Source organism: Canis lupus, chromosome 9, assembly GCF_003254725.2.
Source record: "Canis lupus dingo isolate Sandy chromosome 9, ASM325472v2, whole genome shotgun sequence".
NCBI lineage: Eukaryota > Metazoa > Chordata > Mammalia > Carnivora > Canidae > Canis > Canis lupus.
Window position 1 is genome coordinate 109042 of NC_064251.1, and position 553343 is coordinate 662384.

The window sequence follows — 553343 nt, forward strand, 5'->3', positions numbered from 1 at the left end:
CCATCGGGAGCAGGCCGACCCCGGGGTGCTGCACACAGCGAGGGGGGGTCAGTTCCAAACCCCGGGGTCTCAACGCTGCCCTGGGACCACCCCAAGTACAACCACACGCAGCAGCTGGAGACGCAGCAGCATGAATGACCTCATGGGCGAACGGGGTTCCCAGTCATGTGACGCCTAGAATTTTACCCCAGATTTTACCCTGACGGGCTGGCCGGGCCAGTTCTCACCGCTCAGGCCTGAACCGAACAGTGTAATCGATTAGTGAGGTGGATGCCTCGTGCCAACTGTGGTTCCTGAGGGCCCCAGCCCCCCCTGCCATGGGACACACCGGTCTTCTTCCCAGGGCTGTCACCAGGGCCAGACTCGCCCTCAGCCCCAGCTGGGCTCTGCCATGTGGTGCCAGGCCCTCCCTGCAGCCAGCTTTCCCTCCAGAACCCAAGTGCCTACAGCCGAGGCCAGAGGCTTTACGCCACCGTCTCTGCTTGTGGACAAAGACGCCGTGCTCCTGAGGACACTGGACGTGACCTGGCAGGAGCGAGGTCACAGGGACCCTGGGTCGGCGAGCCAGGACTTGCTCCCCTTGCACACACAGGCACACCCACGTGCACATACAGGCCCCACCCTTCGGTGTCTGTCTGGGGTGGGCACGGGTGTTCACTCCCGAAGCACTGGCACAGCCCCTAGGGCCAAGGCCTGTTCTGCAGAGACCATGTCCAGGTGGAGGGTCAGCACCAGGGTCAGTGTGGGCGCCTGTGTACGTGTGTTCAAGCATGTGTGTGTGCAAGCACCAGTGCAGGGGTGAGAGCGCATGTGCAAGCACATGTACGGGGAGGGTGCATGTGGGGGGGGGGAGCACTGTGAATGTGTGTGCAAGCATGTGTGTGAGCGCGTGCATGTGTGGGGCGTGCATGTGTGTGAGCGTATGTGCATGCATGAGAGCATTGTGAGCATGTGCGCACATGTGTGAGCGTGCGGGTCCAAGGACACGTATTTGTGTGTGTGCATGAGCACATGCAGGTGTACGAGCGTGTGAACACATGTATGGGAACGTACATATGTGAGAGCGTGTGTGCAGGTGTGTGTATGTGGGGCCAACACATGTCCAAGCATAGCGCGTGTGTCTGTGTTCCACCGTCCGCCTCCACGGCCCCGTCTCCGTGTGAGGACCCGTGTGCCTTGAGCGCTGCCGGCCTGCCGGGGACCGAGGCCCTTCCCCACAGCGTGAGGGGACCGTCCCCGAGGATGCCCGCCCAGGGAGCCCGCCAGCACAGGGCGACCCCCGACCGGTGGGCAGACCCACAGCGCACTGGGTCCGCGAGGGACGGGACTCAGGAGAGGCCGCTGGACGGGGCCTGCAGAGGCTCTGGGGGGGGTACGTGAGCTCCGGGCTCACACCCCACACACGGCCCTTTATCCATGAAGGGGATGTCCAGGCCACGGGACGGTGGCCCCAACTAGGGGTCCAGGACACGTCCGCCTCGTCCTCAAGCACTGAGGGCCATGGGGGCAGGGGGTGGGCTACCCTCAGCCCACCGGGGCCCTGGGTCCTGAGCCCAGCAGCCAGGAGGGCCGGGGGGCCGCCTCTCCCTCCCAGGGGTGGGATGAAGGCCCTGCCCGGTAAGTCACGCCAGCCCTTGGTGCGGGTCGGGGAGCGGGATGGTCCTTCTGAGCTGAGCTTTTGGGGAGCCCCAGTGTCCTGGTCTCGCAGTGGGGGGAGCACCGCAGGGGCCGCGCCAGCTCGGACCACAGCAGGGGCCCCCGTTTGTGGGAGGGTCCCTCATGGGCAGCGAGGACCTGGGGAGCCCAGGCCTGGCTCCTCACCACCTCACATCGGGGGCTGCTCCGGCCAGGCCCCCTCCGCCGGACACCTTCTGCACATGTGGGAGCAGAGCCTGGCAGCCAGGCGTGGCCCAACGCTGACCACCCCTGGCGACGAGGACCTGGGGCGTGCCCTGCAGATCAGTGAGAGGAGCGGGGGTGCCCGGAGCCACGGCGGGGTGCCCAGGGGTCGGGGGGTGTCACCGAGGCTGGGGACCCGAAGTGCCCGAGCACGCCGCCTTGTATCTGGTGGAGGACGTGACCTCAGACAGGGGCACCCAGGGCCACAGGATGATGGACCGAGACCGACAGACCTAGAGGGAAAGACGGGGAGACGGGCGCGGGGGTGAGGAAGGTGCACAGTCCCGGAGGCCCGCCAGGGAAGAGGTCTCGAGACAGGTCCCGAGCGTATTTCGAGCACCGGGTAGGAAGGTCCCGGCCACCCTTTCCCACTTTTAAGGGTTAGGGTCACCCCTGGTGACCTCGGGGCCCACAGACGACCCAGAACAACCTCCATTGCTGTCTCATCAGCAATGTTACCTCCAGGACCGAGTCCTCGTCGCCCACAGGGAGCACAGGGCAGGGCACAGCACGAGGATGAGGACGTCTTTGGGGCCACAGTTCTGCCAACCACCTGGCGCAAAGGACGCCGTCAGATGGCAGACAAGACGCGCAAACTGCGACCCAGGACCCTGTTCCTCAGTGTCCCCAGCCAAGCAGCAGGAAGCAGGAAGCAAGAGGGACTTGCTGAAAACCTGGTAAGCGTCGTCTGGTGCCCCGGCCCTTCCGCTGGCCCCCTGGCCTCCTCCCCGGGCCTCTGCGCACCCCGGCCTTCCCGAGGCCCTGACGCCACCAGAGTGGAGCACGCATTTCAGCCCCCCCAGCTCCCCGCCAGGGGCCAGGGTCTTGGGCTGGAGCGGATAGGGTGGCTGGCCGGGATTTTCTATGGGGGGGCCCTTGCCCGCAGGTCCGGCTCCCCACCAGGGGTCGGGCCAGCAGACACACACAGGGCGGTGCTGAAGTTCCCCGGGCAGCGGAGGGCCGCAGCTGGTCCCCGACGGAGCACGAGGCCCCACAGCCAGTCTGTTGCATCCCAGCCCTCAGGACAGGCCCCAAAACTAGGCCCAGGGTGTGACCAGAGCCCCCCAGCTGGAGGCCACAGGGTCAGCCTGATGGGGGGGGGCCTGTGCATTGGGGTGCCAGGGCCTGAGCCCTGGGGAGCCCGAGCCAGCAGGGGCAGCGGCCTGAGGCCCCGTGTGTCCCATCTGGGACGGCAGGGCAGTCTGTGAACGGAAGAGCGCACCGACCACGGCCCAGAAAGCGACTGTTCTCCCGACCCGTGTCATCAGGCCCAGACCCAGATCCTGCTAGCGGCGCTTGAGAAACGTGCCAAGAAGGGCTGTCCAGGGCCGCCGAGGTCAAGAGATGAAGGTGTCCCTGGGGCCCGCTGGGGGACGAGGCACCTCCAGGGCCATGCGGGGTCCTGGCTGACCCCTGCGAGGGGTCCGGGTGTTGTCGTACTGGGACGGCCTCTCCGCTTCCTTAGAACCAGACCGTGCAACGGCCGGGAGACTCGGGGATTAGAGGAGGCAGGAGGAGGCCAGCCGGGTCACGCGTCCCCTTCAACCCCTAGACGGAGCCGGTAGCCGGCAGCAGGGCGCCCACGGCTCCGTCCACGCACTGAGCAGGACTGACGGCAGCTGAGACAGGGACACTAGGCCGGGCCGGCGGGCAGAGCCACCAGCCACAGGAGGACCGTCCAGAGACCCTCCAAGCGCCTGGCCTGGCCGCGCAGGGCTCCACGGTGCGGGGACTTTCCCAAGGACGGACCTGGGAGGTGCAACCCTGGTGACGCGGAGCAGGCTGGGGTCTGCAGTGGCCTCGGAGGCCGCGGGACGGCATGGCTCTCGGCAACGGGGCCCCGGGGTGTGCCGGCACCAGGCACCCACCTGCAGCAGTGCCAGCCTCGGAACAGAGGGGCCCTGGGGAGGGCGCTTCCGCACCTGCTGGCCCTGCTCCTCCTCCACCTGGCCCCTAGGCCAGCTCCCCCGCGCCCACGGCACTTTGTAAAAAGCTTGAGCCTCACTCGGAATGGAAGCTTCTGCCCACGACACAGCACAGGGGTCAGGTCCCCGGCTCCTCCCAGGTCCCTGTACTGACCTAGGGCAGAATGCCGGCCCTGAAACCGAAACCCAAACCCGACATTCTGGTTCTGCAGGACCTGCGTGCCCCGCAGCGCCTCCAGAGTCAGATCAACACCCAGCAAACCTAAGCACCAACCCAGCAGCCGAGTCGCTGTGCCCGTCCTCCTGGCACATCCCCCGGCCGCGGTAGGACCTGTTCCCATCACCAGCCTGCTGCTTCAGGACATCACCCTGCTTCTTGCCGTGCAGGTATGAAGCACCTGCTTCTTGCTGTGACCTGCAGGAGCCCACAGACCTGAGCCAGCACGCGCCTGAGCCAGGGCACACCTGAGCCAGCCCACACCCACCTGAAGCACTGTACACCTGATGCAAGGTAGACCTGAGCCAGGGCACACCTACCTGAGCCAGAGCACACCTACCTGAGCCAGGGCCACCTACCTGAGCCAAACACCTACCTGAGCCAGCCCACACCTGAGCCAGGGCACACGTGAGCCAGCACACACCTACCTGAGCCAGGGCACACCTACCTGAGCCAGCCCACACCCACCTGAAGCACTGTACACCTGATGCAAGGTAGACCTGAGCCAGCGCACACCTACCTGAGCCACGGCATAGCACCCACCTGCAGCCACACAGTGTACCAGAGTTTAGGGCTCACTGACCAGTGTCCTCTCCCAGAGCCCCCTTGTGCCTCAGCAGGTTCTTGGGGGAAACCACCTGACTCACAGGTATGGATGCAGGCTTAGGTCTGATGACTGGACACCCCACTGACCCCGTAGTGGGGTGAATAGCGTCCTCCCCAATTCCCATGTACCCAGAACCTACGACTGTGAACCTATTTGGAGACAGGGTATTTGCAGATGTAACGAACTTAGAGGAGGCTGCACTGGACTGGGGTGAGCACTAATCCCGTAACTGGTGTCCTTGTAAGAGGAGGGGTTGGAACCCAAACACGCGGAGGGGAGAAGGAGGCAGAGCCTAGAATGACGCCTCTGGGGGCCAAGGCACCCCGAGGACGCTCGGCAGCCCCCAGAGGCTGCAGGAGACGGACCGCGTCCTGCCCTACAGCCTCCAGGGGAGCCCGGCCTGCCCACACCTCGATTTTGCACGCAGGATCCGGAAAGGCGGGAAGGTGTGCTGCTCATGCCCTGCCTGTGCCCGGCTCGTCCTGGGTGCAGCAGTGGGCTCCGGGCACGCAGACCTGCTGTGGCCGAGGCACTTGGGGGACGGGACGCTGGAGTCAGGGCAGGGCCTGGGCCGACGGGAAGTGGACAGGGTGGAAGGAGGAGGCGCCACCTGGCGCGGCCCAGGGGCTCTCTGAAGCTCGAGCGCAACAGCCTTGCCGAGAGCTGGGCCCTGGTGGAAGGCCCAGAGCGCCGCGGCCGTGGGGCCCCTGCAGGGGTGCGGAGCGCGGGAGAGGCCGGGATGCGGCCCGCGAGGTGCCCCACGCCCCCCACGGGGCTGCGGACGGCCGCCCACTCTTCCTGCAGCTGCTGGTCTTTATTCTCTGGAACGGAAACAGTGTAGCCCCTGAGAGATCATGGGTCGCAAAGCCCATTCTTTGAAACACAAAACAGAAACTAAGTATTTGGCTCCGTGAATTTCTGTCGTAGGGAACAGCTCGGAATGGCCCTGGCTCCAGGCGTCCTGTGCAGCCACGGCCTGGGTGGCCCCCGACGCTGCGCCCAACGTGATGACCTCAGGGGCTTGTGGGAAATAGCACTAAACGGCTCACGAGGCATTTTAAGACACCAGAGTTTGTTTCCTATGGACGTTTCTTTTTAAAAAAACAAAAAATATAATAACTTAGTTTGCATTTTACAACATTTCCCACCAGCCGGGGAGTCCTTGGCCGGGCCCGGGCCCCACCCGCCGGGGCGGCCCCTCAGTCCTTGCCCATCTCGCAGGGGTTCAGGCCCCTCTCCTCGGCGTCCTGGTACATCCTCTGGAAGTCCTTGAAGCGTGGGGCGCAGCCAAGGCGGGCCTCCCCAAAGTGCATGTGGCCGGTGAAGAGGAACTCGCCGCGCCCGGGCCTCACGCCGCACTCCAGCAGCGTGGCCACCCGCCCCCGCCAGCCGCCGCCCTCCGGGGCCGGCCGGAACACCCTGCTCTTCTGCCGGTAGAGGCGGCTCACGCGCAGGTGGATGGCCGACTCCTGCTGCTCCGGCACGTGCGTGACGTTCTGGATGGAGCCTCGGACGACTGCGGGGCAAGGAGACGGGGTCAGTGGGTCGCCAGGGGCAAGTGCGCCAGGGCTGGCCCTGACCCCGCACTCCAGGACCCTGGTACGGGGAATAGCCCACGCGCGTGAGGCCGCCTGGGGACTGTCCCTGGCTCGGTCCGGGTTACAGCCCTGGGACGGGGGCAACGAGGGAAGGGACCATGCCCTGCGCCGGTTCCAGTCAGGACGGGACAAGTAACCGCGGCAAATGCACGACACCTGGGGCAGCTCCACGTCCAGTGGGGCCGGAGCAGAGGGGGCAGGAGCTGCTGAGCAGGCCCGGGACACACGCAGGCCCACAGCCAGGACCCGGCTGGTGCCCGGAACGGCCCTCGGGGCTGGGGGCGCTCAGCGCCGGTCCAGCCCCAGCGTCGTGAGCCCCTGCCCCCCCAGGCCAGGGCCCCCGCTGTACTGCCCACGGGGACCCGATGAGGACGGGCTCGGGTGCGGCGAGCGTCAGTGCCTGGAGGGCAGTGCTCCGCGGCTGCCCCAGCAGGATGCCCACCCTCTCCGAGCTTCCATTCGCGTCCCCCCCACCCCGGTAGACAAACGTCACTCGGCTGCGGTTTCCTGTAACTATGACAACGGGGAGCAGAGCGCCCCCAAGGGTCCTCGGCAGGCTCCTCCCCCAGCTCCCCGCCCCCCGGAAGGTCTCCCAGGCCACGTGAGGACTCACCGAAGTCGCTGGTGCAGACGGCCAGCAGCACCTCCGCGTCACTGCAAGGGCGGCAGGGGGCTGCCGGGAGAGAGGAGGGGGAGGGGGTGTGAGCAGAGACCCCATCCACGATCGCCGGTCCCGCGGGAGCCATGACCTGGGGAGTGGCACGGGCAGGGTGGCCCCGAGGAAGAGCGGCTCGCGGGCGCAGCGGGCGGGGGACCCTCGCGTAAACCACTCCTGCGCTGTCACCAGCGGGAAAGCAGCCCCGCGGGTCCCGACCCCAGCCCGGCAGATGCCGCCTTTGCTCCTTCTACACGCGACACCCCAAGTGCGGAGCCCGCCCAGGCCACAGCTGCCGTGTGGGGGAGCAGGGCCGCTGAAGCCGCGGGCGCCCAGGGAGGGCACACCTGCCCGCAGAGGCTGTGGGCTCCTGCAGACCTGCCTGCAAATAGCGTCCCGGGCAAGGCCGCCGCCCAGTGAGGCCGGCTTCCTCCTCTCCCGCCTGTGACCTGCTGCCCCGGCCTGGCCCTCACCCCACCCTTCACCCCCACTTCCTCCAGAGGCTGCGGGGAGGCGGAGCCCAGGCCCCGGCCACTCTGCCCCCAGACCAGGCGCCTCTGACCCAGCCAGCCTGCGCTTGGGACACCACTGTATGTGGCCTTCAAGGCCTCTGACTCCGGACGCGGCGGCCACAGGGCCTGGCACCGGGGCAGGTGAGCTGAAGCCTCGCGGGAGCGCGGCCGTTCGCTCTCGATGCCCGTGGCTTCGGCGCTCGCCGGGCCCAGCTGACCCTGTCCACACGCTGACCGGTTGCCCGCATGAGCCCTGACCGGGCGAGCCGTCCAGGGGCCCAGAGAGGCCTCCCGACGCCCGGGTCCCGGGGGGTGGACGGGACTTTCTGAGCGCTTGTTGTCCTGCCCCCGGCGGGGTGGATGTGGCTCGGGAGGGCCCGGCTCGCCGGCCGCCCACCACAGCTGCTCCCACCGGGTGGTCGGGAACTGGGGGACGCTGCAGCACGAGCATGACCCGTGGGACGCGTCCAGCCCGCCCACAGGCCCGGGCACCCGCCCGCCCAGCCCCAAATCCCGAGGACTGCTGCCCACCTGGGCACTATGGCTCTGTGCTCCCAGCCTCAGGCCTCTTCAAAAAGAGGGTGACCCACGGGGCATCCCCTAGGCCACACGGTGGGGAGTGAGGAGGCCGCGCACGCAGCCCCGCAGGGGGCAGAGGTGCCCAGCTCCGCTCAGAGGCAGCAGGGCCAGGGACACGCAGCAGACGTGAGACCTCCCAGCGTCACCGGTGCTCCTGGCGTCCCACGAGCCCTCGCCCGGGATGAGGAGCCACGGCAGGCCCTGGGGCCGGGCCACGCAGCGCCCCAAGGGGTGTCAGCACACCACTGCACCCTCTCCGTGGACACAGGCCCCGGGACCTCGGCCGACCGCCAAGGGCAAAGTAGCCGGTCGCGGGCGCCGCAGGGTGGCGGCCGGGGTTCTGTGGCCCCCAGAACCTCTGCCAGGAGCTCCACGAGCCACCACGGCCGAGCTAACAAGGTGCCGCCCTGGGGTCTCCCCTCGTCGTTGTGGGTTTTACAAAGCGCAGGTCGCCTCCTTGGAAAATCCAAGAGAAGCAATCTGGAAACGATTATCAATCAGAGCTGGGCTCGTAAAGGCTGTGGAATGTGCTGGTTTCGGGCGCTTCGAATCTCATTCCCTGGCGGGGGAAGACGCGGAGGGGGTGGCCAATGGGCCGGCTGGGACCCCGCTTCCTCCGGAGGAGGGGGCTGAGGTGTGGACGTCTCAGGAGGGTCCCCCTGGAATGCGCACGGAATGAGCTTAAGAAAATAGGTCATGGCGGTGACCAGGGGTTGCTGTGGGGACCAGGGAGGCCGGCAGTGCCAGGGAAGGGGGCGTGCAGCACCCCTCGCGTCCGGCCCTGGCAGGGGAGAGGCTGGGCTGGCGGCGGGGCTGCCCGGGTCCGGATGCCCGGTGGACACAGTTTCCAAGGGGAACGTGCATGGGGACGCCTGCCAGGGCAGCCGGTGACAGGTGGCGGGCGCAGCGCTGCTGGGGGACGCGGGGAACACCCCCAGACCGGGCCGGGGCGAGCTGAGGCACCCGCTGGTGTGGCCCCAGGATGGCCCCATGGCCCGGCCGCTGCCCCAGGGAGGACGCAGGGGGAGGCCACTCCCTTCCACCCCAAAACGCCCCTAGCTGCGCCAGATGACAAATAATCACCCAGTAATTACGGGGCCAGAGAACCCAGGGCAGGACACGAAGTGATCCGTAGAAAAAAAAAATTTCAGTTCTCCCTCCTTTTCTGTCTCCGGGACATAATGGGGCTTCTTTCACTGGTGAACGTGGCTGCTCACCCCCCGCCCTCCAGACCCACCCCCAAACCTAGCCGGGGGCCCCCACCTGCCCACCCCGTGGGCATCCCTGCCCCTGCTCATCCAACGCAGCTGTAAGGGAGGGGCCCGTCCTCCACCTCACGGGCTCCAGGAACCTGCGTAGACCCCAGACCCCAAACCGTGGATGTGGCTGCCCCAGGCGACCCAGGGAGCAGGAGGCCGGTCTGCGCCCCTACAACCAGGCAGGGCCCCCCGGCCATCCGCCCCTGGCCCCTGGACAGCGCAGGCTCCTGGTGGTGCGGGGACCCAGGGGGTCCTGGGGTGCGGGTCCCACCGCCCGCGGTGTGATGGCTACACCCCGAGCCCCGGCCCCCCGCCCCTGGCCTGCGCCCGGGGAGCGGCTGCCTCTCCCAGGCAAGTGCACGAAGGTGACAGCCCTCACGACAGTCCCGGCGGCAGCGCCCGGGCTCACACGCGTCCCCCCCGGGGAGCGTCTCCGTCCTCAGCACAAACTAGATGCTATGAGTCAGCGGGAGGCAGGCGGCCCCTCCACCCGGGGCCCGACGCCCGACGTCCCAGCCCCGGCCCATCCCGGGCGCTCCCCCCGCGGGCACCACAGCCGCCAGATGGCTGGTGCGGACATTCCACATTACGTGCCCATTCCTCGGGCATTAAGGGCTTAGGGGCCGCCCCCGATGAAAGCAGGCAGCCCGGGGCACCGGTGGCCGCAGGCCCTGCCCCCCTCGGAGGAACGTCCCTCCCGTCCCCCCTCGGCCGGCTGCCCCTACTCAGAGACACCGAATGTGGTGACTCAGTTTCTCAGGTTTTGTTGTTATTGTGACTTTATCTCTAGGAGCCCCCCCCCCGGCTCTCCCACCCACCCCGTAGCTGGGGACCAACAGAAAGACTCTCCAGGTGAGAATTTCATTCAGATCCTGACAAATACAGCAGCTTTCATGCCACCGTCCTGAGCAGGGGTCCTGGCCGGGCCCCTGGCCTGGGGGAGCGGGGGGGCAGCTGGCACATGGGGGGGTCAGGGTCCCACCTGGACAGTCAGGCAGGTGGGGGATCAGGGTCCCACCTGGACAGTCAGGCACGTGGGGGGGGGTCAAGGTCCCACCTGGACAGTCAGGTGTGGGGGGGTCACGGTTCAGCCTAGACAACCCCGCAGCCAAGTTCTCTAACAGACCAGTTTACTCAGAGACTAAAAGTCGTGAAGACAGATCGGAGCCATGAGCAATAAAACGTGGACTCACTTTCAGGGGGAGAGTCTGCATTTCAAATCCTAGCAGATTGTTTTGCTCCAATCAGATCTCTAATTTACTGAAAGGTGGAGATGAGAGCGCACTTGGGGACCCCGGGGGTCTCTGCGGTGGCGCCCTCACCCGCGAGGCCGGCTCAGCTTCGTACTGGGGCCACCCCAGGCTCTGTGGGGTGTCGGCAAGGCCCCGCCTGCCCATCCCCCCTGGGTCACCTGGGCAGTGGCCTTCCTGGAGCCAAGCTCACCCCGCCCCCCTGCTTCCAGCCAGCTTCGGAGTTGACACGGATGGTGTCCCCGCACACCCGGGCCTGTGAGGTCGTTTGTGCCTGGGAGCGAGAGCAGGATGCCTGGCCTGGCGTCTGACGACAAGGACTTCTGCCTGCGCAGGTCTGCGGCACGGGGGGCAGGACCGATGCCACGTGAGGGCTGAGGCCACCCCTCCTCCTCCATCCCTGCCTCTGGTGCTGCTCAGTGAGCAACACCACGCTCCGCACAGGGCCCTGCAAAGCCTGCCTCCAAACAAAACCTGACGGACCATCTACAGCCGACCCACAGCCCCAGGCGCACACGGCCCCTCCAGCACGGGACCCCCGGGGGGCCCTGCAGAGGAGGAGGCTCCCCAAGGGCCACTCACGGGGCCCACAGCCCCGCTCCCGGCAGCTTGCTGGTGTCTCTGCTCCACGTGGGGTCGCCCTGATGACACGCACCCACAAAACGCCTCCGGAACCCAGGACCCGCGCTCCCAGCACAGGAGCACCAGGAGCCGGGACGGTAGCCAGTCCAGGGTGTGCTTGTCCCTGCCGACCACTGGGCGCATCCGAACCCCACGGTGCCCACAGCCGCCCCCACCCCGGGGTGCGCCACCCACCTGACAGGGTGTGCAGGTCCGACTCCGCGTGCCGGCTGGTCAGCTCGTACTGGAAGCCCGTGGTCCTCCTGCTGATGTCCTGCTGGGGCGCGGCCTCCACGAAGAGGCCGCCCTGCTCGAAGCCGAAGCAGCGCACCTGGCCCGGCCCGCGGTCCCCGTCCCGCACCAGCAGCTTCAGTTCTCCAGTTTTTTCCAAATAAATATTGGCCCCCGAGGAGTCCTTGAGGGGCTTGATGCACAGAGTCAGGTGCCGAGAAGGCGGGAAGGTGTTGGGCCGCACGTTGACGATGAGAGCCCCCGTCGGGTACATCCACTCCACGGAGCCCGCGGAGCAGCGCAGGTACACCTGCTCCACCTCCTTCCTGTGGGCCTCGTGCGTCAGCCCGCTGCAGAGGGGACACGCGTCAGCCAGGGCCACCGCCCCACCTGAGGTCAGCCCCCGCCCCCCCGGTGGCCTAGGTCCCCGCACCACCCCTCACCCGCCTGCAGGCTGCGGCCCCCTCTGCCAGCCCCCTGCCCGGTCCCCGCACCCGGACCCCGCACCTGGACCCTGCGCCCAGCCCCCTGCGCCCGGATGCCATGGCCAGACCCCACCGGCGGGCCCATCCCAGGAGGTCATGGGGAGATGGCTGTGAGCGCGTCGGCAAGTGGGCCTCAGCCCCTCTCAACACCTGCTGGCCTGCAGCTCGGGGGGCGCCCGGGTGCCTGAGCGCCCTGCATCACGGAGCCAAGGACCCCGGAAGGGGGATCTTCTAGAATGGGAACGAGGGCACCGATCCCGGTTCCAGGAGCGAGGGCAGATGCCCTTGGCCCAGAGAGTAGCTTTTAAACCAATTATGGGGCAGCCCGGGTGGCTCAGCGGTTTAGCACCGCCTTCGGCCCAGGGTGTGACCCTGGGGTCCCGGAATCGAGTCCAGCGTCGGGCTCCCTGCGTGGAGCCTGCTTCTCCCTCTGCCTGTCTCTGCCTCTCTCTGTGTGTCTCTCATGAATAAATAAATAAAATCTCAAAAAAATAAATAAACAAACCAATTATGAACGAAAGCAATTTGAGGGGCGGTGCATTGCTGGCGAGTGTTGCCCTCAGCACCTCACAGACTAGCGTGTTTGTGTTTTCCCTGAAATGATGACCGGATGGCTTTTTCATTCATTTGCAAACCTTGAGGCACCGGGGAGGCTCAGCCGGTGAAGCATCCGCCTCCTGCTCTCTCCCACTCTCTCGCTCTCAAGTAAATAAAGTCTTAGAGAAAAAATAAATTTAATTAATTAATTTATTTGAGAGAGACAGAGCACAGCAGGGGGAGGAGCAGAGAGAGAGGGAGAAGCAGACGCCCCGGGGAGCAGGGGGCCAGATGCGGGGCTCTGTCCCAGGCCCCTGCGATCATGACCTGAGCCGAAGGCAGACCCTCCACCGACTGAGCCCCCCAGGTGCTCTCAGATAAATAAAAAATTTTAAATCCCCGAAGACCCTGCCATTGCCCGTTATTTTAAAAAATAAACTTGAATATCATCAAAATACAAGAGCAGGGCCGAGGCCCCGCACGGGAGAGACACACAGAGGACGCAGGGAGAAGCCACAGGAGAGACAAGCAGTGGACAGACAGCCCCGCTTCCCAAGGCGAGGCTTCGGAGGCCCAAGTCCATCTCCCTCCCAATAAAGGCCAAATAGGAAAAAGTGAGGCGTGCTACGCTCTGGGTGAAACAGGTCTGCAGTCAAGTCATTACGTGGTGTTTTCAAGACGTTGAAACCATCAAAAGCGTGAAAGATTCCCCAGCCCCCAGTCTGAACGTGAGTGTCCACCCGGGCAAACGGTGGCGTCATGCCCACCGGGTCGCCTGGCACCGCACCGGTGACTTCCACCCAGAGTTCTATTACATGAAATTTGGTTCTGATCAGATCTCGGACAGGTTCACCCACATTCTTGGGATTTTTATGTGCAATAAACAATGCTATACTCAGCGCCCTGGCCTGAGCGAGTTACCAGAAACCCTTTCTACGGAGGAGAAAACACGTAACATATGGTTTGCATTTACTGTTGGTGACTCATGCTCTGGGCTCTTAAAAACCTCACTTTTCATACGAGGGCCAGCTGCAGGCTGGGGCTGCACAGTCATCCTGCAGACCACATCAGAGGGAGGTGTCAAGGAGGTGACTCCCCTCCTAACCCCACTCCCCGCCCCCGCCCCCACGAGGCCCTGGGTCACTAGCAGCCAGCCCAGCCTCAGACGCCCACCAGGGCCGCACACGCAGGACACTTACAAATTACAGTCAAATAAAACTCACATAAGCTCATCTGACACATATGTGTGGATGAGCATAATTACAGTGTTGTGTGAAAAAATTAGACTAAATGGTGAGTGGTTGGCACAGATGACTATAATCAGCTCTGCTCTTAGGCAGCCAAAACAAACTTTATCATAGTGTCCCTCCTCTCCTGTCTCCAGCCTCCAGGGGCAGCTGGACACTTGCCCCGTGCCCAGACACCAACCCTCAATGCTGTCTCCCATAAAAACCATCCTGTCCGAGGCTCCACTTCCCTCTCTGGGGGAGGTGGGGGGAGGCCCCGGGGGCTCCAGGGGAAGGAAAGCTCATTCAGGAGGCTTTGGGTCCCTCTCACCAAGTCACCCTAATCCAAGCAGTGCGGGGGGGGGCTGGGGAGGTCGTGGGCAAGGGCAGAGGGAATGCTGGCGGGGACAGGTGGCCAAGCCATGGCTGCCCAGGGGGAAGCAGACCTGCGTCTGCGGGCTGGGCTGCTGCCCCCACCCGCACGTACCGCCCCGCACATCTTGCGGGGTACGCCTGGCTCCATTTATTCATAAGTCCTCGACTAAAAGAGGACCAGGAACAACATGGAGGTGGACGTACAAGAAATAAGGTGCCCGTTACGTCGCCCTTTCCCCAGTGTCCTCGCTGGCCCCCGGAGGAAGGTGTACGCCCGTCCCAGGGGCCACGGCCAGCCTGCGCTCCGCTCAGTCTCCCCTTGTGTTCCCCCGAAGCACTGAGACCAAGAGACCAGCGAGGCACTCGACACAGAGTGTTGGCGTGAAGGCCAGCAGCGTGTGCTGTGCAAGAGTGGGGTCAGCCTGGGGTCCCACCCACGGGGTCTTTATCGAAGTCGAGGACTCAGTCTGTCTAGTTCTTACCAGAAAATCTGGTCAAATCTCTCGCTTCGGTGTTCCAGCGCCACAGCAAACCCGAAAAAACTTCTGTTTGTGCAAAACTGCTGGCGGTGCAAAAATGTGCACATCTGTGACATCACTGAGGGTGGCATTTATGATTTTCACACAGCATGCAAGCAAGGGACACGCTTATCGGACAAAAATAAAAGAACTGCTTTCTGATGTGATGAAGCTGAAGAGAACAGAAAAATCTGCGGTTCTAGGCAGCCTCAGGGAGCTGAGAACACGGATTGCTCTCAGGTTATTTAAACTGGGTTCTGCGTTATTCAAAAAAAAAAAAAGAGTTTGCAAGTGTCACTGCCCAGGTGGCCACACTGGGGGGGCCTTCACGGAAAGGACAGCAAATTCCAAATTGACACAGGACTCTCTGCAGGCTCACCTGCAGCAGCAGGAGGAAAGGATGAGCGCTTGTGCTCTAAAGTCAGGATTCCTGGGGAGTCTCCTGGGGGATCAAGAGAGACCCCGGAGGCTGCGGTAACTGGGTCAGTGTTCATTTCCCCGCCGAGCAGGAGGGCTGGCCCGGGTGTGATGGAGCCATGAGCCCTGCCCACGGCGGTGGGAAAGTTCATGGTCCATCTTTACAACCGCAGCCTCGTAAAGATCAGGGCGCTGTCCTGCCCCGGCACACAGGACACGGATTGCAAAACCTCCTGCTTCACTGCTTGGAAACACCCAGAAACGCATTTCGGCCTGTCGAGTGTGAGTAGACGGTGTCATAAAGAGCGACTCCCTTCCTATCGGGGGAGCAGAACCCGCCCAGCGTATCAGGACGCGCACCACCCTGTGCTGTCTTTAGAACAGCTCATAAAGAGTCATAAATGTTCTGGGGGTCAGCCGGCAAATCTGTGCACCCAGGCTCCTGCAGCAAGGACCTGTCGGCGGAGCTGCGAGGCGCATTGACAGCTGCCACAGCGGCAGCGAGTACGACGAAAGGGGGGCCCTGTCTTCCCTACGGATCCCATAGATCCCACAGCGGCAGCCTCTGCGGCCACTGTCTGCCCGCCTCTGGCTGTGGGCTGAGTGGGGACAGCCGGAGCAAGTCCAGGATCAGGGGTGTGCTGGCAACGGTGGAGAGAGAAGGGAGGCAGTCAGGCAAGCAGCTCCGCTTCTCCAGGTAGAAAAATGGATGCAGACACCCGCTTGCTCCAGGAGCTGGTGCCCTGCTCGAGCCCCGGGAGACGCATCCCGTCCGGGTGTATAGGCCTCCGAGGGCCTGGAAGGATGTCAGCTCCTGCTCTGGAAACTCGGGCTCCCTGTGTGGGGCTGGGCTTGTTTCCGACCCACTGAAGCAGGATGCCCTAGACCTCAGTTTGGGGGTGCACTGATTCATCCAGCAGAAGCTGCAAAGCACGGAGTTTAATTACTAGCGCGGGTGGGGGGGGGGGGGGAAGGGCAGCCCTGAAAGAGTGTGTCAGAGTCAGAGGCTCCTAGCCAGCGCTGTGCTGGCGCCAGGCTTCTCCGGGCCAGCCCTCCCCCAGAGCTCCGGCTCATGGCCCCAAGCTCCCTCCACCGCCGGGCTCCGCTGCCTGCAGGGAGGAGGAAGGCCACCGCGGCCGCCCGGGGCGCAGCACCCACGAGGAGGGGTGGAGGGTGCGGAGCGGTGAGCAGGGGAGCCGCGGGGCGGCCCCCACCTTCTCGGAAAGGCTGTCCTGGCTCCAAAGCGCCCCGTGATGGCCCAGCACGAGGAGCTGGGGGCCGGGCGGGCAGATGGGCAGCTCCCGCTGCAAACTCCCGGGCGCGAGCTGCCCGCGCGGGGCAGGGGGGAGGGGAGGGGGCGGCTCCCACCCGAGCTGAGCCTGCGCGCCCCGCGCCGCCCCCTGGTGACCTGCACCCCCTTCAGCTCGTGGCGCCTGAGCGGGTGCCCGCTGCGCGCGGGAGGGGGCGTGGGGGGGTCGCGGGCGGCGCGCGCTGCCAAGGGCGCCCTGACCTTCAGGCGGCCCGCGCGCAGCGGCCCCGCGCAGGTGTCCCCGGCCCCGCGCAGGTGTCCCCGGCCGCACGGCGGGGTGGGCGCACCTCCCCCGGGGTTCCTCGACGGGGCGCCCGGACGCCGCGGGCCCTTTTGTTCTAGGCCCGGGGGCGGGGCGGGGGCGGCCGGAGCCCCGGGACCGGGCGGGGGGGGGCGCGGACTCACCTCCCCTTCCAGCTGCACAGGTCGCTCGAGTACTGCGCGCCCGCGCCGCCCAGCAGCACCGCCAGCAGCGCGGCCAGCAGCAGCGGGGCCGCCGGGGCCGCCGGGGGCGCCGGGGGCGGCGGGGGGCCGGGGCCCGGGGCGGGGGGCCGCGCCCGCAGCTGCCCCGCGAGCCCCCGGGCCGCCCGCGCCGCGCCCCGCATGTCCGGCTCCGGCCTGGCCGCCGACCCCGCGTCCGCGCGCCGAGCAGACCCTGCGGGCGGGGCTCCCAGCCCGAGTCACGTCGTGCGCCCCCCGCGCGCCCCGCGCGGCCGCCCGCCCATCCCGCCCATCCCGGCCGCGCCGCTGCAGCCGCCGGACCCGCGCCCGGAGCTCCGCACGCGCCGCCGCCGCCCGAGCGTCTGAACCGGGCGAGCCCCGGGGCCGGGTCCCGGCTCAGCTGGGGGGCGGGGCCGCCTCTGGCCCCGCCCCGCCCCCGCCCCCGCCGGAGCCCCGCCCCCAGCGCGCGCTCCGAGCCCCGCGCCCTGCGTCCCTAAGGGGGCGGGGCCGGGGCGGGGCCGGGGCGGGGCCGGGGCGGGGCCGGCGCGGGGCGGGAGGGGAAGAGGCCCGCGGCCGCAGCAAGGCCGTGACCCCAGCGCGCAGACGGACCGGGAACGGCCACGGGGCCGCTGAGGGACCAGCCGGATTCCATCAGGGGTGCCCTGGGCATCGGGCCTCGCAGCGTCTGAGTGCGCCCTGCAGAGGCTCCGACTCCTGCGCGTCTGCGGGCCGCGTGGGCGGGGAGGCCCAGCTGCAGGTGCGGGCGCGGCTGCCTCACTGGTGAGCGCACCGTGGGCTCTGAGCACCCGCCCCTCGCTCCTGAGCCTCCCGAGCTCGCTGCCCCAGGTCATGAGTGTCGCTGGGCCACAGGTCCTGAGCATCCCAAGGGTCGCTGGGCCCAGATCCCAAGCACCACTGGGACCCCAGGTCCTGAGCCTCCCGAGTGTCACTGGCCCCAGGTCATGAGCATCCCAAGGGTCGCTGCCCCAGGTCATGAGTGTCACTGGGCCCCAGGTCCTGAGCATCCCAAGGGTCGCTGCCCCAGGTCATGAGTGTCGCTGGGCCCCAGGTCATGAGTGTCGCTGGGCCACAGGTCCTGAGCATCCCAAGGGTCGCTGGGCCCAGATCCCAAGCATCACTGGGACCCCAGGTCCTGAGCCTCCCGAGTGTCACTGGCCCCAGGTCGTGAGCATCCCAAGGGTCGCTGCCCCAGGTCATGAGTGTCACTGGGCCACAGGTCCTGAGCATCCCAAGGGTCGCTGCCCCAGGTCATGAGTGTCGCTGGGTCCCAGGTCATGAGCATTCCAAGGGTCGCTGCCCCAGGTCATGAGTGTCGCTGGGCCACAGGTCCTGAGCATCCCAACGGTCGCTGGGCCCAGATCCCAAGCATCACTGGGACCCCAGGTCCTGAGCCTCCCGAGCGTCACTGGCCCCAGGTCGTGAGCATTGCTGCCCCAGGTCGTGAGCATCGCTGCCGACCTCTGCTTGCTCGTCCCTGCAGTTTGGTCTCCTACCTGCTTCACTAACTTCTTGCTTGATTCTTCCTGGGGACCCTCTCGCACACTGTAGGATTTTAGCAGCATCCTGGCCCCTAGACTCTAGATGTCACTACCCCAGCCCCACCACCTCACAGGTTTGGCAACCCATACCATCTCCAGATATTGCCAAATGCCCCCTGCGTGCAAAACCTCCCACGGAGACCCTTGTTCTAGAAGGACCTCGCATGGTAAGTTGGTGAGCATAGTGTGCTGAGCATGCCTTCCTTCACCAGCGAGTCACTGGGGCCACCATGGGCCTAACATCCAGCAGGGGAGACAGGAGGAGCACAGGCGGCCCCAGCCCCTGGGGGAAGGTGTCCTCCTGGGGCTTGGGGCCGACACCGGGGCCGGGGCTGGGCCTGGCTGGAGGGTGGATGGCAGTCTCTCAGGTGTGCCATCCCACCTGCTCCTCATCCTGGAAGGGCCAAGGGGCTCTACCGGCAGAATGAGGGGCCATAGCGCTCTGTGTAGCCACCTCTGTGCTCACAAAAGCAGGCTTTCCTGCTGCCTAAAGCTCTCTGGTGTGGAGCTGAGCTCCGGAGCCCCGAACAGCATCAGGTGGTGGAGAACACTGACCTATCGTCGCATTTCTTCTCCAGCCGGGACACGTTTCAGGAGGAATGTCAAGTGACTGTGGGGAGGGGAGTGACCTCTTCCGCCTGTTGCTTTGCACATTGCACTCTTTGGTCAGAGAGTTAGAAATGTCACTGGTTGTAGGGATGGAATTGTCACCTCTGGTGAGGTCTCATCTGCAGGCGCCCACACAGCTGGAACTGAGAGCGGCCTGGTGAACCCGCAGGGCGGGCGGGGGCCCCGACCCCTTGAACGTGCTGACAGCCGAGGGATCCATTTGGAGAAGCCCTGGACTGGGTAGGTTCCGCCCCCCCGGGGTCCAGCCCAGTCGTGGAAGGGATGTCGCCCTGTGGCCCAGGGGCAGCTTGGAGGCTGAGGACTCCTGTACCCCTCCCCACAGCCGCTTTGCAGTGCCTGCCCCTTCCCTGCAGGTCCCCGGGTGCAGAAGTGCTATGAGAAGTGGGTGAAGTGAAACCACCACCCAGGGCCCCGGGGAGAGGAACCTGCAACCACCTCCTACCCACAGCCGTGTCCACGCGGCTCTGCAGCAACTCACACCCGAGTGCTGCCTGTGGTAAAGAGGCTGCCCCTTAAGGTCGTCGGGATCTGGGGAAGAGCAGGGGCTGCTCTAGGACCCCGTCATGTCACAAATGCCAAGACTGAGTGCTACCGGCCGGAGCGATGATTCACAAGGTTTCAGAAGCCCCTGGTGACCACGGGGCCAACGGGCAGAGGCCATCTCTGGTTCCGTCCTAGGTTCAAGCCCCCGCAACCTGGAGGACTGCCAAGCACCTGTGCCCAGGTCCGCTTCCCTAAAACTGGGCCACTGCAGCGGTGCATGCAGGACGCGCAGCTGTCAAGAGCCACAGAACTCATACAGGACTGGACAGTCACAGCCTCCCGTTGGAAGACTGCTGCATGAGCTCACCGATTGAGCAGCCGCGCAGCCAACGCGGTCTACTTGGTTTTTCTCATGAGCCTAAAACAGTAAGTCCACTCATTAAAAACAAGGGCTGAGGGACCCATTCTCACCTGGTGGTGTTCTTGGACGAGTCCAGCAGGATCCTGGGCAGGGCCTGGCCTTGCTGCTGTCAGACCTAAGGCGCTGTGACAGGCCCTCCCTCCTGGGGACACAGGTACCTCTGGATTCCTGAAGGTCTCTGAAGCAGGAATTTCCAGATTTCCCTCCTCCTGATGAGCCACCAGCCAGCCATGGGGTGAGGCCACAGCAGCAGAACAGGTTCCTAGGCCTTTGCCCAGCTCCTGGGGAGGTCTGTGCTTCAGCGAAGCTCAAGGCCTGCTGGGCACCTGTGTGCCTGGCACAGTGGGGCTGCTGACCCTCCTGACCCGGCAGTGAAATGTCCCCATAAATGGGTCCTCGGTGCCTGTGGTGTCAGGCTCTGAGGGGGCTTGTTAGGTTTGGGCCTGGGGTGGGCATGGCTGTCTGAGGCTGCCCAGTGACCAGCTGCCACACGCCACCTGCTAGGGCCTGGTCAAGGGCAAAGCAACCCCCATGGGATCGATTTTGAACCAGAAGGGTCCTTGCCAGCAGGCATGTGGGGTCTTCCTGGCAGTAAGGGCATCTTGGAATGTGCCCATCCTCAGATGGCTGGGGTCACGTCCCAGTGAGCATTTCTCCAGTTAAAACCAGCAGGAGGCCACAGCGGTACTGCCCCCCACGCACAGCTGGAAGGAGCTGGGCATCCTGGCATCCGGAGCAACACTTGGGGACTTCCCACACGCACTGTCCTCCAACAGCAGAGGGGGTGCGGAAGGTGCAGGACCCGGACCTGCTGGAGTCACAAAGACGAGGAGGGACTTTGCGGAGGGACACTGCCTGCCCCCCGCCACCCCCAGGTGACAGCAGCCAAGGGGCCAGGTGCCTTCCACGGGCTCTGTCATGGGAGCAGCGGTGCCAGCAGCCCCAGCACAACTCAGCAGGTGGACACTGTGGGGAGGGCAGGATGCTCGCCCAGGGGGCCACCCGCCCCACCCCATGGTCCACGCCGGAGAGTGTGGGGAGGGACAAGGCTGTGGCCCAAGGTCAGGCCAGCATCAAGCTTCACTGGTCACGTGTCTTCATCAAAAAACGTCTACCAGGTGCCACCTGGCCTCGTTTGTACGATGCGTTCCCGGGCTGCAGCCCCTGCGCAGGGCGGGCCTCGGGAGGCAGACCCACGGCACCGGGCAGCGGCCGTCAGGGCACCCGCATGTCCTGGGACGGGCGCAGGACACGGCCCCGCCCGCTCGGGGTCACACGGGCCGTGGGGCCAGGTCTGTTTCGGTTGAGTCTGGGTGACTAGGAAAGTGGCTGGTGCCTCGATTCTCAGGGCAACCTCAGCTTCGAGCCTCATCCCTGGTGGGTGACCGAAGCCTGGCCCCGCAGGCCCGACTCAGGCCGCGTGGGGCCTGTCTCCCCAGCGTGCTCCCCGAGGACGAGCCCGCGTAGGCGCTTTTATTCCCTGCCCAGGCCTAAGGTTATCGGGCATGCATTGGCGGTCGCTCCTGTCATCTGAACCTGCTCACCCAAGAGTCAGCCGCCCCCGGAACCAGACACTCCCGGAAAATGTCAGGACCCGGCCCATCCCCCTCCGCGCCTTGCCCCCTGTCACCCGGTAAGAAGTGCAGGCGCCCCTGCCCGGGGAGGCTCCCGCGTGGGCCCATGCCTTCCCGCTCGGCGCCCTGGCCTCGGAGTCACTGCTGTCACACTGCTTCCCCTCCGAGGTCATTTTTGCTGACCTTCTCATAGGGACGTAATTACCGTAATTGTGGTCAAATGCTTGTGATTTATGTTTAGCAACTGCGGCAGCCACATGTAATTAGACGTGAACCGAGCGAGCCAGCTCCACCCGGTAACCGGCACCTGAACGCCTCCCTACCCTAACTTCCCGTGGGGGGGGGGGGGGGCGTGGGCGGCCGTTAGGAACCGAGGGGCTCCCCACCCTGGCCCCCGGGGCCACGCTCGAGTCCAGGCTGACCCGGGCTGTGTGGCGGCGGGGGTGCGCGCCCTGGGCCGGCCCCATGTGATCATCCCCGCACCCCCACCGCTGGGGGTGACAGCAGCCACTCTGGGCCGTCAGACCTTGGCAGCACCTCAGTCTGCTGGCCCTGAGCAGACCATGGGCCCCTGCGGGCGTCCCACAGCCGTCGCGCGAGTAGGAAGGCCCCGCGGGCACATTCCCTCAGGGCGGCACCACACGGGGAAGGAGGGCCCCCTGACCGCCACAGGGTGGCCTCAGGAGGGACCATGTATGAGACACGATGTCACGAGGACCTGACATCCCCGGGGACGCTCCCACCTAAGTGGCTGGCGGATGTGTGCCTCGGCTAGACCCGGGAGTGACGGGGTAGAGCCAGGCCGGGCCGGGTGGCCCCCAGGCGGCCCTGGAGCCGGGGGCCAGGAGGAGGGGTGGGGGCCAGCCGTGCACAGGGGGCACGGAGGAGGGGGAGGTGTCCAGCCAGCAGGGACCTGGGCACAGTCACCGGCCTCTGCTCCCGGCTCTGCCCGACGGAGGGGGTGGAGGGGTGGGAGGGGGTGGGAGGGACCCCGTGCACCTGCTGTGTGCCAGCCCCGCCACGCCCTCCCAGCCCTGCGTGGGCAGCCCCACCCTCCTCGGAGCCAGATCCCGGGGAGGAGGAGGGGCAGCCCTGGGCTCCGGGCTGGGCTCCGACCGTGGGGCACGCCGGTCAGCACGCACACAGCTGTCTCAGCCGAGGCCTCGCACCCCCAGCGCGGGCAGGGCTGCGGTTGGCCGTCTGTGCACTTGCAGGCTCCACGGTGTCACCAGCCAGAGCGCAGGGCCCTGCCGCCCGGGGCGGGGGGGGGGCGCCTCACCCCAGACCCAGCTTAGAGGCAGCAAGGCCCCATTCAGCCTCCGCATCCTCACCCTGCACCTGCTTGTAGGACATGGTCCCGTGTGCTCCGAGTGGATACTCCCAGATGCTCCCTCTAGGTGCTCCCTGGGCCCCCAGGTGGTGCTCCCCGGGCCCCCAGGACGTGCTCTCCGTGCCCCCAGCAGGTGCTCCCCGTGCCCCAGTACATCCTCCCTGTGGCCCCAGCAGGTGCTCCCCGTGCCCCCAGGACGTGCTCCGCATCCCCTCAAGCACATCCTCCCTGTGCCCCCAGCAGATGCTCCTCGTGCCCCCAGCAGGTGCTCCCCATGCCCCAGTACATGCTTCCCGTGCCCCAATACATGCTCCCTGTGCCCCCAGCAGGTGCTCCTCGTGGGCTGCTCCCAGCTCAGGCACCTGCTTGGACCAACCACCGGGTTCAGGGCAGGGAGGTGTCCGACGCACACACTGTCCTGTGTCCCAGCGTGCGAGTGGAAAGTATTGACTGCGTGCCTCCCGCCGTCCACCCGGCTCTGCAGACCCCCCGACTCAGCAGCTGGTGGTGTGGTGCGCCTTCCCGCGTTCCGCGTGCCCATATCTGTACATTGTCTTTTGTTAAATAATTTTTTGAAAGATTGTTTTGGAGAGAGAGCACACACAAGTCAGGGAGGGTGGGCAGAGGGAGAGAATCAGACCCCACGCGGGGCTCAGTGCCGCGACCCTGAGACTGTGACCTGAGCGGAAATCAAGATTTGGCCACGTAACCAAGGGAGCCACCCAGCGCCCACATGCGGACCTCTCCTACCCGACCGTGGGAAGTTGCCAAGGTCGTGAGCCTTTGGCCCTACACACCCGAGGGGCCACCAGCTGCCAGGACCGCGCTCACCGTGAGACACCGTCGTGGGGCCTCACAGGGACATGGCGTCCCTCAGCTCGCTGGCCGGAGTCTGCTTTCCTCCGCTGCCCCCAAACCATGCAGAGTGGGGAACAGGGCCCACGGGGGCCGCCCTGGTGGTGCCCAGACCACCCCCCAGGCAGGTGGGCCTGGAGGGCACTGAGCTGGCCGCCCACTTGCATTTCCAGCAGCGTCCCCGCCACGCGGCCGTGGGAGGATGCTGTCCGGCCCGTCTGCGCCCACACACCGCGGCCTGCAAGCGCATGAGGTGTGAAAGCCTTTCCCTGCCCCGACAGGAGAGAAGGGTCCTGCTGTGGCCCTGGGGACTGTGCGGCCAGGCCCTCCCACGCTGTCCCCTCGCAGGCCCCTCGGCCCCGGAGAGCTGCGCATGCCAGGGACAGGGCAGGAGATGGGCGGACGGGGCACAGTGTGGGCGCTGCCCCGGAACTGCCCGGCTGGGAGCCCCAGGGACAGGTCCTCCTGGGTCAGTGCTGAGCCACGCCTCGGTGACTCAGCCCAGGTGTGCAGGCGGGGACACCTGCAGGAAACCCCGTTCGGGGCCAGGCAGGTGTGGCCTGCTTCACTCCAGTACAGTCGGCCTGCCTCCCACACACGGCTCTGGAGGCAGGCCACAGTGGGCCAGGCGGCTCCGGGCTGCCGCCTGCTGGTGGGCTGAGACAGGCCCAGGCCACTGTCCCTCGCGGTGGGGGCTCCATACGGATGGGCAGTGCCACCCAGAAGCAGGTAAAGCCGGCTCTGGACGGCAGGTGTCCTCCTGTCGCCTCATGGGGTCTGCAGGCCATCCGGACATGACAGCCGTCCTCACCTTCCCTGGGCCTGAGGTTCACGGGCTGGACAGGGAAGGACGCCCAGAGCCCCACACGGGATGGATGAAGAGTGGGGGCCCTGGGGGGCTGGGGAGGGTGCAGCGGGTGATCACGTGGGCTTGGGAAACCACAGAGACAGTGGTGAGGGTCCCCCAGGGCGGGGCAGGTGCTGGGACCTGTGCCGGCGAACGTGGGGGAGGGTCAGGGCATAGGGGTAGCTTCCAGACCTTCGCACCCAAGGTCGCAAACGCCATCGGCAAGGTCAACCAGGTGGCTTGGTTTCTTCAGACTCATTCTTCTGGGTTGAGATGTCATCGTGTGATTTGTGCACGATGACCTAGGAGGCCTTTATTCAAGAGCCCCTAGCGGTGGGCTCTGGGAGCAGGGCCAGCGTGATGAGGGTGACGCTGGGGAGGAGTCCTGACCCTCACACAGCTCCCACCCCGCAGAGCACCCCATCCCTGCACCGCCTGGGGGCCACATGGCACCTCAGCGGCAGCCAGCCTACAGGACGACGTTCAGGACCCTAACCCTACTGCCCCTCTGCTTCTAGACCTGTGACCAGAAGCCTCGGGCCTGAAGGTGGGTGCCGAGTGTGACCCATGAGGAAGTGGGCTCTGTTCCTCAAGAGCTACTCGAGTTTTCTACTTTATACGCAGAAATGTGTGGGGATGGATGTGGAGGCTGTGGGAGAAGAGCGGCAGGAAGCTAACGCTGGACCAGGCAGACCCAAGACAGCCGACGTGGGCTCATCAAGCAGCCATCCATGTTCAGGTCGCAACCTGGGGTGAGGGTCAGCGTCAGGGTCAGGGTCGGGGTCAGGGTTAGGGTCAGCGTCGGGGTCAGGGTCTGGGTTAGGGTCAGGGTCAGGATCAGGGTTGGGGTCAGCGTTGGGGTTGGGGTTGGGGTTGGGGTCAGGGTTAGGGTCAGCGTCGGGGTCAGGGTCTGAGAGGGTCAGGGTCTGCGTCGGCATCGGCATCAGCATTGGCGTTGGCGTCAGGGTCAGGGTCAGGATCGGGGTCAGGGTCGGGGTCAGGGTTAGGGTCAGGGTCAGGATCGGGTCGGGGTCGGAGTCAGGGTCGGGGTCGGATTCAGGGTCAGGGTCAGCGTCGGGGTCAGGGTCGGGGTCAGCGTCGGGGTCAGGGTTAAGGTCAGCATCGGGGTCAGGGTCGGGGTCAGCTCTGAGAGCCTGGGTGGCTGAAACATGGACTGGAAGGTGGCCCACAGTGAGCGGGTTAGAAATGTCCAATGTAGAAAAGGGATTCAAAGGGTTGGGGATATGGAGGTGACTCTGCCATTTAAGGCCGTTCACCTACATGGAGAGGATCCAACAGAGGCCCCTCCCACTGAGACAGTGGGGATCCCGGCACCCCTGAAGAGCCCTGAGGCCCCTCCCTAGAAGGGACCATGTAACTCAACTGGAAAACTGAAACTCAGTGGAGTGCTGAGGTCCCAGGGTGGCAGAGGCCCAGTGGGGGCACCCACCTGCAGAAAGGAGGGGGTGTGGTCGCACGGGTGGATGCGGGCGGAGCCACGTCAGAATCCTCTGACTCACAGGCCTGGGGGGCCCCGGGGTGGGTCGCTTGGCGGCGCCCTGCTGCTCGGGAACCCCAGGAAGCACGGGGACTCTCACTTGACCTGCACCCGCAGGGATGTTCGAGGTCAAGGGAGGAAAAGTCTGGCCCGAATCATAGAAACGGGCTCACGGCCCCTCCACCGGCTCCCAGACCTGAGCGCGTCATGGACCCAGAACACCTTGAAGCAGGGGGGTGGGGGGGTGGGCAGTGTCCCCCGGGGAGGCCGCGACAACTGCTGAGAACACACCGGTCCATCTCTGTCCCCGGCTTCCCCAGAGGCTCCTGTGGGCTTTCCCGGGGTAACCGTGCCCCCGGGAGAAGGTGTGATCGCAGCCTCCGGGGAGCACCCGTTACTGGTTTTGCACAGACGCTGAGTCCAAGGGACGCAAACCTTGGTGGTGGCCCGTCAGGGCAAGGACCCGTGGGGGCCCTTGCCTTCGTCTCCACAGGTCCCGCGTGGCCCGGACCCATCCTGTCTCCCTCCCGAGTTCCAGAACGCTTGGTGAGGGTGGACACAGGCTCAGCTGGCAGACCCCACGGCGCCAGGGCTGCGGGGGAGGGGGGCTCCCTGGGCAGCGAGGCCCAGCGCGGAGGCCCGAACCGCCCGCCTGGGAAAGCGGCAGGCGCGAGGCGGCGGGATCAGCTCCCCTGGATGGTGCCCGGTGGGGCTCCCGCCACCTCCCGTCGGGCTCGCCTGCTTGGCCGGGGCGGCTGGGCCGTGGAGAGTGGCTGCGGGCCACGTTGCAGTCACCAGGGGCTCCAGCGGCCCTGCGGCGACGTCCCTGCTGGAGCGGCCCCTGTTGCGCAGCCTCTGGCCCAGAGGAGGCCTGCTTCTGCGCCCGCCTGCTGGGCCCCACGGCCAGGCCATGCGGCCTCGGGGCGACGCCGACGCTCCCCCCGGCCTCAGACTTCGTCTCTCGGGGACCTTGACCTCCAGCCCTCCCACAGGATTGCACGCTTGTCCGTCACATGGACGACGGTGCTCGTGGCTCCTCGAGACCTACTGGCAAGACATCTGCGGTCAGAGGCAGGAGTCAATCCAACAGTAACTCAGAGGCTTCCGTCCTCGGCAACATTTCTGGGCCCCATGGCGTGGGGAGCGCGGAGCCAGGTCTTCGGGGGTGAGCGCTTAGCTGGACGTCCCGCAACCCAGGAAGAGGCCGCCACCTAATGGGTCTCTCCGGGTCTCTCCGACTGCTGGAGACGACCGTTCCTCCCCAGAGCGTAGTACTTCGGCCACTTTACCGAACGACCTAAAGGGCTGGGGGTTTGAGTGGGGTGAGTGGGGCCCAGGACAGGAGGAGGCGCTAGGACGGGTGCGGGCTGCGGTGTGAGCTGCGCTATCTCATGGGCCATGTGGTGCCTGGAGCGCCAGAGCCAGACGGAGATGCAGTGTCCTCCACAACCCCCAGCGCGTTCTCTGTGTGGTGTTTGAGGACGACCATCCCTACTTCGATCCTCCTGTTCCCACCTGTACATGGACTTGAGGAAGTCACGGTGAGGACCACGTGGGGCGCGGGAGGCCCTGGCCTGGCCTTGTCCCCCATAAGCGGCCGTGGCAGCCACAGGCGCTCAGAGTGGGGGAGATGCCTGTGGGCGTCACCCTCCTCCCGCCCCCTTGACCTGAGCAGCCACCTGCCTGCCAGCCTCGGAATGTCATTGAGAAAGTGACGTGGGAACGCCCAGAGAGCCTGTGAAAACATTGTCAGTCAAATTCCTTGAACAGGAGAGTGAGTACACTTGCTGGGAGAAAGTCAATTGTGCCAGAGGAACTGAGGGAAGAAAGAGTGGTTTCCCTTCACTCTACGGCTGCCGTGCAAGGATGCATCTCCCCATTCTCCCACTGGGTTGCAGGTGCATGTGTGTGTGAGCGTTTGAGTGTCTGAGTGTGTGCACGTGTGTATGTGCATGAGCATTGTGTGTGTGCACAAATGGACGTGTGTGTGCAAGTGCATATGCACGTGAGCATTGTGTTTACGTGTGAGTATGCATGTGTGCATGTGTGTATGTACATCAGCATTGTGTGTGTGCATGAATGCACGTGTGCATGCGTGTGTGCACGTGCGTATGCACATGAGCATTGTGTTTATGTGTGTGCATGTCTATGCATGTGAGCATTGTGTGTGTGAATGTACACGATTGGACATGTGTGTGAGTGTGCAAAATGTGTGCATGTGCATGTATGTGTATGCATGTGTGTGTGCATGTGAGCATTGTGTGTGTGCGTGAGCGTGCATGACTGCACATGCGTGCAGGTGAGCACTGTGCGTGGTGCACGTTGAGCACGAGCGTGTGCATGGAGTTCTCCGTGGACCCAGGCCCCCAGTCAGGGCACGCACAACACAAGTCTGCAGGTGCCTGCAGGGCCCTCTAGGCCGACGCTGGTGCCTGTGAGGCAGGATCTGGATTTCAAACCCACTTTTTCAGACAACACAGGGTGGGGGTTGGGGTGGGGGTGGGGGTCGGGGTGGGGGCCGGGGGTCCACTTTGCTTCCGCGGCCCGCTTGTCGGCTAGGGTGCAGCGCCCCGAGGCGCCAGCACGGGGGGCGCGGAGGAGAAGGGGGCGAGGTCCTGCTGTCGCCAGGAAGCCCTTTTGTGGGCATCTTTGAATTCCGTCTGTTCTCACTCCTTTCAGGTCCAGCTGAGGGCGGCGAGCGGCTGCCATCTCCCTGGGTGACCAGCTCTGAATGTCCACAGTCTCCCGGCCTGGTAACCGCCCAGCCTGCCCACCCACGGTCCTTCCTGACCCTGGTGAGGGCTCAGGCCCCCAGAGTGCCGCCGCCGTGCGCAGGGCGCAGGCAGGGATGGGAGCGGCTCCGGGGCGGGCAGGACCTGCCAGGCACCCCCTCCTCCCCCTGCGGAGGCTCCCCTCCATCCCGCGCACCCCACGAGGAAGGCTGCACTGCCATCCCCAGCCGGTGGTCAGGGAGGCCCTGGCGGGCTGGGGCAGGGGCGCCAGGGAGCATGGGCCCCAGGCGTCTTGCTCGTCTTGGGCCCCGGGACGCCCTATGACACCTGCACGTGGTCGGCGTCCAGCAGGGCGTTAGCTGGGGCGGACAGCTCCGTGGGAGTCCCGGGGGGTGTGCCGTCCCCGTGGCCGCTGGGCGTGTGCCCCTCACAGCGCGTGCCGGCCACGTCCCGCAGGTCACCTGTCCGGGAGAGTCGCCTCCAGCCCCTGTGGGTTCCCAGACCGGAGGGGGAGCCACTGTCCTGGCCGCAGATACCCGCAAGCCAGGGCTGGGAGGCGGGATGGGGGACGGGCCTTCGGGGCCCCGCTCGTGTCCCAGGGCCCGGGTGTGAGTCAGCACCCACGGGAGTCGTTCAGGAGGGAGACGCGGCACAGCCACCACGGGCCATTTCCAGCACCTTCCGAGGAAAAGCCTTCTCGGGTCCTCACCGCGGGCAACGAGGCCCCGCCCCCCGTCACCCAGACACACCCATGGATGAGGTCTGCAGGCACTCGGCTTTCTTTACTTAAAACCATGTGTTTCCTGTGCTTCCCAAAATGTCCAAGCAGGAAGCACAAAACCTCAAAAGGCAAAATTAACTGTCCCCCAGATGGCCCTGGGGGACCATGGGTCACCGCCTGTGTCGCCCACACTCCCAGGTCTTGGGTCTGGTCCTTGTCGTTTTAAATCTGAGCGAAGCCGACCTACCCTCACCCCGCCCGACCCCAGAAGGACCGAAGAGACGCTCTTCCAGGCGGGCTCGAGACCCGCGTCCAGGCCGCCTTCCGTGAGGAGCCAGCCGGGGCGTGAACACCTGCAGGGCCACGGGACACACACGAGCCGACGTGCGTGGAACGGGCGCCCAGGCGCCCAACGCTTACTCCTGGCTCAGGCGGATCCGATCCCAGGGAGCTGAGTTCAGGCAGCGGCGCCCTGGAGTTCCCACGCCCTGGGGCCCCCTCGCTGTCGCTCGCCCGCTCTGAGAACGGAGTCCTCCACGACCATGCGGCACCAGGGCCTGGGCGGGGGCGGGCCTGGGCTCTGAGGAGCCTGTTCCAGGAGCGGCCAGTGTGGCCGGCGCACTCACCACGTCCGCGGGGGAACACGGCCGAGGGTGCCCCTGCCAGGGCCCGTGTCGGGACCTCCAGACGCCCGCAATCCCAGCCCGGCAGATGATGCGCCTGCCACGCTCTGCTCAGCCTTTCTCCAGTGCGTCGCCCAGGGAGGGACGGCGGATGACCGCCCCACAGCCGGGCCTCGGCCACCCCGGGGTCTGTGCCCTCACCGGTGCCTCCGGCCACGGCCCTGGTGCTTCCGTCCCTGCGTCTCCCGAGGCAGCAGGAGGGCGGCCCGGTGACAGCTGCCCTGCTCGGTCAGTGACGCCCTCACTCGAGGACAGCGCTTCTAGGTCCAGATTCACAGATAACACGGGAGGAAATCCCCCAGCCACAGGAAGGAGCAGCGTGGTGACAGCTTCTGCGTGTCCTCCCCAGGCTGTGGGGCTGCCGTGACCCTGGGGGCCCCAGTCGTGCCTGGACCAGGACGTGCCCCGAGCAGCGCAGCCGGGCCCTTCGGGACGGAGACGGCCTTCGTCCCTGCCACTGTGCTCAGGGGCCACAGGCGCCCCAGGCAGGACGTGGAGCCTCATGACCCCCATGGTCACCGCAGGTGCCCGAGCCAGCAAACAGCCAGGGGAGCCGACCAGAGGGGCCAGGGTGCCCCTGCACCCCGGGTGTCAGGTGTTCTCCTCCCCGCCTGCAGGGGGCCCGGGCCCCTCCCTCCCCGCGGGGCCATGAGACAGTCACACGTCCGCCTCCCCCAAGCCCTGGCCACCGGTCCTTGCAGGGGCTCAGTGACCAGTGGTTGCAGGTTTCAGGTCTCCGGGCCGCCAGGGCTGAGACCGGGAACATTCTGGGTGCAGCTCGGGGAATGGGGTGAGCAGGTTCCCCTGGGCTGGACAGAGGAGGCCTGGGCCTTGGCCCTGCCACTGGCCCCACGGTCAGGCCTGCAGGGTGGAGACGGGGCCTTGTTCCCCTACAACACCCACAAGGCCACAGGCACCTCAACCACCTGCGCCCCAACAAATACATAAATCTTAGAAACATAAAATACTCATTATTTTGAGTGTTCGCTGTTAAGAAAAATTAAACTCGTTCCCACTTGCTCAGGGCTGCGTCCACTTTAATAGAAATACATTCACAAGTGTGGCCAAGCTCCTCACGGGAAGACGGCGGGGGAGCTCTGCCCACAGCGGGCGTCGCAGCACAGGCAAGTGCTGGTGACAATGGTGGTGGCCACGTGTGGGCGCAGGCTCGGGGGGGCCCCTCTGGGGAGCTGGCCAAGCTGCAGCTTCAGTCCGACGGCACTCGTTGTGGAGGGGACGGCGGGGCTGGGCGGGCCGCCCGCGGGGTCCCCAGAGGGCGCGGTGTGAGCTCGGTCACTGCTGGGCCCTTAATGGGATCCCCGTGGGACGCATGTAATGATCAACTGACTGAGGGTGGTGGGCTGGGGGCCCCAGGCCGCCCTGAACCCCCAGGCTGGGCTCAGCACTGGCTCACGCGCGCACGGACTCTGCCGGCCGCAGGGAGTTGGCAGCGGACAGAGGACCGTGTCCCTGCCCCACGGACACGGCAACGTTGGGGGAGGCAGTGCTGGGGGCAGAGCAGCGGGGCTGGGTGGGGCGAACGCGGCAGGAGCCTGAGTCTCCTCAAGCTCCCGGTCCGGAGGGAGGCGTCAGTGGAGCCAGGCCAGTGGCGCTGAGCGCAGGCCCGACCCGTGGGGCGTGCGGGACGCTGTGCGGGACGCTGTGCGGGACACTGTGCGGGACTCTGGGCGGGACTCTGGGTGGGTGGGACTCTGGGTGGGACACTGCGGGACACCCAGGGGCGCGGCCGTCCAGGGGCTCCTGGGTGGAGACAAGGGAGTCGGTTTGTCGCAGCAGCAGCCGTGGGCAGCGGGTCAGCGTGGATGCAGGGCTCCCGGGCGTCCCGGGGCCGTGTGGGGAGGCGGGGGACACGTGGGTGGCAGGGGTCCGGGCCAGCTGCCACCTGCCCCACAGCAGCCACAGGCGCTCGGCTCTCCCTCCCCGCGGCGACATCCCCTCAGTCTCACCCGGGGAGCAGCGCCCAGGGCTGTCTCCGCGCAGCCCTGGGGGCCAGGTGACAGCCGTGACCCTCGGTGGCGCGGCCCGAGGGCTGGACGCGGGGGGTGCGGACAGAGAGGCTCCCTACTGGGCCGAGAGGGAAGAGCATTGTGCGGGGCCGCTGAGGTCGTGCATGTCTGTGCGGAGCCCTTGTGGGGACAGCTGGCTCCACGGGGTCAGCGTGCGACCTCACGGGGCGGGGGGCGACCTAACAACTCCCTGCGCCGAGAAAGAACGGGACCCTGTCCACAGAGCCACGCGTGGGCCCCACGCAGGGGCAGCTCACGGCAAACCCAGCCCGGGCTGCGGGCGCCTCCCCACCCCCATTCCTCATTGTCTCTGCCCCGTGGCCTGTCACCCAGAGGTCAGGTCTCACTGGTTCCCCATGAACCGACGCGGTAAAATCTGTGACGCGGGTTCATTTCTGTTTGGACGAGTCATGGTTTTACTCCCTTGAAATGTGTCTTTTCATACTTTTCTGCGGCAGAGCAGCCCTCAAGGTTAAAAGTTGAGGAGACCCTGTGTGAAGGCCCGTCCTTGCCCTTGGGCGTCCTGGGGAACGTGGGTCCTCCAGTATTTAGGGGCGTCTGCCGGCCGTGGGCACAGGATGCACCACATCCCCTTTGCCAGGAGCCGGAGGAGGGCTCTGGACGTATTCTGTTCGGGGGCCTCAGGGCACCTGGGGGGTGACACCCAGCTCATGCAGTGCAGGAGGGGGCCCGTGGGGAGGGGCAGGAAGAGGAGCCCCCCGGAGGCTGTGCCCCACAGCCCAGAGAGCTGGACTGGAAGAGGGTGAGGGCGGGCAGCAGCGGGTGCGCGGTAGGCACACTGCCTGGTAGGAGGGGTGCTGCGGGGGGCAGGTGGAGGCCCGCAGGTGGAGGCTGGGAGGCAGGGGCCCACAGGTGGAGGCTGGCAGGCTGAGGCCGGCAGGTGGGCGCCTGCAGGTGGAGGCTGGCAGGTGGAGGCTGGGAGGTGGGGGCCCACAGGCAGAGGCCCACAGGTGGAGGCTGGCTGGTGGGGGCCCGCAGGTGGAGGCCCACAGGTAAGAGCCCTCAGGTAGAGACCCGCAGGTGGAGGCTGGCAGGTGGAGGCCCACAGGAAGAGACCCACAGGTGGGGGCCCGCAGGTAGAGGCTCGCAGGTGGGGGCCCATAGGTGGGGGCCCACAGGCGGAGGCCCACAGGGAGAGGCCCACAGGTGGAGGCTCGCAGGTGGAGCTGGGAGGCCCTGGGGGTCCCCGCAGCAGGTGCGGGGAGCCACTGGCGGTTAGCCACTCGGAGCCTGAGACCCCAGCCTGACTGGAAGAAGGCACGAGAGGCGAACGCTTGCACGGGCACAGGGGCTGAGATGCACCAGGGCCACTGGGCCAGGAGGCAGCAAAGCCAGAACCAGTCCCGGCGGGGCCTCACCCCACGTGCCCGGCTACCCTGTGACCACGTCTTCTCCCTCTGCCCACGTGGCCACAGAGAAAAGGACGTGGGGAGGACCTGATGGACCACACAGCCCCCCCGACCCCGTGAACGATGGGAGACCCCGGAGCTGAGGCAGGCGGAGGGCAAGGCCCTGCCCTGTCAGCGGGTCGGCAGCTTTCCACAGGCCTCGCGCGAAGGGCTACAGTCACCCCGAAACCTCTGGCTTCCCCGCCTCCCGGAGTTCTGCGAAAGTTCGGGAACCCTGTCTCCACAGATGGCACCTTCCTATGGAGACGCAGGAGGAAGACGCCTAACTGGCCTCTCCCGGCCGGTTGCCGGGCACCTCGGTGCTCAAGTACCCGCTGTGTACGCACCCCGGGAGCACCGGCCACCTGCTCGAGGTATCCAGAGCCTGGACGGCACACGGCTGGGATCACTCAGCCTCGGCTGTGGCAGGCGGAGGCCCTATTCGAAGCCTCCCCAACCTGGGCTGGCTTCCTCTCCCTCCTGCCCAGCCCTTACCACCCCGGTCCTGACCCTGGTTCCTGCCAGGCCCACCGCACACAGTTGTGGGCAGGCCTCCCCTGGCCCACGGTGTGCTGCGCACCTCAGGGACACCTGTGGGACCCTGCACCACTGCCCAGAGAGGCAGGTCAGTCAATGGCCCAGGGGCCAACCCCACAGGACAGGGCCAAGGGCGCGCCCCCACTGACGCTTCTCCAGAGCCCCCAGCTGCCCACAGAGCACGCCGGTCCTGGCTCCCTTTCCTCCCCTGCCTCGCCGTCCCACTCCCAGGAACGAAATCCCTCACTGCAAAGGCCCGACTCAGGCTCGGGTCTCTGGGCCGCGAGGCCAAGACAAACACTGTGTGATCCTCGGATGCTTGCGTCAAATCCACTCCAAATGTTTGCTCAGCTGCTAATTGAATGCACCCTCTAATGGGAACCTCATTACTTCCTCCAGCCCGTCCAGGGAGCAGTCCAGACTCGGGCTTCGGGTTAACCGTGTTCGCCAGGCTTTCATGACACCCTAGTCCTAAAGCGCCCGGGGCTTGGGAAACACTCAGCGAGGGGGCCTCTCCTCCCTGTGCAGGGTTAGCCCGGGCCGGAGAGCACGACGTGTGGGCTAGCACCATGGCTTCTGCCCATCAGGCGCTCGTCAGGAGACACTCGTCATGTCCTGGGTGGGCAGGGGGCTGCGTGGGTGTTGGCTCTCGGCGTGGGCCACAGAGGGCTGCCCAGCCCCTCCTCCACAGGACGTGACTTCAGGTGTCTGGCCCACGGAGTCCAGCCCAGTTCCACCGGCCATCCTCCTCTGACAGCACTTGGCAAACCCTGGACCCAGCAGGGGCGGGGTCGGCCCAGAGAGGAGCTGAGCCGGGTCCGTGTCCCCCGATGGCTGAGAGCCCCTGGGGGAGAAGACAAAGGTGGTGCTCCCAGGCCGCCCCATGGACACTGCTCCGGATTTCACACCCACCGGCCCACCCCTGCCCGGGCTGTGGGGCTCAGCGACGGGCCTGGGGCTCCCTGCCCCCGTGCGCAGTGGCCGACCCGGTGGAGGGGATGAGAGAACGACTCAGAGTCGCTGCTGTGGCCACGGAAGCTCAGCGGGTCTGACTTCCAGGGACTGAGGCTGCTGCCGTGGAGTTGATGTGATCATGTCCCACCAGGTCTAGGTCCTGTAGGACCTTAAAATGTCACCTGGCCGCCCCCCCGGATGAGCTGTCAGGCCGGCCCAGTGAGGCCCCGGGTGCGAACAACGTGGAAGAGCCTGTACAGCCCTCGCCACGCTTGGGCCGGCGGCTGGCTGCTCCCGCGAACACGTCCCACGGCTGGGCCCTGGGCCGCCTGGCTGCCGCGTCCCGCAGGCTGAGCGCAGGCCTTCCATCCGGCTGGACACCTGGGGCTCCCGGCCACCCCCGCCGCCCTCGGGGCAGGCTCCCTGCGAGCTGCGGCCCAGCGCCCGGGCCTCTCCGCGTCTGTCCCCACGGCAGCGCCTCGCGGGGCTGCCGGGCTGTGTCCACATGTGAACCGGCACCAGGCCTAGGAACGCAGCCAGCACCGGCTCGTCGGCACACGCGGCGGCTGCGTGGAGGGGTCACCCGGAGAGCCAGCTTCCCTCGGCCCAGCTCCAGTGCCCCCAGTGCCCCCCGGTCCCCGGACTTGGGGCTCACGCAGCCTCTGCTCGGCCTTCCTCCAGTGCCACTTGGCGCTCGGCATGTTTGCAAAAGGCAGGCGACAGCCAACTGTTATCAGGGAAAAGGCGGTGAAAAGCAAATTTCTGGCAGCAAGACGCGAACAGGAAGCGAGGCAGGGCAGCCAAGGCCCGTTCTGACCCCGCGGGCGTGGGGGCGCAGGCACCGCGTGGGCCCCTCGCCTCTTGCTCCTGCCGCTTGCGAGGAGGTGCGGGGCCCCAAGGCTGCGGGGGCGCTGGCGGCTCAGGGTGCTCAGCTGGCGGAGAGCAAACTGCGTCCAACGGGCCGAGCTGGGGAGCACCGGGGCCGGCAGTGACCCCCCAGGCTGCCCCGATCCCACGGCCGGAGCGCGGCACCGCTCATGGGGCCCAGGAGCTTCGCCCGGCGACAGGCTTGGCAAGTGCTGACACAGGGTCCGCAGAGGTCACACTTGAAGTGATGCTTCAAAAACCCAAGGGGCGCGCGGGGGGGGGGGGGGGGGGTGTGTGTGTGTGCAGGGCGTGACCCGGGGTCCCGGGGTCCGGGGATCGAGTCCCGCGTCGGGCTCCCTGCGTGGGGCCTGCTTCTCCCTCGGCCTGGCTCTCTCCCTCTCTCTCTGGGTCTCTCAGGAATAAATAAATACAATCTTTAAAAAGAAAGAAAAGAAAAATCTAAAGCAGATACAATGTATCGAACGGTTTGCATTTGATCTTCGATTCGGGCAGGACTGCTGTAAAGCGGGTCACGGGCTCGCGTGTTGGGAGGACCGCGGGGGTCACGGCCGCAGGTCACGCCCCGGAGGCCCGCGGGGCAGAGCAGCGGGCGGCCGTGGGGGGCGGGGGCGGGGCGGGGGCGGGGCTCCGGGGCGCCCCCTCCCCCCTCCCCCCTCCCCGGGCTTCCGGCCGCCCAGGCCGCGCCCCTCCACCCGGCGACCGACGGCTCCGCGAGCCAATGGGACGCGCCGGCTTCGGGCCGCCCCGCGAGCCGCACGCGCAGTAGCCCGGGGGGGAGGGGCGGCCGGAGGAGCGAGCGGTCATGCGGCCCCGGGGGGACCCCGCCGCCGCGCCCCACGTGGTAGGTGCCGGGCCGAGGGCGCGGGGCCGCCCCCTCCCTCCCCCCTCCCCCCCTCCATCCTCCAGCCCTCCTCCCCCCGGCTCTCTTTCTCTCCCCCCTCCTCTCCTCCCTCCAGCCCTCTTGCCCTCTTCCTCCCCCTTCAGCCCCGCCCTCTGCCCTCTAGACTTCCTCCCTCCATCCTCTTCCCTCCTCCCTCCTCCCTCTGCCCTCCTCCCTCTAGTCCAATTCCCTTCACCCTCTCGCTCCTCCCTCCAGCCCTCCTTCCTCCAACCCTCCATCCTCCTCCCTCCACCCTCCAGCCCTCCTCCCTCCAATCCTCTTCCCCCAGCCCTCCTCCCTCTAGCCCTCTTCCCTCCAGCCCTCCTCCCTGTTCTTCCTCCCTCCTTCCTCCAGCCCTCCTCCCTCCACCCTCCAGCCCTCCTTCCTTCAGCCCCCCTTCTTCCATCCTTCCTCTGCCCTCCTCCCTCCAGCCCTCCTCCCTCTCCCCTCAGGGCTGCATTCCCCAGGGTGCACTCCCCGGGGGCTCACCTGGGAGGGTCTTCGCCCCCAAGCAACCTGCAGCCCAGGAATTTAATCAGGGTCCACCCTGGACGGGAATTCACATTAGGTTTTGTGTTGTAGATCTTGAGAACAGTAAAAATGTTCTTTCCTGTTTTCTTTAAAGAATCATGTTTCCTCTAAAAATAGGTCTGTAAGTAAATTAGGTGACCACTTTTTTGGAAAGATGAATTCCAGAAGGGTTATCACTGTTCAGTCAGATCCTCAGAGTAAAGAACTTGACGGGACTGTGCTCGGTCCACGGGTTTTTCTAAGCCATCTTCGGAGCTGGTGTTTTTATCGAGCTGTTTGCTGTGTGGATGTCGAACACCCATGTGCACACGTCCGTAGGTGTGTGCCCGTGAGCTGTGCGAGCCTGGACGGCCCGAGTCTCCGTGTCCCGTTCAGGAATGGCTCCCCTTCTCAGTGGGGTATACACTCCAGGCTGGGGGACACGAGTCTCTAACTCTGGGCACCCTGTACTCGCTTCACGTGCTAACATGCAAAGTTAAGGCGGTTCCTGTCTTCTGTTCTTTGGTGGCAGTCGGTTCCTCTGGTTTTACTCCATACACTTTGGGCGTTTTTGTTTCATCTGCTGTAGGAGAGGACGTGCCAAACTGTCCTAAGCTAAGTAGAGCAGAAGGACAGAGGCCCCCATGTCCCCAGCACCCACCCATTTCTGTTAAAGCGGGTGTCCAGGGACCTCAAGACTTCTTTGTTGCAGCTTCTCTAGCATCATGGCTTCGGAAAATGCTTACTCCACTGAGAAAAGGCCAACAGGTTCTTTTCATGAGTGGGCTGGAGAAGAGATGCTTGTTTCAACCAAAATGATGTTTCCGACCAGTGATTAGAAAACACATGAATTTGCCATTGAATTGGGAAAGACTTGGGTGCCTTTCAGATTTTTGTTTCCTTTTCAAAAACATCCAAAAGACCAGCTCAGGGCAATCTAAGACAGCATAAATCTTACGGAGTAAAAGAACGCTAAGAGCCTGGCGGGAAGGAACGGGCACCTTCTGTCTGGGGAGCAGTGTTTCCCTGGAAGCCTTACTCTGGGCCGCCTGTGACCCTGGCCTCCGAGCTCGGTGCTGGTGCTCGGTGCTGGCGTGGTCCCGGTGAACGGTGCGGATGCTGGTGCGGGTGCCCATTGCACAGGGCGGGTGCTGGTGCACGGTGTTGGTGCACAGTGTTGGTGCGAGGTGCTGGTGTGCAGTGTCAGTGCTGGTGCATGGTCTGGTGCTGGTGTGCTATGCTCGGTGCTGGTGCTGGTGAGTGGTATTTGTGGGCTTGCTGGTGCGCAGTGCTCGGTGCTGGTGCGCGTGTTGGTGCGTGGTGTCGGTGCTGCTGTGCATGCTGGTACTCGTGAGAGGTACTCGTACGCTTGCTGGTGCAAGGTGCTGGTGTGCGTGCTGGTGCGCTGTGCTCGGTGCTGGTGTGCATGCTGGTACTGGTGCACAGGGTGGGTGCTGGTGCGGGGTGCTGGGTGCTCGGTGCTGATGCACGGTGCTGGTGCGTGCCGGTGACGAGTTAGAAAGTCTGGGCACCGGCACAGGCACCGTCACGAGCTCCGGCCCGTGCTGCGCCGACCGGCTCGCTCGGGGTTGCAGTCCATCATCCTCCCGGTGCACAACGCCGAGCGCTGGCTGCACGAGTGCCTGAGGTCGGTTCTGCAGCAGGACTTCGCAGGCCCCATGGAGCTGTCGGTTTTCAACGATGCCAGTAAGGTAGGTGCGGACTCCGCCCGCGGGAGCCCCATCTGTGCGCAGGGAAGGCTCCCGAGCCGCCCATGTCCTCCTGCTTTCAGGACCAGTCTTTGAGGATCCTGGAGGAGTGGAAGGCGAAGCTGGAAGGTTCTGGCATCCCCGTGGTCATTGGCGGGCACGAGTCTCCTTATCCGCGCGGAGGTCAGTGACCCTGTTTGCTTTACTATCCGGCCCTGTGGGGTGGCTTCTTAGGACTCCTGTCCTTACACACACTGAGCCCCGCCAGCCGTTCCGCCACCTGGGGAGGGGGCTCGGGGGTCAGCGGAGGACCTCCCTCCCCCAGGGACGTGCAGGCTCCGCCCCAACCACAGGCAGGGCAGCAAGCAGAGGAGCCTCTTTTTTTTTTTTTTTTTTTAATTTTTATTTATGATAGTCACACACACAGAGAGAGAGAGAGAGAGAGAGAGAGAGAGAGAGAGGGGCAGAGACACAGGCCGAGGGAGAAGCAGGCTCCATGCACCGGGAGCCCGACTTGGGATTCGATCCCGGGTCTCCAGGATCGTGCCCTGGGCCAAAGGCAGGCGCCAAACTGCTGCGCCACCCAGGGATCCCAGAGGAGCCTCTTCTTATAGGAGGGGGTGGGCGGGGCTCTTGTAAACAGAAAAACCATTGGAGTAAACCGGGAGCTGGATGTATAGTGTCTTCCCATTGGCTGGGCTGTGGCTGTCTCCTATTGGCTGGGCCGTGGCTGCCTCCCATTGGCTGAGCCATGGCTGTCTCCTATTGGCTGGGCTGTTGCCGGGGCAGCAGAAAACCTTCCGTCCTGGACCTGGTTGCTAAAGTAGTTACCACCTGTGAAGAGTCTTTCTCCCTATGGGGTCTGTAAGTGGTAACGGTGCTGGGCACCCAGCGCCCCTGTTGGGCCCCTGACTGTGCTTTTCATAAGCTTTTCTTTTATTAACTTTCCTAATTATTTCATATTCGAATCCTGGTGTAAAGTATTCCGAATAATAAATTTATCATGTATTAAGAACCCAGTGCACCTAAATTTCTTATTCTTTGGTGAAGGTTTGTATGAGACCACCACACATACTTCATACTTGCTCAGCTTAACAAAAAGCTGTGGGGTGTTTTTATTTTTAGTGTGATTGATCATATTATTGGTCACCTCTACTTAAAACTCTTTTCTTGTGACATTAGATTTGTTTGTGCCCAGTGTTTTGAAAACCTTAAAGAACTAGCTTTTAATTTTGCTACTTTTCTGTATTTTCTTTCATCTGTTTTGCCTGTTTTCTGTTTCCACTCTGATCAGTATTTGCTTTTTTCTGCTTGCTTTTGGCTTAAAGTGTTCTTTTCCTAATTTTAAAAAAATTATTTATTTATTTTAGAGGGAGGGACAGCAGACTTGAGTGAGTGCCCTGGAGTGGGGGTGGGGTAGGAGCAGGGGGGAGGGGCGGAGGATAGAGAGTCAGGGGGACTCCCCACCCCAGCAGAGCCCCAAGCACCTGAGCTCAGGACCTGAGCTAAAACCAAGTGAATCTGCCCAGCCTCAGGGGACTGAGCCAGCCAGGCACCCCCCTTTTTTTCCCTAATTTTTAAAGTGGAAGTTGAAGTCATTGATTTGACACCTTCTATAGGCATTTTATGATATAAATTCTCCTCTTAATGCTTTAGCAACATCAATACGTTCTTTTCATTTTTGTTCAGTTTCAAAACACCTAATTTTCTTTTGAGTTTTTTGATTTATGGGTTATTTAGAAGTATGTTGCTTGGTTTCCAAATATTTGAGAGGTTTTCCAGTAATTTTTTGTTACTGATTTCTCATGGAACTCCTCCGTAGTAAGAGAACATGGTTTGGCGTGACCGTGTGGCTGTCCTTGCAGATGTTCTGTGTGCACTTGAGAAGGTTGTGTAGCTGAAGGTGTTGTAAATTGAATCAAGTCAAGCTGAGGTCGGTCATTTAAATCTACTGGAGTCTTGCTGAGGTGTCCTGTCAGTTACTGAGAAGGGGCATTGAAGTCTCCAACTCTGTACACTTTGCTGTCCGTCTCTGGAGTTTTGTCAATTTGGGTTAACAGTATTTTGAAACTGTTAACTTTTAGGGTTGTTATGAAGAATTGACCCTTCATCATCATGAAATACGCCTCTTGATCTTGCTAATTTTCTTTGCTCTGAAATCTACATTTAGATATTAATTTAATTGCCTTGTTTTTGACTAGTATTAACATAATATAGGTTTTCCTTCTCTGAACATTTGTTGAAGTGCACCTCCCTGTAGATTCTCATAAACAGCAAATCCAATCTGACGATTTTCACCTTTTAACGTTTATTTACATTAGTTACACTTAGTGTGATTATTGATATCTTAGGTTTGAGTCTATTTTCTTGCTATTGGTTCTATACTACTTCCATTTCTTTGTTTCCCGTTTTCTTCCTTTTCTGCCTTCCTTTGAATTAATCAAATATTTTTTATAACGGGTTTATTCATATGCCACACACAGTTCACCTAAAGTACACAGTCAGATGGTTTTTAGTGCATTCACAGAACTGCGCACCCCCAGTCAGTCTGAGGATGTTTTCATCACTTCAGACAGGCACCTGCTGTCCTGTAGCCATCACTGATCCCCATACCCTGCTCCCGCCAGCCCTGCACCACCACTAATCTACGTTTCCTGTACAGATTTGCCTGTTGTGGAGATTTCTGCATATATATCTGTAAGAGATGTTGGTGTATGGTTTTCCTTTCCTGTGATGTCTTTGGCTGTGGTATCAGAGTGATACTGGCCTCATAGAACAAGTGTTCTTTTTTTGTTTGTTTGTTTGTTTTGTTTTTTAAGAGTGGAAGCGATTGGTGTTATTCTCTATATGTTTGGTAGAATTCATCAGTGACATCATCTGGTCCCGGCCTTTTCTTTATTGGAAGGTTTTTGTTTTGTTTTGTTTTGTTTTAAAAGTTTTATTTATTTGAGGGAAGGGAGGGAGAGCATGAGTAGGAGGAGCAGCAAGGGAGAGGGTGAGGCAGGCTCCCCCCTGAGCGGGGAGCCCAACGTGGGGCTCAACCCCAGGACCCCGAGATCATGACCCGAGCTGAAGGCAGATGCTTCACCAACTGAGCCACGCAGGTGCCCCTTTTGTTGGAAGCCTTTTATTACTGATTCAGTCTATTTATTTGTTATAGGTCTGTTCATATTTTTTATTTCTTCTTGAATCAGGTTTGGTAGTTTGTATATTTATACAAATTTGTCCCTTAGGACAAAAACCTTTGTAGGTTATCTAATTGATTGGCACACAGTTTGTAGTATTTTCTTAGAACCCTCTTAAATTTTTGCTAAAGTCAGTAGTAAGGCACCCACTTTCACTTTGGATTTCAGTAATTTTGAGTTTTCTCTTTTCCAGCTGAAAGTTGCCAATTTTATTGATCTTTTCAAAGGACCAACATTTGGTTTCATTGATTTCTCTCGTTTGTTTTTTTTCGCTTTCAATTTCATTTATTTCTGCTCTGATTTTTATTAATTTCTTCCTTTGCTAGCTGTGTATTTAGCTCTTCTTTTTTAGCTTCTTAACATATAAAGTTAGGTTAGTGATTTGAGATCCCTGTTACATAGGCATTTATAGCTGTAAATTTCTCTCTGAGCGCTGCTCTTATTGCACCCCATAAATTTTGGTGTATTGTGCTTTCATTTCCACTTATCTCTAGGGATATGTCTCCAAAAATATATAAGCATCTCCTAGGAATATGTCTAAGGATATTCCACTGTCATATAGAGCATCTGTTAGGCAGACAATCCAGTATTCTTGGGTTATTAGTTGAGTGGAATATATTTTTCCATCCTTTCACTTTTAACTCCTCTGTGCCTTTGGATGATGTGCCTAAGGTGAATCTCTTATAGACAGCATTTAAATGGACCGTGTGTTTTTGAAATCCATTCTCCCAATCTTTACCTTTTAATTGGAGCATTTAATCCATTTACGTTTAAAGTAATTAGTGACAAAGAAGGCCTTTTACCACCTTGTTGTGCATCTGTACACCTTACATCGTTTTGTTCAATAGCCCTCTGTTACTGCTTTCTTGTGTGTGATTACTTCTTTCTAGTGTGCCATTGTGATTCCCTTCTCATTTCCTATCGTGTGTACTTGTAAGGTATTTTCTTAGTGCTTATTGGGGAGATTACAATTAATGTATTAAATTTATAACAGCCTAGTTTGAATTAACACTAATTTAGCTTCAGTAGCATATAGAGCACCATTCCCACTTGATGTTGTCACAGTTTACATCAATATCGTGCACCCACTGACATAGATTTATAATCATTGCCCAATGTATTTGTCTTTTAAGTCAGAGAGGAAAAAATTCAAAGTAAAAATAGAACAATACTGCCTTTTATGTTTATCCATGTTTTAAACTTTATTAATGTCTTTGACTCCTTTGCATGGTTTCAGGTTCTGTCTAATATGCTTCTGTGACACCCTGAAGGATGCCTGTCGGCGTTTCTGGTGAGGGCAGGCCTACGGGTGAAGAGCCCCCTCAGCACTTGTTTATCTAGCAATGTCTTAATTTCTCCATCATATTTGAAGTGTTTTTTTTGCCAGGTGAAGAATTTCTGCATGTTATAGACCTGAGATACATAACTTACATACTGTCTTACTGTCAGTAGGTGGGTGGATGCCCGGTTTGTTGGTTCACCATTGTACCCAACTCAGTTTCTTATGTTATCTCTGATTTTGTAATTAGGCAGTCTGACCCTGCAGAAACGTTATTGCTTTGCTTCTTTTTTTCTGATTTATACTTTACTTTTCATATTTTTTAATTGGGATAAGAAGTCTAGAAGAACAATGTGGAATCATATTACTGAATCCTTGTACTGTTGCTGACTTAGGGAAGGTTCCTGGGGTTTCATTGTTAAGTTTGTTTACTGTTGCTTTCTGATGATACTTTTCTTGAGTTAACTTGGGATTCCTAACTTAGCCTTCAGAAAATGAGAGGTCAGTATAAACTTTTATTAAATATCTCGGGATCCCTGGGTGGCGCAGCGGTTTAGCGCCTGCCTTTGGCCCAGGGCGCGATCCTGGAGACCCGGGATCGAATCCCACTCGGGCTCCCGGTGCATGGAGCCTGCTTCTCCCTCTGCCTGCGTCTCTGCCTCTCTCTCTCTCTCTCTCTCTCTCTCTCTCTCTGTGACTATCATAAATAAATAAATTAAAAAAATAAAAAATAAAATACTGCCTTCTATGCAGTCCATAAGTTTAAAAAAAAATAAAATATAAAAAATAAATATCTCTTAGGTATCTGTTAAGGTGATTGCATATTTTTTTCTCCTAACGCTTCATTTAGCAATTATGTTAGTATTTTTTGGTAACAATGAACAATGTTAGAATTATCAGCAATGACTTGATGGTATTTTTGTACAATTATTTAGTTTCCTTTAGGATTTTTGTGTCTATGGGCATATGGAAAATTGATCTGTAGCTTTTTGGTGCTTGTTTTGGTGTCTAGCTTAGAAATAAGAGCAGATGGCCTTGGGCTTGCTGATAGAGTGTTTTTGCAAGCAGTAATTGCGTGTAGCAGCTCCGCAACCTTTGTCTCAACCTCCTGCACAAACTAGCCCTACAGCCTGTGTACATTATGGGGAAAAAAAGCACTTACCTTGTTCTCAGAAATGTCTGCTTTGGCTAATCACAAATATTTGAATACCAGCATGTGATAAAAATAAATTCACACATACAGAAGGGTCTACAGTGACACTCAGAAGCCCCACACCTTAGAAGCACCGGCGTGTTTTGCTTCTCACTTGACTTCATTCACACAGTGTCAGTCAGTACTCACTGTGAAAGAGGACGCGGTTAGCCACTGGAGTGCCCCATGCTGCTCTTCTCATTTCCCCCCTCAAGGGTTTGGTTTGTTATGATAGAATCATGTTGTCAGGGTGCATGATCTTCAACTCTGTTCTGTAACTTGTTTTATGTGCTTTACTAATAAATTGATTCTGGCAATTGAAATCTCGTAGAAACAGCACTCGCAGCATCACCAGTGAGTGACTGCTCGCCGCCAACCACAAGGTGGTGGGTGAGGCTTGTGCTGTGCTTGGGGGCTCCCAAGTGTCTGAATCTGTGGGGCCTGTAAACACCTATGCCTTATTCTCTTTTACTGTCTACGCACCTGCTACTTTTTGGGGTTTTCCCCTTTTCTTTTTCTTTTATTTAGTCTTTATGTGTTTTCTCGTTGTGTTGCTGGACTACTCCTTAAAGCACGTTTTCTGTATCTGGTCTGTTGATGGTAAAATATTTGGGGTTTTTAAGTGTCTGAAAATGTCTTCATTTTGTACTTAGGCTCAGTTGACAGTTTGGCTGGGTATAGAATTCTAGGTTCAAAGCAGTTTCCCTTAGAATTTTGAAGGGTTGCCTCATTATCTTCTGGTGTCCTCTAGAGTCTGGCTCTTCAAAGTTTTCTTTTCTGAACGTGTTTCAGATTTTTCTCTTTGTGTTTTAAAATTTTGTAATGCTGGGTCAAGGTGTAGGTGCTTTCATGCACCCTCTGTTTTTATCCTGAATGATTACCTTTGTATTCTTAGCTTTAATTGTGATATATTGGGCTTCCTTTAGCTTTACTTTTAAGTTTTTGTGTAAGACTTGAAATTAGCACTTGTGCATATACTGCTGAGTTGGAGGAGGAGGTAGGCTAGATGATGAGGCTGGAGCTGGTGGTCGAGTCTGTCCCCTAAATTGCAGACCTCAACTTCGGTTGCACATTAGCAGTGCCTGTGAAGCTTTGGGAGCCCTGGTGCCAGAGCGTGAGTCCCCTCTAAGATAGTCTCGAGTAACTGGTTTGCATGCAGTGTCTGCACTGGGATTGTGGATGCTTTCTATGCTGGGTTGCATTTGCAGCTGAGAATCTGCTTTAAAATGACCTCAGAAAAATAAAATAAAATAAAATGACCTCAGGAGTGGTGTGGTGTCAGCCTCACGCCCTTGTGGCTTTGGACTTCAGGGAATCCTGTAGGTCTCCTCATTTCAAGGGTGGGCAGGGGGTGGGTCAAGGTATGGGGTAGGGTCGGGAGAGGTATGAGTGGGAGAGACGTTCACTTCTCAGATGCTGCTTGCCCTCAAAGCCCCTTCCCATCCTGTTTTCTCTCTGCACTTGTCTGCCAGTTTTGGTGGTCGGGTGGCTCTCCTGGTGTCACTTCCAACCCCCCCCCCCCCCCCACCTCTCTGGGCCTGTTTCCTTTGCGGGCAGCAGGTGCTCATGGCCTTTGTTGAGAAGGCTTAGCTGCTGGAGCCACTCAGGAGCTGCCCTATTCCTGTCATCCTCATCTGCACCATTATCTCATGCATCTGGAAGACTTTTTTTCCCCAAGTTATTTTTTGTTTTCATTGTTTGAAATAGAAAACTTTAAAGAAATCGGTTATTGTAGAACATCTATTTCAACTTGTTTCTGAGATATGTGCCAACAAATCATGGTTTCTGAAACTAGCTTGAAGATTGTTTTAAAATATTGTTTAATTAAGATATTTTGCCTCTTCCATAGTTGATGAAGGAAGTTGAAGGCATTTTGGTGACTGGTGTGTCTTGGCTTATCTAATCTCCATTTTATTTTTTTATTTTATTGTTTGTCTTTTTTTAATATTTTGTTTATTCAAGAGAGACACAGAGAGAGAGGCAGAGACACAGGCAGAGGGAGAAGCAGGCTCCTTGCAGGGAGCCCGATGCAGGACTCATTCCCAGAATCCCAGGATCATGTCCTGGGGTGCAGGCAGGCGCTCAATCGCTGAGGCACCCAGGCACCCCCTATTTTATTGTTTATTAGAGAGCATGTGTGTGCACATGTGCCTGAGCGGGGGAGGCAGGGGCAGAGGGAGAAGCAGATGCCCCGCTGAGCAGGAAGCCTCCAGCTTGGGGCTTGACCCCAGGACCCCAGGATCATGACCTGAGCCCACTGAGCCACCCAGGAGCCCCATAAAATACTTGCCATAGATTAGATGTAACTCATGTCACGTTCATGTGTATTTTGTCAATGACGAGAAGATTGAGTTGTCATAGCGTGAAGCAATGAAGCCATCGTGTTGTCGTTTTGAAGGCAGCAAGGTGAATTCAGGGGGGCCCCGCATCATGATTATGGAATGGGGTTGATGTGAGACATCTGAACGAGCATATCTCCCTACACTGGTATTTTCTGAAGTAGAAGTTATGTCAACTATTGGATAACAGAAATCCCCGGTGCTTCCTTTTTCAGGAGTGCTGAATTATTTAAATTGGATTAAGACTCATTTACTGTTATATTATGATACGAAATAACATAACAGAGCAAAACGTTTCTTAAAGACGCGGTGAGTTGCTAAATGAAACACCGCAATTCCGCCCTCTTCTCTCCAAGAGTGAGGACGGCGGCGTGTTTCCCGCTGTGACCATGACAACTGGCTCCATCACGAAGGGACGGCCTCCCAGACATCAGGCCCTGGTGCAAACATTTGACTTTCTCCGAGGCAGTGATATTAAAGCAAATTCCTTGTCTTTGCCAAACATACCTCGTCGCGAGGACCTTCCAGCTTCTTAGTGAGGCGCGTTTTCCCTCATCATCCAAGTTCTGCTTCCATCTTTCCTGTTCTGAAACCTGACTCCACTAAGCAGCTTTTTAAACAGAACTCCTGCCAGTTGATTTTATTTTTTATAAAGATTTTATTTATTCATGAGAGAGAGAGAGAGAGAGAGAGAGAGAGGCAGAGACCCAGGCAGAGGGAGAGGCAGGCCCCTGTGGGGGCCCCGATGTGGGACTCGGTCCCGGGAACCTGGGGTCACGTCCTGGGCCAAAGGCAGATGCTCTACCGCTGAGCCCCCGGGGGACCCCTAACCTCTGCTAATTTAAATGTGACTGTGGACCGTCTCTTCCCGTTGTGTTGCCCGCATGCAGCTCTTCGGGCGACGTCCTGTGAGGTCCTGAGGCTTCACCACAGCTGTGTCTGGCGGCTGCTAATCACCCCCCGGCCCCCCGAACCTTCCCTGCGTGATACACCTGTGGGTCCTGGAGATCCGGGCCACTCCGCTGAGCCGCTACCTTGAGTGAAGACAGCCTGCCTGGCTGAGGCGCTGGGTCATGGCCTGGGCGACCTGGCACTGGCGTGTCCCTCCTGCTCTGGCCTGTGGGACTGGCTAGCACCCGAGTCTGCTCGGAGCTGCTGGCTGTGGCGCTGCCTTCCCTCCCTGCCCCAGGGCTGGAAAACTGGGGTGTGGCTATGGCTGTGGCCCCCGCGGGACGTCCTTCGGGGAGTGGAGCGCGAGCCCAGGGGGCCGCGTGTGCCTTGTGGCCATGGCCGCGGATGGGTGACGGGCCGGATGGGTGACGGGCCGGTGCTGGCCGCGTCCCGGGCGGGTGTGTGCCCCGCAGGCCCTGAGCCTGGAGGCCCCTTGGCGCGCCCGGGCCGCTCACCCCCGTCCCCGCGGGCCTCCTGGCTTGTTCCAGCCCCTTCCGTCGGGCGCGTAGCCGGAGGTCGTCATCTAACGTTTTCCGACTCACTTGTACCCTCTTGGAAGGCGGAGAGTGTTCTAGACATTTGTTGCAACATGAGGCCCACACGGCAAGTGCACTCACCCACCGTCCCGGGTGTTTTCTCAAGCTGAGCACAGCATGTCCCCAGCGCCCGCGAGGGCCGTCGCCCGCCCGAGGCCCCTGCCCGCGGCCTGGCCCCTCCCGAGGCGGCCGCCTGGCTCCGGGTGAAGGCGCTGCGTGGAGCCACGTGAACAGCACCCGCGTGTGCACAGGCCAGAGTGTTCACGCGCATCCGTCCCCCCTGCGGCAGCGCCGGGCCGGTCACACCTCGGTGGGTGTGGGGGGCCTGCTGCTCGCGGGGCCGCGAGGTCATGGGCCGTGTGCAGGCGTGGCGGCCCCGGGACACGTGTGCAGGTGCCACTGGCGGCCGCATCTCGGCTTGGAGCCACGCACACTTTGCAAAGAGCGTTCCCGCCAGCGTCTGCTCGGGCGCTTCCATTCGGGGATTTTGTTATTTTTCATTTTTTCAACCCCGCCCGCGGCGTAGCGTAGCATCACAGTGGCTGCTGGGTCCCCGCAGCGGGCACCCCTCCCTCCGCGCTGCCCTCCGCGCTGCTGTCCTTTTGCTTCCCTCTCACTCGGCCACAACTGAGCTGGCTTTGTCCCTCACAGGTCCCGTGTAGCACACATACCCCAAGGTCCAGGAAAGAGGAGGCCACGGAAAAGTGAATTATAAAAGAACTTCTCTCTCTCTCTCTTTTTTTGAACAGTTGGATATTCTAAAAATCAAGCAATAGCACAGAGCTCGGGGTCTTACCTTTGCTTTTTGGATTCGGTAAGTAACTCTTGTTTTATTTAAGATGCGTGTTTGTGCAGTGGCTGAATGATCACATGACCTGACGCTTTAGCGTGATTCTTGAAAATCATCATTCTCTTATGTAACGATGAGACCTAAGGTTCATGGGCTCTCGCCATAGCACTTAATGAGTTAATTTTTAATAAATGGAATTACCTAGAAATGCTGAATTGCACAGCAAAATCACATAAACCGGGAAGGCAGCCTCGGGTAGAACGGATCCACGCACGTGCTGAGAAACGTAGAGGAGGGTCAGTGGTGGTCCCACTGGGGAGGACGGGGAGGGGCGGACCCCGAACGGCAGGTGCACTGTGACCAAGGAAACTGAAGTGACACGAGAGACGAGTTTTTATTTATTTATTTATTTATTTATTTATGTATGTATGTATGTATGTATGTATGTATGTATGTATGTATTGGAGTTCAATTTGCCAACATATAGCATAACACCCAGTGCTCATCTCGCCAAGTGCCCCCCTCAGTGCCCGTCACACATTCACCCCCACCGCCCACCCCCCTGCCTTCTGCTACCCTTGTTTGTTTCCCAGAGTTAGGAGTCTTCATGTTCTGTCTCCCTCCCTGATATTTTCACTCATTTTCTCTCCTTTCCCCTTTATTCCCTTTCACTAATGTTTATATTCCCCGTATGAGTGAGACCATATAATGTTTGTCCTCCGATTGACTTACTTCACTCAGCATCATGCCCTCCAGTTCCATCCACATCGAAGCACATGGTGGGTATTTGTCGTGTCTAACAGCTGAGGAATATCCCACTGTACACACAGACCACAGCTTCTCTATCCATCACCTGTCGATGGACACCGAGTCTCCTCCCACGGTGTGTCTATTGTGGACATTGCTGCTAGAAACATCAGGGTGCAGGTGTCCTGCCGTTTCCCTGCATCTGTATCTTTGGGGTAAATCCCCAGCAGTGCAATTGCTGGGTCGTAGGGCAGGTCTATTTTTAACTCTTTGAGGAACCTCCACACAGTTTTCCAGAGTGGCTGCACCAGTTCACATTCCCACCAACAGTGCAGGAGGGTTCCCCTTTCTCCGCAGCCTCTCCAACATGTGTTGTTTCCTGCCTTGTTAATGTTCACCATTGAGAGACGAGTTTTTAAAATCCACGTCAGCAGGGATCCCTGGGTGGCGCAGCGGTTTAGCGCCTGCCTTTGGCCCAGGGCGCGATCCTGGAGACCCAGGATCGAATCCCACGTCGGGCTCCCAGTGCATAGAGCCTGCTTCTCCCTCTGCCTGTGTCTCTGCCTCTCTCTCTCTCTCTCTCTCTCTCTCTCTCTCTCTCTGTGACTATCATAAATAAATAAATAATTAAAAAAAAAAAATCCACGTCAGCAGCGTTTCCCCAAGTGCAGATGCTGCATCTTTGGAAGGTGTGAAGTGAGGGTGTTGCCAGCGTAATCGTGCATTTTGTACCAAGAACTGAGAAAATGCTCCCGCCCTCGACTCTTAGCCGTCACTTGTAGGGACCTCGGAAACTCTGACCACGACTTATGTGCAGTGTGTTTACGGGAACTGCTGTTTATAAAGCAGAGTCACATGATGAAGCATCGTGACAGGTGACAGAGAAGCATAACTACATGGAAAGCATGTGTGGACCTTCTCACTTACTTGAAAACGTGTTTTTTTTTTTTAATTTTTATTTATTTATGATAGTCTCACAGAGAGAGAGAGAGAGGCAGAGACACAGGCAGAGGGAGAAGCAGGCCCCATGCACCGGGAGCCCGACGTGGGATTCGATCCCGCATCTCCAGGATCGCGCCCTGGGCCAAAGGCAGGCGCCAAACCTCTGCGCCACCCAGGGATCCCTTTTTTTTTTTTTTTTTTAAGATTCTTATTTATTTATTCATGAGAGATGGAGAGAGAGGCAGGCTCCCTGCGGGGAGCCCGATGCAGGACTCGATCCCGGGACCCCGGGGTCACACCGTGAGCCCAAGGCAGACACTCAACCGCTGAGCCACCAGGTGCCCCTAAAATACGCTTTAAGACGGCCTGTCTGTGCTCGGGCTCCGCGCGGGCCCCTCTGGGTCTGGGGGACCAGACACCACATCTTCTGGACGCTCCTTGGCGGCTGCTCTTGGCCTTCGTGAGGTCGCCGTGGCTCGCAGTTGCTGCTTGTGTTGCATGGACGCACCTACCACCCTTCGTGTCGTCTCAGGCTCAGCCTTTTTCTCGATTACCAGGAGCTTCTGTGCAAGGGCCAGGTCCGCAGGGAGGTCTGAGGACCTCATCCTGCCCCTGAGGACAAGCCCTGGGGCCTCAGCTCTGTCCTGTGGCTTCGCTGCCTCCTGCCTCCTCTTCTGCGCTTTTCGGTCCTGTCCCTCATCTCCTTGCAGACCTGGCTCCAGGGCCTGTTTTCACTCTCAATAGGTCCCTCCAACATTTCCCTAAACAAAGACGTGTTTGCAGCAGACACAGCCAAGCCCGCATGGTAACCCGGGGGAGGGAGAAGGCGATTCTCTGTTCCTGCTTTAGGGCCGCTCTCTCTGGACCGCCCGTGTGCTCCTCGCAGGTGGACCCGGGCCGCCACAGGGGTGAGGGAGAGGGGAGGGCTGCAGGTACCCGCTCCTCGCTGGCTGCCGTCCTCCGCGCCTCTCTCCGTGTTCACCGGCGGGCAGGAAACAAGACGCAGCACCAGGAGCCGGGTTGGGGGGCGAGCACCGCAGCCCAGGGAGGCCCCAGTAAGGCCGCCGCTGGCGTCAGCACAGCCTCCAGCGGGCCGCAGGGGGCGGGGGGGCATTAGGCCCTGAGGTGTCCTAACGTGGTGGTGGTGGCAGGGGGAGGAGGAGCGGGGCGGACACCTGGCGCGCTCCGTCCTGGCAGGTGGGCAGGGAGGTGGATGGGCTCAGAGCCACAGGGTCAGTGCTGCCAGGTTGGCCCCCCCGCGCCTCCACTCTGGGCCTGGGCGTCAGACACAGATGGCGTTGCCGAAGTCTGGGCAGGAGGACTTGCCCTCGCTCGAGAAACGTGGATTACTCTTGGGGTTTCGTTGAAATAAATCAGCGAGGTGAGCATGGCCGTGGGGTTTGCACGACCGCCTGGCCGTACTAACCAGGGCGGGGCGGCACCACCATCTGCCTGCCTGCGAGGGGCTGGGCGCACCGACGGGCAGGTGCGTCTGGCTCACTGAGGACACAGCCGTTCCTGGCCGTGGGTGGAGTAGGAGAAGCGAACAAGAAGTCTGGCCTCTAAACAGGGGTCCTTACTCTGTGCGTCAGGTCAGGGGCCCGAGCTCCTGGCCCCGTGAGCTGAACAGCCGCGGCGTCTGTGGGAGCGCGGCACAGACGGGCCTGGTCCGTGGGCCCTGCTCTTCTGAGAGAGTCGCTTCCTTCCGAGGGGCACCCCCACCACCGTCACTTGCCGCCCCAGCACAGAACGTCTGTCTGCCTGTTGGGACCCTGGCAGCATGGCCTCCACGTGGGGAGCCACGTTAGCCACCACGGAACAGTCTGTCCTGATGGGCCACAGCAGCTGGCAGGGGCTGCAAGGCCCAAGGGAACGGCCCGGAGGGAGACAGGGCCCACGGCCATGCGGGGACGGCCAGGGGGGCGGCCAGGAGGACACGCCGCTTCCAGGAGGTGGGTTGGCGTCCCTAGGGACGGGCAGAGACGTCGGGTGTCCGACCGCTGCCCACGGCGCCTTTTCTCTATGCACCTTCCTTTAGTTTGTTTAGTTTCTGATCTTTGTGGGTTCGGTTCACTTCTGATGCTCACTCGCCACCTTTCAGCCTTTGCTTTTGATTTATTTTATTTTATTTTATTTTATTTTTATTTATTTATTTATGATAGTCACACAGAGAGAGAGAGAGAGGCAGAGACACAGGCAGAGGAAGAAGCAGGCTCCATGCACCGGGAGCCCGACGTGGGATTCGATCCTGGGTCTCCAGGATCGCGCCCCGGGCCAAAGGCAGGCACTAAACCACTGCGCCACCCAGGGATCCCTGCTTTTGATTTATTGTGTGAGGTTTAAGACGATTCCTTCTCTTCTAGGGACCGCATGGGTGTCCCGAAGTCCTGAATACAGTGACTCAGGTATTGTCACCTTTGCCAGCTTCCAACCCAATTTCTTCATCTTCTTTTTAAACGTAGACCCCAGGATCTCCGGATCTCCAGAGCAGAGAACCGAGTCATCACGAGCCTCGGCTCAGGACACTTGCTCATGTGTCGAGTGGGGTCTGTCTGGTTTGTTCTGTGGTCACAGTTCCCCGGGCCCTGGCGGCGGCACTGGTGTGAGTGCCCGTGAACCTGCCACCCAGGACTAGAGCCAGCCCGGCCCTCTGCCCACCTCCCCACCTCCCCGCTTGGTCTGCCACCTGCCAGGTCGTAATCCTTGCGGAACTCTGGCATTTATACAGATCTGAAAAAGTTAATTGAAAATTTCAGGGTTTTTTTTTTTTTTATCTTTATCTAAAGAGCATCAAGCTATATAATTTTTAAAACGTGTGTTGTTAAGATCTATCCATATCGTTGCTATATATCTTTATAGATCATTTTGTTTTTATTTTATTTATTTTATTTATTTTTTATAAGATTTCCTTTTTTTTTTTTTTTATTCATAGAGATGCAGAGAGAGAGAGAGAGAGAGGCAGAGACACAGGCAGAGGGAGAAGCAGGCTCCATGCAGAGAGCCTGACGTGGGACTCGATCCAGGGTCTCCAGGATCATGCCCTAGGCTGCAGGCAGCACTAAACCACTGTGCCACTGGGGCTGCCCTAGATCATTTTGTTTTTAAAAACAGAGGTAAAGCTTACATATGGTGAAATGCAAGATTTCAGTGTGAAAATTACACACAAAGTGAACAATCTGGTGAGTTTTGACAACTGTGTACACCCGTGCACTTAATCCCCCGGTCAAGATACAGAGCGTTTCCACACTCGGGACTCCGCTGAGCTTCTAGACAGCGTTCTCGGGTCTCGAGTCGACACAGGTGAAGTCATACAGGTGCCCTCTTCTGTGCAGCTTCTCACTCAGCGGTTCTCTGTGGTATTTTGCATGTCAGTGGCTTATTCTTTTTTATTATCAATCGTGCGAACAAATACGAGCGATCTGTTTTTACACTGTATTGTCTGTTGACACGTGGGCAGTTTCCTGTCTGGGTTACTTTAGTGAAAGTGCCACGAACATTCCCCTGTAAGACCTTTTGTGGGTGTGTATTTCCATTTCTCTTGGAAAAGAGCAAAGTGTGGAGTTGACTTGTCGTCGGTAAAGGCTTGCTCACGTGGGGGAGAACCTCAGACACAGGGGCGGCTCTGTGTCCGGGTGGGGCCCGCGGCTGCTCCGCCTTCCGCCAGCCGGTCCTGTTGGTCTTAACCGTTCAGCGGATGTGAAGTGTTGTTGCAGCTCCAATTTCCATTTCTCTGGCGCCTGTGGTGCTGGGCACCTTTTCACAGGTTAATGGCCGTTCATTTCTTCTGTGAGATGTCTGTTCGGATCGTCTGCCTGTTTTTTGGGGGTTGTTGTGTTGTTACTGAGTTACGAGAGTTCTGTGTCTCGGGTGCACGTCTGTTGTCAGATACTGTGAATACTTTCTCCCACCTGTGACTTGCCTTCATACTTAATGGTGTGTTTCAATGAACAGAAGTTCTGAATTTTGTTGAACTCCAGTGTATTTTTGTCTTTTTATAGTTGACTTTTTTTCCCTGAGAAATCTCCACTTGCCCCAAACGAGAAGCTGTTCTCAGATTTTCTTCTAGTGGTTTAGGGATTTTACTCTCATATTCAGACCGTCATCCATCTTGTATGGACTCTGGCTGAGGCAGGGCTCGTGTGGCCTAGGTCTGTGTGGCTCAGTCCCCGCACCCTGTGTTGAGGACGCCGTCTTGTCTCCGTTGAGGCGCCGCGACGCCCCTGGTGAGAGTCCGTTGGCAGGTCCGTGGGGGTCCGTCCGAGGCCCCGGTCCGTCCTGTTTCTCTGTGGTCTGTGCTGGTTTTGCCAGCTGTGCGGCCCCGGGCCCACAGGCATCGTGCGTGACTGAGCATCTCGCCTGGGCCCCCGCTGGCTCCAGCTTCTGCTCTGGTGCATGATGCTGCTTCACTACACCGTGTGCTACGTGGCGTCACAGGAGTGAGAGCTCCTCTTGGGTGGGATCCTGGCCCAGGGGTGCGCAGCCATCGGAGGGAGGGACGCCATGCCCCCGGTGGCTGCAGTCCCGGAGCTGGCCGTGGCCTCCAGAGCTTCCTCACCCTTGGCGCCGACGGCCTTCTCCTTTGTGCCGATGCCTCTTGGTGTGTCGACCTGCGCTTGCCGATTGTGAATTGTGAACCAGCTCACCGTTTGGCCCGTTTTTCTTCTTCAAACTTAGAGAATTGTTGCAAGGACGCGACAGGCCCCACACGCCACCCAGGAGTGGACTCTGAGGGTCTGGAGAGCGAGGCCCCAAGCAGGGTGTGGGGTCGCTGAGGCTACAGATGGTGCAGATGCTGCACGGCCGTGGCCTGTGGCCAGAGCTGGTTAAACGCACCTGTAGCTGCAGGTAAGGAAGGTTTGGGTTTTTCTCTCTGTGTCACATGCCTGCTGGTTTTGACCTGTGACCTGTGGGTGGAGCGTGGGGTCGTCTGGAATCGCTGCGACTCTAGGACACAGCCGAGCAAAGGCCCGGGTTCAGGTCTGCAGCAGGCGGGTCCGCTGGGAGCACGGCTGTGGCGGCTTCCCCGCTTGAACATCAGCTAGAAACTGGGGGCACAGGCGGGGGGTAGGGGGGCAGCTCAGGGGGCAGTCCGGGTGGGGGGCAGCCCCGGGGAGCCCACCCAGCTTCCTGTGGGCCTGCACCCCGATGAGCCACAGCCGCTGGCAGCCAGAGGGCCTCGAGCCTGCACTGGGCCCGGCTCCCGCGTCCTCAGCAGCGTGTCCTGGTAAATAAACACCCGGTCTGTTAAAATAAACAACGGACAGAAAACCCCAAGTTTTGTTTAGAGATCCTTTTGCAGACGTTCTGAACTCTGTGTCGAGGCCCCTGCGGCACCGCGCGGGGGAGCCCGCAGGGACCCGGGTCACCGCCCGCGGTGCTGTCTGGGGGCGCCCGGGGGGCGGGGGTCCACGCTGGGGGGCTGCCTTTGGGGGGGTGAGGGGGCGGGGCTGTGCTGGGGGCGGGGCGGGGTTTGGGGCGCCCCCACCTCTGCTCTGCAGACACCCTGCCCGGGCCTCTGGGCTCCGCCTCTCCCGGAGAGTAAACCATGGGGCCGCGTCGGCCAGGAGGGAGGGAGGCCCCGGGACCTCAGCGGAGGCCGCTCCCTACGAGACCGAGCAGGTCTCCCAGGTCCGGGGAGGTGGAGGTGGGCCGCCCCAAATCAGGGGCGGGGGGGCCGGGCGGAGGGGCAGGGCCTGTGTCCCCGGAGGCGCTGGGCCGCCTCAGGCGCCGCTGTCCTTGGTTTCTGGAGGGTGAAGGCCCAGGGGGCGCCCAGCCTTCGGGGGGGTGACCTGTGCGTGCGGCGGCCTCGGGCCCGGCCGGGGTGAGGGCTGGTCCCCGAGCCCGCGGCCCCCGCCGCTGCTGCAGACGCGCCCCCGGGCCCCAGGCCGGCTGCGCCCCGCCCTCCCGTGACCCGCCGGGGACCCCGCGGGCACCTGCTCCCCGCCCGCCCCCTGCTGCCCCCCGTGACCCCGCCCCGGGGACCCCGCGCCCAGGGAGCTCTCTTCTCCGCGGTGGAGGGTTTCCCTACCCGAGGAGCCGGGAGCCGGCGTGGGCCCGTCCGCGGGGCGTGTTCCGTGGGGCCCACGGTGGGCCCCGAGGCGGCTGCGCTGGGCTGTAACTGCGGCCCCGGGAACTCGGCGGCCCGGGCCCTGCCGCCACCCCGACCCGGTGGTGTTCTTAGGCGGCATCACGGGCTGAAGTCAGGTTAGACTCTGGCCGGACTCTCGGCTTTCCTGGAGGCACATTAAGAATCCACCTGCGGGACCTCAGCGTCCCGGTAACAGGGCCTCGGGCGCTGGGCCGCAGGCCGGGCCAAGAAGCAGGCGCGGGTGCCACTGGCCGGCGGCCTTGCTCCTGGTCGCCGTGCAGGGGCGGGGCCGCAGGGACGGGGCCGCAGGGGCGGGGCCCGCAGGGGTGAGGCCGCAGGGAAGGGGCCGCAGGGAAGGGGCCGCAGGAGTTGGGCCGCAGGGACGGGGCCGCAGGGGCTGGGCCGCAGGGAAGGGGCCGCAGGGGCGGGGCTGCAGGGGCGGGGCCCGCAGGGACAGGGCCGCAGGGAAGGGGCTGCAGGAGCTGGGCCGCAGGGAAGGGGCCGCAGGGACGGGGCTGCAGGGACAGAGCTGAGTGGTGGCACCGACCCGCGCCTTCGCCCCCGCAGGGGCTTGGGAGCTGCTGTCCACAAGGACGAGCCACTTTGCGGGCCTGGCGACTGAGAGCCTGGTCGTTCTGGGGTCGGATGGAGAGCTGAGCCGGCGGCCTGCCTGGGTCCTGCCCCCTGTGGGCTGGGGTCGTGTTTCCCTGGGGACTAACAACCCCAAGTGTTTCCTTGAGCCCTCGCTGCTCATGTGCGGGTCTTCCCATGTGAAATGTCTTTCAAGTCTTCCAGTTTTTTCATTTTTAAAGATTTTATTTATTCACGAGAGACACAGAGAGAGGCAGAGACACAGGCAGCAGGAGAAGCAGGCTCCCTGCAGGGATCCCAATGCAGGACTCAATCCCAGGACCCTGGGTAGCGCCCTGAGCTGGGGGCAGCCGCTCAGGCAGCCACCCAGGTGCCCCAGTTTTGTCTTATTTTGACCTTGATGTAATTCCTCACACATCCTTATCTTGCCCAACATTACGTTTTGGAGGTTGGTGCTGATTTTCGTGTAACAGCGTCTCACTAACTTTCTCTCTGTGTGAGGGTCCAGTGAACAGAGACACCCAGCTCCACCCTGCAGTGCTTACACATCGGGTGTTTGAGCATCGCTGCCAGGAGGTGCTTGAACATTTCTCTCCACACACATGCAGCCGTGGGTCTGCTTGTCACGTACGTGAGGAGGGACCGGTGTCCCCGCAGTGCTGTGCTCACCGCAGCAGGTGCTTGTCCTGCACTGTGGAGGCGAGCTAGCCGCTGTCTCCTCCTGGCCCCTCCTGTGTCTGGTCTTCGCGTGACTCATCTGGTCATTTCCGAGATGTCTGATGAGATTGCAGGGGGACGGTGAGGTATTTTCTTTCCGTACCGCCTGCTCATGTCTCTTGCCCATTTTTAGTAATGTTGCCTCTTTTTCTTCAGTAGGGAGTTAATCTGATGTGTTAGATACAAGTCCTTCGTTGAATGTATGAATTACAAAGAGCTCCTCCCACTGTGGCTTTGGTTTTTATTCTTTTTTAAAAATTTGTTTATTATTTCTTATTTATTTATCTGATAATCTCTACACCTGATGTGGGGCTCAGGCTCAGGACCCTGAGATCAGGAGTCTCATGTTCTTTTTTATTCTTTTAATAGAATTTTGGATGAGCAGAAGTTTCTAATTTACTATAGTCTAATTTATCTATCTTTTTCTTACTGTTAGTGCCCTTTCTCTCTGGTGAAATTTGTTTACCTCACTCTTAGGAAAATGTCTTTCTGTGTCATTCTCGGGAAGCTTTGTTTTTACTTTTTACATGCAGATCTATGAGTCTAGGAGTCACTTCCATCGCCCATGGGGAAGCGGTCCCGAAGGAGTCCTCATAGGGATTTCCAGGGGGCATAGCATCGTTGATTGAAAGGAAGGCCCTTGCTCGCCACTTTAGTCCAGTGTTGACGTGGACAGGGCCTGTTTCTGACCTCTGCGTCCTGTCCATACAGGCTGTTGGTCTGTCCCTCATTCGCCACGTTGTAGCTTTACAAACACAGTGTAGTTTGATTCTGTAAGTCCCCTTCTTCATCTGTTACAATATTTTTGGCTATTTTTTTTAAATCCTTTTTATATTGAGGCACCTGGGTGGCTCAGTCAGTTAAAGTGTCCAAACTCAGGTCGTATTTATTTATTTATTAAAATTTTATTTATTTATTCATGAGAGACACAAAGAGAAAGTGAGAGGCAGAGACACAGGCAGAGGGAGAAGCAGGCTCCATACAGGGAGCCTGATGTGGGACTCGATCCCGGGTCTCCAGGATCACACCCTGGGCTGCAGGCGGCGCTAAACCGCTGCACCACCGGGGCTGCCCTTAAGTGGATTATTTGGCTTTTGGGTGTTGAGTTGAATAGATTGTGGATCCTAACCCTTTTTCAGATTTGTCATTTGCGAACACCTTCTCCCATTCTGTAGCTGCCTTTTAATTTTGTTGATTGTTTCCTTCGCTGTGCAGCTTTTCATCTGGGTGAGGTCCTAGTAGTTCATTTTTGCTGTTGTTCCCCTTGCCCCTGGCCCCGCGTCGAGTGAGCCACTGCTGTGGCTGACATCACGGAAGTGGCTGCCTGTGTTCTCTAGGATTTGACAGATTCCTGTCTCACATTTAGATCTTTCATCCATTTTGAGTTTATCTTTGTGTTTGGTGTAAGAGAATGGCCCAGTTTCATTCTCCCGCGTGGGGCTGCCCAGTTTCCCCAGCACCATTTGTTGAAGAGACTGTCTTTTTTCCAGGGGATAGTCTTTCCTGCTTTGTCAGAGACTAGCTGCCCACACAGTTGAGGGCCCATTTCTGGGTTCTGGGTTCTGTTCCGTTGATCTGTGTGTCTGTTTCTGTGCCGGGGTCACCGTCTTGATGATCACAGCTTTGTAGTTTGGCCTGAAGTCTAGAATCAGGATGTCTCCAGCTTTGCTTTTTTTTTTTTTTTTTCCAGGATTTGGGGTCTTTTGTGGTTTCATACAAATTTTAGGGGTTTTTGTTCTAGCTCTAGCTGGTGTTATTTTGATAGGGATTGCATTCAATGTGTAGATTGCTTTGGGTAATTTGGACATTTTGACAATGTTTTCTCTTCTAATCCATAAGCATGGAATATTTTTCCATTTCTTCATGTCCTCTTCGATTTCTTTCGTAAGTATGACATAGTTTTTAGAGTAAAGATCTTTTACCTCTTTGGTTAGGTTTGTTCTTAGGTATCTTATGGCTTTTGGTGCAATTTGCAAATGGGATCAAGTCTTTGTTTGTCTCTTGCTTTGTTATTGGTGTATAGAAATGCAACGGATTTCTGTTCGTTGATTTTTATATCCTGCATGTATTAATTCTGGCAAATTTTTAGTAGATTCTTTTGGGTTTTCTACATAGAGTATCACGTCATCTATAAATAGTGAAAGTTTGACTTCTTCCTTGCTGATTTGGTTGCCTTTTATTTCTTTTTGTTGTCGGAGTGCTGAGGCTAGGACTTCTAGTACTACGTTAAATAGTAACAGTGAGAGTGGGGACATCCCTGTCGTGTTCCTGACCATAGGAGAAAAGCCCTGTTTTTCCCCATTGAGGATGATAATTAGCTGTGGGTCTTTGCTATGTAGTTTTTATGATGCCGAGCTGGGTTGCCTCTGTCCCTAATTCTTGAGGGTTTTTATCAAGAATGGAGGCCGTATTTTGTCAAATGCTTTTTTCTGTATCTGTTGAGAGGATCATATGGTTCTTATCCTTTCTTTTTTAATGCAGTGCATCACATTGATTTGCAGATGTTGTACCACCCCAGTAGCCCAGGAATAAATCCCACTTGGTCATAGTGGATAATTCTTTTAATGTACTGTTGAATTTGATTTGCTAGGATTTTATTTTATTTTTATTTTTATTTTTTTAATTTTTTTTTTAAATTATAGTCACAGAGAGAGAGAGAGAGAGGCAGAGACACAGGCAGAGGGAGAAGCAGGCTCCATGCACTGGGAGCCTGACATGGGATTCGATCCCGGGTCTCCAGGATCGCGCCCTGGGCCAAAGGCAGGCACCAAACCGCTGTGCCACCCAGGGATCCCATTTGCTAGGATTTTATTGAGAATTTCTGCATCCATGTTCATCAAGGATATTGGTGCATAAGTCTTTTTAGTAGAATCTTTGTCTGGTTTTGGTACCGGGGCAATGCTGGCCTCATAGAAAGAGTTTGGGTATTTTCTTTCCATTTCTATTTGGGACAGTTTGAGAAGAACAGGTATTAAATGTCTAGCAGAATTCCACTGGGAAGCCATCTGGCCTGGATTTTTGTTTGTTGGGAGATTTATTTTTTATTATTGTTTCAGTTTCTTTGCTGGTTATGAGTCTCTAAATTCTCCATTTCTTACTATTTCGGTTTAGGTCGTTTATATGTTTCTAGGGATGCATCCGTTTCTTCCAGCTTGCTCATTTTGTTGGGATATGCTTGCTTATAATATTCTCTTATAATTTCATTTCTGCAACGTAGATTGTGATCTCTCCTCTTTCGTTCATGATTTCATTTATTCGAGGCCTTTCTCTTTTCTTTTTAATGAGTCTGGCCTGGGGTTTATCAATTTCGTTAATTCTTTCAAAGAACCAGCCCTTAGTTTCGATGATCTGTTCTCCAGTTCTATTTTATTTCAATATCGTTTGAGCTCTGATCATTATTATTTCCCTTCTTCTGCTGGCCTTAGGCTTTATTTGCTATTTATTTTCTAGCTCCTTTAGGTATAAAGTTAGGTTGTGTGTTTGAGATTGTCCTTGCTTCTTGAAAGGGGCTTGTTTTAGCGCCTGCCTTTGGCCCAGGGCGCAATCCTGGAGACCCGGGATAGAGTCCCACGTCAGGCTCCCTGCATGGAGCCTGCTTCTCCCTCTGCCTGTGTCTCTGCCTCTCTCTCTCTCTCTCTCTCTCTCTCTCTGTGTGACTATCATAAATAAATAAAAATTAAAAAAAAAAAAAAAGAAAGGGGCTTGTATTGCTGTATGTTTCCTCTTAGGGATGCCTTGCTGCATCCCAGAGGTTTTGAACCTTCAAGCTTTCATTTTTCTTTGTTTCCATGTACTTTTTAATTTCTTCTTTTATTTCTTGGTTGACCCATTCATTCTTTTGTAGGATGTTCTTTAACCTCCACGTCTTTGTGGTCTTCCCAAATTTTTTCTTGTGGTTGACTTCAAGTTTCATAGTATTGTGGTCTGAAAAATATGCCTGGTACGATCTCAGTCTTTTTGTACTTATCGAGGGCTGATGTGTGACCCAGTATGTGATCTCCTCTGGAGAATGGTCCATGTGCACTCGAGAAGGATATGTATCCTGCTGCTTTAGGATAAAATGTTATAAAATATGTGTTAAGTCCCTCTGGTCCAGTGAGTCAATCAAAGTCATTGTTTCCTTGTTGATCTTCTGCTTAGATGATCGGTCCACTGATGTGAGTTGGGTGTTAAATCTCCTACTCTTACTGTGTAGGGGCATAAATATTTACAATTGTTAGATCTTCTTGATGGATAGGCCCCTTGATGTGAGATAATGTCTTCTTTCATCTCTTGTTATAATCTGTGGTTTAAAATCTAGTTTGTCTGATAAAAGGATGGCTACCCCAGCTTTCTTTTGATGTCCATTAGCAGGATAGAAGGTTCTCCATGCCCTCACTTTGAATATGAAGGTATCTTTAGGTCTAAAATGAGTCTCTTGTGGGCAACATATAGATTAGTCTTGGTGTTTTTCAGCTCAGGCCTTGAGCTCAGGGTCATGAGTTCAGGCCCTGCATTGGGCTGCGCACTGGGCATGGAGCCTACATTTAAAAAAGGATGTCAGAGACATTTGTTAGTTTTCACAGAATCTCCCATGAAACTTTTGACTGGAATCATGTTGAATCCACATATCAGTTACAGGAAGACTGACTTTTTTTATGGTATTCAGTTTTCCTAACAGTGAACATAGAAAGAAACATTCGTTTCTTTATCTCGGTAGCCACGCATGGTTTTCATACTAGGGGGCTTGCAATCCTTCAGTAAATTAATACCTTGGCATTTGGTTTCCAAAAGGCATCTTTTTATCAGCCTTACTAAGATATAATTCACATAAAATCCACCCATTTAAAAAAAAAATCCACCTACTTAAGGTGTACAGCTCAGTGATTTTTATTTTATTTTATTTTTTTTCAGCTCAGTGATTTTTAGTACGTTCACACTGTTGTGCAGTTACCACCACTGTCTAATTCGGGGACGTTGCCATCGCCACAAGGTGATGAGCTCTCGTTCCTGATCCTGCAGCTCCCAGCCAGGCCCACGGGCCCCCTTTCTGTCTCTGGGGCTTGTTCGTTCTGGACCCTCCTGTGAGTGGTACCGACGTGGTTTGGTCTCTGTGACTGACCGGTGTCCTTTCCTTTCCCGTCACGTTGCAGCCTGTGTCAGAGCTTAGTTTCTTCCTGTTGTGGCGACACGGTCCACTGTGTGCATGGACCACATTTTGTGTATCCATTTACCGTTTGATGAGCTCTTGGGTGGTTTCTGCCTTTGGTTGTTATGCAGAAGGTGGCCACAAACATCCCTGTGCAAGTTCCTGTGTGGACAGACGTGTTCAGTGCTCGTGGGTGTTGACCCAGGAGTGGCATTGCCGGGCCACAGGGTTACGCTGTGTTTAGCATCTGCGGGAATTGCCAGACCATTTCCCAAAGTAGCTGAACCACTTTATATTCTCACCAATGATACAGGAGAATAATCTGATGTGTTTTGATATAATGGTGACGTCACATAAACTATTTTGTAGGTTTAAAGAAATTAATTTTATTATTTTTTAAATATTTTATTTATTCATGAGAGACACAGAGAGAGAGAGGCAGAGACACAGGCAGAGGGCCCGATCCTGGGTCTCCAGGATCACGCCCTGGGCCGAAGGCAGGTGCCAAACCACTGAGCCCCGCAGGGATTCCCTGTCATTGTAGTTTTGATTTGTATTTCCCTGACCCCAGTGATGTCACGCACTTTTTCATGTGTCTGTTGGCCATCGGGATGTCTCTTTAGAAGAATGTCTTATTCATGTCTTCTGGTCCGGCGCCCGGCCCGTGTGCGGCACGGTGTCGCCCCATAGCTTCCGCTCGGCGTCCTTGTCTAGTGTGGGTACCGGCGGATGCTGGCCGCCTCCCTCTCCAGAGACTGCGAAGGCAACAGCATACCATTTCTTCTTTTTCTTTAAGATTTTATTTTTAATGATCTCTATACCCAAGGTGGGGCTCGAGCTTACCAGCCTGAGATCAAGAGTCGCATGTGCTACCAACTGAGTCTGCCAGGCTCTTTTCTTCTTTAAACGTTGGCAGCACTCACTCCTCGTGCCATCTGAACTTGGGCTTTCTTGTGGAGAGAGAGTTTTGGTTACTAATTAAATATATGTAATTTTATACTTTCATGGGTCTATTGAGATTTTGTTTCTTCTTCAATTACAGAAACCCACGTCTTTTTAGGGATTGTCTGCGTCACCCCAAGTGTCTGGTTGGCAGCATGCAGTTGATATGGGCTCCCTGGGAGCCCCCCACCTTTCCCGGGAGCCCTCCACCTTCCCTGGGAGCCCCCCCACCTTTCCTGGGAGCCCTGCACCTTCCCCGGGAGCCCCCCACCTTCTCTGCTGTCTTCCTTTTCATTCCGGCCTTTACTTGCTTGTGTCTTCTCTTCTCTGTCAAGCTCAGGAGTCAACAGATGACAGCTCACGGGCCAAACCCACAGGCAGCTTTTTTTTTTTATGGTCTCTGAGCTAAAAATGGTCGTTTTTTTTTTTTTTTTAAGTATTGTAAAAACAAAATAAAAGAATAAAACACAAGAATATTGGCAGAAAGCACATGTGGCCACAAAGACGGAAATATTTAGCATCTGGCCCTTTGTGCAAGTTCGCTGGTCTCCAGTGTAGCTAAAGGTTGAATTTCCTGTGGTTTTCGAAGTATCGATCATTGTCTCCCCTGATTTGCTCTGGAGTTTTCCTTCTTTCTCTTTCTGCTCAAATCTTTATTATTTTCTTCTGTTTACCTTTGGTTTAGTTTGTTCTTTTTCGTTGTTTCCTGAGAAACCCATGGTTGGCGGCACAGGTGCGGCTGCGTCTGTGCAGCTCCGAGTCTGCCCTGACCGCGCCTTCTCCTCGCCACCGTCCAGCCCCGTCGCTCGTGTCTGCCTGAGGCTGGTGGATGTGCACGTCCCCCCCGTCGCACGTCCCCGCCTGAGGCTGGTGGGTGGTGCACGCGAGTGGGAGCAGGAGTGCCCGGCTCTCACCGCTGCCCCTTCCGCCCGTGCTGGTCCCCCTCCTGTTGCTGCGTCCCGGGCACTCCCGTCCCGGAGTCTCCTGTCGCCCGGGCCTGCCAACCCCCAGCCTGTGTCCGAGGCACAGCCTGCTTGTGTTACTAACGTGCGGCCTGACTTCGGGCCGGAGAATCGAGTTTATTGCCACCTGTCGCTGTACTTGGCTGCACGCCGGGCTGGGGCCTGAGTGTTTGCTCTGTGGGCGCCTCCGGGGGCTCGGCTGCTGCGGGTGCGGGTGCGGGCGCAGGTGCGGGCGCAGGTGCAGGTGCAGGTGTGCAGGTGCGGGCCAGGCGTGGGTGCCAGCGCGGGCACAGGCACGGGCTCGTGCTGTGGGCCTCCGATGCCGCGGCTGTCCTGCCTCAGGAGGTGGTGGGCGCTCGCCCTGGAATGTTCTGGGAGCTCGGGGTTCTGGGCATCTTTGCTGTTGGCCTTGATGGTCTCTCGGTTAACCCGTGCTCAGGCCGACCCAGAGCTAACTGCTGTAGGATCGTGGGGAAGCACACCCCATTCCTTCGGCTGCACGACAGGGGTGGTGGCGTTGGCTCCGTGTGTCCAGGGGCAGAAGGTCCCGATGAGCATCCAAGGACGAGTGTGTGACGTCTGTGAATGGAGTCATCGAAAACGGCCTGGAGTGGACACGTCGTCGTCCCACGCGTCTTCCGGGGGCCAAGCGCACGGGCCTGAGCCGGCCCCGCTCCTGCACGACGCGCATGGTGCCCCTTCCCACGCCGTGGGGCCAGTGCTCAGTGGGGAGGTTGGGACGGGGTCTGGCGCCCGGGGTGTAGGCCACGCGGGGTCCGGGCCGGTGCAGCCACGGGGAGACCAGCTGTCCTTGCTGGAAACACCGTGTGGCCGGGTGCTGGCAGCTTCCGCTCCCCACGTGGAGCCCGGCGCAGACGGCTGGAGGAGGTCGGCACCCGCGTGGACGTCTCCGTGAGGCCCCGGACACGGGAGCCACACTTCCCTTCCAGGGAGATTGGCCCGTGTCCCCGCCCCGCTGCCTTGCCCTTCCCGTTCTGCAGGGGGACCGGGCTGACCTTGGGTGTGACCTCCGTGCCCCCCGCTCTGCCGCAGCCCCCAGCTCCCCTGCGTCCCCCCCAGGGCCCCAGGCTAGCCGACCAGGCCCTGAGATCGGGACCCCAGAAGCCCCGCGCTTTACGTCAGCTCCCGTTCCCACACCTTCGTCCCCTCCCGTGCGTTTCCTTCCTGCCGGTGGGGGGGTGGGCTCCCCGCAGTCCGCAGCCCCGTCCGGCTGACCTTGCTCCACCTCAGGAATGTGGTTTCTGGCTCCCCCGGCGTTGGCATCGCGCGTGCTGCTGAGACGGTCCGGGCACCGCAGCTGGGTCGCACTGGTGACCGGCGCCGACCGTGAGGCGCAGGCGGCGTCCTGGCGTCCCACTCGCTGGCTCCCCCGGGGGCGTTTCCGGCGTCTCCGGACGACCCGCGCCCGACCCTTTGCCCCAGTGGGTGAAGGTGCCGTGTCTTGGGAGGCGTGTCCTCGGCTGAGCGCGCTGCTGGAGCCGATGGCAGAGCACGAGCCCTGGTGGGGACGGCCAGCGTCTCCCCGCCCACAGATGGCTCCTGTCACGTCTCTGCCCACTTCACTGTTGGGTTTTCTGTCTTTTTCTTTCTAATTTGTGGGATTTGCTCTTTATGAGTTTAAATTGTGTCTTTTGCTGCAGGACGATGTGATGATGCCCCAGAGGGTGAGGCTGCAACTGGACGCTGCTACCCGGCACCCGACAAGCGTGAGTCCTGCGCCCGTCCCCACCCCGTCCCCACACGGTCCCCGCGTTCCCCAGGCCGCCCCCAGTGTGTCCCGGGCCGGGGCGGGCTCGGCAGGTGACCCCGGCCCTCGGGAGAGCTGCTCCGGGGAGGCCAACGTGCACCGGGCACGATTTGCAGGGAGCGCGTGGGACCCAGCGGAGGGCGGGCTCGGCGCCGCTTCTGGAGCCGGGTTGGGCCCGGAGCACCGACTTCCCGCTGCGTCCTCGGCGGCCGCTGCCCGCACGCACCCCCGCACGCACCCCGGGTCTGCCCTCGGGCCCCGAAGGCCCAGGGTCCTGAACCGCAGCCACTTGGGCCGCTGAACGTTACATGTTTTCAGGGAAGCGTGTCCTTGAAATAAGAATAAGTCCGATCAGGTCGGGCCCTCAGCTGTGTCTTGAGAAGCGACTACTCTGCTCCTTGGTCTGGAAGCTTCCGGAAGGGGGCCGTGTGGGAGGCTCACAAGGGCCCCTCGGCCCAGGTCGTGTCCTGGGGACCTGGTGTCGGGGCCGAGGGCAGCGGCCACTAGAGCCCCCCCGACGGCGGGCAGCCCGGCCCCAGTGTCCCCGCAAGCGCCCCCATCGGCCCGGACTCGGGGGGCCGGCTCACACAGCAGCGCCCTTCCCGCCACACCACCCGAGACGCTCCGCGTGAGCCAGGCCGAGCGACACGGGAAGGCAGCCCGTGGCCAGGAGCTACGGCCCCACGGGTGGACCCAGAGGCAGAGGGTGCGGGTCGTCCCGTGAGGAGGGTGTGCAGCCCTGGGCCCGCCCCGCCCGCCGCCCACCTGCGGGGTGTCGTCCGTGCTGTGTCCTTGTTGGGGAGAGAAAAAATGAAAGTATGTCTGGGGGGACTTGGGTTTACATCTGAAAGGAGGACGGAGAGACTGGGCTTCCAGAAGCTTCCTTCCCTGGGCCCGGCAGCTGCAACGGCAGCATCGCAGACAGCACCCCGCTGGCCCCAGGGTGGCCCCGCCAGCTGTCCTTGCTCAGGACCCGGGACCCTGAGCAGCTGTGTGCCTGCGGTGGCCGGGCCCAAGGTGCTGCACTTTGCGGCGGGCGGTGAAGCGCATGACCCCGGGTCGTCAGCGCGGAGACACAGGGCTCAGGTGTGTGCTGGACGGTCCTCTGCGCGCAGGTGCGCCGGCCGCCAAGTTGAGGGGCATAAGGAAGTTGGGAAAACGCCAACTGTCGTCGTGTCTTAATTGTAATGAAAACAACATCGGCTCACACTTTTCTGTATGAAGTCGTAGGTTAGTTTGTCTTGTGGGCCCCGTGATTACATCCCCTGGGGCTCCGTCCCCGCGCTCGGGGGGCCCTGGCTCGCGCGGTGTCCCCACCCCGTCCCCGCACACACGGCCTGGCTCCTGCGTCCGTCTCACTGGCCCAGAGCAAAGGCAGCAGGTTGCCGCGTGGGCCGGGCTCGTGTCCCCGTGAGGCCTGACCTACAGACGTCTTAGCTTGCAGCTGGCGGCTGGCTGCGTCCGCTGCTGATTGTTTGGAAAGAAGGAGATGATGCTGGATGCACGCTTGTCCGCGGCCGTTTACAGGGAGGCCACATGATCTGGAGTGAAGGCCGCGGGTGACACGGTGACGCTTCCACAAGCCCCCCCCCGTTGCCGGCCGACCGCAGAAGTCCCGGGTGTCTCGTGCCGGGGCTCTGGGACGGGCGCGGGATGGGACCCTGGGGGGCTCCTGGTGGGTGCGCAGCTGGGCGTGGGAGGGCAGGGGCTGCCCCGCAGGACCAGCGGGAGCACCATACAGTCGCATGCCTCCCATCACGGCTCCTCCACCGTGGCCCTGGCAGCACTGTGGGGGGGGCGGGGTTTGGTGGTGACCTGGCCATGCCCTGTGAACACCCTTCCTGGGGGGCACCGAGTCCCCATGGGAAGGTGGGTGCTCCTGGCAGGTGCTGCCTCTTCCAGGAGAGGGGCCGAGGGGGCCTGGGGTCTCCGTCTGCACACACAGACTGTGCTCAGTGCACCCACGTCCCACCCGGGGGTAACCGCCACTGTGGGACCCTCTGCCCACAGTAGCCCAGGGCGAGGGCTCGCGGCAGGGCCAACCCACCGGGTTCTGGGTGCGTGTGTCCCAGGTGGCCGCTGTTGGGGAAGAGCACGCGTCCCTCGGCGCCCCCGCACGTGTGAGCGTCGCACCTGCCCAGTGAGCACGGCCTGCTCACGCGTGTCCGTGTCCAGCCTGGGGCCGGCGTGTGCTCAGTGTGTCTGACTCCCCGGTTTCCCAGCGCTGGGTGTGGGCGCGGTGGGAGCTGCTGTGCGACCCTGCGGTGAGCGAGCGCCCGGGGAAGCGGGCTCCCACACACAGTGGGCAGGCCTCCCGTGACCCGTGTCCTGGGCGGTTGCCCTCAGCCTTCAGGAAGGCCGTCACCCCGTGACCCCGGGGCGCCACCTGGGCTGTGGTTCTGCCCCCAGCCGCCTGCGGCGGGAGAACACGACGGCCTAAGATCCTAGTTTCCGTGGCTTCCTGCGACTCTCAGCCCCCGGGACAGTCAGCGAATGCAGGCCGCGTCCCCGTGCATCCTCCGTGCACCCCCATGCAGTCCCCGTGCGTCCCCCATGTGCCTCCGTGCATCCCCGTGCAGCCCCCATAGGTTCCCATGTGATCCCTGTGCACCCCCGTGCACCCCCATGCAGTCTCCGTGCGTCCCCCATGTGCCTCCGTGCATCCCTGTGCGGCCCCGTGCGGCTGGGGGGCAGCGGGAAGGGCCGCGTCTGTCCCCCTGACGGAGCAGGTCAGGTCACGTGCGCCCTCCGATGGCCACGGTGCAGGTTGCACGGACCCCGTGGCAGTGGCCCCCGTGGCAGTGGCCCGGCCGTGTCGCCCTTGGACCAGTCAGCCGTGGTGCCGGGTGTTGGCACGCAGCTTCACAGGGTGTACGCGGCCTGATTCTCCTCCAGTGGCCCTGGGAACTCCCGGGGACCGTCCTGCCTGGGCGACTCCGGGCCACGCAGGAGAACCCGCTGTTCCGTGACGTGTGATCTGCTGGAAAGACGATGCTGGTGGAAACTGAGGGCGGGCACATTGTTACCTGGAGGTGGACCGCGTCACCCCTTACGTGGGAAGAGACGGGACCAAGGACTCGCCGCAGGTGGGACCCGCAGCACCGCCCCCCAAGGTCACTGCCCGCAAGGGCCACGTTGGCCCCGAGGCTGAGCCCGCGCAGTGCCCTCCCCGCCTCACGTCGTCGGGGACGCCCGTTCCACCGGCGGCCTCGCAGGAAGTGGTCCGGGCGCCCGGGCGGCCCACGTGGGGCTCCGTGTGGGACTCTGTGCCCACACTCATGTCCACCGGCAACACCCGGATGAGTGACCTTGCGGGCGGTGACCTTCGGGGTGTCCTCCATGACAGCTCCAGGCCCAGGGCAGTTCCAGGGTGCTGCTCGGCCTGGCACCCTCGTGTCCCCTGCGCCCAGTGGGTGTCCCGGGCTGATCCGATGCGGCGCTGGCGGGTGCGCGTGCACAGGTGTGGGAGCCGCCGCTGACCTTCGGGCTTGTGGTTCCGCAGATCATCGGTTGTCAGGTGAGGAGGGAGCCCCCCGACTCCACGGAGCGGTACACGCGGTGGATTAACCAGCTGGCGCCGGAGCAGCTCCTCACCCAGGTACCCTGCTGGGGGGTCGGGGGCCCTGACGCCTGGGCCTGGGGGGAGGCGGTGTCGGCGGGGGCTGGGGGCCATCCCGGGGCCTGCAGGAGGGAGCCCCCCGGGAGGCACTGCCCCCACCCACGCGGAGGCCCCCACGCAGCAGGTGCGTCTGCATTGGGGTTAACTCGTCACAGTTGGGGACGATGAAGGGAGATCCCATGAACGGCCTTTTATAGGGTCCGGTGGCCGAGGAGCAGAGAAGCTGATTTGCCTTCCTGCTGCTGTAACACTGGTCGGAAGGGGCCGGCGTGTGGCCCGCGCGCCCCTCACGTGGACATCCGCAGGCTTGGGCCGTGGGGCGGGGGGCCATGCCGCTCCCTCCTGCCCCTGGCGGCTTCCCCTCAGTAGAGGACGTCCTTCCGTGTGGGGCAGGGGCGCCTCCTGAGCCCGGCCCCGCGCCGCCTCCTCCCCTGCAGCAGGTGAAGCTGCCCAAGGGCGCAGGCAGCCTCGAGGCGTCACACCTCGTGATCCGGGGCCGCGGACGGGCTGCTGCACACTCGCCTGTGGATGCGTGAGTGTGGCCACAGCCGCAGCAGCCCGCGAGGCCTACGGTCCCTGCTGCCACGCCCTGGTCCTTCCCTGTCGGGGCCCAGCCCGTGGGTTCCACGCGTCAGGGACGTGCTGCCCTTTCACGGACACTGTGTCAGGATACACACGTGTGCGCCTGTCAGGTTTCTCTTAAGATCCCAGCACACTCGGCGGAGAGTTGGAAAGTGCGCTCACGTTCCCAACTGGGGACTTAAAGTCCCTCTTCGGCATGGAAGTTCCCAGCCTCCCGTCGGCCTGCGGGTCCCCCGACCTGGGCCCCGAGGCTCCTGCGACGCGGCTAGGCGCCACCCAGTGCCGCGAGGCCTTGGAAACTGCTCAGCGCCAAGCATCAGAGCGTGGGCTGCGGGGCGGCCCGGCCTGCGTGTCTGGTGCGCGGGGGCCGCGTAAGCCGACGCCGAGGGCGCGGTGGAGATGCAGGGGGCACGTTTTCAGCCCGAGATTCGAGTCCTGATTGCTAACGAGACCTAACAAGTAAGCGTCATCGAAATAATTAAGGCAGGGCCCTCTTACATAGGTTGTCCTTTGTCACGTGCTTGGTCAGCCGAAGGAAGCCGTGTTGCTGGAGCCACTTGTCCGCCGCCGCCGGTGTGGACAGAGCACCGCCCGGGCTTGGGGCTGCCAAGGACTGCGGGGCCGGTGCCGCCGGGGTGACTGGAGACCGTGGAGCCCCCTCCCCGATTCTGACCCGCCCTCGACGCTCACAGACGTACGCGGCTGGAACACACTGGGCTGCACTATTTTTCCACGTTTTCTCATTGAAAGGGAGCGTCGTGCCGCACGTCCATGGGCCGCAGCCGCCCGTGGGGAAGTGGTTCTGAGCAGGTTCCTAAGACGCACCCGGGACAGGAAACCTCCTAACGGCTGCTTCTCCGTCAAACCCAGAAGCCGCGGAGTTTGGATTGAACATCAAAGCTGCTTCTTGTTGCCACGTGGGTGTTAAAATGTCAGGATCCTGGAACGTCTGTTATCTGCCTAGAGAGAGTCTTCCAGCAAATTAGAAATAAGGATAATAAACCACAGGAATCTGGAAGTGAGTCACACAGACTCCACTCTTCTGCATGGAGAAGCGTCCCCGGCGCTTCCTGGTGAGAGGCCGAGGCCTGCGAGCGTCGTTGGATCCTTCCTCCTTTAGCTCCGAGGCTTCTCCCCTGAATAAAACTGAGCTCGTTGTGCCAAGGCTCATCCTGGCTTCGTCGAGGGGCCGCAGCGTCTGCCGGGATCCACTGACGCCTGTGCACCTCCTGCGCCTTCCGGAGGGCGGGCTGGGTGCGCGACCCCGAGCCTCCCGGGAGCCACCTCCTCCCGATGAGGTCTAAGGAACTCGATTATCTGATTTGTAGGGGACACAGCAGAACCAGGAGGACACAAAGTCAAAAGGGAATCGGGGTGAGACCAGGAACTCCTGGGACTTGTCACCGCAGACACCTGCCAGGTGTGCCGCTCTCCCTCAGGTGCACCCAGCCCTGCCTCTGCCCCGGGCACACCTGCGTGCGCGGCCACGCAGGAATGTGGAACCGGGAGAGCTCGGAGGCCCCTGAACCCTGCCCGCCCGTCGCTGGGGAGCCACTGGCCGGTCCAGGCCTGAGTCACGGAGACGCGACCTTGTTTCGGCCGAAGCCTCCCTGGCGAGACCGGGATGGGCACACCGGCTCCCGGCCAGTCCCGTCAGCGGCGTCCTCTGCGGGTGAAGTTTCGTTGTCCGCCGCCACCGGAGTGTTCACGGTCGCCGCCGTTTTGCACATGGTGGCCGCACCGAGCAGCTGTGGCCCGAGAGACCTGAAACCTTAGTATGTGGCTCTTTGGAGAAAAGCCTGCGTCCCGGGCGCCCCTGCAGCGGCCACCGGCAGGTGGGGGGCTGAGCACCTGGAGCCCCTGAGGGCCGCGCGGGAGCAGGTGGGAGTTTTCCCTCGGGAGGCCCTGCCCCTGGACGGCTCGGGAGGGCGCTACCCGCTCCCCCGCCCGCCCTTTCAGGAAGAGCACGTTGATCCTCAGTTCCCAGCTCCACGTACCTTGCGTGGCGACGTGGCGGCCAGGACCTGCCCCAGCTGTGGGTGGTGCCAGGGCGGGGCACCCAGGTGGTCACAGAGCTCCCGGGGCAGCAAGAGGCTGGAGCAGGTGTCCCCGAGTCGCCCGCAGCCGGAGGGAGACGGGTCCACGAGGGCACGGCCTTCGCTCCACGAGGACGTGCACCTGCAGACACCCTGCCTGGCCCCCGCTGCGGTCCTCGTCTGGGGATTCGGGGACCCGCGGGTGTCGCCATCCCCGGGCTCCAGGGCGAACGTGAACCATTTGCCGGGGACTCAGGTGTGGAGTCCGGAGAGGATGGCATGTGGGCCCTCGGGAGAATCAGGGAGATGTCCTCGTCACTCACGTGCAGTCACGCGGTCAGGGCGCTGGCACCTGGAGGGCAGCCGGCATCCTCCGTGCTCAGGTGTGTGACACCTTCAGAGTCTAGAAGCCAAGAAACGGTGCGTCTCAGGTGAGGGGATCCCGGGCCTTGGATGAGGAAGGAATAGACATCGGGGGCAAGACCAAGGGCCATGGGCCGTGTGGCCTGGATTTGGGGACAACTGGCTGCTTCTGACGGGACCGAAGGAGACGCGCCTTCCTCACTCGCTTCACTCCGTCGTCACGTCGGGGAACTGTGGCCCCTGGACCCGGGGCCCCTCCCAGGCCCCGGCCCCCTGCTCGCTGCGCCCGGGGTGTGGACCAGGCGGGGTCGTCGTGAGCGTCCCAGCCCTGCTGTGCAAAACCCCAAATATTTCTTTTTCCCAGAACTAGCTTAAGGAGGGTCATTGTTCTTATTTCCTTAAAAGAAAAGCACCTCCTGATTTAGGGAAAACGGAGGGGACCTCGTTAAAGCGGCGTCTTCCCCACGCACCCGTGTTAGCTGAAAGCCCTTCCTACGAGGCTTTTAGGGCGTTAGGAGGGGGCTAGGCGGTGCCAAGGCCAAGCCCGTCCCCCAAGGGCACAACCCAGCCACGCGGGGAGCACCCGAGACGTCCCCACACGCACTCCACACCCAACTCGGACTGAGCAGGTTCGGCAGGACACCAGCTCCCGGGGCGGGACGGAGGGGTGCGGCCCCAGACCCAGGAGCCCCCGGCCACCTGCGCCCCGCAGCTGTAGGGCACACAGGCTGGGGTGAAGGGCGTCTCGGGCCCTCGGACCAACGTAAGCATGGCCAGACACCCCCGAGGCCTCTGCCTGGTGCCCGCGGGGTCGGGTGGGGGGCCGAGAAGGCAGACCAGCCTGACGCTGTAAGGAGTCCCTGGAAGGGGCACCTGCCCTCGGCCCAGGTCATGACCCCGGGTCCTGGACGGAGCCTGCCTCTCGCTCGGCCGCTCACAAAGAAGCAGAATCTTAAAAAAGAAGAAATCAAGAGAAACCTGCTGGAGTTGTGCGGAGTCTCGTGTCCCAGGAGTCCGCGGACTCGGCTGTCACCTCCAGGCCTCCCTCTGGCCTCCTACCCGCAGGGTCGTGCCCTGGGCACCGTGAACCCGTTGTCCCTGTTCGCCCCGACCTGGAACAAGGTGCCCTTTGGCCCCAGCTCCGGGTCTGCCTAGCGCGGCGTCGGTTGGGGCGCAGAGGGCGCAGCGGGAAGGCGTTGCCTCCACCCGGTGGGGCCCTCGGGGCCTCGGTGGGCTCGTGCGCTCACGGAGAGCTGTGGGCTTTTGTCGGCCGTGTGGGGCCCGTCCTTGTCCTGTGAATGCGGCCTCCGGCGACCGGTGCCGTGTCCCTCACGACCCTGTGGTCCCTGGTCGCGGCGTGGGCCCCAGGATGACGGGCTCCGTTCACAGGGTTTCTGCACTACTTTCACAAGGGCCCTTGGTGTGTGGTTTTGTGACGGGACAGGCTGTGGGGTCGGGGTGTGTTGCCCGCGGGATGACTCTGAGGGTCTGACATCCCGGGGCTTTGCCGGCGTGCGCTCCACCCGGGCGCTCCTTCCTGGCGGGCCGTGGGTTTGAGTTTTTCTGTCTAAACCATCATTTTGGCCTCGGAGAGATCCGTCGCGTCGGTTTCTTCGGTCACTTCACAGCTCGCGTCCTTCGAGGGCCCCGTCCCTCGCATCTGCGCTTTTCACGTCGGGTCCGTTTCTCTGGTCTTGATGCGAAGCTGCGTGTGTGTCTGTTCCCACGTGGACGTGACCGGCACGTGGGCAGGGCCCCCGCGGGCAGCGGGCTGCAGGCCGACCTTGCCCGTCTCTCTTGCTCCTAGGTGTTCACTTCCCACGGCCCCACTGTCGTCATGCCCACCTGGTTCTGCTCTCGCGCTTGGTTCTCCCATGTGGGCCCATTTGACGAGGGCGGGCAGGTAAGCGTGGGCCCTCGTGGTCCTGTCCTCCGGGGTTGGGGCTCCGGGGGGGGGAGGGCCGTCTGAGGAGCCTCCCGGCGCCTGTCCTGCTGGCGGGACGGGGCGCCCACCCGCGGCCTGCGACCCCGGCACAGCCCGGGATTTCCGCGTGGGACTGCCAGTGCCCGGGGCATCCCCGCCTGACTCACACGGGCCCTCTGTCCACACGGGGCCGGCTCGTCATCCGGGCCCCGTCCTGCCCGTGGCCCCACCTGGGGGGTCTGCCCCAACGTGGGGACCTGGCCTCACCCCTCTCCCTGCCCCTGCAGCCGGACTGTGAAAGCGCCTACAGTCAAGTAATAAAAGGGAATCTTCGGGTTGGCTTGTTTTCCCTTAAACTTCCCTCAAGTTTGGCTTTGGGGACGTGGGGTCTGGTCCCTGTGACGGGAGCCGGTGCCATCAGACTTCCCTGTTGACCGTGGATGCGCCCCCCGCTGCCAGCCCGAGGGCAGGGCGAGCGGACACGGCTGCCAGGGGGTCTGGGCCGCAGGCTCTTGGGGGCCCGGGGACCCCACTGCCGCCCTGGGGGCTCATCTGCGCGGGACCAGCCCCGGCCCAGCCCCCCACGCTGGCCCATGTCCCCCGCGGCCACCCACGCAGCCTCTGGGCCCAGGGCCATTCTCACATGGGCGCCCAAGGGCCCAGCCGGCGGCGTCTGCACCGGGACACAAATGGGGGCTGCTCCACAGGGTCCCCGCAGCCCTGCTGCCCGCCCTTGTGTCCCCAGGGTTGGCCCGGGCCGGGAGCATGTGTGGCACCGTGTGTGGCTGCAGCTCGTGGACGGGCGCTCGCCCCTGCTCGTGGGAGCCCGGGCACCCTGTCACGGAGGGGCGCTGCCGCCTGATTCTAGGGGTTGGGCAGCCGCTCTGCTCCTGTTCCTGCCCCTCATTCCTAAGTGGAGAGAACTTGACCTCGTGGGCCCGACCTCAGCTCCCTGGGGGCAGTAGCACAGAGGCAGGAGCGACGGGGGCGGGCCCAGGCGCCCCAGCACATCCCTCCACAGCTGCCGCACACGTGCTCTGTTGCTGCTGCTGCTGAGCCCAGCACCTTCCCCAGAACGAGCCCAGAAATGGTCGTGAGGTCCCGAGGTCCTGAGGTCCTGGGACAGAAAGGCCTGACCCGACCTAGGTCACAGCTGAGCCTCAGCGCCCGAACATCAGGCCTCGTAGCTCAGAGTGATTCTTCCTGGAGAGGCGGCACCTGCCGCAGGGAACCTCGTCCGTCCCCTCGTGGGTCAGGGACCCCCTGGGACCCCAGGACCACCCCAGGGATGGGAAGTGCTCCCTGGTCCTTGGTGCCATCCCCAGGAAATGGGGAGCTGACGACACTCGGGGGCTGTGCTCTGAGGGGACGCTGACACCCGACGGCTGGGCACGGGCTGGGGGCCTGGTCCCCGGGGATTGTCCGTGGGCCCCCGTGAGAAGGAAAGTGCCCCCAGGGTCGGGAGTGGAGGGTAGGTGACCCGAGGTGGGGGGGCAGAGGAGGTGGGGAGGTCTAGGAGGTGGGGGGGGCAGGGGAGGTCGGGGCGGGGTGCAGGGGAGCACCAGTGCCCCAGGAGCTGGGGGGTGCGGACCACACAGATGCTCCCACGGGCGGTTCCCTCTCCCACCGGGGAGGCCACCCCCCAGCAGCCAAGCTCCCCGTGTCTGTGGTCTGCCGTGGCCGAGAGTTTGCATGCTTTGTGCTGATGGGCTGGTGTCTCGAGGGCCCGGGTGCTTTGTCCCCATCCAGGGCTGGGTGAGTGGAGCTCAGGGTGTCGCCGCTCCGTCAGGGGCCGCGCAGGCGCCTCGTCCCCTCCCCTTGCCGGGTCCCCTCTCCTGAGGACGGGCAGGGCCTGCGGCCTCCGACCCGGTCCATCCGCGTTGCCCGCCGCACTGCGAGCCGCACCCACCCCCGGGATGGAAGGTTCTGGATTTCTCCCCTTAAACACCCTCCCCCCCCCGTGGCTCTTCGGACTCCTGCTCCCAGGGCCGCGTGCAGCGGCACCCTCCCTCGCTTCCCCCATGTGCCCTCCTGGTTTCCACTGCCGTGGGGAGGACACGCGCCCAGGTCCCTGGCCCTGGGCTCCTGGTCTCGGCCTGAGCATCCCGAACACCCTCCTGCCTCGGGGCCGGGTGCGCGGTCCCTCGGCCGGCGGCTCCGGGGACTTGTCTCTGTTGGGAGAACCGAACCGGCCCACGGGGTCGCTCGCCGCTGGGCAGCTCAGGGCGTGGGGTCCACCTGCGTGACTCTGGGACACGGACGCGGCGGCTGGTGCGCCCCGACCTGGGCTCAGCGTTCTCTCCGGCTTTTACGGTTCTCAGTATAGGATTTCCGTTTTTTGCTCATTTTATTGCATTTTTTTTCCATGTCTTTTATCAAGTTTTTATTCAAACGCATGCTCCCTTGAGGACCTGGTAATAGGATCCTCGCTTCTCGCGTGATTTATCTCGTCCTCCTGGGTCTTCCCTTCTACGGACTGGACTGGCTCGGGAGCAGGTCCCGAGGTCCTGGGGCGGGGAGCCGGCCCGCCCGGCAGCCGGACGTGCAGGCAGCGGGGCCGCGAGCACCGCCCTGACACCTCCGCTCACTGGCGCTAGGAGCGTCGAGGCAGCAGACCCCGTGTCTGGCTGCCACCCCGACTGGTGGCGGGGGCGGGCCCCACCCAGGGACCCAGGGACCCAGGAGAAGGCGGGCACCCCGCGGGCAGGGAGCACCGTGTCTCGGGTTGGAGGGCGATGCTGGGGGCTGTCGCCCGCCACCCGCCTGTGCGTCACCCTGGGACACCCACACGTGCGCTGGAAGCTTGCGCGAGGCCGGCCATGGCGCCCACGTCCAGGCCTGGGTCAGCGCACGCGGGGAGCGGGACTCGGCAACTTGGGCTGTGAGCGAAGTCGCCGGCGCGGCTGACGCTGCTGCTGTCCCTGCCGCTGTCCCTGCAGGGTGTGCCCGAGGACCTGCTGCTCTTCTACAACCACCTGCGAAAGGGCGGCGGGGTCGTGCGTGTGGACCAGAGCCTCGTCCTCTACCGCTACCACCCGGACGCTGCCACGCACTCCGTCCTCGAGTACGTAGCCCCAGGGCTCCAGACACGTGCGGGGGCGGCGAGGCGCAGGGCCCGGGACCCGGGGTTGGTGGGGCAGGTCCCACCTCGGGGCAGGACGTCTGGGAGCGTCACGGGGCCGGTGGCCTTCGTGGGAGGAGGCGTCTCGGGGCCTGTGGACAGGGGTCTCCGGGGTGACCTCGCCTCCCGCGCCCCTCTGGGTTCGTGGCCTGCCCGCTGCCTCTGCTCCTCTCCACCTGCGCGCCCCGTGTCCCCGCAGCCCACCTGCCCCGGGCGCCGCTGGCTGACGTGGGAGCCGCAGGAAGGGCTGGTTGACGGTCACCGGTGCAGCCGCGCGTCCCGTGCTGCGCTGAGCGCGGAGGGCCCTGAAGCCACAGCCCCACGCAGGGGCTCCCGCGTCGGAGGCGGCGCTCGCTGGGCCTCCCTGGAGGGTGGGCTCCTGGGGGCGGCCCGTGCGCCGGGGGCAGGGATCTGTGCCGCGCGTGGGGCCCGACTGACAGGAGGCCCGTGGACGTCTGCGTGGGTCTTGTCGAGTGTTGAAGTTCAACTTCGTTCCCAGCTTCCAGCGCAGGAACTTGGTTTTGGGTTTTTCCGCTGAATCTGAACTTTTCCATGACAGCTTGAGTGCAGCATCGTGGTTTGGGGCTGGACTCGGGGTGGTTTGCGCCGTGGGGTCAGGGTCATGTCCAGGAGGCGGCCACGGCCGCGTGCGTGTATCTCACGGGTGTCTGGGCACGACCAGAACTGCACGGACGGGGACAGACGGACACCACATGGGAGGGTCCCAGGGGGAGGCCTGGAGCCGCCTGCCACCCGGGACCGCGCGTGTAGTCCACTCGCCTGTGGGATGCGTCCTGGTGCGAGACGAACCAACTCCAGGTACGTTTCCAAGGACTGGAATCCTCCACGGTGTGTTTTCTAACCACGTGGGATTAAAACAGAAATCATTAACACGTCGCAAAAATGCAAAATATTTGGAAAATAAGCAATCCGGGGAAAAAAATCACAAAGGAAATCAGGAAAAAAATGTATTTTAATGAAATTGTCAAAATTAGTGGAATTCACTGAAGCCCCCAGTCGACACACTTGAACAACTGGGAAACACAGAACCACGTATGATGGCATCAAAAATAAAACACGGGGGTGTGTGTGTCCTCTGCAAAGTACAAGAAATTCAAGGAAACCCGTCACGGGGATGGAGGGACGCCACCGTCCTGGGCCGAGGCCTCGGCGACCTGAGATCGCTCTCCCCAAAGCGCTGGGCGTTGGTCTCGGTACACGACCCACCGGCATTTTTGCGGAAACTACCGGATTCTAAGATTCACATGGAAAATTAGAGGAGCCAGGATGGACCCAAGAACCTTGACAGGAGCAAAAGGCCAGGTGTGGCCACGAGCCCGGCGACCGGGAGGCCAGGGACACGCGGGACGTGGTGCGGGAGGCAGATTTTTAACAAAGTTGGTGAAGGCCGCCGATGGAAGGAGGAGCCTGGGGGCGGCTGGGGGCGACGCTCCTACGGGGACCCCGTGACCTCACAGCCCCACTCGAGCGCGGGACACCCCTGACCGTTGGTGAACGGAGGCGGCGGCTTCACCAGGACCCGAAGCCTCGACTCAGAAACGCCGGGAGGCCCGGGAGGCACACGCGGACAAGGGGGGTGCTGGCGGCCGCGTGAACGGGAACCGTGGGCCGCACACGCCGGGCAGGCGCCCAGGACCCAGGATGGCGTCCCCACGGCAGGGAAGGGCGTCAACAGCAACCTCACACGACGACGTGGGCCCGAAGTACTGCAGCCGCCCGTAAGTAAGCTGGCCCGTGACCCCCTCGGTGACCCGGCAGCTCACGAGTGGCGGCGGTGACGGAGCGCCTGGGCCCCAAGGGGGTCCCTGCTGCCCACGGGCTGCGGCCTGCGGGGCTCCTGTGCCCCCGGCCGGCACTGGGTGAGGGGCTGTGACCCGCAGGGACCAGCCCGCGGGCTCCCGTCACACGGCTTCCGCAGCAGGGGTGACTGCGCCACAAGGATGGGCCTACCCGTGCGCCCAGACTCCTGCTCCGACCCCACGGCCCTCAGCACGGTGGCGCCCGCAATGGGCCACCCCAGCCACGCGGACGGAGGCCCCCTCCTTGCCCTGACCTGGTTCTTGGTGCCTCCACCGCGGGCGGCACCTGCCTGAGGCCTGGCATCCCGACACCTCCTCCCTGGACGCCGCGCCTCTGCTGCGCCTCTCGGTGGCCCTGCCTGTGCGACCTCAGGTGGTGCGTCTCTGGAGCGTCGCCACAGCCACCCCCGTCCTGGCCCGGGAGCCCCCATGGAGGCCGCTGCTGCCCCAGCGCATGAGATGTGGGGGGACGCCTCCCGCTGGAGGAGCGCAGGGGGCGCGGCAGGACGCAGGCAGGACGCAGGCAGGACGGCGGGAGCACCCTGGGGCCGCTTCTAAACTGCAGGGGTGTCCAGAGCAGAGGCCATGTCAGCGACTCGGGCGCAGCCTGCGTGGGCCCGGCGGCACCCTGGGCTCCTGGGGTTGGGCCGTCCATGCAGCAGGCGGTGGCCACGCCCTCGGGTCTGTGTCTCACCGCGAGGAGCCCTGGCTGCTGGAGGAGGGGGGACGCGCTGGCGGAGCTGCAGGGGGACAGGAGGCCATGGCGGGAGCACCTGTGCCCCGCCAGCCATGGCCCCACGCACACTCAAGGCCCTTGCGCCCTTCGCGTGCCCTCCAGTGCCCCGTGCCCTCCTGCGCACCCTCCCGCATCCCCTGCCTTGTCCCCTGTCGTGGACGTTGCCTGGCTGCATGGGCCTGGCCGCGAGGACTGGGAGCACAGGCCCCCCACTGGGCAGCGCTCCTCGGCAGCCCCGACGTGCTCAGACCGCCTGCGCCCCGCGTCCACGGAGCTCGGGTGCCCTGCCAGGCCCGAGCCCCGGAGGCTCCCCGACACCCCAAGAAAGGCCCGCCTGGCAGCGGCTGGGAGCGGGGACGATGGTGCCACCCTGACAGGTTCCACGCAGCCACGTGGGGCCTGACTCCCACCCTGTGTGCGCGGGAGCGGGGCCCCGAGGCAGCTCAGCGAGCCCCCGACACCAGCAGCTGCGTCTCCCCAGGTCCCTTGGTCTGCGTCAGGCGTGGGAACATCCCCGGGGCGGGTGAGGCCGTATGACCCGGCCGGGTCGTGCCCCGCGGTGCCCGGGGCTGGGGGGGCCCCCGTGTGCAGCCGACAGAGGCCCCCACCCCCGCTGCTCCCCCAGGACGACCATCTGGACGCACCGAGTCCGGTTCCTGGAGGAGCGTGTCCTGCCGCGCTGGGCCGCCTTCACCATCTGGAACGCGGGCCGCCAGGGGCGCCGGCTGTACCGCAACCTCTCGGCGGGGGCGCGGCGCAAGGTGGGTCCCCCCGTCCCCCCACCCTCTGCCCTGGCCCCCCACCCTGTCCCCCTGCCCCCTCCCCCCCAGCTCCCGCCCTCCGCTCCTCCCCCAGGTGGTGGCCTTCTGTGACGTGGACGAGAACAAGATCAGGAAGGGCTTCTACTGCTACGAGGACTCCGAGGTGTGCGCCCGCCCGGTGGCCTCGGCCCCACAGGGTCGCCCGGAGCCCCCCCTCCCTCCGGGATGGACCCTGCCTGGCAGGGGTGACCCCGGGCCCCTGGGAGCTGGGGGCCGTCGGCGCAGGCCCGCACCCAGCGCCCCTCTCCCCTCAGGAGGCGCCTAAGCCACGGGTCCCGATCCTGCACTTCCGAGCCGCCCGGCCGCCCTTCGTCATCTGCGTGAAGCTGGTACGTGCCCGCGCGCCCGGGGTCAACGTCGCTGCCCAGGCCCCGCCCGGGGTGCGGCCTCCTGAGTGCTGGGCTGGAGGGGAGGGGCCGTGGCCTCACGGGGCGCCTGGGATGTTGGGGCGTGCGGTGCCTGCAGACAGAGGCTGCGTTTCCATAAAAACGCTTTTCGGGAACTTACGACGTGCAGCCCGGCAGAGGCTGCAGCCGAGCCAAGGGGCTGCTGTGAGGAGCCCCCGACCGAGCCCCGGGCTGCCCCCCATCCCCCCCCCCCCGGCTTCCCCCTTCCCTTGGGGTCACGGGGCCCAGGCGCTGGGCTGCACGCAGCTCCGTCGGGCTCACACGAGCTCGGGAACCCCGGGGCCTGCCTGCACCCAGCTGACGTCCTTGGTGGCGACCACTGGCCGTGGCCCCGGTGACAGGGAGCCGCGTGCGGGTCCACATGCACGTTTGCCCAGCACGGGAGGTGGTGCCGGGGTAACCGGCCCATTCCCACGACGGCTGCAGCGTCTCGTGCTCCTCCCCGTTGTCACGGCCACCCCGTGCACCACGGGCCCTCGCGGCCAGGCTCTGCGTGTGCCCGACCTCTGGTGGCGCGGGGTCTCCGTGTGCAGACGTGGCCACGCGTGTCCGTTCTGCGCGAGTCCTGGACGCGGCCCCGTCGGGTGGGTGTGCACGCGTGTCCACCCGCGGCTTCCCTCTGCTGCGCTTGGACGCACACAAGTGCCATGATCACCCGTGCGCCCGGCTCAGCTGGGTTCTGGTGCCGCCGCTGGGCCCCGAGGGTGGGGGGAGGAGGCTGCGCCCCCAGCTGCCTCCCCCTCCGTGGTGGCTGCCCCATGACCCCACAGATGCCCCCCCGCCCTGGACCCCCCTGAGGTTCGGTTCTGCGGGGGCTGACCCCGTGTCAGCACGGCCTCGTGATACGCGCCGCACACCCCCGCGCACGCCGTTGTTTTAGATTTTTAAATCTCCTTGGAGGGAAATGGCGGCCGCAGGCCCCTCCCCCCAGCAGGGAGCCCGACCCCCCGACCCCACGACCCCGGGGCACCACCGCCTGAGCCACCGCGCACCCTCAGTGTCTGGCTCGGGCGCTGCCCGAATCGCTGCCGGCCGCGTGTCCTCACACATGCAGGGTCCCGCTGGCTACCCCCGGGCCTCCCCGCGTGCGCCGGCAGCCTCCGGGGTTTCTGGAAGGAGCAGCCTGAAGCCGCGGTGAGCAGGGCTCGGCCGGGGAAGGCGCCGCTGCTCTAGGAGGAGCCTCACCCCTGCACCAGCGACCCACAGCGGTTGGGGCGACGCGCTCTGCGGGGGGAGCCCCTACCCCAGGCCCCCACGCAGCACAGGCCTGCGTCCCCACCCCCGTGTCCCCGCAGAGGCACCCCGCACCGGTTTCTGGCATATTATGCTGCAGTGAACCCAGGCGTGCGCGGGTTTGGGGCCAACGACAGCGTGTCACACGTACCCTCCCCGTGTCCTGCGGCTTTTACACAACATGCCTCACGGCGTATTCCACATACGCCCTGGGCCACGGGACCCCGCCGTCGTCTTTTAATTGAGCAAGAAGCCGAGCAGCGGCATGCCCCCGGCCTGTGTCCCCCTATGTCCTGTGTCCCCGTGCGGCCACCCTGGGTCCATGTCCCCGTCCCCGTATCCCGTCCCCATGTGGTGTCCCCACCTGTGTCCGTGTTCCCATCTCCATGCCCCATGTCCCTCTCATTTCTGTCCTTATCTGTCCCCGTGTCATGTCCATGACACGTCCCCTTCCCCGTGTGGCAGGTCCCCATTTGTCTCCATGCTCCATGTCCACGTGTCCCCATCTCCATTTGTGCTCCTGTGTCCTTGTCCCCATCTGTCGCCGTTCTCACACAGCATGTTCTCATCCCTATGTCTGTGTCCCCATGCGGTGTGTCCCCATCCCTGTGGGGCATGTCCCTGGAGCACAAATGGGCCAAGGAAGAGGAGGGCGGGGTCCGTGGACATCTCTGAGTCGGGGTCAGGCCCCTGCAGAGGGGACAGGGTGTCATGGGGACCCTAGGATGAGGCACGGGCAGGAAGCCAGTGTGCCCTGGACAAAGGGGTGACGCAGAGCTGCCAGTGGGGACGCTTCCTCCCCTTAGCTCCTGAGGGAGGGGAGGGTCAGCTGCCTTCTGCAGGGAGGGATCTGGTGGGGGTGGGGGGTAGTGTCTGTCTCAGAGGCCCCCCTCACCGTGGAGGCCTCCGGCCACGTCCCCTGCCTGTCTCAGCCCCTCCCCTCAGCAGGGAGGTCCTGCCACACCCAGCTGACGTGCTGTTCCCCCCACAGGACCTCACCAGGGGCGAGTTCGAGGCCAACCTGCGGTCGCTACACCTGCAGGAGGGCCGGGACTTCCTTCACTTCAGCTGACGGCTGCGGGCAGCAGCTCCCAGGTGCATGGGTCGCCCGGGTGGGGGGGGGGGGGGGGGTCCTGTGGCCTGAGGGCACGTGCAGCCCCGCCTCCTCGTGGGGCTGGCCCTTCCCCCGGGGGTGGGTCCATGTCTCACTGGGAAGTGGTCCCCGTGCGCCAGTGTGACCGCACAGTGGCGACCACCCCGGCGTCCCCGGCAGGTTGTGCCTGTCACACCAGGAGCCGTCTGCCCGCGCTGCTGAGGGACACGTGTGCCGCGAGGCTGCGGCCCCCCTGGGGGTGTTGGACCCTGTGGGTCTCGGCCGCCCGCGGTTCCTGGGTGCGCTCGCTGCATGAGCGCTTGGTTTCCTGCAGCCAAGGCCCAGGTGCTGCCCCGCGGGCGCCATCTCCCCACCATCTCCCGCCTGCCGTCCCGTGGGACCCCGCCACCCGAGGCTCTCTGGCTGGCCTCCATCTAAAACGAGAGCTCCCTACTCCTTTTTGGGAGGGAAGCAAGTTTGAATGCTTGAACGGAATGAAAGTCGTTAATCCACGGCGCCCTCAGTCCGAGGAGCCGGGCAGCAGGCGACCCCACGGGGGGTCAGTGCTCCCACCAGGGCGGCCAGGCCCCAGCAGCCCCCCCCCGCCCCCGCGGTCACACACACCAGTGTCAGACACGGAGACACAGAACTGCTCGGGACATGGTTTTATGGACGGGGTTCCCACGGACGTGAAGACAAAGCACCAACACCCCAGACACGGGAAGAAGAGCTGCTGCTCAGGTGGGGCCACCTCCGGGCCCGGGGCCACCTCCAGTGGTCAGGTGTGCTGACCAGCGTCGGTCTCCTCCGCCCCCTGGGCAGCAGGGGCTCAGCCGGTGCCAGGCTGTGGGTGACACAGCACAGGGTCAGGCCACGGGTGCCCAGGACCCCGTGGCTGCCACAGTCCCGTCCTCAGCTCCCCACCTTCATCCCCCCGTGCGGGACTGACAACAGGTTAGCAGCATGCTCACCTGGAGCCATCACTGCCCTTGGCCCACCAACCCCCGTGTCACCCGTGGGCCCGAGAGAAAGGTGGACGTGGCTGCCACCCCGGAGCAGAAGCAGGGAAACCACCGCGGCCTCAGCTGCAGTTGCAGTGCACGCAGCAATGCCATGGAAGGGTGATCTCACCGGGCACCTGGGACCCTGGGGCGACCGTCCAGGGAGACGGTGACGGTGGAAACCAGGTCAGGTGGGAGGAGCGAGCTCGGCCGCCGCCAGCTCCACTGAGGGCCGGCAGCGCGGGATGGCCACCCCCCCAGGCAGAGGGCCTGTCCTGGCTGTTGTGCCCACGGGACACCGGGTGCTGCCTGCTGCACGAGGGATGTGGGAGCCCAAGCAGCCCGCGAGGGGCCCGCGAGGACCACAGCGCCCCAGACGCCAGCTCAGGATGAGCGCCCGTGGGAGCCGCGCAAGGGGGGCCCCGGAGTCCTGGCGTGGCCGAGGCCTGTGGTTACCTTAGGGACCAGCTGCGGTCGGGGCACGCCGAGGAGGTCACATAGGTGGTTCCGCTGGGCTCTCACGACTGGGAGCTCCGCGTCCCTGGGGGGGGGGGGGGGGGGGGAGGAGCAGCTTCAGCCGCGGGGCGCTCGGTGTGTGTGTCCAGCCTCCTGCAAGCCCCGCGCTCAGGCTGCCGGGGTGCAGACCCCAGGAGCCCAGCTTAGGAGTCCAGGGGGAGAGCACGGGGCGAGCCCCCGCGGTGGGTGCTGCAGGCCCTGCTCCTCCTCAGGAAACTGGAGGCGGGCGACCCATGGAGGTGGGCCGGGCAGGTTTTAAAGTTTTACTGTACTTGGAAAGCTGTTTATCATTTTCACTAAAAATAAAGATTAAATTTCATTTTAGAATAAAAAAAAAAATACCAGCATCTTAAAATCATCCGGAACTTTTTTCAACAGAAGAACAAGGTGGGGAGGAGCAGGGCCGCAGCGCCGGGTGCCCGTGTGTCTGTGACACTGAGCTCGGGGCCGCGCTGTCCAGGCCCTGGGGACGTGGCCAGTCCCAGCCTTGAGGGACCCCCAAGACGGGAGGGAGCCGGGTCTCCGGGTCGGGGACACCTCGTCCACTTTGACGCGTGGATGCGGCCACGCGGGCCTTTCCACCACAGCCGAGCCGAGGCCCACGGGCCGCCTCCCAGAGCCCAGTGCCTGGCACCTGCAGGGGGTCCAGTGCTACACACCCTCTGCTCTTGGAGGCCAGGGCGCCAGGTGCACCCCCGCAGAGGCTCAACCACCTCCCAGGCCGCGACCCCACGACCCCACAGCTCCCAGAGCCCCCGGCGCGGAGTCCACCGAAGTGAACCAGTAGTGGCCAGGACACCGCCCCTGCGCGTCTCCCCAGCCAGACGGGTACAAGCGGGCACCTGTGGGCGGACGCTGCAGGTCCTCAGGCGGGGGCGGGCTCAGGCAGGGGTGGGGCTCGGGCGGGGGCGGGGTTCTGCAATCCTGGGGAAGGCGGGAAGGGCCCTCGCACTCACCAGGCCGTGGCGCCCAGCACAGCCATGACCTCCTCCAGGACGCCGTCAGCCAGGAAGTCCCCGTAGGTGAGCAGCATCTCGTACACCTGGCTCGCCGTGCTCTTCCGGATCTGGGCAGGGCAGGGCAGGGCGGGTCAGTGGCGGGGCCTGGCTGGGGCGGGGCCAGGAGGGGCACCTGACGCTGCTCACACCCACCGCGCAAGCTGCTCGGGGAGCGGGCCTGGGGTCCGACCCCACCTGGCCGGGCGCCACACGGCCGCCTCACGGGGAGAAGCCAAGCCACCCCACGCTGCCCGCACAGCTGCCCGCCGAGCTCCGGGCCCCAGCGCAGAGTGCGGTCAGCAGGCAGGGCAGCCTGAGCCAGAGGACGCCCTCAGCCAGCAGAACCCGGCCTCTGGGCGGCTCAGGCACCTGCCCGGCCTGGCGTGCCCACCCCACCCCCCACCTGGGGCGGCCACACACTCACCACAGGGAACGGGTGGCACAGCAGGAGGCACAACTGCAGGAGGACCTTCCTCCTCACGTCCCCCGGGAACTGTACCATCCCACAGAACCTGCGGGTGACAGGCGGGGAGCGGCTGGCCGTCAGCACCCACCCTGGCTGCCCGACGCTGCGGCCCAGGTCCCCCCAACAGGCCCGGCTGCCGACCAGTGAGCCCCAGTGTGTCCCGCCTGAACTTACACAGCAATGCCCGACCGCAGCTTCTGCACATCCTTGGATTTCCTGGTCTCCTCCTTACAGAGCGCCAGTAGCTTCACGCCGAACGGGTGGCTGCAAGGGAAGCACATGGTGCCGGCGGCGAGCCTGCTGCGAGCTCGAGCGCCCACGGACCTGCACACCTTCCCCAACCAGCGGGAGGGCCCTGAGGACCAGAGCCGGGCGCACCCCGACCCCCGCCCGCGGCGGGCACAGCGAGGGCAGGCTCCACCCAGATCCAAGGAAGGACTCGGCTTGGAATCAGGCGCAGCCCCTGGACACACGTGGACGCACGTCCCCCTCCATGCCGCACCGCCAGGGACAGCAGGGGGCCAACCAGCAAGGGTCCCCACGACACAGGCTCCTGCATGCCACTGTTGCCCCGAGGGCCCCGCCGCCCATGACCTCTTCCTTGTTCTCAGGGAGAGTGGCACCCCCACCCACCCCGTCCAGGTCCCTGTCACCCACAGGGGTCCAGCCCCCTCCCCCCGCAGGCTTCTCCCCACAGCTCCCTGCCTGTTCGGGACCAAGTGACCACCGTGTCCTCCACCCACATGACCCCTTGGCTCACACCACCCAGGCCCTGTGTCCCCTCTGCTCCCTGTCCTAAAGGAGGGACCCCCCACAGCTCCACCAGGGGCCCCTTCTTGTCCACAGCCACTCCCATGCTGGCCTCCAGGGTTCACACACCACCCTCTGGGGCTTCCCTGGGGTTCCAGCCTCTAGGTCCATCTCCTCTGGGATCTAATGAGCATCTCAGGCCAAGCGTTTATGCTCCAGGCTGAACCCCTGTGCCCCCGACTCCACACAAAGCCCACTGAATACCCCACGTGAAGGTATTACCAAGTGGGACCTCAGAAGCACGTAGGCCATGAGACTGAGACTGAGTCCCCACGATGCCCTGAGTGCCTTCAGGGCAACAGACGCATGAGGTGGCCGCCCTCTGCTGTGCGAACAGTGGAAGGTCCCTCAGCAAACCAGGCCTGGGTCGCTGGCACCCTGACCTCCTGCCTCCAGGACCTGCTGCGCAAGCCGCTCTGTGCCATTCCTCGCGGAGCCTGAGCTGCCCGCGTCCGCCCCTCCCTCCCGGCCGCCCTCCCGGCCTGGGGACAACCCCACCCTCCCGCCGCCATCTGGAACACAGTGGCTGACAGCTACTTGCACTGGGAGCCACGCGCCCCATTTCTCCGCTGCCACCTCTCCGGCGGCAGCACCTCCCCACCTGGACCCCAAGGCCCTTCTGCATGCGGCAGGTGGGATGCCCACTGCCTCCACTCCCAGGGGGGAGTCCAGCACCAGGCGTGCACCGCCTCAGCACCAGGGCGGACCGACCACCAGAGGACCTGAGCATGCTGTCCCCAGAATCCAGCCGCCACAAGACCCGAAGCTTGGTCCCGATGAGGGCTTGCGCCTGACAAGCCCGGAAGGCTCCCCCAGGTGGAGGGTGCACCTGCTGCGGGCAGGCCAGAGCCCCCGGGGCGGATGTGGGTCAGGGTGGCTCCGGATCGCTACCACCCGCCCGCAGAGCCCTGCAGCCAAGCTCATCTACTGCCGCAGTCACTTGTACACACGACGTCTCAAATGCGGCGTCCAGACAACGAATAAGCAAACGAGAAGGCCCACCTGTGGGCTTAGAAACCAGACACCCCACGAGGAGACCAGAAGTGTGCGGGAAGATCGCAGCACCGTACCCAGAAGGGCAAGGAGCTGGCAGCTGCACGACACACCAAATAGAAAGCTGCATCTGAAAAAAATACGAAAACCGAAAATACGAACCCCAGCTGTGATTTTGGCAGAAACAGGCTAGGAGGAAGTCGGCAAGTGGAGGACAAGTCAGAACCACTGAGGCACGGAGAAACGTGGGACGCGGCCGGCCTTCGGGGAGGGCAGCCAAGAATTTTTCAGAACAAATGAAAACAAAGCTATATCTTCAAGTTTAACAAATTCCTGGTAGGACAGAGACGAGTATGTGACCCACTGGACCTACAACGGGTAGAAATGTTGAGACTCCTTGGAGACGATCCTCAAAGGAGGCAGTGAAAACCCGACTGCCTCGGACTCCAGATTCACAGGCCACGTCTCAACAGGAACAGAAGTCGGAGGATCTTTAGGTCCCGAAGTAAAACGTCTGCCTAGAACCCCATATCCTCGAAAGTAACTTGCAAATAAAACCAGAAAACGTTCACTGCCAGCGGGCATCACGAGAGGAGCTGCAGACGGGGGTTCTTGAGGCAGAAACACAGGACGCAGGCTGGGGCAGGCCCAGCGAGGCAGGTAGGAGGCAGAGGCAAACGTGGACAAGCTCAGCATTAACTGCACAAAACAGCAGCAAGTGAACACGTGCGTGTAACACCACGCAGCGAGCTCACGTCACCCGAGAAAAGACACGGAACACGTAAACACCCCTGGTTTTCCAGGAAGAGGAAAAGTGCAGGAAATTGGCCTCTGGGCGGCCAGTGAAAGAGCAGGAGAGTGGGACGTCCCGCTGGAATAACAGACGTCCCTGAATTCATCAGAGAGAACAGGATGGAGGGGACACGGCAGCCGGACCAATGGACAGAGAGACGCAGGCAGGGGGCCGAGCGGGTTGCTTGCAAATGAGATGAACGAGCCCATGAGCGGTCGGAGGCTGTCGGGGGCCGCAGCCCCGTGAGTGACACACCAGGCCAGCAGCACGTACAGCCCCGGGGCAGAGTCTGGGTCACACCAAGGGGCTGCAGCCTGACCCACAGGGAGCAAACGGTAATAAAGCGCGTCGTGCAGTAAACAGACTCTGCCCCGAACGTGCGTGCGCCAAAGCAGAAGACCTCATGGTTCGTCAACAGAAACTGGCAAAATTAAAGAGAAATAAAAAGAGCCGTTTACAGCAGGACACTCTGTCCCACCGTTTTATTTTGAAATTTTCAAAGGAGGAAAATACGTTTAGGCCTCCAAACAGTAGGTCGGCGAGCCGGGCGACACAATCTGCGTTAAGGATGCCACCCCCCAGCGGGTGGCCGTGACCGGGGAGTGCGGACGGCGCCCTGACGCCGGAAGGTCAGCGACGCAGCAGAGACGGGGGAACAAGCTCTGGACTCCCCTCCACCCGACACCAAACAAAACCCACAGGACAGGAGGCCACGGAGGGGACTCGGGTGGGCGGGGGTGAGCACCCCCAGAAATGGCAGAAAGACCCCCGCCCACAAAGAGGACTCCAGGTGTGAGCACACACCTCGGGGGGGCCCACCCGGTGCAGCTCCTTCACAGGCCCCGAGATGTGCCCACGCGCGAGACACAAGGCGCCAGAGGCAGACCCCTCAAGCCTGGGACGCGGGGAAGGTCGTGAGGCTCTTAACAAGGCAGCCTGGAGCTCAGTGCGGGAGCTGCCCCCGCTCTTGGGTGTTGGGGCCCACGCCCAGCCCCACATGCAAGCACCAGCCCCGCCACCGTGACAGTCAAGACGCTCCACGCTGCCCACGACCGCCCTGACTGCCAGGCCCCGGCCCAGGTGGGGTCGGGGGCTCGGGGGGCGGGGGGGCACCTCAGCTGCTTGGGTCTTTTCCCACCTGGGCAGCAGGTGCCACAGAAGGAGCCTGGCCAGAGGCACAGCCCAACCTCACTGGGGCAGCCGAAGCGTCCTGATGGCACGGGCTGCCCTGAATGTGCCAGAAATCGCCTCCTGGAGTCGCGGCTCGGCCTCCCCTGGCTCGGTCGGTCGGCATGAGGGGGCAGCAAGCGGGGCACTTACTCCTGCTCCGCAGTGAAGAGGTCGAAGCACCCATTGGCCAGCATCTGGTCCAGCATCTTCAGCAGCGGCACAGACACCCTGAGGGGAGAGGGCGAGTGCTGAGGCCCCAGGCGCCCACCCCGGACCTGCTAACGTGGGGCGCTCCCTGGGGCCACACCATCCCAATCCGGATCCGGGCAACACCTTCTGCAGAAAACGACAATCTTACTGTAAAATTCACATGGAAACGTTAGGATCAAGAAAGGCCCTAACGACCAGGGGAGTGCGGCCAGAAGGCCGGCAGCACGCGTCTCAGCCGTGAAGCTCGAGGGAGACGACAGCACAGACTGAGGAGAGGAAAGTCCAGAAATGGGCTTCTGTGTCCCCGATGGATACAGCGGAAAAGCAACCCCGTGGAAGGGTCAGTCCCTCAACCCCTGGCCACACGCGGCAGAAACACGGTCTGCCACTCGCGTCACACACAGGCCATAACCCAGAACAGACCTTGGGTCTCAACATAAAACCTAAAGCCACACATCTGCTAGGAAACGTTAAGAGAAAACCTTCGTGACCTTGAGTCAGGCCAAGAACGCACAAGCCTGTAAGAACCAAGGGGGCAGCCGAGCGTGCGGGGCGGCGGCACCTGCTCAGGGTCCCGGGCTGTGAAGGCCAAGGGCCGCCTGGACGGGGGTACCCGCGGGCCGCTGTGTGACCAGGGCTTGCACAGCTCACCGGACCCCCGAAGCTCAGCAGGAAGGGAGGAAACCACAACCACCAAGTAAGACGCAGGCAGGAGGCCGGACACCCCTCCCTGGGGGGATCACAGGGCAGGACCGGCGCCCGGACGGAGACGCCCCACGGGGTGTAACATGGTGTGACCGCTTTGGAAAACGTGGCAGTTTTTTAAAAGTTGAGCATCCACCTGCCCCGTGACCCAGCAAGCCTGCTCTCAGCATGGACCCAGGGGCAAGGTGGGCAGCAGTCCACACAGACGTGCGCAAACGTTCCTGCCGCCAGAACTCCAGCCACAAGCAACCCTGGTGACCGTCAACAGGAACCGAACGCGGTGTGACCACACAATGGAAGCCGGACACGCCGCAGATTCCAGGGAAATACACTCGTAGAAAATGCCACTGGAGCCTCCGTGACAGACCAACAGTTGCCTCAGGCTGGGGGCGGGGGGAGGGGGTCGCGGGAAGCTTCCGGGCTGACAGGTGTGGCCCGTGTCCTGAACGTGGGGACAGTGTCGGGGATGCCAGAGTCAACATCTACCAGACGGCAGCCGTCGTGCTCACGTCCGGAGACCTCACTCATGCTCGGTGCTATTCAGGCGGAGCAGACCACAGGCTGAGCTCCGCTGCCTCCCACGGACACGGTGCGCCCACGGGGCCTGCGTCTGTGCTGCGTGACCAGGGCCCGCCTGCCCAGGACAGTGGAGAGCGGAGTCCAGGATCAACTCTCAGAGGACTTTGGGGAACACCCCGAATCCCGAGGTCAAGACCCATGGGATCCACAGGCCGCCTTCGTGGAAACGCAGTTGGGCAAAGACGATGCAGCCAAGATGCCTCAGAGAACAAGCGCTGCTCCTCACCGCGACGTTCTGGTCCTGCCTGCAGAGACCGTGACCACACCGTGGGTGTGTCCGGGCGCAGACTGGGGACACACTGCCTCAGAGAAGAGCCACACGGACCCTCCAGGGCTCACAGCCTCGGCCCCGTGGATGCCCGACGGGTACCAGAGTCGTGCCCCGGCTGGCCCACGCCGCAGGCTGCAGGGCCCTGCAGTGGCACCCCCTGCAGCCACGTCCCCTCCGGGCCCTCCTCACTGCCCGCTTGAGACCAAATCCTGGTGAGAACACGGGAGACCCCAGAGGTCTGAGAACTGTGACAAAAGCGCCACCTCTTACCTGTCATTCAGAAGGTTGTCCTCAAAGAGTTGCAGAAGGGTCCCCCCAAAGCCCTCTAGGGCCTGCGGGTCGTTCTGAATCCCCTTCATGTACTCGAAGAGGCTCTGCGTCGAGTACCTGACCTGCAACACAGAGATGCGCTCTGCTAACAGGGACGGCCCCCGCCGGGGCCACCTGGGTGGTCACACGTGCCCAATGGAGCAGAGATGGCGACACAGTCCCACCAGATGGGGCACAAGCAGGGACGAGGAAGGAGGAAGGAGCCGGGACAAGGAATCGCTTCTCTGGGCAGCAGCACAGACTGAGCGCCGGATCCACCACAATGACCCTTGAGGAACCTCAGCAGAGGCTGCAGCGTCTCCAGGGAAGCAGGTCTGGGGAGCCAGTGCCCTGGCACTTCCGTTCCAAGCTCAGCCGTAGCCCCCGAGGCGCTGGCGGCTCAGAGACCCCCCCTCACGGACCCCAGAGGAGGAGCGCAAGGAAAGGCCGTGGGGCCACCCTGTGTGGTGACCCCGAAGACGTGGGCACAGCTGGGACCCGGGGGCCCTGGAGCTGGCGCCAAAGAAGCCCTGCAGTCACCTGCCCCTGCGCCACAGTCCACGCGAGGAAGTAAGGGGACGTAGATCCCTGGGGGCACAGGAGAGCCGCAGGTTAATCCTCAGGGAAAATGTGCAATTACAAAACGAGCCTGCGGGGCACTAGGGTGGCTGGGGGGTAGAGCATCCGACTCCTGGGACTCCTGGGTTCGGCTGGGGTCGTGATCTCAGGGCTGCGCTCTGCCCTCGGGGGGAGTCTGCCTGGGATCCCCCCTCCCCACACACACACTCTTTAAAAAACAGCAAAAACAGAATAAAACAAAACAAAAAAACTACCAAAATGAGCATGTGATGAAAAAGTAGAAGAAAGATTTCAAAACAAAGTGAGTGTTTGCTAATAAATAGAATCACAGAAACCAGAAATCCGGGAGGAGGAGGGATAAACAGCAGATTGTACAAAAGCACAAAAGCAAGCAGTATCTGGGAAAGGGAGTCTGAAAACCGGGGAGGACAGAGCACGGGGGTGCCTGTAGGGAGCATACGGGGTGTTCGGGAGGAGGAGATGCCCAACGACAATGAGGAGGGCAGAGAAGCTTCCAGGGACACGGACCACGGATGCACGGATCACAGGCTGCAGCGTCACGGGGAAGCTGCAGAGGCCAAGCTGGGGACCTGGGGCCTCCCCGCGGCCGAAGCAGGAGCGCGGCACCACCAGACGGGTTCCTGGCACCCAGAGCACGGGCAGGGGAGGGAAATGCAGGCACCGTCCCCAGGAGAACCCACAGGCGCCCGCGTGGGCAACAGGACCTGCAGCTTCGGGGCCCAGGGAAGAGCACATGGGAGGAACGCGTGCCCGCCACCCGCAGGAAGGACACGAGAGAACGGAACACACACAACAAACTAATCCAGAAAACACAACACAAGGGACGAAGTCCAGAATGCGGGTCAAGCAGCAGCTAGCGGTGACGCCCAAAGGGCACTGCGCCCCACGAACACGAGTGCCGGGCTGCTCCATGCTGCGTGCGATGGGACACCACGCTCACAGCCCACCGTGACCAGGACTTTCCTACACAGAGTCCCACCACCAGGCTGCGCACCGGGAGCGCCACCCCGACTCATGAGAAGTACCGCTGCCCGTAGGGGTCCTGCCCCAGGACCCAAGCCAGGGTGGGGGCCGGACCCTGACCCCACTTTGACGCCCCAGAGCACAACAGGGAGACGGCTGCCCTCAGGCATATGCCCACGCCAACCTCCCACGACCATGGCCCGGGAGGCGCCTCCTCACCGTGGACTCTGTCAAGCCACCCACGGACACAGCCAGGCCCAGCAGAACGTGGTAGCGGTAGGCGGGCAGCCCCAGAAGCCGGGTGATGCGAGGGAAGGCCTGGGACGGCGCATTCCAGTTCACAGAGGCCACGTCAGACCTGCGGAGAGGAAGCCAGCAAGCTGGGGGGGGCCCGTGCCCACGGCAGCTGGGGCGAGGACCCTGGGCTCTGTCCCTGGGGAGCAGCTCCTCCAGCTGGGGGACCCGGGGAGCACCTGGGAGGAGCTCCTCCAGCTGGGGGACCCGGGAGTACCTGGGGAAGAGCTCCTCCAGCTGTCCTCGGTGGGGCACGTGAGGGAGGGGGGCGCCTTCGCAGTGCAGCAGCGTCATGAACACCCGCGCAGCGTGGGCACGGACCCGGTCGATCTTCTCACTCGCCTGCTGGGCCACACAACACATAACCTGCTGACAGCTGGGAACCAAGAGCCAGGGTTAGGCCGGCGTACCCGGGGCCGCGGGCACAGGGCCCCCCGGGCACAGCAGCCCCCCAGCCCGGGGCCGGGACTCTGCCCAGGGCCTCCCACCACAGAGCCTGAGCACGGGGTCCCGGGTGGCAGCAAGCGGGTGAGCCGCAGGGGGAGGCCAAGTCACAAGGATGCAGGAAGGGGGCGGCAACGACAGCAGCCTGGCACCGACACAGCAGCCTGGCACCGACGCCCGCGGAGGCACTCACATGCTGGCCTCCAGCAGCTCAGGCTGCTCCCTCCCCAGCAGGAGCGTCAGGTCCCTCAGGCTGGTCATGGCGGCCTCGCGGACCCTGCGGGGACAAGGGGGTGCCGTGGGGCCCCAGGCCACAGGACTCGACACCCACAGGGGGCTGAGATGCCCCCAATCAGGGGAGTTCCAGAGATGAGCGTCACTCCAGTAGGAAACGTTCAGCCAGCGCGGGACACGCAGCCGGCGAGGGGCCCTCTCCTGTGCCCGTCAGCAAGGACACGCACCCCACGGCAGGTGCAGGTCCATGGCACCCACCAGGACCAGAGACGTGCCCAGCGGAACCTTCAGATGCAGCGCAGCCCGGGCAGCTCATGCTCCCACTGCCACCACCCTCTAGACCAGGACGCTGCTCCATGGTCGCCACCCCGGAGGCAATGAAGCTTCCTCAGCGTGAAAACCCGAGGCCGCCCCGTTACTGGCCAACCTGGGGTGGGGGCAGCAGGGCCACAGACCCACCCACCCCACCCAGGCCAGCAGGTCCCACAGGCTGGGCATCAGCCCTCCACCGGCAGACAGAGGGCAGCCCCAGCCCCGAAGGAGCCCGGTGGGCGGAGCACAGGTGTGGGCGAGCTCAACGCACGAGACCAACACAGCTGCATTCAGGGGAGCAGGACAGGCCGCCCCCGGGGCCCGATGCAGCTGCCTGCCCGTTCACAGGCACCAGGGTGGGGAGAGCACCGGAGCCGGGAGGGGCCCGGGGAGTGCGGGCTCGGCACTCACAGGACGACCCCAGACGTGCACGTGCCCCCGAGGCCTCATCGGCTCCAGACGGCAAACACAGGCCAGGGTCCCACACGCAGGAAGGGCTGTGGGTGCAGGGGTGCATGGCCCGACCCCGCACTGAAGGCAGCAGGTGGCCGCACCCACAGGCCTAAAGCTTCGTGCTCCCCACAGGCACACGCACACCCGGAGCCTTGCAATTCTGAACGTAGCATCTCACTAGCACTGCGAGGAACGGTTACGCTGGGGGTGGGGGGCCCGGGGGCCTGGGATCAAGTCCCGTGTCGGGCTCCCTGCCCACCCCCCCGCCCACGCTCTCACTCATCACCTCTCCCTCTCAAATAGGATCTCATTAAAAAAAAAAAAACAAAAAAAACAAGTATTAAAGTATTGGAGTGGGGGGTCAGCAGCAGACACGGGGTGGCCACAGATCCCAGAATGAACAGGCCAAGTCTTTAAACAACCGTGAGAAACGTGCCGACAGAAAACAGGTAGAAAAAGAAATAACCGGAGACCTTGTGCAGCGTGAGAACCTCTGAGAAAGGACCGCATGTCGCTGGGCTCCACACCCGCAGCGGCAGGCCCTCGGGATGGACCCCAGCAGCGCCACCCCCCCCCCCCCCCGGCCTCTTCCTCACGGGCCTCAGCGTCCGCTGCCGAGGGACTGCAGAGAAACCAAAGGCCTTCTGGGCCCTGAGCCCCGCCGGCTGCCGTGAGCCAGGCCTGCGGGTGTGCTGCTGCCCGAGGGCACGGAGACACGGAGACGTGGAGACGCGGAGATGCGAGACCACCGCCGCCTTACCAGGCACCCACGTCCCCTCGGCTATCGGTGGTGTAGTCGCGCAGACAGCCCAGCAGCGTGCGGTAAATCTGGGAGACGTTCTCCTCACACACAACCTCGTCTGGGGCTCCTCCTGCTCTCACGCCGACCGTCTGGCAAACCCTGAAATTATGAAAAGTGTGTGAAATGTGGCGAGTGACCGTGGACTCCATCCACCCTGTCCTCCCAGCCTGACGGGATACATTCGCGATCCAGAATACACAGCTCTTCCCCACATCTCCTGGTGTCGGCGGCAGCAGAGGTGTCAAGGGGGCCACCTGTGCCAGCCCTTCCCGTCGCCACACAGCAGAGGGGCGCAGGTGGGGGACGGGATGGGAAAGTGAGTCCTGGCGTGTGCGCCGGGGGGGTGAGCACACACACCAGCGGCCGCCCCACACGGCACCTGCACACGAGCTGAGGCTCACGCCCCCGCGTCCAAGGTCGGCTGCTGTTCCTAAAGCAAGGAAACCTCATACCCGCTGCAGCGACCGTGACCAGAGTCAATGAGCCTCTGGGTGGGAAATACTCTGACGACCGTCCAAAAAGAGAAGAAATGAGAAATCAGGAAGTTACAGCGTCACTTCAGGGTAGAGCTGCTGCGTGGGACTGGGCTCCGGCCACACGGCAGGGACCACCCTCTGCATGCGGCCACCCTGGGACAGCAAGGACGGGGAACGGCCCGGGGACCCACCTCGAGATCGCCTTCAAGGCATCCCGCCTGGACTCGGCAAAGCTCACGTCCTTGGGACAGATGGTGGTCACGGCTCCCAAGCCAGCCAGCACCTGAAAGGCAGTAATGTGTGGTCCACAGGCCGAGCACCTGCCAGGCCACCTGCTGTACTGGGAGGACAAGTGGCCGGGTCGCCCACTGCCCCAGGTCATCTCTGCTGGCATCTCTCCCAATGCCAGCTGCCCCCTTTCTGTCCTGCGGCCCAGAGCCGGAAACCATGACCAGTGACGGGCCGGCCCCCGATGGCGCAGCGCTGTCCACGTGTTCCCGAGGAGTAAGCCCGGGGCCCCGGAGTGGTCTTCGGCAGTCTGTCCAGTGCCTCTGACCCCAGCTGTCCAGGCAGGAGAAGGGGCCACAGCACGACCACCCGACGGCACAGCCACGTCCCTCGGCCACACCTGGACACAGCCCCTGCAAACCCTCCCATCCCAAGAGCGTGCGCTGGGCGCCCCGGAGAGCACCCGGTTCCCCTCCCCACGGCCACACACCCAGTGGCCCGGGGCCCTCACCTGCTGCAGCCTGCCCTGGAGGAGGACGCGAGGCAGGGTGCCCAGGGCCAGCGAGAAGCCGCAGCGAGCCATCTCCTCGGGGCTCTGCAGGTCGGCCAGGTACTGCTGCAGCAGCTCCTCTGAAAGGAAGCGAAGAGGCCACTGGCTTCCCCCCACACGGCACACACCCGGACACCTCGGGAGCGCGAGCCGGCGGCAAGACAGAGGCTGCACGCCGCTCCGAGGCAGGCGTATCTCGGGAGCGGCTCAGCGCAACATACACAAGGGTTTCAATGGGGCCGTCCTGAGGTGGTCCCAGGCCATCTCGGCAGGATTTCACCCTCCAGGAGGGGCTGAGCACGCACGACGCAGCCGCTTCACCCCAACGCCGGCTTGCGGTGGCTGCAGTGCCCTCCCCGGGCCGAGAGCACACCAGCCGTCGTCAGGGATGGAAGGAGTCCGGGCAGCGGGCGGTCCCCAGGCAGCGCAGCTCGGGAGGGGCCGGGAGGCGACACACGACGACCCGACTGCCGCGACCCCTCGTCGTCTCTGCTTAGGTCTCAACAGAGCACGACCGTGGCGTCACATGCACGGAAACCTCAGGGCAGCAAAGGGACACGGCGAGGCCTGCGCGCCCTGGTGCGCTGCCTCCGTAGCACTGACCGGGGTCTCTGCGCCTGAAGGCCGTCACTGCAGAGCGGCGCCCACTCTGCCCGCGAGCACGGACGCCACGGTCTTCTCAAGGGAAGGGTGACCGTGTCATCCCAAGGTGTAAGGACTGACCAAATACACAGTAACGTCACTACCTCCCTGGGTGACGCCGCCCGAGGTGGACGGAAACGTCATGACCTTGGAAAGTCCGTCAGAAGACGTTACAGAATATTTTCTTATTTTTGAAAAAAAAATCATAAAAAGTAGATTAAAGCCATTGCACGTGTGATTTTTTATATTTACAATAATTTAAGTCTGCGTCATACACGCCTGAAGGCGACGGGCACCTCAGGGCTCAACACGAAGCTTCTCCACGCAGACCCGTCCTGGGCCAGACGCACCTCCCCGAGCAGCTTCTGGAAAACCCAACTGGGGCAAGGCTGTGCAGGGGGAGGGCGTGGGCCTGCGTGGTGAGCACGAGACGCTTGCTCCCGCCGCCGGGACGCACGGTCCGCAGCCCAAGGGGGACCAACTGGTGGCGGCTGCGCACACCTGGGGGATGACCCAGAGCAGCAGGCCCCACGGCCCGGCCCGTGCCCCACCCCCACCCCCACTGTCCCCCCGCCCCCACGCAAGCCCAGCTCTGCTCCCCGTTCGCCGCTCCTCCTCCCCCCTGCCCCCCTGCCCCCCCACCCAGGCCCAGCTCCCGGCCCTCCCCCGCACCCACTCACCCTGCTTGACGGGATCGGCCTGCCCGCCATCCAGGACGTAGTACTCGCAGCAGAGCGCAGCCAGGGCCGAGACCGCCGCCTCCTGAAACAGAGTGGCCGTGAGTGCGCAGCCGGGCCAGGCGCCCCACGCCGGGCGCTCCCACTGTCAGGTCAGGGTCCCACGGGCGACCAGCAGAACCCGAATCGCACACTCCTTTCCAGCAGGTGCGCTGACCACCGTCACACGGTTATCACTTCGATATTCTCTGCAAATAATAACCTGAGTGGATAATGTGGTTCCTACCGTTCTGTGGAAACACCTTCTAATACGGTTAATAATAAAAGGAGGCATTTTTTCTTTCCCAGCAGAACAAGCGAAGGACCAAGTGTGTGACACGGTGGCGTTCAGAGAGGGGCTGGGACCCGGGTGCAGGGGCGGTGGGCAGGAGCGCAGGGGACAACAGGATACCCCAGGCACCGAGAGGAGGAGCCCGAGCTCCAGGGAAGCCCCTCAGGGTCAGACAGACGGCAGAGGGCAAATGCTGGGTTCCGATGTTCTTCCCACTGCGTCCCCCAGGCACCCCACCGAGCAGCCCTGGAGAGGGGGGCCGCCCAGGGCCGCGTCGCACCCCTGACAGACCGCCACAGTCCCTGCTGAATCGACTACGGGAATGCTGCTCAAAGGACACCTTGAGGCCCTGACAATGAAACATGCAGGTTCATCTAGTAAAACTACATGGATGCAACAGAATAATAACGTGAATTTTTTTTCTTTAAGATTTATTTATTTGTCATAGAGAGAGAGAGAGAGAGGCAGAGACACAGGAGGAGGAAGAAGCAGGTTCCATGCCGGGAGCCTGACCATGGGACTCGGTCCCGGGACTCTAGGATCGTGCCCTGGGCCAAAGGCAGGCGCTAAACCGCTGAGCCACCCAGGGATCCCCCAATAACGTGACTTTTAAAAAGAAAAAAAAAAAAAAGAAAAGCAAACACAGGAGGATGGAGAATTAACATACGGGAAACCAACACAGACTTCATCTGTCCACCGTCGATACCAGTGCCTGAGACCCGCAACAGGACTTCCGTCCCGGCTCCACGAGGCCCAAGGGCCCTCCCAGGACAAGTCAGCAGCACATGAGCCACCAGACTCGCACACTGTCCTCACCCAACGCAGCCAGCCTGCAGGCAAGGACCCTGGACCGTGGCTCCCGCCTACACGGGAGCGCCACAGCGGTCTCCAAGCCCGCCTTCTGTGGCTCAGCACGGCCCAGAGCCCAACTGAATAATCACTGTGGACACACAGGAGAGGCGCCCACAAACCGTACCTACTTACACCAGAAACTGTCAGAGAAACAGATACTCTGGTCGTCGTTGGCTGCTTTAGTTTTCCTGGTTATAAGTTATACGGAGAACATCAACTAGAATTCCAAATAGAATTATGGCATTTGGGGCTCCTGGGTGGCTCAGCGGTTGAGCATCTACCTTCGGCCCAGGGCGCGACCCTGGGGTCCTGGGATCGAGTCCCGCATTGGGCTACCTGCACGGAGCCTGCTTCTCCCTCTGCCTGGGTCTCTGCCTCTCTCTCTGTGTGTCTCATGAATAAATAAATAAAATACAAAAAAATTATGACAGCATTTATCAATGATTATATTAATATATAAAAGAGACTCAATGCACACAGTCCTTTAAAACAAACACCAAAAAAAAGGATTATGGTCTTTTTTTTAGATCATTTCTTATTTCAGAGAGAGCACGTGCAAGCACATGCATGAGAGGGGAAGGGGCAGAATCTCGAGCAGACTCCGTGCTGAGCACAGAGCCCGACGTGAGGACTGATCCCAGGGCCCTGACACCACGACTGAGCCCAAATCAGGAGTCAGATGCTGAGCCGACGGCGCTGCCCAGGCGCTCCCAAACGTCACTCTCTGCACAAGGCAACAGCCAGGAAGGCCTGCCGACCATACCTTGACCTGTTGTCTAGAGTGACTTGAAATAAGATGGAGATTCCTCAACGTGTCATCTATCAGCCACTGCCAACCATCTGTCAAAGGAACAAAAGACATTCACTACCCAGCTAAGAATACGCAGGTGAACTTAAAAGCAACAGATCCTCTACGTCGAAGGGGCAACCTTCGAGATAACCTGGAGGAAATCTGAACATCACGCAGGTTGCACAGAAGTCCCAGGGCCCCTCCACTCTTTCAGCCGCTGAGATGTTGAAACTTGCTCTTCTAACACGGAAGGCTTCAGGGGGCCCGCTCCCTCCAACAATGCCCCCAGGGCCCCACCAATAAAACCCTAAGCATTCAACTCCATTAGATCCCAACTGAGCAAGGAACGCTAAATTTATTCAATTTCCTTTATTTCCCTCCTGGTCACAGAACTCCTGAGGCTGCGCATGGAAAGCATAACGTCAGCTGGGGGAGGACGGTGACTCCGAGGCCAAGCGCCACAGACCGTGCCGGGCTCCGGGCCCGCACCGTGCGCCCATCTGGGCGGGGACAGCCCGGACTGCCTGGCACTGGGGGAAGGCGCCCTGGGCGACGTCGCAGCCAGGAGCCCGCGGGGAGGAGGCTGACCTCTCAGCAGGCGATGGACGGGCTCTCGGTCCTCTGAGGGCAGCGGGGCGCTGCTCGTTATTTACAACAGGTTCTTAGAGCAACTTCAAAACCAGGTGCCCTGATTCACGGACTCTACCGTCCGTCCTAGCCGGTTCACCTTTATTTTTTAATCTGAAATAACTCTGGGAGGAAATGCTACAGCGAGTCTACAATGAAGAAGAAAAGCACTTACCAATGACGACGTCACCTCTAAAAGGCATTTTGGAAAGGGACAAGTTTTCTATTAAAACGCACACTGGGAAGAAAAAGGATAATTGCAGGTCATTTCTCCAGAAGGGCCCCGTCCGCATGCTCAGCTGCCGCGCCAAGCCCGCCCACCACGCTGGGCACCTCAGTGCTGGGTGAGGCCCACCGGGGCAGCTCTCAGCGGGGCAGCCCCGGGGCCACACGCACTCCAGAACCCGCCCCCAGCTCGGGTGACCCCACACAGTCCCCGGGGATGGCTCTCGAGTCCGAGGGCGCCTACGAGTGTCCAGGAGCTGGGACAGCTGCCTGCCGGAGGACCAGGAGGAGGAGGGGGTCTCCGAAGATGGGAAACACTCCTGTCACAGGTGAGCGCCCAGAGCCCCGAGGGGGGAGGCGGCCGGGGGTCCCTGAGGGGCCCCAGGAGGTCACCAACAGCTCTGGGCTGCAGCTACTGACAGGACGGCTCCTGGAGAAGCCGTGGGGTTGAGATCCTGGGTAAATTCCTGACCCTGAATAATCAGCGTCAGTTTTTTAAATAAAGGTACGACTACCACCCCGTGGGCAGATCTGGTCCAATCTGGTGAACGGGGTCAGAGACGCCCACCACGGGGACGCCACGGGATGGGGCCCCGAGCTGTGCGCGCCCAGCGGGCCCTTCTCCATGCACTGCCTGCCCGCCTGGGACGGGCCCACCCCCGGCTCGCCACCTGCGCCAGCATGGCCCCGTGGGGACCTCTCCCTGTCGCCCCCATGGCGGGGTACCCCCACCACTTTTGCACAGGCCTAGTGGGTTTTTTCTTGATGGTGTAAATAACCTGTATTTGCTGAAAACACTAACACTAGAGAAAAAACAACAGAAAAAGCTGCCGCTGGCATTTTGGAGGCTGCCCCTGGGCGCCCGGCACGATGGTGCAGCTTCATCACGGACACACCCTTGTTAGGGCGACTCCCCTCCCCCCATCCCTGCCCTGATCCCAGAAATCAGGCCTAGCTGGAGTGTGACAGCGGTCACCCTGCTGCACACAGGACAGCGGTCCCTCGCCTGGAGGTCGTGGCTGTGGGCGCTGGCGGCCATCACGCAGGGACCCCAGGCCCGACGGCTGTGCCGAGCGACAGCACCACCGTGCCACCCGCACGCTTGGGAGGGCGGTCCCCCCTCGCAGCTCCCGACTCCCAACTCCCATTAGCTGTGGCCAGAAACAAGGTCCTGCTGACGCTGGCAGCGGCTCCAGCCACCACCCTGCCCTTCTAACAGCGGAAGTGACGGCAGGAGACCTCATGCCACACACTGCGGCCAGAAAAAGACCCGTTCTTTTGTCCTGATGGGCTGGATGTTCCTTCCAGCTGTCACCGCAGCGATGGCGGCCACACGCGTCTGCCTGCCCTCGTACCCGGCAGCACTCAGGACAGCACCCAGCAGCACCCAGGACGGCACCCAGGACAGTGGGCGCACTGGAAGGCCCGTGACAGCTCCGCCCTGGAGCCGGCACCGGGGCCACTGAGCTGACCGCAGCCCACCTGGGCGAGTGCTGCGCGTTCCCTCTGGTCTCTGGGGAGGCTGCGCCCTCCCATAGGGCACCTGGGATCTGCTCTGGCCACGGTCAGGCACTGCCACCTCCACGTGGCCTGCTGACGTCACACGTGGCTGTTCTCACATCCAACGTTCTCAGTACTCAGACACTCGCTGCTTTCTCCTGCAACAGCAGGAGGAGTCGGGTTGGCAGCTTCCACTAGTCCTGCTGGGTGGTTACGTGCCAGAAACAAAACCCAAACTGTCCAGAACCGTGGTCCTCCCAGGAGGAAAGACGCCTCCAGGGCCTGGACCCGCCCCACGACCCAGGCACACACACCTGTGGGAGCGGCAGCACCGCCAACATGGGCTCCACGGGCTATTTCTCCGCGTTCTCGTGTACATTTGAAGTTTTCTAAATGAACACTTTTTAAGGGATCGATGCTATCTTACGTCTCCTGAAATTTCTTTGAAGCTTTTTAAATTATAGTTTTCGTAGCTGAGTTTTTAATTAATCACAAATTTAGTTCTGGAAATGTAGGAGGCGGGGCCCCTGGTGACACCACCTCTCCACCAAGGATGGAAGTACTTTCCGTGTCACGTGGCGCATCTCATATGCGTCATCACATCGGCGATTTTCTTGGCGATCTGCCCTGCACGTCATCTTTAAATGCATTCCATCAAGTAAAACTAGAAGGGAGGGTGCGCCTGGCTGGCTCAGTGGGAGGGACATGTGACTCGATCTCAGGGTTGTGAGTTCAAGCCCCATGTTGGGCGTAGAGATTATCTAAGAATAAAATCTTTAAAAAACAAAAAAGACCGAGGTTTTATAATTCCCAGTGAGTCTACAATTATTTCAAAATAAGAAGTCTGGGCAGCCCGAGTGGCTCAGTGGTTTAGCGCCTGCCTTCAGCCCAGGATGTGACCCCAGGGTCCTGGGATCGAGTCCCGCGTTGGGCTCCCTGCACGGAGCCTGCTTCTCCCTCTGCCTGGGTCTCTGCCTCTCTCTGTGCCTCTCATGAATAAATAAATAAAAATCTTTAAAAAATAAAAAGTCAAAAAAAGTTACAGACGAGGTCATTCAGATCCACCCACCGGCTAAGATAACATTTTTTAAAAGCTGGAGGAAAGTCAACCGTGTTTAAGTCCCTGGGAGCGGCTGCAGCCCTGAGCCAGGCCACTCCTGCCAAGCAGCGGCTCCAGGGGCGGCGCACACGCCAGAACCCGCAGGAGGGCTGGAGTGGCCGCGGGCCTCTCGGAGCCTCTCGGGGCCACTGGGACAGAACGTGGATCCCACGGTGCCTGAGGGGAACCAGGACACCCACGTGGGCCTCGCACCCAAGGGAGCCCGTGCTAGACATGTGCACGTCCGAGAGCCCTGACAGGGACGCGGCGCCCCCGGCTCCAGCCAGAGGCCGACACATGCCCAGGGGGGAAGCAAGCCGGAGCCTCCAGGTCCTTCTCTGACCCTTCACGCCTGGGTCCAGGCCGACACAAGCACAACCACACAGGCGCTGGACAATGGCATCAGACACACATTTTTAATATGTTTTTTTGTTCAAAAAGGTAAATGAAATCATTAAAAACTATGACAGTAATATAGAAACTATTAAAAAATAGATTCTGAAACACAAAACCCCAAGAATCGAGGGGTGCCCTAGGGGTTCAGTCAGTTGAGCGTCCAACTCTGGATCTCAGGCTCTGCTCGATCTAGGATCAGAGGCCAGCCCTGCGTCGGGCACGGAGCTCACTCAGAAATAGGTAAACAAACAATCCCAAGAATTAGGAGCTCCGCGGATGGGCTCAACGACAAGACACAGCTGAGGAGAGAGCCCAGGACAGGGACCCCCCCACACACACCCGAAACGGGGGAGGACGAGGGGGCAGGGGTGCGAGGGTGCAGACAAGGCCCACGCTGTGCAGCCTGGGCCCCAGACGCGGTGGCAGAAAGACGCACAGAAGACGGGGATCTGGAGAGACGGTGGCTGAGCGGCTCCCCCAGGGACCCAACCACCTGCCGACCCACGACCTTGGGGCCCGTCACCCCCTCCCACCCCGGGCGCCGTGTGAGTCAGGAGACCAGACACCAGGGGCCAAGCCAACGACGACTGAGTAACTGCGGAGCCTGCGGCCACCCACGCAAGCCAGGCCTCGAAGCCCAGGAGTGGGCCAGGTGGTGTGCAGGGCAGCGACCGAGGCCTCATCCGGGGCTGCCACTCTGGACGAGCAGTCCTGAGGACGTCGCCCGGGGCCTCGCCCGCCTGCCAGGTGGGCTGCTGGTGACGGAGCTCCTGGAGCGCGGAGTGGCTCGCGGGCAGGGCTGCCGAGGCCTGTGTGGTGGACGCAGGGACGGCCTGAGTCCCTTCTGGGTTTCTGTCCGTGCTTCCTGCACAGCCTGCAGGGGCCCCTCCGCCTCAGCTCCCACATTCCCGGAGGCAACTGGTGTCCCCAGAGAAGGGACTCCAGACACAGGTCTCCCCAACATGCGGCCACGGTTTACTCTGCTCCCCTCGGCCACTGCCACTCCCTCGCGGTGACGCGGCCCCTGCCCGCCATGCTGGCTGGCGTGGGTGGGTGGGTGCCGCCCCCAGGATGCACGGGGTGACACTGGGTCCCTTCAGACAGACCCCTGGGCCTGCGACCCCCCCTCACAGGCCAGGCAAGTGCAGGCGCGTCTGGTCTGCCTCGGAGGAGAGGGGTGATCCCGGGAGCCGAGCGAGTCAAGGCCTTTGGTGAGACCAGCTGTGGCCCCGCCGTCCTGCCTGCGCGCCCTCACCGTGCCATCCGCTCCTCGGGACCCCCGGGCCCAACCCCACACACTCCCTGCTCACTGCCCAGAGGGGCTGCTTCGTCCTGCTGACCCGAGCCCCCGGTGCCCCTCCCTCGCCACACTGCTGCTCCTGCAACACAGGGAGACACACCTGTCCTGCCTCATGTCCCTGCTGCCACCGGGGGCTGCCCCGGAGGTCAGAGCAGCACAGATGCCACGCACAGCGCAGCGGGTCGGAGTACGGGGCGTGTGGGAAGCTTCGAGACCCTCTGTGCAGCTGCTCAGGGATGTGCTCATGACCACTGCTGCCTCATACACCAGATCCCACACGGGGACCCAAGTAGGAAGCCGGCAATTCTCTGTGAAGCGGAGGCCTTGGGGCAAACGAGAGCAAAAGGCACGTGCCACCCCCGTGCTGCGCTGGGACGGACAGGGACGGTCCGGGGTGTCAAGCAGGCAGACGGGGAGCATGGGAGGAGCCGTGAGAACCAGTGCAGCGGCTGTCCCAGAACCAAGAGGACAGACTGCCAGGAAGGGAAGGAACCACCACGCACACCGAGGGGCGGAACCTGGTCGTCCCTGACCTGCCCCCACCTCGCGCTCGCCCCGTGGGGTCCTGCCTCAGGGCCTGCGGGCCCTCCCCGACCTCTCCAACCTCGCGGCCCTGCACACAACCAGGCGCCTGACAAACGAGCTGCGGGACAAGAGGAGGAGGGCTGGGGCTCCCAGCAGGTTCAGCTGGGCGGGCTCCGGGAACGCTGGGTATCCGCTTGCTGGCATCATCTGACTTCCTGGGAACATGTACACACACTCTGAAAAGCTGCCCCTCGCTGTACGGCTACGCGCCACATGCCGGAGAAGGACAGACGGTGACGCTCACTGCGAACGACAACCACAGCTGCGTCCACTGCCCAAGCCCGTGAGACGCCAGGGAGCTGAAAGCCTGCAGTGAACGCACGGAGCCGCCGGGGCAGGCGACCAGCGGCCCCAGGAGCCACGGTGAGCAGCCGCACGGAGCCCGAGGGCCCCGGTCACCACGAGGACCACAGAGTAAGGGAGAGGGGAGCAGGCCCCCCTGACGCTCACAGGCAAGACACCCCCGACGCCCCTGTGGCCCGGACCTACCTGCTTGTCTCATGAGTTCTCCTCCTAGACCCCTGAAAGTGAATGGAAACATTCAGAGTTAAAATCTTTTATTTGTAACGACCTAAACCATCCCAAGTGACACACGGAGCTTTGGGTTCCAAACAGGGAGACACTGCTTAGGTTCAGCCCGACTGCCGAGACCCTCCTCCAGAGGAGGCCGCCCTGGTCCCCGGGTTTTACGGGCACGACGACCCGTCGGGCATAAACCCCGGCGCAGCCACACAGCACAGATTCCAAGTACTGCTCAGTTCCTGCCGCGGAGGAACGGACACCGGAAGTGACCACCGTCCAGCCCGAGGACGCAGCCCAGCAGCGTGTGTCAGGGAAGAGGCGCTACCGCTCTGGACACCTGACCCCTGACGCTGAGCAGCGTACGGCATGCAAGTGCACTGCACGGAACACCGAGGTGCGTCTACAAGGCCACGGCGTCCGGCCCAGACAGTAACGTGTCGCTCCCCCTCCTGCCTGAACCAGTTTGGAAACTGGGACCCCCGGGGGGCTCAGCGGTTTAGCACCGCCTTCAGGGCGTGACCCCAGGGTCCTGGGATCGAGTCCTGCGTCAGGCTCCCTGCATGGAGCCTGCTCCTCCCTCTGCCTCTGTGTCTCTGCCTCGCTCTGTGTCCCTCAGGAATAAGTAAATAAATAAAATCTTAAAAAAAAAAAAAACAGTTTGGAAACTGGATGAAATCTTGGAAACGGGTCTGGGCAGGGGGGTCTGGCAGGGGAGGACCCGGCGAGTCAAGGGCCCTTCCAGGTTCAGTGTGGGCAGCCAAGCCCAGGAGAGATTTAGAACAAATTTAAAAACAGCAGAGAAAAAAAAAACTAATAAAATAAACAAAACAAAACAAAATAAATAAAATAAATAAGTAAAATAATAAAATAATAATAAAATAATAAAATAAAAATAAAATAAGATAAAATGAAAAATAAATAAAAAAATAAAATAAAATAAAATAAAAAAATAAAAAAATAGAAACAGCAGAGACGTACATGCAGACTCTGTAAACGCCAGCGCACAGCAGCCGAAGCCGTGGGGCAGCAGACAAAGCCGCGCAACGTGGGTGCCCTGTGGCTCCCTCCACAGCTCCCTCTGGGCCACGGAACCAGTCTGGGGGCTGAGGCGTCTCGCCAGAAAGCAACAAGCACATTCCCTACTCGATGGGGAGTCGCTCCTCTGCCGTTGGAGCAGCTGCAGCAGCAGCAGAGCCGTGGGGAGGCCCAGGGGAGCTGCCCGGGTGCTGAGCCTCCGTCAGCGGCCATCAGGGTCAATGTGTGAGGCCGGAGCGCCGACGTCCGTGCCAGAAGGCACAGCCTCGCTACCCTCCTGCCGGGGTCCAGACGCGCTGCCCATAACCCACAGCGGGGAGGAGAGCATGCCGTGAGAGCCCCCGGGGGTGTGCATCGTCTACGGGGCACACGGGGTGGGGGGGTGGGGAGGGGGGACAGCACTAGGGGGGCATCCTGAGACCGCAGACACACCCCTGCAGTGACCACGCGGCCCCGACACAGACCCGCTGTGCCCCACGGGGCTCACGGGCTGGGGGGAGCCCCCCTCACACTCACACTCTGGCTCCAGCACAGGCCTGGGGGGGGGGCAGTGTCTGTTAAGGGGAACAGAGGTGTGCCTGCCTTCGAGCCAGAGGTGTCCAGAAAAGGGATTCTGAAATAAGGCAGGATGCACGGGATCAATGTAAATCTGTGTGGAACAGCTGCCGCGTTGGCACTGGGCAGTGCCAGCCAGCCAGGCCTGGCCAGGAGCACGGCCGCTCAGCCCCTCTCCCGGGCCTCCCTGTGCTGAGCCTCCACAACCACTCAGGGGAGCGGAGGACGTCTGAGCCCCGGCCGCTCCGTGACAAGACGGCCACAAAGTCTTATGAATAAGCCAAAGATCTGAAAAGTCACTTCACCGACGGCAGAAGACGGCCAGTCACATGCAGAAGATGCCAAGGGCACCAGTCCCCGGGCCGTGCCGGGTGGCTCCCCGCGGAGACGTCCCGCCGTGTGCGGAGCCCGGGGAGTGCTCCCAGCCACCACGGGGGGACGCCAAGCGGCACAGCCCTTTGGACGAGCTGCTGGGGCCTTAAACACCCCCAGGTGTTCACCCAAGCAAAGTGCAAGCACACGTCCACACCAGGACTTGACCACCAACTGCACAGCAACACAAAGGCGACTCTGAGGTCCGCACATGACGTGCACGACCTCTGCGGCTTCACCTGCACGGAAGTTGGAAAAGTCAGGTCTCCTGAGGAGCACAGCCGGGCCAGTGGGCTGGGGGGCAGAAGCACGGGGCCGGGTGCCAGCAGACGCCCGGCCTCACGCCCGCCAGGCCACAGCCCTACACAAGCCGACTCTGCCGCAGGACACGGAGACCTCGGTGAAGCTTAGGACACCCGTGATGCTCGTGGACCTTCACACCCTCTGACCGGGACACACACCCCTTCAAACGAGTAGCCGGGCCGGGGTGCCCGTGCGCGTGGCGTCCGTGCGGGTGACCCCCGAACACAGGGTCGTGGGGCTGGGACGCTTACCTGTATAACTGGCGGTCGTAGAGCTGAAACGAAAAAGTGAAAGTTATTTAGTTATAATTAGTTTTAAATGACACAGCGGGTATGTGACATCAGTGAGTCACAAGGACACGACAAACGTTTCTCAGGCTGGGTGTCCGCATGATGGAGCCCACTCGACTCCCAGGAAGCCCCTGTGCCCTCACGTGGAAGGGAAACCAAGGCACAGAGAATGGAGCCAGGACCGACCTGCGTCCTAGTTCCAGGGTTGCCAGGCAGCCTCTCGGGCGGCCGGGACCACACCCCTGACCCCAACTGGGCAGTGAGCAGGGCAAGGCCTTCCCCGTGCCCCACAGACACCCAAGGGGCGGCCCTGCAGCTTCCTTCCCCCCACAGGCCAAGGATGCCCCCCAGCCACCCTGCGCCACCGCGCGGTGCCCCCCAACATGCCCCGACCCCACCGCCGCGCGGCACCACAGCACCCACTGGACGGCACAGGCCAGATGATCTGGTATCAAAATGGTGCATCGTACGTGAGAGATGAATCTCACAGGATACAACTAACCCCAACCCACCCACGTCCCCACGAGAGACTCTGACGTCACCTGGTAACGCGAGTGGTTCACCCGGCACCTCTCCTGAGCCACAGAGCTCGGGGAAATCTCCGGAACCCACAGAAATGGACACACTTTCTCCCCCCAAGATGTGTGAACCCAGATCCTGGGGGTCAGTTCAGACCCTGGTCCCGCCGTGGAGGCACAGGCGGGAATCCAAGCCTCCGCAAGAACAGGCCCATGTCTGGACAGCGGTGGGAACGCAGCCGGGTCGCTGGGCGCCTGGGCAGCAGGGAGGTGCAAGCAGCATGCAGGAAACGCCCAGTTGGTGGGAGGGGCAGGCGTGCTCGGGGCCACCCCCAGGACGCAGAGCCCCAGGTGCCAGCCACCCGCGGGGCAGAGGACCTCCCCGTGAGCGGTGGGCCCAGACGAAGCTCAGCGGAACCTGTGGGGCCATCAGACTCTGCGGCCCGGACCAGGGCTGAGGGAGAGCGTGCAAGGGCAGGGGCCATGGTGGCCGCACACCAACCTGCTGGTGGATCTGCTTCAGGCCGCGCACCGCCGCATCATCCAGGTAGTCTGCGACGGGCCTGCGTGGGGCAAACACAGCAGCTTACACCCTGAGGACGAGCAGAGGGGAGCGCTCAGGGGCCTCCAGCTCCCCCGGCACCCGAGGGCCCTGCGACCAGACGCTGCGGCTCCTGGATCCCGGGAGGCTTCCTGCCTGCCCCCGCCGCCGAGGGGGCTCCCTGTGCCCACCTCTCGGTACCGACCAGGTTCCCGACACTGAAACCTTTCCTTCTGGTAGCCTGGGATACGTGTCCACACCAGGCAGGGGCCGCTCACACCCCAGCGCCCGGGCTGGTGGCCACCTCACCAGGCTGTCGCGCCCAGGCCTGCCCTGGGCAGCTGCACTGGGCACACTGCAGCTGATGCCAAGCCCTCAGCCCGCCCCAGGTGCCACATCACCCCGTGCAGACGTCCTCAAAGCTGCCTGACGGTGTGCGTCCAGCCCGGGGGAGGCAAGGGGCTGAACGGGTCCAAAGCCCCAGGCTGTGGCCAGCGCCCTGCCTCACGTGGCCCCAGGGTCCTTCAGAGGGACGGGTGGCGATTAAGACCGTGGTCCTCAGACTCAGTGCAGGGCCCAGGTTACAGACACTGCAGGGTGTTGTGAGCTTTTCCTTTCGTGGAAAAGTTGGTGGGAAAGAAAAGTAGAAATCTAAGCAGTCCCACAAACTCACAGACGGCCCGCGAGGAGCTGCTCCACGACCCATACCACACTCCCGCGTCGTTAGGACTCTGCCCGCTAGAGGGTCCTTACTGGAAATGTAACCACTTATGGCCTCTGATGCTTTAAATTACGAAGAGTAACAGTCCGCCCAGCACGCGGAGCACAGGGCCCGCTCAGCACCCTCTCTGAAAACACATCCTGCTTTTCTGAGCTAACTCAATCCCCAGAAAGACAAGAGGTCAGGAAACAGCTACTCGGCGCCTCGGGCCCTCAGGGCCCCGGTGGCCAGCAGCCCGTGGACACGGCCACCAGGGAGGGAGAACCCCAATGGATGCGGGGACCCCGGCTCGCGGCCACAGGAGTCACACAGACCGTGGGCACGTCTCCCACCTGTCCTCTTGCACGGCGAGTCGGTACAAGCCGCGGGCGAGCTCCGCACAGGCGAGCACAGCCCCGTGCCGCGTGTGCAGGTCCAGGCTCTGCGTCTTCGACAGCAGGCAGGGGAGAACTGCGAACGACAGGGGCCACGGGACACGTGAGCGAGCGCAGGGACCGTGCGTCAGACTCAGGAGCAACAGGAGGCTTACGGGGAGAGCTCCCTCCGCGAGGGCCGCTAGTGCAACGCCCAGAGTTAACGCACGTCAACACACCAGACCCTCCTCGGCGCCCAGAGGCGTGAGCAGGACGGCAGGTGGGGGCGCAGAGCTCGTCGATCCCGGGTCCCCCGGACACGGGGCAGGGATCCGGAGTGGAGGCGGAGACCCGGGGCTCTGCTGTAGCTACGTGGGCGGAGGGGCCGCAGCCTGCCTCCCCGGCTCGGAGCAAAGGAAGCTGCAGGACTCTGGTGCCCTGGGGACACCCCAGGAGCGAGCGGAGGGCAGACGAGAACCTCGCCACACTCCTCTGCCCACTGACCTGGGAACCACAGCCCTCGGAGCCTCCGCATCCCCGAGCACACACACGCACTGCTGCGGTGGCTGTCAGGGCGCACGGCGTCCACGCAAAAGCACCCGCACAGGCGTTTGCCCATGCAGGCAGCCGGCAGCGGTCCATGCTCAGGGACCAGGGAGGCTCCTTATCTATTCACGCTCTTCGACGGGAGGAAAAGACAGGGCTGAGCCCCCGTCCTCCAGGCCGTGAAGATGTCCTGGAGTCATTGCTCTGGGGCTGCGGCAACGAGCAGGCCCCAAGGCCTCCCCTGGAGGGCCCGGGCTATGAGAGGCTCACGGGAGTAACATCGCGGACTCCAGATGAAGAGCCGCGACGCGACCACCAGCTAATTATCAAAGCATGATTTACACAGGTTTGACGAGGGCTCCCCACCTGAAACCAGATGCTTACTTATCCTGGAATACGGGTCCTTCCTGTCATAAGGTGTCAACACTCTGGGCCTGGCCGCTCTCCTCTCCCACCGAGGTGGGCAAATGGGACAGCAGGCCATTCCCCCAGCCCGGGGTGGCCAGGAAGACGCTTGTGTTTTAATTTATTACATTGTGAATCACTTCACTTAAAAAGATAATAATGTAGCTACTTCTGAAACACGCAAGATGCAGAACACGGTCCCTCAGGTCCGTGCACCCAAGGCTTGCTGGCCCCAGGTCAGGGCGTCTGTCCGCGGAGAGGCCACGGCTGAGTTCCGTCCCCCGACCAGGCGCAGACCAGCTCTTCATCCACACACGTCCCGGGGAGGAGGAAACATGGCAGGGCTCCCAGCCCTCAGGCCTGGACGCCAGCACGGTGCCCGCCCGGCACACACAGGTGCACACGTGGGTGCGCGGCACAGCACGGCCGGGCACACCTACCGTGAGTGGCGCTGTACTCCGGCGCTCGCTGGGCCAGGTTGTGCAGAGCCTTCGCGGACAGCTCCCTGATGACCCTGGCGGAAGGACGCAGAGAAAGTTAGCTCCTTCCTCCTCACGACTCCAGCTGCTCCATCTCGCAGACAGAGGACAGACGGGAGGGTCGACCGGCCACTTACTCAGAGCCACCAATGAAAACAAACATGAAGGAACAAACAAGTAAGAACTTGTGATAACAAATGGGGACAAATTCACCAAGCGACGGGCAGGAGCCAAGCCTGCGGTGGTCACAGCCGCCTTCTCCGGGCGCCAGGGGCAACGTGTCTCCCAGCCTCCCACACCCGAGGAATTCGGAGTAGGAGCAGCGGGCAGAGGCATGTGACCTCTCGCTGTGAGGACCAGAGGCTCACGGGGCGGATGTCGTCCGGCTCAAGCTGCGACGTGGGAGGCGGGTATCACGTCAGTACAGATATTTCCAAACACATCGACGTGCTCTCAATGCGTCGAGCGACAGAGGAAGCCCCCAGAGGTGGTGACCGAGGCCTCCTGCGTCCACGGGGCCCAGACGGCGTCAGACCAAACTCTGAGAAGCTCCCCCACCAGCTTCCCCGCCCCCTCCCACCCCCAGGCACCGGACGCCAGGACGGAACAGTGTCACCGCAGAAGCAACAGGACAACACAGAAACACGATAAAAACATTAAGGTGGAAACACATGCATACGAGGGCAAACGAGGACAAATGAGGGCTCCCTGTATGTGGACAACTGAATATCTGACACACGTCAGCTCAGAATGAGCACCTGAAAGAGGGATGAGCCCCATACCCCGGCAGGACCATGTCCCACCCCTCCTGGCCCCCAGGTCCTGCTTAGGGGTCCACTTCCAACAGCAAACATGAGTGCTTCGAGGCAGGAGTGTCTCGGGCACCAAGCAGCTCAGCACCACGCACCCACGACCACCACACCCAATGCCAACCATTCGGTGACACGCCAGCCACAACCAACGCTGCACCCCGCAGCCTCCGTGAATGGTCAGGGCTCAGGAAGCCAGTTCTGAAGAGTGAGTGATAAATGGGTCTGAGAGCAGAGAACCATTTATTTCAGCAGCAAAAGGTCCCGAGGAGGCAAAGGGGGCAGCCACTCCGACACCAGTTACACGCATCTTTCCCAATTGGTGCCAGGTTGAGCATAAGCGTTCTCTACTTAAAACAGTTATATTTACCATGTAAACGTAAGACCTAAAACTACAAAACTCCTAGAAGAAAAGAGGAAAAAAGCTTCATGATGTTAGACCTGGTGAGGACTTCAAAAGCACAGACAAGAAAGTAAAGATGGGTAAAGTCTGCATTACGAAAATTTTTAAAGATTTTATTTATCTATTCCTGAGAGAGAGAGAGAGAGAGAGGCAGAGACACAGGAGGAGGGAGAAGCAGGCCCCCTGCGGGGAGCCCAACGTGGGACTCGATCCCGGGTCTCCTGGATCACACCCCGGGCCAAAGGCAGGTGCTCAACTGCTGAGCCACCAGGGTGTCCCTGTTTTAAAATTTATAACTTCTGTCAATCGAAGGAAATAGTCAAGAGAGTGATAAGGCAAGCTACAAGATGGGAGAAAATAGCTGATTAATATAGAATATATGAAAAACCTCTACAACTCTACAACTCAACAAAAAACAAGTAGCTGGATTTAAAAACAGGCAAAGGACTTGAGACGCTTCTCCGCAGACAATACACACAGAGCCAACTAACCCGAGAGAAGATGCTCAATATCAATGATCCTGGGAAATGCAAGTCAAAATCACAAGATGCTACCTCACACGGGCTAGGATCGCCGTCAGGAAAATGCAAGGCAAGGAATGATGAGGACACAGAGAAGCTGGAATCCCTGTGCAGGGCGGGTGGGAACGTAAGGAAGTGCAGCCATTAGGGAAACCAGTATGGTTCTAGGGGCTCCCTAAAACATTAAAAATAGAATTACGCCATATGATCCTAATTCCACTTCTGGGTATTTCACGCAAAGGAGCTGAATCCGGGGTCCAGAAGAGAGATTTGCACACCTACATTCACGGCAGCATTTTTCACAACAGCCAGGAGATGGGAGCAACCCCACGGCCACTGACAAACGAGTGGGCGAAGAAAATGTGCTCTACACACACAATGGAGTGTTGGCCTTACAACAGAAGGAAATCCTATCGCTGCTACGACATGGGTGCACATGAAGGAGAGCAAGCTCGGTGAACTCAACCGGTCCCAAAGTACTGTATGATTCCACTTACATCAGGACCCTGGAGGAATCAAATTTTTAGGGACAAAAAGCAGGATGGTGGGTGCCAGGGGCCACGGGAGAGGTGAGGACAATGAGTCCCTGTCAACGGCGACAGGGTTTCACTTTGGAAGATAAAAAGTTCTAGAGGTGGATGGGGAACATACGCAATGCTATTGCATTGTACACGAAAAGTGGTTAAGGTAATATTACGTTATGTACATCCTACCACAATCCAAAAAATTAAGTCATATTTATCTTTCTAAAATATTTTATTTGGGCAGCCCGAGTGGCTCAGCGGTTTAGCGCCGCCTTCAGCCCAGGGCCTGATCCTGGAGATCCGGGATCGAGTCCCGCGTCGGGCTCCCTGCATGGAGCCTGCTTCTCCCTCTGCCTGTGTCTCTGCCTCTCTCTCTCTCTCTCTCTCTGTATCTCTCATGAATGAATAAATAAAATATTTTTAAAAATAATAATAAAATATTTTATTTATGTGACAAAGAGAGAGAACGCGTGCACGTGCACGAGTGCAGGGAGGGGCGGGGGGCGGGGGGAGAAGCACCCTCGATGCCGGTTCCGGTCCAGGACTCCAGGATCACACGCTGAGCTGAAGGCAGATGCTTAACCAGGCGTCAGAAAACTTTCCAAAAGAAACCCAAGACAGGGGAGCAGCACCTCATAAAAGTGGTACTACTTAAGGTAAAACAGAACAGATGCACCAGTCAAGGGTGCCATGCGTCAGCATCTGTGAAGAATTCTGCAAGGGGCGCCACATGTTCCAGGGCAAGCTGTGAGCCGACCGGAGAACCGGCAAGTCTGTTAGCGAACTTCTAGCTGCCGTCTCCTCACTGGCATAACCCAGCCGAAGACAGATGCAGAAAGGGCTCCACCTCTGAAGAATCATAGAGTAACAAGGCGACATGATGCCTTATAAAGCCCAATGTTCGGGGGATCCCCAGGGGGCTCAGCGGTTGAGCGCCTGCCTTCGGCCCAGGGCGTTATCCCGGGGTCCCGGGATCGAGTCCCGCGTCGGGCTCCCTGCATGGAGCCTGCTTCTCCCTCTGCCTGGGTCTCTGCCTCTCTCTGTGTGTCTCTCATGAATAAATAAATAAAATCTTTAAAAAATGTTTTTTTTTTAAAAAGCCCAATGTTCTGGAAAGTGTTAGCCGATGTGGTTCTGAGCATCTTCAAACCTGAAAGAACTAGGACCAGACAACATTCCCTCCACGGCCCGGCTCACACACCCTGAACACTTCCAGGTTTTCAGAGCTTATTCTAAAAGTATCTTCTTAACGAAATTGATAACAAGACCGAAGCCATGAGAAAAAAATAGAAAATAGCCACAGACGGGCAGAAAGTGAACCCTGGTGACGATGTCCTGAGCTCTGTGCAGACCAAAGGCCTCACACAAAGGGCAGACTCCGTGAGAAGGGACAGAAAAGCAAGACCCTACAAGACTCACCCCGGCTGAGGGCAAAGGGCATAGGCCGCAGCGGCTACGAGGGCTCCAGCCGGGCTTCTCTGCAGGGCCCTAAGCCAAGGACAGTTTCTACATCGTAAAAGGTCAGATAAAGAAAAAACTACAAATACACGGAACAGTGACCTGAAGTATTTACTGCCTGGCCCTTCAAAGAAAGCACGCGAGCCCCCACACCACGACCCCTCAGATCATACTCCAAGACCAGGAATTTACCATAAAACAGAGGGAAACGTCATAATGATAAAGAGTCAATCCAATGGGAAGACATACAAATTATAACTGTAAACGCACCTAACAAACAGGCCGACCCAAAATGCACGGAACATGGAGATGGAGAAGGGAACGCTCTGACATCAGCTGGAGATTTTAACGGCTTCAGAGCTTAGCCCAACACCACGGGTGACACACGCACCGTTCTGGTCTTAAGTGTCCTACTGACTCACTAGTTCCTCGCAGGGTTGGTGCATGGGATCTTTGTCCCAATTATGAGAGATTGTGCAGTGACGCCTCAAGTGTCAGAAACCAGCACAAGTCTCAGAAGATCCCCGGCAAGGAAACCGAGGAAGAGGTCTGCTGGTGGGTGGGCTGCACCCACGTAGGTGGCACAGGGGTGCCCCACTCCCAGGAGAGCCCTGCCCTCCTGCACACACGGCAGCCCCGCCAACGCCCCACCGTGCAGGGTGCTGGTCCTGGCAGGTCAGAAGGAACGCCCCGCAGGTGACGCCCTACAGCCAGGCCCTCGACGTAGGGCTGTGAGCAGCCCCTACCTTCAGGCAGTCCTCTCCTCCAGCCCTGCTGCCTGCACCAGCAGCCACGCCAAGCCCTCCTAGACGAGGTGGTCTCGCCTTCCCAGGGGCAGTCACGGCGGCCGGCAGCGCAGACACCCCTCTGGGTTCTGGATCACAGGGGCCCCCAGCTAACTCGCGCAACACTCAGGGCCCTGGGGCTGCTACAGAAGGAGGAAAAGCTGCCGGCTTCCAGGAGACAACGGAGAAGACCGCCGGCCAGGGCGGCCACACAGGACAGCACGGGGGAAGGGGCCCCTGAGGGAGCGCCCAGGGGGCTGCTCCTGCGCTCCGGCACACCCCAACACGACCGCATCCACGCGGCAACACCGCACACCTGGCACACCTAAGGTCTCCAGAGGTAACACTAGAGTCAGACCCTTAACCAGCACATCAGGCACGAAGACTGGAACGCCTATCACTTCGCAAAAGTCATCTTAACAGACAAAATCTATAAGAAGACACACTCAAGGCTTCGCTCTATTTAACCGCTCCTCTGGAAAAAAAATAAGAATTGTTATTTGACAGCTACATTTTTTTTTTAAAGATTTCATTTATTTACTCCTGAGAGACACAGAGAGGGAGAGAGAGAGAGAGAGAGAGAGGAGAGAGAGATGCAGGCAGAGGGAGAAGCAGGCTCCATGCAGGGAGCCCGACGCGGGACTCGATCCCAGGACTCCGGGGTCACGCCCTGGGCCGAAGGCAGGTGCTAAACCGCTGAGCCCCTCGGGCTGCCCTTTGACAGATATTCTGATAAAACACATTAGTAATGAGACAAACACAAAACTTACCCATCCCAGTGGTTGATCTTCATGGCCACCAGGTGGTCTATCATCGGCTGTGTGTACTCAGGAAAGCCGGCGATAAACATGCTGAAAAAGACCGTATTGAGAGGCGGTGAGGACGTGAAGGAGCAGGAACTCCCGCCAATGCTTGTGGCGCGTACAGCCACGTTCGGTTTGGCAGTTCCTTATAAAGTTAAGGACACAGAAATCCCCCTGGAAGTATTTACCCAGAAACAACCAAAGCTAAGCACCCACATGGAGACGTACGGCTCCGAGCAGGGTACTCCTCCGAGCCACACCCTCCAAACAGCCTGACCGTCTGGGACGGGTGAGCTCAGAGGGACGCTGTGGCACGCCACCAGCCACCAGCAACAGACAGGAGCGAGCTCCGGGCGCACACGCTGCAGGTGTAACGCTCGGAACAACGTTCTGAGCTGAGAAGCCAGATGCAGAAGTACATCCTTCCTGATTCCGCCATGAGATGTTCTACAAAAGGCACCAGCGGTCCACAGCGATGGGCTGAGGCTGCTCGCCGCCGCGTGTCATGCAGGTGCCGGTCACCCAGGGGAGACCTTGCTGACACCAGGTGACACCAGGTGTCCACTCTTGCTCAACCGTGCGCTTCACTCAAGGACAGCTGATGGAATGTAAATCCTGCCTCAGAGATAAAAGGTACAGGGCACCTGGGGGGCTCAATCGCTGAAGTGTCGGCTCAGGTCGTGACCCCGGGGTCCTGGCACCGAGCTCCGCATCAGGCTCCCTGCTCAGCGGGGCGTCTGCTTCCCCCTCTCCCTCTGCCCCTCCCCCTGCTGTGTGGTCGCTCGCTCTCTCTGTCAAATAATTAAATCTTTAAAAATAAATAAAAATAAAAGTTACATCTAGTAAAAATACTGTAGGAGAATTAAGAAAAAAATCTCTAAGTAGGACAGGCGCACTCTACCTACGACTCAAAACCCAGAGGCCGTACGGCCATACCACCCTGAGTGCACCCGATCTTGCCAAAACTCAGAGGCCATCAAGGAAGATCGGTCGGTACATTCAAACACGTGACCAAAAAAAAAAACGTCTGCCAGGAAAAACACATCATGAAGTCAAAAGATAAAAACAAACTCAGAAAAAAATACCAGCAACTGTTACCACAAATAAGACACCTCTTTAAAATAAAATTGTTCCAAATCCATAAGAAAATACTATCACCTCAGAGGAAAAGCCTCAGTTTACAGAGAAGAACAGGACAGGACACAGCTGGCGCCCAGCCTCCTCCTCGGAGGAGACAGACAGGAAGCCTCCATCTACCCACCAGACAGCCAAACCTGGGGGTGCGGGTGCAGCCATCGTGGGCAGGACCTAGAGGCATCTAGAAACACTGCTGGGAGCACCTCTGTGGAGCAGCCTCTGTGGACGGTGAATGGCATCGCCCAAGGAATGTAAAACGTAAAGATCCAGCCATCCCACTGCAGTCAATTCATTCAGATAAAACCCCACAGGTGGGAAATCCTGCGTGCAAACACGTTCACATCACATCACATCACATCAAGCAGCCGAGACTAGGCCGGAGGGGAGGGACGCAGGGTGCGCAGTACGTCCACCCGGAGGACAGGAGGAGGGAGGCGCCGCGTGCACGTTCGGCTGGTTCTGCTGCGCGGGCACCACACCCAAGCCACCTGCCGACCTGCCGTCCCCCGCGGATGAGCACGCAAGCCGTGCCCACCTGTGCACCTGCTGCCAGCGCTCGGCGAGCACGGGAGGAAGTCAGCACCGCGGCCTGTGTGACACGAACCTGGCCTCTCCAGAAGACGAGCCAAGGACCCCCGGGAGGGAACTGGCCACCAGAGCATCAGCTGCACCTTGGGAACCGTACACCACACCCTTATGTCACCTCCTCCAAAAACACACACTCGTATGCGTCATTGCTCAAGAACACCCAACTGCTCCCACATATTGCCCAAGCCTGTGCGCCATCCACACCCCCCGTCACGGGCTCAGCCATCGGCCACGTGTGCTACCTGGAGGCTGAGAGACACATTGGACGGCACGGAGGGCCGAGAAGGGGGAAACACTTGGAATTACCCGAATCCTGGGTGGGCACGTGTGTGCATGTGCACGGGGTGAACACAGTGCTGTGTGAACATGTGTGTGCTACAAGGTGCTGGACTGGGGGGACGGGCACAAAAGTGTGTGTTCTGGATGTGAAAGAAAGCAGAGACTTCTCCAGAGATGAGGGAGACGGAGAGACCCTCCAACGGTGACAAAAGAGGTAAAGTCAGAAGGAAAAACAGAAGAACCAGGACAGTGGATAAGTGGTCAGAGAGGAACCCAGATGTGACCCCTGGGAGGACCCCATCACCGAAGGGCCCCTGGGACTGCCAGCATCCACGACCAATGGCCGCACAGGAAGAGACGGACAGACGCCAGCCACCTGAGCTCTCGTCGAGCTTGGGACCCAGCGACAGCTGACCAAGGGGGAGACACACGTCCGGAACCAGCGCCCGGTGCACAGCGTTCCCCGAGCAGCAGAGTCTGCACAGAGGCCACGTGCAGAGCCCCCCCCGGGGGGGGGGCGGTCAGCAGACGGCGGCAGGCCAGTGGGAGCCGGGCCACGCGGCAGCTGAGGGGATCGGCAGCAGGAGGAGCCCTTGAGGGCTATTAGGGACACAAGTGACAGAACTAGGTCACCAAGCAGACGCAGACAAGGAGGCAGTAGGAGAAGCAAAACGGAGCTGACTGTGTGGGTGGCAGCCGTTCACGGAGCTAGGAGGCAGCGAGGAGGCAGTTTGCTCTGAGGGCTCCTAAGTTAGAAGAGGTCATATGGCAGGAACGTGCAAATTACTGGAAAGCAAAATACGACAAATGGGGTTTCGAGAAGGGTGCACAGGACCGCAGATGTCAGAAACCCACCAAGGAAACTTCCAGCAGCAAGACAGGCCAACAGAGCCAGCGACCACGGGTCGTGTCCCAACAGAAGCAGCCCCGTGTTCACACACTGACGTCAAAGGGGCTTCAGCAACCAGCCACCGGCGGACAAGGGACAGGCCAGGTGACAGCAGAACTCAGGAACGCGGGACGCCAGGACGCAAAGCAAAGGCTCCACGTGACTCTGTCCACACCGGTTCCAGAAAAGGCAGACTCCGGGCCCGGGAGGCGAGTCCAGGTGCCAGGGCCAGGGCACGCGGGGCTGTCGGGGCCAGGGGGCGCGTCCTGCGTGACCATACGGTGCTGCCCACTCATGGCCAAAACTCACATTTTAAGTTGGGGATGGACTCTTCCTATATAGAAATTACGTGTAAAATAGTCGTATAAAATAACAATTGGACAAAAATAAACGTGACTTTTTTTAAAGGTTTACTCTCAGGAATACACAGGTGACTGTAAGCAAAAGACAAGAGACAAAAAGAAAACATTTGCAGACCGTTTATCTGAAAAGGGGCTCATATCCAGAATAGGTAGAGAATTCTGAAATTCTCAATAGGAAGAAAACTAACCCAATAAACAGGCAAAAAATTTATCAAAGGAACCCCTGAAAGACGCTCCAAGTCCTCAGTCGTGAGGAAAACAGCAGCGAGCCTCCTGCCCGCCCGCCAGAACGGCTGTGACAGGAGCACGGGGAACGGGAGCACGGGTCGCCGGGAGCACGGGTAACAGGAGCACAGGGAACGGGAGCACGGGCCGCCGGGAGCATGGGGAACGGGAGCACCGTCCTGGAAATCTGCCTGCGGGCTCTTAACAGCTGGGCTCCGGCTATTCCAGGCCCAGGCGCCCGGCAAGCGGAGCACTTGTCCTCAGACAGGCGTGTACGTGGCGTCAGTGTCACGCCCTGTGGAGCGGCCCAACCCGGAGGCACCCAGCGGCCCCTGCCCGGGCGGACGGGCCGATGCGCCGTATCCGCAGCAGAGCCCTGGGCCGCAGAACAAATCCTCAACACGCAGCAAGTGACAGGAGCAGCACAGAGCGCGTTCTGTGGGGCCCACGCACCACCTAGGAAGGCAAAGCACCCCAGCGGCCGGCAGGCCGGGGCCACTGGGGGAGGCCGGGACCTGGGTGCCCCGCCCCGGCGTGCTGACACATCAGAACGTGACACGGGCAGGGTCCCCGCGCCCAGGACAGTAACGAAGCTGCCCAAGTGAACACGAAGGCGGCGGGCCTGCGGGCACGGCCCACCAACAGCCTCCGCGGGCCGCTGGTCCAGCCTGTGCAGAGCTGTCATCTCCAGAGGAACCCCGGCTGACCCCCACCCCCGGGGAACCCGACCCCCGCTTCCAGCTGCCGAAGTGCAGGCCCATCCAACCACGTCCCACGACGCAGGACGATGCAAACCCTCACGTTGGCTCTGAGGCTCCGCACGACGCCCAAGCTGGGCCCTGCTGGCCCTGGACCGTCTCCCGGGCTGCCCCCCTCAGCACAGTCCCCTCCCTCTGCATCCCTCCCCCAGTCCAGGCGGACAGCAGGACCCTGGGTGTGCGCCCTGCCCTGGCCCCAGGAGCCCCACCCCACGACCACTGGACTGTGTCCTCACCGACCGCCCCTTGTCCACACTAAGACGCCAAAGGTGCCGTCAGAACACACCCGGCGCAAGATTATGTTTTGCCAAACATCTCTATGCCACGCAGACAACTGTGACATCGAAGTCTTAGATCAGCTTAGAAACCCTAGCGACAGGGAAAACACAGCAAGGCTAAAAACTGGGCATTAATGTTACCCAAGAAGCTCCAGGAAAAGGGGTAAATTCTCCACATTAAAATATATGTTCAACTACTAACAAAGAAAACAGGATGACGGCAGGAAAGAACTGGTTAAGGCCCAGGAGGCCACTAGACGTCCAGACGAGACAGAAAGGACGCTAAAAACAGGGTGTTTAGTCAAAGCGTCTTTGAGAAAGAGGGCAAACGCTACATTTTTTAAAAACTCTGTGCGTGCTGGTCATGGAGAAACATAATTTCTGCACGGTCTGCCCGGGTGCGCAGAGAATCTCTCCCGAGGACGGAGAGTGGTTCACACGTGTCCGAGGCGACAAAGCAGAGCAGCACGCCATTCCCGCGTGGGCACCGCCGCGAGGACTCAGGCAGTGAGGCCACGAAGCCCACAGGACCAGTGGGACGCGGGGCCCACGGCGCTGGGGGCGACACTACGTATTAACCCAGGACCTGGTTTCTCTAACTCTTCTTACTCGCGTCTCAGAAACAACCCAGAGACCTTCAACTTGGGAAACATGATTTTACTGAAAAGAAAAAAACAGGACAGACACACGGTCCCTTCTAAGCCGCGTCGGCCTGGCTGGCGGCTGCAGGAAGCAGGGAGCGCGGAGGCAGCGCCCACACAGCAGGATGGGCTGGGAGGAGGGGAGGAGCAGACACAGCTCATCCCAGAGCTGCGGCCTTGACACGCACCCTCCCCCACCAGAAGGCCGCCGAGACCTGCCCACGCCCCTTGTCCCTTTGGATTAGTTTGCGTTTTCTAGGGTTTTACATAAAAAGAATCCCGCACTAGGCACCCGGCCTCATCAGCAGGAAACACAAATTTCGGTCACATAAATTATATTTACTCTTAGTGGACTTTCCAAGGGGAAGAGAGAAAATTATGGAGGCTTTTCTGACATCGGCATCACAGGGAAATATTACATTTTTTGACAAACATTAGAAACTTACCTTATAACCAGGAAACAGTTAGCTCTGTTGCCAACAGCAAAGTAGTCCGCTGCGGTCAAAATGTCAATTCCATGGGGGAAAGTGCCCTAATCACAGAGTCAAGAGGAAGAAGAGCACAGAAATGACACAAGTAAGGGGAGGCCTTTCTAGGGGAACCACCGCCACACCCACACCCACACCCGCCCACGCCCACACCAGGCACGCTGGGGACCAACAGCACACAGCTCCCTGGCGGCCCATCTCATGCTGGACACTGCACTACTATAACGTGAACCACTCAAAAATATTTAATTTTTTTTTTCAAGCAACTCAAACGTTTTCAACTTTAAAATGTTTTAATAGACTCTCTTTACACCCACACCGTAAAAAATAAAAATAAAAAATCAGGTTTCAACAGTGAGGCCCATCTCGTTCGATGGGCATCCCAGACACTGCGTCTCTTTCAAGCAGGTTTGCAGGACCCTACGCGCAGGTGCGTCGGCGCCGCGTGTGCACTTCAAGTCTGCGTGTGACATTCTGGGAATTCTCACCAACACGCCAACACCACCCATCCCGTCGGGGAGCTTGCGTGCCCTCCCGAGTGTCCCTCTTTGCTTCGGTGGGTTCCCATCCTTCCTCTGCAACGTTCCCCCCGAGCCGCAGGACACTGCCACGGGCAGGGCTGGCACCCTGGCCCCCACCAGGCTCCACCTCCTTCAAAGTCCATGTCTCTTAGCCAGCTGCCCGGCTCCCCCACGCCCGTGCTGCATGCACGCTGCTCACAGGAAACATCGTGCAGGGGGGTGGGGAGGCTGAAGGGACACCCCCTGGAACACTGGCTCCTGGCTGGTCCTCCAAACCTAGACCGTGGTTAGAGGCCTTTCCTCTCCCTGATGGTCCATCCAACCTGAGTGTCCCCCCACCAAATGGGACACGGGAATGGCCCAGAGCCCCGAGCACTCTGCGCCTGGGACAGGCCTGGCTCTCCCCCAGCAGGCTGGAAGCCAGGGGTGGGGAGACGCCTCCTTCCCCTGGGCTCTGGGCTCTGACGCTGGGGTGTCCGGAGCCCCTCGGCTCAGCTTCCAGCGGGTTCCCTGGCTACGACGCCTGCCCACCTACCCCCTATGCTTCCAAGTTCCTTCCCGTCCAGCGCCCTCCTTGGCCCGAGCTGCACTCCTTCGGGAGCTCTCCACACTGGCGGCCCCAACACCCCAAAGCTTGTTCTCTTCGGAGGTGAGCCGTCTCTTCCTAGGGAGCCTCTATCATCTATGTGTCCAGGGGCCCCCCAGGTGGCACCAAGGACACTGGTCTCAGCCACCTTCGAGCCAGGGAAGAAAGGGAGAGACCCTGAGGAGACAGGTGCTGGAGGACAACGAAACAATCGCCACCCTGCAGGGAGCTGGGGAAGCCAGCCTGGACGGCCGCCCGGGGCCCATTCTGGGAGCACCTCCCACCAAGAACCACATGTCGTCTCCCCTGCAGAAGCAGGTCAGCCCTCACCCTGGCCCCTGGGAGCACAACAATGGAACCAGGAGACCGTGGACCCGCGTGCAGAAGGACCCTCACGGTGGGCACAGGGGGAACCTGCAGGCAGGCATTCTCCTCCCAAACACCCCAACGTCAAGTCTTCCTTCGCGGAGGCCTGCCCTTCCTCAAGGGGCTCCCCTTGGGGCCTGTAGCCTGACTTCTGACCCCCAAGTCCCAGACGCCTGTCACCATCTCCCCTTGTCCCCCACCCAGCCCCGTCTGCTGATGGCCTTGCCCACAGTGCACATCCCTCCACCCCAGTGCTTCTTCCTGGGGCTTTGACCAGAGCTCAGCTCAGTGTTCCCCCAACATGACCTGCTCCTGTCTACTCTTCCCCAGGCCAGCCACACGTCCCAGCGTGGCCACCGGCATACACGGTGTGAATGACCCAGTGACAAGGGCCACACCACCCAGCCAAGGCTGACCAGCCGGGAGAGGCTGGGGCCTGGGGGCACGACGGTGCTGGGGGGCAGAGAGAGGCCACAGGATCAGCGGCTTCCGGAAGCTGGCTCCGACACAACACAGCATGGGCAGGATCATGCCTCCGTCCCTCAGAAGCCGGGCTCCTCCTCCCACATCCCTCCTGCCCCACAGGCAACTGCTAAAATCGGGTGGCAACGCATAAGGCGCTGACCTGACATGGGTGTGCGTGAAATCACTTACACGTTTGGGTTTCCCATAAAACACAGCACTGTTTAAAACCTGTGTCAACTCTCCCCTGGATAACATCCCGAGTGGGTCTGTGACCAGACGGCACCGAGTCAACACAAGCTCATCCTAGGTAAATTCCATACCCACATCCGACAGTGCGAGGAGATACCAAGTCTGTAGCTTTCAGTATTTCTACTGCTAAAGTGACGGGAAGTTTTAGGAATGAAGATTTCAAGAAGTAGCCATACCTGTCTTCCCACATTCTCCTGGAAAGCGGCCTAAGGAGAAGAAGAACAAACAGAGCAGGTGAGTTAGGTTTGCACTTTGCTAAACATCAGGAGAGAAATTCAAAACAAATGCCATGCAGCACAAATGACCCATGGCTTTATTTTTTTAGATAAAAGTCTGCATTGATAGCCGATCAGAGCACCAAGGGTAGCTGTCATTCTGTCTCTAGGTCCTGGTGCTTTTTCAAACCACTAATCAAGTTTATAAAATCAGACACATCCTGAAAAGTGCCCTTTGGAAGTGGACGCTGAGCTGCTCGCAGAAGCCGAATCCAAGGCTCCAGACAGAGGCGTGAGAACAGAGTCCAACATGGAACCCTTGTCCTGGGAACTTGGAGCAGCAGCTCGCAACCCCACCCCACCCCCGGGGCCTGCCCCAGGGCCGTCACGGACAAGCCCCGCCGACACAGGCCCAGAGCTTGAAATATTCACTTAAACCCAATAAAGTGTCTTTAGGCGCTTACTGGACAAAACCCGTTGACTTCCCCAGTAGTTCCCGTCCCATGTCTCCGCCTGCCCTGGGACGTGTGACAGCCAGGCCAGGCCGTCTGAGTGGTGACAACAGGCAGCACCTCCTTCCCGTCCACCACCCAGCCGGTGCCCAGAGCCGGGCTCAGAAACCGGGGCGGCCCCGGGGGAGCAACCTGCCGGTGGACGCGGCCCCTTCCCCGGAGCCGAGCCTCTGGGGCCGGTTCCCGCTGCACGCACAGGGTGCCGCCAGGGAGCACACGCAGGGATGCGGAACGGACTGGAGAACCAGAGATCGCGGGCAGGTCCCACGGAGGATCAGAACCAGGGTCGTCCCCAGGCACCAGCAGAACGGGCTCCTCACCCACGGCCCTCCCGCGGCTTTCAAACCAGGAGAGAGACCCGATTTTCACTTGGTAGCATATTGGGCCTTTTGCAACAAATTTATTAAAGAAATTAAGAAACCAACCAAAAGGCAACGGAAATAAGATATAACGTCGATTTACGTAACAAGCAATATTTAGGAACACATTTACCAGTTTGATGACATCAAAAAGGCAAAAAATAAAAAATATTTTTTAAATTTAAAAAGCAAAAAATAATACAAGATTTATGTGGAAACACAGAGCCCTGGAACAGATGCAGCAGCCCTGAAGAAGAGGGGAAGGACCGCGGGCCCCAGCACGGGTGAGGTCAGCACGTGGGCGCAGAAGACAGGCACCACAGGGTGCAGCACGACAGAAAAGCAGAGAACCTCACCTCTAGGACGGAGGCCAGGCCCTGAATTCTGAGAGGGGGCACCAAACCACGACCCGTTTAAGAAAGAACTGACAAACGGGTCACACCAAACGTTAAGACTCCTGCTCTGGGGATCCCGGGGTGGCTCAGCGGTTTAGCCTCTGCCTTTGGCCCAGGGCGTGATCCTGGAGACCCGGGATCGAGTCCCACGTCGGGCTCCCTGCATGGAGCCTGCTTCTCCCTCTGCCTGTGTCTCTGCCTGTCTCTCTGTGTGGGACTATCATGAATAAATAAAATCTAAAAAAAAAAAAAAAAAAAAAAAAGACTCCTGCTCTGTGCAGCACCTTGTCCTGGGGACAGAAGCCACAGCCCGGGAGCAGGGCCCGCGGGCCACGCGCCAGCAAGGGCAGCACCTCGCTTCGGGAGCAGAACCACCCACAGTCAGCCCTGCACAGGCCAGCCAGTGAGGAAACAGGCCGAAGGCTCCAAGAGACGGTGCGCGGAAGTGAGGCACAGAACCATGGAGAGGTGCTCGCCACCAGAGGAAGGCAACAGGACGGCGCAGGAGGCGTCGCCGCACCCTGATAGGACCACGCAGCGACCCCACAGAGGCTGGCAGGGCCGCGGGGGACGGGATCCCCGACAGGCGGTGGGAAGGTGCAGCGGCGAGCCTCCACACGGGGCTACACGGGCACCCACCGTCCACCTGCCACGCCACTCCCGGCGTTAGGCCAAGAGAAAGAAATTATGTCCACGCAAAAGCCTGGACACGACTGTTCACGGCAACTTAAATTTTTTTTTTTTAAGATTTTATTTATTTACTCACGAGAGACCCAGAGAGAGGCAGAGACACAGGCAGAGGGAGAAGCAGGCTCCACCCTGGGAGCCCGATGAGGGACTCGATCCTGGGACCTCGGGGTCACGCCCTGAGCTGCCACCCCAGCTAGAGCCCAGGTGGACCCACGGGGAACCGCCAGCCCGAAGGGTCACTTGTGGCAGGACTTCCTCCTTGCAACATGGAGCGGAAAGGCAGCCAGTAGGACCACAGGGCCTGAGGGGCCGCACACCGTTCAGCTAACTGGGCTTCAAGGAGATTCCGTGTAACTGCGATGAACCAGGCCCCCGGCCCCCCCCCGGCCGCCGGCCCCCCAGCCCACCAGCCCCCCAGCCACTGGCTCCGCTCCAACAGAGCAGCAAGTACTGAACAGCTCCGTAAGGGTGAGCGGTTGCAGATTCGCTAATGTGCTGGTTACCCCGTAGGCCCCCTCCCGGCCTGCATGAGGACAGCAGCTCGAGGCCTGGTGGGGGCAGGGGGCCCCGGGTGGCTGGCAGTGCACAGGCCCAGGCCCTCCTGACCTCGGCCAGGAGCGCCCCTCACACCCCGGCACTGAGGGCATGAAACCTGAGCACAAATAAGCGCCGGAGGGGGCACAGCAAGCCTTGGTCTGAGCTCCACAGTAAGAGAACTCCACGTTGTCACCTCCTCGGTCCCAGGTGTCCAAGCGCGCTTCCAACACGTGCCTCTCTGACCCACAGCTTTCATTCAGAACCTGCTGGGTCGCCCGGCGTACCAGGATGACGCCCAACACAGAGAATCCCCTGCAAATTTTGAAGGATTATAGTCCTAACTTGAAAAACAAGAGGACTTCTGGGTTTTCTCACCTCTTTCTCGGGGTTTATAAAGGCAGCACTGCTTTAATTTTACCACTGCTTCCCATTAAAATGCTGGCTTTACAGTAAACAAAAAAAGAAAATGTAAAAGCTACTTTCTAACTCCAGATTTCACAAAAAATCATCATCGTGTTTGAAAGCATGAATATGTTCCTGGGTGACCATCAGGGCAGAGACGTGAAGGCCCCTCACGGAGTCACGGGACTCCTACTGACGCTCCAGAAACAGAACTGCATCAACACAGAGGAAACTAGCTCCGCTGGCAAACTTCCTCTGGAGAGAAAATTCTGAAGGGCCAGAGCCCAGGACCTCCTGTGTTACACTGTCTCAGGGTGCAGAGGGCAGGCAGGCACGTCCAGGGGCAGCGGACGCTCCGCCCGAGCTCCCGCACACGAGGCAGGGCCCGCGGCCAGGCACCTGTGCTGCCGGGGACACAGGACAGCGCACGGGGGAGCACCCGCGGCTGCACCTGACAACTCCCGACAGATAAGTCCCTTCACTAGAAAACACGCAGGCTACGGGAAGTGAGTTAGGAACGTGCTTGCAAAGAAACAAAACAGGCCCAGATGGGTTCACCAGTGATTCCCAGCAAACATTTGAAGTAGAAACAAAGTAAGAGCCAGCTTTATTTTTAGAGACTTTATTCATTTAAGAGAGCAAGTAGGGCAGCCCAGGGGGCGCTCAGCGGTTCAGCGCTGCCTTCAGCCCGGGGCGTGATCCTGGGGTCCTGGGATAGAGTCCCACGTCAGGCTCCCTGCATGGAGCCTGCTTCTCCCTCTGCCTGTGTGTCTCTGCCCCTCTCTCTCTCTCTGTCTCTCATGAATAAATAAAATCTTAAAAAAAAAAAAAAAAGAGAGAGAGAGAGAGAGAGAGAGAGCAAGCAAGAGCAAAAGCAAGAGCCCAGGAGCAGAGGGAGAGGGAGAAGCCCGACGACACGGGCTCCATCCCGGGACCCCAGGGTCATGATCTGAGCCACCCAGAACAATCTTTTAAGACTTCTTCTACAAAATACAAGAGGTAGAAACACTCGCAATTACCTCCGTGGGGCCAGATTACCCTGATTCCAAAGCCACACAGAAAGGTCCCTTACAAACAGACTGAAAACTCCGGCAAACTATGTGCAGCAGCACGTGAAAGAGGACAGGACAAGTGGGATTTCTCCTGGGAATGCAAGGTTGGCTCAATACCTGCAAAACTGATGAGCAGGACACAACATATTGACAGAAAAAAAGCACAAAATCACACAAGCATCTCACAATCAAACATCCACTCAGGATGTAATCAAACAACACAAAACCCTTCACAACAAGCCAGCAGAACCTCTCGACCTGCTAGAGCCTATTTACAAAGGCTTTCCAGTTGATAGTGAAAGCCGGCACATCCCCGGACGGACGCCAAGGCGGCCCCCACGGCCCCCACGTCGGCTCAGCACGGTGCCTGCCCCCCTGCACCAGCACACTTAGGCAAGAAAAATAAATAAAAGGCATCGAGACTGGAAAGGAAACAGTAAACTCTTCTTCAACTTTTCTTTTCCTCACAGATGACAAGATCCTGCACGTGGAGCCGTAAGGAGCCCACACGCACCAGGAGTGAGGTGAGGGCCCTGCCGTGCCCCACTGACCACCCCGCCTCAGAGCCGCCAGCCCCACAGGAACCGCAAGGAAACACCCAGGAACTGGGTCCCCCAGGCCCGCAGGTGGTGCCAGGGGCCCTGGGAAGCATGGCCTTGAAAACAGAACCCCAGGCGTGGGAACGGAAGACACAGCCGCGGCCGAGTTCCCCTCTCAGGGACTGGGCATGTGGGTCCCTCGCCTGGGTGGCCCCACCCCTGCCCCCACCTGCGCCAGGTACTTCCCTGGCTCCCAGCCACTCCAGCCTGCACCGTCCCAGCTTGAGTGTGACACGAACAATCCCCAAAGGTCTCCCCAGAGCAAGCGGGAGCAAGCCCAGCACGACACGGATCCTCCAAATCCCACATTCCCAGCAGACCCTCACCTGCCGAAGGCCGTCTGAGCGCACCTAAGTGTCCCGGCATCGAGTGGTAGCTGTCACCTCTGACCCAGCCTGACCCAAGGGGAGCTGCTGGCCTGCGCCCTCTCTCACCAGTCAGTCTCCTCCGCTGCCACACAGGGTGCTTGCTCTCAGTCCTTCTAGCAGACACCCCCTGCTCCTCCTCTGTCTCACCAACTCCCACGGGCTCCAGCTGGACCAGGCCGAGGGGCACAGATGCCTCGTCCGCCCTCCCTCCAGCACCTGAAGTGTGGCTGCTGCCCGTGGGGGACCTAGAATCAGCTTCAGCCCCCAAGTGTGTGGGCAGAGCCGTCTGGAGCAAGGCCCTCCTAGGCTCACCATCCTGTCCCACCTCTGGGCCGGGAAGACCTGGCTCCCCGTGGTACGGCGGGGGCCCCCAGGGCAAGGCAGGCAGCTCTCCCCACACCCCAGCTCAGGGCCGCCAATCCACCCAGAGGACACACTCAGGTCCCCTACGACACAGGGCTCACAGAATCCCTCCCAGGCCCCCGCGCCTCTCGGGCCAGACCCTCCTCCTGCAAAGACCAGAGCTCAGCCAGGACCAGGGCCCTCCTGGCTTCATCCCCTGGTCTCCCCCATCGTCCTCAGAGCACAGCCTTTCTGCCCATGTCCATCCCGCGCTTCCTGACACAGAGGCCCCTCCGCCACCAGGCTCGGCAGCTGAAGGCACGCCTGGTCCCTCAGCACCCACAGCAGCCCACGTGTGAGTCTGACCTACGCAACTGACCAAGAGCAACACAGCCCTGTGTGCGGCCGGGACACGGCCTGGCAGCCGTCGTGTCTGCCAGCATCTGCAGGAACCCCCGAAGCAGAGCTCGGGGCCACATCCCAGCTCCAGGGAGGAGCAGCGGGATGTCGTGTAGACTCCCGGTCAGTGCCCCTCGAAGCAACGGTGCAGTCTCCTGAAAGCTCTTCGCACACAGAATCTGCCCCGAGCATGACCAGGCCCAGGGGAGACACTGGCGTTTGAACGCAGAAAGGCCCGCTGGGGCCGCCAGGCACGTCGGTGAGGCCCCAGGCCCAGCACGCCCGCGTGGGGCTGAGCGGACCTCTGCTTGGCAACACGCCTCCTGAAGCTCTGAGGCACCTGCCCCACTGTCACGTTCGGGTCACACAGCTGGAACCCACGGTCTTCTCCTTGAGCCTGGTCGTCAGGCACTGTCTCGTCACCCACGAAGCTCAGATGGCGGCACTTCTCAGCCGGCGGTGCCGCATGTAATCCCGACCCGCCTCACAGGTTAAAGGGCAGCCCCTTCTCCCGGAAACTGGGAGGAGGCGTGCACTGGCGCTGCGCCCGTGGCTGCCCGGGCACCGCACCCGGCAGCGAGCAGGAGTGCGCGGCCTGCTGAGCAGAGAAGGGCACGGTCCGGACCCGCCCACACCATCAAGCAAAGGAACAAAACAGGAAAACTCACAGAGGCTGCTCTCCTGCAGTTTATGTTTCGGTCAAACACCGTGGCAATCACCAGGGCGCTGTGAAAAAGAGAGGAAAATAGTTAAAAGGAAGTCTGTAAAAGGACACAGACCCTGCCACATGACTGGGGAGCCAGTGTCTGCTCAGCGTCCCTGCACGGCGAGCTCCCAGCACTCCGGGGCCTGCCCCCCAGTCACCTGAGTGCCAGCAAGGTCACAGGGAGGACACCCGCCATACACAGGGGCCTCAGAGAGAACGTGCTCAGCCTGGGGGGGGTGGGCAACAGGCAGGGCTGGCATGGACATGGACACAGACCTCGGCACCCAGACCCCAAGATGCACGGTGACACGGGGCGTGCGCGGGCAGCCGGGGACACCTAGGCCCTCCCCCTTCTCGGAAACCCAACCAAGTGCAAAACACAGCTATCGGGGGGACGCCAAGTCCTCCAGATGCCATGCCCACCCCACCAACCACAACCACCTCGGCGAGAAGGAAGCCTCTCCAAGCTCATAACATTCATCAGACTTCGCTTAAACCCCTCTTCGTGAGATCATCGCGCTTAATTATCACTGATGAAGCAGAAAGCACTCATTTGACTCTGTGTGGCTTTATTAACAGAAAACAAAGGATTTGGGCAGAGGAGAGACGGCGCTGTTTCTAAGGATGACTCGAGAACCTGCAGCTCCCATCGGCCCAGAGAAAATGCCCTTAGAAAGGGGTATTTCGGACACACGGAGGCCACCTCCCAGCGACACGGCCCGTCAGCTGGGGCCTGACGCGACCCACTCCTATTTCTACATCTCCTCTTCCTCCTCCAAATATGTGGGTCGTCCCATCGGCACATCCACAGTTCCCGCTCGCCAGGCTGGACAGCAACCCGTGGGCCCGACAATCCCTCCAGCTGCCCCACGTCCGTCGGTGTCCCCCGCGCAGCTGTCGGGGTGCTGGGCCCTGCACCGTGCACCTGCCCCCCCGGCCAGCAGCAAGCAGTGCAGGAGGCAGGTGCCGCCGGGGGGGGCTGCCCCTCGTCACAGGGGCCCGAGGGACAGCCGCAGGCCCGGGCAGCCTCCAGAAGCCGGCGGGGGCCACGTTCTCCCGGAGCCTCCGGGGGACCCGCCCGGCCCACTCCCCGGTCCTAGCCCACCGAGGCCCGCATCCGACGAGCGCCCCTCCACCCTGTACCGAGAAACGCCCCCGCTAGGACGGCCCAGTGGGCAGCACCAATCACGGGGACCGGGTGAAGCTACCCACAGTCTGCCACACGGAAGGAGCGCGTCGGGTGTGTCTCAGAATCGGCAACACCAGGGCCCGGAACCAGTCTGGTGGTGGCCAGGGGTCGGGGCGGCTGACGACCAAGGGTAGGATGGGGGACTCGGGAAGACGCAGCCACGGTTTGGGACTCTACCTGTCTCAGCCAACTCGGAGTCTGCCAAACCCCGAACGGTACATGGCGGGAGGGAACCTGAGTGCCGCCACGGAAACGAGCCACTAGAAGGGGGGACCCCGACGGCCACGGGAACACGCCTGCCTTACACAGCAGCACGCAGAGGGCCAGCCCGGGGCCCTGGACGGGGCAGTGCTCCTCCCAGGCTGGGGTCTAGCAGCTCGCGGCCCCGCACACGGCGGAGGACTCGCGCGAGGAGCCCAAGAGCCGGGGGGCAGCCAGGTGGGCGGGGGGGGGGGGGGGGGGCAGCCGGCATCGCAGCGTCCACACGGACACGGGCACTTCGGCCAGAGGCGCCTGGGCTGGTGCCTCTGTACTGGATGGACTGAGAGCAGGGTCCAGGGCTCTGATCTCAGCACAAACCCCAGAAGCAGCTGACCTCAGGGCTGGGGCAAAGGAACAAAATACCAGTCTGGAGAATCTCGTCACCCTAGAAAACGGAAAAATATTCAAAGAAATAAAATTCTGAGTCCCGCTGAAAGGACACAGCAGCCAACATGAAACCACTGCCACGGCCAAAGGCAGAGCCATCTGAGCGGCACAACCAGCAAGCGTCAGACGACAGGCCCGAGGATAAATGATCCTGCCTGCGTCCAGACATCAGCAGACGATGCACGGGTAGAAAGGGGACAGGGAACCCCCTTTCCTTACAGGAGGAGAGCTGAGAGAGCCACTGCTGGCCACCGCGCGCCTCCGCAGGCAAGACCCACAGACGGGCAGACAGGTGCCCTCGGCGGCGGCCAGAGCGGGGACAGACGGGGACACACAGCAGCACAGAGGGAGGCCAGGGACCGAAGGCAGCCTCCCCGACGCGGGGTCTGGGGTCTGGGGTGGGCCCTGTGACCCTTTCCCGCGGCGGGCGGCTGGGGAAGGGCCCACGGGAGCCTCTCCTACTCTTCTAAAAACTCTAAGTCTCAAGTTGCTTCAGAATTAAAATTGTGAAAAGTAACTACACCTCCGAAGATTTCAGTGTCTGGGGTCCTTTCACGGGTGAAGCTAAAAATAAATTCGCCAAAACTCTTACCAGAGCTTATTCCCTTTCTCCTCTATACTCCTGACCACAAACTACACCCGAAATGAGATTTAAATAATACTGAGCTTAAAAGTGAAGAAAAGTCACCTCCTCCTTCACCTACTGGCTTCTGTTAATATTAGAAATATAAAAGTGATGGCCATGTGTTCATGTCATGTCTCAGTAACTAAAAATTACACAACTAACATTCTTTGGTTTAAGATTTTTTTTTTAAATCTTTATTTTTTTTTAATTTTTATTTATTTATGATAGTCACACAGAGAGAGAGAGAGAGGCAGAGACACAGGCAGAGGGAGAAGCAGGCTCCATGCACCGGGAGCCCGACGTGGGATTTGATCCCGGGTCTCCAGGATCGCGCCCTGGGCCAAAGGCAGGCGCCAAACCGCTGCGCCACCCAGGGATCCCTGGTTTAAGATTTTATTTATTCATGAGAGACACAGAGGGAGAGAGAGAGGCAGAGACACAGGCAGAGCGAGAATTAGGCTCCGTGCAGGGAGCCCGACGCGGGACTCGATCTCGGGACCCCGGATCACACCCTGGGCCAAAGGCGGCACCCAGCCGCTGAGCCCCCCGGGCCACCCTACATGACCGCCACACGTGCGGTATGCATCCTCAACATATTCTCAGAATTAACAGAAATTTCGCCACCACGTGTATGTTCAACAAGAGCTGCTTGTCGTAATCCGTAAGATTGTAAGCATTCTAGGAAAAGATATTGACCAAGAATTTCCGCTTTAAAAAATCTGACCCAATAAAAATGCAGACTTCCAACTGCACCAGCTCTGGGTCCAGCCGACACTACCAAAAGTCTGTATTTTATATTGAGTTCTTGAAATTTCCTGTCAATCTATTTGTCCTAAATCGTAACTTTTAAGTTCTGGAAGACTGAGCAGAGAAACGGACAAATGTAGAGAAATTGCAGGAAACCGCCCGGGAGCTGCCCAGGACACCCTGGGAGGGGCTACACGTCATGGGTCCATCTCACCCACTCGGGCTGCCACCAGGTGCGGGCGTGCTGGCCGTGGCGGGCTGAGTCCACTTCCAGCCAGGCACCCTGGTGTGGCCGAGGCCACTAAGACACCTCGCGGGTTTCTCTTCGTGGCCGCCCAGTGTGGCCGCCAAGTGGTGAGCGTCCTCCCGAGGCCAGCCCGGTGGAGAACCTGCTCTACGGGGCCGGCGGGGAAGGGCCCACGCGAGGACGGCTTAGCTTCGAGTCTTTGAGCTCCTGCTGCGACCAAGCCCAAGTACTCACAGTGAGCGAAGGTGCTTCTAGTTTTGCCACGTGTGTCAGCTGCTTCCTTTCCTCCCAGCCACCCCCTAAAAGCACAGCGGGCAGCCACTCGGGGGGTGGGGGTCCCACACAGTTACCGAGGGCCCCTTGCCTCACAGGAGCCCAGAAGGTTCTATCTCTAAGTAACCCCAGGCAGAACTGTGTGTGGCACATGGTGCCCAGCTTGAGGCATGAGGTCCCCCGTGTCCAGGAGGGAGGAAGGAAGGATGGATGAAAGGAAGGGAGAGAGGGGGGAGGGAGGGAGGGAGGGAGGGAGGGGGGAGAGAGGGGGCCTCCCCCAAGCCGGCCTCCGCGGGGCTGTGTTGGCTGCAGCCCGGGACCCTGACCGCAGGGCCTTGCGCACGGCCTCGGCCCCAGGCCTTCTGCACTCACAGGTAAATGGCTGAAAATACTGTTTCATCAATATTTTACCAAACTTAACAAAGTAGGACACGCACAGCTTGCCACGTGTGTCAGCTGCTTCCTTTCCTCTTGAAAACACAGCGTTTAGCCAAGCACAGACTCCGGGGTGAGTTCAAGAAGTCAACTGTGCGGGTACCTGTGTACGTAACCAGTTCCTAAATCTGTTCAGATTGAATTTCTAAACTGCTCTAATTTCACATTTTCAGAATGAAACTGGCTTATCTGAAATATTAGTGTGTTTCAAGCAAACACAGGTCTGATAACAGCGGCCCAACATAGTGATGGAAGCTCCCGCAGGCCCGAGGCCCCTTCTCCCGAGCGGGACGCGGCCGAGCGCCTGAGTCACCAGACCTCCATCCACGCGGAGAGGGGAGAAGGTGGCCCCAGGCCAGCCGCACACGCTGCCCGCGGGCCCCGGTCAGGCTGGAACGCGTCTCTGGTGTCTTCACCTGTTTGCTTTCGCTGCAGGAGCTTATGCGATACTTCACCAGGATTTCCCAACACGGAGAAATGGTCCGTGTCAAACAGAAAGGGACTTTCTTTCTCGTCCGCACCAGGGGGAAGCTGCACGCCTCTACCTGCCCTGAGCCCCAGGCACCTGGTTTCCAGCAGGCACAGCAAGGAGCAGATCTCATCCCAAACTCAATTCTGTTCGCCTGTAGAAGGTTTAGCTCACCCACTCACCCACTCACCCACACACACACACACACACACACACACACACACACAAATGGGCAAAATACACTGGTTTTACCCTAAGTAGCATTCACCCCACCGTGAAGTAAAGGAACTTCTTAGAGAAGCAGCAGGCGATCGTCTGCTATCCATCCACGCAGTTTTAAAGGGCAAACCACATCGCCGTTTTTGAGTGAAACACAGGACCTGCCCGTGACTCAGTCTTTGTCCCCCGCGTCCTAAGAAGCGAAGCTCCCCCCATTTAACACGGTGGCAAAACACCCGAGACTCCTCAGGCGCCTTCATGTCCCAGCAGAGCCGGAGCGGAGGCCGAGTGAGGTTACCAGACGGGGACAGGGGAGCGACAGGGGTGCGCTCTGGTCACCAACCACCATTTAACTACTTCTTGAAGAACAAAAGGGTTATCTTCCCTCTGGAAGTCTGCCATTAAGAAACGCTGAGTGAGAACAAGACGTAGCTTTGAGCAATGCTTGCCATTTCCTGATTTTTCAGGACAATCTTGCCCTCGAGGAAGAGATCTGGGACTCTCCATCCCCAGGCCCAGCCCACGCTGCAAGCTGCCGGCTGGGCTGGCTCCACAGGCTGAGTGGGCGCTGCCCAGCGCGGGAGGGCCCTGCGGTGCTGATGTCAACAGGGGCTTGGCTTACAAAAGAGTTTCAGGTGAGGAAATCACCGCAAGGTGACAACAACACGCAGGCTGGCAACAGCCGGCTCCTTTTTCTTTTTCTTCTTGCAAATTAGCTTTTGATTACTGGTGAGAAGGTATCCCATGGCCGGCGCACGACCATCCGGGGCCACTTTAACCTTGTGTTTCAGTGTTCTTAAATTACAAGCGGCTTTCCAGGTAGGCCTGTTTACTTTTCCACAAAATAATTATTTGGCCTCTTAATCAGTGTGTAATGCTTAATAGGAGTTTTTAAAGCTAACCAATTTCAAAGCACGATTGAATCTAGCTAGACCCCTGGTTTCTGGCATTTGTGAGACAGGGAGGGTGAGTGCACGCCCACCAGGAGGCTCAGCTCCTCCGCCCTCCCCAGGGTCCCTCTCCCGAGCACCTGCCAGGCCCCCCTCCTGTGACCACCACCCTGTTCCCCTCACCGGGCGTCTCTACTTCACGCCACAATGACATTCTCCTCTCATCCACTTCTGCAGGATCCACTGGAGAGTTTGTGAAAGTACAATTAAAGATAGCACGGTTTTATCGTGAGCCAGGATTAATGGGTTTAAAAGCCGACAATTAAAATGTGGTCACTTATTACACACCGAGGGAGGCAGGTCTCGAAGCACACACCCCAACCGATACTCCTGGGGCAGGGAGGCGCGCACCCGCAGCGTCCGCCAGGCTCCCCGGCATCATGACTCACCTCCCAGCCCGCCCACCCGCCCCCGGATGCCCGCAGCCCAGATGGACGGGAAGAGCTGGAGCACAGGTTCCCTCAGAACCTGCCAAACTGGCCCGAAACCTGCTGGGCACGGCTCCCAAGGGCACTGGGTGATCCCACCCTGGGACAGGCGCTGGACAGGGGACAAGAGGGGCCTTTCCACACAGACTCCCAGGTAACTCAGGAGAAATCCGGAGTCTCCAGACCCCCCTGCTAGTTACTGGCCCCCGCGTGTGCGATCCCAGGGACGAGAACCCACCCTCCCCGAGATGGAAGGGAGCCAGGGAGCCAGGGAGCTGGGGAGTTTCTGCGGACACTGGACTCTGTCCGTCACTGCCGTCTGGTCCCTCATGCTCGGTCACTTGCTCACAACCAGTCCCAGCTCAGGAAGGCCAGGGTTCCAATACCCCCTTGATGCCCTCCCAACACGTCCCAGACACACGGTGGGGCCTGCAAGACCCCCCAGGACCCCCACAGAACGGGCTCGGCTGTACCTCCTCTGCAACAACCGCTGCAAAGACAAGTTCGGTCCACCGCCGGCAGTCGGGTCCAGGCAGACTGCGCGGTGCGCCCGCTGGTCCCTTCCAAGCCCTCCCACCAAGTGCCACCGACCAGGAGGGGAGTCGAGAGACTGGGACCCTCTCAGGTGCAGAGCCAGCTCACCGGGCCCCAAGCCGCTCTTTCCTTTCCTGAGTAACAGATGGTGACCCTGGCGTCAGATGTGCCAGTGCCCCTCAGCCCCCAAAGCTCGGCTCCCCTTCGTGTGGGACGCACACGCTGCAGAGAAGAGCTCACGACGGCTGCGTAGGCCGCCAGCAGGCCGGTCCAAGTGTCCAGGGGCCTGCGACCTGCCCAGGCCTGGGACCCACAGACTCAGCTGACCCCCGACCTCCACACCCACGCCACGCGGAGGCCAGGCTTAACGTTCATCAACATCTTTCTGTTCACTGATACTTCGCTTTATAAAACCAGGGACCAGTGAGCAACAATAAGCTCTGAAGTCGCAGAAAGCAGACCTGCCTGTGGCTAAACGAGCCCCCCTTCCCAGAGCCAGAGGCCTGGGCCCGCACACATCAGCGGGAGCGTCAGGGTTAGGGCCCCGTGGTGCTGGAAGCAGCTTTCCCCAGGAACAGAACAGTGTGCGTGACGGTCCCTGCCCTTCTGTGTGGCTCTGGACACGCAGGCTCCTGCCCTCCAGGGGAGCACACCCCCACTCCGGTCCCTCTTCCTTGGCGACCATTCAACCCTGGGCCCTGCTTCTCCCATCTGGAGAAAGGAGAGACACGGATTCCTATGAAGCTTACAGCTCTCAGATGCATTAAACTGCAAAACGAATGTGTCAGGACCGTCGCTCCGAGGCGGGAGCGACCCTGTAAGGAGCCGGAGCCCAGAAGCGGTCGGTGCGCGTGGGCTGCAGGCAGCCGGGACCTCCCAGCAGAGGCAGGCCATGCCGGCTGCCGAGCAGGGCCTGGGTGTCTGCCTGCGGCACGGGCCTGACCCGGCGCCCACCTGCCGCACACTTGGGCAAGCGTCCTGAGCACCGTCCCTTGCTCGTCCTCAAGGGAACGGGGAGAGCCACAGCCCCTACGGACAGCTCACGGCGCGAGACACACCAACCCAACGAGTCTGACTGTCCTGGGACTGATGTCAACAGTAAGTACGTCTTCTGCTTTTATTCTCTAGTTACAGAAGCAACTTCCAAAAAGTTGAGGGGCAGGACAGAAAAGCAGCCGGCAGTGCCCCCCCTCAAGCCGGCTGACGGTGCAGCGGGGACAAGACACGGCAGGACCAGGGACCTGGGGGAGGGCGCTCAGGAGCCTTGGCTCCGGGCAAGGGAGGCTGCAGCCCTCCTCCGCCCCCTGGGCCTGCGTGGCTGAGGGCCACCCTGCACAGCACTGTGCCTCGGCAGACCACGGCCCTCCTGCTCCGCCCGCACCTCCTCAGGTGGGGCGGCTGGGAGGAGCCAGGCCTCTTTACGACTTCCTCCGAAGCACTCTATCTCCTTCCACGGGGATCAGAATCCTCAGACTCCTCTGGAGGCTTTGCTTTGATGTGGGAGTCAAGATGGAGCGATACAGGCCCTGGCCACACGTCACAGGCCGTAACCAGGCCCGAGGCCCCTCTCCCGGCCCTCAAATCCTGGGGATGTGGAGCACCTGGGACAACAGAGCGATGCTCCAGGCCCCAAGCCCTGCGCCCACAGGGAGGGGCACAGCAGCCAACACCCTGGCTGTGCTGGGCCAGGAACTCCTGCAGGTGTCAGGGAACACCGGAGGCAGAGGGCCCGGCTTCCAGGCGTGACACAGGCAGGGTCTCAGGCAGACCACAGGGCGGCATGTCCTCAGAGCTGTGGGAGGCAGCTGCCACGGCCTGAACACCATTCTGAAATCCGCTCCCTAGTAAAAGTTGTCAGGTAAGTATGACTAACCAGACAGCGTGCTCAGGGCCCCGCCCCTGGTGACTTAAACCACAAGAAGTAGAGACCCGACATTCTTCAAATCAAGGAAACTTACTTTAGTCCAAAGACAGAGCAACAAATCACAGGACTAAAATTAACTTAAAAATCCAGTCTAGGGGATCCCTGGGTGGCTCAGCGGTTTGGCGCCTGCCTTTGGCCCAGGGCGCGATCCTGGAGTCCCGGGATCGAGTCCCGCATCGGGCTCCTGGTGCATGGAGCCTGCTTCTCCCTCTGCCTCTCTCTCTCTCTCTCTGTGTCTATCATAAATAAATAAAAAAATAAATCTTTAAAAAAAAAAAAATCCAGTCTACTGGTAACATGTTTCTCTTGCACTTTTCTCAAGCAAAAAACTATCAGACCCTAAAAGTGGGGCATGACGTCACAGGAGTGCAGGCACCTTCGGGAGGTTCAGCTGGATACACACAGCAGACGCCCAAGGGCCAGGGGCCTGGACGTGCGGTAGGAGCCCGGCGGGCTGCAGTCCACACAGGGTCCTGGTGGGGTCGCGAGCCTGCCAGTTTCAGTTCTTGGACCAGAAAACCAGAGATATTCTATTGTTCCTGCCTCACAAACCTGTTCCCCAGAGTGTGGACTTTGGTTTCAAGGGCTCTGATGATGAAGCACGGTAAGAAACGTGGCCTTGAGTAAATTCCGGGGGCAAGCCCATAACAATTAGAACATTAAGGCTGGACAAAACGCAGCCCCCTCAAGAAAAGCAGCTTCGTTCTCCTGCACCCCCGAGCCGTCCCCAGGAGCTCCTTCCACGGTGGAGGCCGTGACTGTGAAGCCCCAGGTTCTCTCTCAGCACAATACACACGCACACTCAGAAGCACACCTCACCTGAGTCACAAGCTCCCCGCCTGTGCACCCTCCACACCACCCCAAATGCCGACCTTCACCTGCGGATCTGCAAGCCACAGGCCAGCCAGAGCCTCCAGAACATTCCTCCTAGACACTCTGGCTTGAGTGCTCGCTTCGGCAGCACATATACTAAAATTGGAACGATACAGAGAAGACACTCTGGCTTGAACTGCTTACCCACAAAAGAAGAACTCCATTCTTGAGCTGCTTCATTTCTAGAGCTCACCCTTAAAATTATATTATTAGCACATTAATACCTCCTACTTATGGGAAAGGCACCACACCAACTGCTGCCCATGCACACTGTCGTCAGGAGGACGTGACCTCAGGGACAACCGCAGGGACACACCCGATCCCGCCAAGACTCTGGTGGACTTTACCTGGAAATGGCGGCCACGAAGGGCTGCAGCTCCCGGGGCTCGTAGGCACGTGCAAAGGCCCAGCACACATAGCAGGCGGCGTCTCTAACATTGGTGCCCACGCTGCAGGAGCCCCGCTTCTCCTCATAGGTCAGCGCCTTCAGGATCACGGGAACAACTGGGCACAAGAGACAAAGACTGTGAGTTCGGGGCAGCAGCATGCCTGCTGCCTCCCTGGCGCCAGAGGCAGGTGCAGTCCACCCCAAAGCCACCCGGTCAGAAAGCAAGCACCTGGAAGGAAAAGAGGAGTCGGCCGGCTTGAATCAGGTGGAGACTTTTTTAAGAAGCTGCCCCCAAATCACACAAACAAGTGAAAATGGGTTCAGAATGGCCTGGAGATGCCTGGGTTCTGCTGGCCACGGGGACCGCAGAAGGGAGCCCACTTCTCCTTCTGGCCAGAAGCCAGCCGCCGGTGAGCAACCTTGAGGAGGACCCCGAGGTGCAGGGGCCTTCCAGCGCTCAGTTTCAGAATCAAGGACCCGGATGATGAAGCAAATCAAGCCCAAGGCTACTTCTATGTTAACTTTAGGAATAACCAAGATAATTACCTAAAATATCTGTAATATATGAATTTAGGTCCATTAACAGATTATCCTCCTGGTTCCATTTGCAAATGTAATTTAATACTGGACATGTGATTTCTGATGTAAAGATATTACAGAATTTTAAGATCCATGGTAAGGATACTGGAACGTTTCAAGGAGCTAAAATGTTAGCGTATTTATTTGCCGTTTGTTAGATTCATGTATTTCAAGTACTTGGGAAGAGTTTGCTTATTAAGACATGTACACTACTTCAAAGATACATAAAATATGTTACATTTATGCGTAGCACTTAAAAATATGAGAATTTAATGTTATAAGGTTTAAGATAATAGGCTTTATTTTATTTTTTTAATTTTATTTATTTATTCATGAGAGACACAGAGGCAGAGCCACAGGCAGAGGGAGAAGCAGGCTCCCTGCAGGGAGGTTGATGCTGGACTTGATCCCAGGACCCTGGGTCACGCCCTGGGCTGGAGGCAGACGCTCTACCGCTGAGCCCTAAATAGGATTTTCTGAAAGACCCTGCTGTAAATCCCAATTTACTGATCCAAAATCAACAAGGATGCTGCCATAAAGCCCACTGACAGCTCACCCCGTGTTTAAAAAGCATTACGAGTAGAAACCAGAGAGTATCTGCTCTCCGAGGTGAGTGAGCTCGCATCCCTGCTCCGAGGCCCCGGTGGCGCTTGTCATAACTACGTCCAGTGCAGGTCTGACCCCAGCCCATGCCCTGAGGGGTCATCAGCTGCGGGAGGCCCTGACGACCACATCACTGTCTGCACACGGCCAGAGCCTCCTGTTCCGGCGGCCTCACACCTCAGGCCACACGCCGTTGACACAGAAGCCTCCGGTGCCGGGGCAGGTGCTCGCTGCAGACGACCATCACACATCGTCCCCGTCAACCAGCGTGGGACACGATCACTGACAGCACAGGATGGAAGCTAAAAGGCAGCGCCCTGTGTGATCCAAAAGGCAGGACAGAAGGGACCAGCCTCAGCCCCTCGCACACGTGTGTGCCCGGGCCTGCCCAGGACCCCGGCGCTGTCAAGAGCACCTCGTGGTGCACCTCACGCCGTCCTGTTTGACAAGACCAGAGAGGTTACGTGTACACAATGCTCCAGGTAGGAGTTTAAGAAAAATGAAGCAGAAAAAAAAAAAAAAAAAAAAAAGAAGCAGAAAAAAAAAAAAGAAAAAGAAAAAAGAAAAAGAAAAATGAAGCAGCAATTATCTGAACATGCAACTATCATCCCAGAAATTATCTTCCAGAAAAATGTACCTAGAAATAGCCTTGGGCAAAAAAAATCAAAAGAAACAACAGTAGGACTAGGACTATCAGACATATTTCATCTCTGTTTTTCTGTATCTAAGGATGTTTGAATCTTTTTTTTTTTTTTTTTTTTAAGATTTTTATTTAGGGCAGCCCTGGTGGCTCAGCGGTTTAGCGCCGCCTTCAGTCCAGTCCGGGATCGAGTCCCATGTCGGGCTCCCTGCAGGGAGCTGCTTCCCCATCTGCCTGTGTCTGTCTTTCTCTTTCTCTCTGTGTTTCTCAAAAAAATAAAAATAAAAAATAAAGATTTTATTTATTCATGAGAGACACAGAGAGAAAGAGAAGGAGAGACACAGGCAGAGGGAGAAGCAGGCTCCATGCAGGGAGCCCGACGTGGGACTCGATCCCAGGACCCAGGATCACGCCCTGGGCTGAAGACGGCGCTAAACCGCTGAGCCACTGGGGCTGCCCGGGATGTCTGATTCTATATAAATAACAAGAAATAGATTTGATTCTGTGCACTTTGTATATAGACTGGTGATCATTTTTAATTCAATTATAAAATATTAACATAAGTTTACTTAAAATTATGTAAGTATACTCCAAAATAAATTATTAATAAGTAAAAAGCTCAAAGACACGGTGTTGGGATCCCTGGGTGGTGCAGCGGTTTAGCGCCGCCTTCAGCCCAGGGCGTGATCCTGGAGACCTGGGATCGAGTCCCACGTCGGGCTCCCTGCATGGAGCCTGCTCCTCCCTCTGCCTGTGTCTCTGCCTCTCTCTCTCTCTCTCTCTCTCTCTCTGTCTCTCATGAATAAATAAATAAAATCTTAAAAAAAAAAAAAAAAAAAAAAGACACGGCATTACCACTTATGTCTATCTCAGCCAGGAGAGAGGATGGGACCAGCCCGGGGCACCTGCACCCACCGCCCCAGGAGCACAGGCCACCAGGGACCCCAAACCTGAGGCCCACTTTCTTGCCAAGTTCTCATTTCCTCAGCTGAGCGACAGCAGGACAGCCCATATGAGATGTGCCCCTCAAATTCCTCAACCACCGAAACTGGGCCTGTCCCCCCGTGTCCCACTACAGCCAGAGCCCCACACGCGTTTTCTGGAGCCCGGGTGAGGGCCCGGCGGCCATCCCAAGGAGCCCTCCTCGCCTCCCTGTGGAGCTGAGGCCAGCCGCCCAGCAGCCCCGCCGAGCTGCGTTCTTACCCAGCCCCTCCCTTAAGGCTGCACCACCACCCCTCTCAGGCGACGCACTTGGCAGAGCTGCCTGCCCACGTGGCTCCTGGGCTCCCTCCAGAGAGGCCCCAGCACCCCAAGCCTGTGTCTCTAGGCCGCCGCGAGCGCTGCCTCTCCTTCCTGCAAAGGCCCTGGAGCCTTCTCCATGCCAGGCAGTCTGCAGAACAGACTCTGCTTCCACCAGTCAGGACATCAGGAACTAAGCTCAGTTTTCTGAAGGAACCGCCGTCGGTCCTCGGGAAGCCTGACGAGGGTCACCATTACGACCCACGGAGCATGCACAAGTGCCAAAGCCAACGCGAGGCACCACCGAGGCTGCTGCAAAGCAGCTACAGCCAATTAGTGAGTTTTAAATCACGATCTCAACTTGAACTAGACCAACTCTTAAGGCTTAAAACTGGTGTTCAGCAGTTCTACCTGGAGGAAGGCCGGGTCACTTGAGCTGCTGCTAGTGCCCTGCATCGCTCACAGGCACTGTCCACGCTAACAGGACAGCCCAGTCGGCCCGACGGACGTCAAAACTAATAGGCTGTGGCACCTTTAGGAGGAAAGCAGCATATAAACGCGGTTCCGCTGCCACGCCAGGTCCCTGAGACCGTCACTGCAACTCAGCCACCCGGACAGCTCTGGGTAAGACCGTTCAGCGATTCTATAGCCCGAGGAGCATCTGGATGCTAAGCGCTGAGTCCCAATTTACCGGTCCACTGGACAAAATCAATTTCAGGGCAGATGAGTAAGAGTGACAGTGGCCAGTGCTGTGTATGTGGATACACGGAGGCGCCACAGCCTCTGCCACACTCAAGACTGCTTGGTGCCACCTGCCAGCAGCCTGCCTCCACACAGACACGGCCCCCCCCACCCCAGTCCCGCTCGGCCTGGAGGCCGGTCCCGCCACACCCTGGGGCCTCACGCCACGTCAGGGAGCCCAGCGGTCTGTCTCCCAAAGCATCACTTTGCGGGCCCGTGAGGTCAGCCGGTCGTGCTGGTCTGCGCTCCACTCGCCATCTCCACCAGAACCTGCACACAGACCTCATCACGCTCTGACCAACGGCGTTGGGCAGATCACCAGCCTGGGCAGCAGGTCCAACGTTGGCCCACCCGGCCCACTCTGCCTCCAGGAGCGGCAAGACTCAGCCCCACACGGCAGGGGTGACAGCAGTGGGCCACGGGCTGCGGTGGCCTCCCCCACACAGGGCTCCCTGGCTATCCCCAGCGCCCGCACGTGCCCGCGTGCCGGGTCTGACGACGTCCTCCCCAGAAACGGGTCAGAGGAGCAGAGGCCCATGCTGCCCGGGCTCCGAGGGGCCTCCCGCCAGCCATGCCACCCACATGGCCACACGGCCCCACTCCGCCCAAGTCCCACAGCACAGATGCCCCTGAAGTCCTGCTCTGTCCTACTCAGGAGCCTGAAGGCCCCACCCGGACGCTGACCACAGGCATCCGCGGTGCAGGTGAAGGGGCAGCCGGCAACTGGCAAGGGCCTCACTGGACAGGGTCCATGCAGAGGGCAGCGGGGACGCACCCCCCACGGTCGCCAGAAGGGAACCTGATCTGCAGAAAGTGAAACAGCTCTGAGGAGAAAAGTGAGATGGTGAATTTCTAGAACAAGAAAATGGAACCTTGAGCTTGTTGGCTCTGATTTATCCCGAGGTGGCAGCAGGAGCCACGGCCCAGGGTGCCCGGCTGTCGGCGGGGTCGTGCGCGGCCTCCAGACCCCACGCGCCCTCCCGCCTCTTCCATGCAGGAGGAGCCCTGGAGGCCCAGAGACTCCAGCCCCAGGGGCCACGCAGGCCACGCACGCAAGCTCCCAGAGCCCGGGGACAGTCGCTGCCCCAGACGTTGGGAAGAAGTCACTACCAGAGAAAAAGTTCAAAACCTAACCACTCTTTCCAGATTCAACAGGTTTAAAATAAGGAAACTCTGCAATAGCTTTGAACAAAACCCTTTCTCATGGTTCCAATTACACACTGCAGATGCGTGTCAAATATATGAGACTCCCCAGAGGGCTTCCTTTTGGCAACCTGGGGCCCCGCAGTGTAATTTAAACACCCTTCTCTCTAGACAGCGTGTTGTCTAACGCCAACCGCCTAAGGACAAAGCAGCCTCCAGGTGAGAGAACCGCCTTAACCCCTGGAGCGCCGCAGCCCCGCGGGACGGCCCCCGCGGGAGGGACCCCAGGCTCCCTGCAGGGGCAGAGACCCTTCCGCTGGAAAAGACGTCCCCAAGAGCCAGCACGGGAGGCCGGGCCTCGGGGAAGTCACGAGCTACACCCTGCAGTGGGGCATTCGCGGCTGGAGCCGGGCCCCAGGAGGCCCTGGGACGCCCCCCCAGGGTGTCGCACACTGGGGCTGCAGACCCATGAGAGCTCCAGCCTCCCGGACGGTGCACACCCGCAGACACCCTCAGCCACCGCCTCAGAAATGCAGCCTGACTTGCTCGGGAACAAAGCCTGAGCCGAACGTGCTACGGGGCAACAGGAAACGGCGGACAGAGCAGCTGGTTCCAGAGCCACTCAGCTTCAGTTCCCACAGACGTTTCTGGAGCGCGGCCCCAGACGGGCCTGCAGGCAGCAGCGGCCACTCCTCCAGGCCGCTGGGGGGCCTGGCCCTGGAGCCGACGCGGGGGACCACGCAGCCCTCCCACGCAGCGTCCCTGTGGGCGAGGCCCCAGCTGCCATTGGGGCCCGGTGGGAGGCCAACGTGCATCTGTCACGAGACCTCGAACAGATGCTCCTCGGGGGGCAGCAGGGGCAGCACGGGTCCGGCCGGGCGGATGCCACAGTCTGTACAACGCACATGAGCCCTGGAGAAACGCCACGGGGAGGCTGGTGCTGTCAGGGCAGGAGCCACACGCTCTCCTGGGGCAAGGACCTCTGAAGCCACGGCCACGGGTGAAGCACAAGCAGCGCCGCCTCCAGGGAACAGCACCCGCCACCCGCCACCCCACCTGGTCAAACACACCCGAGCCCGTGCCCGACGGTGGTGACGGCAAGTGAGCGAAGACCACTCAGTACGTCCCACAGCTAGGGGCTCGGACTAAACCCACGTCCCAGGCTGTGAGGAATGCGGGCCCCCGGGGCTGCCAGCCCAGGTCCACGCGGCCCCCACACCGTCCAAACAGCCCACAGAACCGGTGCCCAGGAGGAAGGAGCAAGGCTTCCAGATTCAATCTTTAAAGACGACTTGTCTGAAAACATTAAAACAAAATACTGTCTCAACTCCCTGAACACCTGTTCATCAGTCCCGTCGCTCCGAGGCCACCGTAAGGTGACCCTGTATGTCAACTCTATTTCCACAATCGCAAAAATAAATAAATGGCAAAAAACAGACTTCTCGCCCGGCCCAGCAAGCCTGCTCTTCAGCACTTATCCCAGAGAAATGCAGGCTCGCCTGCACACGAATGCTCACAGCAGCCCTAGTCACAATCCCCGGACACAAACCACGCACGCGCCCTGCGGTGGGTGGATGTTGGAACGCACAGCACGTCCTGCTGGGGAGGACCGTCCACCAGCGGAAAGGGAGCAAACGAGACACACCCGACCACACGACAGCCTTGAGAAGCCTTGCTGAGAAGGTCGACGTCAGACGAGGCGTCTGCAAGCTCCCCGCAGGTGACCTAGCTGCAGAAGGAGCCGCCCGGCAGCGCTGGGCCAGCAGCGGGCACGGCCAGGATGGCACAGCCGGGATGACACACCAGCTGGGAGTCAGAGGCCTCCGCCGCCACTGCTGCCGCCACCTGAAATCAAGGACACAAGGCAAAGCAGGGCCGGGCGTGTGTCTCAAGTAAGGTCAAGCTGCAGCTCAAACCACGCGGTGCGAGGATGGGGGGTGGATGGGAGCCGCAAGCCCCCGCCGGCCCCTGCACGCCCCCGTGCCAACTGCACAGCGAACGCAGGTCGGCCGGCGTTACCCAGACGCACGGGACATGCGGGACTTGCTCGTAAGCACAAGTCACTGACGGAGCCCAAATGACCAGAGAGCTCACAATGTTTCTAAAACGACATCCTAAAATAGCAAGAAGAAAAAGGCAGACAAACGTCGTCGTTGTCAGGATGAGGAACGCATCTCTCACGGTGGGAGACGTCCCTTCCCACGGAAGCAGCTGAGCGATGCTCCCGTGAGGAGTGCTGTGGCCTCGGCAGGCAACACACCAAAGTGAGTACGTGCACGCGCCATGGAGGCAGCGGCCTGTAAAAGCCCGCGCACCCCAAAACTCTGAGCACCCGGCTCAGGAAGACCAGACGAAGCTGCCAGGAAGGCCGAGCGCCCGGGCCGGCCAGCAGCGATCCCGGCCAGGACGCCATGGAGCGGGCGAGGGACCGCGGGCGGAGCCCCACCAGCCGCTCGGCCACTGGGCCCGTGACCCCCGGCACGTGGCAGGGGGCACCAGTCCGCACACAGACTCTCACTCAGGGTCAGGAGCGTGACCAAGCAGCGGGCGCCAGCGCATCACGCGGCCTCAGTGGCCCCAGATCCCACCTGGCGCCGCGCTTCCCGGGCGGCGGCCTTGGCCTGTACCGGCGGCAACGCGCCCCTGCTGCCGAGAACGGAGGAGTCAACTGAACCGGAGCCCTCAACCCAGGTCACGTGCCACCCGAGACAGCGCCGCATGACAGCAGAGCACGCGTCACCTCAAGAAATGCATCCTGTGACCCACGTACTGAGTCCTGAGGACGGTCAGCACCCGCAGCGCCAGGCCCTGCGTCCACCGCAGGACGCGGGGACAGGGCTCCCCCGAGGGACAGCAGCTGGCGCCAGCCCTGTGAGCCAGGACGGCGGCAGTGCGGACTTCCAGGCGATGAGAGCTGCGGCTCCGCACAGATGCCCCCGGGACACCTGCCCAGAGCCCCCACAGCAGCCCCTAGAGAGCTGCCCGGCCACCCGGGAAACACGGGCACAGGGCGCTGCGGCGACGACACGCAGCACAGCACGGAGCCCAGACGCTGACCTCGTTCAAGGCCAAGGGCTCCTGGCCAGCGGTGCTACGGGGCAGCCTTCGGGTAAGCCCCGGCACCCCCTTTCCCCCCCAGTGCCCTGGCTGCCAGATGTAAGGAAGGGCCAAAGGTCGAAGCAGGGCCGCCCTGATCGCTGCGGGCTCTCGGCAGGGCAGCAGGGCACCCTTCCACAGGCAGCTGCCCGGCCTGTGTGGCTCCAAGTGACCCCGCGCGGAGCCTCGGCACGCCCCACCACTCTACGTCCACGACGCTGAAAACACGAGCCTCGGACGCTCAGACACCAGAAGGGCACTTTGTTAAAAGAGAATGTTTAAATGTCACTTTTTGTGGACTCCACTATGGAACAACCAGAGGATCTTTATCCTATTTTAAGAGACGATCCGAGGGCGCCTGGGTGGCTCCGTCGTGCAGCACCTGCCCGCAGCTCAGCTCATGATCCCGGTCCTGGGGCTGAGCCCCACGTCGGGCTCCTGCTCGGTGGGGGGTCTGCTTCTCCCTCTGCCCCTGCCCCTCCCCCAGCTCATGCTCAGTCTCTCTAATTAATTAAAATAAAATCAACCGAAATACACCCACGCGCAGAGACAGGACATGAGCAAAAGCCCCTCCTTGCTTCTCCTCACTAACCCCTCCGAGTGCACGACCGTCTCTCCCTGCCAGTCTGACCCTGCCGGCAGCACTGCCCGGCCATTTCACCCTGCGATGAGCCGGACACACCCAGAGCCTGGCTGCCCAGGGCCCAGAACACAGAGAGGATCCTAGCACCCCTCTTGTGCCAGGCTGTGCCCCTGCACACGTCTGCCCACTTTCCTCCACGGCCACCTCCCACCTGCCCTCTGAGGTCAGCACTGGAAGGACGTGTTGTAGGCTGCATGAGTCTCTGCCACCCAAGCCCTATAGGGTCCGGAGTTCCCAGGGGGGCCTAGCCTTCTCCCCACATTGTGCACAACTGCAGAGCAGGGCGCTGCTCGGTCCATACACTCGGGCTGAAAAAACATCACCGTTAGGAGCACAGCTGCTTCTTTCTTTTTTTTTTTTGAGATTTATTTATTTGACAGAGAGAGAGAAAGAGCACAGCAGGAGGGGCCGAGGGAGAAGGAATCTCAAGCAGACTCCACGCTGAGTGTGGAGCCTGAGGCGGGGCTCAATCTCACGATCCCAAGGCCACAACCTGAGCTGGAACCACAGAGGATACCTACCCGAGCACCCACCCAGGTGCCCCAGGAGCACAGCTTACGAAGACCGCGGTGTCTGCGCTCCTCTCTCCCTGCAAACACCTCCTGTTGTTCTTTCAAATCAACACTGCCGGGAGGTTCCCAGATGGTGGCGTCAGCCCTGGCTGCCGTGACGACGACCTCTGGAGCTCCCGATCACCTCCCCAGAGAGGCAGCTACAGGACAAGCCGCGGTTACAGCACGAAGTCTGGGTCGCAGGCAGACCCCCACCTCCCAGCATCAGGCTCGGATCCTCCACTGGCAGAAACTGCCCCAGAGGCTTAACACCCACAACTTGAGAAGCTAAACCCTGTAACGTAAAATACACAGATGAAATCTACGCTCAGATTATTAACAACAAAATAGGTAAAAACCAGGAATGAGCATTACTCTTTATAGTGAAAAGATCTTTCCAAAATACGTGAAATGCCTGAGCGGCTCAGTCAGTTAAGCAAACGACCACATTTGATCTCAGCTCAGGTCTTGATCAGCAGTTCAAGCCCCTCACGGGGCTCCACATTAAAAAAATATATATGTACATTTTTAAATAAATTAATTCAATTAAACACGTGCAAGTCCAATCTGACAGTGGAGGAGGTGCTAAGGCCAGTCGCTGCTGTATGCGCACCCACACCCACCCACACACGTGAGTACGCGTCACCGTGTTCGAGTCACTGGGTCACTCTGCATCCGGTGTGTGCGCCCCACAAGCACACTGCCGTCCCACGGGGCTGCGGCTGGGACCCCCTGCGTGGTGGCCGAGCGCCAGCCTCCAGGCACCCTGGGCCTCCTAGCCCACCGAGGGGCTCTTCCCACCTCGTCACTTGGGGCCCATGTGTAGCTGCCCTATAAGGCTTCACGTCTCTGGTCAGCACTTAGACGAGCTGCACCTGCCCGGGAGCCCGATTCTCAAGTGCCTCAAGGATGACAGGCGACCCCCCACCTCCCCCTGCAGACCTGGGCCTCGTGCTCTGGGTCTGGGCCCTCCACGCACACTGCCGTCAGCACTCTGTCCGTCCTTCCTGACAGGTGCCTCCCTCCGTCCAGGGTCTGGGCCACTTTCAGGGCCCTGCAAGCACGCCCACGTCCCACACCAAGCCTCACCCCCTTGAAGGTGGACTGTCAGGTTTAATCTGATCGGTAGTGAAGTGGAACAGAGGCCAGGCAGAAGTTGGTCGAAACAGGCTTTTAATGGGCCGCGCTCTCGGGCCAGGTTCTGCGGCCCGCGGGGGAGGGAGAGCGTGGGAGTCGGCCCAGGGGCGGGCAGGCGGGCTTTTTAAGGGGGGAGGGGCAAGGGGCTGGGTGTCTGTACAGGGTGACAGCTATTAGCCACATTGCTGGTGAAGTCGGCCTGGGGCGATAACTGCCCAAGGCCTTATATGGGGTCCGGGTAAGTACGGTTCAGGGTCCCTGCAGAGGTCCGGGCACCCCCGATGCCGTGTCCTTGGGTGGTCTGCTGGTGGGAAAGTTCTGAGGCGGGGGCCACAAGGCGGGGGGTCCCTGCCATTTCGTTGGTGCCTCCGGATCCCCCTGGATCCCACTGGCCCAACGCTGACCACGGCCACCGCCAAGGGGACAGCAGGACAGACTTGCACACCATGAAGACCAGAGTTACCCACTGGCTGGCCTCTTGGCAAAGTGGTGAGGTCAGTTCAGGATAAAAAAATTACTCCCAGAGTCCTAGTTACTTGGCAGTAGGGAAAACGAGGAGAAATGCAATCTCTGAGCACTCTGCGGACCCCTGAACACAAGGTCGGCAACTGAGCCTCAGGAGCTGACGGACGGCCTCCAGGGAACAGGGCAGTGCTTTTCCCGCAGAGCCCACTCCACCTGCCCCAACCCCTACCCATCATCGTGTTTCGGGGACACAATGACGTGAACCCTGCATCACCACCCACTGAGAACAAGCAAGCAATGTCCCAGTGGCAACCTGCTGGGACCATTAGGTTCTGGAGCTGGGAGACGACCATGGGGCCTGCAACCCTGCTTAAGGCGACGTCGGTCAGGCCAGAAGAGGAACCAATAATGGGACCCCAAGGGGAGAGTCAACAGGGTCCCCTTGCACATCGTGCACACAACGGGGAGGCCCGCACAGAACCAGGGGACGCCTGGATGGCTCAGTGGTTGGGCTCTGCCTTCGGCTCAGGGCCTGATCCTGGAGTCCCGGGATCGAGTCCCGCGTCAGGCTCCCTGCAGGGAACCTGCTTCTCCCTCTGCCTGTGTCTCTGCCTCTCTCTGTGTCCTTCAGGAATAAGTAAATAAAAAAAATAAAATCTTTAAAAAAAAAAAAATGTCCACAAGGCACACGTCCTGACAGTGTTACAGTGAATTCATGTGCAAGTTGTCACTGAGCCCACATCAGGCGGTGCACTTTCTGTGGCATTTAGAAGGCTCGGGGACTGCACCTCTGCAGGTGCCGTGGCATGGAAGGCAGACGGGATGACCTGCTGTGTCCTCCTCCACCACCCACTGCGGGCATCAGCCCTGCTCTAAAGACAGGACCTGAGGTCGGCTCGTTTGCTGGCCCTGTGTTGCCTCACAGAATGCGAGTCCAGTAGAGCCCCCGACGGCGACCTGACCACGTGACGTGGGGGTGACGGGCAGGGGCCCCCTGCTCCAGCTGACAGCCGCACCCCACCGTGCAGCACGGTACCTGCACACAGTAGGTACAATACTGTTTTGAGCACTTCTCTCCCGTTCTTTCTCCACAAATGCACGTCCTTTGCAGTTTTCTAACACTGGTTAAGCCATTCCTCTTGGAAACATTTCCCTAATGTGTTTCACTGAAGAGTGACTTTCTTACACGTTTCTGTGTAACTGAGGATAACAGAGACACCTCTCTACCTCCCTTTAAAATACACTTAACCTCCGCAAAGCTTCTCCACATTAACGTACGCAGACAACAGAGTTCACAGCTCTGGAGGACGGAGCCTGGGCTGCTCGGTGGGCGAGCATCTGCCCTCCGTTCCCAGGATTGAGCCCCGTGTCCAGCTTGGCAGGAAGCCTGCTTCTCCCTCTCCACCCCCCAACCCCGGCTCATGCTCTCTCTCAAAAAGGTCACCTTTAAAAAATTAAAATTTAAAAAATAAAGCTTTGGAGGAAAACCTTCTCCCTGCCTTGCCTGTCTATTCAGCGTAAGGTAAATGTGACCAAACATCCGGTCTCGACCCAGGCGGTACCCTGAACAGGGGGTGAACACCACAAGAAGGAAAGTGACAAGCGTGACCCCAGCCTGGCTCTCTCACCACTAGATCCCGGGCTACGAGAAGCTCACATAAGGAAACTAAGTGTAACCCTCAAATCTTCAAGTCACCACGTCGTCAGGGCTCCCGAGGAGGGACGGGGGGCGTTTTCCATGCAGGTGACCTCCCCTTCGGCCCCCAGCCACAGAGGAGCAGAAGGAGTGTCACCAGACACCCCAGCCCCCCAACTGAAGAGGGGACGGACTCCTCTGCCACAGCATGAAGGAACTGCCTCTAAATGGCACACGCGCAAAGTCAGTCCAACCCTCGGCTCGCCCAACTGCAATAACAGTAAAAGTAAATTGTTGGCTTAGAAATAATCCCCCGATAGGGGCAGCCCAGGTGGCCCAGCGGTTTGGCGCTGCCTTCGGCCAGGGCCTGATCCTGGAGTCCCGGGATCGAGTCCCGCGTCGGGCTCCCTGCGTGGGGCCTGCTTCTCCCTATGCCTGGGTCTGTGCCTCTCTCTGTGCCTCTCATGAATAAGTGAATAAAATCTTTTAAAAAAATAAATAAATAATCCTCCGATAGAAGACACAACCTCTCGCCCTATACTCCTAATTTTTTCCGTAACGAGATCCCATAGTTCCAGACATTCCCTCCAGGATCCAACACCCCACTCTTCGTGAGCGTCCTCTCGGGCCTCATGCAGGCGGCAATGGGGAGTGACAGCTGAACCTGCCACCAGCCTTCCAGAAGGACAGCACAGGAGCCCTGACGATGGGGGACCAGGCCGGTGCACTGAGCTCCCGCAGCCCCGCGGCACACGTTCCTGCTGAGTCAGGGCTGTGCGTGAGCATCTGTCACCCCGTCAACAACGGGTGACGGGCAGTGCCACACTGCCTGGAGCGACGCCGCCGACCAGCCGGGCTCTCCCTACCCAGCCCTGGTTTATTAAGTCCCCACAACGAACGCCAAGGGTACCCAGGGGAAGCTGCCACATATGAAGTCACAGGCATGAAGCCCCTGCATGGGAGCTGCCCCCGCCCACGGCCCCGACACCCCGTGCTGGTCCCCGCGTCACAGACACGCCTGCGTCCCGCGTGGGAGCCTGCCACACGGACCCCCAGCGCGTGGACACGCCACAAAACAAAGTCCCGGAGGTGGAAATGAGACTCCCGTGGGAGGCAAACTAAACCCTGAGGAAGGAGGCCGGCCCACGGCGCTGCTCCAGGCCCTCGGCTGCCGCTTCCCCACGACGCTGGCCCAGCCTGAATCCACACTCTGTGGTAAAACTACTTTTGGGGACCCCTGGGCGGCTCCGTGGTTGGGCGTCTGCCTTGGGCTCAGGCCGTGACCCCGGGTCCCAGGATCGAGTCCCGTTCGGGCTCCCCGCAGGGAGCCTGCTCCTCCCTCTGCCTGGGTCTCTGCCTCTCTCTCTCTCTCTCATGAATAAATTAATAAATAAATAAATTTAAAAAAAAAAAACTTTCTTTCCAAGCAATCTAAGTGATTGTTCTCTGCAAATCAGACGCTGTTGTGACCTATGAGCGATCCTCCTCCCCACCAAGAGCCGGCAATCCTCCTCCCTCTGCCGCCCGGAGATCAGCACAGGGTCAACCGCCTGTCCATCTGTCCCTCTGCCAAAGGCCCCCCAGGGCACGGGGGAGGGGAGTGAGCGCCACACCGGCAGATGAAACGCCCACAGCTGATGACAGAGTGGCCCAAGTACATCAACTTGAAAGCAGCAAAAACAAGCGTTCAGGAGAATTAAAGGCTTAACCCGGAAGTCGGAGACCAGTTCTGCCGCTGAGTCACGGACCTACATTCCCAGCCCCAGAGCCTGGTCCTCCACTGGCCCCACCAAGTCTGGGGCAGGACACTGCAGACCCAGTGGGCCTGGAGGAGCGTCCGGGGGGCGACCCTGCCCCACAGGCCGAGGGGCCTTGGCCCTGCCATACGGGACACACGAAGCCGAGGGGACACACTGCCCAGGGTCAGAAGGCTACCAGGGGAGAAAAGGATCGGTGTGAAGGCCTTTAGAGTTTCGGTTCACAGCAAGCCGGCCACCGTCCTGAAGCAAGTTACCCGAAGAGTTCTCATTTCCCATCTCACCACCCACCATGGGCACTGGCCAGACGGGCATGCGCAGCACTCCTCCAATCACACCACCCGGAGGTCAAGCCTCAGCCACTGTCTGGCCTCCCCTCCCCACTGACCTGTCCCACTGACCTCTGGCCCCCATGGCCTCCCCCCACTGACCGCTCCTCCCCGTGACCTCCCCCCACGTAATACGGAGACAGCAACTGTGGTGAGGAGGGCTGCAAACTCATTTCATCCCCACAAAGCCCATTCACAAGATCAGCCCCAAAGCACCTCCCCGCTGCCACCGAATCCCTACAAGACCCTCGTTTCTATGGACTCTCATCAGATCCCCGCTATGTGCACCCATTTCAGGGCCCACGCTGACTCCACACTCAGACCACAGGACAGCTCTGTTAACTCGGACCCTGCAGCCTTGCCCGTGAGGAAGAAAAACCAAGGCCTTTGCATTTTCCTACACTGCCGATCACTGGGGCCACTTCTCAGGACACTGCCCCAAGATGCAGTTCCCTGGAGAGCCAGCGAGCCAGCGCTGGGGGCCTACAGGAAAAACACTCTCCACAACCTATAGCACCTACTGGTCAGCCGTTGCCAAAAGCAAAAGGCCGCACGGCCACCACCAGCTTCAAGGCCCCAAGTGACCCCTGGCCACCCACGGCTTCCTCAGGATGTAAGGAGGACACCTACAAGACCCCTGGGAGGCCCAGGCACGGGGTGGCCACAGGCAGCCACATACCAAGCCACCCACCCAGCCCTAAACAGGCTCCTAACAGAGCAGGAGCCTCGCATGCTGGACAGTCATGGTACAGAGGGATCAGGAAGTGTGACAGCACGTACAGAGAAAGCTCGGCACCCTCCACCCAGGCACAGTAAACCCAACCAAAATCATGTCCCGCATCCACACAGTGCACTGAACGAAGCAGGCAGTCCTCAGGGCAGGGTCACAGGAGCAGGGCTGATGCACTTCTTCCACAAGGAAATCTGAAGTCGAGTGAACTGGGACCGTCCAGATGCCTTACTGCGCAGCCCTCAATAAAGCCAGCCAGCCTGCGCTGTGTTTTCAACAGCACACGGGTCACAGCCAGACAACAAATCCGGAAGATGCACAATCTACTAAGTGAAGGGTTTTTTTTCCCCAGATAGCAAGACTTTCCATTAGAGGATTCGTGAAAATATTTTGCAGTAAAATAGCAAACGCTGACAAAACGTCTAAAGTACAGTCTTACTTCCTGAGCACACCGTATGTAAGCAACACACACACAACCACACCATTTCATGTTCACTAACATCACAATCTTTAGTTTTGACCTAAACTATAATTTCAATTCTTAAAAGTAACAGGTACAACCACATGACAGAAATTTTATGATTTATGTGACTCCAGCACATACGTCAAGTATAAATTCTAATACGTATGAATTTGATGCACTCTCAACTTCCCTTCACTAAACCATAAACTCTCTCATAAAGAATCTTACTTGTAATGAAAGAAATACCAAATATTTAAAAACAAAAACATTAAAGATACCTTTTTTTTTATTTATTTGGGGGAAGGGGCAAAAGGAGAGAGACAGAGAGAATCCCAAGCAGACTCCCCACTGAGCACAGAGCCCACCACGGAGGCTCCTGAGACCAGAACCTGAGCCAAAATTACGAGTCGGACACTTAACCCCCTAAAGATACCCTTTAAAGGCATGTAAATGCACATGTCTGTGTGTACACACACACACACACACACACCCAAAAGCTAGACATATACAAGAAAAAAGAACTGAAAAAATGAAGACAACGGTGAAATTTTTACAGTAAAAACACAAGATACAAAGACACCATCAAGAGAGTAAAAAGACAACGCACAGAACGGGAAAAATGTTTGGAAAAATTGTTTATCTTAAAAGGATCTACAATCCAAAATATACACAGAACTCTTACAACTCAACAACAAAAAGACAATTTGATTTTAAAATGGGCAACAAGGGGGATCCCTGGGTGGCTCAGCAGTTTACCGCCTGCCTTCGGCCCAGGGCCTGATCCTGGAGTCCTGAGATGGGAGTCCTGCATGGGGCTCCCCACAGGGAGCCTGCTTCTAGCTCTGCCTGTGTCTCTGCCTCTCTCTGTCTCTCTGTGTGTCTCTCACGAATAAATAAATATTAGATAGATAGATAGATAGATAGATAGATAGATAGATAGATAGATAGAAAGAAAGGGCAAAGAACTTACAGAGGCACTTTTCCAACAGAGATACACAGAAGGCCGACAAGTACATGAGAAGATGCTCAACGTTATCAGCCATTAGGGACACAGAAATCAAAGCTATGAAGAGACCCCCAGTGGATGGGCTATAATCAAAGAAAACAGGAAAGGTCAGGTGCTGGTGAGGGAGTACTGCTGGTGGGAACAGAAAATGCAGCGGCCGCGGGGGAGACAGTGTGCAGGAGGCTGTGTATGGAACTGCCTTATGAGCCAGCAGTTCCACTCCAAGATACACACCCAAACACATGAAAACAAACATTCATATGCAATTGTTCACAACAGCTGTAACCACGCTGGCCAGGAGGTAGGAACAACATGCCTATAGACTCGTGAATGAAAAGCTTAAAAAAAAAAAAAAAAGAAAAAAGCTGAGTGGCCGTTCCACACGATGGAGTACTATTCAGTCATAAAAAGGAAGGTTGTGACCCACACTCCAACGCAGGTGGACCTCAAAGACCTGCTCCGTGACAGAACCAGGCACAAAAAGGCCACGTGCCCAAAAATAAATAAATAAGTAAATACAAACTTAAAGATTAAGAGAAAAAAGGTCACATGTCATTAGGATCCCACTGATGTGAGATTTCCAGAATAAGTACGTCTGCAAACGTGGACCGCAGATGAGCACTTGCTAGGGGCTGTGGAGGCACAATGACAGTGACAGGAAATGGGCACCAGATTCTTCTTAGGGTGAGGAAAGGTCCTAGAACCACGGGCGCCTGGGCGGCTCAGTCAGGTAAGCGTCCTACCTGTGATTTTGGCTTGGATCATGACCTCACTGGTTGCGGGATCCCGCCTCCCGTCAGACTCTGAGCTCGATGGGGAGTCTACCTGAGAGTCTCCCCCTCCCTCCCCTCACTCGCTCTAAAATAAATAAACAAATCTTAAAAAAAAAAAAAAAAGGAAAGGTCTTGGAACTAGACAGAATGACAGCTGTTCAACAGAGTACATTACCAAACGTTACCACGCCGTTGACTCCAAAATGGAGTTAATTTTATGATGTGAGTTTTACCTCAATTAAAACAACAACACAATACGAATGTTTTTTTAAAGAATAAATACCTTTGCCAAAAAAAAAAAAAAAAAATACCTTTGCCTTCCTCCCCTGAAAATTCAGTCCTGGAGCCAACAGGCGGGGAAGGGCAGCAGTGTTTATACCCCAAGGTACATAACAGACACGTGCTCACTAGAATCAAAGACAGACGTCTGCTCTGACAGAGATGGGAGGGTCTGATCAAGTGAAAACCTCAAGAGAGAAAAGACAGAAAGTATGAAAACAGAATGAGGTTGACAAGGGTCTAATCAGAGTCTGGAAGGAAAAACTAGGAAAAGAGAATTGCGAAGAATGAGAATTTTCCAGAATCAACAGAAAAGAGATCTAGAAAACAAGGCTACATAAAACAAGATCAACAGAAACAAGTCCACACCTAACACACCATGATGAAACTACAAAGCGTGAAAAACAGAGGAAGCTCCAAAAAGTAGCCACAGAGAAGAGGGGGCTCCCCTGAAGGGCCCACCACTCGACTGGTCCCAGGCGACCGAGGGCACCGGTGCCAGAGGAGGCGGCTGCAGGAAGCCCGCCTTCGGTCCGGGCTGGCACATAACACAACTGTCATCGAGAATGAGAGTTCAGAAGACATTTCAGACAAAGAATACCTGAGATGTAATTGCTACTAAGACACCTGTGCGGAGGAACTTCTAAAAAACCTAAAAGAAGTACCATTATCCATGAGCGGAGAGTTCTGAGGTGCAAGGAGTCAGAAGCAGGAACATCTAAACAAGGACCGCCTGTAAGATAATAACGTGTAATGTTCAACAAAAGGACAGAATCCAAAACCTGACGATCACAACACGTCAGCTGAGATGTGGCCATCTCTGGTGTATTCTTTTGACTTTAAATATTCATGATACAAATCTGAAGACTATCATTAAAGAAGAGAAACGGGGGGGTGCCTGGGTGGCTCGGTCGGTTAAGCGTCAGCTCAGGTCATGATGCTGGCCGGGGTCCTGGGACTGAGTCCAACATCGGGCTCCCTGCTCATCGAGGAGTCTGCTTCTCCCTCTGCCTCCACCACTCCCCCTGCTCATGCTCTAACAAATTTTTCTTTTTTAAAAAAAAGAAAGAAGAGCAAGAGAATATATAACTTCTAACTCCATAGGCAGGGAAGATGTGGAACAGGACGGGGGGGGTATCTAAGAGAAACCATATTCTGAAAAGGACACACAAAAAAATGAATTTTAAGTATACAAAAAGTGATACAAAAGACAAAAATAAATAAATAAATAAGACAATAGACCCAAATCCAAACATCTCGGTACTTAGATTAAATGTTAACCGAGTAAACTCACCAACTAAAAATCAACGAGTGGAGGTTTGGGTCTGACATGTACCTAAAATCTAGGAATGTAAAATGATTAAAGAATAAAAGAAGATATACTGGGGAAAAATAAAAAAAGGGCAACCCGGGTGGCTCAGGGCTTAGCACCTGCCTTCAGCCCAGGGCATGATCCCAGAGTCCCAGGATCGAGTCCCCCATCGGGCTCCCTGCACGAAGCCTGCTTCTCCCTCTGCCTGTGTCTCTGTGTGTCTCATGAATAAATGGATAAAATCTTAAAAAAAAAAAAAAAAAAAAAAGATATACTGAGAACACACTCACCAGAAGCAAGCAGGGATGACATTAAGATGGGGCAGAAACAGACTGGACCCTAAGAGTCCTTTCACCATTGTTGTCACGAACAACAAAATAGAATCCATCAGGCAGCCCGGTTGGCTCAGTGGCTCAGTGCCACCTTCAGCCCAGGGTCTGACCCTGGAGACCCGGGACAAATCCCGCATTGGGCTCCTCACATGGAGCCTGATTCTCGATTCTCCCTCTGCCTGGGTCTGTGTCTCTGTGTCTCTCATGAATAAATAAAATCTTAAAAAAAAAAAAAAAAAAAAGGAGTTAATTACGGTGAAACGAGCCCTATGGGTGGAACGTAATCCACCGTGACTGGTGTCCTTAGGAAGAGATCAGGGCACAGACGGAGGGGCGACCCCGCGAGGACCTGGGGAGGTGGCGGCCGCCGCAAGCCAGTGAGAGGCCTCAGCAGCAACCAGCCCCACCAGCACCGAGCCCAGATTTCCAGCCCCCAGAACCTTGAGAGAGTAAGTTTCTGTTAAGCCCCCAGTCTGGGTATTTTGTCATGGCAGCCCAAGCAAACTAGCACTCCACACGACGGAATGTTCTTCAGCGCTAGAGGAAACAACACTGGCACGTGCCACAGACGGGGAACCTGGAGAGCGGGCCCATGCGTACGACCCTGTGTAGGAGAAACACCCAGAAGAGGCAGATCCCAAGGGACAGGAAATAGGTCGGTGCTGTGTAGGGCGCGGGGAGATGGGGGGTCAGGGGGACTATGAAGAAGTGTGGGACTCCGTTCTGGGGTGAAGAAAGTTCTAGAGCTAATGGCGGTGATGGCTGCACAGATCACACTAAATGTCACTGATCTGTACACGGTAAATGGGTGACCCGTAGAGAACGTACGTTATATCTCAACAGAACCATTTCTAAAGGACCCCGAGAAGCTGGGCCTCTACTATCCCGATTGTATGTATATTTATACTCATAAATAAGGATACTAAGGCACAGACAAGTCACCTTTCTACTTCTACTTGTTCAGTTTTGGTAAATTGTATTTCTGTAGGGACGTCTACTCTGTCTAAGCTGCCAAACTCACCTGCAAAGATGTTCCCACCGCGTCACTTCTAGTCGGCACGGTGCACACGTCACTGCCCGACGACGGTCTGGTCACTCTGCCTCTTGTCCCCTAAGCAAGCCGGAAGGTCACCGTCTCCCGGTGCTGCCCTCTCTCTGCGTGCCCAGCAGTGCCTGGCTGGCTGCTCCCGCCCCATCCCATCTCATCCCCTCTGCTTCAGCTGGGGCCCTTTCTGGTTTGCTGCTACAACTTTATTTTTTTTTAAGATTTTATTTATTTATTCACGAGAAACAGAGAGAGAGAGAGAGAGAGAGAGAGAGAGGCATAGACACAGGCAGAGGGAGAAGCAGGCTCCACGCAGGGAGCCCGACGCGGGACTCGATCCCAGGACTCTGGGGTCACACCCGGGCTGAAGGCAGCGCTAAGCTGCTGAGCCCCGGGCTGCCCTGGTTACAACTTTCAAGGCAGGGTCAGCCAGAGCATGAGTGTTTGAGCTCCGCAGGCCACAGGCAGTTTTGTTTTGTTTTTAAGTATAAAAAAGGAAAAGCGGGATCCCTGGGTGGCGCAGCGGTTTGGCGCCTGCCTTTGGCCCAGGGCGCGATCCTGGAGACCCGGGATCGAATCCCACATCGGGCTCTCGGTGCATGGAGCCTGCTTCTCCCTCTGCCTGTGTCTCTGCCTCTCTCTCTCTCTCTCTCTCTGTGACTATCATAAATAAATAAAAATTAAAAAAATAAAAAATAAAAAAAAATAAAAAAAAAAAAAAAAAGGAAAAGCCACCGTTGGCTCCAAGGCCATACAAAAGCAGGCCAAGGCGGACCAGGCCCGCGGGCCACGGTTCCATAGCTCCTGCTCAAGGTTTTACGCTCCCCTTCAAACACGCAGCAGCCACATCCCTAAAGTTGTCATAGGTAATAATTTTGTTACTGGTCATTTCTTTCTTTAAATTTGTATTGCAAAGTTACTACTGGGGGGCACCTGAGCGGCTCAGTCAGTTGGGTGTCCAACCCTTGATCTCAGGACCATGAGTTCAAGCCACATGTTGGGCTCCAGGCTGGGTGTGGAGCCAATCAAGGCCAATCAAGGAAGAAAACAAAAGTTACTGGGGATTTCTTATTTGATTCATGTGTTACTTAGAAATCTGTGTTTTCAAACTAAAAATTCATGTCTTACCTTTATCTTCTATATCTGAATTTTAATTTCACTGTTTTATGGTCAAAGCATGCAGTCTGAGCAGCAGAGTCTGAAATGTCCTGAGACGTGTCTTATGGCCCAGGAAGCGTGCGACGCGGGGGCCTCCTCAGGTCTCAGAACCGCGCACCCCTGGGGGGCCGGCTGCAGAGCTCTGCACAAAGCCGGGAACCGAGTCTATCATGTCTGTCGTCTAAACACGTGCTTCCCACCACTGTTCCCTCCCTGACCTTCGACAGGTAGGAGATGATCTGTTCATCCACCCCCGAAGTCCAAGCCTAAAGGCCTGGCAGTCCAGGCAGCTCACGGCCTAAAGTACTATTTACCCGTGTCAGCCAAGGCTCACGCAGGCAACACACCAACCCACCCAGGCTCAGCGCTAACGCCGCCCAAGCGACCAGTGAGCGTCTGCCCGTCCCCTCCGCCTCTGCTGCAGGGCCTGGTGTCAGCAAGGGAGGGGCCCCCTGAGCCCAGAGAGGCAGAGCCTGGCGGGGGGGGGGGGGGGGGGGGCAAGGTGCCACCAGGCAGCCAGGGTGCAGAGAGAAGGGCCGCCTCCCCAGGACCAGCATCCCGGGCACACGGGCGGCGCGTCCCTCTAGCAGACCCAGCGGGCAGGGGACTCCGGCGAGGCCCCCCTCGCTCAGCCAGCGCGATGCGAAGCCACAGCAGCAAGCGCGGCATCCCACAAGGGAAGCTCTGCACGGGCTCGGGGAGGAAGCAGCAGAGGCGGGCTCCCGCGTTCACCTCTGAACGCCGCGGCCCGGGGTGACTGAGGACTCGGAACTCCTCTAGTTGCTCAGAACACATCAGGGGTTCAGTAAGGGCTCATGTGAACCGCCGTCACACTGCCAGCAAGCATGCCCTCCGGCGTGCCCGGGAACAGCACCGACCCTACTGGCAGACTCAGGACAGATGACCTCGGGCCCCGAGACCCTGACAACCCCGGGGTCTCGCAGGCAGGACCCCCAGGGCTGCTGACAGGGCATTTGTTCCCGGGGGGAAGGGGGTCCTAGAAAAAGCAGAGAGGCTCCCATGACAAGACAAAGCCCCCGAGGTGGGCTGTCCACGCACACGGTCTGCGGTGGGGGGGGGCCCAGGCCGAGGGGCAGGCCTCAGGCCCCCTGCAGGCCGCTCACCAGGGCCCTGAAGAAGCAGCGCACACGCACGCCATGTACGCCCCACAGGGTGGGAGCAGCTCACGCCCGCTGAAAACAAGCACCAAGGACTCACCCTCCATCACACCGGAGAGCTGTGAGGGAAGGGACAGTCTGCAGATGCGACAAAGGACCAGAAGCCCAGGAGCTCGAGGCCCCAGCACCTAGAGGTGTGTCGGGCAGAGACAAGCAGCAGGGACGGAAGCCGGGGAAGCCATGGGCGGTCACAGAAACCAACGTCTGGAAATACCAGAGTACGCCTGCCTGCCACGCCTGAGACCTGCCGACTCGGGACCCGGCAGAGAGCAGTGGGCGACGGGGGCCCGGGGGGCGCGGGTGCAGAGGAGGAGCCCTCACCCGCCAGCGTGGTCCACGCGGGCCCGCAGCAGGAGAAAACACGAGAAGAGGGAACCTGTGATGGCTTCTCGCTCCTCCTCCCGGATCGGCCGCCCGCAGGGTCACAGCCCAGGGCAGAGGAAGGGGCCTCCCCTCTCCTGGAGAAGCGCAAGGGGCACGCGAGACACCTCCACACCCCACTGCAGGGTGGGGAGAGGGCGGGAAGGGGGGGGGGAAACTGCGGGAGTCTCACGCTCGCCGCTTGGCCAGCTCAGCCCCCGCTCACACCCTGGAATCTCAACCCAAGACAAACAGGCCAGAGCTCAAAGTTTCAGGTTTCACTTCAGACTCGGAGGCTGGAGGGGGCTGGGGGGGGGGGGGGGGGGCAGCATCTAAACAAACCGACACAGAGTTTCCGCCGCCGGCTCGGGGCCACCGTACAGTCCGCTGCCACTGCCCGCGCCCCAAAAGGGAGGAGCCCGGGACCCCGCGGCCTGCGGCAGCCCCTGTCCCAGGTGGAGGGCACTGCTCCCATCCGCCAGGCAGCCTGGCCGGAAAACGGGCCGTGTGCTCGCCTCCAAAACCAAAGTCGCCCCAGTTCCACAAAAATCCACGCGGTGGTATACTGGAATAAGCATCAAATTAAAATTCGGGCAGCACCTTACACATCTCAGACTTACTCATCAAAGGAAAATGAATGTCTCACAATAGAACTTTCCCGATGCTCCACCTGCCCCGGCCTATCTCACGAGACGGCCAAACTAACCTGACTCTGCCGAAGTGCAACTCCCCCGGCGTTCCCGGTTCCGTCACCATGAGAAACCAAACCCCAGCAGACCCCGCCGGGGACGCCGTGCTCCCGAGCTCAGCCTCACGGGGCCGAGCGCTCACACTGGGGCAGGAGAGGACCCCAAAGGCTGCTGCACTCCCCCGAGGCCCCCGGAGCCCACCACCGGCCTGCCTCCTAGGGGCACAGCCTGGCACCCGCGGGCCCAGGTCAGGGTGCCGGCAACTCCTTGCTGGGTTCTTGATCCCAGAAGACAGGGCCCAGACTCCTATCCCAGGCTGACGGGCCGTCAAGCCCCCCAGAGAACCTAGGAGGTCGCTGCACCTGCGGAGACACAGCCTGTCCCCTGGGTCTGCAGAACGAGGGCTGCACAGACCCCAGGCCGGAGGCGGGTGCTGGCAGCACAGCTCAGCCACGCAGGGACAGCCCTCTCAGCACCAAGACTGAAGCGAGGAGCAAATGTCCGTGCCTGGCAGCAGCCCCAGGGCCAAGGCTTCGGGAGCCCGAGGAGGTCACACTAGGCCCCTTGGACGGGATTCTCACTAGGGGGCTCCCGCTGGAAACTACACTCAAGAAACCCCGAGAAACATGCCCGCGTGCTGGCGTGGACGACACGACGCGGCCCTGCCCTCGGGAGCTGGGAGCCGGCCAGGAAGGGCCCCCGGTCTCAGCACCCGTGCCCCGCGGGCCTGAGCCCCGTCACGTCCCGCTCAGCCCTGGGATGCAGCCTGGGCACTGAGGCTCTCGCGGGGCATCTGCTGCCTGGAGACCTAACGAGGGTCATCGTGGCCACGGCCAGGGCGCCCGGAATCCCGCCTGCAGAGCGCCTGCGGCCCCGAGGAGTGCCAGGCGGACACAGCCACCGCGTACTTACAAGGTCCAAAACCGAAGCGCTGCATTTCCCTCCCCAGAGGCCGCACAGGGACACGGGCACGTCACGGGCCCTCGGGCGGCCCTCGGCAGGGGAACGCAGGCCGCGCCAAGTAACTGCTAGGCCGGGAGGGAGCAAACGGAAGAGCCGCTGGGCAAGGCCCGCGCTGCTGGACAAGGGGTGGGATGGGGACAGGGTGACCCGGCTGCCCAGGGCGCAGAGGGCAGGCGAGCACACTCCCCGCTAGAGCAGGGGCCAAGTTCTGACGCCGCAGGTGAACTGAGGCCTGTCACGAACCCTCCCAGCAGCCGCAGCCCTGGCACCGCCCTGCCCCCGCTCAGAACCCGGAGGTCCAGGGCCCGCCCGCCACCCCACTGAAGTCCTGGGCCACTGGGTCCCGATCTGACCCCATGCACCTCACGGGGAGGCGCCTCCTCGGCCTGCACAGCCTGGCCCGGCCCGCTCTGTCCTGCTCCGCGCCCTCCAGGCCGGGCCACGTCAGCCACGCGGCTCTTCCTCTCCGCGCCAACCCTGCAAACCGGCCTCATGGCCGCGCGCACGGCTGCCACGGTGATAAACCGCAGACACGCAGGTAGGGGGCCCAGCAGGGGGCCGCACAGGTGGGGGCGGGGCACCTGCCGGGCCAGCTGCTGGGCCCGTGCTCTTTCCCCAAGATTCAACCTTGGTCAGAAACCTAGTCACGGGATTCCTGGGCAGCGGGGAGACCGAACACGCACGATAACGGCCGGGGGAATCCCGCCAGCGACGGCAGAGAGTGCCTTCCCTTATCAGGCGGAAACAACAGGGTCAAGGAGGACGGGGAAGGCCGGGGTGGGGGGGGGGGGATGAACGGGACACCCAGGAGGCTGGAGGCCCCACCTCAGAACAAGAGAGCCAACCCGGATACCCCCCTCCCCCCCGGCCACACACAGGGTCCCTGCGAGGCTCGTGGTTAACGTCGCGGGGGGGGGGGGGGGGGGACAAGGAGCACGAGGGGGCCGCCGAATAGCAGACCCCTGGAACCCCCCGCCAGCAGGGGCAATAGCTGCGTCCCGGGAGGTGCGAGACATGAAGGAGACGCTGTATGCAGGGGCAGAGATGCCCCACCTGCCCCAACCGTTGTTAAAACCCTCAGAGAAACAAGCCACTGCGACGACGTCTAAGAGTAAGACACTCCGGAGGCAGCGCTAGAACACTTAGAAACCGAAAAGTGTGGCAGCAGAGAAGCAGCACCTACAGGACAGTTGGCAGAGAACACTCCGGAAACAGAAAAAGAGGATCAGGAGGAGGGTCGGGAGTCACCGCCTGCATAAAATTCTACAAGAGGACACACTTGGCTCTGAGGGAAGAAACCCCGCCACACCAGCGGTGCTCCGGACACGACAGCGGGCGTGCCACTGACCATCTGCGTATAGTTCTTCTCCGAAAGGGAGGAACTGCACTCGGCAGAGGGGACACGCCAAGATGTGGAGCCCTGGAACCAGCCACCCCGGACCGAGGCCCCCCTGGGAGGCCTCCGTGATGAAGCAGATACAGCAACAATTCATCACAGAATCCACGTGTCAGGTTCGCATCACTCACCTGTGCGTCTGACACCACTCGTGCCAGGGCGCACCGGTGCCTCAGCCAGCTCAACGTCTGACTCTTGGTTCTGGCTCAGGTCACGATGTCAGGGTCGTGGGATCGAGCCCCCCGCTCTCCTGCTCCCTCGCCCCAACACCGCCCGCTCACGTGCACTCTCCCTCTAAAAATCATTCATATCAAAATGTTGGAGGGAAAGAACCAGGACCTCAGAGTGGGGCAGGCACTCGTGAGCCGCAACACGGACAGCTACGCGCGGAGCAAAGCACCTTGAAAACCGAGGGTGAAGGCTCTGACCCAGGATTCTATACCCAGCCAGACACAACAGAGACGCCATCACCCCTTCTACCCCCCGCGTCTCTGCAAATCTGCCTCTCCTGCACGCTTTCCCAGGAGCCGACACACGGGTGTGCTCCGTGTCAACGTAAAGGGTCACTGCAAGAGGGAAGATGAGACCCAGGAAGCAGGCTTTCGATACAGGAGAGAGGAAAGGCGACCCCAGGATGATGGGGAGGCAAGCCCGGGGTCAGAGGACACAGAGGGCACAGGAGAAGTCAGCAGACAGCACCCAAACTGGCCGGGGGAAGTGGGTGGAGGGGACGAGGTAGCAACAGGAATGTTATTTGGAATCAAGGACGTAAACACCAAAATACTCAGCTAAGAACAAGTCCCAGTGCTGCAGAGACGGCGGGGGGGGGGGGGGGGGGGGGGCAGTGGTCCGAGTGTCCCACGGAGACCTGGGGCCTGTGCCATCCCCTCCAGTCTGGGCAGGTCAAGCAGGACACAAGAGGTGCCTCATCAACCGCACTGTGGGGGGTCCGGGATGTGACACCACATGGAGGAGGACTCAGCATCCCCTCCAGGGCACAAGGCGGATGGCACTACGGAGGACGCTCCAGGCCAGCTCCATACCAAAGGGCCCCACCGACGCAGCACATGCCCACGGAGGCGGCCCACACTCCGGACCCACACGGAGTCCCGAGAGGAACTAAAACAGCGGTCCTTTAAGCCACCACAGTCTGGGGTGCTCGTTACCCAGCCACAGGTAAGAGGAACAGCAATGAACTAGAGTGTTTTGTGATGAGACTTAGAGAACTATTTTTTCACCCTTTAAGTTATACAAACACCTAATTTGAACAAAACTGTTTAAGAATTCAATATAAACATAAAACAAAGTAAAATCTTAAGCCTTGAATTAAAATTAGAAACCCACAGCATCTGGCCTGGCAAGCCTGACCCTGCACCACCGTGCCAGATGTGCCACGCGTGACGGGGCCGCTGAACCCAGCTGCCACCGCCTCTTTTCCCTGTCCCCAAACCCACATCTCATTCCAGCCTCACTAGCAGCCACGGGTTGAACAGCAAGCAGTTTAAGCGCGGAGGGAGATAAACCTGCTCAAAAATTCAGCGTCTTGGTTATTCGTAAGACCAGGGCAGTGAGAGGCACACGGCCACCTCCCAGCAGCAGCACAGCCGCCCTGCGGCGAGCTGGGTGCTCCGTGCCGGCCCCGACGTGCGCCGGCAGGCCCCTGCAGCGGGGTGGCTGAGGTCCCCCCACCCCCCCACCCCCACCCCCGCGAGGGGGACGCAGGCAGATTCCCAGGCACAGGGTGACGAGGGAAAGGCAACAAGATAAAAGGCTCGCGCAGACCCTCCGGGGCGAGGCCACCGTGGAGCGTGGCCTCCGAGGAGCCACTCTCGGGTGTGCCTGCCGCCACACACACTGGAGCTTCTAAAGATCTCACGCGCCGTGTGTGTGTGTGACAACAACCAGCACTGTGGCATCCCATCCACGCCTGTCCCTCTCTCCCCTACCCGCAGGACGGCCGGGGCAGCCCCCCCAGTCACTCGCTGACCCGCGCAGGGTGCTTCCCCGTGAGGCACACAAGCGGTGCCTGGGGGCACCTGGCTCACAGCCCGCGGGTGGCTGGCGACACTGCTGCTAAGCAGCTCGGTGGGTGCAAACACATGAATCGTAGCTGCGGGCGGGAGGAATATCAGGTGCATCTCTACGCCCCGAGGGCTCAACTCCTACACTTAAACCCCTCCCACTGGAACAGCCGGCTCCAGTTTCAGCCGGCGAGCGAGCGTGAGAACAGGTCCTGCTCTCGGGCACCGCCAGCCCCGGCTCCCGACCAGCCGCTCCCAGCACTGCCCGGCATTGCCCGTCTCCGGTGAGTACTCCTTCTCGGATTCAAGTTTTCTTTAAAAACTGCTCTCAGATGTATCTCGAATTAACTATGTGGCTCAGGGAACCACCTGCCCGGGATCTGCTCTGCCTTGCTCTGTCCTCTGAAGATTACTCAGGACCCAGCAGGTGCACTGCTGGAAAGGGAAACCATTAGCACAGAACTTGAATAAGGCTGACGCTTTATTCTAAGAGTACGAACAAGTTTATTCGGAAATTAAGTCCTCATTTCTACAGAAAATCTAAACTAAAACTCAAATGTATCTAAGTGCTTCTCTGCTCCTTAAAGCTCTAGAAAATTTCAACATAAAGTCACATATATGTACAGACACATGTTAACACCTATGTAGGTGTGTTTAGACAATCGCTGAATTTACGGTTAAACTTCTTGGAGTTTAAAATAAGTACTGTCTTGACACGTGCTTACCAAAACAAAAAGAACAAAACCAAAGAGGATTCTGAAATATACAAAAAGGGTTTTTTTCTCCCTTACAAAAGTCTTCGTAAATCTGTTGTGACAATTATTGGCCCACCAGCCAAGTCTGACCAAAGTCAGACTTCATTTAAGCAAACTCTGTCTACGTTTATTATCTTTATTTTGCATTAACTGAGTCCTCCCAAAGCCTCGAACTGGTATTATTCGGGATGAAGGAGGCAGGCAGGGCGCCGCTGGGCACTGGCCCTGCTGGGTGACAGGCTGTGTACACTTACTAGGAAGAGCGTGTGTCTGTAACTTAGGATCTCTGGCTGAAACTAGAAAGAGCCCTGGTTTTATTCCCACATCCATTCTTCCAAACTACATTCTAGAAAACTGTCTTTCTCCGGAGGTCATGGTTGTCCTGAAGTTTATCCTTTGCTATGAAGAACCAAGAGTCAGGGAGGGAGTGGCGGTTAATCACTGGAAAAGCTCAATTGGAGTAAAACTCACAAATCTCGTTCTTGCGACACCCCAGTGGGTAGGCGACAATGGCGTGTCCTTGGGTTATGCAATAACGCCACATCACAATATTGTAATTATAGCATGCCCTTCAAAACGCTCTACCTGACGAGGCTCCCTGCCAGACAGCCGGACAGCACCGAAGGGACCATTACGGCATTAGTTCAGCTCTCAGGGCAACACGCATGACAAGCGTACTCAGCCAGCCCGTCACAGCAGTGTCCCATAAACCTAAGTTGTAATTACCTCTATTGTGTCCTATCAAAGTTCAAAAAAAAAAAAAATATTTTTCTCTTGGCTGTTTTTTGGATTTCAAACTCCTTAGAAACTTTTTAAACATGCCAGCCACTCGCTTTATCCTAACAACTGGCAAGTCCATTAACTGTCCACACTTAGGAACCTATCGAAAGCGCATTGGCAATTTAGAACTTCAGGGATCCCTGGGTGGCGCAGCGGTTTGGCGCCTGCCTTTGGCCCGGGGCGTGATCCTGGAGACCCGGGATCGAATCCCACGTCGGGCTCCCGGTGCATGGAGCCTGCTTCTCCCTCTGCCTGTGTCTCTGCCTCTCTCTCTCTCTCTCTCTCTCTCTCTCTCTGACTATCATAAATAAAAAAAAAAAAAAAAAATTTAGAACTTCAAAAACAAGCAAACAAAACCCTGTGGCCAACCGAAACCACAGGCTGCTCAAAGTGCTGTGTGGGCAGTTATGCCCAGACACCGCGGGCCTATGAGCAGGAGCCCCGCAGCAGAGATGCGGCGGCCGCAGCTGGCTCACGGCGCTTTCCAAGGCAAAAAAGCACATCAGTTCAACCCCAGCAGATGTTTAAAATGCCTGATGTCACAAATGGCCATCTTTGGGTAAAACAGGACAACTTCTGGAAGCTCGCACGGGCCCGTGTGTGTAGCTTTAGGTCACCACCCCCGCGGTCTCTCCCCCTCAGACGGCCACTCAGTCTGACAAGACTCCACGAGGGACGCCACAGGGGCAGGCAGAGCGCAGAGCTGACCCTGCATTTCAGTGACAGCCACCCTGACCCCACCCTGAGGGAGGGAGGGAAGGTGCCTGAAGGGCAGCTCCCAGCACGTCCCGCAGATCAAGAGTAAACACATGGCCCTCCGTTTAGGGCCACACTAACACCTGGACTTTAAGACGTGCTAACCCTGCAGTTCTCTAACAGAATCCAAATTAAAGGGGTCCTGCGTCATGAGCAGCTCTCCAGATGCAGATCAACGAGAAAGACCCGCACCCCCAGGAACAGGCCATGTGAACCCCCTCCAGCCACCCTTAGAAAAGCCTCACCTCCCAATGCAAATCCAAACTTACTACCATTAGTTCTCCACTGTGTTGTTTTGGCAACAATACCCTTTTTTCAGAATATTTAACACCGGCAGCTGCCAGCGAGCATCAAGTCCAGCAGATACAAGCTGGCCTGGCAGAGACGGTCGCACACCGCGTCCCTGCAGAGGGCGAGCCTGACGAGGTCCTGGGCAGTCAGGCTGAGTTCCCTCATCCTCGTAAACGTCCCTGGGGCAGGAGAACTCACTGACATCACGCTATGGGCTGTCCCCTTCAAGCGCTTACAATAGCCTCAGTTTTGTCCCACCTATTTCTCTGATATTATTGCATTTTTACGACCAAGTGAATACGCCCGTCTCCATCGGCATCTGAAGCAGCTGTGCTCCCTTGTTTTAATTAGTGAATTGTGCAACCTGAGAGGTCAGTTTACCCAAAGTTACTAACACTACTGCACCTGTGAGTCCATCGCAGGCTTCCCTTCCCACAGGTCAGCGCCCTGGACGCTCTCACCCCCTAGGGCACTGGCATGATCCCCAGAGAAGTGATTTACTGTCCCTGTATGCTAACCAAACAAAGAACAAAAATTCAGACAAGAACTTTACACATGACATCATTTAACTGAAAAAAGTATATATTAACATAAAACCAATTAGTGCCCAAGTTTTTCATCCAGGTAACGCTAAGGTAACTTAAGTACATAAACTACCTCCTAGAGATGTTTGATCAATATAATATAGGTTTTTCTCCATGTTTGCCTAAAAGTATCAGTGGTGCTAAATAATACTGCTCCTGAAACTAACGCATCGTCGTAGAACGCATCTGAATCATTCTCTTAAATCCTGAGGGAACTTTTCATTCATCCACCGCCTGGGGTTTGGGATGCTGGCGGCGCTGCATCTGTGTCCACTCTCAGTGCTATACTCTGGGCTCACACTTGATAAAGTTTTGCAACTGTCATCATTTTGATCATGATGCTTCTAGCTAGTGATGAAATCACTTTTCGGATCTTTGCCATAACATATCCTATACAATCATGGGAACCTGACTTGCAGAGGTTCTCACGCCTTCAGAACCAGGGAGCATGGTGAGACGTGCCGGTACACGCCCGCTGACTTATCTAGCTGGCCCAGGTTGGCTGGAATCGCTTCCTGACGGGCGGCAAGGAAATTGTGCTTTTATAGCCCAGAGCATACCTACCCCCCCCCCCCCGAGGTATGGGCTGAACTCATAAAGAGTTATTTCACGTTTTTCCCTCTAATAAGAGGGGAAGTTTAGAAAGACGCAGAGCTCTGCTTACCGGTGTAACAAGCTGGGCTCTGACACTGCCTTTGCAGCTCCTGCAGCTGTGTAGCGGGAGGGCAGGAACAGGCAAGGTGAGTCAATGTGCACCCCCCCCCCAGGCTCTGAGGACAACCCCCCCACCCCCTGCCAGTCACAGGGCAGCCAAAAGTCTCGTTTCTCACCCAAAATACATGCCTCACCACTACTGCTCTGCAGAAACTCAACAGAAGGGCCACAGACATGGGCAGAAAGTACTTCCCAGTACTTCTCGATAAGCAGGCATCTCTAGAAGCAAGGGACGATGATGAAGCCGGTTAACAGAGGCAGTCCATCTGGGGGTAGGGGGAGCGCTTCTTTATGTTTTTAAGGAATATGAATAAATGAGTAGAGAAACCAGTTTGCTAAGAATAAAATCAGAAAGCTCTCTCAGAAATCTAAGGCATCCCAGTGAACACCCACACCCCACCTGCTTCCCCTGCCCCCCCCCACACCACCGATGACCTCATCGCAGTGTGTGGGATCGCAAGGAAGGCATTTCAGAGAAACGTTTTATTTTGTAAAAACAAGTCTCTTCAATTTCCCATACGTTTTTCACCATTTTTAAAAGGCTGCTTTCCAGCTAAGAGTTTTAGCACCCCCGATGTCTAGAAGGTGACGCTTTATCCACAAAGGCTCAGGAGACACAGGACTGACCTCATTTGCCTATTCCTTAAAGCAAAACTACAACTGAAAACAGTCTTGTTAAATCATTTCCTCTTAACTTTATTCTTAAGCTGTCTGAAAGTGCTCCCCGTGAAGGCGCGGGCCCGACTCCGCCCGCTGCCCTCCAGCCTCCCCACCCACACGCTTGCTCCTCGACACAGTCACTCCATGGGCTGGTCCGGGGCACCCAGCCACGCCGCCAGGGCCTTGAGAGATCCTCCCAGACCTCACGTCTTTGTTCTCGGTTTCGGGTTATGAGGCAGAGAGTGCCCCAGGGGTGTGTGGAGCAGCCTTGAAGGAAACCAGGCTGAGATCTCCGGTTAAGCCTGGGAGGGGGCAGGTATCCGGGATAGGAGGGCCCTGCGGGAAGGGATCAAAGGCCAGAGACACCTGCAGCCTCTGCGGGGTCCCAGGGCCCTGGGGGAGGTGACGGGCCCCACTGGCCCCCACATCCCTGCCCGCCACTTGGCCAAGGACGACCCGGGGCCCACTTCCTAAGGGGTAAAGGCTGGGATGGTGGCCTAGCACGGTCCAACCATCCGTCCAAAAGGCACCACCACTTGGAGGGAAGGCCAGGAAGGGCAGGCAGGGGCCCTGGGCCGGACTAGCTCTCAGCTGTCCACACCCACCTGTGTGTGCCGGCCAGGCGGGCATGGGCTGAGCGCGAGAACCACGAGGTGGGCGGCAGAAACACGGCCGTGAAGGAGAAGGTTCGGTCGCTCACAGGGCTAAGAAACTCACCTTGATAGCATCTCAAAACCACCTGAGTCAACATAAACACAGCACTTAAACGTTTGTATCTGAGACAGCATAAATGCTACTCACGGATAAAGCTGACTTTTTCTTTTGACTTTGGAAGCGGTAGGGTGGGACTGCGTATTTAAACGTTCTCTTCTAAGCGCCCACGTGTAGAACACAGCATGACTAAATAGGACAGGATGGTCAAGGAGCCCTGGCGACATGTCACACGCAGACCTTCCCGGCTCTAAGGGAGCCATGTGAGCGTCCCACACAGGCCAGGCCCCGGTAGTCACGGTCAGCGCAGTCAGGTCGGAACCACAGACTCCAGGGACACAAGCGGGGGTCGGGGCGTCTCAACAGTCACCTGGCCTCAGGCCACAACCTCCTGGCACCCAAGGCCTCAGGTCACAGGATAAAGGTTCCCCAAACTCAAAGGACTACAGGTGTCCTCAGAGCTGACACTGACACACCACATGCTTCTTGGCCCCAAGGCGAGACTCTTCCAGGTCAGACTTGAGAAAACAGGAACGTTGTGGGGGCTGGCGGCCAGGTTGTAAGTCGGGGGCAGTCGGTGCTCACCACCTCCGGGCACCGACAAGGGCGGTGACCCCTATACTCCAGGTGACCTGTTGTGAAGCCGGGCTAGTTCCTCCTTGACTGTTAAGCTAGTGTCAAGGCTCTAAGGCTCTGCTCCTCTGTTGCAGCACCCAGCCCCAATGAGCAGGACGCCCCCCATCAGACCCATGGCACGTGGAGCTGGCGGCAAATAGAAGCTCTTGGAAGGCAAACAAAGGAGAAGCCACAAAACCGCGAGACCTTCATTCGCCAGAAGCCGGCAGTGCTCGGACCAGGGGGACACCAGCGCCTACAGCACAGGAGAGAACATGAGTCTCCTCAAAGAGCGAAAACCAAAAAAGCCACATTACATCCCAAGGCCTCCAGGAAAGCCCTTCAAGTATAAGTGTTTCCAGTGTCCCTTCACTTGCAATGAAAAGTCACACCTTTTCAACCACATGAAGTATGGTCTCTGCAAAAACTCCATCACCTTAGTGTCAGAGCAGGACCGAGTCCCGAAGTGCCCCAAATCCAACTCTCTGGACCCTAAGCAGACCAATCAGGCAGACTCGACAGCAAAGCCCACCTCCGCCAAACCCGTCGCCAACGGGCTCCCACACTTTGATGCCAAGCTCCAGCAAAGCCTCACCAAGGATGACGTGAAGGAAAACCTAGAACTGCACGCACGTGGGCCCCACAGGGGCCCAGGACAGAAGCCTGCCCTCCACGAGGAAGCTGCACCCCCGAGTCCAGCTCCAGAAGCCCCGCGGGGCACCCAGCCTGTCCTGGAAGGCATTGTGCGGCCCTCGGCATTCGTCCCAGTAGGAGAGCACAGGCTGAAGGGGCCAGAACACGCTGAGGCCCCCGAACTGCTGGCGCTGCCCAACCCCACGGCAAAAGCCACGGCCTTCCACACCAAGTCTGCATTCCACACTCCCAGCTACCCATGGAAGGCTGGCTCGCCTTTCCTCCCGCCCGAGTTCCCACACAAAATCCCTTCTACAAAGGGGTTTAGTGCCATTTCCCCTTACGTGCACCCCGCGATCCCAGAGTACCCGCCGCACTTCTACACTGAGCACGGACTGGCCACCATCTACTCGCCCTACCTACTCGCCGGGAACTCACCCGAGTGCGATGCCCCCCTGCTGCCTGTCTACGGGGCCCAAGACCAGAGGCACCTGCTGCCTCCGCCGGGGCCGGTCCCGAAGCACCTGAACCCCCCCTCGGCCTACGACCATTACAGGTTCTTCCAGCAGTACCATCCCAACCTGCCCATTCCATACGGGTTTTACAGACCAGAGTCTGCGTTCTCCTCCTACGGTCTCAGACTCCCGGCCGTCGCAGGTGTTTCCAGAGATCAAAGCTCACACCTCCTGGAAGAAGCTGCCCTGCTCTACCCGGCCCTGAGTCCGTCCAAGTCAAGTCCTTCCAGCACCCACAAAAAGCACACCGAGTGTGAGAAGGAGAGCCCAACTCCCGAGGCTAAAGATCACTCCAAAGATGAGCAGAGGGACGCAGAGGGGACCAAAATGAGCCCTCGAGCCGGAAGCGCGGCCACGGGCTCCCCGGGAAGGCCAAGTCCCACCAACTTCACGCAGACAAGTCAGCCGTGTGCCGGGCCGTGCGGCCTCTCGGACAAGCCAGCCCCCGGCGTCCCGGGACGGCTCCACCCGCCCGAACACGGCCTCACGGCCTTCAGGCCTGTCAAGAAGAGCACAGAGTGCCCACAATCGCAGGTTCTGGAGAACACAGACGAGTCTCCAAAGAGGTAAGAAAAGTTTCATTTTCAAAATCTCCGGAGCGTGTCCCGGGTCGTGCTCAAGTAGCCAAGCGCGTGCGGGCTCGCGGCGCCTTAGAGCGGTGCTTTCCCGGGCAAGGTTCCCATTAAGCCTCTCTCTGCCTCTCTCCTCCAGCCTGGACGCCACGAGCGGAGACGCTGCGGGTGCAGGTGCGACAGGAAGTGCCTCCCCCGGCCCGGAGGCCACACCGTCCGGCCCGGAGGACAGCTCCCGGACAGCCCCGCTGAACCTCTCCAGGAAACCAGAGGCTCCGCCAGCCACGCACAGCCCCGCGTACAAGGACTTCGCAGAGCTGCAGGACGTGCCTCTGAACCTGTCGGTGAAGGATCCCTGCAACGCCCTGCCCCCGAGACCCCCATTCCACCGCCCGTTGCGAGGCGCAGACCCGGCCGCCGCGGCCGCCCCGAACCCCGATGCGCCCAGAGGCGAAGATGGGCCCGAGCAGGCGCAGACAGACCCCAACAGCCCCGACGCTACCGCGCGGCCCCCAACAACACCCCCCGCAAGGGCCCAGGAGCCCGCAGCAGTGGACAGCAGCGACGAGCAGAAGCAGACGGCGGCCGTGGCCCTCTGCCAGCTGGCAGCCTACAGCCCGGGGACAGTCCGGGTGGGCGACGGGGAGCCCACGGCCCCAGAGTCCACCTGCCAGCAGGATGCACCCACAGTCCGCGCCACGGAGAACCAGGAGGCTCAGTGTGACCCCAGACCCAGAGCGCAAAAGAGGACAAGTCCGAGGGATGCAGGGAAGTCCCAGCAAGGGACCAAGAAGATGAAGCCGAGCGACACAGCCAGAGTGTTCACTCTCCGGAAAAGAACACGGGTGTCCTAGTGCCCGGGCCCCGTGGGATGCAGACACGCCTCCCAAAGCAGGTGGCAACAGCAGCAAATCTCCACTGGCGCCTTCACTGTATCTGGTCAATTTTTTACGATGCAGTTTCTTTTTTCTTCTCAAAAAAACACACACAAAAAAAAAAAAACAAAAAAATAAAAAACGAACAAAAGAAAGAAAAAACTGCAACTTCAGTTTCTGTAAATATTAAGCATGAATATTCAAAGGTGCTTCTACTTTCTGGTTGTAAAAATATTTAAATGACTCATACACTTAAGACTGATGAGTTAAACTGCCTTTCATTTTTGTAAAATGTCACATGGAATACACAGACTAAAAGACAGCTTTTAGGTGTACACCATCTTATAGGAAAGCTTTAAAAATACTTTTCTTATAAATACCTTAGTACTAATACAAACTGCTTTAACTGTTCTGCTAACAATTCTGCTGCATGTTTTCAAGTAAGTAACAGTTACTGGGGGGAAAAAATGCCAGGAGAAAACATTCCCAGTCCTGTCATTAAAGTGCCCGAGGTAAAAACTACGTGATTTGTTACGAGGACACACGAACATCAAGAGGCTATTTATACACATAATTTATTTCCACCAGGGAAAAACGTATCGCGGGAGTGGCTATACGTTTCTACTTCTTCATGATGCTACAGTGAATTTCCCAACTCATTCTGCCTCGTTTTCCACTTTCTAAAATGATGTATATATTGCCAATTTTCCAATAAACTCATAGGTGACTTTAAAAGCACATGAACTCTGTGTGATGTTTTAGTCTGGCACAACGAACTCGGTGAGGGAAGGAACAAGCTGAGGCAACAAACTGAGAAAAAGAGCCCCTGCCCCTGCGTGTGTGCGTGTGTGTGCGTGTGGGCACGCGTGCATGTGTGGTGCCACAAACAGGAGGCACCAAGTCCGGCCCTGCACACCTGCCCGGGGCTTCCCCAGGCCTCAGGTCCTACAACTGCCACCTGAGAAAAGGCCATCCGCACCGGCACGCCCCACCCCACGGGCCTTCGGGAGACCCCTTCCTCCCACTTTTCAGGAGGGCCCCTGCCCTCTGACGCACCAGCTGGGCTATGCACCAAAGGCCACGGCGCACAGCAGTGGGTGCCGAGGTGTGCCTTCAGACAACCACATGCGGTTAACCCAAAACGCAGAGTTAACCACATGAACGTGAGGGGCACGTGCATTCCCTTCACTATGACGCCAGGGCTCTCTCGTTCTTATACCTAAATGCTTTGACAAAGAACAAAAGTAGGATAACCCTGCTTTCCACCAATCAATACCCTGCAGGAAGCAACACCATACATCAGGGGCTGTGTTCCAGGCTCAGGACCCAAAGCCTGGCACCCAGAGACAAGCCCTCCCCTCCGGCTTTACGCACAAGAACACAAACCTTCCGTGTCAAAGGCCCAAAGATTTGGAGACCACGATGTTTTAAAGTTCACCCAAAGTGTAAGGCATCATCTGAAGTGATAAAAAGAGGAAGCAGGACCGTTAACGACCGTGCAGCCCCCCTGCCACAGCGCAGCATCGGAGGAGATGCACACCTCCGAGCTCTCAGGAGGCAGAGGTCGCCACTACCTGCGGATTCTCGCTGTGGAGCATGTGTGCCTGCAGCAGGACGACGGACCCCTCTCATACAATTCCCCCAGAGGTCACACGTCACAGCCACGGAGACCCCGGCAGGCCCTTCAGATCTGTCTTGAAAGCACAACGGAGGGCACCTAGGTGGCTCAGTTGGTTAGTGTCAGATTCTTGATTTTGGCTCAGGTCACAATCTCCTGGTAGTAAGACTGACTAAGCCCCGTGTTGGGCTCCACATTCAGTGGGGAGTCCGTTTGAGATTCTCTCTCCCCCTCTGCCCCTCCTCCCCCCACACTCTCTCTCTCCCTGTCTCTCTCACTAAATAAAAATGATTTCAAAGTACAGTGCACTCCTAGATCTCTGTAACAAAAAGTCCTGCTGGTTTTTTAACTATACTACCTTTCTGTATTTACTTGTGACCCAACTTGAGAGTTCTAAGTTTTTAACCTTTACAGGTAAAAAATAATAAACCCTCAAAGTTAAATGTAGAATGATTTCCCTATGACCCTGCAATTCCACTCCTAGGTCCACACCCCGAAGAAGTAAAAACAAGGACTCAAACAGATACGTGTACACCAAAGTTCACAGTAACATTATTCATAAGAGTCACAAGATGAAAGCAACACAAGCCGATCAATGAACAGATAAAACGGGATATCCATTCGGCAGATCACTCAACCGTCCAGAGGAACGACGTTCTGACAAACGCTACAGCAGGAATTAACCTTGAAGACCTCCTGCTTGGGGAATTAAGCCTGACACAAATGGACAAACCTTGTACAACTCTACCTGTGGGAGCACCTGCAGCAGGCAAATTCATAGAGGTAGACAGAGGGGTGGCTACCAGGAGCCGCAGGGGAAGGGAGAGGGAAGCTTACCGAGGACGGTTTCTGTTCAGGATGATGAACAGTTTTCAGAAATGGTGATAATGGTTGTACAAACTGTAAATGTGGCTGATACTACTGAATTATACACGTAAAAATAGTCAGCAAGGCAAATGTTTCTATTATGTATTTTTTTTAATACACCCAAAACCTTGAATCATGTACCTTAAATAGGTAAACTGCCCGGCAGGTGAACTGTCTCTCAATACAGCTAACAAGGACCTTGAATGCGTACTGAAGAGGGAAACAAAATGCTGACAAGAAGCCTTCTGAAGAGGCCTCCCAGCAGCCCGTGGCAATCTGCCCCACCACCAGCTCAACCTTCGCCACGATGCCACACTCCGTGGGGAAAGAGGGCACGGGGGTGTGAAATAAAGCACACACACGTTCATCAAGGAGAAAAGCACTTTAATTCAGAAGGGCCGAACGACTACTTCACATACTAAGTCAAAGAGGTCTCATTATGGTATTCACGTCTTTCTAGGTTTTTTTTAAGTTTTTGTTTATTTTTAAGCAATCTCTACACCCTGTGAGGCTCGAACTCTGAGATCAAGAGTCACGTGGCTCTTCCAACTGAGCCAGCCGGGTGCCCCTGATTCACTTTCCTTACAGACGGGAATGTCCAACAGTAGAAAACACACAAAGGTTAAAAACCGGAGAGGCACATGGTCCTCAGAACAGGAAGGTGCCAGGACTGTGAGGAGCACTGGAGAGTGCAACCCCTCTCAGGCCCGGCTGCTCCCTTGGGAACTGATGTACACAGGCCTGTGGGTAGCGACAAGGTCAGGAGAGGTCCGTGTTCTGCAACCACAGAGCTGCGGTCACAGCCGAGCCCCACCTCCCAAAGCAGGCTGACTCCAGGCCCCATGGCACCTGGGCCAAGGAGACAGTATGGCAGTGCCACCAACACGGCCCCTTCCGGGGACACAGGACTGCCTCCGTGGCAGACTTTGGTTTGCGGATGCCAGCCCCACCCCCACCCCACCCCACCGGGGCCAGACAGTGGCACTGCTAGCCTTCCAGTCTTCTCTCACAGGCACTTCTCTAATAAAATCTCTGCACATCTAAGCCCGTCTCAGCATCTGTCTCTGCTCAGGGGACCCAGACTAATGCCGGAACGCTAGTCAAATGCTAGTTTTGGATAATGTCACAGAATATGGCAAAGGAGGGAACTCCACAAGTCTGTCCCTCCACCACAACAACCATTAAGCCAGCAAAAACAGACTCAACTTGTTCAGAACTCTGAAATCTCATCAAAAACTTACAGCAACTGGGAGAGTGCTGAGTGAAGAAAAAAAATCTACAAAATTTCAGCACTTTAAGAAATCTGTTAGGTCACTCACTGGCAGTCTACCAACATAATGGAACGGAGACTTCAGTGACCAGACACAACAAGGAATACAGTAGTTACAAACAGAAAAGTCACTAAATGGACAATGATCACCTTCAACAAGCAACAACAGCAAACCCCTGGGAACAGGGAGAACCTGATTTCCACAGTTACCACACTATAGTATTTAAAATGTCCAGTTTTGGGGCACCTCGGTGGCTCAGTGGTTGAGCATCCGCTCTTGGCTCAAGTCATGATGCCAGGGTCCTGGGATCAAGTCCTGCATCAGGCTCCCCACAAAGAGCCTGCTTCTCCCTCTGCCTATGTATCTGCTTCTCTCTGTTTCTCATGAATAAATACAATCTTAAAAAAGAAAAAAAGAAAAGCAGAGAAATTGTCCCAGAGGAAACCCAGACATTGTACTAAAATGAGACAAAAACTTTAAATCAATTTTCAGATATGCTCAAAGAGCTAAGGGATACCAAGAGAACAATGTCCAAACAAACACAGAATGTAAGTAAAAAGACAGAACATACAGAAAGAGACCGTATAGAAATTCTGAAACTGAAAAACACAGTAAAAGACCTGAAAACTTCAGGTGAGCTGTACAATGGCAGATCTGAGCAAGTAGAAGAAAGAATCAGTGAACCTGAAGAGAGCGTAACCGGTGTTATCCAGTCTGAGGAGCAAGAAAAGAAGAAAAAGGAACAAATGTTAGCCCGTGTCAGCTTCGGAGCCTATGCCAAGACAACAATCACTGTTCCCAAGGCCTGGTGCCATCCTTCCTGGGCCGGAGACGGCACAGCTCCCTGCGACCCCACCAGGCACAGCAAGGGCCTGCAGGAGGATTCAGCACACATGGAAGATGCCACCAGCCCGCCAGCCAATCAAGCGAAAACACACATTTTATCTTCTAGATTTTAGCCAACAGCTTGACACTTGTCATTCATGACACCAACGCCCATGTTCTCTCACTCCAGCAGCTAGATCCGGTGGGCACTGCAACATCATAAGATACGATGGGCACATGCACACCAGCCAGTCTCAGGCATGGAAAGCAGAGCAAGGCTCTATGTCCTTCAGTTAAACAGGAGTCAGAACCATCCACTTAGCGATTTCACCTTGTCTGTCACACACTCACACAGAAGACTGGTCTTAAATCAAAATGCAGGACTTTGGTGCAAATGACACCAACCAGAAAGTGAAAAAACCACCATGGAATGGGGAAAAAAATTCCAGATCCTTTATCTAGTGAAAGACTTACCAGGATATATGAAAAACTCACAGCAACAACAAAAAGAGCCTTATTTATCTTTTCTTAAAGATTTTTTTAGGGGGATCCCTGGGTGGCGCAGTGGTTTAGCGCCTGCCTTTGGCCCAGGGCGCGATCCTGGAGACCCGGGATCGAATCCCACGTCAGGCTCCCGGTGCATGGAGCCTGCTTCTCCCTCTGCCTGTGTCTCTGCCTCTCTCTCTCTCTCTGTGACTATCATAAATAAATAAAAATTTAAAAAAAAAAAAAAAAAAAGATTTTTTTAGGGATCCCTGGGTGGCGCAGTGGTTTGGCGCCTGCCTTTGGCCCAGGGCGCGATCCTGGGGACCCGGGATCGAATCCCATGTTGGGCTCCCGGTGCATGGAGCCTGCTTCTCCCTCTGCCTCTCTCTCTCTCTCTCTCTCTCTCTGTGTGTGACTATCATAAATAATAAATAAAATTTTTTAAAAAAGGATTTTTTATTTTTATTTATTTGCTTATGAGAGAGAGAGAGAGACAGAGGCAGAAACATAGGCAGAGGGAGAAGCAGGCTCCCCACAAGGAGCTCGATGCGAGACTCGATTCTGGACCCCAGGATCACTCCCTGAGCTGAAGGCAGACGCTAAACAGTTGAGCCACCCAGGCATCCCGACAGCCCCGTTTTTTAAATGAGCAAAGAATACGAACAGACAATTTTCCAACAAAAATATCCAAATGGCCAAAAAGCACATGAAAAGATGCTCAACATCATTGGCCAATCATGGAAATGCAAATTAGAGCCAAAGTGAGATGCCACATCACACCCATTAAGAGAAAAACAAGTGTTGGGGAGGATGTGGAGAAAGTGGAAGCCTCATATGCTGTTGGAGGAAATTTAAATGGAACTACCATTTTGGAAGACAATTTGGCAGCTCCTCAAAAAGTTAAAGACAGAGTTACCACATGACCCAGCAACTCCACTCCTAGATAGATACCCAAGAGAACCAGAATCGTACGTCCACACAAAAACCTGCACACGAATGTTCATAGCAGCATTATTCATAATCCAAAAGGGACAAATCCAAATGTCCATCAACTGATAAACAGATAAACGGCCTGGTGTATCCAGACAGTGAGTAGAATATTAAGGCATAAAGAGGAACAAGTACTACTGTCGTGTGCTACAATGTGGATGAACCTCGAAAACATCACACTAAGTCAAAGAAGTCAGGCACAAGACACTATCATAGATTCCACTTATAGTGACCCGCAAAGGCAAATTTAGAGACAGAAAGCAGATCAGTGGTTGTCTGCAGTGGGTGTCAAGGAGAAAGGGGGAGTGACTGCCCCTGAGCACAGGGTTTCTTTGTGGAACAACAAAAATGTTCTGAAATTAGATTATGATGATGGTTGCACAACCCTGTAAACATAAACCATTGAACTGTACACTCTAAATGGGTGGACTTCACGGTATATAAACTTTATCTCGGTAAAGCTGCCACAAAAGTAAGCAGGAATAGGAAACAGAATCTTGACAGTCTAAGAGGCTCCTCATGCTTCACGATGCCAAGGGCAAAGCCGTTATTCCTGATACCCCACAGCTCAGACGCTAAGAGCACAATGCAGGGCCCCACCCGCCTCTGCACAGACATCTTCATCCTGGACAGACGCCAACTCCCAGGGCGTAGAGCATCTGTGGCGACACAGCCCAGGATAGGGCCTTCTCCGTCCTTTGCGGGTATCCTTCACTTCTGTCCACACCCAGAGTGGATCCCCATCAGCCAGACCGGGCTTCATAGGGCCACAGCCCCACCCTCCCTCCACGTGCAGCGGCCCAACAGCTGGCACACACAGCTTGGAGCTCGGTGGCCCCTCTGCGTCTGCCACACTGTGCCCCCGTACCCCTGCTCAGGCCCGCTACCAAGCTTCCTTGGGCCCTCCGTCCCCTCCTCTTGTTCCCAGGGGACCATGATGTCACTCCACGTGACGAACACAGCAGCAGTACACAACTTAATAGGCAACAGCACCCCCACAGGGGTGAAAACCCGTCCTGAGGGACAAGAAAATCTCAGACGTTACAATGGTTCATGGCTCCCCGAATGCAAACACACACCGTACCAGTGGTATTAAAATTTCACAGCAGGGAGAAGAGACAGCTGGAAAGTCAGAAAGGTTGATATAAGCAAGTTGAAAGACACAGGTCTAGTTTGCTTTCTCCTGCACAGAAATGCACCAGGCAGTGAGGGCAGAGGCCGGGTGTGTGCTCACGGCAGCCCACGCTGCAGACACTGGGTGAAGTAAAGCACCCGACGTGCTACAAACCATCCTGATGATGCAAAGCAAATGTCTGCAATACTCACCATCCTCGAGTCGAGAAGGGAGCAACAGGCCTCTTCTGCCCAGTTCCGCCAACGCCAGACAGCCACCGTGCCAGGCATTGTCCGTCTCCTGAAAACTGAGACACACAGAAAGCCTGAGATCGCACCGCTCCTGCCGGCTTCTCGCGCCGTGCACACACACTGCAGGTCCACGTCCTATACCCGGGAGCCTCACTGAAAGCTGCTCGTGAGTTTTCAGAGTCAGACGGCTGAAGAAATAAATAAGCACTGTGTCGAGGACTTCTCTTCAGGTCTCCCAATGACAAGCACAGGCGCTAGGTGGGCCCCACGTGCTGCCAACCGAGGAAGCAGGCCACAGGTGTGCGTCCGCGAGACACCCAGGCTCCACACAGGTTTCCTGACACAGCAGCATGTGCCAGCGGACTACACACCCAACAACTCACCCTAGCCACAGGCACTAAAGCCCGGGGACTCGCAGCACAGGGATTCTATCAAAATAAGGCTAGACTACATCAGCAGAGAGGGCAGGAGACCTCCTTCCCTGGCTTAAAGCAGAGATTAAAATGTCAGAATGAAATGCTGGTGAGAGAACTGGTTTTGCACTATTTGAGATACAGACTTTTAATAAATGATTCTGCCAATTAATCAAGTCATAGTAAAACTGTATATCTAATAAAATTTTTCCTGAAGTGGTCTGGAAGCTCACATTTACAGGTCCACCCGTGGGATCATGAATAGCAAGAAGTTGTTCTGAGAGTGCTAAGGGCTGTCCTGAAAGTTCTACACTCAGCTGCCAATATAAACATGGAAATACGCTTCGCCAAAAAGCAGGAGGCATTATAGGGCCCTTTCCTGTTCTAAATCCATCATTCTGGGCTGCCTGGGCAGCTCAGCGGTAGGGCATTTGCCTCTGGCTCAGGGCGTGACCCCAGGGTCCTGGGATCGAGTCCTGCATCGGGCTCCCCGCAGGGAGCCTGCCTCTCCCCCTACCTGTATCTCTCATAAATAAATGAAGAAAAATCTTTAAGTAATTAATCCATCATTCTGATGGCAAAGAAATGTTTAAGAAAACTAACTGAACTGCATCCCTCCTAGCAACAAGCAAAAGAACGTGCAGAAAGGAGAAAGCGTAGTCTTATCTGCTCACTCCTGCGTGCCAGGGCCTACAGACATGGATTCCCTGAGACAGACGGAGGTGCTGCCCCGTGGGCGTCACCACCAACTAATGCCAATTTTTATTTCCACCTATAAATGTTTAAGTTCCAAGTGTTTTTTAAATGTCTGTCCCAAAGGCCATCTGACCATTTCAAAATCTAATACTGCATCTTGTGTTCTTTAGGATTTTAAATGGAAAAAAATGCTTCATGCTTTTCATAAGATTTGATATATTTTTTAAGATTTATTTATTTGAGGGATCCCTGGGTGGCGCAGCGGTTTAGCGCCTGCCTTTGGCCCAGGGCGCGATCCTGGAGACCCGGGATCGAGTCCCACGTCAGGCTCCCAACATGGAGCCTGCTTCTCCCTCTGCCTGTGTCTCTGCCTCTCTCTCTCTCTCTCTCTCTCTCTCTGTGCCTATCATAAATTAAAAAAAAAAAAAAAAAAAGATTTATTTATTTGAGAGCGAGCAAGAGAGCGAGTACAAGCAGAGAGAGAGGCAGAGGGAGAAGCAGACTCCCTGAGCCACTCAGGCGCCCTGAGATTTGATGTCTTAAAGGCACTTGCAAAAGATCAGCATTATGAAGACTCATTTATGACCACAACAATCACCAGTTACACCAATGCCCGTTTCCGAACTAAACGTGTGCACTGCTGCTGGTCAACAGCTATGGAAAGGGGCACAACATTCCATCAGGCCTGTGGCCCGAGGGGAAACCAGGAAGACCAACGCCCTGCTGGCCCCTACTCTGCCCTCCAGGGGGGCTCAGGAACAGCGCCTCCCCCGCACGGCCTCCAGCTTGCGGCCAGGCGTCAGCCCACTCACTCTCTCCAAGGCCCAAACCGCACAAGCAGACGTGAACACAAACATGCAAGGTGACAACACTGTATCACTGCATCGGCTGAGCCAGGGCACGCTAAGTGGCAGAGGGCAAGTTCTGTCGCAGATCCAAGCACAGGGCAATCCTGGGAGGGTACAGGGTCATGGGAGAATGGAGACCAGCAAGAGGCAGAGCTGTGAGTGGGTAGGTTCAGGAGAGAAAGGCCCAGAAGGGGGGCCCAGGGACCCCAGCCCCAAACCACCAGGGGCAGTAAACAGCACAGAGGAGGAGGACCTCAGAGGTGACCGAGTGGAGCTTGTGGAGGACAAGCAACAGTCAGTGTAGAAGGGATGGCCAAGACATTCTCGTTGATGTACTCACCTGTGCACCCAATATCCCTGGAGGACACAGGAAAAGTGGTGCCCCTGGGGTACCAGGAGGAGGGAACGATGTGTGCAGGGGCAGGTCAGAGAGAGGCACTTCAGCATCTTTCCTTCCATTTTGAATTTTTAACTAAAATATTACCCAACCAAAAGCAAAGATAAAACTAAGAGAAGAATAGAAAGCAGGGGCAGCCCCAGTGGCTCAGTGGTTTAGCGTCGCCTGCAGCCCAGGGCCTGACCCTGGAAACCCCGGATCGAGTCCCATGTCAGGCTCCCTGCATGGAGCCCGCTTCTCCCTCTGCCTGTGTCTCTGCCTCTCTTTCTTTCTGAATGAATAAATAAATAAATATTAAAAAAAAAAAAAATAGAAAAGAGCCATGTGGTGCATCGGGGAAAGGGAGGTGCTCCCTGGGGCCGCAGCAGGGCCACCAAAGGTTTCTCAAAGTCACAGAGACTCCAAGAAGCTGCACCACATTAAATGTAATGGGATCTAAAACTGATAACAGAAACGTAACAGAAATAACTAAAGTCCTCAAATTTAACTTCAAAAGGAAAACAAAAAGCTCTGGAGGCTCTGACGACAAGCTCAGCTGAAAGACGATATAAAAGGGTCTTAGAAGGAAAGAAGAGCCACCGCTTTTAGCCGGAAGCATGTCTCCGTCTGATAGTCTCACGTACCTGAAACAATCCAGCACGGACCCAACCACGTCATCCGCCAGCTCTCTGGGAAGCCTCGCAGCCATCCTGCCAATCCTGCAAGTGAGACGCAGCACTCCGTCAGCATCGCCCCCGCCGTGAGGGGCACAATCAAGGAGGAACCGTCCCCACAAACTTCCCCCCTCCAGGGAATGGCAACGAGAGGCAGGCCCAGAGCAAGCCTCGCACACGCTCTGCTCAGTGCGAGGCCAGCTGCCTGCAGGAGCCCCATCCTAGCGACAAAAACACACGGACACAGGCACGTCCCGAGGGAGGGAGACATGGGGCAGGTGCGCCCATACGGCAGCAGCGTGCCGGCGTCGAGGCTGCCCCCCACATCCACACTGGACACCCCAACTGGGTCAGCATCCCTCCTGGCCCAGCCCACTCCGCCCACATGGGACTCTGGGCTCAGAGGCTGCCTGCTGCCGAGTGAACGCCTTCTCCGCCAAGGCCCCTCTCTGGTTCCCAGAGGACCAACAGCACTGCCCGCCCGCGGCTCCGGATTCAGGGGGCGTGCCAGTGTCTGCTCGCTGCGTGGGGGCCGTGCCTGCCTGCGCAGGGCGGGAGGGGCTGCTGACGGGACACGGAAGAGCAAGAAAAGGAACCCTTGCAAGGCAAAAAGGTGAACGTGGCATGCCCACAGTCCTGCCCACCGCGGCCAGAAAGGCCAGATGATGAAGGAGCCTCATTCCCCAGTAGCTTATGTTCTTTAAAATCAGAACATAAAGTAATAAACATCTATTAGGAAAAAACCATTCCACCTTCGAAAAACCTCTAAGGCATTCGCAGCTCTCAACTGCACATGAAGTGCTGAATGACGGAGGCGCTCACAGACCACAGGCCCCGAGTAGAAGCTGTCGGCCCCAGGCCCAGCTACCGCAGGGGGACGGCGGGCACCTACCCTTTGGCCGCAGACCACCGCACGATTGTGTCCTGGTCCTTCAGCCCAACCAGCAGCTGCTCTGCAAGAACACAGGAAGGCCGAGACCATGAGCCGCACGCACTCCCCGCCATCCTAGGCAGGTCCTGCATTGCCCCGGTCACTCAAGAGCACCATGAGGGAAACTACATTAAGAATCTTAATTCTGGGGCAGCCCGGGTGGCTCAGCGATTTAGCACCTGCCTTCTGCCCAGGGCGTGATCCTGGAGTCCCGGGATAGAGTCCCACGTCGGGCTCCCTGCAGGGAGCCTGCTTCTCCCGCTACCTCTGTCTCTGTCTCTCATGAATAACTAATGAACTCTTTTAAAAAATAAAATAAATAAATAAAAGCAACTCTTGCCATTATTGCTACAAAGTAGACCCCCTTCCATAAGCACAGAACCGGGCAGAAAGCACCGCTGAGGAAGACTTCCCAGAGATCAGTGTCTGCCAGAGGGTGTAGAAAAGAGGGTCTCCTGGGGTCTCGGGCACAGGCCAGACTCCAGGAAGAGCCACAAAGAGACCCGAAGGAAGTGGGAGATGTCAGAGGCCTCTCGGTAAGGGCATGGCAAGCCCCAGTCAATGGAGACCTTGACCGAGGTCACCAAACACGTAGGAAGGACAGGGGTCAAGTTCACTGTGACCGGGGCAGCGTAGGACCCCAGGGGTGGGGGGAGCAGGAGGTGTAGACAAGTCTGAGAAGCAGCTCACTGTGAAGGGGAAGAGAACGGACGTGAGAAACAGTGAGAGGGACCAGGGGGAGGAGCAAGCTGTCCCTCGTGGACAGGGAGGCTGGGGTACAGCTCAACGACGGTGGGAAACCCCACAGTGGGGGTGGGGGGAACCCGACAAGGACGAGTGGGAGGAGTCTGGCAGGGTGTCGGGGCCCCTGCAATGAGGCTCTGCCCTCTGTGTGAGCACGGGGACGGTCCTTGGGTCCCTGGGCCCAGGGCTCGAGTTTGCCGCGGGAGGGACACAGCAGGGAAGCCACCACTCCCTCCCCGGAGGAGGCGGCCTGGGGGTGGTGGCTGCACCCAGGAAGGCATGGTGGAGGGCGGGGTACCTGGTCCCGAGCTAGAAGGGAGGGGCGGGCTCACCCCGGGGAAGCGCTCGGTGAACAGAGTGACAGGGACACCGGACTGCAGGCCAACGGCCACAAGCTCCTTGAAAGGTGCGGAAGGTCCCAGAAGGCCACGTGACGCTGGCACAAGAGGGGAGAGGGCACGCAGCCGCGGAGGAGCATCCCCCAGGCCCGTGGGGGTCCCACCCACCTATCACGCTCTCCACGTCCTCGGGCACGTCATAGTCGCCGTCGCTGTCGCAGTCAGCAGTCTCCGCGGGCATCTGCGACCCCTCCGGACCCTGCAAGCGCGGCTGCAGGTTGGCGGCCAGGGAGCGGCAGCCGCGCTGGTACCTGCGAAGACATGCTGCCTGAGCCGCAGCCGCCAGGAGCGAGCCTCCAGGGAGCCATGGGCCTGGGGCCGTGACTCCCTGTGTGCGACAGGCGGCCACGCAGCCCTGGGAGGCACCCACGGGGCTGCCCACAGGGACCCCCAGCGCGGAGCACAGCGCCCGCCCGAGCCCCTGCAGTGGCGCCGGAGGCCGGGGTGAGCGCACCCAGCGGACGTGATCACAAGGGCTCCTGCCCGAGCCCCAGCAGCCCTGCCCTCCGGCCGCTGAGCCACAGGCGTGTCCGTGGCTGGCCTGGCCCCGGCTGTCCACGCCACTGCCTCGGGGGCGGACCCCCAGCCACGCACAAGCACAGCTTCAGGGACACGGAACCTGACGCCACCCGCAGCCCAGCAGTCACCAGCCACCCACAGCGGCCCACTGTGACGTCGTGCCATCCTCTGCCGTTGGTACGGCCAGACCCACAGCTCCGGGCCAGGAGGCTGCGGCCGTGAGGGGCTGTCCCTCCCAGGGAGCCTCAGGGAGATGGGGCTTCCGCCTCACCACCCCTCTTCGCCAACACAGGCCGGTCGCCACGCTGCACCGCACGCTGTGCCCCATGCGCCAGGACCTATGGGAGGCCTCCAGCAGACAGCCGCGGGAATGTGGCCCCCCAGGACATGCGCGCCCGCGGGTGGGGCCCCACCCCCCAACTGGACACCCTGGTGAAGCCTGAGACACACCCTGACCACGGCCCCAGCTACGGTGCACCCAGATTCCAATCCACGGAAATGAGGGCATCAAACACGCACCATTTTAAGCTGCTCAATCTGGGGGTACCGCTACACGACTGGGATTCTGTCCTTCATAAGAAATCCATGAGGGGTCTTTGTCCTTCTGGATGGAGGGTCTTTTGTGACAATGAAGGGACCTGGAAGCTCCCAGGCCCCTAAGGATGCAGACTGGTCACCGTGGGAACCAACCAGAGACTGAGGGCTGGAACCTGACTCTCACCTCCTGAGCCCGAGAGGACAGGGGCTGAGGTTCAATGAACCGCCAATGGCCGATGGTTTAACCAATCGTGCCTCCGTAATGAAGCCACCGTAGAACTCCCGCAGGACGGGGTTTGGAGAGCTCCTGGGTGGTGAGCGTGTGTAGACCCAGGGAGAGGGCGGTGTGTGGACAGGGCACACCGCCCCCACGCCCCACCTGCGCTTCTCTCCCACCTGACTGTTCCTGACCTGTACCCCTTTAGAGTAAACTGGTCCTCTAGTTAACAAAATGTTTCTCTGAGTTCTATGAGCCGCTCTAGCACGTTAAATGTGCCCGAGGAGGGAAGTGTGGGGATCCCAATTTATAGTCAAGGCACAGGTGACAACCTGGACCTGCTCCAGGCATCTGAGTGATGCAGGTGGGGGCGAACGGGACAGTCTCGTGGGACGGAGCCCTTAACCTGAGGAATCAGACACTACCTCTGGGTAGACAGGGCGAGAACAGGGAGACACCCAGCTGGCGTCCAGGGAATCTGCTGGTGTGGGGAGAAAAACCACACTTGAGAGCAGGTGTCAGAACGGGAGTAGCAGCACATCACTAACACAGGTAGAGCATCCCCCGCCACCACAGGAGCGTCCTCAGAATCATAACCTGCCTGCATGGGACCCATCGAGGCCGTTCCCTTGCTCCTGTTCTCAAATCAGTACGCACACTGAGTATCTCACAGGAACATACTCACCCAAACACTCAGCAACCACAACTACAAAGATGACAGACCTTAGGCGGCCACGGGCTTACCGTTCTGCCATCAACAACTACAAAACCCGGATGGAAGTTGAGACCAGCCAGTGGCACACACGAGATGACAATCAAGGCTAGGCTACCATTTCTCACAGCAGGAGGTGCCAAGAGTACCCCACCTTCACCTACTTTCTCCCCAAAGGTCCTCTCTAAACCACAACACAGGAAAGAGAGCCCAAGCACATAGCAGCAGTCTTGCCTGGTGATGAAAAGAATTCACAACCACAGAGATGGTGACTGTCTGGGGAGAGACGCCGGAGAAAAACTGAGAAGGAAATCCACAATTGTGCACAGAAGTCCCCTTGGACGACCCCTAAGACGTGTGAGGGCAGGACGAGAACCAGAAGCACCGTGAAAGAGCAGGCAGGAAGCTGAGAGCTAAGCAGAGTCCAGAGGTCACGTAAGGCTGGAGAGTCCCCGCACGTGGGCCCAGCAAGGGAGACCAGGCAGCGGCACGCTAGAAGACGGGGCATGACGAAGGAGCAAGGGCTGTGCTCCGGGGAAGAGGAGCGGAAGACAGACCATCCTAACGTGGCCCCAGGAGGAGGGAGCAGCCCCAGCAAGTTAGCAGCCTGCCAGACGGGCTTGCTCCTGGTCAAGAAGGCAGCCGACAGAAGAATGACACTGAAGATAAAACACAAATATAACAGAGAAGATAAAATGGAAGAAAAAGGAAGAGACAGAAAAAAATAGCAAGATGATAGATTTCCATTAAATGTACACAGAAATGCAAACCAAATAATTAGGCTGCTGAGTTCTTTTCCTTCCCACATAAAGGTTTACAGTCCCTGTGATCATTCATTCCACGTGTCAACTGAGCTGGAGTACTCAGATGTTCAGCCAAATGTTATTCTGTGCGTGCCTGAGTGCTTTTGGGCGAGATGAACATTTAAACTGGTAGACTGAATAAACCAGATGGTCCTCCCCAGTGTGGGTGGGCCTTGTCCAATCAGTGGAAGACCTGAACAGAGCAAAGAGGACAACCGTCCGCCGGGGGAAGGAGTTCTTCCTGCCTTTAGATTCAAATGCCACCATGAGCCCTCCTGGGTCTCCAGCTTTCTGACTCACCCTGCAGATCTCGGGACTTGCCAGCCTCCACAACCACATGAGCCAATTCTTCACAAGTGTCGTGCAAGCGCACGCACATGCCCACTTACCCTACTGGCTCTGTGTCCCTGGAGAATCCTAGTAACAGTACTGAACATTAATTTTCCAAGGCATTTTGGAAACTAACCACTAACACTTAGTCTCATAAACAACTTCTTACAGAATGAGTTATGTGACCCCCAAGGCTAATTAAGTAAAACATCATTAGAACATTAACACACTTCTCTGGAATTTGCTGGAATTTGAGCCAAAGGCTGAGTCGAACTTTACCGAACAATTCCTCCCAAGCCACCCATATCAATTCTTGAAATAAAACGGAAGACTCTCAGCTCTGTCCCTGCCACCAACGAGTCACACGGAGGCAGAGGTTCGGATGTACTCAACAGTGAGGAAGGCACTGCTGCTAGGGGACAATCAATGAACATTAATACTGATTCACAAGAGGCTGAAGACCACCCTCATCCACAATGGCCTAGCACGGGAATTTGCAAAGCTGCCAAAGCCTTAGACACGTGCCCGACCCACCTCTGTGCGCTTGCATCAACTGTGAGGAGCCGGTGTGTGTCGAGCTGGTGCAGGCGCTTTGTGCTGAGCGTCAAGTCAACCTAATTAAGGTTGATGACAATGAGAAAAGAGGGGAATGGATGGGCTTCTGTCAAACAGAGAAAAGGAAGATAAAGTGGTTGGCTGCAGTTGTGTGATGGTTAAGGACTACAGCAAGGAGTCTCGGGCCAGGGATGTCATCGAGGAATGCTTCAAACACAAGAAATGAACCAATACAGAACTTGGTTCCTGTTCCTCATGAAAATACAAAAACAAAAAAACAAAACAAAAAACCCAAAGAGTGGACAGGCCGGGTGGCTCAGTAGTTTAGCGCCGCCCTCAGCCCAGGGTGTGACCCCAGGGTCCTGGGATCGAGTCCCAAGTCGGGCTCCCTGCATCGAGCCTGCTTCTCCCTCTGCCTGTGTCTCTGCCTCTCTCTCTCTCTCCCTATCTCTCATGGATAAATAAAATCTTAAAAAAAAAAAAAAATTCAAAGACCGTTAAAAACACAGTACTCCAAGCGTAGCAGAGAAGTCTGTGTCTGTGGGAGCCACTAATGCCCCAGCAATCTGTTAAATAACGCAGGCTACCCTCAGACCATTAGTTAAAACACTTTCCGTCCGCAGGCAGAGACAGCCTGGCTTTCCGAATCAACCTCACGGAGCAACAGCTTGCTCCTCTTTGAAAGAAGCTTGTACTCAGCGTGATCCCTAGTGGAGCTTTCCCTTTCGTGAGCCCCAACTGGTAGTCATATTGCACCTGAATAACGTCACATAAAATGCAAAAGCAAACTTTCCTTACCACCACTCCAGCTTCAATTATCCTAAGATGTAGGGACAGGAAAAAAATAAACTAAAAGGAAAACCTTTCCTTCAGAATTAGAAACACTACTGAGACACAGAAAATGAAACGGAAGCAGAGGATAACCAGCATCCTCTGCCATGGCCACCTGCACCCAGGCAATCCCACACCAGCTCCCCGACAGACACTCAGGCCTGGCCCACTGACCTCCACTTTGCCACCCTGGGCTTCAGGAAGGTCAGTCCCAGCCGCTGCACGAGCTTCACTCCAAGTTTCCGGAGCAGGGTCTGGTTGCTGTCGGGGAGGTTGCAGCCCTCCAGGCACTTGAGGACGGTGGCAGCTGCAAATAACAGCACGTTCAGCTCAGACTGGGGGGGGAAGGATCTTTTTTTTTTTTTAAGATTTTATTTATTCATGAGAGACACAAAGAGAGAGAGAGAGACAGAGACAGAGACACAGGCAAAGGGAGAAGCAGGCTCCCTGCAGGGAGCCCAACGTGGGACTTGATCCCGGGACCCCAGGATCATGACCTGGGCTGAAGGCAGACACTCAACCACTGAGCCACCCAGGCACCTGGGGGGAAGGATCTTATATGATCTCCCAAATTGCACAATCTGTGTCTGGCACCCACATTAAAACCACAGTTGAGGGACACCTGGGAGGCTCAGCAGTTGAATGTCCAGGATAAAATGTGAAAGAGAGGGCAGCCCCGGTGGTCCAGCGGTTTAGCGCCACCTTTGGCCCGGGGTGTGATCTTGGAGACCCTGGATCGAGTCCCACGTTGGGCTCCCTGCATGGAGCCTGCTTCTCCCTCTGCCTGTGTCTCTGCCCCCCCACCCCGTCATGAATAAATAAAATTAAAAAAAAAATGTGAAAGAGACAGTTGATCATACACAGGCCGACTCACATTGCCAACACATCCTGATACAAACAGACCTTACCGTAGGGTAAACAGTCCTCACGCTTTCCATGCTTAAATATTTGCGCCTAAGAGAAAAAAAAATTCTTTTAAGTGTTAAAAAACATATTTAATATAAACATATATATAAATTTACATATTTACAAATCCAGAACATAAATTATCAAAACAGTTCACTGCATCTTTCCTGATTTTTACTCTAAATAGCACAGAATAACAGAAGACTAGTTCCCATACACGATAAAGGGATCACAAGAGGCAGGAGAGGCCACGTCCCCAAAGGACACTGTGATCTGGGGCTGCAACCGTAAGGCCCAGTCTGCCTAGGGAGGGCAAGGTGTCACCACTGACACATGCCATTAAGGGCATCAGCCGAAGGAGGAGAGTGGAGGACCTCAGGGGGTTTTCCTTGACGACCCGTGCATAAGTGAAGGTGCCAAAGGGCACAAGCTACAGGCCCAGCAGCTCTCAGGCTCAGAAGTAAGTGCACCACACGCTCCTGCAGCGCCAGGCGTGCTGGTCAGCAAGTGAGCAAGGGCTCCCCGTGCTTCGGACACACGTTTGCTCGTCCCGTGGGCCCCGGGGAGCTGTCTCCCACGCCCGCTCCCTCAGCCAGGCACCACCCCCAGACTCACAGCCCTCACAAGCTCCAGAAGCTCAACCTGAATTCCACCCTCCACTCCCGGGTCTGGAAGAAAAGGGGGCTGATTCACACCAGCATGCAAGCCTCGAGCACGGAGCACTTCTAAGACTTTCTTAGAGAATTTCCTCTCCTCCCAAAACGGTATTTAAGCTGCAAAGTGAGAACTACTTGTTTCGGATGGGAAGGTGCGTGAGCCGTGTGCGCTAGCCTCCCCGGCCCCCCAACACCAGATCCGGACAGCGAGCTCAGCCCTTCGAGCTGCCCCACCGGCATCAAGGGGCAGACGGGCTACCCCGTGCCACCCTATCAGGACCCACAGAATCGTCACAATGGCTGTGGTGACAAGCCACAGGCTCCGGGGTGGGCTGTCAGCCAACAGAGAACAAACCCCCAACTTAGGAAATCCACCCTGTAGGCCAGAGCGCTACCGTCGCAGCCTGGACGGCAGACACTGCCCGGCAGCAGGATGGGGACACGGGGCAGGGTCACAGAGACGGTCCACGCCGGTGCAAAGGTCTGCAGGGAAGGAGGGGAGGACGGTGAGCAGCCAGGAACACAGCCAGCAGCACTGGACAGGTAAAGCATTCCCTGGGGGGGCCCTCGCTCGGGTCATGAGCCCGAGACCATGGGGGTCCTGGGATCAAGTCCCGCATCGGGCTCCCTGCACATCAGGGCGTCTGCTTCTCCCTGTCTGCTCCCCTGCTCCTGCTCTCTCCCCCCTCACTCTCGCTTGCTCACTCAAATTTTTTTTTTTTAAGTGTTTCTTGGGTTCATTCACCAACTATTAAGAATTTAAAATATCATGACATGCCAGGAGTGATCACTCATGTGAACGTTCTTTATTTGCCAAACTCCTCACAAAGTGTAAGAGAACAGAACAAAAGTGGCGAACACTGGCTGACACGGGCCCAGCGCTGGGCACGGGCACACGGCAACGGCCCCAGCCTGTCCCCACCCCACGAGGCGGCCCGCAGCGAGGCCCAGCCACTGTCTGGACTGACCTCAGGGTACCGGGACTGTGTCCCTCTGCTCCTCCCAACCTTGAATCCCACAGGGTCACCCAAGCACTCTGTGCACCTGGGGAGGAGGGTTACCAGGAACCAACCTGTGAACAGATTCCGGAGGGCAAAGGGATGAAAAGGAAGGAATACCACGCACGCGCGTGCACACACACACACCCCAATGAAGAAAAGCGCTTTTTTTTGGTTAGTTTTTTAAGACTGCATTTATTTATTCAAGAGAGAAAGAGTGAGCATGAGTAGAGGCAGAGGGAGAAGCAGACTCTCCGCTGAGCAGGGAGCCCAACGCAGGACGCGATCCCGAGACCTGAGCTGAAGGCAGGTGCTTTACCAACTGGGCCCCCCAGTCGCCCGGGTCTGTGTTCACACGTAAAAATGGGGCACGTGCACTGCCGTGGGCTCTTGCAAGCATGTGGCTCTGCAGACACACGCGGGGCAGTGAGCTGGGCGAGGGGAGGCTGAACCACTCTCATCTCCTGACCGTCTTAAGGATTCACCAGCCGGGCCGGCAAGTGGGAGGTGCGCTCCTCTCTCCAAGGAAGCACACAACATGAAGCAGCCACACACGCTGCACAAGCAATTACGCCTCTTTGAGATCTGAAAGAAATGATGGTCGGGTCTGTTTCTGTTGTTCTAGAAACCAGCACAGTGCAAGGTGCAAACAAAAGGAGTTTCTTAGTAATCACTCTCCGCTGCCACACCTTTCCATCGCTACCCACCCAAGCCTGCTTTTCTGCAACGTGCACACCAGCTTCCCCCCTCCCCGGGGCATGTTCTGTGCGCGGTGAATCATAGGCCGTCGGCGGCTCGGGAGCCAGTCCGCCCGGCTGCCGAGCAGGAGACGCTGGTCTCAGGCTCCCTGAAGCACCACCAAGTCAAGGCCAAGGAAAGCAGCTCCACCCACGACCTGGGCAAAAGGCCCCCCATGCCACGCCAGCTCCGGGGGCCCTTGGCGGCTCCCGTGAGCTCTGGGAGCTGGTGAGCACGCTCTGAACCAGCCTGCAGGGCCCCTCAACGTGTGGTCCTGTCCTGTGCGCCCCAGGAAAGCGTGCTACCACGAACACCGGCAAGCAGCCGGACAGGGCTCGGCCAGGTGCTCCCCCCTCTGCACCCCTGACCCGGAGCAGCACCGGGCCCCTCACGGCAGTCAGGCCACACGCGACACAGGTAACTGTGAACACCACCGGCAGCGACCCCACCAGCTCCCGGGCGGACAGCATTGAGAGGTGGGCCACGTCCTCCGCCGCCCCACAGCAAGCCCACCCAAGGCCACAGCTCTCGTGGACGGCCGCAACGGCGCTTCGCAGAGGAATCCTAATACACACACTTCACAGTTCAGAGCAAATGACCCTCCTCCCACCTCCGGCTGGAACCTACTGCCTCTGCAGGCTGTGAAGGAGCCTGCTATGTCTCCCCCCCACCCCCACCCCGGGACAGCAGGAAGCTGGGGCTGCCGGGAGGAGCACTGAGAACACAGAAGCAGGGGGGTCCTGAGGACAGCGCCCACCCGGGCTGCACCCCCTCCAGGGGGAGCCCCGCCAGCAAAGGGGGCGAGCCGGGGGGACCAGAGGCACCTGCAGCCCCAAAGATGCAAGCCCTCTCCTCTCCTCTTGAGGACGACCACGCTGGGTGCGGCCCTCGGACCCCCACCGCCCAGCTCAGGGCGCCAGTCACACGCCACACACTGACCCGCCACACAAAGACCCTCAAGGACCTTTAACAGCAGGTTCCAAACACTGCAAAGCTGAGAGAAGTGGAAGCTCCCCGTTATGAGGGTTAGAATCAACCCGTGAGCAACAGAGCTGGGCCTGCTGCGGCCTCCACAGCGGAGGGGGGAGGGCCAGCAGGACACGCGGGACAGACCCAGGATGAGCAGGACCTCAGGCCCCCGGGAGGCCTCTGTTATTCCCACTGGCTTCAACAGCTGACAATTTTAGATAAAAATAACTTTCTCAATCGAGAAGTACCAGAAATCCTAATCGCACGTCCCCCACTTGCCTGCCCCAGGACGGACGCGAGGTGCAAGGACACGCCTACCACAGAGAACCCAACACCACGCGTGCACCAGGGCAGGGAGGGGCTCTGAGCCCACCCGAGGCCCCAGCCCCCCCGCGTGGACGAGGAGACGCAGGGCAGGAGGAAGAAGGGGCGGCCCCGCAGAGAGAGCCTCCCCGCTGCCTGGTCTCCTAACCCCGGGCATGGTGACAGGCGCCAGCGCAGGGCCCGAAACCCTGGTGAGCCCACACGGCCCGCCTGCCGCCCCCCACCCCCGGGCCCCAGAGCGACAGCACCAAGGGTTGTACAGACAGAACCCAGCTGCGGTGGGGGTGGGGGCCGGGGACCCGGCTTGGGCCTGGCCAGCTCCCCTCCGGAGAGGCCCCGGGCACAGAGCCCCGCGTACCAGGACAGGACAGCCTGGCCGGGACACACCCTGAAGCCTCGTCCACACGGCCCGAGCCTGCACCGGGGCCCCACGTGAACGCTGCGGAGGGGGACTCACGGGGCGTGAAGCACAACGGGTGCACCGAGCTAGGGCCCTGGGACGGAGGAGGGGGAGCAGGAGCCAGAGGTCAAGGGGGGATCGGGAGAAACCTCAGCTGCCCCCAAGCGGCCAGGAAAAGCCTGAGGAACACCTGCTTCCAGGGAGGCGTGAGACGGGAGGCCAGGCCCCGTTCTCCTGAGAGCCCGACCCCCGAGGGCAGGAGCGACGAGGGCCCCGGCCATCCAAGAGGTGGGCAGAGCCGTGACCGTGAGCGACAAGGCCGGCTCCCTGCAAGCGTGCACCTGTCCAGCAGGACACATCGTCTTCTCATACGGCAGGCGTACAAAGCAGGCCCGTCACTGCGGTGGAAGGCGGGCCACACACCGTGCGTGTTTCAACAAGACTCCAGCCACCACGCTGCCCGCCCCGCGTAAATTGCTGAGTCACGTGAAATTAAAACAGTTTCAGAGTTGGCGGCTCCGTGGACTTAAACCCACGGGAACGGAAGGTACCTATCTCACGTGAATTCCACAGGAGCACACGAACACTACGCGCATGCACACACGTACTGGAAGACACGCACGTTCATATGGTTCTTGCCGTGCCTCCCCCCACCCAAACCCTGCCCCAGCTGGGGCCAGGGCCGCACAGCCCTGTGGAGACCGTCTGTCCTCCGGCCACGCTGCACCCCAAATGAAACCACAGGGTGCCATTCTCCAGAGAACCGGGAGAGAAATCAAAGCCTACGTGAGAAGTGTTTTGGATAATCAAGTGGCTTCTCTTCATCTTCAAAGAGCATGACACGCACTAATTAGCCTCCACACCACCCTGTGAGGTAAGAGGCTTGTTATTTCCCTTCCACAGGCGGGGAGCACGGAGCAGGGCCTTCACCTCCGCCTGGGGTCACGGGTGTCGCTACAGGCTGTCCTGAGGCTCGGGACTGGCCCACAGCAGATCGGCCTCCCTTAGGGCAGCAAAGCACCCAAGGGCAGAGCCAACACACCCTGCAGCCCAGGACGTGCGTTTCTGGTACATCCTGCCCTTGCAGAGGCGACAGCCGCTCTACCTGGACACTCCCTTTATTGACTTAGACTTCAGGCAAAACCAGAGAGGCTTCGGCGTCTCGCCTCACACACGCACTCAGCGCCAGGGACAGGATCACTTGGTTTTTAAGGTTTCCAGCAAAACGTCTTCTCCTTTAATGAGAACTGTGCTTTCATCAAGGATAAGTGACCTTCGCGGTGAAGAGGGCACACGGTCGTAACCGGCAAAGAGGAGAGTGTTTTACTGCCACTCAGCACACCTGCCTGGTGTTCCCCCCGCCTCGCAGCCATACAGGGCAGGCACGGAGGGAAACCCCACAGCACCAGTCAGTCCTCCGTCCTTCGATCTCGGCAGTGGAAGCCAGGACGGCCCAGCTATCAATAAGGAAGCACACATAGCGTATTTTCAACTTTTCATACTTGGTTTTCCTTCTCTGAACTTTATCAATTTGCAATAATCCAATTGCTTAAAGTACGACTAAACCCGAGGACCTTCAAGTGATAGGAAACTGCCAGACTCCAGTCCCCCCCATCCCCCTACAAGAGTTAAAATTCATCGCTGCAAGAGAAACATGCTTCCAGGAAAATAAAGTCAAACCCTAGTTTCGATGGTGCTCGTTACGAGTTCACCTGTTTTGCCTAACACACTAATGAACAGGTGGATAGAAATGAAGCCAAGTGCATCAAAGGAGACAGATGAAATCCGAAAGCACAATACACCTGCAAGTTTCATCATGCAAAGCGGACGCCCAGCCTCTGCTGTGCAGGTCTGACGAGCTCATGGCGAAACCTGCTCCCTGCTCGGGAGAGCCCAGCACCCACACCACTTCCTCCTGCCCAGGCGGCATCAGCAGTAATTACACCAAACCACCCCTTTGTAAAGGAAAAAGAGAAAAGGAAACAAGACGTGTGATTCCAGAAAGACCTAGGGGCTGCAGAAGGCTCCGGGAGGCTGGACCCTGCGGGCGGCCGCTTCCCAGCAATCCCATTCACTCTCCTCCCTGGGGTCTGGGCTGCCCTGTCAGGCCGTCGCCCACCTTGCTGAGGGCACGCCTCTCCGGGCAGTGAGGAGCAGCTGCCAACACTGCTTCACTGCCCTGCTGGGCGGATGGGGTGGGAGCTCTTGGGAAAATCTCCCTATTCCTCAGGAAGGAGAACAAGAGACCTTCTCCTAAGTGTGGAGCCTGCAGACGTCCCGGGCACTACCCCACTCCTGGCTGGCTCTCCCCCACTGAGGAGAATGCTGACCCAGGCCCACAGCTGGCGGGACAACACACGGGGCCTGCCTTTCCCACACCAGCCCTGGGTTTTACCACCAAAGGCATGCGTCTCCCACCTAGGAACAAGAAACAGAAAACCTGGGAACAATCTAGAGACAAACAACACAATCATCAAAATTTTTTTTAAAAAATAAAAGGACCCAGGGCGGAGCAATTGCAGAACCAGACAAATAGGGGTCCCCATGTCCTTCTCAAGCCTTCAGTAAGAGCACCAGCGCCCCAAGGACCTGACCCGGGGACAAGTGAGCCATCGGGAGCTCTCGCAGGTGGCTTGAGCGCACAGGCCAACCACCGTGTCTTCTGGGAAAGCTGCCTCCTTGCCGCCAGCCCAGGCAGGAGCCACACAGGCCTCACCTGCCTGCAGGTCCCTGGGGCGGTCACACAGGCTCCGGCCCTACAGGCTAGGCGCCCTGCTGGCCCAGCTGCCCCTGTGCACACAAACGCAGCTGTGGCTCCTGGAGGGGTGGCTTTTGGGCAAGGGCTACAGGAGACCCTGGGAGCCCGTCCCAAATGCAAATTCCCGACTGAGCAAAGGTCTAAAATAGGACCATACCCGCAAGAGGAAGTTAGGTCGCCTGTGCCTACTCCTGCGCCCACACTCAGGTGGGTCTAGCATTCCGCCCTGCAGGCCACAGCCGACTGACAGGCCCCAGCTACATTTTGTCAGACCTTCCAATTGTTTCTCCATGACCTAAGACTTCTCAATGTGACTCACAGCAAAAAATGAATAATCCACTTACACCCAAACCTTCACATAAAACAGCTCTGCTGTTCGCCCATCCTTTACCAGAATTAGCTAAAACATAAAGGCACTCCCCCAGGATTCAGGCAACGAGAGCCTGTGTCTCACATGTCCCCCCCACCCCCCATCCACATCCACGTTCAGCGCCCTCTCAGGCCAGCCTCGCCCCGCACTGACTCCCATTACAGCAATTACACTGACAATCCCAATAAAACCCTCTGTAAGCACCACCTCCACACACAGCTAGAAGGAAAGCCACCTGAGGGCACAGGCCACGCGTCTACACAAGCTGATACGCCATGTCTCATCGATGTAACAGGTGTGCGGCCATGAGAAAAATTAAGACCTCAAAAACAGAAAATACTTAAACTGTTAAAAAGCTATTGTTTCATACCCAAAGGGAACTAGAATATACGCTCCAACAAAAAGCTGCACGCAGAAGTTTAAGTTAGCCCCACTCCCAACAGCTAGGAACACCCAGACAGTGGACTACCAGTGGGCGTGAAAAGGAATGAATTACTGACCTAAGCTACAACATGTGGCTGAACTCCGGAAACATGATGCTAAGTGACGAAGGTCAATTGTTGTACAATTCCATTTATGCAAAATGTTCAAAATGAGCAAATCCACAGAGATGGAAAACTAGATTAAGGTTTGCAGAGGGGAATGGGGAGTGACTGTTAATGGGTGTGCGGTTTCCTTTAGCGGTGATGAGAATATTCTGGAATTAGATAGTGGTGATGGGTGTGCAACCTTGTCCATAAACAAAATCATCACTGAATTATACACTTTAAAAAAGTGGATTACTTATGGTATGTGAATTATCTTGGTTTCTTTTTTTTTAAGATTTGAGAGAGAGCACGCATGAGCATGTACATGCACGCACACATGCATGTCCAAGAGAGGAGAAAAGCAAAGGGAGAGCGAGGAGGAGAGATGCAGACTCCCCGTGAGCGCGGGTTCCCAACACGGGTTCAACTCCACGACCCAGGAGATCACAATCTGAGCCAAAATCAAGAGTTGGACGCCCAACTGACTGAGGCACCCTGGCGCACATCTCTCAATATTTTTGAAAACCTAGTGCACAACCTATCACGTTCATACATAGAATGGAACAAAGCGTGAAAAAAGCAGCACCTCAACAGACCACAAGAATTCAGCATATGTTCTACTTTTCCAGGTTTCTTTATAAAATGTCCTAAAATACTCCCATCAACTGAAAGGCTGGCCTTCCCAAAGACAACAGCGGCAGGGGTGGAAAGAAACAGAAGCCGAGAACATTCCTGAGAGAGGCCAGGCAGTCTGTGCCCTAAGCACCCGGGACAGGGACAGGCTTTCCCCAGGCCCCGTGGCCGACCCGGCGCTCACCTCCCCTCCCACAGCTGGGCCCACTGCCCCGGGTGATAACTTTCCACTGGCCCTCACAGCTTCCTACACCTCGTCCCACCCGGCAACAGCCGACACACAGGACAACACCCAAGAAAATGTCACGCTGAGTCATGGGTCCAAACGCCTCCATTTAAAGGCAGTCCAAAATGCCTTGCCCTCCAGAAAGTAGGCCATGGGCCTCTACAGCTTCAGAAACAAGGCCAAGAACCAAGTTTCACCTGCTGCACTTAAAGAGCAAAGAGGAGGCACCGTGCTCACGACACCCCAGACCACGAGGGCCTGGGCAGCTGCCCCTCTTCTGGGAACGTACTCCTCATCAGCACTAAAAAGACGACACAACAGACAGAAGGAGCAGGAAGTGGGCACCAAGCAGTGCGCTCTGGGCGGGTGTTGTTGTGTATTTAACACACTTTTACTAACATCCTAACCCGAGCAGCTGAACAAAAGCAAATTTCAAATCACCTGCCTTACTTCATCAGAGCTGGTTCCAAAAATTACACTCTAACAGGATTACACAGCAGGAACCCGGCGGAGGGTGTGCCCCGCCCGCCCGGCCCAGCTCTATGGACACTGCCGCCCCCTGGTGGCGACGCGCCAGGTGACGGACTGCGCTGCTGGGGTTAATGGTCTCCCTATGCTCGGCCTATTTCAGAATGGACTCCAAGGTGAGCACAACTTGCCCCCCCCCCCCCCCCCGCCCGGGCAGTGTTTACCAGGGCCTGCAGCGTGCCATCCATGGCAATGACCCCCTCGATGGTCTGGAAGGAGGAGCGGGCCAAGGTGTGCAGGCTCCAGTCCAGGAAGCCAGCCATCTTCTTCTGCTTGACATCAGGCCGTGTGACAAACCTGCCAGAAGGATGCAAACAGGCAGGGTGAGCGCTCAACCACGGCCCCAAATGAGGAGAGCTCCCCCTCTGCGGCCCACCGTGTCCTCCCACCGAGAGGAGTCTTCACACCAGGACATCTGTTCTCCACACGGTGGATTACATCCTCCTGTCAGGACACACTCTCCAGGGCGCTCTCTGATGTAAAATACCAGACACCACCCAGACCACGGCCCTCTCTGAGGTCATGTGCCGGTCCCCCACCCCCGTCTCCTCCCTACTGGGCTCCCATTCCTCCTGAGGCCCCCTACGCCGCAGGACCACGTTTACCTGGCCCCAACACTACCAGGAACCCCAAACCCCACCAACACCTACGACTCAGCCCTTCCCTTTCCTTCGCCTCAGGACACTGGACCGCCTCGTACAGCAAAGCCTGGCCCCAGGCCCCAGGCCCCTCTCCCTGCACCTGCCCTGGGTCTCCCTTCCCCATTCCCTCCACCCAAGGCTGCACAGCCCCTTGCAGAGCCCACACCCGCTCAGCTCAGCACTCTCTGGATATTCAGATAGCACGTGCTAGATCCTGCGCGCTCTCTCACACTCCTGGTCTAGGCCAGCAGCCACCCTCCATCCGCCACACCAAACTGGCCTCAGCTATCTGACTCGGGGGCTCAGGTTGAGCCCATGCTCTCCTTGGGAAGCTTCCACTCTCGAGACAGAAACACGGGAAACAGGCAAAGAACATGAAGAGACAGACGGGGGAGACGTGCAGCCTCCCAGAGGGCCCAGGGACACATGGGACCGGAGAGCATCAGGAGAGAGGACCTCACTCCCTTCACCTGCCCCCCACAGAACACGCTTGGTGGGACCCTCCACTTAATGCTGTGCAAACCCGTTTTACGACACGCTGGTCTGCTTCTCCCCCGTGTTGGCACCACGTACATCATGGCCCGCTCCAGAGCGGTGCCCAGTGTGGTTCTGGCACCTGCCTCAGCATCCTTGCGGGAAGCTCTCATCCAACCACAAGCCCTCCACCTCAGGGCCCTCTCTTCCCTCAGAACAGCCACGGCCCAGTGTATCAGACGATGCTCAGCCAGGGCAGTTACACGCAGCCCATTCTGGAACTCTCGGAGAAGCTGCCTGCCCAGCACCTGGCAAACCGGCAGGAGCATTTTTAATGCATTTAAAACCAGCCTCAACCACGCGAACTGTGTACTCGTCCCGACCACTAGGTGGTGCCGGAGAGTCCTGCCGAGTGGTTGCATGTGTCCCCAGGTCACCTTTCCTGGAGGACATCAGGGCAGGACCACAGGGCAGGGCCTCAGCTCCCCAGGCCCCAGATGCCATGGTCCACAGAGTCAAACTTAGCATCGCTGTACCAAACCCTCAGGACTGCTGGTAATAATAAATAATAAAAACATCGTTTTTTCCATTTAACAAATTTGGCAAATGTGTTAGAATCACACATAGTACTAATAAAAGTATGGGGAAGAGATAACCTTGCCAGTTAATTGCACTTAAAACCCCTAAAATGGGAATCCCTGGGTGGCTCAGCGGTTTAGCGCCGCCTTCAGCCCAGGGCGTGATCCTGGAGTCCCCAGATCGAGTCCTGCGTTGGGCTCCCTGCATGGAGCCTGCTTCTCCCTCTGCCTAGATCTCTGCCTCTCTCTCTGTCTCTCTGTCTCTCATAAATAAATAAATAAATAAATAAATAAATAAATAAATAAATAAATAAATAAATCTATCTTAAAAAAAAAAAAAAAAAACTAAAATGTCCGTTCCCCTTCCAGGAATTCACCCCTAAGAATCAATCAGAATGGTCCAAAATTTTACGTAAAACGTTCACAATGACATTGACTTTGCTAACAAGCTGCAGAGCAGCAGTCGCACGTCCCATAGGGGACTGGAGAAACAATAACAGATTCACACCATGATCGTGTTTTGGAAAAAGACTGAATGAAGCTCCAGGCCCATCTGTTGGCACCTGGTACAACAATAATGTTCCCCAACATGCCCACGGACAGAAGGACAAAAGACAGACAGTTACGTCTCTGGGAGATGACGGTACACGTGGAGTTTGTACTTTATATTTTATTTTCCAAAACAAGTGATTACCCTTACAATTAAAAAGAAACTCATTTTTTTAATCACAAGAAACCTCTATCCAGTGAGTACCTCCCTCCCCTCAGGTGAAGCAATGCATGTGGGGCTCACGTGTTCCCCCCCCATCCCAAAATCAGTTCTACACAAGCTCTGCCCTGTGGCGCAGGAAGTGCTTGCACAAACACCTCAGCCAGGTTTCTCTACAAAGGGTTTCTCTCTTTTTTTTTTTTTTAAGATTTTATTAAAAAAAAATTTTTTTAATTTACTTATTTATTTAAAAAGGGTTTCTCTCTTTTTTTTTTTTAAGATTTTATTAAAAAAAATTTTTTTTAATTTACTTATTTATTTATGAGAGAGACAGAGAGAGAGGCAGAGACACAGGCAGAGGGAGAAGCAGGCTCCATGCAGGGAGCCCAAGGGGGGACTCCATCCCGGGATCCCAGGATCACGCCTTGGGCCAAAGGCGGGCACTAAACCGCGGAGCCACCCGAGCTGCCCCCAAGGGTTTCTCTTACCACTTTGTGTAAGGTCACAGCTACACCTAGGTACAAGGGAACCCTGAATGAGATGTTACCCACTTTCCCAATCAAAATATCCAAAAGTTTTCACAGTCCATTTCAACTTTCACAAATATAGAGTGGGGAAAAGCCAAATTTTCTAATTTATTTACTCTATACACTTATTTTAAGTCACCCATCGTACCAAAGATTAATTTGGGAAAACTGCTTTCTGGGATGCCTGGTGGCTCAATGAGTGAAGCGTCCACCTTCAGCTCAGGTCATGATCCCAGGGTCCTGGGATGGAGCCTGGGCTCCCTGCTCAGTGAGGAGTCTGCTTCTCCCTCTGCCCCCTTGCCCTGCTTGTGTGTTCTCTCTCTCTCTGTTTCTCAAATATTAAAAAAAAAAAAAAAAAAAAAAACAGCTTCCTTCCATTCTCACATTTTCTGGAACAATTCTACACAGCTCTCACATGTATACAGCTTTGATGTTCTGCAGAGACGCTGAGGACACTGGGTCAGCTTACCCAGTTCATCAGACAAAGCCATGTTCACCTGTTTGAGGCAGTCTGTTTTTTAGTCAACAGAGAATATGTGCAGGTTTCTATCCCAAGCCACAGTGATCCAATCAAGCTCATGATCTCCATAAACCACAGCGTTAACTGCTTTCTAAGTGACCTTTAGAGACTCATCTAAGCGCCACCACCCCAAAGCTGAGGTCCTGCCCACGTATAACCGCTACACCCGTTCTGAATGTGCACTGTTGATGGGACTGTCGGCTGACCTCCAAAGCCCCAGACCACACTGTCGGGTTCGGAGGTCTCTGCAGCTTCCTCAAAGAGAGAGACGAGCAACGGGCAGTAGCAAAGACTTCCCCAGGCCACAGGCCCGTCAGCCAGTGTCCTCCTCCAAGGTAACACAGAAACAGGAACACGGAAGAGGACGGAAGACAAACCCTCTCAGAGCACACTAGTCACATATCAAGCAACACAGCTGGCAGCGGCCGAGAGGTACTCACTTGGACACAAGGACAGCGGCTGCATCTCGGGCCTTGTCACTGACAACCAGGTAGGCCTACAAGGATAAAGGACAGACCCCATTACACACATCATGTAAATCTCGGGGACCTGCTCACCAGCCAGTCCCACACGCGGCAGCCCCCAGAGAACCCAGAATGAAGCTTCTAGGCAGAGGCCACATTCCAAAGCTGCACAAACCACCCCTAAACTGGAACCACAGTCGCCAGCAGCTGCCGAGTGCTGTGCTCACCACAGGGCAGGTGCCCAGCTGCACACGGCATGTGGCCAGACCCCTTGAAACACGTGTCACGCGGCTATCACAGGGAATCACAGGGGCACCTGGGTGGCTCGGGCAGTCGAGTGCCCGACTCAGCAGGGAGACCGCTTGAGGTTCTCTTCCCTCTCCCTCTGCTCCTCCTCCTGCTCATATTCTGTGTGTGTGTGTGTGTGTCTCTCAAATAAATTTTTTAAAAAAAAATCATAGCATCCACGAAGCACACATGGGACCTGCCAATATGTGAGTATGCAGTTGGGAGGCCCCACTCAAACAGAGGACCACCCAGGGTCAAAACAAAATAACTATTTTTTTATTCAGAAGCCTGCCTTAAGTCTCCAATTCTCACCTCCACTTTTTTCCAAATGATCCACAAAATATCTTTTTTCTGAGGGACAATCACATACCCAGTGCCAAACCCTTAGGAACATACAGCCACTCACCTGACCGTCCCATTTACACGACAAATACACAAAGGGTGTATGTAAAGGTGCTTCATCACCATACTACTTCTCACAGAATTAGAAACAAACTAAATGTCCATCTACAAGAGAATTTTGTTTAAAGATTTATCAATGGGGCAGCCGGGGTGGCTCAGCGGTTTAGCGCCGCCTTCAGCCCAGAGCCTAATCCTGGGGACCCGGGATCGAGTCCCATGTCAGGTTCCCTGCAGGGAGCCTGCTTCTCCCTCTGCCTGTGTCTCTGCCTGTGTGTGTGTGTGTGTGTGTGTGTGTGTGTGTGTGTGTCTCATGAAAAAATAAATAAAACCTAAGAAAAAAATAAAAGAAAATAAAGACTTATCGATGGACTGATCTGAGCAAGAGCATGCACATCCACGCGTCGGGTGGCAGCGGAGAGGGAGAATCTGCAGTGGACCCCACACTGAGCACAGCACCTGACGCAGGGCTCCATCTAATGACCCTGAGATCATGGCCTGAGCCAAAACCAATAGTCTGACACTCAACCGACTGTGCCTCCCAGTCGCCCCAAGAAAATATCTTTAAAATTAGGGTTCAGTGGAGCACCGTTTCCCTTCAAGATTATGAGAAGACATCTACTCACTGACAAAACACCAGGGAAAAAGCAGCTCGCAGAGCAGCAGGACACCAAGGGCGTGTGCACAGAGTGAGCAGCTCAGGATCAAGAAGCAAACTTCCTGGCTTCAAATCTGATCTACCACTGACCATAAAGTGAACCAGCTAAGTTACTTTTTTTTTTTTTTTTTTTTTTTACTATCGCCCCCTCAGTAAAATGAAGATAAAAAGAGTTAGCCATTGGGACACCTGGGGGCTCAGTGGCTGAGCAACTGCCGTTGGCCCAGGTCATGATCTCAGGGTCCTGAGACAGAGCCCACATCAGGGTCCCTGCTTGGCGGGGAGTTGGGTTCTCCCCGACCCCTCCTCTCCCCTCATGCTCTCTCTCGCTGTCTCAAATAAGTAAATAAAATCTTTTAAAAAGTATTGTTTTAAAAAAAAAGCAAACTCCAATCAGTAGAATTATGTGAGTCATCACACAAAAGATGATTAGAACAGTGTCTAGCACATAGCAGACACTCAACAGACACCCGACCGCTAGTGTTCACACCTTGTGGAACCCATCCTGCGTGGGCTGGACACAGTGACATGCTTCTAACCAAGAATGTGGCAAGGGGTAGGACGCCACTTCTGTGACTTGATAACACATCATGGTGACTTCTGTCTTGCCAGCAGACCCTGCCCTCTGCCAGCTTCGAGGGAATATGCTGCCATGTTAAGGGGGCCACATGGCAAGGAACAGTCAGCAAAGAACCCTTGGTCCAACACACTCAAGGATCTGGCTTATGGCAATCACCCCGACAACAGGAAAGCAAGCCTTACTCTGGACGAGTTTTGACTTCAGCTGGGGAGACCTGGATGCAGACTGCCCAAATTCCTGACCCACAGAAACTATGAGATAATAAGTGTGTGTTGTGTTAAACCACTGAAGTTTGGGGTGATGCAAATACTATGCACATAGACAAATTACTACCTCACAAAAAGTATGAAAAAATATACAAGGGTTATTATTCCTCGGCACTAGAATTTGAGGGACCTTTTTTTTTTTTTTTAAGATTTTATTTATGAGAGACACAGAGAGAGAGGTAGAGACACAGGCAGAGGGAGAAGCAGGCTCCATGCAGGGAGCCCAACGTGGGACTCAATCCCAGGTCTCCAGGATCAGGCCCTGGGCTGAAGGAGGCACTAAACCGCTGAGCCACCCAGGCTGCCCCAGGGACTTTGATTTAGCATCTTTCTTGCTTTGCTTTATTTTCTCATTTTTCTACACAGATCATGTATTATTTATACAACATTAAAAATTAAAAACCAAAAAAATAATAAAATTAAAAACCAAATTTAAAATGGACCTTTAGGGGATCCCTGGTGGCTCAGCGGTTTGGCACCTGCCTTTGGCCCAGGGCGTGATCCTGGAGTCCTGGGTTCGAGTCCCACATCAGGCTCCCTGCATGGAGCCTGCTTCTCCCTCTGCCTGTATCTCTGCCTCTCTCTCTCTCTGTGTCTCTCATGAATAAATAAATAATCTTTTTTAAAAAATAAAAATAAAATGGACCTTTATTTTCTCTTACAACTGCCCCGAGATCTCTCATATGTCATTACTACGATTAGCAGACAATTTGCACTACCTACAAAGAATTGAGATTTGCTAAGTAATTCATCCTCTCTCCTATATGAATTATCACACTTTCAAAATAGGTTAGGAAATGGAATTTTACCTCACTGAAAAAACAGTAACAGCAGTCAAAGAAACATAAGTGTTCAAAGTGTGGCTAATTAAACTCTAATATCAAGATAGCATGAAAATGAAAAAGAACACTAACTAGCAGCTAATGACGTGCATGATCACAGTTACCTCTGCTATTTGGAGAATGCGATCCATTATGGACATTCGCGTCTGTCCAGGTTGCGTAAGGAGGTTCCCGTCGAGGCGTGAAAAATCAAAAGGGATCAAGCAGGTCACAGAGAGCCACAGTAACAGCATGTAGCGCGTCTCCCAAGTCTAGGAAGTTAAATCAAAGTAAAACGGCTGCTGTACGAAGGACAGAGGTAGCCCGTAGGCCCCGCTCACAGTCCTCCCGCTCTCCCCGCCCCTCGATGCCACCACAGGCCCGTCAGGTGCGGTCCACTCAGAACCTGGAGCACAGACCCTCACGAGCTGCCCCCGGTCTCCCCTGTACCCCCCGCACACACCCGCCGTCAGACAGACAGCCCGTTACCTCCGCAGACGAAACAAACAGCAAAATGAACAAAGCAAAAGCACAACATGTCAGTCTAATGGCTCCTCCTGGCTGGCACCCTTCAGCGCACAATCAGCAGATTAAGAGAGTGAAAAACAAAAGATGGAGAACAAAAGACTTCAGAATAAAAACTATCCTCAACTTCCAAAGAGGAGTGCCCTTATTTTAAGAGGTCAGCAAAACAAGACTCCATTTCGGCCCTGGGATCACGCATCCAGGCACAAGAAGCAGGGGAGAGCTGGGGAAATGCTCACCCGCGCCTTCAACAGAGATCGGGCGCGTTCACAGACAACTCACTGGTGTGCAACTGTGAAATGTGTGCTCCTCAGAACGCACGCTGTGCGAAAGAATGCTCCCAAAGCAACCTGGAAAAGCGCGCTAACAAGGCTGGCCACCAGTGGGCCTCTGGAAACCTGGATCTCAGGAGGCTTCCCACCATTCCCTGAGGAGGAGGATGCCCTGTGCCTGGGCCACTTGTAAAACCCCGTGGCTTATGTCAAAACCTGCCGTCCTTCTGGGAGTCTGGCGTTTCAGTCCATGCTCGGCAGAGTACCCACGTGACCAGGCCCCAAGAAAAATCCTGCACACCAGCCTCTATGACCTTCCCTGGTGGAAGACACTTCATAGGTGCCATCACAACTCGGTGCCAGGAGAACTTACAAGTGACCTAACTGGGAGAAAACCCTAGAAGCTTCCTTCTGGGTTTCGCCAAACTTCCCCCCATATACCTTTCCCTGTGCTGATTTTGCTACTAATCAGTCACAACCATTAAGAACAACTCCACGCAGGGGCAGCCCTGGGTGGCTCAGCGGTTTAGTGCCATCTTCAGCCCAGGGTGTGATCCCAGAGACCTGGGATTGAGTCCCACGTCGAGCTCCTTGCATGGAGCCTAATTCTCCCTCTGCCTGTGTCTCTGCCTCTCTCTCTCTCTCTCTCTCCGTGTGTCTCTCATGAATGAGTAAGTAAAATATTTAAAAAAAAAAAAAAAAGAACTCCACGCAGAATCCTACAGTGGTCCCAGGGAATCATCAAACCGGGGGTAGTCCTGGAAACCAAGTAGTTTTATTTCAGTTTTTAAAAATGTGAAAGGTTAAAAAAAAAAAAAAAAAAAAAGGTTGATATAGTTATCACCACTACACTGTATATAGGCATATTGTTCTTCATAAAGAGTATATTTTTTTTTTTAATTTTTATTTATGATAGTCACAGAGAGAGAGAGAGGCAGAGACATAGGCAGAGGGAGAAGCAGGCTCCATGCACTGGGAGCCCGATGTGGGATTCGATCCCGGGTCTCCAGGATCGCACCCTGGGCCAAGGGCAGGCGCCAAACCGCTGCGCCACCCAGGGAACCCAAAGAGTATATTTTAAAAGGAATTAATTTAAAGTAACAAAAACAAAAAGGCAAAAGAATAAAAGAAAAGAGAGAGTGATACAAAGCAGCAGAAGTTAAAATTGAAGGAAACAGGAAGATGAACCCGCCAGTCAGGAGTGGAGCAAACAAGGGAAGAAGGAAGGACGGACGCGGCTGGGAATGAAAAGGAGAAAAAAGACACTCACCTCATGGTCTCTGGGATTCTGATTTGTAAACATATCTAAAACAGGCTGTACGTTGGCTACTTCATGAGGAAATAAACGAAGAAATGTTTTATATCCTCGAACCTACCAGGTTAAAAAAAAATTATTACATAATTAGAAAACACAGAAAGCAGCAAAATTATATTTTTCTTTATCATCAAAGATCACCACCTATTCCACACAGTGATCAAAAAGAATTATATCACATTACAGCTATATAACTTGTTAAGAATAAACAGGAAAGCCATTTTACTTCTTATATCATTTCATAAATGTTTGTTCTGACTTAACACGTATTATATGTGCTTCATCAAAAATAGAGATATATGGGACACCTGGGTGGCTCAGCAGTTGAGCATCTGCCTTTGGCCCAGGGCGTGACCCCAGGGTCCCAGGATCGAGTCCTGCACTGGTCTCCCCGCAGGGAGCCTGCTTCTCCCTCTGCCTGTGTCTCTGCCTCTCTCTGTGTCTCTCAAGAATAAATAAGTAAAATCTTTAAAAATATATACAAAACCACAATGAGATACCACCTCACAACAGTGAGAATGGGGAAAATTAACAAGGCAGGAAACAACACATGTTGGAGAGGATGTGGAGAAAGGGGAACCCTCTTGCACTGATGGTGGGAATGGGAACTGGTGCAGCCACTCTGGAAAACTGTGTGGAGGTTCCTCAAAGAGTTAAAAATAGACCTGCCCTACGACCCAGCAATTGCACTGCTGGGGATTTACCCCAAAGATACAGATGCAGTGAAACGCCGGGACACCTGCACCCCGATGTTTCTAGCAGCAATGTCCACAATAGACACATTTTGGGAGGAGACTCGGTGTCCATCAACAGATGAATGGATAAAGAAGATGTGGTCTATGTATACAATGGAATATTCCTCAGCCATTAGAAATGACAAATACCCACCATTTGCTTCGATGTGGATGGACCTGGAGGGTATTATGCTGAGTGAAGTAAGTCAATCGGAGAAGGACAAACATTATATGGTCTCATTAATTTGGGTAAAATAAAAAATAGTGAAAGGGAATAAAGGGGAAAGGAGAAAAAATGAGTGGGAAATATCAGAAAGGGAGACAGAACATGAAAGACTCCTAACTCTGAGAAACGAACCAGAGGTGGTGGAAGGGGAGGTGGGCAGGGTGACTGGGTGGCGGGCACTGAGGGGGGCACTTGACAGGATGAGCACTGGGTATTATTCTGTATGTTGGCAAATTGAACACCAATAAAAAATAAGTTTATAAAAAAAAGACTTAAAATTTCAAAAAAATATATATATATACATATAGATATGTTACAAACTAAAAAGTTTTCCTTTGACCTTGTTTACACAAAAGTGTCCTCTGACACTCAGGAGACTAAGTCCTCAAAAACTCAAAGGTCCCCAAATTCACTATGGCTTCCATAAACGCAGTGCTACACCACCAGAAGGGACCCTGCACTCAAACCACCTGAGCCACAGAGGAGTAAGCCCACGGCAGCCCACCACGAAGCCCTCTCACTGGCCAAGGACCTCTCCTCACCACACAGCAGGCACTACTATACCGCGCAGCCCATCAAAACCCACCCGAGACAGGGATCCCTGGGTGGCGCAGTGGTTTGGCACCTGCCTTTGGCCCAGGGCGTGATCCTGGAGACCCAGGATCGAATCCCACGTCGGGCTCCCTGCATGGGGCCTGCTTCTCCCTCTGCCTGTGTCTCTGCCTCTCTCTCTCTCTCTCTCTGTGACTATCATGAATAAATAAATAAAATCTTTAAAAAAAAAAAAAAAAAAAAAAAAAACACCCACCCGAGACAGTTCTGAGTCACTCCCATGGTTAAAACTGCAATTGGCTGGCACGCCTGGGTGGCTCAGCGGTTGGGCGTCTGCCTTTGGCTCAGGGCATGACCCCAGGGTCCCGGATTGAGTCCCACATCGGGCTCCCTGCATGGGCCCTGCTTCTCCCACTGCCTGTCTCTGCCTTTCTATCTGTGTCTCTCATGAATAAAATCTTAAAAAAAAAAAAAAATTGCAATTGGTGATGTCTGCAGGTCAGCACTGGCCTATCACCTGGGAGTCTCTTAAGAATGCAGATTACCACGCTCCACTCCAGACCTGCTTACTCAGAATCTGCCTTGCTAACAAGATCCCCAGGAAATTCACCTGCACATTAAAGTTTGATAAGCACTTCCATTTTCACCAAACTTGTCCACTTTTTCCTTGTAAGAAACTCCTAATTAGTCATCCCTCTCTCCCCCTCTCCCTCCCCCATTGCCTTTCTAGCTAGGTGCTACTTGATGTATTTCAACGAAAGATGCTAAATATCTCAGACGTGGTTTCAGCCAAAGGACCCCCAATCACTATCACTAATATCTGATCCCTAAAATGTGGTAAAAAAAAAAAAAAAAAAAAAAAAGACTGAAACCCACAACTTATGTGTGAGAACCATCTTTCCTGAAAAATAATATTTGGAAGTTAAGTTCTAGACCAAGTATATAAAAAAGTGTCCTTTTGGGGTGCCTGGGTGGCTCAGTCGGTTAAGCATCTGCCTTCAGCTCAGGTCATGATCCCGGGGTCCTGGAATGGAGTGTCAGGCTCCCTCCTCAGAGGGGAGTCTACTTGTCCCTCTGCCCCTCCCCCTGATTATGTTCTATGTCAAATAAATAAATAAAAACCTTTTTTTTTAAGATTTGATTTACTTATTCATGAGAGACATAGAGGGAAAGAGGCAGAGGCAGAGACACAGGCAGGGAGAGAAGCAGGCTCCATGCCGGGAGCCCGATGTGGAACTCGATCCCGGGACCCCAGGGTCACGGCCTGAGCCAAAGGCAGACGCTCAACCACTGAGCCACCCAGGCGTCCCAGTAAATAAAAATCTTAAAAAAAAAAAAAAAAAAAAAGGCAGTGTTCTGTCAACTATAAAGTGCTATGTGTAAAGGTTACCTTGGTGATGATGTAAAGAAATTTAAAAGCCAGGTGTATGAGGTCAGCTGGAGAGGTCTTATCTTGCACTATATCCAACAACAAGTTCATCATCCATTCTAGGGAAAAACATACACAAAACATGTACTACAAAATTAAACATAAAGAAAATTAAACATAACTATGACATTAAAACAAAATGCCAAAAAAAGGCTTTATAAATATGAGTGGTTAAGTATTAGTAAACCTATTCAATCCAAGTATCAACAGAGAAAAAGAAGAAAAACATTTTCATCTTAACAGATTCTAGAACATAGAATACACCATTCATTCTTGCTCTTAAAATGCAGGAGAGGGGCTCCTGGGTGGCTGAGTCGGTAAAGCATGCAACTCCTGATGGCAGCCCAGATCATGGTTGTGCGATCCAGCCCCAAGCGGCCTCAGCCCTGGGCAGGGAGTCTGCTTAAGATTCTCTCTCTCGGGTATCCCTGGGTGGCTCAGCAGTTTAGCACCGCCTTCGGCCCAGGATGTGATCCTGGAGTCCCGGGATCGAGTCCTGCATCGTGCTCCCTACATGGAGCCTGCTTCTCCCTCTGCCTGTGTCTCTGCCTTTCTCTTTGTCTCTCTCATGAATATATAGGTGAAATCTTTAAAAATAGATTCTCTCTGTGCTCACTTCAGCAGCACATATACTAACACTATACTCTCCCTCTCCCTCTCCCCCCCCACTACTTACACATGTGCATTCTCTTTCTCTCTCCAAAAAAGATAATAAAATAAAATAAAATAAAATAAAATAAAATAAAATAAAATAAAATAAAATGCAGGAGAAATATTTTTAAAAATTACACGATCTCAAATATCTAATACCATGCCTTATAAAAGATACTTCCTACAACTACTAAGATTTAGTGATAAGCACATTCTAACCAATGTAAATAAGGCAGAAAAAAAGGATTTCCACTCCTAGTTATAAAGGAATAGATTATATAGAACTGTTCCACCACCAAAAATTAGAAAACTAGACAAGTATGTGATGAATTTTCAGACACTGGAACAACAGACAGTGCAAGGTAACAAACCAACAGGGATGTACAGCTGCCCAGGGTGTCTGCCAGGAGGTGATTTTTAGAATTCAGTACATGGAGGGGAGGACTCAAACAGAGCAGAGACTATGGTTCAAGGAGGCTAAGTCAGCTGAAATCTGTAGGACAGAGCAATGAAGAGGAAGGTATGCATGTTCACAAGCATAGGAGGAGCCCACAAGTCCAGGTTAAGAAAAACCATCAAAAAGCAGTAAGGTGGGCAGCCCGGGTAGCTCAGCGGTTTAGCACCGTCTTTGGCCCGGGGCGTGATCCTGGGGACCCGGGATCGAGTCCTGTATCGGGCTCACCTGCGTGGAGCCTATTTGTCCCTCTGCCTGTGTCTCTGTGTATCTGCCCCTCTCTCTCTCTCTGTGTCTCTCATGAATAAATAAAATCTTTAAAAAAAGAAAAAAAAAAGCAGTAAGGTGAAGAGTTCCCAGCTGACATGGGGCCAACATTCAAATTCCATCAAGTCAGAGTAAAGTCTTTGAGCACCCAGAGCAACCAGGAGACGCTCCAGAGAAGTCTTTTCTTAGTAGTGAGGCTAAATTAGAGAAAAACTAGAGAAAAAGTGAGAACTGCCCTAACGAAGCTATAAATGGTTTACAATTAACTAAACTGCCTGGCAAATTTGAGCACTCTCTAAAGACAAAAAATGTAAAACCACCATCATCATAATACAATACCCTTAATCCACTCAAAAATTGTAAGACATGTGGCTGTCTAAAAAGTTACTGTGACTCCTAATGGGGGCAATCAGTCAACAGAAATTCCCCAAAGATATAAACTTTTTTTTTTTTTTTAAGATTTTATTTATTCACTCGTGAGACACAGAGAAAGAGGCAGAGACACAGGCAGAAGGAGAAGCAGGCTCCATGTGGGGAGCCTGACATGGGACTGATCCCGGGAACTGGGGGTCACGCCCTGGGCTGAAGGCAGACAGATGCTCAACCGCTGAACCACCCAGGTGCCCCGAAAATATAAACTTTAAAGCAAGTATCATAAATACTATCAATACTAAGACATGCTCAAGGATGTAATGGAAAATCTGAACACCATGAGGCAAGAAATGAATATATTAACACAGTAACTTCAAGAGCTGGAAAAAACAAGATCTGAAGAGAGGATTAGATCCTGCAGAAGATGAGAGAACTTAGAGGCACAGTAAGTAAACTTCTACACTACAGGGGGAAGGAAGGGAAAACACAGAGCAGCCTCAGCACCACGTGCAAGTGTCAAGTGCATCAACACACAGTTAACCTGAGTTCTAAGGGCAGAGGAAATATCCAAAGAAATAACTGCCAAAATTATTCCAAAGTTGATGACCACTGTACACCTATTAATCTAAAAGCTTCAACAGGGGATCCCTGGGTGGCGCAGCGGTTTAGTGCCTGCCTTTGGCCCAGGGCGCGATCCTGGAGATCCGGGATCGAATCCCACGTCAGGCTCCCGGTGCATGGAGCCTGCTTCTCCCTCTGCCTGTGTCTCTGCCTCTCTCTCTCTCACTGTGTGCCTATCATAAATAAATAAAAATTTTTAAAAAATTAAAAAAAAAAAATAAAAGCTTCAACAAACTCCGAGCAGGATAAATGGGAAGAAAATTACACCATGGCATGTCATGTTTCAAACTGCTAAAGATCACCAATAAAAAGAAAATCCTACCAACTGCCAGAGAAAAAAGCCCAAGTTACATGGAGGAACAAAGAGAAGTATAAAGACAGATCTCTTGTCTGAACCAACACAAGCCAAGACAGTAGGACCATCTCTTTTAAAATGCTGAAAGGAAGGCAGCCTGGGGGGGCTCAGTGGTTTAGTGCCACTTCAGCCCGGGACGTGATCTTGGGGTCCCGGGATCAAGTCCCACATCGGGCTCCCTGTGTGGAGCCTGTGTCTCCCTCTACCTGTGTCTCTGCCTCTGTGTCTCATGAATAAATAAATAAAATCTAAAAAAAAAAAAAAAAGGAAACCCAAAAGAAGCGGAAAAGCTAGCAAAGTATCTCATTACACAATGAACTTTAAACGTTACACCCAGTTAAAGAAGCCAGCCAGTCACAAAAGTCCATGTGTTGCCTGACTCTATTAGCGAAAATGTTCCTGCCACACACATGCAGACACAGAAAGCAGATTAGTGGTTGCCAGGGACTGGAGGGGGCGTGGGGGGAACTGCCGACGGGTAGGAGCTTCTTCTGGGGATGATGAAACGTTCAGGAATTAGTGGTGAGGGCTGCCCAAGTCTGTGACACACTAAACACCAGGGAAGTATACGCTTGAAATGGTGAAACCCGTGGCGTGTAAGTCCCCCCTCACCTCAGCACAAGCAGCTTCGTCCCAGAGCAAAACTCTCAACGGGCCACTTAGGACAAGAGAAGCTTCCCCAGAGGAGAGAAGCTTCCCCAGAGAAGTGAACACCCCACATAAAGGACAGGCTTCCTTCTGGCATCCGGGACAGCCTCAGTGTGATGGAAAACTCAACCAACTCGCCTGCTCCAGGGAAAACCTGCCATCCGCCCGGCACACTGGCCAGATGCAGCTGCCCAACAGAACACAGGCAGGAGAGGCCTGGCAGGAAACACTCCAACTTATAAAACAGAAGCAGAGGAGCCCTCATCTCCATCCCTTTGGTGTTAAACGCAGACAGAACCAGTAACACGGAAAGACCAAATTACATGGAAAAGCTGATGCCAGAGGAGAGAGTAGAACCTGGGGAAGAGCAGAGCACAGCCAGACCTGGACCGAGGGACTCAGAAACAGAGCAGAGACCGTCACAACAACAGAGACCAGAAAAGCAGATTATTCCACATGCTCATCTCAGCAATCCTCACCACCCGCCTCCAGCTGCAGTAAAAAGGGAAAGAGAGTGATACAAATCCACAAAGAAGAAGAGAGGAAAAAACAACAGCCAAGAGATGTCATCTGTGCCTTGGAAACTGGACAGCAGCAGGGAAAGCCGGGGGACCTGGAGCAGCCCAGCAAGCAGTCCGGGCTCAGGCACCGGGAGGGCCCCAGGCAGGGCAGAGAGGGAGACAACGGGAGTGCTCTGGGGTCCCGCAGCCACCGCCCCTGCTGGGCAGAGAGCCAGAGGCTTACGTCTCTAAAGTGAGCACCGCAGCCATTAGCCACATTTGGAGGCTTTCTTAATTTAAGTCCAATAAAATTTGAAATGCAGTTCTTCGGTCATCCTAGCCTAGCCAAGCTTCTGGTGCTCTGCAATCCCACGTGGCTAGTGGTGACCTTGCCAGACGGTGCCCATCTAGAACATCCCGTCATCACACAAAGCTCTACGGGACCGAGGTGCTCTGGATAGAGCGGGTCCAAGAGGAAGCCAGGAAGGGGCGGACGACAGCCACGCGGTCAGCGCCGCAGTCCTAGGCCGGAGCAGGCATTCGGGGCTAGGAGGCCCACAGCGGGACCGCCCCGACCCGGCTGCAGCACCCAGCACCCAGCACCCAGCTGCAGCCGCTGTTCCCCAGACCGCAACACCCAGCCCTACGGCGACTGTGAAGCGTACCGAGCCACAGACAAGCACACTTAGATAGCAAAGACAACGGATGAAATAAATTAAAGAGGGATCCCAGGTGGCTCAGCGGTTAGCGCCGCCTGCAGCCCGGGGCGTGACCCCGAGGTCCCGAGACCGAGTCCCACGTCGGGCTCCTGCGCGGAGCCTGCTTCTCCCTCTGCCTGGGTTTCTGCCTCTCTCTCTCTCTCTGTCTCTATCTCATAAATAAATAAATGAGATCTTAGAAAAGAAGAAGAGGAAGAGCTCGACTCGGGCTGGAGCTGGGGCAGGTTGGGACCCCGCGGCGCCTGCCTCCGTCCTCACCGAGGTGCGGGTCCAGCAGATGGGGCTGCTCCTGGTATTTGTCCATTATCACTAAAAAGAAAGCGCGAGAATTGGCGTCCGGGAGGGCGGTGCCCCCTCCGCGCCGCAGGCCCCCGCCCCCGCCCCCGCCCCCGCCCCCGCCCCCGCCCCGCGCCTTTGTCCGCGGCTCGCCCCCCGCGGGCCCCCGCCCCCCCGCGGGCCCCCCGCCCCCGCGCGCACCTCGGAACCGCTCCAGGGCGCCCTCCCGGGCCGCACGGTCGCCGAGCACCTCCCGCAGGCGGCCGAGCAGCGCCCGGGTCTCCGCGCTCTCGCCGAACGCCTCGAGGGCGCTGCCGCGCGCCAGCACCTCGTCCTCCGCCCCGTCCTCCGGCGCGCCCGCCGCCCGCTCCTCGCCCAGGGCCATGCTCGGCGTCCGCGGCCGCGCCCGAGCTCCGGGAAGGCGAACGCGGGCTGACGCGGGCCGAGGGCGACGGCGGAGGCACTGGCGGTCGCCACCGACGCCGGCCCCGCCCCGCGACCTCCGACCTCGCGCCTCGGGCCGCTACGGAGCGCGCCGGCCGCCAAAAGAGGTGCACGGAGGCGGCGCGGAGCCCCGAGGGGCGGGGCCCGGGGAGGGGAGCCTGCGGCGCGGGAGGGGCGGGGCCGGGGGCGCGGGGGGCGGAGCCTGCAGTGCGGGATGGGGCAGGGCCAGGGGCGGGGCCCGGGGAGAGGAGGCTGCGGCGGGCGGGCCTGGAATACGGGGGCGGAGCCTGCTGCGCGGGGTGGGGCGGGGCCCGGGGGAGGGCGCGGCCCGGGGGGGAGGGGAGCCTGCGGGGGGCGGGGCCTGCTGCGCGGGGTGGGGCGGGGGCGGGGCCGGGGAGGGGAGCCTGCGGGGCGGAGCCTGGTGCACGGGATGGGGCGGGGGCGGGGCCTGATCTGGCGGGTGCAGCCCGGAGGGTGCGGCACGGAGCCGAGCCTGCGGCGGGAGGACCGGAGCAGGGGCGGGGGGCGGAGAGGAGCAGGGGAGGCCCGCGCCGGCAGAGTCGCGGGAGGAGACCCAGGCCGAGCCCCTTCGCCCCGCCGCCCTGCACACTGGGGACGCGGCTCGCACCGTCGTCCCGCAAGCGCGGGTCCTGCGCGACGCAGGTTCTGGGTTGAAATGTCACAGGTCCGGAAGGAGGCGTCCGGGTGGGTCCGGCGGTAACAGGCTCGCCCGCCGCGGGGGACCAGCCTCCTGACCGCGAGGCCAGACTCCGGAAAGAGAAAGGCGGGCGCGCCTGCGCCCCGAGGTTGGTAATTTTGCAAAGAGGAGCAAAGGCCTGGCCTTCAGGGAGGACACGCGACCTGACCCCGGCCGCCTGACCACAGTGGACGCCCCAGATACCCCCGTGGGCAGGGCCCGACCCCCACCCTCTTGTCATCCCCTGAAAAATGCAGTGCGGGGCAGGCTGGCGGTGGCTGCGGCCCCAAGACCTTTCCTTCCGTGTGTCCCACCTGGGCAGGGGTGGACTCCGAGCCCCACTCCCTGGAGATGCCGCGGGACAGGGGAGACCCACCTCCCCGTCCCCACCTCTGCCTGAGTCCAGGGAACAGGTGTGATTCCCACCTCCATCCACGCAAATCCCAGATCTGTGTGATCTCAATGCCAATTATCCTGAAAACATCCAGATCCCCCCTAGACCACAATACATAATGAGCCTGCTGGAACCTGTCGGGTGCCCCGGGCCCAACTGCACGGAGCGTGGAGACACAGGCAGCTGACGGCCATTGGGTCCAGGAGCCCCCCGACTTTATTAATCTCTGGCGCTGCTCGCCCGGCGTGTTCGTGAAGCAGGGAGGCGGCGGATGCAGGGCAGCTGCTACTTGAGAAGCTTCCTCATGGTGCCCAGGGAGGGGCTCCTGTACCCCTGCCCGAAGTGGTTCCAGTGGTTCAGGTAGTTAAAGAGCTGGTACAGCAGCAGCCGCTTGTCGAACCCCGGAGCCTTGGGGATCTTGCGGTGGTAGGCAGTGAAGAAGGATCTGGGGAACCCCCCAAACATCAACGCAATGGCCAGTTCAAACTCAGAATGTCCGTAGAAGGAAGCTGGGTCGTAAATAACGGGTCCCACGTCGTCCTCGGCGACGTTCCCAGACCAGAGATCCCCATGAAGCAGGGCAGGGACGATCTCTAGGCCACAAAACAGATCCGGAATCTTCACCTAAAAGAAAAAATAATTATTGCACACGGAGTTACCATGGGGACTCTGACCCACCGCCGCCCCATCCGATACTTGGAAATAAGGCATCGATGACCTCGCATTTGTTCAGGGTCCAACTACAGCCTGGTCTGTGAAGCCCAGAGAGGAGGATCCTGGGGTCCAGGAGGAGGCAACACTGTCTTACTATCACCAATTTAGGTCTGCACGCCCCGCGGCACTAATGACCTCCACACAGTAGAGACCTCAGTGGAGGTGGTCCCGTAGAATAGGAACCAAATAACATGAGTGGAAGGGCTTTTTTTTTTTTTAAGTAACTTGGCAAATCTCCACTATTCTGTTATTTTTCAGCACATACATCCCTGCGCCTCTTCCATATACTCCTGGCTACTTCATCAGTGAGTTAAATAAAGTTTCTTCTGCAGGATCACCCTGGATGGACACACAAGTTCTGTTTTTAACATTTTGAGAGTTCTAGTTCCAAACTTGTCACTCTGGGGCATCTGCTGCCCACATCAGACGTTCATGCCTTGGAAAAGAAAAAGGAACAGGGCAAGAGAGGGTGAGGAAGCAATAGTAAATGCCACCATTGATGAGCCAAGAACGCACGTGTCACGAGAGCCGTGCTTGAGGTCGAGTACTTGGTGACCTAGCCGGTGAGATGGCACCGGGGCCAAGTACGTCCCCAGACACCATCCCCTTCCCAGGTTCCCCGTCGGCTAATAGCCAGGCACTTCTGTGTCCACACTTGACCAGCTCTGCTCGGGGGGCTCCGTGTACCGGAGGCCCCCGCCCAGGTGTGGTGGGCTCCTAAAAGGACAGCCCCCGTCCCAGGGAGTGACCTCTGCACCCACCTGTAGCTGTGACCAGAGTTCTCGGGCCTCTCGATCAGCATAGTCCTTTTCAATGAGGTCCAGCTGCGCTTGGAGACGGTGCCGAGCAAAGAAGGTGGGCCAGTCATCCTGCCACTCGTTCACCTGGACAATGGAGGGACGAGGCTGAAGCCGTTAAAGACAGCCCAGAAGAGGGCCGACGGGCAGGACAAAGGGAGACAACAGGACAGAAAACAAACAGCAGGATGACAGATTCGGCCCCAGTCACGTCCATAAGCACGTTACGTGCAAAGGGGCCAAGGACCCCAGTGAAAAGCCTCGAGTCCAAGCTGCGCGCATCGGAAGGCAGAAGCAGGCCACGGGGACGGAGAAGCCGCGCCTGCCAACACCTGCCAGAAGGAAGCTGCAGTGGCTGCGCTGGCAGCAGATTTCAGGGGCCAGAGTATCACAGACACAGTCGTCTCAGAGGAAGGTGGGCCAGCTGATGAATAGGATGGAATGATCCTAAATATCTGCGCCACTGATCCTCAGCACACGGGCCCATCACTGGCCAGCAGCGGAAACGGGGCCCCGCTGGGATACCGACCACCGCTCACCCACCCGGACGCAGGAACTCTAAGCTACCCGCGCCCTCCTCCACTGCTGCGGGGGATGCCAGACGGACGAAAGCCTGGGGAAACATTTCTGCGGTTTCTTAGAAGTTAGGGGTGCCTGGGTGGCTCAGTCGGTGGAGCATCCGACCCTTGGTTTCGGCTCAGGTCATATCTCAGGGTCACGGGATTGAGTCCCACGTTGGGTTCCGCGCTCAGCGGGGAGTCAGCTTGAGATTCTGTGCCCCTGCCCCCATCCGCTCTCTCTCACTCTAATAGAGACACCCGAGGGGCTCAGCAGTTGAGTGTCTGCCTTCGGCTTGGGGTGTGACCCTGGGGCCCTGGGATCGAGTCCCCCATCGGGCTCCCCACAGGGAGCTTGCTTCTCCCTCTGCCTGCGTCTCTGCCTCTCTCTGTGTGTCTCTCACAAATAAATAAATAAAATTCTTAAAAATAAATAAATAAATAAACAAATAAATAAATACATCTCTTTTTTTTTTTTTTAAGTTAAATACAAACCTACTATGTGACCTGGCCGTTTCCCTCCTAGGTATTTACTCAAGACAAGTGAAAGCACTTGTGTACACGTCCTTGTACACAAAGATTCAGAGCAGCTTTATTTGTGAAAGCAAAACCTGGAAATAGTCAGGTGCCCGTCAGCAGGTGAATGACAGACTGTGGCTCATCCTACAAAGGAACAGACTTTGCGCACATGCAACAACATACACGAGTATCATGAAGTGATGAAGCTGGGTGGAAAAACCCAGAGAAAGGCACATATCGTGTGATGCCATTTACGTTAAATGCTATGAAATACAAATTATCTGTACTGACGGTGGTTGCCAGGGGCAATGAAGGGCAGGAGGACCCTTGGGGGCGATGGATATACTCGTCCCAACCACGGTGACTGGTTCACGAGTACCTACACGTGTCAAAACTTACCAAATTGTACACTTTCGATGTGCAGTTTTTTTTATGTCAATTAAACCTTAATAGAGGTTTTTTAAAAAAAAAAAAAGATGCAAAGTTTACGTCATACAAAGGGTTACTTTGGGAAGCCCCCCAGGGGAGGGACTCTCCAGAGAGCCTGCATCGTCGTGCTGACCTGCAGACACATGTCCCCAGCCGGTGCTCTCAGCGTGGACGCGCCTGTGCCAGGTGCTGTGGCCGCTCAGCCCGGGGTCACCCTCTTGGTGCTGGCGGGAGGCCCTGTCCCCAAACAGCCTGAGGCACGCGGGTGGCCGCCCTCCTTCCCCATCTGCCCTCACAGGCTCCCAGGGCCCAAGGCTCTGTCTCCTTCTGGGCAACCACGTCGTGAAAGGCACAGATGGAGTATGGAGAGCTGTACGCTAGCACTGGCTGGCCCAGTCCCCCCTCCTGGACAAAGGGACGGTGATCCCCCCCCATGAAGAGACAGGGCTTTACCCTGAGCTGCCAGAGGCCGGCCACCTGAGCGCACCACTGGCGGGACTCCGCCTTCGCCGTGACAGAGGCCCAAGGCCTTGGGGCTTCGGGCCCACGCTCTGAAGCAGGCGTGGGTCCCCTCTTGGCCCTCGGCTCACGGGCCCAGGGCCTCAGGGCACCGCTGGGCTCTCGGCACACCCGTCCCTCATCTGTAAGAGGACTCACATGACATCACCAGCCTCCTCAGGTCGCTAAGGCGGCAGCCGGGTGTGGGATCAAGCACTTAGGCACGTGCCCGGGGAGTGGCTGCGTACAAAACGCACCAGCCGGGCAACCGAGCCAGTGGTCCCAGGGGGCTTGGTGCACGAGGCGTCCGAGAAGCCTGCTGCCACCACTCAGGTCACCCCACTCATCCCACCCGGGGAGCAGACCCTCCCGCAGCTCTGGGCTGGTGCAGGGCACCCCACCCGGGACCATCTGTCCCAGCTCGGGGTAGACTGAGCATCCTGCCTGCCGGGCCCCTCTCCCCTTCCCGGCCAGTTGCCGCTGAGTTGAATGGGTTCCCTGATCGTGGAGTCTAAAGGGGCAGAGGGGCTGCCTGTGTCCCTAATGGTCCAGCCCCACTCTCACCGACGTCACACAGTGGGGCTCCGTGTACGATTTCACTTCCCTGTTCTTGGGGAGTCCCGTTCCGAGGCCCACCGAGTCCTTGGAAAGCCCGCAGCGCTTAAACCCAACCTCTCGGGGCCGCATTCAGCCGAGCCCCGGCTCCGGGCGGCGCAGCCTGGGGGGCAGCTTCCGCAGGCATTGCCAGTCCTAATGGGCCAGGAGCCCACTGTGCAGGTAGCATCGAGGGACCCCGGACGGGAGGGCTGCCCCGTGGCTGGGCCCTAAGCCTGGCTGGGGCTTCATCAGGCCCTCACCGGTGCTGTCCACGGGGGACACTCGCCCTCTGCCCGCGGTGAGTGGTTAGGCGCCCGCGGGCCAGGGAATGAGGGCCGCCAGCGAACTGATAGGGGATTTCTCTTGGAGGTGATGACAATGGCCCGCGACGAGGCAGTGCTGACGGCTGCACAGCACAGACGTGCAGAGAACCACGAGGCAGACACTGGGGGTTTGTAAGGAGGCTCCATGCCCAGCGGGGAGCCCGATTCTGTGCTTGGATGCATGACCCTGCGATCGAGACCTCACTCACGACCAGGAGGCAGGTGTTTAAGCCACTGAGCCAGCCAGGCGCCCCTGTACACTCCGAAGTAATGGGGTTTGTGCCACAGGATTACAAAGCCCCGGGGCGGGTGACCAGGACTTGCCCCTGCCCCCTCCACCCGCCTGGAGCCCCGGCAGTCATCACCGGGCGCTGCACCTGCTGTTCCCTCTGCCTGGTTGCCCTTCCACACGCCCCGCAGCCCGGGCTCAGCTCAGCGACCCCCTGCGCCTGCCCCCGTCCCCGTGTCACAGCTGCAAGCGCCTTCCTGGGGCGCAGGGGTCCTCCAAGGGGCGAGGTGACCCGCTCTGGGGCCCCGGGGAGGACATGGGCGCCTGGCACTCACCTGAGGGATGAAGCCACAGCAGGTCACCGTGTGGAAGCCAAACCTGCTCACGTACGTGGCCCCCTCAGCCCTGCGGCCTGTGGACGGAGAGGGCTGCTGTCTTGCTGTAAACATGGTGCCTGGCCGAGCACCTGAGCACCCGAGCACCCAGGCACCCGGGCACCCGGGGACCTGAGCACCTGAGCACCCAGGCACCTGGGGACCTGAGCACCTGAGTACCCAAGCACCCGAGCACTCGGGCGTGCTCCTGTGGACTCGGGCACGGACAGGGCTGAGCATAAGCAGGGCGTGAGCCGGCCCTCCCCACCCGACGAGGAGGACAGCCGGCATGGACGCCGCCTCCGGAAGGGCAGCCCACGGGCGGCAGGAACCCCAGGTATCGGGCTGCCCAGCGCTGGGGGCCGGGGCACGTACCCAGCGTGCTCTCCTCCTCCCGGCACCTGTCCTTCAGCCTCTGGTTGTGGAGGTGCAGCTCTGCCATCTGCTCTCCGAGCCTGGACGCCTGACTGGGGAAGAGGACGGCCCTTCATGCGGGAAACCACAGCGCCCCGCACCAACGCTCCGCCGCAGCAGGTGCTCTGAATCCCTTAAAAACTACTCTCCGTTCCTTGAAAAAGTGAAAAGTGAACTGCAGACCACGACCCTTTCTGAAAAACAGAATCACCAAGCGGCGACAGGCTGGTGGTCTCAGCGGAAGCCTCGGGAGGCGCCGGGAATGGAGGGGCACAGGCTTAAAACGTCACGGGAAGAAAAAGCAGCCCCCCCTCCCCCGGGGAGCTCAAGGCGTGACCCTGGGGTCCCGGATCGAGTCCTGCATGGGGCTCCCCGCAGGGAGCCTGCTTCTTCCTAGGCCTGGGTCTCTGCCTCTCTCTGTGTCTCTCAGGAATAAAGAAATAAAAATCTTAAAAAAAAAAAAAAAAGGAAGAAAGAAAGAAAAGAGAGAAAGAAAGAAAGAAAGAAAGAAAGAAAGAAAGAAAGAAAGAGAGAACCAGCCCCAAAGTTCTGTAACCGCAAATGTAAATCACATATTAAAAAAAACTGTGATGATCTTCAGGCACCAAGAGGTCAGCGTGGCCTTTGGTGAGGGAACCACAGGTGGCCGCTGCACGTCAATCCGCGGTTTCCACCTTTTAAGGCCTTGAATATATATATATATATATATATATATATCTTTAACAGTTAGAAAAAATCCTAAAGACTGCAGCTACCCCCTAGGGGGATCTCACTGGGCCAGTTCGCTCCCGCAAAGCATGAGGCCGAGGCCGCAGGGCCTAACATGCTTCCTCCATGCCGCGGAGTCCTGGGAGCCAAACTAACCCAGAACCGCGGGGAAGCAGGGTCCCAGGCAACCAGAGACAGCCTTCTCCCTCCTCTCTGGGCCTCCCCCCTCCCTCCCCTCCCTCCTCCTCCCTCCCCTCCCTCCTCCTCCCTCCTCACACCCTCCCTCTCTCTCCCCCTTTCTCCCCCCTCCCCCCTCATTCCCTCCCTCCCCCCCTCCCCTCCTCCTCTCTGCCCCCTCCTCTCCCCCTCCCTCCCTTATTCCCTCCCTCCCCCATCCCCTCCTCCTCTCTGCCCCCTCCTCTCCCCCTCCCTCCCTCATTCCCTCCCTCCCCCCCTCCTCCTTTCTGCCCCCTCCTCTCCCCCTCCCCCCCATTCCCTCCCCCCCATACACACTGGGGCACACTCACCTGCTCAAGCTCCTCATCTTCAGATGCTCCATCACAAAGGCGGCCCCCCCTCCGGGCAGGTCAATCACCTTGACTGGCTGAGGCACCCGCACCAGGCCGGTGGCCCGGAGAGCCTCCAGGCTGGCCAGCTCTCCCTCAAACATCTGCCGGGCCTGCATCCAGAGTAAGCCGTGAGCTCCAGGACAGGAGCCACCACCCGGGATTGCCCAGGAGCACCCAGGACCTTCAGGTCCCAAGAACTAGCTGGAGAGTAGGCCACTGGCTCCTCAGAGGCTGGGTGCAAAGTGCAAAGTGGCTGCTTTCAGACAGGAAGGGGCGGCCAGGATGGGGCTGTGCCTGGGACTTGGGGTGCTTGCTCTGAGAGGTGAGGAAGCGCCGGTGTAGGGGAGCTTCTGGGGTGCTGGGGGTATGTTGGGGCGCTAGAAGTGCCATAATTCCGGGAGGGTGCTGGGGGTACAATGGAGGTACTGCAGGGTGCCAGGGGGTGCTGTGGAGATCCCAGGGGTGCCCATGGGGTGCCATAGAGGTTGTGAAGTTCCTCGGGGGGCTGTGGGGGTCCTGGAGGTATCTTAGGGTGCTGCAGGAGTTCTGGGTGGTGCTCTGGGGCTGTGGGAGTGCCAGGGGTGCCAGGAAGTACTGTGCAGTGCTCAGAATGTGGGTTAGTGGAGGGTCTGCGCTGGACCCCTGCGTCTGGTTACCTGCCCACCTCACCGCCTCAAGCAATGATAGTGAAAGAGCCGCAGCACAGGGAGGCAGGGGGTGGTAGGGGGAGGCAGGGGGCAACAGGAGGGTAGCAGGGGGGGCTGGGGGCAGCAGGAGGGGGCAGCAGGTGGTGGGGGCCTGAGGGGCAGCAGGGGGGCTGGGGGGGCTGGGGGCAGCTGGAGGCCAGCAGGGGGGCTGGGGGGGGCTGGAGGGTGGCAGGGGGAGCTGGGGTGGCAGGGGCGACAAGGGGGCATGCCAAAGTGACCAGGACACACATCTGGGCCAAGGGAAAGCAGGGGGAGGTCAGCAGGGCCTGGCTGGGGTCCAGGGCCTGTCCACAGAGATCAGCAGTCAGCAGGGCCCGGGGGGGGGGGGGGGGGGGCGGCACACACCCCACCCAGAAAGAAGACCACAGCCCCCACCGGGACCCAGGAGCCGTCCTATTTCTAAAACACTTCCCGCAGATACCCCGATTTGACCCAGGTGGCCCCCCCGGCCCAGGTACAGGTCAGTGGGTTCCGAGCGAGCCTGCACGTAGCCTTGCGAGCTCCTCCAGCCGTGGAACTACCCTCACGAGGCAGAAGCATCTGCTTCCCCGCGGGCAAGGAACCCCGTGCTTTAACCCAAAGCACCAAGGAGAAAACGAGGCAAGGGGTCCTCTGGACTGCCAACCCACCGTGCAGTTGTGAGGCCGGGGTGGTTAGCGTCAGTGGGGGCCAGCCCTAAACCCCACAACCTCCCCATGCTCCGGGGCAGGCGGGTGCCTGACACGCGGGCTGCAGACGGCCTGAGCCAGCGCCAGGGGACTCGAGGGCAGGTGGGGGCCCAGGGGGGGCTCAGGGGAGGGTTCCAGGGCCTGCACGAGCCGACCCACTGCCTGCCAGGGGTGCGGCTCACGTTGAGGGGTTCTGGCTCTGACCTGAGGTTCTGGACAATTCCCTGCGCCGGGCGGCAGGTGCTGGGGGAAGGAGGCGACTCCCTGGGGCCCCCAGGCCGTGTCCTGGGATCGCCGCATCCGTGGAGCCTCCGTGTCCTCCACGCACAGCTCAGTTGCGGGCCCCACGGGGCAGAGAGACCAGGTCGCAGCCCAGGCCTGGCCGAGTCCCGCAGCAGCGCGGCGGCCACGGAGTCCCGGCCCCTCCCACCTCTTCCCGCGGACACGGACCCTCGCGCGGGGAACAGGAGGCCCCTCGCAGCGGAACGCTCAGGCCCGTCCCCGCCCGCCCCGCGCTGTCACCGCCCCTGCAGCCTCGGGCCTGCGGCTCCCGTGGAGGGGCCTGGGGGCGGGGGCCGCACCTGCGTCCTGCGGTTGACCTTGACGAACACCGGGCCCGCGTCCGTGTCGTAGGCGCGCCCCTCGCTGATGCAGCCCGCCCCGGGGCTCCCGAAGGGCCGCAGGGTCGCGGTGCGCAGCTCGGCGCGCAGCAGGTGCTCCATGGGGGCTCGCCGGGCCGCGGGGTCGGGGGTGGCGCTGTCCAGGCCGGGGGGTGCACGGGGGCGCTGTCCGGGCCGAGGTCCAGGCCTGGTCCGCAGGGAGGCGCGGCCCGCAGGCTGTCCCCCCACTGATGGGTCCTGATGCCGCGGTCCGCCTCCCGCGCCGCCGCCACCACCGCCCGCACCAGCTGGAGGGCGGGGACAGGGGCGGGGACAGGGACGGCGACAGGGGCGGGGCGGGCCGAGGCTTTCCATTGGGGGACAGAGTCGGGCGGCGCCTCCGCGGATGCCCGCAGGGTCAGGGCGCCCACAGCCTTGCTGGACCCCGGCCCAGGGCCCAGTGGGACTCCGCGCACAGTCCGGGGTGGAGCCCGCCGGCCTCGGTCGCGGCCTAGCTGGGTCCCACAGGGTCGCACAAGGCTGGAAGCCCTGGCTCGGCCCGGGGCCCCCCGCGGCTGCTGTTGGGCTTGTTCCTCAGGCCACTCGGTGGCCTCCAGAGATAACGGGCTGCCGGGCGCTTCTGAGAGCACGTGGCCAACCGCGCCCAGAATGGGCCCCCCAGATAAGAGACCTGCTGCCCCCAAAGGGAACTTCAAGCCACACCTGCCAGGGCGCCCCTGGGCTCAGTCGGTGAGCGCCTGCCTTGGCTCAGGGCATGATCCCCGGGCCTGGGACCAAGCCCCCATCGGGCTCCCTGCTCAGAAGGGAGCCTGCTTCTCCCTCTGCCCCTCCCCTCTCTCTCTCTCTCTCTCTGTGTCAGATAAATAGAATCTTAGAGCACACAAGCCCATGTGCATACAGGCGTGCAGACACGCACACACCTGTGCACACGCTCATACAAGCTCACGGCAGCAGGGCAGGTGGGACAGGAGAGACTGGCATCTGTGGAGAGGCCGTCCGCCCCTCCGTGCCTTCCTCCTCCTAGACCCCCCCCCAGCCTGGTGAAGCCCGGAGGAGGGACCCCTGAAGGTAGGCTCTGGCTCTTGCAGGCCGGTGGAGGTCGCTGCTCTGTTGACGCTGGGGGGGGGGGGTCAGCCTCCCGGGGTGGAAATGAGGTCCTGTTCTCTCACAAACGAGAAGGTCCTGCTCCGTGACTTCCCAGGTCATTTGGCATTGAGACGTTTGAAGCTGCGCTGACTCTTCCTCTTTTCTTTTTTTTTTTTTTTTTTTTTTTTTTTGACTCTTCCTCTTTGTGTGGAAACTGTCCTCTCTCGGGAGGCTTGTAGGGTCTCCTGTGCCATGGGTGCCCGACAATTCCCTGGGCAGGGGGCTGCGGCGACTTTCCTGCCACCCCGGCAGGTGGGGGAGCTGGTTCAGGAGGGAACTTGGTCCTTCTACCGGGGAACTTGTCTTCAGCTCTCTAGGAATTCCTTCCTGCTTTCTCTGTTCCCTCCTTCAGAATTACAAATATGTGCTCCAAGGTGGGTCCGGAGCGGCCAGATTAGGCACCCTGAGCCCCCGGGCGGCCTGCGGGAGACCCTGCCCTTGTTGAGCCTCGTTCTGGGCCCCGGGCACGGGCTGGCCCAGCGGGGTCTGAACGTGGCAGGTGGCACACCGTCTTACTGGTCCCGAAACCCAGGCCCTTGGGGTCCCCTTCTAGGCCTCCCAGCTCCCCAGTCCTCGGCCTGAAGGTGCGAGCCGCCGAAGAGACCACTGTGACTTTGCATCTGAGTCTGGGTGTGGTCTCAAGCTCAACTGGGAGATGTGACTCGGGTACCTCCAAGCGGCCCCTGGGCTGAGTCCCCCTCTCCCTGGGCGGGCTCCTGGGCGTGCCGGCCTGCAGGTCACACAATGCTGACAACTCTTTATATAAGAATACGTACACGCATAAATTTTGTACACGTACAAAATTGGGTACATACGTAGATACGTAGATACTTTAGAATGAGCGACGGGGACAAACTGCCAAGTTTCAAAAGCTGACAAGTCCCGCAGCAGCCCCACAGCCAGGAGACGCAGCATCTGCGCGATGGGGCGTCCTGTGTGTGCGCCCTGCACACACACCCTGCCTCCCAGGACGGCTCTCCTGGCCACGCTCACAGGCCTCAGGCTGCCCCATCCTGACCCGGGGTCTGTGCTCTTCTCTTACTGAACACTCAAGAAAAAAAAACTGCTCTTAAGAAACAGTCGTGGGAAAAAAAAAAAAAAAAAAGAAAGAAAAAGAAACAGTCGTGGGGCCTGGGGGACCCGGCAGTGGAGTGTCTGCCTTCGGCCCAGGGTGTGACCCCGGGGTCCAGGGATTGAATCCTGCATCGGGCTACCTGCATGGAGCCTGCTTCTCCCTCTGCCTGTGTCTCTGCCTCTCTGTGTGCCTCTCATGAATAAATAAAATTTTTTTAAAAAAAGAAAAAAGAAACGAGACCGTATATGTTTATGGTCACAAAGGTTTTGCAAACAGGAAAGATAAAGGTTGAATTACGACGCAAACGAAGGAAATACACAGTCTTGTGCATCACTCAAATCACTCAAAGTTTATTCAAATTTTTATGCAAAAGACTTTCTCAGCATCATTGCCATTGAGGAACACCGCCCATCGCTGCCAGGACGAGGACAAAGGGAGGGCCACTGGTTCAGCATTTTTTATGCAAGGGAGTAAGTAACTCGCAAGCTTTACAACAGCATCGGGACGGGTGCTAACGGGGGATTCAGCGGCTCCTAAATTTACCCAAGACTAGCAGTTTGGTCACTCCCAGAATCAACGTCCAGACCCGTTGGCCTGCGGCACAGAAGGAAAGGGAATGTGCTCGGTTGAAATTGGTCGTTCTGAGCCACTCTCGGTTCTGGATTCATGTCTACACCACGTCTAACCCCGGACATCGGAGTCGCTCCTGGAGATGAGACGGGAGGAGCTGAGGCGCGAGTGCCCAGCAGCACCTGGCTAGCGGGCCTCGTCCCCCTCAGCCTCGGGCAGCTGCTTCGATGGGACCCACACGCCCTGGTCCCTCCAGGCACTGCACTTCCAGTGAGGCTCGATCCAGCTATGAGTCTAACGAAACGTGCGGCCTCGGGAGGACGGAGCCTCTCCTCCTGGTACTTACAGGGCTGGGAAGTCAGTGTGAAGAATCGGGGGAGACTGGGGGAGCCAGGGGGAGCCGGGGGCGGGAGGCGCGGACCTGGTGCACCTGCACCTCCGGGCCCGGGAGCTCATCTGACAAGGTTCCTCATGATGTTCAGGGACGACCCTCTGTACCCCGATCCAAAGTGATTCCAGTGGTTCAAGTAGTGGAAGAGCTGATAGAGCTGCAGGCGAGCCTCGAAGCCCGGGGCCTTGGGGATGGCGCCGTGGTAGGCAGAGTAGAAGGAGCGGCCGAAGCCTCCGAACATGCCGGCTATCGCCAGCTCGTACTCCGCGTGGCCGTAGAAGGAAGCCGGGTCGAAGATGACAGGCCCGGAGGAGTCCTCCGCGACGTTTCCGGCCCAGAGGTCCCCGTGGAGCAGGGCCGGGACGATGTCCAGGTCACGAAACAGGTCAGGGATCTTCAGCTGCAGGGAGGACAGGCACCCTCAACAAAGTGAGCGACACGTGTGGGAGGGACAAGGATGCTTTCCTGCAGGGCGCACGAGCCCCCACGGCTGGCCCAGGCCTCCTCCTGTGCAGACCCGCCCCCAGGCCCTGCCTCAGGCCTCCCCTCACCTGCAGAGCAGACCAGAGTTCCCGGGCCTCCCTGTCCCCAGACCCCTTCTCCACCATGTCCATCTGGGGCTGAATGCGCTGCCGGGCATAGAAGGTCACCCAGTCGTCCTGCCAGTCATTCACCTGCGTGGACAGAGGGCAATGCCAGGGCCGAAGGAGCATGCTCAGAGCAGAGGGGCACCGCTGCAGGGCTGGGCCGCGGGGGTGTGCGGCCAGCAGGCGGGATGTCTTGGGCCAGGCTGGGACCCAGACCCCATCCCAGGAGTGGGACTCTCCCGGGGCAGAGCACAGAGGCCAGTCGGAGGAGCTCCAGGTGCTCCGGGCAGCCCACGCTCAGGTGGAGCACGGCCCCAGCCTCCCGCAGCCCCCCAGGACTGCCCTCCTAAGTGCCAGCATGAGGAGTCGTGGGAGGAGACGCTCCGAGGAGACGCTGGAGACACTGACCGGCAGGAGGGCCCACCTGCCAGCCAGGTGTCTGCAGGCATGCGGGGCGAGCTGCAGGCAGGGGGGGAGGGAGCAGGACCGGCCGAGGGCCCCCGGGGAGCCCAGCCCTCACCGCGCACCTTCTCACTGCCAACCTGCTGGCGTCCCCCCGCGGACCCCAGGAGGCTCCCAGCTCACCCAGGGAGCCCCTCGTGAAGCCACCTAGCCCCCCGCTCAGCATGTGCTGGGTACTGGGAAGAGCGGGGGGACGCTCGCGGGCAGCCAGCCACAAAATCCTACCACTGGAATGTGCAAGCCCCTCGCACCCCCCCACCTGGAGAACCTGCATCCTGATCTGGTCCCGCGTCTCTGAGCTCACCCACGGGTGACGTGGGCAGGCCTCGCGTCAGACTCTCAGAAATTAGGATAGACGAAGGGGGCAAAGACCTGAGCTAAGTTCTGTAGAAGCCGGGCTTGTCCGGGCCCCAGCGGCCCACCTGGCAGGCGGCAGGAGGGAGGCAGGCGCTGGTGCCGCTCACCTGGGGGAGGTATCCACAGCATGTCACCACGTCAAACCCGAACTTGTCCACAAAGGCCCGGTCCACCTGCCCGCCTCCTTTCCCTTGGGGGCAAAAGCAACAAAGAGAGACAACTGGCGCCCACGCTGCCCAGGCGGCCCCGGACTCAGAGGGCTCCAGGCCTGTGCCTGCTGCGCCCTTCACCCACGTCCGTGCCCAGAGGTACGGAGCCTCCTCTGCATCCCCTGTGGCTCCCCCGCACCCGAGCACGTGCTGAGGCCTGCACGACGTGAGGCCAGACGGGGCAGCGGATCCGCAGCCATCTGTCCCTGGCGGGTCAGCTGTCCTGCCCGCACACTGGCCCTGGGGCCGCACACGGGTTAGCAAACGTCCAAGAGGAAGAGCCCGGAAGGTTCTGTGGACACCAACGGCAGGCTAAGGCCCGAGGCTGAGGCCCAGTCCCGCATGGGCCATTCTCAGGGAGAAGGAGCCGTGGGGGCAGCCAGGCAACTCCGGGGAAGGAGGGGTACAGGGGCCACAACAGCATGGGGGTCGGGGGTCGAGTCTCGGAAACACTCGCCTTCCTAACGCTGCGTCACTGCATGGGGTGTCCCCCACCGTGTGGAGCCCCAGCCCGGGGTCCCCAGCGCAGACCCAGCCTCACGCCCACACGGCCACGTACCCACGGTGCTGGCCTCCTTCCGGAGCGTCTCCCCAAGCCTCTTGTTCTCCAGATGTAGGTCTGCGAGCTGGGTTCCCAGCCTGGCGGCATGGCTGTGAAGCAAACAGCGTCGCTAGGCGCGTGGACGTGACCGTGCTCACACCTTCCGCTTGCTCTCGGGCTCGTGCGGCAGGTCCAGGGACACAGAGTGGGCATCAGCGGGCGGGGGGGACACGGGCCCCGGGGCTCTGATGCTCCGTCCCGGCCTCTGCCGGCAGACCTCGGGGACCGCGTCTGCCCTGGGCTGCTGAGCACGTGTCCCTCGGCCCGCAGCACCCACGACACGTGGGGCCACAAGCTCCTTGAAACAACACCCCCAGTGCAGGCGTTCAGGGTGAAGGGACCACCCAGAGGAAGAGCAAAGCCAACCCAGGGGGGCACAGACCTGTCCAGAGCCCGCATGTCCACGTGCTCCATCACCAGCGCGCTGCCGCCGCCCGGGGCATCAAGGACCTTGATGGGCTTGGGCACCCGGACCGTGTCCGTCCTCAGGATGGCGGTCAGACTTGCCATCTCACCTTCAAACATTCTTCTGGCCTTTCCGAAAAACAACGGAGGGGAAAGCCAGGGGAGCAAGGTCACTCCCAGAAACGGTCTGCGGCGTCTTCTCAAGCGCGGCGACATCAAACCAAGGCCGCCCTGCCGGCGCAGGCCGCTGTGCCCGCTTCCCAGCAGGGTGGGAGCCAGAGGGTGGCACTCTCTCTGTCCGGGACCCTGCCCTGCGCTCTCGGGGGCAGCCCAAGGCCTCGAACGTGCCACCCAACGTCTGGTGCCCGCCACCGCCACTCCTCCCTCGCAGGGGAGAGCAGCCCAGCGGCCCACCCCGTCCTCTCCCCAGTCCTGGCTCCCCCAGGCTGCAGAGCCAAGCCTTCCCCTTGTCTCCGTGCCCACCCCGCAGGACCCTTCCCCAGGGCAAGTACCAGCCTGGAACACACCCCGAGCTTGCAACCTGTGCGACGGCCCCCACCGGGTCACTGCAACAGCTGCCTTGGTGTGCCCCGGTGTGCACACGCCTGCGGGCACAGAGGCCCCTTGCCTGCAGCCCCGCCCTTGCTCGTGGGGGGGCACCCCTGCCTGCAGCCCCGACCCCACCCTTGCCAAGTCAGGTCCTTCCTCCTTGTGCTTGAAATTTCAACGAAATTCATTCCAACTTCTCAAGTCTCCCCCCCCTCCCCAAGCACCTGCTCCCTCTAAAGGAGGTTTTTTGCTTTTTGTTTTTCACTCAAAACACTACAGGGACGTGAGCAGAATCGGCACAGGCTGCGGGCTGCACCCGGGTCCCCGCGGACCTCGGCCGAGCGCAGGGGCCGCAGCCCAGCTTCCTGGACCCGCTGCCCCCTCCCCTGCAACATCCAGCTGCCCCGCCGGCCGCCGGCCCACTATCAGGACGGACTCCAGGGCCCGCGGCAAGTCACTCAGGCCCCGCGCCGGCACAAGGGGTGGCAGCACCGACCTCATGGGCTGCCTCACGAGCAACTGAGCCGCAGTTGACACCGCGGGCCTGCTGAGATAAGGGCTGCGCCCTGAGGACACTTCGGTCAGGGGACAGGGGGAAGACAGCTGCGCGGCCACACCTCGTCCCAGAGTAGGGTAGGGGAAGGAGAGTCAGGGGTAGCTCCCGGGACGGCGGGGCGGGGGGGGGGTGGGGTGGGGGGTGGGGGGGGGTGGGGGGGGACACTTGGGAGCCCAGCACAGGTGAAGCCTCCCTCAGAAACCACTGCTCCGTGGGGGCAGGAGATGCAAGCAGCTTGGGGAGGGGAGGGCAGGGGAGGGCAGGGCCAGAGGGCCACACTGGGTGGTCGAGGCCCCCACGTGGGCAACATTTTCTGCCAGGGACAGGCTCTGAGGGGCGCCAAGGGTGGGGGTGGGGGATGGGCGCTGGCCTTGGGGTCCTGTGCTCCAGCGCCCGCGTGGGGAGTGACTCAAAGATCAAATCCCAGTAAAACAGAAAAAGACCATGGATTCTGCTGACAAAAGGAAATGAATGCAAGAGGCTGAGCAGCAGCAGCGCCAGCACTGCGGCGGTTGCCCAAGGCCGGTCTCCCCAAGGCCCCCGACCCCGTGGGGGTGGGAGTCAGACCAGGGCGCTGCCATGTGACCGGGAACAAGGGGGGTGCTGAGCAGGTTGGGGGACCGTCGGGGGGGACGACAGGCGGGACAAGGGCGAGGACGCTGCCGAGGGAGGGCGGCCTGGGGCACGGCCCCCCGCAGCCCACTGACCCCGCAGGCCTCCTGGGCAGGACTGCGCACGGGGTCCCGGCCACGAGGATGGCGGCGGCTTCACCCCCACCCCAGCCACACCACCGCCGCGACCCCGGGCCCCTGACCCCTGGACCCCGGGCCCTGACCTTGACCCCAGATCCCGACCCCGGATCCCCGACCCCGGACACCCCCCGCCCCGCCTACGGCCGCCCTGACCTCCGCCTTGGAGTTCACTTTCACAAACACGCGTCCCCTGTCCGTGTCGTAACTCTGGCCCTGGCTGATGCACCCGCCCCCCGAGTGACCCGTCGCCCTGACGAAGTCGCAGCCCAGCTCCCGCCTCAGCAGAGCCTCCATGGTGCGCGGGGCGCGGCCGCCGACCGCCGGGCCCGGGAGACGCCGCCCGCGGGGGCGCACAGTGATTGGGTGAGGCGCTGAGAGGCGGGACCGAGCCAGGACGCCCTGGGATTGGCTGAGACGCTGAGAGGCGGGACCGACCCGCCAGAGCACCCTGGGATTGGGCGAGGTGCCGAGGATTAAGAGGCCCGGGTCTCCAGGTCGCCTTGGGATTGGGTAAAGCGCTGAGAGGCGAGACCGACCCGCCAAAACACCCTGAGACTGGGTGAGACGTTGACGGGCGGGGCTGGGCCGCCAGGACGCCCTAGAATTGGCTGAGATGCTGAGGGGCCGCCAGGACGCCCCGGGATTGGGTGGAGCGCCGAGAGGCGGGACCGAGCTGTCAGAATGCCCCGGGATTGGGTGAGGAGCTGAGGGGCGGGCCCGAGCCGCCAGAGCGCCCCGGGATTGGGTGAGGCGCTGAGAGGCAGGACCGAGCTGTCAGGATGCCCCGGGATTGGGTGAGGCGCTGGGGGGCGGGCCCGAGCCGCCAGGACGCCCCGGGATTGGGTGAGGCGCTGAGGGGCGGGCCCGAGCCGCCAGGACGCCCCGGGACTGGGTGAGGCGCTGAGGGGCGGGCCCGAGCCGCCAGGACGCCCCGGGATTGGGTGAGGCGCCGCAGGTGCCGGGCTGGGTCCTGGCTGTCGCACCCTGGGCCCGGGTGACAGAGCGCCCCCTTCTGGCCTCTGCCGCATCTTAAGGGAGGTTTGCTTTGGTTTTTATGCACGTGATTCTCAACTGGCTTCCGTCTCGCGACTAAACCGGTGACTTGAGCCCTTTGCTCCCGGCATGGGGTCGTCCCACGGAGGGGATGGCAGGGCAGGGACCGGGAAGATGGGATATTCTGGGAGAGCGGAGGACCAGCCCAGGGCCCGAGGCAGGACCGGAGCACGGGGAGGGCGGCCGGTCCACGCCCGGAGGCGCCCGGAGAGCCCGACGATCCACATCGCGGAGAGCCTCGTGCAGGCCGCGCGGACAGCAGGACCCGCGGGTTCGCCAGGGTCACGGGGCTGTCAGCTGCGCACCCCCTTCCGCTGCAGACGGGCACGCTAAGCATTTCAGGGGGAGGGTTGTGCGTTGATCAGCTCAATTCAATTGATGTGGATCAATTCAGTTGATGTACACGAACAATAGTATATGTAACTTGTGCATTCAGAGTTCGCGCCCGTCTTAAAACAATTCTCGGAGAGTGGGGACCGGCTGTCTCCCATTGGCTGGGCTGCGACCATCTCCCATTGGCTGGGCTGTGGCCGCCTCCTATTGGCTGAGCCACGGCTGTCTCCTATTGGCTGGGCTGTTGCCAGGGCAGCAGGCTAACCTTGCGTCCTGCACCTGGTTGCTAAAGTAGTACCACCTGCGAGGAGTCTTTCTCCCCGTGGGTCTGTAAGTGGTAACGGTGCTGGGTACCCAGAGGCCCCTGCTGGTCGCCTGACTCCATTTTGGTGAGAGTTGCCTTGATTATTTTTCACAGCTCACTATGAAAGATTAACTAAGGGATCCCTGGGTGGCGCAGCGGTTTGGCGCCTGCCTTTGGCCCAGGGTGTGATCCTGGAGACCCGGGATCGAATCCCACGTTGGGCTCCCGGTGCATGGAGCCTGCTTCTCCCTCTGCGTGTGTCTCTGCCTCCCTCTCTCCCTCTCTCTCTCTATCATAAATAAATTTAAAAAAAAAGAAAGGTTAACTAAGCAGATTCTATAAAGAACCAAAAGAGGTTTTACAAATAAAAAACACTAATTAATTAAGTAATTACATCACCTACATTAAAATTAAAATGTAGAGCCTACTGGGCGGATTTAACAGCTTGGATGAGAGGATTAGCAAATCGGAAGATGTCGGAAGTCACGAAGAGGGGCGCCTGGCTGGCTGAATTGGTGAAGCGTCTGCCTTCAGCTCAGGTCATTATCCCAGGGTCCTGGGGTCGAGCCCTCGTGGGGCTCCCAGCTCAGCGCGGGGTCTGCTTCTCCCTCTCCCTCTGCCCCTTGTTCGTGCCCTCTATCTCAAATGAATAAATAAAATCTTTTTTTTTTAAGAAGTAATTAAGAATGTGGCACAAGGAGACAAAGAGGGAAATTGCAGGCAAGCTAGGAAACATGGAAAACAGTAGATATCTAGCTGCAGTTCCAGAAAAGGGGAAAGGAAGAGGCTATACTTTAACAGAAAATGACAGAATGTTCTAGAACTGACAAAATACACCAACTCTCAGATGCAAGTTCCCCCCAAATCTTAAGCTACATAGACTAAAATTTTATATGTAGGCAATAACAGTGAAATTGCAAGCCACCAAAGGCACAGGAAATCCCTAATGTACCAGCAAGGAAAGTCAGATTGCTTGAAAAGATCTAACGTAAGTTTCCTGACGTTAATACTGGAGGCCAAAGGTAGTGGAATGATTGTCACCGAAGGAATATGACTGCCCCAGAGAAATACCTTTTCAAGAGTGAAAATGAAATAAAGACATTCTTCAGGAAGATGGTGCAGTAGGACACCCAGATCAGTGTAAACAACCTAGAAAATGACCTCAAGACTGGCAGAACAGACTCTCCACAGCTACACGGAGGGAAGAGGCCACAGAGCCGAGGGTAGGAAGGGCAGAGATGCGGTAGGGAGCCAAGCAGATGGAGGGACCGTCCTGGGCAGGGAGGGATGCAGGTGCTGGGAAGGGAGAGGGCCAGAACCTCACGCCAGCCACCCAGGGCACGGGAAGCCTGCATGGAAACCAGAGGAGCATAATTGCACAAGTTCATACAGTCTGTAGGGCTTAACACTTGAAACTTTAAGACATTACTCAGACTGAAGGCCATTTGCTTTTATTTCTAGTGGTGCAATTTTCTACCAGCAGACGCTGCCAAAGGAAAGTTAAAAAAAAAAAAAAAAAAAGATGCTTTTCAGCCAAAAGAAAAGTAATCAGGGAACCCTGGGTGGCGCAGCGGTTTAGCGCCTGCCTTTGGCCCAGGGCACGATCCTGGAGACCCGGGATCGATTCCCACGTTGGGCTCCCGGTGCATGGAGCCTGCTTCTCCCTCTGCCTATGTCTCTGCCTCTCTCTCTCTCTCTCTCTCTCTGTGACTATCATACATAAAAAATTAAATAAAAAAGAAAAGTAATCACAGGTTGTAAAGCTGTAGCGCAAGAAGGAGCAAAGAACAAAGAGAGTGGTACATAAATGAGAAACTCTAATTAAATAGATCATACAAAATAGCAGTGAGCCATGTACGATAAAAAGAGAATTTGAAAAGCAATTGACTTAATTTTTTAAAGATTTTATTTATTTATTTGAGACAGAGAGAGAGAGAGAGCACAAGCAGTGAGGAAGGGACAAGCTGAGCAGGGAGCCCGATGTGGGTCTTGATCTCAGGACCCTGAGGTCATGACCTGAACTGAAGGCAGACACTTAACTGACTGAGACACCCAGGTGCCCCAAGAGGGTAGATTTAAGCCAAATATATTGATAATTACATTAAGTATAAGTGAACAAAATAACCCAGTTGAGAAACTAAAAATATGACACTTGAAAAAAGCAAAACACAACTGGTTATATGTTCTGTGAAAGAGTGAAAAGTAAATGGGCAGCCCAGGTGGCTCAGCGGTTTAGCGTTGCCTTCAGCCCAGGGCATGATCCTGGAGACCCAGGATTGAGTCCCACATTGGGCTCCCTGCATGGAGCCTGCTTCTCTCTCTGCCTTTCTCTCTGTGTGTCTCTCATGAATAAATAAATAAAATCTTTTTTAAAAATTTAAGAAGAGTCAAAAGTAAAGCATAAAAATAAGAAAAGATTGGGCACCTGGCTGGTTCAGTTGGAGGAGCATCTGACTCTTGATCTCAGGATCATAAGTTCAAGCCCCCCATTGGTTGTAGAGATTACTAAAAATAATGATAATAAACTTATTAAAAACAAGAAAAGTCAGATGAAGTACCATACTAGGTAAGCGAAAGTTATAAATATAACTACATTGATATCAGATGCATAGATTTTAAGGCAAGCACACCTCCACATCACACAGTTCCAGGGGTGTCAGCTTCACGGACCATGATATAAACTCCCTGCAGGGGTGCAACTCGCTGGACTGGGAAAATGCATTATTAGTGACAAAGGTGGTCATTTCATAATGATGGAAGTTTTAACACAGAGAAGGAAAAACATTTTAAAGATTTATTTATTTATTCAGAGAGAGCAAGAGAGAGGCAGAGACAGAAGCAGGCTCCATGCAGGAAGCCCGACGCGGGACTCGATCCTGGGTCTCCAGGATCACACCCTGGGCTGCAGGCAGCGCCAAACCGCTGTGCCACCGGGGCTGTATGGAAAAACATTTTTAAATATGGATATAGCCTCACCCTGTGAGCTGGGCAGTGCACAACCTGCATAACAATGTTTGGTGCCTCTTCCTAAAATGAAAGACAAAACTATAACTCTTTCAGGAAAAAAAAAAAAAACTAAGAGAAGGATGTCTTAAGCAAGACACAAAGCCTTAGCCATAAACTACATCAAAGTCATTAGAATGGAGACTTTCTTCTCACCAAAAGATAAGAGAATGAAAACACAAACCACAAAGTAGGAAAGGGTACTTTCAATACATATAACTCACAAAGAATTAGAATCTCTTTTTTAATCCCTAAAATGTAAAAACCTTCTACGGGGATGCCTCGGTGTCTCAGGATAAACCCAATAAAAATTCCTGGATATGGGGTGCCTGGGTAGTTCAGCAGTAGAGTATCTGCCTTCAGCTTAGGGTGTGACCCTGGGGTCCCGGGGATCGAGTCCCAAGTCGGGCTCCCCGCAGGGAGCCTGCTTCTCCCTCTGCCTGTGTCTCTGCCTCTCTCATGAATAAATAACTAAAATCTTTTTTTGAAAAAAGAAAGAAATTCCTGGATATGTGCACCAAAAGGATGTTTAGAGTAGAATGACATAATAGCACAAAACATAAATCGCCTGGGGTGAACACATCTACAAGGACCCTCGGGAGTCATGACCTGTTTACTCCCCTCCCCTGAGTGCAGACAGAGCCTGTGACGTGCTTCTGACCAGGGGAATGTGGCCAAGGTCGTGGGATGTCACTCTTGTGATCATGTTATATTATGTGACTCTGTATTAGCAGACCCGAGCAAGAGATTTTCCTGGTGTCCTTGCAGAAGGAAAAGGCTGGGTCTGAAATGTGGAGCAGGCACCTAGCTTCTGGGACGTGAACGTGGGTCCAGTCAGCAGCTGGTAAAAGGCTGGGGGTCCCGGGCTGACAGCCAGAAGGGAACAAATTCTGAAGCCAACAGTGTCCTGGGAAGCAGATTCTTCCCATCGAGCCTCCATGTGAGAATGCAGCTCGGCCAACACTTGGCAGGTGTGCAAATCCCCGAGCAGGAGACCGGGTCACGCCGTGAGCCATGGGAACCGTGACGTAGGTGGGCATGGCTTACCCTGCTAGATCTCTAGGCACGTTCATGTTGATCTCATTAACTGAAGAAGGGATGAATAAAATTCAGTTTGTTCATCAACGGAATACAACCCAGCAATAACCTACAAAACCTGCAGTTGTATTCGGCAGCTGCACATGCCCTTTACCAAAAAGGAAAAACATGAAATAACAGACACAGATTCCATTTTTTATAAAGCCACAACTCTGTAATTTAGGAATTCACATCTGGGTGGTAAGATAAAGTGAAGCTAGCCAGCGGTCCTACCCGGTTTCCAGCGCGCTGCCGTTTAACAGTGCCCTGCACCGTGTTAACAACAAAGTTAGTTTCGTCCAGTTCTGAGCCAGAAACTCGAGGTCGAGCTGTCGTCGGGGTTGGCTCCTGGTGGGCTTGGCCTCGGGGTTCGCAGACCCCCCTGTGTGGCCCGCGTACTGCGCACCTGTCACCTGCCAAGCGGTCTGCGGCCTCTCTGGCCCGGGCTGCCCCCCAGGTGACCGCCCCCGGGGTGACTGCCCCCTGGGTGACCACGTTGTCCACCAGAAGCCCGGCTCCAAAGGCGGCACAGGGCGGATTAGGCTGGGACCGTGGATGGGAAGCGGTGGACACAGTTTGCAGAGGTGGTGGCGGAGCCAGATGCCGTTGGTGCCTTGACCCCGCGGCCAGCCTGAGCTTCTCCAGCTCCTGGGACCGTGAGGGGTCCCCCCGGGGGGGTGCACTCCAGTCACCTCCCCGCCCTGTGGGGCTCCCCGGGTCATGCCCGGGTAAGGGCCTTGCACCTGCTTCTGGGGGAGGTCACCCCAGGGCAGTGGTTGGCCACGTAGTAGGGATGCTGTCGCACTGGGGAGGCACCTGGACATGTTGCATTTCCTGACCTGGGGTGAGTTATAACCTGACTGTTCACTTTAGGGTTATTGTTTTTTTTAGGACTGTATTTATTTATCTGAGAGGGAGAGAGAGCGCAATAGAGACAGCGAGAGCGAAGCAGGCTCCCAGCTGAGCAGGAGCGGGTGCCGGGCTCTAGTGGGTCAGGTGGGCGGGGGCGGACGGGGGTCAGGAGAGCGGGCGGGGGGCGGGGTTTGAGAGCGGGCGGGGTACTGGGCGGGGTCTGGGAGGAGGGGTGGGGCAGTGGGCGGGCGGAGTCTGAACGGGGCCTGTGGGCGGGGCTTTGGGGCGGGTGGGGCAGTGGGCGGGGGTCTGGGCCGTGGGTGGGCGGGGTCTGGGAGGAGGGGGTGGGGCAGTGGGCGGGCGGAGACTGAACGGGGCCTGTGGGCGGGGTTTGAGGGCGGGCGGGGCAGTGGGCGGGGTCTCGGCGGAGCAAATGCACCTGGACACCTGCATCAAATGGATTCTGTCGATCGACTCTTGCACTTTCTGGAGCACCCATGAGGTTACGGTTTTGCCTAAAATAGGTTTTATTTCTATGGCGGAAGAACAACTGGCACCTTGGCTGTGAATTCTTGGTGAATCACCAGCAAGCACGCAGTCGGTGTGAAGCTCTGCTCAGCTGCTGGTTGCTATTTAATTCTTGTCAGCAGGGGAGAGAAATGAGAAGAGTTAATTGGTGTGTGCAAGTGCCTGGCTCTGGAGAAAATACGGTCAGTCCCTTTTTAGTTCCTCAGTCTATTTTTACCTAAGCATCAGAGAAAGAAACCTAAGAAACGCGTTTCCATAGTCAAATGGGATAAAAATATGTAGAGATTCTGCATCTCATCCAGAGATGGCAGGTATTTGTTCTCTCCTCCACCTCCCGTCGTAAGGGCCCCTGGATGGAGCTCTGCGCAGTGTGACGCGGACGCCCACTGTGTGGGACGAGCTCTGTGCTGCAGACACAGGACAGGTACCTGGCGGCACACGATTAAACAGTCCCCACAGGACCCTGTGACTCCAGGCTGACACTAGAGACAGAAAAGCTTATACATCCACGCAGAAACCTGTACACATATGTTCAGAGCAACCCTATTCTCAGAGCCAAAGCGTGGAAACAACCCAAATGTCCACAGATTATTAATCCACAGATTAATAAGCAAAATGTGGTCCCTCCACACAATGGAGTATTATTCAGCTTTAAAAAGGAAGGAAATTCTAACACCTGCCGCAACGTGGGTGAACAGTGCAGACATGCGCAGGGAAATAACCCAGTCACAAAAGGAAGAATATTGCCTGATTCTATTTATACGAGGTTCCTGGAGCCGTCACATTCCTAGAAAGTAGAATGGCGGTTTCCAGGGGCTGGAGTGGCCGGTGGGGAGTTCGTGTAGAATGGGGACAAGGTTTCAGCTTGAGGAAGATGAAAACGCTCTGCAGAGGGATGGTGGTGTTGGTTGCACAACAGTGCAACTGTGCTTAATGCCACTGAGCTACACACTCAAACATGGGTAAAATGGTAAATTGTTATATATATTTTACCACAATTTAAAAATCAAAAGAAAATAAAACTGGGGCTGTGTTGCTGTACCGACCAGCTCCAATGTTGGGAGCTGTGGTCAGGGCCTCTGGTCCTCCCGGTTTCTCTGGGTCCTCCTTTCCTCAGTGCAGGAGGGATTACAAGCCCACCACCCAGGGTTGCCATGAGAAGGTCAGCACAGATGTCCTGGGGCTCTCACCACAGGCCTGGAGCACTCTACACCCCTGCCCCTAGCCCCAAGGACAGTGTGGGAAGATTCTCCTCCCCCTTCCCCGGGGTCACATGTGACCTGCCCTTACCACCTAATGCCACCGTGAGTCAAGACGTGTTCATGGGGACTGCTGGGGGCGACCTGTTTTCATCTCAAGGTGAGGAATGGCGATGTGCAATTCTGGAGACGTTTTTAGTGGTTACAGCTGGGAGAAGAGTGCCCTGGTATCTAACGGATAGGGGTCAGGGATGCTGCTCTGTCCAGCAACGCAGAACAACTACCACAAAGAACAATCCAGACCCCTGGGACCCCTGGGGCTGGTTCAAACATCCCACACTGGACCTCGAGACTGTCCGAGGGCCCTGGGAAAGGCTGACTGAGGGATTGGTGAGCACAAACCTCCCAGCCCTGGCTCTCAGCGGGCAGAGCTCCTCACCCCAGAGCTCATTCCTGCTCGGGGTAGGCCTGCCCCCCTCCCCACCATGATGCCTGCTGTGGACTGAATATGCTCCCAACCATATATTGAACCCCTAAATCCCAGTGTGATAATACCTGGAGATGTGGCCTTTGTAAGGTAATTAGAGCCCCGAGGTCGTCTGGTGGGGACCTTGATTATGCATATTCAGAGGACATTCTAAGAATGGACACAGGGCTGCCAAGGATATGGGATCTTCCCCATGGGGTGCTGCCAGAGGCTCTACTACAGGGCCCTTGTATTGGTCCAGAAGGGGCATGGATTCCCATCAGGGTGATCCCCGCAGGGAATTTGGGGATTGGATCTGAAAGCAAAGCGGTCCAATCTCAGTCCAGCGTCCATGACTCCCTAGATGCGGGGAGAAGTCTGAGGCCTGGAGGGTCCCCACCTTGCCTGTCCCTCAGCTCCCCCAGAAACACGCGCACAGGCTCACGTGCGCACACCCATGCACATGCAGGGCGCAGCGATGCACACACACGAACACGTGCACACGTGCACAGGCGCACGCACACACACGGGCACTCGCGCCCACGCGCTCGGGGACAAAGACGAGGCCCCGGGAAATCCTGGGGGACACCGCGGGCCCAGGCCCACGCGGGACAGGGACCCCGGACGCCAGACGACCTGGTTCTGGCCTCCCGGCTGCACGTCCGCCAACTGAACCGGCCCCGCCAAGTCTGCAGGTGGCAGCGCGTGGAGGGCGCGGCAGCCGGGAGGCCAGGCCCCGCCCCCGGCCCGCCCACTTCCGGACCTCATTGGCTGTGGCCGTCACAGCCGCGTCTCGCCCCGCCCCGCTTCGCCCCGGCCCCGCCCCCGGCCGCAGAGGCGGCGAAGACCAAAGCCTCCCGGGAGGGGCGGAGACGAGGGGAGATGGACGGGCAGCGCAGCCAATGAGCGTGCGCAGCCGCCCTAGCAACTGCGGCTGGCCAATGGCGGGGCGGGGCGGGGCGGGCGGGGCGGGGCTCCGTGCTGTCAGCGGCGGACCGCGGGGCCTCTGTGCCTCCCGCGGGCCGGGCATGGGCGCAGGCGGCGGCGGCCGCACGATGAACACCCTGGGCAGCCCGGTCCGCGCCTACGACTTCCTGCTCAAGTTCTTGCTGGTGGGCGACAGCGACGTGGGCAAAGGCGAGATCCTGGCGAGCCTGCAGGATGGCGCGGCCGAGTCCCCCTACGGCCACCCGGCGGGTGAGCGCGGGGCCGGGACCCGGGAGCAGAGCCCGGGGGGATCGCGGTGGGGGGGGGGGCGGGAGCTCGAGGTGGGGGGACCGGGAGCGCACGGGGGGTGGGAGGGAGGGGGGCCGGGAGCGCACGGGGGGGGCGAGGTGGGCCGGGAGCTCGCGGTGGGGGGGCCGGGAGCTCGCGGTGGGGGCGCCGGGAGCGCAGGGGGGGCGGGAGGGAGGGGTGCCGGGAGCGCACGGGGGCGGGCTGGGGTCCTGGCGGCGGGCTGGGAGGGGCTGGGCGGGGAGCCAGCGGGGGCCCAGAGAGCGCGCGGAGGGCCGGGGGGCGTGGAGCCGCCGAGCGCAAGGGGCCGGGGGAGCGCGCGGCGGGCGCGGGGAGCCGGGCACCGGGGGAGCGCGCCGAGGAGCTGGGGGCGCAGCGGCCGGGGGAGGCCCTCGCCCGGGGGCGCAGAGCCAGGCGGTGGAGCGCGCGAAGGGCCGGGATCCAGGCGCGCGAGGCTCTCGGCCCTGGGCCTGAGTCGGGCGCGCGCTCCGCAGGAGGCCGGGCTGCACCCCAGGTCCGCGCGTGGGGAGCGCGGCACGTCGGTCTACGGTCTCCCCAAGGTCCGCTTCCTCGCGCAGCCAGCGGCCGGGCAGGGCTCTGGGGTACCTCGGCCCCGGCGGAGGCGGGCGGACCACGCAGGTGGGCTTTGGGGAGGAGGTAGCGGGGCTGCTGCGTGCGCCCGGCTGGGAGGCCGCGAGCGCGTTTGGAGAGGATGCGTGGGGGTAACGGAGCGGGCGGGAGGGGACGGGGCCGAGGCTCCCAGGTGGAGGCTCTGCGCGTGGGAGGGATGGAAGCCGAGGGGAGAGGAAGCAAGAGAACTAACCAGCCTGGAGAGGCTCCTCCTCTGCAAACAGGATCCCGGAGGGCAAGAAACCCAAATGACCCTGGGGAATGCGGCCTGAGGGCGGGAAGGGAAGCACCACGGAAAGGGAAGGAGTGAGGGTTCAGGTGGAGGAGAAGCCACAGGGCTCAGGGAGGACAGGGGGTGGAGGATCCTCAAAGCTGGGGTCTGGGGGTCTGAGGGTCAGAGGCCCCAAGGCGGTGTGCGGCGTTAGGAGGGAGAGATGGCGAGGGGAGGCCAGTGAGGTGGGCATCCAGCTGGACCAGCGGGCAGGGGCCGAGTCAGGTCTTCACCCAGGCAGGCCGCTCTGACGGTGCGGGTGGCTGCAAAGGGCACCTGTCAGCCCTTGTGTCAGAGGCTCCAGGCGCACCTCCAACACAGGTCTTGCCCCCTCTGTCTCCTGGGCTTGCAGTCGGGGTCTCCAGGAGCAGAGGAGGGCGGCCCAGCAAGGGGTCTGTTGATGTTCAAGCCAGCAGGTGTGCTTCCTGCCCTGACCAGGGTAGAATTGAGGCAACGGTCCAGAGGAGGACGTCCTGGGTCCAGAGGACCTCAGCAGCAAATGAACTTGAGTTGAGGCAAGAGGGGCAGGGGTGCAGGGCAAAGTTTGCGGGGTGAGGGACGCGAAGGGAAACAGTGGTCAGCAGAGCTGGCAGAGAGGGGAGCCTGGGGCTTCTGAGCAGGGAGGAGAGGCTCAGGTGGAATGGCCTGGGGCGGGCCTGTGAGATTGGAGGTGTTGGGCCGGGGAGAAAGTTGGGAGGAGGTCGGGAAGGTTCCGGAGAACCGATGCCAAGAACCTGGACTATTCCTGAGGTTGAGGGTGTGAGAGTCAACCTTGGCGCTTGTGAAAATACAGATTCCGTCTCTAATTCCAGATCTGTGTCATCCAAGGTGGTGCCATCAGTGACATGTGATTTTTAAATTTAAAGTAGGGGGATCCCTGAGTGGCTCAGCGGTTTGGCACCTGCCTTTGGCCCAGGGCACGATCCTGGAGTCCCGGGATTGAGTCCCACGTCGGGCTCCCGGCATGGAGCCTGCTTCTCCCTCTGCCTGTGTCTCTGCCTCTCTCTCTCTCTCTCTCTCTCTCTCTCTGTGTGTGTCTATCATAAATAAATCTTAAAAAAAAAATAATAAAGTAGTTACAATGAAACACAAGTAAAGGTTCCTATGAATCGTGGGTCAAGTGCTCAACAGCAGCCCCTGGCCTGTGACCCTGTAGCAGGGCTCTGCTGGCAGGCGCCGCTCTGGGGCTCGGGCTCCAGGAGGGCAGCGGGTTGTGTCTGCAGTTTCCTCCGCAGGGCCTGGGGCTCAGTGGGTGCAGGAGCTCGTAGAGGTGAAGGAAGACACATCGGGCACATAGAGCACGGTGCTCCTAAAACTGCGTGGCTGGGGGCACGAGCCCTAGTGGGTGAGCGATGTGGGCCGGTGGGAGGAGTGTGGACAGAGTGGGTGTCCTGGTGGTTTGAACAGAGCTTGGGTGGCTCTGCTGCATTACCTTCTTTCTTGTTATTTGTAGACTGAGCGTTTGTAAAAGCAACGAATTAGCACTTTCCCCCAAAGGTCTTTCTTCCACCCCGAGGGAGGACTTAGGTTAAAAAAGACACTTTCCAGGGATTTTAAGAAGTTGAAATCTTTCCCAGTATTATTATTATTATTATTATTATTATTATTATTATTATTAGACACGTTCTACTTTGCATTCTGCTGGGGGCTTGGGGAGGGAGAGGGCGTTTGCAGCCCGTGCTTCCATCCCCCACCCGCCTGGCCCCGTGGCTCTCACTCCCGGATCCCAGGCCTACCTGCCCGCAGGCCCTCGGCATCAGGTATTTCCGGGCTTCAGCGCCACAGGAATCCTTTCCCCGCTGCGGGGTCTGGGACCTCTGCGTTTTGCTCTCCCTCTAATTAGCTACATTTCATTTCCAGCCATTTTCCAGGAAAGGGGCATATTTCCTGAGCGTTTTCATGTTTGAGGAGATCTGTCCCTTGTGTTGGTCCGTGGAGAGTATGCGGGTGGGGTCAGAGGGTGGAAGGTGTCCTCAGGCCGCCTTTCCCAGCCCTCAGCCCCAGGTGAGCCGCCGTGGCCAAGGTCAGCGTGTGTCAGCATGTCAGCTGCCGACGCTGCGTGTTGGACCTCTGGCACGCTGTGCACTCTCCGAATTTGCGGATTTCATATTTAACTTCAGGGAAGTTGACTTTGTGGCCCTAAAACACTGTTACATTGACTGGTGTTCGTGCTTCAGGTCTCTTAAGGCTGCTGAGCGGCCCCCACACAGATTTACTATCTGAGTGTCCCGGGCCTGGGGCTGTGTCCTTCCTGGAGGTGCCAGCGGTAAGTCTGCTTGCTTGCCCAGCTTCTAGAACCTTCCTGCACTCCCCGGCTCTGGGCCCCTTCCTGCTGCCGCAGCGGCAGTGTGTGCCCGTGCTGTACCATCCAACCTGCCTCGGTCTCCCTCCTCTGCTGTTAGGCGCCCTCGTGACAGTGCAGGATGACCTCCGTGGGTGACGGTCACTGGGTCAGCACACCTGGTTCCTCCTTGGCCATGTAGCCCCGGGGACCCGCGGGTTGTGAGGGTCACAGCATGGGTACCCCCCCGGGCGGTGAGGCCACCTGCTCCACCCGCTACCCTCCGGCTGGGTTTCAGTCGCATTCCACATGCCTCTGCTTCCCTCTGAGGCCCGGACCTTCTGCCTCTTCCTTCTGGATCTCTGTGGACATCTCAAGCCTTTCCTATTGGTTGGTAACTTTCACTTTAGTAAACTGTTTCTAGACGTTTCTAACTTTTCTTTTTTTATTAGTTTAGTGGTGCGGTCGTTTCGGTCTGCAGTTTTTTTTCCTTACTTGTACAATTTTCATTTAAATTTTTTGGGCAGCCCTGGTGGCTCAGTGTTTTAGCGCCACCTTCAGACCCGGGGCGTGACCCCAGGGTCCCGGGATCGAGTCCCATTTCGGGCTCCCCGCAGGGAGCCTGCTTCTCCCTCTGCCTGTGTCTCTCTGCCTCTCTCCCTGTGTCTCTCATGAATAAATAAATAAAATCTTTTAAAAAATTGTTTTTATTTAAATGATTAATTTCATTTAAAAATATCTTATTTTACCGGCTTACAGTTTCTGCTGCATTGTTCCACCGCATGAAGTAACCGGGGTGACTGTCCTTTGTTCCTTGGGTCCGTTTCCTTCTACGCTGGGCCCTCCGGGTCTGTCTTTCCTCTGAAGACCTGCTGCAGTGCGGTGGTACCCCCAGAGTAGCCGAGGCCCGAGCCCCTGCGCCGGGGCCCACAGGGTGGGTGCCCGGCCAGCGCCTTCTCCGGGTGGAGGTGCTGGGGGAGAGGCCTGCACGGCCCAGCCCCGTGGGGACAGTGAAGTCGCCGTGAGGTCGCGGCCCCGCGGGGCTGGTCTCGCGGGTGGGTGAGGCCCCCGGGCTCCAGCTGGCCCTGCTTCCAGGACCGTGTTGCCTTCCCTTCTCTGACTGCCGAGTCTCTACGTTGGGAGACGGAAGGAGCTGGAACAGACAGTAAATTCTACACCCTCTTTCCTCCCAGCCTTTTTCCCACGGAAACTGGGTGTTTTCTGACAACTTTCTCCCGCCGCTCCGCCAGCTTCCTTCTGCCAGCAGGAAAATCCCATCTTTCTGTCTCTGTTCGGTTCCTGCTAACAGCTAATAATACTGCTGCCCGCCCTTCCCTGGCCCAGAGAGGACAGGGATCATCCCGAGGTAGGTCACGGCGTTAGGCCCCGAGAGGGTGAATAACGGGCCCAGATTGCACAGCGTCGTGAGCACAGGCGGTGGCTGCTGAGGCTGGGCCCTGTGGTTCAGAAGCGGCCCAGAGAAGTGGCTTCTCTCCCGTGAGGACCGCCGCTGCTTTCACTTAGCGACCTCGTCACGGGGCCTTCGCCCTTCTCTTGGCCTTTGCCCAGGCTCTGCCCGGAGACGCACGCACGCAGGTGTGCAGACCTCACAGTGACTCTGCCGGTTTCCCTGGGCGGCCACTTCCAGATTCGAAACACGATTTATAAGGCCTTCACTTCCAAGTCTGAGGACACTCGAAGCCTCTATTCCTCGTCCTCTGCGGTGTGTGGCGCGCTCCTCAGGACAGGCCAGCTTCTGCCTCTGCCTCCTGTGGGCCACCCGCCGCACTGGCACGGCCTCCGCGTGGCTGCCCTTTGACGCCTGTTGCGATTGCCTCCGCGTGTCTGAAACTGTTGAAGCTGCATTGGGTCAGATTTGCTCCTTAGAAGCCATCATCCAGCCCCGCCTCCCCGCGAAATGTGGGGCCTCCTCCCTGCAGCGGGGACTGTGCTCGGACCAGGGTGACGCCGACCCCGGAGAACGGGGAGTGGCCCGGCAACGGCACCGCAGGGGCTGAGGGGTGACAGCCACGTGCTCCTGCCTTGGGCCTACTGCTCGCACCCGCGAACCCCTCGCCCAGCCCCTTGGGGCGAAGAGAAGCAGCGAGCTGTGTCGGAGGCCACGGAGCCCACCGTTTGCATCGCACGCTGTGCACTTACCACCCACTAAGAGATTTTTCTTTTCAGATTTTATTTATTTAGGGATCCCTGGGAGGCTCAGTGGTCGAGCGTCTGCCTTCAGCCCAGGGCATGACCCCGGGTCCCGGGATCGAGTCCCACATTGACCTCCCCACAGGGAGTCTGCTTCTCTGCCTGGGTCTCTGCCTCTCTCTCTCTCTCTCTCTCTCTCTCTCTGTTTCTCACAAAAATCTACGGAGCCAGAATCGTAAATATCTGTATTAAATTTGAGTGGACCCCAATCCAGAAGGCCGAAAGGTGTAACCCTAACGAGGAAAAGAAAGTGGTGAATATGGAGAACGTTGAATTCACCTCCAGGCTAAGAAATTTGTTTGGAAGTAAAATCTGTTTCTTCAGGTCTAGAGTGAAGCGCGTGGTCCGGAAGGTGGACCATTGCCGTGTGGGTCTAAGTAGCGTCGTGCTGGCCTGACGTCCAGGAGACGCAAAGCCAGAGCCCCCAGGGCTGAGATCCGCCCCGAGAGCTTGGGCGTCTGCGCCGGGCCCTGAGCGCCTGTGCGGGGCCGGGCTGGACGCCTGTGCATCTCCCGGGGCCACCGCTGCTAGCGACCACAGGCGGGGGCCTGACGGCGGAGGGTGCTTATCCCCTCCCGAGGCCAGGCCTCTGACATCACTGCGTGGGCAGCCCCCCGCCCCAAGGCTGCAGGGGAGAATAGAATCCCTCCTGGAACCTTCGGCGGCTGCTGCTTGCCTGCCGCCCTGCCCTTTGAATGAGGGAGGGAAGGCCTTGCAAGGGACCTCCGTGTCCTGCTACGCGCGCCCCACCTCGGCCCTCCCCTGGCAGGTGAGCCAGAGGGCTGGGGCCTGCCGGGAGCTGGCACAGGGACTCCCTCCTTCCTTCCCACGCTGACCTGGCTTCGGCACACGTGGCCCAAAGGATGTGCCCGTGGGTGTGGAGAGCCTGGGGGCAACCAGGGCCTGCTGCAGTGCCCAGCGCTCCCCTGGGCTGTGAGGACCCGGCCGCATGAGCCTGGGAGGTGGCTCTGGGCCCTGGGCGCTCTGCTCGGCAGACCCACTGGCCTCCGCCAGCCTCCGCCCCGACAGGGGCCCCTGCCGCTGCCCACGCAGACGCCTTCGGTGGGCTTTCCAGGGCAGCCCGTGTGCTTGTGCCTGGTCGTCTGCGGTGCTGACTGCCCAGCACCTCCCTGGCGGGTGCCTCACCCCCTCTCTCTATCCATGGTGACAAACAGGCGCCCCTCGCCCTCTGATGCTTAGTGCCTGGGACCACAGTGACTGACCATGAAGTAAGGCCCCGCGTCTTCCCCACAAGCGGGGAAGGGGAGTGCGGGGTGGTTCATCCTAAACCATCCTCAGGAGCTCAGGCAGGTGAGCGGGTTTACTGTCCGCCTTTGGGCCACTCACTCAGCGGGCATGGCCATGCCCAGGGACGAGGGCATCTTCCCCCAGGTGTCATGTCACCCCAGCTTCTGCAACTCCAGAGGTCGGGGCTCCTTCTGAAGACACGTGCAGCCCCCGTGTGCGGGAACAGGCCAGGACACAGCACTGCCGGCTGACCAAGCGGCCCTACTGCCCCGGACAGGAGGCGTTGGGGCCCTAGGCGCACACTGCCCCCCGGGCCGGGAGGGCAGCCCCTGGCTGACCTGGGCTTTCTGCAAACGGGCCAATACCGTCAAGAACCGGGCACTTTAACATCAAAGATGCTGCTGCCCTCATTTCTTTCCTGGATGATGGTGAAGACTTCCCGGCGGTGCAAAGTAGGGAGGGAACAGGGAGGATGGCCCGGCAGGGCCGGCCCGCCACGCCCCATTGGTGGTCTGAGTGCAGGTCCCCCGGGACCCCAAGCTGAGGGGCGGCCCCGAGCCACAGTGAGGGCAGCCCTGTGAATTGGACGTGTTGCGACTCTGGAGACAGAGGCTGTTTCCTAGCCACACCCGAGGAAAGGTTCAGAGGCGTTCTTGGCTACTCCGGGTGTCGCTGGTGGTGGGGCGCGCGGGGTGCCGGGCCCCATGCTGTGAGAATCCGGGGCTCCCGATGCAGCTAGCCAGCGCCGAGCATCAGGCGCCCGGGGCCACAGTAGCGTGACTAGCGTCTGACCCCGGCTGGGCACGCGGGAAAACCTAGCTCCCGAGTGGGGAGCGAGTAGCTCCGGGCCGCGAGGGGTGGGAGCTGTGTGGACGAGTGACCGGAGGCCCCGGACCGTCCCTCTTCCGGGAACAGCTGAAGCCACCTCTTTGTTGTGTCAAAGAGGAAAACGAGGAAGGAGAAACATTCAGGGAACATTCTTCCCCAAGGAGATCTGCGGAGAGATGACGGCCCTTCGCTCCAGTCTCTGCCGCTGCATGAACACAATGATCGCACCTCGAGTCCCCGACTAGAATGTGACTTGCTCTCAGAGCCATCCGGGAGCTCGGGCCCGCCCCGCGCCCTCCCCGCCCTCGGCTTCCCCTCCAGAGGGTCCCTTGGACCCTGAAAGCCAAGCGCGGCCAGCTCAGGGAAGGACACGTGAGCATTTGTCTTCTTTGAGGCGAGGGTCACATCATATAATTGTATTTTTATTTATTTTCAGTGTTTCAAGATTTTTAAGTGACATCTACGACCAAAGCGGGGCTCAAACTCACGACCCCGAGATCAAGGGTTGGCCGCTCCTCTGGCTGAGCCAGGCCGGGCCCCAAAGGGAACGACCTTAAAGTGAGCGAGCAAGTGGCACTTGGCTCGCCCACAGCCTGGCGCAGCAGCCCCTGCCCCAGAGCGCGTGCCCCCCCCCAGGGAAGCCCCCTCCCCGCCTCCAGCAGGCCCTGCTCTGCTTTCTGATGTTTTCATTCAGCATCAGACACATGTCTCCAGAGTCAGCTACTCAAAGATGAACATGTTTGTAAGTGATATTTAACCAATATTTACACCAGAAGAGAATTCTGCTACGTGACGGCACACATTTAACGCCTGCTTGCTCACTAAAATAGAAATAAGCAGGTGGTGCATGAGCTGAACTAAATTATTTATTCATCATGCGGAGCTAAAAGTGGAGTGAATGGCTTGGCATTTGACGCTTCCTTTTTGTTTTTTTTTTTAAAGAAGGCTAAAATTATATCTCTCCTCTGCGTTATTCTGACTCACTCAATGAGCGTTCCAACAGGCTTTGTTCTAGAAGGTTTTGCGTGTTTTTATTTCATTCTGATGGACACAGTTTTCAGGGAATCCGTGGAGTGCGGCGAACATGAGTCCTGATCCCCTCTGTGACACTGCCGATGTCCAGGTGTGGAGGCAGCCACAGGTCGGGGAGGGGGAGCTAGAAGTAGGAGGAGAGCGAACACGTAAGTCAGAGAGAACAGGACCCAGGGCAGGGATGAAAGGGAAAGGTCCAGGACACGAGCTTGTGGGGGCAGGAGACTCTGGCCACGGAGGGGGGTCGGCGGCGGAGACCCGGGCCTTCGGGAAGGGTGAAGCTTTGGCTGAGGTGAGGCCGCTGCTGGGGTAGGCGCGCAGGCTGTAATGTAGCCGTGGCACGTGCGCTCTAGCAGGTGGTAGGGGAAACTGAGGCACGGGGGAGCACCAGCAAACCGCTGCCTGTCAGAACTGGGATTTGATCCCTGGCCCCACTGAGCTCCTCCATGTGGGGCCTTCGCAGCTGGGAACCTACGTGGCCCAGCGGCCGTGGCCGGTCTCCACTCCCACCTTCCCCATCGGGAGAAACCAAGGCACACATTGCACGGGGAAGCAGCGCTTTCTCAAGCTTTATCTCCCACCCCGCTTGCACCACCCACCCCCTCCCCAAGTCTCCACTCTGGGAGGTGCTGCCTGTGGGGCGCAGCGTGCAGCCTGGCAGAGAGACCTGGAGAAGGTGGGGACTCGTGGCTCCAGAGGAAACCACTAGGTCGGTGTTCCTGGGGTCAGGGGCGGGGGTCAGGGGTGAGGGTGAGCCTAGCGGAGGGGCAGGTTATTCAGCAGGGCCATTCTGATGGGAGCTGGCACCTGAGTCACTGAGTTCAGGGTCAGTCACATGGGCTAATGTGGAGCTGGGTTCCCTTTTAAGTTCTTGTTCACTACTAGTGAAAGTCTGAGACACGGGTCAGCATACGTTGTTCTGGGAAGATGTTAACCCATTATCTTTTATAGCTTTTTCCAGGATTTGTATGTCAGACATTTTCTGTTCCTCTCTCCACTCACTGTGCTTTGTGGGTTTTCTATCGGACTGGACATTTTTGGTGCAAACAAAAAGTCAGCTCCACAAGACAGTGTGGTCCTGGCACAAAAACAGACACCCCGATCGATGGAACAGAGCAGAGAACCCAGACAAGGACCCTCAACTCTACAGTCAACTCATCTTCGACAAAGCAGGAAAGAATATCCACTGGAAAAAAGACAGTCTCTGCAACAGATGGTGTTGGGAAAATTGGATAATCATATGCAGGAGAACAAAACTAGCCACTTTCTTACACCAGACACAAAAACAAATTCAAAATGATAATTAAAGACCTAAATGTGAGGCAGGAAACCATCCAAATCCTAGAGGAGAACACAGGCAGCCGCCTCTCTGACCAAGGCCACAACAACTTGCTAGATGCGTCTCCAGGGGCAAGGGAAGCAAAAGCAAACATGAACTATTAGGACTTCATCAAAATAAAAAGCTTCTGCACAGTGAAGGAAATAATCAACAAAACTAAAAGATACCCTACAGAATGGGAGAAGATATTTGCAACATATTGGATAAAGGACTAGTATCCAGAATCTATAAAGAATTCATCAAAATTAATACCCAAAAAATAAATAATCCAGTTAAAAATGAATGGGCAGAAAACATGAACAGATACTTCTCCAAAGAAATGTCCATACAAACGGCCAACGGACACTTGAAAAACTGTTCAGCGTCACTCGGCATCGGGGAAATACAAATCAAAACCACAACAAGATCCCACCTCACAGCAGTCAGAATGACAAAAATGAACAAGTCAGGAAACCACAGATGTTGGCAAGGATGCGGAGAAGGGGGAGCCCTCTTGCCCTGTTGGTGGGAAGGTGAACTGGTGCAGCCACTCTGGAAAAGAGAGTGGAGGGTCCAAGAAGTTAAAAATAGGGCTACCCTACGACCCAGCAATTGCACTACTGGGGATTTATCCCAAAAGATACAAAAAAAGTTATTTGAAGGGGCACACGCACCCCAATGTTTATAGCAGCATTATCAACAATAGCTAAATTATGGAAAGAGCCCAGATGTTCATCCACAGATGAATGGATAAAGAAGATTGGTGTGTATACAATGGAGTATTACTCAGCCATCAAAAGAATGAAATCTTGTCATTTGCAACAACATGGATGGAACTGAAGGGTATTATGCTGACTGAGTAAGCCAGTCAGAGAAAGACAAATTCCTATGATCTCACTCATGTGGAATTTAAGAAACAAAACAGATAAACATCAGGGAAGGGAAGGAAAAATGAAAAAAAGATAAAAACAGAGAGATAGAGGCAAACCATAAGAGATTCTTAACTATAGAGAACAAACGGAGGGTGGCTGGAGGGGGGGGGGTAGGAGGATGGGGTCACTGGGTGGAGTCACTTGTGGAATCACTAAATTCTATTTCTGAAACCAATACTACACTATATGTACTAACTTGAATTAAAAAAAAAAGTCAGCTCCAAGCAGTCTAAGCGAAGAGGATTTTATGGCCTGGCCTGCCCGGTAGTTGAAGGGCAGGCCTCCTTTGAGGCTAGGCTGGGTCCTGGTGCCTGAGCCTTTCAGGATGCTCTACTGCTCTCTCCCTATCTGTGTTATCTTACTTCCCAGCTCATCTTCCACCTGGTGAGCCCTGAACTGTATGATTGCTGCAAGATATGACGCCAAAGTGGAGAAAGTGGTGAAAGCCGGTCCCTCTTTGGTGTTCTAGGGTCACTGGTTTTTATATATCGTCTATCATTGAGAGTTGTTGTCTGCAGAAGGCAGTCCGGTAGGAGCTGTGCAGCCATGGCCAGAAGCAGAACCTCAAAAGGGAGGAATCCAAAAACAATAAAGATCTTGGAAATTGATTTGTTTTCTTTTTCTTTTATTTATTTATGATAGTCACACAGAGAGAGAGAGAGAGAGAGGCAGAGACATAGGCAGAGGGAGAAGCAGGCTCCATGCACCGGGAGCCCGACGTGGGATTCGATCCCGGGTCTCCAGGATCGCGCCCTGGACCAAAGGCAGGCGCTAAACCGCTGCACCACCCAGGGATCCCGATCTTGGAAATTGAAAATGTGATGGAAGAAATAAAAATTTCAGAGGAAGGATAAAAGAGAACATTGAGACCATTTTCCAGAATGTTGAAAAAAAGAGAGAGAAGCAAAATAAGAGACACTAAGAAAATCGTGGAGTAGTTTCAGGAGGCCCAACATCTTATTAACAAAACCCCAGCGGGACACCTGGGTGGCTCAGTGGTTAAGCATCTACCTTCAGCTCAGGATGTGATCCTGGAGACTGGGGATCGAGTCCCACATTGGGCTCCCTGCATGGAGCCTGCTTCTTCCTCTCCCTGTGTCTCTGCCTCTGTGTGTGTGTGTGTCTCTCATGAATAAGTAAAATCTTTAAAAAAAAAAAGAAAACTGGAAGAACTTTTAGGGATGCATTAGTGCTAAATGCAGAGAAAACTAAGCAAGTAAACAAAAAGGCAATTTATAATTCTAGTAAAAACAAAAAGTTGTATGTGAAGGACATATGAACACAGGATACCACATGGTCCAGCCACAGATACTGTTTACTTGGTCATATTGATGTAAAATTGGATATTGATCTAGCTAAAATGCAAATAACTATACTGTGTGTGTGTGTGTATAAGGGAGAGAGAAGTATGTGGAGTAAGTCAATGAAAGAGACCTACATCTTCACCTTCCACCGTGGGAATTGGATTAACGCCTAAACTGAAAAGTCAGGAAGTAGGAATACAAGTATGTTGTTTGCAAATTTGGAGATACATAGCAGAAGAAATACAGAAAAGTGGTGGACTGTGGACCAGGACCTGTCGTTTTCCATGTTAAGTCTCTGACACTTGATCTCATGTGCATCTATGACGGCTGTAACCAAAAACCAAGCACAGGGGGATCCCGGGGTGGCTCGGTGGTTTAGGGCCGCCTTCGGCCCAGGGCGTGATCCTGGAGTCCCGTGTCGGGCTCCCTGCAGGGAGCCTGCTTCTCCCTCTGCCTGTGTCTCTGCCTCTCTCGGTGTCTCTCAGGAATAAATAAATAAAATATTTTTAAAAAGCACAGTTTTAAAAACACAAGGGTGCTTGGGACGGCCTGGCTGGCTCGGTTGGTGGTGCATGCAACTCTTGATCTAAGGGTGGTGAGTTCAAGCTCATGTTGGGTGGAGAGATTACTTAACATAAAACAAAACAAAATGGGGAAAAAAGCCTAACCCTTTAAAATTCTTTTAAATTTATGAAAACTTATTTTTTTTTATTGTGGACCTAAAAAATCAGTACATGAGGACGTTTTGTGAGTCAAAGGAGCCAACCCAATCCAAACAGTGGGTGCACCTCCCAGGTCAAAGACGGAGCGGCTCTGCAGCCCGTGAGCACCGAGAGCCCCCCGCCAAGGCCCGGCTCCGTGGGCGCCTGCTCGCTGCTGCACGCGGGGGCACGGCCATGGGCGTTCCGGGGCAGGAAGGAAACGTTTCCGAAATTAACTCTGAAGTCGGTCTCCGGGTGGGTTTTTGACTGCTTCTACACGTTCGATGGGCGCGTCCCGCGTGTGTATCATGCGGCTGTACCCTCTCTTTAGCACATGGTCTGCTTGATGCCTGCATGTGCGCAGACCCTATTACAGGCGAGCGCTTCGTGCTCGCTTATGTGTGTGTTGCACGTCCATCACGTGTGCGCAGCGCTGACACTGCGAAAGCCAGACGGCGGGCATTGGTGGTTGCCCCTTGGATGCCTCGGTGGGACCTTGAGGGGCTGTGAAGAGCCCTTGGGGTCGCTCCAAAGGGTCATCTCTTGGAGCCTGAAGCTGCCGGCCTGGGATGTCCGCGGTCCGCCCTGACTCTGGGCACTGTCCCCTCAGGATGCAAAGCCAGCCCCGTGTCACCTTCCACCATGCACACCCAGGGATGCGCTCAGCTTTTGTTATTTTTAAAAATATTTTATTTATTTATTCCTGAGAGACACAGAGAGAGGCAGAGACCCAGGCAGAGGGAGAAGCAGGCTCCCTATGGGGAGCCCAACGTGGGACTCGATCCCGGGACCCCGGGGTCTCGCCCTGGGCCGGAGGCAGACCCTCAATGGCTGAGCCCCCCACCCCGTGTCCCGCGCTCAGCCTACTTGAAAGACAGGACGGTTCGTGGATGTGCTATTCTTTCTCGGGGCTTTGTGGGGGCACCAAAGCCTCAGCATGGCCATCTGTCCAGGATCTCGCCCTGGGCCAGGCATTTCTGTTTAGAAGTAAAACACATGCTCCTTGAAGAAACTTGGCAACAGGGAAAGATTGGGGTAAACAAACATAAACACACGCCAGAAACTTCCGGGTGGACGTGGGCTGCTCCTCGGTGTTGCCCGCCTCCCGCCCCCCCCCGCCCCCCCCCGCATGCACACGCACAAATACACACAGGGTTACTCTTTACACAGTTGCAGTAACTCTTCGTATCTCATTTCCCACACGACAAGTTTCATTTCACATCCTTAGTGTGATAACCTGGGGACGCGATCTGGGTTTAGCCTGGGAGTGCAGCTTAGGGGAGCAGCCCCAGGATGGGAGGTGGGGTCACGGAGGCCAGGGGCGAGTCAGCCCTCCCCCCCTCCCCCCCTCCCCCCAGACCAATCGGTTCTGAACCACAGTCCCCGACCCGGTCCCCTGGCTGTGCTGCGCATGAATCGGGCAGCAGGTCGGGCCGCGAGGGACCAGAAGGCCAGAGGCCCCACAGAGGGGGGGGGGGCGGGGCCGATCCAGCCCAGGAGACCCAAGCAGGGTCCGGTCTGTCCACCTCGAAAACTGTGACTGTGCCGGGTGGGAAGTCCTTTCTGTCCCCCAGGAGGGTTCTCTTCTCCAGTGCGTGGGCTTGAGAGTGACCTCGAGGCCAGCTGCACTAAGCTGCCCCGCCCCCCCACAGGCATCGACTACAAGACCACCACCATCCTGCTGGACGGCCGGAGGGTGAAGCTGCAGCTCTGGTGAGTCGAGGCCCCCGGTCCCGGCAGACCCAGGGCCTCCCCGGTACCAGGAGGGTCCACGCTTGTGACGGGGACAGACCTCCGCAGATGTGGGAGGTTGGGAGCAAGTCGCCCTCGCCCAGGTCTGGACGGGCCTCTATCTCCGCCCCCTGCCCCCCACCCCCACCCTGCAGCCCTGGCTCTGAGGTCTGGGTCACACCCGGCCTCTGCTCCTCCAGCTCCGGGTTGGGGGGAGAATCAGGCTTTCCTGCTTTGACCGACCACTGGGTTGGCCGCCCCCCCGCAACCTGCCTGATGACTGTCCCCATGTTACCCCTGCCCCTGGGCCACCTGCATGGCTTTCTGTGCCTGGACAGGCCCAAGCCCCATGAGCTGGACGCCCCTCTGCTGCCATCCGCAGGTGCCCCTGCCGGGGGGGGGTCAGCACCCGGCCCCTTCCCGCTGCCCAGCACCCCAGGATGTTCGGGGTTGTGGGTACAGCCCTCCCTGGTGTCCTCTGGGCTTCCCGCTGCCGTGGGTCCACAAGGTCCAGGCCCTCTCCTCTTGTCACCCGACCCCTGCCTGCTGTGCCCGCCACCCGCCATCCCCGTCCAGGCCTGAGGCCTGCGGGGCCAGGGCTTCTCTCTCCCAGGAGACCATCGGGCCCCACTCTCAGCCCGTCCCTCCCGCACGCCGCCCCAAAGCACCTGCTAGACCTTCCTGTGACTCCCTGTCTCGTGTGAGCGGCGTGTCCTAGCAGGGCCCACCCTCTCAGTCAATGGCGGCATGTGCGCCTCCTCGGCTGCTCTGGCCCCCCGGTTTGCCCTCATGTGCAAGAGCCCCGGTCTCCCTGCAAAGCCAGTGGTTGGCGTCCCAGGCCTGCCTCCTTGCCCTCGACGGCTCCTCACCCGCAGAAATCCTCCGGCGCGGGCCCTGCAGAACCCTGGGCCCGGCCCCCCCCCTCTCAGCTCCTCGAGGACTCAGAAGGCAGGCCCGGGTCACCACTGCCCGGGGCTGGGGGGCGGGGGAGCCGTTCATACTGAGGATGTGCCTGGAGCTGCAGCCCACCCTCGTCCCCGCGTCCCCGTGCAGCACGTTTGCTCGGCTCCGGGGCAGCCGTGATTTCCTCTCACTGGCCTCCACTGTCTTTTGCAGGGACACCTCTGGGCAGGGAAGATTTTGTACCATATTCCGCTCCTACTCCCGGGGCGCACAGGTAACACCCCCAAGCCGGGAGGTCAGCCTCACCGAGTAATGACCCCGCGCGGCTCTCTAGTGGGCGCCTGGAGGGCAGGGTGGCACTGGCCTGGGGACTGGTGCAAGGTCTGCAAGAGGCCCTTCTTCAGCCCAGAGGCGCGCGGTGGTGCCTGCGTGTGCCTGTGGCCGTGCGTGTGCCCGTGTGCACGCTCAGGGGAGCGCTCCGTCCAGAGAGTGGCCCTGCAGTCCCCCACATGCCGCGTCCCTAGAGCGGCTGCTGGACGTGGGGGATGCGGTGCCCGTGCCCACCTCACCTGGACATTTGGGGGTTCATTGACGAGCTCCTGAAATACCACCAGGAATGACAATTTAGCTGCTCTACTTGGTAGATAAGTAAGAATAATAGGTTTTCTGTTAAAATAAGTAAACTGGTAGTTGAGCTGGGTGTGAGCCCGTGACCGAGTCGCCTGCGGCCTGGCCGGCGCGGCCCCGAGCTGTGCCCGCCTGTCCTGCAGGTGAGCCCGGTGCCTCTACCCGCAGGGCGTGATCCTGGTCTATGACATCGCCAACCGCTGGTCCTTTGACGGCATCGACCGGTGGATCAAGGAGATCGATGAGGTAGGACCCGGTGTGGCAGGCGCCGTCCGCGTGGGCACGTGGGGGGCGGGCACGTGGCCCAGACATGAGGCTCCAGCAGCATGCAGACAGTCACCTCCCAGAACAGCATGGGCCCTCATGTGGGGACTCACCCGGCCCGCAGTGTGGACGCTCCCAGGGCCGCCGGACAGCCATGGTGGACGCGGAGGGGTCAGAACCGCCTCGTGGCACGGCTGTCCCGTCACCTGCCCAAACACATTGCCAGAAACAACAGGAATTTATTGTCTCGCAGTTTGGAGGCCAGAAGTCCAAAATCCAGCGTCGGCAGGGCCGGCTCCCTCCCAAGGCCCCAGGGGAGGGTCCTTCCCGCCCCCTGCAGCCTCTGCCGGCACGCGGTGTGCGCCCCGTGAGTCCCGTGTCCCCTCCTCCCCTGACAAGGACACCAATGACTGGCTTTAGGGCCCACCCCCCGACCTTGTCTTCACTAAGCACGTCTGCAAAACCCTGCCTCCGTAGGACACGGTCCGCGGTTCTGGGTGGGCACGAGTCCAGGACGGTGCATTTGCCTGTGCGCCCAGCGGTGCCAGCCAGCACCAGATCTGGCACAGGTAACACGCTTGCCTCTCTCTCACCCCGCAGCATGCCCCCGGGGTCCCTAAAATCCTGGTGGGGAACCGGCTGCACCTGGCCTTCAAGCGGCAGGTCCCCACGGAGCAGGCCCAGGCCTACGCGGAGCGCCTGGGCGTCACGTTCTTCGAGGTCAGCCCCCTGTGCAACTTCAACATCACGGAGTCGTTCACGGAGCTGGCCAGGACCGTGCTGCTGCGGCACGGGATGGACCGGCTCTGGAGGCCCAGCAAGGGTAGGCACCTCCTCCCGCCCCGGGCCGCCTCCCACCGCGTCCACCCTCGGAGTAAATGCGTTTAATCTGAGAGAAATCACTAGAACGTTTCTGTCAGAAAGTTCACGAGAGACATTTCTGTGTGGGCGCAGAGGCGGAGGTGCGTGTGCACAGGTGTTGGGCAGGCGCCCTGCGCCCACGGTTCTGGGAAGAGCACCGCGTCGGGAATGACTCACTTTAACTCATTTTGTTTGCAAAGAGCTTGAGAGACAGAAGAGCATCGAGCGCTGTTGGCAGTCTCTAACCTGAGGCTGGAAACTGCTCAGAGCCTTGGTGTCAATCCACCCAAACGCCTGTGCCGACCCCGTCCACCTTGCGGGGACCCCGCTGGGACAGCCGCCGTGGATTTCCGCCACGGATTTCCTCTGACGCCCCTGTCAGCAGGCGGCTGTCACAGGAAGGAAAGACAATCTAGTCGTAGAGTGGGGCAGCACAGGGTTGAGGGAGCAAAATCCGATTCTTTTAATCAGGGATTCTCGGCCGCAGCCCTGCCTCCAGCTTGGACGGGAGGTTTCCTAGGGTGTCAGTATGTGCACCCCGCCTCCAGCTGTGGATGGACACCCAGTGTCCCGCAGAGTCAAAACCACCCCCAGCTGAGAGCCACGGTGCCGAGAGAGCTCCTGCTGGGCCCCCCGGGCCTGACCTTCGGGGCTAGGAGGTGGCGGCTGTGCCAGGAGGCCCCCCATCCCCATCCTGGGGGGCCTGACCCACGAGGAATGGTGGAGACGAGAGCCAAGCATTGGCTTCCGAGGCGTGCTCTCGAGCCCGCCCCTGTACAGCTGGTCACACGTGGGAGGGCGGTCACCCCTGACACCCTTGGTTTCTCACCCCACGCCGCGGTCGGGCAAGTCCTGGGGGAGGACCTCAGCGGCCGCCGTCTCCCCTCCGGGTCTGCCCACCTTGGGGCCTGGAGGGAAGGCAGCCGGGTCTCCAGGCCCGGCTGCCCGGTGGCCGTGTCCTGAGGGCCGGGAGCGGGCGCGGTGGGCGGAGAGCCCGGCCCAGGGCGTGCGGCAGGGAGGCGGTGAGGTGGCGGGTCCACCCTGGTGTCGCTCTGTGTCAGGCACGTGAACTAAACTCGGTTTCCTTTCCTTCCCCAAGTGCTGAGCCTGCAGGACCTGTGCTGCCGAGCGGTGGTGTCCTGCACACCTGTGCACCTGGTAGACAAGCTCCCGCTGCCCATGGCCCTGAGGGGCCATCTCAAATCCTTCTCCATGGCCAGCGGCCTCAACGCCAGGATGATGCACGGCCGCTCCTACTCCCTCACCGCCAGCTCCACGCACAAGAGGAGCGGCCTCCGCAAGGTGAAGGCTGCCCGGCCGCCGCAGAGCCCGCCCAAGCGCTGCCCCAGGAACAGCTGTAAGGTCTCCTAAAGCAGGAGCACGGACGGGCCTCCAGGAGAGGCTGGGCAGTCCCGTGAGGGACAGGGACAAGGACAGGGTGGCGGGAGCCCGCTCCAGGGCCGGAAACACACCTGCCGATCGCTCCTGCGACCCAGCCGCTCTGAGCGCTGAGGACACAGCTTGACTCCGATGCTTCTCCGTGGACAAGCACGAAGCTCTCGTTTGACACGCGTGTTTGTCCGGGGGCTTGGCTCTTGATGACACCAGCGTGGCCTCCCTCATAGACCTGCTTTGGAGGTGCAGCGGCTCACGCAGTGACTGTGAGGTGCAGCAACTCTGGAAAGCAGCGGGAGAGAGAGATGACCCTCGACCCCACGACCTCACGAGGGCCCTTTGTGAACCTGCAGTTCACACCCACGTGCTCGTTGACGGGCAAGGCGGGAGTCAGAGATCACACTCGGCCGTTCCATCCAGCTCGGGTCTGACACGGATTTGATACAGTTTTTGCTATGTTATTTACCATGTTTGGGGATCAATAAGTGATTTATATGCATATTTTTCTGTAAATCTACATTTTTTTGTACAAGACGTTCCATAGGTTATGAAGGTAAGGGAAGAAAATGCCAAAGATATCTCTAGTTGCGTCGAGCAGCCACACGTAGTCACAATGCATCCAGATCGGCAAGGAAACTACTGTTTGGGCCGTTTCGGTAAGGAATGCAGTGCGCCCTGTTATTGAAGAAAATGTTTCTCGACAATAAAATGCGTACCTGTTTCTTGGTAGGGCTGTCGGCTGGTCCTTTCTGATTCTGATCATATTATTGATCACCCGGGCAGGGTCTCAGCTTCCTGGGGGTACCTGCCTGACATCTCCCTGCAGCAGCGGGAGGTTATTACAGGGAATCAAAAAAAAAAAAAAAAAAGAAAAGAAAGAAAAACTATCAATGAGAAGATGCCCAGGTGTTCTCAGTTTCTATACACAATATACAGATTTTTAGATATTTAAGGGGCCTGAGAATTGGAAGCAACAGCTCTATCTGGAGATGGGCAGGTGAGGCCCAGAGAGGAGAAATGAGCCCGGCCAGTGCTGGTCACTGCTGAGGGCCTAGGGCCAGGCTCCAGGCCACTCCTTAAGATGACTGGTAATGTTCTAGAAGGAATATCCTATAGTTCCCCAAGCCCCTGTGACCTGCGGCTCTTCCGGTGTTTCTGGAGCACACTGGTCCCCAGGGGGACACTAGAAGCTGGCTGAGCCAGTGAGGAGACTCCAGGGCTCTGCCCACACCTGGATCTCAGGCTCCTGCCCCCGGGCATAAGGGTACATTTCCACCATGCTCGGCACTCCCAGGGTGGGGCACTTTGTAATCGTGGCCCCAGGATGGGCCAGGATGGCCTGGGATGGCCCGGGATGGGCCGGGATGGCCCACGATGGCCCACGATGGGCCAGGATGGCCCCAAGATGGCCCACGATGGGCCAGGATGGCCCCAAGATGGCCCAGGATGGCCCCGGGATGGCCTGAGCATGGCCCGGGATGGCCCCCAGGATGGTCCTGGGATGGCCCCAGGATGGGCCGGGATGGCCCCAAGATGGCCCAGGATGGCCCAGGATGGCCCCGCGATGGTCAGGGATGGCCCTAGGATGGCCCTGGGATGGCCTGGGATGGCCCCAGGATAGCCCTGAGGATGGCCCCGAGGATGGCCCCGGGATGGCCCCGGGATGGCCCCAGGATAGCCCTTGAGGATGGCCCCGGGATGGCCCCAGGATGGCCCCAGGATGGCCCTGGGATGGCCTGGGATGGCCCCAGGATAGCCCTGAGGATGGCCTGAGGATGGCCTGAGGATGGCCCTGGGATGGCCCTGAGAATGGCCCCGGGATGGCCTGAGGATGGCCCCGGGATGGCCCCAAGGATGGCCCCGGGATGGCTCCAAGGATGGCCCCAGGAAGGCCCTGGGATGGTCCAGGATGGCCCAGAGGATGGCCCCAGGATGGTCCCGGGATGGCCCCGAGGATGGCCCCAGGATGGTCCCGGGAGGTCTGGGATGGCCCAGAGGATGGCCCCGGGATGGCCTGAGGATGGCCCTGGGATGGCCCAGGATGGGCCAGGATGGCCCCAAGGATGGCCCCAGGATGGCCCCGGGATGGCCTGAGGATGGCCCGGGATGGGCCAGGATGGCCCCAAGATGGCCCAGGATGGCCCTGGGATGGCCCGAGGATGCTCCTGCAAGTCATACTTCACAGTATAAAGTGCTCTTAGCAAGTGGAAGGTATGGAAGTAAAGCGTGCATGTTTTGGTGGTGAATGTACTACAATATGTAAAGTGAACCCTGGAAAAACTGCCCCCCACACTGTTTCTTCCCTGGCCCACCCCGCTGGCAAACCCACCCAGAGTGGAATCAGGAATATCTGATTGTGCCCCAGATGTTTGTAATTCTCTTCTTAAGCATCTAGATTCAAAACATCATGGACAAGTGCATCTTCCGTCGCCCTGTGAAGGTCACGGCCCCACGCAGCAGCCTCCGGGACAGAGAACTCACGTCGGTGAGGGGCTGCGCAAGCGGACCCTGACCCGGGAGAAAGGGTCACGTGAGGCTCCGTGGCATCGGCCTGCCCAGGAGCGGCAGGTGGAGCAGCTGCCCTCTCTGGAGAGCCTCCTCATCGAGGCAAGTGCTGGGGGGCAAGGGAGGTGGTCCAGCCGCAGGGGATCCCCACGGACAGACGGACGGACAGACACAGGAGGGCCCAGCCAGGAGGGCTGGCGCCCGGCCGGGGGTGTGCTCGCTGCCCTGAGCTACCAGAGGCTGTTGGCCAGACGGAGGGACATGGTGGGGACGGCGGCACACGGCTGCCAGGGACGGGCCCGCGGTGGCACCGGGGCGGCTGGAGCGGGGGCTGAGCCGCGTCCTAGGCAGGGCTCGCCATCCTCGCCCCCGACCCGCGGCGGGGTCTGCTGGGTCTGCTCGGCGCTCCCGCTCTGCTGGGCCACTGAGGTCGCGGCCGCTTTCTCTCATCTCTGGGTCCTCTCACCCTTTCTTCCCACCGGAGCCCGCCGCTGAGCCGAGCCTGCGAGGCCGGCTTCCCACCGTGCTCCTCGCTGCGGCTCCCTCCCGCCCCATCCTGGCCTGAGTGTCTGGGGCAGGAGGGGGAAGGCGGTAAGGGAGCCGAGCCCGGGAGCGGGGCGCCCCCAGCTCCCCAGACCCCGGGCGATTGTGAGCCGCCTGTGGACGAGCGCGTGTTTGGAAGGTGGGAGAACGGGCCCAGGTCAAGGCGGCATCGGCGCAGGACGGGCCGACCCGGGCACTGCCCGCTTCCCGGCCCCACGGGCTCTCCCCTCCGGGGCCGCGGTCAGGTGCGGGCGTGGGCCCGAGTGCCAGCCTCTCGGGCAGGCTTCCCGCTCCGACTCTGTGGGGAGCGCCTCACGGGGCCACCGCGTGCTCTGCGGGCTTGATGCCGCCCCGAAATTGGGCCACTGCTTCACACTCCGCTTCCGAAATGGGGATGATGCGTGGCGGCTTTTTGGGAGGCTCTCTATCCATTTTACTCATGAAATAAATCACGTGAAGCCGCCTTAGAACCTTGCCTCCAAAGCCGTCTGCACACTGCATGTCTCCCACGGCTGCTCTGCTGGGGCACCTGTGCTGCCCGACAGCCAGGCCTGGTTCCTTCTGGAAGCTCCTGGAGACAGTTCGGGGCTGCTCCAGCTCCCTGGCTCCTGGCTGTCCCCAATCTCTGCCTCTGCGGTGACTGTGACACTCCTTAAAATGTCGTTACCTTCAGGGCCCACCTGGACAATCCAGGACAGTCTCTTCTGCCCCGGAAGGAGCCACATATACAGGGTACAGGGGTGGGGATGCGGACATCGTCATCACTCAGCTGACCACGTGTGCCCCCGGCTGTGGCCGATCCGGGTCTTGCCCCCAGGAGTACCGCCATCCCCGATTCTGTGTACACCACACCCTTTGCCCTCTTTCTGCGACCATCCCCGTGCATACCTGCCCCCGAACAGCCGTGCTCCGTTTGCCGTTTTGAGCTTCGTGTAAACCGCTTCACACCAGAGGTGTGCTTCTGCAACCTGGGTCTGATGCTCAACGTTGTTTGGAGACTCATCACCCGGACACAAGTGGCTCAGTCGGTCCCATTCGTGCCTCTGCACCACCTTGCTTCCCCACAGGCGGCTTTGCGCAGCATTTCCACCCATTTTGGAAAACCCTTAATAACCCATCATAGCCCCAGACACCTCGCAGAGTACCCGCCCCCCCACCATGGAGACCCTCCTCGGCTCACGGGGACACACAGGGTATCCTGAGGCTCCGTGAAGCATTTCTGTGGCCTATGTTGTTAAAACATTAGATGTCATTTTCCTCCTAGAGATAGAGAGCTGGGCTTTGGGAAGCAACACAACACTTCCCTATGTCCTCCATCTCCGTCCAGCCCCGGTGTGCGTCCCAGAGGTAAGAATGTTCCCCTGCCCCATTAGGAGAGGGAATCAGTGAGGAGCCTGGCCCTCATTTCCAGCCACTGCTCCCATCTTTGGCCTGAAGGCTTGTGAGCTACCAGTGGGCCATGCTGGTGTCCTGGGGTTGCCTCAAGCAGATGGCTCAACAAGGGACACCCATGTCCCCACAGCCTGGGGGCCCCAAGGGGAACCCCCTCCAGCTCCTGGGGGCGACGGCCGTGCTCAGCATGTGCTGGCTGTGGCTGCACGGCAGCAGCGTCAGCCTTCCCCTCAGGTGGCCATCCCCTCTATCATCTCGCCTTTTCTTCTCCACCAAGGACAACACTCGTCATGGACTTCAGGCTGCCCTAAATCCAGGGTGATCTCATCTTGGGATCCTTAATTACACCTGCAAAGAATCTCCAAACAGGGTCACAGTTACAGGTTCTGGGCGGGAGTATGTCTGGGGGCCACCACTCAACCTATTCCAGAGGGAGGTACAGCTTTGAGTGCCCGGTTAAGTCACAGAGGCTGCGGTGAGGGGCACGGCCACCAGCCCCCTCCCCAGCCGCCTGCTGCCGGTCACAGAAAGACACGGAGGGAGGTGTGGACCGCAGGGGGCCCCAGACCAAGGGAAGGGCAGGGTCTCTGCGAGTGCCTGCCTGGAGCAGCCACAGCCAGCTGGGCGGCCTCTGGCAGCAGGGTTGAGTCTGGGGCTGCGGGCCGAGCGAGGTGAGACCCTGCCCGGGGCCCTAATGACAGGCCCCCCTCCCGGGGAATGAGGCACTGACTGCCCGGGCCGAGGGTCCCCTGCTCCCTGCACGCCCACAGGGTCCCTTGAGGGGGGTCCGTGCTCCGGGAGGGGCTGTGGCCGCAGGGGCTCGGGCCCGCGGGGTTTCTGTAGGGGCCTCCATCTTCCACCTACTTCCACTTCCCCCGCGTCTCTATCTTTGTGTACGTTTTACTGCTGTTGATCGCAAAACCGTATAATGTATTGTTATCGTTATTTTTAAAGTTTTGTTTATTTATCCATAAGAGACCCAGAGAGAGAGACAGAGGCAGAGACACAGGCAGGGGGAGGAGCAGGCTCCACGCAGGGAGCCCGACGCGATGCGGGACTCGATCCCGGGACCTGGGATCACGCCCTGGGCTGCAGGCGGCGCTGAACCGCTGAGCCACCAGGGCTGCCCTGTATTGTTATTATTTTCACTGTTTTCAACCAATAAGAAGTCTCTTACACTTAATTTATATGGTTCCCGGGGAGGAGCCTCTCCCTGTGTTTGGGGCTCTGGGCCCGGCTGCTCGCGAGGGGCGCGGTGGGGCGCGGGCGCCGCTGGGGGCCGCACCGCCGTCCCGCGTGGGCTGCCCTCGGGACCCCCCGCCCCAGGCCCCGCCCCTCCGCGCAGGCCCCGCCCCCGCCGCGGCCCCGCCCCGCGCACGTGACATTCTCGGCGCTCCCCCGCCGCCCTGGCCGGGCCCGGGTGGATGCGCTCGGCGCTCCGCGGCTTCCTGGCTGCGCGCGCACGCACGTCCGCCCCTCGCTTCCGGCGCGGCGGCCTCCGCCGGACAGACGGGACCGGGCGCCCGGCCTCCCCGAGGGCATGCGGCGCTGAGGGGCGGCGGACCCTCCGCGGCGGCGCCATGAACCTCCTGCCGTGTAACCCGCACGGCAACGGGCTGCTCTACGCCGGCTTCAACCAGGACCACGGTGAGGGCGCCCCTGCGCGCGCCCGAGCCCCGACCCGGGCTCTTCCGGAGCCTCAGCCCCCGCCCGGCCCGGCCCGGCCGCTCCCTCGGTGCCCCCCGACCCCGGCCGGGCCCGCCCCCGCCCCCGCCCCTGACCCGGACGCCCCCGCCCCCGGCCGGCCCCTCCCCCGACGCCCCCCGGCCCGACCCGGCCGCACCCCGGACGCCCCCCGACCCCGGCCGGCCCCTTCCCCGACGCCCCCCGACCCGACCCGAGTCCTCCCCGACCCCGGCCGGGCCCGCCCCCGACGCCCCGGACCCCGACCCGAGTCCTCCCCCGACCCGACCCGGACGCCCCCGACCGGCCCCTCCCCCGACGCCCCCCGACCCGGCCCGGCCGCTCCTCGGACTCCCGGCCGCCCCCCGCCCCGCCCCCCGGCGCCGCCCCCACTCCGGGCGGGCCCGCGCTCCTTCCGGGAGCCGCACCCTCCGGGGCAGCCCGGCCCGAGGCTCGCCCCCCGCCGCGTGTACCGGGTCGGCCGGGAGGCTCCGCTCTCGGGGGCTCGGCTCCACCGCGTCGGAGACGGCCCGAGGCGGCCCGGCCGCTGTAGCCCCCGGCGCTGGCGGCGTCCTGAGCGGCCCCGAGCCCCGCCAGCGTTTCTTCTCTTGCTCCGTGAAGTCAGCGGCGCCAAGGGCCGCCCCGTTGAGGGCTCCTCCGGGAAGGGCTTGCAGCCGCCGGGGTCCCCGGGTGATGTAAGCGGAAGGCCCGCGGGGGGCGGCGGCGGCTCGGGAGCTTCACGGCGTTTGCGGAGCTGACGGTGAACGGCGTCGCGGGCTGCCTGCGGGGGCGGCCAAACCTGCCTCCGGGCGCTGATCGCGGGGCCCCGCCGGGCTGGGGGCCTGGGGAGGTGACGGGCGGGGCGGGGCGGGGCGGGGCGGGGCGGACCACGTCGGCAGTTCTGGCGGGGCCGGGCCGCCGGGACCGTGGGGACACGTACTTACCAGGGCAGTAGGAGTTGGGGCCAGATGTTGGCCGTCGGGCGGTGACGTGGCTGAACGTGTTGGGGTCTGGCATGCAGAGGAGGGCCTGGCAATAAGAGATCCCTTTAAGGAATTAACGGCGGCGTAACAAATCCTTAAAAAGTAGGTGTGCAGGGCGCAGGGGGCCCAGTCGGTGAAGTGTCTGCCTTCAGCTCAGGTCACGATCCCACGGCCCTGGGATTGAGTCATGCACCTGGCGCCCTGCTCGGTGGGGAGTCTGCTTCTGCCTCCGTCCCACACCTCTCATGGATAAATAACATCTTTAAAAAAAATAAAATGGAAAGAGATGGCAGCCAAGTAGCAAAGGAGAGAAGTAACTATAAAAACTGGTGATACCTTTTGTGTTTACAAAAGTGAACATCTGGGCCCCCGGGTGGCTCGGGTGGAGCGTCTGCCTCCAGCTCAGGCGTGACCCCGGGGACCCGGGATCGAGTCCCACGTCGGGCTTCCCGCAGGGAGCCAGCTTCTCCCTCTGCCTGCGTCTCTGCCTCTCTCAGGAATAAATAAATAAAATCTAAAGAAAAAAGTTCAGTGACTTGAAGTCATTGAATGCAAGACAATCATTCTTAGACCTGCCTTGATCCTGAGGGAGGAATCTTCAAATTAAATTTCAGTATAGTAATCAAGGCTTGTAATGATGTGGATTAAGAAACCAGTGAAGTTTACGGTATTTTTACAAAGGTTCATCAAAGGTTGTTTTCATTTTTTTTTATTTTATTTTATGATAGTCACAGAGAGAGAGAGGCAGAGACATAGGCAGAGGGAGAAGCAGGCTCCATGCACCGGGAGCACGACACGGGATTCAATCCCGGGTCTCCAGGATCACGCCCTGGGCCAAAGGCAGGGGCCAAACCGCTGCGCCACCCAGGGATCCCAAAGGTTGTTTTTAAAATACAGCTGTATGGGGCGCCTGGGCGGCTTGGTCGGTCGGGCCTGTGACTCTTGGCTTGGGCTCACATAGGGGTCTCAGGTCGTGAGATCCACTGAAGCCTGCTTGGAATTCTTCTCTCTCAAAAAATAAATAAAATACAGCTGTGGCTCTTAAAAGGCTATATTTCAATTGTCTGAGAAATACCTTTCTGTAAGCCTAGCTCATTTCATTGTAACAAATTGTAAAGTTAATGTTTTTGAAGGAAAAAATATGCTTTTATACTTAACCTTCTGGTTACCCTTGGGTCAATTCTCTATTCAATTTATGGTAGACAGTTGAATTTATTATATTTTGTTTTTACACATACGACTTTTAATTTCTACTCATTTTTTAGATTTGAGAGACAAAGTGTGTGTGAGAGAGTGTGTGCGTGTGCACACCAGGAGGGGGCCACAGAGGGCGAGGGAGAACCCCAAGCCAGCTCCCTGCTGAGCAGGGATCCCTGTGGACAGGGAGCTTGATCTCATAACCTTGAGACCATGACCTAAGCTGAAACCAGGAGTCAAATGCTTAACCGACTGAGCCACCCAGGCACCCCTCTACTCAGCATTTTTAATGCTCGTTGCAACTTTTGGCTTGAAATTGCTTTTTTAAAGTTTTTTAGTTGGAATATAGTTGACACATAGCATTACATTCATTTCAGGTATACAAGAAATCGTTTTTGAAAAACCTCGCTCATAATTCTTGACATTTAAACTTTTATCTTCTAGAGAAAATTTGCATGATGGTCTTCAAGACTCTTATAAGTGTTGACATGTACATTTGTATAATTTGGCTCCCAATGTTCTTTCTAGTCCCTTGGGAAACTCAAATTTGAGTGTGTACCCTTTCTCCATATACTTGCTTATCGCCCCTGGATCAAGACCTGAGGCCACAGATTGCTATCCTTGGCCTGCTTCACTGTAGTTCCTGGGAGGGGGTGGTGGGCGGTGGGGGCTGGAGCAGGGGGTGGTGTAGTCGTGGTGTATTTGCATGTGGGCTCTGTGAGGAGCCCGACAGGCACACCTCAGAGATACTGCAGGTTTGCTTCCAGACCACTGCAGTAAGGGGCTATCACAGGACATTCAGATGAATATCTTGATTTCCCAGTGCATGTGCAAGTTACGTTTACCCTATGCCATAGTCTGTTAAGTGGGCAGTGGCATTACGTGTAGAGAGAAATGTAGGGCAGCCTGGGTGGCTCAGCGGTTTAGCGCCGCCTTCAGCCCAGGGCGCGATCCTGGAGACCTGGGATCGGGTCCCGCATCGGGCTCCCTGCATGGAGCCTGCTTCTCCCTCTGCCTGTGTCTCTGCCTCTCTCTCTGTGTCTCTCATGGATAAATACATAAAATCTTAAAAAAAAAAAAAAGAAAAATGTATATATATACCTTAGTTTTTTAAAGATTTTATTTATTTGGGACACCTGGGGGGCTCAGTGGTGGAACATCTGCCTTTGGCTCAGGGCGTGACCCTGGGGTCCCAGGATTGAGTCCCACATTGGAGAGAGCCTGCATGGAGCCTGCTCCTCCCTCTGCCTGTGTCTCTCCCTCTCTCTGTGTTTCTCACGGATGAATAAATCTTTAAAAATAAGAAAGATTTTATTTATTTGAAGGAGAGATCACAAGCAGGGGGAGCGGCAGAAGGAGAGGGAGAAGCCGATCCCCCCTGAGCAAGAAGCTTGACTCGATATGGGGCTGGGGCTCTGGCTCTATCCCAGGACCCTGATACTGGGATGCCAGGATCATGATCTGAGCTGAAGGCAGATGCTGGGGGTTGCAGATGCTGGGTGACCCAACCCCTGCACATAACTTAATTAAAAATACTTCATTGCTGGCGCGCCTGGTGGCTCAGCCAGTTGTGCACCTGCCTTGGGCTCAGGTCATGGTCTCAGGGTCCTGGGATCGAGCCCCGCATCGGGCGCCCTGCTCAGGGGGAGCCTGCTCCTCCCTCCCTCTCCCTGCTGCTCCCCCTGCTGTGCTCTGTCTCTCACTCTGTCAGATGAGTAGGTAGGGTCTTAAAACTATTTCATCGCTAGAAGAATACTAGCCATCATCTGCATCTCCATCGTAATCACTGATCACCAATCCTTGTGACAGAGCTAATAGTGGAAATGCTTGCCATCTTACTAGAATTACCAGAACGCGACACAGAGACCTGAGCGAGCAGGTGCTGTGGGCGAGGGTGCTGATAGACGTAGTGGAGGCAGCGCTGCCAAACCTTCAGTTAGGAAGACGCCGGGATCTGGGAAGCAGAATGACACAAGGTGTGCCTGTCTGTGGGGCAAGCTCTGCCGTGATTCTGGCTAACCCAGGGCTCCGTGGGGTCCCCAGCTTTGGGTGGGGCTTCCTCTGTGGGAAAAGGTTGGGTAAAGACAGCAAGGATGATGCCCAGCCTCTCTAGAGGGCGGTCGCCAACCTTGGATGTTTCTAATACCTTTCCTTCTACCTTTTATGGAAGTAGGCATTCTTGACAGCACACATGCCCTAAGTGTTGAGCTTGGCGAGTCTGCCAACCTGAAATCACCTTCCAGCAGCGGTCAGGTTAAGGAACCGAACCCACCTGGCCATCCTGTGCTCCGTCCAGTCACCGCCCCACTGCCGTCTCACAGTGGCGTGCATTAGTTTTGCTTGTCTCTATTCTTGTTTCTGACTTTTTTCTTCAACATCACATTTGCAACACATTTTCCATACTGCTGAGGATCATTGTAGATCAATCTACCATTGTAGGGTGGGGGGGCATTTGGGTGGGTTCCCAGTTTTTGGCTATTAGGACGTACTAGTGCAGCTGTGAACATTCTTTTTTTTTTTTTTAATTTTTTTTTTAAATTTTTATTTATTTATTTATTTATGATAGTCACAGAGAGAGAGAGAGAGGGGCAGAGACACAGGCAGAGGGAGAAGCAGGCTCCATGCACCGGGAGCCCGACGTGGGATTCGATCCTGGGTCTCCAGGATCGCGCCCTGGGCCAAAGGCAGGCGCCAAATCGCTGCGCCACCCAGGGATCCCAGCTGTGAACATTCTTATGCACGCCTTGGACGAACATGCCTTGTCACTTCTGCAGGGCATATGCACGTCGGGGTGGAGTTGACCGCTGTAGTACCTCGCGCACACAGTGTCCCAGAGCTGTGGTAGTGGTTTACAGTCCACCAGTGGGTTGAGAGGTCCCAGACCTCTAAATGTACTGTATATTTGTCATGTTTACCATCTTGGCGACGTTAATTGGACCATTAACAACCTGGTGTGTAACTGTGACGGATTTAAAGCTTAGGCTTGTTGACAGGTAGGAGGAGGTCGTGGGAGGCCTCAGGCCACCTGAAAGGCCGTACTGCAGCAGCCCTTTCCTCCCCTGCCCCGGTTTGCTGTGTCCACACTTGCTAGGATTGCTGGCTCGCAGCTGTCCTCTGGGAGGCCTGGGCTTTCCTGTTCTGTCATTGCCTTTCCAGATCTTGGTGTATGACACACAGCACTGGAGAGACATGTTCGGAGTGGGAAAGCCAGTGGTGAGTGTTAGCTGGAGGCAGGTGTTAAGGGAAGCGTGTGGCGGTGGAAGGGCTTGTGGAGGTAGCTGGTGAGCCCCTCCTGGAATTAGTGTTTGGGCAGAGCTGGTCTTCAGGAATGCCAGAGAAAGACCCTGCAGGAGGAAGCTGGAGTGATTCCAAAGGCTCTTTTTCAAGTTAGATGACCGAAAGTGTTGTGCTAGGTTATGCACGTCATGTGATAGCAGCCCTGGGAGGGTAGTTGTGGCGAGAGCAGACCATGTCCATGTGGTCAGAGCATCTGGAAGGGGCTTAGGAAAGGCAGCTTTCTCCAGTCCCCTTGTTTTTGCTATTTCGGGCCTGGGGTCCTTAGCTGAGATCTCACTGCAGTGATTAATGTGTCTCTCTCACACTTTAGGATGCTTTGCATGTGGGATGGAAAACGGATTCCGAGTCTATAACACCGATCCGCTTAAAGAAAAAGAGAAACAAGGTAAGAATAGGTGACATTTCATGGTGTCTCCCTTTTTGCAGCCCTCAAAGAATCTGCATTTTATCCCATGTTTGGCAGAGCGGAGGGGTGGGTGGGGTGCTGGTTTTGAGAATTAAATAAGAGGTTCATGGCCCTCTGCCCCCCTGGACGGGGTGGGGGTGCAGGGGTGGTCCAGATGGCACGGCCCAACTCTGATTGCTCTGGGAGGTGTGAACTTTGAAGCGTCGTGTGTGTTTGCCCCGTCTTCAGGTCTTGCTGGTTGCAGTGGGAGAACACGGTGTAGTTGTTGCGGGCCATTCTCTCTCTCCCTGCTGAACAGGAGGGCGTAGAGAACTCAAGTAATGGGTTTAATAGAGTATATGGGACTCTTGACCCTTGATAAATGACTGCTTAGAAAATATTATTTGTAATAGTGTTTTTAATTTTTTTTTTAATATTTTATTCATTTATTCATGAGACACAGAGAGAGAGAGAGAGGCAGAGACACAGGCAGAAGGAGAAGCAGGCTCCTTGCAGGGAGCCCGATGCAGGACTGGATCCCAGGACCCTGGGGTCACGTCCTGGGCCAAAGGCAGATGCTCAGCCGCTGAGCCACCTGGGCTGCCCTGTAGCCATAAATTATAGTGGCTTCTGTTTACATATTTCAGTGTTTTAAGTTATGTTTTTGTGGAATACAAGTTTTCAAAAGCTTCTTAGGTGGAGTCAGGACTTCTGTATACTAATATAATGGTGGACTTTTTTTGCCATTTGACAGGAAAAAGTGGTAAATTTTACAGGTAGAATTTTTCCAATTTATTTTTCTCCTAATATGCTTTTCTTAAGCTTTTGGTGTCTCCTACACTTTACTTGATTGGAGAATCAAGCTTTGTCAACAGATGAACAAATCTCAGATCAATCAAAGAAAATGAGAAACATCCTTTTTCTTTCTACAGTTGTGGTTTGTTTTCATTTTAATTCAGTGCACAAGTTATATTTTCTGAGTGGAACTGTTTCTTGTCTGTAGGAGGTAGTTACTACATCCACTAAACAGCCCCCTTTCATTATCATAACTAATAATCCAGCTTCAGGGATTTTCAGAAATCTTTCTGACCGTGGCCATGGCTTGTAAAACAGTAGTGCTTTCCACCTAGGACTTGACTTTGTGGGCTCAGCTGTACAACTTCCATTATCAGAGAAAGACGGCGCAGGGACTAGTTCAGGGCTCAGGTTCTAGGCCCACACTGTTGAGCGGAATCTGGCTCTATCCCTTACCAGGCTGCTGTGTGACCTGGGGCGGCAAGTTCCTCACCTCCCCTGGGCCCCGCCTTGTGGGAAATGAAGGTGATAACTGTCTACCTCCCAAGATTAGTGTGACGATCAATGAATTAGGATGCTCAAAACAGGTAGATTAGTGCCTGGCACGCTCTTAGGTGCTGTGTAAGCTCGTGCCTTCCTGCTCTGTCAGCGGCCCTGCGCTCTTACAGGGCACGGGTCATGGTGGGAGTCTCCTATCAGTCTTCTGAGTATCTGACTTTTATTTTTTGGTTGCTTAGTGAATTAAGACAACTCTGCTTTATATAGATAAATAGTTACAAAATACTTTGAAACAATTTGACTTGTAAATTCCAGGATACTTTTTACTTAAAGTGCTCTAGAAGTTTAGGAGTTACAGGCTTAGTTTTAGGTTGAATCATTAGCAGTATATTGATAGCTATTTCCTAATTACTGAAATGTTTATAACAAATTCAGGATTTTTTTCTAAAAATACATTAGTCAAGAAGCTTTAAAAGTCTGAGTTCCAGGGCAGCCTAGGTGGCTCAGCGGTTTAGCGCCACCTTCAGCCCAGGGCGTGATCCTGAAGACCCGGGATCGAGTCCCGCATCGGGCTCCCTGCATGGAGCCTGCTTCTCCCTCTGCCTGTGTCTCTGCCTCTCTCATGAATAAATTTAAAAAAATCATAAAAAAAAAAAAAAATTTCCAGAAACGTTTGCCATTGTTACACTGAGGGCAAGTACTGTCCTCCTGCTGCTCAGCTGAACTGTGTCTGTGTCTGGAGCAGGCTTTCCCTCAGCTTAGCTGGAGTGAGTTTGAAAAGGATCCTGGTGGGGCCATGCTGTGCTTTTTGATGGTGTATTTGGAGAAGTCCATGCCTCTGCACTGTACTTGGTCTGCTGTTACATTTCTGGCAACTTACAACTGGATGCAAAACAGGCTGGACCTTGTTCCTGTTTTATCTCTGCGCTTTGTGTTTCCTAAATGAGGAGGAAGGAAGTGTGCCTGCATTTCAGCAATCACCCCCAGATCTGGGCTGTCGGCCCTGTTCTCTCCAGTGTGACTGTGGCACTGAGTAGATGTGATTGGCCGTGAACTGCCTCTTGCAGTTGTGCCCGCCGCTGGCAGGGACTGGGAGCTATTGGAGCTGTTGGACCCTCCTAAGCATTGAGGGTACTGGGTCTTATTCACACCTGAAGCGGTTGCAGCTCTGCTCCGCTCCAGGAAAGCCGTGGAGACCCAGGGAGGACTGCCTGGTGTTCACGGTGATGCTGTGGGGCCCGAGTGTAGGACTCTGATTCACATCTGAGCATACACAAGACGGAAGGTTCAGGAATGATGCATTTGGATAGAATAATACCCAGTGATTATAGAAGTTAAGGAGTATTCTTTTTTTTAAAAAAAAAAAAAAGATTTTATTTATTCATTCATGATAGAGAGAGAGCAAGGCAGAGACACAGGCAGAGGGAGAAGCAGGCTCCATGCCGGGAGCCCGACGCGGGACTCGATCCCGGGACTCCAGGATCACGCCCTGGGCCAAAGGCAGGCGCTAAACCACTGAGCCACCCAGGGATCCCCAATACGGAGTACTCGTTAAAAGTTAATTTCACTTTTTCATTTAGAAACAGCTCTTTTGTGGTGCACAGGTGATTAGAGCCTGCGTAGCCTACGCTCAGTGAGCGTACACAGCCTGCAAGGCGGGCAGAGGGGTTCGGAGGTGTTCCCGTTTTCCGAGTCCCTCACTTGTCCCTCCATGTGACCCGTGCTCACCATGGGCTGTCGGCAGCCATATGTGGGGAAGTAGCAAGGACACCGCTAGAAAGCACAGCATGTGACAGGCCGTGCTCAGGTGAGGCCCGCCTGTTGCTGAGCCCGCGGGTGGTGACCGGTGCCTTCCCTTGTCGAGTGCTGCCCTGGTGCAGAGGACAGTGACGAACAAAATGGGCAGGGTCCTTGGTGACACACCCAAGTAAGTATCTAGAAATAAAAGGTGACCTGTCGTGCACAATTCCTGACGTCACCCAGTCCAGCAGCCTACCTGAGGTGACTGTGTGCTGGGGCCTTAATCCTCGTTTGTCTGACGTCCCAGAGGTTCACCTGGACTTCGTGCTCGTGCGCTCACCCGGTGTGTCCGAGATGAAGGGACCAGAGAGCAATGAGAGAAGCCTGCAAGGTGGGGGACATGAGCTGTCGCAAGGGGTGGCGGTAGCGCGTCAGCGTGCAGCCGTGCGGAGGCTGCCGAGAAGCGGGCCATGGCATGGCCTGTTTCACGGCCATTTTTATTTTTAATTTTTTAAAGATTTTATTTATTCATGAGAGACAGAGTCAGGGACCCAGGCAGAGGGAGAGGCAGGCTCCCTGCGCGGAGCCCGATGCGGGACTCGTCCTGGGCCCCTGGGTCACGACCTGGGCCCAAGGCGGCCACTCCAGCCCCGGGCGCCCCGTGTTTCGTGGCCTCAATGGTACAGTTCAAGTTGGTAGAATCTTTTTGTAGGGTGATTTGGCAAAATGTGTTCACTACAGACACACATACTGTTGAATTCATCAATTATACCCAAAGGATTTTATCTGAGAGAAAAAAATTGGAAGTTACTAGATGTTTGTATAAAGATATTATTGTTGATCCCGAACAACACAGGAATTAGGGGCAGCCCGGGTGGCTCAAGTGGTTTAGCGCCACCTTCGGCCCAGGGCCTGATCCTGGAGACCCTGGATCGAGTCCCACGTCGGGCTCCTTGCATGGCGCCTGCTTCTCCCTCTGCTTGTGTCTCTGTTTCTCTCTCCTCTCTGTGTATTCTCAGAGATAAATAAATAAAATCTTTAAAAAAAAAAAAAAAGAAAATCCATGTGTGACATTTTTTTTTTTTTTGAAGATTTATTTCTGAGAGAGAGAGAGAGAGCTGGAGAGAGAGCACGCGCATGAGCAGGGGGAGGGAGAGATGGAGCCAGAGAAGCAGACTCTGCTGAACAGGGAGCCTGACATGGGACTTGATCCCAGGACCCCAAGATCATGACCTGAGCCGAAGCCAGATGCCCAACTACTGAGCCCCCCAGGCGCCCCCATGTATGACTTTTGGGTTCCCCAAAACTTTTTTTTTTTTTTGGGTTCCCCAAAACTTAACCACTTATAGTATACTGTTGACCAGAAGCTTTTTATCAGTAGCAGTCAGTTAACATGTGTTTTGTTTTTTATACGTATTATATACCGTATTCATACAATGAAGTAAGCTCAGGAGAAGGAAACAATATTAAAATCATAAGAGAAAAAAAATCATAAGAGAAAACACATTTACAGTATCAAACTGTGTTTATTCAAAAAAAAGTCTGCTATAATTTGACCTGTGCAGTTCACTCCCGTGTCACTCAGGGTCAAGTGGATTGTCAGTCCTTTCTAGCGTTTCTACTAGGCCGTGAATTTTGCATTTCTCACTGAGTGAGCTGATGAACTTTGGAATCATCTTGAATAATCGTGACTGATCTGTTAATTTCTGACTTTCAGAGGTTTTGCTTCCTCTCTTGCCCTTTGCCGTGCCCTCCCTGTGCCAGGAGCTCTGGTCATTTCTCCCCAGAGCTGAGGAGAGCAGCGTGGGCTGGTCCTCCTCTGCCACAGAAACCTTCCAGAGTGGGGTTTGTCTCTCTGAACCCTAAACTTCTCACCGGGTTCCTGTTGCCTTCCCTGAGCAAGGGTTGTTGGTCTTCCTTTTGTCGTGGAGGACATCTAAAGATCTGCCGATGTTTTCTTCTTAACGTAATTCATGAATACTTTTTGAGCATTTCAGACCAGTGAAAGGTGTTTTAAATGATAAACTCAAAAAAAAAAAAAAAGTTATAAACCCTGCTTTTACATTGAAGCATTTTTTTTTTTTAAGAATTTATTTATTTATTGATGAGAGCGAGAGAGAGAGGCAGAGACACAGGCAGAGGGAGAAGCAGGCTCCATGCAGGGAGCCCGACACGGGACTCGATCCCAGGACTCCAGGATCGCGCCCTGGGCTGCAGGCGGCGCTAAACCGCTGAGCCCCCCGGGCTGCCCTGGTCCATTGGCTTCTTAGGGTGCTGTGGGCTTCACATTTATACCTGGAAACACGGCTCATGAGGATGGGCTGCTAAGGGAAGTGCAAGCCCACAACTCTTTGTCTTGCCCGGCCACCCAGCAGTGTCCTTGCTGATGGTAGTCAGGTATAGATGGCTGATAAAGTCAAATGCTGAGTGTTACATTTCTCATTTTTTCCTGTATTTGAATTGTAAAATACACATACTAACTTTTTTTTTCAATATCATTTCAGAATTTCTGGAAGGAGGAGTTGGCCATGTTGAAATGTTATTTCGCTGCAACTATTTAGCTTTAGTTGGTGGTGGGAAAAAGCCGAAATACCCCCCCAACAAAGGTAAAGTGACAGTGTGCTTAATGATCATGCCTCATGTGTTGTAATGTCTGGAACTTTTTAGAGCATCTTGGGGTTTGCAGCTCCATTTGCTCTTCCCTGGTAGCCCTGTGGAGTGTGAAGGACTAGTCACCAACAGGAGGCATCTGGAGAGAGAGGCTTGATTCTGCTGTTCCCGGGAGTGTGTATGGCAAGGGTCACTTGCTTCTATTGACGTAAAGCACGTGCTTTTCAGTGAATGTTGGCCAAATAGGGGGCACGCCGTGCCTGTGGACCCGGTTTTGTTTTAAGTATTCAACTGTGGGTTGGTATCATAAATGTTAAGGGGTTTGTTTTAAAGCGAGGTATGGGAAGGTGGTTCTTCCTACAAAGAGGCACTGATTTGCAGGAGCATCGCTTTGATTGCCACATAGAACAAAACCACATTGGCTCTAGGTTTAAGAGTGGGTGTAGGTCTGTGTTCAGACAGATTGCGATGTAAGAGGTCTGGTTTTTAAAGTAGGAGAGAAACAGAAACTTTACCCACCACAGTTGTGTCCTCCCTGCCTGTAGACCCAGGAATCTCTCGGGGGAAGAGAAAGAGAGGAGGGCAGGACAGCGGAAGGGGTGGCAGGGGGATTGGGGCAGTGGGTGAGGACCTCGGGTACAGAGGAGGTGGAATCAGGAAAGCAGCCCCGTCCTGGCTTAGGAATGTTCTCGTCTAGAAGCAGTGTGGCGGACACGGCTGCCCTTACTCACAGGAAGGGGTAGGGAGAGAAGTGAGTGGCAAGTGCTGGTGACCTGGCGGCCCTGGAGGACTGTGGGGTCGAGCCCACTGCTGATGGTTCCTGAGCAGGTGGGAGGGGGTGGAGTGCTCTCTTTCCAGCTTCGGCAGGAGGAGAAGGTTCCGGGAGGTGCCGTGGGTGTGAGCGCGAGCTGGAGGTCTCCTGGAGACGACGTGGGGTGCACGACTGTGGCAGGCTCTGCGGCCCCGGCTCAGAGCTGTCAGGGGAGCCCCGTGGAGGGCGTGAGTGGGGTGGGGAGCAGAGCTGCTCGCAGGGGTGAGCCCGGGGGAGCAGAGCGTGTGGCTTGGGAGAAAGGCCGTCCCGACGTGACATGGAAGCCAGTGTATTCGGGGTGCAGGGAGGGGTCACTGTGGAATAAAGGTTACTTTAGGGGCATCTGGGGGGCTGGACGTTCAGCTCTTGACCTCAGAGTTGTGGGTTCAAGCCCGGCATGGAGCCGCCTCAGAATTCCTCCCCCTGGGGGATCCCTCGGTGGCTCAGCGGTTTGGCGCCTGCCTTCAGCCCAGGGCGCGATCCTGGAGTCGGGGGATCGAGTCCCACGTTGGGCTCCTTGCATGGAGCCTGCTTCTCCCTCTGCCTGTGTCTCCACCTCTCTCTCTATGGGTCTATCATGAATAAATAAATAAATCTTTAAAAAAAAAAAAAAAAAAAAGAATTCCTCCCCCTGGCACCTGCTGGGTCGGTGTTTGCCTTGCCGTGAAGCGTGTTACTGCTCACGGAGGAGGAAAGAGAGCGTGGAGCCCGGCCCTCCCATGGCACCGGAGGGTGGGCCACCGTGGGGTCTCCTTCACCTGTCATTTTTGTTCTCTCTTACAAAAAAACCCAAGAAGTTAACGTCTCAGAAAATTTACAGACTTAGATGAAAGCCATTTTCTAACAAATTTTGAGTAAAACCTAAATTTATTTCTTGTAAAAGAGTACTAAAGGCAGTTTTAAAAAACAACTTGGTTTGTTTAAGCTTTTATGAGATTCAGGTTTTTTTCAATATCAAAATTGTTGAATTGACTCTTAATACTTTAGTAATTGTAGATAATAAGATCCACATTGTTGACACGTGAAGAAGCTGGTGTTTGGTTTATGAAAGAGTTAAAATGAGACTGGAGATGGGTGGTCGCCGTGCAAGCAGGCGAGCAGGCTGGCTGCTCGGAGCCGAGAGGCCTCCTGATTCAGGCAGGAGCTTAGAGGGCACAGGACGGAGAGTTCCAGAACTAGGGGACACACCTGCTGTCAGGAACTGTTAAAAGGCAGACCTGCCAAATCCCGGGCAGTACACAGAACCTCCAGCCACGGGGGCAGCGGGAGGCCAACAGTGACCCCGGGTCCGTGGATTTTTCTCACTGCCTGGGGCATTGCATCTGGTCACTTTCCTTTTGTGAGTGAAATTTTGTGCTGCTGGCTCCTGGGATCCGTCATGCTGTTTCCAGAAGTTTCTAAAAAGAGTTTACTCATATTTGTGACACTTGACGTGGCTCATCTTTGGGACCCTGGCTGGATTGGGCCAGTTTACCTTTGCTTGAATTGCAGACTTGACATTAGGTTGCGGGGCCGGGGCAGTGTACTTGGGAGCTGTGTGCGAATCCTCTGCCTGCGAGGTGGTGATCTCAGCGAGGGGGCTGCGGGCGGACTGCCCCCCCCCACCCCCTGCACCCTCACCCCCAGGGGAGCCCACTTTGGGGATTTGTGAATGAAGAGACTTAGCAAACAGGGATGGTGTTTTGAAGGGGTAAGAACAGAAGTCTCTGCTCCATATTTGAATAGTTATAAATTTTTACCTTCTCAGTAGTAAATTTTATAAAAGTTTGGTAGTTCTCCTAGGTACTGTGATCTCTTGATTTAAAATTGAGGTCCTGGAGTCCATTCTGGCAGAACTTGCCCCGAATCCCACCTCCAGGACTCCAGTTGGTCATAGGGCCGGGACCCCTGGGGACCGTGGCTCACAACGGAGGCAGTGTCCCTCCCTCACGCTCTTCCCGGACAGCTCTGCGAGACAAGGCTCCGGAGAGTGGCAAGGGTTGGGGTCCAGACGGCCTGTGCCTCTTCCCCCTGCGCGCTTCTGCCCTCCTCATCCTTGGGGGTCATCTGTAATGTTCTCAGCCCTTGGGACGCAAACTACTGATGCTTCGTGGACCACATGAGTGTGTGCAGCAGAATGCGACTGAGAAGAGTGAGGACCGTCGGGCGGGGGTCGAGAGAAACCCCCAGCCCTGTTTTTTTATCCATGGAAACTGAAGCCTCTCTTCTCTGGGTCCAGGGGTGTCTCCAGCTTGCTTTGGGTTCAGGCGGGTGGAAGCCAGGAAAGGGGGCTGGGGAGAAGTTCGTCTGGAAACTAGGCAAGGTGGGCAGCGAGGAGGTGCGTGTGTGTGCGTGTGGGTTGCGGGGTGGGGGGGGGAGAGGGTCAGTGGGGGTGGTGTGGACCGGGTCGGGGTGGTGGGAGGGAGCAGGTGAGCACCCCACTGCCAGCCACCGCGTTGGGCGGGGTGCAGTGCCCCCCCCACTCTGAGCCTGGGCGCCGGGAGATCCACAGCTCCGCGGGGGACTGTTCTGCAAGGCCCCCCCGCCCATGAGTTCTCTCTGAAATTTCAGTGATGATCTGGGATGACCTGAAAAAGAAGACTGTTATTGAAATAGAGTTTTCTACAGAAGTCAAGGCAGTCAAGCTGCGGCGAGATCGGTAGGTTTGCTATCTCCGTTTTGAAAGTGGGAATAGCCTCTTTCTCTCAAGACGGCTGAAATACTTGAGGAAAAAACGTGTTTGGGAAAATTATGTCTTCAAATGTGATGATTGTAGTAATGAGCCAAAGGATGTGGAGTTCTCTGTGTTGCTGCGGAGGAGGCCTGAATTCTAGGGGCTTCCACGGATGGTTGGGAAGCAGTGGCTGTGCCTGGCTGCGGCCCGGGGGTGCTCAGTCCTTCCCAGGACGGTCCCCGTCCCACAGGCTCCCACTGAGGATGCAGGGCTGAGCCGCCCCTCGGTCCAGCGTTTCTACACGCTGCCTCAAAAACTGTTACCTGTGGGGCAGCAGCTCTTTCTGCTCACGGGTCCTGTCCCAACGCTTTAATAAAACCACCATTTTGCACCAAAAAAACCCCAAACTGTTACAAGTTGGGAGATGAAGATTTGGAGACTCCTCATGGAGACGGTGGCTTTGCTGTCACCTGCTGAGAGTACAGGCCTCTCGCAGCCACCACCGTCATGGTGTTGAGGAGGACACAGAAGTTTTTCCTAGTAGGTTGAGCAAGATAGTTTCATTAAATTGGATTTTAGTTTGGTGTGATGCATATCGACACTCAGCTACGGGAGGGGCGGAGCCGAACAGGGTGCCTGTGAACAGGGGACTGTCACACCTGCCTTCTTGGGTAGCTTGTGACTTGCAGTAATGTCCTTGGTAGGGCCCCCAACAATGCAGAGGCGGGGGCCATGTCCAAGGACCTTGCCGTTCCCAGCGTTTCTAAATTATCCAGACGTGGCTCCGGTGGATAAATAACTCCTGCCCCGTGTATTCTATATGGTTCTTAGTCTGGGTGAAATATTTGATGAAAATGTCCTTAAACCTCAGAGAGATCTGTTAGGCAGCCTGCGCCCAGGGGCCCAGGGGAGAGGCCCTCGTCCACCAGCGCCCGCCACACCCCGGGGCTCACGGGTGACCTGCTCCAGAGACGTCGCCGGCACAGGGCTCTGGTTCAAGAATGATCCTGTCTGTGCTGTTTGGACTCTCTAAGTTTCAAAATTATAAGAACAAAAATCACAAAAGTCTAGAGTTTCGCTTTGGGGAATAGGAATTCTGATTGTGTTTTTTTCCTTTCCAGAATTGTGGTGGTTTTGGACTCAATGATTAAGGTGTTTACATTCACACATAACCCCCATCAATTGCATGTGTTTGAAACCTGCTATAATCCTAAAGGTAAGACACTCAGAGGAGGAACGATGGGACTGGCTCATGGGGACGTGTGCGGGGTGCCCTCTGCTGTGGCGGGTCTGCGAGTGGCCTGTGGTGGTGACACGGGTCCTGAGGTGCGTGGGGCCCCTGACGGAGACCGGCTTCTCCGTTTCCCGCGCACGCGCTTCCCTCGGTGCCCACCACCGCCTCCTGGGAAGCTCGGCCCGCCGGCACCTGGCCTGCCAGGCAGGGGCTGCGCCCTCCCCGTCCCCCACCCCGGGCGGCGGCGGGTGTTCAGGAGCCCCTTGGGGGACCTTACAGTTGGGTGTTTTCACTGAGTTCTGAGGGGTTTCCTTTCCTTTTTCTTCCGGAGCCAGGATTGTATGTGACACTGTTCCCCATTGTAGCATCTTAATTTCTTTTTAAGATTTTTAGTGTTTTTCTTCTAGCTTTATTGAGCTGTAATATGCATAAATTCACTCATTTTAAGTATACGAATTGATAACCCGAAGTCTTGGTAAATGCCGTAAGCAGCTGTGTAACCTCCGCCTCAGTGGAGCCGAGTCCAGGCGGCCCCTTCTGCAGCTGGCCCTCAAGTTTGGCCTTTTCGGTTCTGTTCGGGGCCTTTCTCCTAGCTGACTATTTCTTAGATTCCTCCGTATGTCGTGTATTATTCTTTTCCTCGTTTTTATTGCGAAGTAATCGTGCGTGGTATGGAGAGAGTGGACTGTTCATCCACTGCGGTGGTTTGACTGTTACGAACAGAAGTTGCCGCGAGTGTTCACAGACACGTCTGTGCGTGGAGGTGCCGTTTGATTTCTCTGGGGTGAGTGCTGACAAGATCGTTCGTGTGCTGGGTCATACTGTGATGACGTGTCCACGTTTATAAAAATACCTACAAAATGTTTTCCGAAGGGGCGGTGTCTTCTTGACCCCCCCCCCCCCCCCCCCCGGGGATCTAGGAGAGCTGGATCGCAGCAGGTCCCTGCCCAGCACTTGGTGTCACTCCGTTGCCGTGGCCGCTGCCGTGGCCGCGGGAATAGTATGCGCCTGGGCTTGAGTTTGCGTATGTCTCTGAGGACTGGCACCGATGAGCGTCTGGTCATGTGCTTGTTGCCATTCAAACGTCTCTTACGAGGTGTTTTCACATTTTCTCCCATTTTAGCATTGTTTATCTTTTCAGTTGTGAGACTTCTGCGTATGTTCTAGATAAGGCCCTTGGTCTATTAGTTTTGCAGAGATTTTCAGTTGGTCTGTGGTTTTTTGCAAAAAAGATATTTTCTTCTAGAAGCTTTAGATCTTCACTTAGGTGTTTAATCCTTTGTGTGTGTGTGTGTGTGTGTGTGTGTGTATGGCATGAGCAAAGGCCCAGATTTGTATTTTTCTTTATGACTATCCGGTTTCTAGTGCCATTTGTTAAGACTACTTTTTCTGCATTGAATTATCTTGGTACCTTTTTTTCTGATCAGGTGAATATAAGATTTTTCTGGACTTTTTATTCTGTTCCAGTGGTATGTCCTTATGCCAGTACCATACTGCTTTGGTATCTGGAGCTTTAAAATAATAATTCTTAAAATTAGGCTGTGTAAGTCTTCCAATCTTTTTATTTTACAAAAAAATTTTAGCCATTCTAGGACTTCACCTTTCCTTATAACTTCTAGTGTCAACTTGTCTGTTTCTTCAGAAAGGCTGCAGAGACTTGAATTGTGACCACACAGACCCTGCGGGCGGATGAAGATTCTAGCCGTGACCGTAGTAGATCCGATCGGGTCACTCCTCCATCTGTCAGATCTTTGGTTTCCTTTTTTTACATTGTGTTACAGTGTCTTATACAGATGCTGTTAAATTTATTCCTGAGTATTTTGACTTTTTATGTAATTGTTCTTTTTTTTTTAATTTTTATTTATTTATTTATTTATTTATTTATTTATTTATTTATTTATTTATTTATTTATTTATGATAGTCACAGAGAGAGAGAGAGAGAGAGGGGCAGAGACACAGGCAGAGGGAGAAGCAGGCTCCATGCACCAGGAGCCCGACGTGGGATTCGATCCCGGGTCTCCAGGATTGCGCCCTGGGCCAAAGACAGGCGCTAAACCGCTGCGCCACCCAGGGATCCCCTTTTTATGTAATTGTTAATGGAGTTTTTAGATTTCACAGTTCTGTATTCTCAGTGGCTGGCACTATGGAAGACAGACATTTGACAAAATTCATTCAAGAATAAGTTCAGGGATGCCTGGGTGGCTCAGTGGTTGAGCATCTGCCTTTGGCTCAGGGCCTGATCCTGGAGACCCAGGATCGAGTCCCATGTCAGACTCCCTGCATGGAGCTTGCTTCTCCCTCCGCCTGTGTCTCTGCCTCTCTCTGTGTCTCTCAGGAATAAATAAATAAAATCTTATAAAAGAAAAATAAGTTCAGATGTTTCCAATTATGAGGCTGTCTCACTGGAGTTAGCTTTGTTTCTTTTTTTTGTTTTGTTTTTTTAAGATTTTATTTATTTATTCATGAGAGACACAGGCAGAGAGAAAAGCAGGCTCCAGGCAGAGAGCCCGATACAGGACTCGATCCCGGGTCTCCAGGATCACCCCCTGGGCCAAAGGCGGCACTAAACCACTGAGCCCCCCGGGTGCCCCTGGAGTTAGCTTGAGTTGGCCCTCTTGTACCTTTTACAATGAAAAGATTGTGTGCGTCCGATATAAATGAAAACCCTTGGGGGCGCCTGGGTGGCTCAGTCAGTTAAGTGTCCAACTCTTGGTTTCGGCTAAGGTTGTGGTCTCAGGGTCAGGGCATCGAGCCCCACATCGGGCTCCACCCTCAGCAGAGAGTCTCTCTAGCTTCTGTCTCTCCTCCTCTCCTCTGCCCCGTCTGCTTGGGCACGTGTGCACGTGTCTTCTCTCTAGGAAAAATAAAATCTTTAAAAAAAAAAAAAAAGGAAAACCCATGCCTAAGTCTTATTTTTTTATTTTATTTTTTTGTGAGGTAGAGGGCAGAGGCTTGTACACAGTCGTGAGTCCTTGATGGGTTTTTTCTCTGTCTCCGAGCAGGCCTCTGCGTCCTGTGCCCCAACAGTAACAACTCCCTCCTGGCCTTCCCGGGCACACACACAGGCCACGTGCAGCTCGTGGACCTGGCCAGCACCGAGAAGCCGCCCGTGGACATTCCAGCCCACGAGGGCGTCCTCAGCTGCATTGCTCTTAACCTGCAGGGAACAAGAATCGCAACCGCATCTGAGAAAGTAAGTGCGTGTCCCTCCGTTGATAGAGCCGTGCACCTGCCCCCGCCGCCCTTGCTCCCGGGGACGTACCGTGTGGGCCCCGCAGAAAGGCACCCCTTCCTTGTAGGTTCTGACTCTTACGGGTTCCCACCTTCTCTTGGGAATCAAGTCAGAGTTCACTAGACCGTGGAAGAGTCCCGTTACTTGGTGAAAGCTCCTGTTTTTGGCAGCAGAATCACTGTTCCTTTTTGTAACCAGCCGTGGGAGTTAGAACAAAGATGGCGTTTCTCTAGACAGGGCTGACAGCCCCGCAGGAACGTCCCCCCGGGCTGCGGGGTCCTCCTCGGCATCTGCCCGGCCGTAGAGGCATGGGGTCAGTGGGGAGGCTGGCGCCAGGGCTCTGGCTCCTGCCCGGTGCTGTTGGGCTGGAGAGCCACCTGCTTCTCGGGGACAGCGGAGGGAAAAGTTGAGCATTAGATGATGTGGATGAGTTTGGGAAGGGGTTGTACGGGCTAATGGGTTTGTGAGTGTGATATTCATTTAAAAAAACTAAAAAATTGTGAATGATAATAAAACACTTCACTGTTTTTCAAAGGGGACCCTTATAAGAATATTTGATACTTCATCAGGGCATTTAATCCAGGAATTACGAAGAGGGTCTCAAGCCGCCAACATCTATTGGTAAGAGAGCCCACCATTCCCCCAGGGCCATGGCTTTGGGTGGGCCACGTGGGCAGGGCGCATGCGACCGAGGGCACGTCCGGGTCCCTACCTGCTGTGGGGGGTCAGGTGTGAGCTTGTTTTATTAGGACTAATTTTAAATTGTTACTGTGGGACTATGTACACAAGGAGAAGGAATATGATTACCTGCCGTTGACCCATTGCCCTGCCTCGTGCTTGTCCGTACTTGCCATCTTCCTCCTTCTCCACTGGCCTCCCCCTGATTCTCCTGGGGTATTTTAAGGCAGACACCACAGAACTCATTAGCTCATCTGTAATCAGTTGGGTGCCCTGTGAGACACCGCAGCCCGTGGGGTTTCGTCCTTCGCACCCGTGGCCTTGGCCAGTGCTGAGCAGCATTTGGGTACGCGTGATAAACGTGATTAATACGTGACTGTAGGGACTGTGCCTGTGGAGCCCTGTGGGGTCTCCGGTGTCTGCCCTCAGGGCCCCGGGGCCTCCCGGGGGGGTCCGCAGGGAGCCTCTCCCTCTCCCTGGCACCCACTCTACTGGAGGGGGGCCTGCGTGGGCTGGCGAATGGGGGCAGTGGTGCTCAGGGTCCTAGGAATGCGAGGAGGCCAAGGTCAGGGGCCAGCTCACAGGCTGTTGCTGCGGGTGGGCGGCTCCTCTGTCCGCACGGAAGCACAGCTCCGTCTTGTGTCCCCGCAGCATTAACTTCAATCCGGACGCTTCCCTCATCTGCGTGTCCAGTGACCACGGCACCGTGCACATTTTTGCTGCCGAAGATCCAAAAAGGAATAAACAGTCTAGGTGGGTTTCCCCGGAGTTAACAGGCCTCGCCCCTCCTTTGGGCACACTGGGTGTGGAGTCACAGTCGGGTCTCAGTGCGCGCTTGGCTGTGTGACAGTGAGGGCGGCGACCCTCTGGCAGCCCAGCTGCGGAGGCCGTGGGCCACAGTACGTGCTACCTGTAGCTTTATTACAAGGACACGGACGCATGGTCCATGTTCCGTGCAGAAGAGACAGGAGTTGACCATTTGTTACTGGCGACAGGAGGGTCTGAGGGAAATGTGGGGAGTCGGTAGTGACGCAGGGAATTTCAGCTGTACGCATGGGTGTCCCTCAGCTGCTCCTGGTCGGTGGCCACGGTGTGCGGCGCGGGAACGGGCACGCCGGGCCTCCTTGCCGTCTGACGAGGGTCCGGTCCCCGTCCCGATCGCGGACCTGGGCCGGGGCCGCGCCCCTCGTGCCGCACTTGCCTGGTTCCTGTGAGCCCGCGTGAGCACTTTGGTTTTCCACGTGACGAGACCAATCAAAAGGACAGACTGCGGCCCGGCTCGGGCTGCGAGGGACCTGGCCCTCCCCGAGACTCGGCCGTAACCGCCTTCTCTCCCTCCCCTAGTCTGGCCTCCGCCAGCTTCCTCCCAAAGTACTTCAGCTCCAAGTGGAGTTTCTCCAAGTTTCAGGTGCCCTCAGGCTCTCCGTGCATCTGTGCCTTTGGAACGGAGCCAAATGCCGTCATCGGTAAGTGGGGCCCACGGTGGCCGCCCCGTGCTTGTGCTCCGGGGCGGGGTCCCACGTGGGGCCTGTGCGGCCGCAGGGGAAACACCAGCCCTGGCCCGGGGCGCCCCAGCAGCTCGTGGGTGCTTGGACTGATGACCCCACGGGGCTTCCCCACGTGTCAGTCAAACATGGGCACCCCCAGAACGGTCGGGGCTCCCAGCCGCCGTGGGCGTGGGGCGGGGCGGGGGTCCCCCATCAGCCACACTCACTCTGGGTGGCCACCTGGGGCAAGGCCATTTCCGGGTGAGCGCGGTGCTGTCTGCTGTTGACCTCGCGCGGAGAAACACGGGAGTGAAATGGTGTCCTTCTGTCTCAGCCATTTGCGCAGACGGCAGCTACTACAAGTTCCTATTCAACCCCAAGGGGGAGTGTATCCGGGACGTCTACGCGCAGTTTCTAGAAATGACCGATGACAAGCTGTGACTCCGCCGGGCGCGAGCAGCGCCCACGGCTGGCCACCCCAAGGCGCTGAGTGTGCCCGTCAGACTCTGGGGCGCTGCGCTGCCCGCGGGCCTCGTGCTCATGGCCGGAGGACCCCCTGGGACTGCGCTCCTGAAGCCATCCTGCGGTTGTCTGTTTTCCCGAGCAGGGCTTCCCGTTTCCAGTATTAAAGAAGGATCATCCTCCCGGCAGTGTAGACGCTCCCGTGGCTCTGAGCAGCCAGGCCCGACTGCTGGCCTGTCACCCGTACTCCAGCTGTGACGCTTGCTTCCGTGCTTCCACCACCCCCGCCTGTGCCCCGTGCCCTGGGCGCTCCGCACATGGACTGCGCTGACACAGCGATGGACGCATTAAAATTTGTTTTGGCCGCAGATTCCATCATTTTCCCTGAGTCTGTCACGGGGGGTGAGCACACGTGTCCGTGTTCGTCCTGACGGCCCCGGGTCTCCATGTGGGGCCACGGTACCAGCAGCCTTAGAACAGGAGGGAGGGGTTCCTTCTCCATCTGGACGTGAGCAACGACTCCACCGTGCTGGGGAGCCCGGGGTGGCGCCCCCTGCGCCGCGACCCCGCCGTCCCCAAGCCTGTCGCCAGCCTCGCAGCAGCTGCGTGCCCACGGGGCACCGTCCTGTCGGAGCTGCTGGAATCGGGGCAGAGGCCCGGCGCTCCGTGGGCTCGCCCCCAGGTTTCCATCGTGTGCATGGGGAGCAGCGCGTAGCTCTTCAGACCAGCCCCCAGGAGGGCGGCACCTGACGGGGATGGAGGGGGGCCAGGCATCGGGCTCACAGGCCACAGCCGCGGGCAGTGCTGGGGCGAAAGGCCCACCAGGACCTTTCCTGGCATTTGGGGCTGAGGCCAGTCATGGGCTCTGTGGTGTTAGTGCTCCCGGAAGTATGTATTTGATTTTCTTAAATTCCTTTTAAAGAAATCTAGTTTCACGGTTCTGGTTTCCGGTTGTGAACGTTGAAAGTCTGGGGCTGCAGCTGTCGTCCTGCCAGTTCTTTTACTGTCATGTAACCAACTCCCTTTGTACGTGGATTTCAGTGTAAAGTCTGCATGTTCCTTTTGTGTGTATTTAATCATGAAATTTAATTTTGCACTTATTTGTAATGTTCCTTTTAAATAAAAGTGACTAATTTTGTTGTAGTCCGTATCTGTTGAGGGAAACAATTGTGTCTCACAAAACCGAACCCTAGTTTCGGGATCGGCCACCCTGGGCCGCTGCACTGCGCGGGGAGCGGGGCTCCGTCGGGGACGCTGGTCGGGGCTGGGGCGGGTGCGGCGGCCCAGGGCTCCTCGTTCACACGGTCCTGGTTTGTGTTTCCCCAAACACGTCCCGCGCGTGGACACGGCACAGCTGTCGCCGCGGGCCCGCGTGGGGCCTGGGAGGCTGAGGCAGATGCGTGCCATGGCCGTGACCCGAGTGGCTCCCACGGGGTGGAGCGCGGCTGCCCCAACTGCTGACCCTGGGGGCAGGCCGCCCGGCAGGCCGTGTCCCTCCCGGGGGCCCCCGCCCCGGCGGCGTCACCAGGCTTCCCGGTGCCCCCGGGCCTCTGCACGGCCTCGGGTCGACCTCGGCACCTCGGGAGCTGGGCCTGGAATCTCGACCCTCACAAGAGCCCGGAGGAGGCTCGCGGGGTCAGGGTGGGGAGGTGCGCGGGGTCGGGCGGGGAGGCTTGTGGGGTCGGGGTGGGGAGGTGCGCGGGGTCGGGCGGGGAGGCTTGTGGGGTCGGGGTGGAGAGGCGCGCCTGGACTCACGGGCCTGCCCGATGACCTCGAGTTGCCCCCAGGTGCTAATGTGTTTGTTGCTGGCCCTTTAGGGACCCGGAGCCGTGGCACGCCGTCTGTCCGGCTGCATCTGCCGCTTTTTCTTCCAAATGGGCTTGAAAGTATCTGGGGTAATAGCCTCAGAGAAGAGCATTTTGGTGCAATTACCGAAATACAAAAATGATTGTCCCGTGCCGAGGGACCAAGCGTGTCGGGACCCTGTCACCGTGTCCCCGACACGCAGGTGCTAGCGTCTCCTCAGCGGCCTCAGACCCGCTCGTCTGTAAGTGGCAGCAAATTGACTTGCGCGGGAGGAAGCTCTGAGTTTTTCTCTGGTGTTTCATGGGTCTTGTTTGGTTTCAAAGTGAAAACTCTTTTACAAACTTAGACTTGGGAAATGGGTGTTTCTCTGTGTGCCTTATATATTTATCATCATGGGGCCTTGTTGAACTTCTTGAATCTGTAAATTTATGACTTTCATCGAATTTGTTAAACTTTGGGCCATTATCTCCTCATCCAGTTCTCTCGTCTCCTTCTGGGAGCCAGTCTGTCCTGGTCACCAGTCACTGCGCCTGTTTATATGATTTTTAAATATTTTTTCCTTTTTTTTTTTTTTAAGAAAAATAGGTTAATTTTCATCTACCACTGACTCACCACTGATGCCCTATCACTGCCCATTCTGCTTTAAAGCCTGTGACAACGTATATTTTTCTTTTAACCACGTCTTATTTCAGATACTATTTGTTCTAAAATTAGTATCTGATTCTTAGCAAATGTTCCCGGTCCTTTGAGCAGTCTTTGTTACGTCGTCGTGCATGTTCAGGGTGCAGCTGTGGACGTCTGCGATTCTAACATCTGTTTGTCTTTATTCTGAGCAGCAGTCACACTCGTGTGCAGCACTTTCTGGTCGTGACCTGGGTGTCGCATACGCACCCGGCAGATACCATATGTTCTGTGTCTCTGAGGATCACAAATATTTGTTTTGTTTTGTTTTAAGCATCTAACCCTGCTGAAGCTGTTCTCGCTCCGCCCCCCATGGCAGGTGGCGGGTGGAGGGCAGCGGGGCGCCCTGGGCTCTCACCGGGTTCACAGCCGTGGGGCTGGGGGCACGATTTTGTCGTGTAGTTTTTCTGCATCTGTTCAAGTGCTCACGTTGTCCTTTATTCTGCTAATGTGCCTTACGTTGGTTTCTGACGGGTCGGCCAAGTGTGTGGTCGGGAGGCGAACGACTCGGCCGAGGCGTGTGATCCCGCCACCCCTGTTAACTCCGTGGGGCTGCTGAACGCTGCTTGCCCGTGGTAAAGACCGACCGCGTGTCCGAGAGCTCCTTGTACCTGCAGTTTTCATTACATTGTCCCTCCCACGTGCTGATATTGTGGGTTTCAGGTTAGAAATTTTGTGGTTTGGGCATTAATTTTAAAACCATTTGCTTTAGGGATCCCTGGGTGGCGCAGCGGTTTGGCGCCTGCCTTTGGCCCAGGGCAGATCCTGGAGACCCGGGATCGAGTCCCACGTCGGGCCCCTGGTGCATGGAGCCTGCTTCTCCCTCTGCCTGTGTCTCTGCCTCTCTCTCTGTGTGTGTGACTATCATAAATAAATTAAAAAAAAAATTAAAACCATTTGCTTTATGCAACAGCCATGGAAACACACACGTGCACCGGTACCAGCCAAAGCCAGAGTGCGCCTGACGGGCAGGAGGCAACAGTGCATGGGGTGGGATTTTTTTTTTTTTTAAGATTTTATTTATTTATTCATGGGAGACCCACAGAGAGGCAGAGACGGGCAGAGGGAGAAGCAGGCTCCCCCCGCCCCCCCGGCGCGGGACTCCATCCCAGGACCCTGGTGTCACGCCCTGAGCCGAAGGCAGATGTTCAGCCACGGAGCCTCCCGGTGGCCCCCTGGGGGCCCCCAGCAGAGTGTTTCTAGTTCATCCACGTTGTAAACGTTGCCCTTTGTTGTCCCGCAGGACCTGCAAGGGAAGGAGGGGCAGTGGGACGAGGGAGCCTGTCCCCTTCCCCGTGCCTGTCACCCTCCAGGCCGTCCGCAGCCTCTGCGGCACCAGCTCCAGGCTCGGGTGGAGCCGCGCAGGCACTGCCACCAGGACACGCGCCTTCACTAACCAGTAACTCAAGGTTTTAGCTTTTCCATCCAGTTACCAGTTGGCCCAGTCCTCGCCGGGGCTGCGCGGCGTGCGTGGGTTTTGACAGAGGCCCCGGCGTCCCTTCCTACCACCTCCATGCCAGCTCCGGCCACCGCGGACTTCTGGCTTTTTTAGAAACCTTACGACAGGAGTTTCCTGTGGCTGCGGGGACAAATGGCCACAAGCAGAGTGACTTAAGACCACGGAAAGTTACTCTGCTACAGTATCGAGGGCCGCGAATCAGAATCGGTGCCCGCAGGCTGCTCCCTCGGCCCTGGCCCCTGCACCGCGGTCCCCCTGCGTCCCCCGGGGCCGGCCCTATTCAGCCGGGCCCACCGGTGGGTTGCCACCGGGGAATGCGTCCCCGGTCCCCCATCCCCTCTGCCCCCGCTCCATCCCGAGGACCCCTGGCCTCCCCCTAACCCGATGGCATCTGCACCTGTTTGGGGTTTGTGAGGCCACGGCCCATGAGGGACCGTGTCCGCTGGTCCGTTCATCCCCGGCGACATGGGCCTTGTTCCCATGCTGGGACCCCGCGCAGCTTTCCGTGTTCCCGAGGCTCGGAGCCCCTCCCGGGAGCCGTGCCAGTGGGCGCCGTGCAGTGGGTCCGTGGCTCCGAGCCGGTCCCTGAGCAGCAGCTGCCCGCCGCGTGCCGGGTGTTTGTAGCCTTGAAGAAACGTCTGTCCTAGTCCTTCGCGCTTTTTTTTTTCTGGTAAAACACACACAAGATTCACCACTTTAACCACCTTTGGGTACCGTTCGGTGGCACGAAGTCCGTCCACAGTTGACGCCGCCGCCACCGTCTCCAGAACTTTTCATTGTCACAAACGAGAACTGTGCCCATTAAGCAAAACGTTCCCGTTTCTCCGCCCCCTGGGCCCCCGGAGCCTGTGTCACCTGCCACCTAGGGGGCTCTTCCCCCCTCCCCCCGGGACCTCCGTGTGGAGAGTCACCCGCTCTCTGTCCTTTCGTGTCCGGGTCCGTCCACGTGGAGAGGTTCCCCGGGCTGCATCTGTGTGGTTTTAAATTGGGTTGACTTTTTGTGGAGTCGTTAAGGGTTCTAAATATATTCTGAGTTCTAGACCTCTATGGGATCCATGATTTATAAATATTTTCTCCTGTTCTGTAGGCTGCCTCTTCGTTCTTGATAATATCCTTTGATGTATGAATTTCAGTTTTTTATGGGTCAATTTTAATTGACATTTTCTTTTGTTGCTCATACTTCTGGTGTCAAACCTAAGAATCTGTTGCCAATTCTGAAGTCATGAATGTTTATTTCTATATTTTCTCTTTATAGTTATAGTTCTGATAGTTTAGGTCGTTGATTCATTTTTTTTTTTAGAAAATTTTACTTACTTATTTGAGAGAGAGAGAGTGTAGGGGGGGAGGGAGGATCTGAAGCAGACTCCACACTGATCCCACCACCAGCAGATCATGACCTGAGCTGAAACCAAGAGTCGGTCCCTTAACCGCCTGAGCCACCCAAGTGCCCCTCATTGATCTATTTTGAATTAACTTTTGTATATGAAATGGGCTTAGGTTCCAGCTTCCTTGTTTTGCATGTGGTTATTCATCTGTTGAAGATGCTATTCTCTCTTCTTGAATGTTCTTGGCTCCCTTGTTGGAAATCCATTGGCCATTGATGCTTGGGTTGATTTCTGGACTCTGTTGTATCCCATTGGCCCATGTGTCTACTCTTCATGCCAAAACCACAGTTTTGATTCCTGTACCTTTGTAGGAAGTTTTGAAACTAAGAAGTGTCAGTTCTCCAGCTTCTTGAAGGCTCTTTAGCTACTTAAAGCCCCTGATAGCCTCATGGATTTAAGGATCGGCTTTTCTGGGACGCCCGGGCAGCTCAGTGGTTGAGCGTCTGCCTTCGGCCCAGGGCATGATTGTGGAGTCCCGGCATCGAGTCCCACGTCGGGCTCCCTGCATGGAGCCTGCTTCTCCCTCTGCCTGTGTCTCTGCCTCTCTCTCTGTGTGTCTCATGAATAAATAAAATCTTTAAAAAAACAAAAAAGGATTGGCTTCTCTATTTCTGCACAAGGCCACTGGGCATACGGGAGGAACAGTGCTGAATCTATGCGTTGCTTGGGGAGGATGGCCATCATCCTACCTGGCAACAAAGGAGGAACTTTCCATTGTTCAGGCCTTTGTAATTGCCTTCAGCAGTGGTTTGTCATCCTGAATCTACAAATCTTCCACGTTGGTTAAATTTACTCCTGGGGGTTTTATTCTTTTAATGCTCTGATAAATGGCATTGTTTTCATTTCTTTTTGGATTGTTCGTTGCTGGTGCACAGAAATACAGCCGGCCTTTGTGCCTTGGCCTTGTGCACTGCCTCCTGCCTGCATTTGCATCTTTGCTCCAGTAGCTTCTTGTGTGTGGATTCTGTGGGATTTTCCATCTGTACGATCACATCATCTGCCAATAGAGATAGTGTCCCTTCTTCCTCTCCAATTTATATTTATTTTCTTAAAACATTTTATTTATTCATGAGAGACAGAGAGAAAGGCAGGCAGAGACCCAAGCAGAGGGAGAAGCAGGTTCCCTGCCGGGAGCCCGATATGGGACTCGATCCTGGGACCGTGGGGTCACGCCCTGAGCTGAAGGCAGACGCCCAACTGCTGAGCCACCCGGGTGCACCCCCCTTTCCAATTTAGATACCTTTTCTTTTTCTCGCCTAACTTACCCGGCCAGGCCCTCCAGAGCGCTGCGGAACAGCAGAGGCGACAGCAGGTGTTCCTGTCTCCCTGATCCTATAGGAAAAGCTTTCAGTCTGTTCCCATGGAGTCTGATGTAGGCTGCGGATCTCTGAGATTTTCCTGCTTGAACTTCGCCGGCTTCTCGCTCATTGTCCATCAGACGGGAGTGTTCAACCTCCGTTTCTTCATCTACTTTCCTGCCCTTTCCTCTTTAGTTCTCCTCCGGGATCCTAACAGTACGGACACGTGTGCTGGACCGCGTCCCGCGGCTGCCTTCCCCACCCCCAGGTCGTTTTAACTGCCCTTCTTCAAGTTCACAGATTCTTGCTGCTGCCTGCCCAAATCTGCTTTTAAACACCTAACACGAAATTTTTATTCCAGCTACTGTACTTTTCAGCTCTAGAATTTCTATTTGGTTCCTTTTTATAATTTGTCTTTTCTGATTTCCCTACCTGTTCCTACACTGTTCCGACTTAGCAGTCTGTGGTTTCCACCAGCTCCTGGAGCATATTAAGACAACTCAGTAAAGTCTCTGGTCTAGTAAGTCTACTTTCTGGGCTTCCTCACAGATGGTTTGTCCATTTTTTTCTCCTGTGAATGGCCCACCGCTTCCTGTTCCTTTCTGCGCTTTGTAATTTTTTGTGGACGACTGCACATCCTGGCTGTTGCGGCACGGTCACCCTGGAAATCAGATCCTCTCCTGCCGGCCCCGCGGGACCGCTGCTGCTCAATGAAGGCTGTAGGGGTCCATAGGTTCGGTCACTTCTCCAGCTGCTTTCACAAAGACTGTATCTCTTGTCTTGTTTGGGCACTGAGGTCTGCTCTTTTAGCTTGTGTTCACCTGATGTTATGTCCGAGGTTTCCCTAAGTTCCAGGATCCAATAAGATTTCTAAAAAACAGGGACACCTGGGTGGCTCAGTGGTTGAGCGTCTGCCTGATCCCCGGGATCGAGTCCCGCATGGGGCTCCCCGCGGGGAGCCTGCTTCTCCCTCTGCCTGGGTCTCTGCCTCTCTCTGTGTCTCTTATGAATAAATAAAATCTTCAAAAAATTGTTTTAAAAGATATATTCAGGGATCCCTGGGTGGCGCAGCGGTTTGGCGCCTGCCTTTGGCCCAGGGCGCGATCCTGGAGACGCGGGATCGAATCCCACGTCGGGCTCCCGGTGCATGGAGCCTGCTTCTCCCTCTGCCTGTGTCTCTGCCTCTCTCTCTCTCTCTCTGTGACTATCATAAATAAATAAAATAAAATCTTTAAAAAAAATAAAAAAAAAAAAAAAGATATATTCATTTATTTGAGAGAGAGAGTGTGCACACAGTGAGGGGGAAGAGGGAGAGAGAGAGAAGACCTCAAGCAGACTCCACCCTGAGCACTGATGTGGGGTTTGATCTCATGACCCCGAGATCACAACCTAATACTATTTCGGGGGCACCTGGGGGGCTTAATTGGTTAAGCGTCCAAGTTTTGACCTCAGCTCAGATCTTGATCTCAGGGTCATGAGATCAGAAGCCCCACATTGGGCCCACACCACACTGGGTGGGAGCCTCCTTAAAACACAGAAATGCTATTTCAGCTGCATTTCACAATTTTAAAAAATATTTTATTTATTTATTCATGAGAGACAGACAGAGACAGAGGCAGAGGGAGAAGCTGGCTCCATGCAGGGAGCCCGACGTGGGACTCGATCCCAGGTCCCCAGGATCAGGCCCTGGGCTGAAAGTGGTGCTAAACTGCTGAGCCCCCCGGGCTGCCCTGCATTTCACAATTTTTAAAACAGATTTTATTTATTCATTCATGAGACACACACATAGAGAGAGAGAAGCAGGCTCCCTGTAGGGAGCCCGATACAGGATTCAATCCCGGAACTTCAGAATCATGCCCTCAGCTGAAGGCAGACACTCAACCATTGAGCCACCTGGGTGCCTTGCATTTCACAAATGTGATATATTTTCATGTTCATTGTTACAAGTTCTTAGGTTTTTTAATTTTCTACTTCCTCTTGAGACTTCCTCTTTACAGCATGGATTATTCCAAAATACATTGTCTCCTTTCCAAACATGTGAGGTTTTAAAATTTGCATTTGCTATTGATTTCTAGTTTATTTACCCATCAGAGAACATACTGCCCCTGATTTTAATTCTTTCAAGTTCATAGTGTTTGCGACCCAGGATGTGTCTGTACTGGTGACTGTTCAACGCACATGGAAGGAACGTGTCCTGCTGCCAGGAGAGCCCTTCACTAACCATGAGGCCAAGTTTGTTGATGCTGCTGCTCAGAGATTCTCCCTCCTTGCTGACTTTCTGCTTGTTTTTATTGATTTCCCAGAGATAAGTGTTGATGTATCTTTTTTTTCCCCCTGAGAGAGAGAGAGTGCATGAGCGTGATGGGGGTGGGTAGGCAGAGGGAGAGAGAGAATTTAAGCAGGCTCCACACTCCTTGCAGAGCCTGATGTGAGAGTCAATCTCATGACCCTGACATGACCTGAGCTGAATTAAGAGTTGGATCCTTAACTGACTGAGCCCCCAGGCTTCCCTGTTTAGTTCTATTTTTGAGTCATCTCTACACCCAACGTGGGGCTCACACAACCCTGAGATCAAGAGTTGCAAGCTCTAATGGAGCGGCCAGGCAGCCCCAGTGCTGATGTATCTACATGTAACGTGGACTTGTCTGTTTTGTTTAGTTCTCTTGGGTTTTGCTTCATTTATTTTGTGTGAGAAGTGACCCCTTTATCGTTACTTGGCGCCCTGATCTGTGCTAACTTTCCTGGTTTCAAGCCAGCTCTGTCTGGAAAGACTGGAACTCCTCTTCCTCTCTTTTGATCAGCCTTGGCACGACATCTTTTTCTCCAGCCATTCCTTTTAATCCTCGTGTCTTCATATTTACAGTGGTTGCTTGTTGACAACATGTAGTAGGGTCTTGGTGGGGTTTATTTAAGATTTTATTTATTTATTCATGAGCGACACACACAGGGGGAGAGAGAGAGTGAGAGAGAGAGAGAGGGAGGGAGGGAGGGAGGGAGGGAGGGAGGGGCAGAGACACAGGGTCCCATGCAGGGACCCGACGTGGGACTCAATCCCAGGTCTTCAGGATCACGCCCTGGGCCAAAGGCGGTGCTAAACCGCTGAGCCAACGGGGCCACCCCCAGGATCTTGGTTTTAGATTCACTTTGACAATCTTTTACTTGGTGCATTTATTTTTTTTAATTTTTTTATTTTATTTATGATAGTCACAGAGAGAGAGAGAGGCAGAGACACAGGCAGAGGGAGAAGCAGGCTCCATGCACCGGGAGCCTGACGTGGGACTGGATCCCGGGTCTCCAGGATCGCGCCCTGGGCCAAAGGCAGGCACCAAACCGCTGAGCCACCCAGGGATCCCATACTTCGTGCATTTAAACCACCGATGTTAAAAGTGATTACTGGTATAGTTGGACTACTGGCCACCACAGTCGTTGCTGTTTTCTCTGTTGCCCTCCTACTTTGAAAATGATAATCCTGGGGGCGCCTGGGTGGCTCAGGTTATGTCCCGTGATCAAGCCCCACATTGGGCTCCCTGCTCAGCGAGAGTCTGCTTCTCCCTCTGCCCCTCCCCCTGCTCATGCTTGCTCACTCTCGCTCTGTCTCAGATAAATAAGATATTTTTAAGGGATGATCTGCTTAGTAATAGTGTTTTTGGGGCATTAATCTTGTTCCCTGAACTCCTGGACCTGTGGTTTCATGTCTGACACGGATTTGGGGGAAATTATCCATCAGCGTTGCTTCAAACATCACCTGCATCCCTGAAGAGCCCGGTTTCCCCCTGCTGCCCCTGTAAGCCCATGGGCGCGGCCCGCCCCGCAGCCCGGATTCTGCTCTGCTTGACGTATTTCCACCCTTGTTCTCATTTCACTTTGGAGGTTCCTGTTGACGTTTCCTGAAGCGCAGAGCCGGCTTCCCTATGCCCAGCGTGCTAAGCCCATCGGAGACCCTCGTTTTGGTTAGTGTTGTGTTTTTAACCCCCAACCTTCCTTTTAAGTTGTTAGGATTCCGTGTGTCCGTACGTCGCCCATGTGCCGTCGGTGCCCCACTCGGTCATCACGGTTGCTATACCTCCGTGGCCTGGTCAGGCCATCCCTGCCCTGCTGGGTCGGAGGCTCTCTCCAGATTGTGTTTTTCCCTTGAGTTACGACTGGTGGCGTCTTCCGGCCCGCAGAGCCGCTGTGCGTGAGGAAGGGCTGCACGCGGGCTCAGCTCAGGCCTCCCGCCGGTGTCCCGAGGGGGTTCCTGGGGGAGTCCGGAACAGCTGTCGTCTTTCCGGCTCCCTTGGTGGAGCCCCAGAGGTCAGTTTTGAAGCCCCAGGTGCAGTTTCCCGCCTGCCGCCGGGTCCCCGAGGTGCTTCCTGCCCGGGCCTCACCGCCCGCGCACCCAAGGAAGGCGCTCGCTCTTGTGGAGCTCGGCGGGGACTCGGCGGGACCCAGGGCCACTTCCAAGTGCCTTACTCTCAGAAAGTAAAACCGGGGCCCTGGCTTCCTTCACGTCCCTGCGAGGAGGGGCATAGGCCCTATGGGACGTCCTCATTCCCTCCCGGTAACTCCCCGTGGGGAGCTCTGCGACCTTCGACGTCAGCACAGCCGCTCCTGTTGTTTTTTTGATGTTTGCACGATATGTCTTTCCCGGCCTTTTACTTTTCACCTGTCCTCATCACTTCAGTAAGTTGGGCCTTATTTTTTGATCCAGTCTGACAATCTCTTTTTTATTTGAAAAATTTAGTTTTGAAGTATAGCGGATACACGACGTCTGGTCGTTCAGGCGAACAGCACAGCGATCGGCAGTTCTGCATGTCACCTGGAGCTCCACACCGCAAGCATAGGCCCCGCTGTCCCCGACGTCCCCTGTGCTCTGTCACCCTCGTGCCTGACGTCCTACCTGGAAGTTTGTATCTCTTCATCCCCTTCCCTGGCCCCAACCCTCTGGCAGCCACCAGTTCTCTGTATTTATGGGTCTGTTTCTGCTTTGTTCATTTGTTTTCGTTTTTAGATTCCACGTATGAGTGAGGTCACATGGTAGGTCTGTCTTACTTCATTTGATAGGACACCATCCAGGCCCATCCGTGTCGCAAATGGCAAGATCTCATCCCTTTTCATGGCTGGGTAGTACCTGCAGTGCGTGTGGGGGTGTGCACCCCCCCCCATCTTCATCCATGCATTGATCCATGGACACTTGGCTGCTGTAATAGTGCCGCAGTAAACTAAGGGTGTGTGTACCTTTTCAAGTCAGTATTTTTATTTTCTTTGGGTAAATACCCATTAGTGGAATTACTGGGCCACAGGGTAGTTCTATTTTTAATTTTTTGAGGAACCTCCATACTGTTTTCCACAGCGGTTGCACCACTTCACACTCCCAGCAACAGTGCAGAAAGTTCCCTGTTTTCCACGTCCTCACCAGCACTGGTCAGTCCTTGTCTTTGATAATAGCCATTCTGACAGGTGTGAGGCCATCTCCGTCGGAGTTCTGACTTGCACTCCCCTGATGACTGGTGATGAGGAGCAGTGTTTGGAAGGAAAGCGCTGTGGAAAGGACTGCACACCGCCCCCGCCCCCCGGAAGGAGCCCTCTACCCTTTCCCCCATGAATGGACAAAAACCTGACTGGGTTACAGGCCACGAAGGGTTAATCAGATAAAAAACTCCCAGACTCAGGGACGCCCTGGAGGCTCAGCACTCAGCGGTCTAGCTGCCTTCGGCCAGGACGTGATCCTTGAGTCCGGGGGGATCGGGTCCTGCCTCGGGTTCCCCGCAGGGAGCCTGCTTCTCCCTCTGCCTGGGTCTCTGCCCACCCCCATCTCTTCCTCTGTCTCTCTCTCTGTCTCTTAGGAATAAATAAGTAAAATTAAAAAAAACAACCGGCTCAGAAACTCTGGTGGGCGTGCTCTCCGAGCCCTCCGTGGAGCTCTGTACTATCGCTCAGTAACCACTGCTGCCCACGACTCTTCATTTTTCCACGCAGCGCGACCAAGAACTGCGGGCGCTAAAGGCAAAGAAGTCCTGTACGTTGGCCATCCGCCGGCCGCCTCTGGCCATCTATCTGTAGGTCCTCTTTGGAGAAATGTCTATTTGGGTTCTCGGGCCATAGTTTAATCGGGTTATTTTTTGGTGTTAGGTTGTGTAAGTTCTTTGTTTTGGATGCTACTCTATCAGATAAATCATTTGCAAATGAGCTCTTTGGGGTCGTAGGTTCCTTTTTGTTCTGTTGATGGTTTCCTTTGCGGAGCTTTCCTTTGGGTGTGGTCCCAAGAGTTTAGTTTTTCTGGTCTGAGGAGACATACTCATAAATATGTTGCTGTGGCTGACATCCAAGATATTACTGCTTTTATTCTTCTAGGAGTTTTAGGATTTCACATTTAGGTCTTAAATCTATTTTGAGTTTATTTCTGTGGATGGTACAAGAAAGTGGTCCAGTTTTCCCAGCACCATTTGTCCTTTCCCCGCTGTGTATTTTTGCCTTTGTCATGGATTAACTGGGTTTATTTCTGGGCTCTCTGTTCTGTTCCATTGATCTCTGTGTCTCTTTTTGTGCCAGTTCCATACTATTTTATTATAGCTTTATAGAAGATCTTGAGATCTGGGATTGTGATACCTCCAGCTTCGTTTTTTCTTGAGGTTGCTTTGGCTATTATGGTCTCTCGTAGTACAAATTTTAGGATTTTGTTCTGGTTCTGTGAAAAATGCTGTTTGTGTTTTGATAGGGACCGCAATAAATCTGTAGAAGGCTTTGGGCAGCAGTATAAACATTTCCACAACATTGGTTCTTCCAATCTACGACCATGGAATGTCTTTCGACTTAATTTATCCTTAATCTTCTCCATCAATGTTTTAGTTTCCAGAGTACAGGTCTTTTACCTCCTTGGTTACATTTTAGTCCTAGGTGGGTGGTTTTTTTGTTTTAACGATTTTTATTTGCCAGAGCACGAGTGGGAGGGCAGGAGGGTCCCTGCTGGGGGGCCCCATGTGGGACTTGAGCCCAGGAGCCTGCAGTCACGACCTAAGCCGAAGGCAGGTGAGTGAGCTACGCAGGTGCCCACGTAGTCTGCTCTCTGATGCATTTGAAAACGGGACTGTTTGAACTTCTGACAAGCTTTTTTATGTCGAGACTTTTTATATTGAACGTAACTGTTGATGATTTCGTTATTGTTTGCTTAGTTCATGGTTTTCCCTTGTTTTATGTTCCCTGCTTCCTTTTGTATTTGAAATATTTTTAGCATTCCATTTTAATTTACATTTTTAAAAAATTTTTATTTATTTATGATAGTCACAGAGAGAGAGAGAGAGAGAGAGAGAGAGGCAGAGACACAGGCAGAGGAGAAGCAGGCTCCATGCACCGGGAGCCCGACGTGGGATTCGATCCTGGGTCTCCAGGATCGTGCCCTGGGCCAAAGGCAGGCGCCAAACCGCTGCGCCACCCAGGGATCCCTAATTTACCTTTTAGCTTTGTGTTAGTTATTACAATATTCAAAGTTTTTTTTTTTATGATTTTATTTATTCCTGAGAGACACAGAGAGAGGCAGAGACCCAGAGTGGGGGAGCAGGCTCCCTGTGGGGAGCCCGACGCGGGACTCGATCCCAGGACCCCGGGGTCACACCCTGGGCTGAAGGCAGATGCTCAATCAATGAGCCCCCTGGGCATCCCTCAAGACTAAATCTTAAGTTTCACTAGTCACTGGTATTTTTAACATGGTTTTCCTGGAGTTTAACTTTTTGGGGTTTACTGAGCTTTGTGAATCTTATATTTGTCTTCTGTCAAATATGGAATATTTTCAACCATTTTGTAAAAAGATTTTTTTACACCAATGTCTGTCTCCTTTTGCTGGGAATCCAATTACCATACACCTTAGATTTTATATTTTCCTACAAGTCCCAAAGAGTTCGTTTGCTTCCAAATGTTTTTATCCACTGTATTTTTCACTTTAAAGTTTATGACTTATTTCAAGAGCATGTACCCTTCTTTCGTGGAGTATGGTTACAATAAAAGATATTTATATAAAAGCTCTGAGTATTCCAACACATTTAAGTTGACATATGTTAACTTTCTTTTCCCCTTAAAAGATTTTCCTGGCTCTCCATATGGTGAGTAATTTTGGATTGTATTGTGGACATTTTGACTGAGCTACTCTGAATCTTATTAAAATCCTGTAGACAATATTGATTTTATTTTTCTTGGAGCAAGCAATCCATCTATGTTCAGACGTGCTCATCTGCCCGGGGTGGGCTTTGGCTCTGGTGCCCACTGGTTTTCAGGCCCAGGCGGTCCCACTTGGGTCTGCACCTGCGTGAACCAGGAGTCAGTTATGTAGCAGTTCAGGTAATAACAGCTCCTACTTCCTTGGCGCAGGTCCAGGCACATGCATGCAGCTCAGGGAACCCAGGGTGTCAGAGGGACTTTAGGGGATCTTCTCATAGTTCCATCTCAGATACCCCTCCTCTTCATCCTTTGGCTAAAGAAGTTCAGGTTTTGCCTCCCTGTGGTGCTGCACACTGACTGGGTCCAGCGTGGGGCCGATGTGGAGGCCCCAGGGAGGGAAGACCACCATCACAGGGCTTCTCTGCTCCACACCCCTCCGTGGCACACGGGGACCCCTCTCCCGGTCCGTCCTGCCCAAGCACTGTCAGGGGTGCTGCTGACAGGTGTACAGCTTCATCGTTTTCCGTGTCCACAGGCCCTTCCCATGTGCTGCCCATTGGACAGGGACATGACCCTTGGGTACTATCTGTTTCTGATGTGCAGTTCTGGCATCCGGGCTGCCCAGGAGATATGAGAGGGGAAGAGATGGGAAATTAGCAGCATATCGGACGCACCTGCACTTTCAATCCCTCAGCCCCCATCTCCCTGTTACGATTTATTTTCTAGAGACCCAGGATGATCACTTTATCCCGTTAAGGGTTGTTAGTTGTAACCACTGGGAAGACACAGGGTAGAGCGTGCTTACATCACGGGGACCCAAGAGGCTTTTCCAGACTTGGGGAATTTGTGCTCACAGGTTTACCCAGCTTGCTGTTGCTGGGTTCGTAATGTGGAGGTGGTGCAGCATTTCACAGGAACCAGAGTGCTGGCCAGTGGCCCACAGCATTAGTCACCCGGAACCGTGGTTCTCATGCCTCCCTGTTTATGCCAGAACATATTATCTGGCGACTGCAGGTAGGTGCACAGTGTGCCCTGGTGTCTTCACTGCAGACGGGACATGGCCCTACACAGGGGCCAGGCCTACCTGTAATTAGCAGTGCTTTTTGCTACCTGGAAAGATCTATCAGTTAGTGAATGGTTTCCTTTCTCCGAAGGCTCTTTTCTTCAACGTCTTTTTCTTGGATGAAGTAGCTTATCCTCTAGGACAGCTGTCACCTCTGCTTCCACAGTGTAACTTCAGGGTGAACTTAATTACCAGAGTGATGCTTCCTGAGAGAAGGGGGATGAGGCTGCAAGCCTCTGAGAGCAGTTATCGGTACAACATGGGCAGCAGACCTAAGCAAGCTAACGATGAGGCTTCCTTCTGTCGGTGGAGGAATGAAGCGCCCCCAGGAGCCTTGCAGCGCTGCTTCGCTGCGCTCCCATGGGGGCTCGGCGCCATGCTTGGTACCTGCTGCCACTGTGGCCCAGGGCTACCAGCACGCTCCCAGACACCAGCCCACATCACGGGCTTTCTGGGAGCTGAGTGTGGAGCTTGCACAGCCACGTGCCTCTTCAGGTGAGACTTGCATCTCGTGGGAGGATAAATCTCAAGTTGTTTGCAGTGATCTTCTTAGGTTGAAGGGCAAGACTTAGAAGAAAAGATAGCAACAACCTCAAATAGGTTTTAAAACTGCAGCGCTGCAGATAAACATCAGCAAACCCCGTTAACTACTGCCTGTGACCCCTTGCCTGTTCCTCATGCAGTCACGTAACACCCCTTCCTAATGGCTGAGCCGACACCATGGTCAGTGTGAGCAGCTCCTTTGCACATTTGCTCCAGTGCCCTAGGCCTTTGGTACGCTCAGAACATGAGTTACAAAAATTTTTTTTTAAAAAATGCTTGCTTTAGTTTATCAAAATAACAATGACAATGATACTCTGTATTCAATTAAAATTAGTAAAAATATTTTATTGAATTTCAGGAACTTGGTAATTTTAAAATTTCAAATCTTTGCACACAAATCACCACTATACTTTCTAGGGTTGTGGAGGTTAGGACTTAAAAGATTGTCACTTATCTCCTTGTGTCACACAGCACAGAGATCCCAAGTCCTGGCCCCGCCCCACCTGCCCCCTTCTGACCATGACTCAAGGTCTGTGCTGTTCTAGGGAGGATGGCAAAGGGGGTGGGGTCTTTAAGGAGCTCAACTGTCCACGTGGAGACTAACAATGCCAGAGTAAGATGGATCCAAAATTATGCCCAGACTCCTCGGAACACACCTGTTCTGTGGCTCACATGTGAGTTTCTCTCCTGTTTTTGTTCGGTTCAGGGCAAAACTATTCAAACGAAGTTTCTAGTCCCTTGGGGGACTCAGAAGTTTGGCAAAGATCAAAGCAGAAACCTCCTGAAATCAGACATTTGGGAACTGCCAGTGAACAGCTGAGAGTTCAGTGCCACATGTCTGCTGATGGAGCGGGCCCCAGGCATCAAGCAGGGTGGAAGGGACACAAGCTCAGTGACCCTGGGCGTTTTGAGGGCTCTTGGAAATTCAGCACTAAACTGAACATTTTTAACTGCCTCTGAGATATGGCTGTTTGCAAATCCAAGTTTTTTTTCTACCTTCTCCTTGATATTCTTACCTTTCCACGTGCCAATCAATCAGCCAGCTGAACGAGGCAACAAGAAAAGGCCCCCGGGCCCTCTGAAAAAGGCCCACACCAGCTACCTTACAGCAAAAAACCAGCCTCCTCTCTCCTTTAAATGTTGAGAACTGGATGCTTTTGTTAATCTACAATCCCAGAAGAAATCCCTCCAGACTCACAAAAAGTATCTGTGTTTTAGGCTCAGAAATAACCAACTGACAGAGCGGGCTTACTTCGGGAGAATCTACCCGTCTCTCTGGATGGTGACAGGTACACAGCCGTGTAGACACATCTCCAGGAGGACATACGATGCCTCTGCCCAATCCAGTGTTCCTGCCGGGGCAGCTGCGACCACTCACCTGCCCAGGGCTCGGCAGGGCCTACAGGAGCCGTGACTGGCAGGTCTGGACCACTCAGTGGAGCGACCTGACCCTACACAAGACACAATGCAATCCAAGTTATTTTGCAAATTGCAAACCTTCTGAGAAAAAGACAAAAATATACATTCCAAGGTATCTGTAAAGTGCATGGAAGATGCAGACTGCTGCCCTGAGGTGCTCTGATCCATCCGTGCTTCAGCTTGCAAGTTAGATTTTGCTACTGTCACACACGTGGTATCATTCACATGATGGTTTTGTTTTTATTTTTTTAAATGGCTGAGTTATAAATCCAGCTAGTGTGCAGTAATTTCATAATTTTTAATACGCGTTATCTGCAATAACATTGTGACAGCTCCATACTGTGGGTTGACACACAATACTTGAACAGATTTATCATATTTGGTTTGTAGGTAAATAATAAATGTTTTAAAATTGCCTAAATATACCATTCTGAGCCGTTTCATTCCACCAGGAAAATACAGGGTTTTTTTTTTCTCCTCTCTTTAAAAAAAATTAAATACCAAAATAACTACATTTAAATAAATAACATGATGATGATGACATTTAAAAGTTCACAATAAGGCCAAAGCCCTCTTCTATTTGCACAGCTGCTCAGCCCTAACCCCCCGGAACACTCTGGAAAGGCCAGCGGTTTTCTTCTGGGGCAGCATGACTGAGGCCGGGCGGGGCCTCTACTGCTGTCTCACCTTTGTTTCCTTTCATCTCACTTTTGCTTTTTTGTAGGAGAGAAGTCAGCTTTAGGACTGCAGTTCTGAGAGGCTGAGGGGGATTTCCTGTCACAAACCAGAGAAGGACCCTTGTGTTAACATGCAGCTTCGACTCCACCCAGCACCTGCTCCCATGAGCCAGACAGACCGCATCATCATCAGGTGGGCAGCTGGTCGGACGACGGCTCTGTGCCTACAACCGGTGACAGTGACTAGCGAACACGCCACGGAGAGACCTGTGACACTCGTCTGAAAAGGGTGTGTGGTATAAGACTGAATCTTTTTTCCAAATGAAGTAGGAACAGTTCTGTCGTTTTAAACACACACAACACTTAGGAGGCTTGTTTTACTTAGAGTGGAAAATTATGCCAGGGACAAAGTCAACACAAAGGAACAAACAACAAAAAGTAGCAGGAAAGAGACCCGGGTAAGTGCAGCTCCAAGAGTCCAGCAGTTCAGTCATGGTGAACATGCGGCCCAGCGAGGGCGTCCATCTGTCCGTCCGTCCCAGATGCGTGCGGCACCTGCTCTAACACGGAAAACCTGCAGATGTCATCAAGTAGCTCCATCTGAACGTTAACAGGACAGACAAAAGGAAATCATTCCATAGGCCGAAAACAAACAACAAAACAAAACTACATTGTTTCTTTTCCCCAAATGAAATCAACACGAAAGGTCCTGTGTGATTTCAAATTTTCCAGAGTAGAAATGGAGCGATCTGAAATGTCAAAGACCCCGTTATTTCGTAAAGAAAGTACACCTCAAAATACTCTAATTCCACATGTGAACAACAAAAGACTGTCTCATCTATCAGTGCCAGCTCCAAGGCTCCTGGGGGGCGGCAGGACGGAACCCGCCCTGTCCCAGCAGCTCCGCTCCGGAGGGACAAGCTGAGCTCGGGTGGGGAGACACTGCCGGACCAGGTTTTGTTGCATGTGGTTTTGTTCAGGTGTGACTTCTGTCTTTAAGGAGTTTTAAGGCCACCTGGGTTTTGTGTTTTCAGTGCTGAGGTGAAGTCCAACCGCAGGGCCCTCTACCCACCAAGACGACACGCTCCGAGTGTCGGTGAGAGGCAGTGTCTCCTTTTGGCACCACAGAGTAGATATTAAAGTATGAAAAGCTGTCCCAGTCGCTAGTTTTGGACACCTTTCTCCCTGCCGGCTGCCGGCGGTGTGTCCACACTCAGGGCGATGACGATGCTCTCGCCGTCCTCCGTCTTGACCCGCTTCAGCTCTGGCTGCTCCGTCGGGTCGCCATTCTGGCGCTTTGTGGGCAGGGAGGCTGATGCCGATGCATGTGTCGCCAACATGTGCAGAGGACTCGCCACTGCTGCAAAGAGACAGTGAATCAGACCTCGTGTTCTTGGGTGCACCCCTGTCCCCCATTAGGCCCCCACTGGTCCGGCTCTGCTCCAAGGGTAGGCCTCTGTGCGTCACTGCCAAGGCCCGCAGCAGCCACGGGCACAGGGGTCTGGACTGGACTCCTGGGGACCAGAAACCCTGGAGCAAGCTAACTGGCCGGCGGGTGTTCTCAGGGACAGCCGGTATCTCTATTCCTTCAAATAGTGTGTCTCTTCACAGAGCCGCTGGGGAGGCCCGAGCTCGGGGTCAGGCCACGCGGCTGCTGCCAGCCCTGTGCAGAGGCCCCTCACGGCCCACATGGTGCTCAGTGCTCCTGGGTCACGTCACACACCAGGCCTGGAGTTGACACGCAGACGTGTGCCCACAAGGCCCTGGGCTGGCTCCCCGGCTCCCCCCGGCCCCCACCCGCCCCTGCTCTGCGCACACAGGGAAGCTCCAGGAGATGAAAAGAGCGGTTGCTTCCTCTCCAGAGAGTGCCACTTCCTCAGGGTGAGGAGACAGGCTGGGCTGCAGAGGAAGGCCCGACGGCCTGCGGGGCACAGCAGCACTGCCAGCCCATCTGCCCCAGTGTGAGGCCCCTGAGCCCCGATTCCCCTCCGGCCCCGTGTCAAACCAAACCCTGGAACTGGCCACGGAAGAATGCAGATGAGGGGACTGTGCTCCTGGAGTGAAGCATCAGATGAGCGCGAGGCTGCCCGGGTAGTGAGGAAGGGAGGGTCAGCTCGGCTACGGGGACACAGCAGGAGGTCAAGTGCAGGGCCAAGGAGACACAGGGATGCAGGACGCCGGGACGTGGAGGTGCCCCCCAGGCCCTGGGCAGGGGATGCACACTGGCTCACCCGGACCAGAAGGCACAGGGGCAGCCAGGGGGAGCCATGGGCCCAGGAAGCACTTGCACGATTCAGAGCAACCTTCCTTGTACCCGCCTCAGGAATATAGTTGTACCTTCAGGCAGTCCCCACCCACCCACTCCTGCTCACACGAGGGCCTCAGGCGTCACTGCCAGGTGTCCGTTCATGCGACAGCACCCGGCTACTTGATTTTTGCCAGACTAGCTACAGCCAGCCGAGGTCTGCGGGTCTCAGCCACCCGGGGAAACCCCACAGAAGCGGTCTTCACCTGCCAGGCTTGTCTGCCGGCTTTGTGCTTAGGACCCTTGTGCCTGACACAGGGGTGGAGAGCGCGCATCGTCCTGGGCAGAGGGGCCCCGGGGGACTTTCGGGGCCGGCACCAGGAGAGCTACCAGCCCCTGGCCCTGCACACAGCCATGTCCTCAGGGACGCGGGGGGCCTGCTTCCTCCGCACTGGGTGTTCCTTCATCCAAGTGCCCTGTCCTTCTTGGGAATAGCAGCCTGGTGGCTGGGGGGCGGCTCTGACACGCAGTGCAAGGGGGACGACCCTCCCCCTCCCCACCGGGTCAGCGGCGCCTGACACAAGCGGGAGTGAACCGGCGCCCAGAACGGAGCCACGCAGCACAATGGCACTTGCTGCCATTTGTCAACCAACTAACACCTTGTTCCGCATGTGTTTCTGGTTAAAGACGACTTGCTCCACCCACGCATGGAATCACGGACACGGAGCATGAGACTGAAAGCAGCTCCTCTAACCTGCTTGCTCCACAAGGCACATCACACCTGTGCTGAGCACCAGACCTTCTCAAGACTGTGCTTAGGGTCCATTTTAAACAAGAAAATCAACAAAAACACAAAAGAAGAAAAACATGGCACTACTAGGCTGTGAAAAGGCCACACACTTACGGTCAGAGGTGAGACCGGGGCAGGGGGTGGGGAGCACTGTGGTCATCTACCCCAGGAGGAGCCAGCATGCCACACCCAGGCCTCTACAAACACCATGCCGTGAGTACTGACTGGGGATGAGGCAGGTACGGAAGGCCCAGTGCATGAGGTCCTCTCTAGAAGTCCCACAGAGCACCAGCCTCAGGCAGGCTGGGCACAACAGGTACCCGCCTGGAGGTGCAGGTGCCCTGCCCACGGCTGTAGAGCAGCAGCAGGGAGACGGCACTGCTCCTCCACCCTCCTTACTTGAACCTTCCCATGCCCCTCAGAGGAGTTGGGGGCAGCTCCTCCCCGCAGCCCAGCCGTGGGGAACACAAGGCCAAAGGCCACGCTAGTCAAGCAGGTACTCTGCTGGGGCCCCCAGGGGAGGCAGGGGTGAGTAAGGACACTGGACTCGCTCAACAGAGCACAGCATGCAGACACTAGGACACGGGCCCCTCCTTACCACCTGGCAGGGCCAGGACACACAAGATCACGGCCAGACCCCCTGGGTGAGAACTGGAAGCCACTTTCTGTAAGAAGCAAGGACAAGTCAAGTGTGGATCCGGGACTCCTTCAGGGTCACCAGGAACGCGGTCAGCAGAGGGAGGACCCACTGCCCCCCGACAGCCTAGGGCAGCAGTCCCAGCAGGGACTGACTGAGGACCTTCGTGAGAGAGGCTGCAGGAATGGTCAGAGGCACATCTTCTAGGGAACAGGTCGAGGAGCCCCAGAAGCTGCTGGGAAGCGGATCCATCACACACTGGCCCAGGCCTGACTTCTGCATTCATTCTCTGAGGCCAGCATTACCCTGATACCAAAGCAGACAAAAATACTACAAGTAAATTACAATTATCTCTGACAAATACTGACACAAATATCCTCGAAACGACATGAGTAAACCAAATTCAATAGCATATTAGAGGGTTCTATGCCCCAAGTGGCGCTGATCCCAGGGATGCAAGGTGGCTGAACATAAAGCACCACACACACAGACAAAACAAAAACCCCACTTACACAACATACTGCGTTAATAAAGGAAAAACCTGGGGGATCTCTGGGTAGCTCAGCGGTTTAGTGCCTGCCTTTGACCCAGGGCATGGTCCTGGGGTCCCGGGATTGAGTCCCACATCGGGCTCCCTGCATGGAGCCTGCTTCTCCCTCTGCCTGTCTCTCTGCCTCTCTCTGTGTGTGTCTCCCATGAATAAATAAATAAATAATATCAAATAAATAAATAAATAAATAAATAACCCCTGCGCCCCGTGATCATCTTAATACAAAGTGCACGATGCCCCCCGGAGTGCCTGGTGGCTCAGTCGGTTAAGTGTCCGGCTCTGGTCGTGACCTCGGGGTCGTGGGACGGAGCCTTGTGGGCTCTCCGCTCAGTGGGGAGTCGACCTGAGATTTTCACCCCTGCACCCCACTCCCACCTTCCACTTGTGCTCTCTCTCTAAAAAAAAAAGAAAAACCCATGTGACAGCATTCAACCCCCTTTCATTATTAAGCTACTCAGCAAACCAGGAAGAAGGAAACAATTCAACATGCTAAAGTCTGTAGAGGACAACCCAACCCACAGCTCACATCAGCTTTGATGGTGAGGACGACGCCCCTCCAGATCGGGAGCAGAGCAAGGAGGCCCACCGCCATCACGATTCGATCAGCAGCTCTCGCCCCGGCCACTGGGCAGCAACAGGAAGGAAAACCGTCTCTATTGGAGACGACATCCTCCTTGAATGCAGAAAATCTTAGTAAACCCACAGAAGAAAACCCCCAAACCAAAAGCTATTACAATACATGAATTCAGCAAAGTTGCAGGATACAATATCAACAGGCAAAAACTGGCTGTGTTTCTATACAGAGACAATGAACAACTTCAAAAGGAAATTAAGAAAACAATTCCAAAGGAATAAAACAGGAGAAATTTAAGCAAGGCTTTTACACTGAAAGCTACAGAACACTGCTGAAAGAACTCAAAGACCTAAACACATGCAAAGACGTCTGTGCTTACAGAGAGAACTACTGCCTGGAACAATCTACAGGCTCTGTGCAGTCCCTATCAAAATCCCAAATGCTTTTTTTGCAGAAATGGAAAAGCTGATTCTGTACTTTGCATGGAATTGCTAGGTATCCAGAATAGCCAAAATAACCTTGGAAAAAAGAAAAAATAATAAAGTCGGAGGACAGATACTTCTCAATTTCAAACTTCCTATAAAACTGTAATAATAAAAAAATGTGGCTTTGGCACAAGGATAGACATGAAAATCAATGAAACAGAACAGAGAGAAACTCATATATCTGAGGTCAAGTGATTTTCAACAACCATTCAGTGGGGAAACCACAGTCTCTTCAAATGCTGCTGGGATAACTGGGCACCCACATGCCAAAGCATGGAGTCAGGCTCTTACACCATATACAAAAATGAACTCAAAATGGATCAAAGACCTAAACGTAAGCGCTGAGTAGAAGAAAACATAGGCCTAGGTCTCCATGACCTTAGATGTGGCAACGGATTCTTAGCTAGGACACCCCACAGCATAAGATACAAAAGGGAAAAGAGAAATAGGAGTTCACAACTGAAACTGTTGCATCAGAGACACTATTAGGAAAGTGAAGAGATAGACCCACAGAACGGGAGGAAAATATTTGGACCTACTATCCAGAAGATATAAAGAGCTCCTGCAACTCAACAACAAAAAAATGGGCAAAGGACTTCCATAGGCACCTGTGTGAAGACGACCTACAAATAGCTAAGCACATGAAAAGATGCTCAATACCATCAGTCATGAGGGAAATGCAAACCAAAACCACTGATCTCTGGAGTGCCTGGGTGGCTTAGTCGGTTGAGCATCTGACGCCTGATTTCAGCTCAGGTCATGATTGCAGGGTTGTGGGATGGAGCCCTGCCTTGGGTTCCACACTCAGTGGGGCAATTTGCTGAGATTCTCCCTCTGCCTCTGCCCCTCATGGCCCTTTTCCCTCACACCGATATCACCTCATACCCAATAACATGGCCATGGTGGGGGGAATCTCAGAAAATAACAAGTGATGGTCAGCATGTGGACAAATCAGAACCTCATACATCATTAGTGGGAATGCAAACTGCTGCCACTATGGAAGACAGTTTGACAGTTCCTCAATAAATTTTTTTTAAACATTTTTTTAAAATTTTTTTAAAAATTTTATTTATGATAGTCACAGTGAGAGAGAGAGAGAGATAGATACAGGCAGAGACTCAGGCAGAGGGAGAAGCAGGCTCCATGCACCGGGAGCCCGACATGGGATTCGATCCCGGGTCTCTAGGATCGCGCCCTGGGCCAAAGGCAGGCGCTAAACCGCTGCGCCACCCAGGGATCCCTTTTTTAAACATTTAAAAAATTTTTTTTATTTATTTATGATAGTCACAGAGAGAGAGGCAGAGACATAGGCAGAGGGAGAAGCAGGCTCCATGCACCGAGAGCCCGATGTGGGATTCGATCCCGGGTCTCCAGGATCGCGCCCTGGGCCAAAGGCAGGCGCTAAACCGCTGCGCTACCCAGGGATCCCTGTTCCTCAATAAATTAAACAGACTTGCCATATGACCAGGCAATTCTACTCCTAGGTATACATCCCACCCCCCAAAATGAAAACAAGGACTCAATGCATATACATGAATGTTCACAGCAGCACTATTCACAACAACCAAAAGGTGGAAACAACCCAAATGTCAAATGTCCATCAACTAATGAATGAATCAACCAAAATGAAAACATATTCAGCCATAAAGAAGAGCTGACCCAGGCTACATCGATGAACCTCAAAACGTGATACTCGCTGACAGAGATCAGATATAAAAGGCCTCATATCCTATTTTATTTACAGGAATTGTCCGGTGTAGGTTAACTCCACAGAGACAGCCGACCAGGGGCTCAGTAGGAGGGAAACAGGAAAGAACTGCTTACTGGGTATATGGTCTCCTTCTAGGAGGAGGAAAATCCTTCTACACTCATTAGAGGTAAAGGTTTCAAGACACTGTGAATACACCCAATGCCACTGACTTGTACACTTTAAAAGGGCCAATTGTATGGTATGTATATTTTACCATTATTTAAAAAAAAAAGATGACCTGAAAGCTAAGGAGATCCTAGGTATAAAAGACTTATTGCTTATTTTAGGGGCACCTGGGTGGCTCAGTGGTGGAGCCTTTGCTCAGGGCGTGATCCCAGATTCCTGGGATCAAGTCCCACATAGGGCTCCCCACAGGAAGCCTGCTTCTCCCGCTGCCTGTGTCTCTGCCTCTCTTCTCTGTATCTCTCATGAAGAGATAAATAAAATCTTTTTTAAAAAAATTATTGGTTATTTTATTTATTTATTTTTTAAAGATTTTATTTATTTATTCATAGACACAGAGAGAGAGGGGCAGAGACACAGACAGAGGGAGAAGCAGGCTCCACGCAGGGAGCCCGATGTGGGACTCGATCCCGGGTCTTCAGGATCACACTCCAGGCCGCAGGTGGCGCCAAACCGCTGTGCCACCAGGGCTGCCCTATTGGTTATTTTAAAAACAATAATGGCATGGTGCTTACATAGTACAAGGAAGTTCTTTTACAGATGCTGAAATATTAACACATGAAATGACACTACGTCTGGATCTGGGTGGGGAACAGATGGGGGAGAATGGAACAAGATCGGGTGTGAGTTAATTTCCGGAATGTTTGACATTTTCCATAATAACAAACTTATAAGAAAAATATCAAAGTTGCTGACTTTGACAGTTTGTTAATAACAGGGAGAAGCATGCTTTCCCTTCTCCAGAGTGATTTTCAAGGTAAAGGCAGCCACAGGCCATGCGGCATCAAGCGACACCTGACACTGGGTAAGGAGAGGCCAGCTCCAGGCCACCCTCCGAGCCTGCAGAGTCTTAAAGCTTGCCCGCCACCTCCTCCCTCCTCGGCTGGGCACTGCCGCTGGAAAGGAACATGAAACAAAGGGACACAGAAGACAGGTGCTGTGATGTGGCATCATCACTGACTGGATACAAACCCCTTTCCCAAGCCAGTGATTTCTAAAGTAAAAGGCTGCAGCCAAAATAAAGGAGAACCAACAAACATAATTTAAAATGGTTTTTGCTAAAAGATGACTAAAACTTCAAGGCGTTTCAGTATTTCTTCTATGTTTCATTCTTCCGAAAGGAAACAGGGTCTTGGGGCTGACACTGCAGTGGTTGTCAATGATATTGTGGGGCTTTCTTTAAAGCCCCAAGATTAAGAAATTCATCTTTAATAAAATTTTAACTTGTAAGAATTATATTTTTGGTTTTAACCAACACTGTAGTAGTAACTACTGATAAATCAACCCATTAGTCACAGACCATGAAATCTTCATATTTCTGCAGCCTCTTGTTGCAGAGTAAAAGTATGCTCAATAAAGCACATTCAAGCCTGAGATACTTGGCATCTGTACAAGACCTGTGAGGCAGGCGGGCCAGTCTGGGTGCTGATACGTTCTGAGAGTGTGTAGCAAATAAGGGCAGGATTCTATTAGCACATTTAAGAAAACAGTATAAAACTTTTATTTTAAAACATCAATAATTTCAATAGGAAAACATAATCTTTGCTTATTAAATTTATAAGGAAGAATTTTAAATTCCGACTTATACATGTGAAAGGGATCCATAGTTTTTCCAACCCCTTCCAGCAGACTGGTGGACATAGAGGCCCCTGAAGGCCACACCTGCTCAGTCAGGGACTTGGACAGGGATCCTCGAGGGACCCTAAGACACGGGATGCCTGGGAGTGCCTGGCCTGCACCATGGCCTCAGACTGAGCGGGACTCGGACCAGAAGAGGACTGACCATCCACCTCCCAAGGCCACCTGCTCCCAGCTGCACCCAGGACCAGCCACAAGGACAAACTGATTCAGAAAAGAGGCCCAAACAACTCTCCATACTTAGGAGACACACAGCCTGAGAGGAAAGCCTCTTAAGCAGGTAACTCTGCAGACACCTCCACTTGTCCAGAGACTGGCACACTGGAACGCTCAGGTGGTTAGTGTTCCCCAGACAAGGTTCCACCTTGTTGTTCCAGCGCATCTGCGGTGAGGCAGAGTGGGAATCTGAATCCCATGAGGTAAATGCAGGCCTCCTCCGCCCCTCCACAGCTCGGGAAGGGGTGGGAGGCCACCATGGGTAAGCCTTCCGTTGCCACCCTCTTTCAGAGGAACCGTCTGTGGGCAGAGCGAGCTGCTTCGGGCCAGCAGCCTGACTCTACTGCTTGGGGTCCTGCAGGCCTCCGCGTGCCTGGGCAAGGAGCCACTGCTCAAACAGCAGCAGCAGTAAGGACACAAAACTCCTGAGCGGACTTAACAGCCAGCAGGACGCCTAGCCTTCACCTCGCTCTGCAAGCCTGGGTGAAAGGAGGTTCCTGGTCTCTTATTTAAGAGCCAAGCTCCCTTGGTCGGCCAAGTCTTCTCTAGTTTAGAAATGCAAATATTTCCTGAGACAAGAAATGACAATTGTAACAGTTGGAACCGAAACATGGAACATGCCATTCATAAAAAGGAGAGCAAAGGATCTTCACTCTTGATATCGGTACCCTCTTACCCATGGAGGACGCTGCTTACCATTGTTCACCTGGCCGTGGACAGCGGCAGGGATTGGCACCACGTGAGTCCCGTTTTGCGTTACAGTTTTTATTGGTAGCTGGTGCTGACCCAGAGGTGCCTGTTGCACTATGGTGACCGTCTGCACAGGTGTGCTCTGTGGCGTCTGAATAATCCGGCTGGCAGCGCCCAGCGTGGCATGGCTGATTGCAGGAACCGGTTCCACTTTCACTGAAATTTTTAAAAAAGGTAAGGAAACAATACCAACAGATATAACTGGAAAGCTTACAGAAATCTCACCAGGTGGTCGGCAAACCTAAGACTTTACGTGATCAGCAGGAAAGGGTTCCAGGTGAACAAGGCTGCGGGGCGTCCGGCAGCCCAAAAACCCGCCTGCTCCCATGGCTTACCTTTCACTTCTTTGTGATCTCCATTCTCCTGCGGCTCTGCCTTTGGAGGGGCCAGCACCGCTGCCTGAGTGACCACGGCCTGGCCAGCGACCGTGTACGTGCTCGCGGGGGCCAGGCCGGCCACGCTGGTGACGGACACCGCGGGGATCTGGTGGACAACGTGCACCGTCTGCACGACAGGCTGCTGGGAGGTCGAGGTGGTCACAGGAGCGGCGACCGTGTAAGTGACGGGCTTGATCGTCGGCGGCAGCTGCCGCTGCACGGCAATTAAAACGGGCTGACTAGACAGAGGTGAGCCTGCAGGGGGTGAGGCAGCGGGGTGAGGTGCGGGTGCCCGCGGGAGCCGCCTGATTACAACCACCCGCTCAACACACAGTCTGGTGAGACAGGGCGCCCTTCCTCTGTGTAACAGTGACGTCATGCACGATGGGAGAAACGTGGTATTTTAATGGAGAAATTTAATGCATGTATCTAACTGCTAAAAACGCAATTCTCGTTGTGTTCTGGTCTGTGACAAGTTTTCCCACAGTTCTTTCCTCATGAAAAACAAAACGTCAATAGTATACGAGAAGAAGCTGCCTGCTGAGGCCCAAACAAGGGGGCCACGCTCCCCCAGGACCAAAGTCTTTATCTTACGGTGGGGGCGAGAACTGCAAAGTGCAGATGCAGAGGTACAAGCTCCGCTCTCCGTGGCTTGGGCATGGAATAAAGGAGAAGACACTCGGGTGACAGGGGCCAATGTGGTCAGGAATCCCACTGTATCAAAACTGCACTCTTTGCCAACCAAACAATAAGAGAATTAGCTTGGACACATTTCCATGCTATGGGGCGTGCGTGCGTAATTCCGCAGAGCGCACATTTTTATTCTGCATTGTGACTTCGTAATGAAATGCTCACATATTCATTAAGTAAGTGAACAGTTTCTGCTGTCAATCAATGTCTAGTTTGTCTAATTTGTGTTATTTCTTTGGGGAATTTTTTTCATTATTTTTGAATGATGAAACAATTGAGAAACAGACTGATTCTAAATTATTTCAGGCAACTACACAAACTATTTACAAAAAACAATGTGCACTGATTTTTTAAACAGTCACGGTGCTGGCAGCTTTCCAGAGCTTACGGCATGCAGGTACTACAGAGAAAGCACCGGGTACAAGGGAGCCGAGAGCTCTGGGGTGCTCGTCTGAGGAGCTTGTTGGCACCCTGCCCCGCTGCCCCCCCCCCCCCCCCCCCCCCGGCCCATCACACCTGCCCTGTTTCTGCACATCTCACCTGGTGCACTCTGGGCAAAGCGGGCCTCCTGGATGACGGCCAGCTTGGGCTGTTGGGCGCTGGGCTCGGGCTCCAGGGGGGCCGGTGAACCTTCCCTCGACAGGCTCTCGGGGGTCTGGGCTCCACTGGAGTGAGCAGACAGTACTCCAGCGTGATTGGGGGAGGCTGGGGCGCTTCTGAATCACCAAAAAGGAGAGAGTGGATTTTTACAGGTGAAGCACTCACAAAGCTGCCTTGTTTAATAAAGTGCATTCTGAAAAAAGGGGTGTCATCTGTCTTCTGTCAACCGACTACAGCTCTGTAAGTCCTATTGTCCGCCTGAATCCTGTGACCTGGGACGGACCCCCAGCAAGGCTCCCCCTGTCGGGACAGCCAGTGGGCCAGTGCTGGGCTACCACAGCTCCGTGCCCAGCACAGGCCGCACCGCCGCGGAGCCGCACGGGCTGCCCTCTCCGAGCAGCTCCTGCCGACGGGCAGCAGGGGCTGGCCGTGCGCAAGCAGACAGGGGCTTAACACTTACGTCATGGTCACTTTTTGTTTGTTTAAAAACACAGTATCTATAAGCTAAAATGTAATCTGAGAGTCAGGCAATTAACATTGTATCAATTTTGAGTCTAAGCAGCTAAAATGCGGCTTTGAAGAGCTGTTCTCATGCCCAAGAAAAGGAATGCTCGCTGCCCACCAAGCGCCGTGAGCAAGGAGTCCAATGAAGCCACAATGGCAGCAGGGGAACAGAGCGTAAATACAACTTCATCAACAATCTGCGCTGTTTCAGATCACTATTAAGAAAATGTCCATGGATAGCATCCAACACCTCTTTTCAAATCCCCACCCCAACATTTAATCATAATGCATTTGGCAGTTCCTTCACTTGCAAAAGGAAAATTGACCAATACATGGAAGGTAAATTCACTGACCAGTAAGTGAGGTCTTTTTGTTTGTCTTTTTTCCTTACCTAGACGAGAGCGGTCCCAGAGGGGTTCTAAAGCAAGGCACGCCCCTAGGCCGTCTTTTCCTAAAAGCCTGCTCTATTAATTTGCTTTCAGAGGCAGGATCTATCCTCCAGAATGAGCCTTTGCCTGGTTCTTCCTGGGAACGTGGTACTTTGATGAAATAACGATTCAGAGAGAGATTGTGGCGAATTGAATTCTATGAAACATAAAAAAATACGTAGAATTCATATATTTCTTTGCTGAGAAATCAAAATGTGCCCCAGTTTTAGTGCCCTGCAAAGCAGAAACGTAGCATTCAGCCCTTGCAGAGGGCAAACAACTTTAAAGGCAGCACTGTGCTGGAAGAAACCAGCCCCTCTCCCCTGAGTGAAGAAAGGGCTCGGGGTATGACCCCTCCACAGAGTAGCAGGGTGGACGCCAGGGGCAAGGAGGGGACCTGGGGAATGAGGAAGGGTGGGAAGTCAACACCGCAGGGAAAGAGGCAATTTCCAACAGGAAAAATGTTAACTTCCATCTTTTTTCCAGGTGGGAAACCAAGGATTATCACTGCTGTCATCTGACCTTTCCTGCGGGCCTCACCCTGCTTAAGAGATGAACAGAATCAAAACAAGCCAATCCCTTAAAATAGTTTTTGAGCACAGAATTAGCTTGTAGGAATCTGTCATAGCCAGCTAAAATGAATTAATGCAATATAAAGTATTCAGCAAACCAGCAAAGGACAGAAATGAGCTAAAGGTTGGGAAATATCGTGGACACCAGTAACAAGAGGACTTTCCAAAATGCTTCCATGTTGTTTAAATCTGACCCACAAAATAATCTTGTGAGGCACACACAGGAAACTTCTCTCTCAACCCCTACTCTCTTCTATTACAAAAAGCTTGGCTCACAGTTTGCAATTTCAGGAAAGCTCCCCACTGCAACCTGAGTAACTCTCAGGAGCACACCTGATCCTGAGCTGAGCCCTCCAAAAGTCAGGAGCAGCCAGACGAGAGTCATGCATCCACATCATTTCAAGTTTATATTAACATTGAAATTTAAAATCACTAAATTAAACAACTGAAGTTTCAAAATGGTGGTAACTCACAGTAAAACTCTGGGCTATTCAAAAATCACTTCTAAATTCTCCAATTAACTTGCTAACAGAACTGCTAACCACAGCCTGAAATACCGAATTGCCAAAGGTGGCTCAGGAATCAGAACGTATCTAATTCTAGTTTACAGCCCATCTCAGGGACTGTTCAAGCGTGTCAGCAGTCACAGGCTGTGATAAATACCCCCCAAGTCCGTGGAAGCCAGGCACCTCTCTGGCAACATGAAGTGATGGTTAGACTGCATCTGTGTTTTGTGAGACTGCTTATTAATAAACACATGCGAGAGAGAGAATATTTTAGTAACTGCATATACTATTATGTTTTATCATAGGGTTTAAGTAACAACCCACAATACCTTTCTACTACTTCCTTCAGAAAATCAAATTGTTACTGGTGTCTCCATCAGAGAAAGATAATCCTCCTCTGAATGCACACAGACATTTCTGTGTTTGGAGGACAGAGAAAGGAAATTCCAAGACTACGGGTTGGGGAAAGCAGACCCAAGCCACGACACTACAGGGCCCTCTCACTGTGAACAAGGCAATCCTTATGACTGCCCAGTGAGGGTCAAGAGGTCCTGTCCTGACTGTACTGTGGGAACTTGGCCACCTGGGCAGTTCACAAGTGCCCGCCGAGCCACACTGAAGAACATGGGAGGTGAGCAGACCCCATGTGAGGGCTGTTAACTGAGCGGGTTAATGTTCGTGCTGCCAGGAGGAAAAAGGGATGTGAGCACAGTGGGAGTCTGGAGGCAGGAGGTGCCACTTCAGGGGACTGGTACACAGGCATTTCTTCCCCCTGATACAGGAGAACAGGCCCAGGGCCTGCGGATCCATGACAAGTTCCCAGATGAAGGAGCTGGTATATTTATACTGTGTCTTGAAAAATGGGACAGAGCCTACTAGGCACCATCACAACAGGGTCTAATCTCCTCTCCACTCACAACGAGCTCTCGAACACAAAGGCTATGGTTTTCCAGTCAATAACACTAGAAAATATGAGGAAGTAGTAAGAGATATTGAATGTAGACACAGACAGAATAAAGCAACTATATTTCTAAGGTAATTTAAGGCCTTTGTTATTTGATCAAGTCAAGCTATATACGCTAAAATCACACTGACTTAGACTCTAATGTTTCAGAAATTATTATATGCAGAGAAACGGCAGCTTATTATTTTTTAAAAGTAAATATGAGGAAAAGGATCTGTAATCCTTAGCATAGTCTCTCCCCCGCCCCAAATCCTCCCCTAATCGAGGCTGTTTCCCAGAACCCACCCTCCCTGAGCACCTGCCCCTCCTCTCTCCTGTCCCCTGGGATGACACAGACCCAGGGGGAAAGCTGCAGAGCTGGTCACCATCCTCCACGAGCACCTCTAGCACTCCTGCCCAGACCCTGGTTTCTGTTCCGTCCATCCTAATCACACTGAGTGCTCTACTAAGGACTATTAAGGACTCCTAGAGAAGGGAATATGTTAAGTACCCTCCAGAAGGAGATATGAATGTGCAGGGTGAGGGGAGCCCAGAGCACTCCCGCCACTGTGAGGAACCAGCTCTGGTCCTTTCAAAGGCCCAGAATTCAAATCTTCTAGTCATCACAAATATCTCAACTCTGGGCTGGGTAAAATGAGAATTATAAATCATAAGAAAACATTATTGTGGGGCAGCCCGGGTGGCTCAGTGGTTTAGCGCTGCTTTCAGCCCAGGGCCTGATCCTGGAGACCCGGGATCGAGTCCCACGTTGGGCTCCCTGCATGGAGCCTGCTTCTCCCTCTGCCTGTGTCTCTGCCTCTCTCTCTCCCTCTCTGTCTCTTATGAATAAATAAATAAAATCTTAAAAAGAAAAAAAAAACATTATTGCATAAATATGCAACCAAAGAAATACGTCATCTTTCCAGAAACGGCCACATTTTGTTTTATCCTAGAGTTTCCTCTAGACAAATCAAAAAGCTTTGCCATGTGTAAACAATGCAAAATACCAAAAGAGAGCCTGAAAGGTAGCTGTGGACTTCCTTCCATTAGGTGTCAGAACAAGTGTGGTGGGAAGTGCTGACACATGGCTCTTAGGAACTGATGCAGAGCAAGGGGCCCAAGCCCACCAGGGCCCCCTCTCCCTGCACAGCCACCTCCTTCACCCCACAGAGGAGGGCAAGGGGCAGTCTGGAAACCCAAATTTTATTTTTTTTAAATATCTATTTATATGAGAGAGAGGCAGGGGGGTGGGGGAGACAAAGGGAAAGGGAAAGAGAATCTCAAGCAGACTCCCCGCTGAGCAGAGTCAGACACAGGAGTCGATCTCTTTTTTTTTTTTTTTTTTAATTTTTTTTTTTTTTTTTTTTATTTATGATAGTAACAGAGAGAGAGAGAGAGAGAGAGAGAGGCAGAGACACAGGCAGAGGGAGAAGCAGGCTCCATGCCGGGAGCCCGATGTGGGATTCGATCCCGGGTCTCCAGGATCGCACCCTGGGCCAAAGGCAGGCGCCAAACCGCTGCGCCACCCAGGGATCCCAGGAGTCGATCTCTTGACCCTGAGATCATGATCTGAGCCGAAATCCAGAGTCGGATGCTTGGCCAACTGTGCCACCCAGGCACCCCTGGTAACCCACATTTTAAAAATGGGCTGTTTCGGGACATCTGGGTGGCTCAGTGGTTTAGCGCCTGCCTTTAGCCCAGAGCGTGTTCCTGGAGTCCTGGGATCCAGTCCCACATCAGGCTCCCTGCATGAAGCCTGCTTCTCCCTCTCCCTCTGCCTATGTCTCTGCCTCTCTCTGTGTGTCTCTCATGAATAAATAAAAATGGGCTGTTTTAGATGACAATCTTCCCCCTACTCTCTATGCAAAGAAAATCTAGAAAAGAAAATGGATCTGGTTCTTTTGTGAAACAAAAAATGAAAAAGCTTTTTTGTTTTAAGCCAAAAGTGAGGAATTGGGAATAAAGACTCACATATACAGGGACTTTAAGCATGGTTACTTTGGGAAGGGCACCTCAGAGAATTCTCATGACAGAAAAGGGACACATGTGGGTGAGTACGGGGGGGTAGCTAAGGACCTCTTAGGACAGAAAGAAATTGAGTGCATGTCCATAGATTAAAGGGAGGAGTGCAGCAGGAAATCCCTTTCCTGCTAAAATGCTGGAGCCAGGAGGTGTGAAATGTCCCAGGAGCGGCCTGACACAGGCAAGAGGCGCAGTCACCCTTATGGACCTTGATCTAGACAGAAAAGAAGATGTTTCAATAAAAACATTAACGACAATTGAATAGAAAGGGGTACTTGCTTTGCAGCAGTTATGTGTGCACGCTCTGCTTTCAGTGCGCTCTGAAGTCAGAAGCAACCAGTGCAAGTGGGGATCACACCTGACCTGAAGCACTCCCCACCAGACTGAAGCCAGGAGGAGGCCACCCTGGAGAGCTGGCCTTTGTCCTTCAGCCAGAAAACCACATGATGCTTGGAAGCAGTTCTTGAATAAATAGATATTAGGAAATGGGGAGAGAGATCATTCAAAGCCTGGCCAGCCTTTTCAGAAATACTCACTCCTATTACGCCCAGCTAACTGGTGTTTCCAATCCTCAGAATTCTGCACTCAATGAGCTGTACATCACTCTACCACAGTCCTGACAGGGCACCCTGGGACCTCACCTGCCCACACACAGGGAGCTGTGTGCCAGGTGCAATCACCAGACACGGACACAGGTTATCATCTGGTTCTGCTTCCTCTGTTTTACATTTTCTCTGAAGTACAACTTCACTGTTCTAGATTAAAGTACAGTTAGTATTGCTGGGATTTCTTGTCCAGTGTTTTGAGAGACCTGCCAGGAAGTTGGATATGAAAGTGTTCTCCCAAACCCAGCATTTTCCTCACCACCAACTAAGAAATGGCACCTAGCTGTGCATAGGATGGCAGGCAGGGTACAGATGACCCAAGCCAGGAGGGTAGGCTGGGTCTTATTCTATATCTTCCATAATCAAAGACCCGTACATGACTGAAGATCCCTTACAAAGGAAATGTTCAGGATTTGGCTGGTGGGCTATTTTTATTAAAACATGTTTACGTTTACAGGTAGAAGAAGAAAGTTCTTGCCCCTCATTAAACAGAAAATGGATTCCCCCAACCCCTACCCCCATCACTAGGTTATGGCTATGGTTTGGCATCCATTTCTCAAAGAGTCATTTACTCACTAAGCCTGAAAGGAAGACTGTTTCCATTCTCCGTTAATTAATAAATTCAGGAACTGCAAACCTATGTTTCCTCCTTTATTATGCTTTTAATATTCTGTATTTCAGACTTGCTTTTCCTCTATTGTCTGAATTACAGAGGTCCTACTGTACGTCCAGTAAGTGGACACACACAACACAGACACACAGAAGAAAAAAAAATGCTTGAAAAAAAAAAAGAGTGTCAAAGCTTAAAAACCAAACTAAATTAAAAAACTGAACAGGGAAATATGCACTGATTTCAAAGAGTCCTCTGAGGAGGCCCAGGTTCCACAGACACTCTAGGAATGATCGGACTGCACAGGTGCACAAGCAGGCAGGCTCCCCAATTTACCATGCAGGGCAGCACCACATTTATCTGTGTCCCTGTACTGAGCAATGGGAGAGGTCTTTTGAAGAAAGGTTCCTTGGTAAAACAGTCTGAAAACCATCTCTGTGCAGACTTGGAGAAGCTAGGTACGTCAGCAGACGCAATAAGGAAGACAGGAGAAAGCCTAAGTGAGGGATAGGCTGGGTTTCTAACCCTCCTTTACCTCAGACACAGGGAGTTAACTGCAACGGTGGAAGAGGAACCTTGCAAACAAATCCGTGCCTTTCCTATCCGTGGGGCAGTGACCATAAAAACCACAGGCTGAGGTTTGCTTCTAGAGCCGCTATTCCTTCTGCTCTGTGCAGAGGAGGTGAGTGCACGGGGTTAGCGGCATCCAACATGCCTCCTCCCTGAGCAAAGGAGGGTCTCCCTTACCCTGCTCTGCTTTGCCCTGTGCCCAAGGTAAGGAAAGCAGCCTAAGTCCTCTCAGTTATCAATCAGCATCTACTGCCACGTCACAGAAATATCTCAAAAAAAAAAAAAAAAAAAAAAAAAAAAAAAAAACCTGAAACAGATTTACCTGCCAGCCCTTGTCCGCTGTCCTGTAGTACGGATAGTTTTTAGTGATGTGAGTATAAATTCCATTTAAAGTGAGCTGCTTATCAGGAGCCATCGTAATTGCCTGTACGATTAACTGTGCATAGGAATAAGGAGGCTTTGAGTCATCCTGTAGTTAAGTTAAAAAAAAGAGAGAGAGAGATTACTGAAGATATCAAAATTTTTACTAAATTTACTAAAATTCAGGATTGTTGTTTTTAAGTGTTCCTGTGAAAATGCTTAGTTTTCCTTAGTACGAAAATAATGTAATCTGAAAAACATTTGGAAAATTTTCATGAAACAAATGGAAAAGTGTATAAGCAGTGTAACAGAATATTAAAACCACATAAGGAGAAACCCCACATGGCAAAAACAGAAAACATAAGGGAAAAAAGCTACTTTTCCTGACCTCATTAGAGTCCAGGGCAACACATGTAACATCACCGCCAGAGGCCCATCACATGGATCTAACAATAAAGTGAAGAGTCAGCGTGGCAAAGGGTGGAGCGAGCTGGCACTCCCTCCCAGGGCTCAGTGGGTCCTCACGCACTTAAAGCCAAAGGGACAACGGCTCAGAACCACCGCGTACCCATCAACTGCGAGGCTCCTCCTTATAGGAAACCCCACACAGAGGCAAGCACCGCATGCCACCTGCCGAGCGCCTACACTGGGGTCTCAGGCACTTGGGCGGGCGCTGTTCTAGTGTGCAGGGCTACTGTGAACACTGCAGAGCGCACACACCCCTGGTGCCAGGTTGCTCAAGGCCACAAGTGGCTCCTTGTCACTGTAACAACTCAGCCCCCACATACATAAACCCAATGGGGAGAGGGTACACCCCTGGTTGTGAACTGGGAACTGTACGTATCAAGTTAAATGGACCACGAAGCATAATGGTAGACTCCAAGCAGTAAGCTGCAAAAGAATATACTCAAGATGATACATGTTACTTGAGGTTTAAAAATGAGCAATTTAGACATTTTTTAGGGATAAATACAAATGGAAAGAACAAACAGAGGACTGTCAGAAAAGGTAGAAAGACCTGCCAAGGAGAGGAGCATGGGCTTCAACCACCCGGGCTATGCTCCATCCTGCCAGCCAGTGGTGGGGACATGTTCCATGCAGACTGAACCACCCACCACCCCAGCACCCCAGCTTCAATAGCCAGTACTTGGGCTGGAGGACCTCAGCCGGGATCCCCACCACTTATCCTGTACTGTACCAAAGGGCCAGGCAGACGGCAGAGCTGGAGACCACCCAGGTACCAGGGAGAGAGCGTGAAGCCATCTCCACTGTGCTTATGCCATTCGGTGTGTTTCTCTGTCAACCTTTATTCTATACGCTTCTAAAAACTTTTTTTTTAATTGAAAAATGTAATATGGATAGGAAAGCGTATAATACATCCTTATCAGCTGAAAACAAATGTTTATAAAATTAACGTCAGAACAACACTAGGTCAAGAGAAGAACACAGCCCACATCCCAGAAGCTTCCACATGCCCACCAAGCCCACAGTGTCTACCTCCCAGAGAGGCCCCCATTACTTCTGACATTTTACAGTAATCACAATCCCGCTGTGATTAAAAGTTTTATCATCTCAGAATGCATCCTGAAAAAAAACACAATTTAGTTCTGCCTGATTTTAAACAGGCAAATGGATAAAACAGAATCCTACAGAAGGTGCCTCTGGGCCTGCCTCCCCTGCCCAGCACGCCCCATGCACGAGGCTCCCGGCTGCTGCAAACAGGTGGTGCATGGCTATGGTGCATCTATCCCATGGCTGTGCCTGTTCTATTGCACAAATAATAACACTACACAGTGCTTTATCTTTTTCACTCAGCATTATACCAAGGACACTTCCACAGCAGTAGCTATGCTGCATGATAGTCCCCTGCTGGATAATTCTTCTCCAATGGGGCATTTAGGCTGCTTTCAATTTTCTATTAACTTTTGTTTGAGATTTCTGCCATTTCCTTTAGATGCAGTCCTAGAAGTGGTGTTACTGGTTCAAAGAATAAAAACATGCATGGTCACAGCAAGGACCATCCCAAAAATGTGTGTTCTGTGCACCTGTGCATTCAGACACAAGCGTCTGCAACAGCAGGACTAAACCCAGGAACAGTTTCCCGGGACAGAGTACACATCACCTTGTGAGGACCAAGGGGTTCTCTTTTCCTCCACCGGCTCAGCTCTTAGCACCTGGACCCACTGCTGCCCACCAGGGAGCACCCAGTGCTGAATGACCAAGCTGTGCAACCCCCTCCGACATACACTTCACAAAAGGCCCAGGTGGGGATATTACTAGACCTACAAGCAAAGAAGTGAGGACAGCTGGCTACGTGACGGCCTCTGGGTTCTGTTTCAAGGCTATAAAACATTTACCTTTGGGCTGTCTCCACCAGAAGCTTCCTTTTCATTTTCTGGCTGCGAGTTGTCGGCCATTAAATTGAGGTCAGCTGGTATCACACGGCCCATTTTGTACCCCGAAGACCCTGCTCCCCGGGGACTGGATGGGCAGGAGTTTGCAGCACTGTGGATGGGAAAAGGTCGCTGCTATCAGACTATTAGAGAACATACGTCACACTGTGCTTCAATGACCCGTTCTGATTTCAAGTACAAAGTAGGAGAGCATCAGCATTTCCTATGGAAAATGGACTCCTTAATTCTCTTAGAAATTTAAGATCACTCCAGAAAACGTGGAAATGAGGTATCTGCTTCCACATGTGTTATCTTACATAATCATAAAACAAACTCTCAAAGAGGGTGGTGGTCCACTTGTTTCACCAGCGAGGAAACTGAGGCTCTAGATGGTTCTAGAACTTACCAAGGACACAGAGCCATATGTGATGGCCCCAGGGCTCCAGCCCGGCAGAGGGACACAGAGCACATGCTCCGCTGACTCCCTTCCCACCAAGGACATGGCCTCCAGCTATACTAGAAAGGTCAGGGACAGTCTAGAGAGAGATGAAGGCGGCTGGCCACGTGCAGGGAGCACAGAAAGGGGATGAGGCCGTGGACATGGACCCAGGTGGCATCAGGCCCTGGAGCATATGCATCAGGTCAGTTAGGACACAACATACCCTAAATGCGGAAACAGGAACCTATTTTTTAAAATTAATTAATTAATTAATTTTTAAAGTAAATTCTACCTTCAACATGAGGCTCAAACAAGTCCAAGATCAAGAGTTGCACATTCTACTGACTGAGCCAGCCAGGCACCCAAGGAACTGATTTTTAAAGACATGCTTTTTTTCACAAAGGCAAGGCTAGGGTGCTGCTTCTTGATCTCTGTGATGACCGAAGGCCATCCACACTCACCTGTGGTGGTTCACCAAGCCGTACATTTGAGCTCCTGCTCCCTTTTCTATAAAGGACCATATTTTAAAACGAGAATGAGCTATGGAAATGGGAGGGAATTATGGTAAGATCGTCTAAGAAATCCATCCAGCTACACAACAGTATGTGTGGTTACATCCGAGTTGTGTTTGGGGAGGAAAATATTGCAATATATATTACAAATATATAGAAAATTTCTGGAAAAAATACTAAAAAATAGGAGTTACCTCTGAAAACCTGAGCTGAAAGTGGAGCAGAAGGAGAGGGAAGGGGAGGAGGCCCAGCACCGTGTGCAGCACTACTGGCCTCTCTACAATGAACATACACCAACAGTACATGCATTCACTCACTGGACAGGTGTTTACCATAGGCCAGGAACAGTCTAAAGTACTACTGGGGAGAGAAGCAACAGGGCGGCACGGATCTAGCATCTTAAACACTAGCTACCAGTAAGAAGTGCTGCCATGGGAAGGTGAGCGGCCCCACAAGGCTGGCCGCTGGGTTTGGAAAAGGCAAATCTGCTCCAGCCGTAAGTCATCTGTAGTCAGGCTCCCATGCTGCTGAACCACCCAGTGCAGGCGCTACACTGATCAACACTGGCTACAGTGTGAGGCTCCAGGGTGTGGGGAGAGACGAGCAAACAAAACAAGAGGAAGACAGAGCAGAAGATGAGGAGGGGCTGGGTCAGGAGCTCTTCCCCATGCCCCCACCTTGCCCTGGCCCTGAGTGCCCATGCCATTGTCTAGGAAACTGGTGTGCCTGTCTCCACTGCTGCTGCCCCTCTGTAGGCTGCTCTCCCACTGGGGTACACAGGACATCCTCCTCTTCATCTGTCACTCTGTGTATTTTCACACAGTACTGTACAAAACTCTGGCCATGAGGTTGCTAACTGTTGTCCCTCCGCTGACACAATGGCTATTTGGTCCATGTAGTCACATGAGACAAACTCAACCAAGTGGGAAAGACAGAGGCAACTTCTACAACACAGCAGCCACAGGATGGAAGCAGAGGAGGGAGGGGCCTGATGCCAATAGCAGGTGCTATGCAAGACGCCAGACCCAGTCCACTCGCCACTCCCTCCACTTAAAAAATAAAACCCGGGATCCCTGGGTGGCACAGTGGTTTGGCGCCTGCCTTTGACCCAGGGCGCGATCCTGGAGACCCGGGATCGAATCCCACGTCAGGCTCCCGGTGCATGGAGCCTGCTTCTCCCTCTGCCTGTGTCTCTGCCTCTCCCTCTCTCTGTGTGACTATCATAAATAAATAAAAAAATTAAAGAAAAAATAAATAAATAAAACCCAACACAGATACCCTTCCAGAAGCCTACCGCTGATGCTCATTTTTAAGAAATAGAAGTGTCTGCCTGAAAGATGGAAGCCAGAGCCACCAGTTCCCCATGTCCTCTCCCTGGCTCTGCCACATGCAGTGTCAGCCTGGACAGACGAGACAAACCCTGCCCTACCGCCCAGCTGTGCCCTGGACAAATCTGGACAGCAGAAGTCTGATTCAAGAGCACAGCACAGGCATTCATTTTGCACCTACATCTACATTACTCACAGCTAAGCAGAAGACACCCAGATACACACTATTCCCTTCTTCCGAGAGCCAACAGAACCTAGGAAGACTGACCCCTTTGAGTTCTGCCCCACATCACAGCACTTCGACCACACATGGCCACCTAACCTGCTCTGATGACACATGTCTGCAGGATCCCATGGCTGTTCTTGACCTGACCCTCAGCTACTGTCCTCTGAGACCTCAGCACAACCTAAGCACTGTGCTCTGGATTCTGGGTTCTGTACCAAGAGTGTGCCCTGAAGCCGCAGACCTCTGCTTCCTGAAGCACCCAGTCTCTCTTAGGACATCAAGACAAACACAAGTGGGTTGCTTCATCACTGTGGTCAAACTCATCAATCCAAGTACAGAATTTACATGAAACTGCAGCAAACTAAAAACGCAAATGAAAACGTTGTCTCAGAGTTTACAGCAACATAGCAAATTACCTGCCCCTTCACCTTACACTCAAATACGGAGAGTCCATAAGTGAAGACCAGGATCATTTGGGAACTGTGTTTCATACTCAGGAAATGGGGAGCAAAGGGTGTTCAAAAACTGAATGGCATGTGAAGCCCCTCACACCTCCCTCTCTGCACATGTCCATTCCAGGAAGGGAGCTGGCGCTGCTGTGTGCTCCTGGCCATCATTGTGATTTATGACGGCTTCTTCGAGTCCCAAGGCAGAAGGTGAGGAATGAAACTGAGATGTGGTTATATCCATCTCAGTAGGCATGACCCCACAGCCCGACTCTATGGTGACCCCTGCCCACCACATAAGCTGCTGTACCTGATGGTTCCCGTAGGGGAGGGAAGGGGACTGATGAGGTGGGCCATGGTTTCTGGAATGTTGATGGTCAGGGGCGAGATGTGGGCCTGCACAGGCTTCACCGGGGATTCGGGAGCCTCCTGCTTCTCCCTCTTCTCACTGGACAGGGCAGTGAACGTGATCTTGATGTTTGTGCTCGGGAACCTGAATGTGCACCTGAAAAAGAAAAGCCAACTGTCAGCACGTGCCCACCAGACTGGAGGATGGGGTGTCCCACCTACAACAGGACATAGAGCCCAAGTGTCCCCAAATGCCACTGGAGCTTCATCTTGTGTGAAGAAGCCCACTTCAAGCTCACTCCACGTGTTATGATTCACTTAATGAATGAAACCACAAAGAGGCATTTCATGACTTTAAAATACTAGTAAATAGGGACACCTGGGTGGCTCAGCGGTTGAGCGTCTGCCTTCGGCTCAGGGTGTGATCCCGGGGTCTTAGGATCGAGTCCCACATCGGGCTTCCTGCATGGAGCCTGCTTCTCCCTCTGCCTGGGTCTCTGCCTCTCTCTGTGTCTCTCATGAATAAATAAATCAAAATCTTTAAAAAATAAATAAAAATAAAACACTAGTAAATAAATACATTCTTCAGACCAGCCAAATATAAGTAGGCAAAAGAGACTAAATATGATTTAATCTGCATTATTCCTTTTAAAATAAATATACAAGTCTATCTGGGTCATTAAGCAATGTAATTTTGTGGCTATTTCTTAATTAAGAACAAAAAATCACTGCTTTTGAAGAACCCTATCACCTTTTACATTGAGCACATAAGAGCCAGAGATATTAAATTTCAGGGGAAGGGTTTACAATTCAATACTCTGGTTCACCTTTAATATAACTTCTTTGACATAACTGAAGTATATTTATTTAAAAAAAAAAAGGTAATGCAAGTCAAACATCTTTAAAGAGTAAGATTTAAAAATAGCTCCACAGGGCAGCCCCGGTGGCTCAGTGGTTTAGCGCCGCCTTCAGTCCAGGGTGTGATCCTGGAGATCCTGGATCAAGTCCCGCATCAGGCTCCCTGCATGGAGCCTGCTCCTCCCTATGCCTGTGTCTCTGCCTCTCTCTCTCTCTCTCATGAATAAATAAATAAAATCTTTTTAAAAAATAAATAAATAAAAATAAAAATAGCTCCACAGACTCCTGGTCTCTGATCTCACACCCAGTTAAATATTAGTGCCTGAACTGTCCGCATATAAATGGCCAAACCACCAGCTGATGGTACTCAGCTGACCTCTGTAGGTCCAACCCAGGGCACCCGTCTTGGTGGTCAGCTCTGTCCACTACTGCCCTACCTGGACACCTGCCAAGGAAAGATTCAGCATGTGGATGGAGGGCACATGTCCCTCCCACTTTGGTGACATTTTCAAGGTAATTCTTGCCAACACTCTAGTTGAGAGCTAGAAAGTAAGCCAACTGGCAGGGTTTTGACACTTGCTGCCTGGTTCCCCCCCCCTACACTCCATCCCTTGAATGCATGGACATCAAGTTCCCTGCCCCTTTACTTCCCTTATCAGGCACACTAGTCAGTCCTGCAGCCTCAGTGGAGAGAGCAGAACCTGGACTACCTGCTTCCTGGCATCCAGCACCCATACGCTTCCCTGTTTCAACTTCCTGGGGCTCCCTTTTTTCAATCCATACTGGACTCTCCTTTACATTTCCATGTCCAACGCCCCAGACCAAGATTCTAGCCTCTGTGTGTCTCTGTCCACATTTACTGCCTGGACAAGCTCATCCAGGCCTGTGACCTTCACCTCTATACATTCCTAAATGACTCCAAACTCCACATTTCCTACGCTGTGGGCCTAATCTCTCCCCCATCTTCCTGATACCTCCCTCTGTACCTGCACTGACCATCTCTAATAAGGCCTCACGTCAGCTCCTCTCCAGAGCTCCCCCTGGCAGTGAACAGCATCACCCAGGTGCTCAGGCCAGAAACACAGGATTCACGTGGTCCACAAGCCATCAGCTCTCACCTCACAACATACTCATCATCAGAACTAAAAACATCTGCTCTACCAGAAGCCATGTTAAGACACTAAAAAGACAGGCCACTTTTTTGTCTAGTCCAATTTTTACAAATCATATATCAACAAAGGACTCATGTTGACTATAAAGATCTATCTAAAGGGAACAGTAAGAAAATAATCCACTTAGAAAATAGGCAAAAAACTAAAAAAACAAAAACAGAAAACACTTCACCAAAGACAGAGGTGGCAACTAAGCATGAAGAGATTAACAGTTAACCTCATTAGCCACTAGGGCAAGGGAAATTAAGACTGCCATGAAATGCCACTTGATGCCTATTAGGACAGGTAAGACTTACCAGGGTGACAACACCAAGTGACAGGGAGGATGAGGAGGGAGAGGTCTCCCTACACTGCTGGTGGGAAGGTAACACAGCGCAGCCTCCTGGGAAATCAGCCTGGCAGTTTCTCCCAAAGTCTCACACATGTATCAGAGGGCGAGGACCAACTGCATTCCTGGGCATGTATCCAGGAGAAACAAACACTTACGCTCACACAGGAACCTGCATAGGAATGCTCACAGCAGCTTTATTTGGAACACTCAAAGATGGGAAACTACTCCAATGCCCTTCGATGGGAGAATGGTTCAGCACACAGCGGCTCATCCACATCGCGGAACACCACTCGGCAACTAAACGGAATGAGCTCCTGGTACAGCACCCACTGTGCAGGGCACTGTGCCAAATAAAAAAACCCAGGCCCCAGAAGTTTTATCCTCCATAAGTCCATTTAAAGTAACATTTTCAAAATGACAAAATCACAGGCTTGGGGAAGAGACAGGGGCTGGCTGGGTGCTAGGGGAGGGAGGAGCATGCAGCCCCAAAGAGGCAACACCAAGGAGTCCTGTGTGTGCTGGATGTGTCATCTGCATCTCAATCACACTACCACCAAGACACACAAGACACACCTATACAGGTGACAACATGTCACAGAATCACAATGACACACCAGAACATCAATGCATGCAAAAACTAGTGGGAAAACCCATATATCTACAGCCCCAACCACTAGCTGCCATACACCACCTACCCCCCCTTGTCCCCCAGGCTGCTCCTGTGCAGTGATTCTCAGCTCCCAGGGACACTGAGCAGTGTCTGGAGGCCAGACAGGGATGCTGCCAACACCCCACAGTACATGGACGGCCCCACCACAGAGAAGAGATGCCCTGGGCAAGTCCCTCCCCTGCTGTTGGCCTCTCTTGCCCAGCCCTTCTCTGGGTCTGTCTGCACCCAGCAGCTACAGCTGAATTTCTGAAAATCTGTATGCAGTGTTCAGACACAAAAAGGCCAAAGGGAAGGTCAGCCTCCTCCCTACTGCCCTTGGGTAGTGGCCCTTCCCTCCCCATCCGTCTTCCCCTTCCAACTCCCCAGAGGCTCCTACCCCACGTCCCCTGCCTCTCATCCCTTCTTGCCCTCACCTGCTACAAGGAGGTTCCCTCCCACATCTCACCCACCTAAGAGCCTTCCCTACCGGCCCTGCCTTCACCATGGCCACATGACTCTACGTTACACCCAGGATCGCTTATAGTCACCCTCAGCAGGCCGCAAGCTCCCTAAGAGCAAAGCCCTTCCCTGCTGGGGTCACTGCTACCACCCGGAGCTTACAAGAATCCCTGGTATACATGATACAGACCCTCAGTCCACACTGTGGAACTAAAAAGGGCCCAGTCTCATGTAATAAAAAGCTACTTAAAACAAGCATATCACATGAATAAAACAGAGAAAACCACAGGTAAACACCCTTACTGCTAGTATGAATAAAACAGAGAAAACCACAGGTAAACACCCTTACTGCTAGTATGAGATCTGAATCAACTCTCAGCTTAGAGAACGTGACTAAGACCCCAATGGCCACTCAGTTCTTAGCGTAACATACATGACAACTATACAGGGCAAGTTTTCCTCCCTTTCCTTCCACATACAGCAGCTGAGCCCCTGTCCTCAGACAAATCATTCTCCTGACATCACCAGGAAGGCTGGGCTGTCAGAACAGGCTCCACTATCCAGCCCGCAGGCCTCTGATCTCGTAGAGCAGTCACGTCACTGAGGCTCAGCCTTCTTCCTCGTGAAACAGATCGCAGCATCTCCCTCTTAAAGTGTCTTGGTGATTAACTCAGGTAATATTTACAAATGCTCAGGTGTTTAGTAAGATGAAAACCGTATTACCTCCAGCTCCACTTCCAGACTTCCAGTAAGTCCAGACTTACTTTTCCTACAGACAGAATCTGCTATCTGTCCCATCGTCACCCTGAAAACTTAAAGGAAACCCAGTGTCCAGCAGGACAACAGCACACACACCTGCCTGTCCTCCATGCGGCGCAAAGCCAGCCAGCGCTGGGCACAATGCCGACAAGGGAACTCCAGTGAAGCCACCTCTTCCCTCCTTCACAGAGGATACACAGCTCTCCCAGCGTTTATTTCTGCCTTTCAGAGTAAGTGCACTCCCTCCACATTGGTCCTCGGCTTATACTTTTCCAGAGTGTCACTCACCTCTGTGCACGTAGGAAGGGCTGAGTACTGCCTTAGGGACAGGGTCCTGCCCCATCAAGGACTTCCTTTGTGTCTGAGTCCCAAGGTTTCCAATTAAAGGTGATGATGGAGACTGTTCCTGGGGTCTCCGTGGTGCAGGTGCTGTCAGGAAACCTCAAGCTCCAAGTGCACGCAGGGTGTCTAAATGGAGGCAAGGTGCTGTCGTCACACCACCCACTGACAGCTTCTGACCTATGGCGTATAAGACTTCCAACCTGGCTATCTCTGGACACTGCCACCACCACCCCACCCCCTTGACAGGTGCAGATGGTGGAATGTCTCCACTTTCATCTAAGAGGAAGCTTCTCATATGTGTATGAGCCATGAAACGTACCTAAAAACCACCCAGACATCCTGGTAACTTTTTATTTTTAAATCTAGGTTCTGATTACATAGGTGAGTTTCTGTGAAAATTCGCCAAGTTACACAGGTATGATACATGTGCTTTTCTGTACAAATAGTATACTTCAACAGAAGTTATTATTAAAAAAAAAAAAAAAGCCACCTGTGGGGCGCCTGGGTGGTGCCATCAGTTACGTGTCCGACTCTCGATTTCAGCTCAGGTATGGTCTCAGGGTTGTGGCACTGAGGTCCAGGTAGGGCTCAGTGCTCAGTGGGGAACCTGCTTGAGATTTTCCCTCCCTCCCTCTCCCTCTGCCCCACCCCCACCACTCACACATGCACACACACACTTTCTCTCTCAAATGAACAGATAAATAAAAAAAAAATTTTTTTAATTAACAAAATGCTAAAAAAAAAAAAAAATGCTGATAATGTGCCAGGGTTTCACAGTGCTATTTTCTATACTTCTGTGCTAGCAATGGCCTATTTCTTTACCTGGGGTGTGATCACACTGGTACCCACATTACAGATATAAGTGATTTTTCTATGTAGGTTACATTCAAGGTAAAATACACTACAACTGTTTTCAGGTTCTCTATGGAGTTCAATTAGCTATGAAATCCTCACTCCCCTTCAGGGTAGCTGAATGGCTGACCACTGCCTGCCTTTTCTAAGCTAAAAATAAAACACAGCAGGATAATTCTGATTAGTTGCCTTACAAACTAAAAAGGGCAGCAAAAACATTATAGTAGCTTGAAGGTGTTGATAAACCCAGGTGAGGGGATCCTCCCTGGACCTCTGCCTTCCCAACACTACCATCAAGTGGCCTGAATTTCAGGACTGGAAGTCCCATCCTGCTTGTGCACCCTGATCCACTTCCCTGCGGTGGCCTGCAGGCGGCAAGGCTGTGAGTGCCCGTGTCTCACACCTACCATCACAATACCTAACATGAGGTGTACTTTATTTATTTTAAGGATCTTATTTATTTGTGAGAGACACAGAGTGATGGAGAAGCAGGCTCCCTGCAGGGAGCCCAACGTGGGCCTCAGGACTCGATCCCAGGACCTCTTTGAGGTGCTCTTTAAAAACACTTTAATTGCAGAAAGCCTGGGTGGCTCAGCGGTTGGATGCCTGCCTTTGGCTCAGGTCATGATCCCGGGATCTGGGATGGAGCCCCGCACATCAGGCTCCTCACAGGGAGCCTGCTTCTCCCTCTATGTCTCTGCCTCTCTCTCTCTCAGTCTGTGTCTCTCATGAATAAATAAATCTTAAAAAAAAAAAAAAAAACTTTAATTGAGGTGCGCTTGGGTGGCTCAGCAGGTTAGGCATCTGACTCCTGATTTTGGCTCAGGTCATGATCTCAGGATCCTGGGATGGAGCTTGTGTCAGGCCCTGTGCTGGGCGTTGCAGACTGCTTAAGATCCTCTCTGTCCCTCTCCCTTGCCCCATGCATGCACACTTGCTTGTGCACTCACTTTCTCTCTTATCCTGAAAGATTTGTAATGAAGCTCAATACAAGAATATAAATGTTTATAAGACCCTAACAATTACGAAAAATAACAGTTGAAAGAGAAAGATAAAGAAACAAACAGTACAACAAGCTAGTCAGATGGCAGAATCACAAATCCCTTGGTGAGAAACGACCAGAAGCGTGAATCACAGGACAGCAGCCTGGGGGTACTGAGCACCTCTGAGAACTGAGAAGTTGCACATCTTGAACCACAAATCAAAATTTACAGCAGCAACACAAGAGCTGATGGTTTCAAACATATGGAAAGGACCCTGATAAGAAATTAAGTATCTTTTACTTCAACAAATGTTAATGATTTTAACACAGATTCAGACTTGCACACATCTCTTCCTCCCCGTGCTCACCCTCCTGTACTTGGTGCCTGGAATGGGAACTCTTACAAATGAGATCTGCACACCAATGGCCTCAGCCCAGAGCTCTGAATAATGAGATTCGCAGAGAGCCTCCTGACATCCTTCTCTGCTGTGCCATGGCTCACTCACTCACAAAGACACACCCCCGGAGCTGGAAAGATCTCACAAGGTGTGAGACTTCTCCCTACTCAAAAACACACATCTGGATGCAAATCAGTCATTATTAGGTTTACTCTGGAATCACTGAAGTTTGTTTTTTTTTAATAGTATATATTTTTTAGGATTTTTTATTTATCCATTTGAGATAAAGAACCCGAGCAGGGGGAGGGGCTGAGGGAGAGGGAAAAGCAGACTGCCCGCAGAGCAGGGACCTTGTGGTGGGGCTCAATCCCAGGGCCCTGAGATCATGACCTGAGCCGAAGGCAGACGCTTCACTGACTGAGCCACCCAGGTGCCCCGTCTCTCAAGTTTTTTGGAGTATTTCAGAAATTTTAAAAACTTCACAATTGAGATCCATCCACACAGCACCAACTTGGTTTGGTGTCTTATAGATGAGAAGACCACTCTGGAAGGAACCAGAGTAACTGTAGAGGTACAGGGGAGAGACCTGCAGACACCTTCCCTCCTGCCATGGCACAAAGTGGCAGCAGTACCCCCATGATGGGGTGCATACAACCTCACCTCTGGACTTCTTGCTAAAAATAATTAGCATTATCTCACCAGGAGGAAAAACATCAGACAAACCGAGGGGCATCCTACATAATAAAGGGCCTGTCCTCCTCGAAAATGTCAATGCCATGAGAGTCAAAGAAAGGCTGAGGGACAGTGACAAATGAGAAGAGGTCAATGAAAGTGTGACCCCACTCTGAAAACCATTCTGGTTTTTCTTTTGCAATGAAATTCTTCAGCAAATGACCGCTGAAGTCAAAGCAAGGTCAGTGGGCTAGATCACAGTACTGTACCAATGCTCACTGGCGTTGGTGCCTGTGCCATGGTTATGGAAGATAATGTTTTTAGGAAACACACGTGGGGGAAAAAAAAAGGAAACACACGTGGGAATACTTTAGAGGTAAAAATACATGATGCATGCAACTTACTCTCAAAAATTTTCAGAAAAAAAAAGATAAAGCATGTGTGGTAAATGTGAATATTTGGGGAATCTGGGAAATGGAAATTTCCTGTTCTATTTTTACAGCTTTTCTAGATGTCTGAAGTGATGCAAAGAAAAAGAAAACATTTTTGGAAACTTTAAAAATGTCCAGTGCATCTAGGCCATCTGTGCCAGGCTAGGAACTGTGCACAATATCCGGCATATCCATGACACCCATGACAAGGTAAACACACACACAGAGAACATTTGGAGACCATCTGACACCCCCAGCTACTCACTTGCTTGTGTTTCACAGAAGTGCTGGTCTACACTGGACTGGACCTTTGCTCCCGACAACCTGAAAGCCTACTCTGGACCATAACTCTCATCCTCATCCCTTCTGTGGGCATCTATGACATCTTAGAATCCCATGAAAATCCAAGCACAACTTTGTGGGACAAAACACAGTTAATGAAATGTCACCTCACAGGTGGCTGAGGGGCTCTGTTAGTGAAGCGTCTGCCTTTGGCTCAGGTCATGATCCCAGGGTCGTGGGAGCAAGTCCATCAAAGCAGGGGGTCTGCTTCTCCTTCTCCCTATGCCTGCCACTCTCCCTGCTTATGTCCTCTCTCTCAAATAAATTTTTTTAAAAAGGAAGAAATGTCACCTCACTGTAATTCTCACGGACTCCTGATCCTCGTCCTGGGCCTCAGGCTAAGCACTACGACCTCAGTTTGGGAGTACACAGGACAGTACCATGGCCACGTTCACACACTGACCCTGACACCTGCATACTCTCATTCACCCAACACGGCTGACATCGGTTACATACACACACCACCTCATCCCTGGGCTTCCAAATTATGACCTAAGAAGCCATGGTCGGTGGTGACACCATAGTCCATACTCTGGATTTCTTCTCCCTCGGAAGAATTATCTGTCCCATCTTCAATGCATCAATCGTCTCACAGAGCAGTATCTCCCAAACCATGATCCTTCAGCACAGCACACAACATCCATCAGCCAGCAAGGCTGAATCCTGCTGTGGTAACAAATGGCCCCCAGATCTCTGTGGCTCACAACAAAGGTTTGGATCTAGCATCTGACACTCACACTACACAGCAGCTGGTCTGCTCCACATTCGTCTCACTCTGGGACCCAGGCTACTGTGGTGGCCCCATTTAAGAAACTGCAGTCCCAAGGCAGAGTGAAAAAACAGAAGGCAGGAGCCGAGTCCCAGAGCCACACCTGCAGTCAATGTGCAGAAGGGGCCCATGGGAAGGACCTCCTCCACGTTAGCAATCCCAAAGAGGGGGTCTGGAAATCGTTTCAAACCCTTTCACCTACACAACTAACCACAGAGACACGAGGCTGAATTGCTGACCTGTTTTCAGAGGGAAAAAATGAGAGACCAGTTACTCTAAGTCATTCACCTATAACAAGTGGCAAAGATAATCTACTGTGAAGGGGAGAAAAATCTCATAGTTTAATCTCACAACTGGCAAAGGAAAAGGCTGTGTTGATAAAAATGTGTTGTACAGGGCGGACAGCGCTCCGAGGCCATCAACGACGTGTGAGTGGCGATGACCACCCAGATGGTGGAGGCAGGGACACCTGGCGCAGGTGGCTGAGCTCAAGTCACAATCTCACAGCCATGCACTGGGCTCTGCACTCAGCGGGGAGTCTGCTTCTGCCCTTCTTCCTCTCCCTCTCCCTCCCTCCACCTCAAAGAAAGAAAAGAAAGAAAGGAAAGAAAGGAAAGAAAGAGGGATCCCTGGGTGGCGCAGCGGTTTGGTGCCTGACTTTGGCCCAGGGCGCGTTCCTGGAGACCCGGGATCAAATCCCACATCGGGCTCCCTGCATGGAGCCTGCTTCTCCCTCTGCCTATGTCTCTGCCTCTCTCTCTCTCTGTGTGTGACTATCATGAATAAATAAATAAAATCTTTAAAAAAAAAAAAAAGAAAGAAAGAAAGAAAGAAAGGAGGGAGGGAGGGAAGGAAGGAAGGAAGGAAAGAAGGAAAGAAAGAGAAAGAAGAGGGCAGCCCCAGTGGCGCAGCGGTTTAGCGCCGCCTGCAGCCCAGGGCATGATCCTGGAGACCCTGGATCGAGTCCCACGTCAGGCTCTCTGCATGGAGCCTGCTTCTCCCTCTGCCTGTGTCTCTGCCTCTCTCTCTGTGTGTCTCTATGAATAAATAAATAAAATCTTAAAAAAAAAAAAAAAGAAAGAAAAGGGGGGGGAGGAGGAGGACGACGACGACGACGACAGCAGCAGAATCCTCTACATGTAAGGAGACCTGTGGACCTTTAGGCCTGGAAGATGAGAGGTGGAAGGAGGAAACCAGTGCAGAGACTCCTCAGGAGCCCAGGACGTGTGGCACTCACACCCTGGGGGCAGTGAGGACAGAAAGAGGACGGGGTTCGGAAACAGAAATATGCAGCCTGTGGATACACTGCTAAGCGTGGGCTGAGGGAAGACCTCAGGATGCTCAGGAGACAAGGGCACCAATTACTAGGATGGGGGTGGGTGAGAAGCAGGTTAGGTGGACACATGATATGTGACGTGTCCCTTAGCCACCACCACAAGGAGAGGACTCCCAGCCCTTAGTGAAGCCAGCTGGACACACACCCCAGTGTCCTCAGCACAGAGACGGCGCCTGTGCCACATCCCAGAAGAGAAGGAGCCTGAGAAACTCAGCCAGCAGGTGCGGCAAGAGAATCACCGCAAACAAGCATTCCTTCAAAGCATCACTAACATAAGAGTTTAAAATGGGTTCAAGTCCCAACTGAGCCCTGACAGCAAGCCATACTGCTTTTTTTTCCTGCAAAAATGGAAGACAATTACTCAGCCTGAGCCCCGAGGAAGACTGAAGCTGAAGAGACGCTTCTGTTCACCGCTGTCTTCCGCCAGTCTCCTCGACTGTGTGAAACACAGAAACGTACGGTGCCGCCTTTCCTGAATCATCGCCCCCACCCAGGCAAACCCCCTACTCATCAGTCACCCCCTACCCTACGCTGCCTCTTCCACGAGCGAGGAACAACGTGCCCACGTCACGGTCAGTGCTGCCGACAGGCCACCAGGCCGCCACCACCAGCAGCCTGAGGTGGCCCGAGTCTGGCGGGTACTCCTCCGCCCCAGAGGAAGCAGAGGCTACTCATAGGACACAAGTTGTAAGTACAGAGTTTGACCAAGTTTGAGACAGTTTAGAACAATGAAAAATATACTGGAAAAAAAATCATCAGAAACCCCAAATAGTCTATACTTTTGTCACACCTCAGCAATGAAACTCAAGCAACACCTATCGCCTCAGCCTGAACTTCCTACCCTGCAAACTGCTAGAACACTAGTTTTCCATGAAAACCTCTGAAATGTGATGCGATGGTGCGCATTACAGCAGGCTGGGCTGTCCCAGTCCTGATGAGGTCCAGGTCCAGCAGGATCCTCTCCTCAGAGCATAAACCTGTCGCTTCAAGGAGACGCCTGCAGCTGGGGCTCGGGACCTGCCTGCTGAGCCCAATCTTTGTGTGAAGCACTGTACTGCCATGCTTCGCTCCAAAATGACTTAGAAACTACACAGCTTATGATATAAAGCCCTTGCATAGGAGGGGCCGGCTGTGGAGGCACATGCCGACTCAGCCACACGCGTGCTGTGCAGAAGGGCCCGCAGAGGTGGCTTAATGCTCTACTACCATCATCTTGAAATCCTCAAGAATTTCATTTCTGAATTTATGTTTTGTAAGTGAAGGCCAATGACACATGGAGCACAGGTTCGGGGCATGGATCCCCAGCTCACCCACATCTTGTCTTCCTGCACCAGCACCTCTCCCATGACCATCCTCTGTCCCAGATGGGGTCTGGAAGGGGCAGGTGCCCGGGAGGGTCTGCACTTCCCCCTCAAGTGCCCCCTGCCCAAGAAAGCTTGATGTTAAGTAACAAATGAAAACACCATGGCAGGCTGAGAAAGACCACAGAAGAAAAGAAGAGGCCTTTTCCTGTTTTCTCAGTCCACATTTTCACTGCACCGGAGCCCAACTATTATGGGCTGGCCCCGTGTCCTAAGATATTAGATGTTAGGATGGTGCACTTCCAAAGGCAGACCTGGAAGTCTGGTACCCACATATCTGGAAGCCTCAATTCAAGAAACACGGCTGACCCAACTTCGGGCACTGGTGCTGGATTTCCAGCAATACACTCGAGCAGCAGCTTCACAAGTTGCTGCCCAGTGTTTGAGTTTTTCCTTGATTTTTTTTTTTTAAGATTCTATTTATTTATTTATTTATTTATTTATTTATTTATTTATTTATTTATTTATTAAAGAGACAGAGAGAGAGAGAGGCAGAGACAGGCAGAGGGAGAAGCAGGCTCCCTGCAGGGAGCCCAGTGTGGGACTCCATCCCAGGATCCCGGGATCACACCCTGAGCTGAAGGCAGATGCTCAGCCACCCAAGCACCCCTTTTTCTTGGTTTAGAGAAGAATTGCGTGTGTGTTTTGTCACTCCTCCTACTCTCCATTTGCTGTCAGGGGAAAAGCCGACTCAGACGAGAACATTCATTTAAGATCCTGATGCCAGTCTGGGGGTGAGGCTGGCAGATGTTGGTAATGTTGACTCTGATGCTCTGTGCTTCCAGCAGCCTTATAAAACATGATACAAATTCTACTTTAATTTTCAGTATGTAGGGCAGCCCTGGTGGCTCAGTGGTTTAGCGCCATCTTCAGCCCAGGGCCTGATCCTGGAGACCCGGGATCAAGGTTCCACGTGAGGCTCCCTGCATGGGGCCTGCTTCTCCCTCTGCCTGTGTCTCTGCCTCTCTCTCTTTCCCTGTGTCTCTCATGAATAAATAAAATCTTTTTTAAAAAAAATTTTCAGTATGTAATCCTCATTCAGGACACGCTCCAGACTAATGGGGACTTCTATTAGTTGTGAGAAGTAATCCCAATAGCAGCACTCTCTTGTCTGAAAGGATACATCCACAGCTTTTGGTGCAGATGGCTGGGTGGACTCTGGCTGTCTCACTCATGGTAGCAGCCGACAAGTGCACTGAGCATACAGGAGGTGCTCAATGAGAAGCAATATTCCTCTGAAGTGGGACTGCTTTTGAGATTACTCTATCCCAAACTTGCCCAAATACACTCATGTTGAGACCAGAGTAGGCTCCCCAACAAACACGTTGCCCAGATTTAATTCATAAGAGAAGCCCTGGAGCAGTGCTTGGACTTCTACCCTGTACTCAGTTTATAGCAATCCCTTCTGCTAATGCAGAAAACCAAGAGCCTCCAAATCTTTTTTTTTATTTTTTTATATTTTTTAAAAGATTTTATTTATTTATTCATGAGAGACACACACAGAGAGAGGCAAAGACACAGGCAGAGAGAGAAGCAGGCTCCATGCAGGGAGCCTGACGTGGGACTCAATCCAGGATCATGACCCGGACCGAAGGCGGCACCACACCGCTGAGCCACCCGGGCTGCCCCAAATCTCTCTTTTTTAAAAGATTTTATTTATTAATCTTATTAACTTATTTATTAATGAGAGACACACAGAGAGGCAGAGACACAGACAGAGGCAGAAGCAGGCTCCCTGAGGGGAGCCTGATACAGGACTTAATCCCAGGACCCTGGGATCATGACTTGAGCTGAAGGCAGATGCTCAACCACTAAGTCACCCACGTGCCCCTGATTGTACATCTTTAAGTGAAAACTTAAGGAGTCAACAAATGAATATGTACAATATATGAATAAGCCACCAGGAAATGAAAAGGCAGGGACACCTAGGTGGCTCAGTCGGTTAAGCATCCAACTCTTGATTTTGGCTCAGATCATGAGCTCAGGGTGGTTGAGATCAAGCCCTGCATAGGGCTCTGCGCTCAGCAGGGAGCCTGCCTAAGATTCTCTCTCCTTGCCTCCCACTCTCTCTCTCGGGTTTTTTTTTTTTTTTTTTTTTTTTTTTTAAATTTTATTTGACAGAGAGAGAGAGAAAAAGCATGAGCGGGGGAAGGAGCAGAGGGAGGAGGAGACTCCCTGGTGAGCAGGCTTCACAGGGCTGGATCCCAGAACCCTGGGATCATGACCTGAGCAGAAGGCAGATGCTCCACCAACTAAGCCGCCAACTAAGCCCCCAATGCCCCCCACTTTCCCTCTCTTAAAAAAGGCAAGGAACAAAACAGGAGGAATATTTGTTAATACACAAATGCAAACAATCTGTGTTCAGGATACATAAAATTCAACAATTAAGAACACAAACAACCCATTAAGAATGGTCAAACAGGGGATCCCTGGGTGGCTCAGTGGTTTGCCACTCGCCTTCAGCCCAGGGCGTGATCCTGGAGTCCCGGGATCGAGTGCCATGTCAGGCTCCCTGCATGGAACCTGCTTCTCCCTCTGCTTGTGTCTCTGCCTCCTCTGTGTGTGTGTGTCTCATAAATAAATAAAATCTTTGGGGGAAAAAAAAAAAAGATCAAACAGACTTCTAATAAAGAAGATACAAGGGCACCTGGCCGGCCCCAGTCAGCAGAGCATACCACTCTTGATCTTGGGGTCATAAATTCAAGCCCCACATTGGGCCCAGAGTTACTTAAAAAAAAGGATACAAGAATGGCCAACAAGTATGGGAAAAGATGCTCAACATCATCAGTGAAATGCAAATCAACCACAATGAAATACTACTACACATCCAATGAATGGCTAATATAAAAAGACTGACAAAACCAAGCACAGACAAGGATACAGAGCAACTAGAACTTTCCCACAATGCTGGTGGAATACAAAACGGTGGGACAGCTTTGGAAAAGTTTGTCAGTTTATTTGGCCAAGAGAAATGAGAGCATCTGTTTATACAAAGACTTGTTCATGAATGTTCACAGACGCATGATTCAGAATAGTCCAAACTGGAAACTGCCCAGGTAACCAGCAACTGGTGAATAGATCAAAGGTGGTATGTCCATACAAGAAAATACTTCTCAAATACCACTCAATAATTACAAAGGAAAAATTGCCCAAATAAGCAACATGGATGAATCTCAGAAAGGTTAATCAGAAAAGATAAACTGAACAAGTATATCTTGCATGATTCAATTTGTAAGAAATCCTAGAAAAGATAGGACTAGTCTACAGTGACAAAGGCATATGAGTGACTGCCCATTTTCAGCGGGACAATGAGGCAAGACTGCAAAGAGCCAGGAGGAAGATCCCAGAGAAGAGACATTCTGGTATTTTGACTGGAGTTTTGGTTCCGTAGGTGTATACATTTGTCAAAACTCTCTGAAAAGAGCTTTGTCTTATCCTATGTAAAATATACCTTAAAATTATTATTTTTTGTTCATCAAAAAAAAAAATAATCTGGCTACAATATATTTACATAAGTTATGCTATAACATAGTTTATATAGCAAACAAACGGGATCAGAAAAATAACAAGTATATTTTCTTCCTAAACTCTAAAAGATCAACTCGATCTCTTTCTGGGGTGCACACACACCAACTCTGGAGACTAATATCCTAGAGACATTGTCACATTTGTTTTACCTGTGGATTTCCACGCACATACTCTGGTTTCTCTTCAGATCGTATAAATCTTTCGCCTGAAGTTCCACGCACAAGGAATACAATGCCTAGGATTATGGGAGGTTCCCCCCCAATTTCACTGAAATATAATTGCAATATAACATAGTATAAATTGGGGTACCTGCGTGGCTCAGTGGTTGAGCATCTGTCTTTGGCTCAGGTTGTGATCCCCAGGTCCTGGGATCGAGTCCTGCATCAGGCTTCCCATGGGGAGCCTGCTTCTCCCTCTGCCTATGTCTCTGCCTCTCTCTGTGTGTCTCTTATGAATAAATAAATAAGGGCAGCCTGGGTGGCTCAGCGGTTTAGCACCGCCTTCGGTCCAGGGCGTGATCCTGGAGACCGGGGATGGAGTCCCGCGTCAGGCTCCCCACAGGGATCCTGCTTCTCCCTCTGCCTGTGTCTCTGCCTCTCTCTGTATCTCTCGTGAATAAATAAATAAAATCTTAAAAAAAATAAATAAAATCTTTTAAAAAATGGTATAAATTTAAGGAATACAATGTAATGATTTGATATTGTGTACATTTGATATGGCTATACTACAAAATGATTACTACAAATAAGGTAACATCTAAAACCTTGGTTACAATTTTATGTATGTGGTGAGAACTTTTAAGATCAATTCTAACAACTGTCAAATACACAATAAGATATTGTTAACTACAGATAGACACTATGCTGTACATTATATCTTCAGAACTTATCTTATAACTGGAAGTGCCTACCCTTTGACTACCTTCACTCATCTTCCCCACCCTAGGATTGTATATTCTAGATCAATAATAAGGCTGCCAATGACATAGTAGTAAGAGAGATCACTGTATTGACTTCCTTGTCAAATGATGAGTTTTTATGTATGTTTGACTCTGGGGTAAGGCATTTTATCGGTAGGGCACTTTATAAAAAGATTAATTTTGACTATTTATAGGGACACAAAAGCATAACCCAGAAGGGAATGGCAAGGACTGCTTTCTGAACAGGCAGCTCTGACATGGGGTTACCCTCCACCACACTGAGGTGCTTCAATGGTGAGCCCGTGCACAAACATTTACACTTTCCCTTGTCAGGTGAGCTACACACAAGAGATGTACATCAGCTGAACCTGCAAGAAAGCGTTCTGAAAATACTATGTTGAACTGCCAATAAGCACATGAAATGATCCTCAACTCATCATTTGTCCTCAAGAGAAATGCAAATTATAACCACAAAACACCACCACTACACATCCACTAGGAAATCTAAAATGAAAAAGAGAATGCAACACTGATGAAGCTGTGAAGCCACCCAAACACTCCCTTACATGGTGTTAATGGAGTATAAACTGTACAAAGCATTTTCCAAAGTGGTTGCACCTATGAAAGTTGAACATATGCACATCCTGTGAGCCAGCACAGCCATGGAGCCAAGAGTACACCCAACAGAAATGTGTGTGCTCCTCAAAACACAGCTACAGTAATCGAAAAATTTCAATTACAAAAAGTCTTACAACTTACAAAAATATCTAGAAGAACTCATGGCAGCACGGTCCATTATAATAGACCAAAATAAAACCACCTCAACTATAGCAGAACAAATTGTGGTATACCCACATTACTGAATACCTTATGGCAATGAGAATGAGTGATTAACAGCTAAGTACAAATATATGGGCTAATCTCACATTTTATTCAGTGAAAAGCCAACAGCACTCTCTGAAGTCCATGTATACGAAGTTTAAAAGCAAACAAATCCGCCTCTGGTTTAGAATTCAGGACAGTGGTTCTGTAGTTGGGAGGGGTCCTTGTGGGGTGCTGGTGATACATGCAACGTTTCTTTTTTTTTTTTTAAGATTTTATTTATTTATTCACAATTGACACAGAAAGAGAGAGGCAGAGACACAGGCAGAGGGAGAAGCAGGCTCCATGCAGGGAGCCCGACGTGACTCAATCCCAGGACTCCAGGATCGCGCCGTGGGCCAAAGGCAGGTGCTAAACCTCTGAGCCACCCAGGGATCCCCCATGCAACGTTTCTTAACTGGGGGCAGATTACATGGTAGGTTGTCATTAAGCTTTACACTTAGATCTGTGCACTTTTCTGCGTGTGCATTGCACTAAAACAACAATGACAATTATGGAAGATGACAATCAACAATTTACTTGCAAGGTCCAGGTGAGAAATCACTAAGTCAAGAGCTATATAGAAGAGGGAAGGGTAAGGGACAAGTGTGAGAAATGTCCAACTGAAATGACTGAGACAGACGTAATTCCACCAATGTAGAGAAGCAGAGTAGACCAAGGAAAGGCTTGAACTCCACCACCCTGAATGGACCACACTGGCTCAGATGAGAAAAGGAGCGCACCTGAAACAGATAGAAATAGCAGGACTGCAGATTCAGAGCTGGAGGCTTTCAAGTTACAGAATGAGGATAGACACCTGTCAGCATCTTGCTCCTCATAACCCTACTACAATGACTTGCTGCCAAGCAGCCCTACACCCCATACAGGTCCACAATCCCCTGTTCACAAATTCTAAGAGACAAACAGCTCCAAAAACCCTGACCTGAAATCGTCTGGCAGCAAATTCTGACCCAAACTGAGAAAGAGCTAATTATAGCCTTTAATTATCCTGCTTAGAATATTTATGTATTTCATGACAGAAATCCTAATGTGTTGAATTACAGGGTGCTAAGAGTGTGAAATAATATACAGTACACACAATGTACTACTTTTCTAAGATCTAAACTACTCTGATTCTGGAACACGTCTGGTTCCACGGGTTGAGGATGGGATCCACGGGTTGAGGGTGGGATCTGTGTGTGTGTATATATATATACTGCCTGTTGGCTATGCATTGTGCCATTTCCCTATGAATTTCTCTAAAAAATTCTAATTTGTTTGAGGGGAAATCAGATGGCTTGCTTCAAAAAGAATAACTCCACTAAGCTATTGTCTAGAACAGAATATCAATTAATATTTGTGTTGCCATTAATAGGCAATGAATGCACATACATAAAATGTAAAAGCTACCAAAGAGTAAAAACGAAAAACAGCAAGATTCCATCCCTCCTACAGCATTCCCACTGCTCTGGTTTCTAAATCTCAAAAATAGATCCCAGAACTATTAAACTATTCAAATAAACAAGTAAATAAGCAAGCCCTGAGCTCCAAGCAAATAGTGTCTGCCTCTCTGCTCACAATCATTTCTCTACCTCCCCAACATAGAACCCCCACAAGAGGCTCTTACAAAGCCTTCTTAAGAAGGATTTGTCTATATGCAACAAGTTTTTTTTCATCTACTGCCTCACTGGCAACTAGAATCCCATTTCTGGGTCACGTTTGACCCTCAATAATAGGATCAGCCTCCATAAATGACCAAACTACAATGCATTTTTCTTTTTTAAAAAGACATTTCATCAGGAAATCCTGACATATGCTACAACACAGATGCACCTTCAGGACATTACGCTATGTGAAATAAGCCAGATACAAAAGGACAAATAACTGTATAATTCCGTATGAGATCCCCAGAGTAGTCAAATTTATACAGACAAAAGTAGACTGATGAGGCTGGAGAGGGGGGCTGGGAAGAAGGGGAATAGATGTTATTGCTTAATGGGGAACTCTTTTCTTTTACAAGAAAGAAGTCTAGAGATGGATGATGATGGCAGTTACACAGCAATGAGAAAGTGCTTAATACCACTGAGCTGGAAAAAAAAAAAAATACCACTGAGCTGTACATCCAAAAAGTGGTTAAGATGGTAATTTTTTTTAAGGTAGGCTCAACACCCAGTACAGAGCCCAACATGGGGCTTGAACTCACGACCTTGAGATCAAGACCTGAGCTGAGATCAAGAGTCAGCTGCTTAACTGACTAAGCCACCCAGGCACCACTAAGATGGTAAATTTTATGTAATGTGTATTTTACCACAAAATTTTAAAAAAATTTATAAAGAGCACTTACAAAATTGTGTCTGAACATGGTGAGCAACTCATAGGTATTGTTTCTTTCCTTCCTTTTAAACAAAGACATTTTATCAAGAGAATGAGAAGATGAACCAGACTAGAGGAAATACAGAAAACATAATTGATAAAGGACTGTTACCTAAAACATATAAAGAAGTCTTAAAACAAGAAAACAACTCAATTTAAAAATGAGCAAAAGATCTGAACAGACACCTCTCCAATGAAAATACACAGATGGCAAACACACATATAAAACGATGCCCCACATGATGTCATCAAGAAAATGCAAATTAAAACAATGAGATATATACAAAATAGATGTATCTCAAATACATCATGCTGAGTGAAAGAAGTCAGACACAAAGTAGCATATGCTCTATGATTCCACTTATATGAAATTCTAGAACAAGTAAAATCAATCTATAATGACAGAAAGCCCATTAGACACTGCCTGGGGCTAGAGGTTATAAGGAGACAAAAAGAAACTTTTTGGGGGTAATGGAAATGTTCTATATTTTGATGATAGTGGTGGTTATACAAGTATATTCGTTTGTCAAAACTCAATGATTTATACACTATTGGTGTATTTTATTCTATGTAAATTATGCCCTAATGAGCATGATTCAAAGAAAAAAATGGAAAAACCACCACACACCTATTAGAGTGATTAAAAGTTGCAACACTGACAACACCAAGTGCTGGCACGGATGCAGAGCCACAGAAGCTATTGCTGTGGTAGGAATGCAAAGACAGTTCAGCCACTTGGAAGACAGTCTGTCAGTTTTTTAAAAACTAAATAGACTCTTACCCTATGATCCAGCAACCTCTTTGGTACTTACCCAAAGGAGCTGAAAATGTGTCTACACAAAAACCTGCACATGGATGTTTATAGCAGCTTTATTCATAACTGCCAAAATTTAGAAGCAACAAAGATGTCCTTCAGTAGGTGAATGGACTGTGGGACATTCTGACAATCGAGTATTATCAAGCACTAAAAAAGAGAGCTTTCAAACCATGGGAGGCCGTGGAGGAAACATAACTGCATGTTACCAAGAGCAAGAAGTCGATCTGGAAAAGGCTGCAGAGTGTACGATTCCAGCTCCGTGACATTCGGGGGGGCGGGAGGCAGACATGAGACAGTGAGACAATCAGGGATGGAGCTGGGGAGGGGGCGGTACACAGAGCAGTGAGGAGTTTTAGGACAGGGAAACTATCCAGCCCAACAAGAGGGTGGACGCACATCGTCATACATGTGTACAAACCCGTAAAGCGCACAGGAGCAGGGGCGAGCCGTGATGTGTGCCATGGGCTCTGGGTGATTATGACCTATAACAAATATACTGCTCTGATAAGGATGCTGATAGTGGGGAAGGCTATGCCTGTGGAGCAGAGGTGCACAGGGAATCTCTGTGTCTCCTGCTCAATTTTGCTATGAACTTAAAACTGCTCTAAAAATAAAGTCTATTACCAAAACAACAAAAAAAGACATTTCAAAATATGATTCTTTTTTTTTTTTTTTACAGTTTATTTATTTATTTGACAGGGAGAGTGCACAAGCAGGGGGAGCAGCAGGGAGAGGGAGAAGCAGACTCCCTGAGATCATGACCTGAGCGGAAGGCAGATGCTTAAATGACTGAGCCACCCAGGTGCCCCTCAAAACATTACTCTAACAGCATGTCCAGTTTTATTTAGCTGGCACTTCCAAACAGTTAAAGGGGGAAATAGATTTAGAAAACACTGAACCCGCACATGGGAAATGATCTCTGACTTGTAATGGGGGTGCGTCCACTCTGGCAACATTATGTCTTTAAATTCACTCAAGCAGTTTAACTGACTTCCTATCTCCTTCCCAGGTAAATAACCTTAAGAGTAACCAGAGAGTTTTAAAAGGCATAGAGGAAAAAGAAAAACACAACACAGCCAGCACGGGGATCCCTGGGTGGCTCAGCAGTTTGGCGCCTGCCTTTGGCCCAGGGCGCGATCCTGGAGTACCAGGATCGAGTCCCGCATCGGGCTCCTGGCATGGAGCCTGCTTCTCCTCCCTCCCTCCCTCTCTCTGTGTCTATCATAAATAAATAAATAAATAAATAAATAAATAAATAAATAAATAAATAAATAAATAAATAAGTAAATAAGTAAATAAGTAAATAAATAAATAAATCTTTAAAAAAACAAAACAAAACAAAAAAACAACACAGCCAGCACGACTTGCACACTGGCTGACCAACTGCTGGCCAATGCAGCTCTGGCCACACTTTGGCCCTTCACCTCCCCGACCTCCAGGCTCCTTTTTGATTTTCCGCCTTTCGAATCTCCAGTGAGCCAACATGAGCTTTAAAGATACGATGCCATTTAAACAGTAATCTATGCACAGTAGGGACCTTTCTCAGACATTTGTCAGAAGTTTTCCTTTGAGTGCCACATCTGGTTGTTACACAAGTTGTCAATTAAAAAAAATAAAGATTTAATAAACAAAAATGTTTAATTGTTAGACATTTAGAATCTACAACTACTTTTTTTAAACCCTAACTCCAGGGCAGCTCAGGTAGCTCAGCAGTTTAGCGCCACTTTCGGCCCAGGACGTGATCCTGGAGTCTCAGGATCGAGTCCCACGTCGGGCTCCCCGCATAGAGCCTGCTTCTCCCTCTGCCTGTCTCTCTCTCTCTCTGTGTGTCTCTCATGAATAAATGAATAAAATCTTTAAAAAAAAGAAAAAAGAAAAGAAAAAAATAAACCCTAACTCCATTAAGTTGCTTATTTCAGAAGTACTTTCTATTTCTTCAGAACACGCCTCTCCCCTTTCCCTCCAATAGAGGCTGGCCAGGCTGCCAGGAGGAAGTCAGTCAGCAAAGCCAGAGACGCACACCCACACCAGCATGCACCCACTGCCTCAGAAGATCCCAAGGGGCCACTGTACTCTGGCCAACACAGTATTAACAAATAACATGCTTTTCCACTCAGCAAGCCCAGGTGCCCAGCGCCAGGAAAGCCACTCATGGCTCACCTACTGGTATGTGCCTTATGCTGTCACTCTTGTCAGTGACATAAACAATGAGAGAATACACGACAGAATGAAGTGCCAACTTGATAATTATTTGTGCATATGTGGATTCCCTCCCTGCCATGGTACCATGAAGAGACAGACAAGGAAAGATTATGCCGATTGAGAGGAGGCAGCCCTCACAGCACTGCTGGGCACACAAGGAGGGAGTAGAGAGGGTAGAGTCAGTGCAGGTCCCTGGGACGGCTCTGGGCCTGGAGAACACACCCCAGGGAGGGCAGCCCGGGTGGCTCAGTGGTTTAGTGCTGTCTTCAGCCCAGGGTGTGATCCCGGAGACCTGGGATCAAGTCCCACGTCGGGCTCCCCTCTGCCTGTGTCTCTGCCCCTCTCTCTCTCTCTGTCTTTCATGAATACATAAAATCTTAAAAAAAAAAAAAAAAAAAAAAAAGAGAGAGAGAGAGAACACACCCCAGGGGGAGAGGCATAGAACTCAAGGGAATAACCACACTCCCCTGGTATGGACCAGCTGGAGAGGGCGGGAAGGCTTCAATTCAATTAGCTGCAGAGGGATACATATCTACAACAGAAAAACATGCACAAAGGGAAAGAATGGGGAGAAGACACAAAGGTTAAAACCATCAAACTGAAATCTCTTACTTCCAATTCTCAAAACCATTTCAGATTTTCCATTCCAAAAGGGAATAGCTTTCGGTTCTGTATTTTACGATGAACTAGATAACATTATTTCGTTGGGCATGGCCCAAGATTCAGCCATCCGTGCTGTGTGCCACGGTTAGTGTTTCTGAGCAGGTTCTAGAGTCTTAACTCATGCTTCCGTATGGTAAATACCTGTCACCTGGGTTACCCACCATCCAAACATCTTTCCTATTTGAGAGAATACCCTAGAATAAGTAGTGCCAGGGCCCACCTCCTACATCAGAAGCAGAGGGGTACAGATGTTCTGTCCCACAGCTTGCTGGCCTTAGAGCCCGGGCATGTGACCCAGGCCCTACCAAATCAGTAATATTGTGGTGGGCTATTCATACAAAAGATTGTTAAGGACCAACACGGTGTGCCTCTAGCCTATTTCAGGGTGCTGTGAATCTTCTGCACCCATGGCACAGGCAAGCATAACTCATGGCAACCACATCTCCAGACGATGGCAGCTGACCTGGCTAAGAGAGGCTGGGAGAGCTGAGCAGCTGCAGGGGGACATGAAATCACATGGTACAAGGGCAGCTCCCTGACCAGCCAGCCAGATTAACAACACGTTAAGGGTTGCATGTCCCTGGGGACTTGAGGCCCAGAGAAGGACCCGCACAGGCCACACTGCCATCAAGAGATCACAGAAACCTCACACAAACCCAAATGGAAGCAGAGCCTACAAAAACCACCCCTTTATCCCTCAAAACCCTCAATGTCATGAGAAACAAATAAAAGCTGATTAAGAGGTCCAAGGAGCCCCAAGGATTAAGGGGCATGGCGGCAGTCTGTGTGGAACTCGGGACCAGGAGAGGCAGTACTGGGGTAAATGAGAACAATGTACATGGATCATGGACTAAATACAAATGTCATATCAAAATTATTTTTCCCGGGCAGCCCAGGTGGCTCAGGAGTTTAGTGCCACCTTCAGTCCAGAGCCTGATCCTGGAGCCCTGGGATCGCATCCCACATCAGGCTTCCTACATGGGGCCTGCTTCTCCCTCTGCCTGTGTCTCTGCCTCTCTCTCTGTCTCTCATGAATAAATAAAATATTTAAAAAATAAAATAAAATAAAATAAATAAAATAAAATAAAATATAAAATAAAAAATAAAATAAAATAAAATAAAATAAAATAAAATTTAGCATTTAGGGGCACCTGGCTGGCTCCATCAGTAGAACATGCAACTCTTGATCTCAGGGTTTTGGGTTTAAGCCCCACGCTGAGTGTAGAGATTACTTTAAAATTTAAAAGATTGGGGATCCCTGGGTGGCTCAGCAATTTAGCACCTGCTTTTGGCCCGGACTCGATCCCAGGACTCCCAGGATCGAATCCCACATCGGGCTCCCTGCGAGGAGCCTGCTTCTCCCTCTGCCTATCTCTGTGTCTCTCATGAATAAATAAATAAAATCTTTAAAAAAAAATTTAAAAGATTAAAAATTAAAATCTTTTTAAACAAAATTTAGCATTTCAATTCAAATCCAATAACTTGTTCAATCTGTAGATGCAAATTTAAAATACCATAATTTCGGGATCCCTGGGTGGCGCAGCGGTTTAGCGCCTGCCTCTGACCCAGGGCGCGATCCTGGAAACCCGGGATCGAGTCCCACGTCAGGCTCCCGGTGCATGGAGCCTGCTTCTCCCTCTGCCTATGTCTCTGCCTCTCTCTCTCTCTCTCTCTGTGTGACTATCATGAATAATAAAAATTTAAAAAAAAAAAAATAAATAAAATAAAATAAAATACCATAATTTCAAATAAGCCAAATTTAAATATAATATCTGATCCAAAAGTCAGCTTCATAACTGTAAAAGCCTCAATCCTCCTCCATTTCTCCCTCCTACCTCCACATCAAGTTTTCCACTTCAAAAAGAAATCTCATCACCTCCTAGTTTAAACAAATTCCCAAGTGTTTTCTCTCTCTACCAGAAAATAAACCAAGAAATAGAAAATACAAAGACTCTAAAGACTCATCTTGACTGTTGGACTGGAAGCCCATCGTCAACTGTGTCCATGGCGGAGCCTGGCTCAGGATGGCCTAGCTGGAAGAAATATCCTAAGTTTGGTGGGGTTTTTATTCCATATAAAACATGGTACAGGGGCACCTGGGGGGCTCAGTGGGTAAAGCGTCTGCCTTCGGCTCAGGTCATGATCCCGGGGTCCTGGGCTCGAGTCCTGCGTTGGGCTCTCTGCTCAGCGGGAGCCTGCTTCTCCCTCTCGCTCTGCCTCCCCTCCCCCACTTGTGCTTTTTCTCTCTCTTAAATAAATAAAATCTTAAAAAACAAAAGGTGGCAGAACACTTTGTGCTTTCATTTTGTGCCCCCACATGATCCACAGAGGAGCCCCCATGCAGCCAGCAGTCCAGAGCAGCCTGTACCCTCCCCCATCCCATGCACTGTATCCACAAGCAGAGAACAGACTAAAAAGGATTCCAGGAGAATGAAGAGTGTGGGAATGACAGACTCAGGGTGATCTTCCCTTTTGCAAAATGAACTTAATGGTACTGTCTAATATTTTTAATAAAAAGAAAGCAGGGAACATTTAAAATGGAAATATGCATTCAACACAGGAACACCACTATGAAGAATCTAGTACTTTAAAATTCAATTGCGATATTGTTTACAATAGCAAAATAGTTCATCTAAATGCTGAATAGGGGACTGTAAAGTAAATCACAGTGTGCCAAACAGAAGCTCTTGCAGCCAATTACAACGAATGTTTAAAGAGTTAACACCATATGACGATGAATGGATAATGAAGATGTGGTATATATACACAACGGAATACTACTCAGCCACCAAAAAATGAAATCTTGCCATTTGCAATGCCATGGATGGAACTAAAGGGTATGCTAAGTGAAATAAATCAATCAGAGAAAGACAATTATCATATGATCTCACTCATGCGGAATTTAAGAAACAAAACAGAGGAGCATAGGGGAAGAGAGGAAAAAATAAAGATGAAATCAGAGAAGAAGACAAACCATAAGAGACTCTTAATCATAGGAAACAAACTGGGGGTTGCAGGAGGGGAGGAGGATGGAGGGATGGGGAAACCGGGTGATGGATATTTAGGAGGGCACATGATGTGATGAGAACTGGGTGTTATGTGCAACTGATGAATCACTGACCTCTACCTCTGAAACCAAAAATACATTATATTACTTAATTGGATTTAAATAAAAATTTTTAAAAATTAAAAAAAAAGAATACCATAGAAAAAAGTCATGTTGAGTTAAAAAAGGAAATAAAAATCCTACCTATAATAGGATTTAAAGCTATTTAAAAACAAATGCAAAAAATAAAAACAAAATGAATACAAAATAAAAAATTCAAACCTATTCATAGGGCAATGCGTGTATTTTAACAATGGCTACTCTGGATGGTGGGATTATTGCCAATTTTTCTAATCCATTTTTACAGTTCCAAATGTTCTATCACAAGCATTATTTCATATTACTTAAAACATTTTAATATCTTAAAATAAACTTTACTTGAACATTTCTAAAAAAACTACCAGCATCATGGGGATCCCTGGATGGCTCAGCGGTTTAGCGCCTACCTTTGGCCCAGGGCGTGATCCTGGGGTCCCGGGATCGAGTCCTGTGTCGGGCTCCCAGCATGGAGCCTGCTTCTCCCTCCTCCTGTCTGTCTGTCTGTCTCTCTCTCTCTCATAAATAAATAAATCTTAAAAAAAAATAACTACCAGCATCATACCAATTTGTTTCAACAAGTATCTGAATTTTTTGGAACTAACTCTAAGTAGGTGCCCAAAACTCTAGCCTACAGTCCCAATCAGTAGGTTGAGGATTAGCCCTCAATCAACTGCCAATTAGCCTGATGCACTCCAACTTAAAAAACCTTGTGCAACTTACTGTTAAGATTTAAATTCTTTTTCTTAAAGGGTGCTTTCTGGGATTCCTGGGTGGCTCAGCATAAGCATCTGCCTTCAGCCCAGGGTGTGATCCTGGAGACCCAGGATCGAGTCCTGCTCTGGCTCCCTGCAGGGAGCCTACTTCTCCCTCTGCCTGTGTCTCTGTCTCTCTCTATGTGAAAGAAAGAGGAAAAAGGAAAGGAAGGGAAAGGAGGGAAGGGAGGAAAGGAGAGGAGGAGGAGAGGAAAGGAAAGGAAAGAAGGAAAGGAAAGGAAAGGAAGAAGGAAAGGAAAGAAAGGAAAGGAAAGGAAAGGAAAGAAGGGGAAGGAAAGGAAAGGAAAGGAAGGAGGTGGGGGGGGGGAAAGGAAAGGAAAGGGGGAGAAGGAAAGGAAAGGAAAGGAAAGGAAAGGAAAAAGGAAAGGAAAGAAAGGAAGGAAAGGAAAGAAAGGAAAAGGAAAGGGGAAAGGGAAAGTGGAAAGGGGAAAGGGAAAGGGAAAGGGAGGAATAAAAGAAAAAGAGAAAAGAGAAAAGAGAGAAGAGAGAAGAGAGAAGAGAGAAGAGAGAAGAGAGAGAGAGAAAGAGAGAAGAGAGTAAGAAGAAGAGAGAAGAGAGAGAGAGAGAAGAGAGAAGGGAAGGGAAGGAAGGGAAGGGAAGGGAAGGGAAGGGAAGGGAAGGGAAGGGAAGGGAAGGGAAGGGAAGGGAAGGGAAGGGTGCTTTCTAACGTTGAATGCCTGCGAGAAACTGCTGGGGAGTTTTTTCAAAACACATTCACCCATCCCATGGCGCCCTCCCCTAGTTAATCAGTCTCTGAAGGGGGGAACGAGGTCAAGCATGGGTATTTAATTCTAACTACCAAGAAGTAGGGCCAACATGTCACCATGATGACCCTAATGAAGCTAGCAAGGGGGTGTGAGGCAGACACAATCCTGCACCTTCCATGCTTCTTGTAGGGAGGGAGCTAAGATAGAATGGGGCATGAAGGGATAAGAATCCTGAATCTGGGCAGGGGCACTTTGACCACAAACCCCACAAGTCTGACAGCACATCCTATCTGCTCCTTACTGGGTTTACCTGCAAAATGCTGTGCTTTCAGCTGATGTCAAAATTGAAAAAGTTGAAAAAATAAAAATAAAAAAATTGAAAAAGCTGGGCAGCCCGGGTGGCTCAGTGGTTTAGCACCGCCTTCAGGCCGGGGCCTGATCCTGGGGACCCGGGATCGAGTCCCACGTTGGGCTCCCTGCATGGAGCCTGCTTCTCCCTCTGCCTGTGTCTCTGCCTCTCTCTCTCTCTCTCTCTCTCTCTGTCTCATGAATAAATAAAATCTTAAAAATATATATATATTGAAAAAGCCAGGACACCTGGGTGGCTAGCTCAGCAGATGAGGGTCTGCCTTTGGCTCAGGTTGTGATCCCAGGGTCCTGGGACTGAGTTCCCTGCAGGAGCCTGCTTCTCCCTCTGCCTGTGTGTCTGCCTCTCTCTGTGTGTCTCTCATGAATAAATAAAATCTTTATTAAAATTTTTTTGAAAAAAAAAATAAAAAAACAAAATAATCTATGCCTTAATATAACCCTGGAGGATTTCCCATCACTTCCAATTTAACATGTCCAAATGAAATCCAATCACTTCCCATTGGTTAGCATGGCTATGGGGTGTGGGTTTCCTCCCAGGACCTCAAGGGACACATACTGCCCTGTGACAAGGACCTAGTGCTCCTCCACACCCACACGGTCCTGATTAGCTGCTGGTCTCGGCACCCTGCCCACTGTGGCTCATGGCCCATGCAGAACCAACCCCTGTGCTTCCACTTCTCACATTGTGAAACAGGTGACTTCCTGGGAGCACAAGCCTAGGTCCTTCCCCTCCCCATCGTTTCCTCTCCCTCCAGCCAGGAGTAAATTCACACCTGCAGAAAGAGACTAAGGATACCACACTGAGAAATACCACAGAGGGGAAGAGACATCATAGGCCTTGAGAAGCACCTGAGACCACCTCATTTCATACATCTCCATGGTGGAGCTTCTGCTTCACCAGCTTGGATTCTAGCACTCTACAAGTCAAAGGGAGCTCAAAACAAGAACTACACAGAATGAAAGAGGTGCAGTAAAAAAAAAAAGTAAATAAAGGGTAAATCCGGAAAAAAAAAAAAAAAAAAACACTATGGGATTAGAATATTAATGCTAGGGACGCCTGGGTGGCTTAGCAGTCTGCTTTCGGCTCAGGGTGTGATCCCAGGATCAAGTTCCGCATCAGGCTCTTTATGGGGAGCCTGCTTCTCCCTCTGCTTGTGTCTCTGCCTCTCTCTCCCTCTCTCTGTCTCTAATGAATAGATAAAAAATCTAAAAAAAAAAAAAAATATATGAATGCCAAAAAGCATAGAAGCCACCCAGGTGACTCCATGTTACTCTTCAGTAGGGCTTATAGCACTTGCTCTGCCTCCTGTGTGTTCAGACTTCATCAACAACACCAACAAGAACCATCAACAGGAGTCCAGAAGTAGGCCTTGTACCCACACTTCCTTCACCTCTGCGAGCTGCCCAACATGGTATCCCTGCTCCTCCCAAAGAACACCTAGAGATGGCTGCTTCCATACTCCCTTGCAGCCAGGTATGGCCATAAATCCTGGCACAAGGCAAGAAAATGCACAGAAATACCTGGAATTTGGGGAAGTGACCATCCTGCTGCCTGGATGCAGAGGTGAGGGCTAAGGCTCTGCAGGCCATCAGAAACCATGAAGACAAGAGCCACCATGGGTTTGCATTTTTAGAACAAGAGAGAAATACACTCTATGGATTTACAATCACTCACCTACAATTCTGAAATCCCCAAAGCCTCGTTTTGGTGTTGTTTGGTTGCAAAACCTGATCTGAAGGCAAGAATGTGCTGCAGAAACAGGACCTGTTTGTGTGAGGGACAGCAATGCTCAGCCTTTGTGGGGGATGCCAGGAACTGAGTTATAAGCACTGGGTCGTCCTTCTACATTCCCAAGAGATCTCTCTCCTGTGGTCAGCGCAAGGTTCTGCAGACTTGCCTCCTGAACAAACCTCTGCTAGCTTCTGTGTCTGGTCACCAGCCAGACCCAGGCCTGGCTCTGCCATTGATTTCCAGCCCCCCTCTCCTCAGGAACAAGCAAGCCCCTTATGTGGTCATGGGATCACCCTTCTGCTCACCACTGGAGGTCCCTGGATGGCAAAGGACAAACTCCCAGACAGGCAAGGTGTTAGCCAGCCTCAGGACCCCCACCCATGGATCGACGTACACAGCTTTCTAGACTGTGTCTAGGCCAGTTGACCCCAGCCTCCCTGCCCCCGCCTCTCCCTGACCCCCACAGTGACTACACCAACCTTTCTGCCTTCTGCCAAGGCAGGGTCATGTCTCCTTGGCTTCTGCATCATAGCCCTGCATGAAGGAGCTCCACCATTAGGCGCTCCAGTCAAAAAGACAAGGCAGAGTGTCCTCATAGATTCTAGCTGTGGGCTCATCAGGAAGGAGAGAGGAAAGCTGAGACCAGACAGAAACAATGTTTATACTAGAGTTTAAAGTATGTACATCTAAACAAGGGAGGTGCCCTTCAGCCCCTGAGCTGCCTCAATTGCCATCCAAAGACCCCTGGGCCCTCTCCAATCAGAGCAAGGACAGGTGCCCAGACATCCAAAAAAAGACACATTACTACAGGATAGGAGAAGAGTGACTGTGAACTATCAAAGCATGGATGCCAACAAAAGACAGGATAGTCTGGCACATAATTAGAAGCAACCCCTCATTTTTTCAAAATTGAAAAAGAAAAGCATTCTTTGCCTGTGTTCATAGATAAAAACTTGCACAAACCCAATAACTCAACCACTTACGTTTCATGATTTTCTTTGCTAATCAGAAAGCCAGAAAGGACTACAATTGCTATTACACTGCCCTATGATGGCAATTCAAACAACACAGAAACCTCAACACATGCCATACAACATATATACCAGCAACCGATTCCATATTATTTCCAAGTCCTCCTTTAGAATAGGGCAAACCTCAAATTTTTGAAAACTGCTGATTATTTTAAAAATATTCCTGAGAGCTAAAAAAGTGACGTTACCTACTGATGGGCAGTTACCACAATATGTAGACATAACCTACTCTAGAAAAGACACGACATTTCAGGACAAGACTAATACCCTTCCACGTCAAAAGCATAATACAAAATAAAACATCCACTGGTATCTTCATATATTATATGACATACACAGGAAGTTTCTCAGTTGTAAAGCAATGACACTGGGTCTAGACGCTGAGTGGAATATGGTGTACTCGCAGTAGGATATAAGTAACTAGTACGCCTAAAAGAACAGAGTAGTCTCAATCGGAGCAGACAACTTTGAGATGTAACCTTCCCTTATTAAACAAATATATGCTCCTTACAACAATTCTTAAAAAAAAAAAAAAAAAAAAGCGGGTACCGGGCTGGCTCTAATGGTGAAGCCTCTTACCTCCGGCACAGATCATGATCTCAGGGTCCTGGGATCGAGCCCCAAATTGGGCTCCCTGCTCAGTGGGGAGCCTACTTCTCCCTGTACTCCATGCTTGTACCCCCTCTATCTCGGTCTTTCTAAAATGAATAAAATCTTAAAAAAAGAAAGATAACAGATGCCCATTTGGACACACATATTCTTGTCATCTTAATAGTGTTTTTTTTTTTTTTAAGATTGTATCTATTTATTTGAGAGAGAGTGTGTGCATACATGCACATGAAAGGGGGAAATGGGAGGGCAGAGGGAGAGGGAGAAGCAGACTTCCCGCAGAGCAGGGAGCCGGTGTGGTGTTCTATCCCGGGACTCTGGGACCATGACCTGAGCAAAGGAGACGCCTAACCAACTGAGCCACCCAGGCATCCCTTAATGGTGTTTTAAATCTAGGTATGCATGGAGTATATCACACACAAACTCTTACATACAATTCCACCACACATACTGTTCCTCAACTTTTCCGGCTAAATATGGGAACTTCTTTCTATGTAGATAAATATATTTTAATGGCTATGTTAGTATTTTTTGAGCACAGTGTAGTTTACATAAACTAAATGCCAAAAAAAGATTAGATAAATCAGAGCAATCTAAAAATCTATTTTAGTTTGTCTTATAGATTTCCCCATCTTCTAATTTATGGCTGTTTTTTTAGCTTTGAATAAAGCTTGGTGATTAAGAACATTGGCAAAAAAGTTAGATGTGGGTTTGAATCTAGCATTTCTAAGCTATGCACCTTTGGAGTAATACCCTCTAATCCTCAACTCTCTCCTAAAATAGGGACAAGAATCAATCCAACAGAGGGGCACCTGGGTGGCTCTGTCAGTTGAGTGGCCGACTCTTGACTTCAGCTCAGGTCATGGTCTCAGGGTCATGGGATCAAGCCCCACGTCAACCTCCACGCTCAGCCTGGAGTCTGCTTGAGATTCTCTGTCCTTCACCCTCTGCTCCTCCCCCCTCCTCCCACTCATGCTTGTATGTGTGCTCTAAGATAAATAGATAAATAAATAAATAAATAAAATCTTTAAAAGAATCAATTCAATAGAATTCATGGAGCAACTGAGAGTAGGCACTGGGAAAGCCAGTGTGTCCTCACAGGCAGCTGCTATTCCATCTTCATTATCATCAATAGGTAAGAAGTCCACCCTCCCTACAGGCATGCTATGTACACGGTAACATTTTAAAACATTGGGAATCCCTGGGTGGCTCAGTGGTTGAGTGTCTGCCTTCAGCTCAGGGCATGATCCTGGAGACCCAGGATCCAGTCCCACATGAGGCTCCTTGTAGGGAGCCTGTTTCTCCCTCTGCCTGTGTCTGCCTCTCTGTGTGTGTCTCTCATGAATAAATAAAATTTTTTAAAAAATTTTTTAAACATTGTAGCAACTTAAAAGCAAAATTATTTCTTCCTTTACCTTAATACAAAATGTCCCTCCTAGGACTAGGACTGCAGGTATTAGGAAACATTTCTTCTTTCTTTCTTTCCTTTCCTTTCCTTTCCTTTCTTTTCTCTTTCTTTCTTTCTTTCTTTCTTTCTTTCTTTCTTTCTTTCTTTCTTTTTCTTCCTTCCTTCCTTCCTTCCTTCCTTCCTTCCTTCCTTTCCTTTCTTTCCTTTCTTTCCTTTCTTTCTTTTTCTTTTTCTTTTTTTTTTTTCATTTGAGAGAGAAAGTAAACAAACGCGAGCAGGGGAAGGGCAGAGGGAGAAGGACAAGCAAACTCCCTGCTGAGCAGGGAGCCCAATGCAAGGTGATGTGGGGCTCAATCCCAGGACCCCAAGATCAAGACCTGAGTAGAAGGCAGACACTTAACTGACTAAGCCACTCAGGAATCCCAGGAAACATTTCTTTAACAAAAATCACTATTATGGTCTTGGCTTTAGAGGAGGGTGATTTTAAAGAAAATAAAAACATATCAACAGCTGTAAGACCACTGAAGAATTTCCTATTTCCTAATTCAAAGTACAGATCCTAACAAATTACTAATAGCCAAGACAGACTTATTACAAATGACAGTCTGATTTTCATGTTATTTTGCACTCAAGGTAATTTAGAATTTTTTTAAAAAAGATTTTATTTATTTATTCATGAGACACACAAAGAGAGGCAGAGACATAGGCTGAGAGAGAACCAGCCCGATGAGGGACTCAATCCCGGGACTCTGGGATCATGCCCTGGGCCGAAGGCAGGCGCTCAACTGCTGAGCCACCCAGGTGTCCCTAGAAATTTTTCCATACTTCTATTTCATTTTTTAAAAATGAGATAATATTGGGATCCCTGGGTGGCACAGCGGTTTGGTGCCTGCCTTTGGCCCAGGGCGCGATCCTGGAGACCCGGGATCGAATCCCACGTCGGGCTCCCGGTGCATGGAGCCTGCTTCTCCCTCTGCCTATGTCTCTGCCTCTGTGTGTGTGTGTGTGTGTGTGTGTGTGTGTGTGTGTGTGACTATCATAAATAAAAATTAAAAAATAAATAAAAATAAAAAAATAAAAACGAGATAATAAATTTAATTTTACTCAAATGTTGTCACATCACTAAATCCAAGAAAAAGAACTGCTACTATTTCACACTCAGTGCAAAATGAGAAAAATGAAAATTAAAAGGACTAAAACTTTCACTCAAAAGAACTGACCAGGGCAGCCTGGGTGGGTCAGTGGTTTAGCGCCGCCTTCAGCCCAGGCCATAATCCTGGAGACCTGGGATTGAGTTCCACGTCGGGCTCCCTGGATGGAGCCTGCTTCTCCCTCTGTCTGTGTCTCTGCCTCTCTGTCTCATGAATGAATGAATGAATGAATAAATAAATACATACATACATAAAATCTTAAAAAAAAAAAAACTGACCATCAGAAGTGACACCTTCAGGTAAGAACCTCTAAGTTCTCATTCACACACACACACACACACACACACACACACACACACACACAGGAAAACAAGCAGCAACTGTCAGAACCAATGTGTGAAAACTCTGCAAGGCAGTCAGAAGTCTGCAATCACCAAGTGCTGCATCAGGAGAGAGGCACCACGGAATGGCAGGCAGGTTTTAGATGCTCCTGCTCCTGCCTACCCTCTCTGGCAGGGCAGCAGCAGGCCTTGGTGTTGAAGCACAAACGGTCTTAAGCAAACACAGTCTCAGAGTGGTGAGTGGTGGCAGCCTGGTTTGCCAGTATGGGGCTGTTTTCCTGGTTCTGGGGTTCACATTTATTGTGTATATCTATTCTAACCTGTCACAAGCTACCTGAAGGAGTGACACAGGCACCCCTGTGGTGTTTCATTTAATTCAGGCTGAAAAAGCTTGAAAACACTGCAAGTTGAGTAACAGCCCTCAGAACCTGTGGCAAAAGATTACAGTCCAAACATACAATACATTACCTAAGGTAAAAGCTGGGGAGTTTCTCTGGGAAATTAGGCCATTCAAAAGTAACAGGTTGGGGGATCCCTGGATGGCGCAGCGGTTTGGCGCCTGCCTTTGGCCCAGGGCGCGATCCTGGAGACCCGGGATCGAATCCCACGTCGGGCTCCCGGTGCATGGAGCCTGCTTCTCCCTCTGCCTGTGTCTCTGCCTCTCTCTCTCTCTCTCTCTCTCTCTCTCTCTCTGTGACTATCATAAATAAATAAAAATTAAAAAAAAAAAAAGTAACAGGTTGGGCAGCACGGGTGGCTCAGTGGTTTAGCGCTGCCTTCGGCCTAGGGTGTGATCCTGGAGACCCAAGAATGAGTCCCATGTCGGGCTCCCTGCTGGAGCTTGCTTTTCTCCCTCTGCCTGTGTCTGTGCCTCCCTCTTTCTCTCTCTCTCTCTCTCTGTCTCTCATGAATAAATAAAAATCGTTTTTTAAAAAAGTAACAGGTCATATTAAGTTCAGAATACCCCACACATGTCAAGGGCAAGATGCATGCTTACACAAGACCTGAGAAGACTCTGGGTTTCCACTTGGGCTGAATCCTAGGCATAGTGCAAGCCTGATCAAGAGCTGAAGGAGGGCCCAGGCAAAGAGCCAATTTAAAAGAATAGGAGACAGGAGAGCTGCCGATGTTCAGGAAATCTCTGTCGAAACACCAGCTAAACACAAGATATGAAACAAGACTTCAGGGACTATGCTGTCAAGGAATAAAATATTTGCATTAATAGTTTGGATAAATCAAATCTGATTTCTAGAGTTACTATATCGTAATAGCCAAATGTTTTCAAAGACAACAAATCATAAGGCACACAAAGAACAAGAAAGCATGACTTGGTCAAAAGAACAAAATAAATGAACAAAAACCATCGCTATGGAGCACCTGGGTGCCTCAGTGGGTGAAGCATCTGCCTTCAGCTCAGGTCATGATTCCAGGGTCCTGGGATCAAGTCCCACGTTGGGACTCTCCCCCAGCTTGTGCTTTCTCTCACTCACTGTCTTGCTCTCAAATAAAATCTTAAAAAAAAAAAAAAAAAAAAAAAAAGGAGAAATCATCTCTGAAGAAGGTGAGACACAAGCCTTGCTAAACAGACTTTATTTTTTTTGTTTTAAAGATTTATTTATGGGATCCCTGGGTGGCTCAGAGGTTTAGCACCTGCCTTCGGCCCAGGTCGTAATCCTGGAGTCCCAGGATCGAGTCCCACATAGGGCTCCCTGCATGGAGCTGCTTCTCCCTCTGCCTGTGTCTCTGTCTCTCTCTCTCTCTCTCTCTGTGTCTCTCATGAATAGATAAATAAAATCTTTATAAAAAAATAATAATAAAATAAAGATTTATTTATTTATTTATGAGACACACAGAAAGAGAGGCAGAGACACAGGCAAAGGGAGAAGCAGGCTCCCCGCAAAGGAGTCCTATACTTGATCCTGGATCCGGGATCACACCCTGAGCCAAAGACACCCAACCGCTGAGCCACTCAGGCATCCCTAGACAAAGACTTCAGAACAACCATGTCACAGGTACCCGGCTGAATCAGTTGGTGGAACATGTGACTCCTGATCTAAGGGTTCTAAATTAGAGCCCCATGTTGGGTCTAGAGATTACTCTAAAGTAAAATAAAAGTGTTTAAAAAAACAACCATGTTATCTTTTCTCCCCCAAAAAACAAAACGAAACAAAAAAAACATGTTATATGCTCAAATAACTAAACAAAAATGCAAAGAACTAAAGGAAATCAGAAAAATTACAAAGGAACAAAACAGGAATATCAATAAAAAGGCAGAAATTATAAGAAGGGACAAAACAATAATTCTGAAGTTGCAAAGTACTATAACTTTAATAAAAGGAGACTGAAAGGAACTTTCAAGGGCTCATGGGACATCAGTAAGTAGACCAACATATACTATATGGAAGTCCCAAAGGAGAAGAAAAGAAAAAGCAGCAGAAGGAATATTTGAAAAAATAGGGATCCCTGGGTGGCGCAGCGGTTTGGCGCCTGCCTTTGGCCCAGGGCGCGATCCTGGAGATCCGGGATGGAATCCCACGTCGGGCTCCCGGTGCATGGAGCCTGCTTCTCCCTCTGCCTGTGTCTCTGCCTCTCTCTCTCTCTCTCTCTCTCTGTGACTATCATAAATAAATAAAAACGTAAAAAAAAAAAAATTAAAAAAAAAAAAGAAAAAATAATGGCCAAAAAATCTTAAATCTAATCAAAGACATAAACCTACAAATCCAAGAAACTCCATAAACTCCAAATAGAACAAACTCAAAGGACCCACATCAGGACATTATAATTAACCATCGAAAGACAGAGAGACTCTTGAGCAGCAAGAGCAAAACAAACTGTCACATACAAGGACTCTCAATAAGGTTAATGGCTAACTTCTCATCCAAAACCATGAAGGCGGGGGATGGGAAAAAAAAGAAAAAAGAAAAAAAGAAAAAAGAAAAAGAAAAAGAAAAGAAAGAAAGAAAAGAAAGAAGAAAAAAAAGAAAAGGAAAAGAGGAAAAAAGAAGAAGAAAAAAAAACCATGAAGGCCAGAAGACAGTGGGATGACATTTAAAGTGATAAAAGTAAAATAAATTTAAAAATTAAAGCTCTCTACTGAATTATATCTGGCAAATCCGTTCTTCAAAAATGAGAAAAATTAAGACATTCCTCAATAAATTGAGGGAATTAACACTAGGCCTGCCCTATTAGAAAGGCCAAAGGGAATCATTCAGATGAAAATTAAAGATCACTAAACAGGGGATCCCTGGGTAGCTCAGCGGTTTGGCGCCTGCCTTTGGCCCAGGGCACGATCCTGGAGTCCCAGGATCGAGTTCCGCATAGGGCTCCCAGCATGGAACCTGCTTCTCCCTCCTCCCGTGTCTCTGTCTATGTCTATCATAAAATAAATAAATAAATCTTTAAAAAAAAAAAAAAACAGTTACTCAAAACCACATGAAGAGGGTCACTTGGGGGGCTAAATTAGTTAAGCATGTGCCTTCACTTCAGGTCATAATCTCAGAGTCCTCCTCCTGGGTTTGAGTTCCGCATCAGCTCCCTGCTCAGTGGCGAGTCTGCTTCTCCCTCTGCCCCTCCCCTGACTCGTGCTCCCTACACCCTCCTCTAATAAATAAAAATGTTAAAAAAAAAAAAAAGAAGAAGAAATAAAGATCTCCAGTGAAGGTAAATACATGAGAATATAGAAAAGTTAGTATTATTGTAATTTTGATTTGTAATTCCACTTTTTTCCACAGAATTCAAAATACAAATGCCTAAAAAATTATAAATATGTTATTTGGAACAGAATGTATAAAGATGTAATCTGTGACAACATAAAAGGGAGGAGGAAGGAAATACACAGGAGGAGAATTTTTGAGGTTGGTACCAATTCAAAAATAGATGGCTTTAAATTTAGGATGTTAAATAAAATCCACATGGTAACCACAGAGAAAATATCTTTAAAATATACACAAAAATAAATAAGAGAATCACAACAGTTTACTACAGAAAGAAAGAAAGAAATTAATCAATCCATCAACTAAACACAAAATCAGGCTGTTAGGAAGAAAATGAAGGACAACAAAACTGTAAGACAGAACAGCAGAACAGCTGAAGACTTTCCCTACCAGTAATCACTTTAAACATAAATGGATTAAACTCTCCAAAATACTTGAGACAAGAAATTTAAATATTTTTCTTTAAAAAAAATATTGATATTTACTCAGCCAATTCTCCTAGATCAGGCAAAGGCAATCCACACCACAACCCCATGAGGTCAATTCAGTAATATCCATGTTTACAGAAGAGAATCCTTAGGCTGAGAGATTAAATAGCCTGATCACATAGGGAGGAGACTCTCACCACCCCTGCCCAAGCAGTGCTTGACACCGATCCAGTAGTTTGATGAACATACACTGATGGGGTGCCTGCATTACTCATTTTTAGCTCACCCTCAATCTTTCCTTTGTGGAGAGAAACACACAGAAGGAAATAACAAGTAACCTGTGATTTGGTTCTTAAGTGAAAACCCGGGAAAACTGCCCTCTAAAGAACAGAGAGAGGGGACCTAAGACTTGACCTAGCACCTATTGGACACCAGGAACTGAGAGACCCTCAGTCTTCTCAGCAATAAAGTCTTTTTAATTTTGTTACTCATTTTTCATGTTTCATGGAGTCTTTTTTTTTAAAGATTTTATTTTTTTATTCATAGACACAGAGAGAGGGGCAGAGACACAGACAGAGGGAGAAGCAGGCTCCACGCAGGGAGCCCGACGTGGTACTCGATCCCAGGTCTCCAGGATCACACCCCAGGCTGCAGGCGGCACCAAACCGCTGCACCACCGGGGCTGCCCTCATGGAGTCTTTTTAAATAAATATCCCTCTTTTATTTTTTCACAATTTTATCTCTTTTTTTTTTAAGATTTTATTTATTTATTCATGAGAATACACAGAGAGGGGAGAGAGAGAGAGAGAGAGAGAGAGAGAGAGGCAGGGACACAGGCAGATGGAGAAGCAGGCTCCCTGCAGGGAGCCCGACGTGGGACTCCAGGATCAGGCCTCCAGGATCAGGTCTCCAGGATCAGGCCCTGGGCTGAAGGCGGCGCTAAACCGCTGAGCCACCGGGGCTGCCCTCACAATTTTATCTTTTACAACAAAATTGCCTTACAGCTAATTAGTTACGTGGCAAAAATGTTTGCAGTGAAAATACAGGACACAGGCAAAAATGCAGTATTGTTAAAACACCTACACACTCAAAATGCTACTATATACTGAAAGAGCAGAAAAAACATAACATTAAGTGTCCAACTTACTTGTTTAGGGTTTTTTGTATCTCATCTGTTCAAGTAAAAGTCAAAAGATGAATTTCAAACTGCCAATTATTATGACAAAATACCATGAGAAAATGACATCTGACAGCAGTTTTTTGTAATGTGGTTGTAATGACATTAATGTCATACTCCCTCACATCATCAGTCATTTTTCAGGGGAATCAAGACCAAAAAAAAAAAAAAAGGAACCACCCCACCAGAACAATTCAGTCTCTTTCCCCACATTAACTGTAAATGTTTTTACAATAATCTTAGCAATCTAACTAAAGCCAAAAAGATATGCCTGAGAGTACACATTCCAAGAGGGAGAACACTGGGCTACTTCCTAAAATACTAAGACCAATCATACAACCTAAATTTATAGAAGATGTTCTGTTGAGTGTACTTCCAAAACTGCAAAGGGTGATTCCACATCAGGCCTCTCCACCTCAGGCTTTTTAGAAAGGTGCCTGCCACTGAACTTGAAACAAATGTTTTGTTAGCTTAAAGATTTTAAGAAGATACCGTATGTAAAAAAATTACTAAGATCCACTCACAATAGCACCAACTGTCATTATCAACTGCCATAAGATTGTGCTTGGGGGGGGGGGGGAGGGTCTCCCTCTCCACTACTGACATCTGGGGCTGGATCATTATCTGTTGTGGGGGACCATCCTGTGCATTATGTTTAGCAACGGCCCTGGCCCACTAGATGCCGGAAGCAGCACCCCACTCCCAGTTGTGCCAACCTAATATGTCTCCAGATATTGCCAAATGTCCCAGGAAGGGAAGGGGATCCCGGTAAGAACCAATGTTGTACTCTAATATCTTTCACTGGTTAAGACACACACCCATTCTATCCCAAAAGACAAACTGCAGCAAAAACCAAATAATGTCTAAAATCCCTATGGAATTCTCAACAGAGCACCATACATTCTAGAAATTGATGGATGGGGCAGCCCTGGTGGCGCAGCGGTTTAGCGCCGCCTGCAGCCCAGGGCATGATCCTGGAGGTCCAGGATCTAGTCCCATGTCGGGCTCCCTGCATGTAGCCCGCTTCTCCCTCTGCCTGTCTCTCTGCCTGTCTCTCTCTCTCTCTCTGAATGAATGAATGAATGAATAAATCTTAAAAAAAAAGAAATTGATGGACGTAGGAAAGGCAGTTTTTTTGTTTTTTTTTTTTTTTTAGAGTGCACTCGCATGTGCGTGGAATTGGGGAAGGGAAGGGACAGAGGGAGAGGGAGAGAATCTCAAGCAAACTCCAGGATGACCACAGAGCCTGACCTGGGGCTAGATTTCATGACTCCAAGATCATGACCTCAACCAAAATCAAGAGTCAGACACTTAGCTAACTGAGCCACCCATGTGCCCAAGGAAAGGCTTTCTAAAAAGTGCTTCCTAATCTCCCCATGTAAGTAAGCACTTCCTGGGATGACAGCAGTTATTACCTTGTGGTATTCAAACTGCTTCAAATCACAGAAGTGGTGATGTGTGCCTTAAACAAACCCTAGTATATTGTTTCATTAGCATATTCAAAAAATCTTCATCAAAAACTGGGACTGGAAGCGTGGGAGCCGACTTACTATATCATCATTATTTAAGATATTGTAAACTCCTCCAAAACCCAAACATAAAAGAAAACATGAGCTATGCAGAAATGTTAAAGAGATAAGAACACTACCCAAGATGTTAATTTGCTTTCATTAAAAGTTTCCTTATTTTAGAAACCCTCTTCATTTTCAAAAATACAAAACAAAACAAAAAAACACCTTTCTCCTCAGCAAAGCAAGAATAGTTGTATTTTCACAATGGAAAAATCTGTTGTTACTATAATAGTCTCATCTTCTGGAATATTTCCACCAATTATGCATGAAGCTTTGCTGAGCTTCTGCAACTGTGGATCTAGACAGAAGTACTGGTAATGAGGTGGGGGGGTCACATGTGACTGGAATCCCATCACTAGACATATGATCAGCACTTGAGAACGTTGACATAACAGTATCGTCCTAAATCAGCACTCAATGGGTACACGTATTTTGGATCTATACCAAGCGATGATGGCTCTGTGCCATTTCCAGGGGACACAAACACAGATGGGACTCAAGTCCCCACACCAGGGAAGACCAACAGAAAGAAACCTAAGCACAAGATGATCAAGAGGGAACATCTCTCCCCTTCCTTAGCCTGATAGCACAAAGGGCCAGTGGCCTGCTAGTCCTGAGAAGAGGCTCCATGACCCACCACTACTAAGGGGTCCTGAGCACCACTGCCAGCCTGGAAAGCACTCCAGTGACACTACCGGCCTGCAGAGGAGTCCAGCTTCAGGTCTACGCTGCCTCCCAGAAAGAAATCATAGCCCAAGTTTCCAAAGTATATGTGGTTCCTTACACTTCAAGAAGTAAAGCAGTTTTAAAAACTGAACTGTAAACCACAAAGTTCTTCAAATGGAGGGAGAAGCCATCCTTAACTTCCAAAACAACGGTTTGGCCAATGGCATTAATGAACAAGTATCCTTCGAATCAGACCACAAACAGGACATAACTTTTAACCAGTTCCCTTCCCTGACTTTGCACCTAAGGCAGAGGCATGTTTCTTTTTCCCCTGAATCAGGAAAGCTTTGTGGTGATGCTTACATTTTGGAATGGAACCGAACCAGAACAGAGGCTTCAGGAGGGAGGGCACCACCAATGGACCTCTCCTGGCCCAGCCTGCTGGACAACACCAACCACATCCCACCACCTGTTTTTGTGCTCAGGTGCTAGGAGGAAGGGGCCAACTTCTCCCAGCTAAAGGAACTTCAAACTTCACTTACTCCAAGAGGCCCTAGATCAATTTACTGCAGGCATGTGTGCGTGTATATGGAGCTACGGGCAAGCTAAAGAGTACTGGCCCTTGGGAACACTGCTGCCCTCGTGACACATTTTCTGGCACATTAATTCCTCATGCCCTCGTGACACATTTTCTGGCACATTAAGTCCTCATGGGCTCCTTCACACCAGGACAGGTGATGGACAAAACACATGCAAGCCCCTAATGTAGCAGGGACACTGACACGGGGCTAGTTGTATCATGCAATGTCAGACAATTGTTATCCCAGGTTACACAGGAGAGAACAAATATTCAAACAGGTTAAGTGGCAGGGCGGGAATCTAGCCGCAGAGTGTCCAGCTCCAGAGCCCCTCCTCACCATCTGATACAGTCAGTACACATATGACCACCGCAGGTTACAAGTCCTCCCACACAGGCTTGTCTCTCAAAAGATGTTATAAATTCAAATTATTTTAAATCTAAACCATCTTAAACCACTCATTAAACATTAAATAACATTAAAATAAACTGAGTTGGGGATCCCTGGGTGGCTCAGCGGTATAACGCCTGCCTTTGGCCCGGGGCGCAGTCCTGGAGACCCGGGATCGAGTCCCACGTCGGGCTCCCTGCGTGGAGCCTGCTTCTCCCTCTGCCTGTGTCTCTGCCTCTCTCTCTCTCTCTCTCTCTATGTCTATCATGAATAAATGGGTAAAATCTTAAAAAATAGAGTTTTACCACTGAAAGAATTACTACAGACTAAGTGAAGTGGAAGTTAACCCGGTTGTTGGGTTATTTTTAACTTAGTAAACTGACAATTATGTTAAAATAGCTGCCCTGTGTTCTCAATATCTACAAATCAGTGATAAAATGTATCTCAATTTGGCAAATGAAAACATATTATAGCTTTCAAAGAAAAGTTCACAGTGGTCATTAAAAGCAATTCATTTGTACACTGAGCACTTTTCAAAGCGCAAAGCACCTCTGCCCCTCTACTATGCATACGCCACAACCCGTCACCTAGGCCTGGGTCCCGGAGCCCAGCAACCTTGGGTCCCTTTCTCAGCTTTGCATACAAGTTGGTCAGTCTCAGGTCATAAAAGGAAGGCATCTCAACCAACCCTGCAGCCCTGGAACAAGAAAACACAACAGGCCTCACTAGCAGTCTACTCTGGTCTTCAAACAAGACATCCCCCACTGGATCTTCTACCGGGAACCCTGTCATCCTTCACACCTTGCCTGTGTCCACTCTGCGTCCAACCAGGCCTCGGCCATGTCTCTCAGGGGTTCCTTACCCACTTTACCCTGGTGACCCAGAGGGTCTCCACTCCTCCTAAGCCTACTCTTACCTCCATCCTCCTTACAACAGCCTCCTGCCTCACAAAGTTCTCACACTCTCACTTCCCCTCATTCTCCAGCCCCACACCCAGCCTCATTCCTCATCCTCCAAGAGGTCCTGACTGCCAAGGCCATGGCTCCTCATGGAACATGACATTGGTGACATGTGAGTCACTGCCCTTTCCTGAGGCCATCTCCCCTCCTGGAACTCTGCTTATTTCCCTCTGTTACTGGTATTCTCTGGGAATCTTCAGTTCTGCCCCATGCCCATTTCTGAGCAGGACCAAGTCACTGTGAATCCCTTCAGTTCTCTTCTTGGAGTCTTCGCCTGGCAAGCTCCAGAAGCCTCTCTGCTCACCTTTCTTCAGTTCCCAACCTTCGAGGATGCTATCTCTGATTTAATGAGAAAGTCTTCAGATGTGACATTACCAAACTTAATCTGCAAGTTAAAACATGCCATACAAGAAGGAAGGAAGGGCTGTATCATGAGTGATTGGCAGCTAACCTAGCACAGGAACAGGGTCACTCTTCTAAAACACAAATGTAATTTCAGGTGTTAAACAGCTTGCAGCAACAGTAAATTCATCGTGTTCTATTGGTTTGGCTTATTAGATAGTCTAGGGCCTTTCTGATCAAAAATATGTCAAACTCACTTGACATTTCAAAGTATGTGAACAACTGTTAAAGAGTTGCTTATTTTTATTTATAAATTATACTTAGTTTGCTTCCATGGCAACAACAAGAGCAACAACACAGCCAGGCATTCCCGTGCAGCAGATCTTCCTAAAACACTTTATTGCCCACTCAGGCACCAGACCAAGACCCTAAAAAATAAGGACCTTGTCCTTAAAGAGGACATTCTTCATTCTGTCACCGACCACACTAAAAATCCTCCCCGCCCAGGCCCAGGCAAACCTCACACTCCACAACCAGGCCCCAGGTTCCTTCCAGGCTCGATCCCACCTTCTTCAGCACTAGGCTACTGGCCAGGGACACCCCTGAGGCCGCGTCCACCTGCTCACTCCTAGGAGCACCCCCCCCACACACACACACACAGGTGGCCCAGGGTTCTTCGACTGAGTCCACCCCAGAGAACTGCCCGCCCAGTACTAGTAACACCTGCCCCTCCAGTGAGTTAGACACTTCTGAAGAGGAAAAACTTTACATATCTGTACACACAGCCCCACATGCTTGGCTGAAAATCAAGGATTTGTGGAAATCACCTGTTTTCTGGAAACCACACACCCTGGCAGTCATGTGCATGCTCACACACTTGAGGACTCCAGCTGGGCCCACCAATCATCATGGAGAAACCATTTGTATTCAGACCTTACCCCAACTGTTTAAAATACAACACCCAACACACAGGATCATGATCCTCATCTTTCTCTCTTCCCCTTAAATTAGTACATTATTTGGTATTTTAATAAAACAATGAACCGTACTTCAAGCCTAAATTACTTATGCACTTTGCAAGTTTTCTGCATGTAAATTTCTAGCAAATACAAATACTAACTACAAATACAAATTCTCTCTAAAATCGGAATTGGACTTAAAAATCACTGTCATTCAAATCAGAGACCAACCATGGATCGCGCCTTTTTAAAACTTGTATGGGGATTTTCAATTCGGCGGACAAATCTGCATAATGGCTCTAAATCACACATGCTTTTAAACTTAGGCACTTGACTTTTTAAACTTAGAAAGAACTTGTAAAACCAACTTTAGTTTCAAGGAGGAGATTTTTAAAACGTTTCTTATCTACGTTTTACTAGTACCAACTGTCTTTTCACCGTTTCTTTCATGCACCTGTATGTTAACCCCTCTACAGCAGACATGCAGAAGAGAGGTGCTCCAAAGTCCTACCAGTTACCCACGCACTTCACGCTCTAACAATGTCAAAATCCTTCTGTGAAAAAGAATCCCTGGGTCCCTATGAAGTGCAGGGCTCGTGGAAGCCTTGGCAGCCCCAGACCTTCCCAGCGGCTCTGCCTGTTGCTCAGCCCTTCTTCAGGGCTCACTGTACCCCTCAAAGGGGGTCTGATTTCTGCTCCCTCGCCAACAGTCAACCTCGGATCCTTAGCGTGTCAACACGAACAGGCGTGGCCCATGACAATCAGAGAATTTCCCCTAAGAACTTCAAGACCCTCAGAGCAAAGACACAAAATCCTTTGCCGCGACACCAAGTTGTCTGTCAACAACCAAGTGTGGGGTCCGACAGCGGCTGCGGCGCACACCCCACAGCCCTGCCACGCGCCCGACGAGGCCTCAGCGGGCCCGGGAGCTGCGGGCGCAGCTTTCCGGCCGCCCGAGCACCGGAGCACAGCCCGCCACGTACAAAAATCAGGGAATTAAGGAAAAGCAACAGCTCTTATCAACATCCCCAGAAACTGAAAGCGGTTAAAAACGTGTTTGTGGACAAAGGCCGCATTTGCAACGATCTAGAAAGCAGCCCCTGAGGAGTAATTAGCATTTCCTAGACAGCAGCCTTGGGTTTTTTTTGTTTTGTTTTTTTGCAAAGTAAACGGTAACTTCACAGAACCAGAGGCGCAAGCGGAATGGCCGGGCCGCGACCCGACTGCCCCCGGGGAAGCCCCCATAACGGCCGCGCCCCCTCCTAACAGGTCCCAGCTCCTCGACGGCCTGAAAAGCAGAGTCGTGCTGGGAAGCGCCCAGTTTTCCCCAAATTTCAAGGTGCAGACTCTAGAGCGTGTCGGGAGGCGTCTGCGACGTGTGGGGCCGCTATACCCACGGCGGCAGGGGAGTCCCTGCGGCCCAGAACACATCTCCTCAGGCACCTCAGCGCGGAAAGGAAGTCTCCGGGCGGCCATCGGGGGGGATTCGGATTCTGAGTCAAGAAAACAGGTTTCGGGTCGCGGCCGGGGCGCGCACGGGGGGGCTGCCAACTAGGCGGGGGTCCCGGGAAGGCGCGCCGGCCCACGTGCAGGGTCGTGGGGGGGTCACGGGGGTCACGGGGGGCGCTGCGGCCCGGGCCCACTCACACGCGCGGCAGCTGCAGCGGCGGCGCCCCGCGCCTCTGGAACACGCCGTCCACGAACACGCCGTTCTTGCCGAGGCAGCGCAGGTAGAAGTCGCCGCCCGCGTCGGGCCCGGGCTGCGCCGACGGCTCCGGGGCCGCCCCGCCATGGCCGCCGCCGCCCGGGGGCGTGAAGATCTCGAGGTGGCGCCGCGAGATGAAGCTCGAGTGGCCCATGCTCACGTCCACCGAGCCCTGCGACGAGTTGCGCCCGATGGTCACCGAGCGCTTCTTCATCAGGTACTCGAACTCGCGGCCCTCGAGGCGCGCCACGGCCCAGCCGCCCGGCGGGGACCCGCCGCCCGCGCCCCCGCCGCCCCCGGCCCCGCCGCCCGCGGGAGGCCCGCCCGCGCCCGGGAGCGCCGCGGCCGCCGCCATGGGCCTGCGAGGGCCCGGGCCGCCTTCCGCCGCCGCCGCCGCCACGGAGCTGAGGGCCGCGCGAGGCCGCCGGCCGGCGAGCGACGAGCGGCGGCGAGGGGCGGGACACGCGCGGCGCGCTGCGAGCCGGCGGGCGCCGCTGACGGACGGCCGCGCTGGCCAATGGGCGCGCGCGCAGCAGTGGGGCTACCGCGGCCGGCCAATGGGCACGCACGCCGTCCGGGAGCCCGCACGTCCTCCGCGGCGCATGGCGCAGGCGCGGCCCCAGCGGCCTGGAAAACCCGGGGCGGAGCGCGGCCGGCGCGGGGCTGCGGGGGGCTGGCCGCGGGTCGAGGTCGCGGCGGGGCGGCGGCCCGGGTGGCGCGCGGGGGCGGGGCGGGCGCGGGGACGGGGAGGGGGGGCTCCCGGCACACGGAGCTGCCCGAGCGCCCGCGGGTGGCACCGCGGAGCCCCCCCCGGCGGAGCGCCGACTTGCCCCGGCGGGTCCGCGCCCACGGCTCAGTACACGAGGTCGGAGTGTGGAAGCGGCAAGCGGGAGCCTCCGGTTCGCGGGCGAGCTGCGGAGGCGCCTGGCCGGCCGCTGGAGGTCAAGCCCCGCAGTCGGGGTGCGGGTCGCCGGAAAAGCACGTCTTTCAGGAAACAAGCAACAGCACGAGGCAGCGGACGGCGAAGCACCCGGAGGCCCAGGCAGGGGGCCTGCCCCCGCGGGCCCCACCGGCCTCCCCCGACGTGCGGTTCGCAGACGCGCACAGGCCCGCGAAGCGCCTCAGCGGCGGCGGCACGCGCGAGCCTGAAACCCACCCTCGCGCCGACGGGGAGGTGCTGGAGCCTCGCACGGATGCGTGTCCGTGGCGTCCTTGCACGTGGTCATCACGCCCCTCGACGAAAAGCCGGGTCTTGCCGAGCAGCAATGGTAGGGGTCGCACGGTCCTGAGAAGAACCCCCCCCCCCCCCCAGGTGCGGGGACACTCAGGGCGCCAGGTCAGAGGCTGCACAGAGCGGCGAGCCCACCGGCAGCTCGGAGCCGTCGGCCTGCGTGCGAGGAGGAGGACCCGAGGGCGCCATGCGGGACGGCTCGGCGCGGGGCGCAGGCAGCACCCGAAGACGCCCGCGAGGCAGGCAGCCGCTGCTCCCTGCACGGGGACCTGAAGGCAGAGATGTGCAAGGCACACACGGACCCAGGCTTACCTAGACTTGTTCTTCCATTCAGATGTGCGCCGAGCATCCAGGCTAGTCCAGACGCAGGGGGAGAAGAGAGCAGATGCGTATGCAGGCGCACACCTGGAGTAAGTGCGGACGCCGAAGAGCAGCAGGTGCTGAGACCACGACTGTTGTCCACGTAATGGATGGGAGCAGTATCAGTGTATATGTCGGTTTTGATCAAGACTAAAAACGAGGGACGCCCGGGTGGCTCAGTGGTTGAGCGTCTGCCTTCAGCTCCGCGACCCCGGGATCTGGGATCCAGTCTCACCTCGGGCTCCCTGCATGGAGCCTGCTTCTCCCTCTGCCTCTGCCTCTCTGTCTCTCGTGAATAAACAAAATCTCTAAAAAAGGAAAAAAGACTAAAAACGAGGATATTGGAGATTTATCTCTTAATAATATGGGCTTTTTTCCAGGGCTCCCCGCCCCCCCCCCGCCGCCCCAAACACCTAGTCCAGGGCTTTTTTCCTCCCTCAACACCTAGTTCATAAATCCAATGATGAGAATTGCTGGAGTGAGGCAGGGCACAGAACCAGTATTCCCTAGTTTTCATAACTGTATGCACATAAGTAAACATAACTAGACGTTTCATTAGAGTGACCTAACACTGTTCTTTGACCCTCTTCTAGTTGCAGGTGGTACGTGAGGGTTGAAACCTTGTGGGACTGGGAGACACTGGGTCTTGGTGCAGCCAAAGCAGCACTGAAACACCACAAACACCACACCCTAGGAATAAGGGCTACACACCAGGAGTAAAGATAAAGCAAAATATTTCAAATGAAGAGCTCATTAAATTTTCTGAACACCAGAATGGACACACTAAAGAGGATTTTTCAACTCAAAGTTCCATCAGTAGAAATCATCTGAAAACAGAAAAAAAAATAGGACGAGAAAAAAGATAACAGAAAGGAATATTAGAGACCTATGGGACAAGATCAAACGGTCCAGTGTGTGTGAAGTGAAGTTGGATGTCTAGAAGGAAGGGAAAAGAAATTGGAGCAGTAGAAATATTTGAAAAGAGAATGTGTAAGAATTTTACAAATTTGTAAGAATACACTGACCTACAAATCCAGAAAATTTAGCAAACCCCAACGAGGACAAATTCAACAAAAAACACTTGGAGGCATATCACGGTCCAACTTCCAAAGGTAAAAATAAAAGTCGTCAAAGGAGGGCAGCCTGGTGACTCCGTGGTTGAGCATCTGCCTTTGGCTCAGAGCATGACCCTGGGGTCCTGGGATCAATTCCCACGTCCCGCTCCCTGCATGGAGCCTGCTTCTCCCTCTGCCTGTGTCTCTGCCTCTCTCTCTCTCTCCCTCTCTCTCTGTGTGTGTCTCCTGAATAAATGAATAAAATCTTTTTAAAAATTATTTTTAAAAAGTCCTAAAAGAAAAAAATATTTTTTAAAGTTTATTTATTATAGAGAGAGAGCACATGGGGGAGGGCAGAGGGCAGGGAGAGGGAGAATCCCAAGCAGGCCCCCTGCTGAGTGTGAAGCAGGACGTGGGGCTCAATCTCACGACCGGAGTTCACAACCTGAGGTGATGACCTGAGCTGAAACCAGGATTTGGATGCTCAACCGGCTGCGCCACCCAGGCATCCCTAAAAGGGGACAAATATTTAAGAGACTTATTACGTTCAGGGAAACTTCATTGAGAATGACTTCTCAAAAGCAGTGGGCCCTGGAAACCAACAGATGGCACCTGCAAAATGCTAGCGGTCACACGGTCTTTGGGACTAGTACTCAATACCTAACAAAAATATCCTTCAAAAATTAAGGATGTATTTAACTTTTTTTTTAATGATAGTCACAGAGAGAGAGGGGCAGAGACGCAGGCAGAGGGAGAAGCAGGCTCCATGCACCAGGAGCCCGACGTGGGACTCGATCCCGGGTCTCCAGGATCGCGCCCTGGGCCAAAGGCAGGCGCCAAACCGCCGCGCCACCCAGGGATCCCTATTTAACTTTTAACATCTGTAGTAAAAGGCATTTCAGGGGCACCTGCGTGGCTCAGTGGGTGAAGCATCTGCCTTCGGTTCAGATCATGACCCCAGGGTCCTGAGGTCGAGTCCTACATGGGGGTCCCTGTTCAGCGGGAGCCTGCTTCTCCCTCCCCCTCTGCCCTCCCTCGTGCTCGCTTGTTCTCTCTCAAATAAATAAATAAAATCTTAAAAAAAAAAAAAAGAAGGCATTTCAGATAAACAAAAGAACACTGTCACCAGAAGACCTGGCCTTCAGAAAAATACTGACGTTCTTCAGGCCTGAGGAAAGCGACCCCTGTGGAATCCCAGATCTTCCCTAAGGAATGAAGGACACCTGAACAGGATGACACGGGTGACTATAAGAGACATTCAAGGGATCCCTGGGTGGCTCAGCAGTTTGGCACCTCCCTTCGGCCCAGGGCGTAATCCTGGAGTCCCGGGGTCGAGTCCCACGTCAGGCTCCCTGCATGGAGCCTGTCTCTGCCCCTCTCTCTCTGTGTCTCTTTCTCTCTCATAAATAAAAATTTGAAAATCTTTTTAAAAAGAGACATTCAAAATAATTTCTTGGAAAGATTATCATATGACTGCTCAAAGCAGATTGTAAAGTCACGTGTTGTGGGTTTTAGAGCAATGGTGTGCAGTTCCGAGCCACACCAGGACATGTCCCGTACAGGAGCCGCCACCGCAGAGGCCTCGCGTGCGCTTGCAGTGTGGCTGGCGTGAATGAGGAGCTGAACTGTAAAGTTGTACTTGGTTATAATTAATGTAACTTGACGTTTAGCTAGCCACAGGTGGCTACTGGCTACCAGGGCAGGCAATGCAACCCTCAGAAATAAAAAGGTCGCAGGAGAACAAAAGGTTAGGAGGCAAGTCGGTGTTATTTCACTGTTGCATGGTCGATCGAACGCTGTATGATTTCAAAGTGAACTGTAATTCCCAGCTCAGCCGTAAGTATAAATGTATATATTACATATGAGGTCCTGTAATAGCTACATATTAAAAATACAATAGAGGAGATGAATGGAATTATGAATAGTCCAATAGCGAGCAAGAAAGAATAGATGCAACAAATACAGAGCAAGGTAGTGGCTTTAAACCCAACTGGGTCAATCATATTAAATGTAAATGCCTGGACCACTGCAATTAGAAGCCAGAAACTTTAAATAATGACTTTACAAAACACGCTTTCGATCTAAAGACCAAGACAAACCAAAGATACAAGGATGGAACAAGAAGCATCACCCAGACACACATCCCGTGATCGCCGGTGACACTGACGTGAGACGAGGCCACCCCCTGTCGGGACCGTTAAGGGACAGGGTCAGTTCAGCAGGAACGTGCAAGAATCCCAAGCGCGTGTCAGAACCGAACTCCCAGGGCGCCCGTGGGCTCGGTCAGTGGAGTGTGCAGCTCTGGATGTCGGGGTTGTGGGCTCGGATCCCCACACCGGGTGTGGAGATGACTTAGATGAAATCTTTAAAAATAAACAAAAAAACAGAAACAACTTCCAAGTGTTCAAAGCAAAACTTGACAGAACCGAAATGAGGGAAGAACCCACAGATGCAGCTCAAGATGTTAACACTATGTAGTTACTCGAAGGAGCCAGCAGAGACGTCCAGATGGAAAGGACAGCAAAGGAGGCCTGGCCCGTCCCGAGTTACCATCGGGCAGGCTTGGCTGGAGGAGGTGCCATCAGAAGTGTGAGTGTGTGCGGTGTGCCAGGTGCTGAAAGGACTCGTGGATCCTGACTCAGGCCGTCCTCGCGCCCCACGTGCACCTGACAGATGCTCCGCGGCTGGCGCATCACCCTGGGCCGCGGGGGACGGGGAGGCTGCTCGCCCCGGATCCCCTGGGCCACGGGGGACACAGCCTGGAGGGCCCTCCACCACCTCCCTAGAGAGCCGAGAGGAAGGCCGCCCCTACGGGCCGCTCACAGCGACAAGGGGTGCTTGGTACGTTGCAATCGTGAATTGCCATAGTTCCTAAGAAACAAAAATTCAGAGCACCATCCAGCTCTGCAGTGGTCTCATTTAACAAACGCGTGCACCCTGTGCTTGGAAGGCCTGTGCCTTAAGGATATACCCCACGCCTCAGCATCTCTCCCCGAACTGCAACACCGTCCCCGGGAGAGCGCCACACCCAGCAGAGGCCACTTCCCGCAGAGAGCCCCGTGGCCAGCTCTCGCCCAAATGGCCTCGTCCTCCCACTGCTCCCGAGCGGCGTCGCCCACCGATCCAGTCGCCTCCTGATGTCGTACACACACTGGGCACCTGAACAACTCAAAGGCCAGGGCACAGCTCCCAGCACAGCCAGTACTGGGTACGACCTGACTCCCTGGAAACTATACTACTAGTCCACTGTTGCTTGGAAGCCTTACCAATAGCAGCTGATTAACAATATGTTGTACGTTAAATGTTTTATATACTGTATTCTCACCAAAGAAAATAAGCCAGACTAAAAAACTGGTGAAATCATAAGAGAAAACAAGTTGGTGGGACGCTTGGGTGGCTCAGCAGTGGAGCCTCTGCCTTCGGCTCAGGCCGTGACCCCGGGGTTCCGGGATCGAGTCCCGTGTCGGGCTCCCCGCAAGGAGCTGGCTTCTCCCTCCGCCTGTGTCTCTGCCTCTCTGTGTGTGTGTCTCTCAAGTATAAATAAAAATAAAATCTAAAAAAAAAAAATTGCTACTACATTGTATGGGAAAAAAATCCACCTGTAAGTGGACCTACATGGTTCAAACTCATGAGGTGCAGGGCTCCTGGCCCCAGGATGTTGTAACCTGTGTGTAACAGTTGTTGGACATTTAGTAACTGATGGGCTGGTGATGTTTCTTGCTGCCTTCCTTTCGTGGTTACTTAGTTTCTGTGACGTTAGGTCCTATCTCCTCAGCTACAGAAACTTCCATTTATGCTTTTCTTTTTTAAAAAAGATTTTATTTGGGGATCCCTAGGTGGCTCAGCGGTTTAGCGCTCTCTCTCTCTCTCTCTCTGTCTCTCATGAATAAATAAAATATTTTATTTTTATTATTTTTTAAAAATAAAATCTTTTTTTAAAGCTTTTGTTTGTTTATTTATTTATTTATTTTTTAATTTATTCATGAGAGACACACAGAGAGAGGCAGAGACACAGGCAGAGGGAGAAGCAGGCTCCATGCAGGGAGCCCCATGCGGGACTCAATCCCAGGACCGCGGATCACGCCCTGGGTCGAAGGCAGGCGCTAAACCGCTGAGCCCCTCAGGGATCCCCTATGCTGTAAATTTAAAGAGTATTATCATGGATGTAAGTACTATATTCAGTAAAGGACAAATTTCACATTTTCTGGTTTTCTTCTTTAAGAAACACAAGTACTACACTGTAAAAAACCATCACCATGAGCTCTCTGCTACCCAGCCTTCTGAGGATGAACTGTTGTGGTTGATTAAACACCCTGGGCTCGGGGGCAGGTGTGTTTGTCCATCAGCATCTGCACAGCACCCGGCAGGCAGTAGGTATTTCATACATTTGTCACATTGCTGCACTGAATTGAGGTCTACTTGATAAAGAAATCCTAATTTATATGATTATGAAGTTTCAAATAGTTGTGATACAATCACAACATCACAACCACCTGACCTCAAAAGCTTACTGATGTACCTCCTCTTGTGGACCATTCAGGAGAAGTCTGGCGATCTCTTGGTGCCCATAAGCGTAATAACCAGTATCATTTTTTCACTGTCATGATATATATGGAGAAGTACTTGTCAACATAGAGCTCAGCCCAAGTGTTGAAGTAGCTATATTGGTATAGATTCTTAAACAAAAGCAACAGATCTTTGAATGTTGATTTGCTAAACTTCTGCCCTGTTGGATCTGTAGAGTAAGCATCATCCCGATCAAAACCTCAGCTGGCTTTTTTTGTAGAAATTGACAATCCAATTTTCTTCTTCTTTTTTTCTTTTTAAGATTATATTTATTTATTCATGAGAGACAGAGAGAGAGATAGGCAGAGACCCAGGCAGAGGGAGAAGCAGGCTCCATGCAGGGAGCCCGACGTGGGACTCGATCCTGGGATCCTGGGATCACGCCCTGAGCCGAAGGCAGACGCTCCACCACCGAGCCACCCAGGTGCCCCCAATTTTCATAATCATATGGAAATGCATAAGACTGGGACGCCTGGGTGGCTCGGTGGTGGAGCGTCTGCCTTCGGCTCAGGGCGTGACCCCAAGGTCCTGGGGTCGAGTCCTGCATCAGGCTCCCCATATGGAGCCTGCTTCTCCCTCTGCCTGTGTCTCTGCCTCTCTCTCTCTCTCTGTGTCTCTCATGAATAAATAAATAAAATATTTAAAAATAAATGCTAAATTTTATAAAATAGGCAAGAGGCTTGAGCAGCTACTTCATGAGTATGAATGGCCAGTAAGTGTGTTAAAAGTGTGCAGCATCATTAGTCATCAGGGAAATGCAAACTGAAACCACAGACACGGGCAGGACGGCTAATGTTACTAAGCCCACCGTCCACAGGTGCAGATGACGATGTGCAGCAACTGCAGCTCTCACACGGGGTCGGCGGGACGCAGCACAGGGCGACCACGGTGGGAAGCAGTTTGGCAGCTTCCTTGTGACGCTACACAACCCAGCTGTCCGGCTCCCAGGTACTTCCCCACGAGAAAGCAAAGCCCGTGCCTACAGGATGGCTGCAACGAGAGTCTTCACGGCAACTTTATGCAAAATAATCAAAACGGAAGCAGCCCGGGGCGCCTGGGCGGCTCATCGGTCAAGCGTCCAGCCGCTGATGTCAGCTCAGGTCGTGATCTCAGGGTCGTGGGGTCGAGCGTGGGGCTCCGCACTCGGCGGGGAGTCTGCTTGGGCCTCTCTCCCTCTTCCTTCCCTCCACTCGCTCTCTCTCAAATAAGTAAATAAATCTTTAAAAACAAACAAAAAGCCTGAAACAGCCCCAGTGTCTTCGACAAGTAAGTAAACCAACCACGGCGCATCCATGCGACGGAGTGGCCAGTGAGGCAGGGCTGCCTCCCGAGGCCCGGCCGCACGTCCCCGGTGCCGCCTCTCACGCGTGCCTCCGGGCTGCGTCCCAAGCAGACTGCGGGAAGTGTTCTGAGCTTCCACAGAAAGGTAATTAGGAGCCAGCAAGGTGTAAGGTGTCGCCGATCTAGAATGCGCCGGTGCACAGCTGTCCATCCCTGCCCTGCAGGCGAACAGAGGATCCATGGAGACGTCCACGGCCACCCGCGGTGGGCAGTGGCATATCTCCTGGGGAAGAAGTGGACGGTGGGTGTGTAGCGTGGCGCGCAGCTGTGGACAAGGCCGACCGGCCACCTGGTCACCAACAGAGTCCACGGCCATATTCGCCAGCTGCTACCAGGAGCTACTCCCATTTCTTAGGATTCTGTCCTTTTCCATTTAAAAATTAATGTCTTACTTTGCCATTTCAATTTAAAATTACATTTTGATTAAGGTTGGAACACATAATTAGATCACTTAGAAGTTAAAATTGGTAAGTTTTAAATTCCATCCGATTTTAGGAGAGAGTGAGCTTTATAGATGAATAACACATCCATCTCTAATTGAACTTCATCCTAAACAAATGAGAGCTTTAGAGATGAATCTGATGATACCAACTTTTAAAAGAAAATCATTAAATTATTGATATTAAGTGGACCTGAAAGTGTGTGTTTCTAAGGCCTCCTTCATCCAAGTCTCTTCTCCGCAGACAACCCCCAGGAGCTCCGGAGATGGGGGAGGCGTGTTCCCACCCCGCGTACTCCAGGGGCAGGCTCGACAGGTGTGTCGGGGTGCGTGTCCCACACACGTCGTGGAGCTACATGTGTTTACCTGCCTGGTTAAGGCAGTGCCCCCCGGAGGTGACCAGGGGCGGGCGGGCCCTACACAAGCGGCCCCACACGCCCCCCAACCACATGTACGAGCTTGACAAGAGCACTAGGGATGGCCTGGTCGGGGTGGGAGTGAAGGCACGCAGCACGTGGCCCTCGTGGTGCCCAGCGACCCTCGGCCGGCCGGCCACAGACCCCCTAGCACGAAGGTCCAGGGCCCCCCCTCCTCCGGGCCAACTTTCTGAATCTCTGGGCCAACGCTGGTGTCCTCCAAGGTGCAAAACGCAGACTGTGGGACAGACGGGAGTGAAAGCACAGCTACGGGCGCCCTCAGCTCAGGTGTGGCCCCGGGTCCTGGGATCGAGTCCCGCCTCGGGCTCTGCTCCTCCCTCTGCCTCTGCCTTTGCTTGTGCGCTCTCGCTCTGTCAAACAAATAAATAAAATCTTTTAAAAAATTAAACAGCAAGCCGGTGCTGGTTTCCGAACAGAGGGACCTGCTGCCCAGCCGGAGCCCCTGCTGGTCCCGCCGGCTCCCGGGAGGGGAAGCGGGGGTCTGAGCGCAGGGGCCAGCCCCCCGACACCGCCCTCGCCTGGGGCGCAGTTGGGGGGTGACTTTACCATACTGATTCCCACGGTGGCCCGTGCAGAGACCGTCCTGAGTCTGAGGCTCAGCCGAAGCCGGTCCTCAGCCTGCGGCTCGGCTGCATGGGGCGCATGCGCGGCAGCCGGTGCTCGTTGAGGAGTCCAGCGCGGGGCCGCCCCCGGGCCCTGAGCCCGACCTGAGCCCGAGGCAGAGCTGCGGCGACCGGCCCCGGTGCCCCCCGCGCCTGGCCAACAGGCACCCGGAGGCCTCAGCGCCCCAGAGGCCATTTCGCACTCACGGAGACCGTGGCGCTGCCTGCAGGAGCCGGAAGCCCGAGGCAAAGGCGGTCCTGCCCCCAGGACCATGACACAGAGAGAGAAGCCCAGGGTTTCAGAAAGCGGGCAAAGAGGAGTTCTGACGCCGGAGAGCGAACGCAGGGTGAGGAGAGACTAGAAGAATCTCCAAGGCTCTGGGCTGCGCGGGCTCCCGCCAACCCCCAGGGGACACTGTCAGACCCAGTGGCAGGGCAGGCCTGTGCCCGAGATGCCACGGCCCAGGGACGCCAGCAGCACTCCCCGGGGGAGGAAGCGGAGCTCCCCGGAGAACCTCGGGGGTCCTCGGACCCGCCAAGCTGTTCTCTGGGGCCCACGCCGATCCGCGTTCCCAGCAGCCGCGTAGGAGGGCTCCTGTCACCCCACTTTCCACCACGGGGTGCGGCAGCCACGTTAGGGGGCCGGCTGCGGTCCCCAGGTCCGGGATGCCCGGCATCGTGTCCTGGGCCGACCGGCCACGATCAGAGCAAGGGACTCTTGGCCCCTGGTGGTGCTTTCAGGACCAGAGAGGTGGGCATGCGAACGTGCCGACGGGGCCTCGGTGGGGAGGGGACTCGCACCCAGGACGGGGGAGGTGAGCCTGTGTGTGGGGTCACATGGGGGGCTGGACCCCAGGCTGAGGAGAGCTGGCGACCTCAGGGGTAGGTCCTCTGCTCAGCTGGGACGTCCACGCAGGGCCAACCCCGGGAGGCAGGCGAACACGGCCCTGCCCAGGGGCCTGCGTGACAGAGGTGCCTCCTGGTGTCTGCAGCGCATCCCCGTAGCTGCGCTGCCCAGCTGCCCAGGTGCTCGCCAGGCCAGAGGCTGCCCACGGGGCCGTGTCCTGCAGCCACACACACAGGAGCATGTCGGGAGAGGACAGGCTGTGAAGGTGTGGGGTACTGACCAGCAGAGTGCAGCATCCCCCCAGCATCACGCGTCCCAACTGAGCTAAGGCCCCACCGCGTGGATGCGGGTCAGGCCAGAGCACGCCTGTGTGGGAACATATTCTGCACAAGTGGCCCCCACCGTCCCAGCCAATGCTTCTCCCCCTTAGTGTCTCAGAACGCCCGTGCTTGGGGACACACCCGTAGCAGCACTGCCAGCAAGCCCTCGGCGGGGGAAGGCCAGCCTCTCACGCCAGACAGCGCACACCAATCTTAGCATATCTGAAGCATCTTGTCCCAAATCTGGAAGTGTCAGAAGAAATAACTCTCAGACTGGTAGTGACTCAGCCAAAGGGCCTAAAGAAATGTGTGTCCCAGTGACACAACTCCACATGCACTGCACAGTCCCGTCCGGGAGTGCAGTTTCTCCTTCACACTGTCACAGATCCCAATGCCGCGAGGAGCAATTTTAAAATGCTTTTGAGCTGCCCTGTTAGCCTTAGTTCAGACTAACTTTGCACACTTTAGAATTACTGATCATAGGAAGTCCAAACACGAGCGGAAGGAAATGTGTTACAGAAAGGAGAAGCTGAAACAAAAAGTCTCGTAGACAATTTAAAAAAAAAAATCAAAAGTGTATCACAGTGGAAACCAAAAACACTAATGGTCAAAATCATGAATAGCTAAGAAAATATGGATAATGGAAATGACACAGAAATGGAAGGTATTCTGAGACCCAGGACACCCCTAAACAGGAAGCAAAAAAGCAGAAGGAAGATGGTAACGGACGGGAAGCCAGGATGCCGCCCGCCAGCAGGGCGCCCCAGGGGCCCAGACTTTGAGATCTGTGGACTTCGTGGAGCCCTCTGATCCTATGTTACACCTGTTACCATGAGTGAGAATTCCCCCAATCACATATAAGGAAAAATCCACATTTCGGATCATGATCCCATTTACAGAGATCAAGTAAACGTACAATCGGCAAGAGATGCTTCTCAAAACATTTCGAGTTTTTTTTTCAGTTGTCCTGCACCTATTTAAAAGATTTTACATAATCTCTGCACCTAATGTGGGTCCCGAATTTATAACCCCAAGACAAAGAGCTGCATGCTCCAGTGACTGAGCCTGCCGGATGCCCCCGAAAGAAGTCCTTTTAACAGGAAGACAGCTACATCGCATTGACGAGCTTGCTCCGAGGCCGCAGGTCGCCTATATTGTTTGCTTATAATTAGTCTCAACACAGTCACGCCCGCAGACACATCACAGGACAATAGCAGGACCGTTAAGGAGCCGACACGGAACGCAGGAGGTCCAATTCGTGAGGAGGCAGGAGTCACAGCGGGAAGTGGCTTCCCTCCCTTCCCGGTCCGACCTGGAATCCTGGCCAGCCCGACACCGAGGCCGCTGCACAGCCCAGGCCAGTCCCTGCGCCCGGGTGCCCGGAGCTCCTGGGGACCGCGGGGACCGGGGGGGCTGTCAGCTCCCGCAGGCGCCCTGGCCGCACGGAGAGCAGTGCTGGCGGCCGGCGCACCGCCAAGAGGCAGGCAGAGCTGACGATCTTTTCTCTAAACTACTAACAATCTTTAAAAAAGCAGAATTTGATCGACTCTGCGTTCTATCCGCTCCACGGAAACAGCACGTTACCAAATCTTTGTCAAGAAGCGAAATCTGCATCAAAACATGTAGAAGAAAACAAGTAAGAGGTGCGGCAGGCAGGGAGCCGGCGGGACGTGTCACTGCGCGAAGGCGGCCGTGCTCCTCGGCCGGGCCGGCCGGGGCTCGTCGGCACTTCTCTTCCCCGCCAACAGCACCTCCATGCCTAACTGTCAATTTTTCACAGAAAGGTGCTGTGACGGGCACAAGGCTGTGACCTCACTGTCCTGCGCTGGTGTAGGTCCTCCCTGACTCTGACCCGCAGGTGGGCGACCTCCCTGACCCTGACCCACGGGCAGGTGACCGCCCCGCCCCCCTGACCGTGACCCGCGGGCGGGTGACCTCCCTGACACCGACCCCGACCCGCGGGCGGGTGACACCCCCCACCCTGACGCGCCGCTGGGCATGCCCCGAGGGGTCGGTGGGGCGGTGAAGGTGGGGGCGCAGTCTACGCTGCCCTGGTGGCGAAGTCACCAGACGAGTCCCCACGGCCCCCCGCCCGCGATCCCACCGCCCCCAGCTCCCCGGGAACGCGCCCCCGCCTCGCCAAGTGCGCACGCGCCGACGTAGGCGCGCCGGCGAGGGGCGGGGCGGCAGCGCGAGGGCGCGCGACGCGGACGAAGTGCGAGCACGTGACCCTCCGCCCACGTGACTGCCGAGGCCGAGGCCGCCGACGGGCGGGGGCGGGGCCGGGGGTTCCGAAGGGCGCGGGCCGAACAAAAGGGCTCCTGCGTGCGGGCGGACGGGGCTGCGCGGGCCGTGCTCCTCCCCGGGGACGGGGCGACGTGCGGCGGCCCCGCGGCCCTGTGCCCTCCCTCCCGGACGGCCGCGCTGCCGGAGGGTCGGCGCCCGACGCGGCCTCGCCCGTCTGCTGCCGGGAAAGGACCAGGAGGGCGCCCCGGGACCCCCGCGACCCCGCAGCCGGCCCTGCGGGTTCCCGTCGGGGCCTCGGTCATCTGAGAGGAGCTCGGACAGCGCGGCGGGGAAGTCCCGCCCCCTCCGTGTCCGCCCCGCAGTGGCCCCGCACCCTCCCTGTCCCCCCTTCCGGCCCCCGGTCGGTCACCCCTCGCTGCGTGGCCCGAGGCGGCCTGACACGCGGGTGTAGGGACCGTGTCCGCCGGGCGGAGCCCTTTGGACTCAGAAGGAGCGGGAATCTCGTCCCCCTCCGGCCCCCCGAGGGCTCCGTCCCAGTCCCCGCGCCTCGGGTCCCCGCGGCCACCTCTCCGTCTCCGCCCGCACGTCTCGGCTCGGCCCCGTGGGTGGCATCCGGGGCGCCGTCCCGCCCCCGGCCGCGCCTCTCGAGGCTCCCGGCCCGGTGCCGCGCCCAGGCCGTCTCCCTGCCCTGCTCCTGGCGGCCCCGGTCCGGCCGCCCTCGGGTGCCCCCAGATCCTCACGAGCCGGCGGCAGGGGCCGGAGGGCGGCGAGCGGGGTGCAGCCCGGGGAGGTGCCCGCGGGGAGGTGAGCGAGAGGGGGACGGACCCGGCCTCCCCGCCTCCTGCCCGCCGCCCGGTGGCCCCGCTGCCCGGTGTGGCCCCGCTCCAGACCCGCCCCCGGGTGCCCGGTGCCTCTGCCCTCGGCGGGTCCCTGCACCTTGGGCTCCGCGCCGCCCTGCGCCCCCACCGCTTCCTCCTGCTGCGTCTCTTGGCCCGAGAGAGAGACCGCCAGCCACGCGGGAAGTGCCCTACGTGCTTTTTACTTGAAGAGGTTCAACATGAAAGATATTTTTGCTCAAAGGATTTTTATTGAGAATGTTCTTGGGGGAATAGCTCATACCTCTTTGAAAGGGCAGGGTTTGGGGGCCCCCGGGGGGCTCAGCGGTTGGGCCTCTACCTTCGGCCCAGGGCGTCACCCCGGGGTCCTGGGATCCAGGCCTGCATCACGCTCCCCGCAGGGAGCTGCTCCTCCCTCTGCCTGGGTCTCGGCCTCTCTCTGTGTCTCTCAGGAATAAATAAAAACTTTTTTTTTAAAAAGGGCAGGGCTTTATGGTTTTTTTTTTTTTAATTATAAACATGAGCAGCAAGGTGTCAAAATGCTTGAAAGCAGTTTCGTGTTGGAGAAAGCGCTTTACTGGGCACAAAAAAGAAGCAAATCGACAGAAAACTCCACTCAGCATGTGAGCTAGAGCTCCTTCCCAGTGATCAGGACTTGCATGGTTTCTGCCGGGGGCTGCAGGCACTCTGCGCGAGGAAGGTGGGTTCCTGGCGTCTTGGGGTTTGTTTGTAACAGCTCTAGAGGACACAGATTCCAAGTTTCTTTCCTCAAGAGGCTGAAGCAGGGAAAGCAGAAGTCCAGTTAATTTATAAGCGGCACTTGATGTGTCCTCTGCCGGCCCCTGGGGGCTGCCATCGCCTTCCCGGTGGCCTCAAGGGGCTGGGACCAAGGACCTGCCCTAGGTAGGCGGCAGCAGCAGAGTGGCGCAGCGGGAGCGTGCTGGGCCCATAACCCAGAGGTCGATGGATCGAAACCATCCTCTGCTATCTGCTCTTCTTTTCCTGGTGGTACCACAGGCCCTCCTGTCACTCCTGGGCCCTTTCCACTGCCCCATTGGGGTGTGTGGCATCCACAGCAGCAGCCGGTCCCATGGTGTAATGGTCAGCACTCTGGACTCTGAATCCAGTGATCCGAGTTCAAGTCTCGGTGGGACCTGTACAATTGGTCTCCCTCCCCTGGCTTGTCTTTTGATCCCCACTTTGGTTTCCCTTTTTCCGGCTGCACTCAGGCCAAGGGTGATGCCGCAGTGGCCCCAGCGTCTTGTGGTTCTGTGGTGTAATGGTCAGCACTCTGGACTCTGAATCCAGCAATCCGAGTTCAAGTCTCGGTAGAAACTGCCTCACCTGCAGCCCTTTTGTGCACCCCCCCCCCCCCCCCCCCAGTCCCCAGTCATGTGCGATGCCACCGTCACCAGGACGGTCCGTACCTTCCCAGATCGGGTTCCCCTCTTTCGGGCTCCGGTGGAGAGCCTGGCTGCAGTCCCCTTTTTCCCCAATGGCTCCTCCGTGGCCACCTGTCCCCCACCTATTCCTTGTGTGTCCAGGCAGCCAGGCCCCCTTGCCCTGCGCTCGGCTGCCTGTGTCTTAGAGGACGTGGTCTGGTGCAGGGGCTGACTCTGAGACCTCCGGTTCTCCCAACCTGCCTTTGAGGTGCCCGGGACTCCCCGCTCCCACCCCTAGGCACCCCTCCCCAGGGGCTCTCCAGGCAAGGACCGTGGAGCTGGGTCATACGGGCGGCTCCCAGAGCTCCTGCTGCTTCCCCAGAGTGAGCACTTCAGGGCCCTCCTCATCTCTGTCGTTTTAACACCCGCTTCCTCTCTAGCTCCGCTTTAAAAAGGGGAGACCGAGAGGGGCGCGTCGTGTCACAGCCGTCCTGTCGCAGCCGAGGAACCGCTGCCTTCCTTGGTTAGAGTGGATTGAAGGGTCAGTAAGGGGCGGGGAGCCTAAGTCTGTGTCTGCCTCCCGTGACCTTGGGCAGACCCCGCCCTCAGCATCGAGGAGCTGCTCCCCGCTCTGCTCCCTGCTCCCCAGGTGCATTCCAGCTTGGCTGCCCCAGAGTGATTTCAGGCCTGGCCCGCGGCTGTGGGAGCCTGGGCCTCGGCCGCCTCCTTCCAGTACTCCCCTGGTCTGTTTGGGGCCCAGGTGGGGGCCCCGAGGAGACTCACCACCCCCCCCCCGTAGCCCGAGGACTCCCCGTGATATGCTGCGGGTGCCTCTCATCTACGCAGGACTGCTTGGATACAAAAGTGCTTAACCATCGTCCTCCAAGGAGCTCTTAGGTGCTGCAGGTGGTTCACCCGTGACGCAAACGTCATAAGGAACCTTGTTCCCGGGGCACCTGGTGACTCAGCGGTGGAGCACCTGCCTTGGGCCCAGGTCGTGACCCTGGGGTCCCGGGATCGAGCTCCCCAGAGGGTGCCTGCTTCTCCCTCTGCCTGGGTCTCTCAGGAATAAAAATCTAAAAAAAGAACGTGGTGGTTGTACTTGTCCGCTGGGCTGCCGTGCGCGGCGCTGCTCGGGAACACTTCCCAAGAGTGAACTGCCAACTGCCGGAGGGGCCTGCTCTCCTCACGGACCCAGGAGCGAACGTGTAGGTCTGTGTTTATCTCTGTGTGAGTGCTCAGAAGTGTGTGTGCATAGATGTACGTGTGCATGGGCGTGGACGTGGATTCAGTTTTAAAGTAAGATTTCCACCCTGGCACCGGCTCCTCTTGTTTTTGAAACATCTGGCTTATCCTCATTCAGAAATTAAGTGCCAGCCTGTCCCAAAGGGACACCCGCGCTCTGCTTCCCTGAGCGGGAGAGCCGAGGCTCCGTGGCCGTGGCCAGGTGCTCCGCCTCGGGCTGCCTGTGCCAAGCCAAGGCAGGGAGGGAGCCCGGGTCCCTGGCGGGTGGGCTGCCTGCCTGGGCCGCGGCTCCTCCCCTCCCCTCCTCCTAGTAGTCTCTACACTTCGGGCCAGCAGCCCAGGCGGCAGAGCACCCTGCAACTCGCCCCACACCCCCGGCCGGCTTCAACCTGGAGGTGTAGGCAACAGGAATCCCAATCCCCCTCGTGCAAAGCTGAGGAAGGGCCAGTGTCTACACCGGCAGGAACCAGCTCAAGCTCTAAGGCCAGGTGGAAATGGAATAAAAAACCCAGGCTCTGGTCTGGTCCGGAGCAGGGCAGGCGGGCACAGAGCCACTCACCACCATGACCAACACGCACACAGACCTGCTGGGCTCGTTCACGGTCCATGGAGCATGAGTGGGACCGCGACTCCACTGGGCGCAATGCGAGTCAGGACCTACCCCGCCCTCCGCCTCTCTGGGACAGACACGCCGCCATGTGTGTCACCCAGCCCACACGGGGCCGCCCTGCTCTCTGCGCGGATGGCTGGAGGCCAGAGTCAGGACGAGCCCCGCCCCCCGGGGGCAGCAGCCGGTCCGTCGGCCGGGCTCTGGCACCGCAGGCCCCAGCTGTGGCTGGACGGGCTGCTCGTGATGGAGGAGCAGCGACCACACAGCTGGCTGGTGGCCTCCTAGGCACCTTGGGGATGGAGGCCAGTGCTCCTGCTCCAGGCCAGTGTTGCCGGGGAGGGGAGGGGTCAGCCCAGGGGACAGCGCACCGGCCCTGGCGGGGAGACCACTGCACACGCTCGGACACGTTCTCCAGCTGTTTATTCCCTCATTGGTCACCGTGGAGGAGGAGCCCCGACTACGGATATATTGAAAGAAAGATAATCGCACACAACACCCAGCTATGGCCCGGGCAGGGACAACACAACACGGAACACAACAGACACAGAGCCTGCGGGGGCTGCACAGAGGGCTCCGGAGCAGCAGCGCCACCGCGGCTACCACGGTCCAGGTGCTTTGAGACCAATTCCAGGCCGTGCGTGGAGGTCTGTCACTTCAAGGACAAGCCCCGACGTGAGTGGCCTGTGCCTCTCCAGCGGCTTCGGCCCCGTCTGTGGGTGAACGGCCTCACGTGCCCCTCGAGGCTTGCTCACAGGGGGCAGGGCCGGGCAGGAAGGGAGGGACTGCGGTGACCCCCCCGGCCCCTCCTCCTGGGGCGGCACCCCTGCCAGGCCTTGTCCACCCCTAACAGCTGAATGGAAAGTGCACATCTGGGGCCAGGACACCGCGGGCCCAAGGCCTGGTCGCTGGCAGCCCAGCAGCGAGGAGCGAGGCCACCGTCTCCAGGTCTGCGTATCAGCCTGAGTCCAAAACGATGCAGTGGATGCAGGTTCTGGCAAAAGCCTTTCAGGAGTAAGTGGCCAGTGCCCCGCACGCCCCGCACGCCCCACGGCCGCGCGTCTCCTGCCGTCTCGGCCGTTTCCTCGTCCATCGCTCTGAGGCCCGTGAACCGGACCTTCTGGACACTTTTTGGATTTTTTTTTTTAAGCCTAAAAGATAGTAGTTTGTCTTCATTCTTGTTCTTTGGGATATTTTTCAATCTTAAGATAAAAGGATACTTAAACTGGGGCAATCCTTCTCATGTCAAGATATTCCAGCCACACACACGTCATGACGTTAGCACCACATCAAACCAAGTGACGGGGCCACCAGCAACCAGGGGCAGAGACTCCTGAAAGCTGCGGAGCCGAGCGTTTTCCCGCAGTGTCTCTGTTCCCAGGCTCCGCGGTGCCTCCCTCCGGGCGGTTGACCTTTACCACTTGATATCTCGGCTGAGCGCAGGGAGCCCGGGCCCCTGGTACTTGGTGTGCAGGGCCTCCTGGGCCCTGGGTGAGTCGGCCCCGTCCAGCCACTCCTGGTACAGCTCCTGCACGTGGGCGCTGCTCTCGGGGGGCCGCACGGGGATGTCTGCGTAGATGCCCTCCATCTGCCGCAGCAGCGCCTTGTCCGCGCGCCCGTCCTCGGTCTGGGCTTGGCCTCTGCCATTTAAACATCCTGAAAGACAAGCAGGGAGCTTATTCTTTTCCTCCTTTTGCTTTAAAGGGATGGTTTTGGGGCAGGAACGACGGCAGCAGGCGGCAGCGTGCTGCCCAGGCCAGAGCTCTGGGGCCTCCGGTGCTTACCTACGTGTGGCAGAGGGGCAACGGTTTTTACCTAAAGTGGGGTGAGCTGCCAACCTCTCGACCTCTCGACCCAGAGAGCAGGGGGCGGGCCACTGGGCAGCCACACCCCTGGGGTCTCACAGAGCCTCCGGCTACTCCCAGGGAGGGGTGGCCCCCCAAGCTCCGCCCCTGGGAGCGGTACTCCTCCCAGGTCTGCGGCTCACTCTTAGGCTCCCAGGTGTGTAGACTGAGGTCATGACCCAGAACCAGCGGCTAGTCTCCACCCTGGCCGAGCCCCTCTCAGGACACCGCGGGCCCAAGGCCTGGTCGCTGGCAGCCCAGCAGCGAGGAGCGAGGCCACCGTCTTCAGGTCTGCGTATCAGCCTGAGTCCAAAACGATGCAGTGGCCCACCAGCTACACGTCCGACCCTGCTGGTTCTCCCAAGGTTTGCCCCCCTCTCCAGACCCTCAGCCCCGGGCTCCCCAAGATGTAGGCACCGGTGAGTCTGCCCAGCCACCACCCATGGCTCGGGGGCTGGAACCCTCCCCCTGCACTGTGGGCCCAGCTCACCCAATGAACCTCATCCTCACTGGGTCTGCTGCTCCGCACCCCGCACGCCCTCCCCAAACGCCGGCAGGTTTTCACCCTGGCCCTGCCTCCACTCCCCAGGCCGGCTTCAGTCGTGTGGGCCTCCCCGCCCGCAGAGCCCAGGACCCTCTCCCAATACCCACACCTACTGCACCCACACGTTTCTGGCCTCTGCTTGGGACCCCTGCCCTGGTGCCTCCCGCTGGCCTCCGTGTCTCATGTGGCTCCCCCTGCCACCCGGGGCAGAACCTGGCAGCAGGTGGGGCCATCTAACCAGGAGCAGGCTCTCACCTGGTGCCCCCAGCAGCGGCTCTTCGCTGGGACTGTGATCCCAAGGGTTTCCTAAGGGGACCCCTGGCTTTCTTGCCACATGGTGAGGGAAGCAGAGCCACTGTGTCACAACCACCAGGGCAGCACCCGTGGTCCTACCCAGCTGTCAGCTGAGTGAGGCTTGGGGGCCCCTAGGGCCCGTCTCCTAGAGGGCTGTGGGGGGCACAGTCCCGCCCAGACCCCCACGTCTTACCCCCCGCGCAGGCGAGCACCTCCACGAAGTGGTACGGGAACCTGCCTTTCTTCAGTTTCAGAACCACGTTCTGGATGTTTCGGAAGCCGTACGCAGCAGCGAAGCGTAACAGAACCTCTCCGTTCTTTTCAAGGGTCACCTCCTGGAAGTCTTTGTTCCTGGAAGATGAACAAAATGGACTTTGATCTACAGAGTCCTTCCCCTGTGGCTGACAATGGTCTTCCAAGCTAAGTTTGAAAGTTAGCAAACTGAAAAGTCTGTGAATAAAAACAAGGCTTTTTGATCTTGGCTCTTCTAAAGCCTATAAATAGGACAGCCCCTGACGCCCACCCCCTTGCACGGCCACGCGCGCCCACACACGCCCGCCCCGTGCCCTGGACAGAGCGCCGACCGCACTCACAGACCTCAGGGTGCGGTAGGTGACCTCCCCCACATCCTCGTCAAACAGCTGCTTGGCTGCGTGTCTGAAGACGTGCGCCAGGTACCCGTCGGAGCTGGCTCCGTCGTGGCGCCTCACCTCCTCCTCCTTCAGGCCTCCAAACCTGGCCAGGCGGAAGAGCAACAGCAAGCATGAAGTCAGGTTCCAGGTTTATGATCCCCACGCAGAGGAACTCCTTTACGGATATTTAGACTTTGAGTTTTCCCCACCAACACGAGCGGTCACCTGGGGCCTCATCGCGAGGCCCGCTCGGCATGCGGCCTGGTTACTCCCTCCTCTGCTGCGCCGGCATCCGCGTGTCCCCAGAACAACCTTGACACTTGGAGACAGAGCCGGGACTCTGAGGGCCACCCGGGGGCACGTGCACGTGCCCCAGTGGGGACAAGGACAAGCACAGGCTCTGGCCACAGGCTCTGAAGCCAATGAAATTCCAGACACCTCCGTGAAGCTTCCATACGAGGGCCATGACTGCTAAGCGGCCCATGTCTGCCGTGCGCGGAGCCCGAGGCATATGTGGGGCGGCGGCAGCGGTCATCCATCAGATCACCAAGACAGCAAAACCCTGGCCCTCTGTTCTCGGCACGAAGGGCCTTGAGGGAGCTGCTCTTCCCCAGAGGGGACCCGGCCTCAGGCTGGCCCGGACGCCAAGGCCAGGAACACGCGAAGTTCAGGAGTGGGGGTGCGGACACGTACACATCCCCGCGGCAGCCCTGGCGCCCACACTCCCAGCGCCAGCTCCACTCACCGGGGCCGCGCTCACGTTCCACTGGGGACACGGCTGAGGGTCATGGTGGGGGCCGAGCCGCGACACGGGAAGCGGCAACCCCAGGTCGGGGCCCCCCCGCCACCCCGTCTCTCTGCCGCCCACAAGGGGCCCCTCCCTGCAGAACTCACTCACACAGTGTCGACGGCAGCATCCTTCACCGTGAGGTCACTTTGCTCCATTATTTGAGCGATTTCACCTACAGACAAATGAGGCGTAAGGACGCGCAAATAGGACATCGCTTCCTCGGGAGCTGCTTCCAAAATTACGTACCCACTGGAGATTCTGTTAAGGCGACCTTGGCCACGGTCACTCTGTGGAGGGCAGGAACCCATCTCTAGCGCAGGATGACGCTAATGTGTGGAAACTTCTGATAAAACGTAAGAGAAAAGTCCAATTCCTCCCTCTGCTCTTGAAACCAGGGATTTTGCAAATTCTCTCTCCACGTCTTTGTTTCTGAAGCAGAAATCTTGTGCCTACAGCCTCCCGTGGACAGATGACCAAGACACAGTGGCTACATTTATCACGTGGGGAACGGGATGTGCAGCAGTGGACCGAGAGTCAGAACCACTTTCCTACTTCCCTTTACATGAGGGCCCCCAGAACCCCTTGCTGGAAACAACGAACGTTTTTACCAACCGCCGTGGCATCGTACTCCCACGAGAGAACTCAACATGTGAGAAATGTAGTAAAATGGACTCTGCATCCAAGAGGGAGGCCTGCCTACGGTCCTCACGAAAACCCACCCTTTGGCAGGTGTGCGCATGCCCTCTTGTGTCCCTTCCACGGCGCCTGTGCGCTGGGGGCCCTTCCAGGGGGTCCCCATGCTGGAGGCTCAGGTCAGGGGATCTGCACCCCGAGTCACAGCTCCTACAGGGTGCGGGGGCCTGTCTTCAGAGCCCGTGTGAAGTACACCTCGCACGGGAGTAGCCCCCCCACACCGCCTTGTGACTGCGGCGTCCCGCTGCGCTCCTGGGGGTGCCAGGGAGCCACCAGCACCCGCGCACACAGGGGCCCTGTTGCGGGCTCTCGGCCTATGTGCAAGCGCAGGGCACAGTGCAGGGGCTGCCGGCAAGGTCACTGCAGCACCAAGGGTCCCCTGACTCCAAGTGAAAGGGCCTCACTGTGTTGCCAGGCACACGTCTGGTTCATCAGCAGAGCCCCCGCTCACCCGGACCCCACGCTGTGCGAGCACTGTCCCTCTCTACTTCCCTGCAGTCAAGCCCTCGGGATCCTGTCGTGACCCTAGAGGACGACCACCAGAGGCCCCAGGAGCACCCAGGCCCCCTCACCTGAGGTTAATACGCAGTCAGCACTCCGGAAGCCATGTGGAGCGGTGGGGAAGTCTTCTCGAAGGGCCTCCAGTTTCTTATCGTAGCAAGGAGCCACAATAACATGGAAAATCTTGTCTGGGGACAGGTTCTGGGGAGAAAGAGCAAACCTGGTTTGCGGCTGTGGGCAAGCGAGGAGGGGCAGCTGCAGGCCCTCCTCAAGGGCGAGGCCACGTGGGCTCTGCACCCAGCAAGGGGCAGCATCGGGTCCACGCGTGGTGCCGCCTCGCTTCCCCCAAAGCCTGGAAGGTCCGTGGCCTGGGGACGCCAGGGCGGGGCTGCAGGGAGCTGAACCCGTCTCCCTGCAGACCCTGAGCCGGATTGGCAGCCACACCAAGAGCTCCTGTGTGGAGGGCAGAGCCTGAGGACGGTGCCCATCTGCCCGTCCGCCCATCGGTCCGTCCACAGGCCCACAGGACCGCTTACCCTCTAGGGCTGGCAAACTCCTGGACCCCCTCAGTAGGGGGGTAAGCACAGGATGAAGCCCCACAGCTCATTTTTCTGCCCGTCCCCCCACTGTGAACAAGGACGTCAAAGGCACGTGGCCTCTTGAAGCTGGCCCTGGGCCTGCGGGACCCTAGTTTCGCTGTTCCCAGTTTCTGCAGGGCCAGACCTCACTGGTACCCTGGAGAAATGTATGATCTGCATGAGGAGGACTGTGGGCACCCGGGCAGCTGGGCACAGACCACAGGAGGGTCCAAGCCGTGGGTGGCATCCAGGCATCAGGGACCTCTGGGAGGACCCAGGCCTGGCCTCTGCTGGGGCTCCCGGGGCAGCCCCATGGCTGCAGGGGGTCTGAGTAGACACCTGGAGTGGGGAAGGACAGCACAGGGACCCGCTGAAGATGACGTGCCACCCATAGGGGAGGGCTGGGCAGCTGAGGGACGTGGAAGACCTTGGGGAGCCTGGCTGGAAGTTTAACCATCACATGAAGGTGCAAGTGGCTAAGGGAGTCACAGACCTGTTCGCTGTGCTCTGGGGGCAAGGCCGGGGGCCCCCCTTAGCAGGATGGACAACATTTCCACTTGGTCTGGGGGCCAGAGCACCCTGGACGTGCCCGGTGGGAATGTCCACCATCTCCTGGGCATGCACTGCCCTCGGGGAGGAGGTCAGCTCACCTGCTGCCTGGCGAAATAATCCTTCACCAGAGAGCCCATGATCTGTTGAGGAGACTTGGCGGTACACAGGTGGGGGGTAACGGGGTGGCCCAGCACTCGTTCGGCGTATCGGACCCAGCCTGGGGAGAGAGCAGGCCCGTCAGCTCCTCACAGTGGCTTCCTCCTCCTTCCCATCACACACAGGAGAATTCTGAGCGCCCAGACCCCGTCACCTGGGCCTCACACCTCTTCCTTCGACCTCCAGGGAATTCGCGGCAGCTCCCCGGCCAAGCCACTTTTCCTCAGCACCCTGGGCCCATGAGGACCCCAGGTGCACACACCCTAGACGGGAAGATGCCCCTGCTGGCCCGACCAGAGGATGGACGTGCAAACCGTGTAGCGGGTCCCCCCAGAGAGGAGGACAAGCTTGGAGGAGCAGCCGTGAGGCATCTTCCCAGGGCCGCGGCCCCACTCCCCCGTGGGCTGCGAGGCTCTTCTGCTGCCAGCAGCCACGCTCTGATGCGGCAACAGCCACAAAGCCCGCCCAGCTTTACTCACCTACTGGAAGTTAACAGGCAACCACTGCCCACTTTTCAAGGCAGTGACCTAAGAGGACGTCCGCCCCGAGCGATGGCGAGCAGAGCACCAGCACACTCGCTCTATGCTGCCGGAGGGCCCAGCGCGGCAGCGAGCACTTCCTGAGCTGCTGGGGGCCACTGTGCCCTCCGGGGTCAGCCCCGCTGCTGTGGTTCCCACAGGGAACACGGGCCAGAAGACTGCGGGGGCCAGAGCTTGCACCCTTCTCCTGGGCACAGCCGGGTGAGAGGCAGAGCACATGGGGACGCCTGCTGACCAACGTCGTGGGGCGGACAGCTGCCGAATGACAAGCTGCTCCTCAGCCAGGGACAGCCAGCCACCTCCCCGGGACCACTCCTCGCCGGGAGGAACAGCAGGCGCCAGACGATGCGACAGTCCTGTCTGAACAAACTCAAACGGGAGCCATCACCTGCACGCAGGCCTGAGTGCGCGGCGAACGTCTGCGGTGACCCACAGGAGCCCCTAGGCCCGAGGTCACTGGAGGGACTCTCCTTATCCCGTGCCTCTCAACATTAAAAATGAAGAATTACCAAAAACGGTGGAGCCTTTGGCGGCCCGAGGCCCCTCCCACCACAGGTGTGGCCCGGAAGGCCCTGGCCTGCACCCGTAGACACGGCTCTCGGGCAGATGGCATCTGTGCTGCGGGTGCTGAGGGCAGGCCGCTGTGTGCCGGCCGGGGGACCAGCAGGAACGTGGAGGAGGAACCAGGGCCCAGGGCGCCCCACATCTCTAACCACACAGGGTAGCACTTCCCCGAGGACCTCTGACCTAGAACTCAACACAGCCCACACCGGCCCTCATGGAGACGTGGCTGCGGGTTCACAGCAGCACGAATGTGACAACAGCATCCGCGTCCTTCCTTGTAAACAGCTGACCCCCCGCCCCCGCCCGCTGGCCATCCTGATGGGACAGGATAGGGGGATGTGCCCAGAGAGGCAGCCTGGCACCAGGCACCCAGGAGCTCTGCAGGTATTCTGCGGGGCACCGGGCAGAGATAACCCCCACAGGAGACATTCCATCCCTGTGTGCACAGCAAGAGCACCAGGAGCCCGCGTGACAAGGCCATGCCCAGAGGGCCAGCATGGGACTACCCACGGCCCCGTCTGCCACGTCGCACGCATCCTCTGACCCTGAGGTTGCTCTCATTTCCTTGCATTGTTGTAGAACAATGTGGATTTTGACAAGGTTTAGTTTTGAACCAAGTCTCACCTCATGTCCCTGAATCTGACATGCTTGGGTATAAAGACCTCCTGAAGCAAAGTGCATCTAGGAAGAACATTCTAGAAGCTCGAAAGCTACACGTAAACAGACTTGGACAGCTCATACCCTGAATACAGCAAGGATCATCAAGTGGGGGGGGTGGCCGGTCTGCACCGGGCAGGGGCTGAGTGGGGGGCTCCGGGGTGGGCCTGCTGGGGTCCCTCCCAGCGCCCTGTTCCCTCCTGATCTAGGATGCCCAGTGCCTTGGGCTGTGACCTCTGGCCTCACCCACCTCCGCTCCTGCCCCCAACACGGACCCGTGAAACACGGTGCCTTCAGCGAACGGAGGCGCGCGACGGCCCCAAGTGCTCACCTGGACAGGCGGAGGTGAGCATGGGCAGCGCGGGCTCTTCCTCGCTGTGCTGCTGGTATCGACGCACGAACTCCTTTTGACTCTCCAGGATGCTGAAATCTGCGGCTATTGTTGTATCAAACACATAGTGCACCCCTGCAGGAAAGAGGGCTGCGTTCAGCTTCCCATCACCTCACGTGGGACCCCCTGCCAAAGTCTGCAGGCTCCGGACCAGACTTCATGGGCAGGTCCAGGGCACCCCGGCCTAGCTGCTCAATCTCGCCTCCTTTCCACCACGAACCGCAGAAGCCCAGGACTGTCTTACCTCCTCCTTCAAACAATAAACATGGGTCGTTTCTCAACAAGAAAATACGTATGTTTTCTCTTGCTCTCTCTATGTCTACACGTACATAAACACCTCACAGAGGCCATAAAATTAATGGAAGGTTACAAGGTACCACGCACGCTCTTCTGTCAGTGGTTAAATTCCAGTCTGTGAGGATCCTTGAATCTTTGAAATAAAGTCAGTAAATTGGCAGACCATACTTTTCTGATGGCCTAATTTTTATGCTGAATTGTAACTAGCTTTTCTTTTTTAAGCTATCTTTTAAAAAATAATATCATAGGGCAGCCTGGGTGGCTCAGTGGTTTGGCACCGCCGTCAGCCCAGGGAGTGATCCTGGAAACCCAGGATGGAGTTCTGCATTGGGCTCCCTGCATGGGGCCTGCCTCTTCCTCTGCCTGTCTCTCTCATGAATGCATAAATAAATAAATAAATAAATAAATAAATAAATAAATCTTTAAAAAAATACTATTTTAAAAGGTTTTTTTAAAGTTTTTTTAAAAAAATTTTTTACTTGAGACAGAGAGAGAACATGAACAGGGGAAGCAACAGAGAGAGAGGGAGAAGCCAACTCCCCTCCCACTCCCCTGAGCAGGGAGCCCGACTCAGGGCTCAATCCCAGGACCCTGGGATCATGACCAGAGTGAAGGCAGAGGCTTAATCACCCAGGTGCCCTATTAAGCTACTTTCTAGCATTTTTTTTTAACGATTTTATTTATGATAGAGAGAGAGAGATGCAGAGACACAGGCAGAGGGACAAGCAGGCTCCATGCAGGGAGCCCAACGTGGGACTCGATCCTGGGTCTCCAGGATCAAACCATGGGCTGAAGGCAGAGCTAAACCACTGAGCCATCCAGGGTGCCCTCTTCTAGCATTTTTTTAAAAAGATTTTATTTACTTGTGAGACAGAGAGCGAGAGTAGGGGGTGGGGGGTGGGTGCAGAGGGAGGAGCCTGATGTGGGACTAGACCCCATGACCCCGAGAACATGACCTGAGCTGAAATCAAGAGTTAGAAGCTTAACCAACTGCAAAACTCATGGACTTCTTTTTTTTTTTTTTTTTAAGTTAATTAATTTATTTATGATAGAGAGAGAGAGAGGCAGAGACACAGGAGGAGGGAGAAGCAGGCTCCATGCCAGGAGCCCGATGCGGGACTCGATCCCGGGACTCCAGGATCGCGCCCTGGGCCAAAGGCAGGCACCAAACTGCTGAGGCACTCAGGGATCCCCGAGGGACCTCTTTTTATCTAACTTTTAAAAATAGGGATCCCTGGGTGGCGCAGCAGTTTGGTGCCTGCCTTTGGCCCAGGGCGTGATCCTGGAGACCCGGGATCGAATCCCACGTCAGGCTCCCGGTGCATGGAGCCTGCTTCTCCCTCTGCCTGTCTCTGCCTCTTTCTCTCTCTCTCTCTCTCTGTGTGACTATCATAAATAAGTAAAAAAAAAATAAATAAATAAATAAATAAAATAAAAATAAAAATAAATTTTTCTGGGGCACCTGGGTGGCTCAGTGGGTTAAGCATCTGCCTTCAGCTTGGGTCATGATCTCAGGGTCCTGGGCTCAAGCCCCACATTGGGCTCCCTGGTCAGGGCAGAGTCTGCTTCTCCCTGTGCCTCTGTTCCTCCCTCTGCTTGTATTCTCATGATTTATCTCACATAAATAACATTTTTTAAAAATACATTTAAAAAAATAAATTTTCTTAACACTGGCACATAAGCCTGAACCAAAACAATATATTTTTAATAATTTTTTTAAAGATTTTATTTATTTATTCATGATAGTCACACAGAGAGAGACAGAGAGGCAGAGACACAGGCAGAGGGAGAAACAGGCTCCACGCACCGGGAGCCCGACGTGGGATTCGATCCCGGGTCTCCAGGATCACGCCCCGGGCCAAAGGCGCGCCAAACCGCTGCACCACCCAGGGATCCCTATTTTTAATAATTATAACAAAGTAAATTTAAGAGCTTTAATACCTGTACCCAGTGCAAATCTTAAAATTTAAGATTAAATTAAGTTAAAATTAGTTAATTTTTCTTAAAAAGAAACATTATAAAATGTAAGTATCATCTTAACAACATACGAGGGCCAACTCTTTACTTAAAAAATTCATCCCCCCCCCAAAAAAATTCATCCCCAAAATAGGGCCTTTCAGTACGAGAAGTGAGAGTGTCTAGGAACTTTTTGGTCTTTGGTAAAGCCCAGCTGCCCTGAAGCTTCTTCAGATCATGTGCACAAGGAATGACTGCCCCACACTCGTAGCTGTGGCCGTCTGGAAGCAGGCAGTGAGTGGAGAAGCCACTCCACCCAGCGCTCCAAGGAGCAGAGGCTATGTTTATTCTAAGGGTCCCCTTATTAGTAACCCCCCATGTGGTTAGGTCTTTAAAAGCCACGGTAGGGGCGGCTGGATGGCTGTCAGGTAAGCATGTGACTCATGGTTTCAGGTCAGGTCGTGATCTTGGGATCCTGAGATCGTCTCTTTCCCTCTGCCCCTCCCTCGGCTCACGTGGTCACACACACACTCTTTTTCCCTAAAATATACACATCCTAACAAAAAACATCTGCAAAAAAACCAGAAACTCATGTGAGCAAGTATCTCCAGTTCTCATGTTTGAGAGGGAGGACCTTCCTTTGTGCACAGGACACTGCCCGTCCTCTCTCTGCTCTTCGGAGAGCATCCTGGGAAACCAGATGCCGATCGTCTTGCAGATGTGATGCTCTATCATCTGCCAGATGCTGTCTGTGGGCCCTGGGAGCCCGGGCAACACTGTACTCCTCAGTGAGCGCAGGAGCCACCTCCACGTCCCCAGCCACCCCATCACGGGCTGCCCCTGGATGGCCAGCCACAGACAGCACACGACACTCGTCCGCACAGCAAGGGCGGAAGGGAGGCCCGACGCCTGCGGGTGAGCGGCAGAGTCTGAAGTCCCTGCCCCTGCTGTGCCCTGGGGAGCTGAACTCTGCAGATACGAAGGGCAGCCATAAGCTGGCCTTGTCAACTCACAATACCAAGGTGCCTCACCAAGACTTTTGAGGAAGCCGCAGAGTCTTCTGGAAGCATCAGTCACACTGAGGCGGAATTTGGCAGCAAAGTAAGGCAGAGACTGAGGGCACACCGACACTGCCAGCACCTTGTGCTGTGAAGGGTCACATTTCTGGAGGAACAGAGAAGAGGGTCAGATGCGGCTGAGTGGTGATGGAAGTCGGCCACACGGGTGTAGCAGGTGTCCTCTGAAAGACCGGTAGCACATACCTGCACTAGCAAGTGACGAGAAGGAAATGGGAAAAAATTAGGATGAAAAGGTGTGACATCCCAAAAGATTTTGTCAATCTTTTAAAAACAATATTCTTTCAATAAGTGCCAATGCCTTGGATGAAAGTGGGTAACTTTAGGAGAAAAATAAATAGGGGCAGCCCTGGTGGCGCAGTGGTTTGGCGCCGCCTGCAGCCCGGGGTGTGATCCTGGAGACCCGGGATCGAGTCCCACATCGGGCTTCCTGCATGGAGCCTGCTTCTCCCTCTGCCTGTGTCTCTGCCTCTCTCTCGCTCTCTATGAATAAATAAATAAATCTTTAAAAAAAAAAAGAAAAAGAAAAATGAATATTACAATATTGGCCCATAAATAACTGAAATGACCCTACAATGATTAAAGACACTCATACACCAATACATGTCAATTAAAACAGAATATAGACACTGAAACAGCATCTAGAATCTGTTCCCAAAGAGGCCGCAATTCCCGCTCAGTAGGGCAAACCATAGGATGCACATTTCTTTTAAAGAGAAAGGAGAGGGATTCCTGGGTGGCGCAGCGGTTTGGCGCCTGCCTTTGGCCCAGGGCGCGATCCTGGAGACCCGGGATCGAATCCCACGTCGGGCTCCCGGTGCATGGAGCCTGCTTCTCCCTCTGCCTATGTCTCTGCGCCTCTCTCTCTCTCTGATTATCATAAATAAAAATTAAAAAAAAATAAATAAAGAGAAAGGAGAGAGGAGAGAGACCCTGAAGCGGGCTCTGTGTTCAGCACGGAGCCTGACACAGGGCTGTGACCCCACGACCCTGAGATCGTGACCCAAGCCAAAACCAAGAGTCAGACGCTTAACCGACTGAGCTACCCGGGCGCCCTAAATTGTGGGGTATTTTTTTTTTAGATTTTTTTTAATTTTTATTTATTTATTATAGTCACAGAGAGAGAGAGAGAGAGAGAAGCAGAGACATAGGCAGAGGGAGAAGCGGGCTCCATGCACCGGGAGCCCGATGTGGGATTCGATCCCGGGTCTCCAGGATCGGGCCCTGGGCCAAAGGCAGGCGCAAACCGCTGCGCCACCCAGGGATCCCAAATTGTGGGGTATTTTTAAGGAGCGGATCATTCTCACTTTCTATAAACTGTTCTAAAGGATACCGTACGAACACGGAACAAGGCTGTCAACACCCTGTAACCAAAAGTAATACCGGCAGCTCAAGAAATCCCTAGAAAAGTCTGATCAACTCATCACCAACACAAGGGACAGAAGGCAGGAGCAGCTTGGGCCAGGTCGCCGGTTAGAGAGTCTCCCACGCGACCTCCGAGCCGGAGCTCAGGGCAGACACCGGGTTTCCGCGACGGAGCTGCGCGGTCAGACGCCACCCGGTCGGTAAAGGGGAGGCCCCAACAGTGGTGTTCGGGGGCTGAGGACTGGGCCGCTCAGCAAGGGAGCCCCCACCCTCGGCTGGGGATGCGCAGGCCCAACTGGATGTGGGGAAGGGGTGGGATTCCCGCCTCCGAATCACCCCACAGAAACGTGGAAGCAGGGATCGGGGTGGGAGTCCCAGCCGCTGACAGAGGAGGCAGCTCCGGGCGACCGACGCCGGGCTTCCTCTGCCTGCGCCCCCTGGGGGTCTCCAGGCCTCACTCCGCTCTCTCAACGTGCCCTCCTCTGAGGGAGCCGCTCTGGGAGCGGCAGGGCGTCGGCCTGAGCCCAGGGCCGCGGGCGGCAGAGCAGAGAACGGAAACCGCGGAGCCTCGACAACAGCCTGGCGGCTGGCTCACCCCGCCGGAGCCTCCCCTGCTTCCAGGCTCATGAAATAACCATTTCCTCATTGCTTATACTGGTCTGAGTTGGGAACCCACCTTCTGCAGCCGAAATGTGGATTGGTGTGCACCTGCCAGAAGGATCTGCAAACATCTACTCAATAAACTTTATAAGCATTTCCACTGACGTTGACTCAGGCGTCAGCATCGGGGGGGTGCTAAGCTGCCTGACAAACGAGCCGAGTTCGTTCCCTGCAGTAAGACAGGGAGAGCCACTTTGCTCAGAGAAGGATGAGGAGCAGGTGGGGACCCCCGGGGAACCCGACCACCAGGAGGCAACAGACACACCGCGACAGCGGAAGGTCGTGCATTGCTCTCTGATGCCGGGACCTCGAAGTGCTGGAGGACGCATCCAGGAACAGGCCCCAGGGGTGGCGGTCCACCACGCAAACCCACACTCCTCACGGATCTGCCTCGCTCCGGCACCCCGAGTGTTACGAGAGGTGGGGGAGTGCCTGTGGCGCCTGCATGGCTGTGCGCCGGGTGGGGCGCGGAGGGCTTCCCAGGAAGTGGCCGTGAGTGCGAGGGGAAATGCTTTTCGGCCCCTCTGCCTCACTTGCCCTTTCACCTGTGCTTCTGTCAGGAAAGCCACTGGCCACAGCTGAGCGGCACGGGTCTACAGGACAGCCAAGGAGGCACAGCCGAGGGAGCATCGCCTGACAAGCCCGTTGCACCAGAGCCCTGCCTCTGGGAACAGACGAGGCATCCTGCCTCCTGCCACGTCGATGAGGGAACTGGTGCCCGGGTGGGGGCTCTGGACAGGGTTTACCCCAGTGAGGGCCAAGCCGTGTGCCCTGGGCCCCAGCAGAGGCCTCCGCGCCTCACCTCCACCCCTAGGGCCACCAAGCGCCCGGAAGCCCTACCTTATTGAGGTTCAGAACTCGAAAGAAGTCCTTGACGTTCTGCTGAGAAACCTGGAGTCCCTCCTCCGCGGTCACACAGCTGTCACACGCCAGGCAGTCGCTCAGAAATATCTTGGCATCAGCCAACTTATGGAATTCTCCCTTCTACAAAAGAAAGATGTTTTCATCTAATTCTTCTTCAGTAGAAACCTCTAACGCGTGCTCCTCTAGGGAGAATGTTAGCACGAGAGCAACACAGAATGCAGACGAGGGTCACCCTGGGCAACATAGAGCCAGGCCTGGAGCTCCGGATACCGCAGTCGCACAGAACAGGCCACAGTGACACCAAGGAGGGACACAGGTGACACGCCAGGGTGGGAGCAGGACAGCGCTGTCACGTGGTGGGAAGAAATCCACATGCCCGAGTCCGGGGAGCTGGCCCAGCTCCCCTGCTCACTGTCCCCTCTGTCACCCAGGGACTCCCACTCTCAGCCTGCTCTGTACCCCCCTGGGGAGCCCACCTGCCCGTGGCTCCCCAGGGAAGCTGCAGCCCATCTCAGGAGGTCTGCACACCCCCCGGGGCGGCCAGAGCTGTCACTCCGAGGGTCTGGAGCACGTGGCCTGGCACACGCCTGGGGCCTAGTACCTGCTGCTGGGCTGCACTGAGAATCCTGGCCCTGGGTCCCTGCAGGGGCGTCCGTGAGCCCAGTCTGCACGGTTCCCAGCACGACTTCCTCAGGTTCTCCTGGGCCAGACCCCCTCCCACCTGGCCTGCTCCTCCGGCCTCCTACACATGTGCCAGTGCCCCCACTGCCAACAGCTCTCCAACCTCACCTCCAGTGGAGCTCGTTCCCTTCCCAGGCTCCGGGAAGCTCCGCCAACTGCCCCCAGCGTCCCGTGCTGCACGCGCCCTCCTGCCTTCAGCACTGGTGTGGCTGCCCAGGCCTCCCTGCCCTGTCTCCCAGGTCCTGTCCTTCACTCTCCCCTGCTTGAGCCTCCCCCGACATAGGCTCTGTCCACACCTCCCCCATGCCTGGTGCGTGCACCCCGCCCCTGAGCTGCTCACCCTACTGGGGTGCCGCCCACTGTGCTGGCAGGGCGCTGCTGAGGCTGTGCACACACCTTATCTGCACCACCACAGCCCTGAGAGGGAAGTAACCCAACTCCCCAGGTCACTGATAAGGAAACGGGGCCCAGGGTTTAGATGTCTGTCCTAGGGGATGTGGCCAGAGGGCAGGTGGGGGAGGTGCCAGGCACTCCCTGCCTTTTCTGCCTTTGCGCCCTGGTGCCGGTCACATCTGCGGCTTGCCCGGCCCTACAGCTGCCAGGGCACAGGACACAAGAGGGGAGAGATTGGTTCCTGTCAGGATCACCAGACTAAAGAGAAACCTGCGGCTGTTTGTCCCACGGTGCCTGAGCTCCACTAGTGGTCAGGACCAGTCCTTTCCAAGGGAACAGTGACCTCTGCTACCCAGCAAACTTAAACCATCACTACTAGCTAAGGACAACTTAAACTCTCAAGAACTCAGCTAGGGAAGAAACCACTAGAAAAATGAACTTACAGGACCACAAGATCTGAATTGTTTTATAAATTATCTTCCTAAACTCCAATTTTACAGAACGGAATTTTTCATTAAAAAAAAAAAAAATGGAGATTTAGGGGCACCTGGGTGGCTCAGCAGTTAAGCATCTGCCTTTGGCTCAGGGCGTGACCCTGGGGTCCCGGGATCGAGTCCGTCGGGCTCCCGGCATGGAGCCTGCTTCTCCCTCTGCCTGTGTCTCTGCCTCTCTCTCTCTCTGTGTGTCTCTCATGAATAAATAAAGTCCTCAAAAAATTAAATTAAAAAAATGGAGATTTAAGTATTATAACGTTATTTTTAATAAATGACTAAAGATAATATTTTTCTTTTTTTTAAGACTTATTTTTATTTAATCATTTGAAAGAAAGAGTGTGCAAGAGCACAAGCAGGGGGAGGGTCAAAGGGAGAAGCAGACTCCCTGCTGAGTAGGGAACCCGATGTGGGGCTCAATCTCAGGGCCCTGAGATCATGACCTGAGTTGAAGGCAGACGCTGCACCCAAGGCCCCCCAGGCGCCCCCTTTTTCTTTGTTCTTCACGCAGTTTGTTTTGGCGTGGTGTATTCTGCGAAGACTTGCTCTCGGGCCCTTCTGTCTCAAAGGTCATGTGCTTACGAATGACCATCCTGCATACCCGTGGCTCCTGGCAGGGACACCACCACAGCATCTTCTTTCTTAGGGCAACGATGTGCAGGGGACATGACCCCACCAAGAGGACAAAAACAGCCACAGCGTTTACCCCAGGCTAATGCAAAACTGAGAAATCACTTGCCTCTGTATGGTCCTGGGCCAGGCTCGGTACGCCGACTGACGCATTCTCTTGGTCCTCGGTCTTTGTTTTCTTATTACATTCCTTGATAAAGCAAAGGAACATATAAAAGTACGACTTTTAACCTGACTCTCAACTTAGAAAGGTGTATACGTACGCTCTGAACCATTCATCTCCTGCGCAGAAATCTTTTCTACAGAAACAAAAGCACCTGGACTTGTGGACACACACGCACATCCTCCTCTATCTGTGTCCTTGCAGTAACTGAAAACTAGAAGTAACGGGGCCTTCCACCAACAGGTAAATTAACACTGACAACTGGGACGCCTGTTATACTTAGAATACAATGAATGAACGAATTGTGTGTAATGCTCTGAAAATGTCTCTCTCTATAATGTTAAGCAAAAAAAAAAAAAAGCAGGGAGGGCGAAATGATGGAATATTTATGCAACCCAACTTTTGAAAAAATTAAACAGGGGCAGCCCTTGTGGCCCAGTGGTTTAACACCGCCTTCGGCCTGGGGTGTGATCCTGGAGACCCGAGATTGAGTCCCGTGTCGGGCTCCCTGCATGGAGCCTGCTTCTCCCTCTGCCTCTCTCTCTCTTTCTGTGTCTGCCATGAATAAATAAAATCTTTAAAACAATAATAATAATAATCCCCATTCCTTGCCGAATGGCTCTTTATGTCATCAGAGCCTAGGAGCAAGTGTGGAAGGCTACCGCAGTTACTATGGTTACCTAGGTGGAGCCAAGGACCAGCTCCCCTCCTTCCTACCTCCCTGTTCTGTCACTATAAAGATGGAAGTCGCATAAACACTCCTCAAAAACATGTTTTGACGATTATTTTAATCATCCACATCAAGAACAGTGCTTGCTGGGGCTGCCCTGAGTGGTTACTCAGGTTGGTTCGCTTTACCGGTTCGCTGGTGTTTCTTTTGGCTTCAAAAATATTTTGAAAGGACAGACAAGCGCACCGAGAACCGGAAAGACCAAGCATGGGCCCAAATGTAACGTGACCCCGGGGCACCTGCAAATGCACCCGCAGGTGCAAGTGTCCGCGGCTTACAGGCCACCTGCGGTCGCGCTCTACCCACTGGAACCAGGACTGAGCCCGCGAGGTGACGAGGTGACCCGGACGCACAGGGGCCGGGAGCGGCCGATCCCAGAGCCGGGGACCGGGGGACGGGGTGACCCGGGGGACCGCGCCGCGGCCGGCACCGCCCGCTCGGGGCTCCAGGGTTCCGGGAGGCCGGTGACGGCAGGCAGGGCCGACCCCCAGCAGCCCCGCCCCCGGCCGGGCCGCCCCGGACCGCGACCTCCCGACTCCGACCAGTCCCGCCCCCGCCCCGCCCGGGCCAAGCTCCTGACCCTATCGGGACCTGGACCCCGACCCCGACCCGGCCGACCCCCGGCCCCCAGCAGCCCCGCCCGCCGCCGCGAGCGCGCGGGGCGCACCTTCCGCGTGCAGTGCTCACACTTCATCTGGAGCGGGGCAGGCGCGGGGCCACGGCTCGGCCTCTGAGCAGCTCCGGGAGACTCGGTCACCGACGCCCGGCGCCCGCCGCCCTTTGTTGTAGTCACCCCCGGCGCGGCCCCACCCCCGGCGGCTGCGCTCCACCAATGAGAGCGTCGGGAAGGGGCGGGTCACAACCCTAAACCAATAGGAGCGCAGAAGGGGGCGGTGCGGCTCCCGCCCACATGTCTCCTCCTGGACCAATGACAGCCGCAGGAAGGGGCGGGCCGGGCCCCGGAGCCAATCGGAGCGCGCGGGGGCGGAGTGCGGCGGACACCTGGAGGCCCGGCGGGTCCCCGCGCCCGTTTGGCGGCTCGTGGGTCGGGGGCGGCATGGAGTCCCCGGACGGACTCTCTCTAGGAGGCGACCCGGCGTGGCCCTGGGGCGTCTGGCCCGGCAGCTCGGCTGCACCTCAAGCCTGTCCCAGGCTCCGCCAGGCCACCGCCATTGCCGCCTGGAGGCGCGTCACGTAGGCCAGGCAGGTGGCAGTGCGCATGCGCGAATGGGCACCACGTGGCGCCTCGAGGATGCTGCGAGGTGGGTGTGAAGTCCGGGTGCGCCGCGCCGGTGTGCTCGGCGGGTGTGCGGGTGGTCGGGCGCTGGCTTTGCAAATCGCCAGTAGTTATTATTTCTTGGTAAAATGGCACCGCTTGCAGGGCTAAAGCGAAAATGTTTGATTTATAATAATTTAAAGAAACATTTTATCAAGTCAGTGTTTGGGCTTTGCAGGATGATTGGGAATGTGAAGAACGCATTGGAAAGTTCAATGGAGCGTAAGGAAAGCAACTGGTGACCTTGAAAATAAAGTTGCCACACATTTTGGTAGCAAAACGGGTTCCTGGGGAAGTAGAGAGTTGCAGTCCAGACCACAAGCCATCTGCACCCAAGCCATAGGCGAGTCTGGGGCACAGAGAGGAAAGCGAGTGCAGGAGAGCAGAAGCTCCTCGAGGCTGAGCTGGGGCTGCCTCTTGCTGGCTGGAGGAGACCCAGGGGCCTCCTGCTGGGGTAGCAACCTTGTGCTTAGGTGGGCTCTGTCCGCAGGTTCCTGCTGGGTGTGCAACTGCGAGCAGCGGTGGGCGAGAGCTCTCCCTGCCTGCCCCCTCCGCGTCCTAAAGAAAGTTTCCTTGACCCCGTTTCATAATTTACAGTAGTTGGTACAGCTGTTTACAATTGCATGAGTGAAACGCAGGTCTTCATTGTTGCCAGACTAACCCCTGCTTACCTCAAATCTACGTGGCACCTCTCAGAAAACACATTCCTTCCATTTTCAGCGGATAAGAAGATAAATTTAGGTTGTCATTTGTATGTATTTCTTGCCATTGTTTTAGAAACGTAACCACAGTACCATGACCATGTGTGAAAACAAATTACAATGACTTTATTTAATTTCATCAAATATGTAGTGCCCAGGTTTCCCTAAATTGAACCTCTTTAAACAAATTAAATCAGGACCTGTATAAGGTCCAATATGTTCATTGCTTTGTGTGTTTCCTATGTTTCTTTTAAAAGATCATTTTTTGTTCTAAAGTAATTTGAGGCTCACTTAGAAGTTGCAAAGACACCACAGAGTTCCTAGTCTGAAGGCATCCACATCACTCTCTGCCGTTGCACATCATCAAGCAAGTGGTTTGGCTGTAAGGCTTCCCAGAATTGCTGATGCATCCTTGTGGAGTCCTTAGTAAACCCTTGCCCTCTGAATTTCCAGTAGAGTAGAACGATGCCTGGGTGGCTCAGAGGTGGAGCGTCTGCTTTCAGCTCAGGGCGTGACCCCGGGGTCCTGGGATCGAGTCCCACATCAGGTTCCCTGCATGGATCCTGCTTCTCCCTCAGCCTGTGTCTCTGCCTCTCTCTGTCTCGCATAAATAAATAAATAAAATCTTAAAAAAAAAAAGAATGTTCTCATGCCTTGTTTGAATAGTAAATTTTTTGGCAAGATTGTTCCATAGATGTGTAATTCCATCAGGAGGTTACACTAACTCCTTTCTGTGATACTAATTAGCGCCCATTGATAAAACTGCATATGTCCATTCATTCATGATAGCAATGTTTTAATCCTACCATTTTTAAAAATTTACTAGCAGGAATACTTACATAATGAGAAAATTCTCTCATTTGCTATTTGGTTACTCTGCTGTACGTTTTATAAAGAAAGGCAAGATGAATGCATAAATTGGCCAAAAAAAATCCAAGTTCCTTTCTCAGCATCCTCAGAAAGTGAACAAAGAACTTAAAAATAGGGACAGCTGAGTGGCTCAGCAGTTGAGCATCTGCTTTCCACTTGGAGCATGATCCCAGATCCAGGGATCAGAGTCCCACATCAGGCTCCCTGCAGGGAGCCTGGTTCTCCCTCTGCTTGTGGCTCTGCCTCTCTCTGCGTCTCAGTAAATAAATAAAATCTAAAAGAAAAAAAACTTAAAAATATATCATTATGCATTACGGATTTTGGGGGCATCTGGGTGGCTCAGTCAGTTGAGTATCTCAGCTTAGGTCTTTTTCTTTTTTAATTTTTTTAAAATTTATTTATTCATAAGAGACACAGAGACAGAGAGAGAAAGAGAGAGGCAGAGACACAGGCAGAGGGAGAAGCAGGCTCCATACAGGGAGCCCAATGTGGGACTCGATCCGGGGACCCCAGGATCACACCCTGGACTGAAGGCGGCGCTAAACCACTGAACCACCGGGGCTGCCCTCAGCTCAGGTCTTGATCCAGGGTTGTGAGTTCAAGCCCTGTGTTGGGCTCCACACTGGGCATGAAGCCTACTTAAATATATATATATATATATATATATATATATATATATATATACACACACATATATATATATATGGATTTAAACGCTTGGAGATTTTCAGTTCATTTGAATTATTCTTATTGATGCTCACATCTTTTTTTTTTTTTTTTTTGCATAGAAAATCTCTTCAGCTAGGCTCCAAATTTTTTTGAGAAGATGCTAGATGCTAACAGTCACTTTGCTTTTTGATAAATTTGCTTCTACATTTCCTGCTTTAGACTTGAAATCAATCTTTTCTCCAAAAAGCTTGGTTTCTTTAGTAGGAATTGGTATTTAAAAACCAGAGAATGGATATAAAATTGCTCCTTGCTACTGCATTGATTGTTGTTTCTGGGACTTTTCAGTGGACAGCATAAAGAAAGGTGTATTTTTTTAAAGTGAAATTACTGTGAACTCACACTGGTCCTTCTAAGTCAAATCCAGTAATACAGGGTTCTAATTAATTGGTCTTATTGACCTCACATCCATTACTCCTGTTCGAAATTCCTGGTTCCCAGTACTACCTACTTAACGTACTCATTTGCATGGTCTTGGGGATCCCTGGGTGGCGCAGCGGTTTGGCGCCTGCCTTTGGCCCAGGGCGTGATCCTGGAGACCCAGGATCGAATCCCACATCGGGCTCCTGGTGCATGGAGCTTGCTTCTCCCTCTGCCTGTGTCCCTGCCTCTCTCTCTCTCTCTCTCTCTCTCTCTGTGACTATCAAATAAATTTTAAAAAATGTCATGCATGGTCTTACATCACCCACATAAAAAGTCTCAGACTAACAATGTTAACTATCCAGAATAGTTAACTATGTTAAGTCTACTATCCAGAATAAAAATACCACGTTTTACATATTATGTTTCAATATATATTTGCATCCTCTAAACTCTTTTTTTTTAAAACATTTTATTTATTCATTTGACAGAGAGCACAAGCAGGAGGAGCAGCAGAGGCAGAAGCAGTCTCCCCACTGAGCAGGGAGCCCGATGCAGGACTCAATCCCAGGACCCTCGGATCATGACCTGAGCTGCAGGCAGACGCTTCACCAACTAAGCCACCCAGGCGCCCTTGTATGCTCCCCTTCTTAAATGATAGTGCCTTATGGACGTTTCTTCATCTTGCTTTTATCGTTCAACAGTACGTGCTGGAGAGCGTGCTATAGCAACATACAAAGATATTCCTCCTTCCTTTTTCATAGTTGCATAACACCCTCTGTGTGGATATATGTATTTGACAGGGTCCAATCAAGAGAGAAAAAGCACACTATAATTTGAACAGAGTTTAATATAAAGAATTATTAGCAATAACTAGGGATTGGAGTAAGGGATTGGGCAGTAAGGAGAAATGGGGTCACCTGGGTGCCTCAGCTGTTAAGTGTCTGCCTTTGGCTCAGGTCATAATCCCAAGGTCATGGGATCAAGTCTCATATCAGGCTCCCTGCTCAGTGGGGAGCCTGCTTCTCCTTCCCCCTGTACCTCCACACTGCTCGTACTCTCTCTTGCTCTCTCTGAAATAAATAACATCTTTACAAAAGAAATGAGATTATAAAGATTGCAAGAATAGTAAGAAACAAAGAGTAGCCACAATCACCTTATCCAGGGCTATGACAGCGAGGAGCCCACTCTGTCCCCAGAGTTGAGATCTAGACTGTTGGATCTAGACCCACTTTTGGCTCGCTGTGGGGCAGAGAACCTGTCCGACGCTGCACTGGTGGGACATGCTGGAAATCCTCCCTACAGGGTGCTGGGGAAAGGTTTTTTTCACAGCACCCTCTATTGACAATGGTTAGCATCATGCCAGAGAGTATGCAAAAAATAGAAGACTCAGATCCATTTTCATGGATCAGGCAAAGAGGTGTGAATTTAGAGCTGAGATATAATGTGTTGATAATTGGCACGATATACAATTTTATTCATTCAGTCCCCTATTTATGGATATTGTATTTCCAGTTTTGCTATTACCAATATTCGTGATTTTAACCAAATTGTCACTTGTTCACACGTTTAACATTTGTTAAGAGTCCAGTACAGGCTTCATTTTTAAATAGCTTATAATCTAGTAGAAAAGATAAAATTGGGCAACCCTGGTGGCTCAGCGGTTTAGCGCCGCTTGCAGCCCGGGGTGTGATCCTGGAGACCCGGGATCGAGTCCCACGTCGGGCTCCCTGCATGGAGCTTGCTTCTCCCTCTGCCTGTGTCTCTGCCTCTCTCTCTCTATGAATAAATAAATAAAATCTTAAAAAAAAAAGAAAAGAATGCAAGTAAGTGTAACAAAGTAGAATTTCCTGGGTCTCCTCTCAGTTCTACCTAAATCCTGAGGAATAAGATCACTTCCAGCTGCAGCAAGCAGGAAGGACCTAAAGAAGGTACTAACAATTCAAATGCACCTTCAAGATAGGGAAGGGGAGTCTTCCTGGAGGAGACAGAGTGTGAGCTGAGGGGTCAGGGAGCCCGCTGTGCTCAGGCACAGCCCAGCTCTGCTGCAGCTGGGGTAGATGGTCTCAAAGTGTGGGTCCTGGACCAGCGGATTAGCAACAGATGACGTTGCAGCCCCCTCCCACCACTAGGAACAAGTGCCAGCAATCTGTGCTTCCACAAGCCTGCCAGGTGATTCAGATGCCTGCCCAGGTTAGGAAGCCACGGGCAGAGAGAAGCTGAAGCAGATGGGTCAGGTCGCGTGCCTGTGTTGGTAAGCCTCCTGGGGTTACGTGTACCCGTGCACACACGTTTCTCTGTAAGGGACTACGCGTTGCACTAATCTTACGAAGGCTGTAAAACATGTTGAGAATAGGAAAGGGACAAAGGAGAAGAGAAGCTCCCCTGTTCTTCCAACATCCCGCTGAGGTGGTGGGTGGGGGCTCCTCCTGACCGCAGCCAGGTGATGGGGTCCTGCTCGGGTCCTCACCTGCGGCAGTAAGAGAAAGTGGCATTTGGCGGAGGGAGCAGGTGGGCCTCCTACGTGGCCATCGCAAGGTTTTCCCGGAGAAAACTGCCTTTCCCACGGCAATCCTTTGTGGACAGGCTAGCCCGCGAGAGCCGGGCCCGGTTCCGGGAGCCTCGGCGCCGCGGCAGTCACCGCAGCGGGGCTCATTTTTTATGACGACTTGTCAGTGCGTGAACAAGCTATTCATGCTCCTTCGATGTTACTGAAGCTTTAGCATTTTTGCCAGAGCTGGTGCACGTGTACTGTTAGATTATCTTCGCTTTTTGTTTATCGATTTTTTTTTTTTTTAAAGATTTCATTTGAGAGCAAGAGGGGCTGGGTGGGGAGGTGCGGACCCCGGGGTCGGGACCTGAGCACACGCTCCACCGACTGGGCCACCAGCTGCTTTGATCAACGTTTTATTTTTATTTTTCTATTTTTTTAAAGATTTATTTATTTATGATAGAGAGAGGCAGAGACACGGGCAGAGGGAGCAGCAGGCTCCATGCGGGGAGCCCGACGCGGGACTCGATCCCAGGTCTCAGGAATCGCGCCCTGGGCCAAAGGCAGGCGCTAAACCGCTGCGCCACCCAGGGATCCCCTGATCAATGTTTTAAGGGAGACTTTTGAGGCCCAGTTTACCTTTCCAGGCTTCCTGGGGCGTCGCTCCCGCGCCCCGAGGCGCCGGCTCCCCCGCCGCCCTCCGCCGCGGGCGCTGCGGCAAGAGGCCCCGCCCCGGAAGTCGGGCCCGCCTCGCCCGGAAGTCAGCCGTCCCGCCCCCAACCCCGGAAGTGGGCGGCCCGCCGCGCGCCGCGAGGTCCCGGCTCAGCGCCCGCGGGGTCGTGTGTTCGGTAGGCGCGGGGGTCGGGCCGCCGTCGGGGCTGCGGGCGGGCTGCGGGCGGGCTGCGGGCGGCGCGTGGTGGCGGGAGCGCCGGGCGCGGGGGCCCTGGCTGTGGGGAGCCGCTGACCCCCGCGCCCGCCGCCGTTCGGGCAGCCCGGTGCCGCGCCGCGGAGCCCACCCTCGGTGCGTGCGCGGAGAGCCCGGAGCCCCGCCTGCTGGGTGCCAGCCGCGTCCGCGCGCCTCGGTCCGCGGGCCGGCAGCACCCGCCCCCGGCCCCTCCCCCCTTCCCCCGTCGGTCCCCCCTCCGCCTCCCTCCCCGCCGATCCCTCCCCCCGCCCCCCCGCGCCTCGGCCGCCCGAGGACGCTCGCAGTTCCCTTTCTTGGCGGGGACCGCGCGCTCCGGGAGGCTGCGCCGGGGCGAGGCTCGCGTGCTGCTGGGGCCGCGGGTTCCCGGTGCCCCCGGGCCGGCTCCCCGCGGGCGGGCGGTTGGACCCCAGCCGCGGTCTGCCCTCGCCCTTCCCCAGCCCGTCTGCGTCGGAGCGCTGCCCGCCCAGGCCCGGGATGTACATGCAGGTGGAGTCCCGCAGCAGCTCCTGCCTCCATCTGAAGAGGGCTCCGGGCATCAGGTCCTGGTCTTTGCTTGTTGGTAAGGATTTCCGTATTTCCCCCAAGCTAAAAACCTAACTTTAAAAACACGGAAACAGGGATCCCCGGGTGGCACAGCGGTTTGGCGCCTGCCTTTGGCCCAGGGCTCGATCTTGGAGTCCCGGGATCGAGTCCCACGTCGGGCTCCCGGTGCATGGAGCCTGCTTCTCCCTCCTCTTCTGTCTCTGCCTCTCTCTCTATGATAAATAAATAAATAAATAAATCTTAACTAAAAAATAAAAAAATAAAAACAACGGAAACAAAACTGTCTTGTTGCCCCCAAGTACAACAATTATCTCATATCTTTCTAGCTTTTATCCTCCGTGCGATTGTCCTTTTTCCACCTTCACCTTAAGGTTGTGCCTGTTCTCCCGAGGTCCTGGTGTTCTCCTTTTCCTTGCCTCCCAATGCCCGGGTGCGGGCGTCAGGCTGGGCGGTGGGCCCCAGTTCGCTCCTTCACTGTCCCTCTGGGCGTCCAGCACGCGGGGGCAGCTGCAGGCCATTGGTGGGCCTGGTGTGAGGAGTGGTGTGGCTGTGCCTTCAGCAGCCTGCCTCTGGTCCGTCATTCCCGACACCCTGCTCGTGGCCACCTGCCTGTAGTGCTTCATGTGCCACACGTGGTCCTTGCGCACATGCTGCGCTGGTAGAGTAAACCCCTGCTGTCCGGCTCCTCCCTCTGGTTCGCTGGTCAGCCCTGGAGCCCCAGGTAGAGGAACAGATTCCCGGAACGCAGAATGGCATTTGCCATGGTCCCAAGCGCGCCTCCTGCCTCTTGCCCTCCTTCCTGAGCCATGGTCTCTGGTTCCCCTGCTCCCCACCTCCAGGCACCCTGGCACCAGGAAGGCCTGCTCTCCCTGCACCTCTGGGCCTGTGGCTCCAAGTGAGGGGGCCCTAGGCCGCTGGTGGCCCAATAGAAGCACCTGCTTTCTTTTCTCTTTGCAGGAATCTTGTCCATTGGCCTGGCTGCTGCATACTACAGTGGAGGTGAGGTGCATCCCCCTGCCTCCCTCCCCTCCCCCCTCCCGCCCACCCTGTCACAGTCTGTTTGAGAAATAGAGAAAAGAGAGAGAGAACTCACCATTAGTGGTGCCCACTGAGCCCCAGCCTTTGGGGCCACAGGCACCTGTGCAGGTGCTGCCCCAGCCTGAGCACTGGTGCATCCTTCCTAATAGCCTGTCCCGTGCCACCTGTGCTCTTCCCTTCTCGTATCTGGAGCACTTTCCCTGGTGATGAAACTTTCTTAAAAGGTGCTCTTGTATTTGCCTGAGGCTGTTGCAGGCTAAGCCACACTTGTAGCTGCTCCTGCAGGTGGCTCCCTCCACCGTCACAGTCACACCGTGTCTCCAGCAGATGCTGCAGGGAGAGTGGAGGGCACAGAGCTGGCCGGACATTTCACATATGGTTCCAAGTGACAGGCAGGGCCAGCAGTGCCGGGCGGCCACCCTGGGCCAGGTCTGCTGGCCCCAGGTGCCACCCCTGCCCGGTATCGGCTGGCGAGGGGGCCCATGGCACGCAGGCCTCCGCCCGCTGCTGCTGCCCCTCACCCGCTGCCTGTTGTTTGCTCTGCAGATAGTTTGGGCTGGAAGCTCTTCTATGTCACCGGCTGCCTGTTCGTGGCCGTGCAGAACCTGGAGGACTGGGAGGTAAGGCCAGCGCAGGCGAGGGTGGGGGCGCCGTGGGAATCACCGCAGGGGGAGAGGCTCAGAGGCCTCACACACCCCCTGTCCTCAAACTTCAGCTTCGAGGTTTCTGGTTAGTAGGACTCAGCCCCTGGGCAGAGGGATCCCCCGAAGCTGTATTTCTCCTAGACGCGCTTTGCGACTGCTTCCACCGAATTCCTTGCTCCGTGGTGTTGCCGTAGCACGGAGCAGATTGAAGGTGCCCTGGGTGAGGGACCGTCTCCTTGGTGGGCCCTTCCTGAGGAACCACAGGACCCACGGTTGCTCTCTGGCCCCCACTCCCGTTTAGTGACCTCAGCTTGGGGAGAGCACCTGCTCTGATGCCTCTCTTTGTCTCCACGCCCCCTGGCCCCGTGCTCCCGACACGTGGGAGCCCAAGAGGGTGTGGCTGTAGGTGTCCGGCTCTGGCGGAGCAGCGCTAGGCCATCAGGGTTGGGGGGGCAGTTGGGTGACTTCTGGAGTGTCTGTTCTGGTGAGTCCAGGGCCCCTTCTGGAAGTTTCGTGTGTGGCTGGCTTGCACACAGAGAGGCTGGCAGCTGGGTGATCCCCTTCTGGCTGCTTTCCCAGGAAGCCATCTTCAACAAGAGCACGGGGAAGGTTGTACTGAAGACCTTCAGCCTGTACCGGAAGCTGCTGACTCTTTTCAGAGCTGGCCACGACCAAGGTGAGGCGTGCAGAGGATGGGACCCGGGGCAGGAGCTGCTTAGACCAGGCTAGATGGAGGGTGGGGAGTGCGACTGCAGAGACCAGGCCGGAGGCCTAGAGGTGGGGAGGGTCTGAGCTGGCCGCTTGGTGACCCCAGGTGCCAACACTGGCAGGCAGCCTCTACTCTAGCTCAGTGCCCGGCCCTTAGGCACCAGGAAGGCCTTTCTCAGCGATTGGGGAGGATGAAGCAGAAACACGGGCAGAGCAGGGCCGGCTTTCCAAGGGGACAGCGGGTGCCGTTCTCCTCCTCACCCCGCGGGTGCTCACCACAAGCCTGTGCTGCTATCCCCTGCAGGGTGGCTGCGTCAGGGCACAGGTGGGAAGGGCAGGTGCACCAGGGCACAGGCGGGAAGGGCAGGGAACTGCTGACCCCCACCCCACCCCACCCCCGCAGTGGTGGTCCTGCTGAATGACATCCGGGATGTGAACGTGGAGGAGGAGAAAGTTCGGTATTTCGGGAAGGGCTACGTGGTGGTGCTGCGGTTCGCGACAGGTTTCTCCCACCCGCTCACCCAGAGTGCTGTCATGGGCCACCGCAGGTAAGCTCTGGGCAGGTGACTGCTGGCCACAGCTGGCCACCCATACCCCCTGCTGTCAGGTGGCCCCCACAGGGCACTGCAGAGCTGGGCACAGGGAGGGTGTGTGGAGGGACGAGGCCTGCCCCTGCCGCTGGGGGAGTGTTGGGAGTCCCTACGGGGACTGGAGAGGTCTCCATGAGGACAGGCTGGGCTGGGGTCAGCTGGGGGTGGGGACCAGAGCAGAAGGCACCATATGGGAGGGGAGCCTGGGGGTGCTGGAGGCGGGTGGTCCAGCAGGAGACTGGGGTGGACTTTCTGCCTCCCCTGGGGTAGTGGGCACCTGTGCCCCGGTAACCTGCTCTTCCTCCCGGTGTCGGCCGGCCCAGTGATGTGGAAGCCATAGCCAAGCTCATTGCCACCTTCCTGGAACTGCACCGTCTGGAGAGTCCTGCGGAGCTGTCTCAGAGCAGCGACAGTGAGGCTGATGGCCTGGGGACCCAGAGCTAACGCCCCTGAGGCCCTAGTGGGCCCGATGGGCCACCAGCAGGTCTTCTTCCAGCCCTGGCTGTGTCCCTGGCAGTCCCGGGGTGGGACCCTCTGCCGTTCCTGCTGCTTGCTTCTGCCTTCTGAGCAAAACCACAGGCTGGACTTTGGACTTTGTCTGCAGGCTCTGAGCTGTGCAGGGAGAGTGTTGGATGGCCAGCCCCAGCCTGGCCAGCGTGGGCGGGTTGTGAGGGCACATGCACCCCACTGCCTGCCAGCAGTGTGGGGATCAGGTCTCTGAAAAGGAAGCAGTGCCCAGGCTCCCTGGGGTGGGGAGGGGGGTTGGCCAGCCCTGGCACCCCCAGCAGTTTGGTCCCAGTGAGAGCAGGGCCAGCAGCTGGGTCAGGCCCAGGGATGCCAGGGGGCTGCCCACGCACGCGTGCGCCCACCCCACCTGCTGCAGCCCTTCCCTGGTTACTGAGGTGCTGGCCCAGGGGCTGTGGGCCCCACCTGGCTGCGTGGCAGCCGCTCCCAGGGCCTCCACAGCCCACAGGGAGCCCTTGTCCACTGGGATGGCAGCTGGGCTTTTGCAGGTGGGAGAAGCCTGTGCATGACCCGGGCCAGGGTGGCTCCCATAGGAACCCAGGCAGGACCTGGTGCCACGAGGACCCTCTGAGCGGGTGCTGCAGAGCAGGGAGCACGGCCTGAGGAGTAGACCTGCCCCCTTCTCAGTGGAGGTCCCCGACAGCCCTAGTTTGGGGGTGCGGTCACTTATACATACCAAAGTTAGGTTTTAAAGTGGTAAAATTCAAAAGCCTTTTTCTAAAATAAAGTATGAAATGCTGTAACTGGTTTCTGGCGTGGTCATCCTGACGAAGCTGCCCCAAGGCAAGGAGGGACTGTTGGGCCCCCCGGGGTGAGGAAGGCCCCACTGTGGGCCTGAGCCGTTGGCCAGACCCCAGGTTGTTGCCTGGTCTGACTCCCACCAGCATGAGTTCCGGGTCCTGCTCTTTATTTTAACCCAACAAGCTCTACACACAATCAGGAAGCAGGCCCCTGCGTGTTTTCCTTGCACATTTTCCACTTGCCTTCCAGGCGCTAACCGTCTGCCCCATGGGTGCGGCAGGGGCGGACATTGGACGGACGCAGGGCCCGGCCCTCAGGGGTCCCGACCCGCCTGCGGGCTGGGGCTGGCGCTGGCTGCCTCCCTCAGGTCCTGCAGCAAGGCCTGCAGCCGCTGCAGGCTGGGACGCACGTTCTCCTCCAGCCACTCCTCCACGGCGTCCGGGTAGAAGACGCGCCGCAGGGCGGCCTCCAGCTCCTGCACCACGGTGCTCCACCTGGCCAGGAGGCTGAGTAGCACAGGAGCAGTGAGCTGCCTGCTGGCACCCCGGGGCGGCAGCTACAGCCTATGAGCTACACACCCTGAACGACCCCACACACGGAACGGGGCTATTGGCGCCCACCGCACAGGGCGGGTCCGAGCAAGTGTCCTGTTTCAACATCTGAAACGAATGCTCTTTGCAGCTGACCTGCAGGGTTTTTCTTTCCGCGTGAACCTGTCATCGTCTGACAGTGTCCTCCGCCCCGTGGGGACACCATGTTGGCCTCAGCTCAGCGCGGTGGGCCGGGACAGCACGAGGCAGGGCCAGCTGGCCCCGATGAGCCCTGGACCCCGTCCAGGCACTCACTGACCCTCACCCTTTTGGGCTAGGGATGCCCTAGCTTCTCTGACGCCCACGGCACAGCTGAGGCAGGAAGTTGGCTCATCTAAGCATTCATGGCTGCGATCCTAGAGAGCTTGTCTTGGTTTAAAGCAGTAGCCAAAGGACGTGCAGCCCTGGGGGGGCCCGGGGGTGGCTACTGGCAGGGGGGTGGCTAACCTGAGCGCCGGGGGCTGGATGTGCTGGACCATGACGGGGTGGATGAGCTTCCGCCGGCGGTGGTAGGGGCCAAACCAGCCGGTCACGTACCTGGGGGCAGAGCCACACAGGTGGGCCCACGGCAGCCAGCAGCCCAGCCCGCCTGGGGGGGCGGGGTTCGTTAAAATAATACCTTTGAAAAGACTGAAAAATCTGATAGAAATTTTAAAACCCAGTGAGTGTTTGTGTAGGGCGGGCCACCCCCACCCCGGCCCCGCGCCCCTGCCCCTCACCTGTCCCTCTCCAGCAGCGCGTCCACGGAGCTGCGCAGGTGGAGGCTGACGTGCGTGACGAGGGCCAGGATGTCGCTACCGGGGAAGGAGCCGGCGCCCTCGCTGCATGGAGAGCCGCCGTGCTGAGGTGGGGGTCCAAGTGTGGGGGGAGAGGCAGGGCCGGGGGCGGGCGCTTACCCTGTAAAGTCAGTCGTTTCTAGGTTTGAAATCCCGAGAAAGTTCTCCACTCTTGCTTTAACGTCTTCAGCAAAACCTCCTGCAATAAGCACAGACGGAGGTGGTCAGAGGGGCCCCTGGAGAGAGAGAGGGAGCCTGCGCCACGCATGGGCCTGGGTGGCCGGGAAGGTGACCAAGGAGGCCAGCGTGCACAGGCCAGCCCCAAGGAGACTTCGGGGACAGCTGGGCGCACGGCTCCTCACTGAACACAGGAAGCGGCTCACCATGTGAGACATGGGAAGATAGAGCAGAACCACCACCAGGGAGACCACCAGCCCGTGTTGCCTGGCACCCCCACGGCTGCCAGGACGTATGCAGCACCTAGCACGTGTGGTTCCTCACCAGTGGAATGTTCTAGAACAACTGAAATGAACCAGTGAGGCCTGCAGGTACCAGTGTGGACGGAGGTCAGGAGGCCCTACCAGCCCGTCTCCACAGCGGGAGGACTCCATGGCGGCGGCACCCTCCTCAGGGGACAGGCAGTGGAGGCCAGCCCCCAGCGTGTCCCCGCACCCTCTTCTAAATGCGTCACAGCTGACACTTCAGAAGCACCAGAGGGGAGGCTCAGGCCCGCCCTCCACGTGGGGCCTCAACGTGCTACGGAAGCCCAGGCCCCGCTTCCCTCGGTGCCTCCCACCCCACATGCAGCAGGCAGTCCTGCTGTGGGCGCCCACGGTCCACACGCACGTGGGGGGCTCGGTGGCACTGGGCACCCAGCAGTTACACGGCACAGGCACGGCCACCTCGGGGGCTCACGGCCTGGGGGCACCGGGCAGGCGGGTGGCTGAGTGAGGAAGACACAGCCGGGCGTCGGGGCTCGGCTCTGCGCGTCCCGCGCTCCTGCCGCCGTGAAGCGGGGACCTTACCGTGTAGGAGCGACTGCAGGCAGACGGCCAGGGACGGGATCCCCACGGGCAGCAGCTCGCACAGCACCGAGAAGTGGTCGTACCTGAGGCCATGGAGAGGCCGCTCAGCCCAGCACCCACGCCCACCCGGTGGGTGCTCCACGCCCTCTGCTGCCCGCGGCCTCTAGGGGCCCCTGCACGGCTGGCCGCTGCCTCCGGAAATGTCCCCCACCCAGAGGCCCTGCTGGGGCTCAGTCTGTGCGCTCGACCCCCTGAAACCCTGGGTGGCGCAGCGGTTTGGCGCCTGCCTTTGGCCCAGGGCGCGATCCTGGAGACCCAGGATCGAATCCCACATCAGGCTCCCGGTGCATGGAGCCTGCTTCTCCCTCTGCCTGTGTCTCTGCCTCTCTCTCTCTCTCTCTCTGTGACTATCATAAATAAATAAAAAAAAAAAAAAAAATTAAAAAAAAAAAAAAAAAAAAAAAAAAAAAAACCTTCCTGCATTCCTCCTGGATCTTGCCTCGGGGGACCCAAGGACGGGCAGGGCCCGGGGCCTCCGGCTGCTCCCCTGCCCCGACCCGGCCGGGAGCGCAGCTTCACTGGCAGCTCCGCTTTTCAAACGGTGTGAAATCCCTGAAGAGCTAAACTCCGTCAAGGCCGCCCTATGCATGGCTCTGGAGGCCGGGGCGCCGACGTGCAGAGGCGCCTGGGGCCGGGAGGGCCAGTGTGCTTGCGGCCGTGCATGCCCCCTCTGCAGAGTCTGGGGGTACCCAGGCCCCTCCCTCCTAGGAGCACCGGTCCCCTCCCAGGAAGCGTGAGGCCCAGACTGGACGGGACAAGCAGAGTGGCTGCGACCTGGGCGGTCGGCCCGAGCGCCTCCCTGGGGCCCGTGTGGCCTTACCTCTGCCAGCCGGTCAGGACGATGCCCTGCAGCATGTCCGCTGGCCCCCTGGCTGCCACCCGCAGCCACTGCACATTGTTCCTGAGGTGGTGCTCGATGGGGGTCAGGGCCTGGCTCGCCCCCGTGGCCCCCTTGAAAGCGCTGGCAGCCCACAGCCGGAGAAAACCACACTTCCGGTACTTTTCCATGAGAAGAGCTGGGCGAGAACGTGAGTGGTATGACCGCCTGGGGCCCCAGGAGCTGCGGCCGTCAAGCATGGACGCTGCGCTTGCCCAGAACCCGGGAGACCCCCCAGCCATCGGGTGTAGTCCCCAACAGACTAAATCTCAGTGAGAGAAGGGACCCCTGCTGTGTGCAGGTGGCCCCTAGTCCAGCTGCTTGTTAGGAAATCTGGACAGAACAGGCCATCTGGTGAGTGACCCAGGATAGGACGCGTGCCAGGGGTGCTCCTGGGCTGCCCGAGCTCGCAGGGGGAGGGGCCTGCGGGGAAGCAAGGCAGGTGGCAGGATCCCGATGCACCAGGGGTCAGTCAGGGCTGCAGGGTGTTGGGGGCCGTGGCCAGGGTACTGACCTTTGCCGTGGACGTCCAGGTCGGCCCCATAGTCCCAGAGCACGGGCTCCACCAGCTGTGGGACCCCCGATGCTGGGGGCGGAGAGAGCTGTGAGCAAGGCCGTCAGACACACCCCTGTGCCCTGTCCTGCGGCCTTGTCTGGGGCGGCTGGCCCTTAGGCACAGGCTGGACGCAGCTCGGTTTGATGGTAAATGCTGCGGCCATGCAATCGGCCAGCTCCGGAAATGACCAGACTGGGTTCTGTGACAGGTGAGCCCCCGGGCCAGGGTCCCAGAGCTTCCTGCAAGGGGGACACACTGGTCTGCGTGCTGCGGTGGGGGCGCTGGGACAGGTACAGCGGGAACACACCACAGCCTGGGTTTAAGTCTAACCAACCTTGTGAGAACCCAACGGGCCACACGTGGGCCGGGGCTGCCTCGAGGACACCCGGCCTTGCAGACCCTGGGCCGGGGTAGAGCGTGGACCACGGGTGTGTCTCTGTCCCACCCCAGAGCCCCGGGCAGGCGGCAGCCTGGGGGAGGCCCCGAGGGGCTGCTGCATTCCTGGCCCAGCAGCCAGTGTGAGCTTTCACCACGGCCCAGCAGGGCTGCCTCAGGGTCCTGTGGGGCTGAGGCGGCAGCAGCACCGGACACTGCCCCCGTCTCCCTCCTGTGGGGCCCATGAGGGCCCCATGGCTACTGTCCGGTCAGACCTACCACCCTGCCCTCTGGTGAGACCCTTGCATGGCTTCTAGGGGAACGGCATTTTGTAGAAGAATGTTTAGAAGGGCTCTAAGGGGGCTGCCCGGAGTGAGCTTCCGGGAGGGGGCCTGCTGGCTCCTCACTCCTGCCACCAGAGGCGGGGACACGCCTGCCCACCTGCGAGCTGGTCCTCGGGGATGGCCCGCAGCATGTCGTCCCACACCAGGGGCCTGGTGGCCGGGTGCCGGGCCAGCACGTGGCAGGCCACCGCCTTCATGTGGGACAGGCACAGTCTGGCTTTGGTGTTGTGCTCCTGCTGCAGCCACCGTCTCGAGGCCTCGCCCTCCCCGAGGTAGTAGACCTGAGGGGAGCCCAGGGCGGGTTTGTCCCTGTGCAGGGACACCGGTGCCAGCTGCCCGTGGGGAGGGGCCGCTGAAGGGGCCCTCCTTCTGCACCGAGTCCCGACTCTACTCCTGGGGTCCTCCGGAGGTTCGCAGCAGCCCGAGGGCAGAAGGCCGAGGTGCCCCAGCCAGCAAGCAGGTACACGCACGGCCCGGCCTGCACTGCTGGAGTGCGGACGGCCCTTGGGGGCGCCAGCCCTCCACCCCTGTGCTGCAGGCTGCACCCGCACCAGGTCACAGGGCAGCCGGTGCGGGCGCCCACACGGGGGGGGCGGCTCCTCAGTGGGGCGAGGGGCCCTCGAGTGAGGGAGGGGCTGCTGCAGCAGGGGAGCAACACCCGGCAGGCCAGGCTCAGGGGTGAAGCAGCATTGCAGGACCCACCTCGTCGCAGCCGACATGGAGCCACCGGGCGCCCGGGTGCAGCTCCATGACCTGGCTGATCATGGCTCCCACCAGCGCCAGGGACTCGGCCTCATGCGGGTTCAGGGTGTTAGGGAAAAGTGCCACTTCTCGGAGGTGAGCGAGAGCCTCGTGCTTCAGCACAAACTACAGAGACAGAAGGGGACATGAGGGGCGCCGGGAGACAGGTTCGCCGCAGGGGCTGGTTCTGGCTCCCATGGGGTCACCCCAGAGGGCGCTGGCTGGGCTGAGCCTGTTGCTGGCTCTCGGCCCTTTCCTTCCCGTCAGGTCCACCTGGGCCGGGTGAAAAAGGAAAAGCCAGGCTCACTCACATTCGGATGGAGCTGCCACCAGCTGGAAATGTGATGGGTGACCGTGGAAATGAGAGCCCCAGAGGTGATACACACTCTCCTCACAGCCCAGCTGACTGGGGGCCACACACACGCCCAGCCGGGGCAGACGGGGCAGGGCTGACCTCCCAGTGCCCCCAGCCTGTGGCCCAGACCCTGGCTGACCACCAGCTGCGAAGACAGAGGGGTGGCCTGAGGAAGCCAGGCCAACACAGAGGCCATCACAGCCACACAGGGCCGGGGACACAGACTGTGCCCCCAGAACCACGAGAGCACGTGTCTGTAGTTCCAAGTCACTGGCTGACATCCTTTGTTGCTGCGGCCCCAGGAAACACACCACCTTGAGAGCAGTCAGGCCCCTCAAGGAGCAGGAGTTGGGGGGGGGCGGTGCGCTGCAGGATGGCGGGGCAAGGGGCAGAGCGGCACTGTTGGGGGACCTCCCCCAGGTCAGGCGGTGGTTCACACAAGGCTGGAGCCAGAGGGATGGCAGGCGCCAACTCGAGAGACACAGCAGCAGAAGCGGCAGGACCTCACGATGGCCCAAGTGCAGGGGTGCGGGGGGTGCCAGAGCGCGGCAGCGGGGCCAGGGTTGGGGGTCATGAGGACGGGGAGGGAAGCAGGAGCGGACGTGTGTGGTGTGGAGAGGGAGCATGAGGCGAGGGGCCCCGAGGAGGAGCCGCGGGGACGCCGCCTCGTGTAACGGGATGCACCTGGGCCTGCAGGGGAAGCTTCAGGAGGGAGCGGATACGGCTGTGGCTGCGAACAGCCTGTGGTCAAGGACGCCCAACCAGAACCTGTCGCTACGTTTAGTGACTCGGGGGACAGAGGGGCCCTGGGGGATGCTCTATGGACTGTGGGCCGTGGCAGCGGAAGTGAGGAGCCCAGAGAGCACAGCAGGCAACATGGGCCAGGAAAGGCCGAGGCCTGAGCGTGGGAGATGCGGGCGCGTAGCAGGGGAGACTTGCGTGTGACTGGAGGAAAACGCAGCCCCTCTGATGCTGGCTGCGGTGGGGGGGGCGCCCACAGGCCCAGCAGGCATCCCCGCTAGAGAAAAACACGGAACCTATAGCCATTAAATCAATGCTGTGTCAAATCTGTTTCCCATCTTTTGATGCAGATATGAACATATTTCTGAAGATCACACAGGAACTTGGGGAGATATTTTCAGTATTAAGCGATGAATACAAGTTAAAAAGGAGAACAAATGGACTCTCGGGGCTCCATGGGAATCGTGCATCCCCACTGGCCCGTCTCCTGCATTCTGTGGACAGAGGTTGCTCAGCCCTAGAGTTTGCAGGGCAGGGGCTTCTAGGAAAGAGCTGCTCCTTGTCTGTGGCCAGCCACTGCCTGTGTGCCCCCAAGCCCACACCTGGGCACCACGGAACTGGGGTTCCTCCCACTTACCTCCATGTGTCCAAATGTCTGCACCAACGGAATGACCTCTAGCTCATTCAGTGTAGCCAGATGTAGGATCTCTTTAATTTCAGGGGGGCTAGGAGACAAAGACCACCCAGAGGTTCACACCAGCTCCTGTCGGCACACCAGCCCCTGTAGAAACTCCAGCTCTTATTCACACTAGCTATCGACACTCCAGCCCCTGTTCACACCAGCCCATTCACACCAGCTTCTGTTCCCACTCTAGCTCTTGTTCACACTAGCACCTGTTCACCTCCAGTCCTTATTCACACCATCTCCTCTTGACCCTCCAGCTCTTGTTCACACCAGCTCCTCTTGACCCTCCAGCTCTTGTTCACACCAGCTCCTCCACACTAGCTCCTCTTCACCCTCCAGCTCATTCATACCAGCTCCTCTTGACCCTCCAGCTCTTGTTCACACCAGCTCCTCCTGACCCTCCAGCTCTTGTTCACACCAGCTCCTGACCCTCTAGCTTTTGTTCACACCAGCTCCTCTTAACCCTCCAGCTCATTCATACCAGCTCCTCTTGACCCTCTAGCTCTTGTTCACACCAGTTCCTCTTGACCCTCCAGTTCTTGTTCACACCAGCAACTCTTGACCCTCAGCTCTTATTCACACCAGTTCCTATTTACCCTCCAGCTCTTGTTCACACCAGCTCCTCCTGACCCTCCTGCTCTTGTTCACACCAGCACCTGTTGACACTCCAGCTCTTCTTCACACCAGCTCCTCTTGACTCTCAGCTCTTATTCACATCAGCACCTCTTGACCCTCCAGCTCTTGTTCACACCACCTCCTGTTCACCCTCCAGCTCTGGTTCACAGCAACTCCTGTTGACACTCCGGCTCTGGTTCACAGCAGCTGCTATTCATACTCCAGCTCCTGTTCATATCCCAGACCCTGTTCATACTCGCACTTCTGTTCATGTTCCCCTCCCTTGTCAGGTTCCAGGTGGGCTCTCCTGGGGAAACTAGTATGGTCGGTATTTCCTAAAGCTCGAAAGATACTCAAGGTTTCAAAGAGAGCTCCCACCCTAGAATTTGGGGAAATGATGCTCTCTGTTATGTCCTCAAGTAACGGTTTGCTTTTTACCAGCTATTCTTACCAAACTCTGTAAGAAGCTGAAGCCATTTTACAAGACACTGGGCCATACAAGGAATCATATTGTAGAAAGGGGGTTGGCAGATGGCTCAAGGACAAATTCATCTGCCTGTTTGCTTACAGCCCATGACCTAAGAATTGATTTTCAAGTTTAATATGGTTGATAAAAAGAAAAAGAAAAATACTTCATGACGTGAAAATTACATGAAATTCTTATTTCCATGCCAACAAGTAGAGTTTCACTGGCACTCAGCTGTGGCCACTCACTGACATTTCCATTCATGGCTGGCTGCTCATGCCCCACAGATTTCAGTAACAGAGACCAGGTGACTGCAGAACTGAAACTACTGCCTGCCCCTTTATTTTTTTTTAAATATTTTATTTATTTATTCATGAGAGACACAGAGAGAGAGAGAAAGAGACAGAGAGACAGAGGGAGAAGCAGGCTCCATGCAGAGAGCCTGATGTGGGACTCGATCCAGGGACCCCAGGATCATGCCCTGGGCCAAAGGCAGACGCTCAACTGCTGAGCCATCCAGGCGTCCCTGCCTGCCCTTTTAAAGAGAAGCTCATGACCCCTTTCATAGAGAAAATGTAAAAGATCTTCGAGGTTGCAGTGAGGGGGCTCATCCCCGTGGGGGTTAGTGAGCTCCATGAGCACACCTGAAGGCGGGAATGCTCTGGGGGCCACGGACGGCACCTGGGAAAGGCTGGCTGCCCACTCCGGCACCTGCTGTCATACATGGATTTATTGCAAGAAAGTGAGTTCCAGTTTCTGTGTTTGAACCATCTCATAATCAGTTCTATGAACGTATGGACTTCAAATAGACCTTTTTCAAGCTTCACAGGTACCCTAGCACTTGTTTCCACTTAAAAAACAAATAACCAAAAAGTGTTCATCATAAGAAGAAAAATAGAGCAGCATGAAAAGAACGCAAACTTCCAGCAACCTCACTGCAGCGTTAACACTCTGGACAAACACACAGAGCACGTACGCCCCGCGGAGTTCTGACATAGACCGAACCTCCCTCCAGAGCGGCCCACCAGCCAGACGTATCTTTTCTCACCCTTGTGAACCCAGAGCATTAGAACCTTTTAAAAATCTTCACCAATTTGGGCAGCCCCGGTGGCGCAGCGGTTTAGCGCCGCCTGCAGCCCGGGGTGTGATCCTGGAGACCTGGGATCATGTCCCGCGTCAGGCTCCCTGCATGGAGCCTGCTTCTCCCTCTGCCTGTGTCTCTGCCTCTCTCTGTCTCTATGAATTAAAAAAAAAAAAAAAATCTTCACCAATTTGATAGCCAAATTTATTTATTTTTTGCTATCATTTTATTTTATTGATAATTTTTACTTTATTGCTATCATATGCTTATCGGCCATTCTTGTTCTGGGGGAGGGGATCAGCCCAATGTCTTTTGCTCATTCTCCTTTGAGGCTGTTACTGACTTACATGGACGCCGCAACCCTAAAGCCAAGCAGGGCGCACCCATGGCCGCTGTATCTGCTTTTATTAATTCTGACACCCCCTCTTTTAACCTCTGCTTTCCTGATAAGGGTCCCAACTGTGGCCTTAAAGAGCAGCATCCGCTTCCCCTCACCCCCGCCCCCATCCTTCTCCCTCCCCCTAAATGCTTCCAAATTCTCTCCAGTAAGCGTATTTTATTTTTGTAACTAAGACAGGAGTTTAAAAGCCAGAAGAGGGCTGCCCAGCACTGCCAAACCCTTGCCCGCCCTGTCCACGCCTCCAGGTGGCCCCACACATCCGCTTTCTCCGTGGCTGGGAATACCTGTATGCGTGCTTGGCTCTCAGAAGCCTGAGGTGGCCCTCGTAGGGAAACATGTCTTCGTACTCGAGGAGGAGCCCGTTGGCGCCAAGGGCATGGAACAGAGGAAAGACCTGGGGGAACAGGGATGCTATGAGGAAGCGACTATCTGAAGGAAGGTGACAGAGGTGCCACGTGTGGACTGTCTTCCTGCCTGTGGACATGGGTCGTGGTTGATGCTCACATTTCTCCTGCAAATGTTTACCCTGGAATGCGCACTGTGTGCTACACCAAATCAAACCCTCTGCCGCTGCAACCTGTTCGCTTGGCACAGGAGAGGCCTTGCACCTGCGCAGCAGAGCTGTGGCTCAGCCTTGGGGTTCAGCCGGGAGGCAGGGAGGGGCTGTGGGTGTGCGGGGACGGGCTGTCCACTTCCTCCTCTATCTCTATTTCAGAGGATATGATTCCTATCAAGCATGTCCAGGATGAGTTCACGTCTACCATACAAAGAATTGAGATCTTCTTCTAGTCTGACACCAAGGCTGGGGTGGAAAAGAGCACATTCTGGGAGCCATCGGAGGGGGCCTCCTGCAGGTATCTGAAAGACCCACCCTGCCCTGGACAAGGGGCACAGCAGGTCCAACAAGACTTTAACACTCCTGTTGATGTGTCTGTCGAAGTTTCCTCTCCTGCGAGCATGGGGACGTTCTGAAGAAGCTGGATGGAAAGAAGAAAAGAGCCTGGGGCTAATGCTCAGCTGCAGACAATTCATCATGGGCAGTCGACTGCAAATTACAAAAAGAGGCAGACAAGATGGAAAGGAGGAGCTCGTGCAGGTCAAGCACGCAGACGCGACATCAAGGTCTCGGCATTTCCCCATTTCCTCAGTATTTCTGCTTCTGGTGTCCATCGCAGCCTCCCATGGCCCTCTGACCACCACGGCCTGTATGGCACTCTGGCCATTGGGGTTGGTGGCAATCCGTCATGTTATGGGTGGTGGGGAGCTGTGGGGCCGGGCAGCCCAGGTGTCCCCAACACACACCCCAGCCCAGCATGGGGGACAGGGCTGGGAATAAGGTCCTCGCTGTAAATCCGCAGGAGCGTGCACGTGCACACACACATGGGGGGTGATGCACTGAGCCCCCTGCATCTGTCATTGAGGCTCAACATCATTTCACCTAACTTCCACTTTTATGACTGGAGTATTTCTAAGCAAATCCCACACAACACAACTGTTCACCTGTAAATACTTCAATATATATCCCTGATGAAGATATTTTTACAAAAGCACACCCCACACCACCATTATCTCATCTAACCAAATAATTCGTTAATGTCATCCATGCTCTAATTTTCCTGTGTCTAAAATCTTGTCACATATGGCTTGTTTGAAACTAGTCCAGACAATCCATACACTGCATTGTCTGAATGGATCTCTTAAGGTTCTCTGATTTTTAATAGTTCCTTCTACTTTTTTGAGTTTGTTGAAAAGACCAAGTCACTTATTTTGTATGATGTAACAAACTTTGGATTTGACGGATGGTATTCCCAAGATGTCCTGTAGCGTGTTTGCCTATTTCCTATTCTCATGGGTGCCGATGGTTAGACGTGAAGGCCTGATTACATCCAGGTGTTATTCTTTTGGCAAGAATACTTCACAGACGGTTCTAGAAGTCATAAGTCTGGCTGCCCCACTGGAGTAATGTCAGGCTGATCAGTGATGCTAAGGGGCATCAGCTGACCCACACCTAGAGCCTCTGCCTCATGGTTTCAGCCACTGCTGAAATGACTGCCCAGCGCGCACTGACCAGGAACTGCAAGGTGGTGACTTTCCAGGTTCATCACTCCTCGGGTGTGATGGCTGGAACTCTCCCTCACGGAAGAATTTCCTCTCAGTGATTACTTGGTCACTCCAGCCCTGATGATGCTGGGGCGTTCATATGCAAAGGTCAATTTTGTTGGATACAAAATCCTTGAATATCTTAAATGTTACTCCCTTGTCTTCCTGTCACAAAATGCTGTCAAAATATCTGATGCTGATCTAATTATCCTTCCCTCATATGGAACTTGTACCTCTTTCCTGTATGCCCAGAGTTTTCATTTTTTAAAAAATATGATACAACTACTAGATGATGCCTTAGTGTCTATCATCCTAAGTATACGATATGCCCTTTAAAAAAAAAAAAAAAAGATTTGTTTATTTGAGAGAGTGTGTGAGTCAGGGGAGTGTCTCAGGCAATCTCACACCTAGAGCTCAGAGACCAACTCCAGGCTTGATTCCACAACCCATGAGATCATGATCTGAGCTGAAACCAAGAGTCAGGTGCTCAACCACCCAAGCCACCCCTGGTGCCCCAGGTACGCCCTTTCAATAGACCCATGTATTCTTAAATTTTGGAATAAAAAACATGAAGTGTTTTTGTAGTTTCTGGGCATTTGTCCTACAGTACTGCCTCGGTTCTTCTTTGAGACTGTTGCAAACTGAAAACATGGCTACAATCTGTGCCTTCCTCATCAGGAAGCAATATCTATTCCCAGCCTTGAATCTGGGCTGACTTTGGACTTGCTTTCCAAGAGTTAACACTAGGCCCAGGATGGTTTGCAGCTTTGGCCCCCACACCCTCAAAGCACTGCCCTGCGACCACCATGCTAACAGAGGCTGGCCTGGCCTCCAAGAGAACAGGCACCCACGTGGAGGACCAGAACCATGGTGCCCAGTGGTGAGCCAGCACTAACTGGTGGATGTGTAAGGCCCTCTTGGACCATCCACTGTTCGTAGTTGTCAGGGGACAGCCAACACAGGAGGGAGCCCAACCAGCAGAACCACCCACCAGCCGTGGAAAGAGAAAATGATGACTTTCTATCTTAAGCCTTGAAGTTGGGCCTCCAGCAGCAGAAGACTGAGGCAAGGGCTCCGGCTGCAGGTGAGTTGGACCTTCTTTGCTTATCTTCTATATCTTTCAATTTGTCAGATGCTTTTTATCTTTTCACGTGTGACAGCCTTTTTCCTTATTTATTTCCCAACAGTATGCTTTCCACAGTGTCTGCTCACTTCTGTTCTTCTGCCTTGATCTATTTCAGCCAGACACCGCTTCTGTCTTCTCTGCATCCCTGCTCCCCTCTCAAAACCTGTTCTCTGCTTCACTTTTTTTTTTTTAAAGATTTTATTTATTTATTAGAGACGAAGAGAGAAAGAGCACAAACAGAGGGAGCAGCAGAGAGGGAGGGAGAAGCAGACTCCCAGCTGAGCAGGAAACCCGATGTGGGGCTCGATCCCAGGACCCTGGGATCATGACCCAAGCCCAAGGCAGATGCTTCACGAACTGAGCCACCAGGTGCCCCCCTGCTTTACTTTCACTGTTCCTGCGCAGCTCCCCATGGATTCGCTCAATACTGTGTTTTTAATGTGGGGCTCTGTTGTTCTAGAAGTTTCTGGACGGTATTTCTGAGAGCCGTAGGCCTCTCCAGCATTTTCCTCTGAGTCTTTTTGCAGTCTCAAATTGCAGCCAGTGAAAGCCCTCCCCTGTTCCTTTCTTGATGGAGGACAAGTACTTGTGAGCTGTTTCCTGGTACTTCTGGTCTCAGCCCTGTTAGAATTCCATTCTCTTTCCTCTATCACCTCCTGCCTGGTTATTAATCTCACATGGGCAGTAAGCTGTACCACTTGCATTTGAGACACATGGGGGTACCCCATATCTACTTTTGCTCGAGAGTGTATTAGTTTTCTAGGGCTGTTGTAACAAATTATCACAAACTGGGTAGCTTAATACAATGAGAATTTATTCTCTTCCAGAAATAAAAAATCAAGGTATGGGCTGGGCAGTGCGGTCTTTGAAGGCTCCAGGGAAGTGTCTGGTGTCACTGGCAGTCCTGGCATTCCTTGGCTTGTAGATGCATCCCTCTAATCTCTGCCTCTGTCTTCACATGGTGCCCCCCTGCAACCCCTGTGTCTAAATTTCCCTCTTCTTACAAGGACGTCACTCATTGTATTAGAGGTACCCTACTCCAATATGGCCTCATCCCATGTTGATTATAACAGCAAAGACTGACATTACATTCACAGGTGGTTAGGATTTGAACATTACCTCTTTGGGAGATGCCATTCAGCCCACAGCAAACAGGCTGTGGGTTTCTTTTGTTGTGTTCACCCCTCTCCCCACCCCTTTTGCTATCCTAATTGCTCTGTTTTATGAAGGCATTTGGGGGAAACTCAAAATCTATGCTGCTGCCAACACTGTGCCCCGACTTGGAAGCCCATAGTTGTGCTCTAAGCACACCATCCTACAGAATACTGTTCACAACTTTGAAGACCAAACCCAAGCAAGGAAAGACCATCTTAGGGGGAAGGGGCTCTTACCTCAGAGAGGTAGGAGACCTTTGGTGGAGCTCCTTTAAGGTCCAAATGAACTAATCGCATCTTAAATGGTGAAGAACCTGACATTTCACTATTTCTCAGGAAGTCATAGAACAATCCCTTATCTGGGCGCTTCTTCCTAGTGGAGAAATCCAAAGTCATAAATAGGCACAGGCTCCTTTTAGCCCCTGCCCTCCACTCTGTGCTTCCATTCCCTGGGAGGAAACTCATTTCACCAACATGAAAATGAACCAAGAAGGCTCCCTCATATTCAGGTAAAGGGACCTTTGCCATTTAGTTATGATTAGCCCCTAAAATAGAATGGCACCGGTTTCCTCATAAGATGGCTGTGACCTATAATAACACAAATGATTACAAAATAGTTTTGTTTTAAATTAAAGACCGTCTCCAGTGGTATATACTATGCTAGTGTAAACACGCAGATATGTCTAAACATTTTTCAGGCCCTGCAATATGATTTTTCTGTAGAAAATGTATCCCTAATTTTATTTTACCTTGAAGAGCATTAAAGAAAACCCCTGACATTTCTAAAGCTCAAGTCAGTTTCATTGTATGGAAGAAGAAACTGTAAAAGTTTAGTTTAGGTCAGAGAACACTAACTAGGATTTAAAATAGGCCACTGATAATCTGAAGAACAAATGAGCCAAGAGTACATGGGGCTGACTCACTTTTATAAAGAAAGTAGCTGGATGACAACAAAGTAACTGGTAAGGAGTGTGATTTCTTTTTTCCCTCTAGCTATTTTAAAAATACAAAGCGTTAGATGAGAAAAGGGAAAGAAAATCTTTGCGTATAGGTCATGTTTATAGCTCAACAATTCAAACTACTCATTCAGCGTGAGGACTCATAAATCCCTGAACCTAAGAAGTCTATTATGAAACAAGGAACATAAAATAGACACACAGGGCAGCCCCGGGGGGCTCAGCGGTTTAGCACCGCCTTCAGCCCAGGGCATGACCCCGGGGTCCCCGGATAGAGTCCCATGTCGAGCTCCCTGCATGGAGCCTGCTTCTCCCTCTGCCTGTGTCTCTGCCTCTCTCTCTCTCTTTCTGTGTCTCTCATGAATAAATAAAATATTAAAAAATAATAAAATAGGGGATCCCTGGGTGGCTCAGTGGTTTGGTGCCTGCCTTTGGCCTGGGGCGCGATCCTGGAGTCCCAAGATCGAGTCCCGCGTAGGGCTCCCAGAATGGAGCCTGCTTCTCCCTCTGCCTGTGTCTCTGCCACTCTCTCTCTCTGTGTCTATCATAAAGGAATAAATAAGGGCAGCCCCGGTGGCCCGGCGGTTCAGCGCCGCCTGCAGCCCAGGGCTTGATCCTGGAGACCCTGGATGGAGTCCCATGTCAGGCTCCCTGCATGGAGCCTGCTTCTCCCTCTGCCTGTGTCTCTGCCTCTCTCTCTCTGTGTCTCTATGAATGAATAAATAAAATCTTAAAAAAAAAGAATAAATAAAATCTTTAAGTAATAATAACAAAAATAAAATAGACACACAAAAACTAGCGTGATTAAAAAAAAATTATATTCAAAACAGTCTCCATCACAAAATCCTCAAAGCAATCCCTGAAATCACCAGCTGTTGGATGGACGAGTTTTGTGAAAACACATTCTGAACGCTGCTTTTATTTTATTTTTTTAAAGATTTTATTTATTTATTCATGAGACACACAGAGAGAAGCAGAGACACAGGCAGAGGGAGAAGCAGGCTCCATTCTGGGAGCCCGAAATGGGACTTGATCCAGGGTCTCCAGGATCATGCTCTGAGCCAAAGGCAGATGCTCAACCACTGAGCCACCCAGGCATCCCCTGAACGCTGCTTTTAAAGCTGAATTCTTAAAAAAAAAAAAAAAAAAAATTTACAAACCAAATCAATTTCCCAGGGACTAGACTTGGAACACTTCTGAGCCGGGAGGTGTGCGCGGGTGGCGTGCGCATCCCTCATCCGGAGGGAAACCCTGCGCCTGCGCCCGCATCGCGGGGCTAGGACCTTCCGGGCCTTACCTGGCGCAGACGCGCCGGCTCAACAGTCTTAAGTCTGCAAAACCTAAAGGAAAAGAAGCAGAGAAGTGGGTGTTTCGCGTCCGTAAGAGCGTGCGGGTGTCTTTTCCTGGATGCCTACCGACGGGCGGTCTCCCGCAGACCTGGCTGGCACGCCCCGGCTGCCCGGGAACCGCGTGCGCAGGTGCTGCCGCCCCGGGCCCCTCCCCCCTCCCCCCTCCCCCCGGGCCCGCCGGCGACCCCTCCCGCCCCGCCCCGGCTCCGAGCCCCGGGGTCCCAGCGGTTCCGCTTCTCACCCAGCGGGCGGACGCACAGGCGAGTCCCGAGCGCCCGCGGGTCCCAGCACCTGGGGGGGCGCGGCCCCGGGGACGCAGCGGAGGCCGCCGCCGAGGAGCGCCGCGAGGTGCGCGACCAGGTCCGCGCTCCGCCCCGCCCAGCGCGGCGCTCGGCCTCCGATTGCTCGGGCCTGGCCGCCAGCCCCGGGGTCGACGGCCGAGCGCGTCGCTCTGCGTCCCCGGCCGCGCCGGCCTCGCGCACCCTCTCGCGGCGCTCGCGCGGGGCTCGGAGCGGCTCCCGCGGTCGGCCCGGCTCCGCCGCGGCCCGGTCCGATGGCGCCGCAGCGGAGGGGCGCGCCCAAGGCGCCCGAGGGCAGCGGGGCGGCCGAGCGCCGGCGCCCCAGCAGGTACCGGGCAGCGCGGGGCCCCGTGAGCTGCGGCGGCGGCGGGCGGGGCGTGGCCTCACGGGCGTGACCGTGTAGCGGGCGTGGTCGTGAGGGGGGCGTGGCTTGCAGTGGCCGTGGCCGTGAGGGGCGTGGCTTGTGGTGGGCGTGGCCGTAAGGGGGCGTGGCTTGCAGTGGGAGCAGGACCCCGCCCCACGAGTCCCGAGGCCCGGTGGTCTCGCGCGTGTGCCGCCTTAGCGCTGTGCACAGGCGGGCGGACGGCTGAACGAGTGATCGTCTCCTCGCGGAGCCTCCCAGGGGCTTCTGCAGCTTTCGGAGCTGAGGAGTGCTGTAGGCCCCCCGCCCGGGGCAAACCCCCGAGCGCCAGTGCTTGCCCTGCGGCCTGGACCTTGCTCCCAGGCTAGAGGCTCGAGGGAGCCTCCTCCGTGCAGCGCGAGCCAGCTCACCCCACACGCGGGTGCTCACCTAGAGCAGACCCCAGGGGATGTTGCGTCCAAATCCAAGATGCAGTTGCCCGGGCCTCTGCCTCTGTCCCTTTCAGATTCCACAGCACGCAGCAGCTGTGCCTTGCAGGTTGGGGTTCCAGTCATTAGGCTGCTGAGTCTCCCTCCCTATCTGCAGTTTGGGGGAAGATAATGATGGCCCACTGGTGTCCACCCTGGTCTAAGTAGAGAAGGCTGGGTGGTCTCGGGGTGGGGAGTTTTTCTGAGCTGAGCAGACCCCCCACCTCGGTGGTCTGTGATCCCTGTTTGAAATGGTCACGTATCCACTCACCATGGGCTGACCGTGCTGTGCCCTCCTTGGGATTTATTTATCGGAATGTGTTGTGTTTATTAGCGCTGAAAAGGGTGGAGGGACACAGACAAGTATAAGTCAGGCTTCCTGCATTTCAGGAATTAAGTACATACTTGAAGAGACAGGGCACACTTCCTCAAAAGGGTGCCTTGATCTTTTGCCTTATTTTGTGCAAGTTCTTGGAGCCATACAGCCACCGAGTCACCTAGACAACAGAGCACACAGCTTCTCGGTTACACACGTGCACACATACGTGCACGTACACAGACCATAGGCATGCATGTAGACACAGATGTGCACACACACATGCTTACAGCTTCAGGTTGTGCAAAAAGTGTCTTAATTGCAGATCAAATGAAAAAATTTGGTGCTTGTATTCTCTTCTTAGCTGGTTCATGGCTTACTTAAGTGGGCTTGACTCACACTTAAGCTGCTGTGTTGTGCGCGTGGGCATGTGCAGTGGTTGGGGCAGTCCGTTTCAGCGGCAGGCAATGTGATTGGCAACAGAGATGCAGGTTCTCCGTGGGCATGGCTGGGCTAGGAGGGACACTAGCTGGCAGCTCATTGTGTTGCCAGCACGGGTTGGATGGGGCTGGGGGCCACATTCCCCACCACATCCTCTCAGGCTGGTGAGCACCTCTGGATTGGTCGAGAGTAGCTCTGACCTCCTTTAGCACAGAGCAGTTTAAGGCTTGCTGTAACTAAGTGGGTGGGGACCCTGGTCATCCACCTTTCCAGCACACGTGGGTGCCTTTGGGTGACTGCGGTTGTGTTTTGTCCTTAGCACAAAGAGTGTCCGGGCACCCAGGGAGGTGCAGAGGAAGTGGCTGAGAACCTCCGTCCTGGGGGCCTGCGCCGTGCTTGCTGGGCTGCTGCTCTGGAGCAGTATGGGGGGTGATGATGGTGTCACCGAGGTCCTGGCTCACCGTGGCGAGATCCTGCCTGGACGGTTCATCGAGGTGCCCTGCTCAGAGGACTATGACAGTCACCGAAGGTTTGAAGGTAGGTGATGCTGCTGTGGGCTGGAAAAGAGCAGCATGTTGCAAGGAACGCACTGCGTTTGTGATGCATCAGTCTTTTGCTGCAGTGAAGTGGTGGGAATCAGATTGAAAGTGGTGTGGGGACCGGGGGGTACAGCCAAACGTTCCCTCTCTCAGGTGGGTTAACCCACCCCCAACTGGGAAGGGCAGGGGTGCTGGTCACTGAGGCTAGCCTTTCACGGAGGTGCCCGCACTCTGACGGAGGGATCTAACAGAATTGGAAAGGTAGGGACGAGAGTGTTGAGATCAGAAGAGGCATTGTGTGGAGAGTGTCACAGTGTTGTCACTGCAGAAAATGTCACTGCCAGAAGCCCTTCCCCAGGTCAGAGTGTCCCATCGTGGGGGGGGGGGGGCAGGAGGGCGGGAGGCGGCGTGACGACCAGAGGCATAGCCACCCTGCACCTGCTGGCTTTCTTCCCCCACCCCCCACGTTCCTCCTACTGCTCACTTTCTCAGTTTTTAAAACCTAGCCTGCTGGGTCTTAAGACAGCCTGGGTCTTAAAGACAGAATCTCATTAATGTTTCACCCAGAGCAATGCTCTGGACCTGAACTGGGAGAAGGCTGCCGGGTGCTTCCACTGCCACAGTGAGGCCCGCTGTGGGGGCCCCGGTCCCTCTGCCTTTACCAAAGGTGTTTCCTGCAGCGACAGCTGAAGTTCTTCGTCTCACCCATAATAATCTAGCAACATTAAACCTTCACACGAGGGGGTGGTCAATGGGGAGTTATTATTTACCAGTGCAGGGTTCTAGTTTGGGAAGCAGAAAAAATTCTGGAGGTGAACGGGGATGATGTTGGCACAACGTAGATGGGAAATGGTAAATTTCATATTATGTACATTTGCCACAATCAGAAGAATTGAGGCATATTTAAAGCTTCTGGACTTCCCCTGAGCTCTTCAGGCTGGAGGGGCTTCCAGGTTGGGGGGGGCTTCCAGGTGAGGAGGCCCTGCCCCCGGTGGGGGTGTCTGGACGGGGCACTGCTCCATGGGGGGGGGGGTGCTCACGCACGTGCACTGGTGAGTCAACCAAAATTCACTTTTTCATCCAAATTACTCTCTTGACCCTTGTGCTCATTGGGCACACTGTGTCGCTGCTGGGCTTCAGCATTTCAGAACTCAGGGGGTTTTGGTTCTCTCTTTTTAAAGATGGATTTCTTTCTTTTTTTTTTAAGATTTTATTTATTTATTCATGAGAGACACAGAGAGAAAGAGAGGCAGAGACACAGGCAGAGGGAGAAGCAGGCTCCATGTAGGGAGCCACGTGGGACTCAATCCCGGTTCCCCAGGGTCACGCCCTGGACAGAAGGGGGCGCTAAACTGCTGAGCCACCTGGGCTGCCCTAAAGATGGATTTCTAACCTAATTGCAGTGTAGCTAGCTAATGTCATCTGTGCGATACACATCCTTTGATATTGGCTCAGGCTTTCTTTCTTTTTTTTAAGACTTACTAATTTATCTGAGAGAGAGCGAGCCCTCGCACGCGGAGGGAGAGGCAGAGGGAGAGAGAGACTCTTGAGCAGACTCCAAGCTGAGCGCAGAGCCGGTTGTGGCCCGATGTCACCACCCTGAGATCGTGACCTGATCTGAAATCAAGAGTCAGGCACTTAACCAACTGCACCGCCCAGGCGCCCCTCAGACTTTTTTTTTTAAGATTTTATTTATTTATTTGAGGAGAGAAAGAGAGCACAAGCGGGGGTGGGGGGGGTTGGGGCAGGGGCAGAGGGAGAAGCAGGGTCCCCGCTGAGCAGGGAGCCCAACGCGGGACTCGAGCCCAGGACCCGGGATCATGAGCTGAGCCCAAGGCAGGTGCTTCACCCACGGAGCCCCCACGGGCTCCCAGACTTTCTTTCTGACCTGATACATTTTTGTTAACGCTGCACATTTCTTGGCAAACCGTTTCCTAACGGTCGCGTGCGGAGTTCTCCGTGATCCTCCTCGCCCCCTCGTCACATGTGCAAGCCCTCCCCATCCTCGTGGATTCCATGTCCTTTGTCCATCAGTTCCCGGGAGAGGTGTGCGGGCGTCGCCAGGCGGCAGTGGCTCTGGCAGCTTCTCCTGTGTGGCCTTTCGTGTGGGCTGTTCCGTACCTGACACGATGCCACCTGTGTTTGCCGTCCTTCCGTCTTCCCGGGAACTGTTCCGTCACCCCTAAATGTGACCCTCCTCTTTCCCTGTGATGATTCGTTTTGTTTTTTTTTCCCTGTGATGATTCTTTTGTCCTGAAGCACAGCGGTCACGCAGGTACCGTTCTCCAGGCTTTCTTTGGATTATCGTCGTGTCGGCTTTTGTTTTTTCCCTACCGTGTCCTTATGTTCAGGGAGTGACCCTTATAAAAAACATACAAGTGGCTTTTAAAAAATGTGTAGCTTTTGTTTCTGATGGAAACCCCTGTGTGAGTAGGATCGTATTTGGCCTCTGGTACTGAGGCACCCCTCCCCCGACGGCCCCCAAGTAGAAGTTTCTTTTTCCCACGCGCAAGGCATGCAGAGAAAGGCCCCGCAGCACTTGACACTCGGTGTGTGGCTCGCTTACTCTACCTGCAGGCACCAGGCTCCTGTCCCAGGCGGGAAGGGGGAAGAGGGTGAAAAGCCACAGGTCACCAGCCCAGCCTGTCCTGAGACTGTCCCACGGCTCCGTGTCGTGGCCGGGACGGCGAGGGAGCCTGCCCCGCTCTGATGCTCTGCTCCATTGACCTGACTCTGGCCTCGTCCCCATCTGAGCTTCTCTGCCCTCCTGCCCCTAAGCAGCTGCACGTCCGGGTTCAGAGGGACAGAGGGAGTGCGGGAGGGACACGCGGTGAGCACCTTTGGTGCAGCATTTGCCGGGTCCCTGGGACTAGAGTTACGAGCATAGTTTGTGTTGTCCCAGGAGGGCTTTGTCCAGGGGCTGAGGAAGGCTGGGCCTCTGGTCATGGCTTATTGTGGATGCGGCACCTGGGGCGGCTCTGGGCTCTCTTCCCAAGGGTAAGCAGAGTGCCAGGTCCCCCTGAGCATCCCGCCCGGTGTGGGGCCACCAGGAATGTGGTGTGTCCAGCAGGGGGTGTCGGTATGTCCTGCACTTGCACCAAAAAATCATTGTTGCTTCTCTGAAGTTCGCACCTATGTGGGTGTCCTGTATTTTATTTGCCAAATCTGGCCCCCTAATCCTGTGGAAGGCACAGCCCCACCCCACAAAATTTCCCAGGGGTGGGGGCCCACCGACAGGGGAATCCTCAACAAATGCAAGTGGCAGTGTGGTTGGGGTTCAGCTTGGGGTCAGCGTCTCATTCTGGCTCGTCTCTCTCCAGGCTGCTCCCCTAGGAAGTGTGGCCGGGGGATCACCGACACGGTCATCACCAGGGACGAAGCCCAGCGGATTCGCAGGTACCTTCTGCCCTGCAGCCTCTTATTCTGTCCTGAACAGGCGAGAAAGTGGGGCTGGGGACAGGAATCAGACAGTTATTTCTGAAAAGGTGATTTAAAGACATTCATTTAGGGGCTCCTGGGTGGCTCAGCAGTTGAGCATCTGCCTTCGGCTCAGGGATCGAGTCCCACATCGGGCTCCCTGCAGGGAGCCTGCTTCTCCCTCTGCTTGTGTCTCTGCCTCTCTGTGTGTCTCTCATGAATAAATAAATAAAATCTTAACAAAAAATTAATTTAGAATTCCGTAAGAATTTCCCTGTGTGCTTCAGGGGCAAAAGTAGGCTTTTCCACTAGCTGTGACTCATGACAGGGTGAGCGGTCTTACTCAGATGCAGTCCACACTGGACTTTGTTGGGGTTTTAAAAACAAGATCTTAAAGCTTTGATTCTGCAACAAATTGTTCAGACAAAGAGCTGTTTAGACACATGTGCCGAGTGCGAAGCGTAGCAGCCACTGGCCCTCACGCTGCCTGTGTGCCCTCTGAGAGTCCCAGCAGGGACATACTCCCCCTGTTTCTAGATAACAGTGTGGGGCTTACCGGGCAGCAGTCAATGGAATCGGGGTTGATCGTCCCCAGGTCAGTTCCCCAGTTGCCATTTGTCTACTAAATGTGCTAGAAGCTCCTACGTCTTCAGAGGTGGGCCATCCTGTCACGCCTGGCACAGGCCTCCACGGCGCCTCCGCATCCCGAACTGATGATCGCAGAGGCATCCCCGCCAGCCTGTGATGACCAGGACAGGGACCTGGGGCAGTAGCTCAGCCCATGTGGGTGGGCACCAGCTCTCAGTGCTCAAGATGGAATTTAAGCCCAATTGTTTCTTTCTTCTTCTTCTTCTTCTTTTTTTAAGATTTTATTTATTTATTCATGAGAGACACAGAGAGAGAGAGAGGCAGAGAGACACAGGCAGAGGGAGAAGCAGGCTCCATGCAGGGACCTGACACGGGACTCGATCCTGGGACTCCAGGATCACACCCCGGGCCAAAGGCAGGCACCAAACCACTGAGCCACCCAGGGATCCCCAAGCCCAATTGTTTCTAAACAGTGTCATATTTAACAAGACAGTGAGCAAATATTGCCATTTACTCATTTAGCTTTGAAAATGAGTCCTTTGGTCTAAACATGTGTTTACATCATAAATATTAAACAGTCTGTTAAGATTGCTTAAATCACGCTGGTTGTTATTTGCCTGGACGTATCACAGACAGTTCTACTAACTAAGTCCTGACTTATAATGACCTCCCCACAGCATAGCCGAGAAGGGGCTCTCCCTGGGAGGATCCGACGGAGGGGTGAGTTCCTGCTTCAGTTTTCTTTCTACCCCTTTAGCATGCTCTCTGTCCAAGGGCGAGGAGGCACCAGGTACGTGGGGCCTTTGGGTGTCCCCTGGCCTCCCCCCACATTGCTAGTGTGGACAGGCCATATTCGGTGGGCACGAGAGTGTCTCCCCTCCTCACAGTGAGGCACAGCAGCCTGCTCCAGATCTCACCATGTTTCAGACAACCTGCTGGGGGCAGGCGGATCTGGTCGCGGACAGGGAGCTGACAGTAGGTGAGTTAGGAGCCCAGTGAGGAAGGTGGCAAGCCTGGAAGCGGGAGGGACTCCTGGGACACAGTGACAAACGTGCTCCCCAGCCTCCAGACTGGAGACCTCACAGGCGCGGTGTGCAGGGGGCCCAGGGTGGGGAGGCTTCCCTGGGGGATCTCATGAACTATGCCTCCACCCAGGGCCTGGAGACAGGACCTTATTTGGAAAAGGGGTCTTTGCAGATGCCATAAGTTCAGGGCCTGAAGATGAGATCATTTCTGGATTGGGGTGAGCCCTAAGTCCAATGGCAAGTGTCCTCCTGCGAGAGACAAAGAAAGAGATTTGAGGTAGAAGAAGAGAAGCCACAGGAAGCCAGAGGCAGAGGGGGAGAGATGCAGCCATAAGCCAGGGACTCCCAGAGCCACCAGAAGCTGGAAGACGTGAGAGGAATTCTCCTCTAGACCTTCAGAGGGAGCGTGGCCCTGACCATACCCTGGGATCTCTGGCTTCAGTAGCTATGAGAAGATAAATTCTGGTTAAAGTCCCCAGTTTGTGCAGTCAGTTACAGCAGCTGCTGGGAACTGAGGGCAAGGCAGCCTCCCGGGAGTTGCTCTGCCTCCTGGGCAGCCTCTGGGAGTCCTGTTCCTATGAGCCCCGCGCAGGAGCTTGCCTTCCCGTGTGGTGTCCTGAACATGGGTCTCCTCACCCAGCGTGTGAAGCTGTGGAGGATGCAGTCTTCTTTGCATTGTTTAGTGATTGCTGAATTATCCCCATTATGCAGACCCGAATCAGTCCACATGTTTGAAAGCCCTGGGAGGATTAGTTTATGGACTTTGCTAGAATTTCTAAGTATTTCTATGATTACCTGCATGACTTTATTTTATTTTGCAAAATTTTTCCCTGGAGTTCTGAAAATGAAGCTCTTCTTATTTTAGTTGGTGTGATTCAGGGGGAACATTTATTTTATTTTTTTTTTTTTTGGGGGGGGGAACATTTATTAAGAACCCACTTGTTCATGGACTCATCTCTTACTCTTTGTTGGGCATTCCCCTAGGAAGTTGTCTTGTAGTAAATTAACTGGATTTGATGCCTTTTAGTTCAGTTAACATTCATTAAACTCAAATTATGTTCAAACCCCTGGGCTGGTCACTGCGTCAAGGAAGAGAAATATAGTAGCTTCCTAGATAGCATAAAAGTGACCCGTGCTGATGACCACTTCTCCCAGACATGGGAAGGACATGGGGTAGGCAGGGTGCAGAACACTTTGATAGTCCTTTAGAAAAGCATGACCTGGGATCCCTGGGTGGCGCAGTGGTTTGGCGCCTGCCTTTGGCCCAGAGCGCGATCCTGGAGACCCGGGATCGAATCCCACGTCGGGCTCCCGGTGCATGGGGCCTGCTTCTCCCTCTGCCTGTGTCTCTGCCTCTCTCTCTCTCTCTCTGTGACTATCATGAATAAATAAATAAAATCTTAAAAAAAAAAAAAAAAAAAAAAAAAAAGAAAAGCATGACCTGGCAATCCGATTCCTAGGGGTTTACTCAAGAGAATAAAAGCATCTGTCCACACAAACTTGTCTGCCAGTGTCAGGGCAGCTTTATTTGTGATAGCCCCCAGCTGGAAACAACCCACGTGGTTGTGGCTCCCCAAACCACAGAGTGCTCCTCACTAACAAGATGGGGTGGATGTCTGTAGACACAACGGCATGAGTGAACCACAGAGTGGTTATGCTGAGTAGAAGGAGCCAAACCCAAAGAGAGTGCATCTCGCATGATTACATTCACGTCTAATTTTTAGAAAATGTGCATCGGTCTGTGACGGCAGGAAGCACATCACTGGTTGCCTGGGCAGGGAGGGGTGGGTGGAGAGAGGCAGGAGGCAGGATGGCAAAGGGGTGCAAGGACATTTGGGGATGTAGTTGCTATCTTGATGGTTCACGGGTGTGTGACATCAAAGATTATCAAATTGTGTAGCTCATGCATGCGTTACACCTCAACAGGGCCGCAGGAGGGAGGGTGGGCAGGGTGTGATTCAGCTGCAGGAGTTCACAGGTCTGTGGGCTGTTTTCAGACAATCAGTCTGGGGAGGAGAGAACCAGATCTGTCCTGTATCTACCCTGGGTCCACCTGCCTTGAAACCCAGCATCCCTCCCCTGACCCAGGGTGAGCGTAGGACGGATCTCCAGGCCCCTGCTACCCTTGTGCTCTGTGCACATCTTTTCCAGGCGTCCATCCTGGACTTGCACTCAGGAGCCCTATCTGTGGGGAAGCACTTTGTAAACCTGTACAGGTGAGAACCCAGAGGGGCTGCAGCCCTCACTGTGCCACGTGACCTCGTGCCCTTGTGCATTTCTTAGGGGGGACCTGGGAGGTGTGGCCCGTCCCCGGGGCAGGATCCTTGTTCACCAGCCACAGGGAATGGTCTCCTGCTATATCAGGGGCTTCTCAGGGTTTTCTTAGGAAAGCAGGACCCGCCTGAGGCCGAGGGACAGCTAGAGGACGAGGGGGTTGGGGGGCAGGCCTGGCTCCTGGGATGGACCTGGATCCTCCCGAGGCCAGAGACGCAGGTTCTCCCCACCTGGATGCGCATCGCTCTCACGGCTCTCCCTTTCATCAGTGGTGGTCACTGTAGAAACAGAGGCGCCCAGCAGGAAACACCGAATCTAAAGGAAATAAGGAAACACTCACGTGTTATGATAAAGCGCTGACAACAGACGTCCAATGAAATGTTTCATTTGTTAACAGCATATTTTTTCACAGATACTTTGGAGATAAGATACAAACCGTCTTCTCAGAAGAGGACTTCCGGTTGTATCGGTGAGGCGGGAAGCAGTGATGAGGTCAGACGTGGAGGCAGGTGTCGGGGCGAGGGGGGAGGGAGGGTCAGCCAGGGGTGGAACCCAAGAGCGCCCCGCCCGCCCCGCCTCGCCCCCAGGCCACACCCACCCTCGCCAGCCCCGCCCACCCGCCCTCGCCTGCCCCGCCCCCAGGCCCCCACCAGCCCTCTCCAGCCCAGCCCACCCTCCTCACCACGCCGGCCAGCCACGCCCACCCAACCCTGGCCCTTCAAAGACCACCTTCTGCTTCACCCACCTACCACCACACCCACCAGGCATGTCCACCCCAGCTGATGGCTTGCCCTGCCCTGGCCCATGCAGGGTGCTGCGCATCCGCCAAGGCTGTGACACAGCCCTGGTTTGTCCTGGGCAAACAGGACATGAGACAGAGGGTCTCGTGACAGCTGAAACTATACCCTGTCAGAGTTCGGGCAGGTGGACACGGGGCTGGTACCTCGCTGTCCGTGGGCACAGGGAGCCCATAAGCAGAAATACTGAGGGGAGGGGGTTGCCTGGATCTGCCTGTCTCGGCTCCATGGATGGTTTTTCTTCCTTCCTTGGTGCTCTGTGCAGTCAGGGCGGATTCACAGAAGGTACTAAAACAGCTGTGGGTACACTACCTGCCTTGGTAGCTGCAGGTCCAGCCAGGCCATCGAGCCCACACGGCCTGGGGAAGGAGCAGGCCAGCGGAGGCCATGTGCACTCCCCGTCTGCCCCTCACACAGCTCACCGGTAGGAGGCCGAGCCAGCCTCAGGTGCTGCAAGATCTGCTGGACGAGCAGCCCAGGGTGCTGCAGGGGTCGTGCCCACTCACGGGCCCGCCACACGTGCCGGTGCCGGGTATCAGGCACAGCCCTCCTGCCCTGGCAGCTCCTCCACTGCCAAAAAACCTGGAGTGGCTTTTTTAATTAAAACGTTTAATTCTTAGATAACCCGGACTCCTATACTGTTCTAACAACACAGGGAGATCGCCTGTGCCCTTCACCCCGTTTCCCCAACCGTCACAGCTCGGTGTGAGCAGAGCAGGGCATCACTCCCAGGAGTTGGCTCCAGGGCTACCCGCCCTCCTGCTCAGAATGCCTGGTTCTACCTCATTTGTGTGAGTGTGTGTGATTCTGTTACCTGTGTCGGTCACATCGGGGCTGCCAGTCGTGGTACCAAGCGCCTCATCAGTGGGCGTCCTCCGCGTTGCCCTTCTGTCCCCTCGGCGCCAGAACCCACCCCCGACCAGCTACTCTAGCTGGTTGCTACTCTAGCCCCGTGGCCTGGAAACAGCCACGGCTTCCCCTTGGTGACGTCTCTAGGAAGACCGCTCCTGGTCCAGAGCAACACACAAATAGTAGCGACAGTGAGCGGGGCCCTTGACGCTGGCCACGCACTAGTGACCTCGGTCGGCCCTGAAGCCTGGGCCTAGAGCGAGGCAGGGTGTTGCAGCGCAACGGCCGGGCGCCTGGTGGGGCAGGAGCCTGCTCTGCAGTCCCCTGTGGCTGGTTTACCTTCCTTACTGCCTTTACTAAAGTTAAGGAAAAAGCGTGGGTCGGTATTTTAACGTTCATGACGTCAAGGTTTTATGAAACATAGAAACGATCACCGCAAATGAAGGGAAGACGCTGGGTTTGTGTCTCATTCGAGTGCAAACCCGCAGAGGGGAAGGGATGTCGGTCAAACTGTCGTCTGGTCATGCACGGAACCCAGGAAGAGTCACACATGAGGAACGGAGTTTGTGTTTCTGGAGTGAAAACCCAGTTGGCTGTTGCATGGAGAAGCACAAGTACTGTGCCCAGCACGTGGGCGCCGCAAAGAGGCTTGCCACAGAGGCACCGGCTGCCGGCGGCGTCAGCACGTCTGTTAGGTTCCATCAGGGCTTAGGGCTTAATAGTAGCTAGACTCTAACTACTAACTAACTGGTAGTTATCAGTGAAAAATGGAAGGGAACACTTAGTTTCACAGAATAAAACAATTACTAAAATAGTAATAACCGGAGCGCCCAGGTGGCTCAGTCGGTAAAGCGTCTGACTCTTGGTTTCGGCTCAGGTCATGATCTCAGGGTCATGGGATCGAGCCCTGCTTCGGTCTCTGTCAGTGGGGAGTCTGCTCAGGCGTCTCTCTCCCTCTGCCCCTCCTCCTGCTTGCACCGGCTCTCTCTTAAAAGATTAAAATCTTTAAAGATTAATAATCATAATCAATGGTTAAAACATCTCAAAGTACATCCTCACACAACGTTGTCAAGGAAACAGCAGTGTTTGGAAGGATGCCATTGGACTCTTCTCTAACCTTCTCTGTTCTGTGGTTAAAGTAGTTGAGCATCTCGAGACACAAGAGTATTGCCAGTACGAGATCCCACCGTGGTCTCGTTTATGGTCTGGGTTGTCACAGAACAAGAGCGAGGTGTGGGGACTCCCAAGGCCTTGACCTGGCCACCGTCAGAGGAGCTGCCCATGTCCCATGAACGGATTCTGATGATTCACACGACGTACCAAATGCTCCACTCATGTGTCCTGTGAGCTGCAGGGAAAACTGTCTGAGGTTGGCTTATGGCTGATGTTCAAGATAGATGTTCAGGGTAACACATTCACCAGGCCACACCTGGGGCGTCGCCGAGGCAGTCAGCACACGTGGGGAGCAGCGCTCCTGCCACACACGGCACGGGCTGTCCCGGGACCCCGAGTCACTGAGCCCGCCGTTCCTGGCGGTGCTGAAGGTAAAACCATCAGCTTGCTTCCCATCTTTCCTGGGCCGCCCTCTGTAGGTGGACGTGGGGGGCATGGGGATGTGCAGCAGGATGTGCAGAGCTGTCTTGGTGAAGCGTGGGCCCCACAGCGGTGGAGACAGACGGAGGCCCGCATGCCCCGGGCAGAGCGTGGGCTCCAGGAGAAGCAGCGGCACCTGTCAGGACACTCACGGCCTGTGCCATCCACAAGCTGTGTGGTCGGAGGACAAAGTGGGAGAAGGTCACGAGCTTCTGCATTCTTTGAGGTTGTTGAACTGGGACATTTGGCTAAACGGTGTTTGCAAAGCATTGCGCCCTGAAGGTGAACAGAGATGATGAAGGAAACGGAGCCCATGAAACAAGTGACATTAGTGACATTCTCCTAAATGGTTTTTCTGACTGGCTGATGAGAGCTCCTGAGCGCCCCGTGTCCCCACCTCGCTGGAGGGCTAGAGCATCCCCACGAACACCAGGGTGGTAGAGTAGTAGTAGGTGGAGTAGCACCCTGAAATGGGTCCTGGGAAGGGCCCAGTGCTTCCCCCCCGGGGGGGGGGCCTGCCTAATATTGGAATGATTTATGTCCCATGGTGCTGGAGCCGCCTCGTTTGTGGTCCTAGACATGGTTCACTGTATGTTCCATACGTGTGTGCATAGTTCATGGGTAGGCCTACGTGTGAGCGTACGCGTGGGCGTGTGTGGTGTCTCGCAAGCATGTTTTGTGCATGTGAGGAATGTGTGCATGTCCGTGGGGCGTACGTAGGCAGGTCCACGTGTGTGCATGTGTATAGGGCTGTAGGTAGGCAGGTGATGTGTCCACCTGACGGGTGGGTCAGCCTGTCTCGCATTGCTGCCCTGCGCCCTGGCCTCTCGGAGGTCAGCGGTGGTCCAGGGCAGGGTGGTGCCCCCACCACGGATGCCGACAGGACTGTGCCCCAAAGCCCCTCACCACACAGCTGCATGTATACGGCCCATAGCGGGCGGCAGCCCCAGCCCCTGACCATGCTCGGTGTGGCTCTCAGGCCCTCCACCAGGAGTCGTGTGTCCTGTGCAGAGGGCCGCTCACCCCCACTGCTGCTTCCACTTCCGTGTGTCCCCCCGGACAGCGTGGCCATTCCTGCAAGGAGCGGGTCCTCGGTGCCTGGCCTAGCACAGGGCTCCCTTGATGTGGGGGGTTGCCGTGAGAGTGTCCGTCTTACCGCCCCCCCCCCCCGCCCCGCAGTCCATGTCTGGTCGAGTGGCACTGCATGGCTCTGTGGGACCCATGGAGAATTCTCTGCGGCCCCGCGGCTCCTGGGTGACGCGTGTGTCCTCCCCACAGGGACGTGCGGCAGAAGGTCCAGCTCACAATTGCCCAGGCTTTCGGCATCAGTGCATCTTCACTGTACCTGACCAAGCCCACGTTCTTCTCACGCATCAACAGCACCGAAGCCCGGACGGCTCACGATGAGTATTGGCACGCACATGTGGACAAGGTGAGCAGCCCCGGGGCTGGTTGGCGCCGCCCGAGCTGGCTCAGCCTGGGTTTCTGAGTGTCCACCTGTGGCGTTCCATTGTTGGGGTTTTAGACATCTTCGTCTCTGATGTGGGGACTGTGCCCTTGTGTTTTAGGGGAACACCCTAAAGCCCGGGGACCCTGGGGGTATAGTCAAGGCAGTAAACCCTGCCCCCACGTGTGGTAAAATGCACGGTAAGAACAGATGGGCACGTGGCACCTCCCCTGGGGCCTTGAGCTGTCGCCCCCACGGCTGCAGGGGGCCTCCCCCGGCCTGCCTTCCGCCCACTTCCCACCTCTTCACGGGAAGGTCTTGACCACACAGGATCTTCTGGATCTCCCATGCTGGATCTCCTGTTGTTCTGTAGACACAGCCCCAGCTAATTAATGATCTTGACCCACTGAATTAGAGCCCATCCCCCCTGGTTCTCAGTGTGCTGCCAGGGGATACCTGAGGGTGGCAAGAGGGCAGCCCAGGTGACCTATGACCCTCCCTAGGGCCCTCCCTCACATCCCTTGATGCCAGAACGAAAGAAGCAAGTGAAAAATACCCAGAAAGCTTGGGATGAGTGATGAGGGCAGGTGGGGACACATGCTTGCAAATGGCGCTTCAGCTCTGAATCCTGCCGGATACGCGGCCGTGGTTTAACCCAAGGACCCCGGTGTGGAATCAGTTCCAGCCAGCTTCAGTGCAAGTGGCATCTGCGGCCAGGGGCTCCCAGCGGGAAGAGACGTCAGGAGCGTCGGCAGCCCCAGGCTCTCCAGCACGATGCCTAGAGCCGGGAGGCCACAGGGTCTGCAAGAGCCAGGGTCGCCTGGGGGCCTGCGGGGCAGCCACGGGCTGCTCACGTGTGGACATGGCAAAAGCAGTCCTCAGACATAGGAGAACTCTAGAACCTGGCGTCTGCCCTCACCCGCGCGGCTCCCGTCTCAGGAACGGAGACACCGCAGCAGAACTCGCGGGTCCCATGGCCTCCCTCCCAGGTCCCTGGTTTCCTGGCGAGTCCTGGGGGCGGGTGGGACAGGGTCAGGTTCCGGGACTCCCCTCCCACCGCACCTGGGCCGCTGTCATGTGGTGTGTGTGTGGTTTTGATGGACGTGAGGCTCGCTGCCGAAGCTTCACTGGAAGCGCTGCCCCAGGAGACTCACAGGCTTACGTCCCTCTGCCACTTGTTCAGTGACGGGATTCTGGACAAGGGGAGCCTGGGCTGGCATCTGGGGGATGCGCAGCTGAGCCCAGGTGCGTACGGGTCCAGCCTCATGGTGCACGGTCCCGAGTTTATGAGAAGGTGACGCTGTTTTCGGTCGCCATGGCAGCCTTGCTGGTCGCCCCACCGCCCATCAGGAGGTGACTGTTGTCATGGTGATGGGGTGTCGGTGGTTGCAGGGGGGAAGGCTTTGGAGCCTTGATCAAGTATGTCACATGAGCCTGGCCCGGGGCTTCCAGGCCACTCCCAGGATGCCTGCAGGTGTAGACATGTCAGACTGGCTGGCAGCCCGGTAGCTTAGAGGCAGGAGTCACGTGCTCCAGGGCCGGCGGGGTGATGGTTTGGACTGTAGTCCATGGACTCTTCCCTTTCTCTCTTACCCCAAACTTGCTAATGAACAGTTCATCAGCCTGGAAAATGTCATTAAGGAATTAACATCTGTCATTTGTTGTGCATCATTATCTTTGCACAAAAAAAAGATGCAGACTCAGTAATCCCCTTTATTAGCCAGATCCTGACTCGAGTGAGTGGGTCCTTGGAGACAACACCTCCCGTGCGTGTCGCAGGCAGTTAGCTCCTCCTCAGCAGCCTGAGGTTTTTAACCAAACCCTGCAAATGTCACACCGAAAACAACGTCTCCACGTGGTGCCCCTTGTCTGCTCTGGCTGCGAACAGGGCCTTGTATCCCTGACTTCAGGGCATCTGAGGAAACAAATGATAGCCGCCTCCTGTTACATCCCTTCGTCCAGGCTGGGGTTGGGGGCCGATTGTCAGAGGGTCCGTGCTCGGACCAGCTGCCGACCCAGACCTCGTCCCGCATCGCCTGCTTTGCGCTGCCGGAGCCGGCTTCCCGAAGAGCGTCTACACACACCGAAGGGCAGAAGCTTCAGGTCTCTGCCAGTGTGAGGTCCCTGGGGTCGTCCGGGTCAGAGACAGACAGAAGGGTGGGTGCCAGGGGGTGGGGTGAGTGTGTGGTGGGGACAGCTTCAGCGTTGGAAGATGCCGGCAGACTTCTGGAGACAGACGGGGAGATGGTCCCGACACCAGGACTGGGCTTCGTGCTCCCGGGCAGGACACGAGGGTGGTCAAAATGGCAAATTCACATGTGTATTTTACTACAGTTAAAAACAAAGGTTGGGGGGATCCCTGGGTGGCTCAGCGGTTTCGCGCCTGCCTTTGGCCCAGGGCGCGATCCTGGAGTCCCGGGATCGAGTCCCGCGTCGGGCTCCCGGCATGGAGCCTGCTTCTCCCTCTGCCTGTGTCTCTGCCTCTCTCTCTCTCTCTCTATGTCTATCATAAATAAATAAAAATAAATCTTTAAAAAAAAAAACAAAAAAAAACAAAAAACAAAAAACAAACAAACAAACAAAAAAAAACAAAAACAAAGGTTGGGGCAGCTCCAGTGGCTTAGTGGTTTAGCGCCGCCTTCAGCCTGGGGTGTGATCCTGGAGACCCAGGATCGAGTCCCGCGTCGGGCTCCCCGCAGAGAGCCTGCTTCTCCCTCTGCCTGTGTCTCTGCCTCTCTCTGTGTCTCTCATGAATAAATAAATAAAATCTTTAATAAATAAATTAAATAAAATAAAAACAAAGGTTGGACTAGCCCCACACGGAAGAAAGAGCAAAAGCACTTGTCGCCACACTGGTTCCTTGTGGATGCGGAAGACTGGACCTGCTGGTTAGCGAGTGGAATCGCCGCGGCGTGGGCTTGTCTGCGTGCGTCCTGCCAGGAGACGGCCTCCATGAGCTGTGTGCGAGTCCCAGGCAAAAATGCGTGACTGTGGGCTTCAGGGGGCCATCTGTGACGCCGCAGGGGCAGCAAGCAGCCCCGTTGAGAGGTGGACATGTGCCGTCTGCTGACCGTCCTGGGCCCATGAGCCCCGCCGGCCTCCAGACGGTGACCTGCCCCCTCACACTGTGCCCGCAGGTGACCTACGGCTCCTTCGACTACACGTCGCTGCTCTACCTGTCTGACTACCTGGACGACTTCAGCGGGGGCAGATTTGTGTTCATGGAGGAGGGGGCCAACAGGACGGTGGAGCCCAGAGCAGGTAGGAGCCCCCGGCGGCGGCCTCGCGACGCTGTTTGCCCGGATCCGTCTGCGGGTCCGCGGCCCCTAGGCCCCCTGCCCACAGCGCAGCGGCCTCTAGAGCCTGTCCTCCCTGCCCTGCGGCGCAGCCCTGCTCTCCCCCAGAGGGATGCAGCGGCTCCAGGGACGTAATCGTCCCGACCTGAGAATGTTGAGAACGGCACCGAGCACGGGGTGGTCCTGGGGCCCCCGGGTGGGTGCTCAGAGCCGCCCTGTGAGCACGTGCCGAGCAGGTGGCCACGCTCTGCTGGCAGCGCTTCTTCTGAGAACATCTTGACCTCACCTTTCCTCACAGATATTTTCACGGGCTGTGAAACTCGGGGTTGATAGAGTTTTCCTTTCTCATCATAAACATCATTGCTTTATTCGGAATCACTTTTTGCTGAGAGAGTTGCCGTCAGCGGGTCACTGCCTGTTTTCTCTGCTGCTTCCAAGATTTTCCCAAATCAATCTTTCATTTCACCCATTTGACTTGTCTTGGGCCTCAGTGTGGACTTCTTTGTATTTTCCCACTTGGAGTTTGCTGCACTCATTGGATTAAAAGCCAGCAGTGTTCCTCACGTCGGGTCATGACAAAAGTTTGGGTCATTTCCTCAAGTCCTCCTTTTCTGCCCCAATGTTCTTTGTCCCGAGGCTCTGGCAGTATGAACGGTGGGACCTTCGTGTGGTCCCAAGGCCTCTGCAGACCACAGGCGCCAGGGTCCCAGGATCGAGTCCCACGTCGGGCTCCCTGCATGGAGCCTGCTTCTCCCTCTGCCTGTGTCTCTGCCTCTCTCTCTCTCTCTCCTCTCTGTGTTTCTCATGAATAAATAAAATCTGGAAAAAAAAAAAAAAAGATCCTAGGCGTCCGGCCTGCGAGGCCACGGGCGGCGGGCCTGGGGCGGTCACATGGTGCCCTGGGTGGCGGCAGGGCCTCGATGCCCCCAAGTCCGGGCCTGCCCACCACAGAGGGGCCCTCACCCGGGCCTCGCCTGCTTGCCGCCGCTCCGAGGCGGTGGGCCCGCCGTGCTGTTGGCTGTGCGGTCACTTCTCTCCTCTGCCCCAGGTCGGGTGTCCTTCTTCACCTCGGGGTCGGAGAACCTGCACCGTGTGGAGAAGGTCCAGTGGGGCACCCGCTACGCCGTCACCATCGCCTTCACCTGCAACCCCGACCACGGCATCGCAGACCCGGTGTTCACGTAGCCCGGCCGCCGGCTCTGCCCACGGGGCAGCCACAGGATGGCACCCCTCCTGCCCTTTTGGCCCATTTCCTCCAACAAGGTGCCTTATGAATCCCCCCGACTGGTTTGCTGCCGCTTCAGTCATTTCTTCGTCCGTAAGCGAATTAGGGGGCCGGCCCCCCGCCTCCCAAGGCCCGGGGGCTTCAGCGCACACCAGCCGGGGCCACGTGTGCTCCTGCCCTGGACTGGAAATCCCCGTTTGTCGCCGGGGCGGCGCCGACTTTGGAATGTGGACTCTGCGCGGCGTGGAGGTCCCGTGCGTGGGCGGCTTTGGGCGGGGCCGCGGGCCACGTCGCTGACAGCAGCGTGGGGTCCCGCCTGACCCGGCATCCCCAACGCCACGCGGGTCACACCCCACGCAGGCCCTGCACGAGCCCGGCGAGCTCTGTGTGGGGAGGGGGGGACTGTACATATAAGGGGGGGCGGGCTGTATTTATAACGCGGGGAGCAAACGAGGAAGTGGGACAGACGCGCAGCGGTAGCAGACTGAGGCCGAGCAGCGGGCACCACCAGGCCGCGGGCAGTTGCCTCCCGGCGGCCTAGCCCTGGAGGCTCGGGGAGGAGGGGGCGTCCTCCATGGCACAGCCCATCCCTTTTGGGCTGATTGGCGCTGTAAATGCTAGTTTCCTACTTGATCTTGAGTCCAGGAGAAGCAGGTGTAGACAGCCAGCCCTGAGTCCCTGTTTCGGGGCCCCGCCTCTGCCCCCCACCCTCCTGCCCCCCTTGCTTGCTCAGAGCCCTGCTGAGGCCTCACGTCCAGGGCGGGCTGGCCTCGCCTCAGACAGGTTCAGGGGCTTGGAGCAAATAATCCCTCAGAGGGGACACCAGACCCCACGCCTGGATCGGGGCCCCTGAGACCCCAGCTGGTACCCCTCCCTCCCTGGCAGCTCAGGCACCCCTCCCTCGCAGCCCAACACTGGTGGGCACACTGCTCACTCCCCTAAAATCACCCCCAGGGCCGCCTCCCGGCTGCCAGGCGCCGACTGCCCAGCCTGGCACATAGGGGACGCACACTGTCCACCTCTGCTCCCCCACGGCCCCGGGCTTGAGGAGGCCGAGGGCAGACCCGGAGGTCCCCGCTGCAGTCAGGCCCAGGTTCGGGGCGGCCTCAGAGTTTCACGCTAACACCTGGGTTTGGGGGGAGACATGGGCTCTGGGCTTTCGGCCCAGCTGCGGGGCGTCTGGGGCCCCCCGGGGCAAAGGGCAGCTGAGGGGCAGGGGCTCCTGGCTCAGCCCCCGCCTGGAACCCCCGCGTCCGGGTTTCCCCGCTGTGAACAGGAATAAGCACGTAATGAAAGAGGGCCCAGTGGTGCGCTGGCCGAGGAGGCCACGGGGACCAGGGGCACACGCGTGGAAGGAGGGCAGGGAGGGGCTGGACCCCAGGCCACAGACCGCCGACCCCACTCAGCATCCAGCCCTGGGTTTCTGCAGCAGGGGCGGGCGGGGGGTGGACAGGTCGGAGCTGCCAGCCTACGGGCCTGCCCCGGGCAGCTCGGGGGACAGCCGATCCTGGGAGAACTGGCCCCTCGCCCCGCGTGGGGTGGGCCCTCGGCCAGCCTGGAAGGAGCAAGTCTGGGGCGCTGGCTGCTGGCAGCCTCGCTCCCTGCCGGCGCGTCATCTGTCTGGAATTCCAATGGAAAAATCTGCCCTGGCGCTGGGGCTCTTGGATTCCTGGTTTGGTGGTTAGTGGGTGTTTGGGGGCCCAGGCTGGACTCTGGCCCCCCGTCCCCCTTGCACGGGGACGTGGGCGCCCACCTCTGCTGGCTGAGTCCCCTCCTTTCTCATGCCTGGCTGGCGGTTGAGGAATGTAGCCCCACAGCTGGGGACGAGCCCTGGGCGCTTTCTTCCGGGGATGAGGGAGCCCCAGAGTCCTGTCCCCCAAGGCTGGCCCTTCAGGGGATCGGGATCAGGAAGCCCAGCCAGCTGAGTGTGTGCAGGTGTGGAAGGAGGTGAGTTCAGGCTGCCCTCCTGGACAGGGCCACGCATTGCCCCACAGGCGCTGTGCTGCCACCCACACGAATGCCAACACTCCCCATCCCACCGAGGTGTGCATGGGGAGCACAGTCTCCCCAGCAGGTGAACAGTGGTGTCTACTGCTTCAGGTGCAGCTCCCTTCCCAAAGAACGGGTTCCTGCAAAGACAAGGAGTGTGGGGAACGCAAGTGTGGGTTTCTCGTTGATAAATGACCTCCAAAGTGCAGCTGTCCCGGTGTGCCACGGAGTCCCTGGGCCTGAGCCCCCTGCAGGCAACCCTCTGGGGGGTGGGGGCCCCTAAAACAGCCCCACCAGGGCGGTGATCCGTGATGGGGGGCTGGTCCCTCCAAGCCGGAGCCGCCTGGAGCCTGGAGCAGGAACAGGCCCGCGTCCCTGGTAAACCCATCATCCCACGGCTCCCGGCCCACCGCCAGCCCGCCGCCAGCCCGCCACCAGGGAGTGAGACCTCTGCTGGGCTCTGAACCGTCCCCACCGTCCCACAGCCCCTCCACCGCCTCCCGGAGTACAGAGGACAAAGGAAATGAGGACAGGCAGCGGTCCCCGTCAAGAACACACTTCATTCACTCATTCATTCCCCACTATCCTATTGGGCCCCACAGCCTGTCCCAGGAACTAGGTAGGGTGAGGGGGTGGGGGCTGGGCGTCCAGGAGCGTGACACCCTGTAGGCCACGTGCCTGGAGGCCTGGCATCGCCCGGTCCCAGCTGCTCCCTGTCCCGGTGGCTCCGCTGCCCAGGGTCTTCCAGAGGGGCTCATGCCCCACCTGCAAAGGCCTCCCCCGCCCTGGCCCCCCGCCCCGGCCCCCTGCCCTACCAGCCCCACAGACCGAAGTCTGAATTCATGGTATGTTCAATGGAAGGCAGCCCGTGCTTCACACAGCGATTTCAGTTGCCTTCTGGGAAAAGAAATCCGTTGCCCACATGCGCCCCAAATGCCATCCACTCCAGGGGGACACAGACACAGGACCCCTCGCACCTGCTGTTCCACGCCTGCGTGTATGCAGCGAAATGGGCGCAGAGACCCCCACGCCAGTGCTCCTAGTTGCTTTGTGGATGATGAGCCAACACAGGGCCCACAAGCCATCAGTGGGTAATGGGGGGCAGTGCAGCCACCAGCTCCCCAGTGACAGGAACGAAGTAGCGATGACCATAGCCCGGAAACCTGGAAAGCACACAGACGACCAGCCGGCGGCCAGACCCCGCTGGTAAGTCCTGAGAGCAGCAAAACCTGTCAAGGCAAGTGGCGAGGACATGGCTTCTGGGGCCCTGTGAGGAGGGTCTGCGCAGTTCTGGGGGGCAGGGCCCCATCGGGAGGGGGGACGGGGGTTCTGGGTTCTAAGTCACGCTTACAAAAGCCTTCCAATTCCTTATACTGGAAATATATTCTAGCATATTCTAGGGAGGGGCACCCGGACGCTTCCATCCATTGAGCATCCCACTCTTGGTCTCACCATCCTGAGTTTCCAGCCCTGTTGGGCTCTGTGCTGGGCATGGAGCTTGCTTAAGAAACAAAAAAATAGATTCATTGTTTTTTTTTTTTTAAGATTTTATTTATTTATTCATGATAGTCACAGAGAGAGAGAGAGAGAGGCAGAGACACAGGCAGAGGGAGAAGCACGCTCCATGCACCGGGAGCCTGATGTGGGATTCGATCCCGGGTCTCCAGGATCGCGCCCTGGGCCAAAGGCAGGCGCCAAACCGCTGCGCCACCCAGGGATCCCTGTTTCTTCTTGTTTTAATGATGTTATGACTCACAGCTGCCATAGAATCCATCTGGATTTTACTTTGCCTGGACGCAGCCCACGGTCCTCCTGCTGGAACTTAACCTCCCTCCTGTGCTGGACACCTCGCTTTCTGGGGGACCCCGGACTCTGGGCTGTTCCATTTCTGAGCCTGGGCCACCCTGTGTGAGCGGTCAAGACCTCGGGGGACAGTCTCATGCCTCGGAGGAAACCCCCTGGCTGTGGTCATCACTCCTCTACGTGAAGTGCAGAGGAGAGTCCTCCTATTGTCCCCAAACCCCGGGGCCCAGAGCACAGGCACCCTGAGCCCCCCACGAACAGAGACCCTCCTTTCCAGATGGGGTGGTGAGAGCAGGTGGGGTGGCTCAGCATGTCCAGAAGGAAAGTGAACATTGCAAACTGTCCTGGAAGCTTCTAGAGACCCAGGAGCAGCCCAGAGCACCTGCATGGATGGCCTGGCCTTCGTGTTCTTCCTCCTGTGCAGATCAGTGTGGAGTGGACAGCATTTAAACAGCTAGGGAGCTTGTCATCACCCTGGGTGCCCCTTAGCCGTCCTGTGCCCATCAGCCTGTGTCCAGATCCCCCATCTCCACTGCTGACCCTGCTGCTCTGGAGGCTGGGGCTGGACCCACACGGAGGGTCCGCTGGGTTCCCGGCAGCCAGTGCTGTGGCCTCAGAGCACCTGCTGCTCCCATCCCCTCCCCCTCCTCCCTGCTCTCCCTTTCTGTCCAGGGAGGAGGTCACCCCTGAGGCTCCCGTGACCAGAAGCCTTGTCTCTAGATCAAATTTCCCCAGAAAAGGGGAACATACCACATTTCAACTGACAATTGCCAACCTTCCCCCACCTGAAAGGGCATGGTCCCCTGTGTCCCCAGAGCCCAGGCAAGGAGCCAGCAGATGGACCCTAGAGCCTGCGGAGGCAGGCCTGGCCTGGGTCCCTGAGTCCCCAACCAAAGCCCTGTGACCTTGGGCTCCAGAAAACATGAGGGGGTCACAGAGAAGGCCCTCCCTCCCTGGGAACTGTTGAACGGCCTCCTGGCCCGATCTGAGGCACACTAGGCCCATGGACGTGCCTGGCCAGAGTCTGTCCTGGGTCAGGGGACAGGGGAACTGGCCCGTCCAGTTGATCCACGGGGATGAGGGCCACGGCGGCGCCGTCCGCCTCCCGAGGGCCCTGCAGGCCCCTTCCCACCCACGCCCCTGGGCTCCCTGTGCTCAGAAGCCAAGGCGCCATGGCCCGGGAGGGGAGGCTCCAGCCGCGGCCACCCAGCCCTCCCTGAGCAGCCCCGTCCTGACGCCAACCTCAGCTGGTGTGCACAAGGCCTGCCCCGCCTCACAGACACTTGCCTCTGAGAGGCTGTCAAGGTCACGAGCGGCCAGTGCACCAGAGCAGCTGCTCTTTTATTATGAAACAGCGCGTGCCCAGGGGGAGCACGTGCGGGGAGGCTGCGGGGTCGGGAGACCTCTGGCTCTGCAGGGGACATGTGCACGAGTGTCCAGAGCAGCTCTGCCCGGTTCGGGAAGAGGCGGCCACAGCTCACAGCCTGTGACCCATGGGCACATCCGCAGTCGGGTGGCCCCACAATGAGGACTCCGCTGTAAGTAGGAACAGGGTGCTGACCCCAGTACAACGTGGGTGAGTGGACCTCTGTGGCCCACTGACTCCTCACGGGGTGGCCTTGTCCACTCGGCTGAAAGCCTTAGAGCGAAACATGGCGGTTTCCCAGGAAAGCAGGGCTTCCACCCCCGAGGCTGCAGCGCGAACGCCCCAGCCTCCAGCCTGGGCTCCCTGATTGCACAGTCAGTCCTGAAAAGAAATCCCGTGTCCTCGGTGGCCTATCGGTTTGGCTTCCCTGGGGCACCCCGGCTGGCGGCTGGGTTGGTGATGGTTGCACCGCCCTGTGAACTGACAGGTGGGTGCCCGTGTCCCTGAGCAAGGACGGCCCTGAGGGCTTGGAGCTCAGTTCTGGCCCCTGCACATTCCAGCTGGGCGACCCCTCTCCCTGGGACTCCCCCCTCACACCCGGGACCCCCCCACCCTCCGGCTGGGCGACCCCTTGCCCTGGGACACCCCCCACCCACAGCCCGCCCGCTCTGGTCCAGGCCCTTCGAGCCCCCTCCAGCTCCTGCCCCAGCTCAGCCCTCCTGGAACCCTCAGCGGCCTCAGGGCCCTGGGGGGTGGCGGGGGGCTGCAGGCAGGGGTCCTCTTGTAGGAACCAGCCTGGCCTCGGAGCAGGCAGGGCAGCCTGGGGGGGCCCAGAAGCCCGACTGTGTCCCACAGGTCATGGGTCTTGGGCCAGACGAGGCCTCCATGGATCTCCCGGCCTCCACGGAGGGGCCCTGGGGCGAGGCTGTGAGCGGGGCCAGGGAAGGGGGGCTGCACCCGCATGGGGCTGACTGTGCCCTACAGGAGCCCCCACGATGTGTGAGAAGAGGGAGTCTGTGTGCACCCCGGGCCTAACAGCTCCGACTCTGAAGCACAGGGGAGGGGGTCTGCCAGGGAGGGGCGGGGTGCAGTGGGGGGATGGGGGAGGAGGGAGGGGTGGGCCAGGGCGGGTCACCTGGGACTGGGGCAGGATGACGATGACGCCGCAGGTGGGGCCTGTCGGGGAGGCAGTGGGGGCGCCTCCGCAAAGCAGGGATTTCCTTTCTGACCAGCCGTGAGCCTGCGGGCAGGAGGCCCAGAGACGCAGCCTGGGGCTCTCCCTCCCCGGCCCTGCAGCGTCGGCCCCCCCCCATCCCCTCAGGGGGGGGTCCCTCCCCCCCCACCCCCTCACCCCCTCCCACCTCCGCTGAGCCTGCCCTGCTGAGCTTGCCTGCTGCCCGAGGTCCTCAGGGTGTGGGCGGTGAGGCTGCCGGAGCGGGCCTGGCCCGGGGCGCTGGGACCTGCAGCCACGCACAGACAGGCGTCCCCACCCGGCTGGGCCGAGGCAAGGCGGGTCCACGCGGCCCGGGTCCGCAGGTTGTGTTTCCATCTGGCCCAGGTGCGCCCGTGGGAAGGCACATCCTCCTCCGCTTGGCCCTGTGGGGGGACTCGCGGGTCCTGGCTCGGCCGCCCTGCGCCCTGGGGCTGTGGCCCCTGAAACTTGCTGCCCTGCACCTACCTGAGCCTCCACCCGGCCCGGCCCGAGGCTGTGCCCTGCCTCCCACGGGGAGTCGGGCTCCCCCAGACACCCCTGCTGCTGCCCTCACCTTGGCAAAGTAACTCCCTGGAGCTTCTGGGTGGCTCGGGTGGTTGGGCGTCTGACTCACCCTCTCACCTCAGGTCTCGGTTTCAGGGTCGTGGGTTCAAGCCCATGTTGGGCTCCGTGCTGGGCGTGGACGCTCCTTAGAAAAAAACTTTAAAATTTCAGAGAGCCTGGGTGGCTCCCCCGGTGAAGAGTCTGCCTCCAGCTCAGGTCAGTCCCGGATCGAGTCCGGCCTCAGGCTCCCTGCTCAGCGGGAAGTCTGCTTCTCCTCCTCCCTCTGACCCTCCCCTGCTTGTGCTCTCCCTCTCAAATAAAATCTTTAAAAAAAAAAAAAAAGGGGGACGGGCAGCTCTGGTGGCTTAGTGCCGCCTTGGGCCCAGGGCGTGATCCTGGGGACCTGATCCTGGGGACCTGAGATAAAGTCCCATGTCGGGCTCCCTGTATGGAGCCTGCTTCTCCCTCTGCCTCTCTCTCTGTCTCTCATGAATAAATAAATAAAATATTAAAAAAAAAAAAAAGGGACGCCTGGGTGGCTCAGTGGTTGAGCATCTGCCTTCCACTGAGGGCGTGACCTCGGAGTCCGAGGATCAAGTTCCACATCAGGCTCCCCATAGGGAGCCTACTTCTCCCTCAGCCTCTCTCTGTGTCTCTTATGAATAAATAAAAACTTTAAAAAAATCTCTTTTAATTTAAAAATATTTTAAAAATGTAACTTCCTTAGTATCACTCCAAGATATGGTGCAAAAAACATTCTCACATGCAGATGAACAGGGGCTCCAGGGACACTTTGGGAGGTGAGTTCTGGTCTCCAAAGCTGGGGGCTTTTTAGCACATCCTAAAATCAGGATGTGGGAAGCAGAGACCCCGGGTGTTGGTCAAGGTACACACTTCAGGCCATTCCCTTCCAAAAGCGTTTGGGGTCTTAAGTGGGACCGACAGCTCCAGACCCCACATTTAGGGGCCACTGGCAGGGGCAGCAGCTCTCTACGGGCCCACGCGTTAGGATCCTGGTGGGGCCTGGATGGTTCTCAGTCTGACTTGCAGCCGAGGCTGAGACCGGCCTAGGGGTGGGGGCCGGGCCTCAGTACAGAGTGCACAGGCTGGTGGGGCAGGGAGAGGCCTAAAACCCTTCTCCGGGGCTAAGGGCAGTCTGGTGGCCTCCGTGTTCCCAGGAGACATGAGACAAAGCCCTGTGCCATGAAGGGGTGTGATCTCAGCACCCCCAGTTCCTGCCCCACTGCACCATGGCCCAGTTGCCCCCTCTTCCCTGAGCAAGGTGGGGCTGGTCTTCCCCTATCTTGCTCACAAGGTTTCAGGCCCCACACCGTAGGGTCTGGTGCAGGCTGGATGGCACCTGCCCACCAGGTCAGGACAGTTGGACCAGCCTCCAAGGTTATTCGCGTCCTCCCAGCCACCCAATGCTCCTCCTCGTGCCTCCTCGTGCCCTTCCTCGTCTCCCCACCGCTTGGCTCGACATCCCATCCCCACTGCTGAGGCGGGACAGGGGCGCGCAGAGCTCAGGCTTTATTGTTCTAATGCTAATGCGCCCAGAACAGAAGAGCCATGCGGGAGCTGGGGAGGTCAGGAGCAGGGGCGGTTATGGGTGCCACAGCCAGGAGGGGAGCGTGCCGCCATGGGTGGCAGCAGGCATGCACATCTACTGCTGTGGGTGGTGAAGACTGTGTGTGCCGTGATCTTCAGGAGCTGGTTCTGGGCCTGAGCCTCCCACGGACCCTCCTCAAGGGCCCAGCTGTGGGGTTTCCGGGCTGCTGAGGCTGATGCTCCTTTTGATGCAGAAAGGAGAGCAGGGAAGTTTCTGGAAAAAGACTAAGTAACGGGGGGCTGATGGGCTAGGAGGGGCTCGAAGGGCAGCCTGCATTCTGGGACCCTTCACTGCGGGACTCCAGCCACCTCAGACCTCGGACCCCAGTGTCACGTGGGGCCCAGGCCCCTCAGGCACACAGCACTGTTGGGGCCGCCTGGGACGTGGCGGCGGTCTCCGTGGCCTGCTGGCCACTGGAGGACAGCGAGTGACCGGAGCCACGGTGGAAGCGGACACGGCACCGCGGGAAGTGGCCCGCGGGCACGGGCCCACGGGCGGCCCTGGCGCGCAGCGAGCGCTGGCGGTACTCGCGGTAGTTCTTGGTGAGCAGCGTGTAGAGGAAGGGGTTGACGCAGCTGTTGCCGTAGGTGAGGCAGGTGGTCAGGTAGTTGACGATGCGCGCCATGCGGGGCGTGAGCGGCTGGGCCCCCCGGTACTGGGCGAGGAGCTGCCACAGCCAGAAGGGCAGGAAGCAGGCCCAGAAGAGCAGCACGATGCCCAGGATGAGGTAGAGCACCCTGGGGTTGGGCAGCCGCCGCGTCTGAGCGAAGGAGGCCCGCTGGGACAGCCAGTAGGCCCGCGCCAGGCGCACGTACAGCAGCCCGATGACCACGCCGGGCCCCACGATGCTGGTCCCGAAGAGCAGCGTTAGGTAGGCACGGTGGGCACGCTGGCCCCAGACCGGCAGGCAGAGGCTCTTGTGGCCCCTGTGGACCAGCCGGATGGCCAGCATCATGGGCAGCGCCAGCAGCAGCGCCAGCAGCCACGTGCCCAGTGCTAGGACCTTGCGGTAGCCCTTGGAGCGCTGCGCCGTGTCCAGCGGCCTCAGCACCGCGGCGTAGCGCTCACTGCTCATGACGGTCAGCGTGAAGATGCTGGCGTGCATGGTCAGGAAGTCCAGGCTGAAGAGGACGCGGCAGCCCACATCGCCAAAGTGCCACTCCTTGGTGACATAGGTGGCCACAATGAAGGGGATGCTGAGCAGGTACAGGAGGTCAGCAAGCGCCAGGTTGATGACGTACACATACATGGAGGCCGAGGTGTGCAGGAAGCGGCACATGACCACCAGCGTGTACGTGTTGCCTGCCACGCCCACCACGCCCATGGCTGAGAGCACTGCGCCGATGGCACCGGTGGCCACCAGGTCCTCCAGGGAGCTGGGCTCCGCCGGGCTGGCCCATGAGCCATTGTGGGAGGCATCGGGGGCGCCCGACAGCTCGGGGATGGTGCTGCCCGTCGCAGCCAGCACGGGGAACCCGCTCGCTGGCTCGGGGCTCAGTGCCATCTGTGCCGCCTCACGCTGGGCTTGGTGCTGGGCGTGCTGCTCCTCTGGGTGGGGCGGTGGCATCTGCGGGCAACAGAAGAACATGCGCTTTAAAGATCAGCTCAGGGGGATCCCTGGGTGGCGCAGCGGTTTGGCGCCTGCCTTTGGCCCAGGGCACGATCCTGGAGATCCGGGATCGAATCCCACGTGGGGCTCCCGGTGCATGGAGCCTGCTTCTCCCTCTGCCTGTGTCTCTGCCTCTCTCTCTCACTGTGTGCCTATCATGAATAAATAAAAATTAAAAAAAAAAAAAAGTTAAAAAAAAATAAAGATCAGCTCAGGGACGCCCGGGGGCCTCAGCGGTGGGGCGTCTGCCTCCGGCTCAGGCTGTGACCCTGGGGTCCCGGGATCGAGTCCCACATCGGGCTCCCCGCATGGAGCCTGCTTCTTCCTGTACCTATGTCTCTGCCTCTGTCTGTGTCTCTCAAGAATAAATAAATAAAAATTTTAAAAGATTTTATTTATTTATTCATGAGAATATACAGAGAGGAGAGAGAGACAGGCAGAGACACAGGCAGAGGGGGAAGCAGGCTCCATGCTGGAGCCCGATGTGGGACTCAATCCCGGGTCCCCAGGATCATGCCCTGGACTGAAGGCAGCGCTAAACTGCTGAGCCACCCAGGCTGCACTAAAATATTTTTTAAAAAATAAAAAATAAAGATCAGCTCAGATACCCCCTCCCACACCCAAGAGGCTGTGTGAGGGCACAGTCCCAACTGGGCTGGGGGACCTGCAGAGGGCCATACTGACTCCAGCGTCCTTTCTCCCAATTATTTCTTCTGCATTTAAAAAAAAAAAAAAAGTGTGTGTGTGTGTGTGTGTGTGTTTTAAGATTTTATTTATTTATTCATAGAGACACAGAGAAAGAGAGGCAGAGACACAGGCAGAGGGAGAAACAGGCTCCATGCAGGGAGCCCGACGCGGGACTCAATCCCAGGCCTCCAGGATCACGCCCTGGGCTGAAGACGGTGCTAAACCGCTGAGCCACCTGGGCTGCCCAAATGTTTTGTTTAGATTGCAGAAGTAACATCCACCGATTTTTAAAGTTCAAATAGAAAAAAAACGAGTGGTGAAAAAGGGAAAGTGTTTGTAATCTCTCTCTGTTCACATGGGGACACGAGCCTTGGTCATGCCATACACAGAAATAATTTGAGGTGGACTGTGGATCTGCATATAATAGGTTAAATCAATCCATCAGTCAAGCTTCTGGAAGAAACATAGAATACCTGCAAGACCACAGACAGGCAAAGTTTTCTCACAAAAGAACAGGAAACGCTTGCCAAAAAGGTAAAGACCAATCAAACAGACTTTTTAAAATTAGGGACCTCACAAGGAGAGTAAAAATGTAAATCACGCCCCGGGAAAAGATTACTAGAGGACAAAGAACTAGTAACCAAAATAAAGGAAAGAGCTGTACATTAACACAGTCTAACCACTTGTGGGCGGGGAGATCTGGACAGACCTTCTCAAAAGAGGAGATCCGAAGGTCTGAGCGGCGCACCGAGAGCAGCTTGGATCCTTAGTCATCAGGGTCACTAAGGTGAAGACCACCGCTCCCTCGGTGGCGGCAGAGTCAGAAGGGCAGATGCCTGTGCCAGGCCCCCGCAGCGGCGGGTGGGAGTGTGACACCGAGCAGCCCCTTCTGTGTGTGACCGAAAGCAGCGTGGTGCCGGCCTTGGTGGAACAGCCCCCTTCCCCGCACATTCCCACTGGGACCCCAAGAGATCAAGTGCCATTGTCCCCAAAACAGCAGCCAGAAGGTTGACAAGCAGCCTAGTCCTGGTATCCGGGAGCTGGGACAACCCAAATGTCCGTAAATAGCCGCACGGATAAACACTGACGTCTCCACAAAGGTTGCAATGAGCAGAGGAGGGACGTGTCGCTTCAGTCCCTGACTTGGATGATCATGCAGACCAGCGACTGAGTGAGGAACCCCGAGGACACCGCCGGGTGGTCTCGGAGATGGGGATGCTGCTGGGTGGTGGGGCTGCCGCCCAGGCAGGACAGCAGCGCCAGGGGTCAGAGCAGGGCTTGGGGCACTGGGGAGCCCTCGGGAGGGGACCGAAGTGCGTCCTGACCTGAGTTGAGGTTCCTGGGCACGGACACCATACTTAGGGTCTGTGCTTCCTGGATGAAGATTATCCCCACAAGAAACGAAAAAAGCCCCCAAACGTGGGGTACCGAACCACGGAGGAGAGGCGCCTGTGTCCCCCCACCTCCCAGCGTCCAGGGACCGTGACGGTTTCGGGTTTTCTTGCTCTGCACGCCCAGTGTCTGTAGTAACAGGTCCCACCCTGCGGACCGACCCCGCGTGCAGAGGGGACCCGGCCCAGCCTCCGGTCAGGTGCCCGGCCAGGGGTCCCCTGGGGCTGCCGAGGGCTGTGGGCCTGGGGGGTGACCACCAGGGATGCGGAGCCCCGCGGAGTCCCCTGCCACCCGCGGCTTCCAAGGGGCCAGCGGGACGGCGCCGCGACACCCCAGCGCCCTGACACCTCGATGCCTGGACACCCCGATGCGCCAACGCCCTGTCACCCCAGGACACTCCCGCCCCAGCCCCGGCCGCCGCACTCGCCACGGCGCCGCGCTCACCGGACTCAGCGGCGTGGGGTCCACCCTGAGCCCCGGGTCGCCGTGCGGGTCCCCGAGCGCTGGGCGGGGCGGGGGGGCTCCTGGGTCGGCGGAGGGGCGCCCGCCGCGGTCCCGCCAGGAAGGCTGCGCTCCCGGCTCCCGGCTCCCGGCTCCCGGCTCCCCGCTCCCCGCTCCCCGCTCCCCGCTCCCCGGTCGCCGCCACCTGCCCGGCCGCCAGCTGAGAATGCGCGGGGCGGGTATTAATAACCCGGGGCAGAGGGGGCGCTGGAGGGGGCGGCGTGGGGGCGGGGGAAGGTGCTAGACAGCTGGGAGGTGTGGGGGGGCGGGGAGGTGGGGGCCGTGCTGGAGGGAGGGGCGGGGAGCGGGGGTCAGCGGGGGAGAAAGCGGGCCCTGGACGCCAGGCCTTGGGGCCGCGGGGTGCGGTCGGGGCGCGGGGAGCGCAGGACAGGTCGGGGCAGGAGAGTGGGAGCCCCGGGTGCTCCGTCGGGGCAGGACGAGGCTCCGTTTCCTGCCGTCGCCCCTGAGCGTCTCCCTCCGAGTCCGTGTGTGCGTGATGCGGGGGACAGTGGGGGCGACTGAGGGGCGAGGAGCCGGTGCCACTAATGACTCACACTGTGCAACCGTCACCATCTCCGGAAGTTTCTTCTCTTCCCAAACTGAAATCCTGTCCCTCAAATCTTCTCCACCCGCGCACCTCCTGTCTCTGAGGTGTCGCCCCCTGGGACCTCGGGCCCCCGCTGTCATACAGAACAGTGTCCTTCAGCTCCGGGCTTCTTTCCCTTTAGTGTAACGGCCTCAAGGTTCATCCGCCGTGTGGTTCGCGTCTGAATCGCCCTCCTTTTCACTGCCGAATAACATTCTCTCGTGTGTACGTGTGTACATGCCACGCTCCGTCCATCTGTGACCCTCCGGCTGTGCCACCTCTTGGAATGGGACTGTGTTTGGTTTAATGATTTCCTGCTCCTTCTATGGGTGCTATTCTTTCCTTTATCTCTGAAAAGTCCTAACCATCCTTATTGTCAGGTGTTTTCCAGATGGCTCCATCATTTTCAGGGAGCCTGGCCCCTCTGAGCAGCACTCCCCACTTCTCACTGACAGATGGAGACCCTTAACCCGCGGGTCTTGGTACAGGAGCATCTGTGTCACCCCACCGCATCTCTTGGCCAAGGGGACTCACAGACGCGTCTTATCTCACCTCCATGAGCAGGTGACTCAGTCTGATGGGCCTTGTCATGTTTGGCCTTATCTGCTGCCTTGGTCCATACATCCCCATAACCCCGGAACCCCTCGCATGTCTGGGTCACAGAAGGAAGCCTCCAGGAACACAGCCCTTGGCCAGCTGGTGGGCCTGAGGCCTGAGCCCTGCGCCCTGAGGCCCCACGGCCACAGACTGGGATGTACAAATGACCAAGGACAGTCATCACCAAGCACAGGTCGGCTCCCTGCCCTCCTCTGAGCACCTTTGGGCCCATCAGGACGTCCTGCAGAGCCACCTGCCGCACAGTCCATGGCCCTCTCTCCATTCGCACCATGAGGGAAGGGCAAGTGGGCATCCAGTGTGCATGCTGGGGACACCCTACAGACAGTGGGGAAGGGGCTGGGCTGTCCCCTTCCCCACTGATGTGTGTCCCCCCTGAGTGTGGGGGACAGGGATCAAGGGTGGGGAGAGGGAGGTAGGGAGAGGCCTGGAGATGCTGGTGGCCAGAGATGGCCCCTTGTAGGTGGGGGACACCGAGAACCTTCCTCTTCTACATGGTGACCCGACCTGGACCTGAGAGCACCTGGGCATGCACAGAGGGGGGCTCACTGCTCAGTCCAGAGCCGAGGGAGGGCGCGTGGGGCCAGGGCTCCTGCAGGAAACGGGAATTCAGGGGCTGCTTCCGTCCTCAGGGGTTGTGGGGACTCCACCCCTAGAACCTACTGTGTTCCGTGCAGAGTGACTCTGCCGCCTGTGATTCACTTGGTGGACCGTTAAATTATAAATTATAATTATAAAATCCCCACTTTCCACTAATGTGACTTCAATGTTTTGCTTTTGGGTTCATCATGTTTTGAAATAACAGTTTTCCTGTAAGAACTCACTTCCAGGGATCCCTGGGTGGCGCAGTGGTTTGGCGCCTGCCTTTGGCCCAGGGCGTGATCCTGGAGACCCAGGATCGAATCCCACATCGGGCTCCCGGTGCATGGAGCCTGCTTCTCCCTCTGCCTGTGTCTCTGCCTCTCTCTCTCTCTCTGTGACTATCATAAATAAATAAAAATTAAAAAAAAAAAAAAGAACTCACTTCCAATTGCATGACTAAACTGCATGGAAAACGAGGTTCCACGGACAGAAATCTGGTTTCGTGAGTCTCTTTACAGGTGTCCATCCAGCTGGGCCACAGACCTGTCAAAGAGGCACATTCTATCACGGCCCCTCCAATCCTGCGTGAGAAAGATAAAGGGGTGAGCAGGACCAGGGGATGGAGGAAGCGAGCCCCGACAGAGTCCAGGCCAAGGCTGCCTGAGGAGCCCCCCCTCGGGCAGAAACGGCTGCAGGCCCCCCCAAACTCAGTCAGGCCCATGGGCTCCAGGCACTGCCCGCAGCTAAGGGCACATGCCTGGGAGGAAGGTCCCAGCAGGGCCACCCCTCCCTGGCCGCCCTGCCACCTCCCCAGGACCCCTCTACAGAGGTGAGGGCCCCTGCATTTTCCTGGGAGACCCTTCCCCTGGTGCTACTGCTAACGTCATTCCTTGCTTTCCGTTTCAGAAGCTGCGGACTCCCCAGTCCTGGTTCCAAACAACTAAAATATACACAGGCCTCCAGCTGGGGGCCCCCCCCGTTAATCAGTGGAGAGCCTCCGGCATCCGCGCAGGCACGTATGGTGTGGAGTGCTCCCTTGGCAGAGTGTGCAAGCCCAGAAAGCTGAAGTGAGCGAGGCGGGAGATATTTCAAGAACACAAAACACTGTCTTTTCTCGGAAAGGCTCCTGCGGGCCCCTGGGGAAGGCCGGTGGGCCCGCCTCCTGGGGCTCCCCGTGGGGGAGGCTGTCCCAGTGGGACCGCTCGGGCTCGGTGACCCGTGGGAAAGGGTCTGATTCCAGGGCTGCGAAACCCCACGTTCTGAGTGAAGGGGCTGCTGACAGAGTCCCGAGGGCCGCTCCGCGGTCTGCAGAGGAGTCAGTGGGCAGGGAGGGTGGACCTGCGGCCCTCGGACGTCCCCCGCGGGCCCTCCCGCAAGGCCACTGTGCTCACCGAGTCCCGGGAGGGAGCACAACGCCCAACAGTGTCCAAGCCGACTGCTCCCTCTGTCCCTGGGAAGCGCGGCGGTCAGGAGCCCTGAAGCCCCATCCACAAATGAGCAGCGGGGCGGGGGTGGGGGGGGTGGGGGTGGGGGGCTCAGAGCTAACCAAGGGGGCTCTGCAGCAGCCAAACCTCAGGGGGTCTCTCCTGGGGACGTCCTTCACCATCACCTTCACCATCACCGGGAGCGCTGTGACCACGAGCATCATCACCACGAGCATCACCAGCACCTCCACCAGCAGCACCATGGCCACCATCAGTTTTACACTCTCAGTGTATGACACGCCTAGGTACCACCATCTAGATCAAGTGACAGCATTTTTAACATGTTTCAGAGTGTTGTATTAAGAAGCAGAATGGGGATCCCTGGGTGGCACAGCGGTTTGGCACCTGCCTTTGGCCCAGGGCGTGATCCTGGAGACCCGGGATCGAATCCCACATCAGGCTCCCGGTGCATGGAGCCTGCTTCTCCCTCTGCCTATGTCTCTGCCTCTCTCTCTCTCTCTGTATCTGTCATAAATAAATAAAATATTAAAAAAAAAAAAGAAGCAGAATGTCCCTAGTCCTCATTCCCATTCTCTTCCCTGCATAGAGGCGTCCCTGCCCCGACTTTTGGGCAACTCCCAAGCTTTTTTTTGACCTTGTATTTTCCATGTACAATTAATATTCACTGTAAAATCTTCGTAGGTGGGACTGTACTGTACCTAACCTTTTGCAGTTTTCTGTTTTCTCTCAATCTGAAAGCAGGAAACAGGAATTCAGGGGCAGGTGGCATCTGAACAATAAAAGTTCATCCACGCCTCTGAAAGGCTCGTGACATCCCACTGCAAACACCCCAGCTCACTTCCATTAACTGCCAGAACCAACTGCAGTGGTTTTACGCAGAATGGGATAATTCATTGCAGCTGTGTCGGGGATGGGGTTATTCTTCACACGTCCTCCGGGAAGAAAACACACAGTTATTTCTACTCTGGACCAATGTGCTGCAACTTTCACATTTGGTTTTTAAAATTTAAGGTGAAATTCACATAACGTAAAATTAACTATTGTGCAGTGGTCAGCTCTACCCAGTTCCAGAACATTACCATTGCCTCCAAGGAGACCCTACACTCATTAAGCAGTTACTTCCCACTCCCCCTTTCCCTCAGTCCCTGGCAACCACTTACCACCACTGTCTCTATGGAGTTGCCTGTTCCAGACATTTCACGCGAGTGGAATCCTACAACAGTGAGGCTTCCTTCACTGAGCGGCTGGTTTCAAAGTTCATCCACAGCATGGCACGTGTGGAAGCTTCACTCCCGTGTACGGCGAGTAATAACCTGCGCCGTATGGACGTGCCACATGTCACTTAGCTCTTCATCTGACCACGTGGATTGCGGACAGTGCTGTTACAGGCGTGTACCTGCAGGTTTTTAATTCATTTGGGTACATAATTCATATGGCAATTATATAGTTAACTTTTCGAGGATGTATTTTATCTTTTTTCATTTTCACCGTAATCTCATTCGTTGCTGTTTTCTCTATTTTCACACGAGAAGATCTGAGGAGCCATCTGCAGTCTTCCTGTATGGAGCTGGAGCTTCCACCTGGGCCCTCCTGCAGGACTGACTGCTCCTGGCCTGCAGTCCCTCGGCTCCCAGGCTGCAAAGAAGCCTGGTCATTGAGGAAAAAAAGGTTGCCTCAAACAAGAGTTTGCTGGAATAATGAATAAATGGACTGTTTAATCTGGAGGGATGGAGAAAGAAAGGGATGAAGGTGAGACCAGGCTGGGTTTGTTTGGGAGAGAAGTCAGGTACATTTTATTTAAAAAAAAAAAAAAAAAAAAGATTTTATTTATTCGAGAGAGTGGGAGAGGGAGAGTGGGAGATCACCAATGGGGGAGAGAGGGAGCAGGGAGCCCGACCCAGGGCTAGATTCCAGGACCCTGGGATCATGACCTGGGCCAAAGGCAGAGCTTCACCCACTGAGCCCCCAGGTGCCCCTGCAGGTGCAAAGTCTAAGCCAGACTCCACCTCACTAAATGCTGGGACTATTATCAGGAGGCGGAGAAGGGCAGTGTTTCGAACTGCTGCTGCATCAATGTGTTTTCTCAAGAAGCGTCAGAGTCTTCATGATTTAAGACCAGAACTACTTCTACAAGACACATGGGGTGAAGACTGCCCTCAAAGTTGATAGGATTGAACCTAATGCACAGTCATCCCCCTCCTCCCCGGTGTCTGTCCCTGAGAGGGAAATAGCCCATCCTTGGATCACTGGAAGGCTGTGTCAGCCAGAGACCCCACGGAGGACTAGAGAAACCTCCAGATCACTCATTTACAAGAAGGAAAACCTGCTGAGAGCATCTTCTCTGATCAGAGTATCTCCCCGCCCACAGCACCTGGCGCCCAGAAGTCCAGGGAGTGAGCAGCAACTGGGCCGGGGTCCCGGCCCCGCCGCTGATCCTGAATGTCAGCAGGCTTTACACGTGGCCTGCCTGCAAAGCTGTTTTTTAATGGGGACACAGATTTAGACTCATTAAAATCTGTGTTTGAGGGTCACTCATGATTGTTCACAACACGGCCCCTAGAGCGTGTGTTTGTTTATAAGCAACGTGATGAACACCGTGAAGCAGCTCAGCCCATGAGCCAAAACCCTGACTCACCTGCCCTGAGCTGCCCCCACTCTGTCTCCCGCTCCTACGAGATGTAAACCTGTCAAGGTGGCTCCTCTAATGCCCGAGGGGACCAGGCCACACAAGGACCAGCGGAGAGATGACAGCCCAGGCCCCACGCAACTCTGCTGCTGACCTTATCTAGTTCACAGCCAGCTCACAGAGCAGCAGGTACTCAGGGCCACGCTGCATACAAGAGGCACCATTTGAGACCAGGTCTCTCTGAGCAGAGCGGCCCCAGCACCGCTGGCAGGGCCCCGGGGAGCCCCAGACACCTGCTAGGTGGGGGAGCACCCCTGCTGCTCCGGGAGCCTGCGCCCACCCGAGACCACGTGCTGGGGCCTGAGGCAGTGGGTCCCAGCTCCGCAGCGTGGAGGGAGGGCCCTTCCCCCCGGTTCCGGTTCCCGGAACCTGGTCCCTTCCTGAGGCTGCTGACAGACCCTGAGGGATCCTCACGGATCCTGAGGGAAGCTGATGGGATCTGAGGGATCCTCACAAAACCTCAAGGAAGCCTACAGAACCTGAGGATTCCTGACAGAACCTAAGAGAAACTGACGGATCCTCACAGATCCTGAGGGAACCTGAGGGATCCTCACAGAACCTCAAGGAAGCTGACAGAACCTGAGGATTCCTGACCGAACCTGAGGCTGCTGACAGAACCTGAGGGGTCCTCACAGACCTGAGGGAAACTGATGGGATCTGAGGGACCTTGACAGAACCTCAAGGAAGCTGACAGAACCTGAGGTTCCTCACAGATCCTGAGAGAACCTGAGGGAACCTCACAGATCCTGAGAGAAACTGAGAGATTTCATGGAACCCGAAGGAAGGTGACAGACCCTGAGGGATCCTCACAGAATCTCAAGGAAGATGATAGAAACTGAGGGATCCTTACCGAAACTGAGGGAGGCTGACAGACCCTGAGGGAATCCTCACAGATCCCGAGAGAACCTGAGGGATCCTCATGGAACCTGAGGGAAGATGACAGAACCTAAGGGATCCTTACAGTCCTGAGGGAAATGTATGGCATCTGAGGGAAGCTGACGGGATCTGAGGGATCCTGACAGAACCTGAGGGAAACTGACAGAACCTGAGGAATCTGCACAGAACCTGAGGCGACCTGAGGGACCCTCACAGAACCTGAGGGAAGCTGACAGATCATTAGGGATCCTCACAGAACCACAAGGAAGCTGACAGAACCTGAGGATTCCTGAGAGAACATGAGGCGGCTGACAGACCCTGAGGGATCCTCACCGATCCTGAGGGAAGCTGACAGGATCTGAGGGATCCTGAGTGAACCTGAGGGAAGCTGACGGAACCTGTGGGACCCTCACAGAACCTGAGAGAACCTCAGGGATCCTTACTGATTCTGAGGGAAACTGATGGGATCTGAGGGATCCTCACAGAATCTCAAGGAAGCTGACAGACACTGAGGATTCCTGACAGAACCTGAGTAGACTGACAAAACCTGAGGGATCCTCACTGATCCTGAGGGAAGCTGACAAGATCTGAGGAATCCTGACCAAACCTGAAGGAAGCTGACAGAACCTGAGGCATCCTCACAGAACCTGAGAGACCCTGAGGGATCCTCACAGAACCTGAGGGATCCTCACAGAATCTGAGGGAAGATGACAGAACCTAAAGGATCCTTACAGTACTGAGGGAAATGGATGGTATCTGAGGGAAGCTGACGGTATCTGAGGGACCCTCACGGAACCTGAGGGAAGCTGACGGATCCTTAGAGATCCTCACAGAACCTCAAGGAAGCTGACAGAAACTGAAGATTGACAGAATCTGAGTGGACTGAAAAAACCTGAGGGATCCTCACTGATCCTGAAGGAAGCTGACAGGATCTGAGGATTCCTGACCAAACCTGAGGGAAGCTGACAGAACCTGAGGGATCCTCACAGAACCTGAGAGAGCCTGAGGGATCCTCACAGAACCTGACAGACCCTGAGGGATCCTCACAGAACCCGAGGGAAGCTGACAGAACCTGAGGGATCCTCACGGAATCTGAGGGACAATGACAGAACCTAAGGGATCCTTACAGTCCTGAGGGAAATGGATGGGATCTGAGGGAAGCTGACGGGATCTGAGGGACCCTCACGGAACCTGAGAGGACCTGAGGGATCCTCACAGAACCTGACAGAACCTGAGGGATCCTCACAGATCCTGACAGACCCTGAGAGATCCTCACAGAACCTGAGGGAAGCTGACAGAACCTGAGGGATCCTCACGGAATCTGAGGGAAGATGACAGAACCTAAGGGATCTTTACACTCCTGAGGGAAATAGATGGGATCTGAGGGAAACTGATGGGATCTGAGGGATTCTCACAGAACCTGAGAGAGCTGACAGAACCTGAGGGATCCTCACAGAACCTGAGAGAACATGAGGGATCCTCACGGAACCTGAGGGAAGATGACAGAACCTGAGAGATCCTTACAGACCTGAGGGAAACTGATGGTATCTGAGGGAAGCTGACGGGGTCTGAAGGATCCTCACGGAACCTGAGGGAAGCTGAGAGAAACTGAGGATTCCTGACAGAACCTGAGGGATCCTCACAGATCCTGAGGGAAGCTGACGGGATCTGAGGAATCCTGACAGAACCTGAGGGATCCTTACAGACCAGAGGGAAACTGATGGGATCTGAGGGCAGCTGACGGGATCTGAGGGATCCTCACCGAACCTGACGGAAGCTGACAGAGCCTGAGGCATCTTCACAGATACTGACAGAACCTGAGAGAAGCTGACAGAACTGAGGGAACCTGAGGGGAGCTCTCGGAACACCTGGTCTAGCTGACCCCTGCCCCAAGCCCATGATGGCCCCCCGGGCGCTTCAGCTCACCCCACCCCTCCCCGGCAGCCCGGGGCCCCCAGGCCCTCTGCTCAGCCCGAGGGGTGCTCACCCTGCCTGCAGACTCCCTCCTGGGGGCGCCCCCCCGAAAGGAAGGGAAGCAGCCCACCTGGCACTACCTTTCCCATGGAGCTCTGGGCTCATCTGCATGTGTCCCATGAGCCCGGCCCACCAGGCAGTGGAGCTGCTGAGTCACCCCCTCCCTCCCAGGAGAGCCCTGGGGCCAACGGGGGCAGGCCGCCCCTCTCCCCCCCAGCAGCACCCTCATGCCTTCCGCTGAGTTCCCTCGCTGCCCACGGGGGTGCTGGCCGCCCTTTCCGCCTGCAGGCCTCTGCGACTGTGCAGGGCGCGCCTCTGGCGCAGTGCTTTTGGCTTGGTGGGTGACGTGCTCCCGGGTCCTGACCTGGGCTTGAGGGGGGTCCCTTCCGTGGCCTCTTGATTCAAGGTCTTCACGGATTCCAGAAGCCGATCAAGTCTCACTTCTTTGCATTTAAATGTTTCTGCCTTTGGTGGCTTGTCACACTTTGTTTAAACTCCATAGATGGAGTCTAATGTGTCAGTCGGTCCTTGAGAAGGGGTCTTTTTGGCCCGTGGCCAGAGCATCTTCAGCTCCCCAAGACTGTAATGTGTTTCTTATATATTTTTACCTTATTCTTCCACTGTTTTGCTTGTTTCTTGTACTTCATCATTTTTTATTTAAACATATGTTCCGGGATCCCTGGGTGGCACAGCGGTTTGGCACCTGCCTTTGGCCCAGGGTATGATCCTGGAGACCCGGGATCGAATCCCACGTCGGGCTCCCTGCATGGAGCCTGCTTCTCCTTCTGCCTGTGTCTCTGCCTCTCTCTCTCTCTCTCTCTCTGTGACTATCATAAATAAATAAAAAATTTAAAAAAATATATGTTCCTTTTGTAAAAATATGTATAATACAAGAGTACAGATAGGTGGCTTTTTAAATAATTTACTAAACCAATCGGATTATTCGGCCCTTCCTTCCACACTTGTAACCTGTGCACCCAACTGCACCTGGCACGTCTGCCCCAGGACATCTGATGCGGGCCCCGAAGAGCAATTCCACAGCTGGGCCTGGACTGGGCCGCGCCCACAGGAGACACAAGCTGCTTCTGTCATTAGCTCACAGTGGAGTTCCTTGGGTCAGTGTTTCTCAAATTTTTCTGCAATTCAAATTTTCTAGGGCATTCAAAAAGTCCCGGTGTGCGTGTCACCATGTGGCAGACACCCGAGGTGACTCCCAGTCAGTCGTGCACTTCCTATGATTGAAGGCAGAAGCTGTGACTTGTTTCTTACCAAGCAAAGTGGCCAAGTCGGTGGATGTCATCCCTTGATTACATTATTTATGCAGATGCACATTGCTGATTTTATGGTCCGTATTTTATACAGTTACCTCATGATTTATATACGTGCACTACGTGTGCACTACGACACACTGATGTATGTCATGCACATGTCCATGAGGCATTGGGCGTGCCCCTGTCCGCACTCACACACCCACTCCCAGCTGACTCACCCTTGCTCCCCCTCTGCCCCTGGACGAGGGGGCACCCACGCTGTGTGCTGTGCTTACAGCTGGTAGCCTCTGGTCAGTGGCTGCAAAGGGGGGTGGCCACCCTCCCCCGGGGGGGGGTTGAGGACCTGCAGGGACACAATGTCCCCCTTTCTGGCTCCTCCCGGGGCCGGTGGGACATGGGCACAGGCTTCCCAACCTCCGTGCACCCGTCAGGATGCTCAAGTGAGTCATGAGAGGAATGATCTGGAACTTATGACAACTCGGGGCAGCCTAGACCTCAGCCCCTTCACAAATGCCGGTGGTAGCCCAGGGGCGAAGAGAGTGGTAAGTGGATGTGTGAGTCCGCCAGAGCAGAGGCATGACGCATTACAGGACGGCGGTGACCAGAGCCTCGGAGAGGTCACCCAGGCCCCGGCGAGCAGCAGGATAAGCTTGAAATTGCAAAACAGGCTGTGTGTTCTGGAATGAGGAGAAGGAGTGGAAGCTGGAAGGGGAGCAGCGCCTGATGGGGATCTCATTAGGATGTGGCCACGCCGCGGCCCGCCGCCCAGCCGTGGAAACACGTCCTCACCGAAGACCCGGTGCAGCATCGTCAGCCTCGGTTACGTGACAAGAGAAAAAGCAGGTTGTGAGTTTGTACACACAGTATTGCTTTGATTTTCTGAAAGAAAAAGTCTGTGGCCACGTATGCAAATGTTGGGTGTGATGCCTGCGTCCGGGCTCCTGTCCCGCATGCGCAGCAGGTGTCACGTGTCTGCGAGCCTACACAGAATGGGTGAGGACAGGTGCACCCGCGGCGGGGCCCGCCCCTGGTGGTAGCATCAGCAGTTACTGAACTTTCTTTATAGATTTCCACACTTGCTGAATTCTCTAGAATAGACAGGTGCTGCGGCCACCCCCTCGGAAGCAAGTGAAAGCCCCGGAGCACTCGGTGGGCAGCTGCGGGGTCTAAACCATCCTGCTCTTGGGGCCTGAGCCCAGCCCTGCCCCCAGGCCACCTCCCCGCCACCTGCGCCCAGAGCAGGCTGGGTGCCCGCCGCCTGGAGGCCCCCTGCAGGCCGGCACCTCCTGCCCGGCCTCTACTGCCCAAGCCCTTTGGGGGCTGACTCAGATGCCCTGGGGGTCCCCCTCCAGTTCTTTTACATCCAACCTCGTGGGCGTCTGAAGCTGCACCACAGCCAAGGCCGTCGCGTCCACTCAGCCCCCCACCGTCCCACTGCCGGGCTTACGTCCCGGCCGTGCAGGCTCGGAGCCCACGCCCTTGTGGCCGCCCGGAGAGCCACAGTCCCGGTGATTGTGCCCCCGAGGAGCGAGCGTTGCGTCCCCCCACCCCGATTCCCACATGAGGCTGCCTGGTGTGGGGTCCGCAGCCCAGCCGCCCAGCCGTGGCCACTCTCTGCCTGGGGCTCCCGAGCCCTTGGATGCTGTCCTGGGACACGGCCACCTCCACCCCGGGGGACGCCTCGGACTCGGGGTGTCCTGAGAACCCCCAGAGCCTCCCGGGCAGAAACACAATCATCTTGCATGAGCTTCCTGTAGCCACCACACAAATAACCACACACTGACAGGCTTAAAGCAGCACGCGCTGATTCTCTCGGGGTCCTGGACATCCGAAATCTGAATGGGTCTGCAGGGCGGCTTCTTTCTGGAAGCTCCAGGGGACAATCCCTTCTCTCGCCTTCCCCAGCTTCTGGAAGCGCTCGCAGCCCTTCCTCCATCCCCAGGCCAGCAGGGATCCTCTCTCTGTCCCTGTCCTCATACCTTCTCCCTCTGACTCCGCCCCCCCGCCCCCGCCCCCCTCTAGTAAGGACCCTCGAGGTGCCACGCAGCCCACTCGCAAGCAAGCTAACCCTCCCACCAAGATCCCTCACTTGGTCACCTCGGCAAAGTCTCTCCGGCCGTGGCGGTGACTTGCGCCCAGGTAGGGCGTCAGGACAGGGCCACCGCCCAGCAGCTACCCTCCCACTCCGTGTGCCTGGTGGCCTCTGTCCAGCTCTGGAATTCCCAGAAAGAGCCTCTTTTCTGTCCGCGCACCTGAGCAGCGTCCCAGCTGTCAGACTCCAACTCGCAGCGCCGTCTCAGGCCCTCGGCTCCGGAGGCCATGCCTGTGCCGCTAGCGCCAGCCCGGCAGGAGCGGGCAAGGGGACGAGGGCCTGGAGGCGAGGGCACAGCTCCTCAAACACCGTCGCGTAACAGCTGCGCGGAGGCCGGCGGTCAGAGAGGATCAACGCGACGGGGCTGCTCCGGCTACAGCGCAGGCCGCTCGGCCCCGAGCCCGGCCCCGAGCCAGCGCAGGCCTCTCAGCAGGCGTCTCAGCAGGCGTCTCAGCAGGCCTCCCAGGGCCCTGAGCCCAGCGCCGGGTCTGACCTTCCCAGGCTTTTTGAATTTCTGGATAGAAAAATAAAATTGGGGGAACGAGAGGGGTTGTCAACAGCTTACTTTTCCAACTAAGGCGACCTTCCATAAGGACGTTTTCTCACACTGGAGGCAAAAAGTCCATCCTGACAGAAGGATTTTTTTTTTTTTTTTTTTTTTTTTTTTTTATGATAGGCACACAGTGAGAGAGAGAGAGAGGCAGAGACACAGGCAGAGGGAGAAGCAGGCTCCATGCACTGGGAGCCTGACGTGGGATTCGATCCTGGGTCTCCAGGATCGCGCCCTGGGCCAAAGGCAGGCGCCAAACCGCTGCGCCACCCAGGGATCCCTGACAGAAGGATTTTAAACGGGTTAAACTTCACTTCTCGAAAAACTCTCTCCTACTCTTCCTCTCCGAGCAAGGCGGCCTCCTGGCCTCGAGTCGCTGGGGGACCTTCCAGATGACCACGACGCGGGTCGAAGACAAGAGCTCGCAAGCGCATTAGGAAGAACCTGCGAGAACTGAAACGGATGGTCTGGAGCCGCCGCACTCGGGGCCTGAGAGTCCGAGCAGCGGTCGCAGCGGAAGGCGCACCGGGCAAATCCGAAGATCCTCAGCAGCAGATTGGAGAGAAAGGAAGGAAACGACAGGATGGAGCTGGAGGACGTGTGGGCACCCTCGGGGCGGAGTCCTGCGAGGGGCGGCTGCACGTGAGCACCCCGCCGGCCGGTGGGAGCTGGGCAGCGGGGGCAGCGGGGGCAAGGGCGGCCGGCCATCCGCTCCGGCAGCGGCGCCGGGTGCACGTGTGGAAGGGAAGCAGCCGGATGGCAGGGCCCTTGCTCTGGACGAGGCCGTGTCCCCTCCAGGTGGGAGTCCAAGGCCCCCCCGCACCTGCTGACAACCTGCCACTCGGGGGGTGAGGCCCTCAGGGAGCACTCACTGGAGTCGGCTCCTCAGATCCTCGATGCACACTTGTCCTTCCCTCGTGCGGCAAACGGAGACCGGGCCGTGGACTGCGTGGCTGGCGGCTCTGAGGGACGTCCTGACCAGGGGATGGGGTGCCGGGAGGGCGACGAAGGGCAAGGAGGGCAGCCACGGCCCCGATCTTGGGCTGATGCACCATTTCTGTCGAGTCACACATGGGTGGTGACCACGGGCATCTCGGGAGACAGACATGGACACGGTTTCTGTCCCCAGAATGGCAGCCCTGTGTCCACAGCACGTTTGCTCCCCTGAAAGCCAGGAAGTTAGGCTCCCACGTAGGGGCTGCGAGGAGGCTTGGCCGCCCCCAGAGGGCGCGCGGGGCAGGGGCGAGCCTCGTGGGCCACAGCCTGTTGAGTCCGGAGTGGGCCTCGGGGCCTCTCTGCTCAGGGCTGCTCCCGGGGAACGTGTCCTAGAGCCGCGTCCTCAAGGAGCTAAGAAAGTCACGCAAGCTCAAGTGTTTCCTTCCTCTCCCGTTCTCTTTCTTTTTTTTAGATTTTATTTATGTATTTGATAGAGCTAGAGACCACGAGTCCCTCCGAGCAGGGAGCCCATTGCGGGGCTCGATCCCAGGACCCCGGGATCATGACCTGAGCCAAAGGCAGACGCTTGACCGACTGGGCCGCCCCCACCCCGTTCTCACTTTTTCACCCCCCACAGATTTCCCTTCAACAGCAGGGGAGCCAAGCGCTGACCCCAAAGGGAAGCAGCAGCTTCTCCCCACAAAGCAGCCGCGTCTCTAAGGGCTTCTTGGGAGGAAACGAGTGAACCAACTGCAGCCGCGCCCCAGGGGGACGGTCGGTGCACACCTGCCGAGCGGGCAGGCCGGGCCTGTGGGGGGGTCTCCAGCCCTTGGACGCCAGGCCCCCTCCTCCACCCGGCTGCGGCCCCGACCGCCTGGGCGGCCACGCGGGAGGCCCGTGGAGACGCGGCCGGCAGCAGCATTTAACCGCGTGTCACCTCGTTCCGGTGCCGCACAGAGCCTCGGCCGCTGGAGCCGTCCGGGCCCGGCCACCGGCGCCGCCTGCTGCGTCCCCCCTGCCCCGGCGCCGGCCGCATGTGCTCGCGCCCGCTACTCAGCAAAGTCACTGTGCAAAAGGGCCCGGGCTGCGCCCCCATGGCAGAGGCCGCGCCGCCCACGCTGAGGAGCCACCCGCACAGTGGGCGCCCCTGCGGCCTCCCCGCCTCGCGCTGCCCGGACCGCGGAGGGGACACCCGGCCGTTTCGGGACAACTGTCCTTCGCGGTCAGACCTCTAGGGAGGGCGGCGGGAGGCGAGGGCGCTGCGGCCTGACAGGAGGGCCTGGGTGGGAATCGGGCCGCAAGAGCAGCCTTCAGACAGGCCGGGAACAGAGGCAGCTACCTACTGGGTCTTTTCTCTTTTCTTTTTTTTAAGATTTTATTTATTCATGAGACACAGAGAGAGAGAGAGAGAGAGAGAGAGAGAGAGAGACATGGAGACCCAGGCAGAGGGAGAGGCAGGTCCCTGCGGGGAGCCCAACACGGGACTCGATCCCGGGACCCTGGAGTCATGCCCTGGGCCGAGGGAGACGCTCCCCCGCTGAGCCCCGGGCGCCCCGAACTATTTGGTTCTATAAACTCTGAACGATGAGATGACGCCACACACAGACGATTGCGTGTACACAGCATGTGCACCTGAGTCACCCCAGCACTCAAAGTGCAGTGTCCCCGTGTGCGCCGCTCAGGGAGATCGGGCTGTGGTGCTGCAGATCAGTGTGACCTGTCGTCTGCCCGGGGGACGGTGGATCTGAAAGTCATTTTACGGTGAACTCAGGACCCTTGCTCGTTTTCATGGCTCATTAGGCTCCTTTGGTGACAGAAATATTATCTGTCCCTGTCTTTGTGCCTTTCTGTTCTTTTTACAAACACAACTGTAACTATAGGGTGAGTCAGTAAAAAAAAATGGGAAATCGACAGGCAGGCAACTGTGAAGCACGTCTGACCTCCATGGGCCCGGGGTCCTTGCCGGCCGTGGCCCCCCTGCGGAGCCAGGGGCCTCCCTCGCGCTGCCGGGCTGGGCTGTTCTCTCTGGAGCCCCGGTAGTGAATCTGTGCAAGACGCGTGCAGACTGCTCTTCTCCTGTGGCATCCCCTGCGAGGGGGAAGGAAGGAGCAGTCCGTAGGAACTCCTGCAGCCGCGAGGAGCCGAGGCGCCCTTCCCTCGCAGCAGAGCGGCAGCCGCGGGCACGTTCCTTTAAACTCCGAGCACCCGGACTCTCCCAGCGCAGCCATCCTCTCAGTGCGACGACTACAGCCTTCAAGGAGGTTCACTTTGGGGGCCCCCGGGGGGCCCAGCAGTTGAGCGTCTGCCTTCGGCTCAGGGCGTGACCCCGGGGTCCTGGGATCGAGTCCTGCGTTGGGTTCCCCTCAGGGAGCCTGCTGCTCCCTCTGCCTGGGTCTCGGCCTCTCTCTCTCTCTCAGGAATAAAAAGATAAACATCTTAAAACAAAAAAAGATTTTCTTTGGTGAATCACCTGATTATTTAAATACACTTTTCTTTCTTATTAGGACTTGACTACAACTGAGTCACCTGCCCAAAGCTTCAGGCCTGCTGGGCCCGGAGGCTTTGTGGGTCAGGTGGTGCCTGTGGGCACAGCTGGCCGGGCTCGGGTCAGATTCTAGGACACGCTGGCGGGGCCTGTGCCCAGGAGAGGCGCCAGCCCCAGCTTGGCCCTCGACTCGTCCGGGGGATGCAGAGGCTGTGCATGGGAACACTCTGGTGGCCGTCCCAAGGACGGGGGTCACTAAGCCAGCCAAGAAGCAGGAATGCATCCACACCACAAACATCTCTGGAATGTTCCCTAAACCTCAGGAGCCCTACAGGCCTCAGGGACAAGACAAAGATAAACACTACCAAGCTCAAAGGCACCCCAGGGATGCCAGCCTGTTTCCCCTGGAGGGTCACAGCCCTTGGGGCAGAGCGGGCCCCTGGCCTTGGCCAGCACGGGCATCCGGGTCCTCTCGTAATTCTGACAAGACTTGGCCACAGTCCCTGCTTGGGCTTCTCCCCCTTCGCCCTTCTCCGCTGCGAGAGCTCGTACGTCCTGGGCCGGTGGAGATGGGGCTTTGGAATGCGGGCAGGTGTGGGCGCCGGGTTCTGGTCCCCGGTGGCCTCCAGGTCATGGCTGTGGCCCCGTAAGGGCTGTGACGTGGGTCCGCTCACATACTTGTCAGTTTGTAGGAGGACTTGCAAGTCCCAGGGGGTGTGGCTGGGTGGCTGCGTGGACCCTGGCTATTTGGGGTCCCTGCAGAGCCTGGCTCGAGTATCAGGTAGGCCGAGACTAGGGTGGGTGGCGTGGGTGGTGGTGGTGAAGGATTAATAGCTCAGTATCTGTGAAAACATCTAAGGCTCACCTAGGGGTCCAGGCACTGGTTCTAGAATGTACAGCATATTGGAACCATCTGCAGGATTTGAAGGACACCGAGGGACGCCTGGATCCCGTGTGAGAATTCTGACACAACTGGGACGGCAAACGTTAGTTTTCTGTCATTTAATAACAAATGACCAAATTTAGGCTTAAAACAACACACATTTATTTTCTCCTGGTTTCCGTGGATTCGGGATTGGGCCATGCCTTGGCCGGGCCCCTCGCTCGGGCTCTGCGCAGTTGCTCCCTTGGTGGTGGGTGGAGCGAGCTCTCGGCTGACAGCACACCTGCCCCCGGGCTCAGCACCAGGGCCACCGCCGCGCTGGCTGTCAGCTGGGTGCACCTCAGGCCCCGGGGCTGGCCGCAGCTCCCGCGGTTCAGGGCATGGCTGGGACCCCCCGAGGCCGGGAGGGGACAGTCAGACCTGCCGTGGGGTCTCACGTGTATTCACGGTAACGTCACTGCGCGAGAGACACCCGTTGGCCACATAATGTGACTTTAGGCAGTAGCGTCCGCCAGTACCGCTTCTTGGTTAGAAGCAAGTCGCAGGCTCCACCTCCAAGCACAGGGAGGGCATGGCCGCTGGAGGTGGCCCCAGACGTGTCTGTCCTTGCTGTGGCGCGCACGGGACTCTCCAGGGCTCCGAAGAAAATGTTACTGTGCGGTAAAATTTAAGAACCACGGATGGAACCACCTGGCCCTCATCCGTCCCGACCAGCCTTGCCTTCTCCCAGGCCCCGGTCAGCCCACCTCACCCGTCAGGACGAAGGTGTCAGGGCGCAGACATTGACAGTGGGGACGCTACACACGGGAGCGGCAGGTGCACGCTGGAACCGTGTGCGTTCTGCTCGGCGCTGCTGGGCGCCCAAAAGGCCCTAAAAGAAAAGTCTACGTTCAAAAAAGTGTTCAAATAGTCTTTTTTTTGAAAGTGAAAAGAAGAGCCAAAGAGGGAGAAATGTGTTGAAAATCTAAATAATTCGGGGATGCCCGGGTGGCTCAGGGGTTTTTTAGATTTTAAATTTTTATTGTTTTTATTATATTTATATATATTAGGTATGCATAAATATTTATATTCTTAATATAAGTATGTATTTTATCATTATTATTAATTATTAAAATTATGAGAGACAGAGGCAGAGACACAGGCAGAGGGAGAAGCAGGCTCCCTGCGGGGAGCCCGATACGGGACTTGATCCCGGGACCCTGGGGTCAGAAGGGACCCCCCTCAAGCCCAGGCCAGGACCCAGGAGCACGTCACCCACCAAGGCACAAGCACCACACCAGAGGTGCGCCCTGCACAGTCGCAGAGAGCTGCAGGCGGAAAAGATGGCCAGCACCCCTTTGTGGGCAGCGGAGGAACACAGGGGAAGGCATGAGGGTGCTGCTGGGGGGTTGAGGGGCCCCAGGGCTCTCCTGGGAGGGAGGGGGTGACTCAGCAGCTCCACTGCCTGGTGGGCCGGGCTCATGGAACACATACAGATGAGCCCAGAGCTCCATGGGAAAGGGCCCTTGGTAGTGCCAGGTGGGCTGCTTCCCTTCCTTTCGGGGGGGCGCCCCCAGGAGGGAGGCTGCAGGCAGGGTGAGCACCCCTCGGGCTGAGCAGAGGGCCTGGGGGCCCCGGGCTGCCGGGGAGGGGTGGGGTGAGCTGAAGCGCCCGGGGGACCAGTGTGGCCTTGGGACAGAGGTCACCTAGCCAGGGGGTTCCGTGAGTTTCCCTAGGTTCCCTAGATTCTGTCAGGTTTTCTCAGATTCTGTGAGGATCCCTCAGGCTCTGTCAGCTTCCCTCAGGTTCTGTGAGGATCCCTCAGGTTCTGTCACCTCTCTCAGTTTCCATGAGGATCCCTCACATCCCGTCAGTTTCCCTCAGATATCATCCATTTCCCTCAAGACTATAAGGATCCCTCAGGTTCTGTCAGCTTCCCTCAGATCCCGTCAGCTTTGCTCAGATTCGGTGAGGATCCCTCAGATCCCGTCAGCTTCCCTCAGGATCTGTGAGGATCCCTCAGGTTCTGTTTCTCTCAGCTCTCTCAGGTTCCATGAGGATCCCTCAGATCCTGTCAGCTTCCCTCAAAACCCATCCATTTCCCTCAGGACTGCAAGGATCCCTTAGGTTCTGTCAGCTTCCCTCAGGTTCGGTGAGGATCCCTCAGATCCCATCAGCTTCCCTCAGGATCTGTGAGGATCCCTCAGGTTCTCTCAGGTTCTGTGAGGATCCCTCAGGTTCTGTCATCGTCCCTCAGATTCCGTGAGGATCCCTCAGGGTCTGTCAGGATCTGTGAGGATCCCTAAGTTTCTCTCAGAATCTGTGAGGATGCCTCAGGTTGTGTCAGCTTCCCTCAGGTTCCATGAGATTCCCTTAGGGTCTACAGCTGCCTCAGGTTCTGTCAGGAATCCTCAGGTTCAGGTCTCATGAGGTTCCCTCGGGTTCTCTCAGGTTTATGTGCAGATCCCTCAGGTTCTGTCAGCTTCCCTCAGATCCCGTCATCTTCCCTCGGGTTCTGTGAGGATCTCTCAGGTTCTCTCAGGTTCCCTCGTGTTCTGTGAGGATCCCTCAGGTTCTGTCACCTTCTCTCTGTTTCGGTCAGGAATCCTCAGGTTCTGGAGGCTTCCTTGAGGTTCTGTGAGGATCCCTCAGATTCTGTAAGGTTCCATCAGGTTCCATGAGGATCCCTCAGGTTGTGTCAGCCTCTGTCAGGTTCGGTCAAGATTCCCTCAGATCCCATTACCCTTCTTCAGGTTCTGTGGGGATCCTTCAGTTGGTTAGTTTCCCTCAGGTTCTGTGAGGATCCCTCAGGTTCTGAAGCTTCCCTGGGTTCTATCAGGATCCCTCTGATCCTATCAGCTTCCCTCGGATTCTGTGAGGATCCCTCAGGGTCTGCAGCTTTCCTCAGGTTCGGTCAGGATCCCTCAGGTTCTCTCAGGGTTTGTGAGGTTCCCTCAGGTTCTCTCAGGATCTGTGAGGAATCTCAGGTTCTGTCAGCTTCCCTCAGGTTCGGTCAGGACCCCTCAGGTTCTCTTAGGATTTGTGAGGATCCCTCAGGGTCTGTCACCTTCCCTCAGGTTCCATGAGATCGCTCAGGTTCTCTCAGGATCTGTGAGGTTCCCTTAGGTTCTCTCAGGATCCGTGAGGAAACTCAGGTTCTGTCAGCTTCCCTCAGGTTCCGTGAGGATCCCTCAGATCCCGTCAGGTTCCCTTGGGTTCTGTAAGGATCCCTCAGGTTCCTTCAGGATCTGTGAGGATCCCTCAGTTTCTCTTAGGTTCTGTCTGGAATCCTCAGGTTCCATTAGCTTCCTTGAGGTTCTGTGAGGATCCCTAAGATTCTGTCAGCTTCCCTCAGTTTCTGTGAGGATCCCTTAGTTTCTGTCAGGTACCCTCAGGTTTGGTCAGGATCCCTTAGATCCCATAAGCTTCCCTCAGGATATGTGAGGATCCCTCAGGGTCTGTCAGCAGCCTCAGGAAGGGACTGGGTGCCAGGAATCGGAACCAGGGTGAAGGACCCTCCCTCCACGCTGCAGAGCTGGGACCCGCTGCCTCAGGCTGCTGTGTGTGTCTGACCTGCCCTGGCCCTAGCACGTGGTCTCCGCTCCCAGAGCAACAGGGGTGCTCCCCTTGCCAGCGGTGCTGGGGCCGCTCTGCTTGGAGAGACCTGGTTTCAAATGGCGCCTATTGTATGCAGCGTGGCCCTGAGTACCCGCTGCTTTGTGAGCTGGCTGTGAACTAGATAAGGTCAGCAGAGTGTGCCTGGGGCCTGGGCTGAGTCATCTTTCACCTTCTCCATTTCTGGGGACAGGTGCCTCCTGGCAACACCAGCTTCTCCAGTCACAGGTAAAGTCTAACTTCTGAGTTAGGGACGATGGGAAGCACAAGGGAGACCCATTGGCCCTACCTATTCTACTGCTGGGAAGGTTGCAGGATTGGGCTCGGGAAAGTGTCCCGGAAGGAGTGGGACGCAGTACCAGGCCACGTGTTTCCCTCTCCCCCTTCCGACTTTTGAGACCCCCCAATAATCCAATAAACATCCAGTGGAAATCCCAGCATGGTTTACGGGACCCGGGACCTAACGTGCAAACACCTACTGCCATTCCCTCCTGCCAGGACCCGCTGTGACAGGTGAACGTCACCCAGAGCCCCGAGTACAGAGCGGCAGTAACTGTGCGATGGCCCTTCTGTGATTAGTGCTGGGAACCATGAATCACTAAACATTTATTGAGCACCTACTGTGCACCACGCAGTGTCCAGGCGTCTGGATATGTCAACGTACAAAACGGAGCCCAAAACGGAGGTCACGGGCCCTCGGGCTGCAGGGGTGGAGCTTCCACTCCAAGGAAGGAGAGGACCGTAAAAGATGTGGTTGCAGATGCGGAGTGTGGGGGGAGCAGCGGCAGGGGGACCAAAGGAGGGGGGCCTCGCGAAAATACGGTGTTCGGGGGAGGCGGCCCGCAGCCGCCCAGCCTCTGCCCTTGCACCAGCTACTGAGCTGCGGAACGTGGGCTCCCTGCGCTCCCAGGGGGCCCGGAAGCTGCCAGGAGGAAGTGCATCGCCCGGGGCTGTGTGAGGCCAGAGCCCAGCCCTGTTCTCCAGCCCTAGGGCACTTGGAGGCCCTTCCAGAAGCCACTTCCCATGTGTTTGCTCATCTCACAGTAATGCATGTGCAGTGTCTATAATTCAGAAATTAGGGGCCGGTAACCCGACCCTCGGAGGGGGCGCGGTCCTAGCTGGCGCACAGTGTATTCTTTTTTCTGTGGATAATTAGAATTTTTTTTTTTAATTTTTTTACAGTGAGGGCACCCGGGGGCTCAGCGGTGGAGCGTCTGCTTCCGGCTCAGGGTGTGACCCAGGGTCCCGGATCGAGTCCCGCATCAGGGTCCCCGCAGGGAGCCTGCTCCTCCCTCCGCCTGGGTCTCCTCCTCTCTCCGTGGGCCTCAGGAATAAGTAGATTAAAAAAAAAAAAAAAAAAAAGCTGCCGGGTGAATTGCAGTGGTTTTGCAACAGCCTCCCTCGGCGGTGGCCAACGGGCCTCACCGTCTCTTCTGTGCTTAATGAAGAACATTCTTTGTGGTTCAAGTCGGCTCTACTTCGGTTTAATCTGCTGATGTGAGGCGAGCGTGAGCGGACTGTAGGGCGCGCAGCGGGGCGTTGGGCCCTCGGCACCGCAGGGCCGCACCGGCTCAGCCCGGGACTGAGGAGCCCCTGCTGCTGGGAGCAGCGCCCAGCCCTGCGGCGACGCTCAGGTCATCCCAGTAGCCTCGCGGTCCGCGGACCCGCAGCTGGGCCTGTGGGGGCACCGGAGGGGACACCGCCAGGCACGCAGAGGCAGCTGGGCCACCCTTCTCGCCGGGACCCAGCTCCTTGGGTGGGCTCCTGAGGTCCTGTCGCAGGCTGCGCTCTGCCGGGCCGCCAAGGGGATGCGTGGCACCGTGCCCACCGCTTGCCCCCGGCAGAAGCTGCGTGGAGGAGGGGGGCCTGGGCCTGACAGCCCCCCGCGGCCCTGCGGATCCTCCTCACGAGCCCCTGTCCCCGCCGTGCTCGGCGCGTTGTGTCTAAAGATCCGCAACTGGAGAAAACGAGCCACACACCAGCAGCGCTGAGTCAAACCACCTGCGTTCAGGTGGCGAAGGACACTGGAGACTGCCGCGTGCCGGGGGCACCCCCTGGCGGTCGTCCTGGCGGGTGGCGTCCCCAGCCTCGTGCCTGCGGAGGAGCCCGGGCCAGCAGCCTGCCCTCAGGAAACCCCGACCCCGCTCTGCCCTCTGCTCCGGCTTCCATTCGGATCTGTGAGGTCAGGACACCTGACCCCTGGACTCGGGGTCCGGGGTCCCCTCTGGCAGAGCCCCTGGCTGCTGGGCTGGGGAGACAGGAGGCCTGCCCAAGCCTCCCCAGCTAGCTCCCTCGTCCCCCAGCCCGTGCCGCTCTCCGCCCCGAGACCTGCCACGAGTGTGCACCGGTGAGCGTGGGAGCACACGTGAGCGCGCTGTGAGTGTGCCCTGTGCCCATATACCTGTGAGTGTGCGCGGGGGTGTGCACATCCTCCCGGGCCCGGAGCAGCTTTCTCGGTTCCGAGCCGTGTCCCTGCCAGGCCACCTCTGGAGGAAGAGCCAACTAAGGACCACAGGACCGTGGGCCGGGGACGGCCTGGCCGCAAACACAGCGCCGCAACGTCAGGGCTGAGACCCAGGTGTTGGCAAAGGTCACCGTTGCAGGGGACGACATGGGACACTGATACTTCCTGCTGGTTCTGAAATGAGCTTAAACTACAAGGCGACCAAAGAGCCACAGGTTCCCGTGCTGCCCGCAGGGCAGGCGGGGCCGAGCCGCCGAGAGGCAGGAACCAGCCGTGGAGGTGACCGGTGCCACCTTCCCTCACAGACGGAAACCCCGGGCGCAGGCACCAGGCCCCGGGGCGACATGAGCGCCACCCCTGCGCGTCATCTCAGGCCCTGGCCCGGTCTCCCCGGGCTCACTTCGCCTGTGATGACGGAGGCTCTCCAGTAAACAGCATGCTCCCCACCCCCTTGTCACAAAATTCCAGGGTTGGAGGTGAAGCGCCTCGTTGAGCTTCCTTTTGTTAATACTTTCTCCTTCCTGCTATTGGTTTTTACCTTTAGGTATTCTGCCGGCCCGGCCCACGGTAGCAGTACCCTATAAATTGTGCATATGAAACGCAAAGCTACATGTAAATGCCAGATTAAAAACAATCAAGTTTTTCTGTCCGCTTTGACTTAACGAGTGGGATGTTGATTATAAAGTTTTTTTTTCTTTAACCAAAACAGTAAACAACGGTTTCTAGTACCTTTCCCCCATGCATTTGTGGCTTCCTTGTGGCTCCTTCGTTCCACCCCCAAACTTGCTGTAATGTACAAATAATCTGAATAAAACAATGGGCTTGGTCTTACTAGGAAAGAAAAAAAAAAGGCACGGAGTGATTCCGGAACGCCAAGAAGGGCACGGGCATTGCTGCACGAACGGCAGGCCTGGCCGCCGCTGTGAAAGCTACGGGGAGGGTGTGACCCACATCTGAGTAGTGGTGCAGGGCCTGGGGCCACGGCGCTTGTCTGCCATCAAGGGACTGACCATGGGGGGCCTGGAGGTGACCTCCAGCACAGACAACACTCCTATCCCGCACAATGGCTTCCGCCCGAGGAAGGCTCAGAGGCTGTGATGGAAAGGAAGCCTGTCCCTGAACCTGCCCTCGAGTCTACCTCCAGCTGGACCTCGGAGAAGGCACCCTGTCAGAGCTGTCTCCAGTGGAGGGCTTGCTGGAGGCCTCTCAGGGAGTAAGGGGGAGCCTTGCCCCCTAGCGTGGCGGCCTTGCTTGTTCCTCCGACTGGAGACCAGTGTCCAGAAGGGACTCGAGAGGAGCTCCAGGACAGCTACCACTTAGACTCCATAGCCAATAAGTGCTGCCTCTGCTCTGCAAAAATAAAAATATCTCTGCCACCTGAAAAAAAAAAAAAAAAAAAAAAAAAAAGCTTTGTAAAGCTGAAAAGGGCCCAGGGCTGCTCACTCCTCCTCTCCTCCTTCCTCTACTCACCCCCACCCCCCAGCAGGATGAGGTAATGGGGTTGTGATTATGACATCAGAGGCGGTTCAGTTGCTTGTGGGGGGGGGGGGGCGGGGGAGGGTGGAGTATGGTGGTTGGTTACAGCTGGACCACTTTCCTTAAGACAGAAAGGGAGGGAGGAAGGAAACAGGCAGCTGCGTAAAAGATGTTGATAGCTTTGTATTTCCTCTTCAGGAAGAGGATGCCACCCTTTATTAGATTTCCACCACTACCACCACCTCCCACCTCAGCCAAAGTTTAAGTCTTTTTTGAGAAGACTGAATGTAGGGAGGAGGTTGGGGAACAGCTAAATGGTTACTGGCTCTTATGTAAATTTGAGGCTCAGCTATCAAAGAAGGTTTAGAAAAGCAGGCAGAAATGGGAAAAGAAGTTTTAAACAATGCCTTCGTGTTGTGATCTCTTTGTAGGGCAGTTTTAGATTTTTTATTTTAATCAATTGGGAAGTAGCAGTAATGCAAGTAATCTTTACTGTTACACTTAGCAACACGTCCCTTGAAAGACATATGCTTTCTCTAAATATTTTGTGCCTCATTCAAGTCTGGGACAGGTATGTAACTGTGATCAGCTAGAAAGTAGAACCAGTGGTGATCTTCCTCATAGAGCCAGGGAAAGGAGTAGGCAAGAGCTACCAAGTCTGCAAACTGGGCTCCCTTCTGGTCTTCATCCAGATTCACTGATGGTTCCATGGCCTGGAACCAGTCATCCAGGAGGTTATCCGTAGGTGTGGAACCCATTGCCTTTAAGAGATGCTCCATTCCCTGGCCCTCGGACCTCCTGCCCTTTTTTTTTTTACCCTATCCTTGCTGTAATTTCAAAGTCTCAGAGAATTTAATTAGAGGAATCCCAAGAGTAATTTAGATCTGTCTTGTGTTTCATTGGTCTTGCATTGGCACGGCTCAGGACATTCAGGATGTATTTGTGTCCCTCACCTTTTCTTCTGTCTGAGTCAGAGTCTTTTACTGTCCCATTTGGCCATAGTACAGGTCTGGAAATCTTTGAGCCTAGCCCCCAAGGACACATATGTACCACTGACCAGCCCCCATAACACAGACATTCTTTGGGTTCTCTTGTTGGCTGGAGTTATTTCACCATGTCTGAGAAGCTGCTGAAGTGACAGCTTCACCTGTGTCCCGGCTCTATCAGCTCTCACAGCTGTGGCAATGTGAGCGCCTGATGTAAATGCAGTCAAGGCCCTGGGAGGAATCCCTGTGTATAACCTAATTATTTTTCCCTCTTTATCTGCTCCGTCATCATCACCACTCCCCATATCCCCTGAGATCCACCCCTGTCAAAGTGCTTCCCTCTCCTTCCCATCCTCTTCTGTCATTTTTTTTTTTTTTTTTTTTTTAATTTATGATAGTCACAGAGAGAGAGAGAGAGGCAGAGACACAGGCAGAGGGAGAAGCAGGCTCTATGCACCGGGAGCCTGACATGGGATTCGATCCCGGGTCTCCAGGATCGCGCCCTGGGCCAAAGGCAGGCGCCAAACCGCTGCGCCACCCAGGGATCCCTCTTCTGTCATTTTTTTTATCTCTTCTCCCACCATGAAAATTTTTTTTCATATTTTTGGTCAGATAGAATTGGGAGGGTCCCACACTCCCCTATTCAATCTCCTTACCATCCCAAGCTCCCTTTTCATTTCTGGTCTTTATGAATATATTTATATGGACAGAATTAAGAAAAGCAAAATTGATTTCCCTTCTCTCACTTCCCCCATCTTGCCTCCCAAAACCCCAAAGAGTTAATACTTGGGCCTCCCCCCCCACCTCCCAGAACACTTGTATATTGTTTGTTTGAGGTTTGTGCCGCATTAATAGACAGTATTTAATTGCACATACAGATGTTTGCTGGGTATATTCACTGTAAATTTTATTTAATCTGATTTTTTGTTTGTTTGGGGGGTTATTTGGGGAGAGGTTGATTTTGTTTTTAAATATAAAAAAAAAATCTGTCACTAGAAAAAAAAACAAAACTATAACCCAGGCTGGCCCGGGTGACGGCCGTGGACCCACGGAGACAGGTGAGGTGCCGCGGCGCCAGATGGTCAGGGGCGACCGTGCGAAGGACTCGGAGTCTCGCTGAATTTCCATCTGGGGGGTGGGGGACCCAGAATGCTCAGACCCCGACCCCAGGCTTTGTCTCCTCCAGCCGGCAGACTGGCTGTCAGAGTGACTAAGTTCGGGAAAGCGGAGAAAAATGGGTTTTCTTCAAAGGGTATAAGAGCAGGCTGTGATGTGTCCCCGGGCCGGGCCTGCCGTGGAGGGGGTGACGTGCCCTGGGGCGGCCACCCCATTCCCACCCTTGCTTAAAGCCACGCCCTGCGTTCCCGACCCTGCAAGTGAGACTCTGGGGACAAGAGGGGGTCGCATGTCCTCGCGGGAACAGACGGAGGTGGGCAGGCCGCGAGCCGTGGCGGGCAGCAGGACACGGGCCGGAGACGTCGCCGGGCTCTGGCGGCTTCGTCGGCGGGGAAAATCAGTGAGACAAATGCTCTTAACATCAGATAAGCTGCGTGCAGATCCTTAGAGAAATCCAGTCTCGGGGAGGGCGGGGCCTGCGTGGGCTTCGAGGACTGAGGCCGACCCCTCTCCTCCGAGCTTCCGAAGGGCTGTGGGAGGGCGTGCAAGAGGCTGGGGTGCAGGGGACGAGAGGTGGCTTCGGGGTGGCTGGGCCAGCCTCAGGGCCACTCAGTATTTGTGTTTAAGCTTCAACTGCTCCAGGGGACGCCTGGGGGCTCAGCAGTTGAACGTCCACCTCTGGCTCAGGGCGTGACCCCGGGATCCTGAGATCGAGTCCTGCCTCGGGCTCCCCGCAGGGAGCCTGCTTCTCCCTCTGCCTGGGTCTCTGCTCCTCTCTGTGTCTCATGCATAAATAAAAAACATCTTTAAAAGAAAAAAAATTAAAAAGCTTGAGCTGGTCCATAATAGAAGCTGTTTGGACCTCACCCCCCTGAGTCCTCTGCCTTGACCCCAGCTGCCCAGGGCAAGGACGGTGCTGTCTTGCAATCGCCTGGCATCTTGGGACCAAGTGACAGTGGTGACCAGCGCAGCATGCGCGGCCTCGGGGTCTCATGAGCTGTTTGTGGAGGGGACCGAGGGGCCCTCACCCTGACTGGCCGGTAGGTCGGGGTGGCCCCTACAGGCCCAGGTCCTGGCAGGAGTCCTGAGGCCTTGGGCACCAGCCGTCTTCCATCCTTCCAACCACTGGGCCCCAGAAGTAAAACAGAAATCCGGACCCCACTTCCCCTGGCAGAGACAGGATGGTGTGGACTGGGAAGTCAGTTCTAGCAGGAGAAAACCCAAGGAAACGTCCTTGGGGATCGCGCCCCTGTGCTGTGTCCGGGTGGTGACCCAGAAGCTCTGGCCACCCGCCAGGCCTTGAAGCTGGGCCCCTCCCCCTCTGTCTCCAGGCCCACCCGGCTCCCCAACTCCCCGACTCCCCGACTCCCCGCAGAGCCAGTCCTACCGCCTGAGCCCACCTCTTGGCCCTGTTTCTGGGGTTGCAGGTATGCAAGGTGTGGGCAGGTGCGGTCGCTCCCGCCGGCCGTCTGGTCCGCACGTCTCCGCGTCCACTCGGTGGGGGCTCATTTGAAAAATAAAAATTAGGGACACCTGGGGGGGCTCAGCGGTTTAGCGCCACCTTTGGCCCAGGACGTGATCCTGGAGTCCCGGGATCGAGTCCCATGTCGGGCTCCCTGCATGGAGCCTGCCTCTCCCTCTGCCTGTGTCTCTGGCTCTGTCTCTCTGTGTCTCTCATGAATAAATAAATAAAATCTTTAAAAAAATAAAATAAGGCAGAAAGCATTTATAAAAAAGAAAAAGAAAAAGAAAAATTACTCTGACATTTATACACGGAAGCTGTCAGGGGATTTACTCATAGTTTGGTGGCAGGAAGGCGGCGGTGGCCCTGAGCTCCGGCGCGTCCCGCGGGAGCGTTCGGGTGTCCCGGTGAGCACGTCAGCCGCGCGGTGAACGTCCACATGCGTGTGCACAGGGTGCGGCCTGTGTGCGCGGGTGTGCGTGGGGAGGCTGGGCCCGCGGGGCTGGGGCTCTGCGGCTCGGGGCGGAGGGCCTGAGGAGCCGGCCCCCCGGCCCACCCTTCCTGCCGTCTTCTCAGGTCAGGAGCTTCCACCCTTTCCTGTCGCATTCAGAGCCCCTTCCATGGGTGACGGGCGTCCCACCCCCGGGTCCGGCCCGCTCACTCGCACCTCTGCACACTCACGCCTGGCACGCCGCGCGGCCAGGATGGGTGAAGGGCAGGGGGCCTCACCCACAGGAGGACGTCACCCGCCCCTGCCCAGGTCTCGGGCTTCCTCCAAGCTGCCTGTGCTCTGGCCCCGTCTGCCCACCAACCTCGCCTAGGAGGGGCCCCGCCTCACCCCGAGTCTGGCCTGGCGCCGGGCGGTGGGGGCTCCGTGGGCTCCGTGGGCCCCGGGGGTCAAGCCCACCTGCTTGTCCGTCAAACATCTTGGCCGCTTCAGACCCTTTGCTTTTACTTAAGAATTTTATAACCAAATTTTCTACTTTTATTAAAAACTCTCAGGAATGACTGAGTTTCACTGATTTCAGGATGATGGGTATCTTTGGGTCCCACCCTCACACAGGGGTCTGGGAAATGGCGTCGCCCTGTGGTGTCCACGAAGAGGACACAGACGCTGGGGCCCGGCTGGGCAGCTCTGCCAAGTGCGGCTGCATCCGGAAGCCTCCGAGACGTGGGCCAAGGCTCCGAGAAACTGCCTGGGGGCCCTTCGTGAGGACCAACAGGCTGACACGCAAAGCCTGGCTGCTCAAACCTGGCCTGGCACCGTCACCCGTGCACAGCGGCCTGTGTGACAAGGGACCCACGGAGCCCCATGTGGCCAGGGCCCGGCAAGCGGACAGCTGGGAGCTGGTGGGGACGAGACAACGAGGGAGGGAAGGGACAGCAGAGGGCCGAGGGGGAGGCTGTAGGCTTGTTCTCCGGCCCCCAGGAGCCAACCCGGTGCAGCCAATGTCCAGAGGGCGCACACGCCTGTCACCTCCCTGGGAGGAGGTGGTCGGCCGCCCCGCTTGGGCTTCTGTCCCGAAGTCGCCCTCGTGACTCGAGAAACAAGGAACTGGAAGCAGCGTGTCTGTCCCGGCTGGCTCGTGGTGAAGAAGGGGGACAGGCCACGGGGGAGGGCGCACCCCAGCTGCGCGGGGCCTCTCGGGTCTCCGGGAGAGCCGGCCACAGCGCTCAGCTCCCCACGCGGGATTCAGGCTGCCTTCATCAACGTGGGGCTGGAGGTGGACAAGAACATATATTTTTCTTTGATTTCCTTCGCATCAAGGTCTGAAAAGGCCCAGAGGAACACAACGGACGAACATGACCGCGTTCCTGCCCCCACCCGCCTGATCTCTGGTCCAAGCCCCATTCTGAAAACAATGAAAGTCTCCCCTGTGGCCCCTAATGCAACCTAGTTAGACGGCCCAGAGCCTGCAAGGTCCCCAGAGGCCCCCAAAGGTGGGCTGTGTCCCCCATCCCGGTCCTGGAGGGACAGTCAGGAGGGCCGGGCAAGTCTGGGCCTGGCGTGCAGCTGAGAGGGGCCCGGGAGAGGTCAGTGGTTCCGGGGGAAGGCAAAGAGGTCCTTTCCTGAGGGGGTTTTGTCAACCTTAAAAATAAAACAGCCAGTTATCTACCAGCAAAATGAGTTTCTTCAGGAACATCAGAGAAAGTGCAATTCGGGACGTGCACATGAGGAGGAACTACAGGAAGTCTGAAGAGAAAGGGAAGGTCTGCTTGATTAAGTGTGAGGAGGAAATTGGGGACAGTTATTTGCTGGTGAAGAAGTGCTGGCCGTGGGCGGTGGTCAGTGCGTGGCTGTGGGGAGGGGCAGGGGCAGGATGCTCCTGTTCCCCTTAAAAGTAGGAGCAGCACGTCATTGGTGAGAACGTCCTCCCCGTCCTGCTGGATGGGCAGCCGTCCGTCCATCCTGCCCGCAGCACCCCTGCGATCACCCCGCGCGGCCCGGCCCACGGCCCCTGGGAGCTTCAGCGGCTCTCGTCCCGTCCAGGGGAGGCCGCCCGGCTCGCTGGCCTCGGGGGGAAGCTGCCGCCCGTCCGCAGAGACATAGACAGGGTCCGGTCGATGCCACAGGGAGCACGAAGCGTCTGGACCCAGGCAGCAGGGGACACGCGCACCCACCTGCACACTGTGACTGGTCCGGCAGGAGGGACGCCCAGGGGACGCTCCCCAGGGCGGCTTCAGGGCCCAGATGGCGCAGTCCCACAGGGAGGGGTCTCGGCCGGCCTGGGTCCCGGGCCCTGAGCAGCGAGGTCCCTGCCAAGGCCATGACACAGCTGCCCTCTGGGCAGAGGCCCCCGTGCCCCGCAGGTCTCCCCACACTGGGGCCTGCACCGTGAGCCTGCAGCTGCACACCTTGTCCCATCCTGGCTCGCCATGCTCTGTCCCCTGGTGCTGGGGGCCTGATCAGCTCAAGCCAGCCCCCAGGGCCGACACCCTGAGCCTGCGGACGCAGCTCTGCCGACAAGGGCCATGTGCAAAATGGGCTCCCCCCCCCCGATGGTGGGACCCCCCCCAACCACCTGCTCCCTGTTGTGGCCCCCACCTCACACCCAGCACCTGCGTCCTCCTACAGAGGATACAAATCCTACTGATTTAAGGAGCGAGGGTCACAGACATCCTGATGGACACACAGCCGTCTGTTGGACCAGCAGCCTTGGGCTCCCAGAAAGCTGTGGGGTCATTGGGGGCCATGTGACAGGCCAGTGGGACAGAGGGGATGGCACAAAACAGGTGGCCAAGCTGACTGTCCTCTGGGCACAACCGCTGAGGCGCCGCTCCCTTGGAACCCGCAAGGAAAGGCCTGACCCGGGAAAGGAGAGCAGTGCAGACCGCCCTGTGCCCACGGCCCTGCCACCCCTGACAGCCTCGCCCACCTCCCAGAGGCGTATCAGGGTGTGTGGGGCAGAAGGCTGGGCTCTCTGGGGCCAGTCGCTCTGCCCAAGGCCCTCCACCCATGGCCAGCTCGGCCTCCGAGAAGGGACGGCCTCCCCACCCAGGACCCCCGCTCCCCGCCCCGCATACCAGCCAGGGGGTCAGGGGCAGAGGATCCCCCATCCCAGTGACTCCTCCACCCTGGCCAAGCCTCTCCCTCGGAGCAAATCCTCGCGTCGCTCTGGGGACTATGAATCCGTCAAACCCTCCATCGGTGAACGGGCACGGCGCCCATACAGCACGCCAGGTGCTCAGAAAGTCCAGCAGCAAAATTGGAGCTAAGTGGCAGGCACCCCACAGGGAACGGGTTTGGAGGGAGACGCCCGTTAGGGCCCCACCTTGATGCAAGCAGAGATAGAAACCCTGATTGAGCCTGCACAGCCCCAGAAAGGCGCACGTCCTAATACGGGGCATTCAGTGTCGCGGGCGCTGCCAAGCACCTGTCACCACGGGCCCCTCGTTGCCTCGGACCAGACTCCGACCTGCCAGGCTCAAAGCGGTCATGTTGCCAACACATCCAAATATTTTCTAAATACTATAGATTGTCCTTTGTTAAAAGAGTTTCTGCTAGAAGTCTAGAAACAGCAACGTACAAATCCAGGTGACCATGTGATGAAACGAATTTCCTTATAATTTTTTTAAAAGATTTTATTTATTCATTCATGAGAGAGAGAGAGAGAGACAGGCAGAGGGAGAAGCAGGCTCTACGCAGGGAGCCCGACGCGGGACTCCAGGATCACACCCTGGGCCAAAGGGAGACGCTAAACCGCTGAGCCACCCAGGGATCCCCAAATTTCCTTATAATTATACGAAGGATGTCCTTATAGTCAGGCTAAAAAAATAAATCGCACAAATAAAAATCTGCTATGCACCCTCACCAAGAAGCACATTTAAACGGAAACATAGATAATGGTCACAAATATCAGATTCACTTAAAACGTAGCAGCGGGTATCACGGCAGCGGGGGGAGCCGTGTGGTAGCCCCGAGGGTGAGCGCCCAAGGGGGCCCTGGGCTCTGCACCAACGGACCCCGACCCCCGACCGACGGGTCCCGAGAGTCCCCGACAAACACAACACACCAAATTCTGGGAAGGGCCCGTGTTTTATGGAGCAGACCTGACTCCGAATTCTCCAGAAAATATGCTTGCCTCTGTTAAGAGAGAAATGGAAGCAAAAATGATGAAGATTACGGGCCTTTACTGGGGCGCGGGGGATCCTCCGGGATGCAAGTGGGGGAGCGCAGACTCCGGGGTGATCAGAAACACATCCAGCTCACGCGGGGAAAGCGAGGGGTTTTCACGACCAAGAGGCAAGGCATCTTACGTGATTTAGAAGAAGAAAAGAAGAAAAACCCCTGCGGATCTGGGGACAAGGGCGGGGCCGCTTCTGACCGGCCAAATGGATCATTTATCAGGGGATCGCGAACACCCCCCTGGGGCTTGTTATCTTGCAGGCCCTGATTTCCCGTGGTTTCCTGCCCCGACTCACGCTGGCCCATCCGGGAGCTCATCATTCAGAAAGGAAAACCACACCTGTCAGGTCCTGGGGTTGGTGCAGCCCCGTGCCTGGCGCCCACCTGGTGGGGGGCGGGACACAGGCTGCGGGAGGTCGGCCGCACATCGGCCTGCCCTGCCCACGGGGCAAGGGGCTGACAACCCACCGCGGAGCACCGAGTGTGAGCACTGAGTGTGTGGGGAGGGCAGGCGTTGTCCACCTGCAAAAGCGACACGGTGGGCAGGACGGAAGTGCCTGGGGGAGGGACGTGCAGGCCTGCGGCTGCCCTGCTGCCCACCCCCCACCTCCCAGCCACCACAGCCCACGATGCTGCCTCCGCTCCCTCAGCTCTGCCCTCCAGCCCTGTGGGACCTGCGACCGCCGGGAGCCCGGGGCACCCGAACCCGCCCGCGCGGCCCGGCCGGGGTCTGCCTGCGTGGCTCAGGGCGCCCTCACCACCTGCCTCAGCCTTCTGCTCGGAGCCCTCCCCCGGGGCCCTCCTGACCTTCTGGCCCTGGGGGCACTCCCTGGTCTGGACACCCGTCCCGGGCGCCTCAAGCCCAGTGGCCTCAGGCCTGTTTGACCCGGCCCTGAGCCAGGAGGGGAGCTTGGGGGTCAGGTACAGAACGAACGACCTGTGGGGTGGACAGACAGGGAAAGGCCAGGAGGTACTCCCTGGTTCCTGACATGTCCTGGAGCTGCGGGTTCACCCCATCAGGCCAAGGTGGTCAAATTGCTCCCCGGACCCCGTGGCACCCAACTCCTATGTAAGGCTGAGTGAGCCTCCAAGGGGAGCCTAACGGGGCAGCAGGAGGGCCTCGTGGCCTGGGCGAGGCCAGGGAGGCACCCCTACCCGTCCGGGTGGCCTTGAGGGCCCGCGTCCCCCAGGAGAGAAGGTGCTGTGAGCCAGGCCCACGGCCCTCCCCTGAGGAAGGTAAGGACAGCCTTCAAGGACAAGCCCAGGGCATCCCAGCCTGTCCCGGGGAGGCCCAGTGGGCTTGGGGACGGAGGGAGGAGGTCAACAAACCACTCTCTGATGGAATAAAAATTACAGTTTCTTCTCTTTTTAAAAAAAAAATGGGGATCCCTGGGTGGCGCAGCGGTTTGGCGCCTGCCTTTAGCCCAGGGCGCGATCCTGGAGACCCGGGATCGAATCCCACATCGGGCTCCCAGTGCATGGAGCCTGTTTCTCTCTCTGCCTGTGTCTCTGCCTCTCTCTCTCTCTCTCTGTATCTCTCATGAATAAATAAATAAAATCTTTAAAAAAAAATGTATCTATTTATTCATGACAGACACAGAGGGAGAGGCAGAGACACAGGCAGAGGGTGAAGCAGGCGCCCCGTGGGGAGCCCAATGAGGGACTCAATCCCAGGATCCCAGGGGTCACACCCTGAGCCAAAGGCAGACGCTCCACCGCTGAGCCCCCCAGACGTCCCTACAGTTTATTCTCAAAGAACGTGGTTCCCCCTGATTAAGTACATGTCAATTATAGAAATTTTAGAGGACTAAGAAAAGCTATAAAAAAATTCCAAAAACCGGGCAGCCCGGGTGGCTCAGTGATTTAGTGCCGCCTTCAGCCCAGGGCGTGATCCTGGGGGCTTGGGATCGAGTCCCACGTTGGGCTCCCTGCATGGAGCCTGCCTCTCCCTCTCTCTCTGTCTCTCTGATGAATAAATAAATAAAATCTTTTAAAAAAAAAAGATTAAAAAAAATTGCAAAAACCTGTAGTTCCCTGACTCAGACTTAATGTCTGACAGCATTTCATCCCTTTCTAGCTTTTCTGGAAGTACATGTTTGTGTGTTTTTATTTTTGTTTATTTATTCACTTACTGACTTATTTTTATGTGTGTGTGTTTTTAAAATGAAATTGGGCCAGGGCACCTGGGCGGTGCCGTCTGTCGAGCGTCTGACTCTTGATTTCCACTCAGGTCATGATCTCAGGATGCCGGGATCGAGTCCCACTGTCAGGCTCTGTGCTCAGTGAGGGGTCTGCTTAAGATTCTCTCTCTCCTCCCTCTGCCCCACATAAATAAATAAATAAATAAATAAATGAAATGAAATGAAATGAAATGAAATGAAATGAAATGAAATGAAATGAAATGAAATGGGGCCCACGCTGTCTGCACAGTCTGGGGTCTGGCCGCCTGGTGCCGCCAACCCCAGGCACCATCCGTGGGTACCCCGGCTCTGACGCTGCCCCCAGGTCCACATGCCTTTGTGCGGCGCTCTTGTAACCAACGTTGGGATCCTGTTTCTCCCCAGACCCTCGGATGGTCCAAGAGCTACCTCTACCGGTCAAGCCCATGGGTCGCTGGAGAAGTCTCCAGCCCCCGTCCCTTCCAGTGGTGTGCCCTGGGGCCCCCCTGGGGCCCCCCGCCTCCATGCAGCCCCTGGAGAAGGTCCATCTGTGTGGTCCCCAGCTACAGAGCTCCCCTTTGTCAGCACCGTGTCCAGAGAGCCTCCTGCCACCTCCCCTCTTCCCCCCGGGGCTCATGGAGCCCCCCCCCCCCCCCGGGAAGGGCTGTGGCTCCAAAGGAGCTGTGGTCCCTCCTCCTGGCTCAGGGACCCCTGGGACACCGGCCCTGGCCCACCCTCTGGTTAGGTTGGGGTTGGAGCCTCCTCAGGGAAGTGTCCTGATACTGGAGTAATTCTAGGACTCAGGGGAAGGCAGCCTCAGGGAGAGGACGAGGTGCGTGTGGGGTTGTCCTGCCAGCGCCGGCCCGTCTGGAGCACCCGGACTGGCCCAGGGGCAGGCGAGCCGGGGCTCGGAGGGAAAGCACCACCCCGAAGTCTTGGACCGTGATGTGCTGGAAATCCCTCGCACTGGTCCCGCCGGATTTCCTGGGGTTGGTGTTCAGGCGGGGGTCCCTGGGCCACCCCTGCTCAGCCCTCGACAGCCACAAACAACGGATCTGAGGGAGGATGCGTATCGCGGAAACAGAGCGGTTAGAGCAGCGAACATTGAGGACAGCGCGGGATGCGATGCTGCCCGCGGGGCGCTGCCCGCAGGGTGGGGTCCTGAGGGGCAGGGCCAGTGGCCCCAGTCCGCCTCCCCTGCACCCTGGCAGGGCGGTGGAGGGCTTGCCTGGGTCTGGGGGCACAGCTAGGCCAGGGCCCCATCCCCCTGCTTCCCCCGCACGGGCGGAGGCCAGGCTGCCTCGGGGTGCGCTGCCCTGGGCCGGTCTCCCCGGGGGCCTGTGCCTGCCCCCTGTGGCCCCCACGCCCCATGGCCACCCCAGGAGTGACGGGCGCGAGTGCTCACCGCCGCCCCCCCGGCTGGACCCAGTCTGGACAGGACGCCACGTGAGCTCGGAGGTGCTGGAACATGGGGCATCTTGCTACTTGGGGACCAGCCGGAGGCCAAGCAGGGGGCGACAGCTGGACGGGGCCGGGGCTCGGCCCTTCGTGCCCTGAGAGCAGCGGGGTTGACTGGACCTTCCCACGGAGGACGGAGCCCACAACCCCGTCACTGCTGCCGTCACTATGCCTGTAAGTACCAGAAGGTTCCCTCCAGGGGCCGCATCACAGGTGACGTGGGGCCGTCAACGTCCTGTAGTGGACACCGTGTCACAGCTGTGGGGAGAGAGCATTTTCATTTTTAAAGTCACCCAAAGGGGACGCCCGGGGGGCTCAGTCATTGAGCGCCTCCCTTCTGCCCAGGCCGTGACCCGGGGGCCAGGGATCGAGTCCCGCGTCGGGCTCCCCGCAGGGAGCCTGCTTCTCCCTCTGCCTGGGTCTCGGCCTCTCTCTGTGTCTCTCAGAAATAAATAAATACAATCTTATAAAATAAAATAAAATCACGCAGGGGAGGCAGGCCCGGGGTGGTGAGCGCGCCCCTTCTCCTCTGCACCCCTTCCAGGCAGAGCCGCCGCCGACTCCATTCCTGGTGACACCTCAGGAAAGTGGCAGCAAGGTGCCCGGGGAGGGTCCGTCCCCAGAAGGGAGGGACGTGGCGCGCGAGGGTCTCGCCCCAGGTCCAGTGGGCTCAGCAGGGACGGGGGGCACAGGGTCCAGCCCCGGCCAGAACTGGGCCGGGAGGCCCCCAAACTCCCGCAGTCATCCTTCACTCAGATGCCGCCACGCACGTCTGAGGAGCCCACAGGACCCGGGGAGGAGGGGTCGGCACCGTCGCCGAGCAACACGTGAGCCACTGTCCTGCAGCACCCAGGCGTCCCCTAAAGCAGCCACAAAATATTCCCCAAATTTAGTAAGAAATGTGAGCTGCTTATATAAATTATGTAATAGTCTGAAGAAAACAAAACAGCATTCAAATAAACAGAAAAGTATATCTTGGTCTTGGCTAGGAAGGATCGATATTAAAAATGTGATTCTTTTAGGGCGCCGGGGTTGGGGGAGTGCTCAGGTCATGACCCGGGTTCCCGGGACCCAGTCCTGGGCCAGGCTCCCTGCTCCGTGGAGTCAGCTTCTCCCTCTGCCCCCCTCACTGCTCCTGCTCTCCCCCTCTCTTTAACAAATGAAAAAAATCCTTTTTAAAAATGCAATTCTTTCTAAAAGGAAGCTATCAAGATAATAAAGTCACACGATGCCTCAGGAAAAAATAAACAGATGTTTGAGGAAAGAGATTGCAGAAGGAAAACAAGATGCTGATGTGGAGTCCGCCAGAAGCCGAACTAGTACGTGAGTCAAAAATGTACCAATAGTCATACATTTTAAAACTCTAAAATTTTCTAAAACCGGTGAATTGGAATTAGATTAAATTAGATGAACAAGAACAAGACAACAAAGAACCAAGCACCAATCTCGGGTAAGAAAAACAAGCAAAGACCAGGGTGGGGGGTCAGAGGCAGCCCGGGGGGGCCCTGAGCAGGGAGGCAGCCAGGGACAAAAGTGAGATATTGTCTACTCAGCAGAGACGCACCAAAGGCCCGTGGACTCACAGCAGTGGAAAGGAAAAGTCTTGGGAAAAGATCAGGAATATTCTAACCAAAGGGAGTCAGTGCTACTGATACCAGACAAAATGGACTGTGAAATAAATGGGAAGATCACGGTGGACACAGTCCCTAATGATAAAGGCTCAATTTACCAAGACACAATTTATTACTTTTTTTAAGATTTTATTTATTTATTCATGAGACAGAGAGAGAGAGAGGCAGACACAGGCAGAGGGAGGAGCAGGCTCCATGCAGGGAGCCCGACGCAGGACTCGACTCCGGGTCTCTAGGATCAGGCCCTGGGCTGAAGGCGGCGCTAGACCGCTGAGCCACCCAGGCTGCCCCCAAGACACAATTTAAAATCGGAATGCATCTGATAAATTAGCTTCCAAACACACAATTAAAGATCGCTAGCATCCCCCCCTCTCGATCACCGGTAGCTCACGGCGATCAAAATCGGCAAGTACACAAGAAAGCACGCTGGTCAGTGGGGACACTGACCACCCTGGCCCGGGGGCGCCAAGAGCCCTGCTTCTGCCGTCAGGGCCACACGCGCATCCCAAGGACATGCGAGCCGCGCACAACAGGTGATCAGTTGCTCCGCACACAAAACCACGAGGTTCAGAGACGGGGAGCCAGGGGGTGAATGAAGTCAGGATGGGGGTGAGCAGCGGTAGCAAGAAGACCCGATAGGCCCGGGGGGGCACGAGAACACGCTGCTGCACAGTGTCCTGGGTGGGATAGGAAATTGTAACTGAAACCACACATTCCAAGAACCAAAAGGAAGAAAGTGAAACCCACCATCACATGCTGCAGCAGAAGCTGCGGTCCGAGAAACGGAAAGGGTAGGACACCCTACAGAGAAGGAGAAAGGGGAAACCAAGGGGCCAAGTGCCTGGCCGCCGACCCCACCCCAGGACCGTAGGAAAACAGAAAGGAGACAGGGCACCCGCGTGGCTCAGTCCGGTGAACTTCCAACCCTTGATCTCAGCTCAGCTCTTGATCTCAGGGCCCTCCCCCTGCTCTCTCTCTTTCTCTCTCTCTCCGTCAAATAAATAAATAAAATCTTAAAAAAATTTTTTTAAATAATAAGATTTTTAAAAAGAAATGGGAAGGATACACACTTGGGGTACATATACAGAACATTTCTAGAAAGTTATGGGGATGTGTCCACAAGCGTCACTGCTGGGGAATGAGGCAGGAGTCACCAGCTCCTTTCATTGGTCCTTCCGAGGTTTCTGTCCCACTTCCAAAATAAACAAAACTTGTTTCACTTTCAGGATATGCAAGTGCCTGACACGGGTACACATTCACGTCAAACTCTCGGAGGCCTCCCAGGGGGACGGAACGCAGTCAGCCCTCAGCGGTCGCCCGAGGTCCCTCACCGTGTGGGGTCCTCCTACCCTCCCACCCAAGCAGCCCCATGCCCCAGGGACTCGGCGGCCACAAGCTGCTGCCCAGGAGCCCATGCTTAGTGAGGGGCCCTGGATTATGCTGGATGTGATGGGAAGAAAGGGCTGAATTGGGGGGTGGCCTCAGGGACATCCTCCTCCAGGCCCAGGGGCGGCGCATGGGGGTCGGTGGTGGGGGGACAGGCACAGAAGCCTGGGCAGGTGGCATTTAGGTCCCAGGCTGGGTGATCATTTGCGGGGCCTCTGAGCAGGGGCTGGGGCTTCCGGCCTCCACACCCCTCCATGGAGCGGCTGAATGTCACAGTAGCCGTGGTGCCATCTTCCTGTGACAACGACGAGCTTTGAGCTTCCTCTGCCTGCCACAGCAAAGCTACTCCTTTGGAACAACCGCCCCAGGTGTAGGCTCACAGGACGGGACGGTCCGCAGGCCAGTCCGCACAGCGGCCCGCAGAGCTGAAGCGGATTGGCCAGTGAGCAGTGGCAGCGAGCGGACGAAGGGCCAGTGACCCCCTCTCCGTCCGCATTAACTGAAGCAGGGCCCAGGCTGGCGAGGCCTGGAAAGCCGGGCCACAGTCCAGGGCAGCACAAAGTCCCCTAGAGTCCCACAAAGAACGAACACCTCCACAGCAGCGAAACTTCCACGCACACCTCCTTGCTCCCACCCTTGATGACTCACAGAGAAAATTTTACCTAAGTGATTTTTACAAGAATCACCAAAACCATTTGCATGGGATGAAGGAACAGATGGCCACTTCCCCAAGCTTCTCTTTGGGGCCCCACCCTGTGGGAAGGAGCTCACACGGGGGCACCTACAGCGCACGCAAGTCTGTGGGTGTCCCCACCCACGGCGGGACCCTCAGTGGGGAGAAGCTGCGAGGAGGCCTCCTCCCGGCCAAGGGCTAATAGAGACCGTTTGACCTTTTAACGGTGCGCCCCTCTCCTGCCCAGTCCTGCCTGCAGCCCCTCACGACCTCCAGGGCCCACTGGTGCCAGCCGCTCCACTCTCGCTGCTCAGCGCTCCGGCTCCCGCACTGCGCCTTCACTCGTACACCCCCCTCCGCCCACCCCCCCCAACCCCCCACCCCACCCCCACCCCACCCCCCGCTCAGGTGCGCATCGCGCAGGTGAGGGAAGCCCACCCACCTGCCCCAAGGGGCATCTGCTCCACGTGTGGAGAACCTTTCCTGGAAAACCGGCCCCTGCTGTCTTCCTGTTACTTCAGAATGACCATCTAATGCAGCGTTTTTAATAAAGATACAATAAGGAACTGTCAAGCAAGTCATAAACGTTTTCTGAGAACTCAGGGCAGTTCCCGAGTCTCCAGCGACTTCCCTGAACTTAGGGTTTCGGTCCTGCATCCAGGACACGAGGCCGTGTCCTCATTCCTGCAGCCTCCTCCCCGGCCCCGCCCTCTGAGCCCGCTGACTTTCCTCTCTGAGCCCAGCACGCAAAGACCAGAGGCCACGGGCAGCCTGGAGCAGCGGCAGGGACGTGGGGTGCAGGTGAGGGAGCGTGGGGACCCGGAGCACAGGTGAGGGTGCGCGCGGGGACCTGGGGCACTGGTTGGGGGGGGACCTGGGGTGCAGGTGGGGGAAGCGCGGGGATGCAGAGCGCAGGTGAGGGAGTGCGTGTGGTGTGGACCCAGGGCACAGGTGCGGAGAGCGCGGGGATCCAGGGCGCGGGGATCCAGGGCTCAGGTGAGAGAGAGCGCAGGGACACGGGCAGGTGAGGGTAAGCTCAGAGAGTCAGAGAGCAGGATGCAGATGAAGAGCATGCACATTGGGGACCTGGTGGGGTGTTCCTCCGTCGTCGTGGGGCTCCCCGTACTGGGGATGGAGACTCTAGAGCGCTGGGCTGAACTTTATACCTGTGGACATTTGGCCAAGTGTCCCCCCAGAGTCCATGGGCCACGGGCTTGGGGGAGGAGAGAAGACAGGGGCCGCAAGTCCCTCTCCGCAGGGCACCCTCAGGCTGAGGTCTTGCGGGGGTAGGAAGGTGGCATCTCAGGCTCCTGCAGACTCACACACTCAGTGACACACACACACGCACACACACACATACGGCTGAGACTTCTCCAACCCTGGGAGGGATACTGTGCCTGGCAAGCTTGGAGTCGAGCCTGTTGCCCCAGAGCAAATTTTCTGGCTGCCCACCCCCGTTTTTTTTTATGATTTCACTTATTTATTCATGAGAGATACAGAGAGAGAGAGAGGCAGAGACACAGGCAGAGGGAGAAGCAGGCTCCGAGCAGGGTGCCCTACGTGGACTCCATCCTGGGTCGCCAGGATCACGCCCTGGGCTGAAGCCGGCACTAAACCGCTGAGCCCCCCAGGCTGCCCTGGCTGCCCCCCCTTCATGCTCCAGGTCTCCTTTGGTTTGGCAACAATCTCTAAATTCAGTGCATCACCCAGTACTGCAATCCAGTAATGATCTGCAGCCTGAAAACCACTTTCTAGGCCTGTGGGTAGAGGAACCAGAGCCCCGGGGGAGGCCCTCCTGTCCCTGGGGATTTTGACAGTGAGAATGGGGGACAGATGTGCTTCTGGCCCCAGGGACCAGGGCAGGGGGCTTACTGGGCTAGTGGTGGGGAGGAGGGTTCTTGGAGCAGGTGGCTTGTGAGCCCAGCGGAAGGCAGCCAGGCAGGAGGGAGACAGGACATGCTGGCCTGCGTGGTCCCCAGGCCTAGAGGACTTTACTGCCAGCTGGGGACCCTCCCAGCCACAGCAGCACCCCGGCCTGGGGCATCTCTCCAGCCCCGCTCAGGCTCGGCTGTCCCCTGGACGGGGTTGGTCACCTCCCTTACGGAGCTGTGAAAGGCTGGCCAGCCCTGCGTCGTCGTCGTGCACAGCCTCTTGGTATCAACACTGAAGTATTGAGCCCCCAGCAGCAGGGGAGAAAGTGGCACCAGTGTCCCGTCGGGGTTGTGGGAGGCGAGGACCCCTATGCACTGGCCTGCTGAAGCCCTAGCAGTTTTACGTTTTCCCAAACCGGGACAAGCTGCTGGCAGCAGAGAGCACTTTCCAAATCCTGTCCCTGACTCCTGAGTGTGAGTCGCTCCAGAATCCATGGGTCGCCCTTGGTCAGGGACCCCCGGCTCTGTCACTCCTGTCTGAGTAGGCGGGTGCCAGCCCCGGGAGAGCACCTGCGCTGTGGAGTTTGTCTGGCCGTCCAGCCCGTGCCCCACACTCGGCCTCTGCCTTCTAGCCTGTCCCTCTCCTTGTCTTGTCCTGGTCTCCCTCCCTCTGGTTTGTCTGCCCTTTGCCGCGTTGGCGGCCAGTGAGAGGGTTCAGGCAGTGGGAGAGTTGCCGCCACAATTACACGTTTGATCTTGAAATATTAATCATTCTTTACGTGTAAATATGTCCCCAGTAGTGCACGGCATGTGCTACAAGTGACTGGTGTGTACCTGGTATCGGGTAGCTGGGTGCCGGCATCGGGCCTGGCAAGCCCAGCGGGGAGCCTGTTTCACTGGACTGAATTTTCTCCAAAAAAATTCCCTGGAACAACCCAGCATTGCTGCTCGAAGGGTGGCACCCCCGATGCCAGGACACCTGGGCTTGGCTGCTCTTGAATCTAGTGCAGAACGGCCCCCGGGGGTTGGGTCAGCCAGGGGCGGCGGGCAGGGAACCAGCCACCAGTGGGCAGGAAGCGCTCGGCCCAGTGCCTGCAGCTGGCCTCCCCAACTGGGGTCCAGTTCTCGTGCCGGACGAGGGCTGATCCCCAGACAGACAAATGAATGGGCAGGGCCAGCACCGCAGGGGCAGCGGCTAGAAACAGCACGTCTGTGGGACCTGCTGCCTTCAACTCTGTGCCCAGAGTGGCCCTTGTGACTCATGGCTGAGAGTGCAAAGTTCCTGAAGCCCGTCCTGCCTGGACTCAGATAACCTCCCAACCCCACAGTAAAGAAGGGATCTCCCAGAGCTGACGGCAGGCAGAGCAGTGTCGTGACAAGGGAGGGGGAACCCTGTCTGGCTCTCTGCTCTGCCCTCTGCCCTCTGGACTATCCCAAGGGTGGCCAGCTGAGGGGGGGACTGTCCTCACTGATAAGCCAGGGTTCAGCATTGGCATCCATGCCACGGGCCCAGCTCAGATCTGTGTCTGGCTCCAAAGGGAGGACCTCTGGTCAATGGGAAAAGTCGGGCGGAGCCCGTGACTCGAGATGGGGGATCCAGACTTGAGATGGGGGATCTGGACTCAAGACGGGGGATCTGGACTAGAGAAGGAGGATATGGGCTAGAGATGGGAGATCTGGACTCAAGATGGGGGATCTGGACTCGAGAATGGGGAGCTGGACTCGGGATGGGGGAGCTGGACTACAGATTGGGAAGCTTCCAATCCTCTTGCACATCCTGCCACCCTGAACCCTTGTGGGCTCCCACAGCACCCCCTCCAGTCCAGATCCCTCCCTCCCTAGTCCAGATCCCCCCTCTCAAGTCCAGATCCCCCCCTCCACTACAGCTTTTAAAAAAAAAAAAACAGGGATCCCTGGGTGGCGCAGCGGTTTGGCGCCTGCCTTTGGCCCAGGGCGCGATCCTGGAGACCCGGGATCGAATCCCACGTCGGGCTCCCGGTGCATGGAGCCTGCTTCTCCCTCTGCCTGTGTCTCTGCGCCTCTCTCTCTCTCTGTGACTATCATAAATAAATAAAAATTTAAAAAAAAAAAATAAAAAAAAAAAATAAAAAATAAAAAAAAAAACATTTTAAGGGGACTCCACACCCAACATGAGGCTTGGACTCATGGCCCCGAGATGGCGTTGCATGCTCTGCTGACCGAGCCAGCCAGGCTGCCCTCGTCCCACTCTTTTCTGGCAGGTTTTCCAGTGCTCCTCTGAGGTGGAAGTTTGTGCCCGTGTTTTTCAGGTGTAGTTCAGGCACATTACGACTTGTCTGTGGTCCTGGCGGTCTGCGCCAAAGCTAGGGTCAGTGCTTCCCTACGCTGATTTATCTGCTGTTGGAGCTGACCGCGGGTCTGCAGCTGCCCTTGCTAGGGACTGCTCTACACCATGGAAGGCCTCCTCGCCCTGAGGTGTCTGGCCTGGATGGGGTAGGAGTGAGGGGGCTAGGCCCTCTTATTCTGAAAGATGTAACCTGACGTCTAGTCCCAGCCTGGCAGGAAGCTTCTGCCTCCCCCACCCTGCCCACTTTCTGGCCGGGACTGGGGGTGCCCTGAGCGGCTGTCCTCAGTGTGGAGCGCACAGACCGCTCCCAGCCCAGATGTGCCCAGCGGGTCTCTCCTCAGTTCTGTTCTGAGGCCCAAGCCCTCCTAGACTGATACCCCAGACATTACTCTTGACTCTCCCAGTGACCTGAACATGCTCCAAGGAGGAAACCTGACTCTGAGCACCGCTGGGGATAGGGATGGGGTCACTGGGGGGCTGCTTAGGACAGTCCCAGCCTAGATGACCCACTGCCCACCGAAGTAGCAGATAAGCTCACCCCAGCTCAAGGCCTGACATCACCAGCTTGGGCCACAAGGCCTTGAGGGCAAAGCAGGCCTGTTCACCCAGCCTCCTTCCCCAGGGGGGCCTGCTCAGTCATGTGGCTGTTAACCTGCAGCCTGTTCCAGAGACGCCTGGGCCGGTTGTGGTTTGGGCCGACTGTCCTACTCTAGTTGCCAGCAAAGACTCCCACAGCTGGCTGTGCCACCCAGTGCCACAGGGGCTGTGATGGAGGACATGACACCAGGCCAGATGGACACAGTGTGGGGCCGAAAAGGAGTGGAGCCCCGGTGTCCCCTTATCCTAAGTCTGGAGCCAGAGGATTTCACCAAGAGGCAGGACCTCCCCCTACATAAGGAGAGTGTGAAGGTGCCTATGGGTGAGGGGAGGGCAGTCCAGAGCCTGGGGGAAGGTTCGGAGGAGGTGGGAGACTTTGGGCAGCTGGAAGAGAAGCCCAGAGCCCATGCCCTGAGCGGGCACAAATTCCAGCCTCCCTCAGAGGACACAACAGAAGACGGCCAGGGGCTGCCTTTACAGAGGTTGCACCCCCAGGGGAGGGTGCCCGGTGGTGCTAGGGAGCCCGTGACGCTTCCTGGCTTGTTTTGCAGCCAGGTCATTGTGCATAGGAAAGCATGCGTACCAAGGGCACATCTGATGACCACTGCAGATGTGTACTGCTTAAGGTGAGGCTGGCGTGCTTCTCTCGGCGGGCAGACCAAACACTGAGTGTGAGGGTGACCGGGCCGGGACTGCCTGGGGCTCGGGGCGCCCCGCACCCATCTCCCCTGGGAGGTTGGGCCTGCTTGGGCGGTCACCATCCCCCACGCCCAGCTGCCTCATGTGACAGAGACAACATTCTCTGCCTTTCACTTTCCTTTTGCTCGCCAACACACTCTCCCTGTCAAAGTCCGATGGGCAGGTCAGCGCGTGTGATGTAAACACACCTTCCCCGAGGTGCCCGACTCTCTAGGTCACCCGGCCCGAGTGAGGACCAGAAGGGAGGCCGCTCGGGTCCACGGGGACGGACACCTGCTGCGTGCAGAGCATGTTGGAGGACCCGAGGAAGCCCAGACATGGTGTGTGTGCCCAGGTGCGCCTGCGAGTGCACGAGCCTGGCCGTGTCACCAGCGGTCGGGGAGCCAGCGGAGATCACAGAAGGCCCGACAGGGCGGTCCTGGCTGGGGGTGGAGAGAGGCACTGAGGCAGGACTTTGAAATAGCCCGTGCATGTGTTATTCTCAGTCAAGATTCCAGAAAGTTTACTTGGAATTTGAACCATGACTCTAAGCTTCTTGGGAAGGATAAATACCCGCAGCAGTCACGACCACGCGCGTCTCTCCCGCCTTCCCCCTCGGTCCTGAGGTCACAGCCGGCCAGGGGGTGGAGATGAACGCATGCCTGGACGAGGGGCGTCCGTGTGCTGGGTGTGCGGGGGGTGTGCGGGGGCGTCCATGTGCTGGGTGTGTGGGGGCGTCCGTGTACTGGGTGTGCGGGAGGCGTCCATGTGCTGGGTGTGCGGCACACACCAGGCACCAGCGGGGGGGACTCTGCTGCTCGCTGGCAGCCCAGGCGGCCTTCGGTTCCTGTTTCCGTGCCAACCCTCCACGTCGAGTGGGGGCCCCTGCCCGGTAGCTGGGGTGTGCCCTCACTAGAGCCGGGATCAGCGGGCGGCTCCCCCGCGCGCCTTCCACCTCCAGCCGCAGGAGCGCCGGCCTGCCTCCTCACCCCGAGACTGGGGCGCCCCAACCCATGTTGGATGCCAGCGGGCGCCGGAGGCTGCGCTGAGGATGGGGCAACACGGGGCTAATACTCTGCTGACCCCCAGCTCTGTGCCCACCCCCAGGCCCCCCGGTCTCCCGCAGGCTGACGCCGAGGGCTCTGGCCGCGGGACTGGGGAGACCACCCCGACCGGCAAGGGCGTCTGCGCCACTGGGCACCGTGTTGTGTTTTCCGATTTAAGGAAAGCTGTTTTGTAACAATACTCAGGGAAAACTTCGGGCAGATCTTATCTGAGGTGCCAGGGAAACCCCAGCGGAGGAAGTTTCGATGAGTCTTTCTAGAACCTTCCACCCACGTAAACAATATTTAATGGTAATGAGCCTTTCGTGCCTGATCCTGCGATTGCCAACAGGGCTGCCACTGGATCGTGTCCAGCTGTGACATCTCCGCGTCTCTCGTGTTACTCAGAGCAGATTCATTCAGGAAGGACCCGGGCAGCTGCGTCTCCACTCGCCAGCAGATTCCAGTTCTAAGGGAAAAGTCGGTTTCAGTTCCGTTAATGTTCTCGTGGTGCAAGCAGCCTGAAGGGGAGATAGAGGCCCGGCTTCCCAGGGGGAAAGCAGCTCGGGCAGCTCCGGGCAGCTCCGGGCGCTGGGGTGGCGGCGCCAGCAGGTGGGCCGGGCCGAGGGCCGGCTGGGCGGCCCGGGAGGGGGAAGACTCGAACCCCTTGCAGCACCTGCAGAACGGCTTCGAGGGGATTCGTGAACCAGACGGAAATCGACCCCGTGTGTTGGTCCGCGGGGTCCCCACCGTCCGGGAAGCCCCTGTGAAGGACCTCGAGCCACAACAAATAACGCTGGACTTTCCACGAAATCTTGAAGCTTTGAAGGAAAACGCAGGGCAACATAAACGTGTAGAGTCTTTTTATTCCACAAATCCAAGAGGAACCGAGAGAGCAGGAACAGGTTGGTCAGGCGGGTGACAGTTCATTTCTCTGAAACACGAGTCTTAGGGACCCAGGAAAAGTAGGCAGAGTCTGCCAAGGCCTGAAGGACGGGGGGACAGGCGTCACCAAGGTACCAGGCCCTGTCGGTGCCCCCGGACAGGCCCAGGGGCGGAGGGCAGCGCTGGGGGCAGCCTCACTGCGGTGTGGGTCCCGGGGAGAGGGGGTTAGGCCCCCCCAAAGCACACCACAAGGCGAGACCCAGATGCAGAGTCCCGGACATGACAGGACCGTGAAGGCTCCCTCCTCGCCCGGGGTTTGCAGGGATCGGGTCGGGAGAAAGCCGGGGTCACACGGTCACTGGGGTGCGTGGGCTGCAGGCTCGGGGCAGGGGACTGAGTGCATGTCCTGGGGCAGCCATTGCAAAGGACCAGGAGCTGGAGGCTTGTTTTCTAATGGTGATGGAGACCAGAAGCCCAAAATCGGGGTGCGAGTGGAGCCCTGGGCGAGGATGCTTCCTGTGTCTTCCAGCTCCTGGTGGCCCCAGCGCTACTGGGCTGGTGGCCACGCTCCGCCCTGCGGCCTTCTCCCCGTGTGTCTCTGTCTCTGTCCAAATTTTCCTCTTCCATAAGGACACCAGTCATGCTGGAGTCAGTGCTGCAATATGACCTCATCCCCAGGGATGAGGTCTGCAAGGACCCTGTATCCAAACAAGGTCCCGTTCAGAGGCTGTGGGCAGGCATGTCTTCTGGGGGCCGCCGTTCACCCCGTGCACATGGGATGGGGGCGAAGGGGCAGGGCGGGGACCGAGGGTCTCATCTAACAGTCTTCCATGCGCCTGACACCGGGCGACGCGTGAGAGACATGTGAGAGACGGGCCCGGGGACCCAGGGCCCAGGACGTCTTTTCAGTGGTTCTTTCTGGTCACCTGTTCTCTGTTGCTTGCTCTTGTTTCACAAACAGGGCGCGTGTATAACGAGGAGAAGAAAAGCTGTCCTTCTGGCCTTAAGTTACAACTAGAAACACGGTTAGAAAAATCAAGCAAGGGGCGCCTGGGTGGCTCTGCGGGTGGAGCGTGGGACTCCTGAGCTCAGCTCAGGTCTCGAGCTCAGAGTCCTGAGTTCCAGTCCCCTGGGGGCTCCCCGTGGGGCATGCAGCCTACTTTAACAAGAAAAAAGGATAAAAGAAAAGAAAAAGGAAAAATTCAGCAAAGGACAGGGAGGTGGGGGGAAGACAGCAGCGCCAGCCCCCTCCCCAGGCCACCCCGGAAGGTGACTCAGCTCCTGGGGGAGCCGCACCCACAGAAGGGAAGGTTGGGAAGGGAGGCCCCCCCACCAGAAACAGCCCCTGTAGCCTGTTAGACCATCAGAAACTACGGAAACAGGGGCAACCAGGGGCTCGACCGGTTAAGCGTCCAACTCTTGGTTTCAGCTCAGGTCATGACTTAGGGGTCCTGGGATCAAGCCCTGAGTCCAGCTCCCTGCTCCTAACATCCACTAGGAGGATGGCCGTGCGGGAGTCGTTCGCATTTGACCTTCTTGAGACTCTCTTCCCATCTCACGTTAGCTGTTTCATGAGCTGGATCTAGGCGATTTCCTGTCGTCGTGAGGCTCTGCAGGGCAGGGCGGCCTTCTCTCGCTGCTGTGGGTTTTCCTGTAAGATTCCTCCAGGAGCCCCGCCAGGAGCCCCGGGGTTGGCTGGTGGGGTGGAGATGGGGGGGCAGGCCCGCCCAGGGGTCAGGGGTCGGGGGTCAGGGGTCCAGGAGCTCCGCGCAGAGGCAGGCAATGGACAGGCTCTGTGGCTTTGGCTCACCTGGGGGTTCTCCCTCCCAGCGCGACACCCCCTCCTGGGGTCTGGACTGGGCCTGGCCACAGGGGCCCCAAGTGCCTGGAGGCCCCTTAACCCGAGTGCCCTCTGCCCCCGGCTCTCGTGCTCCACCCTCCAGACCCGGACTGGAGACAAACAGTGGAGCTCAGACCAGAGGGTCCCAAGTGCACGACTTTATGAAACAGGCAAAGCTACGGAGACAGTAGGAAGGCCAGGGGGTCGGGGGTCAGGGGTCGGGGGACGGGGAGCAACAGATGGACTTAGGGTTTTAGGACAGCTCTGTATGGGACCTGATGATGGCGCAAGTCAGCATGCATCTGTCTGAACTCCCCTGGCGTTCCACACAGGAGTGAGCCCTGGGGTCCACCACAGTGTGTGGACGCTGGCCCGTGGCTTGCGAGGACCGCGCCCCCCCCAACACGTCCACTCTGCACTTTCTGCCCAATTTCTCTGTGAATCTAAAACTGCTCAAAGACAAAACAAAGACTCTATTCCTATATTTTTATTATTATTTTTTTAATTGAAAAGTCAACAAAAGGTCTGGCAAGCAATTTTAAAATACTTTTAAAATAGGGGTGACCGGCTGGTTCAGTGGGTGGAGCTGCGACTCTTGGTCTCGGGGTTGTGAGTTTGAGCGTGGCCACGTTGGGTGCAGAGATGACTTAAAAACAAAATCTTGGGCAGCCCAGGTGGCTCAGCGGTTTAGCGCCTGCCTTCAGCCCAGGGCGTGATCCTGGAGACCCGGGATCGAGTCCCGTGTCGGGCTCCCTACATGGAGCCTGCTTCTCCCTCTGCCTGTGTCTCTGCCTCTCTCTCTCTTCCTCTGTGTCTAATAAATAAATAAAATCTTAAAAAAAATAGTTCAGACTAAGCAGAAAAAATGTCATAATGGAGGCCGAGAGAGTGATGGAAGCCACAGCGGGCATCTGCATGAGAGGAAAGGGAAGGCCGCTGCACAAGGCCCACAGGAGGGCTTCTCTTCTTGACAAGAGCAGGTCCCTGAGGGGGCCCTGAGAACAAAGCAGGGGCACCCCGCTGGGGAAAGTGTGAGGGTGGGGAAGGCAGGGGCGGCCAAGGTGGTCTTGGGATGGTGTCAGATCACAGGTGGGCATGACCTGGTTCCGCGGGAACACGATTCAGGCCAGTTTTGCACATTTTATTATAATTATGACCATGTCAGCAGGGCTCTCTCCCAGAGACTTCCCTCCTGGCTTGTCCGTGTTTCTGGTTTGTCATCAGCAGCCAGCACCGTGTGTGTGTATGTGTGTGTGTGTGTGTGTTTTAAGATTTTATTTATTTGAGACAGAGAGAGAGAGAGAGAGAAACACACACACACACACACACACACACACACACACAGTCAGAGGGAGGAGCAGGCTCCATGCAGGGAGCCTGACGTGGGACTCCATCCTGGGTCTCCAGGATCACGCCCTGGGCTGAAGGCAGGCGCTAAACCGCTGAGCCCCCCGGGCTGCCCTTCACCAAGTGTGTTATGAAAGTACAGAGAAGGTGTAGGGGAAGGTGCAGGGCAGCGGCTCTGGCATCTGGGCACAGCTGGTTGGGGAGCAGCCCAGGACCCCTGTCTGTGCTTGGCCAGGCTGCAGCCCAGGAGAACTCTGACCCCGTGGCTTTCTTTCCTCCAGGGAGTGTCCCAAGAACCAGTGAGGAGGACGCAGGACCCCTGACACTTGCCACCCTGTCCTGCTAGCCATGCTGACCTTGACATTCCCCCTTCTGGCTCTCCCCCTTCTCTGGACCATCCTCCCGGCCACCTCCCTGAGTGTTCAGAGTGGAAGTAAGTCTCAGGATCCCACCCTGTCTGCTGGGGGGCCCAGCAAGGGGGCGGGGGAGGCCGAGGCAGGGGTGAGAGGAGCAGATCCACGCCCAGGTGGGGCCCAGGCCCCAGGGAGTGACCATGATCCCGAGGTAAGGGGCTGGCCCAGGTGAGGGGATGAGCCAAGTCCCCCCACGATGGCAGACAGCGGGTCCCCAGTGCAGCACCCAGTGATGGCTGGCAGAACACTTACGGGGTTGGCTAAGAACACGTCCAGGTTCTAAGGGAAAGAGGGGTCCCGGCCCGTCAGCGACAACGCACAGGCCAGGGGAGGGGCAGGAGGCCAAGTCTGAGCATCCTCTCTGCTCTGTTCCCGATCCACCCTCGGACCACCAGCTCCTGCATCACCGGGGAGCTTGTTAGAAATGCAGACTCTCGGGCCAGGCTCGGCCCTGCAGGACCAGGGCACAGGGGGTCCCGCAGGACCTTCCAGCCGGTCCCCTGCACACAGCTCTGGGGCAAGGCAGCGCCGTGGAATCACCCCAGGGGCTCCTCAAAGCTGTGGGGCCGGGCGTACCCCAGTGGAATAGAATCACGGAGGAGGGAGCTTCTGGAGCTACTGCGGCAGCTCTGGGGGGCCACGCTGGGTCATTGGCACAGGGTTGGCAGGAAGCCAGGGAGCGCAGAGCCCCTCCTCCTGGGAGCCCAAGGCCAGCCAGGGGGTCCCTGGGCAATGGGCAGGTGACGGCAGCCCGATGGGGCCTCCGGTGCATCACTGTCCACGGGGCTCTGCCCCTCACCCACTGGGCCGGGGAGCCAGTCCCAAGCAGTGGCCCTGCTGGGGTCCTTCCTTGCAGAGCCGGGGGGACCCTGGGGCCGCGGGGACCACGAGGGTGTGAGTTGGCACAGCGGCCACGTGGGGACGCACAACCTCCCTTGTTTCTGTGTTGTTTTCTCCCTTGAGACACACGTGCTGATGGGTCCGACAGATGTGTGAGTAGCTTCAAGGGGCTCTCTGCCACCCTGAGCAGGGCTCCTGCGTCCCCGGGGGTGTCGTGTCCACACCACTCCTCCCTCGGCCCCGGGAGGGTCGGCGAACGTCCTGAGGCCCAGCAGTGACCCCCGTGTGACCTGCCCCCCCCCCCCCCCCCCCGCACACAGTTTGGGACGACCCCAGCTGCACCAAAGGCATGGTTTCCGTGTCCAGAGGGGAGCGTGCTGTGATGGCCTGCAACATCTCCAACGACTTCCGGGGCGTCGTCATCTACCTGGGTGCCCACAGGAAGGGCCAGCCCCTCTTCCACGTCAGGCGTCCAGGATACTTCAGCCGGGCCGGGTGGCACCTCCACGTCCAGGGAGGCACGGCGCAGCTGGTGATCGACGATGCGAATGACACCCAGGCGGGGTGCTACACGTGGCATCTCCAGGGCCGGCAGAGAAATGTCAGAGTCACCATGCTGAACGTCTCAGGTGAGGGGCGGCGTCGCGATCCCCCATCCCACCTGAGGCGTTTCCTACTGGGGAGGGGCAGCGGACAATCCTCCCCCCCCCCCCCCCCCCCCCCCCCCCGCGCCTGGAAGCGCCCTGGCCCTCAGGATGGGGCCCAGCAGGGCGGGCCTGGGTTCCAACAAAGAGAATGAAATAAGACGAGCCTCTGCTCCTCAAAGGGCCTGGCACCTGTGCCACAAGGGGCTCAGTCTGGGGGCTGCACGGTCCAGAGAGGAGGCGAGGCCCGTGCACGTCTCTCCCCCTGCACCCCAAACCTTCTCCCACACACCCAAAATGCCAGTGCTCCCCGAGGCCCCTGCGGGGTTTGTTCGGTCTTCCTGTGCGCACCCAGAGGCCCTGTGATCCCTCAGCTTCTCCAGCTGGCCCCGAGCTGCCCCAGCCTTGCCCTGGACGCTGTCCGCCCCCAGAGCCCAGTGTCTCCCATCCGGGACCTCCCCTTCGACCAATGCACACCCATCCACTGCCTCCACTCATTCTCACTTCCGTCACTTGGAGTAATGTCTGCCCCCGCACTCCCTCCAGGACACTGCTCAGACCCACAGAGGACTGCACCCCTCCACCCAGTCCAGTCCCAGCCACCCTGAGCTGTGGGAGGGCAGGGGCAGGGGGCGCTGAGGACGGGGCCCTGGCCTGACTCAGAGAGCCCTCTGTGGACTCCTGTTGTCCTGGTCTCACGTGACACTTGGGGCTGGGGGGGTGCATCAGAGGCAGAGCCCCAAGATCTGAAGGAGACAGGACATCTGCTGTTTGCTTCTTCGCGCGGTAGGTGCTTTTCCTTACCCCCAGGTGCCCCCAGGAAGCCCCTCAGGTGCCCCCAGGCTGTCCCCACCCTCTGTGCCTGGCACCCATCCATCCTGCCCGGGGCGGGGGTCATGCCTCCCCTCAAGGGTGCACTCCTTGTGGGTGACTGAGTGATGTCCCCCATCCCGCCTCCCACAGACCCGGACATGGACACGCCACACCTGCCCAGGGCCAGAGACCAGCTCAACGTGGTCGTTGTGGTCATTAGCGTCATTGTCTTCCTGGCTCTCCTGCTGGTCAGCATGTCCACCTGCACCAAAAGCATATTTCCCCGCCCCTATGCCTTCTGGAAGTACGAGGCCCCCCGGGTCTGACACCCTGCTCCTCTGGAGGCTGGTGGGAGTAGAGGTCACCCCAGGCTGCAGGTGCCAAGTGGAGCAGAGAGCACACACCCCTCGGTCCAAGGACCCCAGGTGCTGTGGCAGGTGCCTACCCCAGCCAGGCCCTCCGGGTCCCCAGAGCACTGGCTTTGTGGCAGGACGCCCCGGAGGACACACAGAAGCTGGGCTTCCTGCTCCTTCCAGGAGACCGCGTCCCGAGGGTGCGTCTGCGTGTATGTGAGCACGTGTGGCCTGCGTGGTCCTGAGTGTCTGCGCCACAGATCGCTGACTCTGAGCGGAGGAGTGAGGCCCTGTGAGGAGGGTGACCAGCGGGCCTGAAACCCAGAACCGGCCCCAGGAGCCCTGCCTGACCCTGAGGCCACCAGCCCCTTCCGTTCCCCTCCTCCTGGCAGGGAGCCTGCTTCTTCCTCTGCCTGGGTCTCTGTTTCTGTGTGTCTCTCATGAAAAAATAAAATCTTTTTTAAAAACTAAAAATAAGATCTTTGATAATCTGAGAATCCATAACCCTAATCCTTACGATGAATAAAATAGACCAATCGAGAAACCATCAAATGACCTGGGAAATACACACTTTTTAAGTGGGGAAAAACACAGAAAACTAAAAGAAGGTGCTTCCTGTCTTAAAGCACTAAAAATGCCTAAAGCATCCAAAAGATGCCTGGTGCCTCCCCTGTGGCCTGGACCCACAGGGAAGTCCAGGGTCTGGGTCTGTTTTCATCTCTTGCTTGCTGCTTGTATGTTCACGGGATTCTCTAAGGAGGTGGAGTTCTGGGGCCTCACAACGGGCCCCAGGCCCCTCGCGGATCCCCAGCCCGCCCCGGCCTCGGCCCCCGCCCCGGCCCCCGCCCCGGCCCCCGCCCGGGCCCCGGCCCCCGGCCCCCGCCCCGGCCCGCCCTCCAGGGCCCCGCCCCCAGCCCCACCTGGGCCCCGCCCTCCAGGGCCCCGCCCCCAGCCCCACCTGGGCCCCGCCCTCCAGGACCCCTCCCTCGCGTCATCCAGGTCCCGCCCCCAGGCCCCGCCCCCAGGCCCACCTGGGCCCCGCCCTCCAGGGCCCCGCCCCCTCTACGGCAGGGGTCACTGAATGGTAGGCCAGATTTCCGGGCATCAATGAGCTTCAGCAGAAAAAAAAAAAAAAAAAATGAGCTTCAGCAGAAAGTCAACCGGAGAAGGACAAACATTATATGGTCTCATTCATTTGGGGAATATAAATAATAGTGAAAGGGAATAGAAGGGAAGGGAGAAGAAATGGGTAGGAAATATCAGAAAGGGAGACAGACCATGAGAGACTCCTAACTCTGGGAGACGAACTAGGGGTGGTGGAAGGGGAGGAGGGCGGGGGTGGGGGTGAATGTGTGACGGGCACTGAGGGGGGCACTTGATGGGATGAGCACTGGGTGTTATTCTGTATGTTGGCAAATTGAACACCAATAAGAAATAAATTTATTAAAAAAAAAAAAAGAAAGTGACCCAGGGGAACCAGGGCATCTGGAGCCTGACCCCCCCACCCAGGGACCTCCTTGGCCTTCTCCCGGCCCTGTCCTGGCCCAGGCCTGTGGAGACATGGAAGGAGTGGCGGAGCAGGACAAATGATCACCCAGTGGGCGCTCAGAAGGACAGTGCAGAGGGACAGGAGGGGACGAGGGCCGGCCCTGCCAGCCTGGCCCTCAGCACCTCCCCTTTCCCACAGCAACGCCTCCAGGAAGGCCTCCGGGGGTGCCTGAACCACCAGTCACCGTCTCCTGCTGCACGGGCTTTGGGGGTGGTGCCTCCACGCATCTGAGTGCTGCAGACAGGAAGAGTCTCAGCCAGGCAGATAGAGAGCTGATGGTGGCGGGATGGCGGTGAGCAGGGCCCCAGAGCTCCCACTGCTCCCTGGGCTCCTCACACTCCCCTGTATGCTGCTCCGGGCTCTGGCCATCCCAGGTAAGCCCTGCCCAGGCCCAGCACCCCCCCCACTGCGCACCCCGAAGTGGGCTCGCAGCCTCACCGGGAGGGTGCTCCTTCCTGGGAAGGGGGTGGTCTGGGGGTGCTGAGCAGGACCTCCCCCAGGGCAGCCACCCGGCTCCCCGCCCCCGCCCGTGACTGATGTCTGAGGCATCACCACCGCTCTGGTCTGTCTTTACCGAAACATCTTTTCCATAATTAGCAAGGTTGCCTTGGTTCTGAGAGAGTTTTGTCTGTTGGTTTGCTTTTTAAAACATATATTCGAGCAAAGTTCTGCAAGAAGGTGCAAAGCTCAGTCACATGAGGCAGGGTGGGGAGCAAGAGGCCCCGGGCCAGGACAGGGCCAGGAGAAGGTCAAGGAGGTCCCTGGGTGGGGGTCAGGCTCCAGATGCCCTGGGTCCCCTGGGTCACTTTCTGCTGAAACTGATTGACGATTCTGATTGAATCCTGATGGATTGGATCCTGATGGAGAGAGAAAGAGAGAGAGGAAAGTAGAAGCTCTAGAATTCAGTTTGCAGAGAAGCTGATGTTTGGGTCACATTAAAAAAGACTCACATGTGCACCTGGAGGCTGGTCCTGCCAGGCCTCGGCTGGGCAGATGGGGACACTTGTGGGCGCCCCTCAGACAAGCTCCAGCTCTCAGTGCCCAGGGAGGCACTGCAACAGGAGGAGAGGGCACTGCCCCCGGCCATCCTGGTCACTGCCAGCCGGGAGGGAGGAGGCCAGGGGGCGGGGAGGCCGATGGGGCGCCCAGTGAGGAGCCGCAGCCTGAACTTGCCCTGGGCCCCAGTGTGGGGAGGGTCACAGCCAGCCCTGCCCCGGGCACCTCTGTCCCTCCACCCACCACCCCTGCGTGGAGGAGGGTCCCTGCCCCTTGAGGCCACCGGGCAGGTGACAGCAGGGGGTCCTTCCTGCAGAGGTGTGGCAGTCGCCCCACTACATGGTGGCCCTGGAGGGGAGCTCTGTCAACATCACCTGCTCCGCCAGTGGGGTCCTGTTGGGGGTGTACCTGAGGCGCAGCTGGCCGGAGCCTACCAACGTGATTTACTATGAAGACGAGAAGGAGCCCACAGTAGACGAGCAGTTTCAGGGTCGCATTGCCTTCTCGGGGCTGCAGCACAACCTGACCGTCACCGTGGGCGGCCTGCAGCTGTCTGACAATGGCGCCTATGTGTGCCAGGCCGTCACGATGGACGCCGAAGTCCAAGGCTCTGGCACCTTGCTGGTGGTGACAGGTAGGGGATGCGTCTGCCCGGGACCCACCCCGCCTGCCTCCTAGGCAGGCCAGGCTGTGCCTGCCCGTGCGCATTCCGAAGCGTCCTCCCCGCCTGCTTGAGTCCTTCATTCCAGCTGCACCCACGGCCTCCAGGAGGCTGCCCGGATTGCTCATCCCGCCGTTGCAGAGCCCCTCTGTGAACCCGGGAGGCTCTCAGGGAGTCCACCCCCGGCCACAGGCCGCGCTCCCCTCCTTCTTCACAGACAAAGCAGCGGGCACGTACCAGGAAACTCGGCTGGTCTCTGCCGTCTGTCCGGTCCTGGCTATAAGCTTCTTCCTCATCGGGCTGGGGATAGGGGCCGTGTGCGCGCTGAGGACGCAGGTCGGTGGGGAACCCCAGGTTTCACCCGTGTCCCCGTAAGCCAGTTCCTCTACCTACGGGCGGGAAGGAGAGGGGTGAGGCCAGGGTCCCAGGGGGGAGGGAAACCCAAGAAGGAGCCAGGAGCACCGGGAGCAGGGATGGGTGCAGCCCAGGAGGATGGGCCCCGTGAGAGGAGGGGCCAGGGAGGCATTCAAGGGCTGCCTGAGCGCCTGAGCACCGTGTGCACATGGGATGTGAGTTGCAGGTGGGAGCAGGTGTGAGAAGGTGTGAAAGTGCACGGGGAGGGGTGACGGCTGCGGTCTGCCCTGCCCAGGCACCCAGCTCTGTAGCGGACCTGCCTTTGCCCAGCTCCTCCCGCCCCTGTGACCTTGCACCCCCTGCAGCCCCCCTCACCCCCGCCTCCCTCCACTGCCCCCTGGACTCTGCTCCCAAGCCAGTCCCTCCCCCGCGGGGGGCAGCCCAGGGGAACCTTGGGAAACCTTGTGAGCTGGCCTCACGCAGGCCTGGAAGCCCAGCGGCATTTGGAGGAGGAAATCAAGACGCTTCCTAAGGGGGAGTGCGCTGAGGAGGACGTCCCGAGGGAGCTGGCCCCCTACAAAGGGCACAGGCTTTATGTTTCAGGTCAAGAAACTCTGCTGCAGGAAGGATAAGAGCTCAGTCTATGTGGTGTACGAGGACATGTCCTACAGCTGCCGAAACAGGATGTCGGCCCCCAACGAGTACCAGTGAGCCCGGCAGGCCCCCCCAGCCCTCTCTCTGCTCACACCTCTGGTCAGGGCCGCCTGACCCAGCGAGACCACACTGGCAGCTCCCTGCAGCCATCAGGCCTTGGCACCTCCTCCAGGAACCCTTCCTTGCCTGCATCCTTGCCTACATCCTGCCCTGCTGCTAGGGAGGAAGCCTCTGTGGCTGCCCTTCCCTGGCGAGGCAGGAGGGGCTTCTCTAGGGTGGGCTTGGGCCCAGGGCCTGGTGGAGAGGCCAGAGGGAGGGGAGGCCCAGTCTCTGGTGCAGGCTTGCCACAAATAAAGTGCTTCTCTTCTCCCCTTTCTGCCTCCATCACGGATTTCTCAAGCAGCTCAGAGCTGAGGAAGGGGAGGGCTTTGCCTGACTCCTCCCCAAACATCTGGTAGGACATCCTCCTCTGGAGACCCTGGAGGAGGGAGAGGGGCAGGGGGCGCTCCCCACTTCAGGCCCCAGGGCCCTATAGGGCGAAGGGACCAGAGCCCTGGCCCTCCCCTCAGCACCCCTCAGGCCCTCCCCCTGCCTCACCTGCATCCACCACAGAATAAGGTGGGGGTCAGCCGGGAGGGGTGCCCGTGCCCGATGGGGGGCAGTGGAACCTTGGCAGCTGTGCCCGCCATCCGGGTGGGAGACAAGGCACCCCTGGGGGGTGTAAGCCGCGCTGTATCCTCCTAGACTCTGGGCAGAGGAAGAGCTGACGTGCTGCCCACCCCGCCTGTCCTGCACCCTCGACTCTCCCATCAAAGCCGCAGAGACAAAACTAATACAATTGACTACATGGAAGCTCTAAACCCTCGCTCTTCAACACTACAGACAAAGGGACACTGGGTGGCTCCTCGGCCTGAGACTCCTGGTTTCCACAGGGGTCCTGATCTCAGAATCCTGAGTCCTACCCCCTGGAGGGGGCTCCCTCCCATCCCACCCTCCCCGCTCCCCTGCTGCTGCCACACGCACAAGCAGCACATATGCGTGCACACGCATGGGCACACACACACACATACACACACACGTGTCGGTGTTTATAAAGCACAGGTGGGCATTTGTGGTTGTTTAGATCCACAACTTCAGCCCGGTGAGGAGTGGGGCAAGGGTGGAGGCACCTGGGAGCTGAGATTTAGGGGCAGTGGGAAGGCTTCAACTTCCTCACCTCTGCAGAACTAATGGCCTGAGACCACAGAAGCTGGAAGCAAGGACCCTGACTGTAAGAAGCAACACTTGAAGAAACAGCCCCCATGCCCAGGCCACAGATGGGGAGCGGGGGAGCTTTGAGACTTGGAGAAACAGGTGGCTGAGTGCAGTGGAGAACAATGGAAACACGCACCACAGGGCATTGAGTCCTACACTGGCCTCCAAAGCCAGAGGATGGCCACTGGTCCTCCCACGAAAGCTAAGGTCCCAGCACAGGCGCTGGCCAGGGACAGCAGCCAACAGGGAGAAGGCTGGCTCGGCAGGAGGAGCATCTTGAGGGGTGGAGTCCCAGCCTGCCCACGGGTCACCCCTCCCCACTCCAGGTTGGCCTGCCCCTCAACCCTGGACCTGACCCCAGGGAGACTCATAGCCTGACACCATGCATCATTAGGAGACAGCCAGCCACCTGGACCATGGCCATCTCTGGGGACAGAGCCAAACAACACCAGAATCAAGGCCAGAATAATAGAGACCCAGGCAGGACAGTCATCAAAACATCCATTTGGGAAGGTCAGGAATAAAACCGTGATTGTTGACCCAAGAAATAACAGATGGAATGAGCAGCAGCAGAGGGAGGGGAGATCCATCAGGAAATCTCCCGGAAGGAGAAGAGAAGGAAAGAAGCTCTCAGAGACACAGGCAGTAGAGGAGAAACTTAGCCAAGGAAGGCTGAGAAAGGCAGACAGGGTGTCGAGCGCCCTGGGACTCCCGGGAGAGGGGCCGCAGACAGCCCGCTCACAGAGGGAGAAGGCAGCCTGCACCCCACCATTCCAGGGGCAAGCAAGAAATCCCAAATCTCGGGGGACATCAGATTTCTCACAGCCAACTCTGAATTCAAGAAGACAATGGAATACTGCCCTTGACTATTGAAGGAAGTAACTTGTCCTTGGAACGTTATCGTCTCAGTGTAAGAATGTATTAAAGACCTTCTCAGGTACATAAGAACTTAAGACACTCTGCTAACAGTCGACTTTGGAATCACTCTTGGAGGCGGTGTTCAAATAAAAGAGATCCAAATACAGGAGACATCACGTGAGAAAAAAACCCACAAATGACGAGAGCATTTACTTCCATCCAAAAAGCAATGCCTAAAGAAAATAAACATACAATCTACAATCTGTGTGCAGTCTGCATAATCATCGAGAACTAAAATTGTAGATGAAACTAGCACCTCAGAGACCGGGAGGGTGGAGACCAGGGCAATGAGAACACGCTGAGACATTTACCTTGTCAGAAGGAAGACGCAGATGAAGATAAGGTTAAGAAATCACTCTGGGTAGGTGAACAGGAAGTGGGCCCAGGGGCAGCCACCGCGAGATTCTAAGCAGAACATATGACATAAACCAGCAGAGAGCTGCCCAGGGGAAATGGAGAAAAAAATAAATGCAAAGAATTGTGCAGTGAACAGAAAATATGAAATGGGGTGACAAAATTAACTAATTTAACAGCAAGTACAATTAGTCCTAATACCAGGAATTACAACTGCAGTAAGTACACAATAAATGTAAATGGGTCAAACTCAACAATTAAAAGGTAGTGTCGGGCAGCCCGGGTGGCTCAGCGGTTTAGTGCCTCCTTCAGCCCAGGGCCTGATCCTGGAGACCCGGGATCGAGTCCCACGTCGGACTCCCTGCATGGAGCCTGCTTATCCCTCTGCCTGTGTCTCTGCCTCTCTCTCTCTCTCTCTCTCTCTCTGTGTGTGTGTGTCTGTCATGAATAAATAAATAAAGTTAAAAAAAATAAATAATAAAATAAAATAATAAAAGTAGTGTCATACTGGGTTTAAAAGGGAAGATTTGGGACGTCTGGGTGGCTCAGTGGTTTAGCGCCTGCCTTCGGTCCAGGGTGTGATCCTGGAGTTCCGGGATCAAGTCCCACATCGAGCTCTCTGCATGGATCCTGCTTCTCCCTCTGCCTATGTCTCTGCGTCTCTGTGTCTCTCATGAATAAATAAGTAAAATCTTTAAAAAGAAATAAAAAAGGAAAGATTCAACTATATATGGTTTGCAGGAGATAACACTTTCTTAAAAAGAGATTTTATTTATTTATTCACGAGAGACACAGAGAGAGAGGCAGAGACACAGGCAGAGGGAGAAGCAGGCTCCATGCAGGGAGCCCGACGCGGGACTCGATCCTGGGACCCTGGGATCACTCCCTGAGCTGAAGGCAGACACTCAACTGCTAAGTCACCCAGGTGCCCGAGATAACACTTTAAACAAAAAGACATCAATAGGTTGGACACAAAAGGGTGGAGAGCATAAAAAGCAAGCATGAACCAAAAGAAAGCTGGAGTTATCAGTCCTATTTTCTGACAAAATAGAAATACTGGTAAAAGCAACAATAGGACAAAAATACAGAACCAATGCAAATACATATGAACCTAAAAACAAGCAGGTAAAATATGTAAAGCCAGGAATGACAGGGGCCCTGGGAGAAATTGATAAATGAACCATCTCAATCTGGGGTCTTGATGCATGTGCCCCTTTAGATCTGAATCATGCCTGTGATCAATATGGAATTCCACACTCATCAAACAGAAACCACAGGTGAAACTTATTTTTTTAAATGATCATTTACTGTCATCAGGTTCTGAGCAAAAACAGAAACAGAATGAGGTCTATAGGCCCGATAGACACACCACCTACATGAATTACAAACACACACTCACAAAGTAGGAGTGTTCGGTTTACCTTAGCTAGATGCTTAGGATGGTGCACGTGAAACTCGAGAGGCCACAGTGGGAGAGCGTGGAGTGGGCGGGGGCAGGACAGGAGAGTGCGCCCCTGGGGAGTTCAGCCCTGCACACAGTCTGGAGGGGCCCCTATCAGGGCCCAGCCTGGGGCCGTGTGGCCACATCCCTGTGCCACACCCAAGTCTTCCCTCTTGCCCCCTGCATCCTGCGTGTGGTTCAGACACAGCCCTACAGATGGTCCTGGATAAATTTGGGAAACAGGGCTGCATCGATGCTCCCAGAGAAAAGCAGCAAGGTCAGCCCGGGGGAACCTGAGCCTGTGCAGACGGAGAGGGACCCCTTCCAGAAACACACAGAATCACAGGCAGAAATCAGGCACAAAAGCGAATATTCGGAACAAGAAAAGAAATCACACATTTCAGAAATCATCCAAAACACCCAGGAAATAACTTTAAACCAGTGGATACCACAACCATTCTGTTTCTGGCCACGTAATTTGGCCGCCTGTGCTCTGGCCTCCTCCTCGGGTGACCAGGAGTCTGTGAGGCCGTTTCCTAGGGGGAGCCCAGAGCTTAAATGCCGTCCCATCTAAAGCACAGCTCGGCCCGGGGCGTGCTTGGCTAGCTGAGCACGCGTGGAGCACGAGCCTTGCTCGCTGCACACACCGGAATTCCGGGAAATTCTACTTTTCAAAACTCTTATCAAAAAAGAATAAAAGGGGGATGACACAGTTCTAATCGTGCTGGGCCCATCACGCAGCGTCATCCTGAAGGTGAAAACATGTTTTGACCCGCGTGGGTGAGCACCCAGATTTCACCCCAACGTCCCACTCCATAGGCCTCACCTAGCGCCTAGGCCAGCACGGCGGCCGCGCCCTGGAGGACACGGCACCTCTCAGACCCGGATGAGGGGGATGAGGCTGGAGAGCAGCCCCATGGGCAGTGCGCGTGCCTGGAAGGAATCGTTATTCTTTCCCACGGCTGCTGTGACACGTTCCTACCAATGTGGTGGCTTAAAATAACGAACATTTATTTTCTCACAATTCTGGAAGCCAGAAGTTCAAAATCAGAGCAGGGCTGGATCCTCCTGGGGGGTCTGAGGGAGCGTCTGCCCAGGTGTCTCACTGCTGCTGGCGGCGGCCAGCGATATGTGTCCTTGGCCTACGGCCTCTGTCGCCGCGCAGACTTCTCCCGGGTACCACTTGTGCCCACATTTCTCTCTTCTTGCGAGGACGCCGTCATACTGGATTTAGAACCCAAAGGCCTCATCCTAACTCAAGGGTCTGCAAAGACCCAAATCTCCAGATAAAGTCCCACTCCCATCCTATGTTGGCACGGGGGGGGGGGGGGGGCACCACTCACCCCAGGATACCATCCCCCTCCCAAAAGATAGCAGAGACTTCTTCACTCTTGGGGAGACAGCACACCCATAAGTAGACCCCACTGAAGCCCAACAACGTACGCCCCCCAGCCAGGCCCCAGGGGTGCTCCAGGCCAACCCACAGCCGCCTGTCCGCCAGCACAGGACACAGGGGTCCCCACACTGCGCTGAGAACGTCCGTAGCCAGGGCTGCAGTACACCTGACCGAGCAGGAGCTGCACACAAGCTGCCCGGGGCCACCCGCTGCGGCGGCCTCTAGAGACGCTGCCCCACCCACGGCCTCTGGGTGCCACGAGGTGTGGTGGTCATTTCTGCCCCGGGAGGCGAGGGGGGCTCCGGGGCTGAGGGGCAGCCCTCATCCTGGGTTACAGGCTCCACTTAGGCCCTCACCCCGACGTCCCCAAGCTTCCCTGAGGGTCTCTGCAGGCCCCTTGGGCTGACCCCCCACTGTCGGGGTGTGCAGGCCTGCCAGGCACCAGATTGGCTGTGGGGTTAGGTCGGGCCCCTTGGGGGCAGGGACAGTGGATGGGAGCTGGAGGCACATGCTGGGCCATGCCCAGTGGATGACCCTGTGGCTGAGACCACTTTGGGGTTCCAGACACAGAACCAGGGGCAGGTGATTGTTCTCTGCATGAGCGGGTTTTACGTCCATCCATACTGACCGAGTGGCCACTCTCCACAGGGTATATTGGTCTAGGTGCTGGGGGCACAAACAAACTCAGGTACCTGTCCCCAGAGAGCTGGCATTCCCAGGGATGCAGGAGGGAGACCTGAAAGGGGAAACCCCACATGGCAGAGAGCAGGGCGCAGGACGAGCCTCGAGGGGCTGGGAGCAGAGGGGGCTGCTGTGGGGACACCGTCAGGCAAGGGACAGGAGGGCAGAGGTGCTGGGCGCCAGCTCCTAGTGCATCTGGGAGCCTGGTCGGAGGTGGGAGGCAGGAGCACGGGGTCAGGGAAGGCGGCGCAGGCGACACAGATGGGGGGGCAGGTCACACATTCAGTCTGGGAGGGCTGGAGCATGTGACCTGACCAAGAAGGTGACAGGGTCCCTCTGGCTGGGGACGGGGCAGGGAGCCGTGAACCTGCTCGGGACGGTAGTGCACAGAGCAGACGGCGGCCGAGCGCTGGGCACCCAGCAGAGACTAAGCCAATGTCAGGGCTGAGCTGACAAGAGAAGGGGGGTGACGGTCCCGGTTCTTGGGGTGTGAGAGCCCAAGCAGGTGTCCCTGAGGGGACAAGGACCTCGGCAGACACGGGGGTGGCCCTCAGCGCCGCCGAAGGCTCAGGGCTGCAGAGAAGCCACACACCCCGCCACCGCCTGCCCTGCAAGCAGAGCTGAGCAGCCGCAGACACCTGCCCCCCCCAGGCTGCGGCTCCCTGGTGGCCGGCGGGGGCTGGGGGGCTGCTGTCAGTAGCAGGAAGGAGCTGTGCGCCTGCAGGGCCCCCACCTGCCTCGCCTCCGTGCCCCCATCCTGGTGAGGCCTGCAACCCGTCCTCTGGCTCCTCTGCAGACCCCCCCAACACCCACACACTACGGCGCCCGCATCTGGGTGTCTTGGTCTTTCACACTTCAATTAGGTAACGGTGGGTGAATAAAGTATCTTCTCGGCCACCCCTGCCCCCACAGCCCCCACCGCCACCACCTTGGCAAACAAACGCCCACGGCCACGGTGGAGAGCCAGGCCCAGCTGCAGGCCTCCCGTCCTGCGGCCCTGCCCCAGAGGGCTCAGCCCCGACTAGAGCAGGGGTCCCAGGCACCTGGCCACCTGGCCACCCGGAGCCACCGCAGTGCCCCCCTGCTCCCAGCCCTCCGGGTCTGCCACTTACTCCTCCCTCCTCCCCCTTCTTCCTCTTTTCCATCCTGTCCTCTGTCCCCTGGCTGGGGGCGCCACCACTTTCCGGACTCTGATCACCCGGCGGTCAGGTGGCCCTTGTCCAGGGCCTCCTCAAGCCTCCCTGGTCTCCCAGGGGACGGCCCGGCCACGGGCAGGTGGTCCACCTGCCCCGAGGACACCACTCAACCTGGGGGACCCGTGCCCCTACCCCGTGCCCCTGTGTCAGCCCTGGGGCCCTGCCACCCCTTTAACAAAACCAACCTCACGCCGGAGAAGCTGCGAGGTGACTGGATGAACAGCCCGGGAAGGAGGGACCCCAAACACCCCGTGGAGGTGGCGGGCTGCTCCCGGGTCCTGCGGCCCCGCTGGACAAGCATTGAGCACAGCATCCAAAGCACCGGCCCCCCATTCAGATGACAGCAGCCCCAGGAGTCGCGGAGGGGAGAGGGCTCCCTTCGCCGGAAGACTCACAAGAGGGTCGTGGGAACCGGGAAGAGCCAGGGACACACAGCAAATGACCAGAGTTCCCAGGGCTGCTGAGTACAGTCTTGGGGCTTCCCCAGTCAGAGATCAAGCTTCCCTGGAGACCACGGAGGAAGATACCAGAAAGCCTGGGGGGGAGGGCGTGGAACGAGACCCCGCTGTGGGCTCCAAGGAGCCATCATGTGCCCGAAGCCGGCGCCCCAGGGAGAGGGAATGTCTGCTATGGACTATCGGCCGGCTGGACACTGGGGTCCTCAGGCACGCCGGGTAACATGCAGTGACCCAGGTCCCAGGTCCTCGAGGAGCCTTGCAGGCCACAGCCCAGCCAAAGCTGGGAGGTAGCCGCTGTCTGCATCACAAGCGCCAGGTGTTGGGGCCTGCCCATCCTCCTGGCCGTCACGCACAGGTGTCTAGAGGCCTGCTGCGGGGCCTGGGAGCAGCTCCCCGAGGCTGAGGGCGACGGCCTGCCTGGCCTGGGAGCCTGCAGGGCCCCCCGTGGTCCTCAAGGCCAGGTCCACCCTGCAAGGCCAGCAGGCTGACACCACAGGAGCTGGGCTTCCTGTTTCTCAGAGATGGGCAGGGAGGCCACATCCTGCCTCTCCTGGGGTGCTCTTTCTTCTATGAAAACACCCAGCTCTGGGACAGTGTTCTCTCAGCCCCCAAAACCATCTACCCCCACACTGCGCTGAGAACGTCCGTAGCCAGGGCTGCAGCACACCTGACCGAGCAAGGGCTGCACACAAGCCGCCCAGGGCCACCCGCTACAGCGGCCTCTAGAGACGCTGCCCCACCCACGGCTCTGGGTGCCTCGAGGTGCGGTGGTCATTTCTGCCCCAGGAGGAGAGGGGGGCCCAGGGGCTGAGGGGCAGCGCTCATCCCCCGTTACAGGCTTCACTTAGGCCCTTACCCCGACATCCCCAAGCTTCCCTGAGCGTCTCTGCAGGCCCCTTGGGCTGACCCCCACTGTTGGGGTATGCAGGCCTGCCAGGCGCCAGATTGGCTGTGGGGTTAGCTCTGGCCCCTGATGCTTGGGACAGCCTCCATCCCCTCTGGAACTCCCCATCCTATAAGACCCTCCCTCCATCATGGTGGGTTGGAACTTTCTGGTTCTCCTAAGGCTCAATCAGCGGCTGGGCAACTGCCTTGAGCTGGAGGTCCAACTGCTCCCCAGAGTCTAGGCCAGGAGAGGGAGGCCCAGAGGATGCCCCACCTGCTCAAGGCCACCACGATCCCCACCTGGGGGGAGGCCCAGGAAGGAAGACACCTTTGGGGGGGACCTCAACCCCACAGATGTGATTTCACCAGGTGAGGCAACGCTGTGTAAAAGCACGCACACTGCCAAGATCTGAGTAACGCGGAGGCATGGGCCGAGGAGCGTGATCTCTGGGAAGGGGGTTCCTGGGAGGGGCAGAGGACACTGGGGCAACCCCGCATTCCCTCCCGGGCATGGTAGGAGGCAGGAAGGTCCAGGCTGTACTCAGCATGTTCAAAGACAGCCCACCTTGACCACAGAGTCCTCTACCTGCCCTCTCACTGCCCACATCTTCCGCCTAAGTGGGTCTCTCTCCACCTGGGCCTCTACACTGCAGCCTCTCACGGGACCAGGACGACACTCACTGTCCCACCTCCCTCGCCTTCACCTCCCCCTGCCAAGGGGCTGTCCCTTGCCAGGCTTCGGGGCCCTGAGTGCAGCCAGCCCCAAAAGTCAGCTGTGGTCCTGTGATCCCCTGGCCAGGAGGATACCCCTGGTCCTCATCACAAGGGACATCTGATCCTGGCCAGTGAGCTTGGGCAGGGATCCCTGAGGATAAGGCTGGTCACATCCTCTCGCTCAGAGCCAAGCACTTAGAGGTGGGGTCACATTTCCCCGCTCCCCCAGGACTCTGTGTGTCCCCCAGGTCAGCCTCAAGATGCGGGACTTCTGCCCAGATCCATCTCTTGGCTGCAGGGCCACTGTCACATGCTCCCCCCGCCCCGCCCAGTCCATTTTCTTCAGGGTTCCCTGGGCAACACCAGACCAAAAAGGCCGGCTCGTGTCCTCTGCTCGCCCGGCGCCCACCCTGAGCTCAGGTCTGCCCCACAATGCCGCCTTGCCCCGGCTCCCTGGCGTCCACGCTGAGCCCTGAGGGCCTGTCCCGCCCGCCGTGTGTACCTGGAGCTGAGCGGTCCTGACTCAACACCTCTTGCTCGTGGTCGCGTCCTGCCCACGTGTCCTGGCGCCTTCCTCCTGGCCGCCTCTGCGTGTCTCAGCCGGCGGCCCTGGCCTCCAGCATCCCCTTCCAGGCGGAGCTGGTTTTGTGGGGACTCTACTTGCAGAGGGGCAGGGGAAGGGTCCAAGCAAAGGAGGGGCCCCGAGGGCTAGCTGCACCCACAGCACCCTGCACACCCCTCCACACCCTTGCCCTGCCACACCCTGCCCCACCTGGCTACCCCTGCCCCTCCCCACCTGCAGCTGGCTCGCTCCCCTTCCTGTCAGCCTGCCTCTGAGGGCCGAGCAGCCCCTGGCCTCCCAGATGAAGGCCAAGTGGGGCCCCCAGCTCTCTGTGGGCACCGTGGAGCCCTAAGCCATCTGGCCCGCACAGCAGCCCACTGCCTTGCTGTGGAGCCCCCAGGAGCCCAGTAGAGCCCCCCAGACTCCCTCAGTCCCCCAGAACCCAGCAGAGCCCCCCAGGAGCCCCCCAGAGCCCCTCAGAGCCCAGTGGAGCCCCCCAGAACCCTCAGGAGCCCCCAGAAGCCCCCCGGAGCCCCGTGGAGCCCCTCAGAGCCCCCCGGAGCCTCCAGGAGCCCACGGACCCCACAGAGCCTCCCGGACGCCTCAGAACCCAGGGAAGCCCCCCTCCCCACGGAGCCCAGCACCCCCCACCCCTGCTGTTGCAGGGCTGAGCGCCCTCTGGCGGCAGGACA

The 553343-nt window shown here is 56.5% G+C and overlaps 16 protein-coding genes, 4 long non-coding RNA genes, 3 other non-coding genes and 1 pseudogene across 80 annotated transcripts; 14 read left to right on the forward strand and 10 right to left on the reverse strand.

The window, feature by feature from the left end:
* Positions 1-5719: 5719 nt before the first annotated feature.
* Positions 5720-16866, reverse strand: METRNL (meteorin like, glial cell differentiation regulator). 2 transcript variants are annotated; one of them, XM_025468463.3, is made up of 4 exons: positions 16626-16866; positions 11318-11703; positions 6860-6919; positions 5720-6164 (listed from the first exon to the last, which is right to left on the reverse strand). In XM_025468463.3, exons 1-4 carry the CDS (start codon positions 16823-16825, stop codon positions 5848-5850), a joined length of 963 nt encoding a protein of 320 aa, XP_025324248.1. In that variant the 5' UTR covers positions 16826-16866; the 3' UTR covers positions 5720-5847. The 2 variants fall into 2 exon arrangements, with proteins under 2 accessions (XP_025324248.1, XP_025324249.1); XM_025468464.3 differs by lacking the exon at positions 16626-16866 and adding an exon at positions 14459-15846.
* Positions 16867-17289: 423 nt separating this feature from the next.
* On the forward strand, positions 17290-22125 carry LOC112672992 (uncharacterized). The gene is made up of 3 exons (XR_007412742.1): positions 17290-19069; positions 19529-19759; positions 19909-22125. It is a non-coding gene; the product is annotated as an uncharacterized LOC112672992 (long non-coding RNA).
* Positions 22126-23836: 1711 nt separating this feature from the next.
* On the forward strand, positions 23837-28328 carry LOC118355756 (uncharacterized). 2 transcript variants are annotated; one of them, XR_004818825.2, is made up of 3 exons: positions 23837-24907; positions 24985-25112; positions 26851-28328. It is a non-coding gene; the product is annotated as an uncharacterized LOC118355756 (long non-coding RNA). The 2 variants fall into 2 exon arrangements; XR_007412735.1 differs by having other exon boundaries at positions 23841-24907; positions 24985-25099.
* An 8225-nt stretch (positions 28329-36553) lies between these two features.
* Positions 36554-86692, forward strand: B3GNTL1 (UDP-GlcNAc:betaGal beta-1,3-N-acetylglucosaminyltransferase like 1). Of its 15 annotated transcripts, none has more exons than XM_035721396.2 (14): positions 36554-36650; positions 38795-38911; positions 38992-39091; positions 49140-49204; positions 53233-53274; positions 66959-67024; positions 70568-70663; positions 75473-75568; positions 78529-78653; positions 81892-82027; positions 82122-82190; positions 82342-82416; positions 84719-84822; positions 85001-86692. In XM_035721396.2, exons 1-13 carry the CDS (start codon positions 36612-36614, stop codon positions 84797-84799), a joined length of 1107 nt encoding a protein of 368 aa, XP_035577289.2. In that variant the 5' UTR covers positions 36554-36611; the 3' UTR covers positions 84800-84822; positions 85001-86692. The 15 variants fall into 15 exon arrangements, with proteins under 15 accessions (XP_035577289.2, XP_035577290.2, XP_048969754.1 ...); XM_035721397.2 differs by having other exon boundaries at positions 85155-86692; XM_049113797.1 differs by lacking the exon at positions 75473-75568.
* LOC125755692 (uncharacterized) lies at positions 63778-66964 on the reverse strand. Its single transcript, XR_007412744.1, has 2 exons — positions 64607-66964; positions 63778-64343 (listed from the first exon to the last, which is right to left on the reverse strand). It is a non-coding gene; the product is annotated as an uncharacterized LOC125755692 (long non-coding RNA).
* TBCD (tubulin folding cofactor D) lies at positions 85471-225414 on the reverse strand. Of its 2 annotated transcripts, XM_025468443.3 has the most exons (39): positions 225128-225414; positions 224909-224959; positions 220025-220122; positions 217078-217179; positions 215136-215282; positions 211975-212030; positions 208250-208382; positions 198961-199006; positions 198227-198359; positions 193657-193799; positions 192368-192428; positions 191446-191520; positions 188430-188524; positions 144281-144437; positions 134335-134392; positions 127973-128002; positions 125568-125653; positions 119932-120012; positions 114623-114696; positions 113211-113328; positions 112119-112179; positions 111060-111082; positions 108511-108542; positions 103092-103154; positions 102263-102339; positions 100320-100401; positions 98959-99077; positions 98411-98502; positions 97702-97842; positions 96136-96219; positions 95716-95874; positions 95424-95562; positions 93603-93724; positions 91718-91795; positions 87976-88065; positions 87760-87847; positions 87294-87403; positions 86278-86362; positions 85471-85664 (listed from the first exon to the last, which is right to left on the reverse strand). In XM_025468443.3, the coding sequence occupies exons 1-39, from the start codon at positions 225309-225311 to the stop codon at positions 85650-85652; spliced, it is 3588 nt and encodes a 1195-aa protein (XP_025324228.1). In that variant the 5' UTR covers positions 225312-225414; the 3' UTR covers positions 85471-85649. The 2 variants fall into 2 exon arrangements, with proteins under 2 accessions (XP_025324228.1, XP_025324229.1); XM_025468444.3 differs by lacking the exon at positions 224909-224959.
* ZNF750 (zinc finger protein 750) lies at positions 169495-181784 on the forward strand. 3 transcript variants are annotated; one of them, XM_025468445.3, is made up of 4 exons: positions 171439-171740; positions 172756-172869; positions 178547-180165; positions 180311-181784. In XM_025468445.3, exons 3-4 carry the CDS (start codon positions 178727-178729, stop codon positions 181023-181025), a joined length of 2154 nt encoding a protein of 717 aa, XP_025324230.1. In that variant the 5' UTR covers positions 171439-171740; positions 172756-172869; positions 178547-178726; the 3' UTR covers positions 181026-181784. The 3 variants fall into 3 exon arrangements, with proteins under 3 accessions (XP_025324233.1, XP_025324230.1, XP_025324232.1); XM_025468448.3 differs by lacking the exons at positions 171439-171740; positions 172756-172869 and adding an exon at positions 169495-169706; XM_025468447.3 differs by lacking the exon at positions 172756-172869.
* Positions 196040-197447, forward strand: LOC112672996 (40S ribosomal protein S12-like; annotated as a pseudogene).
* Positions 225415-226659: 1245 nt separating the features above from the next.
* On the reverse strand, positions 226660-235475 carry FN3K (fructosamine 3 kinase). 2 transcript variants are annotated; one of them, XM_025468436.3, is made up of 6 exons: positions 235146-235475; positions 233148-233299; positions 231874-231965; positions 231460-231536; positions 227937-228059; positions 226660-227085 (listed from the first exon to the last, which is right to left on the reverse strand). In XM_025468436.3, the coding sequence occupies exons 1-6, from the start codon at positions 235284-235286 to the stop codon at positions 226747-226749; spliced, it is 924 nt and encodes a 307-aa protein (XP_025324221.1). In that variant the 5' UTR covers positions 235287-235475; the 3' UTR covers positions 226660-226746. The 2 variants fall into 2 exon arrangements, with proteins under 2 accessions (XP_025324221.1, XP_025324222.1); XM_025468437.3 differs by having other exon boundaries at positions 234769-235307.
* Positions 235476-237728: 2253 nt separating this feature from the next.
* On the reverse strand, positions 237729-243198 carry LOC112672987 (fructosamine 3 kinase related protein). Of its 2 annotated transcripts, none has more exons than XM_025468438.3 (6): positions 242998-243198; positions 240965-241116; positions 240541-240632; positions 239880-239962; positions 238918-239040; positions 237729-238766 (listed from the first exon to the last, which is right to left on the reverse strand). In XM_025468438.3, the coding sequence occupies exons 1-6, from the start codon at positions 243136-243138 to the stop codon at positions 238428-238430; spliced, it is 930 nt and encodes a 309-aa protein (XP_025324223.1). In that variant the 5' UTR covers positions 243139-243198; the 3' UTR covers positions 237729-238427. The 2 variants fall into 2 exon arrangements, with proteins under 2 accessions (XP_025324223.1, XP_025324226.1); XM_025468441.3 differs by having other exon boundaries at positions 240965-241111; positions 242998-243137.
* Positions 243199-252633: 9435 nt separating this feature from the next.
* Positions 252634-272158, forward strand: RAB40B (RAB40B, member RAS oncogene family). Of its 2 annotated transcripts, none has more exons than XM_025468434.3 (6): positions 252634-252856; positions 267301-267361; positions 268496-268556; positions 269078-269155; positions 269774-269996; positions 271134-272158. In XM_025468434.3, the coding sequence occupies exons 1-6, from the start codon at positions 252688-252690 to the stop codon at positions 271403-271405; spliced, it is 864 nt and encodes a 287-aa protein (XP_025324219.1). In that variant the 5' UTR covers positions 252634-252687; the 3' UTR covers positions 271406-272158. The 2 variants fall into 2 exon arrangements, with proteins under 2 accessions (XP_025324219.1, XP_048969773.1); XM_049113816.1 differs by lacking the exon at positions 252634-252856 and adding an exon at positions 266387-266530.
* LOC112672983 (uncharacterized) lies at positions 261367-278662 on the reverse strand. 3 transcript variants are annotated; one of them, XR_004819055.2, is made up of 5 exons: positions 278497-278662; positions 272146-272249; positions 271507-271711; positions 269287-269379; positions 261367-261517 (listed from the first exon to the last, which is right to left on the reverse strand). It is a non-coding gene; the product is annotated as an uncharacterized LOC112672983 (long non-coding RNA). The 3 variants fall into 3 exon arrangements; XR_004819056.2 differs by lacking the exon at positions 278497-278662 and adding an exon at positions 278026-278157; XR_004819054.2 differs by lacking the exon at positions 278497-278662 and adding an exon at positions 275366-277175.
* Positions 277324-318711, forward strand: WDR45B (WD repeat domain 45B). Of its 13 annotated transcripts, XM_049113814.1 has the most exons (12): positions 277377-277516; positions 282889-282945; positions 283340-283414; positions 286755-286838; positions 288952-289053; positions 292419-292506; positions 293643-293737; positions 296759-296949; positions 297524-297609; positions 298318-298419; positions 299011-299132; positions 299761-300758. In XM_049113814.1, exons 3-12 carry the CDS (start codon positions 283357-283359, stop codon positions 299871-299873), a joined length of 1041 nt encoding a protein of 346 aa, XP_048969771.1. In that variant the 5' UTR covers positions 277377-277516; positions 282889-282945; positions 283340-283356; the 3' UTR covers positions 299874-300758. The 13 variants fall into 13 exon arrangements, with proteins under 13 accessions (XP_048969768.1, XP_048969769.1, XP_048969767.1 ...); XM_049113808.1 differs by lacking the exon at positions 282889-282945 and having other exon boundaries at positions 277325-277516; XM_049113809.1 differs by lacking the exon at positions 282889-282945 and having other exon boundaries at positions 277327-277516; positions 299488-300758.
* Positions 316300-389573, reverse strand: FOXK2 (forkhead box K2). Of its 2 annotated transcripts, XR_003144634.3 has the most exons (10): positions 389146-389573; positions 342336-342530; positions 339039-339186; positions 336644-336790; positions 330457-330650; positions 329502-329677; positions 328230-328526; positions 327841-328050; positions 319149-319436; positions 316300-318676 (listed from the first exon to the last, which is right to left on the reverse strand). XR_003144634.3 is itself a non-coding variant. In XM_025468425.3 (9 exons), exons 1-9 carry the CDS (start codon positions 389556-389558, stop codon positions 319240-319242), a joined length of 1977 nt encoding a protein of 658 aa, XP_025324210.1. In that variant the 5' UTR covers positions 389559-389573; the 3' UTR covers positions 316300-319239. The 2 variants fall into 2 exon arrangements, 1 of the variants encoding a protein (XP_025324210.1); XM_025468425.3 differs by having other exon boundaries at positions 316300-319436.
* Positions 389574-404399: 14826 nt separating this feature from the next.
* Positions 404400-404471, forward strand: TRNAM-CAU (transfer RNA methionine (anticodon CAU)). Its single transcript has one exon. It is a non-coding gene; the product is annotated as a tRNA-Met (tRNA).
* Positions 404472-404568: 97 nt separating this feature from the next.
* TRNAQ-CUG (transfer RNA glutamine (anticodon CUG)) lies at positions 404569-404640 on the forward strand. Its single transcript has one exon. It is a non-coding gene; the product is annotated as a tRNA-Gln (tRNA).
* Positions 404641-404749: 109 nt separating this feature from the next.
* On the forward strand, positions 404750-404821 carry TRNAQ-CUG (transfer RNA glutamine (anticodon CUG)). The gene has a single exon. It is a non-coding gene; the product is annotated as a tRNA-Gln (tRNA).
* Positions 404822-407124: 2303 nt separating this feature from the next.
* NARF (nuclear prelamin A recognition factor) lies at positions 407125-425727 on the reverse strand. The gene is made up of 11 exons (XM_025468423.3): positions 425427-425727; positions 423976-424056; positions 421648-421791; positions 418738-418870; positions 415394-415528; positions 413245-413363; positions 412088-412217; positions 410931-410994; positions 409998-410135; positions 409594-409751; positions 407125-408374 (listed from the first exon to the last, which is right to left on the reverse strand). The coding sequence occupies exons 1-11, from the start codon at positions 425451-425453 to the stop codon at positions 408133-408135; spliced, it is 1371 nt and encodes a 456-aa protein (XP_025324208.3). The 5' UTR covers positions 425454-425727; the 3' UTR covers positions 407125-408132.
* A 5753-nt stretch (positions 425728-431480) lies between these two features.
* LOC112672978 (cytochrome b-245 chaperone 1) lies at positions 431481-436899 on the forward strand. Its single transcript, XM_025468422.3, has 7 exons — positions 431481-432031; positions 432546-432667; positions 433609-433650; positions 434236-434309; positions 434913-435009; positions 435445-435589; positions 435955-436899. The coding sequence occupies exons 2-7, from the start codon at positions 432583-432585 to the stop codon at positions 436073-436075; spliced, it is 564 nt and encodes a 187-aa protein (XP_025324207.1). The 5' UTR covers positions 431481-432031; positions 432546-432582; the 3' UTR covers positions 436076-436899.
* A 147-nt stretch (positions 436900-437046) lies between these two features.
* HEXD (hexosaminidase D) lies at positions 437047-453745 on the reverse strand. Of its 16 annotated transcripts, XM_049113819.1 has the most exons (15): positions 451202-451339; positions 447456-447561; positions 446869-446978; positions 446152-446339; positions 444679-444865; positions 443975-444062; positions 442203-442367; positions 441598-441781; positions 440740-440811; positions 440169-440364; positions 439289-439371; positions 438384-438462; positions 438207-438308; positions 437935-438076; positions 437047-437403 (listed from the first exon to the last, which is right to left on the reverse strand). In XM_049113819.1, exons 6-15 carry the CDS (start codon positions 443978-443980, stop codon positions 437083-437085), a joined length of 1350 nt encoding a protein of 449 aa, XP_048969776.1. In that variant the 5' UTR covers positions 443981-444062; positions 444679-444865; positions 446152-446339; positions 446869-446978; positions 447456-447561; positions 451202-451339; the 3' UTR covers positions 437047-437082. The 16 variants fall into 16 exon arrangements, with proteins under 16 accessions (XP_048969776.1, XP_025324196.1, XP_025324195.1 ...); XM_025468411.3 differs by lacking the exons at positions 444679-444865; positions 446152-446339; positions 447456-447561 and adding exons at positions 453218-453260; positions 453511-453745 and having other exon boundaries at positions 451202-451333; XM_025468410.3 differs by lacking the exons at positions 444679-444865; positions 446152-446339; positions 447456-447561 and adding exons at positions 453218-453260; positions 453511-453674 and having other exon boundaries at positions 451202-451337.
* Positions 453278-472262, forward strand: OGFOD3 (2-oxoglutarate and iron dependent oxygenase domain containing 3). Of its 2 annotated transcripts, none has more exons than XM_049113823.1 (9): positions 453278-453398; positions 455473-455690; positions 459013-459088; positions 460375-460417; positions 462874-462938; positions 463409-463465; positions 467514-467667; positions 470820-470943; positions 472027-472262. In XM_049113823.1, exons 1-9 carry the CDS (start codon positions 453328-453330, stop codon positions 472161-472163), a joined length of 945 nt encoding a protein of 314 aa, XP_048969780.1. In that variant the 5' UTR covers positions 453278-453327; the 3' UTR covers positions 472164-472262. The 2 variants fall into 2 exon arrangements, with proteins under 2 accessions (XP_048969780.1, XP_025324206.3); XM_025468421.3 differs by lacking the exon at positions 453278-453398 and adding an exon at positions 453749-453896.
* A 7646-nt stretch (positions 472263-479908) lies between these two features.
* UTS2R (urotensin 2 receptor) lies at positions 479909-482271 on the reverse strand. The gene has a single exon (XM_025468481.3). The coding sequence runs from the start codon at positions 482228-482230 to the stop codon at positions 481076-481078; it is 1155 nt and encodes a 384-aa protein (XP_025324266.3). The 5' UTR covers positions 482231-482271; the 3' UTR covers positions 479909-481075.
* A 43303-nt stretch (positions 482272-525574) lies between these two features.
* Positions 525575-539055, forward strand: SECTM1 (secreted and transmembrane 1). Of its 5 annotated transcripts, none has more exons than XM_025468405.3 (5): positions 525575-525729; positions 535797-535948; positions 537089-537397; positions 538142-538198; positions 538376-539055. In XM_025468405.3, exons 2-5 carry the CDS (start codon positions 535864-535866, stop codon positions 538549-538551), a joined length of 627 nt encoding a protein of 208 aa, XP_025324190.3. In that variant the 5' UTR covers positions 525575-525729; positions 535797-535863; the 3' UTR covers positions 538552-539055. The 5 variants fall into 5 exon arrangements, with proteins under 5 accessions (XP_025324190.3, XP_025324189.3, XP_035577049.2 ...); XM_025468404.3 differs by having other exon boundaries at positions 525584-525758; XM_035721156.2 differs by lacking the exon at positions 525575-525729 and adding an exon at positions 530557-530755.
* Positions 539056-540311: 1256 nt separating this feature from the next.
* On the forward strand, positions 540312-543164 carry CD7 (CD7 molecule). Its single transcript, XM_025468403.3, has 4 exons — positions 540312-540501; positions 541440-541757; positions 542002-542120; positions 542742-543164. Exons 1-4 carry the CDS (start codon positions 540414-540416, stop codon positions 542847-542849), a joined length of 633 nt encoding a protein of 210 aa, XP_025324188.1. The 5' UTR covers positions 540312-540413; the 3' UTR covers positions 542850-543164.
* The last annotated feature ends 10179 nt before the right edge of the window (positions 543165-553343 follow it).

Coding starts and splice junctions, on each gene's coding strand:
- METRNL (XM_025468463.3), bottom strand. CDS start 16,825: ATGCGGGGCGCGGCGCGGGCGGCCCGGGGGCTCGCGGGGCAGCTGCGG. Junction 11,704..16,625: donor CTGTGCAGCTGGAAGGGGAG/GTGAGTCCGCGC, acceptor TCCCCTCTGCAG/CGGGCTGACGCACGAGGCCC. Junction 6,165..6,859: donor CGTCTGCACCAGCGACTTCG/GTGAGTCCTCAC, acceptor CTTGCCCCGCAG/TCGTCCGAGGCTCCATCCAG.
- HEXD (XM_025468408.3), bottom strand. CDS start 453,151: ATGCGCACGCCACCCGCGCACACCTCCCGGCTCAGAAGTGTTCCAAGT. Junction 441,782..442,202: donor TCCATGTCGGCTGCGACGAG/GTGGGTCCTGCA, acceptor GGCTCCCCTCAG/GTCTACTACCTCGGGGAGGG. Junction 439,372..440,168: donor GTCCTGACCGGCTGGCAGAG/GTAAGGCCACAC, acceptor CCATGGCCTCAG/GTACGACCACTTCTCGGTGC.
- NARF (XM_025468423.3), bottom strand. CDS start 425,453: ATGAAGTGTGAGCACTGCACGCGGAAG. Junction 421,792..423,975: donor TGGCCCAGGACCATACAGAG/GCAAGTGATTTC, acceptor TTTCTTTTGTAG/AAGGGAGAATTCCATAAGTT. Junction 415,529..418,737: donor CGGCTTCCTCAAAAGTCTTG/GTGAGGCACCTT, acceptor TCTTTCCTGCAG/GGGTGCACTATGTGTTTGAT.
- B3GNTL1 (XM_035721396.2), top strand. CDS start 36,612: ATGCGGCCCCGGGGGGACCCCGCCGCCGCGCCCCACGTG. Junction 70,664..75,472: donor CGGAGCAGCTCCTCACCCAG/GTACCCTGCTGG, acceptor TCTTGCTCCTAG/GTGTTCACTTCCCACGGCCC. Junction 78,654..81,891: donor GCCACGCACTCCGTCCTCGA/GTACGTAGCCCC, acceptor CTGCTCCCCCAG/GACGACCATCTGGACGCACC.
- FN3K (XM_025468436.3), bottom strand. CDS start 235,286: ATGGAGCACCTGCTGCGCGCCGAGCTGCGCACCGCGACCCTGCGGCCC. Junction 228,060..231,459: donor GCTGTGGCTTCATCCCTCAG/GTGAGTGCCAGG, acceptor TCCATTGTCCAG/GTGAACGAGTGGCAGGATGA. Junction 227,086..227,936: donor AACTCTGGTCACAGCTACAG/GTGGGTGCAGAG, acceptor TTTTTCTTTTAG/GTGAAGATTCCGGATCTGTT.
- OGFOD3 (XM_025468421.3), top strand. CDS start 453,823: ATGGCGCCGCAGCGGAGGGGCGCGCCCAAGGCGCCCGAGGGCAGCGGG. Junction 455,691..459,012: donor CAGTCACCGAAGGTTTGAAG/GTAGGTGATGCT, acceptor GTCTCTCTCCAG/GCTGCTCCCCTAGGAAGTGT. Junction 463,466..467,513: donor GAGGACTTCCGGTTGTATCG/GTGAGGCGGGAA, acceptor TCCTCCCCACAG/GGACGTGCGGCAGAAGGTCC.
- TBCD (XM_025468443.3), bottom strand. CDS start 225,311: ATGGCCCTGGGCGAGGAGCGGGCGGCGGGCGCGCCGGAGGACGGGGCG. Junction 220,123..224,908: donor TCTGCTGGACCCGCACCTCG/GTGAGGACGGAG, acceptor GTTTTTCCCTAG/AATGGATGATGAACTTGTTG. Junction 192,429..193,656: donor GGACGTGGAGAGCGTGATAG/GTGGGTGGGACC, acceptor GTGTTCTTGCAG/AGCAGCTGCTGGTTGGGCTG.
- CD7 (XM_025468403.3), top strand. CDS start 540,414: ATGGCGGTGAGCAGGGCCCCAGAGCTCCCACTGCTCCCTGGGCTCCTC. Junction 540,502..541,439: donor CCGGGCTCTGGCCATCCCAG/GTAAGCCCTGCC, acceptor TCCTTCCTGCAG/AGGTGTGGCAGTCGCCCCAC. Junction 541,758..542,001: donor CACCTTGCTGGTGGTGACAG/GTAGGGGATGCG, acceptor CCTTCTTCACAG/ACAAAGCAGCGGGCACGTAC.
- SECTM1 (XM_025468405.3), top strand. CDS start 535,864: ATGCTGACCTTGACATTCCCCCTTCTGGCTCTCCCCCTTCTCTGGACC. Junction 537,398..538,141: donor CACCATGCTGAACGTCTCAG/GTGAGGGGCGGC, acceptor GGGGTGCATCAG/AGGCAGAGCCCCAAGATCTG. Junction 538,199..538,375: donor GCTGTTTGCTTCTTCGCGCG/GTAGGTGCTTTT, acceptor CGCCTCCCACAG/ACCCGGACATGGACACGCCA.
- FOXK2 (XM_025468425.3), bottom strand. CDS start 389,558: ATGGCGGCGGCCGCGGCGCTCCCGGGCGCGGGCGGGCCTCCCGCGGGC. Junction 342,531..389,145: donor CCGCTGCAGCTGCCGCGCGT/GTGAGTGGGCCC, acceptor TTTCTTTTTCAG/GTGCACATTCAGGTTCCCGA. Junction 328,051..328,229: donor AGATCACAAAGAAGTGAAAG/GTAAGCCATGGG, acceptor TAAAAATTTCAG/TGAAAGTGGAACCGGTTCCT.
- WDR45B (XM_049113808.1), top strand. CDS start 277,450: ATGAACCTCCTGCCGTGTAACCCGCACGGCAACGGGCTGCTCTACGCC. Junction 298,420..299,010: donor AAAAGGAATAAACAGTCTAG/GTGGGTTTCCCC, acceptor TCCCTCCCCTAG/TCTGGCCTCCGCCAGCTTCC. Junction 299,133..299,760: donor GGAGCCAAATGCCGTCATCG/GTAAGTGGGGCC, acceptor TTTCCCGAGCAG/GGCTTCCCGTTTCCAGTATT.
- LOC112672978 (XM_025468422.3), top strand. CDS start 432,583: ATGTACATGCAGGTGGAGTCCCGCAGCAGCTCCTGCCTCCATCTGAAG. Junction 434,310..434,912: donor AGAACCTGGAGGACTGGGAG/GTAAGGCCAGCG, acceptor CTGCTTTCCCAG/GAAGCCATCTTCAACAAGAG. Junction 435,590..435,954: donor GCTGTCATGGGCCACCGCAG/GTAAGCTCTGGG, acceptor CGGCCGGCCCAG/TGATGTGGAAGCCATAGCCA.
- RAB40B (XM_025468434.3), top strand. CDS start 252,688: ATGGGCGCAGGCGGCGGCGGCCGCACGATGAACACCCTGGGCAGCCCG. Junction 252,857..267,300: donor CCCCTACGGCCACCCGGCGG/GTGAGCGCGGGG, acceptor GCCCCCCCACAG/GCATCGACTACAAGACCACC. Junction 269,156..269,773: donor GGATCAAGGAGATCGATGAG/GTAGGACCCGGT, acceptor CTCACCCCGCAG/CATGCCCCCGGGGTCCCTAA.
- UTS2R (XM_025468481.3), bottom strand. CDS start 482,230: ATGGCACTGAGCCCCGAGCCAGCGAGCGGGTTCCCCGTGCTGGCTGCG.
- LOC112672987 (XM_025468438.3), bottom strand. CDS start 243,138: ATGGAGGCTCTGCTGAGGCGGGAGCTGGGCTGCGACTTCGTCAGGGCG. Junction 241,117..242,997: donor AAGTGAACTCCAAGGCGGAG/GTCAGGGCGGCC, acceptor TTTTTCGGAAAG/GCCAGAAGAATGTTTGAAGG. Junction 239,963..240,540: donor GAAGGAGGCCAGCACCGTGG/GTACGTGGCCGT, acceptor TTTGCCCCCAAG/GGAAAGGAGGCGGGCAGGTG.
- ZNF750 (XM_025468448.3), top strand. CDS start 178,727: ATGAGTCTCCTCAAAGAGCGAAAACCAAAAAAGCCACATTACATCCCA. Junction 180,166..180,310: donor ACAGACGAGTCTCCAAAGAG/GTAAGAAAAGTT, acceptor TCTCTCCTCCAG/CCTGGACGCCACGAGCGGAG.